The 417,556-nt window shown below is 43.5% G+C and overlaps 3 protein-coding genes across 12 annotated transcripts; 1 reads left to right on the forward strand and 2 right to left on the reverse strand.

Moving 5' to 3' along the window:
* The first annotated feature begins 15,232 nt into the window (after window positions 1-15,232).
* On the forward strand, window positions 15,233-41,243 carry ccne2 (cyclin E2). Its single transcript, XM_078215959.1, has 12 exons — window positions 15,233-15,292; window positions 16,080-16,114; window positions 16,207-16,285; window positions 16,373-16,435; window positions 17,913-18,067; window positions 20,702-20,837; window positions 24,485-24,631; window positions 29,915-30,010; window positions 34,938-35,072; window positions 35,819-35,930; window positions 38,604-38,761; window positions 39,777-41,243. The coding sequence occupies exons 2-12, from the start codon at window positions 16,101-16,103 to the stop codon at window positions 39,891-39,893; spliced, it is 1,212 nt and encodes a 403-aa protein (XP_078072085.1). The 5' UTR covers window positions 15,233-15,292; window positions 16,080-16,100; the 3' UTR covers window positions 39,894-41,243.
* On the reverse strand, window positions 41,010-129,610 carry ints8 (integrator complex subunit 8). 10 transcript variants are annotated; one of them, XR_013498304.1, is made up of 29 exons: window positions 129,559-129,610; window positions 109,797-109,943; window positions 105,441-105,615; window positions 105,163-105,303; window positions 104,694-104,765; window positions 94,322-94,373; window positions 85,611-85,793; window positions 85,257-85,364; window positions 79,483-79,638; window positions 77,292-77,392; window positions 76,113-76,254; window positions 74,440-74,510; window positions 72,967-73,142; window positions 71,370-71,503; window positions 70,899-71,009; window positions 66,020-66,221; window positions 64,143-64,193; window positions 61,265-61,386; window positions 60,078-60,262; window positions 59,608-59,641; window positions 58,606-58,665; window positions 58,424-58,485; window positions 57,889-58,258; window positions 55,796-55,899; window positions 54,683-54,733; window positions 53,003-53,076; window positions 45,976-46,040; window positions 43,742-43,785; window positions 41,010-41,560 (listed from the first exon to the last, which is right to left on the reverse strand). XR_013498304.1 is itself a non-coding variant. In XM_078215945.1 (29 exons), exons 2-29 carry the CDS (start codon window positions 109,924-109,926, stop codon window positions 41,444-41,446), a joined length of 3,042 nt encoding a protein of 1,013 aa, XP_078072071.1. In that variant the 5' UTR covers window positions 109,927-109,943; window positions 129,559-129,610; the 3' UTR covers window positions 41,010-41,443. The 10 variants fall into 10 exon arrangements, 8 of the variants coding, with proteins under 8 accessions (XP_078072071.1, XP_078072067.1, XP_078072068.1 ...); XM_078215945.1 differs by having other exon boundaries at window positions 58,140-58,258; XM_078215941.1 differs by having other exon boundaries at window positions 58,140-58,258; window positions 76,113-76,260; window positions 129,559-129,607.
* A 9,062-nt stretch (window positions 129,611-138,672) lies between these two features.
* Window positions 138,673-413,680, reverse strand: LOC144496048 (neural-cadherin). Its single transcript, XM_078216999.1, has 33 exons — window positions 412,723-413,680; window positions 263,859-264,050; window positions 261,530-261,755; window positions 252,856-253,060; window positions 246,187-246,298; window positions 237,157-237,406; window positions 235,640-235,782; window positions 234,428-234,600; window positions 231,717-231,885; window positions 230,399-230,569; window positions 228,794-228,966; window positions 228,265-228,432; window positions 213,725-213,974; window positions 212,944-213,071; window positions 205,543-205,729; window positions 202,681-202,824; window positions 197,521-197,804; window positions 194,404-196,021; window positions 192,006-192,099; window positions 190,711-190,895; window positions 188,547-188,779; window positions 184,956-185,233; window positions 182,986-183,200; window positions 182,132-182,259; window positions 179,558-179,685; window positions 177,834-177,957; window positions 176,191-176,371; window positions 166,056-166,222; window positions 164,719-164,983; window positions 151,931-152,111; window positions 150,715-150,968; window positions 149,089-149,243; window positions 138,673-140,381 (listed from the first exon to the last, which is right to left on the reverse strand). The coding sequence occupies exons 1-33, from the start codon at window positions 413,678-413,680 to the stop codon at window positions 139,965-139,967; spliced, it is 8,556 nt and encodes a 2,851-aa protein (XP_078073125.1). The 3' UTR covers window positions 138,673-139,964.
* Window positions 413,681-417,556: the final 3,876 nt, after the last annotated feature.

A 417,556-nucleotide genomic window follows, 5' to 3' on the forward strand; every position in this document is an offset into this window, starting at 1 on the left:
CGACCCCTGTGCACCCTGATCCTCCGGTGGTGAATTCATGCCACAATTTACTCGAAAAATAATTAAAATATGCATTTAAGCACAGCCGCATGGTCAGTGTCTGATACACATCCAAGACATCATGGCCCTAAACAGAATAGAATAGGAGGTTATGTGAGGTTTTGGTAAAAGCAAGAAGGCTAAACAATTTGAGCAGATTGCACATATTTAAAAATTGATTACTATCTATAAATAGAGTCTGAGTTTCCATGCTGATGTTGGAAGACATCATTTTCCCAGGTGATCCTGTTCTATTGAAATCCTTTAAATGATTAATTTTCAGTTAAACTTAATGCCCAAATCTTAAGAACGGTCATATTTGTCTAAAAATGTTAAATTCTATAGAACTTTAATACCCAATTATGATTTTTCTTCAAGGCTTTAAACTACTGTAATGAGTAAATAAATGTTGTTCTACAAAATATCATTCCAAAAATAAGTTAATAAATGTTCCAAAAAAATTGAAAAAAGTCTCTAGAATAAACAACCAAGTGTGAAAAAGGCATGGTGCAACAAAAACTCCTTCAAAATGATTCCTCATTAGGGCCTGGTGCATGTGAAATGTTCATTGTACGATTCAAAATGGCAGAAAAACTGTAGTTCTAAACAATTGCACAAGATGTTCTCTTCACATATCTTTGCATTGCATTCTGTAGCCATTGTGAGTGTATAGCACAAAGCACACTGCAGTTCCCTAGCAGCCAAAACCAAGCAGGTAGAAAATGGGCAAAATGAATTGAGTGCAAAAATGATGTAATCTGTTAGATATGAGTCAATTTTCCAATCCCTCCACCATGTCATTTCTATGCCTACACTCATTTTACACCTATGATGATCAGAAATTGTACTCTGTAAACTGTAAGTAAAAGTGAAGTTACCATAGTTCCAGATGAGCACAGGCTGCTGTCCCCTTTGAGGGGGAGAGCTGACTGGTGGTGATTTAACCTGAGGATCGCCACATCTCAGATGAGGGGCAAGATTGAGGCGAAGTTCAGACTTTGGGTAAAATCGGCTGGGAATAAATAGACCATGACGGACATAACTCAGTTCCCACATTAAACTCAAACATTCTACCCTAATTTCTTTATAACTCTTTATCTACTATTTATAGTTCAGTGGCACAACTTGGAGCTGTTTGGGAAGCAGAAAATTGGAATTGGTTGGAGCTCCACAGTTTCTTGGTAGTACAGGTTAAGGAGCTGGGAGACAGAAACAGGAGGCACTCAATGCATCCGCTGACAGTTTCCGATATAAACATGGGCATATGAATGTCCAATGGAGAAAGCTGGCACAGAAATGTGGCCAAAACATGACAACCAGTAGTAAGCTTCTGTAGACAAACTTTGAATGTCTATATCTGAATAGAATATCCAATATCATTTCGATTGTAATTTTGGATCTGTTGTCGCTGGAGTTTAGAAAAATGAGAGGTGATTTAATTGGAACACACAATATTATTAGAAGGCTTAACAGGGTAGATGTTGTGAAGTTGTTTCCCCTGGCTTGAGAATCTAGAACAGGCGGTCATTGTCTCAAGGTCAGATATTTAGGACTGAGATGAGAAAACCCTCTTCATTCAGAAAGTTGTGGATCGGTGAGATTCTCTACTCCAGCGATCTGCCAATGTTCAGGTGGTACGTATATTCAAACTGATAGATTTTTGGGCCATAGGGAACTAAGGCACATGGGGATAGGATGGGAAAGTACAGTCGATGCAGGAATTATGGGTGGAATTCTCCCATGCTCCCTCCAGCAATTTCAATGGCGGGTGGGAGGGGGGAGATTTTGGCAGGAGGCCCAAAAATTGGTGTTACGCTGCTGTGAATTTCCTACAGGACCCTCTGCAGGTGCCTGACGTGGCAGATCAAGAGACCTACTGGAGGCTGGCGTGAAACTAATTCGCATCCCAATAATGGGACCCAGATGGAGGCCCGGTCACCCACACCCAGTTCTCCTTGGCCCCAGCAGGAAAGCACACTGGTGCGAAACACGTCCAGAACAACGTGGGTGTGCAGATGGCAGGACTCACCTGAATAACGCCTGGGGGGCTGCCTCTGGAGTTCAAAATGGCAGCCACCCGCAGCCATAGATCCCAGAACACTACAGCAGTGGGTGGGGGGAGCATTGACAGCTGGATTTCCAGAATTGATGTTCTGGAGGAGGTCCATCTTTCAGCCTCAGAATGTTCCTGGAGATCCACCTTCTCTTGCAGGAGACCCACCTTCTTTCTACAATTGCAGATCAATGATGTTGGGTGCCTTTTCAATATGGCTGCCGGATAGGATGACACCTACACGCCATCAGGCCTGCTCTGTCCTTCGATGGAATACGATACAAAACACCGGGTTGCATTATTAGTGAGTTCGATATCAGAAGTTTTGTCATGTTTTCCTACCAGCCTCTGCAGCAGGAAACATTCCACCTTACCCCTCACCCCCACTGCCATTGGTCTTATTCCCTGCTGTTTTATGATATACCCATGATATTATTGAACAAGGGAAAATTAATGGTGTTCGGAGGTTACTAACAAATTGCCATTAGTGAAGCGTGATGTTAGTTGACTATATGTTTTTGAAGCACTGAGAACAGTGATCTGTGTTCCAATGCAGTGGAAGGTTGTGTGTGCTGGTTGGGTGAGATTGGGAATCAATTATATGGGAGGAAAATGACAGGAACATCAATAATTCTCAATAAGCAGGCCTGTTCGACCTGTGTGCTATTTAGCTTTACAAAAAAATGATACTAAGTAACTATCAACACAATGCAGCTAAATCAATGCAACACAAGTTTCCCAATTGGAAGTACTATCTAAAGCAAGCACGAGGCAAAATAAAAGTGACGTGCTTTTGGTAACAATAGAAGGAGAAGTTATAATCCCAAACCTTGCAGAGGCTGAAGCTTCTGAAGAATAATGTTAAAAACATATTGAAAACAAGAAGTGTGCAGGTAAATTTATATTGTATAAAAGCATTTTCATATATTTTTAATGTTTTTGTTATGGTGGCAATGTTATTTAAAGCCTGATGTTTGAATTTGTCAGGAAGGAAATAGGCAGATATAACATTTGGAAGCAAATATTTTAAATAATTAAACTGGCTCAGTTTCTGCGTTATTGAATGATTTCTGTCAATTTCTGATTTATCATGATATTATGAATATGATATTTGAGCATCTCATCTCAAATGTGAAGCTGACTTATGATGGCACGGTGGCACAGTGGTTAGCACTGCTGCCTTCACAGTGCCAGGGACCTGGGTTTGATTTTGACCTTAGATCACCGTCTGTATGGAGTTTGCACATTCTCCCTGTGTTTGCATGGGTTTCCTTCGGGTGCTCTGGTTTCCTCCCACAGTCCAAAGATGTGCAGGTTAGGTGGATTAGCCGTGCTAAATTGCTCCTAGTGTCCAAAGATATGTAAGTTGGGTGGATTAGCCATGGTAAAATGCGCAAGGTTACAGGGGATAGGGTGAGGAGATGAACCTGGGTAAGATGCTCTTTTGGAGAATCGGTGCAGACTCGATGGGCCAAATGGCCTCCTTCTGCACTGTAGGGATTCTATGACACAGGAAATGTGGTACATGAACTTTGATGGAGAAGAACTGCACTCATACAAACCATTTCTGTAATACACAGATTTCTCCTCCAGTTGGTCATGGTACATTGGGTGATGCTTTGCTTTAAGAGGCCAGTAGTTCATATTATGTACGGTGCAAAATATAATTTTTCTAATAAAATGCAGCTTTGCCTCTCGAGGCTACAAAGTCTAATGTTGTTGAGGAAACACAAGTGCAGGATACAAGTGTTGTTTGATCAGAGTACTTTGCAAATTGCAAACAGGGGGATAGGGAAACAGATGAAGGTGAGCTATTGTGGGTGGGGGGCGGGGGGGCGGGGGCTTGGCATTGCAGAAGGGGACATCTTCGTATAAAGCTTTTAACCTGTGGCAGGTGGCAGCTGAGTCATGCAGATGCTTACTTGTTATATCAAGGAATGATGTTCCTGATCTACCAACTGCCCACTTTAAAATGAAAACCTGTCTGTGGCCATTGGCCCACTGTTGTATTGGCTACCGATTGTATACTTGCATTCTGTGTACAATGCCGTAACCTCCCACTCTGGAATAAAAAGCTTCATTGAGTAGTTCAGCTGCTGGCAATTGACACTATATTTCAATTGAGAGAAAGCCCAAAATTCTTGTTCTTTATGTACTGCTAAGTTTTCTTGTTGATGTTGCAAGAGTGTGGCGTGTACAAAAGAAAGATTTTCAAATTCTGGTTTTGAAATAGAGGAATAATAAGGGGTGGGTAGGAGCTTAAGGATAGGCACCCACTGCACAGAGACAGGCCGCAGACAGAGCACACATGTGAGGTGGATGGAAGAGAGAGTTTTAGTGCAGGGTAGGAATTGGCAAGCTACAGGTGAGAGGACATGTTTAAAGTTGAGCGATGTTGAGGGTTTGAGAAACAGAACAGTCAGAGAGGATCAAGATGAGAAAAGCAGGTGAGCCCGAGGAGGGAAGAGTTTGTTGGGCATATGGCTGGCAAAGGTTTAAAGTGGAGGCTGTGGAAAAGGCCCATTCGACCTGGAGGCAAATGTTTACTTCCAAAACATAATACCTGCCTATTTCTGTCCTGGCAAATTCAAATATAGGCCTCCAAATAACAGTACTGGCATAAGAAAAACATTAAAAATATCTCAAAATACCATACTTTATAATAATGTAAATTTACCTGCACATTTCTTTTCTTGTTTTCAATATGTTTTTAACATCATTCTGCAGCAGATTCAGTATCTGTGTAAGGCTTGGGATTAGAATGATGAGGTAAAGGTGGGGGGACAAGACTCTGAAATCAAAGGGAAAGGTTTTCCTGGACAGGTCATAGAACGGGAGGAGATCAGGAGATAGTGAAGCGTAAGTTTCTAAACATGTGGCTGAGATTTTTTTGAATTTGATGGGTTGGGGAATCATGAGTCAATATAGATCAGTGAAAATAGGAGCAATGAGTGACTGCGACTTGGTGCAAGATACGTTATATGAAGCAAAGTTTTGGATGGGCTGAACCTTATAAATGATGAAGGATTGGAGCCTGGTCAGCAGAGTAGTGGAATAGCGAAGTCCAGAGGTGACAATGTTATGGATGAAGCTTTCAGTGGCAGAATGGAAGATAAATGCAGTGGTGGAATTAGGCAATGAGTGCAGTAGAAAGAATGTGTAGTCAGAAGAACAGTAAAAGGTCAAGTAGGCTGTTGAGCTAGATTCAGGACTCTAAAGGTGTCAAGAGAGCAAATGTTACAGGCATGTATTCAAGAAAATAAAGGGGAGACCAGGGTGGTGTTGTCACCTAGTCTGAGAGTAGACTCCCTAAGAAGACAATCTTCTCTCATGCTGGCCAGCTTAAGAGAGATAAGAATTACACCAAGATAAATCTAATTTCAAGTGGCATCATAACTGATACACAGGAGTGTTTCTGGCAGGAAAAACTGGCAAAAGATGATTTGTGGTAACAAGACAAAGCATGTTTTATCCAGTTAGCTGAAGGAAAGGGAGCCCAAAGAAAATTTTTAAAAATCACTGAGTTCTAATGCCCTGTGCACAGGAAAATAGTCTTCTTGAAAATTGAACTTTAAAGTGATAAGAGGATTCAACTTGTATTCAATTGAAGATGAGTTGGAGGCTGTTGTCATCGACAAACCATCATCACCTTGATCTGCTGAACAAAATCCACAAATTGACTTTATCAGTATGTTCACAATGATTCCGTTTTTTTTTACATTTTAGCTCTCTATCCATATCGATGTATCTATATATTTTAAAAATGGAACACCTGTACACACCTCCTGATTTATAAGCATCACATTTGAGTTTTCTGATGAATATAAGTGGTCCAGTTATCACAAATTTAGAACAATTTCCTTGTACACCGTAAATTTAGTTACCAATTTCACCTTCCTTTTAATCCTACAATCCCTGATGGTGCTATCGGAAAGCTGGTTTTAAACAACCATCAGTTCACCTCCTCATCTGAGAGTGCATCATTGTACGTGATGCTCCTTGGGTTGGTGAACCTACCCACAGCAGACAATGCATTGTCTTTTATTTTGCAGGAGGCAGGCTGACATATAAGTTCCGTCTTCTTCAAAATAATAGGCCACGTTTCTCAGAGGTATACGAGATTTGTCTACAATGACGTGGAAGCCATTTCTGTAAGCACAAATGGCATATTCACCAATAAATAAAAGCTCCAGAACAAGCACTTTGTAGATCTTTGTATTGGATTGTAGACAGCAGAGGTGTGAATATACATTCCTTTTTCTAAGTCCTTGAAGGCAAAAAAGACACTGAACAATGGGAAAGATACAGAACCCTCTCTTTCCTTCGATTGGAGGGAAGAGGTGGCACAGTGGTTAGCCACTGCTGCCTCACAGCACCAGGGACCCGGGTTCAATTCTGGCCTCGGGTCACTGTCTGTGTGGAGTTTGCACATTCTCTCTGGGTGCTCCGGTTTCCTCCCACAATCCAAAGATGTGCCGGTTAGGTTAATTGGCCATGCTAAATTCACCCTAGTGTCAGGGGGATTAGTAGGATAAATGTGTGGGGTTACGGGGATAGGATCCGGGTGGGATAGTGGTCGGTACGGACTCAATGGGCTGAATGGCCTCCTTCTGCACTGTAGGGATTCTAAGTGGCTGGAAACTTCACCCTTTTCATGATACTGACCAGCTGAAACTTGTAGATTGTTCTTCTGGATTTTTTGGGAATACCTAACATTGTCCAGTCATTTCCATTTTTTTTTGCTGGTTGTTTCAAAATCCTTTGTGAGGTGAACAAAGAAACAAGTAATGATCTAATTTTGTTTTCTGATGTTGTCTGACAATGCAATCTCGATCAGTAGTTTCTCAGCCTTTTCTGCATCCACACAGGCTCCAAGCTAGAATTTCTCAGCTAAATATTCAAGGTATGTGGGCAGCACAGTAGCATAGTGGTTAGCACGGCTGATTCACAGCGCCAGGGTCCTGGGTTCAATTCCGGCCTGGGGGCACTGTCTGTGTGGAATTTGCATGTTCTCCCAGTGTCTGCATGGGTTTTCTCCGGGTGCTCCAGTTTCCTCCCACACTCCAAAGATGTGTGGGTTAAGTTGATTGGCCATGCTAAATTGCCCTTTAGTGTCAGGGGGTTAGCAGGGTAAATAAATGGGGTTATGGGGATAGGGTCTGGGTGGGATTGTGGTTGGTGGAGATCCCATGGGTCAAATGGCCTCCTTCTGCACTGTAGGGATTCTATGGTAATAATTTAGGACAGCCCAAGCAAGGATTTTCCCTGCAATGACAAAAGAGTTTGAACTATTCAGCATATAAACCCTCGACAGTAATATCTTCTCAATATCTACAAGGCATGCAAAAATTTCTTTATAATAAACAGTGAAATAAAATTAGACAGTATTCCAGTTCAAAATATATAAATCAATCATGAATGATGAAATCAATTATTGTCCCCTATAACCCCAACAATTAGCAAACTAATACTTTCCTAAAACTGAATAGAGCTGTCTCCATAGAGGGTGGTCCTTCTACATTTGGTTCATCCTTCCAGTAAATAAAGAATTACATTCTTCAATGCATATATTGCAACATTAAAATGACTTTGCTAAATGTATTAGGTTTGAGGTACTGTGGCACTGTAATGGCATTGTAAACTATTCCTTCTCCTAAGGTACTGTTCCCCGCGCTATGTCAATTATTGGTCATAACTCCTTCTCAAAAACAAATCCTCAACATTTTAGAGATGGAATCAACTTCCTTTTCTATAATAAGTTCTTGATCATGTTTACACCTCCCACATCATATTTCCTTCAGCCCCATTTTTGAATCTCTAAGATCACTCCAATCACAGCACTGAAATATCCCCAATCAAATTTCATAATCCATTATTATGACCATGGGACATTTTTCCTTCTTGTTCCTCAACCATCTTTGAAAACCTCCTCCTCGAATGCCATTCCTCTGATGTCCATCTCAGTGAAGCTGCCCTGGCTTGATTCTACTTTAACCTGAGCCTCCGCAGCATTGGCTTTTCTTCCTGCCCGTGTAACATTACCTCTGGAGTATTCTGAAGAACTATCTTTGGCTTCTTCCTCACCTGTATACTTCCTCAGCAAGACATCCGCAGTACTGAGGGAGTGCTGCATTGTCAGAGGTGCTGCCTTCTAGATAGTACTTTAAGCCTCTGCTTGAGCAACTGGACACAAAGAAAATGTGTCAATTTACAAAGAAAAGTAAATTGATGGAAAAGGTCCTTAGGGATGGGATTTACGACCATTTAGAAAGATGCGGATTAATCCGGGATAGTCAGCACGGATTCGTGAAGGGCAAGTCGTGCCTCACAAATTTGATTGAATTTTTTGAGGAGGTAACTAAGTGTGTTGATGAAGGTAGGGCAGTTGATGTCATATACATGGATTTTAGTAAGGCGTTTGATAAGGTCCCCCATGGTCGGCTTATGATGAAAGTGAGGAGGTGTGGGATAGAGGGAAAGTTGGCCGATTGGATAGGTAACTGGCTGTCTGATCGAAGACAGAGGGTGGTGGTGGATGGAAAATTTTCGGATTGGAGGCAGGTTGCTAGCGGAGTGCCACAGGGATCAGTGCTTGGTCCTCTGCTCTTTGTGATTTTTATTAATGACTTAGAGGAGGGGGCTGAAGGGTGGATCAGTAAATTTGCTGATGACACCAAGATTGGAGGAGTAGTGGATGAGGTAGAGGGCTGTTGTAGGCTGCAAAGAGACATAGATAGGATGCAAAGCTGGGCTGAAAAATGGCAAATGGAGTTTAACCCTGATAAATGTGAGGTGATTCATTTTGGTAGGACTAATTTAAATGTGGATTACAGGGTCAAAGGTAGGGTTCTGAAGACTGTGGAGGAACAGAGAGATCTTGGGGTCCATATCCACAGATCTCTAAAGGTTGCCACTCAAGTGGATAGATCTGTGAAGAAGGCCTACAGTATGTTAGCTTTTATTAACAGGGGGTTGGAGTTTAAGAGCCGTGGGGTTATGCTGCGACTGAACAGGACCTTGGTGAGATCACATTTGGAATATTGTGTGCAGGAGGGGAGCTAGAAGAGTTGACTAGGATCAAGGAACTAATTGATGGGGGGGAGGATGCAGGGGTAAGGGGAATTACAAAATTAATGGTAGAGGAGAGGGTGCAAGTGAATGAAGGCGGTAATTTAGATAAGGGAGTAGAGGGAGAGGGTGTTCGCGACTCATCAAAGCGGGTCCAGATACAAGCTGGAATAAGGACACTTTGCCTGAATGCACGAAGCATTCGGAACAAGGTAAATGAGTTGATGGTGCAAATCAGCACAAGTGGGTACGATCTAGTGGCCATTACAGAAACGTGGCTGAAAGGTGACCAGGACTGGAAGATGAATATCCAGGGGTATCAGGCGTTTAGGAAGAATAGACAGGAAGGAAAAGGTGGTGGGGTCGCGCTATTAATAAGAGATAATATCAGGGATGACATAGGCTCTGAGGAACAAAACGTGGAATCATTATGGGTAGAGATGAGGAATAGTAGAGGGAGAAAGACACTAGTAGGTGTGGTATATAGGCCCCCAAATAATAATGTTGAGGTAGGGAGGGCTATAAACAAGCAGATAAGGGATGCGTGTAAAAACGGAACGGCAATAATCATGGGGGACTTCAATATGCACATTGACTGGCAGACTCAAGTCGGTAAGGGTGGAATGGAGGAAGAGTTCTTAGAATGCTGTCGGGATAGTTTCCTTGAACAGCATGTTACGGAACCGACGAGGGAACGAGCTATTTTGGATCCGGTATTGTGTAACGAGGTAGGTAGAATTAAGGATCTTATTGTGAAGGACCCTCTTGGGTCTCGTGACCACAGTATGGTCGAATTTCTGATTCAGATGGAAGAGGAGAAAGTTTGGTCCCAAACCAGTGTCCTCTGTTTGAACAGAGGGAAATATGATAGGATGAGGGATGAATTGGCTAAGGTAGACTGGGAGAGCAGGCTGGCAGGTAGGATAGCTGAGGAACAGTGGAGGATTTTTAAGGAGATCCTTTTCAGTTCTCAGCAAAAATATATTCCAGCAAAAAACAAGGATTGTAAGAAAAGGGAGAACCAGCCGTGGATAACGAAGGAAATAAAGGAGAGTATTAAAATAAAAACAGCTGCGTACAGAGTAGCCAAAAATAGTGGAGAAACAAGTGATTGGGAAAAATTTAAGAAACAACAAAGAGAGACTAAGAAAGCGAGAAAGAAAGGAAGGATAGACTATGAAGCTAGGCTAGCAATTAATATAAAAAATGATCGTAAAAGTTTTTATAAATATATAAAAAGGAATAGAGTGGCTAGAGTGAATGTTGGACCCTTGGAGGACGAGAGGGGGGAGTTAATAGTGGGAAATGAGGATATGGCTGAGTCTTTAAATAAGTTTTTTGTGTCGGTCTTCACGGTGGAGGACACAAATAGTTTGCCAAATATTAACGATAGAGGGTTGGCAGCAGGAGAAATACTTAATACAATTAATGTTACCAGAGAGGCAGTGCTGGGTAGGCTAATGGGACTGAAGGTGGACAAGTCCCCGGGTCCGGATGGAATGCATCCCAGGGTATTGAAAGAAATGTCAGAGGTAATAGTGGATGCGTTAGTGATTATTTATCAAAACTCGTTGCATTCTGGGGTAGTGCCGGTTGATTGGAAAACGGCTAATGTTACGCCGCTGTTTAAAAAAGGAAGGAGACAAAAGGCGGGTAACTATAGGCCGGTCAGCTTAACGTCTGTAGTAGGGAAAATGCTGGAATCCATTATTAAAGAGGAGATAGCAGGGCATCTGGATAGAAATGGTTCAATCAATCAGACGCAGCATGGATTCATGAGGGGAAAGTCGTGCTTGACGAACATGTTGGATTTTTATGAAGATGTGACTAGGGCGGTTGATGGAGGAGAACCGGTGGATGCGGTGTTTTTGGATTTCCAAAAGGCGTTTGATAAGGCGCCCCATAAAAGGCTGCTGAAGAAGATTAGGGCACACAGAGTTGGGGGTAGTGTGTTAAAGTGGATTGGGGACTGGCTATCCGACAGGAAGCAAAGAGTCGGAATAAATGGGTGTTTTTCCGGTTGGAGGAAGGTAACTAGTGGCGTGCCGCAGGGATCGGTACTCGGGCCGCAACTATTTACCATTTATATAGATGATCTGGAGGAGGGGACGGAGTGTAGGGTAACGAAGTTTGCAGACGACACAAAGATAAGTGGAAAAGTGAATCGTGTGGAGGACGGAGAAGATCTGCAGAGAGATTTGGACAGGCTGAGTGAGTGGGCGAGGATATGGCAAATGGAGTATAACGTTGATAAATGCGAGATTATACATTTTGGAGGAAATAATAACAAATGGGATTACTATCTCAATGGAAACAAATTAAAACATGCTACCGTGCAAAGGGACCTGGGGGTCCTTGTGCATGAGACGCAAAAGCCCAGTCTGCAGGTACAACAGGTGATCAAGAAGGCAAATGGGATGTTGGCCTATATCGCGAGGGGGATAGAATATAAAAGCAGGGATGTCTTGATGCACCTGTACAGGGCATTGGTGAGGCCGCAGCTGGAATACTGTGTGCAGTATTGGTCCCCTTATATGAGGAAGGATATATTGGCATTGGAGGGAGTGCAGAGAAGGTTCACCAGGTTGATACCGGAGATGAGGGGTTTGGATTATGAGGAGAGGCTGAGGAGATTGGGTTTGTACTCGTTGGAGTTTAGAAGGATGAGGGGGGATCTTATGGAGACTTATAAGATAATGCGGGGGCTGGTTAGGGTGGAGGTGGAGAGATTCTTTCCACTTAGTAAGGAAGTTAAAACTAGAGGACACAGCCTCAAAATAAAGGGGGGTCGGTTTAAGACAGAGTTGAGGAGGAACTTCTTCTCCCAGAGGGTGGTGAATCTCTGGAATTCTCTGCCCACTGAGGTGGTGGAGGCTACCTCGCTGAATATGTTTAAAGCGCGGATGGATGGATTCCTGATCGGTAAGGGAATTAAGGGTTATGGTGATCAGGCGGGTAAGTGGTACTGATCCACGTCAGATCAGCCATGATCTTATTGAATGGCAGGGCAGGCTCGAGGGGCTAGATGGCCTACTCCTGCTCCTATTTCTTATGTTCTTATGTTCTTATGTTCTGGTCACCTCACTATAAGAAGGATGTGAAAGCGCTGGAAAGAGTGCAGAGGAGATTTACCAGGATGCTGCCTGGTTTGGAGGGTAGGTCTTATGAGGAAAGGTTGAGGGAGCTAGGGTTGTTCTCTCTGGAGCGGAGGAGGCTGAGGGGAGACTTAATAGAGGTTTATAAAATGATGAAGGGGATAGATAGAGTGAATGTTCAAAGACTATTTCCTCGGGTGGATGGAGCTATTACAAGGGGGCATAACTATAGGGTTCATGGTGGGAGATACAGGAAGGATATCAGAGGTAGGTTCTTTACGCAGAGAGTGGTTGGGGTGTGGAATGGACTGCCTGCAGTGATAGTGGAGTCAGACACTTTAGGAACATTTAAGCGGTTATTGGATAGGCACATGGAGCACACCAGGATGATAGGGAGTGGGATAGCTTGATCTTGGTTTCAGATAAAGCTCGGCACAACATCGTGGGCCGAAGGGCCTGTTCTGTGCTGTACTGTTCTATGTTCTATGTTCTAAAGAGCTAGTGACATTATTTTGAAGAACAACGGGGAAATCATCCATGGCATGTTGGCCAATATCTATCCTTCAATCAACATCAATAAATCAGATTCTTTGGTCATCATCACGCTGATGACTGTGCACAAATTGGCTGCCATGTTTCTCACATTGCAATTCAAAAGTTCTTCACTGAATGTAAAGTGGTTCAGAACATCCCAAAGAGATGAAAAACACGATACAAATGTTAAACTCCTCATGGCCTTGCCCCATCCTAAGTCTGTCCTATAAAGCCGACAACAGCCATTATCCACATTTATCAAACTCATCGTAAATGGGGGGGGGGGGGGGCCTTTGACCAGAAAAGATTGCTTCCTAACTCCCTGTGCCTCCCTTTTCTCGTTTAAGATACTTTGCAAAACCTATCTCTTTGACTAATTTTTTGTTCACTTCTAAGATCTTCTTCACTTTGCCATCTGTTTTTGTCTGACTGAGTCTCTATGAAGCACTATGGATGCTTCATCACGTTAAAGATGTAAGTTGTTATTGAAATCCTCAGCTTGTTCCTGACTTGAAGACATTTGCTGTCCTATGTGCTGTACATTGTCACAACCTTTTAATTTCTTAGACTTGATATTTGTGCTTCCTGCTAAACTTGCTGCTTAATTACAATAATTTAAGCAAATAAGTGTTTTGATAACAGAGTTAAACGTTTGGCTGCATTGATTACTATCCTATCTTTACTGTTCGCGGTTTAAGGGTCATCATTGATCTGAAACATTAACTCTGTTTCTCCCTCCACAGGTGCTGCTGCACCCGCGTTTCCAGCATTTTCTGTTTCAGTTCAGATTTCCAGTATCTGCGGTATTTTACTTTCCTAAGTGTTGTGACTTTCATTTTGTTAACCTGAATTTATGTTTTACAACAGACTGTTGGAGCCTGCCTGCGAAGAGACATTTTCTAAGATACCTCCCTCCATGAAGCTAGTTCCATTGCAGTTAGTGCTGCACTGTACAATCCATTGTACCTCTCCCTGGTATTGATGAGATTCGCATCAGAAATAGTTTTATTCCCAGGCTGTTTCTAAGCACCTATTTGAAGGATAAAGCATGGTTAGTTTATTTTACAAAAATATACTTTATTTGTAAAGTATCTGAAAATATACAAATATTTCAAAGTGGCCATCAAATAAAGGGTAACAATATTCAGGTTCTCTGCATAAATGGTGGCACTGCTGCCTCACAGCGCCAGGGACCCGAGCTCGGTTCCCAACTTGGGTCACTGTCTGTGTGGAGTTTGCACGTTCTCCCCGTGTCTGCATGGGTTTCCTCCGGGTGCTCCGGTTTCCTCCCACAGTCCAAAGATGTGCAGGTTAGGTGAATTGGCCATGCTAAATTTTCCCTCAGTGTACCCGAACGGGCACTAGAATGTGGCGACTAGGGGATTTTCACAGTAACTTCATTGCAGTGTGAATGTAAGCCTATTTGTGACTAATAAATAAACTTTAAAAAACTTTTATAAATCGTGCTGCACTCTGAGGTGATTCAATATAGTCAAAGAAATATTACAGACCTTTCAAAATGGTCATTAGAAATGGTACAAAGGTATTTAAGTTGTCTATATAGATCAAGTTGCAATCTGAGTTGATTCAATACAATTGTGACACGTGTAATATTCACTGTATACATTCACTGTAAGTCATACAGCCCAAGGGGGTTCTGTACAATTGGCTAGTTCCCTATGACTGAAAGATCTTAATGTGGAGATGCCGGCGTTGGACTGGGGTAAACACAGTAAGAAGTTTAACAACACCATAAACCTGTTGGACTTTAACCTGGTGTTGTTAAACTTCTTACTGTGAAAGATCTTAGACAGAGAACTTCCCCCAATGCGTCTCTGAGGTGGATGCCCCCAGCTTCAGCATGTCCCTCAGCACGCAGTCCTAACAAAGCAGGGTTACAAATAAAGACTGAGAAAGACCGCTACACGCCCCTTCATCCCTACATTTAAGATGATGGGGCGATTCCACGGACGGTAGCGGACATTGTGGTGAAAAACTTTTCCCCGGTGACAATGAGGAAAGCGCTGATTGAAATTCAAGGTGGTTATTTCAGGAACACTGAGGAGTAACAGTTACAGGTGAACAGGCGAGGTTACACTTTAAAACCAGAGGCTGGGTTCCACTTCCGACAAGCTGCATGAATTTCTGTTTACATTTGGAGCCAAATCACGTTGTGGGAGCGACTTGTTGCCGCTATTGGTAGGTTTTAAATCTCCTCCCAGAGGGCGGGACTTGGCAGTGGGTGGTGTTTATTTAAAACAAGCAGGCAATCTGAGCAAATGTGAAAAGATTTGAAAAATGAAATTTGTTAAGGAGAACCATGTTTCGGATCAGCAGGGATGTTTTAATGTGATTGTATGAATGAATAGGACTGTCAGGGGGAAAAAAGAGGTTAGATTTGTGTTCACCTGGATGACAAGTATACACATGCGCATTTCATTTGCCCCCTTGTTAAAAGCATTGGCGCCGGCGCCAGCTGAGTTATTTCTGAGCAGCTTCTAGGGTAAGGACAGCAGTGGGACACACAGCATCTGTGACCATTGCAGGGTTTATATTCGCAATATCTCGGTAATATTAATAATCTGCGGCAGAAAAGGAAGTGTATGGGTCTCTGAGTAGGACAGAATTTTTAAAATGCTGTTAGTGGAAACTAGCGCCGGTTAGCGCACAGAACTGCACCCATTTTATATCCTGGCTCTCTGTGTATCTATAAAATAATCTTTATGTAGGAGAGAAAGTTGTGCTTGCAATCTATAAAGGGGATTTAGTGAGTCCGAGAGGAAAGTCCTGCTTGAGTGTTCTTTGTGAAAGATCAGGGTTTTATTGGTTTGGCGGCTGGGGAGAGAGAAGTGAGAAAGTGTCCAATCCAGACTTTACCCGCTCTGTGTAAATTGGCGCGGAACCGGGTGCGAGATAAAATAACTTAGAAATTGCAATCGATATACTTTTCATTTCTTTAACATCCTCCTAATTGATGGAAAATATCAAGGGCGGAGGTAGAAAGAGAACTTTGCTGCGGGGTGGCGCTTTTTTATGATATATAACCTAAACGTTTAAATTGATTGCTCATGCACCCATGGTGATTTCCCTCAAAAATTAACTTTTTTTTCAAAATCCTGCTTTTCACTGAAACTTAAATTTAATCAATATCTTGTGGAAATAAAAAAAATGACACTAGGTCTGGGTAGCCTGGCAGGAAGCCAATGTCATGTGGCTTATTCAATGTGCCTTGTTTAGCAGTATCAATACAGTGTATATAATATAAATTTATATTTTACAATATTTTTAAGGGATTTACATAATTGAAGAAGATGTCGAGGCGCAGGTGAGAAATGCTCCTTTATTACAATTCATGTGTTTGGGGAAATTGAAGGGAGTTTTATATCTAAGAGCAATTTCGTGTGTGTTTTAAAACAGTGATCGTTTACAAGCCAGGCAAGCAAAATCCGAGGAACAAAAGGATGACACCATCCAGTCAAAGAAAAGGAAACCTGAAGTGAGCAGTGTAAAGTTATTACCAATATATTTTCAAGCAAGTTTATTCTGGTAACTGGTTAATGTCATGGCCATTTATATTTTTCAGGAATGTAGTGATCACAACCACGAGACAGAAATGAGCAAGAGAAGGCGACAGTTCCAGATACAGGTAGGAGATCCCATAGCAGATCATGCTATTAAGAATCAGCTAGATAGAAAAGGTTAATATGTATATACAGAGAGATAACTTCCCATGGTTGGCCGGATAGTCAGAGCGTGGCGGTGACCAATGCAGAATGCGTGCCTGTATAATTTGATATTTTTAAATTTGTATATATTTCATCTGATTGTGATTAGCTTTTATTTTAGAAAAAGTGCAGCAAATGATGCGAAGTGGCTTGAAAATCAGCCTTGAATGCTGGAGATGAGCAGGCGGTATTTGCTGAATGAATGAATGAATGAAGTGTCCTTATCTGGAGCTTACAGAGTTTGCGCGCAATGTCAAACAGCCGGTTCCTGCTTCTTGTGGGAGGTACTTGCTGGTGGCGCGCCCGCCTTGTATGAACTCTGGCTCCTTTTTTTCCTCCATTTATATTCACAATGGTTTAAAATGAAAATCAAGAAACCAGACAACCTAGTATTTTTTTAAGTAAAGGGGGTGCATGAATACATTCTGCATGTTTTAGTGCTGGGATGACTTTTGAAACGTACTGATCCGGACTGTGCTGTGTTGCTAAGGGGGGTTTTGGTACATTGCACTGTCCAGGGAATATAGAATGGAATCTATTATCAAAATGACTATCCAGTCCCAGGATTAACATTTAAGACATGGTATTAAAAGCCGACGTTTTGTTCGGAAGTGTTTCCCTTCCCCCGCTCCCACTACCCCCTCATCCAAAGGGTTCAAGCGGCGGTCTTTACTGCCCAGTAAAAGTCTGTAAAATGATGCATTATTCACTGAAAGGGGATTCCGTGTGAAAGCTGGGTGCAAAGGCGAAATCGGGGCTTGAAATGTCTAAACTTGCGTCTTAAATTAAGTCGGAAATGAATAAACGCGGGAAGTTTTCCCTCGCAAACGTGTTTCAAAAAAAAGGCAGTGGAATCTGCTTGAACTGTGAGTGAAATTCTGGCCATGGCTAGAGGAGGGGGCACTCTTTACGCAGGAGTTTTCTTCAGTCCAGATCACTGCTGGTTCAGGCAAATCCTGGACTTCAACGCTGCACTGCTTGCTTTTTGAATATTGCTTTATTTTAAGTGTTACTTCTGTTCATCAGTATTAGGAGGACCTGTATTGCTTGTAGCTTTACTGACATTATTCCCCAGTAACATTTTTTCAAAAAGTGTTTTGATTTTTCTAATCCCGACTTGTATAAACTAAACATTTTGGGTTAGTTCTTGCTGTTCAATTTATTGTTAATCTGGAGTCCAAATAGTTGTACCATGAAGGGGGATTTCAGTACTCCAGTTTCATTTATTTGCCTTTATAAATTATTTATTGTAACTTTTACTGAGACCTGCAGAGGGAGCACTTTCTCAAATATGCATAGAAGTCAAGTTTGGTTCCAAATGGGTGTTATCATCTGGTCATAGTTCAAATCAATCTTAATTCAAACAGTGACATTTGTTTATTTCTCTCTTTTTTGCAGAGCTGCTGGGCACCTATAGTACCTGGAGCAGTTAGCCCTTGCATTCTTATCCCCACACCACATAAAGAGACTGATATCATTGGAGACTTCTCTAGGTTCACACAATATCGGTTTAAAAACCTGTTCCTAACCAAATCACCGCTACCACCTCTCAGGTGAGTACCTTGATGCAGATTGGCTGCACTATTTGAACGTCCAACCATTAAGTATTCACCTTAATGTTTGTTCATCAAGTGGCAATGTAAGTCAACAATCTCCATTAGCGTGTGAAGTTCAAATCCTAGTGCAACTGAAGCCTTATTTTATTTTCCAAAATCTTATTTATCACCTATTTTATTGTGGCAACATATAGATTTGTGCCCTGGATTTGTTGAGTGGAGATACTGTGTACAGATGAAACCCTTGCCCAGAATAAGACAATATTGTGTGTTCAGTTGTCTCAAGGGTAACTAGGGATGGTGATAAATGCTGGCCAGCCAGCGATGTCTATGTCCCATGAATGAATAAAGATTGGATTTCATGCTTTATGGTCTCTGCAAGTAGTTTTAAAGGTGGCATTGCCAGTTGCTGCTTGGCAACATCGTACTTAGAATCATAAATCCCTACAGTGCAGAAGGAAGCCATTCGGCCCATCAAGCCTGCACCAACAACAGACCCTATCCCCATAACTCCATGTATGTACCCTGTTAATCCCCCTGACACTAAGGGTCAATTGAACATGGCCAATCTACCTAATTGGCACATCTTTGGCATGTGGAAGGAATCCCACACAGACACGGGGAGAATGTGAAAACTCCACACACAGTCAGAATTGAACCCAGGTCCCTGGCACTGAGGAAGAAAAGCATTCAAATGGGAAGGCAGCTTAATGAATTTGTCCTTTCTCCCTTTCTTCTTTCCTTTCTTCCAAGTTCTTGCCCCTCTCGAAGAGGTTGACTTGTGCTGCAACACCTGTTTAACCAGTGCTCTCAACCCTTCATTGCCTCACCAAATGGACAAGTCGAAATGTTGTGTCTGCAGCCATTTTCATCCTGGGGCAGCTTAGCAATATCCAATGTCAGTCACCAGTAGGGTATATTTTCCACACTTCCCCAGCATGGTCGCTATCCAATTGTTATACCAGATATTGAGCAGTAAAGTATTTCTCGGACCTTCTGGACTAGATGGCTTGATGTCCCATTGAGCTATTGGGAAACGGGTTTTTCGATAATTCTCCAACATTACTTACTAGGAATTTCTAAGTATACTGAGGAATACCATGGTTATCTAATCACTAAATATAAAAAGTTGTCACTTTATTTTTCCAAATCCCATCGTTATAAAGTGATGAAATAGGAAACACCTGAGCTTAGATCAATCCAAATGGACAACCTCATTTTAAATGGGGCTAATAGAGCATATGTGAACATGATATGAGGCTGAAGACAATTTTGGGAACCCAAAGCTATATGATACTTTTGTCAGGTTTTTTTTTGGAAGCGTTTAACATTTGGACCTAACAAAGTGCACAAACTGGAAATGGTCAGCAGGGGTGACAACATCTGTGGAGAGAGAAACAGTTGATATTTCGGGTCACTGACATTTCATTAGAACCACCTCCTATCATTGAGTACCTATGCCTTTTCCTTATTAGCATTCTATACCCTGTTTAAGTTGAATTGAGTAGTTTGTATCGGAGGCTTGTGCCAATTAGGAACTGGGTTTTAAACTGTTCCGTCTTTTTGTATGCAACATCTACCGCAAACAGACATCACTTTATTCCAACATCAAAGCCTGCATTTGACTCTTATTTGCAGCAGTGACAGTTTTTGAGCACACCTTGGTACCCGGACCAATGGGCTGGAAAGCATCCAAACTCTTGTATTTTTGGGAAGCTTGGATGTGCTTGTGAAGAAGCAGGGTGGGGTGGAGAGCTTTGGACCTAGTATTGTACCGTAAGCATTAATTTTTGTTTATAATACTGATACAAAAAGGTATTGGTTTTCTGAGAACTTCTCCACTGAGGTAAATCAGGAAAGAAGTACAAACATGGTCAGGATTGCTGGAGCTCATAAGCTGCATATTATTCATGAGCATCAGTGACAGAATCGCAGGAAGTTAGATGGAACCTCTGGATTTGGAGACAGTGGGAGAACCTTGGAAGCTTTTTATCATAGAATAGAATCCCTATAGTGCAGAAGGAGGCCATTCGGCCCATCAAGTCTGTACCGACAACAATCCCACCCAGGCCCTATCCTTGTAACCCCACATATTTACTCTGCTAATCCTCTGACACTAAGGGACAATTCATCATGGCCAATAAACCTAACCCGCACATCTTTGGAATGTGGGAGGAAACCGGGGCACCCAGAGGAAACCCACGCAGACACGAGGAGAATGTGCAAACTCCACACAGACAGTGACCCAAGGCAGGAATTGAACCCGGGTCCCTGATTTGACTAGAACAAGAAACATTCTTAAATCCTGAAGCAGGATGGTTAAAGTGGAGGGGGATGTTTTAAAGAAAAGGAACTTTTAGGTACTGCTGAATGACAACATTTTTAACTGAAAAAGGGGTGGTGGGGCTTTCTTGGAGATGCAAAGCAAGGTGGTGAATGATGGTAAGGTGAGGGTGAAGAAAGGAGACAGCTTATCTCAATGTGCACAACTTGGAGAATGGTGTGTGGGGGAAAATGAGTTGTCAAAAGCTTTGGACTTGAGATATCAGCTCCCGGATGAAATGTTATCCTCGGAAGGCTAATATGTAATCTGGTGTTTTCATAACTTATTTGAAATGTTTTTTCTTTTAGCTGGGGAAACTCTGAAGATGTGTGGTCCAATATGGTGAAAAAAGAAACCAAGTATACCCACGACAGAAACGTTCTCTCACTACACCCGTCCTTACAACCAAAAATGAGAGCAATTTTACTGGATTGGCTGATAGAGGTTAGTCATCATTACAGTCCTTTACTTGATCTTGTACCAGAATTATTCAGCATTCTTTGCTGTTAAATCCTAAGTAATTCTGATAAGATGTGTATTATTATTGCCTTTGTTTTAACAAAGCACAGATTTAAAGGCACAAGCTTCAGGGGTTTGAATGATGTGTTTGATGCTTTAAATGAAACCACTCTTTAAAAATGCTTTCCTGTGCACTATATTTGAAGAAAAAGACTTTTATTTGTATAGCTCTTTTCATGACTATCAGACATCCCAAAGGGCTTCACAGCCAGTGAAATACTTTTTGAAATGTGGTCATATTGTCATAGGAAATGTGGCAGCCAGTTCAACACAGCAAACTTCCACAAATGGCAATGATCTAACAATCAGATTTTTGATTTTTCGAGAGTGGTAGATAGTGGCCAGGGGATAACACCCCTACAGTTGTTAGCGCTGCTGCCCCACAGTGCTAGCGACCTGGCTTCAATTCTGGCCTTGGGTGACTGTGGAATTTGCATGTTCTCCCCGTGTGTGTGTGGGTTTCCTCCCACAGAGTCCAAGTTGTGTGGGTAGGTTGATTAGCCATGCTAAATTGTCTCAGGGGGATTTACAGGGTAAATACATGGGGTTATGGGGATAGGGCCTAGGTGGAGTTATTGTCAGTGCAGGTTTGATGGGCCAAATGACCTCCTTCTGCACTGTAGGGATTCTATGATACAATGCTTTTCTCCAAAATAGGGATGTTTTGCATCTGCTGGAGAAGGCAGAAGAGGCCCCAGTTTAATGTCCAAAAGATGAGCTCCTTCAGTGCTGCAATGTACTGTCATATTTGCTAAGAAGCAAACCCCCGTGCCTACACTCAGCAAGTCCTGGGCAACATCCACACTTGCTTGAGCTGATGAGTGGTATTTGCAAGGCATTGGCCATCCCCAGCAGGAAAGTCTAGCCATCTCCACTTGCCATTCAATTGCCAAATCTCTCACCATCAACATCCATGGGGCAGAGATTGACCAGAAACTCAGGAGCAGCCACGTGAATGCTTCGACGAGTGGAACAGGTCAGAAATTGGGTATTCTGTGGAAAGTGGCCTACTTGCTGACTTCCAGAAGCTTCTCAAAGCACAAGTCAGGAATGCAATAACAAAAGGAATGTTCTGCGCATGTCAGAAATCTGAAATCAAAAGGAGAATGTGCAATATTTGCAACAATGTGGATAAATGTGAGATTATCCACTTTTTGGTAGCAAAGATGGGAAGGTAGATTGTTATTTGAATGGATGTGAATTGAGAGCTGGATACTCAGCAAGACCTTGCTGTGTATCAGTCGCTGAATGTAAGTGTGCAGGTACAGCAGGCAGTAAAGAAGGCAAATGGTAAGTTGGCCTTCATAGCCAGAGGATTTCAGTACAGAAATAGGGATGTTTTATTGCAATTGTATAGGTTGTTAGCGAGGCCACACCTGGAGTATTGTGTGCACTTTTTGTATCCTCATCCAAGGAAGAATGTTCTTGCTATAGAGGGAGTGTAGCAAAGGTTTACTAGACTGATTCCCGGGATGGCAGGACTGTCCTATGAGGAGAGACTGTTGGTTAGAATTGTATTTATTGGAGTTTAGAAGGGTGAGAGGGGAATCTCATAGAAACTTCAAATTCTAACACGATTAGACAGGGTTGATTCAGAAAGAATGTTCCTGATGCTGGGGGAGTCCAGAACTAGGGGTCATAGTTTGGGATAAGGCGGTAAACCTTTTAAGACTGAGGTGAGGAGAAAGTTCTTCATCCAGAGAGTGGTGAACCTGTGAAATTCACTACCACAGAAAGTAGTGATTCCAAGAAGGAATTAGATATGGCTCTTGGGGCTAAAGGGGTGCGGTGGGAGGGGGGTGGGCGGGCAGGATCAGGGTATTGAATTTGATTATCAGCCGTGATCATAATGAATGGCTGAGCAGGCTCGAAGGGCCGAATGGCCTACTCCTGCTTCCATTTTCTATGTATGATTCAGTGGGTCATACATCATCAATGAAGAGAGAGCAACCGAGTTTTTTTTTTCAGGATGCAATACTCTTTCCTTGTCTGGATGGGAGCAGCTGTAACAACACTTAGAGGCTCGAGACCATTCAGGCCTGAGTAGTCTGATTTACGAGTAGCCTACTCACCACCTTAAAACAGTCACATGTTACATAGCTGCAGTATGAGAAATCTATAGGATGCACTGTATTCTTCCACTGAGTCACCTAAAGCTGCAATCTCTCATACTTCAAGATAAGGGTAGCAGGTACGTGGGAACACAGCCATCTCCAAATTCAACTTCCAAATCTCACTCACTGGGTGGAATTTTACCGGCACGTCCGCCCGAGGTTCGTACGATCCTGCCTGAGGCTAATGGAGAATGCCGCTCTCCGAGCCTCGTCTGCCCCAGGAATCGGGGCAGGTGTGTCAGTAAAATTCCAGCCACTTGTTCATTGCAGAATTAAACTCCTGGAGCTCCCTTAACAGTACCTTAACCACACAGACTGTAGCTGATCAGGAAGATGGCTACCCACCATCATCTCAACAGCAACTTGGGATGAGCAATAAGTACTGGACTTGCTACTGCCCCATATACCAAGGATTAATTTTATAAATAATGTCTGTATACAAGGTGATTGATTGTCTCTGGCTTGTTTTCGCTGTGATGTGGAGATGCTGGCGTTGGACTGGGGTAAACACAGTAAGAAGTCTAACAACACCAGGTTAAAGTCCAACAGGTTTATTTGATAGCAAATGCCACTACCAATTTGCTACCAAATAAATCTGTTGGACTTTAACCTGGTGTTGTTAGACTTCTTATTGTTTTCGCTGTAACAGCTTGGCTCTGTTCTGGGCATTTTGACATTTGGATTCGAGAATAGAGACTTGGTGAGTGCGTAGCTGAATTTGTGGCAGCTATTTTTCAACAATGAAGGACCGGGGGAGGAAAGAAAATAAAGTTTAAAGTTTATTTATTAGTCACAAGTAGGCTTACATTCACACTGCAATGAATTTACTGTGAAAATCTCCTAGTCGCCACACTCCAGTGCCTACTCGGGTACACTGAGAATTTATCATGGCCAATTCACCTAACCTGCACTTCTTTGGACTGTGGGAGGAAACCGGAGCACCCGAAGGGAACCCACGCAGACACAGGGAGGACGTGCAAACAGCACACACAGTGACCCAAGCCGTGAATCAAACTCCATCCCTGGCGCTGTGAGGCAGCAGTGCTAACCACTGTGCCACCATGCTGTTAAAACCACCTTAAAGCATTCTCTCTCCCCTCGACTGGTGCATCCAAACTGCCATGATGTACTGCATTTCTTCAACAGCACCACCTAAACCCTCAACATATATCACCAGGAAGGGCAAGGGTAATGGGCATTGTAAACACCACCATCTCCAACTCACACCCCATCCTGACTTGGACACATCATGCCATTGCTTTTGCTGTTGCTAGGTCAGAAACCTGAAACTCCCTAACCCCTTCTCACAGACTGCAGCAGCTGGCTCACCATCACTTCAGTGAAGACCGTTAGGGATGAATAAGAAATCTTGGTCTTGTCAGCAAGATTTGCACCCTGTAAATGCAAAAAAAAACATTTTTGTTTATTAACTTACATTTTTTTTAAACTATCTTTCAGGTTTGTGAGGTGTACATGCTCCACAGAGAAACCTTTTACCTTGCTCAGGATTTCTTTGATCGGTTCATGTTTACTCAAGAAAATATTCATAAAAGCAAGCTGCAACTCATAGGCATCTCATCACTCTTCATTGCTGCAAAGCTGGAGGTAAACTCGCATCCGCTGGCTGTTGGGGAGGATAGATGTGGTTGAGCATAGTTTTAACCTGTCGTCCTCCATTTTGAAAGCATGTTGTTGAACAAGTTTTTGATGAGCTTCGTTCTTGCTGCCTTCACTTTAGTGTAAAATGCAAGTAGCTAAGTTCTTAATGTGGTCAATTTATTGGCTAAAAGTATTTCAAATGTGTTGAATTTTCCAATTTTGTACAATCAGCACTTTAACCCGGTGCTTCCGCATAGAAGGAAAGTCAAGAAAACGAGTAACAGGATGGGGAGAACAAAGACAAATGGTATAAAGAAATGGAAAAGAGGCACACAGCCTTGCCTGCGCGCGTACACGGTTAGAGAGTGCAGCCTGCTCTACGGAAAGCCTTGTAGGAGTAAATTATGGAACCTGTATAATTAACAGGGGCCTCATTCTTCTTGAAATGAGTCCAACTTAGATCAAAGTATACAAATTAGAAATTGCATTGGAATTCATTCCATCATAATCATGAATAGTTCTGTATGGAAGGTGACTGATCGTTAATCCAAGAGCATAAAATATTTTTTGATGCTGTAAATGTTAGAATATTATACAAATGTTTCTCATTGCCATCAATTATCTCTTTATCTGGAAGTCCCAGAACCAAAAACGCAGGATCCATATCCAAGGTCATATCAAATACTTTTTCCAGCTCTAAGTACGCCCAACCAATAGCTTTTAAAGAATTTTGACACCAGATGCAGTGAGTAAAGTCCCCCACTACTAGTTTACATTTTTGGCACAGTGGGGATATGTCAGGATCCATCTTGTGTCTTAAACTTGGTGTGATATGCAGACGGTGTAGAATTTTTAGATGACTACTTTGTTCTGTTACAGACCAAGATTTTATTTGCGTCCTCCCAGATAAACCCCCGCCCCCGATCTCATCAGTATCCACTGTGAGGACCTTTTCCCAAGTTTGCAGAACCTCTTGCATATTCCTAGTGCATATTAAGATTGCTAATTAATTGCTTTGGTGCTGTGGACAGTAAGATTCTTTTTCCACCGGGGAAGCACTGGCATTAAGATGCTGGGGTGTTTTATTAAGAATGAAGCCTTTAAGTTGTAAGTATCTTTTTTTTAAAAAAAAAGTCTTGGGGTATCACATTGTTGATACAGTTGCTCAAAAGATAATGAGGAGGCCCTTCTAAGAAGGTCCCCAGTCTGTGAGTCCCCGATCCCTCCAAACGTCAAAACCACGGTCCAGGAGACCTGGGATAATCTGGGTGACCCTGTATGGGAGAAAGAGCAGAAAATAGCATAGATCTTCCCTCCAAATCACAGACCATCTTCCACACTCTCATATTATTAGTAATAATTGGATTCTCATGTTTACCTGGTACAGTGTTGAAATCTCTAAGAAGCAGCAGAATTTGTAAAGAGTATTCACACTGGCCAGCTTCAATATCGAGCCAAATGGAAGAGGGATCCCCTCTTACCCATCCTCATATCAATCCAAGATGAGAAGCCAGCTGATACAATGTTATATTGGGCACACCAAGGCCCCTTTTTGAATTTGAAAGTTGTAATTTGGCCAATTTTAAGCATGGCGTCTTCTTGTTCCATCTGATGGAGCTAAACCCTCCGTTAATTTCTTTCAGGATCTCGGCAGAAAATAAAATTGGTAGCACCTGTAGTGTGTATCTAGGTAATAAATTCATCTTAATCAGAGCTATCCTGCCCAGCCATGATGTAGGTGGAGAGGACTAGCGACGTAGATCCCACTTTATTGATGCGAAAAAGGGAGTAAAGTTTGCCTTGTATAACTGACGGAATGGAAGGGGGTAGGAAATAGAAATATCCAAATAGGTAAACCTCGCAGGGGACCATCTGAAGGGGCAGGGAGCAAATGGGGGTTCCGCATGGCATGGCTTCAGACTTAACAAAATTTATTTTATAACCTGAGAAGAAACCAAACTGACACACGGTGTCAATAATAGCAGGAATGGAGATTTCCTTTCCAGTTAAGACAAAGAACATGTCCGTGTATAACATCATCTTTTGCTGCTCTCTGCCACTAGCCAAGCCGAATACTGAAGGGTTATGTCTAATTGCCTCTGCTGAGGGCTCAATAGTTATTGCAAACCACAACAGGGATAGCCAGCAACCCTGCCTGGTTCCCTGATGAAGATAAAAGCTTATTAGGGATGTGATTAGGGATCAGCTAAAAACGGAGGGAGCTCTGGAGGAGTATAATGAAAGTAGGAAAATACTCAAACGGGGAATTAGAAGAGCAAAAAGGGGTCACGAAATGTTCTTGGCAGACAGGATTAAGGAGAATCCCAAGGCATTTTATAGAGAGGGTGGTGAAGAAGGCATATGGCATGCTTGCCTTTATAGGACGGGGCATAGAGTATAAAAGTTGGGGTCTGATGTTGCAGATGTATAGAACGTTGGTTCGGCCGCATTTGGAATACTGCGTCCAGTTCTGGTCGCCACACTACCAGAAGGACGTGGAGGCTTTGGAGAGAGTACAGAGGAGGTTTACCAGGATGTTGCCTGGTATGGAGGGGCTTGGTTATGAGGAGAGATTGGGGAAACTGGGGTTGTTCTCCTTGGAAAGACGGAGGATGAGGGGAGACTTAATAGAGGTGTATAAAATTATGAAAGGCATAGATAGGGTGAACGGTGGGAAGCTTTTCCCCGGGTCGGTGGTGACGTTCACGAGGGGTCATAGGTTCAAGGTGAAGGGGGGGAGGTTTAACACAGATATCAGAAGGACATATTTCACACAGAGGGTCGTGGGGGCCTGGAATGTGTTGCCGGGCAAGGTGGTGGAGGCGGACACACTGGGAACGTTTAAGACTTATCTAGACAGCTATATGAACGGAGTGGGAATGGAGGGATACAAAAGAGTGGTCTAGTTTGGACCAGGGAGCGGCGCGGGCTAATTGTTCCTGGTTTCTCGTTTCAAGGCTTCATTCTACGATCATCTTGCTGGTGCCAGTACAGAGTGAGACTGCGGATAGTTGGGAACCTGTCTCGGGGGCAGGGAATTCATATGGTGTTCGTGGAAGTGGAAATGACTAGGGTTGGGAAGCATTTTCCGATTGGGGCCATTGTGATCTCCTGGACTCGTTTCGATCGCCTCAGGGGGTCGGAGAGGAATTTCCCAGATTTTCTTTCCCCATATTGGCCCTGGGGTTTTTCACTCTGGGTTTTCGCCTCTCCCTGGAGATCACATGGTCTGGAATGGGGGGGTGGGGGTAAGTTAATAGGTTGTAATGAACAAAGCATCGTAGCTGTGAGGGACAGCTCGGTGGATAGGATATTGGTATGTAGATAGGCTGGAAAATTGGGCGGGGATCCTGGATTCAGGATTCAATCCTGGACCGGGGAGCGGCGCGGGCTTGGAGGGCCGAAGGGCCTGTTCCTGTGCTGTATTGTTCTTTGTTCTTTGTGATTATTAGTAAGAACTGTTGCAAGTGAGATTTTATAAAGCACTTGTATCCACTAACAAATCCACCCTCTCCCGCACTCTGACTCAAATTTCTGGAGCGTGCAGAAAAATTAGTTGCATTTTACCCAATCAAATGCTTTCTCTGCATTCTGTGAAATCACCAAACTCTATCACGTGTTGAGAAACCTGATTAATATTTAATAACCTCCTGACATTGTTATATGAATTTCAGCCTTTTATAAACCTGGTCTGATCACCCTGGATAATCAAGGGAAGAATTTTTTTTCTAGGCCCAATGCCAGTATTTTGGGTAGTGAATTCAAATCTGCATTTGAAAGTGAGTCTGGTCTATAGGATGCATGTTCCTCCTCACTCTTGCCTGTCTTCAAAATTAGAGGTATTGGCTTCTCTAAGCAACTGCGGCATATTGCGCTGCACTGGCCTAAAGTCTTCTCTTAACTTTGTTGAAACCTTTGGGCCTTTGTATCGCTGCTTAAAAATCTTGAAAGGAAGAGCTCGGTCATAGAGCGAGGCCCCACTACGTCTAGCTGCCTCCTTCACCTTTTGGCGGTCTTTGAAGTTATGAAAACACATAATTATGGGCCAGAATCGTTGGTTGTCCCTGGACCTCAAACCAAGTAAACGGTGTGCTCTTTATAACTTGATGCTCCCAGCTTGCTTTTCAATGTTGAGGAAAAAGTGGCAACCAGCTGTCAGAATTTAACTGGGAGTTTACCCTCAGCTCCTGGCACACCGACAGTCTGAATGACTTTCTTGTGGCCTTGTTTCTCTAGATTGTCTATCCGACAGATTGAGCAGTTGTTTTTCCATGGGTTGTAAGCAGGCCGCTACCAAGGAAAGTTGTATTTTCAACAGTAAAAATTCTTCCTCCGCTTTGTCGACCCTTTTACTAGTATTCTAGAGCTCTGTAGCATGAGCACTGATGTTTTGCGCTCAGACTGAGTCTCTCATCAATGATCTTGATAATATTAGCAATCATCGGTTGTAACGCCTTTGCAAGTGCCAGTCAATAGCTGGCTCATTCACCGAGTTGACTCCAATCCAGTTAGCTCCGTATTCTGACAAAACCAAATGACAAGAGAGCAAATTTTGACCAAAAATCTTCCAGGGAGCAATATGGAGTTTCACTCCCGAATTAGCCAAGTACGAGCTGCAGAGTACAATAAATGACAGGATTTCTAGCTGAGTAGTGCTGGAGCTCACAAGAAGCACAACTAACCCTGCATTCTCATCACGTAATCCCCAATCAGCATTTTGTAAGAAAGTCAATCAATCTCTTGATAGTCAAGTAGGTGAATGCATTACCTCAGGACGCATGAAGCCTACAGAAGGCCCAGTCTGAGTGGGTTAACCTCTCTACTAGAACACCTTTGTCTCTGCCCTTAGGGGCAAGGTTTAGTGTTTGCCAGTTTCCTGGGCACTGCTCCAGTAAACTCTGCAAGGAGATGGGAGTCTGTTTAAAGATGATCAGAGCAGAATAAGTGACCAAAATGCCCACCACTTACAGTTGGAATGTTTTGCATGGAAGTGACAGGGATCTCAGGGCAGGGGTTGCTCCTCCCAACCCCAGCCTGCAAACAACTCCGATGGGAACATGCAGCCCATTCATATTATGAGTATTATATAGTGTTGTATTCAGATGGGGGTGATAGGAGGAACACAAGATTACCAACCATTTGAAGTGGTCTCCTTTAAGCAAAAATGTTTGAGAAGCAATGTCTATTGGCTGCCTTCATTCCATAAATTAAAAGAAATCTTTTGATAAAATCTGTGGTATTTAACTTGTTTGACAAACTCAGTTTGACTTTATGTTTATATTGTTTCAGGAAATCTACCCTCCAAAGTTGAATGAGTTTGCATATGTCACAGATGGTGCATGTACAGAAGCAGAAATACTTGATATGGAACTGATTATTCTAAAGGTAAGCAGTCTGACATTGATTGTTCATAATGGTTTATAACACAATCGAGCCCAGTACCTTGTCCAGTAGTGTCCCAGTTCATATCTGGTGTTTATTGATCTTGGTCAAGATATCTTGTTTTTTCATCCTCTGGACATGCACTGAAAGACCTGCATTTATATAGCACCTTTCACACACTTTGGGGCATTCTAAGGTCTTTATAACCAATGAGGTACTTGTGAAATATACCAAATGAACTGGCCAATTAATGCACAGCAAGCTTCCATAAACAGCAAAGTAATAATGACCAGAGGTTTTTTATTGTGATGTTGATTTATGGGGTAAGTTATCGGCCACGTTACCAGCAGTATCTTCTACTCTTCAAAAATCGTGCCAAGCGACTCTCTACTTCCATCTGAGGGGAGACTTTTGGCATTTGTTCAAGATCTCATCTAAAATGCAGCTCAATCTCGATATTGCACGGGTGTGCCAGGTGAAAGTTTTGTGCTCTAGAATGGGACTGAATCCACAATGTCCAGTCTCTGAGGCAGGAGTGCTACCCATTGGGCCCAGCTGACACTGAGTCATTGCTTATGCAGCTGATAATTGCCCATCCCTAGTTGACCTGTGAAATTGCTGGTAGACCTGGCGTCATGTCATTTCACTTCACCTCACTTCAGAGGGAAGAGTCAACTGTATATGTGTGACTATAATTTCACATTACTCCGGCTGGTTAACGACAGTGGATTTCCTTTTCTAACGGACATTATGGAACTTGTTGGATTTTAATGACAATCCAACAGCTTTGTTGTCACTTGTTAATACCAACTTGTACATAACTGAATTATGTACAAATTAGGAGTAGGCCATTTGGCCCATCGAGCCTGCTCCACCATTTGATATGAATGGCTGATCTGATTATGGCCTGAACTCTACCTTTCTAACCTTTGACTTTCTTGTCAACCAAGAATTTATTTTACTCATCCTTAGAAATATTCAGTGACCTTGCCTCCATTGCTCTGAGGGGTATTAGTGTGGAATTTTCATCCTCAAAAAGAACAAATATTTGCTTATCTTAGTCATTCCTATTTAACTCAAAGCCCTACCATCCTTTTCTACTTTCGAAGAACTATCTTACGATTTGAGCTTTTCCATTCTCTGAATTTAGTCCAGGTCTCTGGATTCCTGTTTCAGTAACATAACCTAGTGCTAGTGCACCCTGTATATCATGTTTGATCCCTTGCAAATCAAATACTTCATTTGCTTCCTCCTCTGAAGGTCAGCACTGCTATGGGTTGTTGTTTCAAAGTTACTGGCAGCATCTCGTGTCTTGTCCATGTGGGTTATTTCATTTTTGTGTTGACAAAGGAAATGGGTATTCAGTCATGGATAGGCACCACAACAGAGCCCCATCCTGTGTCCTGATCACTTGTCATTTTTGAACTGGGATGGATACGAGGAGCAGGCACCAGTAGAAGTGCCACCACCACTACTATTTTTTAATTAAACTCGTTCAGTAATGCCCTTTAGGGAAGGAACTCTGCTGTCCTTACCCAGTCTCGCATATGTCTGCAACTCGAATTACACATCCATGTGCTTGTCTCTTAAACTTCCCTGTGGGATAACTGTTTAGTGACAACATGGTTTGATTTGTACATCAGATGCATGCAATGGAGTGTGAGGTCAGTTCTTTCATATTGCCTGCTTTTCTCCCGGTAACAGAACATGATTTAATGTAGAGAAACCGGTACGATCCAACAAAAATGGATGCTGCGCCAAAGGAGGACAGATTAGGAGGATTGATCAAAAGCTTGGTCTGCTTTAAGCATCGTCTTAAAAGAGTAGAGTGAGGTGGAAAGTTTGGGACTGAATTATAGAGCACACGGACTAGGCAGCACTCACCTGATGAAGGAGCAGCGCTCTGAAAGCTCGTGCTACCAAATAAGCCTGTTGGACTTTAACCTGGTGTTGTGAGACTTCTTACTGTGCCTCGGTAGTATAAAGGTTATGCTGTTAATGTTAGGGTAAAAGGGAGGAGGATACATATGAGGCAAGGTTTAAGGAATGCAGGGTTGAAGGGAACAGTTCTGGAAGAGATTGTAGGGATAGAGATGAGAGATGGGTGCAATGAAACATGAGGATGTGAATTCTAAATTTGAAGTGTTTGGGCACAGGGAGTCAGCATGGACAGAGGTGATGGCTAAGCTGGGCTGGTCCCAGATTGGGTACAGGAAACAGTGGTTTGGATGACCAGGAGGTTATGGAAGAACATAGGAACTGGAATAGACTATTTAGACCATGGTGCTTGGTTTGTTATTTAATAGATCATGGCTGATCTGCGACCTATATCCGATATTCCTTAATATCTTTGGACTGTTAGTGAATGCTGTTGGTTATGAACCATCTGATTCAGCCTCAGTGTGGAGGTAGGCATCAGAAGGATGGAGTTTATGTTGGGGGCTTTGGTCTTTCTGATGTTTTGACTGGAGGAAATTATTGCTCATTCTTGAGTGGATGTGGCTGGGCAGCATGACAAACCAGGAAGGGGTCAACAGACATGGAAAAGTAGAACTGAGTATCGTTGGCATCCATGTGGCAGCTAACCCCATATCGCTTTAAGAGCAATGTATGGATGACTTCATTGCAGTAAGCCTTACTTGTGACTAATAAACTTTTACAGGAAGTGGAGGATGCTGAATACATAGAGACTCCAGAGCAATTGATATCAGGCCGGGCATTGTTTGAAATGCTTATTTTATTATTTATATTTTCACAATGTACTGTTCTGAATATGTCACATTTTCATTACAAGCTTTAACTAAAGCAACTTCAGGTGAAATATTCGTCCGGGCCTTTGTCATATCTGGCTTGGATTATTCCATTGATTTCCTTGCTGAATCTGAGTTCTAGCTTCCATAAACTGCAGCTCACCCAAAACTCTGGAGACCCACATTCTATTCTGAACTACTCCCTTATTATCGCCAGCTACCTACATTTCAATTTCAAAATCACTTTTCCAGGGATTGTAGACCTTGGAGATCATTTAAGGGCGCTTTGCTGGAAAGATGCCAGGGATGTCAGCTATGGACTAAAGATTAGCAAAGCTTTGATTGTTCTCCTTTATAGGGGAGAAGGTTGAGTTGAGATTTAATAGAGGCTTTCAAAATTAGGGAAGTAAATAGGGAAACTGTTTCCATTGATCAGTAACCAGAGGACAAAGGTATAAATTAATTGGCAAAAGAAGCAGAGGGGAGATGAGGATAATCTTTTCATGTAGAGTTCTTTATTTTTTCATGGGATATGGGCAGCTTGATCTGAGTGGCTTATCAGGCCATTTCACTGGGGAATTAAGAGTCAGTCATGTTACTGTGGATCTGGAGTTGTGTGTAAGCCGGATGGCAGACTTCCTTCCCTAAAGCACGTGTGAACAAGGCAGGTTTTTGCAACAATTGATGCCATGGGATCTTCTGCAGTGTGATTTTGGACTCATGCCACAGAGCATTAACCTGGGTGTCAGGATAGTTTCATGGTCACCATTACTGAGATTTGCTTTCAATTCCAGATTTTATTCATTGAATTTAAATTCCAATAGCTGCCATGGTGGGATTTGAAGTGATGTCCCACCAGCAATAACCTGGGTGTCTGGGGCAGCACAGTGGCACAATGGTTTGATTCCTGGCTTGGGTCGCTGTCTGTTTGAAGTCTGCACGTTCTCCCCGTGTCTGCGTGGGTTTCCTCCGGGTGCTCCGGTTTCTTCCCACAGTCTGAAAGACATGCTGGTTAGGTGCATTGGCCATGCTAAATTCTCCCTCAGTGTACCCGAACAGGGGCCAGAGTGTGGCGATAGGGTATTTTCACAGTAACTTCATTGCAGTGTTAATTGCAGTGCCTACTTGAAACACTAATAAATGTTAAAAAATGGGATTACTAGTTTAGTGCCTAATACCACTATGAAACCAGTTTCCCATAAACGATGATTGACCTGGGTAATATGGCCTGGATGGGTAGAGGGTGCAGATTTAATAGTAACTCTCAGAGAATTTGACATTCACTTAAAATGGAAAATTTTTAGGGGCTTAGAGAAGGTGCGTAGATTGGGATTGATTTGGGACTAACTTCTAAAAATATGGTACAGGCGAGATTGAGATTCCCTCCTATGTTATGTGTGATAACCTTGGCCAGGGTTCTCTGACCTCGTCTGCAGCTGGAAAGCACAGGTCCCATTGCTTTGAATGGAGATTTGGCTGAGCGCCAAATTTTCTATTCTCGCTGGCAGCGGTGATGGAGTCTCTGACATTGTAGACCCCATCACTGCTGAGTGATGCGCCTGTGGAATTCTCTACCATATGTAGTAGTTGAGGCCAAATTGTTGTATGTTTTCAAAAAGGAGTTAGATATAGCTCTTGGGACAAAGGGGATCAAAGGATATGGGGTGTGAGGGGGGGTGAGTGAGGGTATCTGGCTATCGAGTTGGATCATCAACCATGATCCTACTGAATGGTGGAGCAGGCTCGAAGGGCCCAATGGCCTTCTCCTGTTCCTATTTTCTATGTTTACCACAGTGAGCAACGAGGATAGCAACAGACTTCAGGGAGGCATAAATTGGTGAAATGGGCAGATGAAATTTAATGCAGAGAAGTTTTGAAGTGTTACATTTTGGTGGGAAGAATGAGGGGAGGCAATCTGGCCAGGAATGGTACAATTTATATGGGTGAAGGAATACTGACTTGAGGATTTACAACACGAGGCTTTGATAGTAGCACTAGTTAAGAATGTTGTTTAAAAAAAGAAATTGAGGATCCTTAAAGATAAAGGAAGCTAAATCAAGCCCCTGTGAGGATCTCCATTTAATGTTGCAATTATTTTTAAGTGCTAGGGCGAGGGTGCTGATAAAATTGCAAATAATGGCTTGTATGAGACTATTTATGTATATTTCTTTTTTTTTAAGGCCTTAAACTGGGAACTGTGTCCAGTAACTATAATTTGCTGGTTGAACCTTTATCTTCAAATAATCTGTTTAAAAGAAGTACCCAACATGTCGCTGCCTCAGTATTCTCAAGAAACTTTTATACAGATTGCTCAGGTAATTACTAGTTACTGCACAAATCATTTTTAAAAAATGATCAACGAAAGCCTTCAATGAACACATTAAGGCATCTTGTGGCTGTTTTTATTTGGTTTTGTACTCAAATTTAAATGCTTTTTTTGGGGGGGTTTTTTGCTGAAAATAAATTGTATTTCACCAAACAATAGTTCAGTGATGTGGATAGCAATATCTATAGTGCGACTTTAACTGAAGTGATCATAGTACTTTCAGATCGAAAATGGTTTTCCCAAAATCAGTTTTTTGGCCCTGTCAATGATGCTGCATTTTGGGTTGCATGCTGGAGTGATATGACTTTGACTTTGCTGCACTGTCTCCATAAATGCCTCCTGCCTTTAGTGCCATTTTGATCTTCTAAATTTGCATCCTTTCCTCCCTCGTGTGGCTCCAGCTTCAAAAGACTTGTCAAATCGTACCCTTTCAAATATGCCGTTGCAGATCCCTCAATTTTCTTCTTCTGCCCCATTATACTCCAAGCATTACTGAAGCATTGTGAGCCAGCTTTCTCTCTAATCATGGAAATTCCATCTCCACTTAATATCTCACCTCCTTTTGAAGAGATTTTCTGGTAATAAGGCATTGTTCACTTTGATGTAAATTTAGAACCAGGATGCCAAAACTTTGTCAACTGCTGTTTTAAAGCACAGGTTTTGTAGTTCCACATTAATGATAAAAGTACAAATCTCATAATGCTCATTATCTATTTTTGAATTTGTTCTTTACAGCTTTTAGATCTATGTATCCTTGATGTTGAGAGTTTGAGTTTCTCGTATGGCGTGTTGGCTGCTGCTGCTGTTTGCTACTACACATCTATTGAAGATACTTCCAAAGCTTCAGGTATGGTGGTTCTTGTTGCTTCAGATGTACAGTTAATTGTATATATCCAAATTTAGATTTCATTGTGTATATCTCCAACCCCAGTATATATAGGAAGAGCACTTCCATTCATTAACCTATCATTCTAGGTACTGTCTGAGTGAGGGCAAATTACAGGAAGCTTGTATGCTGTAGATCATGTCTATTTCTTCTCTCTTTTTGGTTAGAGCAGACAACACTTGTACTAAAGGTAGGTACTGGATCACAATCAGGGCCAGAGTGGTCTCTTAGACTAGTTTCAATAGCTTAAGGAACCTTCTTCTACACACACTAACTGTCCTGTGTTTTAAGTCTCATTAAATGATCTCCTTCATGGTTTCCTGGTGGGAGGAATTATGTATTGTAAAGCACCACATTGTATGAGATGGACTGAATAGACCAGTGAATCTTTTCTAGTCTTTCACAGATCATGTGCTTGTAATTAGGAACCAGATCAAAGCTGACCTAAATCTATTTGCCTGAAAAGAATGATCTTTTCCTATCATTTTGAGCCCCCTGAGGTCATCTAAATGGTCACAATGCATTGGATGGTGTGTTGGACATGTACGCAAGGTCTGGCTCTAACCTACCTTCTAATCTTGATCTGGTCTGGCAGGATGCCAAAATCTACAACAGCACCTTGTCCATTAAGCCTGTGTGACTATCTTGTGTAAACATATTAGCAATGTAATTTTCTTTCTATACAAGTGACAATGAATGGCTTGGAGTTCAGAAATGTACTTGTCATGTCTTGGGAAGAGGGTGAGATATATTCAAACAAGTTCTATCTGTTGGGGATGCACTCTCAGGATTGTGAGCTCAGGTCAGTGGAGTGGTGAAAGTGGCATTCATTGAAGTTTCTAGGTCTGGTGTTTGGAGTTCTACAACCCAGAGATGGAAAGGCAGCATTATTTTAATCAGACCTCCTGATGATAAGTAACATTTAAGAGGAGGGCTTAAGCTTTCCTGCTCGGGTGGATTTCCTGAAGCTTTTTTACTGTACCTTCCTCGCCCAATGCTGCAATTATCAGTGCCCATGATACCTTGGGGAAAGGCAGAATCTTGCATTACCAGTTGGTGCAGTTTCTATTCCACCATAATTAGTGCTGCAACACAATCCAATTTGTCCACGAGTTATATTTTTATTGTTGCATCAGCAACTAGTCTCTCAACACATTTTGGAGCAATTTCTTTTGATCAGCTTTTTAAAACTTTCACCGTTTGCCACCAGCGTCAGCAGATTGGTTCTTTGTTTCTTTGACACTAAGATTTGGAAGAGGAGTTTTTGAGGCAGGAGCTTTATCTATGCCTGCTCCAAACATCCAGCTACTGCCTGAGAATCTGGTCAACATGAGAAGCTTGGAGTCCTAGTACAAGATTTTCAGGTTGCATCTTAAACTGGACTCCAGAGCATTGATGACAGAAGTCACTTGTCAAAAATCAATACACTTGTAGGCGAAACAAAGTACTTTGGATTTCTGCCCATATGCCTCATGATCCTTTGTGTTCCGAGCTATGTACAGATGGCTGCAGTTGACATCTCTAAATATATCTTGCAGGATGCTTCTGACATATCAAATGGTTTGTAGCATCGGTGCTCATCTTATTCTTTAGCCTCCCATGCAATTTCCTGCCTGTTGCTACTTGTTACGTGGATATTAGAATATGAAAACAGGCTGTTCAGCACAACCAGTCCATTTTGCTTATCCCCTCCATGAATGCTGGTTGTATCTGCACACTTAATTCATCATTTGCCTTCTGCAGGTCATCTGTTCCTGATTCTTTGTTGCTACTACTAATTTTGATTTTTCTTTGTACTTGCTCAATGCTTCACTGTATTGCGCTTCATGTTTGATTTTTGTAAATTCCGTGAGTTTGATGTAAAGAGGCTGGTACCCTCACCTACTAGAATGAATAACGTGAGTGACTGCAAGATTAGTTGAGACATCTGGTTGGAATAGAAGAGAAACATGTAGCATAGAGAAGCCCAAGTGCCATAAGAACATTTTGTGTAGCATAATTCAATGCTAGTCAGAGAATTCTATTTCTGAAAGAGTGGAAAGGTTGCGAGTGTTTTTCAAGAATACTACTTCGATAAACACCTGGTCTGGTGTGCACAGGAGTTGTATTGAAATGAGCATGTGATATTTAGCAGGTCAACTGTGAAAATGGCAAGTGCTACAAATGCATGTTGCCCCCTGGAATCAGTACTTCTTCCTTAATTGCATTTGGTATGTTTTTGAAATCTGAACGTAATTCAGAAATAATGGCCTAACAAACATTTTGCCCCCAAACTCTCAAAACAATTGTGAAGTGATACAATGCAAAGATTGATGCAATTGGATTGGCTTCAATCTTGCTTTTAAAAATTCTATGGAGCATTGACTTCAATAAGTTTAGGAATTCTGATGTAAGTGCTCTAGATAGTGAACCACATGTTCCGTTTTCATAGCTCCTGCAATCCTTGGTATAAATTTTCCTTTTTATTTCAGCATCCGAGTGATTCAAGTTGCATTATTTGTGGACTCGACCATTATGGCATAATCCATTTAAAACCATACAATTTACTTGCTGTTGCATATTCACAAAAGGTTTGACTTGATATTGATTGTTAAAGGTGAATAAACTGGTTAATTTATTTCTAAATGGTTCTAGGTCTGGAATGGGAGAGCATTTCTGCATGTTTTAACTGGATGATACCTTTTGCTAAGACACTGCGAGAAGGTGATCCATTAAAGTTGAGAGATTTCAAGCAAGTGGCTAATGAAGACAGACATAATATTCAGACACATACTAAGTACTTAGAGTTGCTGGTGAGTTATTTTAACTTCAATTATCCACTATGAAGGTGGGGAGGGTAAAAACAAAATCCCATTGTAACATTAGTCCCTTTGCCTTGAGTAACATCCTTGATTCTTTCTAAACATTAAAAACATTTTTTTTGTATGACAACCCACAAAACAAATTCAATCTTAATAGGTTAAGCAAGATTTGACATCAAATCATAGGAAAAAGGTAAGTTATAATAGTATCTCAAGGGGTGGAGGTTTAGAAAGGGATACTAGACAGATAAAAAGATGAGGCTGAGGGTTTGAAGGAAACTGGGGATGTGCAAGAGACCAGAATTTGAGAAGTACAACGTTAAACTGTAAGGATGGAAATGAGGCCATGGAAGGTTTAGAACTGAAGGATGAAAATTTTAAATTTAAACTGTTGTTGGATGAGTAGTTAATGCAAATCAGTGAGTTAAGGGGTATTGGAACTGTGGTATGAGTTAAGAATATAGACAGCAGATTTTGAATGATATGGAGTGGTTGAGCCTTGAGTTAACAAAAGCACTAATAACTCATGGTGGCTAACCAGAAACAATATAAAAACAGACTATTTTGATTCAGTTACTGAAGGAGGTAGGATTGCACTATGCTGCTGCTACCTTGCACTAGGGTAATAGCCAGTGTTGCACCTCTTAAAAAGTGTGCATCTGGAAATTCCTAGAATATACCCTCGAGTAAACTAATGTCACTAGTAGTAACACCGTAAGTACATAAACTCTGTTCCTCTCCATCACACCATCCTTACACTGGAGATGTTTTACAAATAATCAGAAGAATTTCTGGTTTGACCATAAAATATTGAGATCCATTAGCCATGGTGATTTTGAGTGAACATTTTTGTGAAGTCAATTCTAACTTGTTTTACCATCCACAATCCTATCTGCTGGCCTTAGAATGGTAAATTGAGCTGCTCTTTGCATTATGTTGCTTTATCATTCATGTTGTAAATGTGATCTCAATTGCTTATTCAATACACCTTTTTTCTTCCTTCCAGGAAGAGGCACACATCAGGAAAACAGAGTGTACAGCAAGGCTATCCCCTGTGTCCATAGGAGGGATCTTGACTCCACCTAAAAGCACCGAAAAGCCATTATCTAGTTCATCATACTGAATGGGTGAATTTACTAGGAAAATCTCAGAGAACTGTGGGATTGATCACATTACTGCCACCAGATGCATCTGGAAACTTAAGCAGACCAAAGTTTAATTTTAGGAAAAATAACTACAGCAGTACATCATCTGATGTTTTTAATTTGTTTTAAAGAATGAACAAGCTAGCAGCTTGCTCCAGAACAACACTTTACTTCTGTGACTATTTGGGGGAAGGGAAACAAAAAGCCAGTGACGTCTAGATGGTGAGAGTTTTTCTATTCGGTCTGCACATTTTAAAAAAAGGTGACTTATGCAAATCTGACTAATTACAATTACTTTGTTCAGAAGAATGTGCATGCCTGTTATGTTCTGGGGTTGGAAGTCCAGTGAAGAAGCAATTTCATCAAAGAGCTATTCAGTTTGAACTTATTTTGGCAGAAAGCTGCATGAAACTGAACTGTGAAATTGTGTACTGTAGATGAGAAATGATTAAATCAGTGAGGGACCACATAAGTTTACAATGGGGGAGACTCCACAACCTGCAGCTAGCTTTGTTTGTCTTTCCCCTCCCACTATTTAACAGTTATTGTTCAGCCAGCACATTGTTGAAGAACCTTATTCATCACTGATGGATCTCTATGCATATATCTTATACTGTGAATGACACATGCTCACATGGACATATTTTCAATCAGTGTAGGCAAATCTTTAAATCAACTTTCTGCCACATTCCATTATTTACACAAGAAACTTTTCTACACATGCTGGCACTAACAACTCCACAATGAATAGTTTGTACTTTATTTTTGTAAATGCAGGGCTATGGTATTTGGTCCTGCATTGGTGCTCTTTTCCTTTTTCAGGGTGGTTAAAGCCTGGACCATAAACTAAGCAGATGATTAAATGAGGTCGTAGTTTCTTGCTGAGGGACACATACTCTGCAAAGCCTCCGAGAATTACATTTGCTTTGCAGATAAGTGAGCGGGTGGAGTTCTTAGTTTGTATATACTGCAATGTCTAAAAAGGATGTACAATAAGATGTTATATAGTTAGTATATAAACTATAAGCATTTCACAGCAAGTCTCACCCAGCTGATCTAGATAACTGAAAAAAAAATGAATTCTCACTGCCAAAGAGAAACCTACATGAATTTAATGTATTATTGTAAATAGCATTGTAAAAATGTACAGAAAATTACATAGCTACTGCTGCATAGCTATCCAACACCACTATTATAAAAATACAATATTTTTCAATGGTTGAAGAAAATATGAACATTCAAAGTGTAAGCTAAATGCCAGTTGGATATGTATGTGTTAAGAAAGACCAGTATGAAATAAATACTAGGTGCTGTGAAATTCAATTTTTAAAAAGTTGAAAATGTACTGTTAATTCACACTTTTTCACATCTACATTGTAGACAGAAATACTATGAAAAGAATATACACAAGACAGCCAAAACAAAATCCAGCCATATCAATGGAATTCATAAATAGTAAGAAATGACAGAATATCTTCTGTATTTAGTACCTATGGAGACTCTCAGGCATGTGCACCTAATTATGGTGTTAAAAGTAAAGTTTTGCCATGGCTTGTAGGAACTTCTTTTTCCTCTTCTGTGCCGCTAGATGTAAAACCTCTTCAGGATTGCTTGAGTTGAGCTCAGATTGGCCTATTGCTTTGATCTAGGGAAGAAGTTTTAGTTAGAAAAAGGAATAAGAAAAATGTAAGGATATGATATCAAACTGCAGCCAACTTAACACCTTAAATACTGTGGTTATTTCAACCTCGCTTGTTGAACTGTTCTCCAAGAAAACATGTAGCTTTTTCATTTTACTTCTGCACAATGGAGGTTTATTTATAGGACCCATTCAATTGGTACTGTCAAAAATAAATCTTAAATTTTTGTATGTAGAAATAATTTGAACCTTCAGTAAAAGATGTAAAAGTTTAGATACTGCTGTAAGAGAGAGTACAGGTATGTGAATTTTCCTTTCAATTAATACTAAAAAGCAGAATATTTCTGAGGGACAGTTTGGATTGATTTAGATAAGGATTTAGACATGACCTCAAGGACACAATTGTCGAGGTAATACTTCTATTTCATATGCCAGCCATCATTAGAAGCCAATAAATGATGTGGTTTGATTTGTGTAGTCATTTCCACCAGGAACTAAATTAAGATATTTGATTACAGCACTCAAAATATATTTCATGAAAGGTAGAAAAGCAAAATACACATGACAATAGATCCAGACTGAGTTTTGACAGAGTGCCTTGAACAATTGGGACTTAACTTATTCTACAAAATATTTATGATTGCAATTCAATTTGTTCTGATCAGAGATGTTTCTGTTCTAGAGCTTAAAAATTATTTTACATCTATGATTTATACATTTCTAGGATGACCTGTTTATTATTCTGGCATAAATCCAAATAACCCATACATTTTTAACTACCTGATCTCACCTTAAAATCTTTAAGGAATTCTGGATATGGACACCAAGGTTTCTGCTCATCTATACTATGCATGTCTTTCAAAGTGCATAATTCTAATTCCAATCTGCCATGCTACTGCTTATTTCACCACATTGTTCATATATTCCTGGAAGTCTAAAACTATTCTCATTACATACAGACCATGGCAACCTACATGGTAGTATCATGTGAAACTATAATGCTACTCCTTACATCCAAGTGTAGGTTGTTTGCAAAAACTGAAACCGAGTATGAACCCCAAACATCGGTGGGGAAGACCAATGCAAACCAACACCTAGTCTGAAAAACCATGTCCCATTATTTACTGTTACTGAGCTGATCTTGTATCCATATTGTGACCTAGGCTCCCATTTTCTGGCTTGGCAACCTCATGATGAAGTAACAAAGTAGACAAGGATAAGGCTTGTAAATAGTAAATACTAATAGTAAAGATGTAATAGATATGGATTTCTAAAAAGCTGACAATAAGGTTCCACATAATAGATAAAAAAGCTCAAGAGTATGAAGAGTCAGGGGTCAAGTAACGAAGTGGATAGCTGGCTGGAAAAAAATTAAGGACAATGTTGCTGCTAAGTTGTATGTGCACAGAAGCCTGGAAAATAGCGTGCAGGTTTTGCTCCATTTTAAAGATCCTGTGCATTTGAAAAAAAAGTCTGGAGAAAAACAATTTTGTTTTTTTTTAAACAGGGAATATTGGTAAGGGTAACAATTCAGAGTGGCAGAAAATGGGAAGTGGGGATACACAAGGATCAGTTGCAGGACCATAACTACAATTTGGACTGTAGAATCAAACCTACACTTATGGCACCAGATTAGGGATTGTCAACAGTGAGGAAGACTGGGCATATAATTGGCAAGCAAACTTCAACATAGATGGTAAGGGTGGGGAAAACAAGGTCACATATTAGAAAATAAGAATCAAAATGGGCTCGAGGAGTAGTGGGTTCAGGGAATAATACATAAAGTTGTGGTGTAGATCAATATCATACCAGAAACAACCCAAACTGTTGGGCTTATTCCTAGAGGGACATAATTCAAAAGGGTAAAGTTATACTAAAACGTGTTTCCCATCTTGGTTAGCTCACTTGGTGACCTAACAGATTCAGGGTAAACCACATGGAACAATTCCTATCTACAGTTTACAATATTTTTCTCCTGGATGTTAGCTATAGAGCCTAGTAAGCTAAATTATACATAAATGATGGGTGAACAATTCAGGAAAAGGTAATACAGACAAGGAGCATGAGTAGGCCATTCAGCTCCTCCAACCTGCTCCACCTTTTTAATAAAATCATGGCTGATCTGATAGTAATTTTAAATCCCCAATAACCTATATATGAACATATACTAGTCTTGCTTCAACTTACTGCTATTTGCCTTTTGTCAATTTCTCCTCTTTTGTGATGGATGTCTATGAAAATTGTTAAGGGGATTTTCCGTTAAATGGTTACAAACATCAATACTCAAAAAGCTAAAAGTTAATTTTCAGGGCTCTGTTCACTTTCAATAATCATTCATGATCAGCAATGTAAACATAAGTACAAAACGAGGATGCAATATCTATATTATCAAAACTGAATGACTTTTTCATCTCAAAGGTAAAACTAAATGTCAGATTTGTCTATACAGTTAATCTGACAAATACTCAAATCTAATTTCAATTTAGAAAACATCTTCAATATCTAAGATCTTTTACTCTCCATGATTCCTTCATTTTGCAAAGTTGTGAAAAGGCAATTTTAAAGAAGCCTTTGCAGTTGTACATTCCAGTCGCCTTCTTTCCCATCCAGATAAATTCTTTGCTGCCATCCAGTCTTGTGTACTTGTCAAGAACTAATAGTTAAGGGAGTCGAGTCAGGCAGTCATGCGGAAAACTGCGATTAACAGAACATGAAGCAAATTTTCAGCATTTTATGTAGTTTTAAGTTCAAAGAAAGATCAAGTAATAATATTCAATTTTCTACTGGATGGCATGATACCTCAAAGTCAATGGAAACTATTAATATAAACCACAGAACTGTTTCAGGAAGAAGTTCAATGTAAGCGATACTCATCAATTTTGCACAAAATTGGAGCATCAATCTAACTAGGTTAAGTTAACCATCTTCTGATAATGCAGGAACATTTTTTAAACATCACATTGATTTGTAGTATACATAAAATGCATATTTAAAAAGCAGAGATGTAGCCACATGCTAATTTCTGTCTCATCCTTAAAAGCACACATGAAATTGACCCAAGGATCTACTAACAGCATCAAAAAGTAGTAGTGTGTACAATTATGTAGCACCTTTCACAACTTTTAACGTCTGCAGTCAATTAAGTACTTTTGAAGTGTTGAAATGTAGGAACCATGGCCGTCAATTTATACAAAGCAAGCTCCCACAAACAACAATGTGATGATGATCAGATGATGTTGGTTAAGCGATAGTTATTGTTCAGAACACTGAAATAATGTAGGATCTTTTATATCTTTCCAAAAGGGTAAGCACCTCCTGCATTGAAGCGTTTGTGTGGATAAGTGCTCAAGTCTTTGGACTTGAACCCAAAACATTGACTCACTTGAGTATGCTATACAAAACAGAAAATGAACAATCTTAATGGGCCATAACTTCTGAGCTCCAGGGGATCATATCTGGGAGATATGCCAAAGATGTGCTTGGAATACCCCCCATCAGGTTCTCGGGTAAAAAGTTTGCATGGCAATTGCCTAGGAAGTGCAACTTCCCACGGGCAAGATTTATGCTCCCATGGGTCCTCGAGTCCAGAGAAGGCCCACTGTGATCTAGTTAAGTGCCTTAGTAGCACTTAATTCGGTGGACCTTCCCTAAAGGAGATAACGGGCTCACACTGGCTCTCGCGCTAGCGGGAGAAACTCCCATTGCCTCAGTTAATTCCAACCTGATGACTTAATTTTACAGTCATGTGGGAATTTACAGTTGAAAGCTGATATAAACACTCAAGGTCTAATCCGAAAGTGCAACTTTGCTGAGCTGATGGGTAACATGAATGATGCATTGTCCGTTTCCCACATGATGCTGTTTTTTCAGTTGACGGTGACTGCCTCTCTGACAATAATAAAACAATCCAAAAAATTCCTCAAAAGTTAAACTACAGGTAAGCAACCTACTGCTTTTGTGTCTCACTAACTTAGTTTCTCAATGAACATTTAAAATAACCAAAATTTGTAACTACTGAAACGTTGTGAGGCTTTAAGCCAAGAGCTGAATTTGTTAGCAGCCCAAGGGATATTTCCTGTTGAACAAACAAAATTGAATAATTAGAAACTTCTGAGGGGAAAAAATACAGTAATTAAACACTCCCTTTAGAACAATGTGCAATTGAGTCCCACTTTCTGCTCTTTGCTTCCCACATCAGAGCATGGGGACTTGCATGTGCAAGAGTTGTGTGCACATTTAGTTGTAGACATATTTCACCTGAACGATAAAGGAAAGGAATGACATATTCAATTTCTGACTCTTACATTGGACTGATTGGGATTCCAAGCAGTTCTTCTAAGTGGGGAAAAAAAACGTCCTATTGGGTTATATAAAGATTAACAATTTCATAAAACTATACTAAGACAATAATAAAAAGATACGTGTCAAATATTCCAAGATGGTGATGTCCCAGATGTAGTCATAGTAGGAGTCCATTGCATCGTGACTGAAATTAGAAATGAACACACAAGTTATGCACCAAACGTATAACTTTTACATTGAGGTTTGATTTCAATCAAATAGTTGCTTTTCCAAATGATTGATCAACAAACTTACTTGTCCAATGGGGAAAAATGACTTAAAAAAATGTTCACATGTATGGCTCTATCCACAAATGCATGTCATACAGTGAATCCTACTAGCAGCTGACAATCGGTTTCAAGAAAACTTCAGGGCTGCAATATGCCGTTACATGGAACCTGGCAGTCTATGCCATGCCAATTCGGCAAACACTACAAAGTATTCCAAAATAGGAGGGATATCTCCCTTTAAAGAAAATACCAGACTCCATCTGTATATCTATATGAAGATAGCCAATCTCAACCTGGAGTGGCAAGACCCTCACTCTTGGAAAGGGAAAATTGGTCAAGATTCATGTTTCTGATTGCTGTTCAGTTACTCCCTGATGCAAATCTACATTAGCACCATCCCTCAAGAGATGATTGGAATGGAGCCTCAATTTGGTGAGGCCAGATGAGATGATCTGCTGCGCTTCTTAAAAATTCTTTTAAATTAAAAATTTTTTTTTTTAAATTTGGGAAAAGGCAAAGTCAGCCACAAGTGCCATACGAAGTTGGTGGGGGTGATTTCTGCTGAAGCCTTGTTTACAGGGTTACTGTCTGCTTTGGAGCTTCTGAAACCACACACTCATGGCTGTGAATTCTTACCCTCAACTTGTGTTGCCATTTGCATTGGTCAGCAATTAGTATTTCCCACTTGTGATTGATGTTTTGGCCTTTCATGTCCCTTTTGACAGTAACCTTGAATCGGAGCTGTGTGGGCCTTGTTGGTCTCTTGACATGGACTACTCCTATAAATATCCTTGGGGATGCAGCCATCTTCCATCCTGTGCACATGCCCAAGCCAGTAAAGCCAATTTGCTTGATTAGTGCGAGGGTACTAGGCATGTTTGGCCTAGAAAAGACCATTTCACAGGCAAGTTTTTAGCTTTCCAGATGTCAAGGATCTGTTGTAGACACAGGAGCCTTTTCTCTTGGTACTTATAAGTTGTCCAGGTTTTGCTGCCATACAGAAATGTGTTGAAGATACAGGTCTTAGTATTTTTATTCTGCAGATCAAGTTGTTGTTTTCCCATGTCAGTTTTGCCAGTAGGCTAAAGATGGAGCTGCCTTTCCAATGCACTGGCTGAGTTTTTCAAGAGACAGGTTGTCTTGTCACTGTAGATCCAAGGTAGCAGAACTTACTTACTGCTTCCAGTGGTGTGTAATGGAGTTTGATCATAGGTAGAGACACAATACCCTGTCCCATAACTACAGCTTTCTTGACACTGATGGTGAGGGAGAACACGACACAGGCATGGGACAGACCAACCTGTGAGCAATTGAAGCTGGGAAACTATTGCACATTAACAGCACACATGACATGTCACACTTCTGTCTTGGTTTCCGGTCTTGACTGGTTGAGTTTTTTTTATTCATTGGATGTGGGTGTTGTTGGCCAGGCCAGCATTTATTGCCCATCTCTAATTGCCCTTGAAGTTTCAGGGTTGCTAGGTGTTTTGTGAGTCAATCACATTGCTGTGGAGTCACGTGTAAACAAGACCAGGTAAGGATGGCAGATTTCCTTCCCTAAAGGACACCAGTGAACCATGTGGGTTTTTATAACAAACAACAATGGTTTCATGGTCATCATTAGACTTTTTCACAGAATTATTATAGCGGAGGAGGCGGCTATTTGGCCCATCATGTCTGAACCGGCTATCCAAATGAGCATCATACTCCGTGTCATTCCACTGCCTTTTCCTTGTACTCCTGCACATTGTTTCTATTCAAATAACCATCGAATGCCCTCATGAATATTCGGATTGAACCTGCTTCCACCACATTTCCAGGTAGTGCTTCCAGAGCTGAACCATTCGCAGTGTTAAAGTTTTTCTCATCACATTTACTCCTTCTGCACTTCAAATTTTTATGAAATTCAAATTATACCATCTGCCATGTGGGTTTCAAACCCAGGTGCCCAGAGTATTACCCTGGGTCTCTGGATTACTAAAATAAGCAAAATACTGTAGATGCTGCAATCTGAAACAGCAACAGAGGATGTTGGAAAAACTCCACTTTCTCTCCTTACAGATGCTGCCAGGCCTGCTCTGTTTTTCCAGAATATCCTCTGTTCTGGTCCCTGGATTAGTAGTCCATTGACAATACCACCACACCACTGCCTCCCTTGTTCCCCATATGATCACCTGTAGATGTAAACTACTTCCATGTCAGCAGTGAAAGCATAGGTCAGTAGGAAGGGAAAAAGATACCAAATGGAGTAGAGGCTAAAATGCAGCCCTGTTTCACCCCATTCTTGATCTCAAAATTGTCAGAATTGAACTGAATGGTGCTGTGCATGTGCAGAGCTTGGGAAGATAGCAATTTTCTCTTGTATCCAGCAGATGCTCGTGCTACTCACGTCAAATAATTTCATGAGATTCACTTCAAGATTATGGTTTCTGGTGGGGTGATGGAGGTGGAACTGAAAGTGAGTGGTCCGCTCATTCCCACACCCCCCACCACAACAAATCAAGTCCCCAACTGCCAATTAACACCCTCCCTGTGGGAAGGCAGCTAATTAGTGATACAAAGGGGGACTCAGTGCCCAATTGGGCATCTAAGGCCACAGTGTCATGCAGGAGGGGAAATCACCACCACAAATTTAAAAGCTCCCTTACCCGCTCAATCTCCTTGCTTCAAAGAACAAAACAGCACAGGAACAGGCCCTTCGGCCCTCCAAGCCCGCGCCGCTCCCCGGTCCAGGATTGAATCCTGAATCCAGGATCCCCGCCCAATTTTCCAGCCTATCTACATACCAATATCCTATCCACCGAGCTGTCCCTCACAGCTACGATGCTTTGTTCATTACAACCTATTAACTTACCCCCACCCCCCCATTCCAGACCATGTGATCTCCAGGGAGAGGCGAAAACCCAGAGTGAAAAACCCCAGGGCCAATATGGGGAAAAAAAAAATCTGGGAAATTCCTCTCCGACCCCCTGAGGCGATCGAAACGAGTCCAGGAGATCACAATGGCCCCGATCGGAAAATGCCTCCCAACCCTAGTCATTTCCACTTCCACGAACACCATATGAATTCCCTGCCCCCGAGACAGGTTCCCAACTATTCGCAGTCTCACTCTGTACTGGCACCAGCAAGATGATCGTAGAATGAAGCCTTGAAACGAGAAACCAGGAACAATTAGCCCGCGCCGCTCCCTGGTCCAAACTAGACCACTCTTTTGTATCCCTCCATTCCCACTCCGTTCATATAGCTGTCTAGATAAGTCTTAAACGTTCCCAGTGTGTCCGCCTCCACCACCTTGCCCGGCAACACATTCCAGGCCCCCACGACCCTCTGTGTGAAATATGTCCTTCTGATATCTGTGTTAAACCTCCCCCCCTTCACCTTGAACCTATGACCCCTCGTGAACGTCACCACCGACCCGGGGAAAAGCTTCCCACCGTTCACCCTATCTATGCCTTTCATAATTTTATACACCTCTATTAAGTCTCCCCTCATCCTCCGTCTTTCCAAGGAGAACAACCCCAGTTTCCCCAATCTCTCCTCATAACCAAGCCCCTCCATACCAGGCAACATCCTGGTAAACCTCCTCTGTACTCTCTCCAAAGCCTCCACGTCCTTCTGGTAGTGTGGCGACCAGAACTGGACGCAGTATTCCAAATGCGGCCGAACCAACGTTCTATACATCTGCAACATCAGACCCCAACTTTTATACTCTATGCCCCGTCCTATAAAGGCAAGCATGCCATATGCCTTCTTCACCACCTTCTCCACCTGTGACGTCACCTTCAAAGATCTGTGGACTTGCACACCCAGGTCTCTCTGCGTCTCTACACCCTTTATGGTTCTTCCATTTATCGTGTAGCTCCTCCCTACATTATTTCCACCAAAATGCATCACTTCGCATTTATCAGGATTGAACTCCATCTGCCATTTCCTTGCCCAAATTTCCAGCCTATCTATATCCTTCTGTAGCCTCTGACAATGTTCCTCACTATCTGCAAGTCCTGCCAGTTTTGTGTCGTCCGCAAACTTACTGATCACCCCAGTTACTCCTTCTTCCAGATCATTTATATAAATCACAAACAGCAGAGGTCCCAATACAGAGCCCTGCGGTACACCACTAGTCACAGGCCTCCAGCCGGAAAAAGACCCTTCCACTACCACCCTCTGTCTTCTATGACCAAGCCAGTTCTCCACCCATCTAGCCACCTCCCCCTTTATCCCATGGGATCCAACCTTTTTCACTAGCCTACCATGAGGGACTTTGTCAAATGCTTTACTAAAGTCCATATAGACAACATCCACGGCCCTTCCTTCGTCAACCATTTTGGTCACTTCTTCAAAAAACACCACCAGGTTCGTGAGGCATGACCTCCCTCTCACAAAACCATGTTGACTATCGTTAATGAGTTTATTCCTTTCTAAATGCGCATACATCCTATCTTTAAGAATCTTCTCCAACAACTTCCCCACCACGGACGTCAAGCTCACCGGCCTATAATTACCCGGGTTATCCTTCCTACCCTTCTTAAATAACGGGACCACATTGGCTATCCTCCAATCCTCTGGGACCTCACCTGTGTCCAGTGACGAGACAAAGATTTGCGTCAGAGGCCCAACGATTTCACCTCTCGTCTCCCTGAGCAGCCTTGGATAGATTCCATCAGGCCCTGGGGATTTGTCAGTCTTTATATTCTCTAACAAACCTAACACTTCCTCCTTTGTAATGGAGATTTTCTCCAACGGTTCAACACTCCCCTCCGAGACACTCCCAGTCAACACATCCCTCTCCTTAGTGAATACCGACGCAAAGTATTCATTTAGGATCTCCCCTACCTCTTTGGGCTCCAAGCATAAGTCCCCACTTTTGTCCCTGAGAGGTCCGATTTTTTCCCTTACAACCCTTTTGTTCCTAACGTATGAATAAAATGCCTTGGGATTCTCCTTAATCCTGTCTGCCAAGAACATTTCGTGACCCCTTTTTGCTCTTCTAATTCCCCGTTTGAGTATTTTCCTACTTTCATTATACTCCTCCAGAGCTCCCTCCGTTTTTAGCTGCTTGGACCTAACATACGCCTCTCTTTTCCTTTTGACCAGTCCCTCAATTTCCCTGGTTATCCACGGTTCTCTAATCCTACCCTTCCTATCCTTCTTTTTTACAGGCACATGCTTGTCCTGTAGCCCTAACAACCGTTCCTTAAAAGACTGCCACATACCAGATGTGGATTTAAATTCTCGTGTTAGGCTCAAAAGAAAGATAAAAATATTCAAATGCTACCGCTTTCAGCAGCAGATTCTGCTGTTACATGCAGCTGTGGTCCTGTCAAAGGCCTCTGTCTTCCGCCTCCTCATACCTGCCGTAAAGCACTCCCAAACTTTTTCTTGTCTGATGCTTGAAAAATGGATAAAAAATTGCATTCAATTGGGTCTTTAACAAGCTCAGTAGCTTGTTAATTGATTATTTCAAAATGATGGATGGGCTTCCAATTTCTACACCTACTCATCTTTCACAATGTTGATACTGGTGTGATGAAGTTGGACTGCCCCAATTTGCGATGGAAAATCCAGCCTCATATATACTGTGAACTGTTGTGAAACCACACTGTGACTCTCAGCATATTTTGCTGGCTAGTTGATGGAGCCTTGTTAGAATAACGCTTGCAAAGGCCTTCCCAGTGATGTGGAGGAGTTATATGCCTCAATTGTTGTTGCAATCCTGAGTCATCTTTGCTCCTCTATGACGTCAATATGTTTGTATCTTGCATATCCTGTGGGACAAAACCTTCTCTCTGGTGGACGAGGTGACAGCAGGTGGGGCTTTCCATTCTTGGCATTCTGTCCTTTCTAGTTGTTTCCCTTGGTGCTTTCAATGGCCTTTTTGAGCACATGTAATGAGGGTTCTACATCAAGCTCATGCGACAGGTAGCTGCAGAAGATCATCAAGATAGGCAGAGATATATCTGTCGCAAGTGAGCACAGTTCAGAGTGGTGCTCTATCCAGGAGGCCATTTGCTTGATCCTGTCAGCGAGTATTTCCCCATTTGCAGATTTCAAAAAAGCAACTTTGGTGATGGAACATCTGAGTGCTCTTTTGGTACCATCACACAAAGTGAACATTTGTCACTAGCAATTCATATTTGTTTGCACAGATTTATACAATACTTGTTGGCACAGTATCTTGACATCTCTTGCATAACTGCTTTGGCTAGCATGAGATTTGTCCATGCAGTAGGATAAGGAGACAGGTCGTAAGCCACGTGAGCTACACACTTTGTTTCAATGACAAATCATTTCTGTAAGGTGGGTCTCGAACCAATCTTGGTTGCCATTTCTTCCTTTGCCAAATATAGTTACTGCAGCTTTGTAGATGACTGGCCGCAGAGACTTCCATGCTTCATCAGTGAGATCTGGCAAGCCATCAGGTGGAAAGGGCAGCCTGAGAGCTTCTAAAACTGCTGACATTTATCATTATCCTTCATGCAAGGAATTCCATTATGCTTATATCTATGCATGTCAATACCAGGTGAGGTAATAAAGCCAATGGAAATGTACCCTAACATGGGGCACCATCCAAGGAGAGAAGAAAAGGAATATATAGCAGGTGGTGGGGAACAAAAATAAAAGACCAACTAACAATGCATCATCTAAATGATCACGTAAAAACTATGGCAGATGTTTGAAATGATGTAAATCTTCATAATAAGCCTCAAATGTGGAACAGCTGAAGATTAAAGTAGCAACCCTACATACATTATACAAAGAAAAGGGCACTTTAACCATCAAAGCATTTTACAGGACACTGACCCTTCAATTTTGCTTGGGCATATTCACTGATCTATTGATAAAAACATAAATATTATTGCATTTAGGGCTATTTTACCTGTTTTGCTCCTGTAAAGCCTTGAAGGCAGTCATATAATCCACTTCTCTGAGAAACTGACACAAAATTGCCACCTGTTGGAAAACAAAGTTTAAATATTTTATTTCATGGATTTAATCGTATCGATTTTCCACAACTCCATCCTGCCTCCACTCATCTGCTGCTGGCATCCTCATTTATGTCTTTGCTATCTTGAGACATGGCTATTCCAACTATTTCAGATTAGTCTCCCCTTGTTCTCTACAATCCTTCCTCACATAAATTAGAGGTAATCCAAAAAATTATCCGGCTGTTTCCGAACTTGCACCAAGGCCCATTCACCCTTCACCCACTGTTCACTAAACTAAATTGGCTCATGGTTAAGCAACACCTAGATCGTTAAATTCTTATCCTTGTTTTCAAATCTTTTCATGGCTCACATTTCCCTATCTCTGTAAATCTACAACATTCTGAAATATTGTGCTCCTTCAAATTGAGCTTGAGCATCCCAGACTGTAATCACTATTGTAATCACTCCACCAGTGAAAGCCGTGCCTTACCAGACGGCGAATGTGCTAGTCTATTTGACTGGCAGGAATCATAGCTGAGCTCAATCCACTCCTCAACTGATGCCCACTCGTGCATTCTTTCGAATCAGTTGTCACTGGAAAGCAGTCAAAAGCGGGGAACCTGGCTAATTTTCAGCACCCGTTCAAATTGAGTTGATGCAATGGTAATGCTCCAATTAATTAACAAGCTGAGAGCAGTAAGATGTTTCAAACAACAGTTAGCAAGCTAAAAGAAACGGGAAGTCATTTTCACAACCAAAAGAAAAATCAAATAGGGACACAGGACTTTTTAAAAATTGTACTCCTAGCCAAATATTGATTGGCATCTTAACTCTTTGCTCAGTGGTAGCCAGGGAGGCACTTTAATTTCAATTATGCCAATGTTGACAAGTAGAGGTTTAGTGTTTTGCATTAGCCAGTGAAATAAATGGTGCTATTGGCTCAACTGGATTGTTTTTAGCTTTGGTAGGCATGAACCATTGGAATATTCATGCAGGGGTGGCATGGTGGCACAGCTGCTGCCTCACAGCGCCAGGACCCAGGTTTGATTCCTGGCTTGGGTCACTGTGCGGAGTTTGCACGTTCTCCCTGCATCTGCGTGGACTTCCTCTGGGTGCTCCAGTTTGCATTGGCCATGCTAAGTTCTCACTCAGTGTACCCTATAAGGCACCGGAGTATGGCGACTAGGGGATTTTCACAGTAACTTCATTGCAGCGCTAATGTAAGCCAATTTGTGACACGAATAAGCTAAATTCTCCCTACATCAGAACCAAATGAATAGGGAATATGGGAAGATCATAGAATAAACATGAGCACACAGTAAATCAAACATGCTAATCCACAATCCAACAGGTCAAGGGTTAGCACCATGCCCCTTGTAGCATATTCTTACTGTCCACTGTTATTTTCAAGAACTACTCCATAGGTAGTACACTTAAACAGGTGAATGTTCAGATTTCCTAACTACTGATCACAAGTGAACAAATCATATTTTCAGTCCTCAATATACTTGAGGGCACATCCCATCCACAACAGAGGAATCTGGGATTTGCCTTATATAAATTTAGGAGAGACTATTAATATTAGAGTTTGCAATAAATCAAATATTATTAAACAAATGTTTCCCACTTACTTGGGTGTGGCAATTTAACATCGAACAGCATTTGATCATTCTCTTCAGGACCTTAGAAAATACCAATGCAACACAAAACCACAAAATTAAAGAAAAAAAAAGTAGCGATCTGTACATTTATCTTGTTGGGCAACACTGGGTATGGTTTTCAGAGCTATGGGAGAAGGCTTTATTTATATTGTTTTCTCACCAGCAGGAAGGAAGGGTGATGTTTTGCAGTTGTATCCACTCAGCTGTTGTTCAAACACATCTTTAATTTCAAATTGCATTTCCTCTCAAAAACATCCTAATTTCCTGAGCATTATGATTTTCCCATGTCACTTTGCCATTAATACACTATGGACTTTTATGTCAGCTGTTATGAAATTGAAAGTCATTCCAAAGAAATAATCAATTGTGAATGCATTTGTCTGGCCAATGGGATCAAAAGGCCATAAATGTGAATTCGCTAGCATCTCTCACAGCCCAAGAACAAAAAAAAATAGTTACCCAGACTTTTTTGATCCTTTACATCTACCAGGAACCTTATGGTGTTATATTGCAGATCTGGGTGTTCAGTAATATACAGCTAGTGTTTCAGAACTGTGGTGCTAGCTGTGAGCTAGATTACACCTCGTGACAACATATATGAGGATTTTCATTTACCATTGGTAATGTATTGAACATTAAGTCAACCAGGACACTGATTTAAGGTAATTAGTAAAAGGATTAATGGCAGCACGAGGAAAAATAATTTTATGCAGAGAGTGGTTAGAATCTGGAATGCACTGCTCGAGGCAGATTCAACAGAGGGCTGCAGAGGAGAATTGGATAATTATCTGAACCAAAAAAAAACTGCAGGGTTACAGGGAAAAGGTGGCATTTTAGGACTAGGCAAGTTGCTCTTGCAGAGAGTGGGCATGGAGACCATGCGCTCAAAGCTTCCTTCTGTGCAGTACCCTTCAGAATATGATTCTGCAGAAACCTGCTACAGTCAGCAAAAACCCTTCACACTGCTGATTAACTAGGGTGTCATTCACAAATGAAAGGGCTGGAGGTTGGCAAAGCACAATATAATAAAACAAAGGCAACAGTGAATTTCAATCTGTAATTCCTTTTCCTGATCCCACTTACCATGTCTGTGTACACATCAGAAGGGACGCCTTTATTGAAAAAGTCTGAACAAATGGCACCAGCTTGAAGGTAGAAATGCAGAGCTGCTGAAAACTGATTGGTTGCTGGAAACATCAGAAAACAAAAATGTTACATGGAAGGTTTCATTCAGATATAATCTGACCCAAATAAATGCATAAAATGATTCATAATTGAATCTTGAGAGAGTGGCACATTTTATTGTAAGACATCCATATATAACATTTCAAATGCTAAAAATGAGACTCAATTCATCTTGATGCTGCCAAGGTCTGGCTTGCTTACAATTTCTGTAGTGCCTTTTATGATCACAGGACATCTTAAAGTGCTTTGCAGCTAATTAGTAACTTTCTTAAAGTGTCATCACTGTTATATTGTAGGAAATGTCACAACCAATTTGCACACACCAAACTCCCACATGCAGCAATGTGACAATGACCCAGATAATGTGTTTTTGTAAACTGGCCTTTAATGACAACTTTTCAACTGGTAAAACTCTTGCTAAAAACAAATAGAACCATCAGCAGAGAGAAGTAATATAGTATCTAAAAGAAATGCTGCTGCATTTCTAAAGGAATAGGTAAAAGGTAAAATTGCCATAGCCCCAGATGACCATAGGCTGCTCCCCCCTTTTGAGGAGAAGAGCTGATGGATGGTGATCACCATACCTCAAGCGAGGGGCAAGGTTGAGAAGCGGGCCTTCATAAACAACCTCAGCTGGTACAGGAATTTAATGTGCGGTGTCGGTGTCATTCTGCATCAGGAATCACTTGTCCAGCCAAGTGAGTTAAACTGACTAAGGGAATAAAATGGTTGCAAATGACAAACCACTTTTATCAACCTCACACATCTTTCAGGGAGGGGGACACATTAATAGCAACTAGACAATGAGAACATCGCAACATGTGCTCCCAGTAATCACCGAGGGGTGGGAGGGCTTAGCAAAGAATGTCTGGTAACCTTTGCACTAGCCTTTGGCATCTACGCTACAGACAATCTTGGGCCTGGAATCATTGAGATACTTAGCCTGGCTCCATTATAAAACCATAACTGGCGCTTAGGTAGCAGTTAATATTTTTCTAAAATCCCAACATACTTCCGAAATTAGTGCAAAGGAAATGGACTGTCACAAAGGAGGAAATCAGAAACAACTTGGTTAAAGAGGAGGTCTTTAAAAAAAAAAGTTTAGGAAGGGAGCTGTAACAGTTTTCAGAGGCAGCTGAATATTCTGACAATAAGGCAGCTAATGAAGGGGAACGTATAAAAATATGTAATTAAAAGAATAAAGCACTGCATGGCTGAAGAAGACTTCATTAAGAGGTGAGGCAAAGCAATTTAAAGGGTTTAAACGTGTTGGGCAACAGGGGAACGGGAGTAACAGCTGGTTGGGACAAGGATATATATGGGAAAAGTTTGGAAAAGTTGGAAGTGATAAAAGGAGGAGGTTTGGATGTCAGCAACATGTGTTCAAATAGTAAAGCCTAGACGTGAAAAAAAATCAACAAGTAGTGCTGGGATTGAGACAGGGTTGAAGGCAGACAATATTGCAAAGGTAAGCAAATTTGGGTAATGGATAGATGGGGAACTGAAGATCATGGCTTCTACTTTCTCAACTTTGATTCCATTCAAGACTTGATAACTGGGCAAGTAGTCTTACAGTCAACAGAAGTCAAAGGGACTGCCCCAGGCCTCCTCAGCATACACAGCACAGCTGATCCCAAAAGGTTCCACATTCAGATCCCACTCCAGAAGAGAACAAAATCTTGGTTGACACTCCAGTGCACAACTGAGGCCCAACCTTCCTCATCAGGTGCGTGCAGAAGGTCCCATGGCACCATTACAAAAATACAAAGGAGCTGAGTTCTTCTTGGTCATCAGTAAAAAAACAACTCTGGTCATTATCACTCTGTGTTCATGGGATCTTAGTGTGTGCAAATTGCCTTCTACATTTCCTACAGAAAATCAGTGACTGTAAATCAAAAGTTCTTCATTGATTGTAAAAGTCCCCAAGGCTTATTTATTTCTTTTACAAACATACACCTAAGTGGGAGTTAGCATGTGGTTCAGAATAATACCAATAGCACGTTCAATTCCTGTTCCAGCAGAGGTAGACTTGGGATTCAACTCCTGGTTTTACCCCTGATAGGGGAAGGCAATGGTAAACCACCACTGACAAAAGCGACGCAGGAAGAAGCATTAGCAGGCAAGAGCCAAGGATCTGCCTCTCGGCTGAGCACACGTAAATGACTGCAAAAAATGAACAATAAAAAAAAACACCAACTGAGTAAATAATTTGAGCAGGTGGTTTAAAATTTGTTGCACTTACCAAAGTAAATATCTGCTTGGGTAATTAACCAGAAATGGTTACAGGAGTTGATGTTTAATGAATAACTGACCAGCTCCTTCATTGTGACAGCAACAGCCTCAACGTCCACAGACTGCAAGCTTACAATACAATAGCAAAAGAACACAGATTAAAATAAACAAAATCAATTACTTGGTTAATTGGAGAGAGATTAAAATAGTGCCCCTGACTGTACACACAATTAATGCCAGGAATGTTTAAATAAACACAATGACGAGTGGAATTGTCACCAAGCACCAACTTACTTTGGAATGGATGTTGGCCAAATAGACATATGCTCTGCAGTGACATCATTTACAATGTCATCCTAAAACAGAAAGATCATTAGCTCACTATCCCAAAATCAATATTGTAAAATTAATTCACTTATTTAGCACATAGAATATTTGTCGAAATGTCCTTATTTGAAATATTCAACAATACAAACCCAAACAATATTGTGCAACTTCACAAAAAGGGAGATTAATGTTGTCAGAACCAATGGATCCTACAAAACAAAACAAAGGTTTCATTATTTCTCCCTGACAAAATTAGTAATGTTTCTGCAAGAAAGTGCCATATAACAATTTGTCATACATTTTAATGCAATATGAAATTAGCTTTACACGTGGTCTGTGCCTTGACTTTGTTTATTAATACTCAAACGGCATTCATAAGGTATGAATTTGGTGGTTAAAAAAATCCAATTCAATTGCTTTGTGGCATAAGACTCACATTAAAAACTATAGTTTTCCTTCCCTTTATACCACCTGGATTTGCCCAGTCCTCACATCATCCACAGCTAAGAGAGCAACCCACTTTCATGCAAAGACACCAATAATTCAAATACTGAGAGGTGCATAAGAGAAACCCTGAAGTACTTGTTCCACCTGGCGTGGAAGTGTGCAGCTTCCATTTGAATACTAAAGTTAGTTATGTGAAACCACCATTTCTGGCAGCATGGTGGCACAGTGGTTAGCACTGCTGCCTCAGAGCACCAGGGACCTGGGTTCAATTCCGGCTTGGGTCACTGTCTGTGTGGAGTTTGCATGTTCTCCCCGTGTCTGCATGGGTTTCCTCCGGGTGCCCCAGTTTCCTCCCACAGTCCCAAAGACGTGTTGGTTAGGTACATTGGCCACGCTAAATTCTCCCTCCGTGTACCCGAACAGGCGCCGCAGTGTGGCGACTAGGGAATTTTCACAGTAACTTCATTGCAGTGTTAATGTAAGCCTACTTGTGACGAATAAATGAATAAATAAATACTATCAAAGTAACATGGGGTGGGATAAGAGGAGATGACGGCTCTATTTGTTTGTGGTACAGCTGATTCTGTTAATACTGAACAACATTCACTTACACCTCAATAATGAATGCCTCCATATCCCATGACACGGAATTGGAAATGAGGTCAAATAGCATCTGGTTCAATTCCTTGAGTTTTGATACTTACACTCAGTCTCTTGATGAATGTTATCAGCTCACTCCTAAAGCAAAAGAAAGAAAATTAATATATACTAGACATTATAGTTCATACAACACTGTCCAGGATTGCTACATGCCTCATAAGCATGCAGCACAAGTGATCTTCAATAGCACGAGTACAAAGTAGCAAGAAAAATCTCACCTTCAGATTGAGAATGCTGTTCAGCATTTATTTCACAATTTGAATAATATCTATAGTTATCAGCACGAAACATTTTTGATCTGTTCAGTAAAATATTAATGTTTAACAAATAGATGTTTGAGGCTGTGTGCAAAATTCTGCACAAGAGAAATGGCCTGGAATCCTTTTTAACGCATACAATGTTCTACATATAATCTGATCAGATTTGATAAACTTACTGAGACACACCAGGTCTTTAAAAAAGGAATGGTCTCTTAAATTACTTACAAATCTCATTTCAACATAGAAGTTGTTACCTATACATGATCCCCAGCGTGGATTCTCGATGTTTAATTAAACTGGTTCTTCCATCATTGATTCGCTTGTGTTGGTTAGATAAGCAAAAGATCTGACCCACTACATCCCAGAGGTCTTTAGCTGCTCTTCTGCTTTCCTTTGGGCCAGGCAACTCTTTACAAGTTGCAGCCAAAAGTTGTCCAAGCTGAAAGATACACAAGGGATTAAAAAAAATTCCAATTATTTTGTTTTTTCCTGCATTTTTTAAATGGACTACAAAATCTATAATTTTGTTACTCTGTGAAATGTGACCAAGATGCACCATCATACATGCATGGGCCAATAATATTTACCTTTGAAAAATGAAGTTATCTATCAGTTAGTACAGCCACAAAAACAATGTTACTCGCTTAAGCTTTTGTTGAATGCCACAATTCTGGTCCATGATTTAATTTGCCAACAGCTGCATGGTGAATGAGTCCTTTCGGAGAGTGATCAGCAATCACACCCAAATCTTCTCCCCTTACACCAATGAAAGCCAACACACACCGAATGCAGATTCAGGATTCTGTTCTCTTCACCGTTATGCTTTTCCAAACACTTCTCCAAATGAAATTCCATTCGAGTTAAGTATCTCTAATGGTCCTGGAATTGTGATAAAACCCATTGGATTTGGGGAACTGAGATTGCTGCATACTGATCATACTGGCAACTATAGGCAATTCAAATATGTGGTCCCAAATTTGTGCCGAAACAGAACTTCACAGAATCTGTTGTAAAATTCTAAGTGGTAAAAATTGTTCTCTGTTGTCTAGGTCTAAGGATCTTGGAAAGCTTGCTGGTTGGTATCCTCTTACGCCCTGTTATGTGGAAAAAACTTTATTCCTGAAGGATTTCATTCCTTAATACAAGGTTATAAGAAATATAAGATGAGTCGAATGAGATTTATTCATGAATCTCCACAGCCATGGGTAATGAATGGGGTAACTTAAAAGTTTAATCCTTCAGCTGCTCTGATCACATATGTCAACAGAAAAAAGCGAAATGGAGACAGCACAGAGAAATGTGTATCTCGAGGCAGTGACGTGCTCCAAAGGTTTTCTGTAAGGGAATTTGCTGGCTCCTACCCAACCAGCAACATGTGACAAGCAGAGTAGCTTCCTTTGTTCCGCACAAGTTCTAGGGTAAAATGCAGAAATATAGTTACCTTCACATATGGATTATTCTGAACAAGTGCGGCAGGAATTTGAAGTGTCAGATATTCATTTTCCTTCCAGTTCAACATGAAAGCAACACACTCTTCAGTTATAATTTGTCGCAGTGGAATGTCTGAAACATTTGAAATTAATATAAATCTATAAATATAGTTAAATCACCATTTCCTTGACTCTTTCAATCCCTTTTCAAATCAACACTACTGTAGATAGCAATAATAATGATATATTTTTGAAATATTTTTTAATGAATTATTGTACTGATAAAAGTGAGGATGATGTCAGTGCATGGAAATTAGAAGAGCTTCAACTGATACTTTGATGACTCGGTGGTTATCATAAATAGTTGGTCCAGACTAGGAAGGTCCCAAGGTTCAACCCCTGGTCTGTATGAAATTATTAGATCAGAACGCCTGTATCAGTAGGGGTACCATGGCTGACTTTCAAGAGGTAAGGGAGAGAATAATCAGTAAGCATTCCTGTTTCTGATGTCTAATCAGCAACCAGCTGGAAATGGATGCGTGAGAACAGTGGAAAATTCCTAGAGCAGCAGAAACAGTGAGATCAGAGTTTGGGCTTGAGTGCAGGGGCCATTGAGAATTCAACTTTACCATCTGCCATGCTGGGATTTGAACATGGGTCTCTGGATTATTAGTCCAGCAACAATACCACTGCACCACCGTCTCCCCTCGTGGTGGAGCTTCAGCCCTTGCAATTGTTCATACAAGTTTCAAGTTCTTGCAGCAGAGTGGATGAGCAAACTAACCATGGTACAGGAATTAAGGCAGTAAAGAGAATGTAGAGGTAGTAGAGGACAGTATAGTCAGGAGGATAGACAGATTTCTCTCTGCAGCTGAGTGAGAGGGTGCAGATGGCTTTGTTGCCAGTCAGGTGCCAGGGTTGAGGATATCTGCTGGGGGCTGGAAAGATACTTGTTGTGGGAGGTTTAGGATCTAGTTGCTGTGGTCTGCATAGATACCAAAGTCCTAGACAAGACGAAAAAGGAGCTTACAATTGGAGTCTGAGTTGCGAGGAGCTAAATTAAAAAGCAAAACCTCACCAAGGTGATAATCTCTGGATTATTACCTGAGCCACAAGCAAATTGGCATACAATTAGGGAGTTAAATGCTTGGCTCAAAGATTGGAGTGGGAGGAATGGGTTTCAATTGGACACAGGAAGTGGGAGCTCTACCACTGGGACAGTCTTGACCTGCTAGGAACACTGTTCTGGTGAGTCATGTAACTTGGACAGTAGAGAGGATGAAGGATTACAAGAGGGAAGATGGGATAAATTAAAGGAAAAAGGACAACTTAAATAAAGGCAATTAAAAGTACAGCAAGGTGAGGTGGCTGAAGTCAACTGGGAAATTAAGGGGTAGGCCAGTAGAAATGCAGTGCCGATATTTAAGGAGATATTTCATAACATTTAGCAAAAATATATTCCAGTGAGAAAGGAGACTCTAGGAGACAAATGCACAATCTGTGGCTAATTAAGGAAGTCACAGATAGCGTCAAATCAAAAAACATGATTCTGTGAAGATTAGTGATTGGTGAGAAGGTTAGGTAGAATTTAAAAATCAGCAGAAAGACTATAAGGAGGGAGGAATTTAGCATACAAGAGAAAGCTAGCTAGGAATATAAAAACAGAAAGCAAATATATCTACAAGAAGAAAAATTTTCTAAAAAGGTGTGGCACCATTACAGAGTCAGTTTGGGGAATTAATAACAGAAAATAAGAAAATGGCAGAAGCACTGAACAGGTGTTTGCATCTTTCTTCAACATAGAAGACACAAATAACATCCAAGAAATAATTGTAAGTAAAGGGAGGGAAAAACTTAAAACAATTACAATCATCAGGGAAAAGGTACTGAGAAAACTAATGGAATTAAAGGCTGACAAGTCACAAGGACCATATGAGAGAGTTAACGTGGTTTTCTAAATGGAAATTATGTTTGACTATTTTATTAAAGTTGTTTAAGTAACAAGTAGATACAAGTCACAGGTCTTGTGAAAACTGACTCTGTGTGCTTCCACAGCTATTTGCCCAATACATTCATGTTTTATTAGAAAAACAATTGATTGTGTTAAACTTGCATTTGGGGCCAAGATATTTTAATCATATGTAGTCCATTAACTAGCCGTGGCAGATGGATTAAGATCTCTCTTCCAAAACATTGTGCATGTCTGCACTAATGCACTAGGGGAGCTTGAAGGTTGAGTCCTTCCATTACTTTCTCAGTATTGCAAACACGAACGCTTCACTCAAGTCAGGGGTGTCTATGGTCACACTCACATGGAACATTCAAATATTTAGAGAGCTGAAGTTTAAATATTCTTTGAGAACCACAAGCATTACAAACTTCCACCATTGCTTGTTACATTGCTTACCTTTGTGGCAGTGTATAATTGATTACTCAGACCAAAGAAATCCAAAATACAATCAATACAAACAGCTCGGCTAGATTTTCAAAAATGCTACCTGGCTTATTCAACAAGTACCAATAAAGCATTGAACATAGAAAAAAGCTAAACTTTGCACACAATTTCAGAATTCAAAGAATTATCTTGGATATATCAGCTAGAATTTAACTTCGAAGAATTAGAGTGGGTTAGGAAGAGAACAGAAAAGTTAGATATAGTGCAGGGAACAAGAATGTGTGTCCTGTGGTGCAAATAATTTTTGGATTAGAATCAAAATATTTTGCAGGTTCAGCGTATAAATTTTGAAGATGCCAACCATTGATAAAATGTGCTGGAAGCTGCAAAGATATTCAGTGTCACTTTCACCTCTATAAAATGTTAGCTACAGTACAAAGTAAAATAAGTGTTTTCATGTTGATCTTAAACAGCCGGCCAAGTGTTTGGTTTACCTTCTCTTAGCATGGCTGAATGACGCGACGACAATTTACCACCAGGATATGCTGTAAAAGAGAATAAAATGGTGGCCTCGTGCAAAAACTGACTCAGCTCTTAATGCACAGAGGGAATTTTAAATACAAAAACAAGACTGTTGTCACTGGTTTTTAATGCTAATATAAATTGTCAAAAAAAACTTAAACATCAGAAAACTTAATTGAAATGCACAACTCAGATGTCAGAAAGGTGACTTCGAAAACACCACAAACAGGAAAAATAACACCATCATCCAAGCTACCCATCTTTAACCTCTGTCGCCTCCCCATCTTTGTAACCTCCTCCAGCCCAAAGACTCTCCACCCCATTTACGACAGTGCTTTAACTGCTCAAGCTCCATGCGCTCAAACTCACTCCCTAAACTTAGCTGTGTCTTTAATCTGCCTTAAAATCCATTTAATTGAACAAGTCTTTCTAACACCTTCTTATCTGGCTCTGCGTTTATTTTGGATTGTGCCACTGTGGGATGCTTATGGATATTTTCCACGTTAAAGGTGCTATATAAATGCAAGTTAACGTTTCTGCTGCAGCTTTAGTCACTCTAACTCAATGGGTGGGATTTTCCGCTCGCGGTCACCCCAAGGTTGGAAAATCCACCCGAGGTCAATGGACCGTTGCATGGTCCGTGTCCTGCCTGCTACAATTCCCGTGGAGGGTGGGATGGTAAAATTCTGCCCAATGTGTCTGATGAGGTTAACACAGACCACAGAACGAGAGAACAGAGTGAACTGTTTTTAAACTTCAGTGGGGAGGCGGTGGTAGGACAGTGGTATTGTCACTAGACTAATAATCCCGAGACCCAGGATAATCTTCTGGTGAACCGGGTTCAAATCTCACCATGGCAGATAGTGAAGTTTGAATTCAATAAAAATGTCCTTTGGGTAAGGAAACCTGCCATCCTTACCAGTTCTGGCCTACATGCGACTCAAGACTCAGAGCAATGTGGTTGACTCTTAAGTGCCCTCAGGGGTCCAGCCAGCAACACTCACATCCCATGAATAAATAAAAACTTTACTCTGTTTTCACAAAGACTGTTGTGATTCACTGTACTCTGCACCAGTCTCCTCTACCTACTCCAGAAACCCACAGATTTCTTTATAGTTGTGATCAATTTCATTATGTGATTCATCAACAATGGCCATACTTTAATTGGAGACAATATTACAAAATAAAGTTTGTAAACCTAGTTTCATTAAACATGGAGAACATTCAGAAGTTTCAAAAAAAGCACAGATGTATAACAGAGAATCTACCTAATCATAGCATCTACGCTTTAACGCCAAGTACAGCAGGAAAATAGAAGGTACAGGTGACAAGGGAGTAGTTAATTAGATCCAATTGCTTGCATCATTTTTCAAAAAAATATAAAAAGCTTTGCATAGTTATGATTTTTTCCCACCTCTTCCTTTCTTGCTGTAAGAAGTCTCACAACACCAGGTTAAAGTCCAACAGGTTTATTTGCAATCACGTGATTCCAAATAAACCTGTTGGACTTTAACCTGGTGTTGAGAGACTTCTTACTGTGCCCACCGCAGTCTAACGCCGGCATCTCCACAGCATTCCTTTCTTGCTGATCAAGGTGATGAAATGGTGACCTGAGATCCATAAAATAGCCCCTGGCCAAGACTTCCTCAGCCCTTTCCCCATTATTGTGAAGTAACTCGCCTCAGTTCAGCATTTCTCTTACATCAGACAACTGAGATTTCCAAGTAACTATATGATGAACTACTGTCTTGACTCGAGACCTGAACAATCCAAGGTACAACGAGATATTGTGCGAGCACAAAGTCAAATTTTTTTATTTTGTAAGTCGGTAAATAAAACATTCCCTTACCTGGTAGCCTCATCTCAAGATAACCTCGAACCCGACTCACAAGGTCAGCTGGTGGACGATCTCCTGTACTTTCTATGCCCAATTTGTGAGCATTGATATCCAAAAGTAGCATCTCATTTAACATAACTTGACGAAGCTTTGGGGAAAACTCTGTAACCAGCTCAAGGCAGGAGGAGTAGAGCTGCCGTGCATGAGTGAAATCCTGAAAAGGAGGCAATTTAAAATGTTATCTAATTTCTAACCAACATTTCCAAGTCCCTTTTTTCTTAATTTTTCTCGGTATGTGGGCATCACTGGCAGGGCCAGAATTTGTTACTCATCCCCAATTGTCCTTCAGTGGAGTGGCTTGCTAAACAATTTCAGAATCATCAACATTGTAATTGGTCAGGAGTCAAATGTAGGCCAGACCAAGCAAGGATGACAGATTGTCTTCCCTGAAGGACATTAGCAAACCAGATGGATTTTTATGACAACTGACGATAATTGTCAAGCTCACCATTAATAGGACTAGTTTTATATTCCAAATTTATTAATTTAATTTAAATTCCAGCAGCCTGAAAATTGGGATTTGAAGCAGCTTCCCCAGAGCAATAACTTGGGCCTCTATATTACTAATCCTGTGACATTACCACTACCCCACCATCTCCCCCATTCATCCAATATACTTCTGTGCAGAACAAATAAACCCTATAATAGTGGCACGTGTGGAAATGCTTAAACACTCACTCAGAACTTTCTTTAAAAATGCTGCTACAACAGCCCTATAAAAGTGTCAATCCAATCTTTGAAGCATCAATAGCAGAAACTATAAGCACAAGCCACCTCTATCTTGTGTAAATAAGTACTGAACCATTGGCAAAATAGATCCAAGAAAGGAAACTGGAGATGTCAATCACATGTTGTTTTCCTTAAGTCTGGGCTCTCAGACAGACATGCATAATTGGGCTTAGCTGAGAGCCTAGACTTCTATTAGTTTGTTGAAACAGGTGCACAGAAGGGAAATCATTATTTGACTGATCGGTTTATAACCTTTTTTCTCTGATCTATTTTGTCACTGGCTCAATGCTTATTTGCATAAGATAAAAAGTTATCAGGTGCTTGTAGTATCTAAGACTTGAGTGTCTTGGGTTACAGGAAGATATAGATGAGATGGTCAAATGGGTGGATAAGTGGCAGATGAAATTTAACCCTGAAAAGTGTGAGGTGATGCACTTTGGAAGGAGTAATTTGACAAGGAAGTCTATCATGGAAGGTCTGACATTGGAAAGTTCCGAAGAACAAAGGAACCTTGGTGTGTTTGTCCATAGATCTCTGAAGGCGGAAAGACAGGTAAATAGAGTGGTGAAAAAGGCACATGGCACACTCAGCTTTATCAATCGGGACATAGATTACAAAAGCAAAGAGGTCATGATGGAGTTGGATAGAACTTTGGTGAGGCCACAGTTGGAGTACTGTGTGCAGTTCTGGTGGCCACATTATAGGAAGGACGTGAACACACTGGAGGAGGTTTACCAGGATGCTGCCTGGGATGGAACATTTAAGTTATGAAGAGAGGTTAGGTAGGCTTGGGTTGTTTTCGTTGGAGCAGAGAAAACTGAGGGCGACCTGATTGAGGTGTTCAAGATTGTGAGGGGCATGGACAGGGTGGATAGGGAGCAGCTGTTCCCCTTACTTGAAGGGACACAAGTTAAAAGTGAGGGGGTGGGAGGTTTAGAGGGGATTTAAGGAAAAACTTTTACCCAGATGCACTTCCTGGGAGGGTGATGGAAGCAGGATGCCTCATGTTCTTTAAAAAGTACCTAGACGAGTACTTGGTTCAAGGTTATGGGCTGGCAAATGGGATTAGGTGGGCAGGTCAGGGCATTTCATGCATTGGTACAGACTTGATGGGACAAAGGGCCACTTCTGCACTGTGCTATTCTGTGATTCTGTGGTATTTTCAAGGTCTGGTTGATGACACTTTTTCTTTTTAAAAACTGTTGTTACTGCAACCCAATAAAAGTTATGAATGGCTGATAGTTTTATGCATTTCCACATATTCCATTGTTACTTGAGTTCATTGATTCTGTACAGTGTTTTGCTGGGTGCTTAGTTATGGAAGTGCTATGAGTTGGCATAGAAGGTATGATGGGCAATGGGGTGGGTGCGAGGGCATGGGGTTGGATGGAGGATACGAGAGATCATTGGGGGTGGATAGGGGAAATGAGTTTGCGTGAAGGGCATGGTTAAGACCGGGGTGGCATGGTAGCACAGTGGGGCGACACGGTAGCACAGTGGTTAGCACTGCTGCTTCACAGCTCCAGGGACCTGGGTTCGATTCCCGGCTTGGGTCACTGTCTGTGTGGAGTTTGCACATTCTCCTCGTGTCTGCGTGGGTTTCCTCCGGGTGCTCCGGTTTCCTCCCACAGTCCAAAGATGTGCGGGTTAGGTTAATTGGCCATGCTAAAATTGCCCCTTAGTGTCCTGAGATGCATAGGTTAAAAGGATTAGTGGGTAAATGTGTAGGGATATGGGGGTAGGGCCTGGGTGGGATTGTGGTCGGTGCAGACCCGATGGGCCAGATGGCCTCTTTCTGCACAGTAGGGTTTCTATGGTTTCTATGGTTTCTGAAGCTATCTTTCAAAAAGGTTTCAGCATCCAGACCATGGTTTACACATTCTCTGAGGGACCATGTACAACGAGAAGCTGACCCAATTCTACAAAGATTTGGAGGCAACACGGTGGCACTGCTGCCTCACAGCGTCAGGGACATGGGTTCTTGGGTGATTGACTGTGTGGCGTTTGCACATTCACCCCGTGTCTGTGTGGTTTCCTAAGTTAGATGTGTAGGTTATATAGATTAGCTATGGTTGATGTGTGTGGTTTCGGGGATAGGGCTGGGGAGAAGGTCTGGGTAAGATACTCTGTCAGAGGGTCATTGAGACTTAATGGGCCGAATGTCCTCCTCCTGCACTGTAGTAATTCTATGATTGCAGGGAACCAGGAGTTGCCTACCCCTGCAATGCAGCCAGCCAAGTCAGAATTGCAGGATGTGGGCTCCTTTTCTCACGTACCAAAGAATATGGGGGATCCCAAATATTGTTTTGGGGGGGGGGCGGATTTGTCATTTTGTGTTATCGATTCCCAACCATGGGAAGCAACCTCTCAGTGACTTCCTGTCAAGCCCCTTCATGATCTTGTATTACATCATCTGTCATTACTCTAAACCAGAGTATAAGCCTAAGTTACTCAGCCTCTCATCATAGGAAAACTCTTTTAACCCAGTATCATGGATTTGTCTGGTAATAACCAGATGCAATATTAACAAAGAAAATGATAGGGTATAATCTGCCTAGCAACAAGGGAGAATCTGCCACCAGCCGACATTTGAAGGGGCTGGTGACATTCATGCTTTTCCCCGTAACGAGATTAGTAGACATCTAGGTAAGGTCCGATATAAATGTCCCTATCATCAGGAAACAGTTTACCGAGATGACGGAGAGATCAGGGGAGGAATACAGATGCTAATATTTGACAGGAATGCAAGAGAGACAGACGGCCCAATATACAATGAACAGAATCAAAGAGAGCCAGGTGTTTAATCATCAACTCCTGCAGAAGCAGACAGGCCAGTTTAACATCTGACTAGAAGGTTGGTTTAATGTCAGAAATGCCAGTTTAACATCTCACGAGAGTGTCAGGGTAATATCTATCTGCAAGCCAGCTAACAGCAGAGATCCTTTGTAAAGTCTTACAGCCAAGTTAATGCAGAAACCTTCAGAAAGGCCATTTATCCACCTGCCCTGAACCAAGTAAAGATGCTTCCCAGACTGGATCATCCTCTGGTTATTGCGTGGTAACTATAAGCTGGATTTGACTTGTAGATTTGTTTAAGGCAGAACGTGGAAGTCTTACTCAGTTCAGATAGTGGTGCTGAATTTGATTGTGTGGAGACGAGGGGAGGCGATGGCCTAGTGGTATTATCGCTAGACTATTAATCCAGAAACTCAGCTAATGTTCTGAAGACCCGGGTTCGAATCCCGTCATGGCAGATGGTAGAATTTGAATTCAATGAAAAATATACGGAATTAATAATCTACTGATGTCGGAAAAACCCACCTGGTTCACAAATGTCCTTTAGAGAAAGAAATCTACTGTCCTTGCCTGGTCTGGCTTACATATGACTCAGCAACGTGGTTGACTCTGAACTGTCCTCGGGCAACTAGGGATGGGCAATAAATGCTTGCCAGCCAGCGATGCCCATGTCCTACGAATGAATAAAAAACTATGTGCTTGCATCGAAATAGATTTGCTGCAATGTGATTATGTAATTATTTTTGATAATATGCAATTAGAAATGTTTGCACAGTATGAGTGATAGGCAATAAAAGTAGACAATAACCAATTAGAAATAAAAAACAGAAACTCTTAAGCAGCAAGGAAGAAAGAAACTGATTAAGTAATTCAACAGTCACTATGCAGCTAGCAAGCAATTCATTTGTTAGACATGGGCTAAATAGTTTTCTATGCATGAGTAGTTGCACTAGAATTCTAATAAATTGGTTTGCAACACTGTCAAGACAATTGGAAAAGTAATTTCATGCCCTATTTTTATTTATCTATAGCAATTGTTAAAATCATTTAAACCTTCTGTAATAACCATAAAAATATGAATGATCGCTAAAAACACTCCCTTTACCCACAATGAAAAATGTGGATTGATTCTGACAAGCTGCACAAAACTTTTAAAAATAAGTCCAAGTATTTACAGAAGAATATAAATGCATACATTGAAGCACCATTGCAAAGTGAAAGCACTATTAAATTTTAGCTTTTCTTGGAGTCAAAAGTAAGTTTGCACTATTTCAGTGTGCAACAGCTTTGCAAGTTCAAGACTAACCTTAATCGCAATGCTATGTAGACCTTTAGCCATCAAGATATAAACCAAATCCCTGGTCAGATTATCCTTGATGCTCAGAATAACTCCGCCATAAACAGTTGGCACTTCCCACTGAAACAAAATTGATGTTGTATAAATATTACAAGATAAATATTTTAGGTCAAAGTTTGTAGAGTATTTACAATACTCCAGAACCAGTTTGGAATTGCTCACCGAAAGAGAAAACGCTGGAAAATCTCAGCAGGTCTGGCAGCATCTGTAAGGAGAAAAAAGCTGATGTTTTGAGTCCAGATGACCCTTTGTCAAAACTACAAAGGATCTAGGCTTTGACAAAGGGTCATCTGGACTCAAAACATCAACTCTTTTCTCTCCTTACAGATGCTGCCAGATCTGCTGAGATTTTCCAGCGTTTTCTCTTTTGGTTTCAGATTCCAGCATCCGCAGTAATTTGCTTTTATTGGAATTACTCACCTTGTTGGAAACAGTCCAGAATTGCCGATCTGATGTCATTCCATGAAGCTCAATCAGAATTTGTCGAATTCGCCCTGGGTCAACTGTTAGGATGAGCTGGTGTTCCAGTTGACCAATATTCACACTAGCTGATCCTGGAAAATATAATTATGTGCCAAGTCAATTCATTCAAATCATCAATTTAAATGCACATGCTTTAAAGACACAGCTTTTACCATAAGTTTTATAAAGATACCTTTATAAAAAGAGGTTTGATAATGATTTTAGATAAATAATTTGATCCCTTGTGTGTACTTCTCCCAACATCATCTTCCTTTGTGCCCATCTCTGACTAAAAAAGACCCCCCAATTCACTGACAACAAGTTGTGAATTGGCAGATACTTTTTTCCCCCCTCAGGACAGATGCAGTAAGGGGTAGGGTTGAGGAGTGGAAGGGGGATATAAGTGGAGAGTGACACAGGAGAGCATTCAGAGATGGTTTTTTGATCGATACTAATCTAATTGCCGAGTTCCATTGTAAGATCCCATGAGATGACAAGCTCAAAGAGATGGTCATGATTATGGGTAGACAGTTTTGATCCTCTACATTGATATTACTCATTTTCACACGGGGGCCTTGTGATGTAGTGGTAGCATCCCTACCTCTGGACCAAAGCTCCAACCCCAGGACTCAGTGGCCACGGTAGGAGCATTCATAACACGGGTCAACAGGTTGATAATTTACTCAGGAATCCTTCCAACACTTCCACTGTTCCCCCAAAGGAGAAACAGTGTGAGTGTGAAGATGTACAAAAAAAAACTTACTTAGATAACCACAAAAAATAAATCAAGAAAAACACCTAACATTTAAATATTGCTCAGCAATGAAGAATCCTCATCAGATTCTGTGTTGGATGAACTATTATATATCAATAATCCATTTGGTACCAATCAGATAGTTTTCTTTCTCACTACTTTTCTCCCACTAACTCATTATGCATGAAACCTTTATTAGTACTTTAGCAAATATTCAATAACAGTTTAGTTGGATGAACAACTGAATCTATCAATTAAGTTAGCATTACTAGGCAATTAGGAGAACCAGAGGGAAATAAAAGCAATGCGATTTCAATTTATTTTTAAGAAGCACCTAGAGAAAGTTTAAAAGCAAAACTAACCCAAATATTTCAGTTGATAAATGGCCTGCTGCATATGATATTAAGCCATAGCAATCAGGAAGGTCTACGGTTCACTTGTGTCACGCTTTTGATTAGCACTCCATTTATTCTCATTGGCTCTGGGTTAGCTGAATGAAGAATCAGCCAGCAGGATTGGAAAGTGAGAGTTTATGGTATTTGGGAAAGGACACATTTAGGCTGAGAAATGAAGCCTTTCTTCATACAGACATAGAAGCTTACAAAACAGTTGGATTGCAAATGAAGAATAAGGGCGGGGGATTTGAAAAGATGATAAATCAAAGAGCTGCCAGCACTTAGGAAACTATCCTCACATACATAAGACATATACAACTGTATTGACTGATTTGAACATAAAAAATATTTTAAAAACCATTGTTATATTTACAGATTTGCTACGGGTTCTCATTAGCAGACTCACCAGGTATATCATAGAAAACAGTCAATGGTTTAGTTGAAAGATTAACCCGAGGTGATCGCTTTCTCATTTGATCAAGCAGTAGTTTCCGCTCTTCATCCTTCAACAGTCTCATACACATATCATGCGAGGAAATCATGAAAACAAACTGAGGGTCATCCAAACTTTGGCACAGAATCCTGCAGAAGTGTTAACAAAAGCTGATGAATGAAGATGTAAACTTTTGTATCATATTTGTTGTCTTTTGCCATTCAAGTAATAGAAACATAAAAGATAGGAGCAGGAGAAGGCCATTTGGCCCTTTGAGCCTGCTCTGCCATTCATTATGATCATGGCTGATCATCCAACTCAGCCTAATCCTAATTTTCCCCCATAACCTTAATGACCCAGGTAATCTAATAATCAAATACTTATTGCATTGCAAAGCTCAAGCCCATCCAAAAGTTCAATAGTGCCCCCAGATCAACACATTTTAGAGAAAGAATTAGAACAGTAAACAGTGCAAAAAGCCTCAATCTTAATCCCATATGGATGGGGAGCACAATGTTTGTATTTTTCCCTGGATATTTAGACCTCAAAACAGTAGCAGTTTGATATAAAACAAAGATGCACATAAATCCACACAAGCTTTAGCCAGTTCATCCCTGCAATTGCTGCTAGTGTATTATGAAATTTTCAGAATGATAAAACCGCCCCAAATATCTACCAAGCATATAGTGTGTTTGAGACCAGCAGAGACCCCAACATGGCATAACAGACACGCAGCCATGACATCATGCTATCTTTTAGAGGGTGGCAGTGTTTAGCACTGATGACTCAAAACGCCAGGGACTGGGGTTCGATTCCTGGCTTGGGTCACTGTCTGTGGAGTCTGCACATTCTCCCCGTGTCTGCGTGGGTTTCCTCTGGGTGCTCCGGTTTCCTCCCATAGTACGAAAGATGCGCTGTTTAGATGCATTGGCCCTGCTAAATTCTCCCTCAGTGTACCTGAACAGGTGCCGGAGTGTGGCGACTAGGGGATTTTCACAGTACCTTAATGTAAGCCTACATCTCGCATTTCATCGCTGAGAGCAAGCTGAAGCCAAACACTGACAGTGAAAGGAATGCGTAGCAAGTTGGACTCCCCACTCACCCACTCCTCCAACCACCGTCTACCCCACCTGAGGCAGAGACTGTAGGTCACCTGAGAATTCATTTTTAGTGTGAAAGCAACCCCCCAGGGACTTCCCAAGATGATGACTGCTATTAGCCTTTTATTCCACATGTATTTAATTAGCTGAATTTAAATTCAACAGCTGCTGTGATGGGATTTGAACTTGTGTTTCCAATCATTTGTCCAAGTGTCTGGATTACTAGTCCAGGAACAGAACCGCTGTGTCCTCATACCCCCAGATTTTCAATTTGTTTGGATGAGGTGAAGATAGAAATTAGACAAATTAAACATTGATATGTATATATTTTTAAAAGTATATTTACTTTAAGAAAGCAGCCATCTTTCCTTTGGAATCTTCAGAAGCTTGATCCAGGTCTAATGATCGTGCACATACCTAAGATATCAAACATTATAAACTCAAAGACTTTTTTTTGCATTACAACAAAATACAATGTTATACACTGGTCTTGGGCAGTAATTTTATAAATGTAATCAGATGAATTCAGAGTGAAGTATATACCTGTGCTAAACTTGTTATTTTCCAGAGTTCTATCAATATCTTTCAATCAAATTTCAAGTCATTATCTGGCACTTTTTGACTTGACCACATCCTAAGATTGGAATTATGCAAGCAGCAAGAATTGGTAAACCTGTTTCTCTCTCTTTACCCAATTGTAGCTACTGGAAGGATAATTTTAAGGCAGTTAATACCACCCTTTATCTAGGACCGTAGCAACAGGACAAGAGTAGGATCGAGCATGGCTTTAACATTCCACAGGAAAGAAAATAGGTGCCAATTTTTAGGCTTGCACCTGAAGGATGGACACTTGGGTGAAGTATGAGAGAGTGATCAGCATCCATGGGGCTTGTACTCCGGCAAGAAAAACGGGTCAAATAAAAAAAACCGCTTCATCTAACTAGAATGTAAGTCATTAAAAAGTGAGGCTCACACGTTGTTATTTGACTTGCTCTACATTTTCAGAATAGACGCAGAAAGAGGAGATTTGATAGGGGTGTTCAAAATCATGAATAGTTTGGATACTACTTCCAGAAGCAAAAAGGACTGGCAACTAGAGGACGCAGATTTCAAGGTGTTTGACAAAAGAACCAGGGATGACACAGTAACATTTTAAGCATTATGATCTGGAATACCTGAACAGTGGTGAAAGCAGATTCAACAGTAACTTTCAAAGGGAACTAGACAAATATTTGAACAGAAAACTTTACAGGACAATGTGAAAGAGTAGTTGAAGGGGACCAACTGGATAGTTCTGTCAAAGATCCAGCACAGGCACAATGACACCCACTGACCTGCCCATTGACAGTGTCTACACTTCCTATTGCCTCGGAAAAGCAGCGAGCAAAATTAAGGACCCCACGCACCCCGGATATTCTCTCTTCCACCTTTGTCCGTCGGAAAAAGATACAAAAGTCTGAGGATACATACCAACTGACTCAAGAACAGCTTCTTCCCTGCTGCCATCAGACTTCTGAATGGACCTACCTTGTATTAAGTTGATTTTTCTCTACATCCTAGCTATGACGTAACACTACATTCTGCACTCTCTCCTTTCCTTCTCTAAGCATAAACAGTATGCTTAGTCTGTATAGTGCGCATTAAACAATATTTTTCACTATATACCGATACATGTGACAATAATAAATCAAATCAAAATGAACTGAAAAAAAAAGGCCAAAGCACAGGAGGCCCATGTTTCCATAACTAAACTGTTCATTCTAAATCTCTGGTAAAATGAGGAACCAAGTACTGAAGGATCTTCTTTGAAGGTGGGCAATCTATGAACCTGTTCAAAACTGCAGCCTGTCACAGGTTTATGAGTAACACCGGTTAGTTGCGTCACAAGCAAAATGACACTCAAAATGGGGTTGGAGGAGGGGCGCAAAATGGATTGAAAATTTTAACCACTATTGGCCAATAAAATCTATATTTTGACAGTTGGTTTGAAGTTTCAATAAAATTCACTGATGATCTTACCTCCAGTAGGAAATCAATTCTCTCTTTGGTAGGTTTGAGCAGCAGTTGGTGGAACCTTACTCCAATCACCTGCTGTTCCAGGACATTCCGAACAGTGTTGCATGCGCAGACTTTAAAACAAACTTCTTCTAAATTTTTATCCCTGGAACCAATGGGAAATAAGCTGACTCAGTCATATCGTTTTATTGTCTAATAGAAGTTACAAACGACTGGTCAGTAGATTGTTGATAAATGACTATTGGCAGAATATTACTAATATTTCACTCAAAGATTTCAGAAAATAACTGGATACAAAGCCATTACAGTGCGAAACATGGTCTCAAACATTTTTTTTAACAATAATCTCCCATGATGGGTTCATGAATAAAGATTTGTAAAACAATTGCCATTTGTAAAACAATTGCCATGGGTTACAGCTCTCTGTTCTAACCAGACAAGGTTCACCATGCAAGATCAATGGCTACCAGAGTAGATGGCCTGCCTGCATTTTTGGCTGACAGCTGAGTTTCGGCAGGTTCTGCCTCAAATAGAATCGGACCAGATGCGATCAGATACTGCCTGGGGTTGGTATCTGTCTGAAAGTGGGGTCAGATTAAGCAGGGCAGACAGCTCAGACCTGATAGAGATTGAGAAGGCTGAGGTGAAGATTGAAAAGATTGGAGACTGAGGTAAGGCAGAGCTGAAAGTTTAAGGGGTCAAACTTGGGCACGAGAGAGAAAAAAATGAGGTAGAATTCTAAAAAGAGAACTAAATATGAAAGCTGAAATTGAAAAGTTGACATCCTTGTGACTCTGATCTGCGCATGTCATGTGGCTAGCATGGACCAAAAAATTATTAGAGATTTGACATAATAGTAGACAGAATACTACACTGATTTATCAGTGTAATATTCAAAAGGTCGACTTATACTCTGCAATCTAGGATAGTCTAACTTGGTTGCTTTTTTGAGACAGGACGTGAAAGTTTTGCTTAACTTCTGGTAAGTCCAACGCCTGCCTGAACATTTGATAGCAACATTGGGAGCAAAAGCACTAATATATACTTAACATAAAGGACAAGTTGACTCTTTCTCTCCCATCTTCTATCCTGCCCACACAAATAATAAATGCTGTTGTAAAGCCCAACATCAGTAACCTTTCTAAATACTGACCATACAGATGAGGTTGTGAACAGTCTTACCCATTTTGAGCCATTTGGTAAAGTTCCCGCAGAACAGAATGCCGGAAGTGCGACAACAAGCTTAAGGTTATGTTATCTTCAAGAAAAATATCAATCAATCCCTGTAAAAGTTGGAGAAAAATGACTCAGCATGAACCATTATTCAGTAAATTTCGTCTGCTTAATTCACAAAGGAAACTGCATTCTCCCCACATTGCTTAATGAGTTTTAGAAAGGATCAATCTGGATACAGAAGAAACTGCAAACATTTTGTTGCATATTTATTTTGTTGCTTTGCTGTGAGGGGCATATCTGAGGTCAGCCCATAATTACTTCTTCTGGTAAAGTAACTGCTTCTTTTAAAACTAACCTTTCCCTTTCATTTGTAGGAGATATTACAGCTCAGCTTGTTTCTGCTCTTTCCCTAATTTCATACATGCATACTTTCTGCAGGTGTTACTCGATACCGAACAGCAGGAATCATAGGTAATTTTTCAAAAGCAAAATAATTGCAGATTCGGAAAATCTGAAATGCTAACAAAAAATGCTGGAAATACTCAACAGGCCCACTATCCATGAAAAGAGGAACAAAGTTAAGACTTCAAGCCGCTGACAGGTCATCTACGTGAGATGTCGAATCTGTTTCCCTCTCCACAGGTGCTGCCAGACTAAAGAAGCAATATTCCGTTCACTCTCTCAGGGTGCACAGTCCCAGGCTGTAATATCTCGACCATTTCCCCAATTAACCCAGTGGAGACCAGAAACTGAACCTAGGACTTTCATGGTCTCAATGACAATCTTGCTGAATAACAGGGGGTAAAGCTCCATTTGCAACTTCAAAACGAGTAAATAGGAATCCTGCTGTTACAAAAATCATCCTACAAAACAAGGTGATGTGTACAGCAATAAGAATTTCAGTCATTATTGCTTTCAAAAGTGATTGAGTGCAGTGAGGGAAAAAGGAAAAGGAAAAATGACAAAAATATATTAGTGAAACCAAAAGAAGGAACTTAAAAACCGAATGATTCACGGCTCATAAAAGTCCAATGTATGAAATTATTTTGGGCACTTTCCTTACAGCCCAATGGGAATGAGCAACAAAAAAAAACACCAAAAAAAAAGAACATTAATTGTGTAATCCATAGCTCAGATGACATTGAAAATATAAAGTAGTGGAAGATGTTTCTCTAATACTGAATTGGGGCACATTGCTGGGACAGAACAAAGTTTTACTTTGCAAGAAACCATGCTATACAAAACGTGAATATGATTGACACGGATAGTGGAGGTTTAAGTTGGGGAAGTGTTGTATTCCCCAACATTAACACTTTTCATCTGATGAGTACAATGAAGATTGCTAGAGATAGTGATGTCAGCAAACAAAAGATCCAATATAAATAAAATCAGTATGCCATGAAACTTCAGTGGCAGGCTCTGTTGCTTAGTGAGTACAGGGAACCAGAGCTACCACCCATTCATTATTCAACAGGATGGAAAAGGATACACTGAAGTTCTGAGGCAGTCTATCCACTCATTCAATTTAACCTCCAATAACTGCAGAGATAAATTTGAATAACCACACCGCATAAATAACACAAACAGTGCATCAGCAATGAATAACGTGGGCTAATGGAACATCTAATATCCTAATTATACCTAACAATTCAAATGATGAATAACAACAATCCTCAATTTCTCATGGATTTTACACTATACTGCAATTATTATTCAGTGAAATGATTTTGTTTTAAAAAGTAACAGTTTTTGGTCTTACATTTAAAAATGATAAAACGAACACTTCAATGTGCTCATCATTTGGTTGTGAAAAGTTCTTTTGAAGTGGCTGGTTTCCATCTTGAAAACCCCAAAATGTGAATGCAATATGAAATCCACAGGGTTACGTCAGACCCAGAAATCATGTTTCATGAATTAGTCAGGACTGGGCTATCATTTACTTCAATGATCTCTACAAAAATAAAATGCATTGTGCCAAATCCATACCATTCTCCTTTATGTTAGTAACTGCCACTATTACGTTGGTTCCATGTAAGGAGAGGCAAAGAGCATTAAAACACACAAATCAGCACTAATTTTACAGCAGTATTTCAGCAGGAAGCTTAGTTATAATATGCTATTATGAAAAGGAAAATGGCATATTGCAGTGGAGTGGGAAATGCTTAAATCAACATTAACGTGTAAAGCGCCACTATACCTGATAGTTACTGGATTTAATGCAGTGATGAACTCGGCCGTATGTTGTCAGCTGTAGTTTGTTTGTATCAGATGGGGTTGTTAGCACTGCACAAGCCTGGCAGTAACCATCCAATCTCCTCCGGTCAATTCGACAGTGAACAGGGTCAGGTCCAATCTATGCAGAGTTTGAAATATTTGAGACAAGTTAAAAGCAAGCAAAGCAGTATTACTTAAAACAAAACACCATTCCATAGGTCGTTTTTTTGGTATTTAATTCAACCTGCAAAGCTTTTCTTCCATCAGACACTCCCCCTCAAGTCTGTGTTACTCTTCCACTGGAGTCCAACCCATAAATAACACCCACAAGCTCAACCAGTACTGTACCACACCGACTAGCTTTTCTTTCTGCTGTATCTGGCAGAAGTTCCAACAGAGACGAATGTACTCATCTCTTAGGACCTAGAGGTAATCATCTCTTAGGACCTAGGGATAAGAAGCAGTCAGAGCAGCGATCCCCTGTGGCCATTCCTCTGTATAACAAGTATACCGTTTTGGATACTGTTGGGGGGGGACGACTTAACAGGGGTAAGCCATGGGGTACAGGTCTCTGGCACAGAGCCTGTCCTTGTTGCTCAGAAGGGAAGGGGGGAAGAGGAGTAGAGCATTAGTCATTGGGGACTCCATAGTCAGAGGGACAGATAGGAGATTCTGTGGGAACGAGAGAGACTCTCGGTTGGTGTGTTGCCTCCCAGGTGCCGGGGTCTGTGATGTCTCGGATCGTGTTTTCGGGATCCTTAAGGACCAGCCCCAAGTCGTGGTCCACATAGGCACCCAAGACATAGGTAGGAAAAGGGATGGGGATGTAAGGCAGAAATTCAGGGAGTTAGGGTGGAAGCTTAGAGCTAGAACAAACAGTTGTTATCTCTGGCTTGTTACCCATGCCACGTGCTAGCGAGGAGAGGAATAGGGAGAGAGAGCAATTGAACACGTGGCTACAGGGATGGTGCAGGAGGGAGGGATTCAGATACCTGGATAATTGGGGCTCATTCTGGGGTAGGTGGGACCTCTACAAACGGGATGGTCTGCATCTGAACCAGAGGGGTACCAATATCCTGGGGGGGAAATTTGCTCATGTTCTTCGGGAGGGTTTAAACTAATTCAGCAGGGGGATGGGAACCTGAATTGTAGCTCCAGTGTACAGGAGGTTGAGAGTAGTGAGGTCAGGAATAAGGTTTCAAGGTCGCAGGAGTGTACCGGCAGGCAGGAAGGTGGTTTGAAGTGTGTCTACTTCAACGCCAGGAGCATCCGGAATAAGGTGGGTGAACTTGCAGCATGGGTTGGTACCTGGGACTTCGATGTTGTGGCCATTTCGGAGACATGGGATAGAGCAGGGACAGGAATAGTTGTTGCAGGTTCCGGGGTTTAGATGTTTCAGTAAGAGCAGGGAAGGTGGTAAAAGAGGGGAAGGTGTGGCATTGTTAGTCAAGGACAGTATTACAGTGGCAGAAAGGATGTTTGATGAGGACTTGTCTACTGAGGTAGTATGGGCTGAGGTTAGAAACAGGAAAGGAGAGGTCACCCTGATGGGAGTTTTCTATAGGCCTCCAAAAAGTTCCAGAGATGTAGAGGAAAGGATTGCAAAGATGATTCTGGATAGAAGCGAAAGTAAGGTAGTGGTTATGGGGGACTTTAACTTTACAAATATTGACTGGAAACACTATAGTTCGAGTACTTTAGAGGTGTCAGTTTTTGTCCAATGTGTGCAGGAGGGTTTCCTGACACAGTATGTAGATGGGCCAACAAGAGGCGAGGCCACATTAGATTTGGTACTGGGTAATGAACTAGGCCAGGTGTTAGATTTGGAGGTAGGTGAGCACTTTGGTGATCGTGACCACAATTCAGTTACATTTACTTTAGCGATGGAAAAAGATAGGTATATACCGCAGGGCAAGAGTTATAGCTGGGGGAAAGGAAATTATGATGCGATTAGGCAAGATTTAGGATGCATAGGATGAGGAAGGAAACTGCAGGGGATGGGTACAATTGAAATGTGGAGCTCGTTCAAGGAACAGCTACTGCGTGTCCTTGATAAGTATGTACCTGTCAGGCAGGGAGGAAGTGGTTGACTGAGGGAACTGTGGTTTACTAAAGAAGTTGAATCTCTTGTGAAGAGGAAGAAGGAGACTTATGTAAAGATGAGACATGAAGGCTCAGTTAGGGCGCTTGAGAATTACAAATTAGCTTCGAAGGACCTAAAGAGAGAGCTAAGAAGAGCCAGGAGGGGACATGAGAAGTCTTTGGCAGGTAGGATCAAGGAAAACCCTAAAGCTTCCTATAGGTATGTCGGGAACAAAAGAATGACTAGGGTAGGATTAGGGCCAGTCAAGGACAGTAGTGGGAAGTTGTGCGTGGAGTCCGAAGAGATAGGAGAGGCGCTAAATGAATATTTTTCGTCAGTATTCATACATGAAAAAGACAATGTTGTCGAGGAGAATACTGAGATACAGGCTATTGGACTAGATGGGATTGAGGCTCATAAGGAGGTGTTAGCAATTCTGGAAAGTGTGAAAATAGATAAGTCCCCTGGGCCAGATGGGATTTATCCTAGGATTCTCTGGGCGGCTAGGGAGGAGATTGCAGAGCCTTTGGCTCTGATCTTTATGTCATCATTGTCTACAGGAATAGTGCCAGAAGACTGGAGAATAGCAAATGTTGAGCCCTTGTTCAAGGGGAGTAGAGACAACACTGGTAATTATAGACCAGTGAGCCTTACTTCTGTTGTGGGCAAAGTTTTGGAAAGGATTATAAGAGATAGGATTTATAATCATCTAGAAAGGAACAATTTAATTAGGGATAGTCAACACGGTTTTGTGAAGGGTAGGTCATGCCTCACAAACCTTATCGAGTTCTTTGAGAAGGTGACCAAAGAGGTGGATGAGGGTAAAACAGTTGTGGTGTATATGGATTTCAGTCAAGGATTTGATAAGGTTCCCCATGGTAAGCTATTGCAGAAAATACTGACACATGGGATTGAGGGTGATTTAGCGGTTTGGATCAGAATTGGCTAGCTGTAAGAAGACAGAGGGTGGTGGTTGATGGGAAATGTTCATCCTGGAGTTCAGTTACTTGTGGTGTACTGCAAGGATCTGTTTTGGGGCCACTGCTGTTTGTCATTTTTTACAAACAACCTGGATGAGGGCGTAGAAGGATGGGTTAGTAAATTTGCGGATGACACTAAAGTCGGTGGAGTTGTGGACAGTGCAGAAGGATGTTGCAGGTTACAGAAGGACATAGATAAGTTGCAGTGCTGGGCTGAGAGGTGGCAAATGGAGTTTAATGCGGAAAAGTGTGAGGTGATTCACTTTGGAAGGAGTAACAGGAATACAGAGTACTGGGCTAATGGTAAGATACTTGGTAGTGTGGATGAGCAGAGAGATCTCGGTGTCCATGTGCATAGATCCCTGAAAGTCGGCATCCAGGTTGATAGGGTTGTTAAGAAGGCGTACGGTGTGTTAGCTTTTATTGGTAGAGGGATTGAGTTTCGGAGCCATGAGGTCATGTTGCAGCTGTACAAAACTCTGGTGCGGCCGCACTTGGAGTATTGCGTACAGTTCTGGTCGTCGCATTATAGGAAGGATGTGGAAGCATTGGAAAGGGTGCAGAGGAGATTTACCAGGATGTTGCCTGGTATGGTGGGAAGGTCTTATGAGGAAAGGCTGAGGGACTTGAGGCTGTTTTCATTAGAGAGAAGAAGGTTAAGAGGTGACTTAATAGACGCATACAAGATGATCAGAGGATTAGATAGGGTGGACAGTGAGAGCCTTTTTCCTCAGATGGTGATGGCTAGCACGAGGGGACATAGCTTTAAATTGAGGGGTGATAGATATAGGACAGATGTCAGAGGTAGGTTCTTTACTCAGAGAGTAGTAAGGGCGTGGAATGCCCTGCCTGCAACAGTAGTGGACTCGCCAACATTAAGGGCATTTAAATGGTCATTGGATAAACATATGGATGATATTGGAATAGTGTAGGTTAGGTGGGCTTTAGATTGGTTTCACAGGTCGGCGCAACATCGAGGCCCGAAGGGCCTGTACTGCGCTGGAATGTTCTATGTAATCAGGATATACATTTGGGTTTCCCACTTGACAGAACATGGCCCTAATGTTACAATTAACAGCTGTCTCCATCAAAAACAGTTCCATAGATAAATTACGAAAAGGCCTGAATTTTGAGTTAATAGCTTTCGCCATCATTACTCCTCTGAAACTGGCAGCAACTTCTGGAGTCCAGGCATGTGCAGTTAAATCAGTGGTTCCCAAAGGGTGCGGCGCGCCACACTGGTGCGGCAAGAGAGGATGGCAAGTGTGGCGGGAAGATTCAAGGACAATCAAAGAAACATTTAAACATGGATTAGATCTTTTTCCAAAGTGATTGTTTTATACTTTCTGGATGTCCCATGATCATATTATAAAGTAGCTGTGTTCTATGTTATGAATCAAGCACTGCTAGGAGTAGTTTTTTTTTTGTTTTTGAATGTATTTATCATCAATAAAAAATTTGGTGTGGCGCGAGCAAATTTTTATTTGCGAAAGTGCGGCCCAGTGAAAAAAGTTTGGGAACCACTGAGTTAAATGTAGAGAGCCAGGAGTGACTGTTGTGTTTCTGTTCATTGTCAGAGGGATGCTGTTGAGGTCCCTCAGACAGTCAGTTAGTTGTTGGGTATGATAGCATAATAATTACTTTATTGAATTAGTAATCAGCAGTCTGGAATGGAAGGTTAGTACAGTAATGGCGATCATAAAAACAATGGACTGTTGTAAAAGCCATCTGACTCACAGGTGTCCTTTAGGAAAGGAAATCTGCCTTCTGTAGCACAATATAGGATGGGTAATAAATGTTGGCTTTGCCATTGATGCTTACATACCATCAATGAATAATAAAACATTGAAAATTATTGAACCAGTGAGAATTGCCACTTTTAGGCTCACCGCAGAAACCCTTGAAAAGGGTTTATTGACAAACCTTGTTGAATGAGGTGTAACTGGATTTTTAACAAGGTACTTAATTCATAATTAGTGTTCAACAGCCTCACTGGTGCTGAAAGATTAATTTTATATTTGTTGAATGCCTAATTTCTCCACTGAGAAATTAAACATTTAAGTTTTTTTTTAAATGATATTTTATCTTCTACCTTAATTCCATGAATTCATGTAGTGTAAAAAATTAAAATGGGAATCAGTGGTTTTTACTTCCTGGTGTGCTGTCTGAGAGAAGGTGATTTGCTGTTTACTCTTTGATAGCATTACTGTTGCCAGATTGCCTTGACGTAGCGCAATAAATAAACTAATTTCAGTAAAGAAGATGTCTACACTTGCAGCTCTCTAAATCTTTATAAGCAGCTTTCCTCAAGGTTTGCGATGAGTGCTGTTACTTCACAGCTGACTGCAAGAACCAGCCCACTGAAAATGCAGTTATAAAAGTACGAACACTTACTGCCTTTTAATGGTTCAGTTAATTAAGGCAAGTGAATGGCTCAGCTGTATAAACTGGGAAGATCCCAGGCTCAATTCCTGGTCTGTGCTGCATGGGCTTGTCTCAGCTAAGGGTTCCCGTCCATATGGAAATACGTTTCTAGTGGACAGGAATGAATATGATCAGAGTTGGCTTTAATGGTCTTCTGCTGTAAAATCAACCTCTTAAATGCCGACGGTCATGGTTCACAACTATCAATAACATACTGGAGAAAGCGCCAGTTGTACAGTCATACTAGCCAGTAAGTAATTTTACAAGTACCTTTGAGAGAAGTTCACTAGTTCTGAATAAATGTTCCTTTGCTTTTTCATAGACAGAGGGGTTTGAAGAGCCTTGACTGAAGAAGACTGTGCCCAGATCATAACAAACCTACAATCAAATTAATTGATGGCAAATTTAAACACTCTTTGCAATACAATTCTTAAGAAAATATATAAACCACAAACTTGTGCTTATTTCTTTTACTTTAACCCCAAGAGCACAAAAGAGGCATCACAGTATAGGAAAGAGCTAATAAACTATAGTTGACTTGGCATAACATAGTACAACAATTTCCTCTTCCCACATTTCCACAAACTAGTTAACAGAAAGTATGGCATGCTTGTCGACAATTACCTGACAATGCATTTCATCCATACTAATGCATAATCCAGCTGCTGAACTTTCCGTCTCTCCATTTGCCAGGCAAGGTTCTGCTACTATCTGATCCAGCGTCTTCATTGTGTGAACACGGAGGTCTGTGGTCAACTGAAGTGCCCCTTCCAAAACTAGAATGGAATCTTCAGCCTGCTCCTTTAGCTATTGGTATGAAAATTAGGTACAATTTTTTCATGTGCTTTTAATTATTTAAACATAATGCAAATTGCTTACAGTGGAATGTGTTAACCCAACTATTCTAGTTTATTGGAAACAAATCATATTAGCTGTGGAATTCAAAGAAGGACTCGTAATACTTTTGCATGTCAGGATCATTTCTGGATTCTGACCCACTTCATGCCTGACCTCCAGTGCAATTTTACAGAAATGGGCAAATAAAAGGTTGCCTTCACATTTGCTGTCCAATTAAGGATGGTGGGAAGGCACTGCTTGCGGTAGGGCCAATCATGGCAGCTAAAGGGAAGGGCAGTCAGCAGTCTCATTGAGAATGGTGTGCACTGCTCAGATGCACCAAGGTGGAAGGGCGATACCAATGGGGGTGGCACGGTGGCACAGTGGTTAGCACTGCTGCCTCACAGCGCCAGGAACCTGGTTTCGATTCCCAGCTTGGGTCACTGTCTGTGTGGAGTTTGCATGTTCTCCCCATGTCTGCGTGGGTTTCCTCCGGGTGCTCCAGTTTCTTCCCACAGTTCGAAAGACGCACTGGTTAGGTGCTCTGACCCGAACAGGCGCCGGAGTGTGGCAACTCAGGGAATTTCACCATAACTTCATTGCAGTGTTAATGCCAGCCTTACTTGTGACTAATTAATAAATAAACAATAAACAATGCTGGTACCAGCAGTCACATCCTGCTGCACAGCACAATCTATTTCCAACTAAAAGCATTTCCCAGCAGATGTCTTGATGATTTGGTTCCTTTAACGTAACCTCAGCATATACCTGTCATGGGGCGCTGACCACCCATCCCCATGCTGCTCCCACCTCCTGCGAGGAGATAAGCTGTGAAAACAGCTGATCAACTGCTGATCTATCACGGTTTGTGGAACTTGCTGTGTACAAAATGGTTGCCGCATTTCTTTTTTTTACAACTGTGTCTACAGTTCAAAAAGTACTTGGGTTGTAAAGCACCTTGGGACATTTGGAGGATACAAAAGGATTTATGTGAATGAAAGTTCCTTTTTCTTTCTTTACATAGGGGTCCTACAATTTGCTCTTTGAATCCCCCAGAAAAAAATAATGGGTGGGATTTTACAGCCTCACTTGCCCCAAAACCGTAAAATCCCACCAGCGGTCAATGGACCTTCCCATGGTCCACCCCTCGCTTGCTCCAATTCCCATGGCAGGTGGGGTGGTAAATTTCTGGCCAATATTTCAGTGTTTTACAGATGGATATAATGCAAACATATGGTTAATCAATGAACGGTTGGGGTTTAAGGTGGTTTTAAAAGATGGATAGCAGCGCAAGGTTAGAGGAATTTAGGCAGGGAGTTTTGAAGAATAGGTCCAAATTAGATTGTACATAATGTATGCTGCCTCTTAAATCAACCACTGAACACTGGATGCTCTGACAGCGTCCCGAGTATATCCAAACATGAAATTTCACAGAAAAGATGTTTGCTTGATAAATGCATCCAAGCACAGGTTTGTCATAGAATTAAAGTCATTTACAGCACAAAAGGCTGCCTTTCTGCCCACCCAGTCGACACTGGTTCTCTGTGGAGCAATCCAGTCAGTTCAATTCCATTGTTCTATCTCTGTAACCCTGCAAGTTCATTTCTTTCAAATGCTCATCCAATTTCCTAACTCATTGATTGTTTCTGCCTCTCCCACCCTCATGGGGAGCAAGTTCTGGGTAATTAACATTTGTGTAAAAAAAAAAATTTTCCTCACATTCCCCCTGCATTTTTTTCCCCCAAAACCTTAAACCTGCGTACACTAGTCCTTGTAATATCAGCTCATGGGAACAGTTTTCCCATGGATACCTTTTCCAAACCAGTCACTATCTTGTCTACCTTGTATACCCTCTGAAGAAATTATATAGAATCAACATGTTTCTCTCTCCAGATGCTGCCAGACCTCCTAAATCTTTCCAGCATTTTGTTTTTATTTCAAATTTCCAGCATCTGCAGTTCTTTACTTCAATGATACCTTTTTGAAATCTCCATTCAATTCCTGCTGTACCAAGGAGAACTACCCCAGCTCCTCCAACCTAACCTTGTAGCTAAAATCCCAACCCTGGAACCATTGTGGTAAATCTCCTCTGCACATTCTAAAGGACTCTCGCATCCTTTCTAACGTGTGGTGACCAGAACAGAATAAAATTCTCCACTTGGGGCCTAACCAGAGTTTTATACAGATTCAGGAAAGCTACCCTGCTTTTGTACTCAATAGTTTTAAAGTTTATTTATTAGTGTCACAAGTAGGTTTACATTAACATTGCAATGAAGTTACTGTGAAAATCTATAACTATTAATGAAGCTCAAGATTCCATATGCTTTGCTAACTGCTCTCTCAGTATGTCCTGCCACTTTCAAAGATTTTCGCACACACACTGTCAGGTCCCTTTTCCATGCATTCTTTAGAACTGTACCATTAAGTCTGCATTACCTCTTCCTACCCCTGCTGCCAAAATGCATCGCTTCTCAATTTTCTATATGAAATTGCATCTGCCACTTATCTTTCACTCTCACTGTTTGCCACTTGGCCAACTTGGTTTGCATTGGCAAATTTTGAAATGTTATTTTCTATTCCAATACCCAAGTTATTTATTTATGTCAAAAAGAAAAATGGTGTTCCTGTCACTGACCCTTGGGGAGCACCACTGTCTACCAAACTCTAGTCTGAAAAACAACCACTGACTATGACTCGCTGTTTTCTGTCATTAAGTTAATTCTTAAAAAGTCTTTGTTGACATTGATCCTCCTATTCCATGAGCTGCGATTTTGTAAACCAGCTTTACTATGAGGTATTTTGTTTAATGCTTTCTTGGCATCTATATGTTTGTTTATCTGAACAAATGCATATTAAATGAAGAACCCTGGAAAATATAATTTGGTGGTTGCACCTGATTGCCCAATGAAGCCACATTACTACATAGTGTGCACTACTTACAGCTAAAGTGTGATGTATACCATTCAGCAGCAGCACATGATTCATTAACTGATGAGTGAATACCAAGTTTTAGCTGTTCATAATTTAAAATTGGCTGTTTATTTTTAAAAACAGTTATCAAGAATAATGGAACAGTAGGCTCTGAAACAGCTTGTTTACACAATCTTGGTTTCCGGTAAGCAAGGTAACGGAGTTTAAGCATAAATTAATGGATTCTTTGAAGTAGCATTGAGTCTCTGACTTTTAGCTACTGCTGCTTCTCAGGGCGGCACGGTGGCACAGTGGTTAGCACTGCTGCCTCACAGCGCTAGGAACCCAGGTTCAATTCCTGGCTTAGGTCACTGTCTGTGTGGAGTTTGCACATTCTTCCCATGTCTACGTGGGTTTCCTCCGGGTGCTCCAGTTTCCTCCCACAGTACAAAGATGTGCGGGTTGGATGGATTGGCCGTTCTAAATTGCCCCTTAGTGTCAGGGGGACTAGCTAGGGTAATGTATGGGATTGTGGTTGGTGCAGTCCCGATGAGCCGAATGGCCACCTTCTGCACTATAGGATTCTATGATTCTACTAAGGTTACATCTTCCTATGATGATCATGTTTCACTTCATAGTTCCTTCAAGCTACTTTGGAGTAGTTAGAATAGGGGAGGGATCTCACAGTTCTGGAAAGGTTGCCAACATGATTGAGCCTGTTCTACTTCTAATTTCAGGCAAAGGCACTTTTTACATTTTAAAAAATTCATTTAAGGGATGTGGGTGTCGCTGGCTAGGCCAGCATTTATTGCCCAATCCGGGTTGTCCTTGAGAATGTGGTGGTGAGCTGCCTTCTTGAACTGCTGCAGTCCCCGAGGTGTAGGTACACCCACAGTGCTGTTAGGGAGGGAATTACAGGATTTTGACCCAGTGATAATGATATTTCCAAGTCAAGATGGTGAGTGATTTGGAGGGGAACCTCCATGTAGTGGTATTCCAAGTATCTGCTGCCCTTATCCTTCTAGATGGTAGTGGTCATGGGTTTGGAAGGTGCTGCCTCAGGAACCTTGGTGAGTTCTTTGGTGGTGCTTGGGATTACGATGTTGTGGCCATTACGGAGACATGGTTAGAACAGGGACAGGAATGGTTGTTGGAGGTTCCGGGGTATAGACGTTTCAGTAAGAGTAGGGGAGGTGGAGGAGTAGCATTGTTAATCAAGGATAGTTTAACGGCTGCAGAAAGGCAGTTCGAAGGGGATCTGCCTACTGAGGTAATATGGGCTGAAGTTAGAAATAGGAAAGGAGCGGTCACGTTGTTAGGAGTTTTCTATAGGCCCCCAAATAGTAATAGAGATGTGGAGGAAGAAATTGCAAAGCAGATTATGGATAGGTGTGGAGGTCACAGGGTAGTTGTTATGGGTGACTTTAACTTTCCAAACATTGATTGGAACCTTTATAGGTCGAATAGTTCGGATGAGGCAGTTTTTGTATAGTGTGTGTAGGAGGGTTTCCTGACTCAATATGTGGATAGGCCGACAAGAGATGGGGCTACTTTGAATTTGGTATTGGGTAATGAACCGGGCCAAGTGTTAGATTTGTTTGTGGGAGAGCACTTTGGAGAAAGTGACCACAATTCGGTGTCTTTCACTATTTCAATGGAGAGGGATAGGGCCATACGGCAGGGCAAGGTTTAAAATTGGGGGAGGGGTAATTATGATGCGATTAGGCGGGAATTAGGGAGCATAAGATGGGAACAGAAACTGAGAGGGAAAGGCACAAATGAAAAGTGGAGCTTGTTCAAGGAACAAATACTGTGTGTCCTTGATAGGTATGTCCCTGTCAGGCAGGGAGGGAATGGACGAGTGAGGGAACCATGGTTCACAAAAGAGGTTGAATGTCTTGTCAAGAGGAAAAGGGAAACGTATGTAAGGATGAGAAAACAAGGTTCAATTGGGTCGCTTGACGGTTATAAGGTAGCAAGGAATGAGCTAAAAAAAAAGGGCTTAGGAGAGCTAGGAGGGGGCATGAGAAGTCCTTGGCGGGTCGGATAAAGGAAAACCCCAAGGCTTTTTACTCTTATGTGAGAAGTAAAAGAATGACCAGGGTGAGGTTAGGGCCGGTCAAGGACAGTAGTGGGAACTTGTGCATGGAGTCAGAAGAGATAGGAGAGGCGATGAATGAATACTTTTCTTCAGTGTTCACCAAGGAGAGGGACCATGTTTTTGAGGATGAGTGTGTGATACAGGCTGATAGGCTGAAGGAGGTAGATGTTCTGAGGGAAGATGTATTAGCAATTTTGAAAAATCTGAGGGTCGATAAGTCCCCTGGGCCAGATGGGATATATCCTAGGATTCTTTGGGAGGCAAGGGATGAGATTGCAGAGCCTTTGGTTTTGATCTTTGGGTCCTCACTGTCCACGGGGATAGTGCCAGAGGACTGGAGAGTGGCGAATGTTGTTCCTCTGTTCAAGAAAGGAAATAGGAATGACCCTGGTAATTATAGGCCGGTTAGTCTTACTTCGGTGATCGGTAAGTTAATGGAAAAGGTCCTAAGGGATAGGATTTTTGAGCCTTTGGAAAGATGCAACTTAATCCGAGATAGTCAACATGGATTCGTGAAGGGTAAGTCTTGCCTCACAAATTTGATTGAATTCTTTGAGGTAACTAAGTGTGTAGATGAAGATAGAGCAGTTGATGTCGTATACATGGATTTTAGTAAGGCGTTTGATAAGGTTCCCCATGGTCGGCTCATGAAGAAAGTAAGGAGGTGTGGGATAGAGGGAGATTTGGCTGATTGGATAAGTAACTGGCTATCTCATAGAAGGTGATGGTGGATGGAAAATTTTCAGACTGGAGACCAGTTACCAGCGGTGTACCACAGGGATCAGTGTTGTGTCCTCTGCTATTTGTGATTTTTATCAATGACTTGGAGGAGGGGGCTGAAGGGTGGGTCAGTAAATTTGCAGATGACACCAAGATTGGTGGAGTAGTGGATGAGGTGGAGGGCTGTTGTAGGCTGCAAAGAGACATTGATAGGATGCAGAGCTGGGCCGAAAAATGGCAGATGGAATTTAACCCTGATAAGTGCGAGGTGATTCATTTTGGTAGGACAAATTTGAATGCGGATTACAGGGTCAATGGCAGGATTCTGAGGAATGTGGAGGAACAGAGATCTTGGGGCTCATATCCACAGATCTCTGAAGGTTGCCACTCAAGTGGATAGAGCCGTGAAGGCGGCCTATAGTGTGTTCGCGTTTATTAACAGGGGGTTGGAGTTTAAGAGCCGTGGTGTTATGCTGCAACTGTACAGGGCCTTGGTGAGACCACATTTGGAATATTGTGTGCAATTCTGGTCACCTCACTATAAGGAGGATGTGGAAGCATTGGAAAGAGTGCAAAGGAGATTTACCAGGATGCTGCCTGGTTTGGAGGGTAGGTCTTATGAGGAAAGGTTGAGGGAGCTAGGGCTTTTCACATTAGAGCGGAGGAGGATGAGTGGCGACTTAATAGAAGTTTATAAGATGATAGATAGATTCCACAGAATGGGATAGATAGAGTGGACGTTCAGAGACTATTTCCTTGGGTGGATGTAGCTATTACTAGGGGGCATAAGCATAAGGTTCATGGTGGGAGATACAGGAAGGATGTCCGAGGAAGGTTCTTTACTCAGAGTGGTTGGAGTGTGGAATAGACTGCCTGCTTTGATAGTGGAATCAGACACTTTAGGAACTTTCAAGCGGTTATTGGATAGGCACATGGAGCACACCTGAATGATAGGGAGTGGGATAGCTTGATCTTGGTTTCGGACAAAGCTCGGCACAACATCGAGGGCTGAAGGGCCTGTACTGTGCTGTACTGTTCTATGTTCTTTAGTACATCTTGTAGATGGTATACACACTGCTGCCACTGCATATCCAACAGGGACCTTTCTTTAAGTATATCCCATTTTAAATTAAGGCTGTACAGCATCTTTTAATCCACCCACACCAGAATGAAAAAGCATTCCCAGTTAAGCAACAAATAAATTAATTCAATTATAATTCAAGTATTGGCCAGGACTTTCCATTGTGCACACATTGACAATTATATTTTAACCTCACCATGTACAACACTTTGGGGATTTGCTAATATTTGGGGGGAAAAAGTAAAACCTACCACATCCCAAACATATCATGAAACCACATGGGTACTTTAAAGAACATAATTAAAAAAATTGTTGGACTTCAGTTAATTGTTTGTGGATGTCATTGGCAAGGCTGGCATTTATTGCCCATCCATAATTGCCCTTGAACTGAGTGACTTACGAGGCCATTTCAGGGGGTATTTTAAGGGTCAACCACATTGTTGTGCATCTGGAGGCACATGTAGGCCGGACCAGGTATGGAAGGCAAATTTACTCCTCTAAAGGACATTAGTGAACCAGATGGGTTTTAACAACCAATGACAATGGTTTCATGGTCATCATTCCAGATTTTGTTTTCATGAATTCAAACCCGGTGGTGGGATTTAAACCCAGGTCATTACCCTGGGTCTCTGGACTACTCGTCCATTGACAATACCACATGCCATAACCTCCCCTAGTATGGTATTGTACCCTCATAATTATCCATACCCAGTCTTTCAACAAAGTGGATAGTAAAGAATTCAGCCTTTGTAAAGCATTGGACACATGTTTTTGGCAAAACTTTATCACAGCACTTTTATTAAGCTGAAAACGGTTTTACTTTTTAACTGAAAATTATAGGCACAAACATTACAAACAATGACAGACAAGACCTCCTGGTCCAGAATTGTGAAGTCTTTGGCTGGATTTGAGCGGGGTGAGAAAGGTGGAATGGAAACTGAGCGGTCTTCCTACTCCCACCTTCTCAACCTGTTGAATCAAGTGTCAGACTGCCAATTAGTGGCCGTCCAGTGGGAAAAAGGCCAATTAGATTTGTAAATCGAGGGGCTCCAGATCCATGAAAAATGGAGTGGATGGGAGGGCTAATTATTTCTGCTTGCCTTCTGGAATTTTGGATCGGAAACTGGAATGCTGATGGCATATTGCCGACCCAATGTCATCAAGCCCTATTTTACATTTGTGGGGATGGATTTGAGAATGTAAAATCCAGCCCTTTGGGAATATATGTTATTTACCCCACCCAAAACCATGTGATCTCCTGGAAATGGTAAAAGAATAAATCAATCCCAAACCGGGGGGGGGGGGTCGACATGAACAAAACTATTCAAGGAGATCACACGGCCCCTGAATTCCATGAAGCTTATCTTTAAGAGGATAAAGGGCCAATCCCACAATGATGTCCAAGATTAATTCAGCAACCTGGTAAACCATTCAAGTAATATAGATGGATATTATCAAATTTGGCTTTTTTAGCATGTAGAGTAGGCCATAGGGGCAAGAACCGAAATGTTAATTTCTATTCTCTAATACTTAAACACAAAAAGCATTGACATTTTGTCTTCCTAAATTTATTTTGACTTTTTGATTGAAAAGCTATTCCAAGAAAGAATACAAGCTTTAAGAAAATTTCATATTGGTTTAACAGTAGTTTTTCAAACAGTAAAGTAGCACAGTTGTGAACCTTACCACTTTTAAAATGTTATCCGTCAATTCTTTTTCTTGCTGCATCTGATTCATTCTGTGCACAAGAGCAGAAAACAACTTATTTAATAGAACGCCAAATACCAGTAGGCAAAGAGATCAAGAATAGGACAAAAGAAAGAATGAACTTGTTTTGACATGGTGCTCAAGGCCTCAATATTGAAAATCTGCTGGTTGAAGGGAGAATTTGGACCAGGGCACTGAGCAAAAATGGTTTAGTTTGAATAGCACCATGGGATCTTTCATATCTACCTGAGCGGTTTAACTTTTCATTTGAAAAATGGCATGTCTGCCAATGCAGTTACTCTAGACTATATGCAGTAAATGATCTCTGCACAAATCTACAATGGAGAATTTATGAATTTTTAATCATCAAAGAAATAGTAATGGCAAAATATAGATTCAAATGATTATATTGTGCAGTAAATTAGAATTTGCATCTGGACCCTGCCTTCAAATGCAGTCAGAGACAGTTGAAGACACCAAGGGTGGGATGAAAAGATTCTTCGGAAGACAAAAGGCTGGAATGCAGAACTTTGAGGATTATTAGGCTGCGGGAGGTTGCAGAGTTGGAATGAGGCCATGGGATTGAGAATTTCAAATCAGGAAAGTTGAAAGACTCAAGTCAATGGAGCATATGAGTGATGAATAAGCAGAGCTTGGTGCAGGTTGGGACATGGCCAAGTTTTTTAGATTAACACTGGAGGTTGGAGGATTGAAAGCAAGCCAAGCACCAATGGAAGAACAGTCAACCTATCCGCTGTCACTGTATTGTCAGCCTGCTTGCTGTCATCCACTTCTGGAGAAGCTACAATGCCCTCAAATTAAACTTCTGAAAAACCAAAGTTAATGTCTTTGAGCTCCATCACAAGCTAAAACCTCCAACACAAATTCCACCCCTTGATGGTCACAGTTCTATTTGAATCCAAACTAGTTTACAAACCCATATCGTCTCTCACACAAAGACTGCATAGGTCCACCCCCTTATCACATGTTTTCAATCTCAACAAAGATCACCAAACACAACTTGCATTTATATAGCACCTTTAATTTTGACACATGCACCAAGGTACAGCACAAACAGAATCAGACAAAAGTAACACGAAACAAAAGTGCTTGAGATTATAGTTATGAGTGCTCCTAATTTATTTATATGCTCAGATGTATGAACGGAAAGAGAGGAGGTGGTGGTGGTGGCGGCTCCAATAACATCCCCATCCTCAATGATGGGGGAGCAAGATTGAAGCACTTGCAACCATCTTCAGCCAGAAGTACCAAACGGATGATCCATCTCAGCCACCTCTTATGGTTCCCAGATGCCAGTCTTCATTTGTTTCACTCTACATGATATCAAGAAACAGCTGAAGGCACTGAATATTGCAAAGGCCATCAGCAGCAACAACAGACAATAGTACTGAAGTGCTCCTGAACTAGCCATGTCCCAAGCCAAGATGTTCCAGTATAGCTACAACACTGCCATCTATTTGGCAGTGTGGAAATCTGCCCAGGCATATCCTGTACACAAGAAGCAGGCCACATCCAATCAAGTCAAGTACTGCCTTGTTAGTCTACTCTTGATCATCAGCAAGATGATGGAAGATGTCATTGACAGTGCTATCAAGCAACACTTGCTCAGAAGTAAGCTGCTCACTGATGTTCAGTTTGGGTTCTGTCAGGGCCACTCAGCTCCTGATCTCATTACAGCCTTGGTTCAAACATGGACAAAATAACTGAACTCAAGAGGTGATCTGAGAGTGAGTATCCTTGACATCAAGGCAGCTTTCGGCCAGGTGTGACATCAAGGAGCCCCAGCAAAACTGAAGTCAAAACTGGGAATCATGGGAAAACTTTGCACTAATTGGAGTCATACCTGACACAAAGGAAGATGGCTGTGGCTGTTAAGAGATCAATCATCTCAGTTCCAGGACATCAATCATCTCAGTTCCAGGACATCACTACAGGAGTTCCTCAGGGATGTGTCCTGGACCAACCATCCTCTGCTGCTTCATCAATAATGTTTCCTCCATCATAAGGTTAGAAGTGTGGATGATTGCGCAATGTTCAGCACCATTCATGACTCCTCAGATACTGAAGCATTCCATGTCCATATGGTGCAGGACCCAGACAACATTCATTCTTGAGCTAATAAGTTTGATTTATTATTGCCACATATATTAGATCACAGTGAAAAGTATTGTTTCTTGCACACTACACAGACAAAGCATACCGTTCACAGAAAAGGAAAGGAGAGAGTGCATAATGTAGTGTTACAGTCATAACTAGGGTGTAGAGAAAAATCAACTTAATGTGAGGCAAGTCCATTCAAAAGTCTGATGGCAGCAGAGAAGAAGCTGTTTTTGAGCCGTTTAGTACATGTCCTCAGGCTTTTGTATCTTTCCCCCAATGGAAGGAGGTGGAAGAGGGTATGTCCAGGGTGCGTGGGGTCCTTGATTATACTGGCTGTTTTTCGAAGGCAGCGGGAAGTGTGGACAGTGTCAATGGATAGGACGTTGGTATGAGTGATGGACTGGACTTTGTTTACTTTGTAATTTATTGCAGTCTTGGACAGAGCACGAGCATACCAAGCTGTGATACAACTGGAAATAATGTGTTCTATAGTGCATCTATAGAAGTTGGAGAGAGTTGTAGCGGACATGCCAAATTTTCTTAGTCTCCCGAGAAAGTAGAGACGTTGGTGGGCTTTCTTAACTATAGCGTCCGCATGGAGGGAGCAGGACAGATTGTAAGTAACATTCGAGCCACTCAAGTGCCAGACAATAACCATCTCCAAACAGGCAGAATTTAAACATCTCCCCATGACATTCGATGGTATTACTGCCACTGAATACCCCTCTATCAACACTCGGGGGTGGGGGAGGGCCTACCATCTGCAAGCTCCCCTCCAAGTCGCACACCATCCTGATTTGGATCTATATCATTGTCCCTTAATCCTGGTATCTCCTTCCTAATAGCCTAGTAGATGCACCAACATCACATGGCCTGCAGTGGTTAAAAAGGGCAGCTCACCACCACCTTCTCAAGGACAATTAGGGATGGGTAATAAATGCTGGCCTTGCTAGCAATGCCCATATCCCATGGAAGAATAAAAAAAACTGCAGCAAAGTCAAGGAGGAAGGGATTGTACACTATGATTACAGGGGATTACATAAAATCTATAGCACACACAGAGGCCATTTGGACCAACTGCTCTACACCAGCATTTATACTCTACACAATCCTCCTCCCACTACAGTTACCTTTTACCATCCTGTCCCGTTTACCTTTCAGTTTCTTTCGCCATCATGCAATATGCTCTCTGTGGCTTTGATTAGAGCAATTTCTGTGCTTTATGGGTGCAGAAACCCAACTGGACAGATTGGAATATATTTCAATAAAGATGGCCACAAATTTGTACGGTAACATATTCAAGGGCTTGAGAGGAAAACAAAATTGAAGATGGAGTGGTAGTTTGCACAGACAAGGGTATAGATTGTGCTATTGGCAGAGGGCCTGATGACCACAGTTTTGAAAGAGGCCAACCTATTTACAATTTTAACTAGTTTTTTTTCTGGAACTCACTTCCTGCGAGTGTGGGACAATGAAATGTATTTTCTTCCTTTGAAGTCTAATACAGTTTCATTTAGTTAGATACAAATAATACTAACACTTGCAATATTTAAACACAAGTAGAAGACAAGCATGTCAAAAATGCCTTTGGGGACCAATGCCAAAATTTGGATCCCAGTCACTATTTTGGAGATGAAATGGAGAACCACAAACAATTTATTATTCCAAGAATTTTATAGGGTAACTACAATTATATGAACAATTAAAGTTTAGCTGTGTCCTCTGCCACATAAAATGAAATATCTACACTGCTGCTTCACAGCTCCAGGGACCTGGGTTCGATTCCCGGCTTGGGTCACTGTCTGTGTGGAGTTTGCACATTCTCCTCGTGTCTGCGTGGGTTTCCTCCGGGTGCTCCGGTTTCCTCCCACAGTCCAAAGATGTGCGGGTTAGGTTGATTGGCCATGCTAAAAATTGCCCTTAGTGTCCTGAGATGCGTAGGTTAGAGAGATTAGTGGGTAAATATGTAGGGATATGGGGGGTAGGGCCTGGGTGGGTTTGTGGTCGGTGCAGACTCGATGGGCTGAATGGCCTCTTTCTGTACTGTAGGGTTTCTATGTCTACGCTGACAGCAGCTCATAATGCAACCAACAGGATAATCACAATGAGAAGATATGTCCCCACATTTGAGGCAGCATCCATTACAATTTCCAGAGGTGTGGCTGCTTTCTGATTTAAGACATTGAACATTTTCCAGGTTGTGGCACATTTTGGAATGAATGCAACAATTGAGATTACATGCATGCAGATAATGGCACAGAATGTTGCTGCTCCATTACATCTGTATTGATTTTAAGTGGTTCATTGCCATAGTGGGTCAAATATAGCAAGAGCAAATTCATATGTATACTACTTTTCTTTTGTTACAAAGTGACAAATTCAACTGGCGGTGCTTCAACTTTGTTCTTTTGGCCAGGACCTTTTCTGATATCAGGGAAGATCTTTACAGGCAGGAATTGTGGCAATCATGTTGGAATATACAAATAAGTTAAAAATCAGTCTTTTGCAGCCTGGAGCAAGTCAGGTGCTGTTTAACTTCACTAACAGTGTTACTTACATTACTTAATTATAATTACAATAACTTGCACTTATAGAGTGTATGTAACATACAAACATGCCCCAAAGAACTCATGAAACTCACTGCCTAAGATGCTGGTGGAAGTGGAGAGGATTAATGATTTCAATAGGAAATTGGATGGGCACTTGAGGGAACTAAACTTGGAGAGATAGAGCAGGGTGATAAGATGGGTTGGATTGTTCTTTAGAGAGCTGACATAGGCTCAATAGACTGAATGGCCCTTTCAGTGTCGTAATGACTTCGTGAACCTCAGATGTTAAAAAAACAGATGCCAAACCAAAGAAGGAGCTATAAGTGGGGTAATCAAAGGTTTGGTCAGAGATGAGTCTCAGAGAGAGAGAGAGAGTTAGTGAAGCAAAACAGAAGAGAGTTCATACAAACACACAAACATGAATTTGGATCAGAAATAGGGCACTTGGCCCTTCAAGCCTGCTCTGACATTCAATAACAACACATTAAAAAGTTGTTTGCTTTGCTTCAGCTTTTGGTAAATTGCTAAGCAGAGTTAATCAAGACAGATTCATAAATGGCAGGTCATTTTGACCAACTTTACAGCATTTGAGGAAATAGCAGAAATGACAGATAAAGGAAAGGCAGTAAATGTGATTTATGTGAGAGAGTTTATTATGCCACCCATTGTTCTCAGGTGTCCAGATCCTTGTAAATACCCTTACACAGTTCCACTTCTACCTGTCTGATTACAGAACTGGCTTCTCTTTTTACCTCCTCATCCACATTTCCAGGTTTGCTCAAGGATCTACGCAACACTACACTGGCTTCACCTCCAATGCGTTAAATCTTAATCTCCAACTGAGCCTTCAAATCTCCCCATGATCTTCATCCATCCTTTCTCAACAACCTTTTCTAAGGCTAATACCTCCAACTACAGCTTTTGGTCTTCTGACTCTACAGTTTTCTAAACTAACTCCTCATTACCCCACCAATGATGGTGTTATCTTAGTGCACTTCTCTAGAATTTATCCTTCCATGTCCTTCTCTCTCCTTTCTTCACTTCTAAAAAGTCTTATCAAAATCCAGTTTTTGACAAAGCTTTAAGCCACTAATCTCTCCCTACATGACTTGGCTTATCTACTCCTATTTCCCACACCCTCTATAAAACCAAATAAAAATACACATTTCAAAAGATTTATAGCAAAAATAAATCCATGTGTTTTAAGGAGAAAAGGGCATGTTGCTAGAGACACATTTAGAGGACAGTTAGCAAAAAATAGTTGATGTTTCCTGGTTAGAAAAAAATTGTAATGGGGATGTTCCATAGGAATCTGTGTTACATAAACTACCTGGCAAATTTGATGAAAGTTGGGGAAAAAAATTGTGTGGGATCATATATAAGTAGTCAGAACGGACAGACAGGTGGCAGCTGCACTCAATGCAGAATATATTTAGTAAGCAAGAATAGGAAAGAGAACTGCACCTTAAATGGCAGGATTTTTAAAAGATAAAATAGAAGCAGCGCAAACCCTGGGAACAGGGCAGGAGTATTGAATGGGATACCCCTGGGCTCGATAGAGAACACTCCAGTTTCTCATTTGCATTAATTGACCTGGATTCAGAAACTCGATGCAAAGTGGTCAAATTTGCAGATGATACAAACTAGGAAGGATAATGGAAGATGTAGCTTAGAAATTTAGAATCAGTTGGACAAGATATGCAAATGGTTGCACAATGGTAAATAAAATTTAATGCAGACAAGTCACAAAGGCTACAAAAGAAAACGCCAACAGCATGACATTCTGAAAACGAGTAAAATAGCTATGAATGAAGTTGAGAGGGACCTGGGAGCTTTTGGTGGCCCAATGTTAAATATGCCCAAGCAATGCAGAGCGGCAATCAGCAAAGTTAAAAGTATGCTGAAATGCATAGCCAAAACAGTAAACTATAAATCAGAGGAGATAATGATCAAACTGTAAAGACCACCCTCGAATACTGCAACTAGCTCTAGTTGCCAAGAGACAAGAGAGACATTCAAATATTGGGAGCAGTGGAGAGTAGAGCTACAAGGCTAATATTCAGTGTTTGGGATAAGAGCTAAGAGGAACAACTGGTTAGACTACCAATTTTCAATATGGAGACACCCCAGGGATAACCTTAAATATACATAAGATTGTTATGGACGCAGGAAACCGTGGCCCCAATATTGTTTTAAACTGTGGGAATCTAAGAGGATACATGTTCAAACTAGTAAACGGTCATTTTAAAATTGATAACTGAAACTCATCTGCAGAGGTAGAATATACTTTGAGGAAAAATTCCTGGAATGAACTGCTTGCTACTAATTACATGGGGAGTGGGATAGGTCAAGATCTCTGAATTGTGAAGAAACAATTGGCCTTTCTCCTATAATTAAGCTATAAACTTATATACCTGTACACCATCGTTCACATGACATTAACTAAAGCATAAAGCCAAAAGAAAGCTGAGCAAAAAGGAATTCTAGAGGCAGTGCAAAAAAGCTACACCAAGACAAGTGAAAGTTAGAGTACAGTATATGGTTTTGGATACTCTCGTAATAGCAACCCTCTAAACATTAGATACAACCCATTAGTACAAACAAGGTGAAGTACAAGTCAGTAGCTTTGAAGATAATCACTAAATGTGCTTTTCAGGTTCCCATTGAAAGGTTGTTAGGAAAATGATTAATTTTTTGTACTTTGCTCATCTTGAATTTTGAAGTTTGAATACTTGCTACTTCTAACATCCTGCATCTGAGAGATCTAATTTGCTGTAGAGATAACACAGCAATGATGATAAAGGACAAGAAAACTGTGCACAAAAATGGAAGTAAAATACTGCGGATGCTGGAAATCCAAAACAAAAACAGAAAATGCTGGATAAACTCAACAGGTCTGGCACCATCTGTGGAGAGAAAAAACAGTGAAATCTTGAGCCCATGCTCACCATTTGCAAGCGAGATTGCTGGTGGGGGCTCAAGATCTGGACGTCAGTGGGCAGCATGGTGGCACAGTGGTTAGCACTGCTGCCTCACAGCTCCAGGGACCAGGGTTCGATTTCCTGTTTGGGTCAGTGTCTGTGTGGAGTTTGCACGTTCTCCCAGTGTCTTGCATGGGTTTCCTCCAGGTGCTCCGGTTTCCTCCCACAGTCCAAAGATGCGCAGGTTAGGTGCGTCGGCCACGCTAAATTGCCCCTTAGTATCCCAGGACGCGTAGGCTAGAGGGATTAGCGGAGTCAATGTGTGGGGTTACAGGTATAGGGCCTAGGTGGGTTGATGTCGGTGCAGACTCCTTCTGGAGAAGGAATGGCCTCCCTCTGCATTGTCGGGATTCCATGATTCTAAGCGGCAAGAGTGTGACTTCGGATCTTCTCTGCCTTTCACTGGCGACATCATCAGGTTTACGCCCATAAGGGGCAGAGTGTCACAAGATTTGGAGAGAAAACCGATCGGTTTTTCCTGGAGAGAAAAATGCCAGTTTTCTCGCTAGAAACACCACTCTGCCATTTTTTGTTAAGGTTTCGCCCAACGTTTTGAGTCCATACGAGTCTTCTTCAGAGCAAAACTGTACACAAATGGCTATTTGTGCTAAACTGCAGCTTAATTTCAGACAATCAGATCTTTGATGACTGGGAAATATTCATACTCCCCAACAAGGAAAGGTTATAACAAAAACAGAAAATGCTGCAAATACTCAGCTGGATCTGTGGCAGCTGTGGAGAGAGAAACTGAATCAACGATTCAAGTCAATGACCTTCCATCAGAGCTGAAAGGTCATCGACCCGAAACGTTAACTCTGTTTCTCTCTCTACAGATGCTGCAGACTCTGCTGAGTATTTGCATTATTTTTATTTCAGATTTCGAGCATCCACAAGACCTTGTTTTATAGTGCCAGCCATGTTAGTTGAAAGCATTTTTGCATCAAAGTCATAAAATTCTGGGTTCAAGTTCCACAACAGAAACTGAACTTAAAAATCACTGACACTTCAGTGCAATATTCATGCCACACTCGAGTCATCTTTCGGATCGGGCATTAAACCGAGGCCCCGACTTTCCTCTTAGGTAGACGTAAACAATCACATGGCACGATTTAGAAGAGCAAGGGAGTTATCTCTGGAGTCCTAGCCAATATTTGTCCCACAATTAACATGACAAAAAAAAAATCGGCGTCATAAAAACAGATTCTCTATTTATCATGTTTCTGTTTGTGGGATCGTGCTAAGCACAAATTGGCTGCTGCATTTCCTACATTTAGAGAAAGTATTGTCCAATTGTGGAATCACATCTAATGTTGGACATTGTTCTGAGTTTGTAGCAACAAGAATGGTAATCGCCATTTACAGGATGCTGCCGTCAAGCCAAAAAAACATTCTGCCCATCACATAAATGTGGTATATGAATTTCAGTGCAAGTGTGATACTTGGCTGGCACTATAAACGTAGGTCAAAGACTAGCAGATCATATCAAACCGCATGCCCCAGCCGCAGTTTGCAACAGACAAGGCACAGACCGTACCCAACCAAAACGTTGTCCAACATTAGATGTGATTCCACAATTGGAAAATATTTGCTATATAATCCTCAATGTGCTAAGAATTACACTGACAACCAATTTAAACTAATCAGTCAGGCTCACAATGTGGGACATTTGCATGTACTGGAGCCACATGTGTTAATATACAGGGTTCTATTCTTTGCAGACAGAAAGAACATGTACACACATTGTGCCTGTTTCAGCTAGTTCATCCGCTGGTTCATTCCTCAGGGATGAAGGAATTGGTTCATGCCATCACCAATCATGTGCCTGACTTAAATTTCAAACAATGCCAGGCAGTTAACTGTCACTCACCATCAACTGATGCATTTGAATGTGCTTACCAACCAATCAGCACTCTTCCCATGTGGCATAAAATGCTATTTTCCCCTTATATTGATATTCTTGCAAAGTGTCTTGATGAGTGCAAGATAAAAAGCTTCAGCAACACAAGTTCTATACTACCAAATTATTATTTTGTTTAATGATGAGAAAATAGGAGCAAAGTGATCCAGATATACAGTTCATTAAAATCTAGCACACAGGTTTAAAAAGTAATCACAATTGCTAATAAAATGTTACCCTCTATCTCAAGAAGGAGCAGCTTATAAGAAGGGAGGAACAAGATGTACAATCTTAAAATTAGTGCCAAGCCATTCAGGAATGAAATCAGGAAACAATTTTCCATACAAAGCATTGCAGTTACCTGAAACACTCTGTGGGCCCTGGGTCAATTGGAATTTTCACGGTTGAGATCAACAACTTATCAGGTAAAGGTACCATATAAATATAGAAAATAGGAGGCCATTCGGCCCTTTGAGTCTGCTCTGCTATTCATTATGATCATGGCTGATCATCCAACTCAATACCCTGATCCCACCTTCCCCCCCATCCTTTGATCCACTTTGCCACAAGAGCCTCAACTCAATTATGGAATGCTGAATGACCTACTCCTGTTCCTTTGTTCCTTTAACTAAAACTGACCTAAAATGTGAGGCCAGTCTTGACTGAGTCACAATGTCTTCTGTAGTTGCTGACCCTACACAGTCTCTAAGCTACTTGAAAGTACTGAAGAGCAGCTACTCTGTACAGAATTGTACTCCAGCAAGAAAATCTGGGATAAATCTGCTCTAAACCTTTGAACTCACATGTTTAATTGTGGAGGACCAAGTTTTAACTGTTTCACTGGAAAGCTGCTCTGGACAGTTGTTCTAACCGCCCTGTACAAAGGAAAAAAAAGATCATTCAGAATAAGTGTCAGGAAATTACACATTTCCATGGTACAAAAAAAAAGCAGAATTTGTAAATTTTTAATCATATCATGTTACAACAGCTCAGACCAGCTGGTAAATAATTTTATCTATTACTTTCCATACAATTCACACTCTTTGTCTTCCTTAGCTAGGGCATTTTAAATTCCATCTCTTTACAAAATGTACAAGTAACACCTAGCGACAGGAAACTGACCATTTATGGCTATCCACCTTTTCTCATTATTTTATTATGAACTACACCAAAGCACGAGAATGTGATCGCAAGTAGCTGCTCTACACAGTTTAGAACAAAAATATGTAATATCATCAGGTATTAATTACCACACAAGACATCTGATCTTACCATCTATTGTACACCAGTACAGCCATGGTTGTTGTCGGAGGCAGGCTGCACAGGTCGAGATCAACATGCTTTACACCTGGAGGAACCTTGCTAACACACAGCAGCTCGTTGAGAAGCATATTCAGCACTGGCACATTCAAACTGGTGAAAGATAATTGTACAACTAATAAATTCAATGGGTAACAACTCTGACTCCTAAAAAGATGAACAAGGTAGTTTTAGTTCAAAACATTATTTAAATAGGAGGCCTCACAACGCACATAATTTTTCATAATTACCTTTTCTCCAGCAACTCTAAATCCCACTTCAAGTGTGCAGCTACTTTGAGAGCAAGGAGCTTTAATGTGCGGTTCCTTTTGTTGTCAGTCGGTGGCTGCACTTGGTTCTGCTCATTTACAGACGGTTTGGAGGCCTGCTCCAAAAACTGGTTGATAAGCTGAATTGGCGATGGATCTATTTCAGCAAAAATAATAGTGTTGTAAAGCTTGGAAATAATATGACTAACATATTTTTAAAAAGTTAAAAATTAATGAATTGACTTATGATAAAATCTTTTTGAAGATTTTCTTATGTTTAAAGATGCTGCTGCCAACAGATAACTTGCATGTTTAGAGCTTCCAATTACAAACACACACTTTGATCTTAAAGTGCTGGAGGAAGTTTCACAGGGGTTCATTAAAAATGTCCACAATTTAATTAATTGTAACTACTGGCATATGTTCAAATCAAATTATTTTTATCTACCATCATTCTAGAAAAATACTCAAATGAAATTCTCTTTTACTTTATCCACACAGAGCAACCAAACTTTTCATGAGCTGCCCTGGTTTCCTAGCAAGGGAAAAAAGCCTCCATCCGGTATTACCACAACACAAAGATTATTATTAAAAGCTGCACACAGCATGATCAGTTTGATGGCTGTGTTAGTGCTTCAATGCCTTGTGTTTGTGCCTCACCACACATCATATACACAATATCTTCCAGACCCCAAGGAAGGAAAAAAAAATGCATGTCATTGCCAAGTGGTACCACGTGGTTGTCAACAAAAGAACAGTGCAGGCCTAAGATTAATTCACTCGTTGTACATCAGCAGAGGGAATAAAAATTAAAATAAGGCACAATAATCACCATTTTCCAAAAAAAAATTAATGACAAATCCGTTGGAAGGTTAGGACAGTAGAGGAACACGATCAAATGCAAAGAGATTTAGATGTGCAATGGCAAGTGGCATTTAACTTTGATAATTGTTGTTTGGAGAGCTTTTCTGCTTTACTAGTCAAAAGACCTACAATTTTAAAGGATCTAGGAACCAAACTGTGACCTGAAACTCAAAGGATAATTGGTAATGCTATATCCAAAACTGCTTCAATCTGACCACTGATCTGGTGAGTGCAGGAGGTTCAGAGGGATGAGTGTTCATCATTATCTTGTCCTTTCACTCAAACAGAAAATATTCACAAGGGGGAAAATTCAACTTCAATGAAGTTGAAAAGAGGCTCATCTGTTTGGCTGCCTGTTTTACATCACATCTGACTCTCTTCATTGGTGATTTCAACGGAAAGGTCGGCTGGAGTGCATAACAAGTGTCTGCTCACCAGGGCCGTTTGTGTCCCTGCCAAAATTTCGCCTCCCAAAAATGTACTTCAGCCAGCAAAATCCTTGAAAAAGCTTTAAAAATGTCACTTAATCTAAACCCTGAAAGCATTTAGCAAAAATCATCAGAAGTGCAAAGTGTGAAGCCATGTACCAAACCAACTTTATTCCAAACAAAGTAAACCACTGGGGACAAGCATCTGCAGTACTGAATGCAAAAACTATTTTCGTTAAGTCAAGGTGAGGACCACTTAAGAGTCGTCAAGTGGAACTGCCCTAACCTAGAACCTTCCTCTCAGAGCATTGCTGAAGGGGATAGCAAAGTACTGATGCCTGACCTGTGTGCAGGGATCTTTATACATGGGAGAAAAGTACATCAGTTCAGAGCACAGAACTACGATAAGGTGGTTAAGAAAAGGTGACTTTTCTAACATAAGGTGATCTTTACTTTAAATAAATCTCTCATGCTGCTTTTTTTAAATGTTAAACTTAAAGTTGAAGTGTAGAAACGAGCACCCCATTTCCAATCTTCCTTCCCTTTCCAACTCCTTGGCCAAGCTGTAACTCTGAAATCTGTGCCCAACTTTCCCCATGAACCTTTTCAATTAGGTTTCCACCCTTATCCCAGCACTGCAACATTCCTTATAAAAGTCATAAGTAACATTGTCATTGATCATGGTGCATTTTCCCTATTTGTTTTCCTCAGCCTTTCGACAAGGTTGAGCACCCCCCCCCCCCCCCCCCCCCACTACAAAACCTCTCCCCTGCTGTCCAACTCTGAGACTGCTCTCGCTCACATTCACTCTCACAAACACAATTATAGACAGGGTGTCTCAAACAATGATTTATCTTCCTGATCTTGCACCATTAATTTTGGTGACTCCAAGGATCCACCCTTGTCCCCCTTATCTTTGTCATCCACATGCTGCTCCTTCACATCATTCAAAAGTATTGGATCAATTTTCACTGGTAGGCCAATGACACCTAGCTTTATCTCCCCATCATCTCTCATGATCCTTCCTGCTGCCAGGTTTTCAGACCATCAGCTGAATATAAAGACGTCTGGTTATTGTTTTTGGCATTGCTTTAAATTCTGTACATTGCCACCGATTCCGTGTCCATCCAGACACTGACCCTGCTTCAGGCAGACAGGTTTCATTCTCAGCATCTCATTCAACTTTGAACCCATATCATCCCACTCATGAAAACCACCTACTTCCGCCTCAATAACATTACCAACCTTTAGCTCTGATTTCAAGCATTTGTTCCTGCTATTCTTTTTCATCCCAGTCTGTCACCTCCAGACTTGACTATTTTAAATGTTTTCTAGGTCAATCACCCATGCCCTGTAACGCTCATTCAAAATTCTGCAGCTGGTGTGCTGTACTGCAATAGGTCTTGTTTACCTGTCACCTTAATCTACGTTGCCTCCTGTTCCAACTTCCACAGCACAAAGCCAAGCTACCCACAAAGCGCTGAACCTCTCCACCTTTTTACTCTATCTTTCCTCCTTTAAAACCCTCCATATCTAACACCTTTTTGGTGTTCATTTTTGTCCAATTACACCTCTATCGTGCTCCTTGAGATGTTCTTCTACATTGAAGGGGCTAAAGGTGCAAGCTATATACCAGAATTGCTACTTGAAATAATGTCCAGGGGTTTGAAGACTAAGGATGAGGTAGGTTCCAAGTCACAAAATAGGAAACTACATTTCTTGTTCCTGGCTACCATGGCGCTCTCAATCTCTCGAAGAGGCCCACACAAGTCATTGAGGAAAAAACTCCACTGCTTGTCTTAGGAATAGATTGATTTAATGTCAGTCACTCCTTTTTACACTACCCCTCATATTGCTATTAAGACACTACTTAAGGCAACACAAAACACTTTTTTATGTGCGCCTCTGGTGCTATCAGCATTGCCAAATTGAGGCAATTATAGGCATTATCACTACACACTAAATGAAGCACAAGAGAGAAGCTTGTAGAGGCATTCTGCATTGTATCTATTACCTGCACTTGTTGCGTATAGAAGCTCTTAGCCCTTTTTCTTTCCTCTCAGGACTGCTCAGACTTCTGCTGGTTCTGCAGTACTAGTAGCCCTGCAGTACCTTGCCCAAAGGCTATTCTGCATGTTTGACCCTGGACAATATCAGCATACCAATCACGGATGGTATAACTGTCCATTCTTGTCCTCGCCCTGACATCTAAATACAGTCATAATCCAGCAGCAAGCATTCAACCGTATTCAGGTACAGAAATTCTGGCCGAGGAGACCAAGTGTACTAATCCTAATGGAGACCCCAGCTTAGATCTGTAAAAACACAACAACAAGTCTACAACTTTCTGGTTTCTAAAGCTTAAATGGTGAATTAGATGGCATCTTTTATGCAAATATATTACATTCCTTATTGAGGTCTAGAGTGGGAGCATCTTAAATAACTAAATGTCTTCTGAACTGAATTTGATTAAATTGATGATTCAGAATTTGTTGACTCACAACATGGGCATTGCATATCTGCTCAAGAAGCAACAAACTACAAGCTGTGAACATAGTTTTGAAAACTTGCAGTCACCTTTGGTGGGCAATGATTTCAGTGTACAATTCCATTTTTAAATCAAAGGAAGATGAATTGAGGGGAAATTCAGATCTCCAAGGAATCATTAAATGGAGAAAAAAATAATATTTTTAAATTTTAGACAATGTTTACCGCTCTCATAGGTCTCATAGTTTTCTGCTAAGTCGGTAACAACTTGTGCCTTTTTTTCCTAAAAGCTACTAAAAGATTTAATTAAAAGACATCAGTTTGTTTTGTGAGTTTTCTTTCTAATATATTACTGTTGAGCAGTTCAGATATTATGATTCCGGTTTCATTTATCAAAAAAAAGACACAATGATAGTCATATCATTGGCAGCATGACTGCCGTAACAGCACTTGATGACTGACAGAACAAAATGACAGCAATTACTGGAACACTTGCTTTCTGTAAGTAGGAACTGTAAACTGCCTGGCAAAATCTTTGAGGCAGAATGCCAGAACATACCAGGATAAGACTTCTGCAGATGTTTTTCGAGCAATCCCTCATCCAACAAGAACTCAAACCAAATCGTCTGAGGCGGTGTGCAGGGTCGGCTGGAGGTCACTGCCTCACGATCTGCTGCTTCTGCACTCATTCTGTTCCGGCCTAATCCTGAAAATGAGAGAAAATTAAAACTGAGGCAAAATTTAAGTTTCCTCTCCGTCGCCCAATAAAAATAACTCTTTTTTTATGGTTTTCCGTCATGAACAATGCTGTCAAAACATGTCCACTGCTCATATTGCTTCACAACACCCAAACACTTATTTCTTGGGCTAGGATTACCAATCATCCCAATTTTGACAGGAATCTCCAGATATTAATGGTTTCTATTTTGAGCATTGCCATGGGCAACTGGAGAGAAAAGTTTCTTCGGAGATGGCTTATCTTTTGCTGCACATTATTTTATTTAGATAGAGAACAGGGCTGACATTTTTAACTAGTAAGGAGTCTAACAACACCAGGTTAAAGTCCAACAGGTTTATTTGGTAGCAAACACCACTTTCGTTTGCTACCAAATAAACCTGTTGGACTTTAACCTGGTGTTGTTAGACTCCTTACTGTGTTTACCCCAGTCCAACGCTGGCATCTCCACATCATTTTTAACTAGCGCAGCAGCCAACTGGCTGTTTGTTGCTGCACCGTATCTACTTGATAACACTTCTCGAAGTTTGTAATTTGGGTTGAATCAGAGGCTGCTTCCTGGCATGCTGAGAATACATGGAGCAGTTCAACATGTGGGAGCATGGAGAGTGCAGTAAGAGCCGAGTACAAGCTTGGAGTTTGGTAAATTGGAGAGTTCGAGAGTTCTTCTCACTCTTTGAACTGGTTCTCACTTGACCACAGGGAAAGGAGTTAGCTATTTGGTGAGAATCTGTAGGTGGGTAAGTTCTACAAACTTGAAGTTAGTAAAATATATAAAAAGCACCATGGATAAGTAAATAATTTAATTAAGTAATTGTTTAAAAACACATCAAGATAGAAACGAGAAGCAGGAGTAGACTATTCAGCCCTTTGAGCCTGCTCTGCCATTAATTTTGATCATGGCTGATCATCGAATTCAATATTCTGATCCTCCCTCACCCCCATCCCTTGATCCCTTTAGCCCCAAGAGCTATGTCTAATTTCTTCTTGAACTCGGACGTTTTTTGTCCTCAACTACTTTCCGTGGTAGTGAATTCCACACATTCATCACGCTCTGGGGGAAGAGATTTCTCCTCACCTCAGTTCTAAAACGTTTATCCCTTATCCTCAAGCTTTGACCCCTAGTTCTGGACTCCCCCATCATTGGGAACATTCTTTCTGAATCTACCCTGTCAGATGGTAATGGACAGTGATGTGTCAAGGCTGCAATATGTGGGAGTGCCTGGATAACATTGTGATCCAGAGCAAATACATCTGCAATGTGGTTGTGGCTTGAGGAACTTTGGCTCAGAGTGACTGAGCTGCTGACTCTGACACATCAGGGAGGGGGAAAATTACCTGAATGTTTTGTACCAGGAGGAAGTCACAGCTCTTAGCTTAGGGCCTTCTGATTTGGTCAGGGAGAGGAGAGTGACTGCAAATGAAGCAGGTAAGGGGATCTAGAGAGCAGGAATGCCGGGGTCAACCTGTGCAATTGTCCAATATGGTTGAGGTTCTCACTGCTTGTTTGGATGAGTAGGGGTTGCAGGATGGATGGGCTGATTGGATTATTACCTGAGCCACGTGCCAATTCCTATAGGACAAATAAGATTAGAAAAATGAAAGTGTGGGAGAAGTGGGTCCCAGTTCATGAGATACTGGCACCAGTACTGGGAAAAGTGGGATCTGTACCATTAGGATGGTCTATGCCTGAAGCGTGCTAGGGCTGATGTTTCAGCAAATCGCATAACTTTGGGAAAAACAGAGAATTTTAAACTGAATAGTGGAGGCAAAGGATGAAATTCGGGAAGATGTGGTACACGAAAGACTACAGACAAGGCAAGAGAGAATGGTATTAATATGGAAAATGATAAAGAGACCATGGCAGGCAGGAACAGAGAGTATAAATTTAAGTAAGGCTAGATTCTACAAAAGTAATAAAAAGGATAAAACTAAAAGGTGGCATAGTGGTTAGCACTGCTGCCTCACAGCGCCAGGGACCTGGGTTTGATTCAAGTCACAGGTGTGGAGTTTGCTCATTCTCCTCGTGTCTCCATGGTTTTCCTCTGGGTGCTCCAGTTTCCTCCCACTGTCCAAAGATGTGCAGGTTAGGTAGATTGGCCATGCTAAATTGCCCCTTAGTGTCCCAAGATGTATAGGTTAGGGGGTAAAAAAAAGGGGTTGTGGGGATACGGCCTGGGTAAGATGCTCTGTCGGAAAGTTGTAGACTTGATAGGCTGATTGGCCTCCTTCCACACTGTAGGGATTCTATGATTCTAAAGACTATCTAAAAACGTAGCATTTGAAACAAAATGGATGAACTGATTGCACAAATAGAAATAAATAAGAATGATCTGAAAGCCATTACAGAGACATGGTTACAGGATGACATAGATTGAGACCTGACCAGAATATTGAGGGATATGTAACATTTAGGAAAGACAGGGAGTTAAGAAAAGGTGGAGAAGTGGCTCTGTCAATTAATGATGGTATTGGCACATGAGGGATTACCTAAATTCAGAAAATCAAGATGTAGCAGCAGTTTGGGTTGAGGTGAGAAATGATAAAGGCAAGAAGCCACCTGTGAGTGGTGTTCAAACCCCCTAATTGTAATTATACGATGGAACAGAGTATGAAAGGAGAGATAACTGGAGCTTGTCAGAAAGGTACAGTGGTGACCATAGGGGATTTTAATCTATATATGATTGGAAAAAAATCAGATGGGCAAAGATAACATAGATGAGGAATTCATAGAATGTTTTTGGGATAGTTTCTCAGAGCAGCATATTGTGGAGCCAACTAGAGGGCAGCCTATAGTAGACCTGGTATTATCAAGCTAGAATTAACTGATATTATACTGAAGGCACCCTTAAGTAGCAGCAATCCTATTACAATTGAATTTTACATTCAGTTTGAGAAGGGGAAGAGTATGTCCAAGACTAGTATTTTAAACTTAAATAAAAGCAATAGTGAGGGCATAAAAACAGAGCTACATCACATGAGCTGGCAAATGTGCTTAAGGGATAGACTGATAGAGGTTCCGTGGCAGACACTAACGGATATTTCAGAATACACAGAACAGATACATTCCAATGAGAAAGAACTCCAAAGAGAGGGTCTGTTATCTGTGGTTAACTAAAAAAGTGAAAGATAGTATTAAAGTTAAAGAAAAGTCATGGATTTGCATAAAGATGAGTGGCAGGTCAGAAGATTGGAAAGGATAACAAAAATATCGATAGAGGGAAAAACTAGACTACAAGGGAAAGCTAAGTAGTAATACAAGGTTTGATATTTAGATACCTATGGAAACTCTTACTAAGAAAAGAGTTAAGTCAGTGTTGGTCCTACAGAAAATACACCTGGGGAATTGATAACGGAGAGCAGGGCTATGGCAGGTGAATTAAACAAGTATTTTGCATTGGTCTTCACTACAGAAAACACAAGTAACATCCCATAATTAGCTGCAAATCAGGAAATGGAAGGGAGGGAAGAATTCAGGAAAATTACAATCACCTGGGATGCCGCATTGAACAAATTGTTGGGTCTGCAGGCTGGCAAATCCCCGGTTCTGGATGGACTGCACTCTAAGGTGTTGAAAGTGGCGGCTAAGTTTTCAAAATATTCTTTCGTGGGATGTGGGTGTCGCTGGCTTGGCCATTATTTATTGCCCATCCCTAATTGCCCTTGAGGGGGCATTTAAGAGTCAACCACATTACAATGTTGTTCTGGAGTCACATGTAGGCCAGACCAAGTAAGGACAGCAGAGTCCCTTCGCAAAAGGACATGAGTGAACCAGATGGAGTTTTACGACAATCGACAATGGTTTCGTAGTCACCATTAGACACTTAATTCCAGATTATTTATTGAATTCAAATTTCACCATCTGCCACAGTGGGATTTGAACTCAGGTCTCTGGAGCATTACCTTGGGTCTCTTGAATACTATCCCTCCCCTATAGTTGATGCATTGGTCTCAATTTTCCAAAATTCCCTCGATTCGGGGAAGGGTCCATTAGATTGCAAGATAGCAAATGTAACTCCTTTATTCAAAATGGACAGAGCCAGAAAGCAGGAAACTACGGGCCAGTTAGCCTAACATGTCATAGGTAAAATGCTAGAAGCCATTATTAAAGGTGCTATAGTAGGACACTTGGAAAAATTCAAGGCAATCAGGCAGAGTCAACATGGTTTTAAAGCTTTTGCTTTCATAAAACTAAGATAAGGAGAATTTTTTCCACTCAGAGGGTCATAGGTCTTCAGAACTTTCTTCCACAAAAGACAGTGGAAGCAGAATCTTTGACTATTCTTTAGACAGGTTGATTAACAAGGGGATGAAAAGTTATCAGGCATAGGCAGGGATGTGGGGTTGAGGTTACAAAGAACAAAGAACAGTACAGCACAGGAAACAGGCCCTTTGGCCCTCCAAGCCTGTGCCGCTCCATGGTCCAACTAGACCAATCGTTTGTATCCCTCCATTCCCAGGCTGCTCATGTGACTATCCAGGTAAGTCTTAAACGATGTCAGCGTGCCTGCCTCCACCACCCTACTTGGCAGCGCATTCCAGGCCCCCACCACCCTCTGTGTAAAAAACGTCCCTCTGATATCGGAGTTATACTTCGCCCCTCTCACCTTGAGCCCGTGACCCCTCGTGATCGTCACCTCCGACCTGGGAAAAAGCTTCCCACTGTTCACCCTATCTATACCCTTCATAATCTTGTACACCTCTATTAGATCTCCCCTCATTCTCCGTCTTTCCAGGGAGAACAACCCCAGTTTACCCAATCTCTCGTCATAGCTAAGACCCTCCATACCAGGCAACATCCTGGTAAACCTTCTCTGCACTCTCTCTAACGCCTCCACGTCCTTCTGGTAGTGCGGCGACCAGAACTGGACGCAGTACTCCAAATGTGGCCTAACCAGTGTTCTATACAGCTGCATCATCAGACTCCAGCTTTTATACTCTATACCCTGTCCTATAAAGGCAAGCATACCATATGCCTTCTTCACCACCTTCTCCACCTGTGCTGCCACCTTCAAGGATTTGTGGACTTGCACACCTAGGTCCCTCTGTGTTTCTATACTCCTGATGACTCTGCCATTTATTGTATAACTCCTCCCTACATTATTTCTTCCAAAATGCATCACTTCGCATTTATCCGGATTAAACTCCATCTGTTACCTCTCCGCCCAATTTTCCAGCCTATCTATATCCTGCTGTATTGCCCGACAATGCTCTTCGCTATCCGCAAGTCCAGCCATCTTCGTGTCATCCGCAAACTTGCTGAATACACCAGTTACACCTTCTTCCAAATCATTTATATATATCACAAATAGCAGAGGTCCCAGTACAGAGCCCTGCGGAACACCACTGGTCACAGACCTCCAGCCGGAAAAAGACCCTTCGACCACTACCCTCTGTCTCCTATGGCCAAGCCAGTTCTCCACCCATCTAGCCACTTCTCCTTGTATCCCATGAGCCTTAACCTTCTTAACCAACCTGCCATGTGGGACTTTGTCAAATGCCTTACTGAAATCCATATAGACGACATCCATGGCCCTTCCTTCATCAACCGTTTTTGTCACTTCCTCAAAAAACTCCACCAAATTTGTAAGGCACGACCTCCCTCTTACAAAACCATGCTGTCTGTCACTAATGAGATTGTTCTGTTCTAAATGCACATACATCCTGTCTCTACAACCAGATCAGCCCTGAACCTATTGAATGGCAGGGCAGGTTCGAGGGGCTGAGCCACTTGATCCTAGTTCATATGTTCATACGAAAGAGTTGGGACTGGTATGGAGGCAAAGGAATTCATAATGAGGGAGGGGATTTTTGCAAAGACCTGAGCCAGGAGCATTTGCAGCTTCTTGAAGGTAAAGAAAAACTCTGCTCAGTGACAAAAAAGGTGCAGAGCTGCTACCCTCTGCTTTTATATCTGGCTGCAATAATGTCGTATGTTTTGGTGTGGAGATGCTGGCATTGGACTGGGCACAGTAAGAAGTCTCACAACACCAGTTTAAAGTCCAACAGGTTTATTTGGTATCACAAGTTTTCGGAGCGCTGCTCCTTCATCGGGTGAGTGAAGAGTTGAGTTCACAAACACGGCATATATAGACAGAGACTCAATTACAAGGTTGTTTTGGAACCCATAAATACAAGACATTATATTGGCATCGTTACAATTTTAAAATTCCAGAGAAAAAATATCAGGGCAAAAAAGTATTTGTTCATTTACTTTGAACAGTTTTGCTTATCAGTTATAAAAACATTGGAGAATCTTTGGGGTAAAAAGTCTAGAATCAGCCAATGGAGTAATCATAGAAACCCTACAGTGCAGAAAGAGGCCATTTGGCCCATCGAGTCTGCACCGACCACAATCCCACCCAGGCCCTACCCCCATATCCCTACATATTTACCAGCTAATCCCTCTAACCTACGCATCTCAGGACTCCAAGGGGCAATTTTTAGCATGGCCAATCAACCTAACCCGCACATCTTTGGACTGTGGGAGGAAACCGGAGCACCCAGAGGAAACCCACGCAGACACGAGGAGAATGTGCAAACTCCACACAGACAGTGACCCAAGCCGGGAATCGAACCCAGGTCCCTGGAGCTGTGAAGCAGCAGTGCTAACCACTGTGATGAGACTGCCTGCTTTCTAATCGTCCAATTGGCTGGGTATGGAAGTGAGGCATAAGGATGGAAGCGTCAGATGGGGAAGTGGTGGGAGACGGCAGGTGATAAAACCTCCAGGGAAAAGTCTAACCAGTATTGACAACCCAATTCACAATAATCATTTTGTTTAACCACCCTCACCCATCAGCCACCACAAATTGCTCTCTCTCAGGAAATATGAATAGAAAATGCTGGAAAAACTCACCAGGTCTGGAGTGTGTTAATTGGCCATAACTTCCAACTAGCATTGAAAGGCAAATCACTGGGGGGGGTGAGGTTTATTTCTTATAACTTTTTCGAGTATATTATTAACGCAACCCTGGCAGAACCATTCAAAGTTAGTGATTTAAATCGCTTCATCAGATGGTTACCAGTACAGTGCAATTGTCCAGGGGAAGTTAGCGTTTCTGGAAAATTGCCACCTAAACCCTTACTTGGGAACTTACGAGATGGATTCCCCAGCGCATTGAAGGTATCTTTGGATCCCCCTATTCAGGCGCTAGGGAGCCAGGGTGTTATGGGCCAATTTTGCAGGTTGGAGACTCTGCCTGCTGCCAGACTTGGAGTATTTTCAGCATTTTGTGTTTTATTTTACAGCTCCAGCATCCACAGTGTGTTACTTTTATACTCCATATAACGAAGTGATTTGAATCACAGATAAAATTAGGTGGATTTGGTCTAGCTGCTGGAGGTCAATGCATTAGAACAACAACTTGCATTTATAAAGCACTTAAACATTGGAAAAAAGCCCAAAAATTATTGCTTCACAAACAAGAGTGAACTTTAGTACTGAAACCCATACCACTAACATCAAATTTCCTGCTCATTAGAATGCAACCAAACGTAACATGGGAGTAAACTAGCATAAACAATCTGGGCCTAAGGAAAGCATGGAATTCACATCATAAATTTCTTTGACTACGAAAATTAAAGTTTCAACTGATCTAGACATCACTCATGCAAATGTCTAGAGAAGTCTGCAACCAGCAAGCTTAATGTTTAATGTGACTTCTGCATTAAAAACGCAATTGAAACAGTGCAGACTTCAAGGATAAAATTTAAAATGCTTAAAAATGTCAATCAAGAAAAATTATTATTTCCTGAAAACCTGGTTATAATTTGAAGAGAGTCTCTCAGCAAATGCAACTGCAGGAAAATCACTTATAAGGTTCAGTAACCTGAGAGGCAGGGCTATTACCATGGACAGAAATGTATTTGGGAGGCGAGATTGATATTGGGGAGGCGATGGCCTAGTGGTATTATTGATGGACTATTAATCCAAAAACTCAGCTAATGTTCTGGGATCCGGGTTCGAATACCGCCATGGCAGATGGTGGAATTTAAATTCCATTTTTAAAAAAATCAGGAATTAGAAATCTACTGATGACCTTGAAACAATTGTCAGAAAAACCCATCTGGTTAACTAATGTCTTTTAGGGAAGGAAATCTACCGCCCTTATATGGTCTGGCCTACATGTGACTCCAGAGCCACAGCAATGTGGTTGACTCTCGGCTGCTCTCTGAAATGGCCCATCAAGCCATTCAGTTCAAGGGCAACTAGGGAAGGACAATAAATGCTGGCCAGCTAGCAATGCCCATGTCCCACAAATGAATTTAAAAAATGACTAAAATTGAAGAATATGGATGTGGTTTATGTACACAAATTGCCAAAATGCCTTGATATTTTAAGTTGGGTATTGGCTTGGCATCCACATTCTGTCTTTGGGGGCAAATAACAGCAATGTTGGGAATTCCAAGTGATCACTTCTAAAGAAAGCACTTGTCCTTAGGCAGGGAACAGTCTGCTCCAATATGCTTAAGTGCGCCATCTAATGGGCATTTCTGTCGTGACACTGGCAGGGCTGAACAGCAGTATCTTTTTTCCATAGAATGCCTACAGTGTAGAAGGAGGCCATTCGGCCCATCAGGTCTGTGCCAACTCTCCGAAAAACCATCTCACCCAGGCCCGCCCCATCCCAGTAACCCTGCGCATTTACCCTGGCTAATCCACCTAACCTGCACATATTTGGACTACTGGAGGAAACTGGAACACCTGGAGTAATCCCACAGACACGGGGAGAACATGCAGACTCCACACACAGTCACCCAAGGCTACAATCGAACCCAGATCCCCAACACTGAGGAAACAGTGCTAACCACTGTGCTACCGCGCTGTGGATGCATTGGAATCAATGCATTATATAAAAAGGAGGAAATCTGGAAGGTACAAGTAATTGAAATAGAGAATCCAGAAAATATATCACGTGGAAAATTTTCACCGACAATCTCATTAAAATGATATTGAGTAAACGTCATAATATGGGATGTTGATGGAGAATGACATGAACCTCCACATGGTACAAACATAATTTGTAAACAAATTGCGTTTAATTATTTTTTTTACACTTGTGTGTGTCACCCGAGAATTGAATCCAAGTAGCAAGAATGGGAATCTTGCATAATATCACTACAAGAAGAAGTTTAACAACACCAGGTTAAAGTCCACTAAATATCACTACACCAGTGGTGCAAGACTAACCATGGCATAAGCCTGGGTGTTATTGTGTTCAAGCCCTGAGGCAAGAATGTTACCAACTGAGCCATGGGCTGGCACATAGATGGCAGCGACCTCTGGAAGCTGACTGTTTAGAAGGGCAAAGGAAAGGATGAAAAGTAACAATGAAACTCAGCTGACCGAGGACCCAGGAAAAACAGAGACCAGCGGAATTTGCACCTTCTCAGCCAATGCCTTCCTCTGGAGCAAATGCAGCAGAGACTGGCGTGCTGGAATGGAGCACTTGGGTCACACTGATGCCTATCACTGAGTTTAACACCATGATGCAAACCATCATCTTTGGAGACAGAAGCTGGCACAGATTTTAAATTTTTTAGTTAAAAATAGCTAGGTCTTGAGTTCTATATTTATTGGGTGGGATTTAATGTTGCAAGAAAAGGCCTTTTGTTTGGTAATTTACTTCAGAGATTGCAACTGTGACAAGGAACGCAGCAAACTTCCACCCCAGTTAGAGATGGGTTCTGTTGAAGGGTCATTTAGACCCAAAACATTAACTCTGTTTCTCTCGCCAGATGCAGCCAGATTTGATGGGTTCATCCAGCATTTTCTGTTTTTGTTTCAAACTTCCTGCATCTGCAGTGTTTTTCTTTTAATAGAGATGGGTGGGTATAATACAATGGAATTTGTTTCCAAATAGAAATTAATAGAAAGATGTCATAATTATCATATTTTGAAACTTCAAGTATCCATCCTTATGACACGAGATTAAATTTATTGTTCAGTAACCATTATGTGCATATTTATTATGGATGACTAGTCTAATTGTGATGGAGTACTCTTCTTTTGGGCTGTGACTCTGGATGGAATTTTCCAGCATTTCCTATTCTTGAGAGTCATAGTATAAGACTTTGAAGATGTTAATGCACTGCTCCTGAATGCTGTATCATCTTGCAATGTATCAGAGTGACCTCTGATCAATGGTATTGATAGCATTCTTGAAATCAATGGAGTTGATAAGTGGTTTCTGATACTCTAGGCTCTGCTCCGAGATGTTCCAAAGGGTAAAAGCTCTGCTGTGCCATCCCTAAAACTTTATGATGGCTATTGTCTGTTAAGGAAGAACGTGCTGCCCAGGTACTGACAGCAAATGTTATGCCCCCAGTTGTTGCAGTTGCTGAGGTTCACCCTCTTTGGAAGTGGGGATAATTGTCACGCTGGATGTCACCCAGGACATCCTCCGCAGTACAGATGTTGTGTTTTGCCATGTTTCAACAGCTCTGCCGCTATCTCACGATTCCAGGTGCCTTGTTGTTCTTCAGCCTCTTGCATGGCCCCTTTGGACCTCAAATCTGGGAATTTCGCTGAGGTATAGTGCTGTTATCAAACTCAAACGTGGAACTGGGGCTGGTAGGGGATCTCCCCAAAGTGTTGCACCCAGCTCACCTCCTGCACTTGCCCTTGACTGGTACAGTGGTGTTACTTCTTGCACCATTCATCTCCTGTACGATCCTGTAAAGCTTCTTGTAACTTTCCGATTTGCTACTTCTTGTGCCTCCCTGCTTTTTAACTCCTTGTTTACTTCTCCTGCAGCTCTTCATGGTTTTATCCTCTGGAGGTCCCCAGCGACACAGATGTAATTCTTCAGCCAATTCGATTCACTATGTAATTTCAAAAAACAGCTGAAGGTACTTGATACCGCAAATGGATGTGGACCCTGATAACATTCTGGCAACAGTACTGAAGACTTTTCCTCTAGAATTTGTCCCTAACTAAGCTGTTCCAGTACAGCTACAACATTGACATGGAGACCTCTTTCACCCTGTTGTTGTGAAACTTCTTACTGAGCTACAACATCTACCGGGCAATGTGGAAAATTACCCAAATTTGTCCTGGATACAAAGATCAGGACAAATCCAACCCAGCCAGTTACCATCCCATCAGTCTACTCTCGATCAGTAAAGTAATGAAAGGTGTCAACAACAGCACTTTCAAGTGGCAGTTGCTTAGCAAAAGCCTGCTCACGGACACTCAGTTTGGGTTCCGTCAACTCCTGATCTCAATATAGCCTTGGTTCAAATGAGGACAAGCTGAACGCCAGAGGTGAGGTGAGGTAATGTTCTTGATATCATGGCAGCATCTGACTGAGTGCGGCATCAAGGAACCCTAGCAAAATTGGAGTCAAGGGGAATAAAGGGGGAAACTCTCCATTAGTTGGAGTCATACATGGCGCAAAGGAAGATGACTGTGGTTATTGGAGGCCAATCATCTCAGCTCCAAGACACCACTGTAGGAGTTCCTCAGAGTAGTGTCCCAGGCTTAACCATCTTTAGGTGCTGCATCATTGACCTTCCTTCCATCATAAGGTCAGAAGCAGGAATGCCTGCCGATGATTGCACAATGTTCACTACCATTCCTGACTCATCAGATACTGAAATAGTCCATATCCAAATGCAACAAGACCTGGATAATATCAGACTCAGGCTGACAAATGGCAAGTAACATTTGGGACACAAGTGCCAGCCAATGACCATCTCCAACAAGAGAGAATCCAACCATCACCCCTTATATTCAGTGGTATTACCATCGTTGAACCCCCCCCACTGACATCTGGGAGGGTTATCACTGACTAGAAATTGAACTGGACTATCCATATAAATACTGTGGCTACAAAAGCAGGTCAGAAGTTAGAAATCCTGCAGCGAATAACACACCTCCTGACTACCCAAAGCCTGTCCACCAGCCACAAGTATGATGGAACACTCTTCCCTTTCCTGGATGCATGCAGCACCAACCACTCAAGAAGCTCAACACTATCCAGGATGAAGCAACCCGCTTGATTAGCATCCCTTCCACAAATATTCAGTCCCTCCACCATCAATGGCCAGTACTAGCAGTACTACAATGGACTGGAAGAATTCACCAAGCCTCCTTAGACAGTACCTCCCAAACCTGTGACCCACTATTATCTAGAAGGGCAAGAGCATCTGCCTAGCCAGAAACACCCACATCCCATGAATGGTTTTTTAAAAAAATCAGTACTATTTGGCAAATTCTCAGATACTAAAGTGGTCCGTGCCCATATGCATTGAGACCTGGACAACATTATTGTTTGAACTGATAGGTTGCAAGTAACATTCACAAGACACATGTCCCGAGGCATGGTACATTGGGGAAACTATGCAGACGCTGCGACAACGGATGAATGAACACCGCTCGACAATCACCAGGCAAGACTGTTCTCTTCCTGTTGGGGAGCACTTCAGCGGTCACGGGCATTCGGCCTCTGATATTCGGGTAAGCGTTCTTCAAGGCGGCCTTCGCGACACACGACAGCGCAGAGTCGCTGAGCAGAAACTGATAGCCAAGTTCCGCACACACAAGGACGGCCTCAACCGGGATATTGGGTTTATGTCACACTATTTGTAACTCCCACAGTTGCGTGGACCTGCAGAGTTTCACTGGCTGTCTTGTCTGGAGACAATACACATCTTTTTAGCCTGTCTTGATGCTCTCTCCACTCCCATTGTTTTGTTTCTTAAAGACTGGATTAGTTGTAAGTATTCGCATTCCAACCATTATTCATGTAAATTGAGTCTGTGTCTTTATAAGTTCTGTTTGTGAACAGAATTCCCACTCACCTGAAGAAGGGGCTTAGAGCCTCGAAAGCTTGTGTGGCTTTTGCTACCAAATAAACCTGTTGGACTTTAACCTGGTGTTGTTAAACTTCTTACTGTGTTTACCCCAGTCCAACGCCGGCATCTCCACATCAAGAGCATCAGATACATGGGAACACTATTATCTGGAAGTTCCCCTCCAAGCCACTTATTATCACGATTTGGAAATATATTTCCATTCCTTCAATGTCGCTAGGTCTCTAACAGCTCTGTGCATATACCTACAGCACAATGGAGTGCAGCAGTTTAAGATGGCATTTCATCACCACCTCTCATGGACAATTAGGGATGGGCAATAATTGCTGGCCTAGCCAGAAACACCCACATCCCATGAATGGTTTTTTAAAAAAATCAGTACTATTTGGCAAATTCTCAGATACTAAAGTGGTCCGTGCCCATATGCATTGAGACCTGGACAACATTATTGTTTGAACTGATAGGTTGCAAGTAACATTCACAAGACACAAGTCCCAGGTGATGGTCACCTGAGAATCCAACCACCTTTCAATATTCAACAGCATTCTCACTGCTGGAATCCCCCATCAACATCATAGTGGGAGTGGTGGAGTGGGTCATAGAATCATCATAGAAATCCTACAGTGCAGAAAGAGGCCATCTGGCCCATCGAGTCTGCACCGACCACAATCCCACCCAGGCCCTACCCCCATATCCCTACACATTTACCCGCTAATCCCTCTAACCTACGCATCTCAGGACACTAAGGGGCAATTTTTAGCATGGCCAATCAACCTAGCCCGCACATCTTTGGACTGTGGGAGGAAACCCACGCAGACACGAGGAGAATGTGCAAACTCCACACAGACAGTGACCCAAGCCGGGAATCAAACCCAGGTCCCTGGAGCTGTGAAGCAGCAGTACTAACCACTGCGCTACCGTGCCACCCTCAATGTACCATCAATGTACCCTCTGAGCTGTGTGGCCAAAGTCAGCCTCTTCAGGTTGGCACTTGTGTGCGTCTGTACAGAACAATTTTGAGGACCTGCGCAGTGAACCAGGTGCACGCTACAAAAATATTAGAGGGAATGCTGGTCACCTGACCTAAAACATAACTCGACCAGCCACATAAATACTGTGGCAACAAGAGCAGGTCAAGAGGTTAGGAATTCTGTAGCGAGTAACTCACCTCCTGATTCTTCAAAGCCTGTCCACTATTTACAATGCTCAGTAGTGTGATGGAATACTCTCCACTTGCCTGGATGAGTGCAGCTCCAACAACACAAAAAAACTACCTCCCATCCAGGACAAAGCAGCTTGCTCTGTTCACACCTTCAACATTCATTCCCTCCACTACTGACAGAGTGACAGCAGTGTGTACCATTTACAGGACGGTAATTTGCCAAAGCTCCTTCAACAATATCTTCCAAATCTGTGATATTTACTACCTAGAAGGACAAAGGCAGCATGGGAACAGCACCACTTTCAAATTCCCCTCCAAGTTACACACTATCCCTGACTTGGAAATAAATCACCTTTTTTTTTTAAGGTCACTGGGTCAAAATCCTCACACTCCTTCCTGAATAGCACTAAACATTTATCGACACCAGATGGACTACAGCAGTTCAAGAAGGTGGCTCACCACCGCCTTCTCATGGGCAATTGGGGATGGGAAACAAATGCTGGGCTGCCAGTGAAACTCATATCCCACAAACAATGAATAAGAGTTTGGCGAAAGTTTAATCCCACAGGTCATATATTTAGTGAATAGCAAATGTTCCAGACTAACCACATGAATTAAGGACTTAAAATGGAAATGCGTTACTCATCTTTTAAGGTGTATGCACACATCGCTGCCAATGTTAACTTTCTACCTTTAAGATGCTCCTACAAGCCTACTTCTTCAGCTTTTGGTTATCTGTCCTAACATCTTTTATTGCTCAGTATCAAGTTTAGTCTGATAATGCTCTCTTAAGTGCCCAGCATTTTACAGATGCACCATAGAAAGCATCCTTTGCGGATGCATCACAGCTTGGTATGGCTCCTGCGCTGTCCAAGACAGCAAGAAACTACAAAAGGGTTGTGAACGAAACCAATCCATCACGCAAACCATCCTCCCATCCATTGACTCAGTCTACACTTCCTGCTGCCTCGGAAAAGCAGCCAGCATAATTACGGACTCCACGCACCCCGAACATACTCTCTTCCACCTTCTTCCGTTGGCAAAAAGATGCAAAAGACAAATCACATACTAACCAACTCAAGAACAGCTTCTTCCCTACTGCCATCAGACTTTTGAATGGACCCATGTTGTATTAAGTTGACCTTTCTCTAGCTACGCCCTGACTGTAACACTACATTCTGCACTCTTTCCTTTTCTCCTATGTACTTTATGAATGGTATGCTTCGTCTGTATAGCGCGCAACAATACTTTTCACTGTATACCAATACATGTGACAATAGTAAAATAAAATCAGAGGCATTTTAACATCTTAACGGTGCTATGCAAATTTAACTTTTTGTTTCTGAAGAGGGCAGGAAATATGGGCTCCGGAAGAGGGAGGAGATTCAGGAATGAGGTCGAGAGGGTTGAGATATTGGGGTGTAGGGGAATGAAACGAGGGCATTGGGGGGTAGGGGCATTCAGGAAATTGGAGTTTGGGCTGAGGTAGAGGGGGAAATCAGGGAATTGAGTGGGTGGGCATGGGGGCCAGCATTAATTGCAGAGCCCAGAACAGCAGTGGTAAAAGTATGAGTGAATACGTACTGACAGAGGGGTAACCGATAAAGTGATGAGTGAAATCTGGGGGTCTTCTCTGGGTAAACTGCGAAAGAGTATTTCTATTTGTGGGCTAATGAGCTGCTGTGTGCTCTGATTTTACATTGCAAGCTCCAACATATGGAGGAGATATAGGGGGAGTCAGTACAGGCTGACAGTGACCCATAGTAGTGCTGCAAGGCTGGGGGAACTCCCACTCCTCCATGCTCTACAGACAGGATTCCAAAAGCATCTTTCCATATCATTTGTTCAGAAACAGATCCTTGAAGGTGACGTCACAGGTGGAGAAGGTAGTGAATAAGGCATATGGCATGCTTGCCTTTATAGGACGGGGCATAGAGTATAAAAGTTGGGGTCTGATGTTGCAGTTGTATCGAACGTTGGCTCGGCCGCATTTGGAATACTGCGCTCAGTTCTGGTCGCCACACTACCAGAAGGACATGGAGGCTTGAGAGAGAGTGCAGAGGTTTACCAGGATGTTGCCTGGTATGGAAGGGCTTAGTTATGAGGAGAGATTGGGTAAACTGGGGTTGTTCTCCCTGGAAAGACAGAGGATGAGTGGTGACCTAATAGAGGTGTATAAAATTATGAAAGGCATAGATAGGGTGAACGGTGGGAAGCTTTTTCCCAGGTCAGTGGTGATGTTCACGAGGGGTCATAGGTTCAAGGTTGGGGGGGGGAGGGGGAAGAGAAGAGAAGAGGAGAGAGAGAGAGAGAGAAAGAGGTTTAACACGGATATCAGAAGGACATATTTTACACAGAGGGTGGTGGGGGCCTGGAATGCGCTGCCGAGCAAGGTGGTGGAGGCAGACACACTGGAAACGTTTAAGACTTATCTAGATAGCCACATGAACGGAGTGGGAATGGAGGGATACAAAAGAATGGTCTAATTGGGACCAGGGAGCGGCGTGGGCTTGGAGGGCCGAAGGGCCTGTTCCTGTGCTGTATTGTTCTTTGTTCTTAAACCTCCAGCAATTCCTTCCAGACTGCTGTAGAGTTAGCAAAATGGAAGCAGCTCGCATAGCACAATGTGATTGACTCTTAACAGCCCTCTAAAGTGGTTGAGCAAGCCATTTGATTGTATCAAACTGTTACAGAAAAGTCAAAGAATAATAAAATCAGACAGACCATGCTGCATCAACCCAAGCACCAGAAACAACAACGGCAAAGCCAGTCCAGTCAACCCTGCAAAGTCCTCCTTGCGAACATCTGGAGAGTTTGTGCCAAAATTTGGAGAGATGTCTGACAGACTAGTCAAGCAAAAGCCCTGACATAGTAATGCTCATGGAATCATACCTTACAGACAATGAACCATAATGTTAAAATGCTTCTTTGATTTGATTTGTCACATGTACTGGTATCCAGTGCAATGTATTCATCGAATCATAGAAACCCTACAGTGCAGAAGGAGGCCATTCGGCCCATCGAATTTGCACCAACAACAATCCACCTAGGCATTACCCCCGTAACTCCAGATATTTACCCTGTTAATCCCTCTAACCTACGCATCCCAGGACACTAAGGGGCAATTTAGCATGGCCAAAGCACCTGATCCACACATTTGTTTCTTGCACGCTATACAGACAAAGCATACCATTCAAAACGTACATCAAGCAGATGGGGTCGGCTGCGCAGTGACAGGGAGTTGTCCTGGGAGTCCTCAACATTGACTCCAGACTTCATGAAATCTCATGGCATCAGGTAAAACATGGAAACCTCTGGCTGACTTTCACGTATCACCCTCCCTCAGCAGATGAATCAATCTCTTCCATGTTAAATTACTTGGAAGAAGCATTCAAGGTAGCAAGGGCACAGAATGTACTCTGGGTAGGGAACTTAAATGCCCATCCCCAAGAATTGCTCGGTAACACCATTACTGATCAAGCTGGTCCAGTCTTGAAGGGCATACCTGCCAGACTGGACCTGCAGCAGATGGTGAGGGAATAAGTAAAAGGGAAAAACCTACCTGACCTTGTCTTCACAAATTGAACTGTCCATGACAGTATTGGTTGAAGTGACCACCGCACAGTCCTTATGGAGATGAAGTTCTAACTTTTCACACTGAGGATATCCTCAGATTGTGTGGCCTTAACACTGTGCTAAATGGGATAGATTCAGAAGTGATATAGTGGCTCACAATTGGGCATTCATGAGGTGAGCCACCAGCAGTACCATCATTGTACATAACCAGTTTGTAAATTCATTGTCTGGTATATCCCTCACTCGACCATCACCATCAAGCCAGGGACTTAACCCTGGTTCAACAAGGAGTGCAGGAGCATATGCCAGGAGCAGCACCAGACGTACCTTAAAAATGAGCTGCCAAATTGGAAGCTACAACACAGGAATACATGCATTCCAAACATCCTCAACATCCTGAGGCTTACCATTGACCATAAACTTAACTAGACCACCAATATTAATGCTATTGCTATAAAAGCAGGTCAGAGACTTGGAATTCTGCGTTGACTAACTCACCTCTTCACACCCCAAAGCCTGTCAACTCTCAATCGGGCACAAGTCAGAAGCGTATCAAAAGTTCTCAATTTGCTTGGAAATTGAGGCTCCACCAACACCCAAGAAGCTCGACACTGTCCAGGACAAAACAGCCCACTTGATCAGCATCCTTAAATATTCACTCCCTCAACCATTGGCACAAATCCACAAGATTCACTGCAGCAACTCGTCAAACTTGCAGCCACTACCACCTAGGCATTAGATATATGGGAATTTTGACACCTGCAAGTTCCCCTCCAATTCACACATAATCCGGACATGGAACTAGATCATTGTTCCTTCATTGTCACTGGGTCAAAGTCCTGGCACTCCCTCCCTAACAGCACTGTAGGTCTACCTATGCCACATGGACTACAGAAGTTCAAGTTGGTGGCTCTCCACTGCCTTTTCATGGCCAATTAGGAATAGACATTAAATGTTGGTCTTGCCAACAATGTCACATCCCAAAAACAAATAAAAAAAGCTCCACTTAGTTTTTCACACATTTTATCGAAACATCCCAAAACAGGCGCAGGATCCTTTACACATTTAAATTGACTCGGTGCTGATTTTAGCATCTGACAGGTACCTCTAAACACATTGCTGTAATAGCAATTAGGTGCAGGACCATACAGCTTGTAACTGGTATAGGCTGTAGCCAAACAACAGGCCAAACACAGACTAATTTCTATCCCAGTGTCCAAATAACTGAGGCAACTACCTGGATAAGGTCCATCATCCAATATGTTGCAGAAATTAAAACACTGGACTGGTGGTTAAAATAAAACCAAGTCTGGGGCTGTTGACAATAGTAAGGAAACAAAAACCATTTACCAAAGATTTATAATTGATTAAACAGGGCAGACGTTTTTGTCAGGAAAATAATATTTACCCTTAATCAACATCCCAAAAACAGGCTATCCGGTCATTACACATTGCTGGTTGTGGGTCCCTGCTCTGCACATATTAGCTATGATGTTCCATTGCAATGACTACCTTCAAAAAAGTACTTCACTGGCTGTAAAAAGCGTGAAGTATTATTTTTTAATTTAAGTTTCATTTCAATTCATTTATCAGAAGGACAAAAAACACCTTTATTAGTCTCTAGGTAGTTCATAGCTGCCCACTACGGCTCTCTTAAAGAAGGTCAATATTTTTGCTTTCTTATTTTGAAACCCAACAAATTCGGCTGTAATTTTTAAATCGCTGTAAACACTCTGAAGGTTGACTGAACTGTTCACAAATTACTGCTCAGGTAGTCATCCTCCATTAAAATCCACACACACAATTCTTTCCCCTTTGCCTGTTACAGGCGCAGTAATAAACCACCCTGACTGGGCCCGAAACCTCCGAATAAAGTTACATTGAGTTTTCACCGAGAAGCCCAAATATTCCCCGCTCCCGCGAGGAAGCACCGAACCGCGCCTCCCTCCGCAAAGACAGACAGACAGACAGCCCCAGTTTAAGGGAAGACTGAGGGACCGCAGCATGAACCATAATCCACTCACTCACAGCACAACAACAAGGCGCCTTCACCTTCCGGCAACTACTGCCGGGTCGCACCGGCACTTCCGGACACCACTGCCGGGTCACACCGGCACATCCGGAAATCACTGCCGGGTTACACCGGCACTTCCGGGAACCAACCCCAGGTCACATCGACACTTCCGGGAACCATTGCCGGGTCACACCGACACTTCCGGTTGGTCCGTCGACAGGTGGAGTTTTGCCCGGATCCTGCGCGAGAGGAGCACTTCCTTCTCCCCCACCCCACCCTATCTCCAGGGTTACATTCAAGCCTTTCCCTTTCTTCCTTGTTTTGGCCTATTTTTAATCATTTGTGTGATAAGATCATGAGGCCTATATTTTATTTGGTGTTGGTTGGGGGGAAAGGTCCTGGAATATGCGGCAGGCCTAAATGTAGGAAGTAGAGGCAAAGAGGGGGCAAAAACAAGCACATGCAAACAGTCTGCATGGTGAGGAGATCCCCTCTTAAACAGATCTCCCACTCACCTGACGAAGAAGCAGCGCTCCGAAAGCTAGTGGCGTTTGCTACCAAATAAAGCTGTTGGACTTTAACCTGGTGTTGTGAGACTTCTTACCAGGACATAATGTGACAGGAACAACATCTTCCCTGCAGTGAGGAGACAGCTGCGGAGGGTACAGAACTCATGAGGAGGCACGATTTCTTCGAGTTTTACGGTATTTTGAATACCTTACAACAGCCCTACATCTGAAAAAAAACCCCACTCCCCTCTTACACATAACTGGATATGTTAGAAGATACTCATATTCAGGAATCCCCAAATATGCTTCACAATTCTCAGAGCAGGCACATATTTGTACCATCTGTTGTAACAATGAGCAACACATTTGGAAGAGGGATAACTCTCCTATCCTTTACTACTGAAGGTTACCAAATGAAGCAGTATGCTACTGGGATCTTTTCACAACCAAATGACACTTGTCAAAGGGACAATGCCTTCATCATTACACCTGCAAAAGTGAGACGTTACCTGCAAGGTTCAGTTCCATTACCAGGGATAAAGTTCCCACCAGGTGTCACAGCTAGAAATTCTGTACTTCATTTCAACCCGGTAGTTGATGTAAAAACGAGGGTTTCTACTCAATATATCCTGCCTGTACCACAACTTCATCTTTGAGGATCATTTGGAGCTTATTCTTTAAGAACTGCTGCCTTTTGTACTTTCCAGCCAAGTATGCTCCAAACCAAGTGGTTTATGTCAGCAGAAGAGTAATAGACAAAGCAAAATAAATAATTTTGAGATTGTACATCTTCTATCTGTTCCCATAGCAGTTTAGGTGCATCTCTTATCCTGTTTCTGTAAGCAATTAGTGTCATCTGTTAAGCTTAAAAATGCCGCCATAAGTTTAGAAACATAGAAACATGGAAAAACTACAGCACAAACAGGTCCTTCGGCCCACAAGTTGTGCCGAACACATCCCTCCTAGACCTACCTATAACCCTCCATCCTATTACGCTCCATGTACTCATCCAGGAGTCTCTTAAAAGACCCTATTGAGTTCGCCTCCACCACCACTGACGGCAGCCGATTCCACTCGCCCACCACCCTCTGTGTGAAAAACTTACCCCTAACATCTCCCCTGTACCTACCCCCCAGCACCCTAAACTTGTGTCCTCTCGTAGCAGACATTTCCACCCTGGGAAAAAGCCTCTGAGAGTCCACCCGATCTATGCCTCTCAACATCTTATACACCTCTATTAGGTCTCCTCTCATCCTTCGTCTCTCCAAGGAGAAAAGACCGAGCTCCTTCAGCCTATCCTCGTAAGGCATGCCACTCAATCCAGGCAACATCCTTGTAAATCTCCTTTGCACCCTTTCAATCTTTGCCACATCCTTCTTATCGTGAGGCGACCAGAACTGAGCACAGTACTCCAAGTGGGGTCTGACAAGGGTCTTATATAGCTGCATCATTATCCCCGGAGTTTATTTAAAGTTTATTATTGTTCAAAGTAGGCTTACATTAACACTGCAATGAAGTTACTATGAAAATCCCCTAGTTGCCACACTCCAGCACCTGTTCGGGTCAATGCACCTAACCAGCACGTCTTTCAGAATGTGGGTCGAAACTGGAGCACCCGGAGGAATAGAATCATAGAATCCTACAGTACAGGAGGAGGCCAGTCAGCCCATCGAATCTGCACCAACCACAATCCCACCCAGGCCCTATCCCCATGCATTTAACCTAGCTAGTCCCCCTGACACTAAGGGGCAATTTAACATGGCCAATCCACCTAACCCGCATCTGGACCCACCCAGACATGGGGAGAACAGGCAGACTCTGCACAGACAGTGGCCCAGGCTGGAAATCAAACCCAGGTCCCTGGTGCTGTGAGGCAACAGTGCTAGCAACTGTACCACCCCTGTTATGTCTTTTATGTAACTATTAGTAAGTGAAGTAGAAAGTAATATAAAAGCAAATTTTAAATCCAGAAATCACCATGTGTCAGTAGTCATAATGTAAGAATATTCAGTTTGAATAAAATAAAAATTCATTATCTGTTCTATTGTAATGAATGTATTAATTGATCTGTTATAGAGTGACAATCTCACAAGGTTGAAAATAAATTGACAATGTTTTTTCATTGATGTTCAAGAATGACAAGCAATAGGAATGTTTTATTGTGTAGAAAAAGACTGACAATTATATTTACAACAGAATTGAACCACTTTTTTTCTGAAAACCTATAACTCACATAGATTATTAATCAACACATATAAAGTAGTATAAAGTATGGCACAGTTTTTGTGATGGTCCACCATTGCTTAGATATGGTGCAACCACTTGCATTCCTTGGCTGGCTTTTTACTTTTCCAACTCACAATTTTCTATACCGAATACATAAAAGTCACCAACTGCTGTTTGTTAGTATATGAAATAGCTATTATAGACTGAGAATTACTTGAACTATTAGGAAGGAAGGGAGGGAAAAAAATCTACTTCTGATAATTCAAAGTATTTTTCATAGAAAAAATCTAGTAGTAGAAAGTAAGCAAGTTAAATACAACAGGATATAAGCATGATTTCAGTCCAAATTAACAATTAATTCTAATTGAGCAATTTTGAATTGAGAGAAGTAAACTGCCCAACATGCCTTCTCTTCTGTACTGAATAATAGAAAGTATGTTTCTAGTAGTAAGGAAAATCAATATTTTGATACTTAAATTCACGGTTCAAATATAGATTGTGTATTCCTCTCTAATGTTGGAATTATTACCATTGTAATTGCATTTCAACATTTTCCAAAATCCATATAGAAGTGAAGTTCATGTTTGAATCTTTTGGAAATCTGCAGGTGTTTATTAAATTTTCACAATGAGTTTGACTGAACCTATTTATAACTTCATGTTACAGCATGGCTGTATTCTTGCTCAGTTTGCTGGACAGTTGCTTTGTGATGCAGAGCCAACCGTGCAGATTCAATTCCCATATCAGCTGAGGTTATTCATGAAGGCCCTGCCTTCTCAATCTTGCCTCTCACCAGAGGTGTGGGGATCCTCAGATTAAATCACCACCAGTCAGTTCTTCCCCCTCAAAGGGGAGAGAGAGCAGCCTATGGTCATCTGGGACTATGGTCACTTTACCTTTTCTTTCTTAAAACAAACATGTTTTGCTCAAAGTGGAACTAACATAAGGCTACCCTTAAAAATGTCAAAAATAAAATTACTTGATTGTTTAGGGTGGACACTGCAGCTTTCTGGCATGTGTGATGTTAGAAATGTATTCTTTATTTGCAACACCCTGTTGCCAGATCCCCGCAGTGTTTTTTATTGCCAATTTGTTCCCTTCAACCAACAGCTTACAGGTTGCTTGCAGCCTGGCTTGATTGTATTTTTGAATCTTGTTGCTATATTGTCCATTATACCCATTCTCTTTCCCCTTTTGATGTTTGTATGCAATTATTTTATAGATCATGTTTTCTTTTAAAACTAGTTGATAACCTGTGCTATTGCACATGGAGGGAGCAGAATTTAATGCTGTCCCCATGGTGAATTTGGTGGCGGGGGCATTTAATCAGGTAGAAGGGTGCTGGGTGGAGACTCTGCCACCTTCTGGCATCATGCTGATTAGGACAGTGGCAGGAAGGCCTGTGGATTGTCTTCCCATCCTATTGGGGAAATGAGGGAGAGGTAGAGGCAGAGAGAGAGAAGAAGAGGAAATAGATAGGGACAGTGAAGAGAGGATGTTTATACGGCTCCTCACTGTCCTGTTCCCCCAGGTCCCTTGATTATGCTCTTTCCAAGCTCTGCGCCCCCTTACTCTCACTTGATGTTCCTGCTATATGTTCTGCTCCCAGTCCCATGCTCCTACTGTCTCCCCTACTCCTCTAGTGCTTTCTCTGTCCTCTTGCTCTCTCTGTCCTGCTTCCTTTGGGCTCTTGCCCTTTCCATATTCTTGCAAAGGACAAACCACACACACTAGTGAGAAGCACCTCACTGATATCTAAGTAAATATACACATTTCCTTAAAAAGATAATTAAAACATTATTTTCCTGCAGCACTTTTATATTATGAGAATTATGTCGTACTATTATTGAGATGGCAGTTCCATGTTTACTAATTCATTGGGAAGGAGTCTTAATTTCAACAAAAAAATGTTTGACAATCACTTTCTACAGGGACATGGGAGCTGTCTGTTATTTGAGCTGTGTGAACTATGTGACTGGAGATAAAGTGTTGTTGCAGGGCCACCAGCTGGTCACTGCCTGGAAGTACAGGGTGTTTCGCAAAAGTTGACTTATAAAAAATAAACTTTTCCAATCAACTAATTACAGCACCATCTACAGGGCTGCTGGTACTGCAGCGATATGTTGACACTTTTACATTGTGATGAGGAGGAATTTCTTCCACCAGAGGGTGATGAATCTATGGAATTCATTGCCACAGAAGGCTGTGGAAAAAGCCAGGTCATTGAGTCTATTTAAGACAGAGGTGGATAGCTTCTTGATTGGTGAGGCAATCAAAGGTTACAAGGAAAAAGCAGGAGAATGGAGTTGAGAAACTTATCAGCTGTGATTGAATGACAGAGCAGACTCGATGGGCTGAATGGCCCAATTCTGCTCCTATAGCTTAATCATAGAATCATAGAAAACCTACAGCACAGAAAGAGGCTATTCGGCCCATCGAGTCTGCACCGACCACAATCCCACCCAGGCCCTATCCCCATACCACTACATATTTTACCCACTAATCCCAGGACACTAAGGGCAATTTTAGCATGGCCAATCAACCTATCCTGCACATCTTTGGACTGTGGGAGGAAACCGGAGCACCCAGAGGAAACCCACGCAGACACGAGGAGAATGTGCAAACTCCACACAGACAGTGACCCAAGCCAGGAATCGAACCCAGGTCCCTGGAGCTGTGAAGCAGCAATGCTAACCACTGTGCTACCGTGCCGCCCTCTTATTCTCTTATTCCAGTGACTGAGGAACTATCAGGCTATCACCAACTCTACATTTTCTCTTAATTCAATCTTGAGTTGCGGGCATCGTTTGCGAGACTGGCATTTAATTTTTATCCATATTTGCCCCCAAAAAGTGTCGGGCCTTCTTTTTGAAATTTTAAATGCAAGTCTTCCTTTTTTATTAACCTTCCAGCGGTTTCACTGAATGGATTTCTCGGCCACTTCCGAGAGCAGATATTTAATGATTGTGCCGGAGAGCTGGAGTCATGTATAGATCAGTCCGAGCACATTTCTTTCCTAAAGTACATCAGTAAACCTGGTGAGCCAGCTGATTCAATCGTAGCCCAGAGATTGGGAAAACTAGAAAACAGCAGCAAATTAAAGAGGGAGAAATTGGAGTACGAGAGAAAACCAGCAAGAAACATATTTTAAAAATAGTAAAGGTTTCTACAGGTACACAGCAAATAAAAAAAAAGATAAAGGGGAGGAAGGAAGGAACTTAGAACAGTCACAATCACTGTGGCAAAGATGCTGGGGAAACCATTAGTACCAAAAGCTGACAAGTCTCCTGGACCTGATGGACTGCATCCCATCGTCTTAAAGGAAGTGGCTGCAGAGACGGCAGATACTTTGGTTGTGATCTTCCAAATTCACTAGATTCTGGAGAGATTTTGGGCCAATGGGCTGATGAATGGCAGATAGAGTTTAATTTAGACAAATGCGAGGTGATGCATTTTGGTAGATTGAACCAGGGCAGGACTTACTCAGTTAATGGTAGGGCGTTGGAGAGAGTTACAGAACAAAGAGATCTAGGGGTACATGTTCATAGCTCCTTGAAAGTGGAGTCACAGGTGGACAAGAGTGGTGAAGAAGGCATTCGGCATGCTTGGTTTCATCGGTCAGAACATTGAATACAGGAGTTGGGACGTCATGTTGAAGTTGTACAAGACATTGGTAAAGCCACACTTGGAATACTGTGTACAGTTCTGGTCACCCTATTATAGAAAGGATATTATTAAGCTAAAAAGAGTGCAGAAAAGATTTACTAGGATGCTACCGGGAGTTGATGGTTTGAGTTATAAGGAGAGGCTGGATAGACTGGGACCTTTTTCTCTGGAGCATAGGAGGCTGAGGGGTGATCTTATAGAGGTCTATAAAATAATGAGGGGCATAGATCAGCTAGATAGTCAATATCTTTTCCCAAAGGTAGAGAAGTCTAAAACTAGAGAGCATAGGTTTAAGGTGAGAGGGAGAGATACAAAAGTGTCTAGAGGGGCAATTTTTTCACACAGAGGATAATAAGTGTCTAGAACAAGCTGCCAGAGGTAGTAGTAGAGGCAGGTACAATTTTGTCTTTTAAAGAACATTTAGACAGTTACATGGGTTAGATGGGTATATAGGCCAAATGCGGGCAATTCGGATTAGCTTAGGGATTTTTAAGAAAAGGCGGCATGGACAAGTTGGGCCGAAGGGCTTGTTTCCATGCTGTAAACCTCTATGACTATGAGATTCCAGTGGATTAGAAAATTGCAAAGGTAACACCAGCATTCAGGAATGGAGGGAGACAGACAGCAGGAAACTATAGGCCAGTTAACTTAACGTCTGTCATGGTGAAAATGCTAAAACCTATTCTTTTAAGGGGTAATAACAGGGCACTTAGAAGAGCATAATGCAATCAGGCAAAATCAACATGTTTTGTGAAAAGGAAATCATTTGACTAATTTATCAGAGTTCTTTGAAGAAATAATAAGCAAAGTGGATAAAGGGGGACCTGTAAATGTGATGTACTTGGATTTCCAAATAAGGTACCACATCAAAGCTTACTGCACAAAGTATGAGCTTATGTTATAGGGGGCAACATACTAGCATGGATAGAGAATTGGGTAATTAAGAGAAAACAGAGTCAGGATAATAGATCATTTTCAGGTTGTACTGTAACACAGAGTGCCACAGGGATCAGTGCTGGAGCCTTAGCTGTTTATGCTCTATGTTAATGACTTGGGTGAAGGGACCAACTGTATTGTAACCAAATTTGCTGATGATATCAAGATAGGTAGGGAAGAAAGTTGTGGGGGGGGGGGGGGCAGAAAGTCTTCAAAGGGATATAGATAGGTTAGGAGTGGGCAATAATTTGGCAGTTGGATATAATATTGGAAAAGATGAACCTGGCCACTTGGGAGGACAAATAGAAAAGCAGAATATTACTTAAATGGAGACAGACTACAGCATGTTGCAGTAGAGAGGGACCTGGGTGTCCTTGTACATGAATCATAAAATATTAGCATGCTGATACAGCAAGTAATTTGGAAGATAAATGGAACGTTGACCTTCATGTAAAGGATTGGAACTTAAATGTAGGGAAGTCTTGCTACAACTGCACAGGGCATTAGTGAGACCGCACCTGGAGTTCTCTGTACAGTTCTGGTTTCCTTGCTAAAGGAGGGGTATACTTGCATGGGAAGCAGTTCAGAGAAGCTTCACTGAGCTGATTCCTGGGATGCAGGAGTTATCTTCTGAGGAAAGGTTGAGCAGGCTGGGCAAAAACTCATTGGACTTTAGAAGATTGAGAGATAATCTTATTGAAACATATAAGATTCTGAGGGGGTTTGACAGGGTAGATGCAGAGAGGATGCTTCCCCTCATGGGGGGATGTAGAACTAGGAGGCACACGTTTCAAAATAAGAGATATCCCATTTAAGACAGAGGAAGTTTCTTCTCTCAGAGCTACATTAGTCTCTGGAATGCTCTTTCCCAGAGAGCAGTAGGGGGTTGGGTCATTGAGTATATTCAAGGCTGAGTTTGACAGATTTTTACAATAGAGTCAAGGATTGTGGGGCAGGCAGGCAAGAAAGTGGAATTGAGGCCACAATCAGATCAGCCATGATCCTATGAATGACAAAGCAGGCTCGAGAGGCTGAATGGCCTACTCCTGCTCCTATATCTTATGGATGGTTTCATCATCACTTTTGGTCAATACCAGCTTTTTATTTCCAGATTTTGTAAACTGAATTCAAATTCTCAAACTGCCATGATGGGATTTAAATCAACATTCTTATCTGTCTAAGATGAATGATTACTTATTCTCATTTCTCCTGCTGGTATTATAATTATTTATAGTTTGGATGGAGCACCTCTGGAACATTGCCACGGAGAGACTGAAAACAGCTTTGCATTTAATGCCTCATTTGAATACGGTCAGAGGGAGGTAACAGATAAGAGCTGGACTACCTCTATAGAATGGGAGATGCAAATTGGAAGGTATAGAATCCCTACAGTGCAGAAGGAATCCATTCGGCCCATCGAATCTGCACCGACAACAATCCCACCCAGGTACTATCCCCGTAATCCCATGTATTTGCCCTGCTAATCCCTCTGACACTGGGCAATTTAGCACGGTCAATTCACCTAACCCGCACATCTTTGGAGTGTGCGAGGAAACCAGAGCACCTGGAGGAAACGCACGCTGACACGGGGAGAATGTGCAAAGTCCACACTGACAGTCATCCGAAGCCGGAATTGAACCCGAGTCCCTGCGCTGTGAGGCAGCAGTGCTAAACACTGTGCCACCCTTTCTGAATGGATGGCTCCTGAGTGACACAGGCAGAGGCCGGAGGGTAGGAAGCTGGTCTGCTGGCTCTCATATGTGAAAAGCAAAGACGTTGAGAGGAGAGATTGGGTAAAATAGAAACACATCTTGTTTAATAAAAATAGTTTTAACTATGACTAAAATAATGTACTGTCAAACTAGGGAGTCACGCATAGGCAACAACGTTTTGGTTCCAATTCACTTACAGCACTAACTTTACCTACTTTAAAATGAAACCACCCTTGTTTCCATGGTGACTATGCTTCACTTGTCCAATTACTGTCTTCAAGAAAGGAATTACAGGCATCCACTTTCCTGTCCCCTGAACTATTCCTTCAACACCATGGTGCAATTAAGCTTATCATGGTAAGGCTTTGCATTCCTGTTAGTAAATCTCAGTAACAGTCTAATATTCAGGTTGGCTTTGTCTGTCAGAACACTGTGCATCAGTTATAACAAAACAATCATAATACAATAAAATTCAGTTCAACACAGAAAACATACATGCACCAAATAAATACAATCTCAAAGAAATTTTTAAAGTACTATAGTACAAAAATAATTTAACATTTCAAACAGGACATTGCTGATTTGTACTCATGCTGATTTTCTGAGGAACAGCAGTCTCAAATGTATAACAGCACAATTTGACGGTGGGGAATTACAGGAAGTATTTGATTACAAGTCATGGTTGACACCAAAAATAATATTCGCATTTCACATAACATACCTACTACTGTAGTGATATGAAGCAGGGCCCCAACTGGGATGATTGTTTAAACCTTCATCAGGAAGAAAGATATAATTTAAAGATTGAAATTGGCTGCATCAGGGTTTCCAACCACAGGAACAACCAGTTTTCATTCTACAACTTTCTTTTTAAAGGAGTAGAAGACAAGTTGGAATCATTTGGAAGATCAGTTGCTTTGTGAACATTCTCCATTGATTATACAGGACTGAACATGATCTGGCTACTTTCTCTCGTAACTTCTCCTTCAGCAGAGACAACAAGATAAAAATCCGTGGTCATTATATAACTTCTTGTTTAATTGTTACTGTCTGGAACCACCAGACCAGTGAAACTGTGAATGCCCCCTTGTAAAGCTGTAATGAGAGTATTCGGAAGCAAAATAATCCTCCAAGACTAGCATGACTGGCTGAAAGCATCTGAAAACAATGAGTACTGTTGTTTCAAAGTCTTTTTTAAGAGGCACAACTTGCAATTTTTCTCGCTCTTATATACAGACCTGTAATTTTTTTGGAATTAGATCTCAATCTTTTTGATTACTTGAACAAAAATCTGGAAAGGATACCATGAAATATTCTTGCCAATAATTTCTCACTTCAGATTTGTGAATGTCCCAGTGATTGTAGACACTACTACACACTACTGTCCTGTTTCTGGGCACAAAATTCTTTCAATTTGTCAAACTTTGTGCCGCAGTCTCTGAGGTAGTCATAATTCAAGTCTTCATCTACATTGGATGTGTCCACAGAGCTGAGGCTTCCTGCCAGTGACCCTCGACCTTCGAAACAGTAAACATGCACAGTGTCCTCGGGAATGGCTCTCAGGTCATTGTCTGCATCCCAAATAATGCGGGCCACATAGGTTTTGAAGTCCAAGGTATTGGATTGAATAGTTTCAGAAAAGATCACGTTTGGGTGAGTTTGCGGATTGAGTCGTTTCTCTTCTTGCGAATCAGGAGACGTCTTTACCAGTGGGGCAGTCGTTGTCGATGAAGACTGAGATAGACTTGCACGCAGGGGTTTCTTCAGTTCACTGATGTCATAGCCATTCTAAAATGCAGGAAAAAAATCTATTTATTCCACCATGTTTGTAACGCTGATACTGTTAAATACAGAAGCTGTGTTTTGATCAGATAGACATTTCCATTTGCTGTGTCACAAAAGACCCACAATTAAATCCGTTTAGGCGCATGTGAGAAAGAGTCAGAATTGATTTTATTTGATTTATTAATGTCACATGTATTGGGATACAGAGAAAAGTATTGTTCCTTGAGTGCTATACAGGCAAATCATACATTTATAGAGTACGTAGGGGAGAAAGAAAGGAGATGGTGCAGAATAGTGTTGCAGTTACAGCTAGGGTGAAGAGAAAGATCAGCTTGATATATGACATATGAATATATATCATAATATATGAAACCTAACGCATTATTCTTGTGAAAAAAATCATCCCTAATGAGACTTCATTTTAGTATATATTTCTTCTTTTGATGGAATTAAGGATTGCAGTACATGCCATATTACCTTGCAACCACTTACTCAAATAAACTCACATAGGATCATTCATGTTAATATCACAAATCACGTTCCACTACCAAAAGCCAAAACCTAATTCAATAAATCTATCAACTTGTAAAGTGTTGAGAGTGTGGCTCTTGGATGGAGAGAATCAGTAAATTTTACTGGTTTGAGAGTCTTGCTATTTTCTCCCCATTATTGCTGTTAATATCAAAGCTTCCTAATTAAAGTAAGTTCAATATCACCTTCACTTAAGTCAGTTTGAACAGATGCTAATAGAATACAACAATTACTCCACTGGTGATTTTTAAAATTCATTTACGGATGTGACCAACATTTATTGTCTAACCCTAGTTGCCCTTGAGAAGGTGGTGGTGAGCTGCCTTCTTGAACCACTGCAGACTCTGAGGTGTAGGTACATCCGCAGTGCTGCTAGGGAGGGAGTTCCAAGATTTTGACCCAGTGACAGTGAAGGAATAGCGATATATCTCCAAGTCAGGTTGGTGAGTGACTTGGAGGGGAACTTGCAGGAGGTGGAGTTCCATCTAACTGCTGCCCTCGTCTTTCTAGATGGTCGTGGTCATGGGTTTGGAAAGTGCTGCCTAAGGAACCTCGGTGAGTTCCTGCAGTGCGTCTGGTAGATGGTACACACTGCTGTCACTGTGCATCAGTAGTGGAGGGACCGAATGTTTGTGGATGGGGTGCCAATCAAGCGGGCTGCTTTGTCTTGAATGGTGTCAAGCTTCTTAAGTGTTGCTGGCGCTGCACCTATCCAGGCAAGTGGAGAGTATTCCATTACCACCAATCAGCAATTAAAATGTGACTTCAAGTATGTGAAAGAGACAAAAGCCTGGAATTTTGATCGATCTAATTTTAATAACAGTATTAATGTTTAATGCTAGCTTTTAACTAATGCCAAATGGAAAATCTAAGACAAAGTGAAATGAAGATTTTGGTCCACCTTTTAGCCAAAACAGCCGTCTTCATTCCACGAGGGAGCAACTGATTATATTGCATTTATAGATGTTGTCTCAGCAGCAGACTACTGCACCACATTCATTGGATTGTTAATCATGCTACAGTGTAAGTAGTTTATTCATTCATGGAATGTGAGCTATTGTCGGTCAGGCCAGCATTTATTGTCCAACCATAATTACCTTTGAGAAGGTGTAAGTCAGCCATCTTCTTAATAAGAACATAAGAAAATAAGAACTAGGAGCAGGAGTAGGCCATCTGGCCCCTCGAGCCTGCTCCGCCATTCAACAAGATCATGGCTGATCTTTTTGTGGACTCAGCTCCACATATCCGCCCGCTCACCATAACCCTTAATTTCTTTACTGTTCAAAAATGTATCTATCCTTGCCTTAAATACATTCAATGAGGAAGCATCAACTGCTTCACTGGGCAGGGAATTCCACAGATTCACAACCCTTTATGTGAAGAAGTTCCTCCTCAACTCAGTCCTAAATCTGCTCCCCCTTATTTGAGGCTATGCCCCCTAGTTCTAGTTTCACCACCCAGTGGAAACAACTTCCCTGCTTCTATCTTATCTATTCCCTTCATAATCTTATATGTTTCTATAAGATCTCCCCTCATTCTTCTGAATTCCAATGAGTATAGCCCCAGTCTACTCAGTTTCTCCTCATAAGCGAACCCTCTCAACTCCGGAATCAACCTAGTGAATCTCCTTTGAACCCCCTCCAGCGCCAGTAAGTTCTCAAGTAAGGTGACCAAAACTGTACACAGTACTCCAGGTGTGGCCTCACCAGCACATTATACAGCTGCAACACAACCTCGCTGTTTTTAAGCTCCATCCCTCTAGCAATGAAGGACAAAATTCCATCTGCCTTCTTAATTACCTGTTGCACCTGCAAACCAACTCCTTGTGATCCTTGCACATGGATACCCAGGTCCCTCTGCACAGCAGCATGCTGCAATTTTTTACCATTTAAATAATAGTCCATTTTGCTGTTATTCCTACCAAAATGGATGACTTCACATTTACCAACATTGAACTCCATCTGCCAGACCCTTGCCCACTCACTCAGACTATCTATATCCCTTTGCAGACTTTTAGCGTTCTCTGCACACTTTGCTCTGCCATTCACCTTAGTGCCATCTGCAAATTTTGACACACTATACTTGGTCACCAACTCCAAATCATCTATGTAAATCGTAAACAATTGCAGTCCCAACACTGATCCCTGAGGCACACCACTAGTCACTGATCGCCAACCATAAAATACTCATTTACCCCCACTCTTTGCTTTCTGTTAGTTAACCAATCCTCTATCCATGCTAATACATTACCATTAATAATACATTGTTAAACCACTGAAGTCCATTTATATAGTCACGGCACAGTGCTGTTAGCAAGGAAGTTCCAGGAATTTGAGCCAGCAACAGTGAAGGAACAACATAGTTCCAAATCAGGATGGTGAGTGACCTGGAGGGGACAGGCAGGTACTCATGGTCCCATGTGCCTGCTACCCTTGTTTATCTAGATGGTAGAGGTCATGGATTTGATAGGCGCTGCTGAAGGAAGCTTAGTGAATTGCTGCAGTTCATCTTGCAGATTGCTGCCATTGTGCATTGGTGATGGAGGGAGTGAACCTTTATGGTACGCCACTCAAAACAAGCTGCATTGCCCTATATGATGTCGAGCTTCTAGAGAGTTGTTGGAGCTGCGCTCATGCAGGCAAGTTCAGAGTATTCCATCGCACCTCGGACTTGTGCTTTGCAGAAAGTGGACAGGTTTTGGGGAGTCAGGGGGTCAGTTGCTCACTGCAGAATTCCCAGTCTCTGACTTGGGATTTATTTGGCTAGTCCAATTCAGTTTGTGGTCAATCATAACTCCTGGGATATTGATCACTCAGATGAAGAATTTTATCAGCAGATCACTTGGAAAACAATGGCAGGATTGGACAGAGTCAGCATGGATTTACGAAAGGGAAATCATGCTTGATATACCTGGAATTCTTTGTTATGTTGGCAGTTTGTGCAGAAGAGGCCCTTTGGCCCATTGAGTCTGCACCGACATGTGAAAGGTTCTGACCTGCCCACTTTGGCCCATAGCCTTGACTGTTATGCAAGCCAAGTAGTCATCCAGGTACTTTTTAAAGAATGTGATGCATCCCACCTCCACCACTCCTTCCAGGCAGTGCATTCCAGACTGTCACCACCCTCACTTTCAACTTGTGTCCCCTCGTAACTGACCCTTCAACTAAGGGGAACAGCTGTTCCCTATCCACTTTGTCCATGCCCCTCATAATCTTGAACACCATAATCAGGTCGCCCTTCAATTTAATTTTCTCTGCTCCAGAGAAGACATCCTCGGGTGGATGGAGCTATTACAAGTGGGCATAACTATAGGGTTCATGGTGGGAGATATAAGAAGGATGTCCGAGGTAGGTTCTTTACTCAGAGAGTGGTTGGGGTGTGGAATGGACTGCCTGCAGTGATAGTGGAGTCAGACACTTTAGGAACATTTAAGCGGTTATTGGATAGGCACATGGAGCACACCAGGATGATAGGGAGTGGGATAGCTTGATCTTGGTTTCAGATAAAGCTCGGCACAACATCGTGGGCCGAAGGGCCTGTTCTGTGCTGTACTGTTCTATGTTCTATGTAAGCCACTCCAACCACTCCTTATAACTTAAATATTCCATCCCAGGCAACATCCTGGTAAATCTCCTCTGCACGCCTTCCAGTGCGATCACAAGGGGTCAAGATACGGCAGGCAGCAAGGGGGGTTTTGGGGTGTTTAATGATATTAGAATACATCCAAAGCAGGTTCATGTCCATCGTGACTTCTGGATCTTGATCCCCAGCTGGCAACCTTGCAGATGACGAATGCAGGCTCAAGATTTCACCCAGAATGAGGGCAGAAGAGAAAGAAAGGTGATTTCTGCCCCTCCTCCTCACTCATTCAGAACATTTACTGGCCCTTTTACCACTACCACAATCGGTTCCATCACCCTCTTCCCCTATATTCCACCATTCCTGGTCATACCTGGGGTTTGAGGTGCCACAATGAGGAGGCAATGTTGATCTGTTTCCTTAACCTAGCCTGACCAGCATTTAAATGTAGTGAGTCAGTCAAGGGAAACTAGCCAAAATCACTGGTAGCACTGGGAAGGATGAAAATGTCTAGTGGTGTTTTGAGTGTGGGCATCTGGTGGTAAAGCTCTCTGCCCCCATCTTATCAGCTACCCTATTGCCAACAGCGCCTGACCTTGATTGAGATAGTTAAGTCTATCTAACCCTAACTATATTACAAAATGTTACAGGAAGAGCACAAGAAAAGTTAACTAGGCATTTTGTTTATCCAATAGCAATGATGGAATCACCATGTCAGGCAGCCCTAGGACTTGTGGGGAGGCACGGTGGCAGTGGGGTGGCACGGTGGCACAGTGGTTAGCACTGCTGCCTCACAGCACCAGGGGCTCAGGTTCAATTCCTGGCTTGGGTCATTGTCTGTGCGAAGTCTGCACAGATAGCAAACGTTTCTACAAATATATAAAACGAAAAAGAGTGGCTAAAGTGAACATTGGTCCTTTAGAAGATGAGAAGGGAGATGTAATAAATGGAAATGAGAAAATGGCTGAGGCATTGAACAGGTATTTTGTGTCGGAAGACACAAATAACATGCCAAAAATTGATGACAGGAAGGCTATGGCAGGTGAGGACCTAGAAACTATCATTATCATGAAAGAGGTAATGTTGGGCAAGCTAATGGGGCCAAAGGTAGACAAGTCTCCTGACCCTGATGGAATGCATCCCAGGGTACTAAAAGAGATAGATGGCAGGGGAAATAGCAAATGCACTAGTGGTAATTTACCAAAATTCGCTGGACTCTGGGGTGGTTTCCGCAGATTGGAAAACAGCAAATGTGACGCCACTGTTTAAAAAAGGAGGTAGACAAAAGGCGGGTAACTATAGACCTGTTAGCTTAACTTCTGTAATAGGGAAAATGCTTGAATCTATCATCAAGGAAGAAATAGCGAGACATCTGGATATAAATTGTCCCATTGGTAAGACGCAGCATGGGTTCATGAAGGGCAGATCATGTCTGACTAATTTGGTGAGAACATTACATGTGCAGTGGACAATGGGGAACCTGTGGATGTGGTGTATCAGGGTTTCCAGAAGACATTTGACAAGGTGCTGCACCAAAGACTGCTACATTAGATAAAGGTGCACAGTGTTACGGGTAATGTATTAGCATGGATAGAGGATTGGTTAACTAACAGAAAGCAAAGAGTGGGGGTAAATGGGTGTTTTTCTGGTTGGCGATCAGTGACTGGTGGTGTGCCTCAGGGAACAGCAATTGTTTACGATTTACATAGATGATTTGGAGTTGGGGACCAAGTGTAGTGTGTCAAAATTCACAGATGACACTAAGATGAGTGGCAGAGCAAAGTGCATAGAGGACGCTGAAAGTCTGCAAAGGGATATAAATAGTCTGAGTGAGCGGGCAAGGGTCTGGCAGATGGAGTACAATGTTGGTAAATGTGAGGTCATCCATTTTGGTAGGAATAACAGCAAAATGGACTATTATTTAAATGGTAAAAAATTGCAGCATACTGCTATGCAGAGGGACCTGGGTATCCTTGTGCAAGGATCACAAGGAGTTGGTTTGCAGGTGCAACAGGTAATTAAGAAGGCAGATGGAATTTTTTCCTTCATTGCTAGAGGGATGGAGTTTAAAAACAGCGAGGTTATGTTGCAGCTGTATAATGTGCTGGTGAGGCCACACCTGGAGTACTGTGTACAGTTTTGGTCTCCTTACTTGAGAAAGGATATACTGGCACTGGAGGGGGTTCAGAGGAGATTCACTAGGTTGATTCCGGAGTTGAGAGGGTTGGCTTATGAGGAGGGACTGATTAGACTGGGGCTATACTCATTGGAGTTCAGAAGAATGAGGGGAGATCTTATAGAAACATATAAGATTATGAAGGGAATAGATAAGATAGAAGCAGGGAAGTTGTTTCCACTGGTGGGTGAAACTAGAACTAGGGGGCATGACCTCAAAATAAGGGGGTGCAGATTTAGGACTGAGTTGAGGAGGAACTTCTTCACACAAAGGGTTATGAATCTGTGGAATTCCCTGCCCAGTGAAGCAGTTGAGGCTACTTCATTGAATGTTTTTAAGGCAAGGATAGATAAATATTTGAATAGTAAAGGAATTAAGGGTTATGGTGAGCAGACGGGTCAGTGGAGCTGAGTCCACAAAAAGATCAGCCATGATCTTATGGAATGGCGGAGCAGGCTCGAGGGGCCAGATAGCCTACTCCTGCTTCTAGTTCTTATGTTCTTATGTGTTCTCCCCCTGTCTGCGTGGGCTTCCCCCGGGTGCTCCGGTTTCCTCCCACAGTCCGAAAGACGTGCTGGTTAGAAGCATTGGCCATGCTACATTCTCCCTCGGTGTACCTGAACAGGTGCCAGAGTGTGGCGACTAGGGGATTTTCACAGTAACTTCATTGCAGTGTTAATGTAAGCCTGCTTGTGACACTAATAAATAAACTTTAAAAACTCCAATTATGGTCAGTGGGTTATAAAGTGAACAGGTGCTCTCAAGGTAAAATTAATATTTTCTAAGTGACTTTTCTACACATGAAGTTGAAGCCTATTAGCACTGTGCATTGGAATAAGATCCATTCTTAGCACCCAATCAAATACAACAAGAGCAAATCACACAGCAAAACTCTCATTTATCTGCTTGAAAGCGTTAATAGTCACACAAGTTTAAAAATTACCCAAGTTGAAAAACAAAGGCCTACTTGTAAGAGCCTTCACAGACAGACACCAAGGCCATTAGTCTGGCAAAGCTCATAAATCAGACATCTGTAACTGAAAATGGGAGTGATCCACAGATACAGAATCAAAACTATGAAGTTTTCCCGCTGATTGAATATTATGATGAAGCAAGCGTAAAGTGATTGTGATTGGTTTATGCTAATTACTTGTAATCGATTTTGAAAACTATAATTGCTTTTGTATCTTGGAATATGCCACTCCGGCTAGCTACAGTGATGTGAACTGTAGCTTTCCAGCATCCTTGCTATAGCTTGCATTAGAACAGCTGTTTAAGGGAACTCTGTGACTAGTCTGGTTACTCGAAGGATAAAGTTGTGTTCAATTAAAAGGCTGACATCAAAGGCCGCAGCACTGCTGAAAGCTGTACTTTCATCATAACATCAAAGAGACCCAACACCGCCAACATGACAATTTTGCATGTCCCTTATTAACTATTCTTTTGGTCTCCGAGTGAGATTGCCAGTCATGCTAATGAATGAATAATTTTAAACTTTTATTCTTGGTGTCGCCAGCAAGGGCAACATGTATTACCTATCCCTAATTGTCCCTTGAGAAGGGGTGATGAACTGCCTCCTTGAACTGCTGCAGTCCATGCTACAGTGAACGTACTCCCATGATGCTATTAGGTAGGGAGTTCCAGGCAGTGTGATCATCAATGATGAAGAAGCAGTGATGTCTGCTCTGCTCAACAGGCGATGATGTGTGACTTGGAAGGGGGCTTGGTGTTGGTGCTCTCTTGCATCTGATGCCTTGTCCTTCTTGATAGTGGCAATCACAGATTTGCAGAGTATTTGTACTTTGTATTGTGGTCTTTCTCCAACAGGGATTGAAGCTGGCTCCATCCAGCTTTTTTATTCATTTGTGGGACGTGGGCGTCACTGGCTGGGCCAGCAGTTATTGCTCATCCCTAGTTGCCCTTGGAAGGCAGTTGAGAGTCAACCACATTGTTGTGGCTCTGGAGTCACATGTAGGACAGATCAGGTAAGGAAGGCAGGTTTCCTTCCCCAAAGGACATTAGTGAACCAGATGTTTTTTTCTGACAATCGACAGTAGTTTCATGGTCATCAGTAGATTCTTAATTATAGATTTTTAAAATTGAATTCAAATTCCACCATTTACCATGGCGGGATTCAAACCCAGGTCCCCAGAACATTAGCTGAGTTTCTGGATTAATAGTCTAGCAATAATACCACTAGGCCATCGCCTCCCTCCCCCTGAGTTTACACAAGGTGCCTGAATCCAGCTAACAAAGCAAATTTTTATTCCATCTGTCTGGGTTGGATTATAATTCAAAGTGAAAGCATCCTCTCCAGAAGCATTTTGCAGAGCAGAGAAAAAGTTTTGAATCATCAAAAGAAAAATACAGGCCATATATTTAACACTATAGTTTGCAGAAGGAAAGTGAGACAACCTTGCATACCTGGTCTTCTTCTCCACCACCTTCTTCATCATAATTTAGGATATTTTCCCGTACATCCTCCCAGCTCTCATGCTCGACGGGTATGTGGTAAACTCCTCCTTTCTGGAACTTGTTTTTTCCACACAGGCCCCATATACTGAAGGCAATGACCAGAACTGAAACATCAATGGTAAACAGGACTTCAGTCACCTGGAGTTTAGGCTCATAACATTAGTTATGCAGCTGTAAATGATGTCCCACTACTTAGTAAAAAGGACCACAGCAATTTAAGATTATCCAATCAACATAACACTGGCACTAACCCTGATAAAATAATTAGATTAGTGGTGGTGTTAAAATAAGGCCAGTTGCAAAATCGAGGCGAGTGTCTATTGGACCATAGCGAAGCAACTATCTTCAATAGATGGAGACAGATATAACCTCTCTATAGTAAACAGATGCCAGCTTTCACTTGCCTGGATGAGTGCAGCTCCAACCACACTCAGGAAGCTTGACACCATCCAGGACAAAGCAGTCCGCTTGACTGGTAGCCAATCCACCACCTTCACTCGCTCCACCACTAACGCTCAGTGGCAGCAGTGTGTACCACTTACAAGATGCACTACAGCAACTAGGATGCTACCGGGACTTGATGGATTGAGTTATAAGGAGAGGCTGAATAGACTGGGACTTTTTCCTCTGGAGCGTAGAGGTCTATAAAATAATGAGGGTCATAGACAAGGTAGATAGTCAATATCTTTTCCCAAAGGTAGGGGAGTCTAAAATTAGAGGACATAGGTTTAAGGTGAGAGGGGAGAGATACAAAAGTGTTCAGAGGGGCCATTTTTTTCACAGATGGTGGTGAGTGTCTGGAACAAACTGTCAGAGATAGTAGTGGAGGCGGGTACAATTTTATCTTTTAAAAAACATTTAGATAGTTACATGGGTACGATGGGTAAAGAGGGATATGGGCCAAATGCGGGCAATTGGGATTAGCCTAGGAGTTTTTTTAAAAAAGGGCGTCATGGCCAAGTTGGGCTGAAGGGCCTGTTTCCATGCTGTAAACCTTTCTGACTCTATGACTCTAACTCACCAAGGTTCCTTCAACAGTGCCTTCCAAACCTGCGGGCTCTACCACCAAGAAGGGCAAGGACAGCAGATGCACAGATGCATGGGAATATCATTACCTGCAAGTTCCCCTCCAAGCCACTCACCATGCCTACTTGAAACAATATCACCATTACTTCATAGTTGCTGGGTCAAAATCCTGTAACTCCCTACCTAAGAGCACTATGGGTGTACCTACACCACATGGACTGCGGTGGTTGAAGAACCACCTTCTCAAGGGCAATTGGAGATGGGCAATAAATGCTGGCCGAGCCAGCAATGCTGACATCCTGTAGCAAATTATAACTCACATGTAAATGTGAAAACATGTGGGGTGCTTGTGCCAAATTATTTGCCCTTATTGGGTACAGCACAGAGAAATTAGAGATGGTGAAATACCTACGCTGAGACACTTCAAGGAACACAAATTAATCTGACTCTAGAAAGTTTAACACAAAACGAGAGAGCAGGCAGACAAATAATTAGTGCACGTTAGGCAGTGACATTGGCAAAGTTGCTGGCAATACATTAATGAGTTACCTAATAAAAGAAGGAGGCACATGCAGATTGCCATGATAGAGTTGATGTTCAGCCCCGCTGGAATTCCTGAAGTCACCATACTGATCTCACACTGCTGTCCTTTGTAACCTTCTGTGCAACGACAGGCAAACATGTCCAGTGTTTGTGCAACACACGTGCCCCCATTTCGACACGTCCATGCTCCACATGGTGACATTGCGCAGTGCTCAAGGCCTGTTTGATTATTAATCACCGACATCTGACCAGTTGGACACCTGCGTTGGAACATGAACGAGAACGTCAACCTGTCAGAAGAGCATTAGATACACATTTGTCCTCACATTTTTTTCCTACTTCTCGCTCAAAGTTATACTGAGGATATTGGGTCAAACGCAAGAAAGCAATTTTACTTCCAATTTTTGCTTCTTATGGGATCTTAATTTGGCATCTTTCTTGATGGCAAATCTAAAATCAGAAAATTGGAAAGTGTGACCACAGATTATCCGTATTTATGTTGCCATACCAACAGTATTATGCAGTGTCTTTTCTGGGTGTTTTATATGAATACATTGAAATTTGTTGGTGTAATACGTATGAAAGCATCAAAAATTACTACAGTACAATCACAATATTAATATATTTTTCCAACAGTCAGTTACTGGGCAGTGTATAATATTAGATCTAAACAAATCAATACTTAACTGGATTTTAGACAGATCAAATCCAGACCCATATACTGACATTCTCTGTTCCCTGAACATGACACATTAATACTATTTATAATGAGCAGGCTGCCAACCCCCCAGGATTGACCTGGATTTTCCAGGAATTGAAGATTAATCTCCAGGATGCTATTGTGAGCAAGCTCTGGAGAAAAACAAAATCTTCCAGGCATGAAATAAATTGTGGTTTATTGCCATTTTTTGAACACTTGTGTTACTAACTGTAAAAATGTAGCAGTTGGGGAAGAAAGATTGTCGGATTGTCAAGGATCATGCAATGGAGATATCAAGAGTTTGTTCAGTTTTCAATGAGTGTGGGAAGGCAGTGGAGCGTGAGGATGGATATGTTGGCTCACTAATATAGGAGCATGGGACCAGGGCAGCTCCAGGCATAATCCAACCACAGTTGGCAACCCAAGTAACTCGTGATTAATTACATGGTAGGTCACATTATACAATGCATTCTGGCTTTGCAGAGAATTATCAGTATTTATGAAGGTTTTGTAATACTGTACCTGCACTCATGTTTTCTCCACAAGTCCACACAATAAAATGGGATCGAACAAGGCCTGCTGCTACAAGCACCTGAGTGGCATCCAATTGTTATACCCCTTCGGTTCAAGGTGGCAGTTAACATTGTATTCTTTCCATCCATTGGCAAGAGATGACCGTTTAATCGAACATCCCGCATGCAACCTAAATTCAAACAGACACAACTGTTTAATTCTCATAATTTTTTTTCCTCATTCTAGCCTTTCAGCATCGACTGAAAACATGTGCCAAAAACCTCCAACCTCGCCCATGGCTGGGACTCCCCAGTGTCGCTGCAGTGAATAAAGGGCGGAATTCTTTGATCCCGCCTGTGGCCGCCCCTGTTGCAAGTGAGATTGGAGAATTTGGTGTTCCAACTAAAACTCCATTCACTTCAGCGGCACTTCAGCCACCAAAGAGGGCGGAGGTTTCCGGCGGGAGTTTTGGCTGAGTGCCAAATTTTCCATTCTCGCAGGCAGCAAGGTGACCATGGATGAGATCGGAGAATTCCACCCATATTCAGTAAAAAAAAACTTCATGATCAATTGCTAGCACCCTGTGTTCAATTGCCTTCTTGATCCAATCAGTAATTTTTAACCTATATTGATTCACTTAGAATCACTAGAGTGCAGAAAGAGCCCATTTGGCCCATAAAACCTGCACCGACAACAATCCCACCCAGGCCCTATCCCCGTAACCTCACATATTTACCCGGCTAATCCTTTTGATACTGAGGGGCAGCTGAAGATGGCCAATCAACCTAACCCGCACATCTTTGGGTTGTGGGAGGAAACCCGAGCACCTGGAAGAAACCCACGCAGACACAGGGAGAACGTGCAAGCTCCACTCAGACAGTTACCCGAGGCTGGAATTGTACAGGGGTTCCTGGCCCTGTGAGGCAGCAGTGCTAACCATAGTGCCACCGTGCCACCCTCTTGTTAATTAATAGGAGAGTCTCCCTTTGCTGGGGCTTTGCAGAAATAAGGGAAGATACTGGGAGGTCAGTACTGCAGAAAGGCCAGAGGAGAATTGAAAGAGCAAGGGTGAAATTGTAAAGGAAATTAGGAAAGTGAAAAGAGGTCATGAAAATATATTGGCAAGTAAAATCAAGATAAACTCAAAAATGTTTAATGATTACATAAAGAGCAAGAGGATAACTAAGGAACAAGTAGATTCAATTAACTTTCCAAATATTGATTGGAACCTTTGTAGGTCAAATAGTTTGGATGGGGCACTTTTTGTGCAGTGTGTGCAGGAGGGTTTCCTGACACAATATGTGGATAGGCCGACAAGGGGTGAGGCCACATTGGATTTGGTACTGGGAAATGAACCGGGCCAAGTGTTAGATTTGGTTGTGGGAGAGAACTTTGGAGATAGTGACCACAATTCGGTGTCTTTTGTTATTGCAATGGAGAGGGATAGGGCCGGACGGCAGGGCAAGGCTTACAATTGGGGGAGAGGTAATTATGATGCGATTAGGCAAGAATTAGGGGGCATAAGATGGGAACAGAAACTGTCAGGGAAAGGCACTGATGAAAAGTGGAACTTTTTCAAGGAACAAATACTGGGTGTCCTTGATAGGTATGTCCCTGTCAGGCAGGGAGGAAATGGCCGAGTGAGGGAACCGTGGTTCACAAAAGAGGTGGAATGTCTTGTGAAAAGGAAGAGGGAAGCTTATGTAGGGATGAGGAAACAAGGTTCAGATGGCTCGACTGAGGGTTACAAGTTAGCAAGGAACGAGCTGAAAAAGGGGCTGAGGAGAGCTAGGAGGGAACATGAGAAGTCCTTGGCGGGTCGGATCAAGGAAAACCCCAAGGCTTTTTACTCTTATGTGAGGAATAAAAGAATGACCAGGGTGAGGTTAGGGCCGGTCAAGGACAGTGGTGGGAACTTGTGTATGGAATCAGTAGAGATAGGCGAGGTGATGAATGAATACTTTTCTTCAGTGTTCACCAAGGAGAGGGGCCATGTTTTTCAGGAAGAGAAGGTGTTACAGGCTAATAGGCTGGAGGAAATAGATGTTCGGAGGGAGGATGTCCTGGCAGTTTTGAATAAACTGAAGGTCGATAAGTCCCCTGGGCCTGATGAAATGTATCCTAGGATTCTTTGGGAGGCGAGGGATGAGATTGCAGAGCCTTTGGCTTTGATCTTTGGGTCCTCGCTGTCCACGGGGATGGTGCCAGAGGACTGGAGAGTGGCAAATGTTGTTCCTCTGTTTAAGAAAGGGAATAGAAATGACCCTGGTAATTATAGACCGGTTAGTCTGACTTCGGTGGTTGGTAAATTGATGGAAAAGGTCCTTAGGGATGGGATTTACGACCATTTAGAAAGATGCGGATTAATCCGGGATAGTCAGCACGGATTTGTGAAGGGCAAATCGTGCCTCACAAATTTGATAGAATTTTTTGAGGAGGTAACTAGGTGTGTTGATGAAGGTAGGGCGGTTGATGTCATATACATGGATTTTAGTAAGGCGTTTGATAAGGTCCCGCATGGTCGGCTTATGATGAAAGTAAGGAGGTGTGGGATAGAGGGAAAGTTGGCCGATTGGATAGGTAACTGGCTGTCTGATCGAAGACAGAGGGTGGTGGTGGATGGAAAATTTTCGGACTGGAGGCAGGTTGCTAGCGGAGTGCCGCAGGGATCGGTGCTTGGTCCTCTGCTCTTTGTGATTTTTATTAATGACTTAGAGGAGGGGGCTGAGGGGTGGATCAGTAAATTTGCTGATGACACCAAGATTGGTGGAGTAGTGGATGAGGTGGAGGGGTGTTGTAGGCTGCAAAGAGACATAGATAGGATGCAAAGCTGGGCTGAAAAATGGCAAATGGAGTTTAACCCTGATAAATGTGAGGTGATTCATTTTGGTAGGACTAATTTAAATGTGGATTACAGGGTCAAAGGTAGGGTTCTGAAGACTGTGGAGGAACAGAGAGATCTTGGGGTCCATATCCACAGATCTCTAAAGGTTGCCACTCAAGTGGATAGAGCTGTGAAGAAGCTATATAGTGTGTTAGCTTTTATTAACAGGGGGTTGGAGTTTAAGAGCCGTGGGGTTATGCTGCAACTGTACAGGACCTTGGTGAGACCGCATTTGGAATATTGCGTGCAGTTCTGGTCACCTCACTATAAGAAGGATGTGGAAGCGCTGGAAAGAGTGCAGAGGAGATTTACCAGGATGCTGCCTGGTTTGGAGTGTCGGTCTTATGAGGAAAGGTTGAGGGAGCTGGGGCTGTTCTCTCTGGAGCGGAGGAGATTGAGGGGAGGCTTAATAGAGGTTTATAAAATGATGAAGGGGATAGATAGAGTGAACGTTCAAAGACTATTTCCTCGGGTGGATGGAGCTATTACGAGGGGGCATAACTATAGGGTTCATGGTGGGAGATATAGGAAGGAAAGCAGAGGTAGGTTCTTCACGCAGAGAGTGGTTGGGGTGTGGAATGGACTGCCTGCAGTGATAGTGGAGTCAGACACTTTAGGAACATTTAAGCGGTTATTGGATAGGCACATGGAGCACACCAGGATGGTAGGGAGTGGGATAGCTTGATCTTGGTTTCAGATGAAGGTCGGCACAACATCGTGGGCCGAAGGGCCTGTTCTGTGCTGTACTGTTCTATGTTCTAATTAGAGACCAAAGAATGTAATCTCTGTATCAAGCTTTAGATGTGGGATATCGACCTTATTGAATATTTTGTTTCACAAAAGAGAAGAGTGAATCAGACAAAATAGTTAGGAAGGAGGAATGTGAATTATTGGATGAGATAAATGTAGTAAGAAAAGAAATTTTCAGGAAAATACAGCATGGTGCTGGAGGACTGCTCACGTTGTTTCAAAAGAGAGAGGGAGATAAATACAGGTAAATACAGGCCAATCTGCCTAACGCAGCAGTGGATAAATCATTGGAAAAGATTCTGAGGAACAGTACCAAATCCTTCCAGTGCAGAAGGAGGCCATTCAGGCCATTGAATCTGTACCGACTCTCTGACAGAGCATCCCACCCAGGCCCTATTTCCATAACCCCACATATTTACCCCAGTAATCCCCCTAACGTACACATACAATCATAGAATCCTACAGTGCAGAAAGAGGCCATTCGGCCCATCGAGTCTGCACCAGCCACAATCCCACCCAGACCCTATCCACATAAGCCTACATATTTACCCACTAACCCCTCTAACCTATGCATCCCAGGACACTAAGGGGCAATTTAGAATGGCCAATCAACCTAGCCCGCACATCTTTGGACTGTGGGAGGAAACTGGAGCACCCGGAGGAAACCCACGCAGACACAGGGAGAATGTGCAAACTACACACAGACAGCGACCCGAGCTGGGATTCAAACCCAGGTCCCTGGAGCTGTGAAGCAGCAGTGCTAACCACTGTGCTACCGTGCTGCCCACATCTATGGACACTTCGGGGCAATTTGCCATGGCCGATCCACCTAACCTGCACAGCTTTGGATTGTAGGTGGAAACTGGAGCACCCGGAGGAGACCCACACAGACGCGGGAAGAATGTGCGAACTCCACACAGACAGTCACCCAAGGCCAGAATTGAACCCGGGTCCCTGGCGCTATGAGGCAGCTGTGCTAACCAGTGTGCCATCGTGCCACCCTATCATCAGTTAAAACCTTGGTTTAATCAAGGACTGTCAGCACAGATTTGTTAAGGGAAGGCTGTGTCAACCTAACTAGATTGAATTTTTTGAGGATGATTGATGAGGATAGCATGTTTGATGTCACCTACATGAAGTTTAGGTTGTTTTTGACAAGGTCCCACAGACAGGGTAACTAGAAAAGTAAAAGTGTGTAGATGGAATCCAGGGGAAAGTGTCAAATTGAATCCAAACTTGGCTCAGTTCCAGGATACAAAGGCAATGGGTGTTTCTGTCACTGGAAGGCTGTTGTCAGTGATGTTCTGCAGGGCTTAGTGTGAGAACATGGCAATGATTTAGACTTAAATGTAGGAGGCTTGATGGAGAGGTTTGCAGGTGGTACAACAATTGTATGGCTGATCTTGAAGACAAGGCTGTAGACTACAGGAAGAGATCAATAGACTGACCAGTTGGACAGAAATGTAGCAAATGGAATTTGCCACATTTGCCACATTCAAGGGAACTCTTGGTGATGAGTGAGCATAATACAATAGAATTTTCTATCAATGTGGATAGTGAGGTAGTTGATTCTGAGACCAGGGTCTTGAATCTCAGTAAAGGTAACTATGATGGTATGAGGCATGAGTTGGTTATGTTGGACTGAGAAACATTACTAAAAGGAAAGACAGTGTTCATGAATAGGTGAACTCAAAAAGTTGTTTATTCCTATTTGGTGCAACATGGAAATGGCCAAACCATGGCTTACAAGAGAAATTAGAGATGGTATTAGATTCAAAGAGGAAGCATACAAATTGGCAAGGAAAAGCAACAGACCTGAGGATTGGGAGCAATTTAAAATTCAGCAAAATTGAACAAAGGGATTGGTTAAGAAGGGGGAAGTAGAGTCTGAAAATAAGCTAGCGGAGAACATAAAAACTGACTGTAAAAGTTTCTATAGGTATGTAAAGAGAATACGATTGACAAAAACAAATGTATGCCCCTTATAGCCATAAACAGGAGACTTCATAACGGGAAACAAAGAAATGGCTGAGGAACTAAATTTGTACTTTGCTTCTGTCTTCACAAAGGAAGACATGAATAATGAACCAGAAGCTCTGAGAAACACACGTTTTCGAGAGGAGCTGAAGGAAATCAGTATTATAGAGAAATGGTTTTGTGGAAATAAATGGGATTGAAGGTGGATAAATCTCCAGGGCCTGATAATCTTTATCCCAGAGTACTTAAGGAAGTGGCTCTAGAAATAATAGATCCATTGGTGGTCATTTTTCAAATTTCTTTGGATTCTGGAATGGTTCCTACAGATTGGAGGGTGCTTAATGTAAGCCCGCTATTCAAAGAACAAAGAACAATACAGCACAGGAACAGGCCCTTCGGCCCTCCAAAGCCGCGCCGCTCCCTGGTCCAAACTAGACCATTCTTTTGTATCCCTCCATTCCCACTCCGTTCATGTAGCTATCTAGATAAGTCTTAAACGTTCCCAGTGTGTCCGCCTCCACCACCTTGCCCGGCAGCGCATTCCAGGCCCCCACCACCCTCTGCGTAAAATACTTCCTTCTGATATCCGTGTTAAACCTCCCCCCCTTCACCTTGAACCTATGACCCCTTGTGAAGATCACCACCGACCTGGGAAAAAGCTTCCCACCATTCACCCTATCTATGCCTTTCATAATTTTATACACCTCTATTAGGTCACCCCTCATCCTCCGTCTTTCCAGTGAGAACAACCCCAGTTTACCCAATCTCTCCTCATAACTAAGCCCCTCCATACCAGGCAACATCCTGGTAAACCTCCTCTGCACTCTCTCTAAAGCCTCCACGTCCTTCCGGTAGTGTGGCAACCAGAACTGGGCGCAGTATTCCAAATGCGGCCGAACCAACGGTCTATACAACCGCAACATCAGACCCCAACTTTTATACTCTATGCCCCGTCCTATAAAGGCAAGCATGCCATATGCCTTATTCACTACCTTCTCCACCTGTGACGTCACCTTCAAGGATCTGTGGACTTGCACACCCAGGTCCCTCTGAGTATCTACATCCTTTATGGTTCTGCCATTTATCGTATAGCTCCCCCGTATGTTAGTTCTACCAAAATGCATCACTTCGCATTTATCTGGATTGAACTCCATCTGCCATTTCTTTGCCCAAATTTTCAGCCTATCTATATCCTTCTGTAGCCTCTGACAATGTTCCTCACTATCTGCAAGTCCAGCCATTTTCGTGTCATCCGCAAACTTACTGATCACCCCAGTTACACCTTCTTCCAGATCGTTTATATAAATCACAAACAGCAGAGGTCCCAATACAGAGTCCTGCGGAACACCATTAGTCACAGGCATCCAGCCGGAAAAAGACCCTTCCACTACCACCCTCTGCCTTCTGTGACCAAGCCAGTTCTCCACCCATCTAGCCACCTCCCCCTTTATCCCATGAGATCCAACCTTTTGCACCAACCTACCATGAGGGACTTTATCAAACGCCTTACTAAAGTCCATATTCAGAAAGGGAGTTAGAGAGAAAACAGGAAACTATAGACCAGTGACTCTAACGTCAGTAGTAAGAATGTTGCGAGAGTCCATTATTAAGGATTTCATAGCTCAGCATTTGGAAAACAGTGGTATAATCAGAAAAAGTCATCATGGATTTACGAAAGAGAAATCATGCTTGACAAATCTACTAGAATTCTTTAAGGATGTAACTAGTAGAGTTGACTAGGAAGAACTGGTGGATGTGGTTTATTTAGACTTTCAGAAGTCTTTCAACAAGGTCTCACTTAGCTGATTACTATGTAAAGTTAAAACGGATGGGATTGCGGGTAGAGGTTTGAGATGGATAGAAAGCTGGTTACCAGGCAGGAAGCAAAGAGTTGAAATAAATGGGTCTTTTTCCAATTGGCAGGCAGTGACTAGTGGGATACCGCAGGGATCTGTGCTAGAACCCCAACTGTTCACATTATATATTAATGATTTGGAAGAGGGAACTAAATTCATTATCTCCAAATTTGCAAATGATGCAGGTCACAGGTATAGGTTGAGAGGCGGTAGATTTAAAACTGAGATGAGGAGGAACTACTTCTCGCAGAGGGTGGTGAATTTGTGGAACTCACTGCCTCATAGCACGGTGGAGTCTGAATCATTGAATGGTTTCAAGAAGGAGATAGATATATTTCAAATAAAAAAGGGATGTGGGGAACAGTTGGGGAGGTGGATTTGAGACCAGGAAGAGATCAGCCCTGATCGATTGAATGGCGGAGCAAGCTCAAAGGGTTGAATTAGTCTACTTTTGCTCCTAATTCCTATATTCCCATACCTATACAAAATTGGGTGGGAGGGTGACCTGTGAAGAGGATGCAGTGATGTTTCAGCATGATTTGGATAGGCTGAGTGAATGGGCATTTGCATGGCAAATGCAGTATCATGTGGATAAATGTGAGGTTATTCACTTCAGTAGCAAAAATAGGAAGGCAGATTATTATTTGAATGGCTGTAAATTGACTGGGGTGGATATTCAGTGAGACCTCAGTGTCCTCGTGCATCAGCCGCTGAATGTAAGCGTGCAGCTACAGCAGGTAGTAAAGAAGGCAAATGGTATGTTGGCCTTCATAGCAAGAGGATTTGAGTACAGGAATAGGGATGTTTTACTGTGATTGTGTAGTGCGTTGGTGAGGCCACACCTGGGATTTATGTGCAGTGTTGGTGTCCTTATCTGAGGAAGGATGTTCTTGTTATAGAGGGAGTTCAGCGAAGGTTTACCCAGCTGATTCCTGGGATGGTAGGAATGTCATATCAGGAGAGACTAAGTCAGTTAGGATTATATTACATAGAACATAGAACAGTACAGCACAGAACAGGCCCTTCGGCCCACGATGTTGTGCCGAGCTTTATCTGAAACCAAGATCAAGCTATCCCACTCCCTATCATCCTGGTGTGCTACATGTGCCTATCCAATAACCGCTTAAATGTTCCTAAAGTGTCTGACTCCACTATCACTGCAGGCAGTCCATTCCACACCCCAACCACTCTCTGCGTAAAGAACCTACCTCTGATATCCGTCCTGTATCTCCCACCATGAACCCTATAGTTATGCCCCCTTGTAATAGCTCCATCCACCCGAGGAAATAGTCTTTGAACGTTCACTCTATCTATCCCCTTCATCATTTTATAAACCTCTATTAAGTCTCCCCTCAGCCTCCTCCGCTCCAGAGAGAACAGCCCTAGCTCCCTCAACCTTTCCTCATAAGACCTACCCTCTAAACCAGGCAGCATCCTGGTAAATCTCCTCTGCACTCTTTCCAGCGCTTCCACATCCTTCTTATAGTGAGGTGACCAGAACTGCACACAATATTCCAAATGTGGTCTCACCAAGGTCCTGTACAGTTGCAGCATAACCCCACGGCTCTTAAACTCCAACCCCCTGTTAATAAAAGCTAACACACTAAAGGCCTTCTTCACAGCTCTATCCATTTGAGTGGCAACCTTTAGAGATCTGTGGATATGGACACCAAGGTCTCTCTGTTCCTCCACAGTCTTCAGGACCCTACCTTTGACCCTGTAATCCACATTTAAATTAGTCCTACCAAAATGAATCACCTCACATTTATCAGGGTTAAACTCCATTTGCCATTTTTCAGCCCAGCTTTGCATCCTATCTATGTCTCTTTGCAGCCTACAACAGCCCTCCACCTCATCCACTACTCCACCAATCTTGGTGTCATCAGCAAATTTACTGATCCACCCTTCAGCCCCCTCCTCTAAGTCATTAATAAAAATCACAAAGAGCAGAGGACCAAGCACTGATCCCTGTGGCACTCCGCTAGCAACCTGCCTCCAGTCCGAAAAATTTCCATCCACAACCACCCTCTGTCCTCGATCAGATAGCCAGTTACCTATCCAATCGGCCAACTTTCCCTCTATCCCACACCTCCTCACTTTCATCATAAGCCGACCATGGGGGACCTTATCAAACGCCTTACTAAAATCCATGTATATGACATCAACTGCCCTACCTTCATCAACACACTTAGTTACCTCCTCAAAAAATTCAATCAAATTTGTGAGGCACGACTTGCCCTTCACGAATCCGTGCTGACTATCCCGGATTAATCCGCATCTTTCTAAATGGTCGTAAATCCCATCCCTAAGGACCTTTTCCATCAATTTACCAACCACCGAAGTAAGACTAACCGGTCAATAATTACCAGGGTCATTTCTATTCCCTTTCTTAAACAGAGGAACAACATTCGCCACTCTCCAGTCCTCTGGCACCATCCCCGTGGACAGTGAGGACCCAAAGATCAACGCCAAAGGCTCTGCAATCTCATCCCTTGCCTCCCAAAGAATCCTAGGATCTATTTCATCATATTCATGGGAGTTTAGAAAGAGTGAGACGGGAGCTTATAGAAACCTATAAAATGTTTCAGGATTAGACAGGGTAGATTCAGAAAGAATGTTCCCGATGATGGGGAGTCCAGAACTAGGGATCATAGTTCAAGGATAAGGGATAAACCTTTTAGGACTGAGGTGAGGAGAAACGTCTTCACCCAGAGAGTGGCGAATCTGTGGAATTCACTACCACAGAATGTAGTTGAGGCAAAAACGTGATGTGATTTCAACCAGAAATTAGATATATCTCTTGGGGCTAAAGGGATCAAGGGATATGGCGCCGGGGGGGGGGGGCGGGGGGGGAGACAGGTCAGAATATTGAATTTGATGATCAGCCATGATCATAATAAATGGTGAAGCAGGCTCAACGGGCCAAATGGCCTATTCCTGCTTCTATTTTCCATGTATGTTTCTATATATGATACAGTCTGGGGAAGTGTGAGGTAATTCATCTGGAGACAGGAAACATAGAGGAGTTGAGGGACCCTGGAATGGATGTCCACTGATTCCTGAAGGTAGCAGAACAGGTAGATAAGGTGGTTCAGGAAGCATATGGAAAATATTTCTTTGCAGGCCAAGGCATCAAATAGATGAGCTGAGGTGTTATGTTAGTACTGTACAAACACTCGTTAGGCCACAGCATATTTTTGGTTGCCGCATTACAGGAAGGATGTGATTCCACGAGGGAGGGGACAGGGACAGAAGAGATTTACTAGAATGTTGCCAGGACTAGAAATTGAAAAGGGAGGGGTTGTTTGCTTTGGAACAGAAGAGGTTGAGAGGAGGTATAGTTGAGGTGAATTAAATTGTGAGTGGATAGGAAGGGACATATTTCCCAGTGCAGAGAGGTCAATATCCGGAGGAATAGATGGAAAGTAATTGGCCGAAGGTCCTTCGGCAGGTTGAGGAAAATTGATTTCATCCAGAAAGTGATGGGGGTTTGGAACTCACTGCCTGGAAGGGTGGTAGAGGCAGAAGCTCTCATCACATTTTTATAAAGTATTAGGATATGTAATGCAAGTGCCATGACCTCCAAGGTTATGGACCAAGAATGGGATTATGTTGGATTGCTCTTGTTTTCTGGCACGAAGGCAATGATTAATTTCTGTGCTGTAAATTTCTGTGATACTAAGGGCCCTATTTTACCATTGCCTCGCGCCCATTTTCGGGCACGAAAACGTGGTAAAGTCGGGTGTGAGGCCATTATCGCGATCCGCACCCGCGTCCGCGCAGATCGCCACTTTACCGAAACCCAGGAATGGCGGGGATCCGTTCTGCACCCAAAATGGACGCAACAGCGATTTAAATGCATTTGCATGCATTTACATTGAATTAATGAACCGCCCGCCCAACTCTATCAGCATTTCCCCCTTTATCACCGTAGTTGCCAATCCGGAACCGCGCCGTAACGGACCTGCTAAATAAGAGTCTGAGTCGGGTGCTCCAGCCTCTGAGGAGCACGTTCCGAGCTTCCAAAGGCTCTCTGACTCAGATCAGTGGTGGGGGGGAGGAGGAGGCGGGTCAGATCATTCTCTGGTTGGGGGGGGGAGGAAGAGGAGGCGGGTCAGATATATCTCTGGCGGGGTGGGGGGTTGGGGGGGGAGGGCCGATTGTTGTCTGGTGGTGGGGGGGGGGTGAGGGGGAGTGAGGCCAGACCATTCTCTGGAGGAGGTGGGGGGGAATGAGGCCAGATCGTTGTCTTGCAGGGGGGGGGGGGGGGGGGGGGGAGGAGGGAGGCGGGTAAGATGTATCTCGGGGTGGGGGGGCAGATGGATCTCTGGTGGGGGGGGCAGATAGATCTCTGGTGGGGGGGGCAGATGGATCTCTGGTGGGGGGGGCAGATGGATCTCTGGTGGGGGGGGCAGATGGATCTCTGGTGGGGGGGGCAGATGGATCTCTGGTGGGGGGGAAGATGGATCTCTGGTGGGGGGGCAGGGAGGTCCGCTGCCACTCTGCGGGCGATCGGTGGGGGGGGGGGGGAGGGGGGCAGGGGTGGCGATGGGTCTGGGTAGTGGGGGGGTGGATAAGGGGGACAGTGCTGTGTGTGGGTAGTGGGGTGGGTGGCTAAGGGGGACAGTGGTGTGTGTGGGTAGTGGGGAGGTGGATTAGGGGGACAGTGATGTGTGTGGGTAGTGGGGGGTGGATAAGGGGGACAGTGATGTGTGTGGGTAGTGGGGGGGTGGATAAGGGGAACAGTGATGTTTGTGTGTCCCCCTTATCCACCCCCCCACTACCCACACACATCACTGTCCCCCTTATCCACCCCCCCCCACTACCCACACACATCACTGCCCCCCTCATCCACCCCCCCCCACTACCCAGACCGATCGCCACCCCTGCTCCCCTCCCCCTCCACCGATCACCCGCAGAGTGGCAGCAGACCCCCCTGGCCCCCCCCATCAGAGATCCATCTCCCCCCCCCCGAGATGCACTCTCGCTCCTGCTTTTCGCTCCCGCTTTCTGCGGCTCGGGAGTAATCTGACACGGGTGCGCTTTTTCCAATTTTTTTCTAACTGCGCATGTGCAGTTCAGAGCTCCGATCGTTTCGACTGTGCTAAGCCCCGCCCACAGCGCGAATGGGACTGGAGATGGCTGAGTGCGTATGGGGGCGCCTGAAAGCAGATTTCTAAGTCGGATCTGCATTACGCCCCGATTCGGCACTTAGAGTGACAACGGTAAAATCAGGCCCTATGTGTGGAGTTTTCCAAGGCTATCAGCCGTTCATCACAGCAGATTTTAAATAATTTGCTATGACCCCAGTGTTATGTGTTATATCATACCTTGGAAATCACTTGGTGGGTGCTCAGGAAGGCTTTTACCCAACACCAGATTTGAAGGATCGATTAGTATTTCCCTGTGGGTGCCAAGAGAAGATGTCACCTCATGGGCTCCTCCTCCATTGTTGAGGCGCAATGTAAACTCGTTGTCATGGCGATCCATGTTTAAAAGAGACCATTGACCGTTGTCCACACGCATTGTTTGCAGTTTCAATGAATGTTCCCAATCACCAAGGTTGACACGGATCCCAAAATATCCACCAACGATCTATTTAATCGAGGCAAAGCAAAGCAGAAAATGAAAAAAAGGTTTCCAAGTTTTTAATAATCATACCATCAATATCGTCAGGGTTACCATTGATCAGAAACTTAACTGGACCAAGACGGTGGTGTGGCGGTAGTGGTGATATCACTGGAAAATGGGATTAGCGTGCCTTTAGTGGTAGTTGTTGTCGGTGCAAACTTGATGGGCCGAAGGGCCTTTTCTGCACTGTATGCCTCTGTGACTCTACAACTATGATTCTAGCAATCCAGAGGCCCAGGCCAATCCTCCAGGAACATTTCTTCCTGGCAAAATCCTCCAGGGACAGGGGCTCGAATCCCACCAACCTCATCAGCTGGTGGAATTTAAATTCAATTAATCAAAATTTGGAACAGAAAGTTGGTCTCAGAATGTCCTTTAGGGAAGGAAACCTGTCATCCTCACTCAATATGACCTACCTGTGACTCCAGACCCACAGCAATGTGATTGACTTTTAACTACCATCTGAAATGGCCTAGCAAGCCACTTTTTTCAAGGGGAAATTAGGGATTGGGTACAAATGCTGGCCTTATCAGTGACACCCAGATCCCATGAAAGAATAAATAAAAACATTCTGTGACTATGGCCAGAATTCTCCATTTTCATGACTCAGTTGCTGGCGACTCCAGTGCCGCCTTTTCTGCTGGTCAGAATGGCAGGATCCCATGCTTGGTACCTCATTAATTATGCACAGGTTAGTTCCCCTCTGAATCACCCTGCAGGCTCACAGCTGATTCGTTTGCCCGCTGTCAGCTGGCGGGTTCAATGGTCCTGGCGCCATATTTACACACTTATTTATGCCGTTAATCCTCCTAAACTATACATCTTGGGACCCGAAAGGGTAATTTAGCATGGCCAATCCACCTAACCTGAACATCTTTGGACTGTGGGAGGAAACCGGAGCACCCGGAGGAAACCCACGCAGATACAGAGAGAATTTCTTATGATTCTTGCAAATTCTAGGGAAGGGCAATGGCCAGTGTACCCTCTAGTGATGCATTTAGTACTTTAGTTTTGAATAGATGTTCTTGGTTACCACCTCCAGTATGATGTATTCGCTGGCGTCCTCAGATGCTAGGCTGAAGAAAGAACAGTTGGGATTCCGGGTGCGAAGCATCAACTGCACTTGTGTTCTGCGAGTGCTGAGAGCACCTTTCTGCTGGTACTGAATCAGACTGTCCTTTTCAAAGGACCATTCAGGTAGAGCTGCAGGAAAAACAACAGAATGAAGAGCCATTCAAAGCTTAACAAAGTAAAGCACAAAGAATAATTCTCTCTATTCATTGAATAGCAAGAAGTCTCACAACACCAGGTTAAAGTCCAACAGGTTTATTTGCTATCACAAGCTTTTGGAGCGCTGCTCCTTCATCAGGTGAGTGGAGAGTTGGGTTCACAAACACGGCATATATAGACACAGACTCAATTGCAAGATAATGGTTGGAATGCAAGTCTTCACAGGTAATCAAGTCTTTACAGGTACAGACAATGTGAGTGGAGAGAGGGATAATCACAGGCTAAAGAAGTGTGAATTGTCTCAAGCCAGGACATTTAGTAGGATTTTGAAAGCCCAGGTCAAATTGTCGGGGTTACACATAGCGTGACATGAACCCAAGGTCCTGGTTGATGCCGTCCTCATGCGTGTGGAACTGACAGCCAAGGCCTGTTCCTGTGCTGTACTGTTCTATGTTCTATACATAGCATTACATAGAATATCAGGCAAATAGACAGGCCACGCAGCCCAACCTGTCAGTGTTTATGCTCCATTCAAGCTCCCACTCTATCATCATAACCTTCTGTTCCCTCTCTCTCATATGCTGTTCCCTCTTCAATACATCAACCAGCTAGTCACTGGGAGAGCGAGTTCCACATTCTTGCTCCTCTTTGGATAGGTTTCTTCTGAATTTGCTGTTAACTTTCTTATATTGTCACCTCTAGTTATAAGCTCTTCCCCACAAGAGGAAACACTCTATTTGTACATGACGCATCCATGTGTAGGCCGATGTGGACGTGAGCAAAGGATTGGATTGTGAAACCTTTTATGCTCTAAGAACCTGCCAACACCAACTGTCTGAACTCACACACGATGAAAAGCCTTTTGAATGAGGTGACAGAGGGCTGCTGGCACTTGATAATAATATTCCAGTCAATGCCAATGGCAGATCAGGGATGGGGAGAAAATCAGACAAAGCAAACACATTTTGACATATCCTCTTCCACCACCTTTTCTCCCCATCATCTCACATCAGCTGAGATGGTGATCAGAGGACTGGATGCGCTAGTCACTGTGCTCAATTTGCGGTGCTCCCACATTTTCCATTCATTACAATTTAATACAGCCTTTGCAGTTTTGAAATGAGAAGGGATGAGGGTGACCCAGAGATGGTTTACATCCATGATTTCTTCCCCCTCCATGAGAAGGCATCTGGCTTCCTTTTGGCATTTAAATAGCAGCAATACAATCAGTTTGAGAATGGAGCTACAAGCAAATCATTTGGACCAATCCATACTCTGGCACCATACAGCTAGCAAGGCCCCATCGTTGTACATACTGCAAATATGTTGGGGCCAAAGCTCCTCATTACGGGCACAGCTAGGAAGGAACAAAAAATTGAATGTTCTTCACACAGGCTGGTATATTCTAGCTTTCTGCAAATCACAGAAATACATTATAAAATAGACTTCCTGTCATTTGTGTCTTAATAATGCTTGGAGTGAGAGAGGAGCAGAGAGGCTATTAACAGAGACAGAGGAGCAACAGGGTCATTAATTGCGAGAGAGGAGCAATGGGGCCATTAACAGTGAGAGGAGCAATGGGGCTATTAACAGTGAGAGAGGAGCAATGGGGCTATTAACAGTGAGAGAGGAGCAAAGGAGCTATTAACAGTGCGGGAGGAACAATGGGGCATTAACAGTGAGAGGAGCGATGGGGCCTATCATAGTGAGAGAAAGGAGCAATTGGACCATTAACAGTGAGAGGAGCAATGGGGCCATTAACAGTGAGAGAGGAGCAATGGGGCCATTAACAGTGAGAGAGGAGCAATGGGGCCATTACCAGTGAGAGAGGAGCAAAGGAGCTATTAACAGTGAGGGAGGAGCAATGGGGCATTAACAGTGAGAGAGAGACAATGGGACATTAACAGTGAGAGAGGAACAATGGGGCATGAACAGTGAGAGAGGAACAATGGGGCATGAACAGTGAGAGAGGAACAATGGGGCATGAACAGTGAGAGAGGAACAATGGGGCATGAACAGTGAGAGAGGAGCAATGGGGCTATTAACACTGAGAGGAGCAATGGGGACATTAACAGTGAGAGAGGAGCAATGGGGCATTAACAGTGAGAGAGGAGCAATGGGGCATTAACAGTGAGAGAGGAGCAATGGGGCATTAACAGTGAGAGAGGAGCAATGGGGAATTAACAGTGAGAGAGAAGCAATGGGGAATTAACAGTGAGAGAGGAGCAATGGGGCATTAACAGTGAGAGAGAAGCAATGGGGAATTAACAGTGAGAGATGAGCAATGGGGAATTAACAGTGAGAGAGGAGCAATGGGGAATTAACAGTGAGAGAGGAGCAATGGGGACATTAACAGTGAGAGAGGAGCAGTGGGGAATTAACAGTGAGAGAGGAGCAATGGGGACATTAACAGTGAGACAGGAGCAATGGGGACATTAACAGTGAGAGAGGAGCAATGGGGAATTAACAGTGAGACAGGAGCAATGGGGACATTAACAGTGAGAGAGGAGCAATGGGGCATTAACAGTGGGAGAGGAGCAATGGGGCATTAACAGTGAGAGAGAAGCAATGGGGAATTAACAGTGAGAGAGGAGCAATGGGGAATTAACAGTGAGAGAGGAGCAATGGGGAATTAACAGTGAGACAGGAGCAATGGGGACATTAACAGTGAGAGAGGAGCAATGGGGACATTAACAGTGAGAGAGGAGCAATGGGGAATTAACAGTGAGAGAGGAGCAATGGGGAATTAACAGTGAGACAGGAGCAATGGGGCATTAACAGTGAGAGAGGAGCAATGGGGCATTAGCAGTGAGAGAGGAGCAATGGGGCATTAACAGTGAGAGAGGAGCAATGGGGCATTAACAGTGAGACAGGAGCAATGGGGCATTAACAGTGAGACAGGAGCAATGGGGCATTAACAGTGAGGGAGGAACAATGGGGCATTAACAGTGAGAGAGGAGCAATGGGGACATTAACAGTGAGAGAGGAGCAATGGGGCATTAACAGTGAGAGAGGAGCAATGGGGCATTAACAGTGAGAGAGGAACAATGGGGACATTAACAGTGAGACAGGAGCAATGGGGAATTAACAGTGAGAGAGGAGCAATGGGGCATTAACAGTGAGAGAGGAACAATGGGGCATTAACAGTGAGAGAGGAGCAATGGGGAATTAACAGTGAGAGAGGAACAATGGGGACATTAACAGTGAGAGAGGAACAATGGGGACATTAACAGTGAGAGAGGAACAATGGGGAATTAACAGTGAGAGAGGAGCAATGGGGCATTAACAGTGAGGGAGGAACAATGGGGAATTAACAGTGAGAGAGGAGCAATGGGGAATTAACAGTGAGAGAGGAGCAATGGGGAATTAACAGTGAGAGAGGAACAATGGGGACATTAACAGTGAGAGAGGAGCAATGGGGCATTAACAGTGAGAGAGGAGCAATGGGGAATTAACAGTGAGAGAGGAGCAATGGGGAATTAACAGTGAGGGAGGAACAATGGGGAATTAACAGTGAGGGAGGAACAATGGGGCATTAACAGTGAGAGAGGAGCAATGGGGAATTAATAGTGAGGGAGGAACAATGGGGAATTAACAGTGAGAGAGGAGCAATGGGGCATTAACAGTGAGAGAGGAGCAATGGGGCATTAACAGTGAGACAGGAGCAATGGGGCATTAACAGTGAGACAGGAGCAATGGGGCATTAACAGTGAGGGAGGAACAATGGGGCATTAACAGTGAGAGAGGAGCAATGGGGACATTAACAGTGAGAGAGGAGCAATGGGGCATTAACAGTGAGAGAGGAGCAATGGGGCATTAACAGTGAGAGAGGAGCAATGGGGACATTAACAGTGAGACAGGAGCAATGGGGAATTAACAGTGAGAGAGGAGCAATGGGGCATTAACAGTGAGAGAGGAACAATGGGGCATTAACAGTGAGAGAGGAGCAATGGGGAATTAACAGTGAGGGAGGAACAATGGGGACATTAACAGTGAGAGAGGAACAATGGGGACATTAACAGTGAGAGAGGAACAATGGGGACATTAACAGTGAGAGAGGAACAATGGGGAATTAACAGTGAGAGAGGAGCAATGGGGAATTAACAGTGAGGGAGGAACAATGGGGAATTAACAGTGAGGGAGGAACAATGGGGCATTAACAGTGAGAGAGGAGCAATGGGGAATTAACAGTGAGGGAGGAACAATGGGGAATTAACAGTGAGAGAGGAGCAATGGGGCATTAACAGTGAGAGAGGAGCAATGGGGCATTAACAGTGAGACAGGAGCAATGGGGCATTAACAGTGAGACAGGAGCAATGGGGCATTAACAGTGAGGGAGGAACAATGGGGCATTAACAGTGAGAGAGGAGCAATGGGGACATTAACAGTGAGAGAGGAGCAATGGGGCATTAACAGTGAGAGAGGAGCAATGGGGCATTAACAGTGAGAGAGGAGCAATGGGGACATTAACAGTGAGACAGGAGCAATGGGGAATTAACAGTGAGAGAGGAGCAATGGGGCATTAACAGTGAGAGAGGAACAATGGGGCATTAACAGTGAGAGAGAAGCAATGGGGAATTAACAGTGAGGGAGGAACAATGGGGACATTAACAGTGAGAGAGGAACAATGGGGACATTAACAGTGAGAGAGGAACAATGGGGACATTAACAGTGAGAGAGGAACAATGGGGAATTAACAGTGAGAGAGGAGCAATGGGCATTAACAGTGAGGGAGGAACAATGGGGAATTAACAGTGAGAGAGGAGCAATGGGGAATTAACAGTGAGAGAGGAGCAATGGGGAATTAACAGTGAGAGAGGAACAATGGGGACATTAACAGTGAGAGAGGAGCAATGGGGCATTAACAGTGAGAGAGGAGCAATGGGGAATTAACAGTGAGAGAGGAGCAATGGGGAATTAACAGTGAGGGAGGAACAATGGGGAATTAACAGTGAGGGAGGAACAATGGGGCATTAACAGTGAGAGAGGAGCAATGGGGAATTAACAGTGAGGGAGGAACAATGGGGAATTAACAGTGAGAGAGGAGCAATGGGGCATTAACAGTGAGAGAGGAACAATGGGACATTAACAGTGAGAGAGGAACAATGGGGCATTAACAGTGAGAGAGGAGCAATGGGGCATTAACAGTGAGGGAGGAACAATGGGGAATTAACAGTGAGAGAGGAGCAATGGGGCATTAACAGTGAGAGAGGAACAATGGGACATTAACAGTGAGAGAGGAGCAATGGGGCATTAACAGTGAGAGAGGAGCAATGGGGAATTAACAGTGAGGGAGGAACAATGGGGAATTAACAGTGAGAGAGGAGCAATGGGGCATTAACAGTGAGAGAGGAACAATGGGTCATTAACAGTGAGAGAGGAACAATGGGGCATTAACAGTGAGAGAGGAGCAATGGGACATTAACAGTGAGAGAGGAACAATGGGGAATTAACAGTGAGAGAGGAGCAATGGGGCCATTAACAGTGAGAGAGGAGCAATGGGGCATTAACAGTGAGAGAGGAGCAATTGGACATTAACAGTGAGAGAGGAACAATGGGACATTAACAGTGAGAGAGGAGCAATGGGGAATTAACAGTGAGAGAGGAGCAGTGGGGACATTAACAGTGAGAGAGGAGCAATGGGGCATTAACAGTGAGAGAGGAGCAATGGGGAATTAACAGTGAGAGAGGAGCAGTGGGGAATTAACAGTGAGACAGGAGCAATGGGGACATTAACAGTGAGAGAGGAGCAGTGGGGAATTAACAGTGAGAGAGGAGCAGTGGGGAATTAACAGTGAGAAAGGAGCAATGGGGAATTAACAGTGAGAGAGGAGCAGTGGAGACATTAACAGTGAGAGAGGAGCAATGGGGCATTAACAGTGAGAGAGGAGCAATGGGGAATTAACAGTGAGAGAGGAGCAGTGGGGAATTAACAGTGAGAGAGGAGCAATGGGGCATTAACAGTGAGAGAGGAGCAATGGGGACATTAACAGTGAGAGAGGAGCAATGGGGAATTAACAGTGAGAGAGGAGCAGTGGGGACATTAACAGTGAGAGAGGAGCAATGGGGCATTAACAGTGAGAGAGGAGCAATGGGGAATTAACAGTGAGAGAGGAGCAGTGGGGAATTAACAGTGAGAGAGGAGCAATGGGGCATTAACAGTGAGAGAGGAGCAATGGGGCATTAACAGTGAGAGAGGAGCAATGGGGCATTAACTGTGAGGGAAGAGCATAGAACATAGAACAGTACAACACAGTACAGGCCCTTCGGCCCACGATGTTGTGCCGAACCTTTTCCGAAATCAAGATCAAGCTATCCCACTCCCTATCATTCTGGTGTGCTCCATGTGCCTATCCAATAACCGCTTGAAAGTTCCTAAAGTGTCCGACTCCACTATCACAGCAGGCAGTCCATTCCACACCCCAACCACTCTGAGTAAAGAACCTACCTCGTACATCGTGGATGTTGTCTATATGGACTTTAGTAAAGCGTTTGACAAAGTCCCTCATGGTAGGCTAGTGAAAAAGGTTGGATCTCATGGGATAAAGGGGGAGGTGGCTAGATGGGTGGAGAACTGGCTTGGTCACAGAAGACAGAGGGTGGTAGTGGAAGGGTCTTTTTCCGGCTGGAGGCCTGTGACTAGTGGTGTTCCGCAGGGCTCTGTATTGGGACCTCTGCTGTTTGTGATTTATATAAATGATCTGGAAGAAGGAGTAACTGGGGTGATCAGTAAGTTTGCGGACGACACAAAACTGGCAGGACTTGCAGATAGTGAGGAACATTGTCAGAGGCTACAGAAGGATATAGATAGGCTGGAAATTTGGGCAAGGAAATGGCAGATGGAGTTCAATCCTGATAAATGCGAAGTGATGCATTTTGGTGGGAATAATGTAGGGAGGAGCTACACGATAAATGGAAGAACCATAAAGGGTGTAGAGACGCAGAGGGACCTGGGTGTGCAAGTCCACAGATCTTTGAAGGTGACGTCACAGGTGGAGAAGGTGGTGAAGAAGGCATATGGCATGCTTGCCTTTATAGGACGGGGCATAGAGTATAAGAGTTGGGGTCTGATGTTGCAGATGTATAGAACGTTGGTTCGGCCGCATTTGGAATACTGCGTCCAGTTCTGGTCGCCACACTACCAGAAGGACGTGGAGGCTTTGGAGAGAGTACAGAGGAGGTTTACCAAGATGTTGCCTGGTATGGAGGGGCTTGGTTATGAGGAGAGATTGGGGAAACTGGGGTTGTTCTCCTTGGAAAGACGGAGGATGAGGGGAGACTTAATGGAGGTGTATAAAATTATGAAAGGCATAGATAGGGTGAACGGTGGGGAGCTTTTCCCCAGGTCGGTGGTGACGTTCACGAGGGGTCATAGGTTCAAGGTGAAGGGGGGGAGGTTTAACACAGATATCAGAAGGACATATTTTACACAGAGGGTCGTGGGGACCTGGAATGTGTTGCCGGGCAAGGTGGTGGAGGCGGACACACTGGGAACGTTTAAGATTTATCTAGACAGCTATATGAACGGAGTGGGAATGGAGGGATACAAAAGAGTGGTCTAGTTTGGACCAGGGAGCGGCGCGGGCTAATTGTTCTTTGTTTCTCGTTTCAAGGCTTCATTCTATGATCATCTTGCTGGTGCCAGTACAGAGCGAGACTGCGGATAGTTGGGAACCTGTCTCGGGGGCAGGGAATTCAGATGGTGTTCGTAAAACAGAAGGGGGAATGAATAGGGTTGGGAAGCATTTTCTGATCTGGGCCAGTGTGATCTCCTGGACTCGTTTCGATCGCCTCAGGGGGTCGGAGAGGAATTTCCCAGATTTTTTTTTCCCCATATTGGCCCTGGGGTTTTCACTCTGGGTTTTCGCCTCTCCCTGGAGATCACATGGTCTGGAATGGGGGGGTGGGGGTGAGTTAATAGGTTGTGATGAACAAAGCATCGTAGCTGTGAGGGACAGCTCGGTGGATAGGATATTGGTATGTAGATAGGCTGGAAAATTGGGCGGGGATCCTGGATTCAGGATTCAATCCTGGACCGGGGAGCGGCGCGGGCTTGGAGGGCCGAAGGGCCTGTTCCTGTGCTGTATTGTTCTTTGTTCTTTGTATCCCTCCTATATCTCCCACCATGAACCTTATAGTTATGCCCCCCAAGTAACAGCTACATCCACCCAAGGAAATAGTCTCTGAAAGTCCACTCTATCTATCCCCCTCATCATGTTATAAACCTCTATTAAGTCGCCTCTCAACCTCCTCCGCTCTAAAGAGAAAAGGCCTAGCTCCCTCAACCTTTCCTCATAAGACCTACCCTCCAAACCAGGCAGCGTCCTGGTAAATCTCCTCTGCACTCTTTCCAGTGCTTCCACATCCTTCTTATAGTGAGGTGACCAGAACTGCACACAATATTCCAAATGTGGTCTCACCAAGGTCCTGTACAGTTGCAGCATAACCCCACGGCTCTTAAACTCAAACCCCCTGTTAATAAACGCAGACACACTATAGGCCTTCTTCACGGCTCTATCCACTTGAATGGCAACCTTCAGAGATCTGTGGCTATGAACCCCAAGATCTCTCTGTTCCTCCACATTCCTCAGAACCCTACCTTTGACCCTGTATTCCGCATTCAAATTTGTCCTACCAAAATGAATCACCTCGCACTTATCAGGGTTAAACTCCATCTGCCATTTTTCAGCCCAGCTTTGCATCCTATCTATGTCTCTTTGCAGCCTACAACAGCCCTCCACCTCATCCGCTACTCCACCAATCTGGGTGTCATCCGCAAATTTACTGATCCACCCTTCAGCCCCATCCTCCAAGTCATTTATAAAAATCACAAATAGCAGAGGACCCAGCACTGATCCCTGTGGTACACCGCTGGTAACTGGTCTCCAGTCTGAAAACTTTCCATCCACCACCACCCTCTGTCTTCTATGAGATAGCCAGTTACTTATCCAATCGGCCAAATTTCCCTCTATCCCACACCTCCTTACTTTCTTCATGAGCCGACCATGAGGGACCTTATCAAATGCCTTACTAAAATCCATGTATATGACATCAACTGCTCTACCTTCATTGACGCACTGTGCTAACCACTGTGCCGCCATGAAGGTCCAGACTAGAGCAAACGAACAATACATTGTGCTGAAGTTATACTCTCATTGCAATTATCTGGAAAATCTACCCCATTATTAATGCAGTAATCCATTCCATCATCCTTTCCCTGCTCCACAAGAGATTATGCTGTATAATCTTGTTATTCCAGGTTGTTCCACATGATGGCAGTGTTGCCATTAAGCAGTACAAGATTTGCCCTCTTTCTTGCTCGCTACAAAGTTGATGTTATAATCTTTTGCAGCCTGATAAACATCAATAAAAGCTATCTTTGGTCTCAGCTTTCCATGGTTATTTTGCCCAACAGGAAAGCAACCAAGAATAGACAAAGTCAGGCAGCCTAATGCCTTATCCCAGCCCCAAACTTAATTCCTTCCCCTTTTCCTGGTTGGATAGTCAACCATTGACTGTCTCTTTCCTGCTTGTGATGTGAAAGTGCCAGTGTGGAGGCAGGTCCTTGCAGGCTGCACCATAGCCTGCCCATCCTTGGAGTGCAGGAGAAAACCGGAGCACCTGGAGGAAACCCACGCAGACACGGGGAGAACGTGCAGACTCCGCACAGTCAACCAAGGCTGGAATCGAACCCAGGTTCCGGGCGCAGTGAGGCAGCAGTGCTAACCACCGTGTCACTTCGTGTGTAGTGTTAAAATGTAGAGTGCACAGAAAAAGCACATTCTTGGAGAAGCACTTTACTTGCTTTCTCTCACTCAAAATTCACCAACACCTGGTTGAAAAGTAGGCTGTTAGTTTTAGAAGAAATTACTGGAGCAAAGGAAGCAAGTTGCAGGAAAAAGAACCAAGGGGTGGCATGAGGTTCGCAGATGTGTCCTTACCTTTGTCACACTTGTATCCGGTATAGCCTGGTTTGCAGTCACAGCTGAAAGAACCCCATTCTCCCAAACACTTTCCATGAATGCCACAGGAGAATGTTCCAGCACTGTGGCAGACTCCATCAGTCACTGCACAGCCCGGGGCACCGTTGAGGAACTCTGCAGGATTTGCCAGGTCGTACACCTAGCGCCAGAGAAAAATTATTAGTTTAGGAGTTTCACATGACATTTGAATGTGGTTGAGAATGTAATGGGAGGCTTATCAAATTAAAAGCACGTGGACTGTTTAGGATACAAATTAAACCATTTAAACGTAAGTGACACTTAAAAAAAACATGAATGATAATGATGGGGATTGAATATGTCATGTCAGACATGTAGAATTTTGAGAATATCAACAAAGATGACATTTATTCTCATTTTTATAATGCATAGGTTCATCTCTTATCTCTCTTTCAACCTCTCCATCCAGTCTGAGGGCAGGAAAGTGGCAGATCTCTGCCATTGTTTTCCTGGAACTGCCTGTGTGGAGTGAAGGAGATCAGCGTCTTCTAATTAAAAAGTTAATAACTCCAAGTACCAGGCACCATTTTAAGTGTGGTCAATTGCAGAAGACATTGGATGTTTGCTCACACCTTCCTGCAGCCTGACTCCACTGCTCCCATACAGACAGGGCTGACAGATTCAATATCAACTCTGTCACTTCAACTGATATGAAGCGGGGGGGGGGGGGGGGGGGGGGGCTCGGAACATCTGGGTTAAGTGCGCATTAGAGCAATTTTGAAAAATGGGAACTAGCAGGCAGCAATTTAGCCTTTCATCTCTGAACTCATGGCATGTTTATGGTGATGGCATGAAGAACTTCTTCGTATACTGGCTGATTTGATCTTGTGTAAAGGAGTTAGTTTGGCGAATCAGTAATCAATGCCCAAGTGAGTCTTGCGGGTGCAAGAGGGGAACTGCTCGCAGTTCAGTAACAAATAAACCACCTTACTCCAGCTGCCAGTGTGAGAAGTCATGATGTGGAGATGCCGGCGTTGGACTGGGGTGAACACAGTAAGAGTTTTAACAACGCCAGGTTAAAGTCCAACAGGTTTATTTGGTAGCAAATACTATTAGCTTTCGGAGCGCTGCTCCTTCGTCAGATGGACGAAGGAGCAGCGCTCCGAAAGCTAATGGTATTTGCTACCAAATAAACCTGTTGGACTTTAACCTGGTGTTGTTAAAACTCTTACTGTGTGAGAAGTGGGCATGGTTAGAGTGTTGGAGTGGGAGGACAGGCAGGGATGACACTATTACTATTTTGTCATTATCACTATTTTGCTACAAACACAAATAAAGGTCAATATTCCTTAGGGTCCTCAGTGGAAAGTCTCAATCCACAGTGAACATTAGCTTTTGAATGCACCTATCTTATATTAAGTTGCTCTTTCTCTACACCCTAGCTATGACTGCAACACTATATTCTGCACCCGACCCTTTCCTTCCCCCCATGTACTCTACGAACGGTATCTTTTGTCTGTATATCGCGCAAGAAAGATACTTTTCACTGCATATCAATACATGTGACAATAATAACTCAAATCAAATCAATGCCCCAGTTAGTTACTCGATAGCAACAACAACTGGCAGCAGAGAGCGCTTACCTTACTATCAACAATTAAATTCCTTATGCAGCCCATGAATCCTGTGAAACGCAACTGCTCTTTCTGAGACGGCAGCGACTCCTTGATTCCGCCCAACTGAAGGGGTTGGTAAACATTTAGAAATCTGCCAGAGAGGAATAAAAACAGTTCAGGATGTTTCTCAACAAATCCGAACAAAGACAGTGAAAGGATCAAACAAATCAGGACATAGAACCTGCTGGTGGTTACAACGGTTGGCTTTCAAAAATAAAAATAAATGGTGCCACACTAAAATCAACCTTGTCTGGATTCATTTGACAGTTCAAACTTAACTTTTCATTGAAATCATTGTCCAGAGGATGGCGTGTAGCTGTGTGACCACTTTCCTTTATCTGAGACCAAAAGAGAAAATCTCAGCAGGTCTGGCAGCATCTGTAAGGAGTGAAAAGAGCTGACGTTTCGAGTCCAGATGTCAGCTTTGACAAAGGGTCATCTGGACTCCAAATGTCAGCCCTTTTCTCTCCTTATAGATGCTGCCAGACCTGCTGAGATTTTCCAGCATTTTCTCTTTTAGTTTCAGATTCCAGCATCCGCAGTAATTTGCTTATATCCCTTTTATTTTAACGCCAGTTATATTTCTAGTGGACCATTCTGAGTGTAAATCACTAGATTTTTAAGAAACATGATGCCATAAAGACAACAGCCACAAAAGTCTGTGTTTTGCCAGTTGGCTTGGGACTTGAGCCTATCAGTGAATTATGTTCACTGACTTGGGCTGAACATGGGCTGAGTCCAAAGATGTGCGGGTTAGGTTGATTGGCCAGGTTATAAATTGCCCCTTAGAGTCCTGGGATGCGTAGGTTAGAGGGATTAGCGGGTAAATATGTGGGGGTAGGGCCTGGGTGGGATTGTGGTCGGTGCAGACTCGATGGGCCGAATGGCCTCCTTCGGCACTGTAGGGTTTCTATGTTGAGAATTGCAGGCTCAGCTCACTTTAATACGCATTACTGGGAGAATGCAACTCCTGTGCAACATCGGAGTTAAGTCACCTGAGGGGAATGGAAGGACACCTCTTGTTTAAAATCACGAAGCATTTTAGAGTGGGAGCAGGTTTCTTGAAGATGCGACTTCAAGAGGTTGCACAGTTTTCTACCCCAGCTTTTGTTATCAGTGGGTGGAATTTCCACATCTAAGACGATGGATGGGATTTTCCAGGCCCGCCCACCACCAGGATCACCCAGTCCCACCGAAAGTCAATGGATTTTTGGCCGCACCGGTTCCCCCCCCTAGAGAGGGGCTGTAAAATCCTGGCATAAGTTCTGTGGTGGGTGGAGAGCGGGGGGGGGGGGGGGGGGGTGCGTGGTGCGAGGAGTGTTTTCTACTGCAGAGGCTCCCAGGAATTTAATTAATTATGCAGTTAGGCTGGCTAACTATTTTTTGGCTCCTTCTGAGCCATAAATTGATATTATTGTATGAATTATATTTATAGCTTAAAAATGATAAATGGGCTTCCCCATACTTGGAGATTCAGTCAGTGAGGAACTCTTCTCCGTGGGTAAAGATATTCTGAAGAATTCCAACAGGAGAATGGAGCATATTGAGGCCCTCAGGCACTTCACCGTGCACTCACTCAGAGCCCACAATAATTAAATCTACAACGCTTTAAACTCACATCCCAGAGTATCCACTCATTTAACATAAGGACGGGCACAATTATATGACAAAATCTGCGATCACATATTTACCTCGCTTCTCCGGGGGTTTCCCCTGAAATTTCACAGACTTTGCGGTCCATTTCTGAAAAGCCTCTCCCAGTGCCTTCCTTCTCATTCACAGCAGCGCCAGTACAAAGGTCCAGGATCATTTCCACTCTCTATAACAGTACCAAAATTATGACGTAATTTAAGAGATAGGATCAGTAAATTTGCCAATGACACAAAGATTGGCGGGGTGGTTAACAGGAAGGGTGGGCTACAGGAAGATATAGATGAGATGGTCCAATGGGCGAATAAGTGGCAGATGGAATTTAACCCTGGAAAGTGTGAGCTGATACATTTTGGAAGGAGTAATTTGACAAGGAAGTATACTGTGAAAGGTCTGACATTAGGAAGTTCCGAAGAACAATGGGACCTTGGCGTGTTTGTCCATAGATCGCTGAAGGCGGAAAGGCAGGTTAATAGGCTGGTGAAAACGGCAGATGGCACACTCGCCTTTATCAATCGGGGTATTGATTACAAAAGCAGAGAGGTCATGATGGAGTTGTATAGAACTTTGGTGAGGCCACAGCTGGAGTACTGTGTGCAGTTCTGGTCGCCACATTATAGGAAAGTCGTGAACGCACTGGAGGGGCTGTCGAGGAGATTTACCAGGATGCTGCCTGGGATGAAACATTTAAGTTATAAAGAGAGGTTGGATAGGCTTGGGTTGTTTTCTCTGGAGCAGAGAAGGCTGGGGGGGGCGACCTGATTTGAGGTGTTCAAGATTATGAGGGGCATGGGCAGGGTGGATAGGGAGCAGCTGTTCCCCTTCATTGAAGGGTCAGTTACGAGGGGACACAAGTTAAGAGTAAGGGTGGGAGGTTTAGGAGGAATTTGAGGAAAAACGTTTTTACTCAGAGGGTGGTGACTGTCTAGGATGCACTGCCTGGGAGGGTGGTGGAGGCAAGATGCCTCATATCCTTTAAAAAGTATCTGGATGAGTTCTTGGCGCGCCATAACACTCAAGACTACGGGCCAAATGCTGGCAAGTGGAGTTTGATGGGCAGGTCAGGACCGTTCATGCGTTGGTGCAGACTCGATGGGCCGAAGGGCCTCTTCTGTACTGTAGTATTCTGTGATTCGGTGACTAATCTTCTATTGTATAGCATATTGGGCGGGATTTTCCGGCCCTTCCCGCTGGTGGGATCTTTCGATCCTGCCAACGGTGATCCCTCGTGGGCCACACAAAATGGCATAGATATTGGCGGAACCGGGAGATGCAGCGGGTGGCCATTTGCGAGCTAGAAAATATGCCATGGTCGGGTGGGGGACTGGTTGTGCGTAGCCTGTTATGGGAACAATTTCCACCCTGGAAATCAACGATCACAGAATGCTAAAGTTTATCTGGGAATATGAAATACCTAGGGACAGGTATGTAAATCTCACGAGGCTAAACTTAATGAAAGGAAGATTTTATTTGTTTCGGAAATGTTATTTAATCACATGAAGTCACGTGGCACTCCTTTAAAGACATTGTGTGGGTCATACTGATTAAATATATACCCAAGATCAATAAGCTACACTAAACAAACTTGAACCTAAATGGGTTAACAGAAAAATTCACGAACAAATCAAAGGCAGAACATTGATGTTGACGAATCTTGCAGGGACAATGAGAAAAGGATGAAGAAAATCACCAAAATGTGATTCGAGGCAAAGAGACATCTGGACAAAATGCAGAGAAGCAGAAGTTAAACCCATCAGTAAAAATATTCTCTCACCATGACAAGAGTAAAGGGCAATCAGAGAGGAGGAGAAAGCCATAAAAATATCTTTAAACTGAGGATGAGCTCAAAACAGTACGACTAATTCTCCCAAATATTCAGAAGGTAAAATGTGAGCAATACGTCTTCTCCAATTCGAGACAAAAGAGCTTTCATAGAAATCATAGAAACCCTACAGTACAGAAAGAGGCCATTCGGCCCATCGAGTCTGCACCGACCACAATCCCACCCAGGCCCTACCCCCATATCCCCACATATTAAACCGCTAATCCCTCTAACATACGCATCTCAGGACACTAAGGGCAATTTTTAGCATGGCCAATCAACCTAACCCGCACATCTTTGGACTGTGGGAGGAAACCGGAGCACCCGGAGGAAATCCACACAGACACGAAGAGAACGTGCAAACTCCACACAGTCAGTGAACCAAGCCGGGAATCGAACCCAGGTCCCCGGAGCTGTGCAGCAGCAGTGCTAACCACTGTGCTACCGTGCCGCCCCCAGCTTTCTATAAATTGGTGCTTGATATTCACTCAGGTTCAGCATTGTAGCTACAATTCCACAAATATCTTCTTAAATGGGCCAACAATAAAGAATCCAAAGATGTGCGGGTTAGATTGATTGGCCTTACTAAACTGTCCCTTAGTATCAGGGGGATAGCAAGGCAAATACAGGGATGGGGCCTGAGTGGGATTGTTGTTGGTGCAGGCACGGTGGGCTGAATGGCCTCCTTCTGCACTGTGGGGATTCTATTTCTATGATTCAATGAATACTTAAGGGAATAAGTTGATGCCTAAGAAAATTCTTCATCTAAGTACTCCTGTACAATCATACATACCTTTCCATCACTCCTTATGTCCAGTCTGTGCCAATGTCGATCTGCAACAAAGGTACCTGGTGGGAGTTGGAGATGAAGTGATCCTGAACCATGGCTAATGTTGAGTGAAGGAACTCCATTCCTGAGCTCTGTGGAGAAGACGTGACAACTTAGAACCTGAATGATCATAGGTCTTCAAAACTCGGTTTCTGAATAGAAAATGCGCATTTATCTTGAAGCTTTATTTTCAGGTAAAACAAAGACATTCAGTTTACTCAAAATGTAAGACTGGTACTAAAGAGTATGTATATGAAAAATAAACATAAAATAATGCTTTAAAATATTGGCATGTGTGTTAATTTGTACACTGGGGTTCCTGCAGTAATTAACTTTGCTGGTTTATTCTGAACATATTAACCAAGGGGAAATTTGTCCAGTCTTGAATCCCTATTTCTTAATCATTACTAGATGTCATCTGTGCTGGGGGGAGGGGTGAGGGAGGTATAAATTGGGTTCCAATTTGATCACTGGCTGCTTATTTGTTGTTGAAAACCTGCACAGCCAGACACTAGCTAAGGAGGGGGGCAGGTTTGCTGGGGGGGGCGGGGGCAGGTTTGCCCGGGGGGGGGGGGGGGTGTGGGGAGGGGGGCAGGTTTGCCTACAACAATACTCAATATTCACTGTCAAATATGAAACAATAACAATCAGAGAACCACTGCTGCCCAGAGGACTATGAAGCATCAAGAGTCACCAACTTTAGGAGAAAACAGCATTGAGAGAAAATAAGAATGAAACCAAATTGTAACAAGTTATTAAGTGGGAGCCTAGTCAAAGAATTTGGCTTACTTATATTGTTCTCAGCCTGACATTCATACCTAATGCGATGAAATCTTCAAGCTCTCCAGAATGCACTTGAGTGAGTGGTCCATCATACAGCATAAGCCCATTGGCAGTTTCAGTGAGGAACTCTAGAGAAATTTGGCTCTTAAAACAAGGTTTGATGGGAGGAAACCAGGCATAACCACGACCTTTGAATGTGTACCTTGTCTGCTGACATTCTGGCCCATCAAACATTGGAACACATTCACACCTATGGTGCAAAAAGGGAACAAATTAATAATTTCACAACTCCAGCGTCAGACATATTGACATATTATTGCATTTTGAATGATATGGGAGTTTAGAAGGCATGAAAGTATTCAAAGAGCAATCTGCTGTCGAACTTCACATGTACAGGTAAGAATAGCATAAGGTGATTCCTGGTAATGACATCAATGTGCATCTACCTGCTGGGGTACAGCAATGCAGATACTGCTTCTCTGTCAATGCCATTCTGGCTTGTAAACCCATTGAACATGATCACTTCTTCTATTTCATTGTCCTATTCCAATGACATGGAGGTTAGGTGGATGGGGAATGCTAAGTTGTCCCTTAGTGTCTCAAGATGTGTAGGTTAGGTGGATTAGCCATGGTAAATGTGTGGGGTTACAGAGATAGGGCAGGAGAGAGGGCCTGGGTAAGATAATCTGTCAGAGAATCAGTGCGACTTAATGGGCTGAATGGCCTCTTCTGCACTGTAGGCCTTCTATGATTCTTTTTCATTCTAATCTTGCAAAGCATTGGTGAACTCTCCATCCATATGAACTGAACTGAATTACAGTGAATATATAGTGCTATTTAAGTAAGGGTATTTAATGCATCAAGTAACTGGTTATCTCACTGTTATTATGCCTTAAGAAATGGTTTAATTGGGTCTTAAACTTTTCTCTCTGAATGCTTCCTGTCAAGTTTGTTTTGTGCACAAAGAGCAATCTTGCTGGAAGTGGTCGATGCCAAAGGGTCTAAGCTGTAAGAATGTGGAAGCATTACAGTACATAGGATGATGTTAGCTGAAATTACTTTAAAAACTCCACAAAACCTTACAAAGTTTTAAGCTTGTTTCCTTGGCTAATAGCTAAGTATATTACATCATTGGTGCTACATGTATTGTGCAAAATGCTGAGGGTGAAGCTGTCGAACTTCACCTTTGCTATACTGACATCAGTGGCAACACAGAAACAACAGCACAATGTGCAAACGTGTACCCTGAACTGATGAAAGTTGAGATTCTCAACTTTAATTTTCTAGCCCTGCACCTTCCTTGATGTTAAAGAGAGGTCTGTGAAAGTCAGTGATGCCAAACCTGAACTTACAGCAAACCTATGGCTCGAAAAATGGTAACCAGCAGTATCCAGCACCATTTATATTTTACTTTGCGTTTCTATGGTAAAGAACAAATTGACTTTTTAAAAAAGTGGGCGGCACGGTGGCACAGTGGTTAGCACTGCTGCCTCACACCTCCAGAGAACTGGGTTCGACTCCTGGCTTAGGTCACTGTCTGTGTGGAGTTTGCACGTTCTCCCCGTGTCTGCGTGGGTTTCCTCTGGGTGCTCTGGTTTCCGCTCACAGTCCAAAGATGTGCATTGGGCATGCTAAATTGCTCCTTAGTGTCCCGCGATGCATAGGTTAGAGGGATTAGCGGGTTAAATATGTGGGGTTACGGGGATAGGGCCTAGGTGGGATTGTTGTCGGTGCAGACTCGAAGGGCCAAATGGCCTCCTTCTGAACTGTTGGGTTTCTATGGTACGATAAACGTTAGACTTCAGCAAATGGACCGATAAACAGCTCTTGAGGTTGGCCTTATCTAGGTTGCAATGCTACGATTTCAGTCATGGCTGCCTGTAGTGACAGGTTAACTTGAGGCATTTTCAGCACTTGTAAATAAAAATGTAAGCTTAAATAGGGAAGTAAACTTATCAGAGGTCAAAGCAATAGAGAAACTGATACACAATCTACCATGAATTACCTGAAGCCTAACTCAGCATCAACACAAGTGCCGCCATTTAGACATGGATTTACTGGATATGAGGAACAAGACAAATGTCGTCTTTCCCGAGCTGCACAGGTACACTGAGCAGTTGTGGATGTTGTTATGGAAACCAAGGAAACATTTCCAGCATTCAGCACTGTTGAAACTGGGCTAAAGGTGGTGCTGCTTGTACAGCCAGTAGCAGTCCCACAGTCTGCATTCACACACGCGTCCACAGCGACCTGGGATATGCTCACATTTAAGGTAACTTCCAGCTGGAAGCAAAGGAAAAAAAATCACAATGATGTAGGCAAAATATATAATGAATTCAAAATAGACACAAACCATCACAAAATACAAAATGCAAAAAGTTTGTGATCACTAATTGAACAGCACATAAAGCTAGGAGTTGGATTTTAACCCACTAGTCTCGATTGCATCCCTTGATCTTTAACCCCGTGAGAAGATGTCAAGTTTCTCAGTTTGATCGATTTACACTGCTCTTCTGCACCTCCCAGTGACCAGCTGCAGAACATTGGCAAGAGCCAAGAAACAAAGTGACTTACAACTCTGAAAAAATAATGTGAAACCTTAGAGTTTTGTTGCAATGGTGCTATTTCGGGTGCTCTTTCGGGCAAGAGTAGTTCACAATTATAGTTTATATCATCCATTAAATACAAAAACAAGCCCCCGGGGGCGGCATGATGGCACAGTGGTTAGTACTGCTGTCTCACACTGCCAGGGACCCGGGTTCAATTCCCGCCTTGGATGACTGGCTGTGAGGAATTTGCACATTCTCCCCGTGTCTGTGAGGGTTTCCTCTGGGTGCTCCAGTTTCCTCCTACAGTCCAAAGATGTGTGGTTAGGTTGGTTGGACATGCTAAATTGCCCCTTAGTGTCAGGGGGATTAGCAGCAAAAATGCGTGGGGTTATGGGGATATGGCTTGGGTGGGATTATTGTTAGTGCAGTGTCGATGGGCTGAAGGCTCCCTTCTGCACCGTAGGGATTCTATGATTAATATGCTTTCCAAGTTCTGTGGAAATCATTTCATGTTAGTGAATTGACAATATTATAAGTGTAAGAATATGTTTTAGATTTGCTTAAATTTGCTGCGGAAATGAGTTGACAGATCTCAGGACATGTTATCATGCAGTCCAGAAACCAATCAAAGACCGCAAATTGAGAGACTCAAAGAGATTGAGCACAGGAACAGTTGCCCCACAACCAAAGTGTAAAACCAGGCTAAAAACCTTTACTGAGGCAGCACCATTGGAATGAAACCACCAACAGCTGAAGTCCCACGAGAAGCAGACCAATTGTAGTCAGATTGGGTCCAATATGCCTGGAATCAGCCTAGTCTGACTTACTTGGGGATGACAATATGGGCGGGATTTTCAAGCTCCACTTGTCCCAAGGCTGGAAATTCCCGCCCAAGGTCAAAAGACCTTTGCATGGTCTGCCCCGCCTGCTACGATTCCTGTGGCGGGCAGAATGGGAAAATTCCACCCTATGTTTTAAATCATTCTCTTGTTTTCAAATTTTTAAGTGTTTCGCAATAACATTGTTGGATCTGTGGTGAAATTGCATCAGTTGTTGAACTGAAACTCTGGCTTTAAAATGTGCTCCTTGTGAAAGTACTTATACCATTAATATGCAATGGTCACACAATAGAGTCATAGAGGTTTACAGCATGGCAAGAGGCCCTTCGGCCCAACTTGTCCATGCTGCCTTTTTTTTTAACCCCTAAGCTAGTCCCAATTGCTCACATTTGGCCCATATCCCTCTATACCCATTTTACCCATGTAACTGTCTAAACGCTTTTTAAAAGACAAAATTGTACCCGCCTCTACTACTACCTCTGGCAGCTTGTTCCAGACACTCACCACCCTCTGTGTGAAAAAATTGCCCCTCTGGAACTTTTGTATCTCTCCCCTCTCACCTCAAACCTATGCCCTCTAGTTTTGGACTCCCCTATCTTTGGGAAAAGATATTGACTATCTAGTTGATCTATGCCCCTCATTATTTTATAAACCTCTATAACATCACCCCTCAGCCTTCTATGCTCCAGAGTAAAAAGTCCCAGTCTATCCAGCCTCTCCTTATAACTCAAACCATCAAGTCCCGGTAGCATCCTAGTAAATCTTTTTTGCACTCTTTCTAGATTAATAATATCCTTTCTATAATAGGGTGACCAGAACTGTACACAGTATTCCAAGTGTGACCTTACCAATGTCTTGTACAACTTCAATATGACATCCCAACTCCTGTATTCAATGTTCTGACCAATGAAACCAAGCTTGCTGAATGTCTTCTTCACCTCTCTGTCCACCTGTGACTCCACTTTCAAGGAGCTATGAACCTGTACCCCTAGATCTCTTTGTTCTCTAACTCTCCCCAACGCTCTACAATTAACTGAGTAAGTCCTGCCCTGGTTCAATCTACCAAAATGCATCACCTCGCATTTATCTAAATTAAACTCCATCTGCCATTTGTCAGCCCACTGGCCCAATTGATCAAGATCCCTTTGCAATCCGAGATAACCTTCTTCACTGTCCACTATGCCATCAATCTTAGTGTCATCTGCAAACTTACTAACCATGCCTCCTATATTCTCATCTAAATCATTAATATAAATGACTAATAATATACTCATACAAATAAGATACAAATAAGATACTCATAAATCACAACAGCATTATAAGTTTAGATATTCATAAAACCTTTATCATTGAAGGAGCAAAGTTATCACCCTTTTTAAAACTTGCTTTTTATGACTCCCATGAATAATATTTAGATAGAGAATCTGTTTTTTTGGCATGTTCTGACTCTGAATATAAAATTTTATATCGTAAAGTATGTTTGACTGAATTGTCCCAAGGTATATTGTCCTCATCCATAGCATTAGTAGACTGAAACCTTATGTTCTGTGTACTGATTAAGAGTGTATGCATCTGTGACTTGGTGAGGGTGCTGCTTCAGGAGTTAGTGTTGTATTGGAGGAGGGAGTGCCGTATTAGAGGAGTGAGTGAAGCCTCTAAGACAGTAAACTCCATGATTGAAGCTTGAATGAATGATTGTAACCTGTTCCTGAGTCTCCTGTGATCAGTTTGTAGAAGAACACCACAACATTATCATTATGGAGAGTTCTACACAGTGGGATTTTTTCCCCCAAATTTACACTGCTAGTAGGAAACCATACCTTGGAGCCGCGCACACAGGAAAGAAGTGGAACATGCCATTAAAAATAATGGATGGAAAATTATGGACATTGCTGTTTCCAGCACGAATTATTCAACAGTAAAGTTCTCTATTGACAATGATAATTCAGACAATTACCCCCTTAATTGTCAGCTGAGACTTCCTCCAACAACATGTCAATAAAGTATAGAATATGGCAACAAGAGGTGGTTGAAAGGCCTTGACGTGTTTGACATCTCCCTGATATTTCGGTTTTGCAGAGCAATTCAGTAGAATATCCTCACCCATTGATATGATTAGCTTTGTAAATATTTATCATTAGCTACTTTAATGGAAAATAGCTATCCAGCTCTTACTGAAACACTTCATTAGCTTTAGGCGGTACATACCATGGCTTTGGAAGCGGCCACATTACCGTTCATTTTCTCAGCCTTGTAGAATGGAGACCCTCGAGCCGCATACCAGACATCTACTTCTCTAACCCGACCATTGACATTCACAACGCTGAAAATGTGAATGTTATCCAGCTGTGCTGGAATAATTTCTGCCAGAACCCTCCTTAGCTTGGCGTACTTGCTTTCTTCAGCATCTGACTGGGAGATAAACTCTTCTGCTGTGATATCTGTTTGAAAAAAAAAATTCATTTTACTTGAAGCGTGCATTTATAAATTAAGCTGATTAATCTGTCGCAACGTGAACCTTACTGAACACTTCAGTGTCTTGCCTTTTGAAACTTATGCAATAATTGAATGATAATTACAAATGGTATTTATTTTTGAAATATTTTTAAAAGTGACATTAAGGTTAATGAAGGACCATAGAATATCTTCTAGTTCACAACATCAGCAATAACCAGTCTTAGCAAGAAATATGAAAGCAAATTGCTGCGGGTGCTGGAATGTGAAACCAAAAGAGAAAATGCTAGAAAATCTCAGCAGGTCTGGCAGTATCTGGAAGGAGAAAAAAGCAGACGTTTCAAGTTCAGATGATCCTTTGTCAAAGCTTTGACAAAGGGTCATCTGGACACGAAACGTTAGCTCTTTTCTCTCCTTACAGATGCTGCCAGACCTGCTGTGATTTTCCAGCATTTTCTCTCTTAATCTTAGGAAGAACTCCATCGCTGGCCTTGAAACGATTCATTCTTGACCAGGTGTTCATTCCATTCAAGCAAGTGAAGAATTTGATTCAAACTTTATTCTATTTAAAATGAATGTCCAAAGCATAGATAGAGACTCAATAGACAGTGAATTATAAAGATAACATGGCAATGTACTCATACTTGATTTAGTAAGAGAAAAATGTGAAATTCTTTGTAATCCCTCATTGTTATGGATTCTTTGATGTGCCAGCATCATATCCACTGTTAGTGGATGTGGGAGGCTGTGGGCACTTTCCGATGGGCCTGGCCTAAACAAATTCAAGAATCATCAGTTTAGGGCAGAAGTCAAAGCAGTTGCGAAGGGCTGGAGGTAAACATTGGGAACAATTCTGCATGCTGGACTCTGGGGGGGTGGGGGTGGGGGGGGGGGGGAAGTAACCCATAAGCAATGCCAAAAACAAAAATCAGCAAGATGCATTTTAAGTTTTTATTTACCAGTGTCACAAGTTGGCTTATATTAACACTGCAATGAAGTTACTGTGAAAATCCCCTAGTTGCCACACTCCGGTTTGGGTACACTGAGGAAGAATTTAGCATGGCCAATCAATGCACCTAACCAGCACGTCTTTTGGACTGTGGGAGGAAACCGGAGCACCCGGGGGAAACCCACACAGAACGTGCAGACTCCGCACAAACAATGACCCAAGCCAGGAACCAAAGCCGGGTGCCTGGCGCTGTGAGGCAGCAGTGCTAACCACTGCACCACCTTTTTTCCTGTTGGTTGCGTCTATGGTCTAAGGATATAGCTAGGTGTGTGCATCACCAAAGCCTGGTGTCTAAATCTGTGGTAAAATGAATTGTCTTCCTGAACCACAAAGCTAAATAGTAAATCTCATTTACGACCTGTGATCTGTATCAGTTGATAGTTCCCTACAGAGTAGTGGATATGAAGTATCCCAGCTGACACAATTGGCTCAATGCTGATTAATTGCTTTAATATGAACTGGATGGATATCTAAGGAATAGGAGTGGGGATCACTCTCCATAGCTAACTACTGAGATAATTGAATGCTCTGAACATTATGGTTACTAAGCTTTGGGGACCAAGGAATTGTCAGAAGGTAATTGGGAATTTTAAAAAATATTGCACACAAGTTATTCTGCAATTTGCTTAACTTCTCTTTGGGAAGCAGGGAGAGAGTTCCCTGCAGAATATTTCCTTCAGCAATTGAATAGGCTGAGTAGATGTCATGATTGAATATTTTGTCACCTGGTTTATGGGTGAAATGGACTTGATGGGCTAAATGTCCTTTCTCATTCCAACCTTTCTTACGTTCATATACACTTGATGGACACATATTTTCCTGGCATTCCCTCATTCATGAGAAACATTTAAAAAATTGTATTAATGTTTCAAAGAAATCCAGGCTATAAAGAAATGTTGAGATGCTCACCAGTCAGTCTCAGGGAGCCAGCATTATAGATGGCATCTTCCTCCAATTCTTTGACAACTACCTTTATTGTTGAAACTACATCAGGCCAGAGGCCATCTGCAACTTTGACCTGGAAGCTATACACTCCTGGGGGTGCACCATCAATAATACTCAGGAAACCAGAATTTTCATTGAGGGTAAAGTGTCTGAAACAAATGAGCATAATTGATTAATAAAGCACGAGAATTTACACCATATATTCTCCCAGTGCTCTATTCTGATTGGCATTTATTGGCTCAGGTTGTGCTTTCAAATTGTCTAATGCAGTTGTCATTATCGGGTGAGTTCCCAGGTTTGACTTTCAGTAAGTGGAGGTTAGACAGTTCCCTTTAGGAAAAGTGGCATGAGTCACTCTGGACGACTTTCATTTCCAAGTAGGAATGTCCAATCTAAATTTAGTAGGTGCCTTGGTAGGAGTTAATCACAAATGGACAAAGCTATAGGCAACATTGCCTGCACATGCATGGAGCTATACATACATCAAACCACAAATTCATGGAGATGCGGGATGGACTCCGTCATCTACCAAGTATACTTAAAATGAAATGATTGAAAACTGAATAGTAATATTTCAGATTTTAGTTCCTGGACAAAACATCCCGAAAACTGGAGTGTCAGGTCAAAACTGAAGGGATGTCTAATAATCTCGCCAAGGCCAGTCTTCCATCACCATACGCCTTTATTACAAAATGGAAAAGAGCCACATCTGAGGCTTACAGCACACAAGTCCAACCCCTGGGAACCTACAGAATAATGGTCCAGATTGAAGCAGTGGGTTTTAAACCCCCCGCTGCTCGTTTCCCACTGAGCAAGCCCCCGCTCGCTCAATAGGGGAGTTCATACCCCACAAATCCCATGGGCGGATCTATTGATGATTCCCCATGTCCTTCGTGGCCACCACAACAGTGTCCATCTGGCTTCTGGCCTGAAAAAGGCCTCAAACAGGTTTCAGACTGAGCTGCCAAAGGGGCCTAAAAGCTGGGTAAGTAGAGAAAAAAACGTTTTAAAAATCAAAAGAAACAGAGAGGGCAAGTTTTATAGCGACATAATCCCATTTTTGTGGTGTGAACTGACGCTGTGCGATATGAACACACTGGAATATTTTTATGGCAATGCGAGCTACTTTGATTTCACTCCATTGCTATTTTTCTGTTCATTTGTTTTATGTGCTTGACAGGACAGCAGAGGACAACACACACAAACATGCACGCAAGCACACACATGTACACACACACACACCCTTCAGATTTGCTTACCTTGGAGATGTTCCTTCAAATCTGTATCTTTTATCATCCCAGTCGTCGAGATCAGGAGCTCGTACCTTTCCTAACTCAGTGGTACCAAGGAGACCTAATAGAAGCAACAGAGCACACTGCTTCAGTGGCCAATAATGTTTCACAGTAACAACTCCTGGCAGATCGCAGACAAATATGTTGGTGACTTAGTTAACTGAGCTTTCAAAAAGATTAGCTTTCAGAAATTTAATCAATCACATCTCAATTTCCATAGCCTTGGAGCATCACCTGTACAAAATAAATACTATTAAACCACAGAATCAGTGACATGACATTAGACATCCACCATTCTTGGTGGCTTATTTGATATATTCGGGGGGAGACAGTGGCATATTCATAATGTAATTGAATGAGTAATCAGGAGGCCCAGGATTATAGGACACAGATATCCCACTTGGACAGCTGTCGGAACATAAATTCAATTAATTAATAAATCTGGAATTGAATGCTAGTCTCAGAAATGGTGATCATGAAACTGTGGTCAATTGTCATAAAAACCCACCACTGGTTCACTAATGTCCTTTAGGGAAGGAAATTGGCCATCCTTACCTAATCTGGTCTACGTGTGATCCAAGATCCACACAATATGGTTGACCGATAACTGTCCTCTGAAATGGCCTAGTAAGTCACTCAGTGGTACCAAAGGTTACAGAAAAGTCGATGGACTGTCATTGTTCAGGTGGGCAGCTCACCATCTCAAGGGAAATTAGGGATGGGAAATAAATGTTTGCCTTGCTACTGATGCCCACATCATATGAAAGAATAAAACATTCTCCGATTTTCTTTGTTCAACTCTCCTCGTCTTATGGGCTGGTTAGCTAAGTTGGCTAGATGGCTGGTGTGTGGTACAGAAGGATACCAAAGATGAGGGTTTAATCATCATACTGGCTGTGATAGTTCATGGAAGGTTTTTTCCTTGCCTTGTCCCATGGTGTGGAGTGGTGCCTCTCAAGCTCTATAACCACTTGTCTATCTGTCTATCTTTCTCTAACAGAAAGAGAGATGCCTATGTTCTCTCATGGCCTCTGGCTAATTATCCACCCCTCCTACCTCAAGGCACCAAAGAACAAAGAACAATACAGCACAGGAACAGGCCCTTCGGCCCTCCAAGCCCGTGCCGCTCCCTGGTCCAAACTAGATAATTCTTTTGTATCCCTCCATTCCCACTCCGTTCATGTGGCTGTCTAGATAAGTCTGAAACGTTCCCAGTGTGTCCACCACCTTGCCCGGCAGCGCATTCCAGGCCCCCACCACCCTCTGTGTAAAATGCGTCCTGATATCCGTGTTAAACCTCCTCCCCCCCGCCTCACCTTGAACCTATGATCCCTTGTGAACGTAACCACCGACCTGGGAAAAAGCTTCCCACCATTCACCCTATCTATGCCTTTCATAATTTTATACACCTCTATTAGGTCCCCCTCATCCTCCGTCTTTCCAGTGAGAACAACCGCAGTTTACCCAATCTCTCCTCAGAACTAAGCCCCTCCATACCAGGCAACATCCTGGTAAACCTCCTCTGCACTCTCTCTAAAGCCTCCACGTCCTTCAGGTAGTGTGGCGACCAGAACTGGACGCAGTATTCCAAATGCGGCCGAACCAACGTTCTATACAACTGCAACATCAGACCCCAAATTTTATACTCTATGCACCGTCTTATAAAGGCAAGCATGCCATATGCCTTATTCACTACCTTCTCCACCTGTGACGTCACCTTCAAGGATCTGTGGACTTGCACACCCAGGTTCCTCTGCGTATCTACACCCTTTATGGTTCTGCCATTTATCGTATAGCTCCCCCTATGTTAGTTTACCAAAATGCATCACTTCACATTTCATGCGAAGTGATGCATGCTAATTCATGCTAATATTCCACAGCTTTTGGAACCTCGTGCGAATAGTTATTCATGTTTGAGTATGGACTTTGAGTGTAGGCATAAATTTGTAACATAACCGTTACTGCTGCCAATGTCAAGGTGCAAACATTACAGCAGGACTTATAGTTAGTGATCAGAACTGATGTGCAGAGTCTGGGGAGGGACTTTCAGAAAGGATGAAGAACTTAAGACCAACTTTAAGGGACACAGTGAAAGTTAGGTATGGTTTAAACCGAGTTACATGTTGTTTATGATGAAGAATTTACTGTACAGAAACAGACCATTAGATCCATCAGATCCATGCCAGTGTTTTTGCTCCACTCTGTCATATTTTGGCTGCAAAGCGCTATTAAAGCCATTAGTAGCAAAATGGCAGCTGTCACTCTTAGTGGGACAATATGAATAACACTAAGCTTTTTTGTGCAAGAACGTTAGATATTGTCTCTGTGGAGACCACTTTGCATCCTTATCGGAGTAACTCCTTACCATTGTAATTATACACCAGAAATTCCATACAACCAGCTGTGTGGGGATGGTCATTCACATCTCCAATGGTGACGATTAAAGTGCTTGTGGAACTCATGGGTGGGAAGCCACTGTCAGTAATAACCACCGGCAGGTAGAAGACCTTTTGGTCCTCTCTGTCAAACGTACGGAGTGCAGTGAGACCAGCGCTGCCATTGCCAAAATCTTTCAAAGCAAAGCCCGAAGAATTACCCTGCCGGGTTAGTAATTTGAATGAGAAGGGAGCTCCATTCACTGGGCTATCTGTGTCTTTAGCATAAATTAATGTTGATGTTTGATTTAACTGGATTACTTGGGGGGCGGCAGTGTTTTCCCAGACAATCGGTGTGTAAGGAACCTCAAATTCAGGCCCATTGTCGTTGACATCGTTCACGGTTAAAATGACAGCAGCACTGCCTGTCAGAGGTGGACTTCCCAGGTCAGTGGCCAGGATCACCAGGTGATGCTGTGGCATTAACTCACGATCCAGAGCCCTGGCTATTGTAACCCATCCGCTGCTGTCCACAGAGAACTGCCCAAGTGGATCTGAATCTCGTGTGATGTTGTAGGTAAATTCTCCATTCTGGGCAGAATCCAAATCGACTGCTGTGACCTGGACAACTCTAGTTCCAATGAAGACATCTTCCAGCAATGGATCAGCTTCGTAAAACTGTGGGAAGAAGGTTGGAGTGTGGTCGTTGTAATCTTCCACATCAACGATACAAGTGGCCACGCTGAAAAAGTCCACATCTTCGGCTTTAATAGTTAAATTGAACCTCCTCTCGTGAGGCTTCTCATAATCGAGTCTTTTCTTTAGCTTGATCATGCCACACCTCTTGACTTGATTTGTTTCAATGAAAAATTTATGATCTTCGTCACCATCCACAATACTGAATGTTGTGACCGCATTTTCTCCCTCATCGATGTCCGTGGCAGATACAACAAGGATCTCAGTGTTGACCTCAGTATTTTCAGAAATCTTTGCCCTGAAGAGACTTTGCGTGAAGACTGGAGCATGATCGTTCACATCTGTGACCAAAATGGTGGCTGTCCCTGTCCCTGTCAACCCACCTCCATCTCGAGCTTCTATCACAACTAGATATCTGTTTTCTTTCTCTCTGTCCAGGGAGCCCAGCACAGTGTATATGGTGCCTGTGGCAGAATTGATGGAAAACAGGTTGAGGTTGATTTCGTTTCGAACATTCTGGATAATTCGATAAGTCAACACTGCGTTTTTCCCAATCTTGGGATCGTCCAAATCTGTCGCAATCATCTCCATAATAGAAGTGTCTGCTGGGGAGTTTTCTGGAACATATCCAATGAAGCAGCCATCCGAGGCGCACAGGAAGAGTGGCAGGTTGTCATTCACGTCACGCACCTCAACAATTACATCAGAAAAACCAGTGAGCCCTTCGCCATTCTCATCAGTGGCGAGAACCAGGAAGCGCCAGATGGATCGTTCCTCACGGTCTAATCTTTTTCTTGCATAGATTTTACCGGTGAGCTCATCTATGGTGAATTCACTGTTAGCCCCCTGGCCATGGAGGGAGTAACGCAAGGCATTCTGATCTGCTTCCTGATCTGGGTCAGTAGCTGAGACCTACAGAGGGGGTAGAAAAGGACAGTGACCACTTTGAAGAAAATCACCCTTCTCATATAGATATCAGCCCCCTAGGTTCATTAAATCTGGTCATGCTTTTGACCAAAGTAGTACTATTTAAACACCAGTGACAGAAAAAGTTGAAATAGCCCAGATCCTTGCTACCTATTTTGTACCTTATCTCCTGAAGAAAGTGAACAGTCAGATCATGGAAAACTTCTTTTCCCAATGTCAAAGTGATTTTTGGTCATTTCACTTTTTCCAAATTCCCTTCCCTACAAGGTCTTCCTCACCGTGCACTGGGCTGCAGCTGAAACAGCAATCACTACAGGCTTCTGCCAAGGCCACACGACCTACTAGAGTATTTGTGAGCTACAATTTAACCACTGATTTTTTGCTCAATATTTTATTTTTATTCATTCGTTTTTACGGGATGTGGGCATCGCTGGCTGGGCCAGCATTTATTGCCCATCCCTAACTGCCCTCAATTTCAGAGGGTACTTAAGAGTCAACCACATTGCTGTGGGTCTGTAGTCACATGTAGGCCAGTCCAGGTAAGGACGGCAGATTTCCTTCCCTAAAGGACATCATTATTTCATAGAATCATAGAATCATAGAAACCCTACAGTGCAGAAGGAGGCCATTCGGCCCATCGAGTCTGCACCGACCACAATCCCACCCAGGTCCTACCCCCACATATTTACCCGCTAATCCCTCTAACCTACGCATCCCAGGACTCTAAGGGGCAATTTATAACCTGGCCAATCAACCTAAACCTTATTTAATGAGGGAATATTGTTCAGATCTTCCCGTGTAAACATTTGGAGGAAATAATCAGAACGTTTACTGTCTTGTGCCTATTATTTGTTCTGAGCTGACTTCTGGTGTATTATTCTCCCCGTCTCTCTGACTACTCTCCTTCTTAATGATTTTCTATGATTCTTTTTCACTATTTCAATTGAGAGAACTATCTTCTGTTGAGTTGTCCATTGGCAACAAAACTGATGTTCCTCATTCCACTTGGCAGCATGAGGGAGAGAGGTTCTGTGCATGTATGAATGAGATGGAGAGACAGAGATAGAGAGAAAGAGAAAATGGAGAAACCTGACAGACGGACAGTCCAAAGACATGCGGGTTAGGTGTATTGACTATGCTAAATTGCCCCTTAGTGTCCTGGGATGCGTAGGTTAGAGGGATTAGCGGGGTAAATATGTGGGGTTACAGGGAGAAGGTCAAGGGGATTGTTGTTGGTGTAGACTCGATGGGCTGAATAGCCTCCTTCTGCACTGTAGGGTTTCTATGGTTTCTATGGACAAGAATATTTTATTTCCTGAACTGTAGCCAAGTTCAAATCAGGGTTCATAAAGATGAAAGGAGAGCATTTTAACCCACCACATCATCCCTCTCCATGGGACACTTCATAAAAATGAAATAACTTCCATTTACTATCATTATAATTTTTAAAAACATTTCCATGTTTTTACAAAAAAACCACACACCTGAAGGACAAAAACTGGCAGGTCTAAGAGCTCCTCCATAACACTGTCATGATACTCATTCTTTGTGAAGATCGGTGCCTCATCATTCTTGTTGATAACATTGATAGTCACTAACGTTTGGTTTTCCCACTTTCCATCTGACGCCACAAGCCTCAGCTCGTAGTGCTGTTCTTGCTCATAGTTTAGCCGCTGAGCTATAAAGATTGTTCCAACTTCCGGTTCCACGTCAAACATTCCTTTAACATTCCCTGAGGTGATCTGATATCGCAGTTTAGCATTTGCCCCTGAAGTGAAATAAGGACAAAGAAATGCAAGTTTCCTTTAATATTTGTCAACTTGTTATGAGGTAGCGATCTTCTTTTTGATGAGCTCCAATTTCCACATAACCTTTCCCTATATTTTACAACAACACACTCCATCGTTAAGTCACTATTTTACCTCCCTAAAGACTATTTAAAATGAGCTAAAATTTACAGTATGGCGACAAATGAGTCTGCCTTGAGTATATACAGTATTAAATTAACTATAGCACTATGCCTAAATACTAGAACATTGAAACTGTGGGCTAATTTCTCCTGGTCCTGTGATGGTGGGCATGGAAATGGGCTGGCCATCAGTGGGAGAGAAATAGCCAAAGTTCCTATTTTCCCAGCCAATCCTGGTCTAATTCCAATGCTGGGGAACTGTCCTACGATGGACTGGGAAATGGACTGGCTCCTTACTCCAATTACAGTAGTTAAGACCATCATTAGTGGCAATTTTGTGATTTTAATGAAATTTGACCACTGGAGGAGCAGCTCCCTGCTGTGCATGGAGACAGCCATCTCCTTGGCAAGATGAGGGGGTTGGAGGGTGCGGGGAGGGAGGGGGGGGGGGGGGGGGGGGGGGAGGTGGTGGCGGTATCAGAACTGCAGGCTTCCATGTTGCAAAGAAATGGTAGCGTCAGAACTGCAGACTTACACGTTGCAAATAAAGGGCAGCGTTCATGAAAGACCACTATTGTGGCCAAGACCAGTCCATGGGAAGAATTTCTCCTTCACCCTGATGGACCTCCCTGGGCTATACTGCTGTCATATAGTGACCAATGTGTCAGCCAGAGAGGGATTCTTGACATTGAGGTTCCCTCATATTTCCTGACTTATTCCATCAGTGCTCACCCCACCCTCTGATTGTTGACATCAGTATTGAGGGCCTGCCCGTCATCCTTATTAGGATGGCATGCATGGAGGCAGCCTCCCCCCAACAGGCCACAACACCAGTGTCCCAGTCAATAAGAGCATTTGGTCCTGACATCAGCGTTCCAAAGCTGGCGACAAAATCCAGCCCACTGATTGGAGAGACATAGAGAGAGATACTTCAGCCAAAGATGGCTCAAACATTTCTGTGATCTGCCATTTCTCGACTGCAGTTGGATGACAACACCACTATCACACCTGGAATTCCAGAGTTGGAAGAACTTGAAATTTGAGCAAATCATGAGTGCATTATTAAAGGAAAAATAATTAAACATAGGCAAGCTCAAATGTAAAAGAAATAAATTTCAGACATGCATTGTAGAAAGGTGTGAGAGGAAAGTGATACGTGTACATTTATACAAGTCTTCTTCAATGATTCAGGGGATGTGTGCATCGCTGACCAGGCCAGCATTTATTGTCCACCTTGTCGAGAAGGTGATGGTGAACCACCTTCTTGAGCTCCTGCAGTCCTCATGGCGAAGACAGTACTGTTAGGAAGGGATTCCAGGATTTTGATCCAAATGGTGATGAAGCAATGGTGATGTCGTTCTAACTCAGGACGGTATCAGGAGGGAAACTTCGAGGTGCTGGTATTCTTATGTGCTCGTTGCCCTTGTCCTTCTTCGTGGCAGAGATCACAGGATTGGAAGGTGCTGTCAAATAAACCTTAGGAAATTACTGCAGTACAGCTTGTTGTTGGTACACACTGTAGCCACTGTGCACCAGTGATGGAAGGGGTGAGTGGTTAAAGCAGTGGAAGGGGGGCTAAACAAGCAGGCTGCTTTGTCCTGGTTGGTGTTAAATTCAGCGTTGTTGGAGCTGCACTCATCCAGGCAAGTGGAGATATTGCATCACATTCCTCACTGGTGCCTTGTGGATGGTGGACAGGCTTTGGGGTGTCAGGAGGTGAGGTACTCACCACAGAAATCCCAGCCTCTGACCTGCTCTTATAGATACAGTATTCACGTGACTGGTCCACTTAAATTTTTTGATTTGATTTATTATTGTTTCTTGCGCACTATACAGACAAAGCATCCTGTTCATAGAGAAAGAAACGAGAGAGTGCAGAATGTAGTTACAGTCATAGCTGGGGTGTAGAGAAAGATCAACTTAATGCAAGGTAAGTCCATTCAAAAGTCTGACAGCCGAAGGGAAGAAGCTGTTCTTGAGTCGGTTGGTACGTGACCTCAGACTTTTGTATCTTTTTCCCGAAGGAAGAAGGTGGAAGAGAGAATGTCCGGGGTGCATGGAGTCCTTAGTTATGCTGTTTTAAGTTTTAGGTCAATGGAAACTCCTCCCAGGATGTTGATGGCAAAAGATTTAGCAATGCCGCTGCCAGCAAATGCCAGGAGTAGATGGTTAGACTCTCTTCAGTTTGAGATAACTGTTGCCTTGCACTTTGGTGGTGCAAATGTTACTTGCTACTTATTGGGCCAAACCTGAACATTGTCAAGGTTTAGCTGCATATATGTACGGACTGTTCCATTGCCTAATAAATTGCAAATGATGGAACCGAATGCTGTCAAATCATCAGTGAACATCTCCCTATCTGACCTTATAATGGTGGGCAGATTATTAAAGCAACTGAATATTTTGAGGACAGGACATATCTGGAAATTTTGCACATTTTCGGGTAGATAGGGATGCTGGTTTTATAGCTGTGTTTGAAGAGTTGAGCTCGGAACACAGCTGGTTCTGGAGTACAAGTCTTCAACAGTTCAGCTGTGATGTCAATACAGTCTTTCTGTAGCCAGCATTCTCAGCTATTTCTTGACATTGTGTAGATAGAATCAAGTTGGCTGAAGATAAGTTTCTGTGATGGTGGACACCTCAGAAGGAGGCCAGGGTAGATTATCCACTCAGCACTGCTGACTGGAGATGGTTGCAAATGCTTCAGCCAAGCCTTTTGCATTCATGTGCTGGGCTGCATCATTGAGGATGGGGATGTTCATGCACTGTTAACAGTTTAACTACCACCAATACTTAGTCATAGAGATTTTCCAGTCATGCCTGCTCCAAGACTGGAAATTCTCGCACAATGTCAATGGACCTTTAAATGGTTTGCCAAATTTTCCATCCTGCCTGCTTCAATTCCAGTTGTGGGCGGGACCGGCCCATCGTGTCTGCACCTATCTATCCTAATCCCATTTTCCAGCACTTGCTCAGTAGCCTTGTGGGTTGTGGCATTTCAAGTGCTTAGGCTAGCATGTGACATAACTGTTCTGTAGAACGGACATGTGGACTTGAAACATTAACTCTGTTTCTCGCTCCACAGACGCTGTCAGGCTTGCTGAGTTTATTCAGCATTTTCTGTTTTATTTCAGATTTGCAGCATCCGCAGTATTTTGCTTTCATTTATCTGACATGTCTGCAAATGCACAGGAAAACTTGTCATGGAGAAACAAATGTGTGACAGATACTGTATCCTATAACCCTGTAAAGGCTTCAGCAATTATAACTCAGCAAATGAGCTGTATTTGAACTTCTGGACATAAGGATGAATCCTAGTTAATTATACAACTCCTGACATTTCCCCTTTTAGGGGTGGCATGGTGGCACAGTGGTTAGCATTGCTGCCTCACAGCACCAGGAACCCAGGTTCAATTCCGACCTAGGATCATTGTCTGTGCTCCGGTTTCCTCCCACAGTCCAAAGATGTGCAGGTTAGGTGAATTGGCCATGATAAATTGCCCCTTAGTGTCAGGGGGATTAGCAGGGTAAATATGTGGGGTTACAGGGATGGGGCCTGGGTGGGATTATTGTCGGTGCAGGCTCGACGGGCTGAATGGCCTCCTTCTGCACTGTAGAGATTCTATGATTCTGGGTCTGCAGACAGAATTGGTGAATGAGATTTAGTTACAACCTAAAACACATTGTAGCAACTTTAAGGTAAGTATTGATACACAGTCATTTTCAGTTTCTCTCCAGACAGCCTGTCCCAGTGCTCTAACTTTCTGAAATTGATTACTGTGTAGCAGATTTGCAACCAATCAATTCATTCATATTCAGCAAATGATGAATTGGGAATCTTTTTGCACACTTGCACTGCTGCAGCTTCACCACATGGTGGAATCAAACGTCTTTAAGAGATCATTAAAGATTTGTTGAAGAAGCAATGTTTTTTTAAAAGTTTATTTACTGTTATCACAAGTAAGCTTACATTAACACTGCAATGAAGTTACTGTGAAAATCCCCTAGTCGCCACTCTCCAGCGCCTGTTCGGGTACACCGAGGGAGAATTTAGCATGGCCAATGCACCTAACCAGCATGTCTTTCAGACTGCGAGGAAACCGGAGCACCCGAAGGAAACCCATGCAGACGCGGGGGGGAATGTGCAGACTCCGTACAGACAGTGACCCAAGCTGGGAATCGAACCCAGGTCCCCGGTGTTGTGAGGCAGCAGTGCTAACCACTGTGCTACCATGCCCACTCCCCCTTAGTTTATTTTAAAATGCCACTCACAAATATTATCTCCTCTTCTCCCCCCAAAAAAAAACTCAAGACCGGGGATATATAGTTTTACAGGTACCAGCATAAACAACTCTGAAGAAGAGTCACACGGACTCAAAACGTTAACTCTATTTTCTCTCTGGGTTTTTCCAGCATTTTCTGTTTTTATTTCAGACTTCCAGAATCTGCAGAATTTTGCTTTTATTTTAGGGCATAAACAGTTATTGTTCATGTGCGAGTCCACAGAGTGAATGGCAGCCACTCATTTGACTGTGGTGTACGTGTGGTAGAGAGTGTTTGTAACGGGCATTGCAATAGGCCTGTTCTTGCCCACTTTACCTATTTTCCAGTGTGAGTCCCTAGACAGCAATCAGCTCAGCAGCATTATTTTTGACTGATTTTACTCAAGTCCACCTTTTCTTCTCTGCGAAATCACATGTGTAAGAATAGGAGACGGGGTTACACCAAGACGCACCTTCATCTCCATCATTCGCAGAAACCGTGATGACAACAAACCCTACGTCCTTGTCCTCATCTACGCTTATCGTATAGGTTTCCTGTGGGAAGACTGGTGCATTGTCATTCACATCACTGACAAAAATCCTCACATATGCTGTGTCTGTGAACAGAAAAAGAAAGGAACACTCACTTTTAAAGGGTTAATACAGTGCAAAGTGGAAACATAGAAATATCACGTTAATACATCACCACGTGTCAACGTGTGGCCCTAACAAAATTTGAATTCTGAATTAATTCACTGGCACGAACAAATTAGAAGCCTGTATTAAAGCAAATTACTGCGGACGCTGGAATCTGAAACCAAAATAGAAAACGCTGGAAAATCTCAGCAGGTCTGGCAGCATCTGTAAGCAGATAAAAGAGCTGACTTTTCAAGTCCAGATGACCCTTCGTCAAAGCTGGTTTCAGATTCCAGAATCTGCACTAATTTGCTATTATTCATTTTTGGAGTTTTATTGTTAGGATCTGTTTGATTTTTAAAAGAATTATTTGCAATTAAAATTTGTTTTATGCTGGTTTGCAAATATCCTGGTGTGGGATGGACGGCCTGAGAGCTCTTCGCTTCTTTCTTGAAAAGAGGCCTGAACAGTTCCCATCCAACACCACTCTCCTCCGCCTGGCTGAACTCATTCTATCTCTCAACAACTTTTCCTTTAACTCATCCCACTTTCTCCAAATCAAAGGAGTAGCCCCATGGGTCCTAGCTACGCTTGTCTTTTTATGGGGTATGTGGAACATTCCTTGTTCCGGGCCTACCCAGGTCCCCTCCCACAACTCGTTTACCGGTACATCGATGACTATTTTGGTGCCGCTTCATGCCCACATCCAGACCTCAAAAAACTCATCAACATTGCTTCTAGTTGCTACCCCTCCATCGCCTTCACCTGGTCCATCTCAGACAATTCCCTTCCCTCCTTTGACTTTTCTGTCTCCATTTCTGGCAATAGACTATCTACCAATATCCATTACAAGCCCACTGACTCCCACAGCTATCTGGACTGCAGCTGTTCACACCCTACATCCTGTAAGGACTCCATTCTTTTCTGTCAGCTCCTTCGCCTCCGTCGCATTTGTTCCGATGATGCCACTTTCCAAAGTGGTGTTTCTAATATGTGCTCCTTTTTCCATCTACAGTTGTCGACACGACCCTCAACAGCGCGCAGTCCATCTCCCGTGCCACGGCCCTCATCCTCTCTACTCCCTCCCAGAACAAGGATAAGCGTAGATGAGGACAAGGACGTAGGGTTTTTTGTCATCACGGTTCCTGCGAATGATGGAAATGAAGGTGTGTCTTGGTGTACCCCCCTTGTTCTCACATTTCACCCCACCAGCCTCTGCATGCAAAGCATAATCCTCCGCCATTTTCGCCAACTCCAGCTTGATGCCACCACCAAACACATTTTCCCTTTATTCCCTCTGGCAGCACTCCACAAAGACCATTCTCTCCGGGATAACCTCGTCCACTCCTCCACTATACCCAACACCATTCCCGTCATTCATGGCACCTTCCCTTGCAATCGCAGAAGGTGTAACACCTGTTCCTTTGCCTCTTCTATGTTCACCATCCAAGGTCCAAAACATTCATTCCAGGTTAAGCAGTGTTTCTCTTGCACCTCTTTCAATTTGGTCTATTGCTTTCACTGCTCCCAATGTGGTCTCCTCTATATCAGAGAGACCAAACGTAGACTGGGTGATCGCTTTGCTGAGCACCTTCGGTCTGTGCGCAATCAGGACCCTGACCTTCCTGTTGCTTGCCATTTTAACACATGATCCTGCTCCCATGCCCACATGTCTGTCCTTGGCCTGCTGCAATGTTCCAGTGAAGCTCAACGCAAACTGGAGGAACAGCGTCTCATCTTCCGGCTCGGCACTTTACAGCCTTCCGGTCTCAACATCAAACTCAACAACTTCTGATGATTTGCTCTACCCCACCTTGACCCCTTTGTTTTCATTCTATTTAATTTTTTACTGTCCTCTACCTTTTATTTCTTTATGGTCTTTCTTCATTTTTCTTCCCCCCACCCCCACTCTTTCCCCCTACTTTATCCCCTTCCCTTACCTTTTCTCTCCCTTTGCTTCGCCTTTTTAACATTTTATTTCTGTCCAATCCATTCCCTCCCCCCCACCCCACCCCGCAACATCTTCATCTGTCACAACTTACCCTCTCATTTTAGCTTCTCTGCCGTTTGGCCATTCACACCCTTTATTCTCTCTGTGGACCATTAGCAGTCTTTTCCCCTGGTTTCTGTGGCTATGACTCATCTTTCATTCCCTCACCCTGCAGTATAAATATCTCCCACTTTCTCTGCCTTTTAGCTTTGACAAAGGGTCGTCTGGACTCGAAACGCCAGCTCTTTTCTCTCCTTACAGATGCTGCCAGACCTGCTGAGATTTTCCAGCATTTTCTCCAGAAGCCTGTATTGTTGCAGGGCAGTGTTGAAGAATGCTTTCAATGCCTAGCAGGCTGTATTTGCTGCCTCGATGTTTCTGCCTGGTACAGCCTGGCAGATCAGTTCTTCAAGGTTCAGCTCTGCTACTGTGATAATTGAGCAGAACTATGGCCTGGAGCAAAGAAAGTCATAAGGAGTGAAGCAAATTGCTCAGAGCAAAGGAGGTCACATGAAATGAATGAGACCTCAGAATAGAAAACAAATGAATTTTCAAAATTACTTGCTGATATTATGTTATTCTGTTGCACAATTTGAAACTAATCTTAGCCAATTAAGGGTCCAAACAATATATATGCTTAAACGTGGGCAAACACACCCACTTTTATTATCATTTTGCTTGGAGAGATGATAACTCTTGGGGTCTATACCTGTATTGGGCTGACCATGCATGCCAGGCCTAGCAGACTCAGAGTTGTCTTGGGACTGGACCTCTATCAAGTAGGAGCCTTTCACCTCTCTGTCGAAGGATGTCTGTGTGAATATTACTCCTGTTTCGAAATCAATGCTGAAGTAATGGTAGTCCCCACTCAGGTCCTTCACTATAGCATAATTAATCTGTGATTGGAAGCAAAAATAAAAAAAGCAAGTGAATTCTCAACTTTGATGGAGACCATTCTATCCTGTGTGGTTTCGATTTCCACTTATCACTTATCACGGAATATGGGTTGTTTCAAAATAAATTCAAATCCATTCAAATGAAAATCTGAAGCAACATAATGACGCGTATCTTATCACATTCTGTAATTTACTTTGCATTAACGTACCTACACTAGTAGTTATTACCTCCAGAACTCACTGTGACAACTAAAGTACTCAATTATTTGTCGGAAGAATATGGTCTGTAGTACACTACAGGAAAGAAATATGTCAAGGCAATATTCTTATAACCTCATACCATCAAACTTACCAACTTGATTTGATATCACTTTGTTCAGAAATTAGGTACAGCCAGTGTACGATATGGGGCTGTAGGTTAGCAATGTTTTTACTCTAGCAGTTCACCGTGAAATAAGACACCTGAAATCTGTGTGGACTGATGGAATAAAAGTCATTGCTCTCTGTCAACTGTGAAGATATGACACGAAATGAAATTAAAGCACATTAAGCTAGGGTATTGCATGTAAATCCACCAGACCAAGCTATTGGGAAAGAGCAAGGCAGTGGAATTAATTTTGGATTGTTCTAACATAGAGTCAGCACAGACAAATTAAGCCAAATCGTATTCCTACTGTACTATGAATTTCTATAGCTCAAAATACGGCCAAAATGTTGGCCTACACACCCTCAATGTCAGATCATCTCCAACCCTACTTCTAAACTTGAAAATCAATGTAGTTATGGCCGACTATCTATCTTACATTTAGGTCAAGCATACATTTTTGAAAGTTGCACATAAAAGTTCCCTGCTCATTAACAATGAGTCGCTGATGAAGCTGAGCTGGGACTCTACCAGATGCTCATGAGGAGGGCTTTCCTCTTCACAGCATCAGCTCATAGGTGAGCACTGCAGTGTGTTTGCAAGAAAATGAGTGTACGTTTCAGGCCATAACTGACTGTTACTGTCCCTGCAAAGGTGCAAGCATTTGGCTGTGTTGTAGCCATGGATTTCCCTGCAGAAAGATGGTACAGTTTAGCATCAACCTCACTGAGAATCCAGAGATTGAGAAAGCAGGATTGTATCGTCATTCCCAGATAGATTTTCCAAAGTCTGCAGGGGGTAGCCCTGCAGGTGTACCAAACGGACAAGGTGGCCTCATGGTCACCTTTAAAAGCTTAAAGTTTGTTTATTAGTGTCACAAGTAGGCTTACATTAACACTACAATGAAGTTACTTTGCAAATCCCCTAGTCGCCACACTCCAGTGACTGTTCAGGTACACTGAGGGAGAATTTAACATGGCCAATCCACCTAACCAGCACAGTCTTTTGGACTGTGGGAGGAAACCGGAGCACCCGGAGGAAACCCACGTAGACACAGGGAGAACATGCAGACTCTGCACAGACAGTGACCTAAGCAGGGATCGAACCTAGATCCCATGGCGCCGAGAGGTAGCAGTGCTAACTACTGTGCCACCGTGTTTTCTTCCATACAGCACAATGTGAAACATACATAGAAAATAGAAGCAGGAGTAGGCCATTCGGCCCTTCGAGCCTGCTCTGCCATTCATTATGATCATAGCTGATCATCAAATTCAATATCCTGATCCTGCCTTCCCCCCATATCCCTTGACCTCTTTAGCCCTCAAGAGCTATATCTAATTTATTCTTGAAAATAGAAACATAATATGTCGTGATACTAAAGAAGCTTTCCAACACGTGGGTTTTTTAGTCAGTTTCTCATTTTGATATATTTGGAGTTCACCCTCAGTTGTCACCTTTCAGACGAGGAATCCCAGTGTCTGGAGAAGTGGATTATTCCACCTCACTTCACAGGTTTGAGAGTCCAGGGTTCGGTGGGAGGCCACAGAGGACATGTCCCTGTCATAGAAACATAGAAGAGCAGGAGGAGGCCATTCGGCCCTTCGAGCCTGCTCCGCCATTCATCACAATCATGGCTGATTGTCCAACTCAATGGCCTAATCTTGCTTTCTCCTCATAACCTTTGACCCCATTCGCCACAAGTGCCATGTCCAGCCACCTCTTGAAAACATTCAATGTTTTGGCATCAGCTACTACCTGTGGTCATGAATTCCACAGGCTCACCACTCTTTGGGTGAGGAAATGTCTCCTCATCTCTAATTGGATCCTCAGACTGTGATCCCTGGTCCTGGACTCCCCCACCATTGAGAACATCCTCCCTGCATCTACCCTGTATAATCCTGTTAAAATTTTATAAGTCTCTATGAGATCCCCCCTCATTTGTCTGAATTCCAGCAAAAACAATCCTGATGGCAGCCCGATCTTCCTGCCATCCCTCTTGTTCCTCGCAATATGCCAGCCTGAAGAATTCCTAATGACAAGGTCTCTGGTGCTAATTAAGGAAGTTTGGAGAAAACAAATCAACAGCAGCTGGCATGATGGCCAACTCTAGCTCCTATTTAGACTCAGCAGCCTTTCTTCTAGGGAATGCTACAGACCGGATAACTATGAGATGGAAAATGGAGTGAGTTCCTGCTCCCTTTTCCATTGGCCAATGGAGGTCCTCCTGCTTTGGGGAGCAGTTTCTGCTGCCTACCCCCAGGCTGGGTCCTAGAAGATAGAGAAAGACCCTAAATATCAACAATCCGGTTAAATTGAGTTCTACCAGATTTCCTGACCCTGCCACCATGTTGGCACCTCAATCTAGGAAGGTAAGAAGGTAAAATGCAGGATTCTTTAGTTTTTTGTTTTGTATCTCATCTTGTGTTGGACTCAACATCCAACATACCACAACATTCTGTGACCAGGATGAGACATCTTCATCCCAGAAATCTAGCCTTAATTCAATCCTACACCTCCACCTCCCAACTCTCTCAACAGGCTAGTTCACATTTCTGTGTGACTGTCACTAACCACGCTGATGTTATCTGCAAGGGCACCTCAACGTGAAACATCAGTTCGCGGTGGTGCATATTATAGTTTTCTTTATAGTGTGAGGAGCCACATGAAACCACCTATGAGAATAAGCAGCACTGTCATAGTGTATCAATTACTAAAGGCTATTTATTAAATGAAAGGAAAGACAAATACACACAAACAGGACTATAAATCTATAAGACACATAAACATCAGAGTAGTTTTATCTAGAAATTACCCCTTGTTGAAAGCTATACCCCCGATACCTGAACTCAGTAAGACTTCTGCATTCCACAAACAATATCTACCTGAAACAAACCTATAAATTAAATCCAGCTTATAGTTACTACATAATACCAGGAGGATGATTCACTCTAGGAAGCATCTTTGGTTCAATGCAGATGGATAAACAGCCTTTACGAAGGTTTTTGCATTAACTTAGGTGTAAAGACCGTTAAAGGACCTCTGCTATTAGCTGGCTTGCTATTTGTTGGCCTTTCCATGCGATGTTAACATGGCCTCCAGCAAGATATTAAACTGGCCTGTCTATTTCTATAGGAGTTGATGATTATACCCCTTGGCTCTCTTTGATTCTGCTCATCATATACTGGGCTGTCTGTCTCTTCTACATTCCTGACTGTCAATTATTAGCATCTGTATGCCTCCCCTGATCTCTCAGTCACTTTGGTAAACTGTTTCCTGATGATCGGGCCACTTATATCAGACCTTTCCTAGATACCTGCTAATCTCATTACTGGGAAAAGGACACATCTCATCTGCTCCTTTGAATGTGGGCTATTGCTGTCACCAGGTATATTCTCTCTTGTTGCTAGGTAGGTGACATCCCATCATTCCCTTTGTTAATTCTGGGTCTTGTTGTTACCAGGTAAATTCATGACATTGGCTTCCATAAATTTACATCAAATAGCATTGAGCTAAAGGCTGCAATCATCCTGGCATGTAAGACAAATATTAATGTAATACAAAATCAACATCTATATACCCGAGTTTAAGTTTAGTTTATTGCCTTTAATTAGCTGACAAGTACTCATGAATTGGTTACAAGTATTGTTTCTGAAAGCCTTCCCTATAAAATAGGGATGGGGGGGAAGGCGAGATCAGGCTATTGAGTTGAATGGTCAGCCATGATCATAATGAATAGCAGAGCAGGCTCAAAGGGCCGATTGGCCTCCTCCTGCACCTATATTTATGTTTCTATGTACAGCAGGGTTCTTACTGCTTATTAACAGTTGAAAGCAAGGCTTAGGCTCAATTAGGATTTACTGCAGGGATGCGCAGATTAGGTTAAATGTTTATTTTTACAATGACGTTTTGTACAGTGGCACCCGAATCATATAAAACATGTGCAGCTAGAGGTGTTACAGACCAGTGAATACACCGTGCTAGCTTCCTTCCCACATCCGGGATATAGTTCAGACATTTGTTTAATAACATTTGCAATCATTGCAGCAGCTCTCAGCAGACTGCCTACAACACAACAACACATATGACTTGGTGTGTTACATGTTGTAATTGTTACTTTTTCTGTCAGATAATGTCTATCGTGTTATGTTCATTTTCAGCATTGTGAAATGGCTTGGATGGTTAAAAATGTCATAGGTTTAAAAAGTAAAAGTTTGTACAATAGAAGAGGCAACAGATGTTAAGTTTTAACATTGAGAAGTTTCAAGAAATGAAGACTTTTTAAAAATGTCAAAAACTTGGACCTCTGCAGAGGAGCTGTTCTTCTCTGGTAATAGACCTTGAAGGTTGCAACCACCTCTTGATCCACAGGCTGAGAAATGGAGGTGGGATTAGGTGACAGGAAGACCACCTTGACACTGTGGTCATCAAACCCGTATGATGGCCAGGAGCATGGTCCAGAAGGATCAATGCTCTGTTGGCAAGATTATTTCCTGAACAATGATCCTTGACAGCTGGACAGAAGTCAAACGTAAACAATCTGCCAAAATTGCCTGGGTTATCCATGCTTTTTTTGTTTGCCCTCCACACAATGGGCAGCTTTTTTGTTTGAATAACGATTCACTGCCCTGGGTGTTTGGGAATGGCGCCCAAGCACGGGCTTCACTTTAAAAATCACCTGCTGCGTTTCCAACAAGCAGCAATGCCAGATGATCCTTTGCTGCTTTAGAGTCTGGCATACTCTTCTTTTCTTGAAATGTCTGTCTTGAAAGACATCTGTTTCCGGAATAAACCAGGCTCATCAACAATAACCACTTGCTGAGGAGTGCATCCACCGTCCTCAATGATTTAAATTAATACTTCAATGAAGGATTCAGCTGCTTTATCATTGGCAGTGCCAAATTCCCCACTTACAATATTATGCAAGTTTGCTCCTTTTTTATGCCTTGCAAGCCCCACGTGATTAGCATTAAATGGTTCTTTTGTTTGAACGTTCATCAAAGTTTTTCTTGAGATTGTGATCCAAGCTCCAAGGCCAGGGTTTTATGGTCCCGCCATGGTGTGGATGCAGCAGGCCATTTAAATAGTCATTTACTTTGGCGGGATTGTAATATCCCAGTAGGCTGGGGGGGGGGGGGGGAATTCTGGCCCGACCCTTTATTCGGTAAGCATTAAACTGAAAGGCATGCTTGCTGAGTTTGATGTTCACTCGAAATAGTTCACAATTTCTCCATGTCCACCATAATTCCACTCTGATTATTTCTACTTCTTTTATCAGCAGCCAAAGAAGATATTAGTTCACCAAACTATATTACTTTCTCAACTGTAATAATTCTCCTCCCCATTGTTGCTGACAAGTCAAGAGCTCTAGCGAAATCTGTTGCATGTGCAGTGGGAAGGGAGACGCTTGGGGCAGGCGATGGTTCAACCCAGCCCAGCGTCCTTGACACACACAAGTTCCTGCCTTCACCTGAGCCTAAACGAAGGCCCATGTGATTAACATTCCTCTTTTATTTTGTGTATTATTAATTTCAGAGAGCTTTAGAATATCTAATTTCACTTGAAGTGCAACCTGTTCTGCTGTCTTTTCTCAGGAGAATCATAGAATCATAGAAACCCTACAGTGCAGAAAGAGGCCATTTGGCCCATCGAGTCTGCACCGACCACAATCCCACCCAGGCCCTACCCCCATATCCCTACATATTTACCCACTAATCTCTTTAACCTACACATCTCAGGACACTAAGGGGCAATTTTAGCACAGCCAATCAACCTAACCCGCACATCTTTGGACTGTGGGAGGAAACTGGAGCACCCGGAGGAAACCCACGCAGACACAAGGAGAATGTGCAAACTCCACACAGACAGTGACCCAAGCCGGGAATCGAACCCAGGTCCCTGGAGCTGTGAAGCAGCAGTGCTAACCACTGTGCTACCATGCCGAAGAGAAAACTCTTCACAATCACTATGAATCAGTACAAATGAATTTTATGGGTGAAATCAGTGAATAATAGCACAACAATTCAAGTCAATGAAGATGGCGATGGGAGGAAACCCCAGTTTTGAATGGTTTACAAAATGGTGCAGAGCACACTCCACCCATCTATACTATACAAGGTTGTGAGTGTTTCTCAGCAGTCAAAGGACAGCGAGAGGCCTCTACTGTATAACCTGGACCCTGAAGAAATAAATATCTTGGCTGCTTCCTGAAACTGATTCTTCTCAAGCCCCCCAAGTTTGCCTGTTCACCACTTCACCCGAGACCTGGCTCTCACACCCTAAGCATGGAAGTTCTGTAGGAATCCCTGCAGGGGGCAAACCTTGTGGGGGCGGGGGTGGGGGGAGCATGGTGTTCATTGTGGAAAGGGGGCCTTTAAGTGGGGGGGGGGGGGGGTGCTCCACCGTTCCTGCTCGAGGCTCTAGCAGAATGACTTGTTAGACTTTCCCCTGCTCCTGAACTCCCATCAGCCTGAAAATTGTGGCTGGACGGGAAGCAGTCCATGCCGAATTAAGAGCTTCAATTGGAGCAAGGGAAGGCTGTCTGCCCTAGGCCCAACCCTCTTAAAAATTGTGGGAAGACTGCTGAGGGATTTTTCGGGTGCCCCAACCTGCAAAGCTGCCAAATCGGAACCGTAACATTCTGCCCAAGGAGTCTAATGATATTTAAGTTATTCAGCAAAAACGTATTTACAACCTCACATTAGCTTTGCATCCTGGGCATGGATTACCCAAGTCCATGAATATGAATTATGTGAAGAATGTGGTTATCCAACATTTTTCCAAAAATTAAATGAATGAGCCTAATATAGAGATACTTGTGGAGAATAACAGTATGCACAATGCGATCCCTGACCTTTCCATGGTGTCCTGAATCCAGATCAGTCGCCGATACCTGCACAACTGACATTCCGACTGCAGCGCCTTCAGGAACCGTAGCCTCATAAGTGGATGAGGTAAAGAAAGGAACATTATCGTTCACATCTGAAATAAAATAACCAAAATGATCCAAGAGCATGGCATAGCACAACAAGAGAAGCACAGTTAATGGGTCAACGTTGTCATTGACATTGTTGTATTTCTTTTTTTTAAATTAATTTGTGGGACATGGGTGTCACTGGCCAGCATTTATTGCTCATCCTTAGTTGCCCTTGAGAAGCTGCCTTCTTGAATCGCTGCAGTCCATGTGCTGTGGGTTGACCCACAATGCCATTAGGAAGGGAATTCCAGGATCTTAACCCAGCGACTGCGAAGGAATGGCGATATATTTCCAAGTCAGGATGGTGAGTGGCTTGGAGGGGAACTTGCATGTGGTGATGTTCCCATGTATCTGCTGCCCTTGCCCTTCAAGATGGAAGTGGTCATGGGTTTGGACCCATTTACATAAGTGATCATTTTTCAAGGAATCATCCAGTACAGGCTGCAGAATGAGCTTAGAAACATCATTTCAAAAAAAAAGTACAAATCAAGTAACAAACATTTTACCGATTTGCAATAGTTTTCTTCCAGGATTTTTCTGGAAACTACAGAAGCCGCATTGAAGTACCTCAGCAAGAGAGGGGAACCTCCTGAGATTCCCAAAACATGAGTGGATTGACAGGGATGCAGTATTTAAGTTTCGGGTATCTTGAACTTACCAGTCACATTGACAAAGATGGTGCTGAAGGAGGCTAATGGGACCGCAGCCACGTTCTGAGCTCTGACTCTAAGTGTGAAAAACTTTGTCCCCTCAAAATCCAGCGGTTCTGCCACTAAAATGGAGGCAGATCCATCTGCACGATTTGGTTTCAAGTAAAATCGGACTGGCATGTTTGTTTCTGGAACCTGACCTTCTTCTAGGTTGTATGTAACTCTTGGATCCCCAAGGGGAGATGTTGCCTTGATAGTCTAAAATCACAAAAGTAAAAACTTAACATTAAACTAATAACTAATAATCACTGAACAGTCCACAGCAGTCTTACATACATCACTTTGAATAAACTGAAATACATGCAATATCAACATTCCTAAAGCTAATTTGTTTTGAGGGTAAGAGGGAGGAAAGGTGAAAGGTAATGTTATATTTTCTTGTCATCCTCTTTATGTATCTCCGTGGAGCTAAGTGCACTTTCTCTGCTGAGTTGGAAGACAGGTAGTTTGCTCTTAATCCCTTTTCAATGATACTCTGTAACCAACTGCTGTTGAATGTGAGTACAGTGGGCAGCCACTCATCCCTTTCCTCTGGACAAGGACCCGGTCTCTGTCTAATCTGTTTCTGACATATAGGCCAGAATTGTTCCAGTCAGATAGCAGTGGGTTCCAGTCAGGGCATGCTGGGAAAATCCTGTAAAATGACACCGGGTGAGGATCCCAACATCATCCTGCTCATTTTCTGCTTTCCCCAGGATGGGTTCTGTGCTCTACACATGAGCAATTGGGGTGATTAAATAGCTAATTAAGTGCCTTTTTAACTATTAATTCCTTGTTTCCCCACAGTGCACGTCTTCCACCATGGGTGGAATTTTCTGGCCGCGCGTGCCCCAAAACCGGAAATTCCCGCCTGAGCTCAATGGATCTTTAAAATGGTCCATCGAATTCCCTGTCTCGCCCGCTATGATTCTCACGGCGGGCCGAATAGGAAATTTCCTGCCCCTGTGTCTGCACCTCACGAGTAAGCTAGTGGATTTTGCTACCAAATAAACCTGTTGGACTTTAACCTGGTGTTGTGAGACTTCTTACTGTGCTTACCCCAGTCCAACGCCGGCATCTCCACATCCTCACTAGTATAACCAGAGGAGGAACTTTATTTGTATTCATTCAGGGGATGTGGGTATCACCGACAAGGCCAACATTTGCTGCCCATCCCTAGCTGACCCTTGAGAGGCTGGTGGTGAACTGCTTCTTTGAACTGCTGCAGTCCATGTGGTGTAGGTACACCCATAGTGCTGTGAAGGAGGAAATTCCAGGGCAGGATTCTCTGGCCTTCCCTCAACATTTTTCTTGGTGTAGGGTCAGCGTGCTGTTCGCTGGTGGCGGAATCATCTGGTCCTGCCACTGTCAATGGGAATTCTCATTGAAGCCACCCCACACCACTGGGAAACCCACAGCAGCAGGTGTGTTGCCAGTGGGATCAGAGAATCCCGCCAGTGTGAATGGCCAGAAAATTCTAAGCTAGGACTTTGATCCAGTGACAGTGAAGGAACAGCAATTTGAAGTCACAACACCTCTAACTTGATGGGGAACTTGCAGGTGGAATTGCCATGCACCTGCTGCTCGTGTCCTTCTAGGTGGTAGAGATCAAAGGTTTGCAAGGTGGTGTTGAAGGCCTTAACCACTTGGTGTAGTATATCGCTTACACGGTACACATTCTGCCACTGTGTGCTGGTGGCGGGAGGACTGAATGTTGAAGGTGGCGGATGGAATGGAGGTCAAGTGGGCTGCTTTGTCCTGGATGGTGTTGAGTTTCTTGAGTGTTCCTGGATCTGCATTTATCCAGGCAAGTTGAGGTTATTCCATCACACTCCTGACTTGTGCCTTGTAGATGGGAGGCAGGTTTTGAGGACTCAGGAGCTGAATTACTTAGTACAGAATTCCTAGCCTTTGACCTGCTCTTGTAGCCACAGTGTTTAGGTAACTGGTCCCCTTCAGTTTCTGGTCAATGATAATTCACAGGATTTTATTTGTGGGAGATTCAGCAATGATAATGCCATTCAATATTTAGTGGAGCTGGTTAGATTCTCTCTTGTTGGAGATGGTCTTGTATGGCGCAAACATCACTTGCCACTTATCAGCCCAAGCTTAAATGTTGCCTAGATCTTTCTGCATTCAGACAGGAAATGCTTCAGTATGAGTACTGAACATTGTCCAAACATCCCCAATTCATCACTGATGAAGCAGCTGAAGATGGTTGGGCTCAGGATGCCTGCAGCGATCCCTGGGGGAGGTTGGTGGGGGAGGGGGGGGGTTAAGATTATTGGCCTTCAACAACCTTCCTGCAATTTAGAAGTTTTTTTTAAAATTAGGCTCACAGACCTTTGATGACATCCACAGACCCAGCTGCAACTCTTTTAATTACGTTCACAATGAAAAATTACAATCATTGCAAAACATGAAAAATATGGGAAGGCTATCAGCATATTAACATCGAGAGTCTAATTTTGCCTGGAGTTAATAAATAATCTCTCAAGCTGTTCATTGTCTCTTCACATTCCTCTTCACTTTTGGGAGTTCCATGCTGCACCCTGACCTTTACATATGCCATGAATGATTCATTTAAAATGCAGCCGTGATACTGTCTAATTAGATTCATGAAGCAACCTAAGTACCTCATTAGTTTTAACAAGGAATATTTTGGATGTTTAGAAACTAATTTCTATGCAGATTGATGAGCCTATGCTCCAATCACATAATTATTAGATCATTAAGACAATACAGTAATTGTAATTTTAAAACGCAGTCCAAATCACTGTTTAGTAAGACACACTCCATACAGGTGAATGCTCAAGGGGTGCAATTATGAAAAGAAATTGCATCATAGCTTCTGAATTCTTGCGAAGCGTTTCATAATCTGACAGCCTGTAAATAGTGAGGAGGAAGTGGAAGAAGATATTTCCACTAGCCCATTCAAATGTGCAGATGTTTCATGCTTCAGTGTTCTGGGCCTCAGAGAGTGAACACACCCACAACCTCTTGAATTTCACACAAGATTTTTGCATTCCAATATAGGGACACACAGTTCTCTCAAAATGGAGCAGAATGATCAGAAGTTATATCATTCCCTGACAACTTAAATGCAACTGGAAGCAAGTACCTGCTTACTTCACAGTCACAACATTGTATATCCCATGAGGGGAAACATTCAAAATGGGAGACCTGATAACTTAATTTGAGGGTCGAAAAAATCAATTTCAAAAGTAGCCCTTACCAAACACATTAATTAAAAACAAAAGGTTATCGAACTATTTACATGATATTGCACCAGATTTTGTGCTCAAACTAATGGTTACACTAACATCACTTACAGTTATGAAGGAGTAACTTGGACTGAACATGGGCAATTAAGTGTGGGAATCAGAAGGTACTCTCCAAGCTGCCCTGCCCTTCCAGATGTTTCACGATATAGGTACCTGCTCCAGGGACTTACACTGAAACACATGGAGCTAGATTTTCAGCTGACTGGGGTCATACAGTCATAGAGTTTACAGCATGGAAATAGGCCCTTCGGCCCAACTTGTCCATGCCAGGGTGATGTCAGGAGTGGGTGTGCATTAAAAATCACACACTAGGATGGCATGTCTGTCTTCCAATTGCTTTAGGGCATGTTGGAAATTTTTAAGGGAAGATGAGCGGGAGGGGATGTGGTCATTGGGTTAGGGGACGTACGTTTGTCATGTGTTTCTCTGTAAATAAATGCTTATAAATGTTTGCAAAGATTGGCTATAGCTCTCGCCTTCATCACCCGGCTCTCCGAATTTTAACAGAAATAAGCTCCGAGAATCCCATCAGCATATGTTATACACACAACTAAATTCCACCAGAGTATTTGGACAAAGTGCTCACTTCATTGCAGTTTTAATATAAGCCTACTGGTGACACTAATAAATAAACTTTAAAAAAACAAAATCAGAACAGACGAGTGGTTCAATTTTGATTTTGTGCAATGGTGTAAAATGGTAATAAACTTCCATTAGTTTTTCCATTAAGAGAGAATGGATTAAAAAAAGAGGTAAAACGGGCTTCTGATTCACCGTCACCCATTTTACATGACTATATATTCAAAATTACCACCAGTGAAAAGTGGGGCAGGAAAGAAAAGAAAAATACATTATTGCAAATGATTTTGTAATCAGCATTCCCACCTGGGATTTTTAAGAGCTTATGTTCTAGCACTTAAGTCAGGGCATAAACCTGCAGTTATTTCTCTTTTCTCTGCTTCCCTTGTCTTTTTTCAGGGAATGTGATAGCTTTTACATTCACGCCGTTTGATGATTGAAGTACTCATCTGCTTTTTTTATAGCTGCAGGGTGCTGCTAGAATTTGTATGCTAACATTTTTTTTATTGTCTTATTTCCCCACTGTGTTACATTATTTCATTGCAGGAATTTATTATTCTTAATGTATTTTATTTCAAAACTCAATAAAATGTTAATCAAGCTCTCCAAATAGCTCTGTTTGAAGAATGGTTCGGCCCAGGACTCCACTCGGGGTTGCTATTGAGTATCTCCTGCTGGAAAGTGTGCTTGTGTGGGGGAAGGGTGAGGTAGATTTATACAAACTTCGATGTCCCTTCGTGGTCAAACAGCCTCCTGACAATAATACAAAAGCAAAATGCTTCAGATGCTGATAATCTAAAATAAAATCAGAAAATGGTAGAGATATTGAGCAGGCCTCAGAACACCTGTGGAGAGAAGTCAACAGCCGGAATTTCATGTGCAGGCAATGGCCCTATCCCCCAGTTCAAAGTTAGGGTTAGCCCACCGCTGCTTGGACTGGAAGCCCCGAGTTGATTTAACAGCCAGCGACTGTCCAAACAATGCCACTAGGCATGGTGGCCACCACTGGGACTGCAGCCAATCCCTCAAAAGGACTGCCAATGGGGACAGATAAGAAGGTGAGTGTGGGGGCTTCACTGTGGCCAGACTGACAGATCTCAGCAAGGTGATGTGGGGGTTGCCATTGACAGGTGGGAAGGAGGCAGAACATGTGGTGGGAACAGCACCATGGTGGAGGGGCATCCTCCTTAGGGCACAGAATTGTTGTTACCTGCCAATTGGCATAGAGTTAAACAGATTAGAGAATTGAATGGGTGGCTCAAAGAGTACTGTGGGAAGAAGGGGTTTTGATTCTTGGGGTAATGACATCAGAACTCAAAAAAGAATGAGCTATTCCATTGGGGTGGCTTCTATTTGAACTGGGCTGGGACCAGTATCCTTGTCAATTCTGTAAATATGGCTGTGGAAAGGCAGGGTTGGGTTAAGGGAGATTTAGAAATCCAAAGAGAAAGGTCAAGGTATTGGAAAAGTATAGTGATGTGGATAAAGACAAGCAGAGTGGGACAGGAAGCATCAGAGAGTTTAACAAAAAATGGACATAAGTGAATAAGAACAAAGAACAAAGAACAAAGAATAGTACAGCACAGGAAACAGGCCCTTCGGCCCTCCAAGCCTGTGCCGCTCCTTGGTCCAACTAGACCAATCGTTTGTATCCCTCCATTCCCAGGCTGCTCATGTGACTATCCAGGTAAGTCTTAAACGATGTCAGCGTGCCTGCCTCCACCACCCTACTTGGCAGCGCATTCCAGGCCCCCACCACCCTCTGTGTAAAAAACGTCCCTCTGATGTCTGAGTTATACTTCGCCCCTCTCACCTTGAGCCCGTGACCCCTCGTGATCGTCACCTCCGACCTGGGAAAAAGCTTCCCACTGTTCACCCTATCTATACCCTTCATAATCTTGTATACCTCTATTAGATCTCCCCTCATTCTCCGTCTTTCCAAGTAGAACAACCCCAGTCTACCCAATCTCTCCTCATAGCTAAGACCCTCCATACCAGGCAACATCCTGGTAAACCTTCTCTGCACTCTCTCCAATGCCTCCACGTCCTTCTGGTAGTGCGGCGACCAGAACTGGACGCAGTACTCCAAATGTGGCCTAACCAGCGTTCTATACAGCTGCATCATCAGACTCCAGCTTTTATACTCTATACCCCGTCCTATAAAGGCAAGAATAAGGTCATTGAATCATAGAATCCCTACAGTGCAAAAGGAGGCCATTAGGCTCACTGAGCCTTCACCAACAACAATCCCACCCTACCCACTGAAGCCTACATATTTACCCTGCTAGTCCCTCTGACACAATGAGGCAATTTAGCATGGCCTATCAACCTAAACCGCCTATTTTTGGACTGTGGGAGGAAACGCACATAGACATGGGGAGAACGTGGAAACTCCACACAGTCATCTAAGGCCGGAATCAAACCCAAGTCCCTGACGCTGTGAGACAGCTGTGCTAACCACTGTGCCACTCAATGATAGGAATAGAAATAAAAAAATTAAATTAAAGATTCTTTTATCTGAATGCCCGAAGCATCTGTGATGAAATGGGGCAGCACGGTAGCACAGTGGTTAGCACTGATGCTTCACTGGACCAGGTACCCGGGTTCGATTCTCGGCTTGGGTCACTGCCTGTGGGGAGTTTGCATGTTCTCCCCGTGTCTGCGTGGGTTTCTTCCAGGTGCTCCGGTTTCCTCCCACATTCTGAAAGACGTGCTGGTTAGGTGCATTGGCCCGAACAGGTGCCAGACTGTGGCGACTTGGGGAATTTCACAGTAACTTCATTGCAATGTTAATGTAAGCCTCACTTGTGATTAATAAATTATCTTTAACTTTAACTTAACCAAAATAGATGAATTAGTGGCACAAATAGAGGTTTATGATTTAGATCTAATTGCCATGTCAGAAACATGGGATAGAATTCTCCCATGCCCCTGCCGGTAGATTCAGTGGGAGGCACATGGCAGGTTGGTTAAGAAGGTTAAGGCTCATGGGATACAAGGAGAAGTGGCTCGATGGGTGGAGAACTGGCTTGGCCATAGGAGACAGAGGGTAGTGGTCGAAGGGTCTTTTTCCGGCTGGGGGTCTGTGACCAGTGGTGTTCCGCAGGGCTCTGTACTGGGACCTCTGCTATTTGTGATATATATAAATGATTTGGAAGAAGGTGTAACTGGTGTAATCAGCAAGTTTGCGGATGACACAAAGATGGCTGGAATTGCGGATAGCGAAGAGCATTGTCGGGCAATACAGCAGGATATAGATAGGCTGGAAAATTGGGCGGAGAGGTGGCAGATGGAATTTAATCCGGATAAATGCGAAGTGATGCATTTTGGAAGAAATAATGTAGGGAGGAGTTATGCAATAAATGGCAGAGTCATCAGGAATATAGAAACACAGAGGGACCTAGGTGTGCAAGTCCACAAATCCTTGAAGGTGGCAACACAGGTGGAGAAGGTGGTGAAGAAGGCATATGGTATGCTTGCCTTTATAGGACGGGGTATAGAGTATAAAAGCTGGAGTCTGATGATGCAGCTGTATAGAACGCTGGTTAGGCCACATTTGGAGTACTGCGTCCAGTTCTGGTCGCCGCACTACCAGAAGGACGTGGAGGCATTGGAGAGAGTGCAGAGAAGGTTTACCAGGATGTTGCCTGGTATGGAGGGTCTTAGCTATGAGGAGAGATTGGGTAGACTGGGGTTGTTCTCCTTGGAAAGACGGAGAATGAGGGGAGATCTAATAGAGGTATACAAGATTATGAAGGGTATAGATAGGGTGAACAGTGGGAAGCTTTTTCCCAGGTCGGAGGTGACGATCACGAGGGGTCACGGGCTCAAGGTGAGAGGGGCGAAGTATAACTCAGACATCAGAGGGACGTTTTTTACACAGAGGGTGGTGGGGGCCTGGAATGCGCTGCCAAGTAGGGTGGTGGAGGCAGGCACGCTGACATCGTTTAAGACTTACCTGGATAGTCACATGAGCAGCCTGGGAATGGAGGGATACAAACGATTGGTCTAGTTGGACCAAGGAGCGGCACAGGCTTGGAGGGCCGAAGGGCCTGTTTCCTGTGCTGTACTGTTCTTTGTTCTTTGTTCTTTGAGGCAGGGAGAGGGAAAATTCAGTGGGAGGCCCAAAATTTGACTTTACGCTGGCATCAATTTCACACGGGATCTTCCGCCAGTATCCACCATGGCAGATCGGGAAACCTGCTGGAGGCCAGCACAGACCTCATTTGCATCCCTGGGAAAGGTTGCATCTCATCATCCCCTTTGAATGCTGGTTACTGCTGCTGTTAAACAGATCCATGTTAGGCTGGATAGGACATCAGACCTGCCCCGAATATGGCGCAAAACACCCGGTTGCATAAGTACTGAGGTTGGGGCTGGAAGATTTGGCATGTTTTCCCACTGACCTTGTAGCGGGAAATACTCCATGTTTCCACCCCACCACGAGACTTAGGGTCGGATTCTCTGACCTTGTCCACAGCTGGATGCTTCGGTCCCGCTGCAGTGAATGGAGATTTGGCTGAGTGTTAAATTCTCTGTTCTTGTTGACAGTGGTGGCAAGATGTGAATGGCCAGAGAATTAGCCCCAGGGTAGTAGAATTCTGCCCATGGTTACAAGGTGATAAAGTTTGGAAAATAAATATTCCAAGGTTCACAATATTTCAGAAAGGCAGACAGAATGGCATAGGAGGTGGTGTAGCCCTTATAGTAAAGGATGACATAAGGAGATTAGTGAGAAAGGATCTGGCCAAGGTGGGCACCAGCGGAAGATCGCCTGTGAAATTGACACCAGCGTAAAACCGAATTTTGGGCCTCTTGCCAAATTTTCCCTTACCCTGCCTGCTACTGGACTCATTGACAAGGGCATGGGAGAATTCTGGCCCATCTAATGGCGATTAGATCTAAATAAGGGCTCATGGATTTGGAGGTAATATATTAACATGAACAGAGGATTGGTTAGCAGGGCTTTTTCAAATTGGCAGGCTGTGACTAGCGGAGTGCCACAAAGATCAGTGCTGCAGGGCAAGGGGGGGTGGCTTGGCTTAGCTATTTACAATCTACATTAATGACTCAGATGAAGGGACAGAGAGTAACATATCTAAGTTTACCGATGACATCAAACTAGGTGGAAAGGTAAGCTCTGGGGAGGACACAGAGAGGCTGAAAAGAGATATAGACCGATTAGGTGAGTGGCTGACAAAATGGCAGATGGAGTTTAACATAGGGAAGTATGAAGTTATTCACTTTGGTTGTAAGAATAAAAAAGCAGAATATTTTTTAAAAGGCGTTGATGTTCGAAGAGACTTGGAATGCAGAAAGATAGCATATTAGGAAGATAAATGGCATGTTGGCTTTTATTGCAAGAGGATTGGAGTATAGGAATGAAGAAACCTTACTACAGTTGCACAGGTTTTTGCTTAGAATGCATCTGGGTTACTGTGTGCAGTTTTGGTCTCCACATTTAAGAAAAGAAATTGTATTGCAGGTGATACAGCGAAGGTTCACTAAATTGGTCTCTGAGATGAGGGGGATCTTACAATGAGAGGTTGAGAAAATTGGGCTTATATTTTTTGGAGTTTGGAAGAATAAAAGGTGATCTCATTGAAACCTACCTTCTAAAGGGGCTAGATAGGGTGGACACAGAGAGATTGTTTCCACTGGTTAGGGAATCTAAAACACGGGGCCACAGTCTCAGGATAAGGGGCTGATCATTTAGGACTGAGATGAGGAGGCATTTTTTCACTTAAAGGATCGTGAATCTTTGGAATTCTCTACCCAGGGGAGTGTGGATGCTCCATTGTTGAATATATTCAAGGCTGAAATAGACAAAGATGCAGGCAGGAAAATGGAGTTGAAGCTCAAGATCGGCCATGATGGTACTGAATGGAGGAGCAGACTCGACAGGCCATTGCTCTGCTCCTGCTCCTACTTCTTAGGATCCCTGAACAGGAGCCAGCCCCAGCCCCCAACAAGACTGACAGAGTTAGCTGGAGTCTTCACCATATGGCATGAGCCTCCCACATAACCAGTAAAACATCAGCAGTGGTGGGTGCAGACCCTTAAGTGGTCATTAAATGGCTAATAGGTCACAGATGTGGAAATGGTGGACAGAATTTAATGCCTTACCCAGGGGTGAATTTGGCAGGCAGGGGCATTTCATCAGATGGAAGGGTGGCAGTGGAGGTCCCACCAAAGTCAACTACGGGCGGGTGAGAAAATCGCCACGTGGGAATCAAACAACAGACCCAATTTGTGTTCCAGGCCGGAGAGGGTGGGAGGGGCAGGGATGGCAGGGGGCTTCCCTTGCTCAAAGGCATTCGGTGCCTGATTGCAGAACCCGACATCAGGAAGTGGAGGGGGTTGGCCACCCCTACGCCCTTGTTGCTGACCCTGCCCCCACCTGCGCTGTTGCTGCCTACATGCAGGACAGCCGAGCTCTGACTGGCCAGCAGTTCTCAGAGGGTTTGGGGTTTCCACCCCTGAAGTTCTTGGTCCCAGAGATGGCCCGCCATTGGCCGCTTAAGTGCCTGATTGTTACTTAATTTAGTGGTCCTTCCCAAAAGGAGGTGACACTGGTTCTCCAACTCACAGATGAGGCCCCGTCGGCCGTGTTGAGTACTTCCCAATGATGCTGTTTCTCTTGCCACAGAAGATTCTAGACCTGCTGAGTATTATCAGTATTTTCTGTTTTTCATAGCTGGCTGACATTCTTGGCTCACAGATGAGGAATGGTCATGTGCAAGAGATAAAGCAGGGTGCGTGGCAACTCAGGAACTCAGCAGATGTTGCACTTTCAAAATTCTGAGCTATGCCTTTGTTCCTTTAGCTTCGACCAAATTGCTTCATTTCAGATACCTGAGAAAACCCTCTTTTGTAAATCACAGAACAGGCAAACGCCAAATCAGAAACAGAAGCAGAGATTGTCAGCTGTAATTCTGGGCATTCATTCCTGGGCAAAACAAGAATCTCAAACAGGATGTGATTTAAACTTTACGGTAACAAAAGAGGAGAACACTAAATAGGAAGGTCAGATGCAGCCGTAAGAAAGTACAAAATGTACAATTTGCACATAGACTTTTGAAATTAAGAGCAGTTTGACCTAATGTCAAAAAACCGGACTTCAGGCTGTCGGTGGGGGGGGGATCTGAAATGAGAAACGTGCTTTCCCAAACCTTGTTCAATTTCACAAAGTATTTGAGATTTAGGAGGCGTTTTAAGGAAACTGAACAGAGACTCAAGCTGAAAGAGCATGGCTGCCATCAGGGGTTGAAAGAATTGGAGAGAAGACAGGCTAGCACTGAGATAAAGTTGAACTGGGGCTTTAAGTGTCTAAAATTTGTAAGATGAAGCCCAGCAAAGCAGGAAACGAGTCCACCAGGTTTAAGGTTTAAGCTAAGGAGGCAATGCAGTGCAATGAACTTTGATTTCAACTCAGTGGAAATACAAAATGGAAAAAGAATGCGCACTCATATAATTTATGAATAAGATGTCCAAAACTATAATACTGATAAAATAGAGAAAGAAAAGAAAGTAGTGACAGAATTGGATTTGTTACAAGGCTAAATGTGATAGAAGAATCTCCTAATTATATACCACAATTCAGAAACTCACATCGAGATAGCATTTGCTTATTTATTCATACATTCCTCATTCCTGGACTCTCCAGTTGAAAAGCTCTCTCAATGTTATTTTTCAGCCAACCACTAGAGGATGTGTTAACATAAGTCTAGGGGGAGTTCGATTCATTTTTTAAAAAGGCTGTCGTCCCATAATCACCCTCACATAACACAATGTGAGTAATAACAGAATAGCATTAGCTGTTCTGATGGGGGAAACTGGTGACAAGCCTTCTTGGTGACAAGTCACAAGTAACTGCAATGAAGTTACTGTGAAAAGCCTTTAGTTGCCACACTTCAGCAGTTATTTGGGAGTACTGAGGGAGAATTTAACATGGCCAATGCACCCAACCAGCTTCGGACTTGTGGAAGGAAACTGGAGCACTCGGAGGAAACCCATGCAGACACGGGGAGAATGTGCAGACTCCGCATAGACAGTGACCCAAGCCGGGAATCGAACAGGGCTCCCTGGCGCTGTGAGGCAGCAGTGCTAACCACTGTGTTTTGTCCATGCCTTGGGAAGTCGTGGAAGAGGGGGAGGGAAAGAAAGATATTAATGTTACCTACATAAACGAATATCTCAACTATCTAAAGAATGATTAAACAAGACCCTAGAGTTCAGATTTGATTCCTGAGCTGTATTAGCTGTATAAAGAAGGTAGTACCACAATTGGTTTCAGCCTTCTGAGCTAGGGAATGGAAAATCGATTCCCTATTCCTGGCTGCTATCCCCTCCTGGAAAGATATAAACATTGGCTGAGATCAAGATCAGCCTCACCTGTGGTGTCTGTTGCTGTGGTCAAATAGTCTTCTGAGCCAGACTGTCAAGGCTGACACATGAAGAACTGATATTTGGGCAAGACAACTGAAGGCACGGCAGCCAGTGGAAAAGTGAATAAAATCAGGCATGTGCAAACTGCCAGAATTGGAGGAGCGAAGAAAACTTGAAGCAGGCAGTGCACTTGAAACTCTATGCCAGAGAAAAGGAGAGAAAAATGGTAGAAATAAACAACAATGACTTGCATTTATTTAGAACCTTTTAATGTAGTAAAAAAAAAATCCAAAGTGCTTGGCAAGGAGTGGTGAGAAAAATCACGGATATGTAAAATGCCAGGATCAGAGCAGTGCAGAGATCTTAGAGGCTTGTAGAGTTGGGAGGTTACAGAGCTAAGTAGAGATACTTGGTAATGGAGAGAATATGGGGAAGCAAGCTGAATTCAATGGTTAGCAAGTTTGCAGATGACACCAAGATTGGTGGCATAGTGGACAGTGAAGAAAGTTATCTTCGACTGCAACGGGATCTTGATCAATTGGGCCAGTGGGCTGACGAATGGCAAATGGAGTTTAATTTAGACAAATGCGAGGTGATGCATTTTGGTAGATTGAACCAGGGTAGGACTTACTCAGTTAATGGTAGGGCGTTGGGGAGAGTTACAGAACAAAGAGATCTAGGGGTACATGTTCATAGCTCCTTGAAAGTGGAGTCACAGGTAGACAGAATGGTGAAGAAGGCATTTGGCATGCTTGGTTTCATCGGTCAGAACATTGAATGCAGGAGTTGAGACGTCTTGTTGAAGTTGTACAAGACATTGGTAAGGCCACACTTGGAATACTGTGTGCCGTTTTGGTCACCCTATTATAAAAAGGATATTATTAAACTCGAAAGAGTGCAGAAAAGATTTACTAGGATGCTATCGGGACTTGATGGTTTGAGTTATAAGGAGAGGCTGGATAGACTGGGACTTTTTTCTCTGGAGCGTAGGAGAGATCTTATAGAGATCTATAAAATAATGAGGGGCACAGATCAGCTAGGTAGTCAATATCTTTTCCCAAAAGTAGGGGAGTCTAAAACTAGGGGGCATAGGTTTAAGGTGAGAGGGGAGAGATACAAAAGTGTCCAGAGGGGCAATTTTTTCACACAGAGGGTGGTGAGTGTCTGGAACAAGCTGCCAGAGGTAGGAGTAGAGGCAGGTACAATGTTGTCTTTTAAAAAGCATTTAGATAGTTACATGGGTAAGATGGGTATAGAGGGATATGGGCCAAATGCAGGCAATTGGGATTAGCTGAGGGGTTTAAAAAAAAAGGGCGGCATGGACAAGTTGGGCCAAAGGGCCTGTTTCCATGCTGTAAACCTCTATGACTCTATGACTAACTCAGGGTCAAATAGAAAAAAGGAAGATTGCTACCACTTTGGTTCAGCCCCAGAAATCAGCATGGCAGAGTGTCGGTGACTGGGAAATGGCGTTTCTGCGGGGAGAAGAAATTCCTGCTCAACCAGTGAAAGATTTTTGTTGGGTTTTTGCTGTATTTTTCCCTAAAGATGGTGGGATGGGGATGGTTTGGGTTTAGAATCATCATAGAATCCCTGTAGTGCAGAAGGAGGCCATTCGGCCCATCTGCATTGACCACAATCCCACATAGGCCCTATCCCTATAACTCTACATATTTACCCTACTAAACCCCTGACACTAAGGGGCAATTTAGCATGGCCAATCAACCTAATCTGCACATCTTTGGACTGTGGGAGGAAACCGGAGCACCTAATAGAACATAGAACATAGAACATTACAGCGCAGAACAGGCCCTTCGGCCCACGATGTTGCACCGACCAGTTAAAAAAAAACTGTGACCCTCCAACCTAAACCAATTTCTTTTCGTCCATGAACCTATCTACGGATCTCTTAAACGCCCCCAAACTAGGCGCATTTACTACTGATGCTGGCAGGGCATTCCAATCCCTCACCTGGAGGAAACCCACGCAGACACGGGGAGAATGTGCAAACTCCACACAGACAGTGACCCAAGCCGGGAATTGAACCCGGGTCCCTGGCGCTGTGAGGCAGCAGTACTAACCACTGTGCCACCCGTTTGATCCCATGTCTGTGCTGAATGTAACTTGAATGTCATTTGTCCTTAAAGTGCATTGCATTTCAATGTTGAAATGTTTGTCTATTGGAAGTTTTGCATTAAACCTAATAAACCATTCCTATAAGTCTCAGCAAATCATTTAATTTGACACGTATTACATACCACAATCCTCAAATCACGAGTGGTGTTCTCTGGGATTGTTATTTGATATTCTTCTTGCTCCCACTGGGGTGGTTGGTTATGTATATTAGTGATGGTAACTGTTAGCTCTACGCTGCTGCTTCGATTGCCCCCGTCTGTCGCTATTATTTGACGACTGATGTGAGCGATCTAGAACACAAAAGACACGCCAAGAACCGATAATGATTTGATCGAATCAGAGATACTTTTAATTAGCACGGAATATGTAATCAGGTCCCTAAACACGTCAACAAATTATTCTCTATTATAGGCAGGCCACAGTCATAAAATCCTTGGCAGAGATACAATTTCTTTCAATCATTTACATTTAATTTAGCAATTCCTGTGTGATCAACGGGAATGACATTCGCAAGAAAAAGGCAGAATGCAAAAAGTATGAAATGGAGCTCCAATGCCTTGTAACTTGCAAACAAAATAAAAAATAAATTGAATAACAGAAATATGCAACTGATTTTATTATTTTGAAGCAATACAGACCTCATACTCTTACCTGAGAAATGGGATGGTTGACATAAATCCAGCCTGTGCTGGGACTGATCTGGAAGTACTCTGGTTGCTGCCGAGATATAGAATAAGTGATGACTGCATTGATTCCATGGTCATCATCATGAGCTGCTGCACGTAGGAAACTGGTGCCAACTGGTGTGTCTTCACGCAAGTAATCTGAGGGCAGAAAATAAACTGTTTGATCCAATGTATTTGTTTGCTACTTCTTAAAATTGTGTTTTAGCTTGAGCATTCCTCCTCATCTCGTTTATAATTACAACATGGCACGGTGGCACAGGGGTATCGCTGTTGCCTCACAGCGCCAGGGACCCGGATTCAATTCCAGCCTCGGGTGACTGTCTGTGTGGAGTCTGCACATTCTCCCTGTGTCTGCATGGGTTTCCTCCGGGTACTCCGGTTTCCTCCCACAGTTCAAAGATGTGTGGGTTAGATGGATTGGCCATGCTGAACTACCCCTTAGTGTCCTAAAATGTGCAGGTTAGATGGTTTAGCCATGGTAAATGCACGGGATTATGGGGATAAGGCGGGGGGAAGGCCTGAGTAAGATACTCTGTCAAAGACTCGAGGCAGACCCGATGGGCTGAATGGCCTCCTTCTGCACTGTAGGAATTCTATGATGTTATGATCATTAGGTTGTACTCACTTCAACACGGCCTCCCTGTTGGAGTACGATGGCATGTTATGTTTGTACTGAGCTGGGGATGGATTTGTGAAAAGTAGCCCCAATACTGACAAGATTCCCTGATTGTGTACACCCTGCATTTCTTTAATGCTGCCAAGACACCAAGTGAAGGCCAGGTAATTCTCTACATGAAAGGTGGAAACATTAGAGGGAGGGGTCGCTCTCCTGACCTCTGGGCCATCAGGACGGAAGAGGATACAGAATCACGAGTAAAGTAATGTGTCTCTGTGAATGTTCACATGATATGTTGTACAGTGGGGCAAAACCAAGGGAGAGAAAGAAAAGCCAGCAATGGATTGATGCAAGTTTCCAGTATGGAAACAAACCACACAGACCAAGAGAGTCCTTGATTTCATCCCAAGCAAGTGCTGATCTTAACCAGAGCAACAGTTGGGATGTAATGATTTAGCTCAGTATCATTGGCACAAAGAAAGGAACAACAATCACTGTTTGTAGGCACATCTGAAAAACATTGACAGCTGGGGCAGATGCAGGAAGGGAAAGTATATGTTGACCCATAGCCCAAGAATCAGCGTCTTCAGTCAAGGAGAGAAGGAAAAGAGCATCACTTATTGAGAAGTGGGAGCGCACTTCCAAATTATATGCCTGTTTTGCAATGTTTAAAATTATTCAGTGCGCTTAATATTAACTTAGCTGCCCAAACAGAAGCGACAGCGTAAAAAAGCTGCTTTATTTCAGATCCAGAATTAATTGTGCCAGTGAGAGTCACAGAGAAAAGAGTCGGAGATTGTTCACTTGCGAGAGAAACAGGGCCCAAGGGAGAGGAAATTACAGGAGCATAACACTGGTTATTGCAGAGGAGTTCAATACTGTTATTACATCAAAGAAATCAGACACATCATGGAGCCAATTATTGGTGGGTTGAGTCCAGTGTTTGATGCTTACATTGGTAACGGCTGTTCTCAAACTTTGGGTCATTATCATTTTCGTCAGCTATAAGTATGATCAGTTGACAAATGCCAATCAGGGGCTCCTGGGCCTGGTCCGTCGCTGTCACTGACACAGTATATTCTCGCTGATTCTCTCTATCGAAACTCTGCGTTGTCGTAATAGATCCTACAAAGGAATTTTTTAAAAATTAACCAGCATCTAAGCATTTTATGAATTCTTCTACTCATTCAAAGTAAATCCACGATGTTTAGAGGTACAGCTGTTCCAGATCCTAACAAATTTTTCTCCTCATTTCCCCTCCATTTCTTTAGCCAATGATTGTGGTTAGCACTGCTGCCTCACAGCGACAGGGACCCGGGTTCAATTCCCTGCTTGGGTCACTGTCTGTGCGGAGTCTGCATGTTTTCCCCCTATCTGCGTGGGTTTCCTCCGGGTGCTCTGGCTTCCTCCCACAGTCCGAAAGGCGTGCTGGTTAGGTGCATTGGCCTTGCTAAATTCTCCCTCAGTGTACCCGAACAGGTGCCGGAGTGTGGCCTACTCGTGACTAATAAATAAACTTTACTCAACTTTACTTATTTACTTTAAATCTTTGACCTCGAATTATTGATCCACTCTAAAGCAGAAACATCAACTGTAATAATTCTATCCTGTCTAAATAAGTTAAACAGGTCACAGTAAGAGAGTGTTGTAGTTTTAAATTGTTTTAAGTGCATAGTGCTGTTCTCACCTTCTCTCTTCACAGATCTCCGATCAGGAAGGTGCGGCCAGAACTGCGGATGAAACAACCCTGCTTGGTGATAATCAGGGCAAGCTGCATTCTCCCAGCTTGGAAGATCATTAAATTTCCCCTGTCTGATTACTGTATGTTGCAGACTATAAAGTTGTACAGTCAAAGGTAAGTGCGCTGAGAGGAATACCAGACTGTTTTCATTTTTTAAAAGAACTATCATTTATCCCATTAACCATTAAACTGAACTTTGCACTCCAATATTTGAGTAACTGGAACTATTTTTCTATATGGTACTAACAAATTGAATAGAAAATCCACAAGTCACTGCAGCTTCTATTCAGCCAGAAGAAACATCTTATGAGTGCATTTCTTGAAATTCATCAGTGACCTTCCCAGATGTTCAGAATTCAAAAGCATCCATTTTTTGAGAAGACTTAAGCGAGCAGTGATTTGTCTAAGAGTTCCTGCTGCATTAATCACAACTTCAAGAACTTGTAGTTCAGATTGGATTAGTTTGGTTTACTTTCAATTCAGATTATCTATTTGTGTTTTTACTGCGATGTTACTGAGCAGCACACTCACCGGTGTCTGAGTTAATGTGGAAACCCGGAGTAACTCCATCTCGAATCATGAGTCCATATTTCACCTGTCCATTCACTCCAAGATCAGCATCATAGGCCTTGACTTGGAGTACAAATGTTCCAGGGGGTTGGTTTTCCAGCACACAGGCATCTTCGCTATACTTTAGGCACTGAAATTGAATCAGATACACAGGGATGCATGAAACTTTCATACAAAACTATATCGCTTTTGTACCTCCAGCTCTGATGTGACTGAGCTGTAAGGAATTTGATAAAAGGGAAATAACAGATTGAGCAGGTCAAGGTTGGCGAGGGACTCGCAGTAAAATAATGGGGTTGATTTAAGGAACCAGTTTGCTTATTTTGATTTGCTTTAAATTAAGTGATACTTTGCTCTCATTTGCTTGGAATATATTTGAAAAAAAAACCTGAAGATTTAATTATTTAAATAACTGTTTCAGTTACCTCAAAGTGAGCTGTTATCCTCCCCCTCTCAATCAGCTATAGCAACAATGACAGTGAGCCGAACACATATCTCAATGGGATCAGGCTGCAATTGGGTCGGAATGTGCTTTGAAATTATAATTCTGACTAGTCTACTGTAAGTTATATCTATGTCTCATTAAAAATCCGATCTTTGTACTCATTACATGGCTCATTTTGTTATCTGTTGTGTGTCAAATTTTTCCGCTATTCATACTAGGAAACCAGTTGCAGACTGTTAGAGGGCGCTACTGCACATGCACCCCCATCTCCCAGTGCACTGTGTACAGTGTGCGCACAGTGCATTGGGAGATTGTCACTCCCCCCACCCCTCCAGACACCACACCCCCACCCCCCTGATCACACCCCTGATTGAGACCCCTCCTGATCGTGCCCCTCCCCCCCCCGATCGTGGCCCCCCACGATTCCCCGCCTGATCGTGGTCTCCCCCAATCGACCCCCTGCCCTCCTCCACCTGCCTGTCGCTGCCCACCCCCCTGGCCAATCATCACTGGCCAATCATTTGTGGTGAACCGGTAAGATTGCCCCCTTCAATCTTTAGCATTTTAAGGCATAAGATTTATTTTCAATTTAAGGAAGTATATTCTTTACTTCCTTCTTGGAAGTAAGATATTTTTATTAGTGACATTAGACCATGACATTTACAAGCCAAGAGGTTCTCATTTGCTGTTTCTAAGGGCTTCATTTACTGCCCAACTCGTGCCTGTTAAAATAGCGTTGGGTGCTAATTTACCCTGCCTACGGGCAAGGTAAATAATCCCACATGACCCATTCTCATTGAGCACTGGAGGTTTCTCAGAAATATGTTTTCTCAGAATAATTTTTATATATTTTTTTGGTTTGTTCCCCAGCTGCAAAAGAACAGTCAGTGGATCAGTTTCTTAAATGTTGCTCTGTAACCATCTGTGACCTTGTGTGTTAACTCAAGCTAAAGATAACATCACTCTTCCATTTCCATGTCTTGTTGAGAGTTTATTTCAATAATAAAAGGAATCATTACACTCCCGTTGAAACTTTATACAGCAATGTTAGCTCAGGCTATTCAAAGTTTCTCCCAATTTGCAGGATTCTTGATCCAGGAGTAACTCTGATTCATACATGAGCCAGGATTTTTTGGATGGAAGGGTTTCCGTTCCCACCATCTGAAGATTTGGTGACGAACACTTTGCCATCAATACTGGCTGCCCAGCACCATTTAACACTTCAGCAAGCGTTAATTGACTGGAGATGGGACTTCTGCCCCTCATGGGGCCCAGCAACATCAGAACCTCCAATGAAAATGACTGGGACTGCAACCAGACCCCATAGTCCAAGTATTGGGAGCCCAAGACCAGGTACATATGGGAGGTAAGAGGGGATGTGAGGCCTGCTGTGGGGGGTTGTGGTGTAAGAGTGTTGGTGGAGAGGAGAGCGGGGGAGAGAGCATCCGTGGGGGCCAGGCCTAGAGAGGGAGGGGGAAGTGGGAGGAAGGTGGCCTGATTTTGAAAGGAAGCTGTTGATAGAGGCCCCAATCACCCCTATTCCCACCTGAGCATGGTCACATTTTGGACTTCCTCCCACCAGCCTGGTTACCACCGCTGCCTCACAGCGCCAGGGACCCGGGTTCAATTCCTGGCTCGGGTCACTGTCTGTGTGGAGTCTGCATGTTCTCCCCATGTCTGCTTGGGTTTCCACCGGGTGCTCTGGTTTCCTCCCACAGTCCGAAAGACGTGCTGGTTAGGTGCATTGACCATGCTAAATTCTCCCTCAGTTTACCTGAACAGGCGCCAGAGTGTGGCAACGAGGGGATTTTCACAGTAACTTCATTGCAGTGTTAACGTAAGCCTACTTGTGACGATAATAAATAAACTTTAAAAAGACACTTTAAAAAAATTGAGGCTGGATTGGAAACAACTTTTAAGTTGTCAATTAATGGCCACTTAAAGATGTCAGTGAGGTCAAGTATGGGGGTAAGGGGGTGGGGGGGTGGGGGGGGAGCCGGCCTATCCCACCATAAGGTTGCAGAGAGGTCAGGGCAGATGAGAGCCCAGTGGGAAGCCCATCTGAAGAATTTAATGGCCACCTCCTGCCTACAAACCCATTTATGTATTTATTCTTATTAAACAGCTTGTCATTTTAAATCCACTCCCACCCCCAACCCCTCAACTGAGTCAGTTCATTTAAACTGCCTTCCCCACTGCATGATTGTACTCTGGAGGAAAGTCTTACCTCTGAAAAAACTGGCTTGTTGTTATTGACATCATTGATCCCCACAATGACTTGAGCAATGCTGCTGAGGGATGTGGACCCTCCTGAGGTGTTGTCATCCGTTGCTGTGATGTTCAGCACATATTGAGGTCCTTGTAGCTTTGGCAATGGGCTTCTACGAAGCTTGATAATCCCTGTCAGTGGACAAAATAGCCATTGAGATTAACATCTAGTGTGAACAAGCTGCCTCTTGGCTCCTTCCAGACAAAACAATCCCACCATGTTTTCAAATCTCAGCATTCATATGTAACAGTTCTTATAAAAGAGGTGGTAAAAGGGGATTCTGGGGCCTCATCTAATTCAGCCCAAAACTTCTCTGGCCTCAGATTCTTGTGCATCTTTTTAAAATTTATATTTATGTCCCTATGTCCTCTTTCTTGGACCCATGCACCGAAGAACATCTTCTTTCTTTGTTTACCCCACCTTTGATCCTTTTAAATGCTTCAATTAGATCACTCTTAATCTAAGTTTTGGAATTCCCTCCCTAAACCACTCCACCTCTTTATCTTACTTCCCATCTTTAATACACTCCTTGAAACTTTCCTTTTTGACCATCTTCCCCAATATTTCCTTATTTGACTCAATGTGATATTTTGGTTTGGTCTTCGAAGTATTTTGGGATGTTTATTATGTAGGGGAGGTGAAGGTCTAGTGGTATTATCGCTAGATTATTAATCCAGAAGCTCAGCTAATGTTCTGGGGACCCGGGTTCAAACCCCACCATGGCAGCTGATGGAATTTGAATTCAATAAAAAAAATCTGGAATTACAAATCTACTGATAACCATGAAACTATTGTCGATTGTCAGGAAAAACCCATCTGGTTCACTAATGGTCTGGCCTACATGTACCTCCAGAGCCACAGCAATGTAGTTGAAGCTCAATTGCCCTCCAAAGGCAACGAGGGATGGGCAATAAAATGCTAGCCTGGCAGCGACACCCATGTCCCACGAATAAAATAAATGCTAAAAGTGCTATTTAAAAACAATGGCTGGGATTTGGCCCTGTTGTGGCAGGATCTCCATGGGAGATTCAGTGACCCAACCAAAAGTCCACTAGTTTTCGGCAGGACCAGATGATCCCGGTGGTGTGTGGGGCCCAAAAATCCCATCCAATGTGTTGTTGTTGTAGCTCATGTGAATAAATCTGGCCCAACATGTTTGCATAGTTTTACCTTTCTGATTATCCAGCTCAAAGTTTTTGTCTTGGTTGCCTCCTGTGATTGTGTAGATAACACTGTCACCATCAGGATCCTTTGCATGAACTGTAGCAACCAGGCTGTTAGGTCCTGCATCCTCCGAAAGAAAAGTCTTATATCTGGATGAAAATGATAAGAGAAATCTATTAATGCAGGACAACCTGTGAAGCAAACAAGCTGGCAAAATGACATAGATCCAAAAATCTCTGGGTAAAGAAAGAAAAGACAGAAAGGCAAGAAACTTTCATGACTTCAGGAGTCATGGCAGCCAATTTGCATATAGTAAGCATTCAGAAGCAGCAATATGATAATGAGCAGATAATATGTTTTAGTGATGTTGGGTGAGGGATTAATATTGGCTGTGACATCAAGGATAACCCTGCTGGACTTCTTCAGAAGGGTGCCACGGGATCTTCTCTTCCACTTGAGAAAGTAGATGGAGTTTCAGTTTAATATTCTCATCTGAAAGGCAGCACCTCCGACAGTGTCGCACTCCCTCAGTGCTGCACTGAAGTGTCAGCGTGGATTTTGTGCTCAGAGGATGGGTCTTAAGCCCACAATCTTCTAGCACAGAGAGGAGAATGCCATCAACTGAGCCACACCATTAGTTCAGTTAGAAAGCACAGAAGAAACTATGTCTCCTGATGTAAAGGCACCAGTAAATATCACCTCAAACACTTAAACCAAACAATCTGTCAATGTACTTTTGAATATCAGTCTAAATAGTTTTACTGTGTAAATATATGTTTGCAGCAAGTGAAATCCAGACTGTATACTGCACCAGTGAAAGAAGGTAATGGGAAAACATTGTGTTAACATTAACAAACATAGCACTTTGCTTTCAAAGACTATAAGGTATGTCCTGCACCTGATTATATTAACAAAAGGTCACTGATTGAGAAACATCTGTTTCTGACATTACTAGCTATGGAAAGGAAGAAATATCTTCTTGAATGATTTAAAGGGAAAGAGTAGCATCAAGTGCTCTCTGACTAAAGCAATCCTCTGTAGGTACTACTTTTGAAAAATTGAACAAATTCCCAGGAAATGCCATAAATTTAGTTACTGGTGCTTTGGTCCATGAAGACTCAGAGCCACTTCAAAGAAGTGTGTCGTGGGAAGTCTGTGCCCCACCTGAATATTTTTGCAGGAATAAGTGCTTTGGAACTGAAGCCTGATTCAGTGCATATTCAACCAGGAAAAGTCAGTTCTTTGAGTAGCCAGCAGTACAGAGCCAGCACAATTTTGTTTCCTCCATTGCCTCCAGTTCAGACTGCAGGCTGCACTGACTTCTGCACAACCCAACTACAATACATCAAGAGGGCCATGTGTCCAAAATAGAGAAAATCCGTTCAAAAATGGCTGATTCGAGTTTTAAAGAAATGAATATTATCCACGGGTGTACTTTGTACCAGAGGTATTATCCCCCTCCCCAACTCCCTTGCTTTTCCTTTTCCCTGCAGTAGTGACATCGCAGAGAGAAGTTCACATACATGTTCTGAGAAAACACCGGGGCTTCGTCATTGATGTTGGTCATCCTGATCCTCACGGATGCTGTTCCAGTCCGAGGGGGGCGGCCCTTGTCTACGGCTGCGACAACAAACTCGTACATGTGGTTTGGTCGCTCATAGTCCAATTGCCGTTTTGAGCTGATGAGTCCCTGTGGGGTGATGGCAAACTCCGCACCCTGGGAGAAGTAAGAAATCTCTGCGTTGAGGCCAGTGTCACAGTCCTGTGCCAGCACTTTGAGGGAAAAAAAATCATAGCTCTTGAGTTAATAAGAAAAAAAAGGAACAGCCACTGAAACGTATGTGTTATCAATTGGGCATAAGTAAGGATGAAAGCATACAATTTTGCAGTAAGAAATCTCACAACACCAAGTTAAAGTCCAACAGGCTTATTTGATAGCACGAGCTTTCGGAGCACTGCTCCTTCATCAGCTGAGTGAGACCTGATGAAGGGGCAGCGCTCTGAAAGCTTGTGCTACCAAATAAACCTGTTGGACTTTAACCTGGTGTTGTGAGACTTCTTACTGCGCCCACCCCAGTCCAATGCCAGCATCTCTGCATCATGCATACAATTATGAGAAGCTCCGAAAATATTTCAAAAATATAAAACTAAATGCATTTTGCAAAGCAAGGATACGCAGAAACGTCTACAGCTTGCACTTATATTAATAACCATGTTGTGGAACAAGATGACTTATCCAAACAGGGTTAGAACATTTGGATGTCAAATAGGAATTAGTCAAATGAGTTAGGGGAGATAACTAGGGTCAAATGGTTTGAGAAGCTTTGAAATTTGGGCAAGAGCAAGTTGAAAAGAATTTCGGAAGACAATTCTAGGAAGAAATGCACTGACAGCCCTTTGAAAATCTAATTTATCCCAAGAGTGAACAGGAATTGAATAACTCATGAACACAAAGGTTTGATTCTGATGAATTCCATACTAGGTAGAATTTCCCAATGGTTAGCTTGATCGTCTACAATAACTTCAGCAGAAGATTGGCATAAGCTCAGAGAAATAGCAGAAAAGTGTGGAGTAAAAAAAAACACTACTTGTTCCATTATTATCATATCACTTTTATTATTGTGTATCATAAAAAAACGGTGGCACTTTTATAACTCCATGGCTTTATGTGAAGTAGCTTTTACTTCTCCAGACAATCTTTGCTGCCATCTTGAAAATCCCAACAACTACAGCAGTTAGAAAATATGGATTAAGACAATCTCAAAACCATTTTCCCAAGTGTCATAACAGTGAGAAAGCTGGAGCGATCTGTGCCGTCTGTCAGGTGTGGTCCAGACTGCAATGTCCAACACTTAGTCGTTTTTTGGGATAGCAGTGAGTTGTGCGTCAGTTCTGGGAGGGGCGGGACCTAAACATATTGGTGAGCCTGGCTGCAAAGCAATCGGGGGCCGTGTTGGAAGTGTACCGGGAGACCCCATGCCTCCCCCCATGGAGATCGGGACCCCTCCGATCATCAGTGGCATGTTTCCCCACCTTGTCCCCAACACGGATCGTTGGCATTGGGGACTTCCCAATGGGTCCCTCATCGTGGCCCCTGACAAGCACCCCCATCCATGACTCCCATTATGCCCCCCTTCAAGCTCTACCCCTGTACAAACCCCCCATGCCTGAACTCCCCCGCATATCCCCCCATCATAGTTCCCTCTGCATAACCAACACCCCCACCCCCACCATCATAGCATTCCTGTCATAGCCGCCGCTCAGGCCCCAACCCCGCTCAGGCCCCAACCCCATTCAGGCCCTACCCTCTTGGCACTGCCGGTATGCCAGGTGGGCACTGCCAGGTGAGCACTGCCAGGTGGCACTGTCCAGCCATATCCCCAATCGCCCAGGGCTTCAATGGCATCTGAGCCCCCCAGTTCAGCCACCAAGCCTGATCTCCGCTAGTGGAGACTAGTAGTGATTCTCTCCAGTCTTGTGCCGGGCCCAAAGGTTGGAAAATCCCAGGAGCTGGGAGAATCTGGCGTTGAATGAGCCAAGCATTTTAAATGCTACTTTAAATATACTAATTGGCCTCATGCCCAGATCCGGTTTGTGCTGTTAGAAAGGGATTGGGATGATTGCAAACCGTTTGGCGCCCTGTGTGAAACCAATTTTTCGCCTTGTATGCTATTTTCCGGGATCAGTGTGATCTGTGCCAGGCGCAGTGAGGTCAGAAAACTGTCCCCCATATCTTTCAATAATTTGTCATGTTTAAATTTCTAACTCTGTGACTTTTTGGCTTTCTGAATATTACAAAAATATATTGGTACGTTTTATGTGTGTGTGCCAAATGGGACCTGGGCTGAGATTGCCCAAACACATTTAATATGCAGCCCTAATAATGAGCAGAAAGAGGAGAATGTTCATTCCTTCACATGTTTAATTTATTTAACAGTCTAGTTTGCTTCAGCACAAGCCTTTGGCAGTGCTGTAGGCAAAAGGTTTGTTCGCTCATCTTCTGCAATCAAAATACATCAAAGCAACCATGATTAGTGTTGTGATGAGGAGGAGCAGCTAAAAAAAGAGACTGGTAAGTTCCAGAAATATTATTACACAAGAAGGAAAGAAATCGGAGCAGGAGTAGACAATGTGGCTGGTTGAGCCTGTTACACCATTCAATAAGATCAATAATGTTCTTCTGCTTCAATGATGGAGCATCCACAGCCCTCTGGGTTCGAGAATTCTAGAGATTCACAACCCTTTGAGTGAAGAAATATCTCCTCACCTCAGTCCTAAATGATCAGCCATTTATCCTGAGACTGTGCCTCCGTGTTCTAGATTCCCCAGTCAGAGGGTAAACCTCTCATTGTCTCCCCTGCCAGACCCTTCAGAATCTTGTAGGTTTTAATCAGGTTGCCTCTCATTCTTCTAACCCCCAGGGAATATGGACCCAATTTGTTCAGCCCCTCATCATAGACCAATCTTCTCATCCCCAGAACTTTCGCGTGAATTTTTTTTCGTTTGTTAATGGGACATGGGCATCGCTGGCTGGCCGGCATTTATTGCCCATCCCTAGTTGCCCTTGTGAAGGTGGTGGTGAGCTGCCTTCTTGAAAGGCTATAGTCCACATTATGCCATTAGGGAGGGAACTCCAGGATTTTGGCCCAGCGACTACAAAGGAATGGCGACATATTTCCAAATCAGGATGGTGAGTGGCTTGGAAGGGAACTTGCAGGTGGTGGTGTTCCGATGTATCTGATGCCCTTGTCCTTCTAGATGGAAGTGATTATGGGTTTGGAAAGCGCTGTCTAAGGATCTTTGGTGAATTGCTTCGGTGCATCTTGTGGATAGTACACACCGCTGCTACTCTATTAATTTTCACTGTGCTGACTCCAATCCTTCCTCATAAATGGAAAACAAAACAGTGCGCAGCATTCCAGGTGTGGCTAGCTTATTCTCATATTCTATTTTTCTCTTTTTATCAGTTTTCGTGACCCTTTGCTGGTTTCTAACACACTCCCATTCCTCAGACTTACTACAATTCTTTACATCATTATAAGCCTCTGCTTTTAATCTAATACCAGCCTGAATTTCCATGGTCTTCACGCTGGCAGGATCTTCCGGTCCCGTTGACGGTGCACCCCTGCCGCGTGTTTCCCAGCGGCACGGGGGACAGTCAATGGAAAATCCCATTCACAGCAATGGGACTAGACGATCTCGCCACCGGCGAATTGCGCACACCCTCCCACCATGAGAAACACACCGCAGGAGAGGCTGGAAAATCCCCCCCACTAACTTTAATCCTTGGCAAGATACAGATCGATCTTTCTTGCTGCGCTTTTGTTTTTTTGTTATTTTTGTTGAACATTTTGAATCATTTCTTCAAACGTTTCCCACCGCTTATTTACTGCCAAAACTTTTAGTCTATTTACCCAAACAACCTGCATCCCTGTGTAGTTGGCTTTGGTTAAGTTTACAATTCTTGCTTCTGTGCACGGTGGCACAGTGGTTAGCACTGCTGCCTCACAGCGTCAGGGACCCGGGTTTGATTCCCGGCTTGGGTCACTGTCTGTGATGGGAGTTTGCATGTTCTCCCCGTGTCTGCGTGGGCTTCCTCCGGGTGCTCCGGTTTCCTCCCACAGTCTGAAAGACATGCTGGCTAGGCGCATTGACCCGAACAGGTGCCGAAGTGTGGCGACTAGGGGAATTTCACAGTAACTTCATTGCAGTGTTAATGTAAGCCTTACTTGTGACTAATAAATAAACTTTATTTTTAGGATTGGCAGATGTCGCTTTCAAACTTAATATAGAATTCAATTGTATCCATATCATTATTTCCCAGTGGATCTTTTACAATGAGATTACTAATTAACCCTTCCTCATCGCGCAAACTAATCTTATTCCCCACATATCTAAAAGCCTTCCCTTTAATTGTGTTCATTCTTCTTCTGTCTACATGCACATGCACTAAGTCTTTCTTTAGGGTAAAAGGGCATAATTTTCATTGATGTAACTGATGGCAGACCTACTGATGCTGGGAACAATTTCTGGCCATGAATTGCTTCAACTTAAATGAGCAAATTAATGGATATGAGTCCGCTTTGGTTTGATCCTCAATTAATGTTGAAATTAGCTAGTTTAAGCTGGAGTGCTGCAAGTGATGCTTTAATTGGCTCCAAGATCTTAAGTAAGGGCAAGGGTTTTTTTCCCCACTGTTTGGGATGTAGCTCTGACATTTGTTGCACATCTGTGATTGCCAGGACTGTTTTATACCACTGCGTGTGTTGCAAGGCGACTTCAAACAGTGGTTAAGGTTCAAGCACTTTGTTGTGGGTTGAATTCTAGCTGTACTTCACCACCAGCGCCTCTCTCGATTCCCCAACTGCCCCAACCCGTCACCTTGTCGAGTTGACATGCTGTCCTGCATGAGCACAAATTGCCTCCAACTAAACATTAGGGAGACCAAATCACTGTCTTCAGCCTCTGCTGCAAACTCCATTCCATAACCGCTGATGCCATCCCTCTCCCAGGCCGGTGCCCGAGGCTAAGCCAGACTGTTCGCAATTTTGATCCTAAGGTGAGCTTCCAACCCGATATAGCCTCCACCACCGAGACAGCTTACTTTCACCTCCATCACATCGCATTTCTCTGCCCCGCGTGTTGGCAGTGTGCATGTGAATATTGGATAAAGATAGGATGCTTGCCAGCCAGATGGTCTGTATTCACTGTTTCAGCTAATTTATAAAGGACAGCCACTTAGGCGAATTAGTGAAGGGCTTTTGGTGCCTCTGGAATCAGCTCCAGCAAGCAATCAACTCGAAAACTGGCAGAAAATGAAAGAACATATTTAATTTGAAAAAGCCATCTCTGCTTCATTCATATAGGAAGCATTACGATTGCCTGCAGCGGGGACCCATCGATTTCTTTCAAAACTTGCTGTATCAGTGTATATTAACTCTACCAAGCCAACTGCCTAGAAACTACTCAATGGACAACTATGGATCTTCCGACTTTGAATTCAACAGGATTTATTACAAAATTGGTAGAAATACACACCAATATCAGCATGGTGCTGGCACCAAACTTACTGTTTAACAGCAGAAGTAAATGCACATTAAATTGGAACCTGATATGCCTTCAGTGAAGCTGACAAGCTGTTTGGAATCTTCAAACTGCAAGGAAATACTGTAACAAACTTGGAACATCAGCTCATTAAACAAAGTTGGTGCGTATATCAGTGTCAAATCCTCTCACTGCTTCTCTCCTGCAGAGGTTGTTTACTTTGAACAATGTCATAGTTCTGTCATGACATAAGTAATCTTTCATTAAATATTCTTTTTAAAGTAGCAAGGAGGTTTAATTAAATGCACTTTGCTCGAATCTCCTTCCTATAAAGCTCAAATCTCATTTATTTAGAAACTAGTGAAGCACAACCAATTGATTCAATGTTGACATTTCTAGATCAAAAGTGACCTGAAAATAATCAAAGGAGAGACTCCTGTCAATAGAAGCGTTGCCAGCCTTTTCCCCGTTATTAAGAAAACTCACTTCATTTTGCCTTTGACAAGATGGCAGCAATAAAAGGGCAATGCTTTACTCTTTGTTGATGGAAATGAAAGCCTTAATCTTACGTACAAATAATGTTGAGCCTTTGCAGATGTGTCAACACTGAAACCACAGCAGAGACAACAAGGATTGCTGGAGATGGGGGTCTAAGTAAAGAGCTTGGGTGAGATTTTAACAGCAGCCCCATTCCACTTGGCAATTCCAGCATTCCTCACTAATGAAAACACTGCTCCAGGCTCCATTCAGCTCCTGTTAGGACTGGATCCAGCATTTTGCCATAATATTTCAAACACACCCTGGATACATTTGCTTTATCTGCACTACTGTTTCAAATTTACTCCAATCATGCAGTCATTTTCCTCCACAGGGGAACGATTGGACTAGATCTGAATCATTAGCTTTAATTTTTGTTGTCTTTAATCCGGAAAATCTTTTAAATTATTTAAAAAACAACTATTCGTACAATTCTGAATCAATTTAATACCGACCTATTTTGAAGCATCCCCTTGTGTATTTTCAAGTGTTTTAATTTCAAGAATGATTTTTGGTTGAAATCAGCACTTACAATACACTAACAATTCTACAGTATAAGCTTTAGGATTAGTTGTTTTTTCCCAATTATGACTGAGTTTTTCATTGTGGTTTCCAAGAAAAGAATACATAACACCGCAACTTGGAAGCGTTTGCAATTGATGCACACTGGGAACTGCTTTCTCAAATTTGTCTCAATGCCAAGTTTTGATGCGCACTTCAGGCACAGCGTGCCTCGAAAAATTGTACATCTGTTGTAGCAGAGGAGCTGGCATCGGGGCAGTCCTCTTGGTGACTGTGAAGCCAGTATGCAGTTTGCCTTAACATCTTTGATGCTTTGTGCACAAAGAGCCCGAGCAACATTTGACATCAGATCAATCTAAATGTCTTCCTTTTAGATTAGAGCCATCTCATTATGGGTTGGGTGGCCCTGAATCCAAGCAACAGAAGTTATGGAGTCATTCGGCCCAATGCATCTAAGGCAGTTCTCTGTACAGCAATCCAGTCAATTCCATTCCCTTATGCTATTCCAATAGCCCTGAAAGTATTTCTCTCAAATGCCTATCCAATTTCCATTTGAAATCACTAGTTGTCTCTGCTTCCACCACTTTCACAGGCAGAAGATTCCAAGTCCTTAGCACTCGCTGCATTGAAACAATTCATCTTAACATTCCTCCCGCATTTTTGTCCAGAACCTACAATCTGTGTCCTTTAGTCATTGTATTAATGGAAACAGTTTTATTTTGTCTATCTTATCTAACTTTTTCATGATCTTGTACACATCTATCAAATCTCTTCTTTATCACCTTTTCTTCAAGAAAAACAGCCCCAACTTCTCCAACCTAACCCTTAGCCAAAATCCCTTATCTCTGGAACCATTCTGGTGCATCTCCTCTGCATCCTCTCAAGGACCCGCACATCTTTCCGAAAGTGTAGTCACCAGAATTGGACGCAATACCGTGGTTATGGCCTAACCAGAAACCCTCTGGCTGGAATTCTCTGGCCCTTCACGCACTGCCATCGCTGCCAGCGAGAACAGAGGAGAATTTGACGCTCAGCCAAATCTCCATTCACCGCAGCGGAGAATCCCAGCTGCAGGTGAGTTTGGAGAATTCGACCCCCTAACTATACCAAGGAAAATGTAATTCCAGCATTGGCTGGCTTCATGCATTGCCAACTGATAATAATTTCGGCAAATTAAATATTCCAGTGGGAAATGGTGGATTGCATTCGAGTGAAACTTTCTTACATGACACCCCCAAAGTAGATGGAAGTACGGTAAATAATTCAATGGAAGGTGTATCTTAACACTTCGTAAATGGAAAAAAAAGTTACACAGGCAACATTTACATGAGGTCATTCTGCAGATGAATTTGCTTCTTATTTCAGTGAGGAGATCAATGGATTGTACAGATTCCCTAACTTCATAGATATCAAAAATATTGATAATTAGTCACTGTTCCAAGAGGTGTTAAAATATACCAATAAATCTTTCAACTGTATAAACAACTAGATTAATGTGTTTTCACTGTTTAACTTAACTGATTAAAATATCAATTTGCTTCATCCTGGTCAGATTAGAGCAGTCAATGCACATGAAACAAATTTGGAAGCCCAGAAATGTATGTCTGTTGGCTACCTGTGTTCGGAAACAAGTTTATGCAGCTTCAGCCATGTTCCTCGTGGGCATCGTTCCACGACTTAAGCTGACCCTCATTTAACAGTAATTAGCTTTAAATTGTTGATCACTCAGAAAGGCGATGAAGGTATAGAAAGGTATAGAAAATTGAAAGCACCATGGTCAGGACTGAATCACATTGTTACGACAGAGTGAAGGAAGCTTGACCCTGCCATGAACCAAGCCTGACCCGGGAGTGATTTATGCTGGTGCTGGATGCCTGAGAATAGAAAGTGTTCTATTTCACAGGACTAATCTTGCTTTATGAGCACAAAATTCACAAACAGGATGGTGAAAAAGACCAAACTGAGGATAGTCTGAAGCTGTTTAATTTCTGAAGTGCGCGAAGGACTTGCATGTACACAATCCTTTATTACATCTGCCAGAAACATCTTATAGCACTTCCCACACAATGGCTTACTTTCAAGTGTTGTGACATGTTATTGTGTAGGCAAATGCAGCAGCCGCATTGGACTCAGGAAGATCTCACAGGCAATGAAATGTTTTTAACTGGTTATAAGCAGGAACACTGTAAGAACTCTGTCTCTTCAAAAGCTGAATAGATGGACACTACCTTAAACAAACACTTCCTCAGCACTCAGCAGACTGTCAGTCTTAAATATGTAGTCAAATCCTGGAGGGGTTTAACTACGTTCTAAATTGGAAGCAAGAGCGAGCAAAGATGAGATTACCATCCATGCTAAGTTGATAACAATAAAATATCAGATGCTCCTTAGCAGGGAGTGATATGCACAATACTAATCCAGCATTTCTTTAAGAGAAGTATATGTACAACCTTGCAATAAAGAAGTGCCAATGGGGATGTTTTCAGGAATGTTGTCACGGCTGTAGATGGAATGCAGGAACTCTGGAGTGCAGTCATTTTCATCAGTGATGTGAATTACTACCTGGAAAATAATTGACAAGAAATAGAAATCAGAAATCGTCAGAAGCAAAGTGACGTAAAATGGACCTTAGTTAATCTAAAAAAAATGACCATGTACAGTTGCTGTATCAGCATCGCTCTCAGTAACAATGCAGTAATGAAATGCAAAGGGCTGGTTAAAGGAGCAATGCCCTCTCTCTAGATTTTCAGTCCAGATTCAGACAGGGGAATGAGGAAAACTATAGGAATACAGACAAACCAGCACGTTAGAATGTTTATATTATTGGTAAAGAATCATATACTTGGTATTGATGCATTATAACACTACAATGAGTGGTAACAATGGACCATGGATCCTTCAAACACTGTGCACCATTCTGTAGGTACAAAAATGAATTGAAACAGGAATCTATGTGATATTATGATATGATTTTTAATCAGTAAGGGAATCAAGGGTTATGGGGATAAGGCAGGAAAGTGGAGTTGAGGATTATCACAACAGATCAGTCATGATTTCATTGAATGGCGGAGCAGAATCGATGGGCCAAATTACCTACTTTTGCTCCTACGTCTTATGGTGATTCCAGTCAACATGAATTGAATGTTTTGGGGTCTTTATTTTGCATGATCTCCTGTGCCCATTTTAAGAACTGCTAGTTCAGCTGTCTAAGCCTAAATGAGGAAAGAGAGGGAGAGAGGAAGGGAATTCTGAGCTTAGAGCTTAGGATGCTTAAGGCACAGCCACCATTGGTAGAACATTTAAAATCACGCTGGAATTAGAGAAGTGCAGATAACTTGGAGTGTTTTCCAGAAGCATGGTGGGGCCAAGGAGGGTTTTGGAAACAAGGATGGGAATTTTAAAGTCAAGACTAATTGGATGTCAGCAGCACAGATGTGGAAATTGACATGTTTTCAGGTGATGTTGCAAAGGGACAGCATATAGGGGGCACCAGAAACATCTGTGTGGGAATGGGAAGTGAATCCATCGATGGAGATTCTTGGTAATAGATAAGAATGCAAGATAGATAAGAATGCAAGCAGGCTAGTGTAGTCCCACCTAGTTGGGTTACAGTGAAGAAGCACTGGGGAGGTTAGCCTGAGCAAACTGTGTCACAGGCTGCAGGCAAGTCAAGAAGGATAAAGAGGGACAGTTGCTTTTGTCACAGTCACATAGGATATCATTTATCATCTTGGTAAGAGATGGGGCAGGGAAATATTAACTGTCAGCTAACACAGAGCCAGGAAGGGAAGTTGGGTGGTCACTAGCTCAGGGGCAATAGGGTGGAGAGAGGAGGAGGTGGTTCTCATGGACAAGGTAAACTTGGAGCAGACATGAGGGGAGGCGTTGGCCTAGTGGTATTATTGCTAGACTATTAATCCAGAAACTCAGCTATGTTCTGGGGACCTGGGTTCGAATCCCGCCACAGCAGGTGATGGAATTTGAATTCAATAAAAGCTATCTGGAATTAAGAATCTACTGATGACCATGAAACCATTGTCAATTGTTGGGAAAACCCATCAGGTTCACTAATGTCCTTTAGAGAAGGAAATCATAGAAACCCTACAGTACAGAAAGAGGCCATTCGGCCCATCAAGTCTGCACCGACCACAATCCCACCCAGGCCCTACCCCCATGTCCCTACATATTTACCCTCTAATCCCTCTAACCTACACATTTCAGGACACTAAGGGCAATTTTTAGCATGGCCAATCAACCTAACCCGCACATCTTTGGACTGTGGGAGGAAACTGGAGCACCCGGAGGAAACCCACGCAGACACGAGGAGAATGTGCAAACTCCACACAGACAGTGACCCAAGCCAGGAATCTGGCGTCCTTATCCGGTCTGGACTACATGTAACTCCAGAGCCACAGCAATGTGGTTGACTCTCAACTGCTCTCCAAGGGCAACTAGGGGTGGGCAATAAATGCTGGCCAGCCAGCAATGCCCGTGTCCCATGAATGAATAAAAAAAACAAGAGGGGAGGTAAGAGAGAAATTGCATAAAGATAGGGTGGGGGGACCCTAGGGGAAGTTTGGCCAGCAGGTTAGAGGAAGGGAGGTAATGACAGAGGCAGCTGATCAAATGGTTTCCATCTTAGTGACAAACAAATCCACGAGCTCCTTGATGTTGTTGCCAAATTTGATGGTTAATTGGTTACGGTAATGGAGAATTACCCATCACCTCTCATCCATAGAATCTCTACAGTACAGAAGGCTGCCATTGGGCCCATTGCATCTTCACCGACCCTCTAAAGGGACATCTTACCCTGACTCACAACTTCTCACCCTCACCCTATCCCCGTTACCCTGAACATTTACCATGACTAATCCCCTAACCTACATATCTTTGGACACTATGGAGCAATATAGCATGGCCAATCCACCTAACCTGCACATAATACCCACGCAGACACGGGAGAACGTGCAAGCTCCACTCAGACAGTGATCTAAAGCTGGAATTGAACCCAGGTCCCTGGTGCTGTGAGGCAGCAGTGCTAACTACTGTGCTGCCCCAGCTTTAGCAGAGGAAGAGGAAGAGAAAAATTGCACTGATCGCTGTTAGTAAAAATAATACATGAAAACGCTTGCATGAAATTCCTCTGTCCACTGTTTTAATTAAGGTATTTATTAAAATAACAAAGAAACAAACATCAACTAAATTCCTTAAATCATTGTCACAGATATCACTCAATGCAATTTGAACCCTCCTGTGACAGAGTCAGTGGATATGAATATCTCAGTGTTATTCTCCCTCAGTCGCCAGCAGTTTAACAGGAGCACGGTGAAAGCCTTGCTTCAGCAGAGATTCTACCACACTGTACACACTGCAAGAGATGTTCCAGCAATGGAGCAGGATCAACTCTGAAGAAATTTCTGGGTCGTGTTCCACATTCATCAGAAATAATACTTCAATGCTCATAATAACACTTTCTAAGAAATTCTTTAAAAAACGGATCCATATGAAAGTATGCTGTGTGTGATCCAATTTCACAGAAATGTAATGCAATTACTGTGAGTTACTAATATCTTAAATAATTTCTGTTGAATAATTCAGATCTTTTAAAAACCTTTTTGAGCGATAAACAGTTACCAGAATACCTAAAAAGAGCATGATTAGAGATGGATATTTCCATGCATGGTTCAAAAATCCTGTTCAGCTAACTTTTAACCCCTTGCCTTCTTCCAGCATGTCCTCTGGTCATTCAAATTAGCTGTTAATTTTCAATGGTGAAGTGAGCCAAGTCTGGCCTTATGTCTTGTTAGTGACAGATGCTCAGCTCACCGGGATGGGGTGGGGGAGAGGAGAAGGGATAAAATGTTTAGCCAGCCTCGCCCTAAACAAGCACGCCGACTTGTCTCTGGACAGCATAACAAAAAATCTCCAAGCACTAAAAGTACTTGAAGTTTATTTATTAGTGTCACAAGTAGGCTTACATTAACACTGCAATGAAGTTACTGTGAAAATCCCCTAGTCGCCACACTCCGACGCCTGTTCGGGCGCACTGAGGGAGAATTTTGCATGTCGAGACCCGAGTCTCTAGCGCTGTGAGACAGCAGTGCTAACCATTGTGCCACCACGCTGCCCACACCACTGTGCCACTGTACAAATGGCACGGTGGCACAGTGGTTAGCACTGCTGCCTCGCAGGGCCAGGGACCCAGGTTCAATTCCTGGCTTGGATCACTGCGGTGCGGTGTCAGCATGTTCTCCCCAAGTCTGCGTGGGTTTCCTCCGGGTGCTCCGGTTTCCTCCCACAGTCTGAAAGACATGCTGGTTAGGTGCATTGACCATGCTAAATTCTCCCTCAGTGTAGCCGAACAGGCGCCGGAGTGTGACGACTAGGGGATTTTCACAGTAACTTCATTGCAGTGCAATTATAAGCCTACTTGTAACACTAATAAATACATTTTTAAAAAACCTCTTTGTCACATAACATCGGCAAAAGATAAACCTGAGAACGATCAAAATTGCCTTTTATTTTACTATGAATCACTGACCAAAGTGCACATTTCTCAATTTCATGTGCATTGCTGTGGGGAACACTGTGCAGGGACTTTAAAAAAGTGACCTACAGGGTTGGATAAAATATGATTACATCCATTTTGTTTTTAATTTTTTGTTTAATCCAGTGATTCAAAAGTCTTACTCAGGAGAAAAGAGCTTTAATCAAAATCATGTGGAACAAAAATAATGTTCTTCAGCCCAAATGACTAATAATTTCATTAAAATCGGCTAAGAAATTCTCAGCAACACACTTAGTCCAAACATCAAGTGCTGGAGCATTTTACCATAGGATTACTGGTACTTTCATGTGTGGATTCCACAGATGGTATTAATATTGGAAGAAAGTGAATCTATTAATCAGTATCACAACAGCTTGAGAGGAGGTTTAGATCAGCTTTAGGGTGATTCCTCTCACAAAGTCTCATCAGAGAGTTCACGTTTATTGCTGAGACAATGTACATTACCCATCTGTGGTAACAGCTTAAACCTGGCTTCCCATTCCTAACAAACTATTGACTAGAAATAGCCACTGTTTACGCCCCCTTATTGAGATTTACAAACAGGAAGGTGGAGCGTTGCATTCCTGCCATCAACCTTAAGGGAACAAAATCAAAGCAATTGGGAACAGCTTGTTCCTGGAGGTTGCGCATTGGGTCTCACTTTTAAAAAATGCTGCCCTTCTCTGAGACTCTCACAGCTATAGTACTTGCACTGGTTAAATTGGCCAGGTTTTCATTCCCAAGGCAGTTAGAGGGAGTTGGGAAATTTCCAGGTTTGGCGCACACACCTCAACAAAGAGAAGGGGGCACAATTCTCCCATTTTCAGGCTAAGTGCTCCCACTGGTGTGAAAACAGAAGGGCTTCACGCTGGTGCTGGGAGTGTCTGTCAGGTGAGATTCACCCACCTGATCGATGCAACTGTACGCATCCTGTGATTCATGCTGACCAGCCCCGATGTTCAGAGGTCAGGGGTCTCCGTGTTCACGGACAGGTCACCTTCCCCCCACTAAAACCAAAATGCCCCCCCTCCTCCCCCTTGACCAGGTGAACACTACCAACAATCAACCCCACAGCAAAGAGGAGCATCATTTCCCCCCGCTCCACCACTCTACTAATGCGTCAGTCTTCCCCACACCATACAGGCATGAAGAGGACCCAATCCGACCACCCCCTCAACCCCGCTCACCCCTCAGACCCCCCACTCAGCCTCTTCTCCCTCCTCAGACTCCCACTCAGCCCCTCCGTCCCCCTCAGACCCCCCGCTCAGGCCCACCTTTAGGGCATGCGCCTTGGCAGTGCCAACTCTAAGCCTGATTGACAACTGTGGTTTCTTCCAAGAGAATAAGTGGTCTAAGAAGGCATATGGAATACTTGTCTTTATTGGCTGAGACATATAGTTTAAGAGCAGGGAGGTTATGCTGGAAGTATACAAACACTGGTTAGGCCACAGCTAAAGTATTGTGTGCAGTTCTGGAATCCACATTATAGGAGGAATGTGATAACACTGGAAAGGGTGCAGAGCAGATTCACCAGGATGTTGCCTAGGCTGGAGAGTTTCAGTTATGCAGAGAGATTGTATAGATTGGGGTTGTTTTCCTTGGAACAGAGGAGACTGAGGGGGGACGTGATTGAGATGAGGGGCATAGACAGGAAGAAACATTTCTCCTTGGTGGAGGAGGGTTCAATGATTAGGGGGCATAGATTTAAGGTAAGGGGCGGGAAGTTGAGAAGGGATGTGAGGGAAAACATTGTTCGCTCAAAGGGTGGTAGGAGTCTAGAGCTCACTGCCTGAAAGGATAATGGAGGCAGAGACCCTTATAACATTTAAGAAGTATTTAAATGTGCACTTGCGATGTCAAAGCATACAAGACTATGGACCTAGCACTGAAAAATGGGATTAGAATAATTCGCTGGTTTGTCTTTGACTGGCGCAGATGTGATGGGCAAAGGGCCTTTTTCTTATGATAATTCCAATGACAAACTTAAAAATAAATACACAGTGTGCATTTCTTATGTGTGAAAATATTGTTCCTTATATATTTTGTCGTCCTTGCCTTGCTGAAAAGTTGTACTTGAGAAAGCACAAGGCATGTTTAAATAATATGTCTCCTGCCCAAGACCGCAAGGAACTACAAAAGGTCGTGAATGTAGCTCAATCCATCGCGCAAACCAGCCTCCCATCCATTGACTCTGTCTACACTTCCCACTGCCTCGGCAAAGCAGCCAGCATAATTAAGGACCCGGACATTCTCTCTTCCACCTTCTTCCATCGAGGAAAATATACAAAAGTCTGAGGTCACATATCAGCTGACTCAAGAACAGCTTCTTCCCTGCTGCTGTCAGACTTTTGAATGGACTTACCTTGCATTAAGTTGATCTTTCTCTACACCCTAGCTATGACTGCAACACTGCATTCTGCACTCTCTCATTTCTTTCTCTATGAACTGTATGCTTTGCCTGTATAGCATGCAAGAAACAATACTTTTCACCGTATTTTAATACGTGACAATAATAAATCAAATCAAATCAAGTTGTAAGTTATTCAAATTACTCCTGCTTCCAAAATCCTACCTCAGTGACACTGCTGAGCCCGGTGTCAGCTTCCAGTACCCGCACCAGTAAATGGTAGAGGTGATGTTCACTTTCAAAATCAATGCTGTGGATCAGGCTCAGCTCCCCACTGTCCTGATTGATACTGAACAGACTGCTGGGATTGATCAACAAGGAGTACGACAGAAGCTTCTTCTGGAACGAAATGGCTTCCACAACTGTCAATCTGTCAAAAAGGAGACACAAACAATGACAGAAAAGACCTAATATGTGACTAGCGGCCTTCCTTATACACCAAATACAAACCCCAAACTGTTCATTTAATTGATGGTAAGAAGTCTCACAACACCAGGTTAAAGTCCAACAGGTTTATTTGCTACCAAATAAACCTGTTGGACTTTAACCTGGTGTTGTGAGACTTCTTACTGTGCTTACCCCAGTCCAACGCCGGCATCTCCATATAATTTAATTGATGAACAATGGGCAAAATCTAGAATATCATTTCCGACTGATCAGAAGATCTGAATGTTCTATCCTCATTTTAACAAGTACAAGTTATAGCCATGGAACATTCCATGTCGGTGTCTCCAGTTGATATGAAATACTCTGCCATAAGTTTCAATATACTAAGAAATGTTCTTCCCTGATGAACAATGGGTCACTGAATCAGTTCAAGGCTAAGTTAGATTTTGATCCTTTACCCAACACAAATGGTCCATAGCCTGAAATCCCCAGCATCACAGATGCCAGTCATCAGCTAATTCGATTCACACCACGTGATGTCAAAAAATGGCTGAAGGCACTGGATGCGGCCTTAGTTTTGGGCCCTGACAACATCTTGGCTGTGGTACTATAGCACTTGTGCTCCAAAACTACCATGTCACAACCAAGCTGTTCCATTAAAGCGACAACACTGACATCTACGCCACACTGTGGAAAAGTGTCCAGATAAGCCCTGTCCACGAGAAGCAGGACAAATCCAATCCAGCCAATTATTACCCCATTAGTCTACTCTCAATCATCACCAGAGTGATGGAAGATGTCATTGACAGTGCTTTTATGTGGCACTTGCTCAGCAAAACCTGCTCACAGATACTCACTTTGGGTTCTGCTGAGACACTCGGCTACTGAACTCATCACAGCCTTGGTGCAAATGTGGACAAGAGAGCTGGACTCAAAGAGATGAGGTGAGAGTGCTTTCACATCAAGGCACCGTTCGACAGAACGTGGCGTCAAGGATTCTCAGCAAAATTGAAGTTAATAGGAACTAGGAGCAAAACTCTTCACTGATTGGAGTCATAACAAGCACAAAGGAAGATAATTGTAGTTATTGGAGGTCCATCATCTCGGTCCCAGGACATCACTGCAGGAATTACTCACTGTAATAGCCAAGGTCCGACTGCATCATTGAGGACCCTTCCTCACCACAACGTCAAAAGTGAGATGTTCGCTGTATTCAGCACAATTTTTAACTTTTCACCTACTTCAGCAAACCTCCTTAAGGGAAGGGTGGGGAGTGGTCATTTAAAGGGCAGGGCTGCAGGCGATCCTTGCCACTAATGGGCTTGTCCATTGCCCCACGGTATCCACTGGGAAGAAACTGAACTAAACTAGCTATATACATTCTGTGACTACAAGAGCAGGTCAGAGGTTGGGAACTCTGCAGTGAGTAACTCACCTCCTGACTCCCCAAAGCCTGTGCACCATCTGCAAGGCGCAATTCAGGAGTGTGATGGAATACTCTCCATTTGCCTGGATGAATGCAGCTCCAACAATACTCAGGGAGCTCGATACCATCCGGGACAAAGCAACTCGCTTGATTGGCACCCTTCACCACCTTCAGAAAATACCATCTACAAGATGCACTGCAGCAATTCACCAAGGCTCCTTCAACAGGCTCTTCCAAACCAGCAACTGCTATCACCTAAGACAAGAGCAGCAGGCACTTGGGAACACCACAAGTTCCCCTCCAAGTCACACGCCATCCTGACTTGGATGAATCAAAATCCTGGAACTCTGTTCCTAACAGCACTATGGGTGTACCTACACCACAGGGACTGCAGTGGTTCAAGAAGGTAGCTCACCACCACCGGGGCGGACAAAAAATACATTTCTTAATAGATGCATCTCCGACAGGAAGATTGGTGAGGACGAGGTCAAGTAGGTTTTTCCTTCTTGATTCCCTCACCAACCATCGCAGACCCAGTCTAGCAGCTATGTCCATCAGAACCTGGTCAGCTCGGTCTGTATTGGTACTACCGAGCCATTCTTGGTGATAGACATTAAAATCCCCCGCCCAGAGTGTATTCTGTGTCCTTGCCACCCTCAGTGCTTCTTCCTAGTGACATTCCACATGGAGGATCACTGATTCATCAGCTGAGGTAGATGGTAACCAGCAGGAGGGATCCTTGCCCATGTTTGACCTATTGCCTTGAGATTTTTTGGTGTCCAGAGTCAATGTTGACAACTCCCAGGGCAATTCCTTCCTGACTATATACCACAGTGCTGCCATCTCTGCCGGTGACCCAGGGATGGTGATGGTGCTGGTGATGTTTGGGACATTATCTTTCAGGTATGATTCTGTGAATATGGCCAAATCACGCTGTTTGTTGACCAGTCTGTGGTACAGCACTCCCAATTTTGGCATAGGGCCTCACATGTCAGTAAGTAGGACTTTGCAGGTTGACAGGGCTGGGTCCGTTTTTGTTGTTTCTGGTGACTAGGTTGATGCCAGGAGGTCCATCTGGTTTCATTCTTTTTTTATTCATCGTAGTGATTTGATACAACTGAGTGGCTTGATAGGCCATTTCAGAGTGTGTTTGTGGGTTTGGAGTCACATGTAGACCGGACCAGGTAAGGATGTCAGATTTTCTTCCGTAAAGGACATTAATGAATCAGATGGGTTTTTTATGACAATCGACAATGGTCACCATTACTGAGACTAGCTTTTAATTCCAGATTCATTATTTAAAATGAATTTCCACCAGCTGCTGTGGTGGGGTTTGAAGCCATGTTCCCAGAGCATTGACCTGGACCTCTGGATTGCTAGGCCAGTAACATTACCACTATGCCTCAGCCTCTGAGTGGGGAGGCGGACATTGTTCCTATCTGCCCGGGACTAAATGTGGATGAGTCGGTGAAGTGTCCACCCTGCCTCTTCCTGCCTGACTGTGTGGGCAACCCCACCCAACCTGGGTCTCCTAGCCTGCCTCTTGCAGCATTATGCACTGCCCACAGTACATTTAGATATCGGCAGCACAAATACTGTGTATGTTTGAAATATTGAAGGCATTAAGAACTATTCACCTTTCATCATTCACAGTAATTTTTGAATAACAACGTTTTCATAAAAATCCTGTTCTTTGTTTGGCTTTCCTCTTCAAAGAATTGCTATGAAATCACAATAATCCTTGATTCAACAATTGGACTTTTTCATGTTGAATGGTCATTGTGCCATTGAGGCAGAGACCTCGCAAATCACCTTGACAACCTTCCTACAGTGTTTGAGCCTCTCAGTTGCAGTTCAGTAAAGGAAACATAAGTCCTACTCCTTCATAAACTCCCTTTATTTTCTGATTCAACTCCACACATCTCCAACCCCCAGTGCAACCTTTAACCTCTTTATATATCTCAGTGAGTCTATTAAACAATGAACATGTAAATAATTAGAATAGAATAGAATCCCTACAGTACAGAAAGAGGCCATTCAGCCCATCGAGTCTGCACCGACCACAATCCCACCCAGGCCCTACCCCCATATCCCTACATATTTACCCACTAATCCCTCTTACCTACGCATCTCAGGACACTAAGGGCAATTTTAGCATGGCCAATCAACCTAACCCACACATCTTTGGACTGTGGGAGGAAACCGGAGCACCCGGAGGAAACCCACGCAGACACGAGGAGAATGTGCAAACTCCACACAGACAGTGACCCAACCCGGGAATCGAACCCAGGTCCCTGGAGCTGTGAAGCAGCAGTGCTAACCACTGTGCTACCGTGCCACCCGTAAGGTAAATAAGGTCTAAAGTGGAAGGTGGAAGTTAACCCATTCTTAACATACAGTAGGATTACCAAAATTGGACATGATGAGCTAAGTATTGATACGTAATGCAGCTTTTTTTTGTACATAGGATGAGAACAATGTTGACAAATTTACCAGTAAAATTGTCAATGTGTGCATTCAGCCAACTATAACATTGTTCGGATCCATTCTTAGCTATGTTAGTTGCCTAAAGCATATGTAACTTTTGGCACCAAATATGTTGAAGGACAATCTGTAAAATTATGATTAGTTGACAGGTGCTGGACGTGTCCCATTCTAAAATATTTAGTGTCCCCCTACGGCTGCCAATGGAAAATATTCCTCAAAAACGTAAAGGTTTTAGTAAACCTTCAAGGTCATTCCCAACCATCTCCTCCATCGCCCACTCCAATCTCCTCATGGGCTTCCCATTTATGTTACTGCCAGCAAGACAATTGGCTCGACAGTTGGTGTTTATAATGCCAGCTTTCTTTGAAGGTAGAACAGGTGACAACAGCTCAAGTGTTAAATGTTACTGAGGTCCATGGTCCAACTCTCGGCCTGCCTTGGGCTTTTTGACTGAGGTGAAGTCTGAGGTGTCGATGTCGATATGCGAGATCTTCTTGGAGATCCTCTCCACTTGGGAGGAAATTTGCATTCCAACCATTATTCATGTAAATTGAGTCTGTGTCTTCATATGCCCTGTTTGTGAACAGAATTCCCACTCACCTGAAGAAGGGGCTTGGAGCTCCGAAAGCTTGTGTGGCTTTTGCTACCAAATAAACCTGTTGGACTTTAACCTGGTGTTGCTAAACTTCTTACTGTGAAGTCTGAGCCCAGCCATCTTTTTACCCCAATATGCAAAGTGTGGCCTGAGTAAAGATTTTTTATCAGTGTAGCCTTATCCTTTTGCTTTTATATTCTTAATTATAAAATCTAACATTTCTTAAACTGTTTTAAAAATCAGCTTTACCAATTGGTCTTTTCACTTTTAACCTCTGAAATCGTTCTGCTCCTTTACTCCTTTTGAAGTTTTACAATTTACGGTACAGATTTGCATTCTGCCTCCCAAAATGTATTGGTTTAATAATAATTTCACCAATGCAATATACCAATGTGACTATATGCTTCTAAAGTCACATCCAGTCCTTTTCAACACTTGACCCTTTTACATCTAAAATTGTGCCTCCAAACCCAAATCCAGACCACTTATATTCAGATCTCTCGGGCTCTGCAGCGATTCAAGAAGGCTACTCACCACCATCTTCTCAAGGGCAACTAGGGATGGGCAATAAATGCTGGCCTAACCAGCGACACTCACATCCCACAAATGAAAAAATATATATTAATGAGATATATATATAACCTGATTTCTTCAGGTTAAATACTGGAAAATACAGTCAAGGTTTCCACCATTAATTGCCATCCACTGGAAAATGTGTATATGAGGGCGGTAGATGGTTGAATTGAGTATGGATTGATTGCATGCACTGTCTTGCATCATGCATTAAAATTAGGGGTAGCATTAGTGTTCTGCAATTCTAAAGGCTTGTCTGTCTTGTCTGGAGACAATACACATCTTTTTAGCCTGTCTTGATGCTCTCTCCACTCATGCTGTTTTGTTTCTTAAAGACTTAATTAGTTGTAAGTATTCGCATTCCAACCATTATTCATGTAAATTGAGTTTGTGTCTTTATATGCTCTGTTTGTGAACAGAATTCCCACTCACCTGAAGAAGGGGCTTGCAGCTCCGAAAGCTTGTGTGGCTTTTGCTACCAAATAAACCTGTTGGACTTTAACCTGGTGTTGTTAAACTTCTTACTGTATTCTAAAGGCTCCCATGGCTTGAGCCTCCAATGATACCAGCTTAAGTCAGTAGTGATTAGTATCACTGTCTAGTAAACACAGGGGACCCAAATCAAACTTTTTACAGGCAGCCCACAAGGCAGACACTATCCTGGTTCGCACAAACACCTGAGCGAGGTACTGGAAGATGTCAATCCCTCCAATCGATCCACACCACAGCATGAGTTCATGAACTGAAGAGAAGACATTAGTAGGAAGGGGAGGGGGAGGGGTAGTGGTGAAGGGTTGGACAGGGGGGAGGGGTGGAGGTGATGCAGGTGTCCTGGTGACCAGGGCAGCATGGCAACAGCGAGGCATGAGGCATAGAGTGCGCCACCCCAAATCAAGCTTTAGCTACGAGGAGATGAGAGAGGCAGGAGGCTGCCTTGAAGACCCCAGGCACGTGAGGTGAATGAGATTGTGAGAATGGGACAGTGTGAGAGATGGAAGGAGACTATGAGAGGATGGGGGTTGGGGGGGGGGGGGCGGAAAGAGTGTGAGGGGTGAGGGGAGATGTGAGGGGATGTGGGTTGGGGGGGTAAGAGTATGAGGGTATGGGAGGAGGAGAGTGTGTGAGGGGGTTGGCCAGCGAGGGAGATTGTGTGGGGGAAAGGAATGAAGGTTAACCCAGGGCTCCACTAACTGTAAATCTGCCTCAGCACAGAAGTAGTCTCTTCATCTGCCCTATGTGCAGGCAGATAGTAATGTCGCAACAAAAAAAGATCTTGGGAGGTGGCTACATGATGTTTCAGCAGTTATTTAAAATAAACAAATATATGTGTCATTTGGAAAATCTTAATAAAAATTCACACATCTCATTAGATCAAATTATTCTAAAACACACGATAACATCTTAAAACATGGTAAGCAAAGAGACAAATAAAACTTTTTTATATCCTAATTCATATCTTAGTGATTGAAATGCATCTCCTTTATGTGCAAGTTGAAACCAGGAAATGAAAATCCTAATTTACAAAATCACTGATCTTTCTGAGATAGTGCAGCCCAGCTCTGTGAAACAGGCAGAGGACTAAAAGATAGTGGGATGTTCCATTTTTTATAATCCACATTAGCAGCCATGAGGGATGACATTGCTAAGGAATTTACTGGCCACAACATATTTATTTCTTATAAACTTTACAACATTGTTACACCAGAGCCTTTTCCTATTGGAAATAGGAGGACATGAGGGGGCTGGACAGAGCAGATGGGGGGCAACTGTTCCCCCTTGTAAAAGAATCAGGAACGAGAGGACACAGATTTAAGGTGATCTGCAAAGGCAACAAATGTGATGTGAGAAAATTATTTTCCACACAAGGAGTGGATTGGGTCTGGAATGTACTGTCTGGAAGTGTGGTGGATGCAGGTTCAATCGAGGCATTCAAGAGGGCATTAGATGATTACTTGAATAGAAACAATATACAGCGGTACTGGGGAAAGGTGGGGGATTTGTTCTAAGGTATAATGCTCATTTGGAGAGCCAGGGCAGACACGATGGGCCAAATGGCCTCCTTCTGTGCCATAACAATTCTGTAGTATTTGTGGATCCAGGGCTATTTGTAAGAAGACAGTCTCAATAAAATAACATTTTGTTGTCTCACATTGACAACATATTCACCTCCTCCACAATTAACCTCAACACCAGTGCCCCGCAAGGCTGTGCCCTCAGCTCCTTACTATACTCCTTATACACCTTTGACTGTATGTCCAAATTCCCTCCAACTCGATTTTCAAGTTTGCTGATGACACCACTGTAGTGGGTCGGATCTCAAACAATGATGAGACTGAGTACAGGAATGAGATAGAAAATCTGGTGAATTGGTGAGATGACAATAATCTCTCCCTCAGTCTCTGTAAAATGAAGGAGATAGTCAATACTTCAGGAAGTGTAGTGGAGGATATGCCCCTGTCTACATCAATGGGGACGAAGTGGAAATGGTCGAGAGCTTCAAGTTTCTAGGTGTGCAGATCACCAACAATTTGTTCTGGTCCCTCCATGCCAACGCTATAGTTAAGAAAGCCCACAAATGCCTCTACTTTCTTAGGAGACTAAGGAAATTTGGCATGTCCACTATGACTCTCACCATCTCACCAACTTCTACAGATGCACCATAGAAAGCATCCTTTCTGATGTATCACAGTTTGGTATGGCTCCTGTTCTGATCAAGACTGCAAGAAACTACAAAGGGTTGTGAACAAAGCCCAGTCCATCACACAAACCAGCCTACCATCCATTGACTCTGTCTACACTTCTTGCTGCCTCGGAAAAGCAGCCAGCATAATCAAGGACCCCACGCACCCTGGACATACTCTTTTCCACCTTCTTCTGTCAGGAAAAAGATATAAAACTCTGAGGGCATGCACCAACCGGCTCAGGAACAGCTTCTTCCCTGCTGCCATCAGACTTTTGAATCAACCTTAAGTTGATCTTTCACAACACCCTAGCTATGACTGTAGCACTACATTCTGCACCCTCGCCTTTCCTTCTCTATGAATGATATGCTTTGTCTATATAGTGCAAGAAACAATACTTTTTACTGTGTACCAATACATGTGACAATCATAAATCAAATCAAATATTATTGTGATTTTAAGAATGGTTCAAAATTTTGAATTAATAAAACTTTTATTTGGAAATGGAGTTTCCTTTTGTTTGCCAACGTTCATAGCTGTGCTTTTCTGGAATGTTATTTCTGCTGATACAAAATGATGTCAAAGATGTACTGAAGGCATCTAGAAAATTTAGAGGAATGGCAGCTATTTAAATTGCCAATGTTTGAGCCAGTTGCTTTATACTGATAAGCTGTGGCAGTCAGTACTTACGGTTGTCCTGCTGGGGTATTTTCGGAAACAAAAACACTGTAGGACACATTGGTAAACTGTGGGGGTCTGGAGCCAACCAGAATGAAAATAGATGCAGGAGGGCCTTTGTTTCCCCGCTTATTGACAGCCAGCACTGTTAACACATATTCATTGCGTCTGAGCAGAGTTGAACCAGTGGTCCTGATGATGCCTGAACTCTTGTCAACTTCAAATCTCTCTTCTCCACCTGTAGTCATGACATGTGACGCACATGAAGAAAAAGCACTATAAATCCAAGCCTTTAGCTTATTCTGAAAACATCTTTACTGGGAAGAACAAGTCTTTAGACTGAAAGAACAGGATGGACTTCAGCATAAATTAACAACATTGCCAAAGGCTGATTTGAGATATTAGTACAATAAATATCACTGGTTGAAGAAATATCAACATTTTAAAACAGTGATCTTTGCAGAAGTGACAAGCATGAAGATTACTTTACTTTTTAATTGTAAATCTCATACGAGTGTAATTTATAGATATCTTCAAACTTCAAAAAGACTTGGGTGTCCATGATCAGGATTCACTGAAAGGTAACATCCAGGTACAGCAAGCAATCAAGAAGGCAAATGGTATGTTGGCCTTTGTTACGAGAGGATTTGAGTAAAGATGACTTACAGCAATTACATAGACCACACCTGGAGTATTGCATGAAGTTTTGGTCTCCTTAAAAGGAAAGATATATTTGCCTTACAGGCAAACTAATTCCTGGGATGGAGGGACTGTCCTGTGAGGAACGATTAAATAAACTGGGCCTTTATTCTCTGGAGTTTAGAAGAATGAGAGGGGATCTCATTCAAACATATAACATTCTTGCAGGTTTCAACAGGATAGATGCAGGGAGAATGTTTTCCTTGGCTGGGGTTCTAGAATCAGGGGACACTGTCTCAGATAAGGAGCAGGCCATTAGGACTGAAAGGAGGAAGAATATCTTCACTTGGAGGCTGATAAATCTTTGGAATTTTTTGCCCCAGAGAGCTGTGGAGGCTCCGTCATTGAATATATTCAAGACAGAGATCGATATGATTCTACATATTAAAAACATCAAACGATACATGGATTGTGCAGGAAAATGGTGTTCAAATACAAGATCAGCCATAATCTCATTGAATGATGGAACAGGCTTGAGGGGCTGAATGGCCTACTCCAGCTCCTATTTCTTATGTCCTTGTATTGTGACGTGAGATGATGAATACTGTCATTCGTGAACTTGTCCAAAACTCATTCATGAATTATCCAGTTCACCACACTCATGGAGACATTCACCATATCACGTGGCTGCCTAGCCAGAACATATCCTGAATGGGTAGAACAGCCTGTTTCCACCATAAAGATGCCTCAATGGTCTCATCTACAGACATCTGCAGCACTTCAGCCCAAATTGTTTTTTTATACTCTTGCAAGTCAACTCATTGCTTATTGATCAGTGACAGTTTTGTGGCAATGAGATACTCATCCAGACTTTTCCTAAGATTTCTCAATGCCTTCATTGGTTCCCATTCATAACTGCAATTCAATGGCCCCTGGAAAGTTTGGACAGAATTTAATATCCCTCCCCTCTCTGGGCGGGCTGACGCTATAGAAGGGTAGCCAACCTCTGGTGTTTGGCAGATTTCAGGGGCAGGATTTCCATCTTACAGGTGGCTTACTCCGACAGGAGGCCTGATGCTGCCCAGGTAAGTGCCTGATTATTTCAGAGTAACGTCAGGACTCCCGGAGAAAAGTAACATGGGGCTCCCACCGCTTCCCCAACCAGTGGGATTAACCCACCCATTGTGTCTGACTATGGGGTGACAAGATCAGGCTCAGTTCTCAAGGCTCATTAATTAATTGCCTGCTGGTATCAGTGTGTGACCCTCAGTTGGAGGAGAGTGCTCACTTGAGCAAAATATTTGGAAGAAGGTTAAAAATAACATTGCTGGCTATAACTTAATTACACCATAAATAATCTCTGTTCATAGAATACAAAGAGCAGCTGTAACCTCGACAAGAAGCCAATACTTTTATACAAGAGAAAGGGGGAACAAAGTTATCAGTAAAAGGCTGAAATATTGATCTGGTGAGCTGGAGTGGGTTGGGGGTGGGGAAGAATTGTCGGTGGGAAGAATGGAGTATTGGAATGCCAACTCAGTCAATCCTATCCTTTGGGCTAGTGGCTGGATTAAGAACAGCATTGGCTGAGGTACATGGGTTGGGATGGACCATGGAAAAAGGGGCAATACAAAACAAAACTACAAAAACCCCTATTTTGAAACACTTGGCATGTATAAGAATTTTCTGACTTTTTGTTTACCTTCTGTTAAGTAGTATTCTATTCCATCAGTGGAATGATCTGAATCATCCCATGCAGAAAGCTGGAAAATGGGTGTACCCTTGGGAGCATCAGAAGATACCACTGTGAGATAGGGGAACAACTGCATAGTCCATTCTGGAAAGCTTTCCCTCAACACGTTGATTGTCAAATGGGATAGGTACCAGTCTTCGCCTGAAAAACAATCAATAGTCACCACATGGTCTTGCACATTCTTCTCCAAGTGGGTCATGATGACCTTTTCACAATACATTTCATTTTTCCAACTACAAGTGAACACTGTTAATTGCAACATCCTGACCTGCAAAAATAGAACTGTGAAAATGGTAAAAATGTTCAGCACAATGAAAATTAACAGTGCAATAGAAAAAAGAAAGACTTAGGCCAAAATGTTATCACCATTCACGCAGTGGGATTTTCCCATCTTGCCGCAGTGAATGGAGATTTGACTGAGTGCCAAATTCTCCAACCTCACTGCAGTGGGAATGTGATGTGAACGGCCAATAAGATTGTGCCCTTACATTTTTATTGCACATTTTCATGACCTTAGAAAGTCTCAAAGCACTTAAAGTTAAAGTTTATTTATTAGTCACAAGTAGGCTTACATTCACACTGCAATGAAGTTACTGTGAAAATCCCCTAGTCGCCACACTCCGGCGCCTGTTCGGGTACCCCGAGGGAAAATTTAGCATAGCCAATTCACCTAACCTGCACATCTTTGGACAGTGGGAAAAAACCGGAGCACCTGGAGAAAACCCTCACAGACACAGGGAGAACGTGAAACTCCACACGGACAGTGACCCAAGCCGGGAATCGAACCCAGGCCCCTGGCGCTGTGAGGCAGCAGTGCTAACCACTGTGCCACCTTGCCACCCACTTTACAGCCAATGAAGCAATTATGAAGTGCAGTCACTGACGTAATGTAGGAAATGTGGCTGCCAAATTATGTACAGCAGACTCCCACAATAAAATGATAATGTAAGTTTGATTAAATGATAAATACTGGCCAGGGCAACAGGGATAATTTGCTGCTCTTCTTCGAGATGGTGCCATGACATCTTTTACATCCACCTTAGAGGGCAGGTGGAGTCTCAGTTTAATGTCTCTTCCAAAAAGTGGCATCCCCATAACTACAACTTAATATTCAATACTCCCTCAATACTGCACTGGAGTGTCAGTCTAGAATTTTATGCTCAAGTCCAGGAGTGAAACTTGAACCAAAATTCTTCTGAGTCAAAAGCAGACAATGCTGGGAAAATCTCCGCAGGTCTGACAGCATCTGTGGAAAGAGAATAGAGCTAATATTTCGAGTCTGGATCACCCTTCATCAGAGTCATCCAGACTCAAAATGTTGGCTCTGTTCTCTCTCCACATTTGCTTTTACTTTCTGACTCAGAGAGTGCTACCAACTGAGCCAAAGCATGTGAACATGGGGCCACACTTGCATCAATGTCAGCATCAAGACTTTTGCTATTATCTACCTCAGGACAGTTTGGATGCAGCACCACGCACATGGAAAGTTTCTCTGGCTCAGACTCAGAGAAATACCCACCCAATTACATTTCTCACTCCAGTCATCATAACCTTCTAGTGTAAGATTGCAAATTAATTCTGCATTATGGCAGATTTTTGGGCTGGACTTATAACTGCTTAAACCAGTTGGGGGAAGGGGAGATTTTCAACACATCAATTAGGACTAATTCTCGGAGAGCTTATGTTAAGCAGCTACCCTTGCTCACCACCTCTCTTGAGGAATGGAGTCTTTCGTGTGCAGAATACCAATTGCATACAAATCTCAGAGCCCACGTTCATATGATATTTTCTCATGTCATCAGAACTTCGACCAATTGATTAACAATGATGGCCAGGTAATGGCCTACATATCTCAGGCAGTGAAATCAATAAGTGACCAGATAATGTTTCAAGTAGCTTCAGGGGGAAAGAAGGTTAACCAAGATCCCAAAAGAACTCCTTCCTCTTCAGATTGTGCCATGGAAAAGTTTACTCCACTCGAGAAACAGAAAAAGATGTTGATTTAACATCTCATGCCAAAGACAGAGCCTCCTAAAATGTAATACTGTTACAATGTGCCACAAACTCTTTAGAGGAGTTCTAATTTGTAATTTTATGTATAATAAAAGCATTGACAAACACTCAGCATTTCTCCAAGAAGCCAGATGATATGCTGTCTTGGGATGTTCACTCCCTGCTGCCCCTAATTGACAAAACTTATCTCTTTTGTGTTGGCATTTTAATCATTTATAAATATCTTAAGAACAGTTTTAGCACACATATGAAATTTTGAGAAGCCCTGGAAGAGAAAAGACTACTTTCCCCATCAAACCTCATCGTTCCATTATGCTAACTCTTGCTATCAAAATATCTAACTACAATTTGAAGAATTTCAATCTTTCTCTCTCTATGACCCAGATTTATTTCAAATATTTATTCCGCCTTTAATAAAAAATTCTGATAGTTTTAAAAAAATCAGTGATTTCCAAGTATGTCCTCTGGTTTTACTTCCCTGCCTTAATTAAAAGTAATAATCTGAGTGTAATTTATCTATGCTATTTAATATTTTACAGATTTCAATGAAGGTCTTTCTTAATTGCTTTTTTTCAGACTGTACAGCCAAAGCCTCTCTAATCTTTTCTCATCCCTTTTCACTTGGGATCAGTGTTTTTCTTCGTCCCAGTTGACTCTGTAAAAGTGAGAATTCGCTTCAGTGATAGCATGCTTGTCTCAGTCAGTCAAGTAGAAGTTCAATTCCCACTTCAGGATTTCAGCACATAATCACAACTGACACTTTGGTGCATTAGTGAGGGAGTGCTGCACTGTCAGATTTGTAATCTTTTGCTAAAACATTTAGTATAGTCCATTTGTCTGGTCGGATGGATGTAACAAATCCCATGGTGCAGCCTGACTCACCGAGCAATGTCATGAAAGATATGCTGGTATACATAAAAGATCAACTCCGAAATGCCAGCGCACTTCCGATCTCTCTTGAAAAGAAATCTCATACCTGACGTCCAGCAAACCCACCTTCAAAATTGCCAGTGTGGTCTACCCCTATCCTCCCAGCTGAATGGATATTGCTCATGTAACAGAGTAATTAGGGCAGGGGGAAAAATCAAAACTGAGGAGTTTCATTGTTAAATAATCTACACAGTGATGTTCCTGAGTGGGTAGTTGGGGTGCAGTGGGTTGTTAGCACGGCGTGTTTTTAGTCCTGAAGCTTCATTTCCAATTCAGTGAAGGGGGTTTGAAAGATGTCCTCTATCCTTTGGCTGTAAGCATCTCGTGCAAAATGAGTCTGTGTAGCCTCAAGTTAAGCAGAGAGCCACTTCCCTTAAATTTAGCGCTGAACTGGCAATCTCATTAGAGAGGCAAAAAAAGGAGTGCTGGCACAAGAGGTAGAAATCTCACGACTTGGTGCAGGCTGCTCTTCTGAGATTGGTGTTAATGCATATTGTAGAGGGAAGGTAGACAAAGCTTTACTCTCCATCTGCCTTGTGCAATATCTGACTTGCAAATTCTTCTTGCAAAGACCGGATCCCTGAAATGGGAAATGATTGCACTTTACAGCACTCAACTCCCTCAATTTGATGAGCAGGAAACTATACTTTCTTTTAAAAGACATTACTTACAGTTAAACCATTAGTGTTCAAATGTTGTATTTAAAATAGGGGAAATGAAAGTTTTTTTTTGAATAAAACTACTGTGGATACAAGTAGGCCAGAAGAAAAATTAAGCAATTTTCAGACTTAGCTGTCAGAATAAGTGGGCATATTGTGAGAAACTGTAACCACAGAGATATTGCGAGGACAAGGCAAGGAGATGTCAAATCACGAGAAATATTGGTAACATAGACTCATGATGATCAGCATTAGAGCACCACTGGGACTCGGCTGGAGGATCATAATGGGGTAACAAATGGAAGCCCTATGATCTTTTGAACTGCAAACTTTGGATCTCATTCGGGAACTAGTTTGTGTCTCAGTTTCAATAAATAAATAAACCAACATCTACAACTCCGAACATAACATCAACCCATCATGTGTCAGGTCCGCTGCCAGCTGGTAGATGCATCAGCTGCATCTGAAGAATCATTTTTCATGGCAACTGCAGACCTTAAGTCCCAGATTGTGCGCTCTCTGGTATTTAATGATGTAACATGCTTTGGATTATGGTCGCTTTGATGAACTAAAATGCTCAGAAAATGAGCTGCATTCCTTTCAACCGCATAAGCTTTAGAAATCAATGGAGTCTTGATAGAGCTCAAATTTGAAGCAAAGAAAAGCACACAGCGGGCGATGGCTGTAGGGACAAAATGCCCTTTCCGTGGTTTGCCGTAACCACGGTGCTCCATCTGCTTGATGGGACTTGCACTCTGATTAGCATAGCTACTTTCCTCTATTGTTCTTGTCTGCTACGCTGAACTTAGCGAGCTGAATAGCTCTCCGGTGGGCGTGCTGCTGTTTAATTGACAGTACTACTCCTGTTTGAGGACTAATCAGTCGCTCAGTGGCAAAAGAAATGGAAGTGTGCCATAGATAGAGTGATAAGAGTAAACAATCCTGCCTCAATCTTTATCTAAGCTGTGGTGTGTCGAGTGGAGGCAGGGGCTGTTGCAGGGAGTGAAATGTTTACCAATAACAGCCCTTAGGATTAAGCACAAATACTTGTTCTCTTGTTTGTGTTAACATGTAGGCAGGGAGTTAGTAAGATGGAGTACGTCTAGCCAATCAACAAAGTCAACTACAGGAGGAGTCCCTGGATTTACACAGCTCAACAAACAACTAGTATAAGTGCTTACATATCAGTGACAAGTAACTCCCAACTCTTTCATCAGTAGCTCATTTCTAATTGGTATTTGGTTTCTTTATTCAGGCATCAAGCATGCTTAGACTTCAGTGAAAATACCAGTGTACTGAAGCTTCTGTGTTAATGAGTAACCAGATGTTGTTGCCTCAAGCATATCCTAAAGGGCACTGCTGCAAGTGCAAATTAAACACACTCAAAATAGGTGACAAATTGGCATCACAGATTAATAGTTTGTTGTCAGTCATAAAGCAAATACTGTGTGAGGAAATACTCAGTTACCCCAACTGGATGTATTGGTTTCCAAATCTCTCATATCTTGTTCATACATCGATCTTCCTAACTTACTTCAGAGCATGAACCACACTTAGAAAGTTTAGTCAGTGGTATCTTTAATAGCTGCAATGCCCCAAATAGTATGGTAAAGGGGCCTACAGTACCGGAGGAATCCTGCGATAATCCCTGATCTGTGCTCAGTTAACTAATTTTAACAACACCAGGTTAAAACTCTTACTGTGTTTGCCCCCAGTCCAACGCCGGCATCTCCACATCTGAGCAAATTTTACCAGGGAAGCAATTGGGTGGTCCAGTTTGGTTTCAGAGACGCCCCTCCCCCTCAGTTCGGGAAGAGAAAGATCAGCCATAATTCCTGCTAGAAGCTGTGCTGGAGTGACTATTGGTTGAGAACAGGGATCGTAAAACCATGGTGCCCTCCTGAGTTGAATACTGTGTTCATAGTCACACGCAGAACAAAGTGCCAGTGTATTGCAGGTGCATGTGGTACTGCGCCCCAATAACTGTCAGCACCTTCAGGACAAGAAGAAAAAAAGTGGAAAATATTTTTTTCTTTTAAATGATTGACTCAGGAGCCCTTTAAAAATGGTGGATGGGCCCTTATTCTGGGATTCCCAACCCCATTCCTGAACTGGACGGTTTTTGGGAGTGCCTTTAAAAGGTGCTGACTGCTGTCGGAAGCTGGTATCCAGTGCTCGCAACCTTGCCTGTTCCATTGCAGAGATCGATACCTCCTACTCCTCCACAATTTTCATGGAGTCAGGCCAGGTTTGTAAAGATTTGAGGTTCACAGCCCATTAGAGGAATCGTGAATCCCTGAGTACATGAGGTGACCTTTTAAAAGGTAAGTGCAAAGGCCCCCTCACTCTCCTGTGTCAAGTTACACGACCCCAGCCACCCCCTCAGGCCACTCATACCACCGATGCCAGGTTCTGCCCTTCCACCCAGCCCCTGTCCCCAACCCAAATTCTGCCCTTCCACCCACCCTATCAGGCCCCTCAAGCCAGCCCCTATGTCCCCTCAAGTCCCTATGCCAAGGTCTGCCCTTTGCCAAGCCTGGCACTTCAATGGCCTTTGATTCACTGTGCACTTCTTAGAACCAATGAGCACCACACTGTAAAGTGGGATGCGCAAAGCTTTGAAAAAATGTGATCCTTTGATCATTTTCCCTGTACTAGAAAAAAAGTCTGGAGAAGCTAAAAAGTGTGTCAATCATCCAGGCCCCTTGAAATTTCCAAAACCACTAACCACAAACACTTGAAACACCTTACCTAGGTCAACAAACATTGTGAAATTAACTACAGAAATCAGAGAGTCTGAGCTATCAATCAAACAATGCTTTCTCTGGGGAATTCGGCGTTCTGCTATTCTAACTGATGTCTATGCACCCAGCTAAATGTACAGCCTTTTTCCAAAGCTTTTTTTTTACATGTACCATGTTACATGGTGGTGTTCATTGGTTCTAAAAGGTGTACAGTGATCAATGGGCATGGAAGTGCCACGGTTTGACATTGGGGGAATGAGGAGCTTGAAGGAGGGGGGAAGGGTAGAGCTTGCCATTGGAGCATGAGGAAACATAGAGGCTTGGTGGAAAAGTGAAGCTTGGCATAGGGATCATGGGGTGTTGGGCATGGCTAGGGCATGATGAGTATTTGGAGGGTGAATGGGATGTGAGGGGTAAGGGTTGAAGTGCCTTTGTGTTTTTTCACTGGGACAAAGTCCATGGCACCAAGGCAGGCTTATTAAATAGCCCGTCTCTGCAACTAGCAATCACTGTGGCTATCTCCACACTTCTTCCCAGGTCAGCTGGCCTGACTCTAGTTCACATCCAGTCCCTAGCAATGAAACTCCTGCCTTAGAATTCCCACTGGGAATTTTCCCAACTCCCCTACCTACATCAAGGATGATTTCTGAACTTGACAAGCCTCTCCCATTGTTTACATGGCAATTCTTCCTATTGAGAAATTGACTAGAAGGGTATCAGGTTTAGAGATTGCCATTTGCGAGTAGCCCACAGCAAATCCCATTGAGGGGGACAGTACACAAACTTTGTGCTGCCCGCTCATCTGAATGTTTTCCGCATATGGTTCAGGGCTGAACATGGCTGACTACATGTTCAGCAGGGAGTCCCAAGCCCATGGATGACTAGGACAATGCACAGTGAGCCTGTACCTCTTAAAGGGGAGCCTCATTCATGCAACAGAAGTTGCTGCAACTGCTTCTGAAAAGCATGGCTGGAAAGTAATGGAGCCTGTCCTGCCATTTAATAAGATTGTGACTGATATCTCTACTTCACTTTCTGCCCTGATCCCCATATTTCTTGATTGTTTAAGAGTCTAAAAATTGATCGAGTTCAGCCTTGAATTTACTCCATGACCGAGCATCCACAGTCCTATGAAATAGAGAATTCCAAAGACTCATTATTGAAGAAATGTCATTTTGTCTCAGTCTGAAATAGCGTCCCCCTTTCCTAATACTATGACCCAGAGTTCTTGACTCTCCAGCTAGGGGAGTAGCCCCTCAGTATCTATCCTGTCAAGCCATCTCAGAATCATATTTGTTTCAATAAGACCACCTCCTTTTTCAAAATTCCAGATTTATTTTTCATTCTTGGGATTTTTGGCAAGGTCGGCACCTAATTTCCCTTGAGAAGGTAACAGCCAGCTGCCTTCTTGAACTGCTACATTTCGCCTAGTGTAGTACTGTTAGAATGGGAGTTTGGGGATTTTGACAAAACAAGTGAAGGAATAGTGATATAATTCCAACTCAGGATGGTGTGTGGCTTGAAGGGGAATGTGCAGATGGTAGTGTTTCCATGTATCTGCTGCTCTTGTCCTTCTAGATGGTAGTGGTTGTGGGTTTAGCAGGTGCTTCCGAAGGAGCCTTGGTGAGTTGCCGCAGTGCATCTTGCAGATGGTACGTACTGTGCGTCGGTGGTAAAGGGAGTCAAAGTTTATACATACTAATGGGGTGGCAATCAAGTGAGCAGTTTTGTCTTGGATGGTGTCAAGCTTCTTGAAGTTGTTGCTCGAGCTGCACTCATCCAGGCAAGTGGAGAGGATTCAATCACATTCCTGGCTTGCACCTTATTGAAGATGTTTGATAGGCTTTGGGGAGTCAGGGGGTCAGTTATTCAATAAGAAGTTTAACAACACCAGGTTAAAGTCCAACAGGTTTATTTGGTAGCAAAAGCCACACAAGCTTTCGAGGCTCTAAGCCCCTTCTTCAGGTGAGTGGGAATTCTGTTCACAAACAGAACTTATAAAGACACAGACTCAATTTACATGAATAATGGTTGGAATGCGAATACTTACAACTAATCCAGTCTTTAAGAAACAAAACAATGGGAGTGGAGAGAGCATCAAGACAGGCTAAAAAGATGTGTATTGTCTCCAGACAAGACAGCCAGTGAAACTCTGCAGGTCCACACAACTGTGGGGGTTACAGATAGTGTGACATGAACCCAATATCCCGGTTGATAGCCAAGTTCCGCACACACAAGGACGGCCTCAACCGGGATATTGGGTTCATGTCACACTATCTGTAACCCCCACAGTTGCGTGGACCTGCAGAGTTTCACTGGCTGTCTTGTCTGGAGACAATACACATCTTTTTAGCCTGTCTTGATGCTCTCTCCACTCCCATTGTTTTGTTTCTTAAAGACTGGATTAGTTGTAAGTATTTGCATTCCAACCATTATTCATGTAAATTGAGTCTGTGTCTTTATAAGTTCTGTTTGTGAACAGAATTCCCACTCACCTGAAGAAGGGGCTTAGAGCCTCGAAAGCTTGTGTGGCTTTTGCTACCAAATAAACCTGTTGGACTTTAACCTGGTGTTGTTAAACTTCTTACTGTGTTTACCCCAGTCCAACGCCGGCATCTCCACATCAGTTATTCAACACAGAATTCCCAGCCCCTGACTTGCTTTTGTAGCCATAGTATTTATATGGCTGGTCCAGTTATGGTTCTGGTTAATGGTAAACCACCACCCCTCCCACCCCAATGAGAACAGCGATGCTGAAAAAACTCGGCAGGTCTGGCAGCATCTGTAGGGAGAGGAAACAGAGTTAATGTTTGAAGTCCATTTGACGCTTCATCAGAACTAAAAAGAGAGAAAATACAGTTCAATAGCCAATACATTTTTCTCTCTCTTTATCCTGATAAGGACTAAACTCAAAACGTTAGCTTGGTTTTCTCTCCTTACAGACGCTGCCATACCTGATAAGTTTTTCCAGCATTCGCTGTTCCTGTTTCAGATTCCAACATCAGTAGTATTTTACTTATTTTCATGATTAGGAGATCTATTGTTTCTACAGCTCTTGGAGGTAAAGGGATTAAGGGATATGGGGGGGGAAGGCAGAATCAGGATATTGAATTTGATGGACAGCCATGATCAAAATGAATGGCAGAACAGGCTCAAAGGGCCGAATGGCCTCCTCCTGCTTCTAGTTTCTGTGTTTCTATATTTCTGTTGCTGGAGATGGTCATTGCCTGGCACTTGTGTAGCATAAATGTTACTTGCCATTTATCAGCCCAAGCCTGAATGTTGTCCAGGTCTTGAAGTACATGGGCACAGACTGTTTTAGCATCTGAGCAGCTGTGAATGGTGCTGAACATTGTGCAATCATCCCCACTTCTGACCTAATGATGGAGGGGAAAATCATTGACGAAGCAACTGAAGATGGTTGGACTTAGAGGAGCTGCTGCAGCAACATCCAGGGACTGAGATGACCAGTGTCCAGCAACCACAGCTGAGGTATGTGCTAGGCTAGGTATGAGTCCAACCAGTGGAAAGTTTTACTCCTGATTCCCATCGACTTCAATTTGTTGTTAGGGCTCCTTGATGTGATGTTCAGTCAAATGCTGCCTTGACGTAAAAAGCAGTCACTTTCACCTCACCAATTGAATTTAGCTCTTTTGTTCACGTTTGGACCAAGGCTGGAATGAAGTCTGGAGCCATGTGATTCTGGCAGAACCCACACTGCACATCAATGAGCAGGTTATGCTGAGTATATTAAGTTGATCTTTCTCTACACACTAGCTATGACCATAACACTGCATTCTGCACCCGCTCCTTACTTTCTCCCCTATGTACTCTATGAACGGTATGCTTTGTCTGTATAGCGCACAAGAAACAATACTTTTCACTGTATCCCAATACATGTGACAATAATAAATCAAATCAAATTAGTAAGTGCCTCTTGATAGCACTGTCAACACCTTCCATCATTTTGCTGATGACTGAGAGTAAACCCATGGGTTGGTAATTGGCCGGATTGGATTTGTGGACAGGACATACCTGGGAGACATTTCCAGGTCGATGCCAATCTTGTAGCTGTACTGGAACAGCTTGGCTAGTGGCACAGCTACTGCTGGAGCATGAGTCTTCTATTGTCGACATGTCCTCAGGGCCTATGACCTTTGCTGTATCCAGTATCTTGAGCCATTTTTTTCAAAATTCATGAAGTGAAAAGAACTACTGGGATCTATGACTGTGGAGACCTCAAGAGGAGGCCGAGATGGATCATCCACTCAGCTCTTCCAGCTGAAGATGGTTGCAAATGATCAGTCTTGTCTTTTGCACTGGAGTGTTGGACTCTACCATCATTGAGGACAGGAATGTTTTTGGAGCACTCTGCTCCCATTAGTTGATGTCACAGTTCCAGCACTCTGCATACTTCAGTCACATGGATGGAACACCATCCTCCCAGGGTGCGAGCTAGGTCGGAAATGGCTGCACATCCCAGCTGATACTTTGTAGCATTGGTGCCAGCAACTGCAAAAGTCCAATTTTGTGGCCTTTGTGCTTTACCATGAAGCTATACTCTGCTCAACTTACATTCAACAACTGGTGTGTGTATTCATTCAGAGATCAGGGGAAATTTTGGTGTTTTTCCTTGTACAAAGTCCATGTGGCATTGGCATCACTTGGAATGATCAAAAAAAAACTTTGTCACAAGGAATAATGAGTTTTAAAAACAGGATTGTGATCCCGCTAGCCCAAGAGGTGGGTCAGTAGTTGAAATCGCCTTACAAGCCACCCCCATCGACAACTTACATCAATCCAAGAGGTTCCAGTTTTAACCTGTTCTTTTGGGCAGTCAAGAGTGACACAGCTGCATTTTCTTTAGAAATGCAGATCGGGCTCTGATAATACCATCTGACTGCTATATGAGCCAGAAACCTAAGCAAAGAAGGCATCCTGGCGTTCCCATCAGGTCAACCTAGTGGGAAGAGGAGTCAGGGCCAGAAAAACCCCAAAACATTGTATAACTTCTTCAAAGATTTTTCCTTGATGTGCCAGGAAAAGCAGAAGTGTTCACCAGGACCTCACAGGAAAATCCTCTCTTGTAGCAAATGTATGTGGTTTCCCTTGGCACCTTTCTGCACAGCACGGGTAAACTTCAAAGAACTGAGAGCAGGGAGGAGTATTGAAGCTACATTATCCCATTCCCTGACATTGAGTGATGGTAGTCCAATGTATAGCGCTCCACTCCATTTCAGTCTGAGCTAGTTCTTGATTGACAGTTTTGTAAAAGAGATTAGACGTACTGCATACCACGAAATTGGAATGAGCTCGGGTCTGGCAGGCAAAACTCTGTTAACTTCTGCCAGGGTAGCAGGTGGCAAAGAGCCAGAGCCAAAGGATCACCAACCCAGAATAATACAGTCCCACAATAAGCTCCTACAAAACAATGCACTATTATGGTCAGAACCAAAGGGAGTCATCACAGTAAATTAATTGTACCACATGAGCAAAGTCAAGCACTGGAATGTAAATGAAAACCCTTTGTATTTTTCAAGAGTTTACTTTTCAAAATAATATGTTCTATTTGCTTCGAAGTTGTGCATGAGTAACCGTTCTTGTTTTCATATATATATTTTACCATATCTGGCTGCAGTCCATCTCCATGCCAATAGTGGTGAGAAAGCTTTGGGCAATTTTATTCAGCACTGGTTTTAGAGCAACTTTCACTAACAGTTGACAGAAGGTGTGTGTGTTTTATGTCCGAAGTATATTTATATAGTGAAGTGATAACTGAGACAAGCTTGACTGTCAGAAAATGGTGATAACATTTTATATCTGGGTTAACAAAGATGGTGAACTCTATTTCTAGTGTGCAGTATGTTTCATTATAAGTCATTATTTAAGATGCAATGAAATCGCTTGTCAGTGCCGGATGATGGAGATTAATAAATAGCATTCATTCCTTGTTGTAAATTGCTTTACTCCACAACCTTTTGTTTAAGACTCTTTCTGTGCTGAATGGATTTTGATTGCCTATAGAACAAGTTTTACAACAATAATTGACAGGTAATAGTAGCTAATGTCCAATGCACTGACGCAAGGTGAAATAATCATTTGACCTTGGTAGGGTTTCTATAACTACCTGGCACTTGGTTAACTAGATATTTGGGCGGGCTTGCTGGTTAGCTATATAATAATCGGGATTTTAAACTTTCAGTGTGAACCACTTTATGAATATTTAATACCCAAAGGTTCACCAATTAGGTTAAGTTTCAATCAGGCACTTGCAGCAGAAATTGAGAGACATTTTTATGTATTCGCTCAGATATTCATTGTTGTAAAATATATTATTAGTAGTCATAAACTTTATTGTTAAGCAGACCATCAGTGAATTTGTACCTCACTGGTTGCATGTTTTACAATGAGACTAATGAGTGGCATTGGCATGAGAGACTGTGATTATGTTGACCTGGGAATCAGTCACATGTTCTTGAGGATGAAGGATGTCAGTACTGTACCTGGAGAACTTGCTATATTTTACACTTTTTCCAATTCAAATCTGAAAACCAAACCTGGTAAATTTTGCAAGTATGTGGTAGAAATAAATCTAATGGCAAAAAATATTTGCGCAAATAAGTGATATATTGGCAATTATGAATTGAAGAAGAAAATCAGCCACTTTTCTCCCACTTAATAACTATCTAGCAATACCTACTTTATAACTTGCTGCTGCTCATTATCAAGGCATGCGAATGAATAATGACCATATGGATGAGGTATGAAAAGATAGAGCCTTGCTCCGGTGAGGAAATCAACTTCATTGAGATAGACAGGAAGAAAACAGAACAGGAGGAAAAAGACAGTGGTTGGAATGTTACAGCTATTCATGCCGGTGGGATTTTCCCATCCCATTGCTGTGAATGAAGATTTGGCTGGGCGCCAAATTCTCCTACCTCACTGCAGCGGGAGCATGGTGTGAAGATCACACCCAGTGCCTGAATTTGAATTGTCCCTCACTTTTCTATATATTGTTCATTATGTCCAAAAGAGTGCAGCAAAACCCTAAACATGAAGCTGGGTCAGAAGGAGGGCAATCAACTTAAAAAGTCAACTCTGCATCTTCCTCCACCATTGATGCAAGACCGACTGAGTATTCCAACATTTACTGTTTATATTTAAGTTGTCCAGCATCCACAGTATTTTGCTAAATACTTTAGGGGCCATCTAGGCAATACAATGGGACAGATTTTCCAACTCTTCCCGCTATCGGGATCTTCCAGTCCCACTGACAGTGCACCCCCGCTGTAGGTTTCCCGATGATATGGGATGGATTTAATGGGAAATCCTATTGACACCAGCGGGACAAGAAGATCCTGCCGCCGGCCAATGGCACGCTGCCTCCCACCTGAGAAACATGCTGGGGCAGGCGGGGAGCGGGGGAGGGGGGTGGGGTGGAGAATCTCACCCTATTTTTCTCGGTTCCCAAGAACGCTGTATAAATGAGCCAACTTGCAATTTATTTCTGAAACCAAGCCTTGTCAATTTTGCAAATAAATGAGAGAAATCAATAATAGAACATAGAACATAGAACATTACAGCGCAGAACAGGCCCTTCGGCCCACGATGTTGCACCGACCAGTTAAAAAAAAAAAACTGTGACCCTCCAACCTAAACCAATTTCTTTTCGTCCATGAACCTATCTACGGATCTCTTAAACGCCCCCAAACTAGGCGCATTTACTACTGATGCTGGCAGGGCATTCCAATCCCTCACCACCCTCTGGGTAAAGAACCTACCCCTGACATCGGTTCTATAACTACCCCCCCTCAATTTAAAGCCATGCCCCCTCGTGCTGGATTTCTCCATCAGAGGAAAAAGGCTATCACTATCCACCCTATCTAAACCTCTAATCATCTTATATGTTTCAATAAGATCCCCTCTTAGCCGCCGCCTTTCCAGCGAAAACAATCCCAAATCCCTCAGCCTCTCCTCATAGGATCTCCCCTCCATACCAGGCAACATCCTGGTAAACCTCCTCTGCACCCTCTCCAAAGCCTCCACATCCTTCCTGTAATGTGGGGACCAGAACTGCACACAGTACTCCAAGTGCGGCCGCACCAGAGTTGTGTACAGTTGCAACATAACGCTACGACTCCTAAATTCAATCCCCCTACCAATAAACGCCAAGACACCATATGCCTTCTTAACAACCTTATCTACTTGATTCCCAACTTTCAGGGATCTATGCACACATATACCTAGATCCCTCTGCTCCTCCACACTATTCAAAGTCCTCCCGTTAGCCCTATACTCAACACATCTGTTATTCCTACCAAAGTGAATTACCTCACACTTCTCCGCATTAAACTCCATCCGCCACCTCTCGGCCCAACTTTGCAACCTGTCTAAGTCTTCCTGCAAACTACGACACCCTTCCTCACTGTCTACCACACCACCGACTTTGGTGTCATCAGCAAATTTGCTAATCCACCCAACTATACCCTCATCCAGATCATTAATAAATATTACAAACAGCAGTGGCCCCAAAACAGATCCCTGAGGTACACCACTTGTAACCGCACTCCATGATGAATATTTACTATCAACCACCACCCTCTGTTTCCTATCCGCTAGCCAATTCCTGATCCAATTTCCTAGATCACCCCCAATCCCATACATCTGCATTTTCTGCAGAAGCCTACCATGGTGAACCTTATCAAACGCCTTACTAAAATCCATATATACCACGTCCACTGCCCTGCCCCCATCCACCTCCTTGGTCACTTTCTCAAAAAACTCAATAAGGTTAGTAAGGCACGACCTACCTGCCACAAAACCATGCTGACTATCACCTATCAATTCATTACTCTCCAAATAACTATAAATCCTATCCCTTATAATTTTTTCCAACATCTTGCCGACAACAGAAGTGAGACTCACCGGTCTATAATTCCCGGGGAAGTCTCTGTTCCCCTTCTTAAACAATGGGACAACATTCGCTAACCTCCAATCTTCTGGTACTATACCAGAGGCCAACGACGACCTGAAGATCAGAGCCAGAGGCTCTGCAATCACTTCTCTTGCCTCCCAGAGAATCCTTGGATAAATCCCATCCGGACCAGGGGATTTATCTATTTTCAGACCCTCCAGAATATCCTGCACATCCTCCTTATCAACTGTAATACTGTCTATTCTACTCCCTTGCAACCCAGTGTCCTCCTCAGCTATATTCATGTCCCCTTGCGTGAACACCGAAGAGAAATATTGGTTCAATGCTTCACCAATCTCCTCCGGTTCCACACATAACTTCCCTCTGCCATCTATAACTGGCCCTAAACTTGCCCTAACCAACCTTCTGTTCTTGACATACCTATAGAACGCCTTAGGATTCTCTTTAACCCTATCCGCCAAAGTCTTCTCATGTCCCCTTTTAGCCCTTCTAAGCTCGCTCTTCAACTCCCTCTTAGCCAATCTAAAGCTTTCTAGTGCACTACCCGAGTGCTCACGTCTCATCAATAATGGTAAAAAAAAATGCAAATAAGTGATATATTCGTAGAAACATTTTTTGAATCTGAGCTGTCTTTTTCAAGAAGCTAATGATGGGAAAAATAGGATTTGTGAGATGTATTATCTGACAAGCTTTCTGCAGTCAGGAGCTGTACAAATGATCTGAGACATTAATCTAAATGCACTAGAGACACAGTCAGTAACACTCTATATGGACCTGTCATTTCAATCGCAAGTTAATTCATGTTCATAGGTGAAGTAGGAGCTATCATTTTCTAGTGATAAATCTTTAGTATAAAGTTCATCTGAAAGTAAAAATAATAGATCCGGTAAATGGTTTGAAATGCTGTCCATGTCCGTAGTCTAGGGGGTAGAGGTCACTGGTTTGGAAAGTGCTATTGAAGGAGCCTTGGAGATTGACTGCAGCGCATCTTTTACGTGGTACACAATTTTGCTAATGTGCATCAGTGATGGAGGGAGCAAATGTTGAAGATATTGGATGGGGTGCCAATCAAGCAATCTACATTTGTCCTGGAAGGATGTCCAGTTACTTGAGTGCTGTTGGAACTGCACTCATCCAGGCAAGTGGAAAATATTCCCTCAGTTCTTGACTTGTGTCTTGTAGATGGTGGACAGGTATTAGGAAGTCAGGAGGTCAGTTACTCTCTGCAGAATTCCAGGTCTCTGACACGCTATTGTGGACACAGTATTTATATGGATAGTCCAGTTCAGATTCTGGTTAATGGTAATCTCCAGGATGTTGATTGTGTGGATTCAGCGATGGTAATGCCATTGAATGTCAAGGGGAGATGGTTAGATTCCCTCTTGTTGCTTGGCACTTGTGTGGCATGAATGTTACTTGCCATTTATCAGCCCAAGTCTGCATATTGTCCAGGTCTTGCTGCATTTGGACACAGACTGCTTCAGTATCTGAGGAGTTGTGAATGGTACCGAACATTGTGCAATCATCAGCAAACATCCCCACTTCTGACCTTATGATGGTGAGAATATCATTAATGAAGCATCTGAAGATTGTTGGGCCTTGGACACTACCCCAAGGAATTCCTGCAGCCATGTCTCAGGGCTGAGATGATTGAGCTCTAACAACCACTCGGTCAAATGCAGCTTTGATGTCAAGGGCAATCACTTTAATTTCATCTCTCAAATTCAGCTCTTTTTGACCATGTTTGGATTAAGACTGTAATGTGGCCATTTCAAAGGGCATTTTAACAATCAACCACATTATTTGTGCCTGGCCAGACCAGGTAAGAACAGCAGAACATTTGTGAACAAGATGTTAAGACTCTCTTTTATTTCAAGATTTATTAGTTGAATTTAAATTCCACTAGCTGCTGTGGTGTGATTTTAACCCATGTTTCCCAGAGTATTAGCCTGGGCTTTTGGATTACTAGTCCAATAACATTACCACGATGCCATCACCTCCCATCCTCTTTTGTTTCACTAATGGCTATTTAGCAGTTTATAAACAGATATTTTAGACAGAGATCGAGTAGCATAAGCTTTATTTCATTCTCCATAATACCAATCTATCAGGAAGATGCATTACGGCCTGCATATCGCACTCATGCTGTAGCACTGTGTTCTCCTCCAAAACAGTTCATTGAATGATGCTATCAACAGTTATTAAAAGTGATATTTAAACCATTCAGCATGTTACAAGCTAAAAGGCATGTGGAGTATTTCAACATTGTAAACACAATTACAAATAGTTCACCATTTTTCTATAAAATGCATTCGATCCCATTATACCAAGGACACTAAGGCAATAGGATATAACTGTGGATGAGGGGTTTTGATTATCAAGAGAGTTTTAGAAGTTGCGACTTTTTTTAACTAGAGGTGAGAAGGTTAAAGGGTAAATTGATGAGATTTCCAACACAATGGAGGTTTATGATGGGGGTAAATAATGATCGATTGTCTCTATAATGATTGAAAGGTCTGGAACAAGGAGGGCTGAGATGCACAATTAAATGTAAGAGATTTATGACAGAGGGCAAGCAAACTTTTACGCAGAAGGTTCTGAGGGCGTGGAATGCACTGTTAGTGATTAAAGCAGAGACCATATCAACGTTTAAGAAAAGGTTAGCTAGGTGGTTGTAAAAGAAGGTAAAGGACAGGGACGTGGGATTCAGGTTTCTACTTGTGTATGGGATTAAATATTAACAGGCTGGTTGGCCTCTTTTCTGTGAAAGGTACTGAAGCGAAATTTCAGCCCAATGTTGCCATTATCACAATTAAAGAACTGTTTACTTTGTGCTCAAGCTTACATATAATTAGGAATGCTAGCTGCTAAAAAATATAACTAAAAGCTTTCTAGAAATTATTATAGGCAACTAAATAGCTAAACAGCTATTTTCAGTTTCTTATTGCTTTCAGTGTACAATTGGAATGCACTGAGTTTTAAATAACAGAATGTAGAATACCATGTTATAGAAATGAAGTAGCACTATAAAATGAAGCTCTTTTCTCTCTATAGTGGAGACCATTTCCAAATGTAAAACCTCTTTTATCAAAGATCCTAGAGAAACACCCGCACCTGCTTCCAGTGTCAAGCTTTTAATTATCCATAAGCGATGAGCCTCCCGCCTGTTACTAGGCTTCCTGTCACATGTTACTCGAGAGGTATCTGGTGCTGGGAGAGGGCAGACCTCTCCTCCAGATTCCAACCTCCTTAGTTTTCATCTCCTCTCCAGACAGACAGTGTGGTGACAGCTTTGAAAAATGACAGCCCCTAACAACCAGGACTGGAACCCCTACATAGCCTATAATAGGGGAATAGTGGCTTTCTGTAGTGTTGTCTCTAACCTGCCAGGATGTTTAACTCCTTGGGCATGGAGAAAATTTTTTTCAAAAGCTAGAATTGCTGCTGGGGAGTTAAATTAGCATCCTTCATTGCTGGTCGCAATGAAAGCGTTTAAGTTTAAATTCATTTAAACAAGGGTCTCGCCTAATTTTTATTGCCTTCATTTTGTTGTCAAAATGACAAAAGATGGCAATTAGGTTTAATATGTAATTATCGCGGACTATATTTTTAGGTGACAGTAGTACCACTATGGGATTACAGTGGAGGAAGTAACGAGGCTGTCTATGGACGACAAACACGGTGATTCATTTCGAAACCTCAGCGTTGTGTTATTCCAACAGATTCACAGGGGGTGATCTTACTGTTGTGCCCCGGCGACTGATGGGTGGGACGAGCTGATAAGATCGCGAGAGAGCCGAGAAGTCAGGTTCGCACCTGATTTCTCACCTGTCGCGATCTTATCAGCACTGGATATCCGGTACATTCAGCATCACACCCGAAAAAGGCGCAAGGCTGAATATATTATTTAAATAAATTTAAATTCTAATTTTAATTTAATTACTGAGCCCAGGACACAATTGTCCGGGTTCACTTGCCTCTGTGGCCTCACCCGGGGAGGCTCTCTCCAGCGAGGATCACGTATGGTTCCCCATCAACATGGACCAGATGTGATGGCCTCGCTGGTAGAACTGGAGGCCACTGAGGCCATTTCCCCCCCACCCCCCCCCCCCCACCCCACACCACCTGGGAGGTCAGGGACAGAGGGGGATGCCCCTTGGGCAGTGCCAGCCTGGCACCCTGGCACTGCCCACCGGCTACCAGGTAGTGGCAAGGCAGCAGAGCCTGAGGGGGGTTGGGGCCAAACTGGAGGTGGGCCGGGCCGTTCGGTAGAGGGGGAAACCGCTGCGCCCAATTTCTCGCCTCTCGCATTCTTACCAGCACCGGATATCCGGCGCAATCAAATATATTTGAATGCTCATTTAAATAGAATTTAAAACCAGTAGAACCAGAGGCCATTGAGAGATCGAGGGCATGGGGGGATGGACCGCTCCTCACTTTGCTGTAGCAATCAGTGCAGGGGAGGGTGTGGGGATCACTGCCACTCTGCAACGGCGATCAGTCAGTGTGTGGGGGTGGGGGGGGGGGGGGGGGGGGGGGGGGCGGGGGCGGGGGGAGACGTGGCTGGTGGCTTTGGCCACGATTGGTCCGGGCCGGGATGGGAGGGTCGTGATCATCCCAAAACAAGGCACTATTTTCTCCCGTTTTCATGCTCGTTCGGGACTTAAAATTTTATTGGTAAGATCGCCTCCATAATCTTTGCACTGTCAAGCCCAGTGACCCCTCCAAGTTCATTCCTCCTCTGGTGAGAACAACTCAATTCAAATATTTTAAAAAGCAATGCGAGTAGATAGAAATAAATATCTGTTAATCTTCATCCTGCACCACTTTCACAAAGGGCTCCTGATAACTAAAAGTAAGGCAAACAACTCTGTGAAGAATGGGGTAAACAGTCTTCATGAGGGAGAGGATGTAACATTGAGAGCTTTAGAAACTACTGTAAGAAATGAAAACAAATCACCCTGTTACAGCAAGCAAAAGAACCAGACTGATGTAGCAAAATTCAGTAGCCTTACTGTCCCTGAATTGGGATTTATCAAGCTAATATTAGGTGTAAATATTTTTGAAAAAAATGTTCCAAAATTAAGGGTGGGATTTTCCGGCCGTGCTTGTCCCCAAGGCCGGAAATTTCTGCCCAAGGTCAACAGACCTTTGCATGGTCCGTTCCTGCCTACTACAATTCCCGTGGCCGGCGGGACAGGAAAATTCCGCCCTAAGTGTTTATATTTGGAGTTTGTTATTTAGAGTATAACTTAATTATTGTGCCTATAGAAAAGTTATTTACGTTCATCATCATTGATTCGGATACATATGGGTTTCTACGATGCTGTATTTTGCTATTACAATAGTGAGAGAAGAGAAGGGGCGGATTGTAGTTTTTTTTCTATAAAATTGCTACAAAATCATTTTTTCTACCTTGTTGCTGAGGCAAATGGTTCAGGGCTCATCAACAACTTGGGCTTGAGGAAAGCTATCAGGGGGATCACTCAAGGCCACTCTCAGATATCTTCAGTTAGTAGCAGCAAGAGCAACTGAGATCTGGAAGATATTCAGCTGTCCTTTCTTTTAACTAGAGATGGCATATGACAGGGAGAGAAAATATATTCACTAAGAATTTCCTCGGGGCTTCTCCTGGTTTGCAAAATGTGCTTTTTGCTGAAGTCGTGGTGGCAAAAATGGGACAGGCCTCAAGGGTTCTCAACCTCAGGGCAAATAACTTAAAAGAGCGGCAAGGAAGGAATGCTGGCCTTAAATTCGGTGAGGTTGTTTTGAATGATCACTTCACTTTGACGGGAGATTGGCTACTTTCTGCCATTGACGAGGGGGTTCTAATATCTCTCACAGAAGGTACAGCAGGAAATTTGGAGAATTCTGATAGGAATTCACGAAGGCAACATTTAAAGATAGAGAAAAGCTGGAAGAGCTGTGTGTCATTTTTGTCACTTTACATTATAGCAACAACGATTTGTAAACATACAAATATAGAGTTGCAAATTGTTTTTCCCTGTTAAGGAGGTAGCAGTCTCTTATATTTGGATTAGAAATTAATTATGCTGTGACTTAACAGGAATTTTTCTTTGATTTCCATATGCACTTACACTAATCTCCCAACAAAAGTCTGCAATGACAGCTGTCATAAAACAACAACATTTTGGGTAATTTTGACTTTTTGCGACAGTGTAAAATCGGCAGCTAGGTTTAAATCTCTCCAGAATTTCATTATGATTTTGACTCCAGTGGATAGAAAAATCAGGATAATTTAAAGCAGGGTAGAAAAATCAGGATATAAAACGGACTGAAAATTTATTATCATCCGTTTGAAGCTATCACACAAGGTCAAAATTACCCACAGTTTGACACCATCCCCCTCCAACGCCTCTTCACTGTCATCTAGCTGGGTGGGATAGCTCTCATCTGGTTCCATCCTTATCTACCAAATCATAGCCAGAACATTATTTGCAAAGGCTTCTCTCCTTGCTCTTGTACCGTTACCTCTAGTGTCCCCCAAGGATCTAACCTTAGCTTCTTCCTTTGCTCATCTATATGCTGCCCCTTGGAGACACCATCCAAAGCGCAACATTAGTTGTCACAAGTATGCTGACAATATCCAGCTCTAACTCACCACCAACACTCTCGACTCCACCGCTGCTAACCTATCAACCTGCTTATCGATCATCCGGCACTAGATGAGCAGAAATTACATCCAATGAAATATTGGGAAAACTAAAGCTAATGGCATTGGTCCCTGTTTCAAACTCCATTCCCCAAACTGACTCCATCCCTCTCCCTGGCAACAGCCAGAGACTGGCAGCAGTCTGAGTTTAAGCCACTCTGTTTGCAACCTTGGTATCACATTTGACCCTGAGATGAGCTTCCGACCTCATTCATGCCATCACTGAGACTACCTATCTTAATCTCTGTCACTGCCCGACCTCACCCTGTCTCAGCTCATCTGCCTCTGGAATCTACATTCATGCTTTCTTTACCTCCTGATTTGACTTCCCCAATGCCATGCCCAATGACCACCCGAACCTGCATAACCTCCTATGCTTCAAAAACTGGGTTGTTCACATCCTATCCAATGTGGTTCCTGACCTCTTGTCATCCATCTTCTTGATAACCTTCATTGGTTCATTGTGCACAGAGCACGAAATTCAAAATGATCATCTTCATTCACAAACAACTCCACACACGTATCCACAATCTGCTTTTTGTTCCAACACATCCCTTTCTGTCCTCCAGCTCTGCTTTTCTTCATATTCCCTCTCCATCTACTTCATCATTGGTAGCAAAGAGCCTTGGGCCTAGTCTCCAGGACTATTTTCTAAACTCCTCTGCCAAGCTAATTTTTCTCTGCTTTAAAAGTCTCCTCAGAATCTATTCAAAGAACAAAGAACAAAGAAAATTACAGCACAGGACCAGGCCCTTCAGCCCTCCAAGCCTGCACCAACCATGCTGCCTGACTGAACTAAAACCCCCTACCCTTCCAGGGACCATATACCCTCTATTCACATCCTATTTATGTATTTGTCCAGACGCCCCTTAACACTCATTATCGTATTTGCTTCCACTACCTCCCCCGACAGCGAGTTCCAGGCACCCACCGCCCTCTGTGTAAAAAACCTGCCTTGTACATCTCCTTTAAACCTTGCCCCTTAAACCTATGCCCCCTAGTAATTGACTCTTCCACCCTGGGAAAAAGCTTCTGACTATCCATTCTGCCCATGCCCCTCAATCTTGTAGACTTCTATCAGGTCGCCCTTCAACCTCCGTCATTCCAGTGAGAACAAACCAAGTTTCTCCCACCTCTCCTCATAGCTAATGCCCTCCATACCAGGTAACATCCTGGTAAATCTTTTCTGTATGCTCTCCAAAGCCTCCACATACTTCTGGTAGTGTGGCCACCAGAATTGAACACTATATTCCAAGTGCTGCCTAACTAAGGTTCTATAAAGCTGTAACATGACTTGCCAATTTTTAAACTTAATGCCCCAGCCAATGAAGGCAAGCATGTCATATGCTTTCTGGACTACCTTCTCCACCTGCATTGCCACTTTCAGTGACCTGTGTATCTGTACACCCAGATCCCTCTGCCTATCAGTACTCTTAAGGGATCTGCCATTTATTTATATTTCCTATCTTTATTAGACCTTCCAAAATGCATTACCTCACATTTGTCTGGATTAAACTCCATCTGCCATCTCTCCGCCCAAGCCTCCAACCAATCTATATCCTGCTGTATCCTCCGATGGTCCTCATCACTATCCGCAAATCCACCAACCTTTGTGTCATCCGCAAACTTATTAATTAAACCAGTTACATTTTCCTCCAAATCATTTATACATATTACAAACAGCAAAGGTCCCAGCACTGATCCCTGAGGAACGCCACTTGTCACAGCCCTCCATGCAGAAATGCACCCTTCCACTGCTACCCTCTGTCTGCTATAACCGAGCCAGTTCTGCATCCACCTTGCCAGCTCACCTCTGATCCCATGCAACATCATCTTCTGCACCAGTCTGCCATGAGGGACCTTGTCAAAGGCCTTACTGAAGTCCATGTAGACAGCATCCACTGCCTTACCCTCAATCATCTTCGTCACTTCCTCAAAAAACTCGATCAAGTTAGTGAGGCATGACCTCCCCTTCACAAAAGCATGTTGCCTCTCGCTAATACGTCCACTTATTTCCAAATGGGAGTAAATCCTGTCTCGAAGAATTTGCTCCAATAATTTCCCTACCACTGACGTAAGGCTGACCGGCCTATAATTACCTGGATTATTCTTGCTACCCTTCTTAAACAAAGGAACAACATTGGCTATTCTCCAATCCCCTGGGACCTTCCCTGTATGTGGAGATGCTGGCGTTGGACTGGGGTAAACACAGTAAGAAGTCTCACAACACCAGGTTAAAGTCCAACAGGTTTATTTGGTAGCACTTGGGTTCATGTCACACTAACCTGTGGGGGTTTCGGAGCACTGCCCCTTCATCAGGTGAGTGGGAGTTCTGTTCACAAACAGGGCATATAAAGACACAAACTCAATTTACAAAATAATGGTTGGAATGCGAGTCTTTACAGGTAATCAAGTCTTAAAGGTACAGATAGTGTGAGTGGAGAGAGGGTTAAGCACAGGTTAAAGAGATGTGTATTGTCTCCAGCCAGGACAGTTAGTGAGACTTTGCAAGCCCAGGCAAGTCGTGGGGGTTACAGATAGTGTGACATGAACCCAAGATCCCGGTTGAGGCCGTCCTCATGTGTGCGGAACTTGGCTATCAGTCTCTGCTCAGCGACTCTGCGTTGTTGTGTGTACACTCGTAACTTGGCCAACGTTGTCTACCTGATACGCTGCAGGAAAGGATGTCCCGAGGCATGGTACATTGGGGGGGACCATGTAGACACTATGACAACGGATGAATGAACACCGCTCGACAATCACCGGGATCTTGGGTTCATGTCACACTAACCTGTGGGGGGTTACAGATAGTGTGACATGAACCCAAGATCCCGGTGATTGTCGAGCGGTGTTCATTCATCCGTTGTCATAGTGTCTACATGGTGTTTGCATGGTCTCCCCAATGTACCATCCTTTCCTGCAGGTAGACAACGTTGGCCGAGTTGCAAGTGTACACACGACAACGCAGAGTTGCTGAGCAGACTGATAGCCAAGTTCCGCACACATGAGGACAGTCTCAACCAGGATTTTGGGTTCATGTCACACTATCTGTAACCCCCACAACTTGCCAAGTCTCACTAATTGTCCTGGCTGGAGACAATAACATCTCTTTAACCTGTGCTTAACCCTCTCTCCACTCACATTGTCTGTACCTTTAAGACTTGATTACCTGTAAAGACTCGCATTCCAACCATTATTTTGTAAATTGAGTTTGTGTCTTTATATGCCCTGTTTGTGAACAGAACTCCCACTCACCTGATGAAGGGGCAGCGCTCCGAAAGCTAGCGGCTTGTGCTACCAAATAAACCTGTTGGACTTTAACCTGAGACTTCTTGCTGTACCTTCCCTGTAGCCAGTGAGGATACAAAGATTTCTCTCAAGGTCCCAGCAATTTCCTCCCTTGCCTCTCAGTATTTTGGGGTATATCCCATCAGGCCTTGGGGACTTGTCTACCTTGATGTTTCTCAAGAACCCCAATAACTCCTCCTTTTTGATCTCAACATGACTCAAATTATCTACACACCCTTTCCCAGATTCATCATCCACCAAGTCTTTCTCTTTGGTGAATACTGATGCAAAGTACTCATTTAATACCGTGCCCATTTCCTCTGACTCCATGTATATATTCCCTCCCCTGTCCTTGAGTGGGCCAACTCTCTCCCTGGCTACCCTCTTGCTCTTTATATATGTATAAAAAGCCTTGGGATTTTCCTTAATCCTGCTGACCAATGATTTTTCATGACCCCTTTTAGCCCTCCTTACTCCTTGCTTAAGTTTCTTTCTACTTTCCTTGCATTCCATACTTGCTTCGTGTGTTCCCAGCCTCCTAGCCTTGACAAATGCTTTATTTTTCTCTTTGACTAGGCTCACAATATCTCTCGTTATCCAAGCGTCCCAAAATTTGCCAAACTTATCCTTCATCCTTACAGGAATGTGCCAGGAATTCAACCATAATTTTGGTAATCTCCTAACTTCTCTACTAGATCTTGGCAGAATTTAAATGATGTTTTATAAATAAGTTGATCTCATTGTCAATGAATTCTGAAATATGGGGAGGTTTTGAAACATATATTAGGGAACAGGCTAAAATCATAGCATCCTACAGTGCAGAAAGAAGGTGGCCATTCAGCCCATTGAGCCTGCACCAATAACAATCCCACCCAAGCCCTATTCCCGTAACCCCACATATTTACCCTGCTAATCTCCCTGACACTAAGTGCATGGCCAATCAACCTAACCCGCACATCTTTGGACTGTGGGGGAAAAAAACTGGAACATCTGGAGGAAACACGCAGACACAGGGAGAACGTGCAAACTCCACACAGTCACCCAAGGTCAGAATTAAGCTGGGTCCCTGGTGCTGTGAGGCAGCAGTGCTTACCACTGTGCTGCTCCAAACTCACTTAGACGCCAAATAGCCAGAATGTGTGAAGGTTTTACACCCCTCAATCTAAATTGGATTGAAGTTCAGATTCCAGAGGGCATCACCACCTGATCCCAAAAAATACTCTTTCCTTAAATAAAAATGAGTACATTATCCAACAGTATTATCCACATACGAGTTATCACTCTATCAGCGCAAACAACTTCACAGGAGCTCACCTGCATTCAAAATCGGTGTGGGAAGCTTCCTGCTGTGTGTTGCCTAATGAGACAAACACTTTGAAACAGTGCTGTTGATTATTGCCGTGACAACCATTGGGAGAGTTGAGTACATGCTGGACCAAAATTAGACTTGTTCCTTAAGTGTAAAGTAACAGCACATTATATTAGAGACATTGAGTGGTGGACATTTAAATGATGCGGATATTTATATAGGAATCAAACTACCCACCAATCTACCCAGCATGGGGTGGGGGTGTGGGGGAAATGCACTGGAATAAGTAGAACTGGTTGTAAGATAAAGAAATCGTCAGCTTAGAAACCTTAAGGCTGAAACCTGTGCCACAGTTACATCTAGCCTCTATAGTAGGATACTAGCTCTTCCTTCATCCTTTCACTGTGTCAAGCTTTTCCATGTTAACTTTAATGGGCGTTGAATTTTATGATTGCTTTTGCACCTTCAGGTCACAAGCACTGTTGTTTTTTAATCTTCTCTCTGGGAATCTGCAATCAAAAAAAATGATGCAAAGGGGATTGGCTGGAGTGTAACTTGAAACCAGATTATTACTAAATTGCTCAATGCGGCATATAAAGTTCACAGGGCCCATAGGAATTATAATCCCTTCAAAATAAAATAAATTAAGTTTGTGTTTTAGCATCCTGCAGGCAGTGACTGGGGAAAAAAATGTTCCAGCCATAATGGGAACCGCACATAGTTCAGAGTGCATCCCTGCGTTCAACTTCATTTCAGTAACTGTTTCACTCGATATTCAGCTGGAAGCAAGGGGTTGCCTGCTAGGGATTGTCCTATTGTTTTCCTGTCTCAGCTCAGGGCAGCAGGTGTGCATTCCTAAATTATTTCTGTCCCTGTTTTATCCTAACAGTGTGAGCATGGATGGGGAAAACTGGGAGCTCTGTGTGAACACCAGATCAAACGACCCATTAATCTCCCCTTTCAGTCAAAAGCTTGAAACACATCACTCCTGAAGTATTTATTGATTGAGATTTAAACAGGTTTTATACACAATAAGAATACCTAAGCAATGTGTGCCACTATCACTTTTCAGGACAATATTGATAGGGAAAGTGCATTGATGAAAAGTATTTGAGAACCTTATTTTGTTAGCGAAGGAGGAAAAACTAGAAAAGCCATACATATTTTCTTTACAATGGCATCACATGTAAGGGAAGCAATGATGTGTTAATGCGATTGATACAGTGTTGAACAATATGTTGAATATTTAGGACACAGTTTGCCTGGCTTGTGGCTGCAGTATTTAACAACTGTGCTGCTGCTCAGATGTCGAATTCATTTTTGAGCTTAATTCACAAATGCGTGTAATTTTTGCAAAATTTGTTCAGACAACATCCATCTCATGGTGAGTAATGCTCCAAAATTCCTATCAATGACAATCGTGGCAACTTTGCAACACAGGAAATTTCCAGTCTTCCGCAGGACTGCTTTCACAGTTCCAGAGTCTGACTATTGATTTCACTTGAATGATATATCGATTTATAGATTCCACAAGCAATAACACCATTCACATTCATGGGATATGCTGCTTACCCTATCAATGCAGGATGACAATTTTAGGTCCAGGCTTTCATGGCAGTTCATGGAACAAGATCCTCTTCCTTCCCAATGGACCAGGTGGCCAAGCATTGGCGGTGGCCATCAAGGTATCTGTCACCAGAGAGCAACACCCCTCGACAACTGCACCACCCCCCTCGCCCCTTTCGGCCACTCACCTTGGATCTCCTCCCCTCCCAAAGTTGTGGGCTCTCTAATTCAGCAAGGAGAGAATTGAGAGTGTTAAAAATAGCTTGCGTGGAGACACATTTGTGGAGAGTGTCTGTGAGTCATGGATACAGAGAAGAATTTGACGGGGAATGGAAGTGCTGTGTGTTCAGCTGAGAATGTATGGTGCCTGGAGAGGAAGGAATGATTGGGAGTGCAAAATGTGTTTTTGCTGAGGGGTGCTGTGAAGGAGGTTGTTGGGCAAGTGTGGGGCTTAGCACTAGAAAGCATTAGACCACTCACACATCTCACCCTTTTGTGGTCCTGGATCTTTTTGGTGCCCTGACACCAGCTCAGAGGGACTGCACTCCTGCTGCCGACTTCTTTGCTTAGCTTAAGAAGTTGGCCTCTTTCCTCTGTCCTTATGAAAGACCACATCAGCGCTGCCCCTCAGATCCCACTCTTCCCAGTGAGAGGAAGATACAAAGGATCCTTCCCAGGTCTCTTCTTTACTGTGGCTGCTGCAGTGTCAGGAATCCATGACCAGCTGAGTGCTTGTGACCACTGCTGATTCCCTTCAATTGAAAATCCTTTTTTTGACAGATTCAGCTCTTCCTACTGCCCAACCTTTCAATTTGTCAGTTAAAACAGAAGCAGGGTACTAATGTATTGCCTCAGTTAAAGAGCCATGGCTAGGTCAGCTGCAAATCCTAAGGGGTTCCAGAACCCCAGCTGGTCTGGCTGTTTCTGCAGGGACTAATACTTGAAAATTCTGCCCTTGGTCTGACTATCAGTACATGCTTAGCAGCGGCAATAGGAGCTCATGTGCAACAAAAGCAATTTTAATTTGTAAAAAAGAGGAAAATATAGTGTCAGATTTATTTTAAATTCTTAATAAAATAATACAAAATTGGAATCTGTGTAAGGATACATAAACCACATGCAAAGTACTCTGAGATATCCACTCATGAAGATGTCTTTGGTTACATTCCAAGGACAATTTGAGATCAATGCCTACTTCAAACAGCACTGAACTGCTGTTGTTGAGTTATGCAAATTCCTCCATATTGCTTCTTGTTTGGGTAAGTGGACCAAGAGGTTCATTCACCAGCAACTAAATGCCTTTTTAAAGTCTTTGGGCAAAACAAAGGGGCAAATTGATTCTGAGGAGTGTTATGCGGAACAATAGTAATTATAATTCCATTAAGATTATATCAATTCCATCCAAATTTACTGATGATATAAAGCTGGAAGAGAATGCAAGCTGTGAGGAGGATACAAAGCGGCTGCGAAGAGATAAAAACAGGTTAAGTGAGTGGGCAACAAAGTGACCATGGAGTATAATATGGGGAAGTGTGAAGTTATCCACTTTGATAATGAGAATAGAAAAGCAGAATATTTTTAAAAGGCACGCCGTTCTTAAATCTTGATGTTCAGAGAGATTTGGGTGTACTTATCCACAGAACACAGAGAACTAGCAGGCATGTAAAACATGCAATTGAGGTAAATGGCATGTTAAACCTTATTGACAGGGAACTGGAGTACAAGAGCAAGGACAGGCAAATTTTTGGTCTCTCAGGGAATCAATGGAGTGGGCAGGAAAGTGGAGTTGAGATGTTATGCATGATCATATTGAACAGCAGTGCAGGTTCAAGGGCCATTTAGTCTGCTCCTCCTGCAATTTCTTATGATCTTTCATAATTATTGTGTAGACAACCTGACAAAGAGTCATAGGATCACAGAATCATTTACAGCACAGTGGAGGGCCATTAGGCCTATCAAGTGCACGACGGTTCTTCATAGAGCAATCCAGTCAGTCCCAATACCCTGTTTGATCCCCGTAGTCCTGCAGGTTTATTTTTGTCAAGTGCCCATCCATTTTCCTTCTGAAACCATTGATTGTTTCTGCTTTCACTATCCTCATGGGCAGTAAGTTCCAGGTCATTAACACCTGCTGCATACAAAGTTTCTTCCTCACATCCCTCTGCATCTCTTGCACAAAATCTGAATTCTGCATCCCCAATCCTTCGACCATCAGATAATAGGAAGCACATTTTCCCTGTCCACCTGAACTAAACCTGTCATAACCTTGTACACCTCTATCAAAAGAGAACAATACCAGCCTTCCCAAACTAACCTGAACCATTCTGATAAATCTCCTCTGCACCATCTCAAGGACCTTTACATCTTTCCTAAAGTAGGATGGCCAGAACAGGATGCAAAGTTCTAGTTGGCCCCTAACCAGAGCTTTATAATGTTTCAGCATAACTTCCCTGCTTTTGCACCCAATGCCTCTATTTATGAAGCCCAGAATCCCACATCCTTTGCTAGCTACTCACTCAATATCTCCTCCCATCTTCAAAGGTCATTGCAAATGCACCTCCAGGTGCCTCTGTTCCTGCACAGTCTTTACAACTGTCATTAAGTTTATACCACCTCTGCCAAATTGCATTGCCTCACAATTCCCTGTACGAAATTCCATCAGCCATTTGTCTGCCCATTCTGTCAGCTGGTCTACGTCCTGTTGCAGGCAATCCATAATGTCCTCACTGTTTGCCACTCCTCCAAGTTTGGTGTCATTGGCAAATGTTGAAATTTTACTCCATTGTCCAAGATCCAAGTCATTTATATATAGCAAAAAAAAGCAGTGGTCCTAGCACTGACGCTTGAGGAACACTGTTGTCTACCATCCTCCAGTCCAAAAAACAACCATCTACCATGACTTACTGCTTTCTGTCATTGAGCTTTTTTTTTATCCAATTGGATACCGACCCTTCTATTCTATGACCATCAATTTTGTTAACCACACTGTATGTGGTACTTTGTTGAAAGCTTTCCTTAAATCTATATAGACAACTTCCTTCATTAACTGTCTCTGTTACTTCATCAAAAAAATCAGTTAGGTTAGTCAAATACAATCTGTCTTTTACAAATCCATAATCTCATTAATTAACTCAAACCTCTCCAAGTGCCTGTTGATTTTATCCCCCGATTATGGATCACAAAGCCTTGCCCACCATTAACAGTCAACTGACTGGCCTTATTGCTAAGACTGTCCTTACACCGCTTCTTTAATAAGGGTGTCATTTGGTGCTAAATACAGCCATCGTGATCATTTACTCAGTACAGCAAGGTGGTTCTGGTGCTTTTTCTCATCACACACAAACCTCGAGCAAATGTCACTTTAGTTGGGAGGGAAAATGCGAGCATTTCAAAGTTTTCTGTTCTGGACTGGGCATCTACTGATGTCTTGGCTACAAGCTTTTTCGTCATTCTTGTCAAATTTCACACCAAATCATGCGATCCTGTTTGATCTACTTTGTGTCCCACGGGACATGTGGGCAAAGACCTGTATAACGCAAACACTGAATTCTTTTGTGAGCTGTAATTTTAAATACTTATCAATGTCAATCAGATGGGCCTAAGAGAAGGGGTGGATTTTGTGAAGTATGCATTTAAAAGACTCTGGATAAAGGGGGTCTAACAGCCCTAAAGCTTGCCTGCTGTGAGCCTTGACAGCTTCTTGTTAAACTATTCAGACTAATCCTGCTCTTAGTCTCTGCAGGGTCTCTGATGCTCACTCACAGGAGCTTTAACACAGGTGACTGTGAGCCTTCAAATTGATTTTCCACTCAAATAGCTGGACACAAAATGTCGTCCTTTCCCTTCTGAATCTAAAAGGACGTTATCGAACGTGAAGACTAAACAACCTAGATAATTTAAAAAGTAATGAACTGCGATGTTTCAAGAAATAGAATTCACTCTGCAGATGACCGCCAGTTGAAGAAAGCTGCAATGTCAGTAACTCCAGCTGTAAAGCTACACTAAGTCATTCCCTGAAGAAGTGGAGTTGGGGCACTGAGCAAAGTTTAGCTATTGTTGTCCTAAACTCTGCAATGTCACAGACTACAGATTTTTAAATGGATCTGTGTTGTGCGCATATGGAGAAGCCTTAATCTATGAAAGAATAACAGGGGAGAAAGTGAGAGGCGATCAGCAAGAAGATATTTCTGCTAATCCTGCAAGGCTGGTTTATTTTGAAGAAGGTTTGTTTCAGCCTGTGCAACTCAGAATAGCAAATTCTACTTTAATTTAAAAAACTTCAATCTATTATGAGATTTAGAGACAAGGCCTGTGCAGGCGATATTACTGTTGGAATAAAAAAATAGTTCCTTCCGTCACAAAAGGTGTTTTGTTTCTGATGACAGACAAAACATGAGTAACTTCGAGGGACTTGTTTCAAGCTAATGAAACATAAACTGATGCATCTCTGGGTTGTATTTCATGTTAATTAGCTTTGAATGATTCTTTACTTGCCCCGCATACCAAGAGTTGTGGAAGAGCTGTCACTGCCCTTTGGCAATTAAATTACAGTTTTTAAGCAATGCTCGATGTAACCAATTTATATTCCTCTGCCCCGGCCCAAGCACGTTTGAATGCACAAATTGGGTGGCTTCATTTGCAGGCCATGGAGGTCTCTGCCTCTTTCTGGGAAAGCGTGCCGCATCTTCGTTCCAACCAGGCACTGGAACAGCTAGCAGCAAGGGCTGGAAAATCCCACCTCTTGTTTCTAAAATTTGATGCATTATCAGTTTGATATCAGCTGATCATGAGCACTAAATTACATAACTTCACAATGGTTATCAATACCGCATTGAGTAAGCAACAATATGCTCTTGTCTGCAGTATAGCGTCTGAAGGGTTAGAGGTGGCTATTGAAAGCATGGTCAACAAGTTAGTTTGGAGGCAATTTTTGAAGGCAGGGACTGATGTAGCAACATTGTTTCAATAGGGTTTTGCAGAATGAAGAGAGTAAAGGTCTTGTACAAACAATGGGTTGCTGGAAGGGAGAGTGAAAAGAAGAAAAAAAAAGCAGGATTTCCATTTATATGTCACTTTTCATGATCACCAGACATCTCAAAGCACTTTACAGCCAGTGAAGTACTTTCAAAGTATCATCATTCTTGTAATGTAGGAAACACGGCAGCTAATTTGAGCAAAGCAACATTCCACAAACAGCAATATAATGATGATCAAAACATCTATATTTAATGATGTTAACTGAGGGATAAACATCAGCCAGCATCCAGGGGTTCTTAGACCATAAGACCATAAGACATAGGAGCGGAAGTAAGGCCATTCGGCCCATCGAGTCCACTCCACCATTCAATCATGGTTGATTTCAACTCCATTTACCCGCTCTCTCCCCATAGCCCTTAATTCCTCGAGAAATCAAGAATTTATCAATTTCTGTCTTGAAGACGCTCAACGTCTCGGCCTCCACAGCCCTCTGTGGCAATGAATTCCACAGACCCACCACTCTCTGGCTGAAGAAATTTCTCCTCATCTCTGTTCTAAAGTGACTCCCTTTTATTCTAAGGCTGTGCCCCCGCGTCCTAGTCTCCCCTGTTAATGGAAACAACTTCCCTACGTCCATCCTATCTAAGCCGTTCATTATCTTGTAAGTTTCTATCAGATCTCCCCTCAACCTCCTAAACTCCAATGAATATAATCCCACGATCCTCAGACGTTCATCGTATGTCAGGCCTACCATTCCTGGGATCATCCGTGTGAATCTCCGCTGGACCCGCTCCAGTGCCAGTATGTCCTTCCTGAGGTGTGGGGCCCAAAATTGCTCACAGTACTCCAAATGGGGCCTAACCAGTGCTTTATAAAGCCTCAGAAGTACATCCCTGCTTTTGTATTCCAAGCCTCTTGAGATAAATGACAACATTACATTTGCTTTCTTAATTACGGACTCAACCTGCAAGTTTACCTTTAGAGAATCCTGGACTAGGACTCCCAAGTCCCTTTGCACTTTAGCATTATGAATTTTGTCACCGTTTAGAAAATAGTCCATGCCTCTATTCTTTTTTCCAAAGTGTACAACCTCGCACTTGCCCACGTTGAATTTCATCAGCCACTTCTTGGACCACTCTCCTAAACTGTCTAAATCTTTCTGCAGCCTCCCCACCTCCTCAATACTACCTGCCCCTCCACCTATCTTTGTATCATCGGCAAACTTGGCCAGAATGCTCCCAGTCCCGTCATCTAGATCGTTAATATATAAAAATAGTGTCATGGACTCTTTTACAGTAGACAGGTGGGGCAGTGGTTCAATGTGTCATCTAAAGGATGGCATTTCTGATGGCAATCCTGCACTGGAATGTGAGCCTTGAGATTTATTTTGTGTTCAAGTCCTGAAGAGGGACTTGCACCGGGAACTTAGTGACTCAGAAGTGAATGTGCTACCTAATGAAAGCATACACTGGCATGTAAGGCTGGAGGAAAGAACATAGATGAGGAGAGGTGGATAAAAAGTCATGGAAAGTTATGTAAATAAGGACAAATTTAATTAGTTCAATGGATTGGATTGGGGAACCAATAGATGTTGCAAGTGCAGGAGATTTAAAGGAGTTTAGGATTTGAGTAGAGGACAACTGGTCAATCAATAAGTGCTGGAGGTGGTAAAGCCAAGGAGAAAGTTTCAGTGGCAGCAGAGTGAATTAAGGTAGATATGAACAATGTTATGGAGGTAGAAATAAAAATTCTTGGAGAAGGTGCAATAATAATGCTTCTATATGCGTAAGATATGAGTTTAATTCAGCAACAAACAGTTGTGCACTGTCAGGATAAGTTTGTGCAGGGGATAGGATTAGAATCAGCACTCTTTATTCTTTGGTAAGAGTCTTACCAATATTAAATTGGAGAAATCCCATGACATGGAATGTAGGCATCACTGGCATTTAAAAGTCAAACACATTGCTGTGGATCTGGAGTCACAGATAGGCCCTAAAGGGAAGCAGTTGCATTTTTATAGCAACCAACAATGGTTTCATGGTCATTGGACTTTATAATTCCAGATTTTTATTGAATTCAAATTTCACCATCTGCCATGATGGGATTTGACCTGTGTCCCCAGAACATTATCCTGGGTCTCTGAGTTTACTAGTCAAGTGACAATATTACTGTGCCACCACTTTCCTTGTTACAGCTTGTCCTGAAAGGTAGAACAAGAGGATAGGGTCTACACTATGATAGCCAAGGAATGAGGGTGTGGGTTTCGGGATCATTTGCTGAAACAATATTTCAACAAGGGAATGGTCAATCTATGGAACTGGTTCCTTGGGGAGATGACGGAAGCAGTTAGTGCTCTCTCTTTAAACCTATTCTCAGTAAATTTGTTTCAAAAAGTAGCATTTTTGAGAAATGCTAAAAGTTCTCCAGTACTGGGATTTCCCTTTGTATTTCCCAGTGTGTTGCAGACAAGTTGATTGACATTGCTTTGGTTAGTCAACAACTCTATTATCATTGTATCTACCAGAATGGAGAAGTTAAACTTTATGTATGTTTTTCTTTTGTACCTAGCCATTTCTATGTATATCTTGAAGATAGAACAACATGCAAATAAGGAAGAGTCAAGGGTGGGGATTTGGGAACATTTTTGGTGCCCGTCCTGCAGTGGGAGAAGCATTGGTTATGTTGAGATGGTTGGAATCACATCAAGAAGGGCCAGATGAATGTTGAACAATTGAACTCAAACAAAACAAGAGGCTTTATATATATTACAGAAGCTGATCACAGAAATACCTAGACTTTTCTTTTTGACAATGTGTTTGATGCTTCCCAAAATATTTTTGTTAGAAGAAATATCAACTTGACATGCATATAGAAGTAACTTACTTTTTAAACTACAAAAGGCCTCAGCTTTTGTGGTAAGTGACAGTGGTATACCAGAATGGCTGAATACTATTTCAAATCTCAAATATGAAGATCAAGCATGAATCTAGAGTCTTGCTGGTGAATATTAGTGACTCTATCAACTGTAGGGAACGTAGACTGTATCCGTGTAGACTTTCAAGGAAGGAATCCTTACAAAGTGATTAGGAGTAATAGTACTCGATGAATTCCTCCACCACTTCTCCGACATGATGCCCCCCACCCAACCCTATTTCTTGCTTTCTAACTGTGCTATTAGCCATTAACCACCCAAGCTAATGCAATGTCCACCACTACCTCAGCCTAAGTTATTGAATCTAGAACTTTGTATAATATTTGTGATATGGAGATCCTGGCGTTGGACTGGGGTGGGCACAGTAAGAAGTCTCACAACACCAGGTTAAAGTCCAACAGGTTTATTTGGTAGCATGAGTTTTCGGAGCGCTGCTCCTTCATCAGGTGAGTGGAGAGTTGGGTTTGTGAACTGTTTGTGAACCCAACTCTCCACTCACCTGATGAAAGAGCAGCGCTCCGAAAGCTTGTGCTACCAAATAAACCTTTTGGACTTCTTACTGCAATATTTGTGGCTAGTACTGGTGCATTTGTGGCTAGTACATGATGCATTTAACTGCTAAGACATTGGGAAAATTAAAAATCCAATTTCTGTCTTTTCATACAAAATGTAAGCATAAAGCTTCCCTTCGTAAAGTAGGCAGTCTTTGTGGTGGGGTTGCAAACTCAAGCCATGTTCATACTGGACACCATGGTGGTGAACAGTATTGTCCAACCCGAGTCAGGTGCTTGGGAGGTGATGGATTCAGTGAGAAGAGTTTGTGGCAAAGGCCAAGAATGATGGCCTCATTCCCAATGTTGGAAGTTGCAGCTCATCCAGGACTGAATGTCAGATGTGCAACCCTACAACAGGGTCACAGCATAAGAGTGAAGAGAGAGATGGTGAGGAGGTACACCTGGGTGGCATCAGCCTATATGTGAAGCCTGACCCTATATCACGAGATGATGTTGCCAAGGAGCAGCAATTAGATTCTGAAGCAGGGATCCTTGGGGCTCTCCAAAGGTAATGGTGTAGGTGGAGGCAGCGAATCTATTGCTGGAAATCCTCTGGATAATATTGGATTGGCAAGACTAGAATCAAGCAGGGGCAATTCCATTGAGCTGAACAATGGGAAAGAGGCACTAGAAAAAGAGGGCTGTTAACCTTTACAAAAATTGTCAGTAAGTGAGGAAAGGTGTTAGGATAAATTTCATAGTGCAGACAGAATTGCATTGCTATAGAGAGTGATTGAGGCAGAGTCCATAATATCTTAGAAAGGAAAATTGGATAAATATATGAAGCAGAGGGAACTGGGTAGGCAGCAGAGCACTGGGATCAATGTTGTTGGTTCCAGCAAAAAGCACAGTGGGTTAGCACTGCTGCCTCAGCGCCAGGGACCCGGGTTCGATTCCTGGCTTGGGTCACTGCCTGTGCGGAGTCTACATGTTCTCCCCGTGTGTATGTGGGTCTCCTCTGGGTGCTCCAGTTTCCTCCCACAGTCCAAAAGACGTGCTGGTTAGGTGCATTGACCATGCTAAATTCACTACCCGAATAGGTGCCAATCTGTGGCGACTCGGGGATTTTCACAGTAACTTCTTTGCAGTGTCAATGTAAGTCTATTTGTGACAATCATAAGAGTCAACAAAGGACAGTGAGCCGAATGGCATCTTCCTGTATTATAAACTGATATGAACTTAGGTTATCATAGCTAACATTATATTTTACTTGTATTTTTATTTTATGTTTTGATCATTTCAGTAGAAGAATAAACCAAAGTATTGCTGAAAAATCAGACATACTGTCAAAGCTTTTCTTGCAATCATCAGGACAGACACAAGAATGCTAAATTTCAAAGGGAGTAACAAATTTATACTACATGAGAAAAGGGTGTTGATTAATCAAGCAAGTCAACTCTGATTGGTCAAAGAATTGCAGTAAGAAGTTTAACAACACCAGGTTAAAGTCCAACAGGTTTATTTGGTAGCAAAAGGCACACAAGCTTTCGGAGCCTTAAGCCCCTTCTTCAGGTGAGTGGGAATTCTGTTCACAAACAGGGCATATAAAGACACAAACTCAATATAAAGACACAACTCAAAGACACACATCTCCACATCATGGTCAAAGAATTGCCATGGAGAATGCACGAGTGAAAAACTGACCCCCATGCTTTGTTTAATTGAAAAAGGATGCAAAGTCTGGACATGTTCCTTTTGCCTGGAAAGGACAGATCACAGTCTATGAATGCATGTCACTTCCAGCAAGCATAGGTGAGCCACATTGTTTTATATTGGTTGTTAGTGTAATTCTTAGCACACTCAGGATTGTTCATGGCATCACTTTGACCAATCAGATTTGACTTGCAACAAATCAGCACACTTTTTTCATGCAGTATTTATTTTGGCCCCTTCGGCATTCTTGCTTCTGTTCTGATGAGTGCAGAATGAACAGTTTCAGCAGCATGTCTCTTTTTTCAGTAAACTCAGATGGACCAAAACCTCTGGAACTTTGAACATTGATTCAATGCTAAGCTGAGAAGGCTTTAGTTTTTGATTTTTTACAATTCTTTACTCTATCACACTGTTGCTGTTCCAGCTTGTAGTCCAACTATTAATGTAAAGTCATCCAATGAGTAGGAGTAAATTCAAATTTTAGCCAGAAGAACTTGTGATAAGAAGATAACAAAGCTGTTTAGTAAATTAGTACTGAGTGACAATGCCCACCATGTCATGGTCTTCATCAAGGAAGAACTTAGCACATCATACAAAACTATTCCCATTTCAAATCCAGTTCGTTAACGAACTTCAATACGTTTTTGGAAAGTTAAATGTGAAAACAAATATGGGTCATTTATCTAACAGCTTAGTTTCTTTTCACTTTGGTCTCTGCAACAAGAAGTTTTCAGGTCACTCGAAGCATGTCGGGTTGAGCTGTATTCAGCACAAATAAAGAAGACACGATGTGGCCATCTCTCTGCCTTTCAATGAAGAAATGATGCAACAGAGCTTCCCTGCAGGGTAAACAGGCTGCAGATGTGACTGTCATTCATGAGATATCCCCATAGGGGCATCCGCATTTCAGGATAATGTGAATATATTTTCAGAGTGAATAATCGCTACCACTGAGGAGCTTGTTACTTCATGACAGCACCCCTGCAAACAGCCGCTATGTAACTAAGAATGGGAAAAACCAGAACATTGTAAAATTTATCTTCATTAAACAGATAGTGGATTAAAGCTGACAGTTGGTAGTTTCAAATTAAGACCGGAGGATAGCTTGGCAGTGAAAAAGCATCTGAATATGTATGCAACTGAGCTTAGGAAAATATTTACTGGAACCCTTTGATACATTACAGTATTATTAGTCAGAATTCTCTGGCTGGGAAGAAAAGCTGCTTTCATTACTTCAATTAATGTCAAATTCTCCAACACTAAAAAAAAAGCTTGAAATAAATATTCAGGTGCGGTCAAACCCAATTACTTACAATTCAGATCCACACAAATTTGTTAAAATGTCTGGATACTTGCTTTCCACTCCCGTCTCTTCTCCTCATCCCCATCTCATTCCTTTCAATAGCAATCGTGAATGTTTAAAAATGATCGATACTGCTCTGTAAATTATCTATTACGAGGCATTTGAATTCAGACCACATCTTCAGCCTACAGCAACTGGTAGATGGTGAATTAGTATGATAGATCAGCTCTCTAAAGCTAATGCAAATCCCCATGTGCTAATTTAGGATTTATATAAGGGGTAAATAAACTAAGATTAATAATTAGTTGACAGGGCGGCTCATGCAAATCAGGTGTCGTCAATGAATTTATAAATGCCGGGAATAAAAGGCCACCGGAATATCAGAATACATCCTTTCACCGTTTATAAAAATTAAATGTACATCATGAAGAATCAATTAGTAGAATTTTCTAGTATGTTCCCGTTCATAAAAGGTTAATGAAAAATATCATTTTGCAGGGTGATACACTGTCAGTTTAACATCCACATGCAAACTTCCAGAGGAAAAGGAAGTGTGAGCATTCCCTTGGTATTAGACTACTTTTACACACTGAACTTACTCTTCTGAAAAACTCGTCATTCAGTGACAGTCCTTCGCTTAGATGGTGTTATCAGTGTCTTTTAAAAAAAATAATCTTCCCCCTTTGATATCTCCCCTCTTATCCAGAAAGTATTGATTCTACTGATGGTGCCACAGTATGTCCAAACCAGCTGTTCATCCACATGGGGCATCACACACAGCACCGCCCAATGCTCATCCACATACTGCACTTTTATAGCTGGGATTTATGGCAAAGCGCTCAGAGGTGAGGACACAGTCTGATTTTTTATCTCCCTAATCCATGGATGCTCAAGCTAATTGTACCTGAGCTCCTATTATCCAGGATCAAATAACTCAACACAGACAGGGCTTCAAACCTGAGATCCTTTGATCCCATGTGGTTCAGTTCCACAGCAGATGGCATACTTACCAACCCAGTCACTTATGTCCTACCAGTCTTGCAGGGATGAAGACCTCTGAATGTCTGATTCAATAAATTGCTGCACCAGTCTAACAAGACATCCAACAGCGGCTGAGTGCAAAACCTAAGTGCCACCATCAAAAATTTCACATTGCAACCAATGTTATCCCCAGACAACACTAATTGCTTTATGCAGTACAAGATTTATTTTAATGCTGTTCCAAAAGAATGGAAAGCTTTCAAATAATTAAAAAGCCTCAGATAGTCATTCTTTTCCCATGGTATATTAAATAAAATACTGTTATTTCATTTATATGAAACCTTTACATGGGGTTATATCACATTTTCTGCTCATTCTAGCTTCATCAGGTCTCAACCTTTTGACAGGAAGGTGATTACTTTCCAATCCTTTCCTAGTTTAACATCTATATTAATAGAAAACATTGGAGGCACTCTTCGTCACTGGGAAAATAGAGCACAGTTTGAATTAAAACAGAAAATGCTGGAAAATCTCAGCAGGTCGGACAGCATCTGTGGAGAGAGAATAGAGCCAACGTTTTGAGTCTGGATGACCCTTCGTCCGTCCACAAGCAGGACGCAGACCTTCCTGTTGCTTGCCACTTTAACACACCACCTGCTCTCCTGTCCCCATGTCCGGCCTTGGCCTTTTGCAATGAGTTCTGACGAAAGATCACCTGGACTTGAAACGTTGGCTCTATTCTCTCCCCACAGATGCTGTCAGACCTGCTGAGATTTCCTAGCACTTTCTGTTTTTGTTTCAGATTCCAGCATCCACAGTATTTTGCTTTTATTGCATTTTGAATTGTTCCGTTTATTCTTTATTTTCTTCTTGTCGATTTTGTTTGCCTCCTGGAGGTTCTATTTGATGCCAGGCTACAATTGCACAGTTTCTAGTGCTCTCTGGAGCTTTATCCAAGAGTCACTTATTCAGGTGTCAGTCTTGACAGTGAGTTCAGTGACTATTCAATTGCGGGGCTACATCAATGAGATCAACCCTGTCGTTGGCCAATGCTCACATGATTCTAACACGGGTAGCTGGATAGCAACACTCGTTGGGTTGACATTCTCGAATCTGGGATATCACGCTGGAACCTTGTCATGTGGAAAAGTCTGGGTGGAAATTGAGATCTGGCCACTCAATCATGCAGGAAAAAGAGATGTTTCAACAGCCAGAAGGGAAAAGAAACAGTAAAACAGAGAAATAAGAATTCTGGTCTGACCTGGTCTTGTATACTTTAAAATGAAACATCAGTGCATGTGGAAATAAGAATACTGGTCTGAACTGTTTTTTCCTTCTGGGATATAAAGAACTGGATATTAATTCAATAATATTCCATAGATCAATAATATGGACCACTGCAGATCACAATAAAAACACAGATATTCCCACTCCCCATTCCTAAGGGTAGGATTTTCATTCAACTTGCTTTACCGCCTTTTTGCGCTTGATGCATAGTGGGTTGTGCTCTTAAAGCAATGTCGAATTACTCTTCTAAGTATGCACTAGTGGTAGTGAACCTACCCCACCACCAGCACAGATCAGAGATCCATAGGCTTACTGCCTGCTCACAATGGGCCAAGATCCATGCTCACACTGCCATCTCAGAAAATCATCCCATTTTCCAACATTTTAAATTGCTTTAAATGTTAAAAAAATCTGAATTTGCAATATTGCCCAGCAGTTCGCAACTTCAAAAACCTGTCTGGGTTGGTGAAAAACCCAACCATTTTAAGAACAAATTAAACTGTTACAAAGAATAAGCAGGTGTAAGGGTGCCACGCTGGGACCCCACTGACTTCCTGTCTTTGTCCCAAATAAGTCTGGGGTGGGAAAGCTTGTGGATGGCCTTCCTGTCTTGCCATCAATTGAGGCCTCATGCTGTTACCACCAGTAGTTAACCAGCAGTGGACAGTGCAGTCGCCAACTTTGAACCTGAACACTGATGGTGTTTGCTTGCAGGTTCCTGGGAAGGTTGGTGGGGATGGGGGATCCCTCATTGTCAGGGACATGGGACAAGGTACAAAGGAAGGGGTGTCTTTGAGAACTGCTCCCCTCACCTACCCTCACCTCTGACCCTGCTGCCCGCAAACCCCACTCCATTATCTCCGTCCTGCCCCTCACTCACTTAGGGCCGGGGTCTTTCACTGATCCCAGCCTTCTGGATGGGTGCATTACCAATAGCTGCCATTGCTTCCCCAGTGAGGCCACCAACACTGAAGAGCTGCCAGCCTCTGGCCGACAGTTCTCAGGAAGTGGGATTTCAGCACCCCCAGGGTCCTTGATCCCGCAGTCGACCCACTGCTGGTAATTTAAGTGCCTGACAGGTAGTTAATGCAGCAAGCTGTTCCCAAAGCAGGCAGTGAAGCGCTCGTGCCAGCAGTGAGAAAGAAAGTTAGCATTTCAAGTCCGTATTTGGACTCTTTCTTAGATGCTGCCAGACCTATCGAGTCTTTTCAGCATTTCCTGTGTTTAATTTAGATTTCCAGCATCCGCAGTATTTTGCTTTTATTTCAACATGGAGATCCACTCCCATCTTCTCGGAAGGCAAATTTATGCCAACCTTGCCAAAGTCAATCCCATTGGTAAAATCAATAAGAAGAAAGAAAGCTCCATAAAACCAACTCACCATTAAACTACAATGAGCACGGCACCGTGTATATCGTAACAATGGATTCCAAGTGTAAGTGTCCTTTTGTAAAAGAGAATTGAATAGCTGCTGAAGACAAATGACATTGCCACAACAATGAAACAAGTGATAAATTGTGTTTTGGGTCTTCAATTAATTAACAGGATAATTGACAGGTGTTGGTTGAAGAATATGTAGTGCGCCTGAGCTGTGTTTCATTCAGCTGATGCACAAACATTTACCAAGTACACATTTAACCAGGGAGCCTTACAACATAGCTGTGAAAATAAAAAGAACCGCAAGTTCTGGGGATGGGAAGTACACACAGAAAATGCAGGAACACACAACAGGACAATTCACATGTGTAAAGATAAAAAAGACAGGTTAACCTTTATGCTCAAATCCTTCTCAAGGACTGAAAACTGAAAGATATGCAAGGTTCTTTGTAGAGTAGAATACTAAAACAAAGTGGGTGGGAGTGGTAAGAAACTCCCTTCACCAATAGGAGGCTAATTGTTTGAATGATCTGAAAACTGGATAGTAGAAAATCTATTATCTATTATTGTGTAAAATATTCTCACAATCTCAGTAACTTCAGGGGTGACACGATGGTACAGTGGTTAGCACTGCTGCCTCACAGCGCCAGGGACCCAGGTTCGACTCCAGCCTTGGGTGACTGTCCGTGTGGAGTTTGCACATTCTCCTTGTGTCTGTGTGGGTTTCCTCCAGGTGCTCCAGTTTCCTCCCACATTCCAAAGTTGTGCGGGTCAGGGAGATTGGCCATGCTAAATTGTCCCTTAGTGTCCCAAGATGTGTAGGTTAGGTGGATTAGCTATGGTGAATGCAGTTTATAGGGGTAGGGTGGGGATAAAGATGCTCTTTCGGAGAGTAGGTGAATGGCCTCTTTCTGCGCTGTAGGGATTCTATGGGGGCGATCTTACCAAAAAAATTCTAAATGCCAAACAAGCGTGAAAATGGGAGAGTTTCAGGTCTGTTTATTTGGGCGAGTTTGAAAATGCAATCTAGAGCCACTTTGTGCAAAAAATGATACACAATCTGTTTCCCACCAGGGGGGGCCGGGCCTAAGCTCACCAGAAAGCCGGCTGCTCACACCATACGCAGATTTCTGACATCTGTCAGGCACATCCCACCACCCCCCACCCACCCCCCCCCCCCCGGATATCACATGCCCCCCCACCTGGTGGGGAGCTCTGCTAGTTAAAGATCATAGAATCATAGAAACTCTACAGTACAGAAGGAGACCATTCCGCCCATTAAGTCTGCACCAAAAACAATCCCACCCAGGCCCTATCCTTGTAACTCCACATAATCCCCTGACACTAAGGGGCAATCCCATCCAGACCTGTTCCCTGTAACCCCAAGTATTTACCCTGCTAATCCCCCTAACCTACATATCTTGGAACAATGAGGGGCAATTTAGCATGGCCAATCCACCGAACCTGCACAGTGGAGTGTGGGAGGAAACCAGAGCACCTGAAGGAAACCCATGCAGATATGGGGAGGATGTGACAGACAGTCACCTGAGGCCAGAATTGAATGCGAGTCCCTGGCGCTGTGAGGCAGCAGTGCTAACCACTGTGTCACCGTGCTGCCTTCATGATGACATGAGTACAAAAGTGAGAGATGAATTCAGTTCTAAAGATCAAGGGCACAATTCTTCCAAATCAATTCTTCCAAATAAATTCTAAGTGTTGAATTCGTGGGAAAATAGGAGTAATTAATGTTTTTTTCAGTGGGAGTTCACACTAGAATCTCCAACACTATGGGGAGAGCGTCTCATGTGCACTGCCCACCCCCCCCCCCCCTCCGCCATTGCTGGCCTTCTCGACTCCCCTCCCCCCCCCCCCCCTCCTCAATTGCTGGCCTACCTGACTACCCCCTCCCCCACCCCATGGGCCAGTCCTGAAACCCCCCCGCCTCCGGGGCATCTCACCCTTGCCCTGATCTCCCAGGGATGGGTGAGGGGCCTCAATGGTCTCTAGCTCCAGCAGCAGGATGAGGATGAGGACGCCTGTTCCCTATTAGTGGGGAGCAGTTGTAAACCCCGCTGGTGCGAACCACTTCCGGCAGCGGGTGGGGGGGGACACTGTCCTGGCCTGCTAATCAGATAGAAATGTTAAGAAAGGGCATCGGAGGTTCGCGACTGGCCGGATGCCGGTCGTAAATCTCACAAAAGGCCCCCCCCACTGTTATCTCCCGACCCGCTGTGCTGTTTGAGCAGTGCAGCAGGCTGGGAGAATTCCGGCCAATATGTTGCTGTTAAACCTGCTAATGCCACAAAGATAGGTAGGAGAGTAAGTTGGGAAGAGAACAAGTGATACAGATAGGTTAAGTGAGTGGGCAAAAATTTGACAGATGTCTATAATGTGACTTGTCCACTTTGGCAGAAAGAACAGAAAAGCAGCATACTATTTAAATGGAGAGAGATTGGAAATCTGTGGTATAGAGGGATCTGGCTGCCCTGGTATTTGAGTTACAAAAAACTTAGTATGTAGGTACAGCAAGCGAGTAGGAAGGCAAATGGAAAGTTGGTGTTTGTTACTAAGGGAAATGGAATATAAAATTAGGCAAGTTTTATTACAGTTGTTCAGCTTGTTGGTCAGACCACATCTGGGCACACTTTTAGTCTCCTTACTTGAGAAAGGATATAATTATATTAGGAGCAGTTCAGAGAAGGTTCATTCAACTGATTCCTGGGATAAAGGGGTTATGTTCTGGGGAAAGGTTGGATTGGTTGGGCCTATCCATTGGAAATTAGAAACGAGGTGGTCTTACTGAAACATACAAGATCTTGAGGGGACTTGACAGGGGGGGTTGCTGAGAGGATGTTTCCTGGTGTGGGAGAGACTATAGAACTAGGGGACTCAGTTTAAAATTAGGGGTCTCCCATTTAAGATGCAAATGAATAGACATTTGTTCTCTCAGAAGATCATTAATCTGTAGAATTCTCCTTTCCAGAGAGCTTTGGAGGCTGGATCATTTAACATCTTTATGCCTGTTAGATAAGATTACTGCTTGACAAAGAAGTCGCTTGACAAAGAAGTCACTTGACCTTCCCAAATGGCGAAGAAGGTTCAGGGAGTTCAATGGCCTATGCCTGGTCCTGATCATATGTTTCTATGTCTCAAATAAAACCAGCATTGCACACAGATTCAATCACAAAGTAGCCAGTTAATACGTCTCCCTCAATGGTATAGATGGTTAACATCCTAATTAGCTGAACCATTCAGAACAGGAAGATGCAAGGTTTCGTCTTCAGTTTGTACTGAATTCAGCTGATTTCTGTCAGATCCCAATATATTTTTTTTAAATTGACTTCTGCACTCCTGAGTTTGAGGCAGAAAAAATTCTCTTCTGCTCACTCTCCCTGCCAAAGTATGCATGTGTGAATATTGGATGAGGGCAAGCTTGATTATAGCAAGATACATTTATTGTCATCTGTAAACATGGCTAGGTGGACATAGATGAGTTGATGCAAACCACTGAACTGCCTTTTTCCATCATCCCTGTACTTGCTGATTTGCAATGGTTCCCTTTCCACCAATGGATCAATTTTAAAATTCTCATCCTCATGTCCAAAATCCATCATGGCCTTACTCAACTTTATTTCTGTAACCTCTTCCAACCTGACAATCCTCAAAGTTCCTCTGGCCTCTTCTGCACCGTCCACTTCCTTTCGTCCACAATTAGTGGTTGTGCCTTCAGTTGTCTAGGCCCTAAACTATGGAATTCCCTTCCCAAACCCTCTCATCTCTCTACACTTTCTCCCCTTAAGACCAAGCATTTGCTCAATGCTCCCAATATCTCCTTCTTGGGCTTGGTGTCAGTTTGGCTGATTATGCTCAGATTGAGAGGCTTTACTGTGGTAAAGAGGCTGAAAAAAATCAAGTTGTCATTGTTGCCTCACATTCCTGCAATGGTTCTCCATGTCTTTGTTCTCAGTTTTACAGTTCTCAATGGAAGATCCATCAGTGTCAGTTCTAATTCAATAGGCAAAACAAAAATTAGAAAACTTGACGCCAATTTTCAGAAGTGGAAGCCAAAAAAAAAATATCAAGAAAGGCCTAAACCATTTGCCTTTGTAGCACTGTGCCCCTTACTGCCATCCTGACCTTTCAGTCCCCAACAACACTGGATATCTTTTTTCAATGTTGTTAACAATGGACATTCTGAGCACACAGATATCAGGTATGCGCAGAATAGTCCCTCTTTCCATTTCCATATCAAAGCGTGGGACCTTTTGCTGGTCACCCCAACGCTGACTGGAAAACTGACTGGTGCGGAGGATGAGCGGAGATCCATTGGGACCGATTTTCTCATTTCACATACTGTTAGGCCGTCTCTCTGCACCTACTTCTAGGGACGGCACGGTAGCACAGTGGTTAGCACTGCTGCTTCACAGCTCCAGGGACCTGGGTTCGATTCCCGGCTTGGGTCACAGTCTGTGTGGAGTTTGCACATTCTCCTTGTGTCTGCGTGGGTTTCCTCTGGGTGCTCCGGTTTCCTACCACAGTCCAAAGAGTTGATTGGCTGTGCTAAAATTGCCCCTTAGTGTCCTGAGATGCGTAGGTTAGAGGGATTAGTGGGTAAATATGTAGGGATATGGGGGCAGGGCCTGGGTGGGATTGTGGTCGGTGCAGACTCGATGGGCCAAATGGCCTCTTTCTGCACTGTAGGGCTTCTATGAATGTTTGAAACAGAACTTGGCCCTGAAGAAGTTTCAACCTAAAGAGAGTAGCCACAATGTGGAGAGACCAGCGTTGGACTGGGGAGGGCACAGTAAGAAGTCTCACAACACCAGTTTAAAGTCCAACAGGTTTATTTGGAATTCACGAGCTTTCACAGCACTGCTCCACTCACCTGATGAAGGAGCAGCGCTCCGAAAACTCGTGATTCCAAATAAACCTGTTGGGCTTTAATCTGATGTTGTGAGACTTCTTACTGTAATCTAAAAAGAGAGACAAGAGTAGAAATGAAGATTGGCAGAGAGAACAAAAAGACAGCGAAAAGATCAAAATAAGTTGATAAAGAGAAAACGGCATCAACAAAATGGATAAGTATATAATTGTGGCTAACTGCAGGGAATTCTGCACTGACTGATGATATCATTTGGACCAGAGCTGGGAACAGGCAGCAGGAGATTTCTGTTTGTGCCACTCCTGCATTTTTGATCCTTGAATGTATCTGTTACATTCTTCTACATCAAACAGCTGGATCCCGGACACCAGCAGTAAATCATTCTCAGGCACACACCATATTCTCATTATCAGTCAGAAAATTAAAGTTTGAATTAATCCTAGGCAATGAGAGCATCAAGAGCAACAAAAGAGTTCCATTATCATTTTCAAAATGAACAAACTATTAACTCTAATTTTTCTTATTTTGTTTCCTTTGGACTTAAGTGTCAAAATTCTAAACAAAATAAGAACCAGGTGTGTTATAAAAGCACTATCAGACAACATCCAGCTTGGGGCCCCAGAGTTCTCATTATTTTTTCCATGTGTAAAGACTACCTAACATTCAATGATAAATCTTCCAGTTTAGTTTGCGCCTCATTGCCACAAGGGCCCCAGGGTCTCATGTTGAATCTTCAGAAGGGAGCGTAAGTTCCAACATACGCTATGGAACTAACTCCCAATATCCTCAATAACATACAGTCAAGTACAAGAAAGTCCATACTAGATCATCCCTTATCACCAAATGTTAGGACATAGAATCCTACAGTGCAGAAAGAGGCCATTTGGCCCATCGAGTCTGCACCAACCACAATCCCACCCAGGGCCTATCCCCATATCTCTACATATTTACCCACTAATCCCTCTAACCTTTGCATCCCGGGACACTAAGGGGCAATTTAGAATGGCCAATCAACCTAGCCTGCACATCTTTGGACTGTGGGAGGAAACCGGAGCACCCGGAGGAAACCCACGCAGACACAGGGAGAATGTGCAAACTCCACACAGACAGTGACCCGAGCTGGGATTCGAACCCAGGTCCCTGGAGCTGTGGAGCAGCAGTGCTAACTACTGTGCTACCGTGCCACCCATGAGTCCACATTCACAAAATTCCTGCACAGTGAGCTGCCAATCTCAAAAATACTAGAATCGTAGAATGGTAAAAGAGAGAAGGAGACTCTTTGATCCGCTGAGCCCATGCCAACTCTTTGAAATAACTATCCAATTAGCCCCATTCCTCTGTTCTTTCCCCTCAGCCATACTGTCAGGGGAAGGAGCAGGGTAGAAGGAGGGACAAGAGATCAGAGGGAGTTGTTTTGCACAATACTGAAACCTGACTGTGGTATTTTTAAAGGATAGGCTTGCAGGCCACAAAGGTACAAACAAACAAGAGCTTTGTTGGAAAGGTGTTTACTCAACAGGCTGTTTGGATAGACTGCTCATCTGCCCTTGCAAAGGGCTGATGATGTCATCAATACATCACATGATTGAACTCTTAAAGTGACCTTGTTTCAAACACAACAGTGACAACAAAGACATTGGGAGAAGACTGACTATTTCACCTTCCTTTCAACTGGATATGGCACATAGCATGAAGTGGAGAAAATATGAGATAACCTATTTTAAAGTGTTATCATGGATACAGATTTTATTGGCTATCTATACATGTTTGTTTTGCATGAATATAACTTCTTTCTCTATTTCCTCAGGAGGTATAATTTTTCATTGGCAAGTCACATCAACCATCATAGAATCCCTGCAGTACAGAAAGAGGCCATTCAGCCCATCGAGCATGTACTGACAAAAATCCCACCCAAGCCCATTCCCGTGACCCCACATATTTACCTTGCTAATCTTCCTGACACTAAGGGACAATTTAGCATGGCCAATCCAACAAACCTGCATGTGTGGGAGGAAACCGGAGCACCCGGAGGAAACCCATGCAGACATGGGGAGAATGTGCAAACTCCACACAGACAGACAGTCACCCAAGTCCAGAATCAAGCCCAGGTCCCTTGTGCTGTGAAGCAGCAGTGTTAACCAATGCCCCACCATGCCGCCCTTGTGCCACTGTACATATTGAAAGCTTCTGCCTGCAGTGAAATTGGATAATACGGGGAACAATGTTGAAATTGTAGTCTACGGTTTGCCCTTATAATCATTGTTATAATATGCACACATTAGAGAAGATGAACACTGATATTTATGCCTTAATGTATCCAAGGTAACCGAACCTGTCTCCACAGCATATCGTGATCTGCTTAAATCAGACACCATGCAGCCTCAAAAATTCCTGATTTCACTACTTATTTTCTAAACATTAGTTTAATGGAATCCAACAAATTATTAACAAGTAGATCACCAAGGAAAAGGAGTAAAAATGCCTTAAGTATTTGCAGTTTACTTAAAACATAAAGTGGATTCAGTGGTTGCCTTAGTGAGACATACAGGGCGGTCACGGTGTGTTAATAAAGTTCCTGCCCTCTGATACTCCATTAACTTTGGATAATGAACACTAGTCTCTGAGTCTCATGCTGCTGTCAGCACAAGGGCTTGGCTTTCAAATGCGCACACAAACATTTTTCATTTTTCAGTCACGGGTCTTACATTTTTGCATGCTAATATCTCTCTGAAGTTCCATGACTGGCACTGAGAGTCTAAAGGAGATTAAGGAGAGAAAAATAAAGAGACCAGGCTATGAAATAGAAAATATGTTGGACTTGAGGGGAGGGAGGGGGTGGCGAAGAAGTTCAAAGGTTAATGGATTTGGAAATTTGTTGTGATACAAGGTCGAAAGATCGAGATTGTGTTTACGGGATCCACCGCAAACTGCAAAAAAAAACCCTCTCTAATTGGGTTTCAGTTCAAAACTGTGAAAGAAAGAGAAACATCTCCCACTAACAAGGCAAAATCAAGAGATGTGCAGGAGCTACACAAAATAGTTGGAGGAGGCCAATTTCTTTGGAAGAATTTCATCCATCTGGAAATGATTTCGAAGGTTATGGAAAGCTGATGGCAAGCACTTTTTTTTATCTATTTGCTAGTTTGTGAAATGCTTTGAAGGTATATGATCTGCTTTTGGATGTCAGACATATGCTGCATTTGGCTTTTATTTTAAACTTTCAAAAACCCAAGCCTGTGCAACATCCCTTTCCCGCATCCCAACCTCGTTGGTTGGTTGGTTGCATGACCAATTTTGCTATGGAGAGAAATAAAGAGCTCGGATTCCAACCAGTCAGATAACGATGTTTAAGACATGAGGGTTTAAACACAAATATATATTGCAGGTTACCTGATGAGGTTAAAATGATTTGAAGGAATTTGAATATCATCCCATTCATGGCGTATTTACTACTTTTTAAATTGACTATCTGAATTAACCAGGTACAGAAAATGATGATACAATTGCATCTATGGATAGCTCGCATGATAGGAACATCACAGTTAGCAACATAACCCCTTCCATTGAGTGTCTCTATTCATACATACAATTGCAATTTTGCATATTTGCACAGTGTTGATCATTTGACACATTTATGTTTCTAAGACTTTTCAAGCACTGAAGGCAGTAATGTAGTTCTGCATGTGTGTAAAGTGGAGGTGATTTCAGAAAGTTAGAGCTAAAACTAAGCTAGCAGATAACTGGTTTTGTACAGTAGCAGAATTTTAGGTGAAGCTTTTAGTCAGTGGGGAGATTTCTTCTGATTTGCAGTCGATGGTAATGAAACATATTGGAATAATAGAATCATAGATTCCTTACAGTGCAGATGGAAACCATTCAGCCCATCGAGCCTGCACTGACAACAATTCCACACAGGCCCTATCCCCATAACCCTACATATTTACCCTGCTAATCCCCCTGACACTAAGGGGCAATTTAGCAATCAACCTAACCCGCACATCTTTGGAGTGTGGGAGAAAACCCATGCAAATTCAGGGAGAACGTACAAACTTCACACAGACAGTCACCCGAGGCCGGAATTGAACCCAGATCCTTGGCACTGTGAGGTAGCAGTGCTAACCACTATGTCACCATGCCACCCACAGTAACATTGCTGAAAGAAAAATCACCTTCCTTTTAAAATTTCCAGGCCTGGAAAATTAAGAGCTGGACTTGCAGCACACCGTGCCACAGAGTGGAAAGAATACGGTGATTCACACTATCATTCTCTACAATCATCCACCCAACCGTGAGGAAGCACCAAGTAAAGGCAATGCTTATTCTCGAGCAAACAGATGAATTTAGGGGCAGACTCGCCTGAACTACTTTCATTCTCTTCCTAGTTTCGGAGGCCCTTCGTAATGTCTGAAAGAAATTCAGGGCATGGGGGAGATTCCATTAGTGGAACCAGAAAGAATTTTTTTTTTACTCTTGGAAAGATATTTGCCACACCATTACACCATATAGTTTGTGTCATCCAAACCCAAACAGGAGCCCCTTCAACCATCACATTTCACTTGTCAGTACTTAGCTGTGCACGTTTTAAAAGGTGGGTGTGAGCTAATGTTTACGGTGGACACAAACATCTATTATTTAAAAGTATATTTCAGCTACATGAAACAAGCCCTTTAAAACATTTAATACAGCAATGCTCCAAAAGCCAGAACATCATTTATTAATCACCTCCTGTGATTGAAACACATTGCAGCAGCAATCTGCTGTACCATTGCCTAAAGTGCTCATGGTATTAAAAAGTGAGATGAGATATTCCAAGCTGAGGCTCGAGGTAACGCAAAGCACATCAACCAACCAGAGGACAGTCCAGCAACCATCACTCAGCCTCGACAGACCTCTCACCGGCTGATTATCACAGCACCATGTGTGCATTAACATAGGGGCAGCACACTTAATAAAACAAACCTTTCACCACTATTTCACAATGCAACGGCAGAAGGAAGTCTGACAACTAATTATGTTTTGGTCTGGAATCAAAACTTCACTAAAGGACACCCTGTGGCTGTTTATGGTCACAGGTGTGCATATTAGTTACAGCTTTAAGATTTAGAGTGTTGTTTTTAGAAATATAATTAAATATGATAACTATAAGTTTTCTGTTGTGTTTGTAGCATGTTTTTACTCAGAAACACAATGGCTAGATTCCTCAAGGATGGGAACTAGGGATGGGCAATAAATGCTGGCCAGCGGCACCTATGTCCCACAACTGAAAAGAAAAAAAGAATACCCACTGTTGGTACCTTGTAAATTGGCAGCCATCTTTATAGTTAGCTTAAACAGTCAAAGAAAACTTCTCCCCAAGCCTCAGTTCGTACAGGCAGTGAGGTTAGCTGAATCATATAACCAAAGCTTTCAGGTTCCATTTTCAAAATCTGTCCAGTTAGCTGATCTCAAACAACAAGCAGTTGGTTACTACAGTATCTTTGGACGAGAGAGGGAATTTCACCCTTATTTCTGATTCATCTCCAGAAAGTATGTGTGTGTGTGTATCAATATTAAATAAAGCAGATGTGATGCCCCTTCAAACAGACCGACAACACTCACCATTTAAACTCATGTGTAAAGAATAGTTACATCGGACAAGAAGAGATGGAAGTGAGTGGGGCCAGGGCAATAAAATAATAAAACACAATTGCCTGGGACCTTTGGGTGTATGATTCAGCTAATCTCACTGCCTTTACGTCCTCGAAAGAAGACCAATTTAAACAAGTATAAGTCTTCAAGAATCTTTTTGTTTTGGAGGTTGAAAATTTATACTGTTAGACCACAGAAATGCAGTACAATTGGGAAAGCTTTTTATTCAAACACTTCTCTCTCTCTTTAGGTCTGTGAGCTCCCCAATTGTTAGCAAATAGTGAACAGGAGACAAACAGCTCTTTAGGAACTAGTATAGAACTGAACCCTTCTCTTCCTCAATGCTGCTCAGGTGATATCTGAACTGGGATCAGTCAAGCACACAGCAGGACAGGCTGGGGCAACTTCAATGAACAGCTTACTGGGACCACTGATACTCCTAATTTTACCAGAAGGGCAATACTGTATTGTTCAACTGCTGACTTTACATCTACATTAAAAAAAACATTGATTCTTCTATAGCATATTTAACAGCATGCGGAATCTATACTACCCCAAAGTATATCAATTTGATGTTTTCTGCCTGCAGGACTGCATAATGTTAGGCATCATTTGGTCTCAGTGATGCCTCCAGTGCAAGGCTTGGAAGTAGCACTAAGCATTGGGCTACTTTCAAATTCACTGCCAGCCCCCTCAGCCCCAACCACAAGGAGCTACTTTTGACTGGTTTCTATAAACAAGCCTCTTCTCATACTCAGCCTGAAATTTTCAACCTCCAGCCCTTGAATAATGAAGAATTTGGAATGATCTAGAAAAAGTGAAAGATGGCACGGCATTTTAAAATAATTATGATTTGCAATTTTGCATGTTCAGGCTCAAGCGATGCATCAGAGGAATTGCACTTGCAAAGCTTTCTAATTCTTGGGTAATGAAATGGGCAACGCATTTTAAGGTAAGCAACTGGGGGAAGTGAAATCATCTCTGCTGTCAGTACTCTAAAGACTTCCATTCTGTCCACATTTTAAAATGAGTGGAATCTTGTCAAAGTTGCTCTTGTAGAAGAAAGCTATTTACTGCTGACTTGCTTAATTGAGAAACTTGCTGTGAAATTATGTGTGGCATGTCTCTCTAATGGTCTTCGGCGTCTGGCTGCTCGGAGCTGGCACCTCCGAAATGCCATGCTGATTAACATCCCTGCTGACAGCACAGCTTTAGTTTTCCTTTCAGCACCTTCCATTATTGACTGTTGGTGCACGTCTCACGAGGGAACAGAAATGGGTTCTTTTTCCCTTTAGGAACCTCGGGTTAAAAAGGCAGTGCATCTTTCAACAAACCACGATGGTTTGCACTTGTACATTGTGAACCGAACATTTCCTCTCAGTTGTTTGAGAATTTTCACAATCTTCAACAAATTCTGGGCAAATCTTTATCAGAGTCCAGCAAATTTTCATAACGATAATGAGAACTAACCTGGAAAGCACTATTCAGAGAATGGAGACACCTGCCCTCCCCTTTGACTGTGATATTTGAGAGGAAAAGCATTATGGAAGTAAGTAAAAGAGGGTTGGTTCATATAAAAAACCATTGTCAAGCAATCACTATACACTTATAACCAGGATTTGGGATAGAATGAGGCTGATGGTGTAAGAATTGCTGTTGTCAAGTCATGTCATAAAATCAGCTTCATGAAACCTAGAAACTAGAAGCAGGAGTAGGCCATTCGGGCCTTCGAGACTGCTCTGCCATTCATTTTGATCATAGCTGATCATCGAATTCAATATTCTGGTTCCCCCTTCCTCTCATATTCCTTGATCCCTTTCACCCCAAGAGCTATATCTGATTTCTTCTTGAAATCAAACAATGTTTTGGCCTCAACTACATTCTGTGGTAGTGAATTCCACACATTCATCACCCTCTGGGTGAAGAAATTTCTCCTCACCTCAGTTCTAAAAGGTTTACCCCTTGTCCACAAACTATGACCCTGAGTTCTGGACTAACCCATCATAGAATTCATAGAAACCCTACAGTACAGAAAGAGGCCATTCGGCCCATTGAGTCTGCACCGACCACAATCCCACCCAGGCCCTATCCCTATATCCCTACATATTTTACCCACTAATCCCTCTACCCGACGCATCTCATGACACTAAGGGACAATTTTTTTTAGCATGGCCAATCAACCTAACCCGCACATCTTTGGACTGTGGGAGGAAACCGGAGCACCCGGAGGAAACCCACGCAGACACGAGGAGAATGTGCAACCTCCACACAGACAGTGACCCAAGCCGGGAATTGAACCCAGGTCCCTGGAGCATCTGAAGCAGCAGTGCTAACCACTGTGCTACTGTGCCGCCCACGGTACACTCTTTCTGAATCTACCCTGTTTAATCCTGTTAGAAGTCTATAAGTTTCTGTGAGATCCCCTCTCACTCTTCTAAACTCCAGTGAATATAATCCTAACTGTCTTAGTCTCTCATCATATGACAGACCTGCCATAGCAGGAATCAGCCTGGTAAACCTTCGCTGTACTTCCTCTGTACAGCAAGGACATCCTTCCTCTGTTGAGAACACCAAAACTGCACACAATACTCCAGACATGGCCTCACCAACGCCCTATACAATTGCAGCAAAACATCCTTATCCCTATATTCAAATCCTCTCGCTATGAAAGCCAACATACCATGTGCCTTCTTTACTGCCTGCTGTACCTTTACTTTCAGTGATTGCTGCACGAGGACTCCAAGGTCTTGTTGAGTATCCACCTCTCTCAATTTACACCCATTCAAGTAATAATCTGTCTCCCTATTATTGTTACCAAAGTGGTTAACCTCACATTCATCCACATTATGTGGGCATCGGCATGGCAGATGCAGTGGACTCAGCCTGTCCAAATCATGCATCCCTGCATCCTGCTCACAGCTCATCCTCCCACCCAATTTTGTATCATCTGCAAATCTGGAGATAATACAATCAGTTCCCTCTTCCTAATCATTAATACATGAGGTGAACAGTTGGGGTCCCAGCACAGATCCCTACGGAACCACATTAGTCACTGACTGCCAATTAGAAAAAGACCCATTTATGCCAACTCTTTGCTTCCTATCTGCAAACCAGCATTCTATCCATCTCAAGTCATTACCTGCAATCCCACGTGCTTTAACTTTACATAGTAGTCTGTTATTTGAGATCTTGTCGAAAGCCTTCTGAAAGTCTAATTAAACCACACCCACTAGTTCTCCTCGTTCAACTCTACTAGTTACACCCTCAAAAGAATTCCAATAGATTCGTCATTGAGTAAATCCATGCTGACTTTGTCTGATTATACCACTATCTTCCAAATGCTAAGTTATGAAATCCTTGATAATGGACTCTAGCAATTTCCCCAGTGCCAACGTTAGGCTCACTGGTCTATAGTTCCCTGTTTTCTCTTTACCTCCCTTTTTGAACAACAGGCTTACATTAGCTACTCTCCAATCTGTAGGAACTAACAGAGTCCAAAGAATTTTGGAAAATAACCACCAATGGATCTACTATTTCCAGAGCCACTTCCTTAGTACTCCGGGATGAAGATTATCAAGACCTGGAGATTTATCCACCTTCAAACCCATCAATTTTTCCAAAATCATTTCTCCACTAATGCTGATTTCCTTCAGCTCCTCACTAAAACATGTTTCTCTCAGCACTTCTGGTACATTATTCATGTCTTCCTTTGTGAAGACTGAAGCAAAGTACGAATTTAATTCCTCAGCCATTTCTTTATTCCCCGTTATGAATTCTCCCATTTCTGACTGTAAGGGGCCTACATTCATTTTTGTCAATCTTTTTCTCTTTACATATCTATAGAAACTTTTACAGTCAGTTTTTATGTTCCCCGCTAGCTTACTTTCATACTCTACTTTTCCCTTCTTAATTAATCCCTTGGTCCTCTTTTGCTAAATTTTAAACTGCTCCCAGTCCTCAGGCCTATTACTTTTTCTTGCCAATTTGTATGCTTCTTCCTTGAATCTGATACTATCTCTAATTTCCCTTGTAAACCATGGTTTGGCCACAATTCCCTTACCACTCTTGCGTCAAACAGGAATAAACAACTTCTGGAGTTCACCTTTTCATTTTTTAAATGCCTGCCATTGCCTGTCCACTGTCTTTCCTTTTAGTAATGTTTCCCAGTCCATCATGGTCGATTCATGCCTCATACCATATAGTTGCCTTTACTGAGATTCAGGGCCCTGGTCTCAGAATCAACTACATCACTATTCATCTTGACAAAGAATTCTACCATATTATGGTCACTCGTCCCCAAGGGTTCTCTCACAACTAGATTGTCAACTAATCCTTTTTCATTGCACAATACCCAGTCCAAGATCGCCTGCTCCCTTGTTGGTTCCTCAATGTATTGCTCCAGAAAACTACCCAGTATACACTCCAGAAATTCCTCCTCTATTGTACTGTGACTAATTTGACTCTCCCAATCTATATGTAGATTAAAGTTGCCCATAATCACAGATGTTCCTTTAACACATGCATCTCCAATTTCCTGTCTAATGCTTTACCACCCTCTTGTTGTTTCTCAACCAGACCTATACAGATTCCACATCGATGCTAATATCTTTTCTCAATATCGTATCAATATCATCTTTAATCAACAATGCAACTCCACCACCTTTTCCTTTCTGTCTGTCCTTCCTAAACACTGAATAGCCCTCAATGTTTAGTTCCCATCCTTGCTCATCTTGGAGCCACTTCTTCATAATGCCAATTATATCAAACCCCTTTACATCCATCTGTGCAACTAATTTATCCATTTTGTTTTGAATGCTATGAGCATTCAGGTACTAATCCTTAAGGTGGGCAATTTTAACCTTTCTTTTCCCTTTCCTATTATTTTTTACTTGGTCCTTAGCTGACTCTGGTCCTTGATTTCTCTGTCGATCACTTTCCTTATTCTCCTTACTGTCTTTTCCTCTTGTTCTTAATTCCCCCTGCTCTGAATCCTTGCAAAGGTTCCCATCCCCCTGCAATATTAATTTAAACTCTCCCCAACCACTCTAGCAAGTACCCCCAGCGCCCCCCAAGGACATCAGCCCCAATTCTGCCAAGGTGTAACCTGTCCAGTTTGTAATGAAGCCCCTTAAATCAACAACTTGCCTTTATATAGCACCTTTAATGTAGTAAAATGTAGCAAGGTGCTTCATGGAAGCTCTCCCCAATAAAATATGTCACTGAGCCACAGAGACACTTGGTCAAAGAGGTAGGATTTAAGAAGCATCTTAAAGGTGGAAAGTGAGGTAGAGAGATGGAGGTTTAGGAAGGGACTTACAGCAATTAGGGCTATGGTGGCTGAAGGCACAGCATCAATGGTGGACTGATTAAAATCAGGGATGCGAAAGAGGCCAGAATTTGAGGAGCAGTGGTATCTCACAGGGTTGTAAGGCTGGAGGAGATTAGTTAGATAGGGAAGAGTGAGGTCAAGCAGGGATGTGAAAATAAGGATGAGAATTTTAAAGTCCTTCAGGAAACAAATGTCAGTCGCCAAGCGCAGGGCGATAGGTGAATGGGATTTGTTGTGAGTTAGGGTAGCGGTAGCAGATGAGCTTACGTGGAGGGTGGAGAGTTTATAATGGCCGACCAGGAGTGCACTGCAATAGTCAAGTCTAGAGGCAGCAAAGGTATGGGTGAAGGATTCAGCAGCAGATGATCTGAGTCACAGAGGTGAAAGTAGGTAGCCTTCATGATGGTACATGTGTGTGTTGGGAAGCCTACTTCAAGGTCAAATCCGGCAGGGCTGCAAACAGACTGGTTCCACCTTAGACAGTGGCTAAGGAGAGGGAGGGTGTCAGAGTACAGAGATTAGAGATTGCAGCAAGAACTGGAGAAAATTACTTCAGTGAACAGTTTACCACAGTCACAGTACAAATAGTGCCGTCAGAACTTTTTCCAAAATCAACTTGCTGTCCTGCTTAAGGCTGATTACGCAGTAGAATGAGGTGATGACACAACAAGGCCTTTCCAGTATGCAAAAATGGGACCTCATTCCAAAATAACTTTTGAGCAGTTCTTTTTAAAAAAGTGTAATGTAACTAGATTTGTACATGGATTTTTAATCATAAGCTCTTTTCAATAAACATCTATCTCACCACAATAGATAAAAGCAAAACACTGTGGATGCTGGAATCTGAAACAAAAACAGAAAATGCTGGAAAATCTCAGCAGGTCTGACAGCATCTGTGGAGAGAGAATAGAGTCAATGTTTTGAGTCTAGATGACCCTGACGAAGGGTCAACCAGACTGCAAACATTGGCTCTATTCTCTCCCCATAGATGCTGTCAGACCTGCTGAGATTTTCCAGCATTTTCTATCTCACCACAAGTCAGTGCAAATTGCATGCAGAGGTTATGAATGGCACACAGTCTGCAGCCCACAGATGTCAGTTCGGATCAATTAAATGCAAAACCTTGCGTTTCTGTGATGTCTTATGTAAGTCAGGATGTTCAAAACTGTTTTACATGTTGATAAAACATGGTCAATATTACTATGTAGGAATACGCAACAGTCAGTCTGTAGACAAATTGAGAAAAGTGACGACAAAATGTTTTTGGTGTTGATTAATGGAGGAGTGGTGACCAAGAGAACTCCCTGCTCTTCTTAACATAGTGCCACAGAATCATTTGCACTCAACCGAACAGGCAGGTGACCTTGGTTGACATTTCACTCATAAGACAGCACTTCTAACAACGTAACACTCCCTCATTAATTTACTAAAAGTGTCAGCATGGACTGTATGCTCAAATTCTGGAGTGGGGCTACAACATTAAACAAGAGCAGAAACCACTGATCCAAGCTGATACTTGAACTGTGCGCGAATTGCAGAAGTCACTTAATTCAGACTCATGACAGACATACTTTATTCTAACCTTTATTCCGATTGCCTTACTTGTAACCAAAAATAATCACTTAGTATGTAAGACAGTCTTGTCTCAATTGTGACATTACAACGATTTTGAAAAACAACTACGCATTTGGTCCCAGACTGAAATAACACGAGAAATCCTTACATCAGCAAGTTACTGAAATACGTCCAAGATTTGAAATTGAATTTAACAATACGTCATGCACTTCAATGCCTTAGTGACTAAATGCATCATCTAACATGGCTGTACATGAAGTACACAAGTCAAAAAGGTCTTGGGTTATCATTTGCTAAATGAGCTAGTCTCAGCAAATCTCTATTTAGTGATACTGCTGGTCAAGTGAAGCTGGGATGATGCTTGATTTTAATGATCTTACAGTTAAACTGCTTACTGTCCTTTGAAATTCAGAGTCACACGTATAGAACAGTTGTTTAAATAAGGCACCATGACCATAGAAACCCTACAGTGCAGAAGGAGGCCATTCGGCCCATCGAGTCTGCACCAACCACAATCCCACCCAGGCCCTACCCCCACATATTTACCCGCGAATCCCTCTAACCTACGCATCTCAGGACTCTAAGGGGCAATTTTTTAGCATAGCCAATCAACCTAACCCGCACATCTTTGGACTGTGGGAGGAAACCGGAGCACCCGGAGGAAACCCACGCAGACACGAGGAGAATGTGCAAACTCCACACAGACAGTGACCCAAGCCGGGAATCGAACTCAGGTCCCTGGAGCTGTGAAGCAGTGGTGCTAACCACTGTGCTACCGTGCCGCCCCAAGTGTGAGCCACCAGGAGAGAGGGGTTAAATTTAACATTTCGCAAAGAACCTTTCGGTAAGTGCTGTCTTAGTCATCTGTTTGTGTACACATAAACATAATAACTTATCCAGCAGTGTTAAGTGGCAATGACTCTGTTAATGGACGGAAGATAATGAGATTGGCAATCCAACAGAGCAAATTCAATAAGAGATTCTGGGAGTTGCACAGGCAGAATCAGCGGAAGAGAAGATTTTAGAATGATGTCTTGATTTTATTATTTGATCTTTTTGCCACTGTAGTAGTTGTGAGTTAGGAGTTTTTGTTTTAAATTGAACTCTGTGCTCCTTATTTGAATTTGATGCTCTCATTCCTGCCCTCGGGGCTATACCAATTACCAGGTGATACATAAAAATACATCAACCAAAGCAAAAAAAGAACTATTCCCTTTGGTACTTCTTCCCACACTGATGAAACAACCAAGATCCTTAATTTTATAGCTTTTAGGGTAGTTACTATTTCAGAATGGAACATCTTCACACTGATTTCTCTACAAAGTCAAATGCAGATGGGAAACCCATTTGTCAGGGTAATCATATATGATCACATAGTGCTAACATATGCTGAACTAATGTCCTCCAGATGGCAACTTATTTAGGCTCAAGTACAGATCTGTTCCAGTGAATGGGTTAAATTTCTTTACAAAAATATGGGCTTCTTTATCAAAGCTAAAGACTGCTGAATTGATTTAATACCTGGGAAAATATCAGGGAGGTCTTTACTTGAAAAGACAATATTCCTTTCATCTTTTGACCAAAACAACAGCATTACTGCGTGCAAACCAGATACGGTATCATTCTTTTTGCTCTGTTCCCAGGTGATTTGTTCTGCTTTCATTGGAAGTTGATAAAACATCCATTGCACAGATATTGCATGAGAGGAAAGTGCCAGTGCTGAAAGCTGTGTTGCTTGATAAGCCCTCAGTAGGTCAAGGGGGTTCTTCTGGTGCAGTGTTAGCATTCCTACCTCTGGGCCAGAAGCTCTGGATTCAAGTCCCATGTCAGGGCTTGTTGGCAATGGAAGAGAGTGTCATGACTTGATTCAATGTGCAGATAATCAGCACAGGAATCCTTTCATCACCTCCCCACAATGGGAAAAAAATGTGTGTGAAGATTTACATTTTTTTTAAAAAAAGTAGGTCAAGGGACCATGCTTGTCTCAGTCTCTCAGGTTGCCAGTCTCAGAGGCACTGCAATTGGTTTCAGGAGATGACATCAATCACTGAAAAAGTGATTACACTGGAGCAATCTGCGTCAACACCTTAAGAAGTGAAAGATATCTTCTTTCACACCAGAACCAATTTACCTTTAGTGTGGGAAAAGTGCAGGCAGTTACAGGTGTTAGTCTTATCTGTTTGACCTGAACTTTTGGTTGAAGCCAGTGCGGCAGTCAATTCATTCAAAATGCTTCCGTAACATTTTGACAAAAACTGATAACTGACAATGCCACAGCAATCGATTTTTAAAAATTTTCAAACAATGGACTTGGACTCTCTGTTGCAACAAGACAAAATACTTTGCAAAGTAAAACTGCCATTTCATCCTCATGCAGAACCTTCAGTAACCATGTCGGACAACGTGAAGATAATTTGCAGAAATAATTATTTGAGCCTGATTTTCAAATCGAAGTGAATCAGGTCCCAACTCTACACCAAGAGTTTTAAATTTAAATTTTCTAATTGGCTAGGTGATGTGCTCTAGGCACCAAGTGCCTCTAAGAGGTGGCTTCTGCCTGCCTGGTGCCAGTGGGGACGGCAGGCAGTGGCCATGTTGGGGGCTGCCGTTGCCTTGTCAAAGTGAGCTGGCAGCTCCTCGGAGGGGCAGCAGCATCGACGGGGCTGGGAGGGACCTTGAAGGAAAAACTGAGGTCTCACACCTGCAAAGCAAGTCACAGAAAATCAGGTTTAATAAAACAAAGACAGATAAACTTTAACTGGCGTTGCAGCAAAGCTGACAGCTGTGCACGAACATGCACTATTTGTTTTTAGAACATAAGAACTAGGAGCAGGAGTAGGCCATCTGGCCCCTCGAGCCTGCTCCGCCATTCAATAAGATCATGGCTGATCTTTGAGGACTCAGCTCCACTTACCCACCCGCTCACCATAACCCTTAATTCCTTTACTGTTCAAAAATATATCTATCCTTGCCTTAAGAACATTCAAAGAGGTAGCCTCAGCTGCTTCACTGGGCAGGGAATTCCACAGATTCACAACCCTGTGTGTGAAGAAGTTCCTCTTTAACTCAGTCCTAAATCTGTTCCCCCTTATTTTGAGGCCGTGCCCCCTAGTTCTAGTTTCACCCGCCAATGGAAACAACTTCCCTGCTTCTATCTTATTTACGCCCTTCATAATCTTATATGTTTCTATAAGATCGCCCTCATTCTTCTGAATTCAAATGAGTATAGCCCCAGTCTACTCAGTCTCTCCAACCCTCTCAACTCCGGAATTAACCTAGTGAATCTCCTCTGCACCCCCTCCAGTGCCAGTATATCCTTTGTCAAGCAAGGAGACCAAAACCGTATACAGTACTCCAGGTGTGGCCTCACCAGCACCCATACATAACCTTGCTGCAACATAACCTCGCTGTTTTTAAACTCCGTCCCTCTAGCAATGAAGGACAAAATTCCATTTGCCTTCTTAATTACCTGCTGCATCTGCAAACCAACTCCTTATGATTCTTGCACAAGGACACCCAGGTCCCTTTGCAAAACAACATGCTGCAATTTTTTACCATTTAAATAATAGTCCATTTTGCTGTTATTCCTACCAAAATGGATGACCTCACATTTACCAACATTGTACTCCATTTGCCAGACCCTCACCCACTCATTTAGACTATCTATATCCCTTTGCAGACTTTCAACGTCCTCTGCACACTTTGCTCTGCCACTCATCTTAGTGTCATCTGCAAATTTTGGCACACTACACTTGGTCCCCAACTCCAAATCATCTATGTAAATTGTAAGCAATTGCAGTTGAAATAACGTTTAAAATTCGATTCTGAACTGGACCGGCCACTTAACAAGCTCCTGAAGAAGCTCAATGGGCCATTAATTGGGAGCACCACCAACTTTTGAGGTGTCAGGATCGAGTCATAGAATCCCTACAGTGCAGAAGGAGACCATTCGGCCCATCAAGTCTGCACCGACCACAATCCCACCCAGGCCCTATTCCCGTAACCCCACATATTTACCCTGCTAATCCCCTGACACAAGGGTCAATTTAACAAGGCCAATCAACCTAACATCTTTGGACCAGAAGCACCCGGAAGAAACTCATGGGGAGAACGTGCAAACTCCACGCAGACAGTGACCCGAGGCCGGAATTGAACCCGGGTCCCTGGTGCTGTGAGGCAGCCGTGATAATCACTGTGCCGCCCAGAATCCTGAAATAAATCCTGTTCACATCAGATCACAGAGGCGGATTTACAGTGAAATGTACCCTTGCCTGGGGCATACCAGGCCGGTGCACTGGGCGTCAATTATATTGCTGATAAGCTCACTTGTATTTGTTTGAACTTATCAGCAGCAAATGCAGAGCAAAATCAGACTCTGATCAGCGAGTCTGAAAGAGTGGAGAAACTGGTAACAAACCAGCTGAAGCACCGCACAAGGCTATGATGAGAGGCGAGGGAGGGGTCTGGCGGCCGGACACACAATGAGGAAATAACTCTGGAGTTTATGAATCAAGCCATGAGGAACTGAACAGGTGAGCAAGTTTGTGCCTGGCTCTGGCACCAGTGGACCCAGGCCAAAAACAACAACAGACGGGCTACACCCTGGCCCCCAAATCAAGCCATGAGGAGCCAAGCACTTGGTCGTGCCAGCAACAAAGTGGACTGAGGCCAGCAATCAGCAACAGATGAGTGATGATGCCACAAGGCGAAGGAGAGGCATGGCAGCCATGACATGAGGCAGGCTGCATTGAAGACTGAAGATCCCAGGCGCGCGAGGTGAGTGAGAATGTGAAGGGTGGGGGGAGATTGTGAAGGAACGGGGGGGTGGTGATGAAGAGTGTGAGTATCTCGGGGAGGAGCATGCATGAGGGAGTCAGGATGCAGACTTGCAAGGAGGAGAACGTGTGAGGGCCGGGTTGCTTTGTGCTGTGTTGGAGAGAATGTGATGTTAGGGGGCAATGGGCAGGAGGAGATTTGTTCGAAAGCCATGATCAGAGTTACAGCTTTATAGATAAAAGATGAATCCAATTTTTGCAGATCTTGTACCTGATAAAAACATGGAATTGGGCAAATGCCTTCCAGACACTTTACTAGTTGACTAAAATCAAGATCAATTTCTTTTGCAATGTGAAGTGACACCATCAATCTGACAGTCAAAAACGCAGACAATTTCAGGCAAAAAGTTTGTTGTTTCAAGTTAAAAAGTTCAAAGTATTGAGCAGTGCACAAGCTGCACTTTCATTCTCAAACAAAAGAACGGGTGAATTATCTGATGACTTAGACTTGCCGATTTCCAGAGCTACCACATGGCCTGAAAAAGTTGAACAAGAAGTGGACTCTGAAATGGCAATGGAACTATAAGACATTGCTGATTATTCAGTTGAAGTGAGGGAAGAAACCTACCCTGATGACATTGCGTTATGGCCAAAATCTGTGCCACTGGGTATCACTGAATAGTTCATACCAAATAAACCAGTAAACATTGATAATATGGAAAATTTGAGGAAGAAGTTTGAGGTTGGAGGCCGAAGGTGGGTTAGAAGTCTTCAGTAGTCCCATTTTTTGATAGAGGGACATGGGATAACAGAAATTAGTTAATTTCTTTCAGAAACTTCTACGGCAGTCTACTGTTATGCTTGCAAATTATTCCCTGGCCCTCGTAAAGGAAAAGGAGCTTTCTTCAATGGTTATTCTAACTAACTAGAGGAATGTTGGAAGAGTTATTGCTGATCATGAAACTTCCAAAGCTCATATTAAAGCTACGTATGCATTCGTTCAAAGATGTAAATTATTTGTAAGGATTAATTCTGCGTTATCAGTTCAGTTTGAAAAGGAATGTTCCTTTTTGAGGAAAGTGCTGAGACATGTTGTTGCCACAGTCTTCTTTGGGACTAAATCTAAGAGGACATTATGAGTGATATTTTTATATTTTTAACAGTACCTGTCAGAAATGCTTCTGGTCAACGTTCCTTTCCTGTATTGAAAAGAGTTAAAAATTGTGAAGTACGATGAGTCAGGAACATTTGACAAGTTCAGCAATATTGATGATTGAAAGTACATCTTTACAAGATTTTACCTATGATGAGGTAATTGGTGATGTTGTGGAGAAAAAGTGTAGAAAAAAAAGCTATCTAAATTGCCTTGCCAACAAGGGATAAAACAAGAAAAACTTTTTAAAAAATCAGTCCCTCTTCCATAGTCTCTTGTTTAAATCCTGTTCAAAATGGATCATTGCTGGGCTGATATAATGGCTGTAGCTGGTCACATGCTGGTAGTTCTAGCCACCATTGCTCTCAAGACTGGCCTTCAGAAAGTCTCGCGGACAAAGAATGGAATCCTGCCAGAGAAAGCCACTAATATTGGACTTGGACTCACTGGACACTCCAGTCATGTGAATTTACTGCATAACTTTTTGATTTTGAGAGAGGAAGTAAGGAAGTTAACTTTTTATTTTGAAACTGAATGAGGCTCTGTGAAATACACTGAATGGCAGTGTATGCATCTTGTGATTGGAGTACTTGCTCCTTCACTGGACTGGCTCATTCTGTCCTGTACTGCAGTGTATCATCGGATCATTTTTCCATCTCGGTGCTCAACAGCAAGTTCCACGTTTGCTCGCCTCAAGACTTGCACATCGCAAGATTGCCCATCTTTATCATCACTCAGACAAGAATGAAGCTTGGATTTCAGCAATTATTCATTCAATGGGGTTTTACAAGTTGAAAAGCAGTGATCAATTTGTGTACTTTTGTGGTTTCCTCCTCTGCATTGTGTGGGGCAACAGTGGGTGGAATCAGGAGGGGCATGATGTTGGAGTGGGGGGATTGGGATAAGAAATAATGGCATCCACTGGGTGGGTCCCGGATCCATAGCTATTTGAAAATCTGGCCCTCTGCTGTTAGCAACAGAAAGAAAAAATACCCAGAACTGATTAAACCCTGCATTAAGACACGCCAGGAGTGATTTCAAAATTATAATCTAATCTTGAGGTTCAGGTCACACTTGATAAATAAGTCACGCTTCACACTTACAGTATCACCCCTAAAGTGCATTAGTTCCTGTGCTGCTTCCAGCTATCGGTAGGATAAAGCCCTCAAATTTTATGGTACTCTGGGCAGTCCTTCATCCTCAGTAGTGCCTTGAATTGCAAGACTGAATTTTAACAGCAGCATATTCCAAAAACCCATTCAAAATAATTTAAACTCAGCACAAAATCCAAACGAGCCCAACTAACTGCCAATTGCTTTTTTGAATGAACAGAAAACCTCAAGCTGATTAAGTCAACCCACAATGTAATCATTTCATGCTTCTACTCAGCATTAATCCCATGCTTTCAACAGAAATAATAACAATGGTTTGGTGTGACAGAGGTAAACCTGTCTGTGTTACCCTAAAATCCAAACAGTGTTATTCTGTTTTCAAATGCTTCTGAATTAAATCATAGCACAACATCCCTACAGTGCAGAATGAGGCCATTCGGCCCATCGAGCCTGCACTGACATCTATCCCATCCCTGTAACCCCATCCTGCTAATCCCCTGACACTAAGGGGCAATTTACCATGGTCAATCACCCTAACCCGCATATCTCTGGACTGTGGGAGGAAACCGGAGCACTCAGAGGAAACCCATGCAGACCCGGGGAGATTCCGCACACAGTCACCCGAGGTCGGAATTGAACCCGGGTCCCTGTTGCTGTGAGGCAGCAGTGAGGTCGAGATTGCCTTGCAACATCACCAGATTGTGTTTATCAGAGCTAAAATAAGTAGCACTGAGCAATTGTAAAATTATGAATTGTCAAATAGAGTTCAGAACTTGCATTAATATAGCATTTTTCATGTTCTCCAAATAGTCAGACTGCTTGTCCTGACATCCATAAGAAAATAACAATTTAAGAAATAAAAGGAGTGGGACATTTGGCCCATCCTGCCTGCTCAACCATTCAATAGGGTCATGGCTGATCTGATCATGGTCTCAACTACACGTTTTTGCCTGCCCCCCTCCCCCCACCCCCCCACCCATCCCTCTCCCCCACCCCTCCCATAAACCCTGGCTCTCTTTTAAATCAAAAGTCTGTCTAACTCACCCTTGGATATATTCAAAGATTCAACCTTCACTGCCCTTTGGGTTAGAGAATTCCAAACGTTGGTGACCCTCTGAGATGAAGCCCTGCTCATCTTTGTCTTAATTTGGAAGACTCCTTCTTCTGAAACTGTGTGCCTGCGTTTTGAATTCCCCAACAAGGGAAATACCCTTTTAGCAGGTCTCCATCATAAAATCATGGAACACAGGTGGCAAATTGAAGCTGTTCTTTGGAGTGAAAATCAAGTCTGCTTGACCTGTGCACTGAGTTTAAATGGCCCAGCCAATTTATTATTCTATGATCTTCTTGCCCCTTTAGCCAAGTAGCAAAAGTGGTATCTGCCAGAAATGGGAACAAACTTCCAGATCAGGGTCCTACCTGCCATTTTTAATGGTCTGCAGAGTCTCTAGGACTCCACAAAAACCCAGTCCTTTGTGTTTTTAGGTGTCCAGATCACCAACAACCTGTCCTGGCCCCCACATGCCGACACTATAGTTAAGAAAGCCTACCAACGCCTCTACTTTCTCAGAAGACTAAGGAAATTTGGCATGTCAGCTACGACTCTCACCAACTTTTATAGATGCACCATAGAAAGCATTCTTTCTGGTTGTATCACAGCTTGGTATGGCTCCTGCTCTGCCCAAGACCGCAAGAAACTACAAAAGGTTGCAAATATAGCCCAATCCATCATGCAAACCAGCCTCCCATCCATTGACTCTTCTACACTTCCCGCTGCCTCGGCAAAGCAGCCAGCATAATTAAGGCTCCCACGCACCCCGGACATTCTCTCTTCCACCTTCTTCCATTGGGAAAAAGATACAAAAGTCTGAAGTCACGTTCCAACCGACTCAAGAACAGCTTCTTCCCTGCTGCTGTCAGACTTTTGAATGGACCTATCTTGCATTAAGTTGATCTTCCCCGACACCTTAGCTATAACTTTGACATTGCATTCTGCAGTCTCTCGTTTCCTTCTCAATGAATGGTATGCTTTGTCCGTATAGCGCGCAAGAAACAACACTTTTCACTGTATGTTAATACATGTGACAATAACAAATCAAAAAAAAATCCTCACAACTTGTTTTCTTACTTATCTTTACACCATCAGCTAATCTGGCTACAATACACTTAGGGCCCGATTTTACCAATCGGAGCCGAAGGGCGGGATCCGGGCGTAATATGGATCCGAGCCCGGAATCCTCTTTCCAGCACGCCCATACGCGTTTTGCCGGCTCCGGTCCAATTCGCGCTGTGGGCGGGGCTTAGCGCTGCCGGAACGATCGGAGCTCTGAACTGCGCATGCGCAGTTCGAAAAAAATCTGAAGCAACGCACCCGGGTGCGAAAGAAAAAAGCAGAGAGAGCGGCTCTCTGACACAGACCATCTGGGAGGGGGGGTAGGAGGAGAGGGGGTGTGACGTATCATCCTCTGGAGGGAGGGGGGTGGGAGGAGAGGGGGTGTGACGTATCATCCTCTGGAGGGGGGGGGGGGGGTGGGAGGAGAGGGGGTGTGACCGATCATCCCCTGGGGGCGGGGGGGGGGGGGGGGTTGGGAGGAGAGGGGATGTGACGCATCACCTTCTGGGGGGAGGGTGCTGCCACTCTGCGGCCGATCGGTGGGGAGGGAGGGGGCAGAGGGTTCCGCTGCCACTTTGCGTTCCGCTGAGGTGAATAATGACAGTCGTGGTGTTTGAAGTATGCAGCCACTCCGGAGAGGAGGGATTCGTTCCTCTGGTGGGGAGGAGGGATCGGCCACAGAGTGGCAGTGGAACCCCCTGCCCCCTCCATCCCCACCGATCGGCCACAGATTGGCAGCGACCCCCCTCCTGAGGGTGATACGTCACACCCCCTCTCATCCCCCCCACCGACCCCCCACCCCAGGGAATGATCGGTCACACCCCCTCTCATCCCCCCCCCCCCGGGGATGATCGGTCACAACCCCCCCCTCCCCCGCCAAGAGGATGATACTTCACACCCCACCTCCTCCTCCCACCCCCATCCCCCCTCCTCCTCCTCCTCTCCCCCCCCCCCCCCCCCAAGAGGAGGAGCTGGGTCAGAGAGCCGTTGCAGTCTCTGACCCCGCTCTTCCGAGGCTGCAGCGGAGACTTCGGATTTTTATTCAGCAGGTCGATTAGAGCGCGGATCCGCATCGGACCAGAAGACGGTAAAGTGGGATTTGGCGGTAGTGTTGGGCGTGCGGTTCGTTAAGTCGATTTAAGTGCATGCAAATGCATTTAAATCGTCGGGCCGCCCGATTCAGGCGCGGGCCAGACCCGTGCCCGAATCGGGTGTCGGTAAAGCTGCGATCTGCACGGAATCGGGTGCAGATCGCGGAATAGGCCCGACGCCCAACTTTACTGCGATCTTGCGCCTGAAAACGGGCGCGAAGTTTTGGTAAAACCGGGCCCTTAGTCTCTCCATTCAAGTCCTCAGTAAATGGTCTTTGCCATTTCCTTGTTTCTCATTGTTAATTCCTCATTCTTATTCCTCTAGCGGACCAACATTCACTTTTGTTCCTCTCTCCCTTTTTATATACATGTGGAAGCTCTTACAGCTTGTTTTTATATTTCTTTCTAGTTTAATGTCACATTCTAATTTATTGCTCTTTGCTATATTTCTAGGACTCCTTTGCTGATTGCTAAAATCTTCACAATCTTCTGAATCTGAAATTCTACCATGTTATGATTACACTTCCCTAGATGATCCTTTTTTAATGAAATCATTAATCAATTCTGCGCCATTACTCATTCCCAGGTATAAAATAGCTTATTCCATGGTTGATTCCATAACATTTTGTTCTAAGGGACAGTCCTGAATATACTCAATGAACACATTTTTAGGGCTTCTGTTGCCAATTCGATTCATCCAAACTATATGAAGTTTAAAATATTCCACGATTATTGCAGTAACTTCTTACAAGCCGCCATTATTTGTTGATTTGTCCTCTGTCTTATAGGGTAGCTATTGTTAGCAGAGTATAATCAATTCCTAATTCAGTGACTTTTTCTCCTGCTGTTTCCTAATTCAACCTAAACTCATACTACCTCTTGATCTGAACCAAGATCATTTCTCACTGCTATGCTGATCTCATCTTTTATTAATAGAGAAACCCCACCTCATTTTCCTTTCTATCTATCATTTTGAAATGTAAAATACCCTTGGATATGCAGTTCCCAACCCTGGTCAGCTTGCAACAAAGTTTCTGTAATTGCCAAAATGCCACATCCATTTATTTCTATTTCTGAAATCTATTTTTATACAGAACCCCCATTCCTGAGTCACCAACTCAATCCCTCTCTCTGGCAACTGTCAGAGGCTGAAACAGACAATGTTGGTGTCATCAATGTCCTCAAGATGAGCTTCATACATTCATACCATCACTAAGACCACCTACTCCCAACTCTGTAACATTCCATGACCCTACCCCTGCCTCAGTTCATCTGCTGTTGAAACCCTCATTCATGCCTTTGTTACTTGTAGACTTGTCTCTACCAGCGCACACCTGGCCCACTTCCCATAGGAAGTAGGAACAGAAGTAGGCAAATTCAGCCCTTCGAGCCTGCTTTGCCATTCAATCAGATCACGGCTGATCTCTCACTGGTCTCAAATCCACCTCCCCACCCGTTCCCCATATTCCCTTATCCCTTTTTTATTAGAAACATATCTAACTCCTTCTTGAAACCATTCAACGATTCAGACTCCACCGCGCTATGGGGCAGTGAGTTCCACAAATTCACCACCCTCTGCAAGAAGTGGTTCCTCCTCACCTCAGCTTTAAGCCTCTCAACCTATACCAGTGACCTCTTGTTCTAGATTGCCCCATAACAGAAAACATTTGGTCTACTTTATCAATCCCTTTTAGTATTTTATATACCTCGATCAGATCCCCTCTCATCCTTCTAAACTCCAGCGAGTACAAGCCCAAACTGTTTAATCTCTCCTCATACATCAACCCTTTCATCCCTGGAATCAATCTCGTGAACCTCCTCTGAACTGCCTCCAGTGCCACCACATCCTTCCTCAAATAAGGAGGCCAAAACTGGACACAATACTCCAGATGTGGTCTCACCAACACCCTCTACAATTACAACAAAACTTCTCCACTTTTATATTCCATCTTTTATCCTCCATAACATTAAGCTCATCCAAAAGAATGCAGCCTGTGTCTGAACCTCCATCAAGTCTTACTTATCCATCACTCCTGTGTTCACTAACCTACATTGAGGCTTTGCTCAAATGGGAGCCAATTTTGAAGCTCTTGACGTTTATAAATGCCTTCACAGCCTCCCCTTTACTCTAACCTCTCCAGTCCTGAATCCCGCTGAGATTCAGAATAGCTGCATTCTCCAATTCTGGCCATTTGCGCATCCCCAGTTTTAGTCACTCCTCCATTGTTGGCCTTCATCTGCCAAGGCTCTAAGCTCTGGTATTCTCTCCATCAACCTCTGCACTTCTACTTCTCGATGCTCCTTTAAAATTCAACTACGTTTTTGGTCATCTGATGTAACATCTTATGTGGCTCAGTATCAAATTTCATTTGATCATGGTCTGTGAAGGTGCTATATAAAAGCAAGTTGTTATTGGTGTTCTCAGGACATCGCAAAATGCTTTATAGCAACTAGAATTCAGCAAGGCCCCACAAATAACAGGCAATTGAATGACCAGATAATTTGATTATTTGTAGTGATGATTGAAGGAGAAATGTTGATGAAATAAATCATAGAAATCCCTCTGCTCCTTTGAATAGTAACATGAGTCTTTTTATAATTACCTAAACAGATGCATAGTGTCTCATTAGAACACTTCATTCAACAGAGCACACCTTCAATAATACAGAACACCCTCAATATTGCACCTGTAAGCTGGGGAGGGGGGGGCCTTGGGAACACGTTGTTTCATTCTCACCTGCAGGCCTGCACGTTTCCCATGCTTCTTATACCTGACCTGGAGTGACTTTCTTTTCGTGCCTGGGAAACGGTGAGAGTAGTATGCGGTGTTAAGAGCATTGGGAAGTCCAGTGAGATTCTTGTCTTTGATTGGTGTGTGGATGGAGGATTTGTTGCCTTGTTTGCGGTTTCTGCGTTGGTAGATGGGCCTGCGCGGTCGGGCGTTCCAGGTCACTGTCGGGCTGTGGTTTGGCTTCGGAGGTCAGAGAATGTACCACGCTCCGACGTGGATGGGTCGAAGGCTGGTAAGTGGATGATGTCTCTGGGATCGCGGTCAAGGAAGGAGTCATGAAGGGGGGATGTGGGCAGGGGTGTGTTGCTGGTGGGACTGGAGAATCCCACCAGCGTGAACAACTGAAGAATTCGGGGCCTTAATCGTTTTTTGGGAAAATGCCCAGCCGATGTGTTTTAGAAAGCAGAATTGGCGTTCCCTCAAAAATACCATAAAATAATTTTTTTCTCCTTTCTTTGTTCTTGTCTCTCTTTACGACAGAGGCCAATAAAATCTCTTTCCTTTTATTTCTTTAAGTTCAGCCCCAGCACAGCATTTCATTTCCCCATTCCCAAAACGCTTACAATTAGCATTACCTATTTTGGTTTAGCACCATCTCCATCGAATGGCTGAACAAAACTGAATCCTATCACTCGGTGGTCAGTTCAGTAGATTGTCAGCATACCAATGCCACTCTGCCAGCTTTAATGAAGGGTCGTCCAGACTTGAAACTTCAGACGAATAAGGGGGGAGATCTCATAGAGGCTTATAAAATTCTGACAGGACGAGACAGGGAGGATATTCCTGATGGTGGGGGAATCCAGAACCAGGGCTCATAGTCTGAGGATTCAGGGTAGACTATTGAGGACAGAGATGAGGAGACATTTCTTTACCAAAGAGTGGTGAGCCTGTGGAATTCATTTCCACAGAAGTAGTTGATGCCAAAACATTTAATATATTCAAGGGGCGGATATTGCACTTGGGGCAAATGGGTCAAAGGTTATGGGGAGAAAGCAGGATTAGGCTATTGAGTTGGATGATCAGCCATGATTGTAATAAATGGCGGAGCAGGCTCGAAGGGCCAAATGGCCTCCTCCTGCTCCTATCTTCTGTGTTTCTATGAAACGTTGGCTCTATTCCCTCTCCACAGATGCTTCAGACCTGCTGGGTTTTTCCAGCATTTGCTGTTTTTGGGCCACTCTGTTATACTTATGAAACCAGAAGTAGTCTTGGACCAGGGAGCGGCGCGGGCTTGGAGGGCCGAAGGGCCTGTTCCTGTGCTGTATTGTTCTTTGTTCTAGTCACTTAAATGGCGTGATATTTGATCAGCCAGAAATGAGGGGAGCCTTTAATGATGCGGTTCTCAAGCAAGAGTTAATTGCTTTTCCGTCGAGGCTGTTGCTGTGAAAGGTCTCGATACTGTCCAATGAATTGTACTGAACAGACAGCACCAAAAAGGTCATCAATTCTCGCCTTAACATCAAAAGGTCAGCTGACAAGATCTCATTCCCTTCTTTAGTCTGCTGAAGATTTTTACATTTATTGGTTTAATAAAATGTCCAAATAAACTTGTCAATGTACTGCCTTCACCTTCAAAATTCAGATCCACTTCACACAATGCTGGGTTTTCAGTTCCAGAATTTCTTTACAAAGTCATTCATTCCTCCCAGCAGATTTCCTGAAAGGGCCCTTATCAAGTCAAAAATCAAATGGAGTTTTTTAATTGTAAAGCATTATAGATGACCCGATGTGAAGAATTCATTTTTGGTTTAATTTTATGACTGATATCGCAGTGGTTAATAGTGTATCTTTGTAATTCAGGAAAATAATCATACAGCACAGAATGAGGTTATTCAGACCTTTGTACCTGCGTCAATTCTTTTTTTTAATGGTTCTGAGGATGTGGATGTTGCTGGCTGGGCCGACATTTATTGCCCATTCCTAATTACCCTTGAACTGAGTGGTTTGCTAGGCCGTTTCAGAGGGTATTTAAGAGTCAACCACATTGCTGTGAGTCTGGAGGTTTGGGGCGGCACGGTGGCACAGTGTTTAGCATTGCTACCTCAGTGCCAGGGACCCGGGTTTGATTTTTGCTCGAGTGTCTGTCTGTGTGGAGGTTGCACGTTCACCCCATGTCTGCGTGGGTTTCCTCTGGGTGCTCCGGTTTCCTCCCACAGTCCAATGATGTGCAAGTTAGATGGATCAGCTGTGCTAAATTGCCCCTTCATGTCCAAAGGTGAAAGGGTTAGCTGGATTAGCCACGGTAAACATCTGGGGTTGCATGGATAATGTGAGGTGAGGTGGGGTGGGGGGGGGGGGGGGGGGGGTGCGCGTGGGTAAAATGCTCTTTTGGCAAGTCTGTACAAATTCAATGGTAAGAAGTCTAACAACACCAGGTTAAAGTCCAACAGGTTAATTTGGTAGCAAAAGCCACTAGCTTTTGGAACAGGCTGTTCCTTCATCAGGTGCGTGGGAGTTCTGATCACGAACAGGGCACAAAGACACATAGAACCTAGAACATAGAACAGTACAGCACAGAACAGGCCCTTCAGCCCATGATGTTGTGCCGAGCTTTATCTGAAACCAAGATCAAGCTATCCCACTCCCTATCATCCTGGTGTGCTCCATGTGCCTATCCAATAACCGCTTAAATATTGCTAAAGTGTCTGACTCCACTATCACTGCAGGCAGTCCATTCCACACTCCAACCACTCTCTGCGTAAAGAACCTACCTCTGATATCCTTCCTATATCTCCCCCCATGAACCCTATAGTTATTCCCCCCTGTAATAGCTCCATCCACCCGAGGAAATAGTCTCTGAACGTTCACTCGATCTATCCCCTTCATCATTTTATAAACCTCTATTAAGTCTTCCCTCAGTCTCCTCCGCTCCAGAGAGAACAGCCCTAGCTCCCTCAACCTTTCCTCATAAGACCTACCCTCCAAACCAGGCAGCATCCTGGTAAATCTCCTCTGCACTCTTTCCAGCGCTTCCACATCCTTCTTATAGTGAGGTGAGCAGAACTGCACACAATATTCCAAATGTGGTCTCACCAAGGTCCTGTACAGTTGCAGCATAACCCCACGGCTCTTAAACTCCAACCCCCTGTTAATAAAAGCTAACACACTATAGGCCTTCTTCACAGCTCTATCCACTTGAGTGGCAACCTTTAGAGATCTGTGGATATGGACCCCAAGATCTCTCTGTTCCTTCAGAACCCTACCTTTGACCCTGTAATCCACATTTAAATTTGTCCTACCAAAATGAATCACCTCACATTTATCAGGGTTAAACTCCATTTGCCATTTTTCAGCCCAGCTTTGCATCCTATCTATGTCTCTTTGCAGCCTACAACAGCCCTCCACCTCATCCACTACTCCACCAATCTTGGTGTCATCAGCAAATTTACTGATCCACCCTTCAGCCCCCTCCTCTAAGTCATTAATAAAAATCACAAAGAGCAGAGGACCAAGCACTGATCCCTGTGGCACTCCGCTAGCAACCTGCCTCCAGTCCAAAAATTTTCCATCCACCACCACCCTCTGTCTTCGATCAACAGCCAGTTACCTATCCAATCGGCCAACTTTCCCTCTATTCCACACCTCCTTACTTTCATCATAAGCCGACCATGGGGGACCTTATCAAACGCCTTACTAAAATCCATGTATATGACATCAACTGCCCTACCTTCATCAACACACTTAGTTACCTCCTCAAAAAATTATATCAAATTTGTGAGGCACGACTTGCCCTTCACGAATCCGTGCTGACTATCCCGGATTAATCCGCATCTTTCTAAATGGTCGTAAATCCCATCCTTAAGGACCTTTTCCATCAATTTACCAACCACCGAAGTAAGACTAACCGGTCTATAATACCAGGGTCATTTCTATTCCCTTTCTTAAACAGAGGAACAACATTTGCCACTCTCCAGTCCTCTGGCACCATCCCCGTGGACAGCGAGGGCCCAAAGATCAAAGCCAAAGGCTCTGCAATCTCATCCTTTGCCTCCCAAAGAATCCTAGGATATATTTCATCAGGCCCAGGGGACTTATCGACCTTCAGTTTATTCAAAACTGCCAGTACATCCTCCCTCCGAACATCTATTTCCTCCAGCCTATTAGCCTGTAACACCTTCTCTTCCTCAAAAACATGGCCCCTATCCTTGGTGAACACTGAAGAAAAGTATTCATTCATCACCTCGCCTATCTCTACTGACTCCATACACAAGTTCCCACTACTGTCCTTGACCGGCCCTAACCTCACCCTGGTCATTCTTTTATTCCTCACATAAGAGTAAAAAGCCTTGGGGTTTTCCTTGATCAGACCCGCCAAGGACTTCTCATGTCCCCTCCTAGCTCTCCTAAGCCCCTTTTTCAGCTCATTCCTTGCTAACTTGTAACCTTCAATCGAGCCATCTGAACCTTGTTTCCTCATCCCTACATAAGCTTCCCTCTTCCTTTTCACAAGACATTCCACCTCAATTTACACAAACTCAATTTACATGAATAATGATTGGAATGCGAGTCTTTCCAGCTAATCAAGTCTTAAAGGTACAGACAATGTACCAATGTTAGACATCTTACTGTGTTTACCCCAGTCCAACACCGGCATCTGCACATCAAGACTACCAAATTCAATGGGCCAGATGGCCTCCTTCTGCACTGTTGGGATTCTATGGTTCTGGGCCAGATCAGGTAAGAATGAATTCCTGATGAACATTAGGGAACCAGATGGGTCTTTACAACAATCGGCAATGGTTTCATGGTCATCATTAGACCATTACTTCCAGCTCTTTGTAAGACCTATCCAATTAGCTCCATTCCCTTACTTTTCCCCCATAACCCTGCAGAATCAGATTGGCTAATCTCAACCTGGTTGATAGTTAGGCACCAGACGGACCCCAATTTGTCACAAGATTGTTTCCCTTATGCCTTTGTTTGGCTGTCACGTGTTTTCTTTACTGGGGTGTTCATTTTTTTTTTGCCTTACCCTCATTAAACCCAAAATATTTTTGTCGAGATTTAAAACTGTGTGGAAGTTGAAGCATGCTATTTGTAGCCTTTTATTATGTTCACTTTTCTTTTGGGTGCAATAAACAAGCACCACAATTATAAATGGATTTTAAGCCAAATACTAATGACAGACCATGAAGTATTTTAAAAATGAAGGCTTGGCATTGGTGCAAAATAAATTTGCATCAACATGGACATGCTTTTTCCACTTTTGTTTACTTGTTTGAATACTTTAATATAAGTAGCGCTGGTGATTCCATTAGATGAACTAGCCCATCAGCAAAAAGGAGCTCCAACAACATCAGTAGAGACAAATGTTAGCTCAGGGCTGTCAGTTCAACTGTGTGCAAGTCAGTTCAGCTTCCCCACACTGTCAAGCCGAATAATTCCTTCGAGCCAATCCCCCATTTTTCTTGACAACAAAACAAAAATACTCACCCATTCAACTAAAGTAGCCAGAGGAAAGAAAAACAAAAGGATGTTGAAGTCAATAATTCTTTTCTTATTAGAACAACTCCTGATGTCCATGCAAAGTAAAGGGTATCTTTTTTTGTACAGTGTAAAAATTAAGCGAGGTGAGAGTGAGAAACCAGGAAATTCCAGACTCCTTAGTATAAAGTTGTCGCGAGGAAGCTATTGGAATTTATAATTAAGGACTGAGTACTTGAAGCTAACTAGAGAGACGACATGAATGTGTAAAAGGTGGGTCATGTCTCATAAAACTAATTGAATTTTTTGAGGAAGTACCTAAAGTAATAGACAGAGGAATGTCTATGTTGATATAGTTTTATACTGATAGCCAGAAGGCAGTCGATAAAGTTCTGGCAGTTAAAGGGGCCGGCAGTTAAAATTAAGGTTCATGGAATTGAAGGCTAGTAATATTTTTTTAATGCGTTTCGGGATGCTGGCAACGCCAACATTTATTGTTCAGCCCCAACCGCCCTTAAAAAGGTGACAGCCAGCTGCCTTCTTAATCTGCTGTAGCCAAGTGGTGCGGGTGGACTCATTATGCAGTTGGGGAGGAAATTCTAAGGTCTTGATCCAGAGACAAAGGAACGGTTGTCATCGATTCTCAGCCTTTTGGCCAAGATCAAGCATCAAGCCCAGGATAGGGTACAATGCCTTATCTGGTCAGCTTGGACTTTGTTTGTTCTCTTGTGGGGATCTTGCATTGGATTCATTTGGATTTTGAATTTAGTTTTTGGAACAAACAAGGAATAGATTTGCAGATAGGGGAGACGATAGCCTAGTGGTATTATCACTAGACTATTAATCCAGAAACTGGATCTGGGGACCTGGGTTAGAATCCCACCATGGCAGGTGCAGAATTTGAATTCAATAAAAAAAAATCTGAAATTGAGAATCTGCTGATGACCATGAAACCATTGTCGATTGTCGGAAAAATGCCATCTGGTTCACTAATGTCCTTTAGGGTAGGAAATCGGCCGTCCTTACCTGGTCTGGCCTACACGTGACTCCAGAGTCACAATAATGTATTTGACTCTCAACTACCCTTGGGCAACTAGGGCTGGGCAATAAAGGCTGATGTGGAGATGCCGGCGTTGGACTGGGGTAAACACACTAAGAGTTTTAACAACACCAGGTTAAAGTCCAACAGGTTTATTTGGTAGCAAAAGCCATTGGTAGCAAATGCTACCAAATAAACCTGTTGGACTTTAACTTGGTGTTGTTAAAACTCTTAGTCAATAAAGGTTGGCCAGCAACGATACCCATGTCCCACAAATGAATTTTTTTAAAAATCTGCCTGGTCCACTCTGAGCATTGACTTTGTAACTTTAAGCTTGGAGAAAAAATATTTAGCAAACAATTTACAGGTGGTGGTGTTTCCAGCATTTCCTGCCCTTGTTCTTATTGGCAACAAGAGGTCATGGTCTTCAAGATGCTGGTGAAGCCATGGCAAGTTGTTGCATTGCATCTTGTAGATGGTAAACATTGAAGCCAGTGGAGGCAGGAGTGAGTGTTTAAGGTGGTGGTTGGTCTGTCAATCATAGAATGGTTACAGCATAGTAAGAGAACATTCAGCCTCTCAAGTTCATATTGGCTCTTTGTTCAGATGCTTTTCCAATTGCTTTTTAAAAAGCTACCATTGAAACACCTACCACCACACTCTCAGGAAGTGCACTTCAGATCCTAATCACTGTGTAAAAATATTTCTCCTCATGTCATCTTTGGTTCTTTTACCAATTAACTTATCTGATCCTTTTGCCAAAGGGAACAGTGTCTATTTGCTCTGTCCGGAGTAAAGCAAAGTATTACCGAAGAATCGCTTTAAAATTTCTGAAGTGTTATTTGTCAAGATGTATTGAAAGAATTTAGTTCTGTGTTCTATGGTATTATCTGTTCCACCCGCCCCACCCCACCACCTTGTACCTATGATGGATCAGAGTGAACCGCTCTGTTTAAGGTGGTTGGATGGGTGAAGTAAGTGTGTAGATGAGTGGGGTAAGTGAGGCAAGTACGCAAGTGGGTCGGCTGGCAGGTGAATAGGTATGTCAGGCGGCAGTTGGGTTGATCAAGAAGGCTACTCAGGTTGGGAACCAGTCAGGTCTGGTTGAATGGGGCTAGCTGAGTAGAGTGAGGTCGGGGGATGAAGGGGTGGGGGAAGGCGTGCCAGGAGGTTAGTCAGATAATCAGGGATTAGTGTGGTCAGGAGATGTAGTTGGATTGGGTCGGGAAGTAGTAGAGGGGGGAGTAAGGGTGTGAGGGCAGGGGGAGCTGTCAGTTCTGTAGTTATCCAGGAGCTGGACTAGGATTTTTCTGTCTAACATTTCCTAGGTAACTATCCATTGGATACATTGGAACTGTCCAAAGTCTAGCTTAGAAAGAGTCCTGGAAAGCAGAGGAATTCCAAACAGAAGTTCAAACTTCCCAGGAAATTGACCACAGAGGTCAACATCAGGATTTCTGTGGGCTCCCAATGCGCATCTTGGGCCATATGTCCAGCCTCTGATGAACCAGAAATGGAAAATCTGGGCCATGGCCTCTGCTCATTCTTCCCACCAAAATGTATCACTTCACATTGCTCCGCATTCAATTTCATCTGCCACGTGTCCACCCATTTCACTAAGCTAACTACAGTGTTTTGAAGTCTTTCACTACCCTTCTCACAGAACTTCCAAGTTTGGTACCATCTACAAATTTTGAAATTGTGCCCTGAACACCCAAGTCTAAATCATTAATAAAATATATCAAGAGAAGCTGTTGTCCTAGTATCAGCAATAAATATTTTTCTTCAGACTAAAAAAAACTGGTGGTTGTGCAAAGTGCTGTAGTCTTTCTTTCTGATTTAGAATTTTCTATTTTTAGAATCCCTATAGTGCAGAAAGAGACCATTCGGCCCATTGATCCTGCACCAACCACAATCCCACCCAGGCCCTGTCCCTGTAACCCCACATCTTTACCCTAGTTCCCCTTGACACTAAAGGGCAATTTAGCATGGCCAATCCACCTAACCCGCACATCTAACCCATACAGACAGCTTTTCTCTGTCTAAACACATCATAATCTTGTACATCTCTGTCAAATTTCCCCTCAACCTCCTTTGCGCCAGATTCGCCAACCCAATCTTGTAGCTAAAATCCCTCATCCCTGAAACTATTCTGGGAAATTTCCTCCACACCCTCTCAAGGACACCTACATTCTTCCTAAAGTGTGGCCACTAGAACTAGATGCAATGCACTAGTTGTGGCACAGCCAGAGCTTCATAAGGTTCAGCATAAATTCCTTGCTTTCAATAACTTGTTAATGAAACCCAGGATACCATATGTGTAACCACTCTGTCAATATGTCTTGCCACCTTGTAGGTAGGCCTGGATAGAGAGAGATTAAGAATCTATCACTTCTATACTATATTCCCTGTTATAAGTAACAAGGGTAAGGACTTTAGTAGTAACGTGACTTCCTGCAGCCATTTCACATTATGCACTGCTATTCTGTACTAACTAAATACATTGATTTTGTATTAGAAGCTGGTCATGAAACAGATGATTATAAAGTAATGAACCACGTTATGATCAGGGAATTAGTGTAATTGATGGCATATTGGACAACTGGATTTTTATTTTCAAGTAATCCTTTGTAAGCTTAACTGGTTCCACAAAATGCAGAGTTAGCAGAAACTGTGCAGTAAAAGAAATCTTTCGTGTGAACAAAAGTAAATTAAAGTGAGTAAATTCACACAGATTTACAAGCAGACCGAAATTGAAAGACCAATAGAAATTGTTACATTAAAATTTTATAACCTTCGAAGATTGATGCACGTGCACTCCCAAGTCCCGTTGTCCCTGTACACATTCTTTAGAACTGTGCTACTCAGTCTATATTGCCTCTTCCAATCCTCTCTACCAAAATGCGTCACCTCACATGTTGTATTAAATTCCACCTGCCACTTGTCTGCCCATTCTATTGGCTTATCTATGTCCTGTTACAGTCAAATCGGTATCATTCTCACAGTTTGCCACACTTCCAAGTTTGGTATCATCAACAAATATTGAATTTTGTTATGCCAGTATTCAAGTCATATAGATAATATATGCATTATATAGTAGTGGTCCTAGCACTGATCCTTGGGAAACACCACTGTCTGCCATCCTCCAATCTGAAAAACAACCATTCACCATGACTTGATGTTTTCTGTCCTTAAGGCAAAGATCAAAGATCAGTACAGCACAGGAACAGGGCCTTCGGCCCACCAAGTCTTTGCCGACACAGATGCCTCTCTAATCTAAAATTTTCTCGCCTCTCTGTGGTCCATATTCCTCTATTCCCTGCCTATTCATGTATCTATCCAGATGCCTCTTGAGTGTTGTTGTAGAATCTGCTTCCACCACCTCCTCCGCCAGCGCATTCCAGACATTCACCACCATTTGTGTGAAAAATGTGCCCCTTACATCTCTTTTAAAAACTTTCCCTCTCTCACTTTCAAACCATGCACCTGAGTAATTAACTCTTCGACCCTGGGAAAAAGACTCTGATTATCCACTCTATCCAAGCCTGTCATAATCTTGTAAGCCTCTTTCAGGTCCCCCCTCACCCTCCGGCGCTCCAATGAAAACAATCCAAGTTTGTTCAACCTTTCTTCATAGTACATATCCTCCAAACCAGGCAACATCCTGGTAAATCTCTTCTGCACCTTTTCCAATGCATCAATATCCTTCCGGTAGTGTGGTGACCAGAAATGTACACAATACTCAAAATGTGGCCTAAACAAAGGGGCCGATTTTACCAAATCGGGACTAAGTGCCGGGTCCGGTCGTCAAACGGATCCGCGCCTGGCAGCCGCGCTCCTGCGCGCCCATACGCCTTTTTTTGGTGCTGGTCTATTGGGCGGGGCTTAGCGCTGTTGGAGCGTCCGGAGCTCCAATTACACATGCGCAGTTCAGAACAGACCGCAGGCAGCGCGCCCGGGCGTGAAAGGCAAAGCAGCACAGACAGCAGAGAGGATGAAAGGAATTCCCTTTGGAGGATAATGTCCACATTATAATCACAGGAACTAAAAACCTGACAGTCCAAAATCTGGGATAATATTACAGGACAGGGATGGGGGGATATACATTTTGAAATATTATCCCAGATTTTGGACTGTCAGGTTTTTAGTTCCTGTGATTTGGACATTATCCTCCAAAGGGAATTCCTTTCATCCTCTCTGCCGTCTGTGCTGCTTTGCCTTTCCCTGGGGGGGGGGGAGGGGGGATCCCTCCTCCAATCCCTCCTCCAGATGGAGAAGGGGAGGGGGAAATGCCTCTTCCGATCCCTCCTCCAGTGGGGAGGAGGGATCGGCCGCAGACTGGCACCAGGGGCAGACCTGTCACTCCCCTTCTCCATCCCCCCCCCCCTCCCCTCCCCCCACCCTCCCCAAGGGAAAGGCAGAGCAAGGCCAGGAACGTGCAGGAGGCTGTCGACGGACTGCAGATCGGAAGGATGGTGGAGGGAGACCAGCGACCAAGCTAGGTCGGGGGTGTGCCTCCCAGGGGGGGTCCGATCCGGGGCGGGGGGGGGGGGGGGGGGGGGGGAATTGGCTTCAGCGGTTCCCCTCCTGAATTGGAGTCCCATTCGGACTTTTATTTAGCAGGTCGTTTAATGCGCGGACGCGAAATGGACCGCAACCTGGTAAAGTCGGATTCGTCAGTAAAGTTGGGCGCGAGCTTCATAAAGTCGATTTAAATGCATGCAAATGCATTTAAATCGTTGTGCCGGCCGATTCGGGCGCGCACCAGACCTGCGCCCGGATCGGGGCTCGGTAAAGACGCGATCTGCCATGAGTCGGGTGCAGATCCCGTTTTAGGCCCGACGCCCAACTTTACCACGATTTCGCGCCCGGAAATTTTGGTAAAAATCGGGCCCAAAGTCTTATACAGCTGCAACATGATTTTCCAATTCCTATATTCAACGCCCCGACCAATGAAGGCCAGCATGCCTTACGCCTTCTTGACCACCTTATCCACCTGAGTTGCCACCTTCAGGGAACTGTGGATCTGCATGCCTAGGCCCTCTGTATGCTAATATTTCTAAGGGCTCTACCATTTACTGTATACTTTCCTTCTGCAGTAGACCTTCCATATCACATTTGTCTGGGTTAAATTCTATCTGCCACCTTTGAGCCCAGGTCTCCAGCCAATTTATATCCTGCTGTATCCTCTGACAATCCTCCTCACAATTTTTGGTCCAAGTTGGCATTGACTCACCTTTCTAGTAATTCACCCCACCCATTACCTCTGTTATCTTTGCTTCATAGAAGAACGTTTTCCGGTGCCAAGTCCAAGACTCCCAGCATTTTCCTGAACAGCACTCCTCAGGATAGTGTACTTTCCAACACTACTCACTCCTCTCCCTCCAGGCAACAGATTGACCACAGCAACTCAACAAAGCGATGCACCACCACCTTCTCAAAGGCAATTAGGGCTGAGCAACAAATGCTAGCCTGACAGCAACGCTCAGATCACATGAAGGAACAAAAAAACCTCACATCCCAATCGGAGTAGGCAACGCTCACTCTCTTGCACTCATGTCTCACAGTCACCCTGCACAAATGTTGCCTTCCCCCCTTTGCACACAAGCCTTTACAAGCACTCATACCTGTCTCTACACAACTTGATGAGAGGCAGAGACTCAGAAGGGGGATGGTGGTGGCACTCCAGTGACAGGCAATTTAATAGCCATTGGCAACGCATGTCCATCTCCACTTGGAGGGTGCTTTCTCCAGGAGGCTGTGGGTGCCTGCGGCCTGCTATGAGGCCCTGAGCATCCTAAGAAACTGTTGTCCTTTTTGTGGTGGTGTGGCTTCAACTCTTGGCAGTCATCAGAGGTACAAATAGGAGCTGCTGTGGTTAAAGCTGGCAGAAGTGTAGTTTAAGAAGGTGAGTGGTGTGCCTTCCAAGAAGATGGCAACCACCTTCTAAGCAGTGAGGAGCTTTGAACAGCAGCCTCTCACTTGGCCATGGCTGTAGCTCATTAGCTTCACTGATTAAAGGCTTCCTAGCCTGTCAGTTTCATTTAGAAGTCCTTGCCACTTTACATTTGCCTCAGAGGTCCCGACAAGTTGCTGATGGGGCAGGAACAGGTGCCCTGGCTGGGAAAGTTAGAATCCAGGATTAAAGAATTGCTTCATGTCCTTTTTAATTTCCTCTATTCATTTCCCACTAGATCTAGGAGATTTTTCCGTTGGCCTTGGAAACCGCTCCGAGAAATCCCAACCACTGGACATCAGTTTCAGGGGATTTAACTCTGCACATTCACGCAAACTCACCTCCCCTGGACTGGGAAAATCCCACCTATTATCCCTGAAAGTTGTAACAATGACGTATGCTGATCAAATTCAAAACCAAAACGCTACAGATGTTGGAAATCTGAAATATTAATTAAAAAAGCTCTGCAATTCAGGAACATCTGTGGAAGAGAGAAACAGCTAAAGTTTCAACTATCATCTTTCATCAAAACTGGAAACAATTTGGAGACATTGGCCGGAATGTTACAGCCCCGCCACCACGGGAATCGGAGCGGGGCGAGGGGCAGACAACGAGATGGTCCTTTGACCTCGGGCGGGATTTTATGGCTTCAGGATGAGCGAGGCCATAAAATCCCACCCATAATAGACTTTAAGCAAGAGAAGAGGCCGAGATAGGGAAGGGAAGGTCATTGACAGAGGGAGGGACAGGACAGATTAGATGACAAAAGGGATAATGGTGCAAAGCGAAAGGAGATGGCTCTGGGGCAAGAGGAAGTGTAAGGAGGAACAGCAGAATCAGCACCAAAAGCCACCGTCTGACAAAAATAGGAGCAGAGGCTATGATCTGAAATTATTGAATACAATTGACTGGGATTTTCGCCAATTGGCCACGGGTGGGATCTCTGGTCCTGCTGAAGTCTATAGTATTTTGTGTGGCTCACCCATCCCACCGCCAGGGAACCTGCCATGGGAGGTGGCATTTGGTGGGATCGAAAGAACCTGCCGACGGGAAGGGCCAGAAAATCCCACCCAATATCTGGAGCGATGCAAAATGCCAAATGGAAGGAACAGATGCTGTTCCTCAAGCCTACACCGAACTTCATTGGAACAACATAGGAAGCTGAGAGCAGGGAATTCAGAATGGGCAATTGAAGAAAAATAACATGCAAGCAGAAGTGCGGGATTCACACTGGGGACTGAACGGAGGTGCTCCCCAAAGTGGCCACCCAATCTGTGTTTGGTTTCCCCAGTGTAGAAGAGATTGCATTGTGATCATCCATTACACTGTGAAATTGACAGTACAAATCACTGTTTCAGCTGAAAATGGTCATGGATGATGGGAAGGAGTGAGATAAAAGGGCAAGTGTTTCATCTCTTGCACTTGAAGATGCCATGGTGACATAGTGGTTAGCACTGCTGCCTCACAGCTCCAGGGACACGGGGTTCAATTCCGGCCTTGGGTGACTGTCTATGTGGAGTTTGTGCATTTTCCCTGTCTGCCTGGGTTTCCTCCAGGTGCTCCAGTTTCCTCCCACAGTCCAAAGATGTGCAGTTTAGGTGGATTGGCCATGCCATTGGTCATGTCATGGGGAAAACTCCCTCCGGCACATGGGAAAGGAGAGATGGGAAAGACAATGGAATCGTGCTGAACTTGGAGACCAGTAGGGTAAAAGGCAAAGGTAGATCAACAAACACTATTCTGGTTTAAGGACAAAAGGGAATGGGTGACAGCCGAAGTGTGGGAAATGGAACAGACAGCGGTGAGAGCCCTATCAACCATGGTAAAAGGGAAATACTCAATTGAGGAATATTGGAAGCAATGGAATGTTTGTGGGAACAGATGCAGTGGAGAATGAGAAACTGGGAGACTTGAAGAGAATCCTTCCAGGAATGGGTAGGAGGAAATGTCGCCAAGGTAGCTGTGAGAGTCAATAGCATTGTGGAAATTTATTTAATATTTAGTTTAATTTTCCTATTCCATTTCACAATACTGCTCCATTTCATGCATTGCTTTTCAGCTGGTCACAGACTTATCAACACTGCTTTGGCACCACAAAAGACAGATGCCAAAAACCTCCAACCTCGCCTGTGGCTGGGATTTTCCTGTCCCATTGCATTTAATAGAGTGTTGGCTGAGCGCCAAATTCTCCATTCTCGCTGGCAGCAGTGGCAGGGCAAACAAAATCGGAGAATCCTGCCCTGAATTCAAGTTAGGGAAGACTAGCTCAAAGATGCCAATATCCCACACTTCCGCTGTCACAATATCCTGCCCTGTTTTGGAGTTAAAGTGGAATGGTCCATCAAAACTGGACAAGATGTTACAGTAAATTGACCTTTTCATCATTCTACAAGTTGATAGAGTTTTAATTTCATGACGAAAGCTCAATCTGAAATGTTTCTTTGTTTCTCTCTCCACAGATGTTGCCTGATGTGCTGAATATTCCCAGTTTCTTCTGTTTTTATGTCAGATTTGCAGCATCCACAGTATTCTGTTTTTCTCTTTGGACTTCCACTGTTTTGAGCTTTTCAACATTTAGACAATATTTTGTTCTATCCTTTTTAGGTCAAAAGTGGATGATCGCATATTTGCCTTCACTGAAATCAACTTGTCACAGTTTTGTCCTTTTGTTTAGACTGTTAATATCTTTCTAATTTTATGCTTCCACATACACTGTTTACAATGCCACCAATGTTTGTGTAATTGGCTAACTTGGATATGTGGCTCTCTACTCCAACAAACTAAGTCATTAGTAAATACCGTGTTGTGGCCCCAACACATTTCCTTGCAGAAGGCCAGTGGTCATGCCTGTAAATTAGAACACTGGCCCGTTATCCTTACTTTCTGTCTCCTGCCACTCAGTCTATTTCCTGACCAGGTCAATAACATGACAAGTCTTGGGAGCAAACGTGCAGCAATTCCTTCCGCCTCTACACCAAACTCACACTTACAAATTCCTCACTTTACCCGGTGCTTATGACAATCTCCACTTCTGCCAACTCGGTGGGTTAAATTTTATGGCCCCTTCGCAGTGGGGTCATGGCCGGAAAATTCGACAAGCCATTCAAAAGTCCATTGACCTCAGTAGACTCAGAAAATCCCACTGGTGGGAGGGACCGTAATGTCACACCTTGGTAACTGTTGAATTTGAAACAGCTTTTCCAGCTACGTCCAAGTTACAAGTGCTCATTTTAGCATCCTGGCCACTGTAACTCGTCGCTTTTCAGACATTCACTTCCAGTTGATTAGCAATTATTAAGCATGGACTGCCACTGAAGGACCCTTCCAGTTAATTGCTGTCCTAAATTGCAGTTTCTATCACAGTTTTTAAAGTTCCAACTAAAACTCTGAATGTTAAACAAAATTGCAGCTTGCAACCTATCACTCACTGCTTCCAGAGAGTTCCACTCTCTCCAAATTCTCAACTTTATACTCTGCTTTTGCCAAGTCTGTAAAGAGATTTCTCCTGAACTTCCTATTGGATTTATTAGTGACTATATTATATTTATGACCCTTTCTTCAGATTCTAATGCAAATGAAAGCATCTTCTCTGTCAACTCTATCAATACGTTTAAAAGCCTCTTTTTGGTCATCACTCAGCTTTCTGTTTTCCAGAGAAGAGAGTCCTAATCTGTTCCGTCGTTTCTGGTAGTTAAATTATACTGCAAAGTGCCACAATCAGCATATTTAATGGACTCTCTTGAACAATTGTTATTACCACTTTTATGTAGAATAAAATTAAGAACGTCAGCAGTACTCTGGGAAAATGAAATTCCACATTACCTACCATTGTCTAAGTCATAGCTCCAATTATTTCCAAATGCCTAAAGGATTACAGTAAAATGGAAATTTTACTCCCCAGAGTCAAGTACTCCGGATAATTAATTTCATTTTATTGAACAAATGAAACCGGAGGCAATTTTCCTACACTTGTACGAAACACAAGCTTTTGCAACGGAATCGTCAGCCCAACAACACAAAGAGAAATCACAAATACTGCTTCTTGGATTATCATTTCATCACAAAATGTCAACACGGCAATAGATAATTTGCCAAAGAAATTGTGTTAAATTGTGTTACATGGATGACACAATGGTTAGCACCGCAGCCTCACAGGGCCAGGGACCCGGGTTCAATTCCTTTCTTGGGTCACTGTCTGTGTGGAGTTTGCACATTCTCCCCGTGTCTGCGTGGGTTTCCTCCGGTTTCCTCCCAAAGTCCAAAGATGTACAGGTTAGGTTAATTGGTAATGCTAAATTGACCCTAGTGTCAGGGGATTAGCAGGGTAAATATGTGGATTGCTGGAATAGGGCCTGGGTGGGATTGTGGTCTCCTTCTGCACTGTAGAGATTCTATGATGAATAAGATGGAATAGGAGGATACAGACTCTGTAAGTGCATACGGTTTTAGTTTAGGCAGGCATCATGATCGGTGCAGGCTTGGAGGGCTGAAGGGCCTGTTCCTATGCTGTACTGTTCTTATAGCACTGAAAAGTCCAACTTTGATTTGATTTATTATTGTCACATATAATAAGTGAAAAGTATTGCTTCTTGTGCACTATACAGACAAAACATACCGTTCATAGAGAAGGAAACAAGGTGAGTGCAGAATGTAGTGTTACAGTCATAGCTAGGGTGTAGAGAAAGATCAGCTTAATGCAAGGTAAGTCCATTCAAAAGTCTGACAGCTGCAGGGAAGAAGCTGTTCTTGAATCGGTTGGTACGTGACCTCAGACTTTTGTATCTTTTTCCCGAAGGAAGAAGGTGGAATAGAGAATATCCGGGGTGCGTGGGATCCTTAATTATGTTGGCTGCTTTGCCGAGGCATTGGGAAGTGTAGACAGAATCAATGGATGGGAGGCTGGTTTGCGTGATGGATTGGGCTACATTCACAGCCTTTTATAGTTCCTTGCGGTCTTGGGCAGAGCAGGAGCCATACCAAGCTGTGATACAATCAGGAAGAATGCTTTCTATGATGCATCTATAAAAGTTGGAGAGAGTCATAACTGACATGCCAAATTTCCTTAGTCTTCTGAGAAAGTAGAGGCGTTGGTGGGCTTTCTTAACTATAGTGTCAACATGGGGGGACCAGGACAGGTTGTTGGTGATCTGGACACCTAAAAACCTGAAGCTCTCGACCCTTTCCCCATTGATGTACACAGGGGTATGTTCTCCTTTACGCTTCCTAAAGTTGATGACAATCTCCTTTGTTTTGTTGACATTGAGGGAGAGATTATTGTTGCCGTACCAGTTCACTAGATTCTCTATCTCTTTCCTGTACTCTGTCTCAGATCCAACCCACTATAGTGGTGTCGTTCAGCAAACTTGAAAATCGAATTGGAGGGGAATTTGGCCACACAGTCATGGGTGTATAAGGAGTATAATAGGGGGCTGAGCACACAGCCTTGTGGGGCACCAGTGTTGAGGATGATCGTGGAGGTGGTGTTGTTGCCTATCCTTACTGATTGTGGTCCATGAGTTAGGAAGTTCAGGATCCAGTCACAGAGGGAGGTGCCGAGGCCCAGGCCACGGAGTTTGGAGATGAGTTTCGTGGGAATAATAGTGTCGAAGGCTGAGCTGTAGTCAATGAATAGGAGTCTGACATAGGTGTCCTTGCTATCTAGGTGTTCCAGGGTTGAGTGCAGGGCCAGGGAAATGGCATCTGCTGTGGACCTGTTGTGGCGGTAGGCAAACTATAGTGGATCCAGGTAGTCCGAGAGGCTGGAATTGATTCGTGCCATGACTAACCTTTCGAAGCACTTCATTATGATGGATGTCAGAACCACCGGCCGATAGCCATTAAGGCACATTGCTTGGTTTTTCTTAGGTACCGGGATGATGGTCGTCTTCTTGAAGCAAATAGGGACCTCAGATTGTTGTAAAGAGAGGTTGAAGATGTCTGTGAATACCCCTGCCAGCTGATCCGTGCAGGATCTGAATGCATGTCCGGGTACCCCATCCGGGCCAGTCGCTTTCCGTGGGTTGTCCTTCAAGAAAGGTGCTCTGACATCTGCAATGGTGACCCCAGATACAGGTTCATCCAGGGCGGAGGGCATGCTCTCGCTGACCTCTTGCTCAAAATGGGCGCAGAATGCATTGAGCTCATCAGGGAGGGGTGCGTTGGAGCCAGCGATTTTACATGCCTTCATTTTGTAGCCTGTTATGTCTTGCAGACCTTGCCATAGTCGGCGGGAGTCAGTGTGGCTAACCTGGGACTCTAGCTTGGTCCGGTACAGTCTTTTGGCATCTTTGATGGATCTCCTTAGATCATATCTGGCTTTCTTATATAGGTTAGTGTCGCCTGACTTGAAGACCTCAGACCTGGACTTCAGCAAGCAGTGGATATCCCTGTTCATCCATGGTTTCCGGTTGAGGAACACCTCACCGCACTGAGCGCATCTCTAAGCACTGGAGGGAAGCTAGAAATTGGGGTACAATCTGGTTCCAACCTATTCAGAGCAAGCTGGTAGTGGTAGCCATTTCCACTAATTGCCACTTATATCATGGGGGTGGGAGGTCGTGGGGTCATGGCTGTTTGTGTGTTCCCCTTGGAGATTGCACCTAGTCTATCATCTGATTGACCCAACGTAGTTTTTTATGGGTTTGGTAAAAGCGAGCACATAATCAATTCTGGACAGCACTAAATATCTTCTAGAAATGACCCAAATGCTCCTTTGGAACATGCCGGGTTGGTACACTCGGGGGCACTTCTTGCTGGATTTGCTATGACACCACTCCAATCTTTTTCCAAATTTCTCACACCTTTTCTAGTAACCCAGCACTCTGAAACTAAGGAAGAACCCTATGGCTTTCCTCTGAACCCCATCCAGTCTTGAGTATCTGCTTAGTACTTGGTGACCAAAATTAGACATGTGATCGGAGCATGTCTTCCTTCGAACTATACTCTGCTTTTCTTGACTTTTTTGGCCAGAAGGGTCAATGTACCTTTTTATTGCTTTTCCACAGTAACTGAAAAGGCCAATGCCAAATCTTAAAAAGTCTTTAGACTTTTTCCAACTTTACCCTGAGTTATTTCAAAATCATTATGCATTACACCCATACTTTCCTCCTGCTTTCAACATTTTACACTTGTGCATGCTAAATTTCATCTGCCACTGCTCTACCCACTTTACCTACATGAGTTTACCTAACTCATTCTACCGGCCCCTGGTTGTCTTCTGATGTTCTCCTGACTCCTCAGTCTATCTGTGAATATGGCCAGTTGCACTGAATCTCATTGTTTCCCTCTTGGTGCTTGTTAAGATCTCATTCTGGGAAAGCAGTGTCTGTGAACCAGCCTCCATACTTAGACTACTAAATCTGGAAGCATTAAGAAAATGTCGGTCCATGATTATGGGATTAAATGGTGTAAATTGGGAGTCTTTTAAAATCCAACCAAAATCGGAGCCTCTATAAAAGCATCTCTAGTCATCACTGCACAGTGTGGGAGTCACAGGAATACTACACTGAAGAATTATTTTGTCTGACTTGACACTACTTCCTTACTGATTTCTGCCCTTCAATCCAATTCCTTATTTAATCCCAGGTTTTACCATCAATCTTTACCGTGAGATATTGGATAGAAAAAATGGGGAAGAAATAATTTCATTGATTGTGTTTTAAAAGCTATTCCAATGTGCAATAAAGTCGAAGGCAACTTGTTATGATGTCAAAAACAAACAAATTATTAATAAAATATATTTACAAAATAAGGGTCTAACAGAACTAATATACAAGTCTAATCTCTTCTCCTCCCTGGCTCCAACTGAGGTTCCTCCCCATCCCTGGTCGCGCACCCTTACTCCTGATTGGCTCAGTTTCCTGCACTGCCTCTCCATAGGGTCAGGCCCGATCACATGGCCCTCAGAGGATTGCCCCTTTAAAAGGGGTCACATTACCAAACTCCTTCCCCCATAACTCCTGAGTCCATCTATGAATGATTACATAAGGATCATCATTATACACAGGCATACGTGACAATAACACATCAGGGACGCCCAAAAGAAAAAGTTAATCGGCCTGGAGACCATGGACACTGGGGGAATGTCTCAACTCGATATTGGCTCCTTCAGCGAGTATAGGATCCAGGCAGACAGATGTAAAAGACAAACTCATCAATCCGGGGGTCAACATCCTCCTCAGTAGCTTCTACTTCCTTGGCTTCAGAAACTGCTGGTTGCTTCAGCACCATACCATACAGCGCCATGGGGAATTAGCTCAAATGGTAGAGTGCTTGCTTTGCATGTGAGAGGTAGTGGGATCGATGCCCACATTCTCCACTCAGATGGGGGCGGCACAGTAGCACAGTGGTTAGCACTGCTGCTTCACAGCTCCAGGGACCTGGGTTCGATTCCCGGCTTGGGTCACTGTCTGTGTGGAGTTTGCACATTCTCCTCGTGTCTGCATGGGTTTCCTCCGGGTGCTCCGGTTTCCTCCCACAGTCCAAAGATGTGCAGGTTAGGTTGATTGGCCATGCTAAAATTGCCCCTTAGTGTCCTGGGATGCGTAGATTAGAGGGATTAGTGGATAAAATATGTAGGGATATGGGGGTAGGGCCTGGGTGGGATTGTGGTCGGTGCAGACTCGATGGGCCGAAAGGCCTCTTTCTGTATTGTAGGGTTTCTATGACTATTCTATGACATATTAACCACAGGAATCCCTGGGTCAGTAGGTGGTATGTCCAGGTCCTCCGCAGGACAAACTTGTTGGCCCCCATGTGTTGTTTTTTTTTAAACACAGAAACTAGAAGCAGGAATCGGCTATTTGGCTCTTTAAGCCTGCTCCACCATTCACTTTGATCATGGTTGATCATCACATTCAATATCATGATCCCCATATCCCTTAGCCCCTAGAGTTATATCTAATTTTGTCTTGAAATCAGACAACATTTTGAACTGAACTACATTCTGTGGTAGTGAATTCCACACATTCACCACTCTCTGGGTGAAGAAACTTCTCCTCACCTCAATTCTCAAAGGTTTACCCCTTATCTTCAAACTATGGCCCTTAGTTCTGGACTCCCCAACATTGGGGACATTCTTTCTGAATCTACCCTGTCTAACCCTGTTAGAATGTTATAAGTTTCTATGAGATCCCCTCTTCTAAACTCCAGTGAATATAATCCTAACCAACATAGTGTCTCTCATATGACAAACCTCCCATCCCAGGAATCAGCCTGGTAAACCTTCGCTGTACTCCCTCTATAGCAAGGACACCCTTCCTCAGATAAGGACACCAAAACTGCACATAATACTCCAGGTGTGGCCTCACCAACACCCTGTACAATTGCAGCAAAACATCCCTATCCCTATACTCAAATCCTCTCACCAACATGATATTTGCCTTCTTTACTGCCTGCTGTACCTCCACGCTTACTTTCAGCTACTGATGCACAAGGACACCAAGGTCTTGCTGAGCACCCACCTCTCTCAATTTACACCCATTCATGTAATAATCTGTCTTCCTATTATCGCTACCAAAGTGGATAACCTTACTGCCATGAATATGTCCATGCACTCAGCCTGTCCAAATCACGCTGAAGCACCTCTGCATCCTCCTCACATCTCGCCCTCCCACCCAACTTTGTATCATCTGCAAATTTGGAGATAATACATTCAGTTCCCTCTTCCAAATCATTAATATATAATATGAACAATTGGGGTCCCAGCGCAGATCCCTGCGGAACCCCACTCATCACTGACTGCCAATCAGAAAAAGACCCATTTATTTCAACTCTTTGCTTCCTATCTGCTAACCAGCTTTCGATCCATCTCAAGACATTGCCTGCAATCCCATGTGCTTTAACTTTACATAGTAGTCCGTTATGCGAGACCTTGTCGAAAGCCTTCTGAAAGTCTAAAGAAACCACATCCACCGATTCTCCTCGGTCAACTCTACTAGTTACATCCTCAAAGAATTCCAATAGATTCATCAAGCATGATTTCCCTTCTGTAAATCCATGCTGACTTTGTCTGATTTTACCACTACCTTCCAAATGTCGAGTTATGAAATCCTTGATAATAGACTCTAGCAACTTCCCCAGTACCGATGTTAGGTTCACTGGTCTATAATTCTGTTTTCTCTCTACCTCCCTTTTTGAATAATGGGCTTATATTAGCTATCCTCCAATCTGTAGGAACCAGTCCAGAGTCCAAAGAATTTGGGAAAATAACCACCAATGGACCTATTATTTCCAGGGCCACTTCCTTAAGTACTCTGGGATGAAGATTATCAGGACCTGGGGATTTATCCGCCTTCAATCCATCAATTTCCCCCAAACAATTTCTCTGCTAATGTTGATTTCCTTCAGCTCCTCACTAAAACTTGTTTCTCTCTGAACTTCTGGTACATTATTCATGTCTTCCTTTGTGAAGACTGAAGCAAAGTACGAATTTTAATTCCTCGGCCATTTCTTTATTCCCCGTTATGAATTCTCCCATTTCTGCAAGAAGCCTACATGGTGACCTTGTACATCTACAACATATGAGACGGGTCCCAATCTTTCCACAATTATGCCTGTTACCCATGTCGGTCCTCCACCAAACCTTATGACCATAACCAACCTGGAAAACTCTGTCCTTTGCTCTTGAATGGTGGTTTTCTTTCTGGGAGGCTTGTCTAGGCTCCACCCTTCCTGCCAAATCTGGAAATACCAAATCCGAACATATTTGTGGGTGACATCCCATCCTCAATTCTCGGAATGGGGATTCTATTGATCTGAGCTCCTCGATTAACAGTTAATTTATAATTCCCATAGATTCTTATGGTGCATTCTGGCTTCAAAATAGGGACTGTGGGTGCAGCTCATTCAGAAAACTGTACAGGTTTTATAACACCTAAATCTCCCACTCTTCCTAGCCCCACTTCCATTTTATGATGGAATGCATAAGACACTGGGCAGGACCAAAACAATTTTGACATTGCCTCAGAGTTGAAATAAATTTTGGCTATGGCCCCTTTTATTTATCTCACTTTCTTCTGGAAAACCTCAGCGTATCTGCACAGTAGCTCTTGAACATCTCCATCCCAAATACTTATATCTACAGCCAGTCTAAGTGGGTGGCATGGTGGCACAGTAGTTAGCACTGCTGCCTCAGCGCCAAGGACCCGGCTTGGGTCACTGGCTGTGCGGAGTCTGCACATTCTCCTTGTGTCTACGTGGGTTTCCCCTGGGTGCTCCGGTTTCCTCCCACAGTAAAAAAGACGCGCGGCTTAGGTGCATTGGCCATGCTAAATTCTCCCTCAGTGTACCTGAACAGGTGCTGGAGTGTGGCGACCAGGGGATTTTCACAGTAACTTCATTTCAGTGTGACACTAATAAATAAACTTAAAACTAATTTTATCTGTTTCAACCAGTCTTGACCCATGAGACAAGATCAGTGACCCACAATCACTAAAACTGGTAATTGTGCTGTTTGGCTCCTGTAGGATACTGTTATTGTAACTGACCCTACTGTCTTCAGCATCTCCTCTGTATACGTAAACAAAATGGTTTCGGATTTACTCAACCTCAAGGGTTGCAGAATTTTTTGGAGGTATCAGAATGCTTTTTTCCCCTATAACTGTGGTCATGGCTCCAGTGTCAACCTCCATTTTAAAAGGTCTGCCATTGACCATCGAGGCTACTTCTACAGGTAGCACCTTATTGAGTTGTACCTGGTTTAAAGTGTACAATTCAGATCCCTTGTTGGGCTCCTCAGCCAGTTTCTTTAATAGTGTTAAACTGAACATTGTAGCTTTTTTTGTGCACTCTGTCCTGTCTGCTTCAATCTGCACCATGCTTGTAAATGACCTTTCATCTTGCAACTTGCAAGTAATTTCTGCACTGGCAAGTATTTTGGGAATGCTTTCCCCTACACTGAAAACAAACTCCCATCTCCGTGCTGTTCTAGCCCTCACTCGGGCCATTCCTCACCACAAACGGTTCACCTCATTGGGTACATCTTGTAGTTCACTTACATCCTGCTCAGCGTATTCAGTTGCTTAGGCCAACTCTGCAGCGTTTCCCAAAGAGATTTTAGTCTCAGCCAGCAGTTTTTTTTGTATAATGAGGCTGTTGATCCCACAGACCAAATAGTCTCTTAACATTTCGCCTAAAGCTGGGCCAAGTTTACAGTGCACTGCTAACCCTCTCAACCTGGCCATGAACCCAGAGACTCTCTCTCCTGGCTTCCTGACAGCAGAATGAAACCTCAACATGATGATTGAAACTCGGGGGTTAAAATGATCTTTTACCATTTCTACTATCTGGTCAAAAGATTTTGTGCCTGTTGTATCAAGTGATGTTAGACTCCTCACTAGGCTGTAAGTTTGTGCCACAGACTGAGAGTGGTATCACCTTTCGTTTTCCTCTGTCATGATGTATTTTGCTATAAAGCAGTAATGCGGCCTTTCGATATATTGCCCATAATAATATATATATTATTTATTTTTATACACATACACACAAGATAAAGGTCTGATAAAATTAATACATAAATCTACTCTCTTCTCCCTGACTCCAGCTGACCTTCCTCCCCATCCCAGAATGCATGCTCTTGCTCCCGATTGTGCGGGAGGCCGAGCCAGTCTCTCCATAGGATCTGACCTGATCACGTGGCCCTCAAAGGCTCATCCCTTTAAAGGGGCCATGTTACCACAGAGTGGGTCCCTGAAACAAGTCAGGAACAGAATAAAAGAGTCAGACAAGTTTGGTCTACTAGTAAAATTTTAAAGGCATTAGAGAAAGAGAAAGCACCCAAAATGTTTCAATGTTTAGCAAAGTAACAACAGGTTTATTTTTCCAGGTTGGACTTTAACCTGGTGTTGTGAGACTTCTTACTGTGTTTACTCCAATCCAACGCCGGCATCTCCACATCATAGCAAAGTAACAACAGAGAGATCTATCAAGATTGGCTGAGGAATGCCAGAAACTGATAAGGGTTGAAATCATAGTTGGAAACATGAAGTAGACCAGGAAAGCATTCAATTATTTCAGGAGTAAGCAATGGTGCAAAGAGGGGTTGGTCCACTAAAGAAAATCACAGAGAACTGAAGCCAAAAAATCGATAAAGGGCCCATGTACTTTTTCAGGTGTTCGAAAAGAAAATGGAAGGATGATTGCTAAACTTGGGATACACTTTGAAGTGGACTGTTGATTTTTTGCAGGTCATTAAAGCTCAATGTATTTAAGGCTCCTGGCTCTAACAACCTTCTAGGTTCTGAGGCTTGAACATTTGAAAGTCCTTTGGTAGAAGTTTTTCAATGTTGATACTTGAGACAAACATCAAGAAGATTAGAAAATGGCAAATATGATGGAAATTTTCAAAAGACAGGTGTGAGTCATGAACCATCAAATTATAGATCTGTGGGACTTATTTCTACAGTTGGGATTATCGGCCTTCTTAAGGAGATGACAGAGCAAGATGAAAGGACAGAAACAGTGAATGCAAACCACCCGGATTTCAGGAAAGCAAGGGATGGGTGAGAATATGTCAAAACAGATAAGAAATTGATTGGTAGACAACGTCAATTAGTAATGGCTGAGTGGCAATTAGTTAGAAGTTTAACAACACCAGGTTAAAGTCCAACAGGTTTATTTGGTAGCAAAAGCCACACAAGCTTTCGAGGCTCTGAGCCCCTTCTTCAGGTGAGTGGGAATTCTGTTCACAAACAGAACTTATAAGACACAGACTCAATTTACATGAATAATGGTTGGAATGCGAATACTTACAACTAATCCAGTCTTTAAGAAACAAAACAATGGGAGTGGAGAGAGCATCAAGACAGGCTAAAAAGATGTGTATTGTCTCCAGACAAGACAGCCAGTGAAACTCTGCAGGTCCACGCAACTGTGGGAGTTACAAATAGTGTGACATAAATTCTGATTCTAGGATCGCATGATAAAGACTCAGGAGGAAAAAAGCAGAAATATTTATGTGAAATAGTGTGACATAAACCCAATATCCCGGTTGAGGCCGTCCTTGTGTGTGCGGAACCTGGCTATCAGTTTCTGCTCCGCGACTCTGCGCTGTCGTGTGTCGCGAAGGCCGCCTTGGAGAACGCTTACCCGAATATCAGAGGCCGAATGCCCGTGACCGCTGAAGTGGGGAGCACTTCAGCGGTCACGGGCATTCGGCCTCTGATATTCGGGTAAGCGTTCTCCAAGGCGGCCTTCGCGACACACGACAGCGCAGAGTCGCGGAGCAGAAACTGATAGCCAGGTTCCGCACACACAAGGACGGCCTCAACCGGGATATTGGGTTTATGTCACACTATTTCACATAAATATTTCTGCTTTTTTCCTCCTGAGTCTTTATCATGCGATCCTAGAATCAGAATTTATGTCACACTATTTGTAACTCCCACAGTTGCGTGGACCGGCAGAGTTTCACTGGCTGTCTTGTCTGGAGACAATACACATCTTTTTAGCCTGTCTTGATGCTCTCTCCACTCCCATTGTTTTGTTTCTTAAAGACTGGATTAGTTGTAAGTATTCGCATTCCAACCATTATTCATGTAAATTGAGTCTGTGTCTTATAAGTTCTGTTTGTGAACAGAATTCCCACTCACCTGAAGAAGGGGCTCAGAGCCTCGAAAGCTTGTGTGGCTTTTGCTACCAAATAAACCTGTTGGACTTTAACCTGGTGTTGTTAAACTTCTTACTGTGTTTACCCCAGTCCAACGCCGGCATCTCCACATCATGGCAATTAGTTACCAGTGAAATGTCACAAAGTTCAATAAGGTACACCAGGTAATCCACCAGGTACACGGTACATACTCTTGAAACTCGGCCAACGTTGTCTACCTGTTACGCTGCAGGAAAGGATGTCCCGAGGCATGGTACATTGGGGAAACCTTGCAGATGCTACGACAACGGATGAATGAACACCGCTCGACAATCACCAGGCAGGAGTGTTCTCTTCCTGTTGGGGAGCACTTCAGCGGCCACAGGCATTCAAGCCTCTGATCTCTGGGTAAGCGTTCTCCAAGGCAGCCTTCACGACACACGACAGCGCAGAGTCGCGAAGCAGAGACTGATAGCCAAGTTCCGCACACGAGGACGGCCTCAACCGGGATATTGGGTTCATGTCACACTATCTGTAACCCCCACAACCTGCCTGGATGTGCAAAATCTCACTGGCTGTCCTGTCTGGAGACAATACACATCTCTTTAATCTGTGCTTAATGCTCCCTCCACTCACAATGTCTGTACCTTTAAGACTTGATTAGTTGTAAAGGCTCACATTCCAATCATTATTCATGTAAATTGAGTTTGTGTCTTTGTGCCCTGTTTGTAATCAGAACTCCCACCCACCTGACAAAGGGACAGCCTGTTCCGAAAGCTCGTGGCTTTTGCTACCAAATAAACGTGTTGGACTTTAACCTGGTGTTATTAGACTTCTTACTGTGTTTACCCCAGTCCAACGCCGGCATCTCCACATCATGACAAAGTTCAATACCAGAGATGCTTTGTTTATCATTCTTATAAGTAAAAAAGGAGGTAATTGTGCTCAGAATGTCCAATTATGCAGGCTGTAACAAATTGGGAGAATTTGTTAGTTAGGAATATCATTTCACAAATTCAAAAGGAATTTGACAAGCTCAAAGCATAAGCCAAAAAATGGCAAACGTAACTTAATAGAGTGAAATGCAAGATTGACGGAAGGAAGGTTAAATGGATTTTTAATTAAGGGGAATGTATAGGACATATATGGAGAAAACTTTGTGTTTTTGTGGGCAGATAAAAGCCATGAGTAAAATATTCCCAAGCTGTTTAAAACATAAAACAAACCAAGGCACATAGCATACAAATCCAGAGAGGTCATTTAAAAATATATTTGGCACTGGCGAGACTATGTCCGGAGTACTGTTTTAGTCTCCCTGTTTTAAAATAAGATATTCTGTTACTAGTGGAAACACAGAGAAGGACAACACCGTTGATTCCAGGCACCAAGGAAAAGATTTACAGGGAGAGATCACAGATTCTGAATCTTTTCTCTCTGGGAAATAGGACTGAGAAGACACATAATAGAAGTGTTTAATATTATAAAACCTTTGACAAATTGGATGCAGCTTCTGTGCTTTGAGCAGAATTTAAGCACAAGGCCACAGTTACAAACTAAGGATAAAAGAAAATAGGAAATGTAAAATGAGCTTTTCTTTCAAGTCAAAAGGGTGGTAAGTACGTGGAACAGATTACCAGTAATTGCAGTAGAACAAGAAATTTTAATGGGTTTCATGGAGTAATTAGACAGATTCTTGTCAACAAATGGGATTCAGGGTTATTAAAAAGGCACCTAGGGAATACTGTGGATAGGTAGGTTAAAGATCTTCTCATGCCTGAATGTGTTAATATTCAGTCATAGGTACACTCTACTATGTGCATTTAACTTTTTCAGTATCAATGTATTGAGGATGAACAATTTTCAACTTAATTACTATTGGAAATAACCATTTTATTAAGTAGCACAGTCACATTTAAAGTTTATTAATTAGTCACAAGTAAGGCTTGCATTAACATTGCAATGAAGTTACTGTGAAATACCCCATAAATGGGTTCTCAGTGTGCATCAAGCTGGGCAATGTATTTATTACAAGGTAAAAGTTAAAGCCCATCCAGAGGGCTGTTCCTGCTCAAAGCACAGCCTGACAAAAGGGTCAAAGGCCAGGGCTTGTTCTGCTTTCCCTTTAATGCCATGTTATTCTAAATGTGGAGATGCCGGCGTTGGACTGGGGTAAGCACAGTAAGAAGTCTCACAACACCAGGTTAAAGTCCAACAGGTTTATTTGGTACCAAATACCATAAGCTTTCGGAGCGTGCTGCTCCTTCGTCAGATGGAGTGGTCTCTCACTGATGATGGGCAGTCTCAGCACACCAAGGAGCCCGGACAAATCCAGGGTCGGGGATCTCAGTGAGAATGTGGGTAGGGGGCCAGGTTCAAGAAGCCAGAGGAGGGTTAAAGGGGGGGGATGATACTGGGGGAGGGGTGTCTCCGATGGGCTCAGGGAGCCACTCAGTGACCACTCCATCTGACGAAGGAGCAGTGCTCCGAAAGCTTATGGTATTTGCTACCAAATAAACCTGTTGGACTTTAACCTGGTGTTGTGAGACTTCTTACGATGTTATTCTAAACCAGGTGTGAATGCACTTTGAGACAGTGCAACCAGGCTATGGCTCAGCTCTGATCTTCTGGAAGCAAATAATAATTTCTGTTTAATAAAGCAGCTTATTAAAGGCTAGCAATTGGGAACATACCTCCTAAGATATGAATCAGATGGACAGTATGATTGTGTACAAAGGTATAGCGAGTGCAGGATCCGTGATTAAACACATGCAAGTTCACAGAATTGCTTCCTCTTGGAGTGTTAAAGGGTTTACATGTGATTGCAAAGTTGTTTTTTTGCTGCTGATGGTGAATGCCAGCTTCAGAGGACACACATGCCTCAATTGGTTTTTAGATTCTTCCACGTTTTTGACCGGCTTATGTTGTTTTTTTCCCTCCACCCATTTAAAAAAGGAATTCCCCTCCACATCCCAGGGCTGGATTTTACAGGACACCGTAGTCCCCGCGACTGGGAGGAGTGGCGAGTGGCTGCCCCATAACAACTTAACGCTGTTGTTGGCCATTGCCGGGACGATGGGCAGTCCCAGCACACCAAGGAGCCCAGACAAATCCAGGGTCGGGGATCTCAGTGAGAATGTGGGTAGGGGGCCAGGTTCAAGAAGCCAGAGGAGGGTTAAGGGGTGGGATGATACTGGGGGAGGGGTGTCTCCGATGGGCTCAGGGAGCCACATAGGAGGTCTACCCCACCTGTTATCCGACACCAACTGGTGCAGCTAAAGCAGTCGGGCTTCCGGAATGGTGTGGGCCTCACCACACCACTGATAATGTACTGTGGGGCGAGGTTGAGGCCCTTAATTGGTCACGTTGGAGCCTCATTAGGCCCATGGGCAGGCAGGTCAGCCGATAGTTCTGCTACACCCTGTGTGGTGAACCATAGATGGTTACCACTATGGGTACTTGTACATATGTTACTCTTGTTACTGTTGGGGTTAGGGTTGGGGTGTTCCACCTGTTATTACTGTTTATGTGGTACACTCCGTTCAGCTCCGCCTTCTTACAGGAGTATAAAGGTCACTGCTACTTCCTAGTAGCCCTTAGTCTGGGATAGTATTGTGCTCCTATTTGTCGTGAATAAAAGCCTTTATTCCCGGGTACATCCTAGCCTCCCGTGTGAATCAATCGCGCATCACCCTGCAAACTTACAGACAGGTGGGTCAGCAGCAGAAAGGTCACCCACTGGATTTTTCATGCCTCTGCCTTCAAACCCACTAGCGGTAAAACCCAGCCACAGATTTCAGCTTCCTTCCCCAGTGGACCATAGCACCCAAGACAGCCATTCCACAGGGATTTGCAATGTCAATTCCAAACTGCAGAGGGACAATAGAGAGCTGGCTTAGTCAGGAAGAGCAGCACCTGTTTTTTTCCCCCTCAAGTTTGTTTAAATACATGATTTTAAGGGAGGAAATCAAAATCATTTTAACTTTCTCCCACTGTTTTCAGACTGACAAAATCTTATTAAAAAAGGACGTTAATGCAAATCTCTTTTGTAAACAACATTGCTTCCTGCTGTACTAATACAACTGTGATTCATTGAGTGCATAAACAGCACAGACAACTTGGGCCGAATGGTCCAGTTTGCTGCTATTTATGTAATTCTGTATATTAATTTGTAACAACCAGCAGAAGAGCACAAACCCTCTATAAATGAAGCCATTAGTACAAATAAAACATTAGCTTTCACTCCAGTTTAAAATGCAGTGCATTTTGACAGTGGTGGTCCCTTATTCCTGATGTAGACTGGGTATTATTTTACCGCTGACCACCCCCACCATCCCCCCCAACCCCATTACACACCCAGGGTCACGTTAGAGAGAGTGAAGTTTCACACTGCTGTCGCCTACATGGTACCTGTGTGGAAAATGTCTGTAATTATAATGTCACACATGGTGGAAGGTCACATTGATCATGTTGCACAACTCAAATAGGGAAACTTCAGAAAAATGAAACAACACAATGTTTTGTAAATTTCAACAAAACGACTCTGGGAATGTGCTCACCGCAGTAATACAATTTCAGGATTCAATTGCCAAATTGTTAAACTTTGCAGTTTTTCCATATCGGGGACCCTATAGTGTCTCAATTACTTTGACCACTCTCCGCGTGTATGTCTACATCAGGAATTACAGTTTCGGCATTAGATGATCTGATCCGCTGATTCATTAGCAGTATACTGCAAGCAAAGCTTGTATAGCTTTGTATTTTGTAACAACATCTGTGAAGTGTGCATACTGTCAGCCTCAGACTAGTTCCTATGCTGTATGGGAAACAGAGAAAATACAAAATAATTCCATGAAATATGTAATTACAGCAATTGGAATCTTGTTTTATTGCATTGTACTAATTAAACTTGGCAAGTTCAAGCTATATTGCTTTCAATTATCGGATTTCCTTACATTTTCACATATTGACAATCCTGTCACTCTGATAATGAAATACTGTCCCCTTTCTGGATAGGGCAGTCGCATATCAAATCTCATTCTCTTTTCGTTCAACAGAATGAACAGATGACACAAGAAATGGTTTTGCTTTTGATTCCTTACATGACAAAAAAAAAACAACTGAACTAAACTCATCCTTAACCATCACATCCCAAGTGCAGGTGTACTTATCTGAGCATGCTGCTGATTCGAAGTCTATTATCTAGTGACTATTGTCTGCTGGCAGCCCTTTGCAGTTTTGATTTATAAAAGAATGATCACAGATTGATAGGATTCAGTTGCTTTCCGGCAGTGAGTAGTTGAGGAGGACTGCAAGCTTCACTTTAAATCTGTACTGATGTAGCTGATCTAAATTGGAGCAACAATCAGTACAGCACAATTGGCCACCTGAGATGGGAAAGGCAAAGCTTTTGCTGATGTTCTCACTCTTGATTGCCACCCAATTATCCTTGCTAAGTTCACCTGCACAGACATTGGCTGAGAGCATGATTGTGATGGTGTCCTTGAGATGTTTTACTGTGTTGAAGGAGAAATTGCTTTGATTGACTAACCAATTTGTCTTTACAGCCAATTTTTATCCAGTCAAAAGACATTTTTACTCACAAGAACACAAAGAAATAAATGTAGGAGTAGGCCACAATCGTGGCTGATCAATGACGGCCTCAACTCCTTTTCTGTGCCATTTCCCCATTGCCCTCTATTCCTCGTTCTATCAAATATTTATCCACCTCCACTTTAAATACTTCTAATGATCCACCAACCTTTGGGGTAGAGGATTCCAGAGAATCACCACCCTCTGAAAGAAGAAATTTCTATGCATCTCAGCTTTGAATAATCAGCCCTTTACCCTGTAGCTATGTCCCCTTGTTCGAGAATTTCACACTAATGAAAACATCGCAGCATTTACCCTGTCCAGCCCCCTAAGGGGCTTACATGTTTGAATCAGGTCACCCCTCACTCTTCTGAACCCCAAGGAATACAGACCCAGACTATTTAGTCTCTCTTGACAGAACAACCCTCTCATCCCGGGAATTAACCGGGTGAATCTCTTTTGGACTGCCTCCAATGTTACTACATCCTTTTTTAGGTAAGGGGACCAACACCATGTACAATTGCAACAAAATCTCCCTATTTTCAAACTCCAATCCATTTGCAACAAAGGCCAAAATGCCATTTGCCACCTTAACTGCAATATTGGACCTGCCTGCTTGCATTTTGTGATTCGTGCACTAGGACACCTAGATCCCTCTGCACTTCACTCACCTGCAGTCGCTCTCCATTTAAATAATAAGCTGCCTTTTGATTCCTCCTACAGAAGTGCATGACCTCACACTTCCCCACATTAAACTCCATTTGCCAGGTTTTCACCCAGTCACCAATCTATCTGTATCCCATTGCAGAATCACAATATCCTCATCACAACATTGCCCTTCCACCTATCTTCGTATCAGCGGTAAATTTGGAAACCTTATAATCTGTTCCTTCCTCCAAGTCATTAATGTACATAGTGAACAATTGTGGGCCAAGAACTAATCCCTGCAATACTGCGCTAGCTTTTAGCAGGTTTTTCGCTAGCAAAATAGTGAAAACCAGGGTGAAGAGGAAAGGGATTTTTTTTTAGGAAACTAATCTGTAGAAAAGATACATTAAATGTCAAATAATAGTTAAAAAATAAACAGAGTGCAGGGTTTTGGAAGAATAAAATGGGGCAAGAATGACATTGAGCAAAACTAAAAAAAAATTTTCCAATTTAAAATTGTACTTTTTGGAGTTTAATTTTATAGTCCAGGGTTAACATTACAATAATCAAGCTGTTGATGATACCCAAATCACTTTATTAGGGTTCATTCAGGCCACAACACATGAGCTAAAAACTCACAAAACTAGTCAGTCGGACAATTATTTCCTGTTAGCGGTCAGAGAGATAATTACAGAATATTGATTACCTTACTGAACTTTTCATCATTTGAGATTTAAATCACCAGAACCAGAAACTGGAGAAGAATCAAAAATGGGAGTAACGTTAAACTATGAGACAAATATCTAACTTTTCATTGTTCAAATTATTTTTTTTTCTAAGTGCCTGGTAATGGGTTGCTGCTTGCAGAGAGTAACCAGACAATAACCACCTGTGAGCCTGTCAGGACAACTTTAAGGAGCTCTGCAATGATCTTGCTTCAGACAATCATTGTGAAATGCCTCCTGTGGGTCTTTTCTGTAAAATCTTTTCTCTTTTGTTCGAATGGATAATTGTAGATGGCAGCATTGTGCAAAAGAGTGATTACAATAGTCCAAAGGAGATTCTTTGCTATTGCTGTGGTGATACCCGTCCTGCCTTCACCTCAGCCTCATGTGTTGTACCGAGTAAGAGCAAAACGTAAGTTCATCGCCACATGTCCTCAGTAGACCAAGATAGGTGATTAGTTTAGGATTGTACAATCAGATCTCCGTTTGGCACATCCCATATTTTTTTACATTATTCAAACTTGTGGATTAAAAGGCCACAAGATTGATCCCCAGTCTATGCTGAACGAGCTAAGTCAAGGGAGTAGTTAGTGCTAGTGGTATCTGGTCTCGGGACCTATATAGTAGGAAGGCAAAAATATTGGCTCTGAGATGACCTCTTTGGAAGGAGAGAAATCTGTCACAGCTCAGCCATGGTTTTATTGAATGGTGAAGCAGGTTTGATAGGCCATATGGCCTATTTCTGCTTCTGTTTCTCACGGTCCTGTGAAAGCGGAATTGTGTTGGTAATGGGTGAGTACAGCATTAGACCCCAGTGTGCTACAATTACTGTCCACATTTAGATGCTGAATTGGGGCATAAACGTACCCCCAATATTGGTATTGAGTTCTGCAGAAGTTAGATTTAACTTGAAATGTTAACTCTGTTTCTTTCTCCACAGATGCTGCCAGAGCGGCTGAATATTTCCAAAACTTTCTAATTTCAAGGTTAGAAATAGGAAAGGAGCGGTCACGTTGTTAGGAGTTTACTATAGGCCCCCAAATAGTAATAGAGATGTGGAGGAAGAAATTGCTAAGCAGATTATGGATATGTGTGGGGGTCACAGGGTAGTTGTCATGGGGGACTTTAACTTTCCAAATATTGATTGGAACCTTTGTAGGTCAAATAGTTCGGATGGGGTAGTTTTTGTGCCGTGTGTGCAGGAGGGTTTCCTGACACAATATGTGGATAGGCCGACAAGAGGTGAGGCCACATTGGATTTGGTACTGGGAAATGAACCGGGCCAAGTGTTAGATTTGGTTGTGGGAGAGCACTTGGAGATAGTGACCACAATTCGGTGTCTTTTGTTATTGCAATGGAGAGGGATAGGGCCGTACGGCAGGGCAAGGTTTACAATTGGGGGAGAGGTAATTATGATGCGATTAGGCAAGAATTAGGGGGCATAAGTTGGGAACAGAAACTGTCAGGGAAAGGAACTAATGAAAAGTGGAACTTTTTCAAGGAACAAATACTGGGTGTCCTTGATAGGTATGTCCCTGTCAGGCAGGGAGGAAATGGCTGAGTGAGGGAACCATGGTTCACAAAAGAGGTGGAATGTCTTGTGAAAAGGAAGAGGGAAGCTTATGTAGGGATGAGGAAACAAGGTTCAGATGGCTCGATTGAGGGTTACAAGTTAGCAAGGAATGAGCTGAAAAAGGGGCTTAGGAGAGCTAGGAGGGGACATGAGAAGTCCTTGGTGGGTAGGATCAAGGAAAACCCCAAGGCTTTTTACTCTTATGTGAGGAATAAAAGAATGACCAGTGTGAGGTTAGGGCCGGTCAAGGACAGTAGTGGGAACTTGTGTATGGAGTCAGTAGAGATAGGCGAGGTGATGAAAGAATACTTTTCTTCAGTGTTCACCAAGGAGAGGGGCCATGTTTTTGAGGAAGAGAAGGTGTTACAGGCTAATAGGCTGGAGGAAATAGATGTTCGGAGGGAGGATGTCCTGGCAGTTTTGAATAAACTGAAGGTCGATAAGTCCCCTGGTCCTGATGAAATGTATCCTAGGATTCTTTGGGAGGCAAGGGATGAGATTGCAGAGCCTTTGGCTTTGATCTTTGGGTCCTCGCTGTCCACAGGGCTAGTGCCAGAGGACTGGAGAATGGCGAATGTTGTTCCTCTGTTTAAGAAAGGGAATAGAAATGACCCTGGTAATTATAGGCCAGTTAGTCTTACTTCGGTGGTTAGTAAATTGATGGAAAAGGTCCTTAGGGATGGGATTTACAACTATTTAGAAAGATGCGGATTAATCCGGGATAGTCAGCACGGATTCGTGAAGGGCAAGTCGTGCCTCACAAATTTGATTGAATTTTTTGAGGAGGTAACTAAGTGTGTTGATGAAGGTAGGGCAGTTGATGTCATATACATGGATTTTAGTAAGGCGTTTGATAAGGTCCCCCATGGTCGGCTTATGATGAAAGTGAGGAGGTGTGGGATAGAGGGAAAGTTGGCCGATTGGATAGGTAACTGGCTGTCTGGTCGAAGACAGAGGGTGGTGGTGGATGGAAAATTTTCGGATTGGAGGCAGGTTGCTAGCGGAGTGCCACAGGGATCAGTGCTTGGTCCTCTGCTCTTTGTGATTTTTATTAATGACTTAGAGGAGGGGGCTGAAGGGTGGATCAGTAAATTTGCTGATGACACCAAGATTGGTGGAGTAGTGGATGAGGTGGAGGGCTGTTGTAGGCTGCAAAGAGACATAGATAGGATGCAAAGCTGGGCTGAAAAATGGCAAATGGAGTTTAACCCTGATAAATGTGAGGTGATTCATTTTGGTCAGACTAATTTAAATGTGGATTACAGGGTCAAAGGTAGGGTTCTGAAGACTGTGGAGGAACAGAGAGATCTTGGGGTCCATATCCACAGATCTCTAAAGGTTGCCACTCAAGTGGATAGAGCTGTGAAGAAGGCCTATAGTGTGTTAGCTTTTATTAACAGGGGGTTGGAGTTTAAGAGCCGTGGGGTTATGCTGCAACTGTACAGGACCTTGGTGAGACCACATTTGGAATATTGTGTGCGGTTCTGGTCACCTCACTATAAGAAGGATGTGGAAGCGCTGGAAAGAGTGCAGAGGAGATTTACCAGGATGCTGCCTGGTTTGGAGGGTAGGTCTTATGAGGAAAGGTTGAGGGAGCTAGGGCTGTTCTCTCTGGAGCGGAGGAGGCTGAGGGGAGACTTAATAGAGGTTTATAAAATGATGAAGGGGATAGATAGAGTGAACGTTCAAAGACTATTTCCTCGGGTGGATGGAGCTATTACAAGGGGCATAGCTATAGGGTTCATGGTATGATATAGGAAGGATATCAGAGGTAGGTTCTTTATGCAGAGAGTGGTTGGGGTGTGGAATGGACTGCCTGCAGTGATAGTGGAGTCAGCCACTTTAGGAACATTTAAGCGGTTATTGGATAGGCACATGGAGCACACCAGGATGATAGGGAGTGGGATAGCTTGATCTTGGTTTCAGATAAAGCTCAGCACAACATCGTGGGCCGAAGGGCCTGTTCTGTGCTGTACTGTTCTATGTCTATGTCTATATAGGGTTTCCAGTGTTATGGTAATTTTGCTTTTATTTTAATATTGGTTGTTTTCTGAATGACTAGCATTTGCTTCATTCAAGCCGACTCCTCCTGGCAGCTCATTGCTGACTGGCAGTGCCCTCTTTGGAGCTTGCAGAAGTCAAGATTTCAATTAATTTATGTTTATACTCTTGGGCTTCTGGGACTGACTGATTTTGCCAGGCTTGAGTTTGGAAATATCTGTGCTCAATGGTGGGTTTAGAAGTTACTCACCAACAGCAGCAGCACAGAGGTCAGATGTTTCAAACCTTTAGACCTGTCAAATTCTGTGTTAACTATTCATATCTGATAGTGTTTGACCATTCAATCTTTTATTTAAAGAAAACAAACTAAAAGGACAGCGACCCTTCTATTAGCGTAATTAGGTTTGTTTTTTTCCTTCTTCTTCAATTCTCTCTCTTTCCTTTCTCTGCTGGAGTATTTGTTCCGAGCTACCTGTTTTTTGAAATGAAAAGAGAGACTGGGAAATTTGTTGTGAGAAAGCTTTAGGACTTTTCCAAGCACCTCATCAAAGCAGTACGACTAAGATTAGAGAGTCCAATAAGGTTCCATATTATTTTTGTAACCTATAATCATTCATTTTTCTCGCCAATTTTCTTACAGGGTTTGAATGCTTTTCCCTCAGCATTTTACCTGCTCCTCCTCCTCTAAGGAATTCTGGATTAGCTGCGGCGCCAGTTTGCTCTCTTGTACTTCATTCAAGTGGTCATATAATTTGTGTGTGAGTCTTGCCAACAGGTCATCATCTCCCATCATCCCTGTGCTTGCTAACCCACACTAATACCTCAATTTTAAAATTCTCTTCCTTCCTTTCTCTTTAACCTCCTCCAGCCTGTCAGCCAGAGATCTATGCACCTCTCCAAATTTGGTCTCTTAAGCCATCTCCAATTTTAGCCGCTCTGCCATTGGTGGACATGCCCTCTGCCTCATAGGCTCTAAATGCTGGAATTCCCTCCCTAAACTCTTCTCTTGTCCACCTCTCTTCCATGAAGATGCTCCATAAAACCTACCTCTTCAACCAAGCTTTTTAATCACATACGCTTACATCTCCTCATGTGGCTTAGTGTCAAACTATTTTGATAATACTCCTGTTAAACACCCTGGGATATCTTGCGACATAAAAGCACTATATAAATTCAAACTGGGAACATCAGATCTGAGCTTGATCCTGTTCTCAGCCATTTTCTGTCCACATGCACGATAACCAGGATGGCACTGGGGAGAGATTGCACATGGGAAAACAGCCAATTTTTACTCAGGAGGTAGGAAGCCAGTTGCTGTCGCCACTGAAATTAGCTAATTCAGAGCAAGGTCAAACCTGAGACATTCTTGCTATGTATGGTCACCCAATCACTGTACGCAATCACTGTGCTGCTCTTTCTAATGACTTGCTTTATGTACTTCCCAAACAGGCGCCAGAATGTGGCGACTAGGGGATTTTCACAGTAACTTCATTACAGTGTTAATGTAAGTCCACTTGTGACAATAATAAGTTAACTTTAAACTTTGCTATTATTTAGCAGTCAAAATTTGTTAAATAGAGCATTCTGCTGGCAATAATGATTATCACAAATATTCGTTTCTGTACAGAACTTGAGCATTGCTGAAAAAAGAGACATGTCAAAATTTTTTGTCCTTCACTCATCAGGATGCTTTGCAAGAATACCAGTATAAGGGGAAAACAACAATTTGTACTGTACGAGAAGAGAATGCTGATGGATTGGTAGGGGTGTTGCCATGAAGAATGCACCAGTTGATAGTGGCTAACAGCTAACTGCCAAGCATTGTTTGAAATTTAAACCAGGCAGCTTAACCCTGATTGATTCCTCCGGGCAATGCCTTGACCAATCAGTGAATGGCTGTCACTTATTTTGTAGGCCATAAGCCCCAAAGATTGGAGGATCATATCAAATAGCCTGACCCAGCCACTGTTTGCATTTGACAAGGTACAGACCATACCTAACCAGCCCATACTTGCAAAACCCAAACCACAGTGTCCAACATTAGATGTGATTCCGCAATTGGACAACATTTGCTAAATAATCCTTGGTGTGCTAAGAATTATGCTGACAATCAATTTAAGGTCAGGCGCGTTTGCAAGTATTGGAAGCTAAATACACAAGGCCCTGTTCTTTGCAGATAGAAAGAACACTAAACAAAACAAGTGACAGCCATTCGCTGATTCATTCCTCAGGACAACGCCTTAAACATTCAGGGTCAAACTGCCTGGTTTAAATTTCAGACAATGCTTGACAGTTATCTGTCAGTCACCACCAACTGATATACATTCCCCTCTACCAGTCAGAGTCCACTCACCAACCAATCAACACTGTCTTCTCATATAGTATAAATTGTTGTTTTATAGTGGTATTCTTTCAAAGTATCTTGATGAGTACAATACGAAAAGCTTCAATGTGTCTTTTAATAGTAGTTTCCATTAATTAATTAAAGTCAAACAGCATTGATTAAGTTGCACGGAAATGCTGCAGGGAACATATCCTCTATTTCCATTTTAATGAGGCAGCCATGGAACAACAGAAGGGCTGAGAACACTTTGTAAGTGGGCAGAACAATAAAAATCAAATTCAACACAGATAACTGAAAGGTGTCACCAAAGGTAGAAAATGGTGCAATGATTTACTCAATGAATGATGTTAAACTAGCTATGGCAGAGGATACAAGTAGGAGTGACATTAGACTCACACTTACTTTGTCCTGGTGTTGCACATTGGCAAATAGAAATGCAAATAGAATGCTTGACTGTGTTCCAAAAACAATAGAGGTTAAGCCAGGGGTCTTCACCTTGAAGCTGCATAATGCTGTGATTTGGCAGTGCTTTGAATACTGCTTTCAATTTCAGCCTCTGAGGTTCAACCGAAACATCCAAGCTCTGGAAGTGCTGTGGGAGAGTATCACTAGGCTGATTTTTCTCCGACCCCCTCCATGTCCCTATGAGCGGAGTTGCTGCTGGGAAACTCGGTAGACTTGGATGGAGTAATTGCAAAGTGTGTGTTAAAATGCTACTGAATCATGGAATTTTACAGCACAGAAGGAGGCCATTTGGTCCATCGTGTCTGCACCAGCTCCCAAAAGAGCTACCCAGCTAGTCCCATGCCCCAGCCCTATCTCTGTGGCCCTCTGAGTTAATCACTTTCAAATATGTATCCAGCTCTCTTTTGAAACCTCCTATGGAATCTGCCTTCACCACTCTCCCAAGCAGTACATTCCAAATCCCAACAAATCTCAACAAATGAGAAGTTTCTTCTCATCTCACTCCTAGCTCTCTTGTTGACCATCTTGAAATTGTGATCCCTAGTCACTGACACACCAACCAGTGGAAACAGAATGACCTTCTTTACCTTGTCAGAATTGTTCATAATTTTGAACACATCAATAAGGTCACTTTTTAATCTTCTCTGCTCCATGGAGAATAAGCCCAATTTCTCTAACCTTTCCTTGTATCTAAAATTCCTCACTCCTGGTATAATTCTGCTAAATCTCCTTTGTACTCTCTCTAGGGCTTTAACATTATTCACTCCTTAATTAAGGTGCCCAGAACGGAACACAATACTCCAAATGTGGTCTGACCAGTGATTTGTAGAGGTGAAACATCACTTGCTTGCTTTTATACTCCATGGCTCTATTTATAAACCCAAGGATCCTACAAGTCCTCTTAACTGTTTCAGCTTGCCTGGTCACCTTCAGAGAATTATGCACTTGAACCCTGGGCTCCCTCTGCTCCTGTTCTCCCCTCAACATTGTACCATTGAGTCTGTATTGTCTCCCTATGTTTCTTCTAGCAAAATGCATTACCTCACATTTTGCTGCATTGAAATTCATCTGCCAAGTGTCTGCCCATTTTCCAGCTTGGTCACTGTCGCTCTGAAGTCGCTCAGCGCCATCCTCACAATTCACTATTTATCCTAGCTTAATATCATCTGCAAATTTAGAGATTTTGTCCTCAACACCCATCTCTAAATCAGAAAAAGCAAGGGTTTCAGTACTGATCCCTGGGGAACACCACTTTCAACTCAACTCCAGTCTGAGAAATGCCCATCTATATCTACCCTCTGTTTCCTATCTCTTAGCCAACTTCTAATCCATGCTGCCAAGGACCCATCAATCCCAAATATTTCTAATTTTCTAACCAACCTGCCCTGTGGCACTGTATCAAATGCTTTCTGAAAGTCCAAATATATAACATCCACAGCACTACCCTCATCCACTGTCTGTGTCACCTTGTCAAGGAACTCAATTAAATTTGTCAGACATGACCTGCTATTGACAAAGTCATGTTGACTGTCTAGCATTAACTTATTTTTCTCTAAGTGTATATTTATCTTATTCTGTATTATGGCCTCCATCAGTTTTCCCACTATTGATGTGAAGCTGACAGATTTGTAGTCTCCTGGGTTATCCTTTGCCCTTAAACAACGGCGTCACATTTACAATCCTCCAGTCCCCCAGGACAAATCCTGTGTTCAGAGAGGCCTGGAAAATTTCTGTCAGCGGCTCTGCAATTTCTCCCTTACCTCTCTCAGCAATTTAGGGAGCATCCCATCCGGGCCTTGCAACTTCTTACCTGGAATGCTACCAGTCTTTTAAGTACCTTTTCTTTATCTATCACTGTACTGCTCAGTTGCTGAACAGCTACAGTTTCAACTGGGTCATTGTCACCATCTTCTAATTTGGTAAAGACAGAAACAACGTTCTCATTTAGTACCTCAAGCCATACCCTCCACTTCAGTGAGCACTTTACCTTGCTTGTCCTTTATGGGCCCCACTCTATCCTTCACTAATCTTTTACCATTAATATGTTTGAAGAACATTTTACAATTTGTTTCAGTGCAGCCTACCATCTTTTCCTCATGCTTCTTCTTAATCTTCCTGATTCCAGTCTTAGCCTCTCTCCTGCATTTGAGATACTCTTCCTGATTTCTATTGCTATAATTATTCCGGCATGCATCATATGCCTCTTTTTCCTTCCTTATTTTCTCATCAATATCCTTAGTCATCCAGGGTAATCTAGCTTTGGATATCCCCTATATATTTCTCATCCTATTCATCTCTCCTTTAAAAGACTCTCATTTTTCATCCACTAATTTATCCACCAAAATGCGTTTCCAATCAACCTGCTCCGGTTCAACTTTTAGACTCCTAAAATTTGCCCTTTTCCAATTTGGGATCTTAATCCATAACTGATTTTTACTCTTTTCCAACTTAATAATGAACTTAATTATATTATGATTGCTATTTCCCAACTGCTCCCCCGCTTTGATATTCTGCTGGGATGAACTCATGGAAAGAGAATCATTCAGGGATTAAATAAGTCGGCAAAAATGGGCCGAAATCTTCTTCTTCCAACAATCTGATTAGACTGTAGCATGATAAGATTAGCATGGACCAGAGTTTGGTCACACTAAACACGTGGCAGCAACAATCAGCATGACTGGAGACTCAGTATATTAAAACAATTACACATCATAGACTTTTTTTAAAATTATGCCTCTGAAGCACTTTGGAACATTTTTTCACATGAAAAGAGGCTACATAAATGGAAGGTTATGTTGTTATAACAGATGTTTAAAACTATTTTAATTAAGAATTAATTGATATTCAAAATTTGAAAGGGATGCTGCCATGCGAGGGATTTACTTTAAGCATTTTTTTAATATGCATTTGATGAGCATCATATTGTCAGCATGCTATCCACAATTGTTCCCCACATCACAGAGTGACAATTACTGATGCACAAAAAGTCATATTTGTGGCATGGTATTCCCTCCCACACAGAAAATGAAATTCATAGCATTGATTTATTATTTATGTATAAAGATGTGGGAATACTATGGAAATGCTTTCTCCTCATCAGATATTTTGTGCATTGTTAGATCTAAGATGTGAAATTAGCAACTCACCTTCCAGTTGCCAAGAGCTCAGCACTGAATTCAATGGCGTGAATGCTCTGGTCGGATGCAAACCAGGTGGGACGTGGATTGGTGCGAGAAGTGCATCTGCCTAGCCAAGTGCATGGTGCCACTGTCCACAGTTGTATTGCTAGAATCAATGCCATTTGCGCGAGGGAAACCATTGTGAAACCGTGGTGTGAAAGACACGTCACTGGGAGCTTGCTTGTTCATTGATGGATGGGAAATCAGGAGCAGCTGGAGGGTCTTAATGGCTTACAACAGTTTTAAGGAGGCAGTCGCGCCAGTTTCTGATTTTTTCAGGAAGGGTTTTAACCCTGATATGGGGAGGGGAAAGGTGGTGGGTGGGCAGTTGAGCCTGTAAATTTCACCCCCCACCCCCGCCTCAAGCCGCTTTGCTGGAGTCTGGCTCAGGACTTTGGGAGTGAAATGGCTACCCGCATGCAAGCAATGATTGCCAGTTAAGGTGAGTAAAGTAAAGCCATGGATTAGAGCAATTTTCCAGTTGGCCAGTGGGGCTCCCACAGTGATGCCGACTGCTGGGAGGTGGGCTGCCAGCAATTGAACAGGGGCCCAATGTTCCAGGCAGACACAGAGGCCCTGCCCCACCTGCCTAGCCATGGCTGCAGGCTGCCCTGTGGAGGATGTTTTTTCAAATTTGAAACATTTAAAGTTGCAGAGTGGACATCTTTATCTCTTCCTTACCCGCAACAGCGGGTAAGCTCCTTCTGTGCTGGAGGACTTCTCATTGACCCTTCAGCTTCAAGAACCCACCTGGATGGCGAGTGCATTCTCTGGTCACTAACTGATCAATCAAAGTAAAATCACTGTTTGGACGAGTGACTGTTCCCTACACAGTGCGCTGTCGGGAGCTGCATTTGACCCCGAAGCTGGGATAGAACATAGAACATAGAACATTACAGCGCAGAACAGGCCCTTCGGCCCACGATGTTGCACCGACCAGTTAAAAAAAAAAAAACTGTGACCCTCCAACCTAAACCAATTTCATTTCGTCCATGAACCTATCTACGGATCTCTTAAACGCCCCCAAACTAGGCGCATTTACTACTGATGCTGGCAGGGCATTCCAATCCCTCACCACCCTCTGGGTAAAGAACCTACCCCTGACATCGGTTCTATAACTACCCCCCCTCAATTTAAAGCCATGCCCCCTCGTGCTGGATTTCTCCATCAGAGGAAAAAGGCTATCACTATCCACCCTATCTAAACCTCTAATCATCTTATATGTTTCAATAAGATCCCCTCTTAGCCGCCGCCTTTCCAGCGAAAACAATCCCAAATCCCTCAGCCTCTCCTCATAGGATCTCCCCTCCATACCAGGCAACATCCTGGTAAACCTCCTCTGCACCCTCTCCAAAGCCTCCACATCCTTCCTGTAATGTGGGGACCAGAACTGCACACAGTACTCCAAGTGCGGCCGCACCAGAGTTGTGTACAGTTGCAACATAACGCTACGACTCCTAAATTCAATCCCCCTACCAATAAACGCCAAGACACCATATGCCTTCTTAACAACCTTATCTACTTGATTCCCAACTTTCAGGGATCTATGCACACATATACCTAGATCCCTCTGCTCCTCCACACTATTCAAAGTCCTCCCGTTAGCCCTATACTCAACACATCTGTTATTCCTACCAAAGTGAATTACCTCACACTTCTCCGCATTAAACTCCATCCGCCACCTCTCGGCCCAACTTTGCAACCTGTCTAAGTCTTCCTGCAAACTACGACACCCTTCCTCACTGTCTACCACACCACCGACTTTGGTGTCATCAGCAAATTTGCTAATCCACCCAACTATACCCTCATCCAGATCATTAATAAATATTACAAACAGCAGTGGCCCCAAAACAGATCCCTGAGGTACACCACTTGTAACCGCACTCCATGATGAATATTTACTATCAACCACCACCCTCTGTTTCCTATCCGCTAGCCAATTCCTGATCCAATTTCCTAGATCACCCCCAATCCCATACATCTGCATTTTCTGCAGAAGCCTACCATGGTGAACCTTATCAAACGCCTTACTAAAATCCATATATACCACGTCCACTGCCCTGCCCCCATCCACCTCCTTGGTCACTTTCTCAAAAAACTCAATAAGGTTAGTAAGGCACGACCTACCTGCCACAAAACCATGCTGACTATCACCTATCAATTCATTACTCTCCAAATAACTATAAATCCTATCCCTTATAATTTTTTCCAACATCTTGCCGACAACAGAAGTGAGACTCACCGGTCTATAATTCCCGGGGAAGTCTCTGTTCCCCTTCTTAAACAATGGGACAACATTTGCTAACCTCCAATCTTCTGGTACTATACCAGAGGCCAACGACGACCTGAAGATCAGAGCCAGAGGCTCTGCAATCACTTCTCTTGCCTCCCAGAGAATCCTTGGATAAATCCCATCCGGACCAGGGGATTTATCTATTTTCAGACCCTCCAGAATATCCTGCACATCCTCCTTATCAACTGTAATACTGTCTATTCTACTCCCTTGCAACCCAGTGTCCTCCTCAGCTATATTCATGTCCCCTTGCGTGAACACCGAAGAGAAATATTGGTTCAATGCTTCACCAATCTCCTCCGGTTCCACACATAACTTCCCTCTGCCATCTATAACTGGCCCTAAACTTGCCCTAACCAACCTTCTGTTCTTGACATACCTATAGAACGCCTTAGGATTCTCTTTAACCCTATCCGCCAAAGTCTTCTCATGTCCCCTTTTAGCCCTTCTAAGCTCGCTCTTCAACTCCCTCTTAGCCAATCTAAAGCTTTCTAGTGCACTACCCGAGTGCTCACGTCTCATCCGAACATAAGCCTCCTTTTTCTTTTTAACCAACAAAGAAACTTTTTTGGTGCACCATAACATTGGTGCACCGAACATAAGCCTCCTTTTTCTTTTTAACCAACAAAGAAACTTTTTTGGGATCTCGACTCAAAACACAAAATCCTGCCCTTTGCATCACCAAGCCCCTTTAATGATTCACAATATCTAAATTGATACAGAATTTTTTTTTAAATCACATTTTTTGCAGACAAATAGAAATTCTGCTGGAAGAAATGACTGGTAGAAAGTGAACTCTGTCTAGAACAAAGCAGCAGAGAATCCAAAGGGAACCACCAAACAAGAATGGCAGGAGAATGGCCATTAGCTCTGAACCCCTGGTTCCATACCTGCACTCTGGTTAATGCTCCCTCCACTCACATTGTCTGTATCTTTAAGACCTGGTTGGCTGTAGAGATTCGCATTCTAATCAGTATTCTGTAACTTGATTTTGTGTCTCTGTGCCCTGTTTGAGAGCAGATTTCCACTCCATCTGACGAAGGAGCAGCGCTCCGAAAGCTAATGGCATTTGCTACCAAATAAACCTGTTGGACTTTAACCTGGTGTTGTTAAAACTCTTACTGTCCATACCTGCAGACAATGATAGAAGAAGTTTAATGACCGTACCAGGCTAGGCAAGGTCAAAAAATATTGTTGTCTTCCATTAATTCATTGTACAAAGCATTTATGACATCTACAATTACAGGCCCTTCACACTTGCACTTTCAGTGTTGACGATGAATGCCTATTGTGCAACAGATCCAAAGAATCACAGAAATATTACAGCATAGAAAGAGGCCACTTGGTCCATTGTGTCCCTACCAGTTGAGAAACCAGCCAGCCACTTTCCAACATTTGATCTGTAACCCTGCAGGTTACGGCACCACAAAGCTTCCCCATATTTCATTCACACTTTGCCTCCAGTCAATCAAAAATATTTGTCCCAGAGTGTCAGAACATATTAGCATAGCCTTTATGGGTCACAACTAATATTTGAGTATCACTGTATATCATGGCAATGACCATCTCCCATTTCAACTCTGATTGCAGAAGAAGATAATACATAAATAAGATAGCAATTACACACAGGAGGAGGATCCCTACATTTCTCCTATTACTCCATGTGAGGAAGAAGCCTTAGAAAACCTGGGGAAAGGAAGCTGATGTGATGTGAGAACTCAGTGTCTGTTGCAATTTTCTGTTATTTGATCTCATCCTATTTTCTCACTCAATTACTGTTGGCAAAAAATATACTGAAAAATATGACTGTGTCAATCCTTCCACTATAAACAGTAAATGAAACATCTTCAAAAGAATATTATAAGAGCCTCTGATCTTTCTCTGTCTCTCCTCATGTTACATTGGGAAATAAGCCAGGACTTATCTGCAATGCAGCCTTTCTAGCAATTCACAAATATTCCTTGAAATTGGCATCTTCGATAAATCCATCTTGGAATATTTAAATAGTGACTGCAGTCGGTGAAATGCAGAGCACAAGTGAGCAGGATGGAGATGGCAAATGAGCAGGAAGTTGCCTGGAGGATTAGCTTGTAGTTTCCTCATCTGTCAAGTCTAGAGATCTGGTCCCTGTGGTCAGTATTCAAAATAAAAATACAATCCGAATGAATACCAGGTTATTGAGGGCAGAATCTTGTTGAGGCAGTGGGGGTCTCACCTGCCAGTTAGAGAGCCAGCCAAAGACCCTCTCAGGAAGGCCCATTGGACCACAAGCCAATCAGGCAGTGGTAAGGCCGGTGGGAGCCTTCCCATTGACTCAAGACTCCTGGAGAAGATATCCCACCAGAGAGCTGTGGCCAGAGGGTGGCAACTCTTGCACTCAATAGCACCACTGGGGAGGCCGTGGCTCCTGCTGAAGGACAGGTGCCCAGAGTCCCAGGCCACAAGTAAGTAATGTTGGAGTGGGGAAGGATGCTGCTGGTGAGGGGATAGGAATGCAAGGGGATTAGCTGCAAGGGCAGCGCAACTGCACAGTGGCCGCCAATCTTCCTTCTAGATGTCCAGTCTCTCACTCAGGCACTGAGTTCCTTTGCTCAAGGGACACCCCCACCTCCCCCCCCCCCCCCACCCCCGCGCCCCCAATCACCTGCCAGAGGTGACAAGTCAGACGCACTGTTTTAACTGCTACATAGCGACAGGTCTGCCTGCAGCTGGGTTGATACCAGTGGCAGCGGGATGTGGCCCTTAAGCGTCATTAATTGGTCAGTTACAGGCCTCCGTAGGCAGCAGGAAGGTAGACCGTGGACCTTCTCACCCAGAACCTAACTCTGGTGGAGGTAGGACGGTGAGTGGGTTCCGGAATGCCACCATCCAATCCAACACGCTCTTCCCGCCTCCAAGTTCACCACCAGTGAGAGCAGAAGACTCTACCCGATATCTCTAGGGACAACACCAAGCAGCTTGCTGCAGACACTAATTTCAGTATCGAGTTCTCTTGCAGCATATGTGCAGCTTTTCATTATGGCCTCACATCACTGTAGTTCACCTTGGAGTAGCACCCACAAACCAGTTCACACTCAACCCTGCATGCGAAAGAAGCAAAGTCTACTTGATGCTTCTGTAATGGATGTTCAGACTGCTGCTATACAGGCCAGTATTCACAAGTGAACTGGGCTATGAAGAAATGGCTGTCTATAGAGTATTTTGAAAATATGATGCAATTATTGGTGATATTCTGCACTCCCACATGTCCAGCAGGAAATTGCACATGAAAGAAAACATATGCTATAGAAACCTTATAGTGCAGAAAGAGGCCATCTGGCCCATTGAGTCTGCCCTGACTCTCTGAAAAAGCATCCCACCCAGACGTGTCACCTCCACCCTAACCACATAACCCTGCGCATTTACCATGGCTAACCCACCTAACCTACACATCTTCGGGCACTAAGGGACAATTTAACATGGCCAATCCATGTAACCTGCACATCTTTGGATTGAGAGGGGAAACTGGAGTACCCTGTGGAAATCCAAACAGACATGGGGAGAACGTACAAACTCCACACAGTCACCCAAGGCCAGAATCAAACACGGGTCCCTAGCACTGTGAGGCAGCAGTGCTAACCACTATGCCACTGTGCCGCCCTTGGAGCATTCCTGATATTAGACCTTATAATTGGTGAATTTAACTCACATTATTTCCTGAACATGGTGGTAAAAGGTTTGTGACCTGAACGTTTACACTACATTTTTTATTTTTCTTGTATCACACTGGCATACCTTTCTATTTTGACACAGATGGTAATTTCTGTGGTGTCCAAAAGATATGTCAAGCATCCATTAGATGGCCAGATGTAATATTGTAGGCAAATGTACCATATACACATCTGGAAGATTATTGTTGCTTAACTACTTGCCAGTTATGTCAATGACCTCCATCTCCAAAAAAAAGCAGTTTCAAAGCTAACACAAAGGCTGAAAATTTCTGCTGCTGACAATTGAGGCACAAAGGGCAAACTAATCCCTGTCAGTCTAACATGATTTGCAAATAGAAATCACCCAGATAAAGCATCACATTTTGAATAAAATTTGAATTAAGAGAGTCTGGAATGGATAGCGTAGAACTCATTAATACTAGATTGATGTAAAGGAGGACTTTGTGATCAAGGGATTATAGCAACTTCATCCTATCTATTAAAAAGTTTTCAAAACTGGACTAGATTATAGAATTATAGATAGAATTATATTGTAAATTATATAAAAGGAGGAAAAATGCTTCAATTTCAGCATTGAATTTAATTGAAGCTGGATTCATTCAAATGCTGTGACCTCAACAGTAAGGCTTAGCCATGAAAGGATTGCAAGATTTAATTTGTACTAACACTCAAATTGCTAATTAGCTTGCCCAGAGTCAGCACATCTAGTCCAGCACTATGCTCTCCAGAAATGGATAAATTACAAGTTACCATCTTCAGTTTAGGAAAGAGAGATGTTAACTCCCAACTCCCAGTGAGTGTAACTGTTGTTTACAAAAAGTAAGATTGACTTTGATGCCAGATGTTTTTTTTAAACTGGATTTGAGGAATGAAGATAAAAGACATGTCTGATAAATTACCTGATGTGATGAGACTCCAAAGTTACACATAAATTAAATAAAAAACAGATGCTGGAAAATTCTCAGGATATCGTTGGAAAATCATGAATAAGTGATTTTTTGTTAAATTTCTTTAAATGCTTTTTGTTCAAAAAAAAAGTCTAAGAAAGAAGTTCGGAAAAGGGGAGAGGAGAGGATCAACTCTAAAAGCAGCAGGGAACCCTTCAAACAAAAAGAGACAAGACAGAGAAAGACAGCACCTCCATCAACTTATTTCTTCTTTGAAGGGGGTGCTTTTAATCAGATGCCTTCATCTAGTTAGAGTCTGTCCTTTCAAAATGTATATTTAAATTCTCGTATTTTCAGAGATTTGTACCATGAATAAAATCAGTTGGGTTTCAGCTGTTTGTTTTTGCACTGATGTGATAGTGTTGCCCTAATCCTGAAAACATACCTTGAATTATTTATTAGGGAAGAATGGATTGAAGTGAATAATATGTCTGCTGGGTGGAAACCAGGAGTTAAATCCGCAGAACTTACACTAAAACTTACTAGTTAATTCCTGTAAACATAAATGCACAGTGGCACAATGGTTAGCACCGCTGCCTCACAGTGCGAGGGACCAGGGTTCGATTCCTGGCTTGGGTCACTGTCTGTGTGCAGTCTGCACATTCTCCCTGTGTCTGCGTGGGTTTCCTCCAGTTTCCTCCCACAGTCCAAAAGACCTGCTGGTTAGGTGCATTGGCCATGCTAAATTCTCCCTCAATGTACCCGAACAGGCGCTGGATTGTGGCAACTTGGGGATTTTCACAGTAACTTCATTGCAGTGTTAATGTAAGCCTACTTGTGACACTCATAAATAAACTTTAAATGCTTGGCAAGCAACCGTTAGTGAAAATGTCAAACTCCATTTTTGTCATAAAGACATCATACACAAATGATGATGCAGTTTAGAATCATAAAATCCTTACAGTGCAGAAGGAGGCTATTCGGCCCATTGAGCCTGCACCGACAACAACCCCACCCAGACTCTAACCCCACGTATTTACCCTATTAATCCCCCTGACACTAAGGGGCAATTTATCGTGGCCAACCAACCTAACCTGCACATTTTTGAAGTGTGGGGGTGAACCGGAGCACCCGGAGGAAACCCATGCAGACACAGGGAGAACATGCAAACTCCCTTTTTCCCAGGGTGGAAGAGTCAATTACCAGGGGGCACAGGTTTAAGGTGCGAGGGGCAAGGTTTAAAGGAGGTGTACAAGGCAGATTTTTTAATACAGAGTAGTGGGTGCCTGGAACTCGTTGCTGGGGGAGGTAGTGGAAGCGGATATGGTAGTGACTTTAAAGGGCGTCTTCACAAATACATGAATAGGATGGGAATAGAGGGATATGGTCCCCAGAAGGGTAGGGGGTTTTAGTTAAGTTGAGCAGCATGGTCGATGCAGGCTTGGAGGGCCGAAGGGCCTGTTCCTATGCTGCAATTTTCTTTGTTCTTTGTCCACACCCCAAGGTCAGAAGTGAACATGGGTCCCTGGCACTGTGAGGCAGCAATGCTAACCACTGTCCTACCCTGCCACCCAAGTTTAATACAGTTTACATCATTACTAAAAGAAAGGAATAAAGATTTGTCAACAATCTTCAACTCCCCTTTCTTGAGGCTAATTGCTCCTTATTGGGCTGTGGTTCCAGGGGGAGCAGGTAACATCCTTTACATTGGCCACTTTTTCAGTGAGAACTCAACAACGAGGTCAACGGCTTGCAACCATGAACCCAGCAACTGACATCAGCGTGACAGCTAAACCTGATCCTAAACTAACCCGAGCATCTTCCCAACACCGTACAGTGCTGAGGAACAGGAACCCTAGTACCGAAGTCAATTGTGGCTCCGTGGCCATATGTAGCTGAGACCAGCTCATTCAGTATCGGCTGACCAAGCAGGGCTCCTCCTGGTGTTTGTACCTCACTGGACACACAAAAAGACATTTTCTGAATATTTGGGGACAGCGCACATTGGAAACTGGGGGCAGTGTTCCAATTATCTTGTTGCTAAGGAAATTCCTCCTCCGCCAGCCCAGAACTCATTTCCAATATCCCTTTCAATCCTAATCCTATCGCGGGGCCGAATTGCAATTAATTCCATTTGGGAATTAAAAGCGTCTTCGTGTGTTTTAAAGATAACTGCAAAGGGCAACATGTAACTAAGTTTGATTTTTTTTCGCATATTCTCTGCGCGATGTCACTAAACAACTCAGTAATTCTCCCCGGGGGCAGGATTTGTTAACCGGAGCGTGTGAAAATGCTAATATTTAGTTGGTGATTAAAAACCAACAGGATGATTTAATCTGAAGTGTGTCTGTTCGCTTGCATTATGTTTGTGAATTCAGCCGTGTGTTTGGAAATCTGTGGTGGATCAGAGATGAAATAACAGCGGCAGAGCCAAAACAGTGAGGAAAAGCGTAACAGTAATGTTTAAAAAAACAATCTATGTAAAGACCAGGCTTGGGAACACTCGGGAAGAACAATCTAATAGGTATTGTCCCTTAAGAAAAGTGAGAAACGACAGAGGTCCTGTAAATGAGTGCAAAGTCAATCTGTTTAATACTATTGTCAAGTCACCACAGATTTCCCATGCACTTGGCTGGTGTCTGAACATCACGCTTTCATTAGCAAAGTCCTTGTTGTCACTCCACCCCAATAAAACTCGGATTAAGACAATCCAGCAATCTGTTTTAATTAAGTGGGGATCTATATCTTTCTTCTTGGCCAGTTGACAATCTAAAATATACTTGCAGACGCCCGTTCACACTGAATGTTTTTCACAGAAGCTAATTAGGAATTATTAGCAAACAAAAGTACGGAGTATTAGCAAACAATATCTGACACCTCGCCGCGTGTCCAATGCTTTTAGAGAAGATTGCCAAAGTGATTTAAAGGTGGAAAGCGGATAACAGTGTCAGAAGTGGGCGGCACGGTGGTTAGTAATGCTGCCTCACAGCGCCAGGGACCCGGGTTCGATTCCCAGCTCGGGTCAGTGTCTGTGTGGAGTCTGCACGTTCTCCCCGTGTCTGCGTGGGTTTCCCCCTAAGATCCGATTTCCTCCCACCATCCAGAGATGTGCTGGTTGGGTGAATTGGCCATGCTAAATTGCCCCTTAGGGTCAGGGGGCTAGCTAGGGTTATGGGGATAGGGGCTGGGTGGGATTGTGGTTGGTGCAGACTACCGAGTCTGGAGACTTCTGCACTGTAGGATTCTATGAATATACCTATGAAAAAAGTTTGGGGTCTTGGCAGCTCAAAGCACAGCCACCAATGATCAAAATGGGGGGATGCTGAAGAGGCCAAATTTGGAAGAGCATGCATATCTAAGAAGGATGTGGGGCTGAAGGAGATCAGAGGGATAGGGGGGGGCGGGCCAGGCAGGATTTCCAATGCAAGGGTGAAAGTGGTAAAATCGAGGTTAAAGGGCTAAAAGGGTCACAAAAAATCATTGGCCAACAGGATTAAGCAAAATCCTTAAAGAGAAGTTGATGTCATATATAAAGAGCAAGAGGGTAGCCAGGGAGAGGGTTGGCCCACTCAAGGAAACGGGAGGGAAATCAATGCATGGAGCCAGAGGAAATGGGCGAGGTAATAAATGATTGTTTTGCGTCAGTATTCACCAAAGAGAAGGACTTGGTGGATGATGAGTCTGGGAAAGGGTGTGTAGATAGTTTGAGTCATGTTGAGATCAAAAAGGTGGTATCGGGGTTCTTGAGAAACATTAAGGTAGATAAGTCCCCAGGGCCTAATGGAATATACCCCAGAATACTGAGAGAGGCAAGGGAGGAAATTGCTGGGGTCTTGAGAGAAATCTTTGTATCCTCACTGGCTACAGGGGAGGTCATGATGTGGAGATGCCGGCGTTGGACTGGGGTGAACACAGTAAGAGTTTTAACAACACCAGGTTAAAGTCCAACAGGTTTATTTGGTAGCAAATAAACAGACAGGGGAGGTCCCAAAGGATTGGAGAATAGCCAATATTGTTCCTTTGTTTAAGAAGGATAGCAAGAATAATCCAGCTAATTACAGGCCGATGAGCCTTACATCAGTGGTAGGGAAATTATTGGAGAGGGTTCTTCGAGACAGGATTTATTCCCACTTGGAAATAAGTGGACATATTAGTGAGAGGCAACATGGTTTTGTGAAGGGCAGGTTGTGTCTCACTAACTTGATCGAGTTTTTTGAGGAAGTGACGAAGATGATTGAGGGTAAGGCAGTGGATGTTGTCTACATGGACTTCAATAAGGCCTTTGACAAGGTCCCTCATGGCAGACTGGTGCAGAAGGTGAAGTCGCATGGGATCAGAGGTGAGCTGGCAAGGTGGATACAAAACTGGCTCGGTCAAAGAAGACAGAGGGTAGCAGTGGAAGGGTGCATTTCTGAATGGAGGGCTGTGACAAGTGGCGTTCCTCAGGGATCAATGCTGGGACCTTTGCTGTTTGTAATATATATATAAATGATTTAGAGGTAAATGTGACTGGGTTGATTAGTAAGTTTGCAGATGACACAAAGGTTGGTGGATTTGCAGATAGCGATGAGGACCATCAGAGCATACAGCAGGATATAGATCAGTTGGAGACTTGGGCGGAGAGTGGCAGATGGAATTTAATCCGGACAAATGTGAGGTAATGCATTTTGGAAGGTTTAATACAAATAGGAAATATACAGTAAATGGCAGAACCCTTAAGAGTATTGATAGGCAAAGGGATCTGGGTGTACAGGTACACAGGCCACTGAAAGTGGCAATGCAAGTGGAGAAGGTAGTCAAGAAGGCATATGGCACGCTTGCCTTCATCGGCCGGGGCACTGAGTTTAAAAATTGGCAAGTCATGTTGCAGCTTTATAGAACCTTAGTTAGGCCGCACTTGGGATATAGTGTTCAATTCTGGTCGCCACACGACCAGAAGAATGTGGAGGCTTTGGAGAGGGTACAGAAAAGATTTACCAGGATGTTGCCTGGTATGGAGGGTATCAGCTTTGAGGAGAGGTTGGAGAAACATGGTTTGTTCTCACTGGAACAACGGAGATTGTGGGGTGACCTGATAGAAGTCTACAAGATTATGAGAGGCATGGACAGAGTGGATCGTCAGAAGCTTTTTCCCAGGGTGGAAGAGTCAATTACTAGGGGGCACAGGTTTAAGGTGCGAGGGGCAAGGTTTAAAGGTGATGTACGAGGCAGATTTTTTACACAGAGGGTGGTGGGTGCCTGGAACTCATTGCCGGGGGAGGTAGTGAATGCAGGTACGATAATGACTTTTAAGGGGCATCTTGACAAATACAAGAATAGGATGGGAATAGGATAGGATATGATCCCCGGAAGGGTAGGTGGTTTTAGTTCAGTCGGGTAGCATGGTCGGTGCAGGCTTGGAGGGCCGAAGGGCCTGTTCCTGTGCTGTAATTTTCTTTCTTTGTTCTTTGAGGTGTTACTTGACTGGGAATCAGTGTAGGTCAAGGAACAAAGGGTTAAAGTGAGTAATATTACGGAGGTGTAAAGAGGCGTGTATGGTTGAAAGCTCATTTCAAGGTCAAACATAACATCAGCTTTGAGAACAATCTGCTTCAGACAGTTAAGGCCAATTGATGGAGCGAGGGAAAGGAGTTTGTGGCTGGGACTAATGATTAGTTGGCAAGCACGCAAATAAACAAGTGATGAAAGGTCATCTCAACCTATAATGTCAACTCTGGTTTGATTTATTATTGTCACATGCCATAACATACACTGAAAAGTATTGTTTCTTGCACGCTATACAGACAAAATATACCGTTCACAGAGAAGGAAACGAGAGAGTGCAGAATGTAGTGTTATAGTCATAGCTAGGGTGTAGAGAAAGATCAACTTAATGCAAGGTAAGTCCATTCAAAAGTCTGACAGCAGCAGGGAAGAAGCTGTTCTTGAGTTAGTTGGTACGTGACCTCAGACTTTTGTATCTTTTTCCCGAAGGAAGAAGGTAGAAGAGAGAATGTCCGGGGTGCGTGGCGCCCTTAATTATGCTGGCTGCTTTGCCGATGCAGCGGAAAGTGTAGACAGAGTCAATGGATGGGAGCTGGTTTGTGTGGTGCATTGGGCTGCATTCACGACCTTTTGTAGTTCCTTGCGGTCTTGAGCAGAGCAGGAGCCATACAAAGCTGTGATACAACCAGAAAGAATGCTTTACAGATGCATCTGTAAAAGTTGGTGAGAGTCATAACTGACATGCCAAATTTCCTTAGTCTTCTGAGAAAGTAGAGGCGTTGGTGGGCTTTCTTAACTATAGTGTCAGCATGGGGAGACCAGGACAGGTTGTTGGTGATCTGGACACCTAAAAACCTGAAGCTCTCGACCCTTTCTACTTCATCCCCATTGATGTAGACAGGGGCATGTTCTCCTTTACGCTTCTTGACGTCGATGACAATCTCTTTCGTTTTGTTGACATTGAGGGAGAGATTATTGTTGCCGCACCAGTTCACCAGATTCTCTATCTCATTCCTGTACTCTGTCTCGTCATTGTTTAGATCCGCTATGGTGGTGTCGTCAGCAAACTTGAAAATCGAATTGGAGGGGAATTTGGCCGCGCAGTCATAGGTGTATAAGGAGTATAGTAGGGGGCTGAGAACACAGCCTTGTGGGGCACCAGTGTTGAGGATGATCATGGAGGAGGTGTTGTTGCCTCTCCTTACTGATTGTGGTCTGTGAGTTAGGAAGTTCAGGATCCAGTCACAGAGGGAGGTACTGAGGCCCAGGCCATGGAGTTTGGAGATGACTTTGGTAGGAATAATAGTGTTGAAGGCTGAGCTGTAGTCAATAAATAGGAGTCTGACATAGGTGTCCTTGTTATCTAGGTGTTCCAGGGTTGAGTGCAGGGTCAGGGAAATGGCGTTCGCTGTGGACCTGTTGCGGCGGTAGGCAAACTGTAGTGGATCCAAGTAGTCCGGGAGACTGGAATTGATTCATGCCATGACTAACCTTTCGAAGCACTTCATAATAATGGGTGTCAGAGCCACCGGCCGATAGTCATTAAGGCACACTGCTTGGTTTTTCTTAGGTACCGGGATGATGGTCGTCCTCTTGAAGCAGATAGGGACCTCAGATTGTTGTAAAGAGAGGTTGAAGATGTCTGTGAATACCTCCGCTCTCTCCAGATGCCGCCTGACCTGCTGAGCATTTCTGGCATTTTTAAAAATTTGTATACAACATCTTAAGAGTCACTATTGTGTTTTATTAAGTCAAACTGGAAGGGTTAGGGTGAACAGTTTGGATAATAGACAGAGAGGTTGGCGAACATATAGAACAGACTGACCATGAAGTAATGGAGTTAGGCAATTTCAGTGAATCCAACAATAAACTCAAGATCTCCTGGGCAAAGAAATAGATTAAAACAGCTGAATATTTCATAATACATAAACATTTTAATCTGATTCTAATCCTTCAAGCCCTTGTGGCTTTCCTTCCAAGTCCATGAGGTTTCAAAGAACAACACAGTACAGGTCTGCTTATATTACTTTAAGTAAACAAGGTGAAGAACAAACTGTATTGATTGGTTGTACCAGCTGTAAACTAATCATGATGTGGAGATGCCGGCGTTGGACTGGGGTGAACACAGTAAGAGTTTTAACAACACCAGGTTAAAGTCCAACAGGTTTATTTGGTCGCAAATACCATTAGCTTTCGGAGCGCTGCTCCTTCGTCAGATGGAGTGGAAATCTGCTCTCAAACAGGGCACAGAGACACAAAAATCAAGTTCTGTATTCTGTAACTTGATTTTTGTGTCTCTGTGCCCTGTTTGAGAGCACATTTCCACTCCATCTGACGAAGGAGCAGCGCTCCGAAAGCTAATGGTATTTGCTACCAAATAAACCTGTTGGACTTTAACCTGGTGTTGTTAAAACTCTTACTGTGTACAACCAATCATTCCAACGTTACCAAACTACCAGCAAGAGGAAGTACATGTTTGATTAGGACAAGAATATTTGAATATATGTGCATAATTTAAAGAGCAAGAGTCCTTCTTTCTCTATTCTCATGAATACTGTATGCCAACTAAGTGATTAGTAGACATTAATAGAATGAAGATCATTGAATAGAAAAAAAAGGATACTACAAGAAATACAAAACCTTACTTAATCCCTGTTGGCATGTTTTGCTACACTTTTGTATCAGCCGAAATTCTCTGGCCATTCACACTCCGCTGCCACTGCCAGCAAGAACGGAAAACTTGGCACTCAGCCAAATTTCTGTTCACTGCAGTGGGACCAGAGAATCCCAGCAGCAGGCAAGGTCGCAGAATCCAGCCTATCATCTTTTTGCATTATAAATTTTGATGTCCACATTTCTAATGGGTGCTATCAAGGTAATCTTGTCATACTGTAAAATACTCTCCTAACAATGCTGGCACTTAAGTGCCATTTTTTATCTGCTAAATCCACCGCCACGACAAAAAAGAATAATATCAATATAACATCAAAGTTTCACATAAAAATTTCGACAAAATGCAGGTCTTTATAACAGAGGAGGTATTGCATGTCATTCACTACACTATAACAGTAACTACATCTGAATTTTATTTAATTGGCTGTAAAGTAATTTGATACATCCTGGGGTCATGAAAAATACAGTATAACTACAAGTTCCCACTTTATCTGTGTGCCACGATTCAATTCTTGGTCGACGTCTAACCCCACATCATCTGAAGACTATACTTAGTCATGATTCCCTGTGTGAAACACCACAGAAGAACAACTAGTATATGATTAAATAGAGGTCGTACTGTAGGGATACAAAGTTCATTTCACAATGAAAAGCTGTTAACAAAACCAAAGAAATCGGCCAGCAATGAATTATAGAAATAGTTCTCAGTAGGATCAATTTTTCCCTAATGTGTATTCTGTTTATACACAGCTGTATGGATAGATTAGCTCAAAGTGAGATAATTAAAGTTTCTTTTCAGTGAGTTTTAAGACCTAAATATTATTCATAGTGCTATATCTATAAGAATGTAAAAAATGGGAATGGGAATAGGCTATTCTGCCCTTCAAGCCTGCTCCAGCATTCCATAAAACAATGCCTGATCTACTTCAACTCCACATTTCTGCAATGTTCCCATATCCCTAGATTCCTGCAGGAGCCTAAATTCTATCAGTCTCTGAACTGAATATACTTAACAACTGAATAACCACAGCCCATAGAGATAGAGAATTGCAAAGGTTTATAAACCTTTAATTGAAGGAAATTCTCCTAATCTCAGTCCAAAAATAGCCAACTGCTTATTCTGATACCATGAGCACCTAGATTTTAACTTGCCAGCCAGGGGAAACATACTCCCAGCAACTATCCTCTAAAGTCCCTTAAGAATGTCCTATGTTTCAATGAGATCAACTCACGTTCTTCCAAACTCCAAGAAATAAAGACTCATCACAAAGGAGAAAGTGCTAGAGAAACTAAAAGGTCTGAAAATTGATAAATCTCCGGGCCCAGATGGGCTACATCCTAGAGTTCTAAAGGAGATAGCTGAAGAAATAGTGGAGGCGTTAGTTATGATCTTTCAAAAGTCACTGGAGTCAGGGAAAGTCCCAGAGGATTGGAAAATCGCTGTTGTAACCCCACTGTTCAAGAAGGGAACAAGAAAAAAGATGGAAAATTATAGGCCAATTAGCCTAACCTCAGTTGTTGGCAAAATTCTAGAATCCATCGTTAAGGATGAGATTTCTAAATTCTTGGAAGTGCAGGGTCGGATTAAGACAAGTCAGCATGGATTTAGTAAGGGGAGGTCGTGCCTGACAAACCTGTTAGAGTTCTTTGAAGAGATAACAAATAGGTTAGACCAAGGAGAGCCAATGGATGTTATCTATCTTGACTTCCAAAAGGCCTTTGACAAGGTGCCTCACGGGAGACTGCTGAGTAAAATAAGGGCCCATGGTATTCGAGGCAAGGTACTAACATGGATTGACGATTGGCTGTCAGACAGAAGGCAGAGAGTTGGGATAAAAGGTTCTTTCTCAGAATGGCAACCGGTGACAAGTGGTGTCCCGCAGGGTTCAGTGTTGGGGCCACAGCTGTTCTCTTTATATATTAACGATCTAGATGACGGGACTGGGAGCATTCTGGCCAAGTTTGCCGATGATACAAAGATAGGTGGAGGGGCAGGTAGTATTGAGGAGGTGGGGAGGCTGCAGAAAGATTTAGACAGTTTAGGAGAGTGGTCCAAGAAGTGGCTGATGAAATTCAACGTGGGCAAGTGCGAGGTCGTACACTTTGGAAAAAAGAATAGAGGCATGGACTATTTTCTAAACGGTGACAAAATTCATAATGCTAAAGTGCAAAGGGACTTGGGAGTCCTAGTCCAGGATTCTCTAAAGGTAAACTTGCAGGTTGAGTCCGTAATTAAGAAAGCAAATGTAATGTTGTCATTTATCTCAAGAGGCTTGGAATACAAAAGCAGGGATGTACTTCTGAGGCTTTATAAAGCACTGGTTAGGCCCCATTTGGAGTACTGTGAGCAATTTTGGGCCCCACACCTCAGGAAGGACATACTGGCACTGGAGCGGGTCCAGCGGAGATTCACACGGATGATCCCAGGAATGGTAGGCCTGACATACGATGAACGTCTGAGGATCGTGGGATTATATTCATTGGAGTTTAGGAGGTTGAGGGGAGATCTGATAGAAACTTACAAGATAATGAACGGCTTAGATAGGATGGACGTAGGGAAGTTGTTTCCATTAACAGGGGAGACTAGGACGCGGGGGCACAGCCTTAGAATAAAAGGGAGTCACTTTAGAACAGAGATGAGGAGAAATTTCTTCAGCCAGAGAGTGGTGGGTCTGTGGAATTCATTGCCACAGAGGGCTGTGGAGGCCGAGACGTTGAGCGTCTTCAAGACAGAAATTGATAAATTCTTGATTTCTCGAGGAATTAAGGGCTATGGGGAGAGAGCGGGTAAATGGAGTTGAAATCAACCATGATTGAATGGTGGAGTGGACTCGATGGGCCGAATGGCCTTACTTCCGCTCCTATGTCTTATGGTCTTATGGTCTTATCTCTTCAATCTCCTTTTGTAGGACAAACCCCTCCCCGGGAATCAGTCCAATGAACCTTTGTTGAATTAGCTCTTCAGCAAGTATATTCGTTCTTCGTTAAAAAGACCAAAATTGCACACCAGAACTCCTGGTATAGTTCCATCAAGGCCATACACAATTGCAGCAAGACTTCTTTATTCTCATACTCCAAACCTTTTGTAATAAAGGCTAACATGATTGGCTATACTAATTGCTTGCTGCATCTGCATGCTAACTTCGTGATTTGTGTACAAACCTTTGAATACAAATGTTTATCAGTCTCTTCAATTTTCCACCTTTTTATTTTTCCTATCAAAGTGCACTAACTTCGTGTTTCTCCATGAAATATCATCTGCCAAATTCTTTCCCATTCACCTGCAGCTGTGTCCCCCTCGATCGCTTACTTTCTCATTAATTATGTTTCATCAGAAAATTAGGAGGCATTGCACTTAGTCGCCTCATCTAAGTTGTCGATATATATAGATTGTAAAGCAATGGTCAAGCAATGTCTTGATTTTAAAATTCACTCCCTCATTATCAAATGCCTCCATAGCCTCGCCCCTCTCTCTCTGTAATCTCCTCCAGTCCCACAACCCTCTGAGATATCTGCACTCATCTAATTCCAGCATCTTCAGCACCTCCGATTTTAAGTGCTCCATCAGTGATGCCATGTCTTCAGTTGCCTTGGCTTTGAACTCTGGAATTCCCTCCATACATCTCTCCACCTCTCAATGTTGCTTTCTTCTTCTAAGACACCCTTAAAGTTTACCTCTTTGATCAAGGTTTTGGTCATCTGAACTAATGTCTCTTTATGTGGCTCAGTGTCATAGTTTGTTTCCACATGCTCCTGTGAAATGCCTTGGGACATGTTATGTTGTTAAAAGCACTTTAAAAAGGTAAGTTCTTGTTGTAAATAGCTGAGGCCCAAGCATTGATCCTCAAGGTACCCAGCCTTCCATTCTACAAATGATCTGTTTATTCCTAATCTATTTTCTACCTGTTAACCAAACCTAAGTCCAAACTAGCATATTATCCCCAATTCCCTAAACCCTAATTAAGTTTAGTAAATGTGGTGGGCAATTCTCCTATCCCACTGTGCTGCTTATTTAGCAGAGCGGGCCAGGAGACTCTAGCAGAGGCCGTTTCGCGGGCTGTCTGCTGGACGTCATCACCTCCGCGCATCTCCCAACGCCAGATTTTTGGTGCCACCAGCTCCGTGCCAGAAATTGGCCCGGAACTACATAATATATGCAAAGGCTCATTTTAATACTATTTGAATCTTATTAGTAGGCCTGGGACTGAAGTTTCCGAGCCCTCCCCCCACCCCAACCAGGATGGTTCACTGCAGCAGGGTTAACAATAGCTCCCCACTTGCGGGGAACTGGCAGTCCAAACCCGCTGGAGTGAAGGGGAGGCAATCGAGGACCCCCAGGGAGTTGGCATTGAGGGGGGTGCCCCCTGGGCATAGGCACCTTGGCAGTGCAAGCCTGGCCCCCTGACACTGCCCAAGGGGCAAAGCGCCAATGCCCAGGGGGCACCATGGCACTGCCCACTGGGCATGGGGGCCGGGGTCCCGTTGCCTCTCTGCACTCGGGTGACAGAGGTAGGGAGGCCAGTGATCGTGGTGGGGTGGGGGAGATTGAGGTGGGCCGGGAAGGGGGGTGGTGTTGGGGCTGGACCCAGACATGTCGGTGGGGGCCAGCAATGTGGGTGTCACGGGGCGGGCCAACAATTGAGCTGGCCAGCGATTGGGGGGCCGGCTATGCGTGGCCACTGCGCATGCGCTGATCTCGTTGACAGATTGGTGCACGCGCAGTAGCCCGCTCAGCACCATGGTGCCAGCCTCGCCAGTAGAAATAGGCCCCGCCCACTGGTTTCTGGAGTAAATCACTCTCGTGCGCTTTGCAGTACACAGAGGTTGGGAGATTCATTTTGAAAGTCCCGGTGAAAAAAACCAGCATGATTTACTCCAGTTTTTACACAAATTCGACACTTAGAATTGTTTTGGGAGAATCGCCTCTGTGGTCAGGGGATGGTTTTGCCATTGCAATGAAACATCACGGAAAAGCTTAAAGATTGCCAAATCAAGCAGCTTGGCATTGTAAAACCAGCTCCAGGCTCCAGCATCATCCACTGCTGAGTAGTGTATTACAAAGTCCTTGGCGCTTTTAATAATCTCCATTAGTCTGTTCAATTAATATGAATTCATTACTTCAATGCACAAAGATGTTCTGCTATTAAATGTTACTAAAACAGCTGGTACGATGTACCATGTAGAACAATGAAGCCATACTCGTATTGTATATCATTAGCACCTTCGGCTTTTTTTCAAATCCAGAAATAGATTCCTGAAAATCAGACATTTTATACTTACTTAAGCGGGCAGATGAGCCTTGGTTTAACGTCTCATCCAGAGTTCAATAGTTCGAACAGTGCATAGCGGAGTGAGACCACCACCTCCAGATTCAGAGCCAAGGGTTCCACCAACCAAACCACAGCTGAGGCCCAAACTGACTAAAGTGCAGCAAAGGCATAATCTTGCAGGTGTCGAGCATCAACCAGTATCTGACTCAAATAATCATTTTTTATTTGTGAATATTGATACCGGGACTGGCAAAAGGCCACTTTAACTTTGGAGGCAGCACACGTGCTGAAATTATCAAATAGTTATTAGGAGTAAAAAAAAGAAAGACCTGCATTCATATAGTGCCTTTCATGATCACCACAGTGTTTTACAGCCAATGAAGTACTTTTTAAAGTCTACTGCTATGATCCCAGCTGATGTTAATACTGGGACAGAGTGAAACTTGGCTCGATAGACCCTAGCTTTGTTTATTCCGTGAAGGGCAGTTTAATGAACATATTCTTAGGAGTCTGCTGGTGCACTTTTAACCTCAAGAATAAAATGTTTATTAAACAAGATAAATGAACTACATTACACTCGGCAAAAAGGTTGGAAAGATTTAAATATAAACACCAGTACATGATTCAAATTACACTATTCCTTCAACCCACCTACACCTTTACAGATATATACAAATTTATAAAGACAATACAATTTATAATAGAACATAGAACAGTACAGCAGAGAACAGGCCCTTCGGCCCACGATGTTGTGCCGAGCTTTATCTGAAACCAAGATCAAGCTATCCCACTCCCTATCATCCTGGTGTGCTCCATGTGCCTATCCAATAACCACTTAAATGTTCCTAAAGTGTCTGACTCCACTATCACTACAGGCAGTCCATTCCACACCCCAACCACTCTCTGCATAAAGAACCTACCTCTGATATCCTTCCTATATCTCCCACCATGAACCTATAGTTATGCCCTCTTGTAATAGCCCCATCCACCCGAGGAAATAGTCTTTGAACGTTCACTCTATCTATCCCCTTCATCATTTTATAAACCTCTATTAAGTCTCCCCTCAGCCTCCTCCGCTCCAGAGAGAACAGCCCTAGCTCCCTCAACCTTTCCTCATAAGACCTACCCTCCAAACCAGGCAGCATCCTGGTAAATCTCCTCTGCACTCTTTCCAGCGCTTCCACATCCTTCTTATAGTGAGGTGACCAGAACTGCACACAATATTCCAAATGTGGTCTCACCAAGGTCCTGTACAGTTGCAGCATAACCCCACGGCTCTTAAACTCCAACCCCCTGTTAATAAAAGCTAACACACTATAGGCCTTCTTCACAGCTCTATCCACTTGAGTGGCAACCTTTAGAGATCTGTGGATATGGACCCCAAGATCTCTCTGTTCCTCCACAGTCTTCAGAACCCTACCTTTGACCCTGTAATCCACATTTAAATTAGTCCTACCAAAATGAATCACCTCACATTTATCAGGGTTAAACTCCATTTGCCATTTTTCAGCCCAGCTTTGCATCCTATCTATGTCTCTTTGCAGTCTACAACAGCCCTCCCACCTCACCTGCAATAATCTAATACTCTTCTATTTAGGTGGGCATGGGGTACACATGAACTAATAGACAGACTGTGGTCAGACAGACCACACCCCAAAATGAGTGACAGATGCCATCAAAACAGGCTATGAATTTATCAGCAACTTCCCCAGATGTTGCTTATGCCATGAGCCAACTGGTCTCACTGAAACTTTACCTTTTTCATGAGAGCTTCCAATCTCCATGCTCAAAGAAATTGGAATTCACTCCCAAGCATCGCTTCCACTTGGAGTCTCTTCAACAAGGATCCACTTCCAGGGTTTCACTCTTGCCTTCTGATGTTCCTTCCCTTGGATCGCCACGTACACTCAAGCTTCTCCTCCCAGCACACTCACAGATATTCAGCCATGCCAAGCAGAACATTCCTACTCAAAAGCCCACAAGAGGGAGTCACTAACTTTTGGCTGCCTCCTCGGATCTCCTGGTTTCTCTCAAGCCCAATTGGTCTCAAGTCTCCCCTCTCCAAACTTTCTTCTTTAATTTGAAGCCAATTGCTCTGTTCCTTAATTTTAGCTGTACTTAACTGGACCTGTTTCAGATTCCTCTCCCTGTCCCTTAACTTGGACTTCCTCCTGGGACCTCTTTCTGTCTCACTCCCTGGTTTGGGACTTTCTTCTTGGTTTTGGTCCTTCTCCCTGTCCCCTTCCAGAAATTTGTGATTCCCAATAAACCTGGTGTTGTGTGACCTCTCATCTTGTCCACCCCAGTCCAACACCAGCATCTCCACATCAAGGGGCTGTTGCCTTGTGGATCCAGAACTGGCTTGCCTGCAGAAGGCAGAGAGTGGCTGTGGAGGGGTCTTTCTCTGCATGGAGGTCAGTGACCAGTGGAGTGCCCCAGGGATCTGTTCTGGGACCCTTGCTGTTTGTCATTTTCATAAATGACCTGGATGAGGAAGTGGAGGGATGGGTTGGTCAGTTTGCTGACGACACCAAGGTAGGTGGTGTTGTGGATAGTTTGGAGGGATGTCAGAAGTTGCAGCGAGACATAGATAGAATGCAAGACTGGGCGGAGAAGTGGCAGATGGACTTCAACCCGGATAAGTGTGTGGTGATCCATTTTGGCAGATCCAATGGGATGAAGCAGCAGTATAATATGAAGGGTACCATTCTTAGCAGTGTAGAGGATCAGAAGGACCTTGGGGTCCGGGTCCATAGGACTCTTAAATCGGCCTCGCAGGTGGAGGATGCGGTCAAGAAGGCGTACGGCGTACTGGCCTTCATTAATCGAGGGATTGAGTTTAGGAGTCGGGAGATAATGCTGCAGCTTTATAGGACCCTGGTTAGACCCCACTTGGAGTACTGCGTGCAGTTCTGGTCACCTCATTACAGGAAAGATGTTGAAGCCATTGAAAGGGTACAGAGGAGATTTACAAGGATGTTGCCTGGATTGGGGGGCATGCCTTATGAGGATAGGTTGAGGGAGCTTGGTCTCTTCTCCCTGGAGAGACGAAGGATGAGAGGTGACCTGATAGAGGTTTACAAGATGTTGAGAGGTCTGGATAGGGTAGACTCTCAGAGGCTATTTCCAAGGGCTGAAATGGTTGCTACGAGAGGACACAGGTTTAAGGTGCTGGGGGGTAGGTACAGAGGAGATGTCAGGGGTAAGTTTTTCACTCAGAGGGTGGTGGGTGAGTGGAATCGGCTGACGTCGGTGGTGGTGGAGGCAAACTCGTTGGGGTCTTTTAAGAGACTTCTGGATGAGTACATGGGATTTAATGGGATTGAGGGCTATAGATAGGCCTAGAGGTAGGGATATGATCAGCGCAACTTGTGGGCCGAAGGGCCTGTTTGTGCTGTGGCTTTCTATGTTCTATGTTCTATTTCTCTGGAATGGCAGGCACACAAGACCAGTTCCCAATCTGCAGAATTAAAGAAATGAACTGTGCATGAGGATAGGGTCTGTTCCCCACCTGAAGATGGTGAAATCAATAAACTTTGCAGGTGTGGCCATTCTTCAGTTGGCGCATGCACAAAGATTCTGAGGCCCCCTGGGAACTGGAGTCTCCAGTCTCTGATTTAAACGTAAGGTATGTTTTCTTTTTTATTTTGGGTTCATCACAATAGCCACTGTTGTAATGTGGGAAACATGACAGCTAACTTACACACAGCAAACCCGCACAAATAGCAATGTGATAATGACCAGATCATCTACTTTTTGTGATGTTGACTGAGGGATAAATATTGGCCTGGATTCTGGGGAGAACTCCCCATCCTGTGTTTGAAATAGTGCCATGAGACCATCTCCATCCACCTAAAGAGGGCAGATGGTGCCTGGGCTTAATGCTTCATCCCAAAGATTGCACCTCCGTCAGTGCAGCGCACCCTCAGTCACTGGAGTGTCAGCCCTTGCACCCACAACCTCTGACTCAGAGACCAATGTGCCACCAGCTGAGAGCTATTCCAAATCGTCTCCGTGCCCCATCCTATTGTGAATGCACTTCTCAAAGTACGGTGCCCGAAGAACCACAAGATAGGCTTCTTAACGAACACTGGGAACGCTATTTTAGGTGTGCAATATCCAACCAGCAGGACCTAGACTGCTTAGCCTGGTCCCACAGTGGGAGGAGCTAATCCCCTCAGGAGTCACCTGACCTGCACCCTTAAAGGGGCAGTATGCACCCCAAACCCCAACATACATTATTTGGATACATCACACACCCCATTACATCTCCCAACTCAGGGGTGCTGAGACTACTGATAGCAGGATCTGGCCATTCAGCTACTTGAGCCTGTTCCATCATTCAGTTGGATCATGCCTGATCCTCTCCTACCTCAATGCCATTTTCCTCCATTCTCCCCATATCCCTTGATGTCTTTACTACCTCGCAATCTATTCATCTCTGTCTTAAACATACTCAATGACTGAGCCTCCGCAACCCTATAAAGCAGAGAATCCCCAAGATTCGCCGCCCTCTGAATGAAGAATTTCCTTCTCATCTCAGTCTTAAATGGCCCGCCCTTATTCTGAGATTGTGTCCATTGGTTCTAGATAGCCACAGCCAGGGGAAACATCCTTTCTGCATCTAGCCTCTCAATCCCTTTTGCATGCTTCAATGAGATCGCCCCTTCTCATTGCACAGCTGCACAGCACAATAAATGAAACTGAGCTTTCCTGCTCTGTTTGATTTAGTACCATGATGGTCAATCCCATTAACCTCTCATCTCCAGGGTAAACTCTAATCAGAAAAATTAGCAACTTGAAGCAACGTGTTTTTTTAAAATCACTCTGACAAAAAGGAGTGGTGAATCTGTATCTTATATTTAATGAACTAAGACTGACTGAGATTTTTAGTAGTGGTATCATACCACCTGGAGGAGGTAGTGATAAACTGCTCCTTCATACACCACTTGCTGCATAATTGCTACTCAGTGTACAGACACATTTTGAAGCTTTCCTGACGGACGTTTGATACCTTTTTAATTTGTGGTTAGAGAAGAGAAAATGGGATAGTCAGATTTTTTTTTTGAACGTTAAAAATGTCACTACAGTTGCAGATTGATGAGTAGAGTTCCGCTTCACTTGACTGGAATATGCACAAATGGAGTGCTCTCTGATAGACGCCAGAGCGTGTAGCCGTCTGGTATACGCCAGAGTGTGTAGCCATCCGATAGAGGCCAGAACGTGTAGCCGTCCAATAGACGCCAGAGCGTGCAGCCGTCTGATAGATGCCAGAGCGTGCAGCCGTCCGATAGACGCCAGAGCGTGCAGCCGTCCAATAGACGCCAGAACGTGTAGCCGTCCGATAGACGCCAGAGCGTGTAGCCATCCGATAGACGCCAGAGCGTTTAGCCGTCCAACAGACGCCAGAGCGTGTAGCCGTCCGACAGACGCCAGAGCGTGTAGCCGTCCGATAGACGCCAGAGCGTGTAGCCATCTGATAGACGCCAGAGCGTGCAGCTGTCCGATAGACGCCAGAGCGTTAAGCCATCTGGTATACGCCAGAGCGTGTAGCCGTCCGATAGATGCCAGAGCGTGTAGCCGTCTGGTATACGCCAGAGCGTGTAGCCGTCTGATAGACGCCAGAGCCTGTAGCCGTCCGATAGAGGCCAGAGCGCGTAGCCGTCCGATAGACGCCAGAGCGTGCAGCCATCTGATAGATGCCAGAGCGTGCAGCCGTCCGATAGACGCCAGAGCGTGTAGCCATCCGATAGACGCCAGAGTGTGTAGCCGTCTGGTATACGCCAGAGGGTGTAGCAGTCAGATAGACGCCAGAGCGTGTAGCCGTCCGATAGACGCCAGAGCGTGTAGCCGTCCGATAGACGCCAGAGCGTGTAGCCGTCCGATAGACGCCAGAGCGTGTAGCCGTCTGATAGACGCCAGAGCGTGTAGCCGTCCGATAGATGCCAGAGCGTGTAGCCGTCCGATAGACGCCAGAGTGTGTAGCCGTCCGATAGACGCCAGAGCATGTAGCCGTCTGGTATACGCCAGAGCGTGTAGCCGTCCGATAGACGCCAGAGCGTGCAGCCGTCTGGTATACGCCAGAGGGTGTAGCCGTCCGATAGAGGCCAGAGCGTGCAGCCATCTGGTATACGCCAGAGCGTGTAGCCGTCCAATAGACGCCAGAGCGTGCAGCCGTCCGATAGACGCCAGAGCGTGTAGCCGTCCAATAGACGCCAGAGCGTGTAGCCGTCCGATAGACGCCAGAACGTGTAGCCGTCCGATAGGTGCCAGAGCGTGTAGCCGTCCGGTATACGCCAGAGCGTGTAGCCGTCCGATAGATGCCAGAGCGTGTAGCCGTCTGGTATACGCCAGAGCGTGTAGCCGTCTGATAGACGCCAGAGCCTGTAGCCGTCCGATAGAGGCCAGAGCGCGTAGCCGTCCGATAGACGCCAGAGCGTGCAGCCATCTGATAGATGCCAGAGCGTGCAGCCGTCCGATAGACGCCAGAGCGTGTAGCCATCCGATAGACGCCAGAGTGTGTAGCCGTCTGGTATACGCCAGAGGGTGTAGCAGTCAGATAGACGCCAGAGCGTGTAGCCGTCCGATAGACGCCAGAGCGTGTAGCCGTCCGATAGACGCCAGAGCGTGTAGCCGTCCGATAGACGCCAGAGCGTGTAGCCGTCTGATAGACGCCAGAGCGTGTAGCCGTCCGATAGATGCCAGAGCGTGTAGCCGTCCGATAGACGCCAGAGTGTGTAGCCGTCCGATAGACGCCAGAGCATGTAGCCGTCTGGTATACGCCAGAGCGTGTAGCCGTCCGATAGACGCCAGAGCGTGCAGCCGTCTGGTATACGCCAGAGGGTGTAGCCGTCCGATAGAGGCCAGAGCGTGCAGCCATCTGGTATACGCCAGAGCGTGTAGCCGTCCAATAGACGCCAGAGCGTGCAGCCGTCCGATAGAAGCCAGAGCGTGTAGCCGTCCAATAGACGCCAGAGCGTGTAGCCGTCCGATAGACGCCAGAACGTGTAGCCGTCCGATAGGTGCCAGAGCGTGTAGCCGTCCGGTATACGCCAGAGCGTGTAGCCGTCCGATAGATGCCAGAGCGTGTAGCCGTCTGGTATACGCCAAAGCGTATAGCCATCCGATAGACGCCAGAACGTGTAGCCGTCCGATAGACGCCAAAGCGTGTAGCCGTCTGGTGTACGCCAGAGCGTGTAGCCGTCCAATAGACGCCAGAGTGTGTAGCCGCCGATAGACGCCAGAGCGTGTAGCCATCCGATAGACGCCAGAGCGTGTAGCCGTCTGATAGACGCCAGAGCGTGTAGCCGTCTGGTATACGCCAGAGCGTGTAGCCGTCCGATAGACGCCAGAGCGTGTAGCCGTCCGATAGATGCCAGAGCGTGTAGCCGTCCGATAGACGCCAGAGTGTGTAGCCGTCCGATAGACGCCAGAGCATGTAGCCGTCTGGTATATGCCAGAGCATGTAGCCGTCCGATAGACGCCAGAGCGTGCAGCCGTCTGGTATACGCCAGAGGGTGTAGCCGTCCGATAGAGGCCAGAGCGTGCAGCCGTCTGGTATACGCCAGAGCGTGTAGCCGTCCAATAGACGCCAGAGTGTGTAGCCGTCCGATAGACGCCAGAACGTGTAGCCGTCCGATAGGCGCCAGAGCGTGTAGCCGTCCGGTATACGCCAGAGCATGTAGCCGTCCGGTATACGCCAGAGCGTGTTGCCGTCTGGTATACGCCAGAGCGTGTAGCCATCCGATAGACTCCAGAGCGTGTAGCCGTCTGGTATACGCCAGAGCGTGTAGCCGTCCGATAGACGCCAGAACGTGTAGCCGTCTGGTATACGCCAGAGGGTGTAGATGTCCGATAGACGCCAGAGCATGTAGCCGTCTGGTATACGCCAGAGGGTGTAGCCGTCTGATAGACTCCAGAGCGTGTAGCCGTCTGATAGACGCCAGAGCGTGTAGCCGTCTGGTATACGCCAGAGGGTGTAGCCGTCCGATAGACACCAGAGGGTGTAGCCGTCCGATAGACGCCAGAGCGTGTAGCCATCCGATAGACGCCAAAGCGTGCAGCCGTCCGATAGACGCCAGAGCGTGTAGCCGTCCGATAGGCGCCAGAGCGTGTAGCCGTCCGATAGACGCCAGAGCGTGCAGCCGTCTGATAGACGCCAGAGCGTGTAGCCGTCCGGTATACGCCAGAGCGTGTAGCTGTCCGATAGATGCCAGAGCGTGTAGCCGTCTGGCATACGCCAAAGCGTATAGCCGTCCGATAGACGCCAGAACGTGTAGCCGTCTGATAGACGCCAAAGCGTGTAGCCGTCTGGTGTACGCCAGAGCGTGTAGCCGTCCAATAGACGCCAGAGTGTGTAGCCGCCGATAGACGCCAGAGCGTGTAGCCATCCGATAGACGCCAGAGCGTGTAGCCGTCTGATAGACGCCAGAGCGTGTAGCCGTCTGATAGACGCCAGAGCGTGTAGCCATCCGATAGACGCCAGAGCGTGCAGCCGTCCGATAGACGCCAGAGCGTGCTGCCGTCCGATAGACGCCAGAGCATGTAGCCGTTCGATAGACGCCAGAGCGTGTAGCCGTCTGGTATACGCCAGAGCGTGTAGCCGTCCGAGCGACGCCAGAGCATGTAGCCGTCTGGTATACGCCAGAGCGTGTAGCCGTCCGATAGACACCAGAACGCGTAGCCGTCCGATAGACACCAGAACGTGTAGCCGTCCGATAGACGCCAGAGCGTGTAGCCGTCCGATAGACACCAGAGCGTGTAGCCGTCCAATAGAGGCCAGAGCGTGTAGCTGTCCGATAGATGCCAGAGCGTGCAGCCGTCTGATAGACACCAGAGCGTGCAGCCGTCCGATAGACGCCAGAGCGTGTAGCCATCCGATAGACACCAGAACGTGTAGCCGTCCGATAGACGCCAGAGCGTGTAGCCGTCCGATAGACGCCAGAGCGTGTAGCCGTCTGATAGACGCCAGAGCGTGTAACCGTCTGATATACGCCAGAGCGTGCAGCCGTCCGATAGACGCCAGAGCGTGTAGCCGTCTGGTAAACGCCAGAGCATGCAGCTGTCTGATAGACGCCAGAGCGTGCAGCCATCTGATAGACGCCAGAGCGTGCAGCCGTCCGATAGACGCCAGAGCGTGTAGCCATCTGGTAAACGCCAGAGCGTGCAGCCGTCTGATAGACGCCAGTGTGTGTAGCCGTCTGGTAAACGCCAGAGCGTGTAGCCGTCTTGTATACGCCAGAGCGTGTAGCCGTCCAATAGGCGCCAGAGCGTGTAGCCGTCCGATAGACGCCAGAACGTGTAGCCGTCCGATAGATGCCTGAACGTGTAGCCGTCCGATAGACGCCAGAGCGTGTAGCCGTCTGGTATACGCCAGAGCATGTAGTTGTCCGATAGACGCCAGAGCGTGTAGCCATCTGGCAAACGCCAGAGCGTGCAGCCGTCCGATAGACGCCAGAGCGTGCAGCTGTCCGATAGGCGCCAGAGCGTGCAGCTGTCCGATATATGCCAGAGCGTGTAGCCGTCCGATAGACGCCAGAGCGTGTAGTCGTCTGATAGATGCCAGAGCATGTAGCCGTCTGGTATACGCCAGAGCGTGTAGCCGTCCGGTATACGCCAGAGCGTGTAGCCGTCTGGTATATGCCAGAGCGTGTAGCCGTCCGATAGACGCCAAAGCGTGTAGCCGTCCGATAGACGCCAGAGCATGTAGCCGTCCAATAGACGCCAGAGCGTGCAGCTGTCCGATAGACGCCAGAGCGTGTAGCTGTCTGGTATACACCAGAGCGTGTGGCCGTCCGGTATACGCCAGAGCATGTAGCCGTCCGATATACGCCAGAGCATGTAGCCGTCCGATAGACGCCAGAGCGTGTAGCCATCTGGTGTACGCCAGAGCGTGTAGCCATCCGGTATACGCCAGAGCGTGTAGCCGTCCGATAGACGCCAGAGCATGTAGCCGTCCGATAGACGCCAGAGCGTGTAGCCGTCCGATAGACGCCAGAGCGTGTAGCCGTCTGGTATATGCCAGAGCGTGTAGCCAACTGATAGACGCCAGAACGTATAGCTCTGATATACACCAGAATGTCTCGTTTCCTGATATACACCAGAATGTATAGCTCTCTGATATACACCAGAATGTATAGCTCTCTTATATACACCAGAATGTATAGCTCTCTGATATACACCAGATCGTATAGTTCCCTGATATACACCAGAATGTATAGCACCCTGATATACACCAGAATGTATAGCTCCCCGATATACACCAGAATGTATAGCTCTCTGATATATACCACAATTTATAGCTCTCTGATATACACCAGAATGTATAGCTCTCTTATATACACCAGAATGTATAGCTCTCTGATATACACCAGAATGTATAGCTCTCTGATATACACCAGAATGTATAGCTCTTATATACACCAGAATGTATAGTTCCCTGATATACACCAGAATGTATAGCTCTCTGATATATACAACAATGTATAGCTCTCTGATAGACGCCAGAATGTATAGCTCTCTGATATACACCAGAATGTATAGCTCTCTGATATACACCAGAATGTATAGCTCCCTGATATACACCAGAATGTATAGCTCCCTGATATACACCAGAACGTATAGTTCCCTGATATACACCAGAATGTATAGCTCTCTTATATACACCAGAATGTATAGTTCCCTGATATACACCAGAATGTATAGTCCCTGATATATACCAGAATGTATAGTCCCTGATATACACCAGCATGTATAGCTCTCTGATATACACCACAATGTATAGCTCTCTAATATACACCCGAATGTATAGCTCCCTGATATGTACCAGAATGTATAGTCCCTGATATACACTGGAATGCATTGCTCTCTGGTATGTCTGTCAAATTGCCAGATTTCTGGATTCACTTTTATCTAAATATGTGATAATCAGTGTTCCGCCTCTTGCCTCTCTCCAGTTGCAACGATCTTCTAAGTGGAGAATTAAATTCGCTGGGCTGGTAGTAATTACATTACGAAATCACAAGATATTTAACTAATTTTGTCCCAATTCAGAAATTTTCATTCAACCACGTCGGTCCCAATTCACTCCGCTTTCCAATTCTCCTTTTTGGCCAACCCCTCCTTCGTAAATCCTTTGGCTGAAGTTTGATTTTTTTTTTCTCCGAAACTCGGTGAAGCAACTTGGGACGTTGGCTAAATAAATGTAAATGCAATTTGTTGAACTGGGACCTTGGAACCTCTCGGCAACGAGGGAGAGATAGCAACGGTGGTAAATTTCACATAAATGACAAATTTCAATAGAAATCCTGACTGAGATAAATAGGGTGGATGCCACTTACCTTTCTGATTGCTGACTTTGACAGTGATCTGGATGGTGGATTTGCCGCGAAGTCTCTTTGACAGGTAAACTTTGCCGGAGTCTCTCTCTACCTGGACAGGGGCATCGACCGGGGCGATCACTTCAAACCATCGCCTCTGGAACTTCCAGTCGGGGACGGTGTAAATGACATTTCCGATCTTGTCCTCTTCAGACACGGTGAGCGAGTGAAACACCTCCTCTGGCACCGAGCGGGTTCCCCTCCTGCCCCCGGCTCTGACACTCAGCTGCACGGTCAGGGGCTCACTCCGCTGCCTCGCCAGCCCTTTATCCTGGCCGTAGACCGAGAGGCTGAGGGGCTCCATCCCCAGCAGAGAGTCCACCACCAGGATCTGCCCGCTCCCCGGCACCGCAAACAGCTGGCCCGCCTCCGGGGAGGAGCGGGAGGTGATTTCAGCATTCCTGCCCTGGTCCCGGTCCGTGGCGGTGACCCGGGCGGTCTCCGAGCCCGGGGGCAGCAGCCCGTCCACCCGCAGCCTCAGCGCTGCCCGGCTGCCGAACACCGGCTTGTTGTCGTTCAGGTCGCCCACCCTGACCCTCAGCCAGGCCGGCGAGGTGCAGCCGCCGCCGCGCTCCGGGGTGGCCGCCCGGCAGCTCAGCCTCAGCAGGTAAGCGGGGCTCCTCTCCCGGTCCAAGGGCGCCGCCGCTCTCAGCGCCACTTGGCCGCCCGTGTGCTGGGGGCGGAACAGACCGCTGCCCTCGCCGGCCAGCTCGCACTGCAGCCTGGCCCCGGGCGCCAGCCGAGGGCAGAGCCTGCGGACCGGGAGGCTGATGCCGCCCACTCGGCTGCCAGGTGAAGAGTTCTCAGGGAGCTGCCCCAGGAAGAGCGGAGTGGGGTCAGAGAGCGGCAGTGCCAGGGAGAGGAGGCAGAGAGAGTGAGAGAGGAAAGCACAGAGCCGGAGAGCAGGCAGCAGCTGCATGGCTCTCTCCCCCCTTGCAGACACACACACACGCTGCTAAACTCAACCTGCTGCAGATAAAGCTCCCACTTCTGAAAGTGCAGCAACCTGGAGGCAGTGACTTTACCAAATGAAACAATCCCAGTAAAACCCCCAGGCTGCTCGGAAACTGAGAGAAGCTCTTTGCCCCTTGTCCCGGGTATCAGAGCTGCTGCTGAAAGCTCCCTGGCGATCCCAGGCTGGGCTTGTCCCTCACACACACTCAGAGCCGCTTCCAACTTCCATTCAATCAGACAGCCCCGCCCCCTTCCCCATAGCCACGCCCACTCGGTGCCCCAACCAATCAGAGCGCAGCGCGGGGAGCCAGCGGCACCGCCCACAATGCAAGATGTCCAATCAGAGGACTGCTGCAGAACCCTCTCCTCCCCTGGGGCTCTCCCCAGTGAAAGTGACACTGTCCCCAATGAAAGTGACACTGTCCCCAATGAAAGTGACACTGTCCCGGGTGGGAGTGACACTGTCCCCAATGAAAGTGACTGTCCCGGGTGGGAGTGACATAGTCCCGGATGGGAGTGACACTGTCCCGGGTGGATGACACAGTCCCAGATGAGAGTGAGACAGTCCCGGGTGGGAGTGACACTGTCCCGGGCGGGAGTGACGCTGTCCCAGGTGATATTGACACAGTCCCGGGCGGGAGTGACACAGTCCCGGGCGGGAGTGACGCTGTCCCAGGTGATATTGACACAGTCCCGGGCGGGAGTGACACTGTCCCAGGTGATATTGACACAGTCCCGGGCGGGAGTGACACTGTCCCGGGCGAGAGTGACACTGTCCCGGGCGGGAGTGACACTGTCCCGGGCGAGAGTGACACTGTCCCGGGCGGGAGTGACACTGACCCGGGCGGGAGTGACGCTGTCCCAGGTGATATTGACACAGTCCCGGGAGGGAGTGACACAGTCCCGGGCGGGTGTGGCTATGTCCGAGGTGATATTGACACAGTCCCGGGCGGGAGTGACACTGTCCCAGGTGATATTGACACAGTCCCGGGAGGGAGTGACACAGTCCCGGGCGGGAGTGACGCTGTCCCAGGTGATATTGACACAGTCCCGGGCGGGAGTGACACTGTCCCAGGTGATATTGACACAGTCCCGGGCGGGAGTGACACTGTCCCGGGCGAGAGTGACACTGTCCCGGGCGGGAGTGACACTGACCCGGGCGGGAGTGACGCTGTCCCAGGCGGGAGTGACACAGTCCCGGGCGGGAGTGACACTGTCCCAGGTGATATTGACACTGTCCCGGGCGGGAGTGACACAGTCCCGGGCGGGTGTGGCTATGTCCGAGGTGATATTGACACAGTCCCGGGCGGGAGTGACACTGTCCCAGGTGATATTGACACAGTCCCGGGAGGGAGTGACACAGTCCCGGGCGGGAGTGACGCTGTCCCAGGTGATATTGACACAGTCCCGGGCGGGAGTGACACTGTCCCGGGTGGGAGTGACACTATCCCGGGCGGGAGTGACACTGTCCCGGGCGGGAGTGACACTGTCCCGGGCGGGAGTGACACTGTCCCAGGTGGGAGTGACACAGTCCCGGGCGGGAGTGACACAGTCCCGGGCGAGAGTGACACTGTCCCGGGCGAGAGTGACGCTGTCCCAGGTGATATTGACACAGTCCCGGGCGGGAGTGACACTGTCCCGGGCGGGAGTGACACTGTCCCGGGCGGGAGTGACGCTGTCCCAGGTGATATTGACACAGTCCCAGGCGGGAGTGACACTGTCCCGGGCGAGAGTGACACTGTCCCGGGCGGGATTGACACAGTCCCGGGCGGGATTGACACAGTCCCAGGCAGGAGTGACACAGTCCCGGGCGGGAGTGACGCTGTCCCAGGTGATATTGACACAGTCCCGGGCGGGAGTGACACTGTCCCGGGCGAGAGTGACACTGTCCCGGGCGGGAGTGACACTGTCCCGGGCGAGAGTTACACTGTCCCGGGCGGGAGTGACACTGTCCCGGGCGGGAGTGACACTGTCCCGGGCGGGAGTGACACTGTCCCGGGCGGGAGTGACACTGTCCCGGGCGGGAGTGACACTGTCCCGGGCGGGAGTGACACTGTCCCGGGCGGGAGTGACACTGTCCCGGGCGGGAGTGACACTGTCCCGGGCGGGAGTGACACTGTCCCGGGCGGGAGTGACACTGTCCCGGGCGGGAGTGACACTGTCCCGGGCGGGAGTGACACTGTCCCGGGCGGGAGTGACACTGTCCCGGGCGGGAGTGACACTGTCCCGGGCGAGAGTGACACTGTCCCGGGCGGGAGTGACACTGTCCCGGGCGGGAGTGACACTGTCCCGGGCGGGAGTGACACTGTCCCGGGCGGGAGTGACACAGTCCCGGGCGAGGGTGACACTGTCCCGGGCGGGAGTGACACTGTCCCGGGCGGGAGTGACACAGTCCCGGGCGGGAGTGACACTGTCCCGGGCGGGAGTGGCACTGTCCCGGGCGAGAGTGACACTGTCCCGGGCGCGAGTGACACTGTCCCGGGCGCGAGTGACACTGTCCCGGGCGCGAGTGACACTGTCCCGGGCGCGAGTGACAGAGTCCCGGGCGCGAGTGACAGAGTCCCGGGCGCGAGTGACAGAGTCCCGGGCGCGAGTGACAGAGTCCCGGGCGCGAGTGACAGAGTCCCGGGCGCGAGTGACAGAGTCCCGGGCGCGAGTGACAGAGTCCCGGGCGCGAGTGACAGAGTCCCGGGCGCGAGTGACAGAGTCCCGGGCGCGAGTGACACAGTCCCGGGCGGGAGTGACACTGTCCCGGGCGGGAGTGACACAGTCCCGGGCGGGAGTGACACAGTCCCGGGCGGGAGTGACGCTGTCCCGGACGGGAGTGACGCTGTCCCGGGCGGGAGTGACACAGTCCCGGGCGGGAGTGACACAGTCCCGGGCGGGAATGACACAGTCCCGGGCGGGAGTGACACAGTCCCGGGCGGGAGTGACACAGTCCCGGGCGAGAGTGACACTGTCCCGGGCGGGAGTGACACTGTCCCGGGCGGGAGTGACACTGTCCCGGGTGATATTGACACAGTCCCGGGCGAGCGTGACACAGTCCCGGGCGGGAGTGACACTGTCCCGGGCGGGAGTGACACTGTCCCGGGCGAGAGTGACACTGTCCCGGGCGAGAGTGACACTGTCCCGGGCGGGAGTGACACTGTCCCGGGCGGGAGTGACACTGTCCCGGGCGGGAGTGACACTGTCCCGGGCGGGAGTGACACTGTCCCGGGCGGGAGTGACACTGTCCCGGGCGAGAGTGACACTGTCCCGGGCGCGAGTGACACTGTCCCGGGTGAGAGTGACACTGTCCCGGGTGAGAGTGACACTGTCCTGGGCGCGAGTGACACTGTCCCGGGCGGGAGTGACACTGTCCCGGGCGAGAGTGACACTGTCCCGGGCGGGAGTGACACTGTCCCGGGTGGGAGTGACACTGTCCCGGGCGAGAGTGACACTGTCCCGGGTGAGAGTGACACTGTCCTGGGTGAGAGTCACACTGTCCTGGGTGAGAGTCACACTGTCCTGGGTGAAAGTCACACTGTCCCGGGTGAGAGTGACATAGTCCCGGGTGAAAATGGCAGTCCTGGGTCAGAGTGACACTGTCCCGGGTGAATGGGAGAGTCAGGGAGTTTCAGCATTTCTGCTGTCCTCATCCTCACAGCCACTTCCAGGAGTCTTTAGGACAACCCATGCTATTGTTAAAATCCGATTTGCAACAGTAACCAGTTTAAACTATGAAATATAATTTAATATGGATGTTATATATTAGAGAAGCAACCAAGTTTTTATTTTCTTTATATTTTTTTCAAAAAAGACCTGCGGATAAACATAATTCTGCAAAGATTAGGGTTGTCTA

This window comes from Mustelus asterias, chromosome 7, assembly GCF_964213995.1.
Source record: "Mustelus asterias chromosome 7, sMusAst1.hap1.1, whole genome shotgun sequence".
NCBI classification, from domain to species: Eukaryota; Metazoa; Chordata; class Chondrichthyes; order Carcharhiniformes; family Triakidae; genus Mustelus; species Mustelus asterias.

What these genes read in the sequence shown, in the direction of transcription:
- ccne2 (XM_078215959.1), top strand. An exon ending in GGCGACAGTTCCAGATACAG is followed by an intron (nt 16,436 to 17,912) that starts GTAGGAGATCCC and finishes TCTTTTTTGCAG; the next exon opens with AGCTGCTGGGCACCTATAGT. An exon ending in AGATACTTCCAAAGCTTCAG is followed by an intron (nt 35,931 to 38,603) that starts GTATGGTGGTTC and finishes AAATGGTTCTAG; the next exon opens with GTCTGGAATGGGAGAGCATT.
- ints8 (XM_078215941.1), bottom strand. Translation starts at nt 109,926, where the DNA reads ATGAGTGCAGAAGCAGCAGATCGTGAGGCAGTGACCTCCAGCCGACCC. An exon ending in TCTGGACTGTTTCCAACAAG is followed by an intron (nt 71,010 to 71,369) that starts GTGAGTAATTCC and finishes ATTTTGTTTCAG; the next exon opens with TGGGAAGTGCCAACTGTTTA. An exon ending in CCAAGCAGATATTTACTTTG is followed by an intron (nt 55,900 to 58,139) that starts GTAAGTGCAACA and finishes TGATGTTTCCAG; the next exon opens with CAACCAATCAGTTTTCAGCA.
- LOC144496048 (XM_078216999.1), bottom strand. Translation starts at nt 413,680, where the DNA reads ATGCAGCTGCTGCCTGCTCTCCGGCTCTGTGCTTTCCTCTCTCACTCT. An exon ending in AATACCCCAGCAGGACAACC is followed by an intron (nt 253,061 to 261,529) that starts GTAAGTACTGAC and finishes CCTTTTTGACAG; the next exon opens with ATTGACAGTTGTGGAAGCCA. An exon ending in ATTCAGGACACCATGGAAAG is followed by an intron (nt 205,730 to 212,943) that starts GTCAGGGATCGC and finishes TTCCAATCACAG; the next exon opens with ATTAATTATGCTATAGTGAA.